General features: G+C 40.6%; 3 protein-coding genes and 1 long non-coding RNA gene across 17 annotated transcripts; 2 read left to right on the top strand and 2 right to left on the bottom strand.

Moving 5' to 3' along the window:
- Window positions 1–99,221: 99,221 nt before the first annotated feature.
- Window positions 99,222–533,864, top strand: AGRN (agrin). Of its 13 annotated transcripts, XR_012680036.1 has the most exons (41): window positions 99,222–99,579; window positions 109,561–109,822; window positions 199,351–199,371; window positions 238,066–238,113; window positions 310,484–310,699; window positions 320,160–320,384; window positions 323,198–323,422; window positions 325,778–325,984; window positions 338,277–338,498; window positions 342,831–343,025; window positions 345,640–345,840; window positions 360,344–360,492; window positions 361,623–361,728; window positions 364,573–364,683; window positions 366,949–367,113; window positions 369,410–369,553; window positions 371,327–371,451; window positions 374,105–374,210; window positions 376,592–376,927; window positions 377,412–377,576; window positions 378,605–378,732; window positions 385,856–385,970; window positions 386,599–386,730; window positions 388,349–388,744; window positions 390,928–391,120; window positions 391,949–392,164; window positions 393,076–393,305; window positions 394,365–394,499; window positions 394,715–394,811; window positions 395,354–395,518; window positions 398,378–398,489; window positions 402,086–402,097; window positions 403,020–403,136; window positions 403,775–403,964; window positions 408,474–408,561; window positions 411,896–411,919; window positions 414,148–414,180; window positions 416,136–416,360; window positions 420,373–420,476; window positions 422,060–424,947; window positions 533,855–533,864. XR_012680036.1 is itself a non-coding variant. In XM_075191538.1 (40 exons), the coding sequence occupies exons 1-40, from the start codon at window positions 99,382–99,384 to the stop codon at window positions 422,215–422,217; spliced, it is 6,297 nt and encodes a 2,098-aa protein (XP_075047639.1). In that variant the 5' UTR covers window positions 99,222–99,381; the 3' UTR covers window positions 422,218–426,183. The 13 variants fall into 13 exon arrangements, 12 of the variants coding, with proteins under 12 accessions (XP_075047639.1, XP_075047641.1, XP_075047642.1 ...); XM_075191538.1 differs by lacking the exon at window positions 533,855–533,864 and having other exon boundaries at window positions 422,060–426,183; XM_075191540.1 differs by lacking the exon at window positions 533,855–533,864 and having other exon boundaries at window positions 99,223–99,579; window positions 386,599–386,718; window positions 422,060–426,183.
- Window positions 406,336–458,843, bottom strand: LOC142107898 (uncharacterized). 2 transcript variants are annotated; one of them, XR_012680038.1, is made up of 5 exons: window positions 458,718–458,843; window positions 457,408–457,622; window positions 408,797–408,905; window positions 407,324–407,408; window positions 406,336–406,861 (listed from the first exon to the last, which is right to left on the bottom strand). It is a non-coding gene; the product is annotated as an uncharacterized LOC142107898 (long non-coding RNA). The 2 variants fall into 2 exon arrangements; XR_012680037.1 differs by having other exon boundaries at window positions 406,336–407,408.
- LOC142107896 (tyrosine-protein phosphatase non-receptor type 11-like) lies at window positions 459,036–554,501 on the top strand. The gene is made up of 16 exons (XM_075191550.1): window positions 459,036–459,239; window positions 504,478–504,600; window positions 533,351–533,545; window positions 539,797–539,989; window positions 540,076–540,195; window positions 540,312–540,425; window positions 540,905–541,001; window positions 542,665–542,744; window positions 544,472–544,627; window positions 545,830–545,961; window positions 550,474–550,628; window positions 550,716–550,783; window positions 550,945–551,096; window positions 552,523–552,623; window positions 552,905–553,027; window positions 554,155–554,501. Exons 1-15 carry the CDS (start codon window positions 459,226–459,228, stop codon window positions 552,987–552,989), a joined length of 1,785 nt encoding a protein of 594 aa, XP_075047651.1. The 5' UTR covers window positions 459,036–459,225; the 3' UTR covers window positions 552,990–553,027; window positions 554,155–554,501.
- A 238-nt stretch (window positions 554,502–554,739) lies between these two features.
- On the bottom strand, window positions 554,740–565,154 carry RNF223 (ring finger protein 223). Its single transcript, XM_075191552.1, has 2 exons — window positions 564,956–565,154; window positions 554,740–557,902 (listed from the first exon to the last, which is right to left on the bottom strand). Exon 2 carries the CDS (start codon window positions 557,891–557,893, stop codon window positions 557,249–557,251), a length of 645 nt encoding a protein of 214 aa, XP_075047653.1. The 5' UTR covers window positions 557,894–557,902; window positions 564,956–565,154; the 3' UTR covers window positions 554,740–557,248.
- Window positions 565,155–576,716: the final 11,562 nt, after the last annotated feature.

Raw genomic sequence — 576,716 nt, 5'->3', positions numbered from 1 at the left:
TCCCACCTGGCCTACCGCAATGGCAAGAGCTGTTGAGTAGCGGGCAGTGCTGTGGTACCGGAAAGCTGGGTCCGAACCTCAGAACAGACATAAACGGATTAGAGTTGGGTCTAATCCGTAGATCAAAGGAAATTACAGCATGGAAGAAGTTGTTAAGCAGGTCTTGAAGCAAGTGATGTTTATTTAGCTCAAGTGTCCTGACAAGTACAGTTCACACTGGTTTAAGGTACCAGTGATCTAAAGGTTAATACTCCATGGCACACCAACACAAAAAATTATATTAACCTCCTTACTACGAGTCTTGCCTTTTTACGCCTACCCTCACGGTACACATTCCCGTATAGATCTATTTCTACTTTCCCAACAATTATTCCCAGAAATTGAAGATGCTCTCATCAAAGATGTCATTATTTCGGATCATGCCCCGATAATACTAGCCCTAAAACTTGCAACGCCTAGATATTTCACCTGTAATTGGAGATTCCCAGGCTATTTTAGCCAGTCTGGAAAGTTTTCCCAAAACCTTAAACATTCCTGCTACAACTTTGTGAATGATAATCTAGACCACATAGACAATGCCTCCAAGTTTTGGGACACATCCAAAGCTGTACTGCAAGGCCACATTATCTCTTATATACACCGACATAACACAGAATTTATGGGTCATTTATGATATATTTCTTAGAGAAGGCCCAAAAAAATACCATTTTCAAAAAAACTAATTTCATAGGTGGGAGAACAAATTGGACAAGCTACTAGCTAATCTAGTCAATGGCCCCAAATCTAAAACTTGGATCTCACTCTAAGATGCAATGAACAACACATGGCTCTCTGATTCCATAGCCATTTGTGATGCATTTAGACAATACTACAAAACATTATACACTGCAGACTGAGATGACAAAGAAGAAGGCATATGCTTCTTGCAAAAAGTAGGGCTTCTCAAACTCTCAACATTTTTTCCCCCAGCACACTGCTATAGCCAGCAACAGATCTGCCATTTCTACTGTAGATAAAAATGCAAAAGTCTTTGTTGCACACATTTGCAAATGTATGTTTAAGCCATCCTGCCACGCCAAGGCGCTTTTGCTAATAGGATGGTCCTACTCTAAACAATGAGAGTCCCATATATTTGGGCCATACATATGTGTTTTTAAATTGAGAGCTAACTTACCAAAGAGGTACCCCAGAAGCCTCCAAACAGCAATTCAGTGCCAGTACCCCCTCTCAGCTACTGACACCAACATGCCTCTCAGACAAATACAAAAGTGGAAGCTGCTCAAATCAATTTATAGGCCATAACAGGTGCTTGAAAGGGTGGGGTTATCCTGCAAGGAACATACACACAACATTTTTTCCCCCAGCACACTGCTATAGCCAGCAACAGATCTGCCATTTCTACTGTAGATAAAAGTGCAAAAGTCTTTGTTGCACACATTTGCAAATGTATGTTTAAGCCATCCTGCCACGCCAAGGCGCTTTTGCTAATAGGATGGTCCTACTCTAAACAATGAGAGTCCCATATATTTGGGCCATACATATGTGTTTTTAAATTGAGAGCTAACTTACCAAAGAGGTACCCCAGAAGCCTCCAAACAGCAATTCAGTGCCAGTACCCCCTCTCAGCTACTGACACCAACATGCCTCTCAGACAAATACAAAAGTGGAAGCTGCTCAAATCAATTTATAGGCCATAACAGGTGCTTGAAAGGGTGGGGTTATCCTGCAAGGAACATACACACAACATTTTTTCCCCCAGCACACTGCTATAGCCAGCAACAGATCTGCCATTTCTACTGTAGATAAAAATGCAAAAGTCTTTGTTGCATACATTTGCAAATGTATGTTTAAGCCATCCTGCCACGCCAAGGCGCTTTTGCTAATAGGATGGTCCTACTCTAAACAATGAGAGTCCCATATATTTGGGCCATACATATGTGTTTTTAAATTGAGAGCTAACTTACCAAAGAGGTACCCCAGAAGCCTCCAAACAGCAATTCAGTGCCAGTACCCCCTCTCAGCTACTGACACCAACATGCCTCTCAGACAAATACAAAAGTGGAAGCTGCTCAAATCAATTTATAGGCCATAACAGGTGCTTGAAAGGGTGGGGTTATCCTGCAAGGAACATACACACAACATTTTTTCCCCCAGCACACTGCTATAGCCAGCAACAGATCTTCTCAAACTCTCACCAGAGGAGCGACTTGCTTTAGATGAACTGACCACAGAACAAGAAGTCAGAGTTGCCATCAAATTGTTGCTTAATAGCAAATTTCCTGGCCCCGACAGGTTCGGAGCAGAATATTATAAGGCTCTGAGAGAGGAACTTGTTCCCATAGCTGATTGCATGTCCTTTTTGATCATCTCTTTTATTCAAGTGGTTGTAGATTCAGTTTGTTGTGACTCTTGTCTATTCCACATATATCGTTGTTGGTGGTGTGAGTAGGGTGGCCAATCTGGAAGAGGGGGTAGAATTCACTTAGCCAACCAATCAGGACTAGATTTATCTGGGCCAATGGACATGCTCATCCACATTTAATTTCTTCATTTAGTCATAAGGACAGACCCTTTTAAAAATAGGACAGCTTTTAACATGGCATTATTACATATTAATGGTTGACATTGAATGTATTTCTGGGATTTAAATACAAATGACAGTATTCTGTGAGTTTCAAATAACTGCATTGTTCTTCGTTAGGACAGTTTCCACCACTAGTCTTTTCTTAGACAGGTAGACTCCCCATTGTGCACTCAATCAAAAGAATGCAGTGGTCAAGGTAACTTTATCCTACCTGGGCTAAGAGATGTTCAATTAACATGCCAACCCATGTGTCATAGAATCAGCCACAGAAGACACATATCAATACATGTGAATGGGCTCCATACATCAGAAAAGTCAGTACCTTTATACATTTTTTGTTTTTACCATGACATACACAAGGCACACTGCAACATCAATAGAAAGAAATGTAAACATTAAGCTATTTCTACACATTTTTGTTTTGGGTGAGATGGATCCAGCACAAGTGACTTGTGATTCCATTAATAACAACCCCAGATCCATTTGTGCGGTATATGCTGCTACTTTCACTTCTTCTGGGTATAGCATAGCATTGCTCCAGTAAAATATGCTATCTATTGGTGGATTGTTATAAAAATGTCAGTGAAAATGTAAAAGAAGGTATACAATCATGATCCATTAAGACAAAAGACAATTTATTTAATTCCATTGCTCTAACCTATCATATTTCAGAATTATTTGTAAGCTGCTTATGAGTTACATTCATTGCAGCTGTCAGATGACAGAGTGCTGTATAAAAAGCTGATGTTTTACTAATACTGAACAAAAATTATAATAATTGCCTGTGGCTCAATACTTCCTCCATCCTACCAGCTTAAATGCCAATAGCTTACGGCAGTCGGCTGCAGATAATTTCGAACTTCAACCATCTGGCAATTACAAAAACATGGTTCACACAATCAGACACTGCCTCACCTGCAGCCCTTTCATAGGGTGGCCTACATTTTACCCACACCTCTAGACCTGGACGCAGACAAGGAGGTGGGGTTGGATTTCTTCTTTCAGCATATTGCACATTCACAGTTAACCCATTCTCTATGCATGTTGCTGTGATCAATCGCCCCACCCCCCCTGGACTGTTCCAACAATTTCTTGAAGATTTCTCTGCATGGCTCCCTCTCTTCTTATCTTCCAACATCCCCACCATTATTATGGTTGATCATCATCTACATTGAACAGTTCACTTGTCCTTCCAAACTCCTCTCGTTAACTTCTTCCTCTGGCCCAGTGGACTGAGTCTTCTACTCAGGGCCATCTTAACAACATTATGGGCCCCCGGGCAAAGCAGTGCACCGGTGCCCCTACATACATACATATATATATAATATATATATATATATATATATATATATATATGTGTGTATATATATGTGTATATCTTTATATATATATATATATATATATATATATATATATATATATATATAATGTGTGTGTGTATATGTATATATATCTATATATATGTCTGTGTGTATATATATATATAGAGAGAGAGAGAGATATTATAAAAACACTTTTTTTAAAATGTACTCGCTCAGTGACCCTTGAAGTTTTTTTTGCAGGATTATTTATTCTAATTAAGATCCCTGCCTATGGGGCCCCCGGGCACCTGCCCATCGTGCGCAGTGGAAAAGATGGCCCTGCTTCTACTCATCAGAATGGACACGGCTTTGATCTTGTTTTCTCTAGACTATGCTCAGTTTCTGATTTCCTAAACACGCCTTTAACCTCTCTTTTGTGTAACTGTACCAGGCCTTGTCATACCCACAGAAATCTTAATTTAATTGCAACAATTTTCCACCTCTCTCCAACACCATCTCTCCCCAATTTCTCCATTCTACTCCCCTGATATGGCAGAACCTCATTTTCACCAAGCACTAGCAACTGCCCTTGATCAAGTGGCTCCAGAGACTCTTTATACTCCATGTCGACTTTGATGTCAGCTGTGGGATAATCGAGCAACATGAAATCTTCAAAAACTTTCTTCCAAGCAGAATGTCACTGGTATAAATCTCGTACCTCTATTGATTTCCTCACGTGTGCAGCTATATACTACTCATATTAAAATGCTCTGGACACTGCAAAACAAACATACTTCCAATCTCTCATCTCTGCTCAGGCTTCTAACCCCAAATGCCTTTTTAACACATTTAAATCTCTTAATCCTCCCACCCCAAACCCTCCAACTACTATCAGTACCCAGGATCTTGCTTCCTACTTCAAGGATAAGTTTTATAAGATCTAACTTGAAATGGAATCATCATCCTAACAAACAACCAGCTCAATTTCTTCCCAGCACCCTCTGACACCCTCTTTTCATTTGATCCCACAAATGAAAATGAAGCATTTATTTTATTCTTATCTTCCTACTCTACCTCCTGTCCTCTTGATCCTATACCCTCACATATTGGTAGATCTCTGTTTCCTGTGCTCATCCCACCTGTAACTAAATGCTGTAATCTATCTCTCTCTACTGGTATCTTTCCATCATTATTCAAGTACACAGTGATTACTCCTATTCTAAAAAACTAAATTCTGACACAGTCTCTCAAATTACCTTTCCATATCTCAGGTCCCATGCCCCTCCAAGCTTCTCGAGAGAATTGTCTACACTCGTTTCACACACTTCCTTTCCTTACACAACATATTGGGTTCTTTTTCAGGCTATCTATCTACACCACTTCTCTTGGAAAACCAATAAACTCCCTTGGATTTCAGTATCGTTTCTATGTGGATGATACCAAAATTTATCTATCCTCTCCTGATCTCACACCATCTGTGCTGTCCCGTGTTACTGACTATATTTCTGCCATTTCATCTTGGCTGTCCTCTCGCCAACTCAAACTCAATATTTCAAAAACAGTCAATAATATTCCCAGAAGTTACCTATCTGACATTCCTATTCCTGTTGAAAAAATGACAATGAATCAAGCTCGTTGCCTAGGCGTTATGCTTGTCCTATCCTTTATTCCACACATTGAGTCTATATTTAAATCATGTTACATACCTCTATGATCTGTTTTGCACTCAGATGCTAGATTGATTTTCCTTGCAAATCATTCTCCCTTTGCTGATCCATGCCTGTTTAACACTGAATCCATTACAAAATACAAGGCCATCAACAAAGCTGCACCAAAATACATCTCCTCACTTGTTTCAAAATATCTCCCAACTCTACCCCTCCGTTCTCCCAACTTGACACCGCAAGATCTGCGTCTCTCATCTGCACTCATTACCTGCTCCCATTCCCGGTCCAGGATTTTTCTTGAGGTTGCACCCAGTTCGTGGAATTCTCTCCCTCGCACAATAAGACTTTTCTCCAGTCTTCAAACCTTCAAGCACTCTCTGAAAACCCACCTCTTCAGGCAAGCTTATAATATTCCTTAGCCACCCTCTTAACCTCTCTAGATTATCTTATTACCTCTCTTTGCACAGTTTACACAAGACAACAAGCCGTTGACCAATACTGCTGTGTGACTGGATCATATAGAACACTAAGCATTTTTGTACCTTTGCAATCTGGCTGGTCCAATATGCAATATATAGCCCTTAACCTCATGTATCAAATCCAAATCCCTTTGTCCCTTCAATTGTAAGCTTGCGGTCAGGGCCTTAGCTCTTTCTCTGTATGTATTAGCCAGTATGGTTTTATTACTGTGTTTGTTCCCAATTGTGAAACGCTAGATGGAATTTGCTGGCACTATATAAATAAATGATGATAATGATAAAGGGTAGGTACAAACTATCCAACATCACCTCTTCCATCCGTTACAAAACACTTTCCCGTTCTGGACTTTCCGCTTAATTTAGTATTGCAGTTAGCAGTGCTGAGCTAATAAACTGACGAGAAGGATATTTGTAGAACATCGGTTGATTAATTGAGTCCAGGTAACTGCAGTAATAAATTAATGAGGAAGTTTTTTGTGAACAGAGCATTTTGCACCAGGTAGAGGTGATGTTGTTGGGTCTGTAGGCATGTGATTAGTTAGATGCATCTTCTAATCATGTATATAACTTTTCCCTACCACGTATGTGGGAAGCAGGGTCTGTACTTTACCTTTACTGGATATCAATCTTCACCTTAATATCTTCCTTGCATTGCTCCGCCTTAGTCAGGAATCCCAGCTCTGACATACAGGAATACAACAGGGATGAACATGCCAATAGCACAGTTTTGCTGAGTCACTTAGCTTGATAAAGCACACAGGATTTCTGGTAATAGCAAATATCCATTGGGCTGCTGCATGGGGTGGTTTTAATTCTCCCATGCTTCATCCTGTTTTAATTTCAGTAGACATACAGCAGACCCTGGCACACCAGGAATCATCGATCCCTATAATAAAATGTTAAGCCTACAGGGCACACAGTGTTCTTCACATAATGTACATCCATCACAATGCATGATAAATGTGGATGTCAAAAAAATGACTTTTCTTGTGCAGTGAGAAGAAACTTTTCTGCACAAGTTGTTTTCTCTTTGGGCTCAATGATTCCTAGGGCTAGATTTACTAAGCTGCGGGTTTAAAAAAGTGGGGATGTTGCCTATAGCAACCAATCAGATTCTAGCTTTCATTTATTTAGTACCTTCTACAAAATGATAGCTAGAATCTGATTGGTTGCTATAGGCAACATCCCCACTTTTTCAAACCCGCAGCTTAGTAAATCTAGCCCCTAGTGTGCTGCCTCTCCTATGCCTCCTGGAAGGATGCATGAGCTTGTGTCTACGTAGCCCAATACACCCCTAGCTGCTTGTCAGTGTCACTCCTGAACGCAGCCACAGCTGTCTGATACATTATTGAGTAAATATTATATAGACCCTACCACCTTGTACAAAATGCTCTGTGTCCGAACTTTTCCTCTAACTTACAGTTACGTTGGTTGAATTTGTCAATTGTTGAAGAGGGTGTTATTTTAATTAATTCAACCCAGATAACCTCATTGGTAAATATAGGTCAACTTCGGAAGCAGAGCATTTTATACCAACTGGAGTCATCAGCAGCAGCAGCTATTTATATAGCACCACTAACTCTGCAGTGCTGTACAGAGAACTCACTCACATCAGTCCCTGCCCCATTGGGGCTTACAGTCTAAATTCCATAACACACACAAACAGAGAGAGAGAGAGAGACTAAGGTCAATTTTATAGCAGCCAATTAACCTACTAGTATGTTTTTGGAGTGTGGGAGGAAACCAGAGCACCCGGAGGAAACCCATGCAAACACATGGAAAACATACAAACTCCACACAGATAAGGACATGGTTGGGAATCAAACTCATGACCCCAGTGCTGTGAGGCAGAGGTGCTAACCACTAAACCAGTCACATTGGATGGTTTGTTATATATAGGTCCCAAGATCATCTTCTAGTGAGAAATGGTCTAATCCAGGACTACAAATGAATCAAATAATTTAATACTGTATCAATGATGTCCATAAAGTCCAGGTTTTTGCATTGCTTCCCTTGCAGTGCATATAATACTAGAAAAGAAATATCTATCAAGGCCAAGACATTTCTGCACAAATTCACCAACTGCATTAGTTAATTTATCCTAATCAATCATCAATTTTGCAAATTAAGCTCTTTTACCAGACAGCGAGAGAAGGAGGGGGCTTTGAGCGAGAGTACAGTAAATGTGATGGGTCTAATGGACATAAGAGTATTCACTGAAGCACTTCATTTAATTGAATGCTGCTCTAGAGCAGGCCAAGAAAACGTATGCACATACTCTTACAGGGTGAAACCCGCTGCAGTAGACAGGGCCTTGGCAAGGTTCCACAGTAACAACCATATTTATAGTTAGGAGTAAATGTCGCAAAGCAAAGGGTGCAAATGCATTTATTTTTTTTGCATGATTGGAAAATACTGGCTGCTTTTGCATGTAACACACAGATACTGTCAGCTAGCTCAGTAGTTTGCTCAGAGGAGCAAACAAGTTTGTATACCATCATCATCATCATCACCATTTATTTATATAGCGCCACTAATTCTGCAGCGCTGTACAGAGAACTCATTCACATCAGTCCCTGCCCCATTGGAGCTTAGTCTAAATTCCCTAATATAGACACACACTCACACAAAGACAGACAGAGAGGGAGAGACTAGGGTCAATTTTGATAGCAGCCAATTAACCTACAAGTATGTTTTTGTAGTGTGGGAGGAAACCGGAGCACCCGGAGGAAACCCATGCAAACACAGGGAGAACATACAAACTCCTCACAGATAAGGCCATGGTCAGGAATTGAACTCATGAACCCAGTGCTGGAAGGCAGAAGTGCTAACCACTACGCCACCGTGCTGCCCCATACTTGCCAACTTGGTCAAGCTGCCACATGGGAGATCGGAGAGGAGGTGGGCAGAGGCAATGAAGCAATTACCCTGAGCCCTGCCCCCTAAATTACATCACACAGGTTTAGCCAATTTTACAGCAGGAGGTGGGACTATGATGACAGGCAAATTGCACCATAAGCCCCGTCTCTGCCACTAAACTAATGGTCGGCCAGGAACCGGGAGGTTTCTCTGCTCTCCCGGGTGTCCGGGAGGACTCCCAGAAATTAGTGAGTCTTCCGGACATTCCGGGAGAGTAGGCAGCTATGTTGTATACCCTAGAATGTATTTTCAGTGATTTTTTTTTTTTTTTTAATCAGTACCAGTTTAGCTTAAAATGAAAGAAAAGTCTAAAAACATCCTAAATGTCACATAAAGGTAAAAGAAAACACACAAGACTATTTACAGTTGGCCGAGGTGTTTTTTTTTGTTAAATAGTTTATACCAGTATGCAATACAGTAAATTAAAAACAATTAAAAAAAATCAGCAGAACTCCACTGTAAAGTTCTGCAGAAGAGGAGGAGGAAGGGAAGGAAGAGGGGAGGGAGAAGGTGACGGGCATGAGGAAAAGTGGGTTTTCAAGGGCACGGGGGAAAATTGGGTGGTGGGAGCAAATGGTAGAAGACGGTAGGAGGATAGATATGAGAAGAGCGCTAAAGAGAGACAGACACTCAAGGGGGAGAAAGAAAGGAAGAGACAGACACAAAGAGGAGACATAGATGCGCACACACACACAAGTGAATAAATTAAATATTTAAATGAGAAGAGAATAAAAACCTATTTTAAGGAGAAATTACAGAATGAATACTGCTGGCTCAACAGTGACTCCTACTGGTGGGCCAAGTACAAAGAGCTGCTCCTCCTCCTGGCAAGTCCCTACTCCCACATCCCAGAACATTTCATGTGTGCAGCGTTTTAATAATAAACATAGTATATATGATGCTTTGCAATGCATCATGGATAAATCAGTCACCCCTCCAGTACCAGTGCCACTAGTTTTATTATTAAATATCTTAATTTTGTTAGTCTGTATTTTGGCTTAATAAAAACAAGGCACAGTGATTCAGCGCCTCCTGCATGTTGTGCCCCTAAGCAATTGTCTGGTCAGACTATGCTTCAAACCATACCTGGGTCTGCAGAATCTGAAGCCCAATCAGGGGCTGACCTAGACTTTATTTTTAGGGGGGGGAATTTAGCATAATCATGCCCCTCTTTCATTCTGATTGGCTGGCCCCAGTTGGGAACCCTCCTGTGATTGGCTCCGCCCCTCCCCTTGTTTTGATCGGCATCTTGAATTTAAGGATAGGCTTATACTGCTACTCAATCGCTGCCCCTCCCCCCTCCCCCCGATCTGCCACTGTGCGTAATGTTCTCTCTGCCATTAATTCTACACAGTAAACATTCACCATCATTGTACCCAACAAGTCTTGACCTCTGCACACATTGTTTAGTCGAAAGGATAACGGCAAACTGAAAGCTTTAGAAACATACGATAAATGACAGGTTTATTTATTGTTTTGTTTTTACTCCAGAATTTCTCAGTAGTTGAAGTAGAAACAAGATTAAAATAATACTACTACCAGGGCCAGTGCAACGTTTCTTGGCACCCTAGGCAAATGATCAACCTAAGCTCCCTCCAATACCAACAACCTAACACACTTTTGTACACTAAATCTAACAAATTACCTTTCCCTGGCTGGCAGGTAAGGCTGCAGTCCAGGTACACTGATGTCTGATGCAGAACACTGTCCCGGGGCTGGAGGGTGTTTCCAAATGTAAAATTTCCAAACAAAGCAAAAAATAAACTTATGGCAATAAACCGGTAACAGCCCAACCCCTTTCCCCACACATTACACTAAAATTACCCCCACCCCTCTTCCCACACTTTACCCCAATACCACCCCCACTTAGTATATGATTACCAGCCTCAGTGGCCTATGCGGAGCCCAACATGTGGGATACAGATTTGCCAGATCCCAGTGATCAGAGCTCATCAAATGGTGAACCCGGTCACCTCTATTTTTCTAGAGTTCTGTCAGCTGTTGCCAACTTCCACTGTACCGTCTCCCAAAGGCCAAATCCCCTGCAAGCAGGATTTGGCCATTGTTCAGGTGAGCACCATGAGTGTGTAAATAAGGTCTAAGGAACAAATTTATCAGAGGATAACGACCATCTCTTTACTTAAATCTCCTGTCACGCCTGGAATTTATTATTTGTTCTTAGCTCTGTTGCTGTTACAGAGAGAGGTTATAAACACTAACAGGAGGGTCCAGCAAACTCAATAACAGCCTGATACCCAACTGATTTGTCCATGGCAGTTTCACATATGAAAAACTGGTGGCAAATTATAAAACATGGTACTTGAAATAAACAGCTAAATGCCACAAATCTGTTTGCAATGTGGGATTGTCAACCAGTGGGGTTTTTTTACGGGGAGTAGAGGCAGGAACGAGCAGGGAAAACAGGGTAGCAGCCCTGGGGGGCTGGGACTGAAGAAAGGAAGGTCATGGAAAGGTAAGTAAAGAACAGAGGCGTTAGCAGTGTAATGAAGGGGGCACAATGTGATGAAGGTGGCAGCAGTGTAATGATGAAGGGGCAAACTTGTGAAGAAGGAGGGGGCACAGTGTGATGAAGGAAGGGGCAAAATATGTGAAGGAGGAGGCGCAGTGAGGAAGGGGCACAAGTGTGATGAAGAAGGGGGCACCATGTGATGAAGGAGGGGGCAAAAGTGTGATGAAGGAGGCGGCACAGTGTGATGAAAGAGGTTGCAGTGTGTTGAAGAGTGGGGCACAGTGTGATGAAAGAGGCTGCAGTGTGATGAAGAGTGGGGCACAGTGTGATGAAAGAGGCTGCAGTGTGATGATGGAGGGGAAAACGTGTGAATGCATTAGTGAGAGGGAATAATAGGAGCAGGAACAGGGATAGATAGAGAGGATCAAGGTAAGAGTGGAGCGAGAGAAGCAGGATGTGAAGAACAGGGAAGAGCAGGTAGTGAGGAAGAGAGGGAGATACCTTGCTGGCTCCTCTCTGCGCCGCTCCTCACTGAATGTCGAACCTTATGAGTTCACACCCGACATTCAGTGTGAATGGAGCAGAGAGGAGGGAGGACTGGCGCCAGCGCTGCGATCATGTTGGTTTTATTTTGTTGTTGCTCTACCCCACCAACGAAGAGGGCGGAGCCATCAGGTGGCGGGCCCCACCAGGAAATACCATGGCTCTCCGGCGGTCCAGTCCAACCCTGTGTTTATAAAACAACACTTGTTTCCTATATAGAAAGATGCACAGTTATTAAAGGTTACAAAAAGCATCATTATCATTGTGTTGTATTTATTTGAAAACCACATGGTTTAATAACATGCACAAACCTGAATTTAGCCTCAATATATATTACATCTGTTTGAAAAGTTCATGTTGTAATTATTGCTAAGGGATAAATTGCTTTACATAAATAGATTAGGAGTAAAAAAAAAACTTAAAATATGCATTATGTAACTGACATAAACATAATTTATCAGTAGCACAAAATATTCAACTCCCAACTTGTTAACCTATGCAATGGTTACTGTTCAGATTGATAGCTTGTTTACAAATGAGTTATGCTCATTATAGAACTTGAGTAAAATATGTGTACAAACACTTCTAGCTTTTCTGTGGCGACCATCTATGTCAATGCATTCTCCAGATTCTCAGTGGATAAATATTTATATCTAGATTAGCTCTAAATTTTGTGGAACAAGAGAAAACCAGCAATTAAGTTGATTTGCTCATTTCTGCTACTTCTCAATTTTTTTGCATTCTCACTTGGGAATTTGGAGAATTTTTAGGAATCTGGTCTAAGATAACCAAAGAGTAACAGACACAAGGTAGCGTCTGACTCAAATGTGGGGATCCAGAAATAGTTTGCACTGGGGCATGACAGGGATGTCAGGTTAGTGGGTTTTGCTAGTGAAAGGTCAATTATTTATTTAACCACAGCTACTTTGGTTGTGGTTTCTACACTTGGATGGGAAACAGATTCCTTCACATTGAGTAACTCTGACAGGAAACCATAGAAAATATCACAGACAGGAGGGAAGTCTAAGGGGATATGTTTATTCAATTGCTACCAATTCATTACTGCTGGCAGCCTTCTTTACTTATGATATCCAGCTATAACAGCTGCAGAAACAAATTACTGTAGCCTGGCTTTCCTGTCCATGGATAGAGCAAATGCACCGAACCAGCAGGGGGCAGCTATGTCTGTAAAATAAAAAGACATACATGACTGATCTATGTTGACTCTGTTGCAAAAGTCTTGGTGACATGCAATACCTGAGCTGTAAGTGAGACATTGCGATCATCTTAGCGTGTTCCCACGTTCCCCGTGTCAAAATAAGGGCTACCGAAAGCTAGCATGCTAGGTTCACTCTACAAGGATTGCTGATAAATATCATTAATGTCACTGTATTCATCCTTTATATGATTTGAGAGATCAGCACTCAGTACTCAGTAGCATATAGCAGTTTCATAGTGGCCAATATTTCACACAATACACAGGGACACTTGGTTGCTTGACTGATACATCAGGCAGATTAGCAGAACCACACACTCAGTGACCTCGCCTCTAGACAGTTGAGTGGCAATCACACTTTCCAGGGAGAGATCACAAGTGTGAATGTCACTCGCAGTTAGTGAAGGATTACAGACCAGAGTTTTACATTTGCAAGTACTCTTCAACAGGTTCATTTTGTCATCTATAGACACGACCACTGTGTCGGGGTTTGGGGGACCATGGGATGTCAGAGATTAACCTGTCCTCTTCCCAACACTAGTCCCAACCCTTTGAATGATGTCAGTCTAGAACATTGCTAATATACTAATGTTTATAAATGTGTTATTAATTTACACCGAACAGCCAGAACATTAAAACCACTAAGTGACTAATATTATCTTGTTACAATGACATCTGTCAAGGGGTGCGATATATTAGGCAGCAAGTGTACAGTCAGTTCTTGAAGTTGATGTGTTGGAAGCAGCAAAAATGGGCAAGTGTAAGGATCTGAGCGACCTTGACAAGGGTCAAATTGTGATAGCTAGATGACTGGGTCAGAGCATCTCCAAAACTGCAGGTCTTGTGGTATGCAGTGGTTAGTATCTACCAAAAGTAGTCCAAGGAAGGACAACCGGAGAAAAAGCAAAAGGATCAAGGGTGCCCAAAGCCCAGTGATGCACCTGGGGACTGAAGAGCTACTGTAGCACAAATTGCTGAACAAGCTGGCTATGATAGAAAGGTGTCAGAACACACAGTGCATCGCAGTTTATTGATTATGGGGCTGGGTAGCTGCAGACCGGTCAGAGTGCCCATGCTGACCCGCCCACCGACAAAAGCACCTACAGTGGGCACGTGAGTCCCAGAACTGCACCATGGAGCAATGGAAGAAGATGGCCTGGTCTGATAAATCACATTGTTTTTTACATCATGTGGATGGATGGGTGTATGTGCGTCTTTTACCTGAGGAGGAATTGGCACTAGGACTCACTATAGGAAGAAGGCACACCGGTGGAGGCAGTGTGATGTTCTGGGCAATCTTCTGGTGGGAAACCTTGGGTCCTGGTATTTATGTGGATGTTATTTTGACATGTACCACCTAACTAAACATTGTTGCAGACCAAGTACACCCCTTCATGGCAATGGTATTCCTTGATGGCAGTGGCCTTTTTCAGCAGGATAATGTGCCCTACCACAATGCAAAAATTGCACAGGAATGGTTTGAGGAACATGAGAAAGAGCTCAAGGTGTTGACTTGTCCTCCAAATTTCTCAGATATGAATCCTATCAAGCATCTGTGAGATGTGCTGGAAAAACAAGTCCGAGCCATGGAGGCTCCACCTCACAACTTACAGGACCTGCTGACGTTAGCAGCAGGACCTGCTGCTAACCTCTTGGTACCAGATACCACAGAACACCTTCGGAGGTCTTGTGGAATCCATGCGTCGACGGAACAGAGCTATTTTGGTGGCATGAAGAGGACCTACACAATATTAGTCAGGTGGGTACTATGTTGTGGCTGATCGGTGTATATACACATGGGTTAAAGTAATCTAAAAGCAATGCCCCACTTAGATTACCAGGATACTAACATTTTGATATTTTCTGACTATAGCTTACATAGCAGTGTAATAATGATAACCCATTGTATAAAAGTTATAATTGTTATCCACACATCTTTCACTAGAGGGTGCCAGAGAGCAGTTTCCTTTTTTAAACTACTGTGGTCCTTTATACAACACTAGCTTACCACTAGGTGTATACTGTGCACAAAAGTGCAAAAAAAAAAATAATCATTTCTTTATATGGCACCCTCTTTATAGCAACACTCAAACTATAATACCAGATCTGCCATATGTTTTAACCTGGCGTTATAAAGAAAGAGAAATGTAATTTGCATAATTAGTTATACGTTTACTTAATATGTATTAGTTTGAGAGCAAATAATGTGCTAATGTAATTGACAAAACCTGTGTTTTATAACTGTAAACGTTCAATTTTTAATAGAGAAGGATTCAGATTTGTCATACGGTTACTTGTCTTCAATTGAGTTCCACCCAGGGGTCCAAATAGATCGGTAAGAAGCTGTAATCGATACTGTCACTTCTCCAGCTGCTTTTATTGCAAAGGTATCAAATTCTGTTCACTTACATTTTGTATACCGCCACTTCTAAATTTGTAGTTTGACCACTGATTCCATCAATATGGAGTTATTAATTTGCAAGCTTGCTTTCCTTATAGCTCTACTGCCTAAGAGCTGCAATGTGCTATATTTGATGGTACATTACTGTGTCAACAAGCACTATTATGTGCTATCAAACATTACACATTACAGTATATTATGGCTGCAGAAGAACTCAATAGAAAGTAGAAACTTGGGTCTGCAGACCTATCAAATCTGTTAACATGCAGTCTGGGAGCAGTGAGACAGGGGGCAGAGAGGACCTTTCTTATGAAAGTTTACAATCTATTGGCAGAGTGAAATGCTGACACAATAGATAGTGAGACTCAGAGAAGAGATGGGACTATAGCTGGTAAGACGTGGGTATAGCCCTTAAAAGATTAAAATAAGCGGGAGAACCTCCGGGCGGTAGGCATGAGAGGGAGTGGGAGAGGGATCTGGGCCCCCCCCCCCCCAGAGGAGGATTATTGGGAAATCATAAGGGATCAAGTTGCCACCAGCTCTATTTCCACTTTGGTGAAGGAGAACGCATATAAAGTTTACTATAGGTGGTACTATACACCTGACAAACTCACTAAAATGTTCCCCTCTAGTTCTCCATTATGTTGGCGGGGTTGTGGCCAGATGGGCTCCTTTTTGCATATTTGGTGGTCCTGCCCTAAAATATCCTCCTTTTGGGATCGAGTTAGGACCCTCCTCTCCTCCCTCCTTCCATGCCCTGTCCGGAAAGACCCATGGTCTTTTCTTCTCTGTTACCCACTGATTGATGATGATAGACAGTCTGCAAAATTGGCCTCCCATGTCCTGGCTGCTGCGCAATGTCTAGTAGCTAAGTCCTGGAAACAAGTTGAACCCCCCACTATGGCGGCCCTGCGATCCTATATCTGGTTTATTGCCCGGATGGAACAGATTACATACCACCTGCATGATAAGGATGATAAATTTCACCAGGTTTGGGCTCCTTGGCTTTACTTATAACCCCATACCTCCTGTACCATCTCCTTCCCCCTAAAAAGACTCCCTATGCTCATAGGTGGCCTGACTCTTGACTCTCGATGCTGTTTCCCTTTCCAGAGAATATAAAGTAATAATCTCCTTTGAAACTTTTATTGCCCCTCTTCTATTTATTTGTTTCTCTTCTTAAAAAGGGAAAGATAAGGGTAAGGAATTGTGTGGATAAAGGGAAGTGTGTTCTTTTTTTTTTTTTCTTTCATTCTCAGTGGTGACCAGTGCCCCCCCTCCCCTCCCCCCCCCCATCCCACATTATATAGTTATAAAATGTTGTATTGAGTATTCTGGATAACAATTGTATACTTACCCGTCTTTTTATTGACAACCTCTGGCTATCTTGGATATTTGCTATTCAAATATTTTCAGCTTCACTGACATATGCCTACGATATGTACTGTTCTCTGTTTTTGTTTCTAATCCTGCAAATGTACAAATTGTTGACTCTTATCTGTACATGATTGCTATTTTTCAAAATAAATAGTTAAAAAAAATAAAAAAAAATAAGCGGGAGAGTCTGGTCAGACCAAATAGTGAGTTCCTTAAGTGCGGAGGTGGAAGTGACATGTGGTTATCAGAGAGGAGGTAAGGCACATACATAAGAGGGAAAGAGATATAGAATTTTGTGACAAAGTCAGAGATGTATGAAGGAAAGATGTTGTTGATGACTTTGAAGGTGAGTAGATTTGCAGAGCGGTACAGTGGCATTTAGGATGGATTGTAGAGCGGAAGGCCAGAAAGGATGAGGTTGCAGTAGTCTATGCAGGAGATAATTAGAGAATGGATAAGGGTTTTTTATGTAACATCCAGAGTGATGAAGGGAGTTTTGAAAGAAAAATCAACAAGACAGCTGTCAGGCACCGTCCCTGCTCACCTTCCTTGACACGGGGATGGATGACTTTGTTCTAGCAACGGGATGGGTATTTCGGGTGTTCTGTTGGCGAAACGCCCCTTGATAGGCAATGAGACACAGTTTTAGGTTTTCATATTGGCAGTCAGCTGTCGCATGATGTCAGTTGTAGCTGGACTGCCTATTTAATGCAGACCCTGCGGTCTAGTTCTGGTCCTGCTTCTTGAGTGCCTTCAGTTTCAGAGTACTCCTGTGGTTCTGATTCAGTCTTTTGGTTATCCTGTTTCTGACAACCCTTTTGCCTCACAAATAAGTTCAGTGTAAATCTCCTGGTTCTGACCTCGGCTACCCCGACTACTCTTCTGTCTACTCCTTGGCACTACAATTGCTCATTCTGGTACTGACCCAGCTTGTTCACTACTCTTATTTAGTGATTCCAGCTACCTTGCTAGCGTCTGGCTCTGAGGGCCCGGACCTGCATGTCTCACGCACCTAAGATCACCGAGTTTGCAGGGGCCCTGGTGTACACCGGAGGCAAGTTAGACTCCACACATATTTGTCCAGTAGCGTTAGCTGCTAGCAGGTAATATGTACATTTTCCCAGTGAATCGTGACAACAGCACAAGGGACTGAACTTGCAGAATAAAGCTAAGGGCAGAGGCAAGGATGATCCCATATTAGCAGCATTGTAGAACTGGAGGGAGTGTCATATTGTCAACAGTAAGGGAGACTAGAGGGGAGTTAGTAACATTAGGAGGAAAGAAGATATTGAGCTTCATTTTGGACATGATGATCTTTAGGTAGAATTGCGACATCCAAGAGGAGATTAGACACACAAAAGAGAAAATAAAAGAGGTCAGGGTATGAGAGGTAGGTTCGGGTGTTGTCATAATAAAGGTAGTAGTTTATTTCAAAAGAGCATGTTAGTTCACTAAGAGAAGAGTTATAAATAGGGAAAAGCGGAGGGCAGAGAAAATACCCTTGAGGGACCCCAAGAGATAGAGGGAGTGGAGGATGTGCCACAAGTAGAGTCACTGTTGGAGCATTTAGGGAGGTAAGAAGTGAACCACAAAAGAACAGTGCACAAAGGCACTGAATAGAGTGAATAGAGTCCAGGGGGTATATTTACTAAACTGCGGGTTTCAAAAAGTGGAGATGTTGCCTATAGCAACCAATAAGATTCTAGTCATTTATTTAGTACATTCTGCAAAATGACAACTAGAATCTGATTGGCTGCTATAGGCAACATCTCCACTTTTTCAAACCCACAGTTTAGTAAATATAATCCCAGCAGAATATGGTGGTCAACTGTATCAAAAGTGGCAGAGAGGTCAAGGAGGATGAGTAGGGCGAAGTGAACTTTCGGATGAGTAGATCCTTGCTCAATTTAGTGAGGATATCGTAGGTGGAGTGTTGAGGGCAGAAGCCCAATTGTAGATTATCAAGAAAGGAGTGAAAGGAGATTGATCACAAGTCGCTCAAGTAGTTTGGAAGCAAAGGGAATAAGGAAAATAGGGAGATAGTGTCGAAAGATAGTTTCTTGAGAATCAGAGAGAGGACTGCATGTTTCAGGATGGAAGGTAACATGCCAGTGGAGAGGGACAGGTTGAAAAGGTAGACTAGGTACAGGCACGGAGTGGGAGTAAGAAGTAGAGGAGCTGGGAGGAAACAGAGTCAAGTGAACAGGTTGAGAGAGAGGAAAAGAGGAGTACTAGGGCCTTCTACTCAGTAACAGAGGAGAAAGAGCTCAAGGTGTGTATGTACCTGAAGGTGAAGGTAGGTGTGAGGTGATGAATCTGGCGAAAGGAGATTTTTTAATTTTGCCTCTGAAGTAGGTAGTGAAGTTATGAGGAGAGAGGGAAGAAGGGAGACTGGTACGGAAGGGCAGAGAAGTGACTTGAAGAAGTCACAGAGGTTACAGATTTGGTCAAGTGGGTGGATTTTAGGTACTTAAAGTAGATTTGCTTGGCAAGCGAGAAGGCAGTATAAGAAAAACACAGAACAAATTTGGAGTAAGTCAGTGTTGGAAAAATACTTTTTTAATTTGATGTGCCAGGTTTCGGGTTTGGATCTCCAGAGACAAAGTGTAGTGGCCCTGGCTGCTTCATCTAGTGCTGCAGGGAGTGCAGTATTGTAAAAAGAGACTGCAGCATCAGGGCAGGGTAGAAAAAGAAGAGTATTGTGGTTCAAGTGAGGGTATCGGATCAGGGGCATTTAGGTGTCAGATTGTTGTAGACGGATCTAGCATTCCAGGGTGTGTAGGAAAGTGTAGAAGTTTTATGGTGTTAGGAGGAACGTGAGCAATTAGTGGTGATTCTCTCGGGTCTGGGGCAGATCATCATCATCATCATTTATTTATATAGCGCCACTAATTCCAAAGATGTCACCAGGAAAAGAAAGGTGAGTAAGAGGCAGTGAGACATGTGGATGAGAGCTTAGTTCCAGCTTGTTTAGTATGAGCTATATATACTATATATTACAATTAACAAGCTGCTATTCATTACAGTTTTTGTAAACTGCTCTTTATGTACAAGCTAAATGGCAGTACCCATTTTTGGAATTATATTTCCCTTTTATAAACCAATTGCTTGATTAAAAAAAAATGTATATATTTGGATTTGCCTGTTGTCAAAACCAATATTGAGTTCGGTCTAACATATTTATATTGCTGTGACATCAATGGAAACCTATTCCGGCATCCATTTCAATATCTCCTGCTGGCAGTGTGATGTTTGTAAAATCAGAGAGATTGGATAATTGATTGAGTTATGCAATTTGATTTATATTTGCCGTGCTCTCTCTTCCAGTTCATAGCAGCACTACTGTGATCCAAATTGAATTGAGCCATCTATCTTCTGGTTGTAGTTTTTCTTAATCCCTTAAAGTATGATTTATATCAATATAGGAGCCACAATTTACAAACAATGTACCAGCAAGAGAATGTCTGTCAAATTTCCAATCGACAATAAATGTTTAACACTTGGAATACTTGTGGAATACGCAGAAATAATTTTGTATTATTATTATTATTATTATTATATATATTTTTTCTTTTGATTTAATTTCTTATAGTCGTATTAAGTGCCAAACTATGACGGAAGAACTTTACTTATTTGTATAATTGTGCAAAGTGTTAAATGCTGCTTAATTAGGTTTATAATCAATGGGATTTTCCTTTCAGAATTTTGTACTTTGTATTCTTTAGTAAGACAGTATCATATTAATCACACAGACAATATAATGTTATAAGTAATTGAGTATGTTGACTAAAATGTAGTTTAAATTACCAACGTTGGATAGTACCATTTTTTGGTACATTTATTATTATTATTATTATTACCATTTATTTATATAGCGCCACTAATTCCGCAGCGCTGTACAGAGAACTCACTCACACTAGTCCCTGCCCCATTGGAGCTTACAGTCTAAATTCACATACACAGACGCACACAGACTAGGGTCAATTTGTTAGCAGCCAATTAACCTACCAGTATGTTTTTGGAGTGTGGGAGGAAACCAGAGCACCCGGAGGAAACCCACGCAAACACGGGGAGAACATACAAACTCCTCACAGATAAGGCCATGGTCAGGAATTGAACTCATGACCCCAGTGCTGTAAGGCAGAAGTGCTAACCACTTAGCCACCGTGCTACCCTACATTTGACTTAGATCAATTTTTTGCTATCAATCTTTATTTCCTACTTGTTTGTATGTCCCCAGTTATATACTGATTGTGGTAGGGGGCGGAGCTACTGTGGTAACAGTGGGTGCCGCTGCTATGGGGCCCGCAGCTGGGGAGTGACCCGCCTCATCTGTCAAAGCCCCATGTAGCAGCAGTGGGGGTTCAGACAATTTCTCACCTACTCCAGCTTTATTAAGAACAGGCTATACCTGCTGCGATACTAATTAAAAGATGGTCTGCAATTGGTTAATATAGCATAGAAGGCCCCTAAAAATGTGCCATCTCCCCCCTTTTATCTCATTTTAATGATCACCTGTGAAAAGCAGGTGTACCTACTCCATACTTTGCACGTAATGCCCTCACTTTATCCAACTTCTCCCTTTAGCTGGAATCTTCTACAAATCCAATATATGCCACAATCTCACTGTGCAAAACTATGCGCTTGGTTGAAATCTAGGCACACTTGCGCAAATCAAGGCACAAAGTGGGACCAAAGCTGAGTTTGCGCTGCAGGGTTTTTTATGCTTCAAAAATGACTGCCGTGTAAAATAAAATAATAATCATACTCTATTACAGTATTGTGCTTGCATGCAAATCAATCTTCTCTTATTTACGGGATAAACACAAAAAAATGGATATCAACATTGCACGTGTGGTAAGGGGCAGTGTGGTTCATTCAAGATCTATCTTGTGTCCTTTCTCATTGCACAGGTGTAAAAATGTCAGGATGTTTCCCAGTGAGCATGAATGAGGTGTGTCTGAATGAGCAGGAGGGGTCATGTGACTTAAGGGCCTTTTATGAATGTAGTGTGCCTGTGTGCAAAACTAATGGTAGATACAGCGTGAGTCTAGTGCAGCGATGAGCATCAAGCGCCCTCCTGTGTGTGTGCATGTGTGTGTGGTTTAACAAAGTGTCAAGACAATGGTGGAAAAAGACAAGAGAGGGCCCTTATGCAAGAGTAGTGCTTGGGCCTCTCCCCTCTTCCCTCCACTGAGCCCCCACACCAAAAGCATGCATACCCCTTCACAAATGGAATGTGGCAGTAGAACAGTCCGTTTTTCGGTGACATGAATTTCCAGCGATACAATCTTCAAGTTCAGCTTTTGCCTCACCATTCTGTGGAATGTTCATTCTGTAAAGTATTTGTGAATTCCGCATTCTGTGAAATTTATAGTTTCTAAATAAAGCTAGGACGATGACAGCGTCAATCCATTCTGCACACTTATGGCCAATATCTGCAGCCTGCAAATGCATCATCATCATCATCATTTATTTATATAGTGCTACCAAACTCAGTAGCACTTTACAATTGGGAACAAACACAGTAATAAAACAATATTGTGTAATACAGACAGAGCAGTAAGAGAGCCCTGCTCGCAAGCAAAACTTGTAGAGATGGTTCCCAAGTCAGTTGGTATGAGAATGGGGAAATAGTAATAAAGAAGGGGGCTCCTGGAAGATAAAATCATGGCCCTAACTGTGCCGCTGCAAATCCAATGTGTTCCATAGTTGTTGAAAATCAGTAAGTGGTGGATCAATTCAGAATAGCTCTCTCCATACCATCTCACAGATGCTTTATTGGATTGAAGCTGTGTGATTTAGGATTAATAAGAGTTCACTGCCATGTTCCTGGAACAATATGAGGACTTTGAAAACCTCGTAGCACTATCTTGCTGAAGAAGCCCATGTGCAGTTGGGTATACTCCAGCCATGAAGGGTTGCACCTAATCATCAAAGGTCTACAGATATCTTATGGCATTCAGACATTATTCAACTTGTATCAAGAGATCCAATGTGTGCCACCAAATCAAACCCTCACTAGTTTACGAAAACCATCAGCTGGAATTGGTGATACCCAACAGGACTTTGCTGTTGTCTCCATTCCCTGGTCCTCCAACCAAAGTGAAACCAGGACCTATCGGGGTCTAGTGTTTGTGTTCCTCATCCACAGCAACCCCACCTCCTGGTTGTTTTCACTGACAGTAGTGGAACTCTTCAGTTGCCCTGTGACCAGGTACGATGAGTTGTGCTTTCTGAAATGCCTCTTTTTGCACCATTGTTGTACTCATCTGTTCATTAAGTAACTGTAGCATGTCTCTAACTTTACACAAGTCATTGCAGCCTCCTTTATCCACGTTCTTCAACAGTCCTTTACTATTTACACCTCTGTTGGCTGGGTATAAGAGTAATGTCCCATTCTCAGTACACCTAGAACACGGTCATGCATTAAAACGTCAGCAGCTCATGGTATACTCATGTTGGCACATCTGTTCCTACTACTATGCTGTGTTTTTAGTCACTTAAATCCATTGTCTTATCCAGTGTCTGTTTGAATTGTAGACACAGCCAATCCGTTCCTACCTGCGTATGTGCTCTAAATAGCATTGTCTGCACATAGGCTGTACGTGTATATATATTGTACATGAATAAAAGAGCATAAAACAGTAGACATAAAAAAAAAAGCAGCCTGAGAATGAAAGCTGGGTCTCATAGCAAACTTTAGGTAGGGCTTGGCTCTTCTAAGCATGTGTGGACAGGCGAATTCACCAACTACGATGGCAGCGTGGGGACCTTGGTGGAGGGACCCTTGGAGAAAGAGGGGGATGAATCAGTACTGCCATGCCCAACTCATCTCCCAGACATCACCCTCATTTATTCATGTAGACCACCAATTCCACAGCGCAGTACAGAGAATATTTGTCATTCACATCAGTCTCTGCCCCATTGGAGCTTACAGTCTAACTTCCCTAAAACACACACACACACACTAGAGTCAATTTTGTCAGCAGCCAATTAACCTACCAGAGTGTTTTTGGAGTGTGGGAGGAAACCAGAGCACCTGGAGGAAACCCACGCAAACACGGGGAGAACATACAAACTCCTCACAGATAAGGAATCAAACTCATGACTCCAGTGCTGGGAGACAGAGGTGCTAACCACTAAGCCACCGTTCAGTCCCTTAGTAACAACAGCTCCCCCTGTAGTTTTGCCACTGCAGTGCACCTTTTCAAATAGGACAGGCTATATTTTGCTAATATTCCCCATTAAAGAGCATCTCACACTTGACGTTCACTCTTCATTTTATACTGTAAATAGATTATTATTATAACACAAATTAATCATACTTCCTTTTTGTATTTTGTGTTAAATATTTTACTGTCCATTATCCTTTGCCTAATTTATCTTTCCTAAGCCACCCGAGTTCTTACCCTTCTTCAACTATCCAAAATATTTGGCAAACATCTCATCTTCCTCTCCAACATGGTCAGGCCCCGTTCACAGCCAGGTTTTATTCAAATCAGTCATTGCTGTTGATAAGGAGCTTTTAATGGTTACTTGTTTTCTATAGTAACCAGTGCATAACCTTGAAGAGAGAACCCTTTGATGATGGGATAGAAGCCAACAGTGAGCAGACATGACAGGTAATGTAGTCAGGTGTGAAGGAATTAGCAGTACCTTCCATGTGTTACATCAAAGCATAGATCAGTCTATGGCATATAATCGCTGCTTTCAATCACAGCCATCCCTTACACTTCACAAGGCACCAAAGTAATAAGATACCCTGCAGGTCTCTTATCAGATTTGGATGCACTCTTTCGCCTCTCTTTGGGAGGCCTGCATGGTCTTGATTTTGGAAAAGTCAAGAAACAATGGCAAGGACATCCAAGGCAAGGTTCCCAAGCACAACAACTCAACCACCAACCTGTCTGTTATCAGTTCTCCTGTGAGTGACAATGTAGTCAACACATCTCCTGTAACAGGGAGTGCAGCATTTACTATAGATGTGTTTTTTCTTTTTTTTATTTCTACTCTTAAAAGTAAACTAAAAATTAAAGCATTATCTTATTTACCATGTTGAGGAGCGGGGGTGCCCATGGGTGGTGGCAGAATGCCCCCCATAGAGTCATAGAGTACAAACCATTATACCGTTGGGTAAAGTTTTGGAGGTAAATAAACTCATCTCTCAATTATTTATGTCAGAAATGCTATTAATTTAATATCGGGATGGTTGCTGGGAGAGGGCCTAAGTAATGAATGTGGGTGCTTTTTATTTAATGTCAGGACTGGTTAGGTGGATGGAGGTCTACAGTGTTCACTCGTTGCTATGCTTTATGTATTTCATGAACCTATCCTTCTCCATTCCAGGATCCATACAAGCAGCTACTGAGCTTAAGACATTAGCAGCAGCAACAGATGTGGAAAGCTGTAAAAACAGGTAGGAGAGAGCAAGACGTTCTGCCAACTTCCTGATTCTGTTGGGGCAGTTCTGACTTTGGGTGACTGTTCTGCTCAGTCAGGTCTTTATACTGACTACAGGGACAGTCATGAGTATGTCCAGCTTCCAACTGCTCCGCTTGTGAAAGGTAAGCTGCATAACCTAATAGTAGTGCACACAGGATTGCCTATTAATTGAAGGCAATGAGAAAAGGGTTGTACAGCAGCCTAGCACTGTCTAAAATGATGGCTTGCATCATGGTCACTCCCACTGCATTTGCCCAAAGCACTTTTAAAGAAAATTAGGTACAAGACCACAAACCAAGACGCGTGCTGTCACCAAGACGATTTTGCGTTGCGTCTCTACAGTTTTGCGAACTGTAAATTACCTCCTAAATGTTCAAGTCAAAATGTCTCAAGAGCATCTGCCGGAAAATTGAACAATTATAGCAAAATATTTCTTTGCAGTTTCACATCTTATGGAATCTAGTTTGTACTTGTTGCAGATACTTTCTTAGGCTTAAATCGATGTGTGATTTTACAGTACATTACATTACATTACATAGCACACTTTTCATTCTTGTGAATCATAAAATGGGGAGAGGGGTAGATTTAGGGGTTATCCATCGTTGGTTAATCTCCACATTTTTGACTGTCTGCGTTTTTTCTTACAATTTCACTAGCAGCACTGATCACACATAATACATTATATACAATAATACATTAGAACATGGAAGAGAAAGCATTTCAATTGTAAATTTTGATAATTCTGGTCAAGCTCTTTCTGCCAATATTCCAACGGGTCATAGGTGGAAGTACTACAGGGCAGAATCAGGTTGCTTTTTATCCTCTTTTTCAAAAAATAGCTACATCATTCAAATCAAAATAGATTTCAGGGGAAATGGTTCATACAGAAAACGTGTTTTGCAGTATGCTTTTAAAAAATATAACAGTTGAGATCAGACTGTATATTTGTATTTTTACACCTTTATACCTAATGGTACTATTATTATTATTGTTATTATTATCCTTTATATATACCCTATAAATATATCCTATATTTATAAGGTGCCACAAGATTTCCGCAGCACCGTGCAGATTGCAAACAGTAAAGTAGACCTTACAAGGTATAACAGCACAGAACAATAAACAGTTACTACTAAGGGCTAGATTTACTAAACTGCGGGTTTGAAAAAGTGGAGATGTTGCCTATAGCAACCAATCAGATGCTATCTTTCATTTTGTAGTATGTGCTAAATAGTTGATAACTAGAATATCATTGGTTGCTATAGGCAACATCTCCACTGTTTCAAACCCGCAGTTTAGTAAATATACCCCTAAGACTCCAAAAGTTCCAAACATGGGCAGTACCAGTGTAACTGAAGCAAATGTAATAAGCATTGGGGCGGGGAAGAGGGCCCTGCTTGTAAGAGCTTACAACCTAAAGGGAGGGTAAACAGAAAACAGGAACAAGGGGGAGTCAGTGGAAGGGGTCAAGGGCAAGAGGAACGCATAAGAGGGATGGGGGATGAGGTAAGTAAGCACAGAGAGATGGTTAGATGGATGGTTGGTAGGCTTTAAGAACAGGTGAGTTTCCAGTGCCTGTTTGAAGGTGCACAGACTACGGGAGAGACGGATAGAATGAGGGAGGTCATTCCAGTGGAGGGGGCCAGCCAGAGAGAAATCTTGGATTTAGTATTTAGGATTCAGAGTGGAGGAGAGGTCATTGGCTGATCACAGGGGACAGGAGCGAATGTTGGAGATGTAGGGAGCAGTATAGTGTGAGAGGGGCTTGTAGTTGAGGGTGAGGAGTTTGAAGAGAATTCTGTAGGGGAAAGGGAGCCAGTGTAAGGCAAAAGTACAAACAGTAGAGAATTGGTAGCATGTCAATTGCTGGGTATACACATACAGCTGAACCCAGAGTTGAGGGGCGATAATGGACCAGAATCTTCGCAGTGGATACAGTTGTCTTCTTTGTTCATACCATTTCAAGCACAATATCTCTTGTGTAGTAGGAACTGTTACATATATTTATGGATAGTACAAGTTTGTTTGCATTATTTTATAAGGTGAAACATATTGGCTCCTTTATGGGGAATATTTATTTTTAATAGGCTAATGAAGAGATGTGAAAATCATTTGTTAGATCTAGCTTACTTTCTCACTGGCAGCTCTGATGTGTGTAAAGCTCATTGGCCAGTAGGTGGTGTCACGCTATCATAATTTAATCATAAAATAGCATTTTTATGGCAAACATATTTGCAGCATGGGGGCTGGCTATATAAAGGGGAACCATTGGAAATTGTAAATGATCATTCGATTTTTTTATTAATACATTTAAAATTTTATAATGTATATAAATGCTATCATCTACCTGTCTGTATGCCTATTTTTTTGTATATTCTCTTGTTATTAACGTTGGTCAAACAACAAAACATGTTGGTACAATGAAAAACAATATCAACTATATAACCAATATAAAATATCTAACCAAAGTGGAAAAGGGAAGGGGAAGGAGTTCAGAAGGGAAACACTCCAGTATTCTGTTTATTATTATGTAGGGAGAAAGGAGGTAATAACCTTTGAGATCTTAGAAGAGATTGAGGCATACTTGCCTACTCTTTTGGCACCCAAATCATGGCATTTGGCATGCAATGGCCCCCTTATTGCACTGGTCACATGGTCACATGAGGGGAGATGATAAAAGTTATCAAGTACTGTCTGTGATCTAGTCTCCCCTCAACCACTGCAAGGAGGTAGGTTCCTGTTTTTTCAGGTTGATCTCTCATAAATTGTACATCAGTTTATATATTTAGCTATCTAAAATATTTGCCTCATGCTTGCGTGGAATTTGTAGAATATGCATATAGAGATAATATGAAAATTTGATGAAAGACTCTCACCCATGCTCCTGCCTCTGACTTCCATTACATAACTGTGGCATTGTCAATATTCCATTTTATTCTGTCTCTCAGTAAGCAGTATGATCAATGAAAGACTCTTTAAGGAATGTGATTTCTAGTTAGCATTGAACTGCATGTGATGACAGGAACATACATGCAACTCATCTTCCCATGCATCCGACCTTTCAGAGGGTGGAGGGGTTACACTGGCCCTACAGCTGCTGAGAGCATTAAATCATTGCCATTGCCATCCCCAAGAACCTTACTCACAATATCATGTCAATAACTTTGACTCCCCAACCTTGAATTAAACAAACAAAAAAGTTTAACACTCCTTCCTGAACCAGAATTGTATAACTCTGGGTAGCGCCAACACATTGTCTGTCTTATTGTTCGTACAAGACCATCACCCATAGTGAGGATGACCCCTTTCTCATGCTTTGAAGGTAACTACCATTAAAAACTAATGTTCTTCTTCCCCCTTACAATTTATAATTGCTGCTGTTTTAAAAATGAATTGTGTTACTATTGTCCTATCCAGAAGTGGTCACAATGTGTACGAGCATGGGAGAGCACAGGAATTCCTCTTCTGCATTACAAAGATATGTTATGTGAATCATCCACTACAAACACACTATAAAGCAAATTAAAGGATTTTTAATAGGTACAGTCCATAACGACAGAAAGTGTTACCTGATCATCCATGTACAAGTGGACACATACACACTAACAACTGAATTCAGAATGTACTAGAGGTAATAACCGTGCAGCCAGGCAATATGTGTGTTTGGTGTTGTGTTAAATGGTTGACCTATCTTGTGAATTTACACAACCTGTGTTTGCATGGTTATAAGCAAGGGAGTTTTAATAAATGGGAAAGAGGGGCACTTTCTCAGGGCTCAGTTTGGCTAGAGGGCCCACCATTGCACTTTCTAAAACTGGAAACTAAAGGAGTAGACCAGGGGTCGGCATCCTCCCACACGCATGCCAGCCGTGGCACACGTACCACTTCTGGCCGGTACGCCGGCGCTGCAGCTGATTCAGTAAAGCGGCTGAGATGGCCGAAATGGCTGCTTTCCTGAAGCAGCTCCCTGGTTTCTGGAGAGGAAGATATGTGTTTCCAAAAGGTAAGTAAGTGTGGCACTAAAAATTGAGGGGCACATCCATGTGGCATACTATGACTAGTGGGGAACAACTGTTGCATTCTATGATTATTGGGGGACAACTGTGGCATACTATGACTGGGAGGACAACTGTGGCATACTATGACTAGGGGGGACAACTGTTGCATACTATGAATATTGGGGGACAACTGTGGCATACTATGACTGGGAGGACAACTGTGGCATACTATGAATATTGGGGGACAACTGTGGCATACTATGACTGGGAGGACAACTGTGGCATACTATGACTGGGAGGACAACTGTGGCATACTATGACTGGGAGGACAACTGTGGCATACTATGACTAGGGGGACAACTGTGGCATACTATGACTAGGGGGGACAACTGTGGCATACTATGACTGGGGGGACAACTGTGGCATACTATGACTAGGTGGGACAACTGTGGAATACTATGACTGGGGGGACAACTGTGGCATACTATGAAGATGGGGGGACAACTGTAGCATACTATGACTAGTGGGGACAACTATGTGGCATACTATGAATATGGCGGCACAACTGTGGCATACTATGACTAGGGGGGACAACTATGTGTCATGATATGAATTGGGGACACAACTATGAGTCATGATATGAACTGGGGGCACACGTATGTGGCATGATATGAATTGGGGGCACAACTATATGGCATAATATGAATTTGGGGCACATTTATGAGGCATAGTGTGATCTGGGGCACTACTGTATGGCATAACCTGTTAATATGACATTGGCATCATAAAATGAGACGTAATTATATATATGCATGTCTGCTATTTCCACTTGGATGGCTGGATGCTACCTCAAGCTCAACATATACAAAACTGAGCTTATTGTCATTCCACCACCCAGTGAGACATCCCCTCCTCCTGTCTCCATAAGGATGATGGTGTCACCTTCTCCTCTGTTCCCCATGCAAGCTTCCTAGGGTTCATAATTAACTCCGAGTTCAATTTCACTCCTCACATCCAGTCCTTCATCCAATTCTGTCACCTTTACCTTTGCAACATTGCCGATTTGCTCTTTCCTCTTCCCAGATGCCACCAAGACCATCATCTATACTCTTGTCAACTTTCACCTTAATTATTGCAATCTCCTCCTCTTTTACCTGTCATGCATCTGTCCCACCTGCAAACTGTCCTGAATGCGGTGTCATGACTAATCTTCCTCTCCCACCATTCATTTTCCACTATACCTCTCTGCAAAGCCCTCTCTTTCTTCTACATTCCCTCCAGAATACAATTTAAGCTGCTTACCCTCACTTATTAAGCCCTCTTTAGCTCCTCACCCTCCCACATCTTCGAACCTGTCAAGAAGTTTTAACGTACCTAACCACTACATTATGTCAATGACCTTTGTCTCTCTACGTCATGCTCCCACCTTCTGGATGTTGCCAGCACTGCTTTGGACCTTCGTGCCCCGTCTGACCAAACTCAACTCCAACATCCAATCTTACAAGTGCTCCCTAAAACCCCACCTTTTCATGCTTGCCTACCCCACCCAATCCTAAGATAATTCCCTCCACCTGCCCTTCCACTACTTTCCCTCCGCCCCATTTGCTACTCGACCCCAACGTTTATCCTGGCTCTGGTTCCCATGTTTGAGGATTCTGGGTGCAGGGAAGGAGCTAGCTCTATTGACTACCTTGATGCCAACCCTTATCTGCCGGGAACGTGCAGGGACTAATTGCTGCCTATCTCACTCCTGGACCCTCTGCTAGTTATGTCTCCACGGTTTGACGATAACAAACCTATACATAGGTTCTTAACAGAGACACTATAATCATTAATAAATAACTTAGCTCCATGAATTAACCCCTCTCATTATTTCAGCGAGAGCCACAGCTTCCCACCTAATAGCACTTGTTGTGTATGTTAGCCGGCGCTCTGTGTGCATAGTCCTGCTAACAGCTAGAGCCATCACTTAGCGCACCTATGAAGCAGACAGCACTCGGAACACTATTTGTAGGATCACTCTTTCCCCAGGATAGCTACAATTCTATTACCAACATAGTAACAGTACTCACATGGAGACACAGTGTAAGGAATTACTTTGACATTTGCACCTCCGACCACTAGAGGTCTCTGTATTTGCAAACTTGCCCTTAGATTTGCCCGTATCCAAGATGGCCAGTTTGGCATCGAAGAGAAACCATCTTGGATCCTGTTTCCTGTTTTGGCCTATAAATGGCACTTCCTGGTTCAGACATGTGCTTGAGTATTCTGCTTGCTCAGCTCCTGCTACCTGCTACTCTACCTTGCATCTGTGACTACCTGCTTGTGTACCGACCCGGCAAACGTCTTTAAACCACCGGTATCCATGCTCCACAGAATTCTTTGTTAAACACTCACATTATGCAGGCCCCCTCTGGTCCTTTATTGCCCACTCCCACTAAGGACCACACAGGGTACCCGTAGGGTTCACAATGCAACCCCAGCACCACATTTGTGGTAGGAGGAGAGACAGTGCAGTCTGCAGCATGTACCCTCCCTTGTTTCCCAATGCAAAAGATTTGTGTAATTCTTGTTAACTTCATTAAAGCAAGGTAAGGAATTATTAGACAGACCTTGATATACACCATTCCTCTTACATCTGTATTTTGTACTGCGCTATTACTCCTGAGTCACCTTTCTGAATGGTTATTACAACTTGCATATGCAGGGGCTCAAGAGCCCGAGAGAGGAGAAAGACAGATTGAACTAGCCTAATAGACCAGAGGACAAGGTAGACCTCTTCTCCTCTTGTCCCAGGTCTCTGATTAAGATGGCACACTCCTCTAATTCGCCTCCTGACGCAGTGGACTCCCTACCGCTAAGCTCCTCCTGCTCGGTGACATGGTGGCCTGCATCACCACCTCTCTCCTAAGCTACTTTCCCGGTGACATCGCCAGGGGAGTGTATGTGTGTTAATTTAAACAACAGCAGATGTTACAGTGTGACCTACCTGTGCTATGAGGAGGAGGTCATGTGATGCAGAAATGGCTGCTCCGAGCAAAGAATGAAATCAAGTTCAATCTTATTCTCTGCTTTATGTTTCACCCACTGTCCCAGCTCATATTGAATGAAAACTAATGCTGCAATTCATGCTCAGTGGGGCAGTGTAAAAACTGGAGCCAGTGGGGCATATAGCAGAGAGGGAACTAGGGCCAGCAGGTGAAGTTTTGGAGGACCGTAGGCAGCCCTAGGTCTCTTTTGTACACCTGTCCTCTAGTATGTGGATAGAATTACAAGTTCAGAACATACAGTATTCTCACTGTCAGTATCCTTCTCACAGTAAAGCTAATGACTATTTCCTATCCTGAAGCCTTGGGAGATTAAGTAAACAGCCCTATTGGTATTATTATAGTGTCCTTAGACAGCTCTCTGTAAAAGCAATAATATCCCAGGGTGTAGTTGCCCATTTGACTTCCTTGCCCGCATTCCTCTGATTTGTCTAGTAGCCATGGTAAGTCAATGCAGATAGCACCATTTTGGGAAATATAAGCAAAGAGGAATGTTTCTCTTATTTTGGTAGCTTTTTTTAAAATACTGTATGAAGCATTTAAAAAAACATTTACAGTTGTTGAATGTGTGTGTTCTGTGATAGTGGGAAAAATCTTACAAATTAGTGTAACATGTAGAGCTCCCAATAGCTTCTACACCACCTGGGGAGCATGCTGTAATTTTATTAGAGTTGTCTGCTTAATAAGTCCAAAGCAGACACCATGGTTACACTATCGAGATAGATATATATATATATATATATATATATATATATATATATATATAACACAGTAGAACGCAGTTTCCTACTTTTTGCATTACTGGGACTACAGTACATGAATCACAAAAAATGGGAAAAACACGCACATGGGATTAAAAATATTGTATAAATTGAAGAAAACATGCTACTGTGATTTTGACACTGCTTTCAATTTGCGCTGGTTTAGAAAATGTCACTCTGTGCCCTTCAAATGTGATTCGCCAGTGCATCAGAATTTCAGAACTTGCCCATGAATGCACCTTCTACCTGAACAAGAGGAAAATGTTCTTTTTTTTTAAAGGTGGACGTTTGTGAGGAAGTGACACGCAGTTCAGTTAAAGGCAGGTCAGGTTGGTGGAATGAACATAAAGGCTCATACCTTTAGCTCTGCATATTTCTGCTATGCGGTCACCTTCCTGTTTAACAGGATTAATATGTGTCAAAACCTAACCCAAAACCCTCAACATGGGATTCAGGAAAGCCAACGCTGCAAGGAAAACTTTAAGAGGACCCATGAATAGGTTCCTTGTTTCCATGGGCGATGAACTTTGCAGAGAAGTTGGTCCTTCTGTTGTTTAAGTGAAATAGTTCTGACTTGTCTATTTGCTTTGTAATAAAAAAAAAGAGCAATCAAGGCAGTTAGAAATTCCCAATTCATCTTTTGAACCCAAATATGTTTGAGAGGCACCACTTGAGATGCCATACAGCAGTTGGAGAGCCTGTTACAGCCTGCTCTCAGTGTATGTGCTGAGGACTGAAATACCTTGTCATGTATTAGGAAAGATACAGAATTACCTGGAGTTAACTCATTCACAGCAGTGCCATGAATACAATTCACCTTACATTCCATTTTATGCACCCTTTTATACTTTTAAGAACTTGCTAGGAGGGCTTAAGATTGGTACCGTGTTTGAAACATGTACAAGAATAGTTTTAAAAATTAAACCATGATACTTGCTTTATAATTTAAAAGGAGAAGACAGGGCAACATACCAGGGCACCCACCACAACATATGGTTTATAAATAGCCCCCACACTAGCTAGCTTTATTTTAGAGAGACCCACAGTGTGAATCCTCCCTAATCATGTTAACCAGCTCCTGGGATATAACAGTAGAAATCTTATTAATACTCATATTTGCTCTTTCACGTCCCACTGGTGGTGGCTAAAGCAATTATTTGCAATCTGGAACCCAAATCGGTGGAAGTCAAAGAGCTGACAAATTTTAGCCCGGGGGGAGGGGGGGCAAGATTTGACTCAGCAGCCTATTAGGAACATTTTAAACGAAAAAAAAATTAAGCAGTCCAGTGTCCTAGCCCAAGATAGCCCACTATGGAACCGGCCTGGGGAGCAGATGCCCCCCTGACCCCCAGCACAACCTGCCCCTGGTGGCAACTGTGATGTCACACAAGTGGGACCCATGTTTAATTACCCCAATGTAGACTGCGTAGATTGGACACATATAACTTATATAACCATCCATTGTATTTCTCAGCATGGGCTTACTAACCTGATTTTGGGGAGAAACATATGGTAGAGCCAACCAGAATCATTGTAACAAGACTCAGTATAGCTCATTGTGGGCCTGTTTGGGATTTAGTTGAGGGATTAAAAAAATTGCCTTCAACCAATCAGAAGTTGTGGGAAATATTTTAAACCACTTGTTATGCATCTGATTTGACCAAACAGTGGTCTACATGTTACTCCAGTCATTGCACTGGTTAGCTAATATGATGGGGAGGGGGTGTTTTGTTTTCCCATCTTGCTAGACAACAATGGAGAACACTTATTTCTGATATGTTTTTAGTTTTTTTTATGTTTTAAGTTTTACTATTTAGGGGTGAACTGTATATAAGTGTATCAGTGACCTTTATGACCTCTTAACCAGTGTACATTGGAGGAGGAGGACCTGTATACTGATTAGGGATCTAAAGCTGGGTACACACTACAGGATTTTTGTCCAATAATCGGCTCAACCAGCCGACATACGACCGCTCGTTCAAAAGTCGGGTCAGTGTGTATAGCGACACGATGGTCGAAAGTCTGCCCAAATGGACGATTGTCGCCTCATTTGGTTGGTCGTACCGTTCAATTTTTTCCGATCAATCACCTTATGATCATGTAGGGTGTATGCACTCATGCTGACCATCTCCATAGAGTTTACAGAGTCGGGCTCTTTTCAGCCGATGTTAGAACTAAATGTCAGAGTGAATAAATGTAGAGAGTGCTGTAGAAGGAATAATTCATTTGTTCGTTCTGAGACAGAATATTTCGTTTCAGAGTCACAGAAGCTAATGAAATTCGTTAGGACATGTGGATAGCTATAACAAGGAGGTTTTAATCAGTGTGACAATGTCACAGTAGTGAATTAATGAATATTGTGCTGTCATTCTCCGGACTAGAGGATCAGACAAAGGACCAGATAAAGAGCACAGATCTGAAGGTAAATCGTGTCAGTATGTATGAATCACCAGACTGATCGGACCTTCAGTCGTAGGTATAATCGCTTGAGATAACACGTCGGTCTGAACAATTCTTCAGTGTGTGCCCAGCTTTAGTGACCTATTCATGCATATTATTTGTATTATTTCTAGACAAGAGTTGTATACTGGTCAGTTGTCTCATTGACCACTTGGCCAGTAAGCCCTACAGCAAAGGGGCAAGGCTGGGTACACACTACAGGGTTTTCAGACGATTATTGGGCCAGTCACACGATAAACAACCGTTTGGATCGCATTAGTGTGTATACTCCCACAATCAACAATTATCGTTCCAAAGCACATTGTATCGTATGATTCGATTTTATAAATGGACTAAACATCTCGGTAAACTATCTAACAATGTCGTTCCAATTCTGCACTCATGACCAGAAGTGTAGGCAGATCTCCATAGAGTTTACAGAGTCACGATCATTGGACCCATGATTATTACAGATGAAGAGCATAGATCTGAGGGTAAATCTTGTAAAACATGTACAGTGTGTACACATGAATCGCCATGCTGATCGGGACTTTCAGACAAGTCAATAAAGTCATTAACGATATCGCATTGGGATAAATTTTCTGTAGTCTGTACCCAACTTAAGGCTGTACCTGAATGTGGCATTAATTTCAAGTTTTTTTTTAATGAGTGAATAATTTATCAGAACCAGAGCCGGATTTAGATCTCACAGGGCCCTAGGCAAGAAACTGGTTTGGGGGACCCCCTCCCTAAAACAATCCATAGCCCAATATATTTTTTAGCATAGCATATACCCCTATAGTTGAGTAGAAGGTTAAGCTGTGTGCAGCCGCCCGTTGTAGGACCCAACTCTTAAGTGTATAATTTATCCTGCATTCCACATGTCTGGTATTGTTGTATATTGCAGAGTATGTAAGCTTGCGAGCAGGGTTCTCTTACCTCTCTGTCTGTATGTATTGCCCAGTATTGTTTTATTAATTTTAGTTCCCATTGTAAAGCTCTACGGAATTTGCTGGCGCTATATAAATAAATGTTGATGATGAGTGTGTCACCTGAAATCTTCAGTCACTGTGGTCAGGATGGTTTTGTGATACAGCTTCCATGTCATATAAAGTAAGTCAGACTGTTTCATGAGCATTTCTAGAGGACCGTCCACTGGAGAGATTGTGATAATACAATGTGTGCAAACTACTCTTCCTCTTCATTTGCTTAAGATTTGTGCAAACAAATCAATTGCTTTAAGAAAAGTTTATGTTTAGTTCATTAAGCCTTCATTTTCAGTGGGTCCTTTAAATACTTTTTGATTTTTAAACTGAAGGGGAAGGCAATATTGAAAAAAAAATGGTGAAACTTAAATAAATGACTGAAAATTTCCATAAATTCTAGAAGTCATCCTTATACAGTGATTGAATCTCAGTATTGCACTCATTATGCTTCTGGCTCCATTCATTTAATTACCTTGCCTTCTTTTCTAACTCTCTTCTATTTTCTTCTGTTCTGTCTTCTTCTCCGTCACCCAGCTCCTCTCTGCTCCTCAATCCTCACTGAATATGAAATCATCACGCCTGATATTCAGTGAAACAGAGGAGGGAAGGAGGCTGCCGGGAGCTGCCGCAGTCAGGTGTTTTGTTTTGGTTTTTTTAAATTTTGTCAAATTTTTTTTCTTCCTATGCCGGCAGACAAGTGGCAGCAAGGGATGGCAAGTGGACGAGTGTGCCCCCTGTCCTGCCTACCCTGCCCACCGCTGTCCATGGGGGGAGCCCTGGGCCCTAGGCTGTAGCTTAGGTTGCCTAGCGGTAAATCCAGCCCTGGTCAGAACCACAGTTTTCATGTGCTGAGGCCTCCATATAAACATACACCAACATCAGGACTTGAAAAACAATACCAAGCAATAACCTATAAACAAAGCATCATTTAAACTAGCAAGTACTCATTATTTTCCAAATCAAGGAGCTATAAAAAATGGAATGGGTAAGTAATAAATCACATTTGTTAAAATAGTGTCACTTGCGGGAAACATGGCAGCTGCTCCATTTTTGTCTTCAAAAGAAGTAATTTTTGATACAATGTCATTTTACTGTGAGTTCCATTAAAATGAAAAAGCACTTGCAGAAAATGTTCTTTGCTTATCAATGTATCAATGTAAGACAAGTTACTGACTTATGTATAAATGTCAAAATAACTCCTTTCAGAAAATAATTCAGAAGTCGGTTTAAGTGAAATTCCATCCCACTTGCTTATAAAGTACTTGTAAACATAGGCAATGACAGCGGAACATTTAAATTCTCAAACAATTTTCTTTTATCTGCACACAGTGCCGCCCTCAATATCCTCATGATAACTTCTAGTACCAAGTTGTTACATTGTAGAAACTCTATGAATAAATTACTCTTACTTGAAGTATCATACTACTGTGTCTTAAGTATTATGCTGGAGGGGTTGGGGAAAGGGAGCATCCTTTCTTCACATCTGGTTGTCCTGCCCAATTCTGGGATGATGTGACTAACCTTATTACAGACATCACTACAGTCTCAATTTCTAAATGCCCATGGTTCATCCTTCTTGGCTCCCAGCAGGAGGTGCTGGATAAATACTCTTGACAAACTCTCCATGTAAATTCTCAATGCAGCCAGATGCTTGGTCGCAGAACAGTGCAAGTGTTCAGACCCCCCTCCAGACAACAACTGAATAATAAAATTTGGTATTTTGCGTCTATGGAGAAAATCTCCTTAAATTTGGTGTGACTGGTTTATTTATAGCAGTCCATCTACCTCAAGTGACCCATCTCAAGACCTTTCGGATGTTTTCCTTTAGTCTTAACCATTATTCCTGTTTTGTTGTTGCATAGATATATTTTTCTTTCCCTATGTTAGCCCTTTCGACACAGAGGGTCCCGTATTTGGTCTCAATTACCCTTTGCCCCACTTCCCAACTCCCCCCTTCACCCACTTAACATACATTGTTGCATCTTCTATTCAGTTATTCATTTTTAGCATTGCCGAATATTTCAAGCAATTGATGCTTATTTGCATTGTTTACACTATGCCTTGGTGTCTTCTGTTTATTTTTGTACAATGCCTATTATAATGGTCTTTGGAAATTACGTTGTGCTTTTTACACTGTATTTTAAAATGTAAATACAATTCATAAAAAAAATACTGTAAATATTTATAATTTTGTGCTTAGATGAAGTCTAACTCACAAGGTATAGATTGCAAAAAAGTCACTGAATCTCCTCCTTTCAGAAGCAGAAGGTTAGCACTTCATTCAGTTTTATGTCCACTGATGATAAGTACTGTTATCTGGGCAAACATGCTAAGATCCTATTGGTCAGTTTAATGGTGGTCCAAACCTGATTGGCTGAGGACTCCCTCACTGTGTATATGAGACCTGAAACACAATGTCCCTTCCAATGTAATTGTTTAGCTCATCCACTTAATGATCAGATCTTGCAATCTTACTTTGGTAGAAGTCATTTACCAACCACAAATGACCTGCTGTACAGTGTACAGTGCTAAACCAGGTTTGAATGCAGTGTGCCTTGATTTGCTCAAGTGTACCTAGATCTTTACCATACAATTTGGCGCCATTGCAGAGGATTTGGGCTGAGGGCATTCTTTCCAGTACTGAGTAATTCGAACAAGGTTATCTAAATGAGATAAAAGGGTGAAGAAGGTGCATGTTTAGGGGGATCTCTTGTTGTCCGGAGATTTGCACAGTAACTTCCACATGTTTTCAGGTGCACTCTGAGCACTGGAATAAAAAGCTTTATACGCACAAAATTGGCACCTGTAGTAAAAGACATTCCACGTATACCCTCACTCTCCTGATTCATTTTAGCTATAAATAACACTAAACTACGCAATTGTTTAAGAGAGAAAAAAACAAACTATTTATTTTATTGAAAGGGCTACATTTAGTGGAAGGAGGGCAGACTTGGATGTGACATTCACACATGTGGATATTGCACCTCTTCAGATATACTGCCTTTCGCCACCACTAGACATGCTTCTAGATTCTAAAGGTGTCTCCCAGGAGCACAGACTAAATGTGTACCTGGGCAAACCATCAAGAGGACCCATTGCAAAACCAATGCGTTACATGGGGCATATTAAATGGACTTTGTAAACTGCTTCCTCTGTGTGTGTCTCCTCAGCAGTGCTAGCACCATAGATCACACTTGCTTACTCTCCAAGAACATCCGGGAGGCTTCCAAATTTTAGGGTGGGGTGTGTGGGGGGGGTTCCTTGACACCTAGAAAGTAGGCCAGGTCCCCTGATCCCGCCTCTCCTTCTAAAAAGGTGGAACCATCTTGACACACTTTGCACTATTAGGCCTCGAGTCATAGGCCCGCCCCCACTGCGCAATGACATCATCACACATCCTTTGGGCTTCTTCTCCAGGTTCTCCTGTTGGGAAGGTTCCAAACGTAGGCAAGTCTGCAATAGATCTATTATTTGAAGATCCTTTACAGTATTGAAAATATTGAGGCTTCAGAATAGTGAGGAGTGAAAGGAATATTTCTGGCCAATGCTTTACAGCTGAATAACTGAGAATTCTTTGTCCTGGACAGCTGTGTCTTGTTGTGGAGATGTTGCTGTCTTATAGCCAAAAGTAAAATAAGGAAATATGTTATACAATGGGTGGTGTGTAAAGTACTTAAACAGTTTTTTTTAACAGCTGTGATTTTTGTGTGTGCTTTTCAATTTCCTGTCTAAGAGTATGTCTGACTGACTGAGCTTTATTTAGATTATGTCCCTGCAGAGAATACAGTATGTTAGGATGTATTAGTAGATACTGTGGTGTACTATATATTTCATACATGCTGTTTGCTTTATTTGGCTTCTCCACAAACTGATATGCAGGAAAGACAGTAAGGGTCATTATTAATGATCACTAAAAAACTGCCAAACGCGTGGGTCCGCGTTGCTTTTTTATGTGTGCCTAGAAATGCACAATAGAAGCTGAAAAAATGCGTCCCACTGAAAGTACAGAGACGAGGGTGGGTTTCTGCCCCCTCTGACCGGAGAATTCAAGTCGTTTTGTGGGGAGGAAATTGCTTTTTTATTTTTTCCTAAATGAATCTTCTCCATCCAACATTAACTCATTTAAATAATCCCTTCCTGCAAAATAAAGTCTGTTTTTTCCACTTGCAAAAGTGCGAAACAAGGCACACGAGTGCATAACCACCACTTAGCATGAAATGCCCCGGATCCACCCAAATCCTCCCAACAGATTATGCATTTTTTTGTACCCCGCATAAACTGCCATTTTTGTCTATTTATCATTTTTAGCATATCTGCTCCGGTACCTACTGAATCTATTCGCTGCCGATAGCTCCTTTATGTTGGTGCTATTTATGAATTATTCTGTCCAGGACAGCGCTACCGAAAAGGGGAATTCCCGGCAAAGAGGTGTCCTCCAGTGTGAAAGGTTTGTCTGCCTGTACCTCCCCTGCAACTACATACTGCACAGGAGCGGCTAAAAGTATGTGCATGTGCTGTTATGTTACTTCATATTAATCTCTTCCTGCTTGGAATTGTGAATCGGCAAGCAGGCTCATTGGTCCTGCTTTTCGCAAATTGATAAATTAGATTGTTTGGCTCTCCCCATCGGGAACTATGTGGAAGGCCATAGCAATTTTATTAGCAAAATTATCTTGAACAACGGAGATATCTAGCATTAATACATTTGTCTGATACTCTAAATTGCCATAATTCTTTGAAAATGGTTATATTTACAGGATTTATGGACTATAACTCTTTCATAAATATGCTCTTATGTCTTTTGTAAATGAGCTTTAGTGAGGGAGATTCCTTAATGTCACTTATACCCCTGTGCTCACCCTATTATAAGTCCTACTTGCTAACTTTATTGACTTGTCCTCCGGGAGATCCCAGAGGACAGGTCATGTGACAGTGGGTAGGGGAGCGTGGTGACATCATGTCACCATTTCCCTGCCCCCTACTAGAAAATGCCAAAATTCACGGCATTAAATAGTGGGGGCGGGACTTAATTGAGCAATCGCATCATCCCCTGCTATTCATTGCCTTGAATTTTCTAGTAGGGGGTGGGGCTATGGTGATGTGACAACATGACCACGCCCCCCTCCAGAAGGATCCGGGAAATTGCCTAACCTCCCGGGAGTCCGAAATTCTGGGAGAGTTGGCAACTATGTTATAGGTATACAATGTGCTGCACCCAGAGATAATTGGAATACTTTTATATCTTGACCAACTAATTAACTAATCAAACTAAATTGTATTTGTTTATTTTGCTTTTTTGACACAGGCATTTTGGAAGCAGTATTTTATGTGTCTGTAAAAACAGCATATATATCTTTTGTCAATTCATATCACTAAAATCTTTGTGTTCGCCTCTTTGCTTGGATACTAGTTTCCACTCAGTATCTCAGGAAAACGCTCATAAAATGTTCTGAGCTCTGTAAGCTGCAGCAATATACCGCTTCTGAAATGCAGGTGTGACACCAGCCCTGATATTTTCTGTTTGGAAGGTTTTCAAATTCTTATCCAATTGAAACAGTCATTTTTGGACACTTTATTTACTGCAAAGATATACAGCTGCAGCTGGGAAAGAAAGGAAGGAGTAGGGAGAGATCGTTTTGTAAGACTCAGCCACATATGATTTCTCCATAAACTCTATACAGTTTTTCAGAATAGATCTAGTGACAGATGACTTATTTCGTGCTCTTAAATTGATATAAACAATCGGCCCTCTTTATAATGAAATGCAGTTAACTGTTTATTTACTGTATTTAAAGTACAGTAAGAAGGCTAAAAATGTTTATTAAATAATAAACAATTAAGTTTTTACATAGCCAAATATAGATAGGTTTTATTCTGTTTAATGGCTGTCTATAAAGTCAGGGCCATGCTACCATTAGTAGTATCTAGGCGGTCACGTAGGGCATCAATGGTTAGGGGGAGCCTAAAATGTTGAATGACTTACATAATGTTACTCATCCAGTGTTTTAATGTCCCCACCGCACCCCCACATGACATGAAGCTGAGGTCCTCACTCAAGGTAGCAGGCGATAGGGCACCGTCTTCGTGGTAGGGGCACATAGTGCACGTCTTACGTCAGCCTTGTGTATGTTATGTACATGTGTATAACAGCATCTTGAACGATATGACTTATAGGTTATGTTTGACTTTATAGAAACCAAGTGTTTTTTTTCCCGTTGGTTCCGATTTTCGAGGGACATCCCCATTAGCATATCATAAAAGAGGCGTGTCTTAACACAATTGTGGGTGAAGTTTTGCACAAATCCTCTCCCTGTTCGTGTGCTGAGTTTGGCTATAGAGGGGCGTGGATTATTTTGTCCCACTTTCGGGATTCTAAATGTTGGACGGTATGGATAGAGCACTGTCTCAAACACACGCTAGGAAAATTAATTGTATAAGTTTGTTCTCGTTATAGTATCCGTAACCCTGTATTTGAAGAACCCTAGAGGTTTTGTTTACGTTCATAACAAGTCACTTTTTCCAGTACTTTCTTTGTGCTAGGTATATGAGAGGGGAGACCCGGAAGTGGGTCCACATGCGGATTCCTTGGTAAATTTGCTACATACACCAAACAGTTTTATTTTATCAGGAGGGTCACAGGTATAATAAAGTTAGATTGGGTGCATGTTTGGGTTGATCAGGGGAGTTTACTAATTTGACGCAATTTCTAAATTGAGGATGTTAGGAGATATTTTGTCGGCCTTTCTAAGGCTATTGAAGTGGACCTGTCACCTACACACAGTGGAGGTGTACAATTTGTGGGCTGGACCAGTGTGAAGCCTATCAACTTGCTAAGAACCAGTGACCTCATTGAGGCTCTGTGTAATATATTAATGAGGTCTGATTTGTGTAAGTAACTGCATCCCAGTGAATTGATAGGCTACATTCTCATGACTATTAGATTAGTCTGCTAAACGATTGCCCCCACTGTGTGTAGGTGGCATGTCCACTTAAAGCAGTATGTAGATAGGGAGCTCCTGTTATGTCAATTCTGTAACTGATCATCCTGCTAATTATTACTATTATTATTATTATTTATGCATACAGTGCCATAATATTCCAAAGCACTATACAGTGGGAGAATAAGAATTATACATAAAACTTAGTGTAACAGCAAGTAAAATACTGTATTAACAGAATAAAAATATTGGACAAACATAATGTATTATATATAACATATTTAGATTAGATTACAATTTAATCATACTTGCCGACTTTTAGGCACTGAAGTCCGGGAGATCCTGGATAGGGGGCGTGACTAGAGGGAGGGGGCGGGGCACGGTGAATCGCGTCAGTTTGCGCACACCCACCCCCCGCTTGCATCGAAAATGATGTTTTGATGCGGGGGGTGGGGTCAAAATTACATGATTCAACGCAAATTGCCCGGGAGAATTGCCTGCTATCCCGGGAGTCTGGGAGACCGACCCGGATTTCGGGAGTCTCCCAGACATTCTGGGAGAGTTGGCAAGTATGAATTTAATGGGCATTGACAATGTGTAAATAAACGCTAAGCATTAGCCAGCCTCTTGCTATTTGCGTGCAGGGAACAGTTGGGCTTCTATGATAGAACAATACTAGCTATGAAAGTAAAGAAGCATACCGCTTTCATTATCCATCACGCTGTAAGCACATCACCAATCTCAAAGAATATGAATGAGAAGTGACAGGACTACAAGTACTGCAGTACTTAAGGAATTACAAACAATATGGTAAGTGTACTTTTATGTATGAGGCTTTACTTTGACCTTGTGCCCCCCATAACTAGGGCCATAAATCTCTTTAAGGATAAACTGCAATTCTACCTCAACAGGGGGGAAATGTTCTGCCATAAATTTGATGCAGATCTAAAAATGAGTAAGTCTACAGCGTCGTTCATCATTGCTGGAGTTGTATACATTCCTAGCTCACAGCCTGACCATGCACCATAAATATTTTACTAAATTACCGTATCCGGTAACTGAGCAAACATTTCTAAAGTTATTAGAGAGTTGAAAAAAATTATAAAAACATGAAAAAAATCTATTGTACGTCATTTCTTTTATCTGCTTTTTGTGATGTTTGTAAATTAAGAACCAGCATATTTTACAGTGTCTTATTATTGTCAATAACTGCTGAAAATCATTCCTTGAATCAGCGACAGTGACATCCTCAGTCCTTTACAGACTCATGCGTTCAACAGGGTGGGTGGGATAGCTTTAATGACAAGTCTGCCTCTCACTATCAAATATTCATGTCTTGGGATTAGCTCTAGGACAGCCCTTACAGTGTGACTTTAGTGGGAAACTAGAAATATTACATGAAAGAACTGTAACATTTACCAGTAGGCATGCAAAAATATCCTTTGTCCATTATCATGATATTGAATAAATGAATGCTATCTATGAGAGATAAATCCTTTCTTTACAACAGCAGAATGCAAAAAAATATTCTGCGCTCTGTAATGGTAAAGGTTTTACACTTCTTGTATACTCAAAGAGGAAATCTGTGTGTATACGCCCTGTATTTTGTATTGATCTGCTGAAAACAAGCAGTTACTTGTCTTACATGTGGAGGCAGGGGAGGAGGATGCCAGTCAATGGCATTCAATAAGCAGATGTCACAGGTAAAGCCAGACTCTGGATAGTGTTTATATTACGCAGGTAGCATCAACTTTATCCATGAGATAACTAGTGGATTATATTTACTGCAGCTCTCAATATTGTACAGGACTGTGGACTATGTTGGCATTTTATAAATATGCAACAGTAGTAATTAATTATGACAATATTATGCAATGTGTTGAGGATTATTATTAGGGTATTCTGTTTTTTTTTATTGACCTATTATTTCTGATCATTTTCATTTTATTCCCAATAGGGGGCACTAAGGGGTCTATTCATCAAGACCCTGTAGCTGTTTTGCATGGGGAAGTTTCACCCAATATTTGCGTAATATTCCTAACCGGCCCAGGGACATTGATAAATAGATCTGTTAATGCTCCATTGCCATTTTGCCCTATTTAGGGCTTATCTCCCTTTTATAATTAGACCCCTTAATGCTACATTCCTCACTGAACACTGTTGGGCTTATTACATTTAAAAAAAACAAAACATACATTGAACAGTGAAAGATATGGCATAGAAACCAGATATTAACTTTCATTAGTCTGCTTACACTGCAAGAAGTGTGTATCTGGTTGTGATGGGTAATAACACATCATTGCTCCTTGCAGAATTTTGTTAAAAACACAAACCCCAATGGGCCTCATTTATGACACACAGCTGAGAAGCAAATTACTCTCCCCCTACAAAAAGTCTGGGTCCACCCAGGGCCGTCGCTGGCATTTCCAGTATCCCCCTGCTTGGGGTGGGGGTCCCCCCTGTCCATGCTCTGCCATCCCACACTCCTCCATGGCTCCACTAAGTCTGGGCTGGGTGAGTTAATCTTTAAATCTCCTGCCCAAACTACTTCTGGGTCTTGTGCCCCCTCCATGCCAAATGTGGATCCAGGAGGGTAGTACACATACCTCGGACCAGCTGCCCCACTCTGAACTTGGCTATGATGCTTTACCCCCTGGACTTGCAGCGGGCAGCACACTGGTAGGATCATTAGAATCCCTCTAGTACTACAGCATATGGGTCTGCTGCCTTCCCTGTACCCTGTACTTGGGACCAGAGTACCCAACAGCCACCAGATCAACAGAGGACCATCAGAGGTGAGTTTAATCTATAATAATCAATTCAGTGGGCACAACTGTAAACCATATGCCGCATCACGGTTGAAGGGGGACCCGGCCACAGGGAGTATTTCCTTTATCTTCACAGAGCTTAATATTTCTTACATTGTATTTATAATTAGTGTGCAGCTATTCTACTATCAGCTGTTGTAGACTGAGAGGGGCCTAATGTCTGCGCTCTTTAGTAGACAAAGGGAGGAAGTCTGCAGTGCACCGGGAAAATATGTCCCATAGTCATAACTTTATCTTAAATTTCTTCAGTTCTGAAAAGTTTCTAAAACTTTTATCACGTATATCAGCAAATGTTATTAGTAGCCCTTTTTATGTCAGCAAACATGTATTTTTACAACGTATTTCCTAGGTAACAGCTAAAGTGAAAAGTAGCTTTACAGTAATGGGAGCTTTTTCTTTAGATTTCAATAAAAGTAGACATAAATCCCTTCACAAATTAGGACATAAGCAGCTACATTTCCACACTGCACAGCTGAAATTCTCACACCCATGTCTGGGCTGAAACTCGAGCACACTGTGAAAAAACCTTCAAAGTCAAATATACTTTACATTACTCATTTCAGGCAAATCACATAGGGACTGATTCAGAGTGAATACTACACCAGTTTGCATAGCGTATTTTGTGTGAAATCGCTCTCAGTGCAAATGTGAATGGATGCAGGGCTGGAAAGTACATATATACATCCGAGAAAGCTGTATTATCTGCGGGTGATCAGGGGCAGGTGTAAATCGCGGATAATGGTGATGACGGTCTTTGACAATAGTGAACCGCTTGTAATTGTCTGCGTCTGAAGCTGATTGGTGCTTTCTTTGTTACTCCATCATATATTATGCGTTTGTGTGCAGGTTTAAGCAAAAAAATGTTTTTTTTTTCTGTTTTACACAAGACAGGGAGTGATTAGAGTATATACAAAACACACACAAAATATGGGTGCTAATATGACCTAAGAAGCACAAACCAGCAGCTCTAATAATAGGTTCCAGACCTAGACAACCAAAGAATTATTATATGTATGCCTATACACACCCCGGGTGTTTATTGCCATATACATTCAGTCTATATGTATTTATTTTCATTTATATATTAAATGCTATTGAAGTGCTCTACCTAGCGCTCTTTTCTCAGTTATTAGAGTGGATTTTCAAGTTTATTTGATGCCTAATAGCCTAATAGTGTCTGTGAGGTGTGCCTGGAGTAAATTGGGAGCATATGTTACTGGTGCAGATGATTTCTATTTAAATTACGCCCATCTCTTGACCTGCATCAGGCACATACTGCCCAGATAACCTGAAGGAAAAAAAAAATCGAGATAGCTCCGCCCGATTCCAGGCAATGGGCGTGGTCACAAAAAAACCCCGCCAAATGTAAGTTGCTATCTTACTCTCACTTCCTTGCTTGTCCTCTCTGCTGGTTGGTTGGGGGCTTCCTCCTTTAGGACAGAGATCTGACTGCCTGAGCGGTCTACAGCAATGCCTGCAAGATACAGTCTTAAATCTCAGTGAGTTATGATAGGCTCTTGCAGGCATTGCTGCAGACAGCTCAGGCAGTCAGTTCTCACTATGCGGAGCTCCCTGCATCAGAGAGCTGTCAGTGCAGGAGCTGAGCTCAGGAGCAGGGGAGGATGCCCTCCTGCCCCATATAACGACCAGCAGAAGGAAGGTACGAACAGTGTAATTTACATATACATTTAATTCTGAGTCTGTGGTTACAAAGAAACTGACGGGCATAACATTAATTGGGTATAATGTGAAGTATAAAGTGACTTTAGGGCACTTATGTGAGGTGCAAAGTGACATTGGGGCACTTATGTGAGGTACAAAGTGACTTTGGGGCACTTGGGTGTGTCTTATTTTGAATGTTTATTTGGTGGTCCTATTACTATTAATATTCATCATCATCACCATTTATTTATATAGCGCCACTGATTCCATAGCGCTGTACAGAGACCTCACTCACATCAGTCCCTGTCCCATTGGAGCTTACAGTCTAAATTCCCTAACACACAGACAGGCAGAGAGAGACTAAGGTCAATTTTGATAGCAGCCAATTAACCTACCAGTATGTTTTTGGAGTGTGGGAGGAAACCCATGCAAAAACGGGGAGAAGATACAAACTCCACACAGATTAGGCCATGGTCGGGAATTGAACTCATGACCCCAGTGTTGTGAGGAAGAAGTGCTAACCACTTAGCATCTTATAATAAGACATAATTGTGTGTGTGTATGTATATATATATATATATATATATATATATATATATATATATATATATATATATATAGTAATTATTTCTAAGCAATACTTAAGACACATAGCAGCCATATAGCCAGACAGCCTCTATCTCTAAATACAGCAGATCCACCAACTGAGTGACCGTGATCCTGCTGTATATGTAGCTTAGCTAAAGCATATCATGTCAAAGTTAAAATCGCGGACTTACAAAAATGGCACTAATTGTTGTGGGACCTATTCATAAATGGTTTACTGATGGAAGCAACGCGACAAGCAGGAGAGCAAAGAAGAAGAGAAGCTCATAAGAGCTTTACTGTTAGTACTGTAGGGAAACAGAGAGGGGGTGGGGTTGGCGAGAAACATGGGGGGGGGGTCCATTCCAATGAGGAATGGACAATAGTAATGCTAATTGAAACTAGAAATTGCTAATAAGGTCTACTCCATCTGTAAGTGAGTTGAGAAGGAGACCCATGATATTAGGTATTTGTGAAATCAAGTTACTATTGTTTAGCTGACCAGATCAGTGCAGTTACTGTTCCAATTCACCTTAATGATATGGAATGATAGTTTTGAACTATTCAGAAAAAATATGTTGTGCAGGGTTACAATGAACAGCAGACTTTCTTGATTTTTCATTTTGGTTCATGATGAGAGAGTGGGTGAATCAGTGGATCTCCATTTAAGCACAATTGACTTCTGGGCATAACACATTACAGACATATACAAAGATCTTTCAGCTTGTGTAGGCTGTAATTATCAGCCAGTTCAAAATAGACTTGCATTCATCATCAATGGAAGGTGTAAAGGGCCTATTTATCATTGGGTAATGACCACATTCTCCCAATAACGTCAATAATAGACCATACTGCAAAGAGTTTTGTTGGATTTCTGATGGCGAAAAAGCACGGGGAAACCTATTTACTATGGACAGCAGTGGTACAAGTACTGCCACGTTTCTCTCATTGATATTGCCATCTCAGCACGGGATAATAGGGGAAAAGGTGCTTTATTTATTTAAATACCCCCTACACTGGGGTCCCAGGGATTTATTTAGTTGATTACTTTTTTTTAAAATTCATTCCTCCGTGCATGTGTGAACCGCCCATGCAGAGGCATTCTGGGCTGGCTGGCGAATTTGTAACATTCTCTTACTGTTTTCAGATAAGTATCACTCATCTGCCCAAGCAAACTTTTATTGGCAAGCTGCAGCAATAATAGATTGAGATTTAGATATAGAAAATTATGTCCTAGGGCAGTGTTGGCTAACCTGTGACACTCCAGATGTTGTGAAACTACAAGTCCCAGCATGCTTTGCCAATATATAGCAGCTTATTGCTGGAAGGGTATGCTGGGGCTTGTAGTTTCACAACACCTGGAGTGTCACAGGTTAGCCAACACTGTCCTAGGGGAACATATACTCATACTTGCCTACTTTTAGGCACTGATGTCCGGGAGATCCCGGACAGGGGGTGTGACTGGAAGGAGTGGGTGGGGTGGGGTCAATCGCATCATTTTGGGGAGGGCGGGGCCAAAATGACGTGATTCATCGCAAATCGCATTATTTTGGACAGATATTTGCTGGATGCGGGAGACTTGCCTGCTCTCCCAGGAGTTTGGGAGACCGACCTGGATTTCAGAAGTGTCCCGAACATTCCGGGAGAGTTGGCAAGTATGCATATACTTCACTTCATCCGATTTTTATACTGAACCATACGATCCAGGTCTGTGGTTGCTTGGGCACTCAGTGATTGTGATGCTGCTGCTATTAACCATGTCTATGTACGGCATCTTTCAGTCACGTGGAAGGGTTTTAATGTGAGAACCCCAATCATTTAAAAAACGTAGCTCCTATATACAGAACTCTATGGGGCATATTCAATTGGCTTTCCGGTTCGCGGTAACGCGCGTTACCGTGAATCCTGCGCACTATTGCCGTTGATACGGTACCGCATTAACGCGGATTTTCGTACGCGACCCTATGGGCTGCGAACGAAAATCCACGTTATTGCGGTACCGTGTATTGACTACGCGGCGCGATCCCGCGGACCGGAAAGCTAATTGAATATGCCCCCCATGACTGACTTCAACTACCCTTATAATCTACAACACGGGCTATATTATTCTCAATGAAAAACAAGTGATGACCTCAATTAGAGCGTATATCACAGCACCATTTGCAGGGATAATATTTACAGGAGGTTATGCATATATTGGAATCCCTTGGCTATTTAGCCACCAACCTCCTCTGTATCTGTAATAGCTGTATATTTTTTTTTTTATTTTTTTTTTTATTATTGAATTTCAAGTTGGGTCTGCTTCAAGTTGGGGAAGTGGAGAGGTCAATCTGTACAAAATACAAAGAAGGCCACTGGTACTATAGGGATATTTAATCATCTAGTGCGGACCTAACTCTGAGATAAAAATAGATGCCACTCTATTGATCTACAATTTTTATGTACCTACAACAAACTAATTAAATACAATAATGGCACCATAGTTGTGCGTGTAAATAGATGAGATGCAGTTTTTGTGTCATTTTTAAAATAGACGTACTCCAATTACCCCTCTGTTCAAGAATATGTTCAAGAATATCCATACAGGCAAATGCATATTTAATATCAGTCATGTACAATTTACTCCTGTTTGTACTTTTTCAAAGAAACCTTCGGTCCTCCCTGGCAGCTGCCCACTCCCTTTAAACAGTACTATTTCAGGGGGCACCTACCATTTCATTCCCCCGGTGGTCTTTTCATGCCCCAGTCCGACACTGTATATATACATCTCTATCTATCTATCTATTACACCCCTATGCTGTAGGTAGGGAGTGTGAAGACAGACGTTTAATGGCGCACATAGCTTCTCAATTTCCTTTAGTTCGTCTAAAAGAAAATAACGCTTCAGTTTAATACCGTTCAGCCTGTAGTATCTCCTGCTCTCACTTCTGTCTTTAACTAGTTTGTGCTATGGACTTTCTTACTCCCTCATACTTTACTGAAACCTCGGGTGATTAAAGCTACTCCAAATATCAAAAGTATTAAATGTATGGATAAAAACTATGGAGAAAGCTTTGTAAGCCTAATGGATAAATAAGCTAAATACTAAAAGGTCTATGCACTAACATGCAATAGGTTTATATGTACCAACATAAATAAAGCCCCATCAACTCCGCTTTGTCGCAGAGTGGCGCCACATGCACTCTTTAGGTATTACATATAGAGCAGCTCTGTACAGGTGATAGAGGACAGGTAGGAGTGGTACAACAGGCTGCTTGGTAACTATATCATTATGCCTCACTCCGCCTGACTCCTACCCCAGTGATGCCCCTCAACCTCTGGCCCACCCAACTCTGTAGGCCAATATGGATGTATGAATGGGTTTGTGCTGCTCTTTTTTCTATATTTGCCTTGATACATACAAACTAAGAATATATATACGCTGTAGGGCTTGTGTTGATAAAATTAAACTAATGTGATCTTTCTACAGTCTCTCAACATATGTAACGCAGGATGCAATTTTTCATGGTCCGTGATTAGCTAAATAGAGCTGTTGCCACTAATGTTGATGGAGAATTATAATGCTTCAATAAGGTAAACACAATGGATGCACCTATTAGCAATGTAAATATATAGAAAACGAATGATCTTTGAACATAGTAGCAAAGACAATGTGTCTTATTGACACTTTTAACATCAAAATGTGAAAGGGCTTCACTACAAATACATGTGTGTTAGTTTTGTAGACTGAATTGTTACAAATTCCATCCTTTGCAGTCATTTTCTTTCTCTTTTCCCTTTCAACTTGTTTCATTTCCATTCTGCAACTTTTGTAACATTTTGTTTAACACTTTTTACATTCTCCGTGAATTTGGAATGATGTATCTGTTCCTAAACTTCAAGGAAAACAAACCCTATATTTTTTAATATCCACTATAGTGGTTGAAGTGAAAATTTATAAGCAGTATGACAAATGTAAATGAATGGAATTTGATAGTTTTACAATGAAGACAATAGAAGTAGTAGTATTATGGCATACCTCCTATATACACCCCACTTCGACCACTGATCCACTTACATTTGTTGAATGTAAATAAATATCTATATATATATAATCATTTTTTTTTATTGGAATAGGGGTCCTTGCTACGCGGTCTTTTAGTTTGATTGTTAGCTAATGTTTACAGAGCATCCCCTCTAATCATGTAGTAGTATGTATGTATGTAGTAACATTTGTAAAGTATATGAATCCTTTATATGATTTGAGGATGATCCCTTTTCTCTCTAGTTTGGATAAACCCATTTTCTAAATAAAATAATGCTAAATACTAGTCGGATGGGGCTGGTAGATGTTGGTATATGATTATAAATAATTTTCATATATTTTTTATTGTCTATTTATGCCTGTACTAGAGGGTTGTTACATTTGGCCATAATTGAGTGTTGTGTTTGAACAGCTTAATCATTCAGAGTTTGATAACATTTTGCATTATAATCAAATTTTTGCACATTTTCAATACAGGACTCCAAGTTTCCAGAAGCCAGCCAAACTGACAGTAAAACTCCAAGAGCAAGAAAGAGAGAACATCAGGTAGTCTATGCTGAAGATCAGGTAAGAGAGTGGCACAATTTGTCATAATTTTAATGCGGTACTTTGCTGTAATGACTTCCGTTAACATGTAACTCCCTATGTGCAGTATGATATTTTAATATGATTGCAGAATGAAGTGTGTTTTATGTATTAAGAAATATTTTATCATTTTGTAAAACTAAAGACAATTTATTTTATTCAAAAACAAGATTCTGTCAGTGCCCATTATCTAAATTATTCTCACAGCGTTGTTCTTTTAGTTTATTTTGTACTAGCAGAATACCCGGCGTTGCCCGGGATTTTAAGAATGTTTATTTACAAAAATCAATCTAAATATTTAACATACATGTAAATATCATGTTAAAATTGGACCAGTAGAAGGTGAAAGGTGAAAATGTAAAACTGTATTTGAACTGTATATGATGGAACGAACCGATAAACAATTACTTCAAAACAGCTTGATAAACTATATTTCTCGTTTCTCGTTTCTTCATTTTCTTTTCTTTCGTGGCATTTTATTATTTCAAGTTCATGCGTACCAGGAAAGAACAATAAAATATTAAGGAAGATAATATGTGCACAACTGCTAACACATTTGTAAAAGAAAAGAAAAATAGATAGGAAGACAGAAGGACAGCAGTCTCCAGGCCTCAGCTAGAGCCACTGTTGCCATGGTGACGTGGCATCAACTTCCTGTATGCCATGAGGTTAGATAGTTATATGTGTAATGTGCAGTGATGAGCAGTAGGGGCCTCAGCTTTTGTTGGGGCTGCTGTTCTCATGGTGACGCTGTCACAGACGCTTCCTCTTATTTTTCCGCCGTGGCCCGAATTACCCGAGATCCTCCGCAGTGTTGAAAACTGTGGATTTGTATAGAAAGATAGAAGGACAGCAGTATATAGGCCTTACCTTGTTTTTGGGGCCACCGTTGCCTGGGATTTTAAGAATGAACCTGTAGAGATTTAAGTAATATGCCCCCACAATATTTGTTGTCAGATTAAAAGTCATATGTGTACCAGGTTTGGTGTAAATTGTTCCAGACATTCCAGAGTTATGGTCGTTTTCGATGATTTTTAGGTGTTACCCACCTCTCCACCCCCACCCCGTAATGAATTTCAATTTCAAATTTTTTTAGTTGCCTCCGTCATGTTTTAATACACTCGTATGCAAAATTTCATGATCTTCGCTTGAAAAATGTGGATTTGTATAGAAAGACAGACAGAAGGACAGAAGGACAAATTTTCTCTTTTATATATTAGATAGATTATTGAGAGATATGCAGGGCTTCTCTGAATAGCAGCAGTGAAGAATTTGTCTATTTATTTAAATAATAATATATATACAGTGCTGGAAGTGGCTGGTACACGGTGGTATGCCATAACCGCCACTTCTACAGTCTTCAAAATACATTTTGTATTGGCAATCAATAACTGAACCTGTAGTAAATTTAGACACATAATTACAGATTTGTTGCTGAATAGGAGCGTAAAAATTGGTGTTGGGTTGCGGCTATCAGTGTATTAGCCTAGGGCGGCTTGAACCCTTAATCAGTCTGGCTTGCATGAAGCTAAAAACTAAGCGTGGTATAAACCGTGCCCTATGGGCACAATTAAGCAAAGACACAAACAAAAAACATTGAGAATATAGGGGCATGTTCAATTGTCGGCGGAAACGCAGAAAATCTCACAGCGCGCGCACTATTACCGTTATTATGGTAATAGTGCGCCTAAAAACCGTTATTACGGTATTTTTCTCGCTGGATTTCAGCTCGCAGCTCCCTGAGCCGCGAGCTGAAATCCAGCTAACTACTACTGTAATAACGGTAGTAGTTTTAACGCCACGGAAACCCGCGACAATTGAATATGCCCCATAGACTCTTGAAAATATTGAAATATCTACAACTCAGTTAAAACATTTTGTTTTTAATCACATTGGTTGCACTGTAATATTTGTCTAGTGGCATGAATTATATTTATTAAATAACATTTTAACAAGGCCATTGATGTCTGATCTGTATATTTTTTTCTATGATAACTTGATACTAGTCTATGCAGTCAAGTGATATGCATAGCGTGGCAGAATCTGTTTTTTTGTTTTTTTTTAAAGGGATTTTAGTTAATCCTAAATGTTTTTGTTTTGTTTTTGCATCCTACATATACAAAAAACAATGCATTACTATTCAACTTTGTTTTCCTTTATTTGTGATGAGCTCTATATATTTTTTGTGTTAATTTATTGAAATGAAAATCTTTGTGGGGATGGATCCTAAATGTGAGATTTTCAAGCAGCTATTTACTGCCCTTTGTCAATTCGGCAATCCCATCAGTCCTATTATAGGTGAATGGAAAAACGTAACACTTGTGAAAACTTTTCCACCTGTAATCACAGTTACACACAATTCTCTATATTAACAATAAGTGGTTTGCATCTTATTTAATAATGTCATTTTCTGCTCTGTTTCCTCTTGTGACAATATACACCCAAAGAGATTCAACAGTAGCGTTGATCCTATCAATTAAGTCAGTTTATATTAGTTTTTAATCCATTTTTTAACTTGTAAGCACACATCAACACCTATCCTACTTACTTTGTACAACCTGAACAGGCTGTAACCATTATTTGCCAACTCACATGTATCCTCCAGTTACATTTCAGTAAAATCAGTGACATCCTATTGCTCACTAAATACAAAGGGAAGATTCAGTTAGCCGCAAGGTGATGACCGGTTGCGCACCGTGGCGGCTAATATGGTACAGAAATCTCTGCTCATTTTCCTTTACATGTCTAAGGAACGCAAGTGAAAATCAGCTGAGATTTTAGTAAAAACTCGGACACGATTTGTCTCTGCAGAGTGGTCTGGTGACACCTGGGGGTAAATGCATCAAGCTGAGAGTTTTCCGGCGGGTTTGAAAAGTAGAGATGTTGCCTATAGCAACCAATCAGATTCTAGCTGTCATTTAATAGAATGTATTAAATAAATGATAGCTAGAATCTGATTGGTTTTTCAAACCCGCCGGAAAACTCTCAGCTTGATGCATTTACCCCCTTGTGTCACCTTTGCCCCCAAATATCAGTGATGGGCAACCTGCTTCACTCCGGGCCACATGGTCAGTCCTTTGACCTTCAAAAGCGCCACACATTACCTTTTAATTTCAGTAATTTAAGAACAAAGGACTAAAATGACCCTGGCACCCCCCACATCACTCATACCAAAATGCCCCCACTAAAATTGCCTCACATGCCCTCCGACCCTCACATGCTCTCATATCCCATATCTACTTCAAAACTCTCGCACATGCCCGCAGCCACTTGGCGTATCATCATCAATTTATATAGTGCCACCAATTCTGCAGCGCTATACAGAGAATATTTGTCATTCGCATCAGTCCCTGTCCCATTGGAGCTTACAATCTAAAATTTTTAAAACAAACACACAAGTACTACAGTTAATTTTGTCAGCAGCCAATTAATCTACTAGTAGGTTTTTGGAGTGTGGGAGGAAACCAGAGCCCCTGGAGGAAGCCCATGCAAATACGGGGAGTGCATACAAAGTCTGGTTTGTATGTCAAGTATTAAAATCATGACCCCAGCTCAGTGAGACAGAAATGCTAACAAATGAGCCACCTTGTTGCCCAGTAACCATCTACTATTAATCTAATTTAATAACTTAATTAGTTAGGGTAAGGTAATTTTATTAATGAAAGCCTTAAAATTGACCACAAAGGAAGGTGGATGAGCATGAGGTGCAGAATACACTGCATTCCTCCTCTTCCTCCAATGTGCTGCGCTGTGCAGAGGAGGTCATGTGATATGGCGGTCGGCTGCTCCCGTAGAAACTTAAACTTTGCATTACGACATGAAGCACAATCAGACTAGAGGCTGCAGGTAAAGCCGTGTAGGTCTGCTAGCGGCCTGACTGTGTTTATTATCTATAACTTATATTATCCATCCGTGATCTCTTGTGTACTACTTCACCTTTGTATGTCTTTTGTGGGAATTTCATCTGGATTGAATTGTTTTAACAGCGGAATTGTCAATTGCTTTGTGCGCCTTTTTAAAAGTATTTTTTTTATTATTTGGTAAAAATGTTACTCTATGATTGTGGTTGTTATTACTACCCTTTTTTTTTATTGCATTGCTGAGTAGAAGCTATTCTAGCATCATCTGTTGTAGACCAAGAGGTGAGCAATGTCTGTGCCCTTTAATAGATAAAGGCAGGAAGTCTGGTGTGCACAGGAAACATCTCCCACAGTCATAGCTGTATGTAAAATTTCTTCAGTTCTTAAAAGTTTCTAAGAAGTCTATTTATCAAGGGCAGGGCCGGACTGGGACTAAAAATCAGCCCTGGCATTTAAAGCACACAGACCCACCTCTGTTGATGAGCAGGAGAAAAAAATGCGTGCCGCTGCCGCCAATGGCGTGGCTACATTATTTTTGGGGCGTGGCTAAAATGGTGCATTGATACATACATTATAATAAAACATTACATTTATCAGTCCCTCCCCATCCACACTACACCACCCCCCCAGATACCTTATGACACCCCCAGCCCACTGTACTTATCTATGCTTCTGATGCTGCTGACATTCCTGTAGAGTGAGCAGGGAAGCTCTTAGTCTCATGAGATTAATAAATCTCATGAGACTTACCGCTCCACGGCTTGCTCTACAGGCTGTGCCCTGTCAGGGACTGGGAGCACAGATTCCTCCTGCTGACCAGAACTGGAATAAGGTTCGGGGGGCCCGGGCACTTAAGTCAGGGGGGCTCCTATGATGTAATGTGGATATTAGACAAATTTTTGACAAATACAAAGGCAATACAGTGTGCACTACTGTTAGGTGCACGCAGTTCTGCCTTAACAAGCAGTACAGTGTGAAGCAGGACATATCTCCCAACTGTTCTTGTAGTCAGACCAAATCCTGACTAAGCGGGACAGTCACCCATCAAATTCAAAACAGTTGGCAGACTGTCCTGGTCTCTCCTACCTGTCTTGTCATGGTCACCACTTGTGGCTGCTGGTGTCTTTAGATCAGTTGCTGCTTGTCTGGATCCTGGAATGTTGGATGAACTATTTGGAGAAAAAAATGAGTGCATGAAATTTAGCCCTGGTGTTAAATCAATATAGCATCCATGTTTTATAATTAGGCCTCACTCCTGCCCCAACATTAAAGTACTAGTATTCACATTTGATAAATACATCTATTTCCCTCCAACTAGCCCTGATATTAAATAGTATTCCCATTTAATAAATAAAACTATTTCCCTCTCTCCAAACAACCCCAGCAACAAATTAAATAGCATTTACGTTTGATAAATATATCCATTTCCCACAACCCCCCCAGGCATTAAATAACTCAATCACATTTAATAAATAAACCTCATTTTCCCCAAACAGCCCTGCATTCAGTTAATAGCTCCCAAACCACCCCAGGATTAAATTAAAAATCCAATCACCCCATCTTAAATTGATAGGCCCACTATTAAATTGCCCCACCATCACCCCACAAATAAAATACCACCCAATAATTAGCACCCACCTGCAATTCACCATTAGATTAATAGCCTTATTACGGTCATACGCCGGCTCCCAGACATACACATTATGGTCATATGCCGCTGCCCCCCCCACACACACACATTATGGTCATACGCTGGCCCCCACACACATACAATAGTCATACCCTGTTGCACACAAAACATACTATAGATACACTGTCACACACACATACTATATTCATACACTGTCACACACACATACTATATTCATATACTGTCCCACACACACATACTATATTCATACACTGTCCCACACACACATACTATAGTCATACCCTGTCACACACAAAACATACTATAGTCATACCCTGTCACACACAAAACATACTATAGATACCCTGTCACACACAAAACATACTATAGATACACTGTCACACACATACTATAGTTACTGTCACACACACATACTATATTCATACCCTGTCACACACACAACATACTACCCTCCCCCTCTTACATTGTTCGCTCCGCGTCGCGCTATGTAGTCTCTTCTAACACATGGGACGGCACCTATCACATGGTGCGCGTCCCATGTGACACTCATCGCTGGAGAGACATTCATAGAAGAGGAGGGGACGCGCGGCCACCAGGAAGTAAGTGTAGGGCTGGTCCCATTACTCAGCGCACAGGCTGTCATGCCGGATTCCGGAATGACAGTCTTTGCGTTGAGCAATGTGGCCGGCCAGCTAGCAACCGGCCCATCTGGCCATCGGCCCTTCTGGCATTTGCCAGAAGTGCCAGATGGCCAGTCCGGCCCTGAGGGGTCAAACAACTCGCCTAAGTCAAATATTGTTCAATATAGAGTTCTTCACACACAGGTTGCACCCAATTTGGCCAGGTACGTGACTTAATTTAAGTTTGTATTCAATCTGGTATCTCTGTCCTTAGAGACGAGCGTATAGGTAATTTTCAATATAACTATGGGAAGTGCAAGTTTTGGTTGTTTTAAAGTCCTAAGAAAAGTAATGTTTAAAAAGATAGTTAGATATTTGAGTTGATTATCACATAAATCGCCCTGCACTATAAGCTGCACAGTAATACATTCTACCACAATGAATATGACCAGGGCTACTTTCTGATTAACTCTGCTCTGGAGTATAATACCAGGTTATACTAAACTCCAATAATGGAGCTATATTTAGGAAAACAATATCATTCTTCTGCTATTCACAGATTGGGAAAACATTAACATTATTCACTGCCTTAAGCTAGGGAGTTTTGTCCACCTTGCAAAGCATCTCTCTGAGACAGATCCACCCAGTTTAATTGTCTGTCTGCATTAGTATGCAAAGACGGTTAGCCCTACTTGTGCCCTCACCGTCTGTCAACTAGTTCTGCATTTAGGATTAAGAGGAGCAAACACAAAGCAACAGGGGGCCCGAGGATATGGACACTTTAAATGTACTATGACATTAGGAGGTCTAGATGTAGGAGTTAAACACATTATTAGTATATTTTCAAATCAAAGATTTCATACTATTTGTGTGGACTGTATAGCCAAGACAAGTACTCAAAATAAAATAAGAAAATAATTATTAAAAGAATAAAGCTTATAGTTTAATAATGCCACAACTATTCTGTATCATTATTGTGGTGGCTGGGGCACTGCGTTGCGCAGCTCTTTTACTCTCTATGGCTGATATTTCAGTATTCTTCAGTCAAGTAAAATATTGTATGACAGTCGCCATATATATTAAAGAAGAACTGAATGCAATTTTATCACTAACATTTACATTACACAGCTCTTTGCATTATCCCTTAAATATTCTCTCCCATAGAAGCCATGCTAAATGGCATCCTCTCCTGGAGCTCTTTATTACCTTCCAATCACCATATGAACCTGCCAATCACCATATGAACCTGAGACACCTCCATTTTCTGAGACACTAGAGACAACAGGTATGATTCAAACACTTGTCCGTGTGGAGAGGTGGGTACAATAAAAGAGGCACATGATTGGACTGTCCTGGCACCTGTCCAATCAGCTGCTGCTTGCAGTGCGTGGTCCCCATTAATCAGTGTGACTCTCCCCCGTTAGGATTGCACAGGCATCTGTTCAAACTTCTACCTGAGCAATGGGGTTCTTGCTTAATAAAGGAAAATATAAAGGACAAATAAATATATTCCACTGAACATTTACGAAATAAACAAAAAACAAGCCAAATTTATAAATTGTATATGATTTCTTTTAAATGTATTGCCTTTAAAACAGTGGAGGTGGCCATTTTGTGGGATCCTAGGTTTAAGAGAATACAGTTTCCTAGGAACCAGCAACATTACTGAGGTCTGAAGCATGAATTCACACAATGCCTCATGTTTCAATGGTCTCTACTTCCTAGTAAATTTAAAGTCTGCATGCCTGGAATATTGGTTCAGGTCACAAAATGGCTGCATCAGGTCACAAAATGGCTGCCTTTACTGTGTATTGGCAATGAAAACACCTTAACGCATATGTACTGCATTCACACTGACACAGACCAGAGTGGTCCAAACATTTTTATTTATTGTTTAAATTTTTATGTTTTTTTCCCCCATGTACACTTTTTTATATTCTTCCAATTATTTCATCCTCCAGCTTCCATATAAGATATAGTTTCTTGGTAGAAGAGAAGGACACAGGCGCGTACACAACTTAAATCATCACATTCCTAATGCTGCAATGTACATAAACTAGTGTTTTATCTTTCCAGCTATATATAGGTGCTGCTGCAGTGTTGAATGCTATGAATATCCCATAGCAATTACTGTACTCGAAGGGTACCTTTGATGTGGCTCTTGATGTAACACATTAGGACAATACAGGGGATACATTAAGGAAAAAATATTACTTAAAAGGACACAATAGCTAAAAACAGAGTTTTAAGTAGTGGCAGTGATGTTAATCTTGTGTAATGTCATACAATTAGCTGAACTTGAAGGACAAGTGCAATTCTTAATCTTAGTCAAAACAATCATCTAGAATTCTTTGACACGATCTCTCTAAACTAAATCGATACTGGTAACAAAGATAAATAGATAAGGGTGGGACAGTAGATGTAGATTATCCAGACCTGAAAGGCCCTTGGCGTTGCCTCCCAGAAAGCTATTTAGCAAATTGCAGAGCTTGCTGTAAGGTAGTTATACTTGCAATGCTGTTTATTGCAGCAGACTACAGAAGTAGAGAGAGCTGCAGTACATGCACTGTTCCAGCATATATAAATAAAGTTATTTCAAAAATGGTCAGAGAGAAAGGTCTCAGCCTGGCTTATGGCTCTCATAAGGTTTTGTTGTCACCCCTCCCTCCATAAGAATAAAGCTCCTGCATCTGTTGTAATAAATACAGGTAATTTACTTGCTACTTATCTCATCTTTAAAAAATGTTTTATTAAATTTAATTAACTATTGTTTTGCTTTATAATGGGCTTGTCCAGAATATGGCCTGGGGGCCAGAACCCAGCCTGCTAGTGAACCACCATCTCCACCATCATGCAGAACTTAAACACTACAATTGTTTTAAAGCCCACTCCTCAGTGGGACTGCAGTAGTATTTGTGGATCTTTCCGTTTGGGTTAATAGTTTATTTGTGAGTTACGAAGCTGACAGCAACACACTTTTATTTGTGTGGAACTATTAGTTAAATATATTATGTACGTGCTTTTCTTAGGATGCATGGTCTTCATGCATTGGCTTCCTCTTTCTTTTTTAATCTCTTGACATATAAAACTGTGCATAGTAGCAGTGGTAATTTAGAAGTGGCGGTATGGAAAATGTAAGTCAGTGGAATTAGAGTTTCAGAATGAAGGCAGTAGGAGAAGTGTCAGTATGGCATACCATCAGGGGAGGGCTGGCAAACTTTAGCCCAGGGGGGCAAGATTCGACTCAGTAGCCTATTAGAAACATTTGAAGGGGAAAAAAAATGCATGTGACCCATCCCAAGGTAGCCCACTATGGGACCCGTCTGGGGCAGATGCCCCCCTGCCCAGCCTACCTCTGCATAACACAATATAGTGGCCAAAATTGCACCACTGCATAGTTGTATGTTTTGTTTGATGTCTATTGTTTTTTCAAATTCCATTACAGGAGTATAATCCATGATTAAATAGAGAGAAAAAATAAATAAATATATAGATATAGATATATATATAGATATAGATATATATATATAGATATAGATATATATATATCTATATATATATATATAGATAGATAGATAGATAGATATAGAGATATATAGATATATATATATATTCATATCATGGATTACACTCATGGAGTGGAATTGGAAAATATATACATTTATTATAAAAGCTGTACATTCAAACTCTGATTTGAAGAGATATTTGCTCCTACACATGAAAGTGATACAATCACAGATACTGACACAGCATTTCTATAGGGCTTGAAATAAAGAAGCCTGTGTCTTGAATTTTGTCATTTTAGAGGTGATCTGGAACCTTACATCACAAACGGAATAGTTTTAACAATACATTTGTAAAACTAATGACCACATTTATTATTTATATTCATGCTGTATCTGTGTGGAGTTTGTATATTCTCCCCGTGTTTGCGTGGGTTTCCTCCGGGTGCTCCAGTTTCCTCCCACACTCCAAAAACATACTGGTAGGTCAATTGGCTGCTATCAAATTGACTCTAGTCTCTCTCTCGCTGGCTGTCTGTGTGTATAGACTATAAGCTCCAATGGGGCAGGGACTGATGTGAGTTCGCTGTACAGCGCTGTGGAATAAGTGGCGCTATATAAATAAAATGATGATGCTGTAACCACATTAAAGTGCTAAACAGACTACATTGATAAAACTCCTTAAAACATACCCTCAACTTTCCCCGTTTTTTGTGGGACATTTCTAATTTCCAGTGGACAACTGAGATATATCCTGCCAGATTTGGGAGCACATAGTAAATTGGTGGTATGATTGGGGAGGAAACAATTTTCTACGAGAAAGTCCTTGGTGGTAGAAAAGTAAAAACAGGAATCAATTTTACTGTACACTTCGGCTGTCGTGGTCACTTAAGGATCAATAGTTTTTCAACTTTGTTAAACGTCACAGAGTTCCACTTATCAAGTGAGTGCCGTGCAGGGAAGAGTTGCTTTAATAAGAGATCCTCCCTATAACTGGTGGACAATCCTCGGCTGTTTTGCCCGAACAGAAGTTAATTGGTGGGGAGACCTTGGACTTGTTACTTTTTCTGTCCAACTTGCATTTGATTTCACTGCCTGCTGCCCAGATAGCTATTTTATTTGTGAGTTTAATCAGTATAGATGTCACTGAATGTTTTAAAATGTTATACATTTTTGTAGCTATATTATTGGACAACTGAATGAACAGATTGATGTTACTTTCCATATATTATATGTGTTTTTCAATTTTATTATTTGGGATGTGTATATATTGGTGTTTAGGTACATTTTCATTTTCAGGTTGAGGAATTGACGTGGACAGAATAATTTATTACCAATTTGTCCCAGTTATTTTTAGGTATGTTGGCCTGGCGGTAACCCCTTCATCACTAATTAGTGCCCGTGATTAGGTATCAGGGCTCAGGCACATCAGTGGCGGATCCAGGGGGGGCGATAGGCGGCCATCGCCCCCCTCTAGCAGGGGCTTGCCGCCGGCGGCTGCACACTATTTGCAGGTCCGTTCGGCAGAGAGTGTTAGGGAGAGAGTCCTGCCCAACTGCTCTGATTGACACAATCAGAGCAGCCAGGCAGGACTCTCTCCCTAACTCTCTCTGCCAAACGGACCTGCACATAGTGTGCAGCTGTCGGCCGCCTTAGGTGTCAAAAAGGGGGCGGGGCTAAATCCCCCCCCCCCCCCCTAAATCCCCCCCGGTACTTTTAAGTTCTGGATCCGCCCCTGAGGCACATCAGCACAGTGCTGACGGTATGACGTATACCACATGTTTGCCAACTTTGTGACTCTGTCCTCCGGAAGATCCTAGAGGACAGGTCATGTGACAGGGGTAGGAGGGGGCATGGTGATGTCTTTGCGTGATGATGCAATTAAGCCCCGCACCTGATATTTAATGCCATGAATTTTGGCATTTTTTGTGACCTGGGAGGTTTGCCTACTCTTCTGGGAGTCCAGCCCACTTCTATCACTGAAATGGCTACAATGGTTGTATCTGTCTCTTAATACACGTGTAGCTCGTTATAAGATCACTAATTATTCCAATATCCTCTTTCTTAGTAAACTGCCATAAAACTTCCCTTCCTGCTCACACATCAATATATGTGAAACCATTGCTAGCTTGTTAAAAGCCTGATAAAACCTAATGCAGATAATTGTTACAAGATTAGAAATCTCCTGTGCTCACAAACGTATCTCCTAGTTTCTAATCCACCTAAATTAACCCCAAGTATTGCACTTATCAATCCTTATACACAAAACAGTTCAAAAGGTCACATGTCACTGTAAGTACATACAGCTGTGGGAAGTGTATGTGCTTGGAATACCACAGACCACCACAAGATTTCTCTTAATTGTTGCTTGTTTAGAACATATTTAGGAGTTTTCACTTTAGCTTTCACATACTCCGTCGTTATTTCTCATTCCCATTTTCTCATCTTCCTCTTTTACCCTGCAGACATTCACTCAACCTCGGGTCCAGATCTAATATATTTATTTAATTATTTTTGCTCCTTTAGGCAAAATTGATATTTATGTCTGGTATGTATCAATAATTGTGTGTTTTTGTTGTGTTTATTTTCGAAAAAATAATTGGAGGATTTTATAAATTCTCAGTTTATTTATAGGGTCCACAATATTCTGCAAAACTGTACAGTTGGCAATTATGCAAATGCGATAAAGGTACAATTATTCCAATAAGATCGCCCCCCCCCCCAAATTTCCGCGGCGTTAAAACTATTACCGTTATTACGGTAGTTTTAACCCGGCTCTGCGAGCAAAAAGCCGTCGTCGAAACTACCGTAATAGCGTTAATAATGCGCAGGTCGCTTTACTTTTACCCGTAACGCGGCCAATTGAATTCCCCCCATAATATCAAAACAAAGCCATACTTGTCTAAAGAAACAGTGTAAAATTAAAAAAGTGGATCAATTAAAAATTATTTACAGAATAATGGAAATAGCTTTGGATTCATGTCTAATGGACGCATTGGATTCAAGGCTTAGACTTGCACAGGCCATGTGTTAATCCAGTGATTTCCAACCAGTGTGTGGTGCACGTTTGTGTTGCTAAATGTGTTACAAAAATATTAGTGTTGTAGGTGAAATGTCAGAAAAGAAATTTAGACTGTGCAATGGGGCTGTTCACTGAACTTTATTTTGATGGTATTTGTTTATATATTTTTTTAACATTAGGGTGTAAAATCATGCTTGCCTCATTTTTATTCCCCCCCCCCTGGGAAATACTAGAGAGTAGGTGAATTGCAGATGCGGAAGGGGTGTGGGACGCCGTAATCGCGTTGTTATTTTTGCCCCCAACTGCGAAATTATGCAATTGTATCATTTCATCACTGGGGCTGGGTGAAAACGATGCGATTCTCAGATGTCGCTTCATCTTGCCCCCCCTGCAGTATGTGAGAGAATGGCTGGCTCTCCCACAAGTCTGGAGACCTACCTGGACTTTAGGATTCTGATGGATATTCTGGGAGAGTAGGCAAGTATGTGTAAAATGTAATCATAGAGATGTAACAGCAGGTTGTCACATCAAAAAGGTTGGATAACAAAGTGTTAATCCTCACTTCCTCACTGCCAGACAACCTTACAAAACACTACAGTCTTAGTTTAGCTCCCTTTACAATTATCATCCTGCTTTTCAGAGAAAGTGTCAAAGCTCTATGGCAGCCATGTTTAAAAGACAAAATGGAAGTGGTTTTGTATTTTTTTTTCGTTTTGACTAAGCTGGATGTTTTTTTTTCAGCTTCATGTGACCTGGTTTGAGGTATTTGTAGTGGTGTAAATCGAATCACCTAGCGGAAATGTCACCCTATTTATACTTTACTAAAAACATGTTTGCAATACTGTAATGTACCCAAAAAGCACAGCTATCGACTATCATTATTAGATCTATCTATATCCCTAAAAATGCTCCCTGTAGTCTACCATTTTCATTCTTTCTTTAACAATGCATAGACATGACACTTTTTTGCCATAAATGAGATTTAATAATAGCCATGATATTGCACCTATATCAAATGTTCCTTCTACGTAAACTCTCACACTCTGCGTCTGCCTTTTATTCAAGAGTTTATACAATTATTGAGGTATTACAGTGGCAAGTATTTAAGTAGATAACACAAATATCTGCAAAATAGTTCACATTTCACAACCTACAGATAGCTTTAATAATGATTAATGTAAGTTATAGGAAAGGAATGTAGGTGGACCTTTATACTTGAACTAAATATTATACTCAGCATTGTCATTATGACAAAAGCAAAGCAATCTAAGGTTTTAAGGCAGATAATGTAAAAAAACAGCAAACCGACAGGTCCATGGGGCTACTGTCACCTGGTGGACCCGGAGTCCGGATGCCACTTACCGGTCCTGGTGTCCAGCATTCTATCTCTGTCCATTTCCTTGCTCTCTGTGCCATGTAGCAGCTGTATTGCAGAGGGTGCATGGCTCTGGGGAATGTTTAAATATGTGATCATGTGACCTTGTGTCAGAGTGTTTAAACACGCTCTATGCATATTGCTGTGCAAGAGTATTTGGCTCCTACTCGTACTCCAGCGTTTCCGTCCATATTTGTGGCTGTTCTTTTTGAATCTGACCCAGACTGTTCCTGGTCTTTTTTCTGCTTGTCGTTTTGGCATCGCTTCTGATCCTGTTGACGCAGCTTGTTCGGACATTCCTTTAAGATCTTCATTTAGCACTTTGCAGTCCATCCGTGTAGCAGTCATGGCTATGTTGAACTGTACTTTACTTCCACTCGGCACTAGCTTGTCAAATCTGGGAGCAAGACAGTTTACAGTGACCTCCGATCCTTCCAACAGCAATGCGAAAATCGCCTTGTGGGGATCCCTGGTGATAACCGGTGTTTCCTTAGACTGCTCCACTATTCCTTCAAACACTAACCCAGGTTGATAGAGAATCCACTAAATTCCACAGAGCCATGACACCGTTTTCCTTGTTCACCCAGACCCCAGTATATACATCTATGATTTCGACTGTATCTGACTACTGTTGCTAGTGTATGTTAATGTTCCTACTCCTAGTAGCCTAAAGCTGGGTACACACTACAGAATTTTCAACCAACTTTTTATGCCGATCGATTTTACATGCGATCGATGGTCCGATCGCTAGGTCCATGGACTGCATACACACTAGCCTTGTTTTAGACGATAAAGGGAAGAGTGGACGTCCCTTTAGCGACTTTTTACAGCCATGTTGTCGTGAGCAATGATTGCAATTTGGTACACACTGAAGCAACATCGGTCGGAAGTTTATACACACTACACAATGGAAACGAGATTGGAACGAAAATATTTAACGGTATGACCAACCAAATGAGGAGACAATCGTCTATTTAGGCAGACTTTCGACCATTGCGTCACTACACACACTGACCCGACTTTTGAACGAGCGGTCGTATGTCGGCTGGTTGAGCCGATTATTGGACGAAAACCCTGTAGGGTGTACCCAGCTTAAGTCATTTACATTAATTTACATTATTAGGGGTTGGTCTCTTACATTCTTTGTTTACATCCATCCATATATAAACCTATACTATCATACACAAGACCTGGATGCAACTAAGTAACAGTGAGCACATAGTTTTCTATGAGAAATATGGTCTGCTGTGGGTGAAGCCCTTACATGGTTCTATATATTTATTCGGATGCTGGTGCCTAACATTACAGTTCCACGGAATCCCCAGCTTTGGTCATGTTGGTCCGTCGTAATATTTGAGTGGCTTACTTTTCCTGTGTTTGGACTATGACAGATCGAAATAGTAGACATGTTTTTATTTTATTTAATAAAGAGGCAAAAAGGCAAATTAGGGGTTTGTTGAGTGTTTTATTTAATTAAAATGTATTTGAAAACAATGTTTGTGTGTGTTTTAGAACTCTTTTGGACTTTGGAGAAAACTGGGGAGCAGGCAATTTCTACTTATTTTTATTTTAAGAGGACATTGCCCATGGGGATGGTTTTATTACGGTGGTGCCTACAAATGCACTTTTCCACCAAATGTGTCCCAATAGAAAGTATTAATATGCACCATGCAAAAAGGAATATGCACTGATATGAATGCTGGGAAGACCATTGAGGTACACTAGTGCACTCTAATGGGACTCTGACAGGCTAATTAAGCTATTTTAGACATAAATGGCTACAAATTGCAGCATGTATAGGGCCAGATTCTACAAGATGTCACTCAGGATGAACAGTAAATGACCACATCTGACTGTCTATGCCCTTCGATTACTGCTCCAAATGGCCAGATCTCACTCATGTGTATGGTAAAATCATACAGAGCCTTGCTGCCACAAATCAGTTTATCGCAGTCTCTTGTGCGCACCACTAACCTTAACTAACATATGTAACCCCTTTCTGACGATATTTTGTAATCATTATTCAAGCATGACGAGATTACTCCTATTTTGGAAATAAAATCTTTCATCAGCAGCTATTTATATAGCGTCACTAATTCCGCAGCGCTGTACAGAGAACTCATTCACATCAGTCCCTGCCCCTTTGGAGCTTTTACAGTCTAAATTCCCTAACGCACACACAGACATAGAGAGAGCCTAAGGTCAATTTAATAGCAGCCAATTAACCTACTAGTATGTTTTCGTAGTGTGGGAGGAAACCCACGCAAACACAGGGAGAACATACAAACTCCACACAGATAAGGCCATGGTCGGGAATTGAACTCCTGACCCCAGTGCTGTGAAGCAGAAGTACTAACCACTAAGCCACCATGCTGTCCATTAGATTATCTTCCCATTTCTCAGCTGCCATACTTATCCAAGTTTACGGAGCGTCTTGTCTCACATATTTTCTCTCCTCACACAACCTATTGGAACCTCTTCAGTCACACTTTTTTTTACCCAACATACAAAGATTGCACTGACTAAGGTGGTCAATAATTTGAGCACTGCTAAACCTAAAGGCCATTACTTCTAATTCTCTTGGACCTTTCTGCTGCATTTGACATTGTTAACCACTCACTTCTCAAAAAAACTCTACAATCCCTATGTCTCGGGGGACACTGTCCTATACTGGTTCTCATCCTACTTATCAAATCGTTCTTTCAGCGTTCATTTCCCTGGATTCACCTCCTCTCCGCTTCCTCTAGCAGTTGGAGCGCCACAAGGCTCAGTCCTAAGTCCTCCGCTATTCTCTATCTATACCACTTATTTTAGGAAAATAATAAGCTCCTTTGGATTTCAGCAAAATATTTTTTTTCTCTCTCCATCTGTGTTGGCCCATGTTACTGAATGTAATTCTGCCATTTCATCTTGGATATCCTCTCAACACTTCAAAACCAAGCTAATAATAATTCCACCACCCAACAGAAGCTACCTACTCGACATTTGTATTTCTGTGGCGTACACAACAATAAAACCTATTCATCAAGCTCACATTGGTTACCGTTATTTTCCCAAATCCAATATAAAATACTTCTGCTAACATACAAGGCCATAAACAAGACTCCATGAACATACATGTCTTCTCTTATTTCCCACCCTAACCCGTTTCTTATCCACACTCATTACCTGCTCCTAGTCACGGTTACAGGCCATGTTTTGGTCTACATCTCTGTGGAATTCCCTCCTTCGCACAACAAGACTTTCTTCTAGCCTCCAAAAACTCACCTCTTCAGGTATGCTTATCATATTGTCAAACTACCCTCTTAACCTCCCTAGGATGCTCTACCACACCTCTAGACAGTTCACACAAAACCTACTTGCGTTCTCTTTCTATGCGTCAACAACCCACTGACCCCCAGACCAACATTGCTGTCTGAAGTGATCACATAGCCACACAAAGCATTTTTTTACCCTTGCAATCTGGCTAGACCAATATGTAATATGTGGCACTTAACCTCCTATTGTCCTATAGTTTCTGAGCTTGCAAGCAGGGCTCTCTTACCTCTTTGGTTGTCTGTTAATACCCACTCACATTTTATTACTTTGTTTATTCCCAATTGTAAAACACAATATGCTGGTGCTATATAAATAAAGGTACATAATAATAATTGACATGTGTATGGCTAGGTTTAATGTGGAAGCTTCTGCTCTATGTATACAGGAAAGGAGGGGGTGATGCAGGGTTGACAATCCAGCATCAGTTTGCAAAGATGCTTAAAAGACCATTCAAAGTCAGGATTCATAACTATTTATAAAGCAAGTGTAGTGAAGTGGAATCTGATTGGATGACCATGTCTTATGTCCAATCAAATGCCATCTCCACTATCCACCTCCAACTCTAGCATTTAGACATTTCCCCTGTAGCTGGAATACTCTGTCATTCTCTATATAGTGGTTAACGGCTGTGATATTAAGACTCCCTTTTACCAGGATGAATGTCTAAAATATACACACTAGCTCTTTAGTCTGTATCGTATTTAGCAGCCCATTTAATTCTCTGCAATACCGTTTTTAATAAAGATGAGTTAGCATACATTTCAGTGTATGCATCTCTGTAATGCATCTGACTAATCCATTTCCACACACTTGCGGATACTAAGCCTTGTTTTTATGGCTTTATGTTGTATTAGTCAGTGACAAGAAGGCCTGAATTGAATTGATCTTCTGAGTAAGCATTTTTCCTACTCTAATTAATCCTGTCTTCCTTGTGATAAATTCAGACAGGGCAGTAATTGGATATGATTCCTGCATAGCTCTCTTGTTGATAGAGCTGGTACTGCACCAAGACACTGCTGAAATGAAGGATCGGAGAGCAAGAAATCGCCAATCATAGTCTGCTTTCTTCCTTTATTTTATTAAGTGGTTTAATAAAGAAATAGGTGTTAGAAGTTCAAAGATTGCCACTGGTATCATGTACATCTTACAAATATCAAAGCTCTCCTTTTAACACTTTAGATACATGGTATGCCTTTCATCTTTCTATGCTTTTTGTACAAAAATAATGCATTGTCCAGTGTGGATTAAAGACCACAAGTCTAACACTTAGAAATATATATACATAAAAGTGACATTACCTTTATATTTTTACTAGCTAAAGTACCCGGCATCCGGCTAAATCTTCAAGTTAAGTTATCAATGAGTTGGATATAACTGTTAACCAATAGTTAGCAGCTCTTCCAACACACCCATGAAGTGGCTGCCCGGGGTCATGTTTGTTTTTATATTAAACGTCATCCAAATTCATCCAGTGGAAGGCCAAGAACAGGCTCCCCGGGTCAAAGTTCTGCACAGTGTACACCAACGGGAGATCTGACCAGAACCCTAACCCCCCCCCCCAAAAAAAAAAAACCTGGCCAGGATCCAACTGGACCACCTCGTGTTGGTGGGTGGTCCAGGGATGTCTGAATGCAAACTCTGAACAGTCTCCCCGGCGTTATATGGGTCCGATTTGTAATGTGTAGCAGTATTTTTATCTTGGCAAATTATTTATTTGTTAAATGGACCAAAAATGCTATTTAGAAAATAAGATTTGATGCGTTGTCGCGTTATGTCATGTTGTGCTGAAGTTACCTACCAGCACTCAATCTGAACTATTCAGGTATTGTTGTCTCGGAAATCTTAGGCACAAGTCAGGTCACTCTTTGACATTACTATATATATCAATGGCTGTGTACTACTGAGCTGAATAATATAGATGCAGTAGCTGAAGTATTTATACTTAACTACATTTACCCATAGTGCTCTGTTTGAAAACTTTGCAACAGTTTGCCTAGTTCGGAGGGTGGTGTTTCTCTGCTCATCGTTTTGAGTCAGCAGAGTGTGAGTGAGAGGTTATCTGACGTGCTCTGCAGACATGCACTGGAGGTTATTTATGAAGACGATAAATTTTAAATGAAACAAAACAAGAGAACTATGTAGAGATTAGAAGACATAAATACCAGAAATGTGCTTTAAAGAAATCAGGCTATAAATGTGCCCTATTGATCATTTTGAGAAGACTGGATAGTTACACTGTGTTATGGGTAATAATTTAAGGCTTCGTACCCACTAGTGTTTTACTTGAGTGGTTAACATTAGTAGAAACACAAACGAAACTCGTTCTTCAAGCTTCCTGTAAGTTTCTTGATGCACTTACATACAGTAAATGCTAAAAAGTAACGGTCTAAAAAATTATTACATGTATATATGTATTTCACATATATCCATATGGCTGTATCTGTATCATTTGGAACATTCACTATGTCTGTGTTTTGGTTAATTCTGTTTTGTTTACAAAGTAGATGCACAGTGCATCAGACCCCAAATGCAGACATTCTACATAATTGTTACCTGGCGTGTATACTGCAACATGCAAGCGTAATAATGATAAACTCCGTGGGCAGTTATATGCTGGGTGCAGAATGTGCCCATCTGACACCACCTGTACATCTGGCAGTTGGACATGCAATAAGGATTAGTGAAGGTGTCATGGTTAAATTTAGCTGTTTTTTTGCAAAATCTGCTACTATGTTGCTGAGCATCACAGGTACCAGATATTCAGTCTGTACCCACCAAGTAGTGTATGGTGGGTAAAAATGCATCTACCAGGACTGCCCAGTTTCCATCAGAGTTTTATGTTGTACTGCTACATGTGCTTTAAAGTGGTACTTAAAATCAGCTCACATAAGAACCCATGAGTATATACTATTCTTCATTTTGCCTAATGCCCAAACAGATTATACAGAAATTCATAGCTAGACCAGTATTCAGTCTTATACTGGAAAGACGACTATGGAGTCACAATAATTCTGCTGATCAAGTATCTAGCCTTACCCATCTCCAAGAGAAACACTATACAATGCATCTGAGCAATGGTGACCAAATTCTTTCAGTTTAAGATTCAAATAAACCCTGTGCTCTAAGTATTGTTGCTGAAGTGATCCCCTCCCCTACAAAGATGGGAGACACCATTATGTAGGCTAAACCTGTATTCATAATAAAGAAAGTGTAGGTCCCCTTAGCGCACAAAAGAATGTCTTGGGAAATCTTCAAATAGAGACCCTTGTATTTTTATTTCTGTTTGGGTCAGACATAAAATCATATGTAAACAAAGTATCAAAGACATAGTTTGCAACCTTGTAAATAAACCATATAACACATTCTATGCATATAGACAAGTTCACAAACCATTAGGAGGAAATGAAGGCAGATAACAAGAATAACATAAATAATTCTCTTGTCTCAAAATAATTGGTGCTATACTCCTATTAAAGATAAAATGTCCGTGCATGAGTATAGAGAGATTCTCCAGTGGGCAGAGTTATTGGTAACTAGAAACGTAACACATAAAGTTCGATAATAAAGTTCCAATATGGAATATAGTTCCAAAATCGTATTGGCTTGTAAAATAAGCGATTAATGCTGGAATAGTGGGGAACGGAGACAGATGTCCCCACAAAAGTCTCAAAATATGTGCAAGCTGTGTGCACCGATGAGTGCCCGTTCCGGTGTTTAAGCGAGGCTGAGTTACAGTCCGTAACTGTGGTGCCGGGGCGTGAACAATGCCCCACGACGCTGGGGACATTGAAAGAAGAGAGACTACACAGCAACCCTTATAGGTTAAGTCCTCCTTTTGGTCACGTCCCGGCACCACAATAAATGGTGATTTTAAGACTGTAACCTGCCATATTAGTATTTGTTATGTAATGAAAAGCATTGTTTCTTGTTATTTCTATGTTATTTTTGTTTTTATGGGTCTCAGATGAGAATCTAATCTAAATAGAATGTTCGTTTCATTTTAAACACAGAAGACTAGAATGGAAGTCACTGCAGGGCCCAGCAGTGCTGAATCATCCGCCCTGCTCTTCTGATATTACTGGGGGCTGGTTTTTGGCTTTCGCTACACACATGTCCGAGCCCACTCATGCTCAGTAGCGCAAAGTGTGGGTCTTGGGGAGGGATTGAAAATTTTCCTCTAAATTTTACTATGGGCTGTGGGGATACCAAGTTTGACCTCAGTTGTTAGCAGTGGTGGTCACACATACATTAGGCACAAGAGACATGTAAAAGTGAATTACAATGTAAATTGGAATGAAAACGGAGAGTGAACTTTATGGAATGAATAGCCGGCACGATGTAATAAATGATGCTATTATGGCCATTTGTAATGTATGCTGTGCTAAGAGGAATTCTGCGTCATTACCAAGATAAGCTAAATATGTATGGAGATAAAGAAAGCATCTTGTTTCATTAACATTCTGTTATTTCACAGCACATTATGCAAATATTCAACCTACATTATGCAAATATTTTACACCACATTATGTTTTTTTTTTTTTTCTGTAAGCCAATTTTTCATTACATTTCTTTGAGATAGGTATTTTCATGTAATTTCATGGAATATTATTTTACTACTGTATATAAATGGAAGTGTAGTTAAAATCAAACCGGCCGACATAAGTGATGTTGGTCTGGGGTTTTAATAGCTCACTATTGTCTATTTTTTAAAAGAGCTTATTGTTTGAAATTAATATATGTAACACATCCATTATTAAACAAAATACAGATATTTGAGGAATTTTTCAGAGAATAATGGCAATATGCAGTCATTTTCCCATTGAATACATTGAATCCAGTGGCAGGTTTAATTGCCACTCCAAGCCTGGATATTAGTAGTACAGAAAACTAAATGTCATCTGTTCTGAGCAGTGATGGCTTGATGTACACAGAAGTCATTTGTATGTTAGCTGTTTCAGAGCAATTAGTATGTAAAAATTTTTTGTTTTGTTATGCAACTATTGCTGCAAAACTGTCAATACCAGATGGTGGATTTTCTCTTTTCATATGTAAGTGGCTTGGTAAATGTGTATGGCAGGGGTTGGCAACCTTTTTCTGTCAGTGTGCCGGCTAAAACCTCGTCAAGCCCAGGTGTGCATGTGTGTATATATGTATATGTGTGTATATATGTATATGTATATGTGTGTATGTATGTATGTATGTGTATATATAGATAGATAGATTTTATATATATATATATATATATATATATATATATATATATATATATATATATATATATATATATATATATATATATATTTATTACATACACAAAGGACAAATATTTTGTGTTACATAGGCTTCACTGTGCAAAAGCCTCCTGTAGGGGTTTCCTCCAACAATAGCAGTATTATACCCTGAGGTACCCTCTGAAAAAAAAGCCCATACGATTTATTAAAGGAAAGTTTTGCTTACCCGCCAGCCTCTGGTTACAATTTTCAGGTTATGTGGTGCTGGATGCGGTTTTGCCTTTGTTCCTTTACGTTGCTTCAGATCGGCAGCTATCAACGCTGCCTACCACATTCAGGAGAGCAGAAGAAAAGGTGAGAAAAGAGGAGATGTGGAAGACAAGGGGGTAGAAGGTGTGTTGTGCAATAGGACTGTGGATTGTGGGGGCACATAGGAAAAAAGGGGAAACAAATGGGATGGGGGGACAAGGGAGGCATGCACACAAAGAGGGAGAGAGAAAGGAACAGGCAGCCACAATGTAAGACAGGTACACACAAACAGTTTGGGCACACATGGGTCAGGGGGGGGACAGAGGCACACATGGGTCAGGGGGGGGACAGAGGCACACATGGGTCAGGGGGGGGACAGAGGCACACATGGGTCAGGGGGGGGACAGAGGCACACATGGGTCAGGGGGGGACAGAGGCACACATGGGTCAGGGGGGGGACAGAGGCACACATGGGTCAGGGGGGGGACAGAGGCACACATGGGTCAGGGGGGGGACAGAGGCACACATGGGTCAGGGGGGGGACAGAGGCACACATGGGTCAGGGGGGGGACAGAGGCACACATGGGTCGGGGGGGGGGGACAGAGGCACACATGGGTCGGGGGGGGGGACAGAGGCACACATGGGTCGGGGGGGGGACAGAGGCACACATGGGTCGGGGGGGGACAGAGGCACACATGGGTCAGGGGGGGGGACAGAGGCACACATGGGTCAGGGGGGGGGACAGAGGCACACATGGGTCAGGGGGGGGGACAGAGGCACACATGGGTCAGGGGGGGGGACAGAGGCACACATGGGTCAGGGGGGCGGACAGAGGCACACATGGGTCAGGGGGGCGGACAGAGGCACACATGGGTCAGGGGGGAGACAGAGGCACACATGAGTCAGGGGGGGACAGAGGCACACATGGGTCAGGAGGGACAGAGGCACTCATGGGGCAGAGACATGCAAGTGGGGGGCAGAGGCACACATTGGGAGGAAAAAATGGAGGCAGGAAAAGGCAGGGTTGTAATGCAGATGGGAGATCTAACTTACTTCAGGCTCCGCTTTTACACTGCACCGCGAGAGAGGCACTCAATGATAATGAGTCAGAAGGGAGGCGAAGAGGGGAAAAAGAGGTAGAAGCAGGCGGCTGTAGGTAGAGAATGTAGCGCTGCGGTACTTGTATAAAGGACCACCACGCGCGCTACAGTTCAAATGGAAACTACCTGTTCCCCAGAGACACCAGCGGCGGAAGCTTGGAGCTCCCGAAAACAGCGTTCCCCCCTTGATGTCAGGACATGACCCGGGGGCCGGCGTGCCAGTGAAAACTAGGGATGTGCACCGGCCACTTTTGGTGTCTCATGTTTTGTGTTTTGGATTCGGATTTGCTTGAGGTTTTGGGTTCGGATTTGTTTCGCAAAACACCTGACAAAAGGTTTTGGTTCGGATTTAAGGTTTTGGATTTGGATTTATTTTGAAAAAAAACATAAGTGCTAAAAACCAGTTTTGTGGTTTTTTTTTTTTCCACTCCTAAGCTATTATTAACCTCAATAACATTCAATAACAATCATTTCCACTAATTTCCAGTCTATTCTGAACACCTCACAATATTGTTTTTAGGCCAAAAGGTTGCACCGAGGTAGCTTGAGCACATAATGCCAAAAAAAGACGTACAAGATGGAATTGTTCTGGGCCCTCCCTCCCACCCCTCGCGAGATTCGACGTGAGACCTGGACGACAGAGCCTCGTTTTCATTTTTTTTGCCTGCCGGAAATAACCGAACAGTGGTCGGATCCCGTTCGGATCCGCACTGTTCGGGTGGGCTTGGATTAGCGGAATCCGAGTCCGCTCATCTCTAGTGAAAACGGCTCCTCGTGCCACGTCTGGCACGCGTGCTGGGGGTTGCCGACCCCTGGTGTATGGTTTGTAAATATTTTTTGCTGTGGTAATGAATAGACTATGAACACAGAGATGATCTGGTCTGGAGGTGGTTATAAAAATGGTTCTCTATGTGAATCCAACTTCTGTGTCTTCAGCTGTACAGCTTTGCGACTATAGTACCACTGGAGGAGTCCTGCATTTCAGCAGTCCCACTGCTTTGTCTATAGACAGGACTGTACAGCATACTGACCTCCCTTCCAAGACAAGTGCAGAGGTCACGATGAACGAAATTGGTGTCATTGTGGCCCCACCCCCGCTGAGCAGCAAATCAATTTGCATCGTCATGTAGCGACCACTGGGCCATGATGACACGTTTCTGAATTCAGGAGGCTCCTGGATATTTCGGGAAATTAGGCAAGTATCAAGTATGTTGTACAGCCGGGTGGGGTAGATTTTAGTGATTGCCATAATTGCAACAAAGGTGATCGCGACAAAAGCTTGTCAATTAGAATAATTCTGATATACAGGAAATCTAGTTTTATTATAAAAGAAACAACATCCCCGACAAGCCTGCTACACTTTCCAAATGGAGAAAATCCCGGCACTTGCAAATGACGTCAATTAAAATGGCGATCATGACATTTCCAGATTTAAAGTGGCAATGTCAGGACCCGCCTATGGTACAACCATAGATGGGGTAGTCTGTATGTATGTAAACTGGTTTTTTTTCAAGCAAGTCTTCTGACTGAAGCCCTGCCCAGCTAGGGGAGCAGAGACAAAAGGATATATATTTTAATAAAAATGATTTTATATGCTTAAAATGAATCATATGAATATTTCTGCCTTTAAAGTTTACCATAATCTTTACCTAGAGGAGGTGAGTATCTTGTGGGCTGCGCCTAAGAATGCAGTCTACCAATTAAATAGAGACTAAAGACATGGCTGGGGTACAGTGCCATCATGATGTCATTAGTACCTACTGAATGATAGGCTGCATTTTCATTAATATTTATTCAACCCACATTAAGGCGGGACTGGAGGTCATTTACATATCACACAGCAGAAAGCATCTGATAGGTCTGCCCTGCGCCTCTGCAAAGTAGAAGTGAGGCTCAATGTGTAGAGGCACAGGGGTCTCTGAGGCGCACAGTGCAAAAGTGTAAAGATCACATCCAAGGTCACTCTCAGCCCCTACTCCCTTACAATCAAATAGACTTTTCACTTTGTCTAAAATCCTGCTTGGCTTGGCCTCCTGTATGGATTATATAAATCATAAGTAAGGTGATATCAGCCACTGTCTTTATTACAGCTGGCGCTTTTGTGCGTGTGAAGCATTTTATTACATTGATCTGAGTGCTTATGGAAATGCCTTCTCCACGGAAGTGCATCATGGAGTCACTTAACAGATCCCATTAAATGTATAGGACCCGAAGGCTGTCAGCAGTGAGCTGGTGCAAAATGCAAGTCCCTGGGCAGAATAGAAATAACCATGAGCCCCTCCTCATAGCAAGATTGTCCACTAAACATGCAACCTCCTAACCCCCTTTATCTTGCTCCTCAGCTACTCTGTACTTTGTTAGGATCGCCTTTATCACAGGTAAAAAAAATTAGTTTTAGTACATTACACACCACCTTTTATACAACATTTTTCATCATTCTATTCTTGGCTATAAGATTGCAACATCTCCACAACAAGGCACAGCTGTCCAGGACAAACAATATTCTTAGTGTGTTGATAATAACTGACCCAAGATGTTCCTTTTCCTTCTTACTACTCCTCAATGAAGCCAAGTCAGAGAATGAAATGTCCAATGCTATGATGGCTCTGCAAATAACAGATTTCTCTTCTTATAAGAATATTGGCTGTAGTACCTGGGGGGGGGGGGGGGGGGGGACGCAAGAGGTAATCTACGACGTGCACTCAATGCAAAACCCCTTGTTTTTTCTGTAGTGTGTGTGGTTGGTCCACTTCCCAAATACTCGCCCACTCTACTCTCTCAGATGACACAACATAGAAGTGCACAGAGAGGTATAAGAGGTGCACTGTGCACACATGTATCATCCATGGCCAATCGCCTAGCCCTTTCAAACATATAATCTTTTCTTTTTCTCTTGTAAGATAATGTTCAGTTTCCTCATCTATGACTTATGTGAATCATGAGAGTGAGGACAGGACGACTCTCTCTATTGGAGGGGGCACCTGTGTGTGAAGTATTTTATTGCATTGCTCGGAGCGCACCTGCATACCCCACAACATTTGAAAATGCAAAATAAGCCACTCCCACTATCTTCCCACACCACACCCACTTTGTCACAAGGCCATGCCCCTAATTGAAACAGTTCTGCCAAAATATGGACTATTAAGAGATATGCACCAGGAAATGTGCTTCTCCACTGAAGTCCATCATAGAGGCGCAAAATGGATTCCATTAAAAGGTCAGGACCATTTTATATATCAGTGTGATTCTCCTACAGGGTATACGGTTTAGAATCAAGAGTATATTTTCCAGCCGAACAAACTGTGGCATAGCAGAGTTTTAACACTACATTTAAAAAAAGTTGGGCTAGGCCCCATCCTTATCACAACTCTAAATCAGATTGCACATTTTACTTGTTCTTTCCAGGAGCACACAATTGTTTTTTCAGGAGAAAACTTTGCACCAAGTAGCTGGTAGTGTGAGAAAAGAGACAGAGGAGTTAGAATTCTTCTTCCATCCCTTTATATCTCTTGGTCCCCCTGTCAGTTACTGCACTCCTCATACATAAAGTGCTTTTGGAAGCCCCAGTAATTACCGGGTGAGGGGGTTGACAGTCGTGGAGTCTCTCAGGGAGCACATTATCCATAGACAGCAGTCACAGACTTTCATCCAAGTTTTAACTATAAATATTTTTCAATATTAAGTCCCTTTGTTTCCCTGAGGAGCCTATGACATTTTGTGCTCTTCGCTGCCTTTTAATGCCACAGTGCACTGTATTGTATCAATGTAGTCTGTATTCATCTGACTGCTACATGACGCTCTGCCTGGTGTTTGTGCACTTTCCTGTCCCCTCCTCTCTCCCTCCACTATGACTTGCGTGTTTCTTGATTGTGTTAGTCACTATTGTTTTAAAATAATAAAATTACTTAAAAAAAAAAAAAAGCAAAACATAAAAACAGGAACTAGTGACCTTTTATCCAATGTTTTCATGCATCAGTCGCCTTCCCCTTACGTTGTTTAACATCAAAGTTTTTCTAACCTTTAGCTATTTGTAGTGTGTCTGTACAGTACAGGGCAGATGTCTACATCCATGTTATTTGTGTAGTAGTATTAGAATTATTTATAGGAAACATAATAGGCAGCACTTTTAGCAGCCAGGATTGTATGTTGCAGGGGTGGCAGCAATTCTGGTTTCTCTATAAAGGTCTGATATGAGTTCTTGACCATACAATAGATTTTATAGGTGTTATATTTGCTATAGAAACCCATGCTGGGGACCAATAGCTTTAAAAAAAAAAAAAATCTGATCAACAAGATAAACCTGATAATCATCCCCCCAAGCTTCTACATTTATTATTCTGCTACCATTGTTCACCACATCACTTAGATTGCAAGCTCATTTGGCAAGGCCATATTTACATTCTGTTTCAATGTTCAGAATTTGTTTGGATTAAGATCCCATAAATGTATAGCGCTATGTAATATGTTGGCTTATTATTATTATTATTATTATTATTATTATTATTGTACTTGAAATAAGTCTAAAACTGTTAATGGCATATAGATGAAGAGCCCACAGCAAGTCCACAGAATATCTTACTGTACACGCACATAGTATAAAGTTCCATGTGACAATTGTGATTATTATATATAATAGTATTCCACAACCGCTTAAATGTGAAAAATAAGTTCCTATAAAACAATTAAAAAAACAAAAATAAAACCGAGCGATGTGCTTGAGATTCATGTGGTAGGACCAGCTTGGAGTTTGCTTGATAAAGAAATAGCCTCTAATACTTACATTGAAGTGCACAGTAGAACACAAACATTTCCTGTAATGGCAGTAGAATCTGGGTAATGAATGTGATAGACATGCTGGTACGGTGTGCTAAAGTGGATCCAGCAATTCTGCTGTCAGACACGCACTTAGTGGAGGGTTTCCATTGCTATGGGGGAGCTCTGTGTGCACTTTAATTAGGTGATCTGCCGATACACTGGTGGCTATCAGCATGGCAGGGAGTGCGTTGACTGTGTTGCTAGGAGGTCTGAGGGGCCATAGCCATTACACCCCTTACAACTGCAATTGTTTCTCCACTGCCTGCACCCACTATCAGCACAGAGCATGCATAGTGATGGTCAAAGCCTGCTCAGAAAAGCAGAGCAAGAGCAGCTGGAGTATAGAATGCATTGTGGTGACCCCCAAATTGTGCAATTGGGACCTGCAATGTAGCGCTCTGCCCTTGAAGAACACCATTCCACCTCTTAACAATATGTACCTGTAGACCTAACCTGGTGATGCCTATCTATATGGAGAAGCATTGGCAGGTGTAATTTACAGTCACTACTGCTTCTTCTAAACTGGCTGTCATCTCTAGGTGCAGGGAAGGCGGGGAGGAGGAAACTGTGGCCTACAGCTCGCTAGTTTCCCCTACAGCGGGCCCCCTTTACCCCATGGGCCTCGGCGCACAGCATCTGCTGCACCAATGGTAGTTCCACCACTGCCTTCTTCACTACCCCCATCTGCCTCAACTGACCCCCACAGTTGGATCATAGCAAAGTAAAATGCTCCCCAGAAAGCATGGCAAAGAGACGAGGCACTTTAATTATTTTTTATTATAGTTTAACTTTTTCAATATAGTTTTATTGGTAATCATGTTTATCATAAGAAATTCTACAGCAGTGTTATTATGTTGTCCTCTAAACTTCTTGATTAACCAGTCTCCTTTTCTCTCAGTGCAATGTTGTAAGTATGTCTTTTGTATGCATTCCTAGGGTTCATGGGAATACATACTGGTAAGTTAGTTGGAATCTAATAAACTAAACCTGATGGGCCTGAGTCATTAAGGAGAGCACAGCAAAAAAAAAAGGAAAAAACCATGTTACAATACAAGGGGTGCAAATTAGTTTATTGGTTTGCACATTCGTTAAAAACTGGCTGTTTTATCATGTAGCACACACATACTTGATAGCTTTATTTTTACACTGAATTTTAAAGTTGATCTACGACATGTCCTATCCCAACTATAAATCTGTCCCCACATTTTAAATTTACCTGCCTTTCTAATGCAACATGGTTTTGCCAGGGTACACAGTTACTCCTTTTTTTTTCTTCTGTTTTTAATTTCCTTAATCAGTGCCGATATGTGTGTGTTTCTGTACCCGTTGTAGGGTACTTGTCTACAGTAAAGCAATTTGACTACAAAAAAAAGTGTCGCCAGTTTAGGCTTCAAATCCACTATGATTAATTCCCTGCAGTTAACTAAAATTTATAATGCTAATAGACAACATGTAAATCAGGGTTACCCACTACTGTTGTTACTAATCTTTGCTAGTGCTGCACTTCAGTTTTCAGAATGCATCTTGGCCCATCCAATGTATTTAACACGGGAAACACACTGTGAAAGCCTAAAGTGAGCTTCAAATGCTAGTACCAAACACATGTCAATCAGGTAGCATACATTTTCCCTAATGTTACAAAATGCTAATGCAATGCCAGTGGGTAATTCGCTTTATCGCGGGAAGTCTTTCTTGCTTTATTCCAAAATCATCACTTGGAAACCCCTCTGTAGAAAGACTGTTTGCCCCTGGAGCCCTACTCATCCTTACACAACTTACCATAAGAATTTGCATTAAAGCACAATACTCTGTAACAGATAGATACTGACATTTTAATCATCATTACATTAATTACATTGCCTACTTTTAATTTTTTTCCTCCAGGAGATCCCTGGACAAGGGAGCGGGAGGAAGCGGACGGGCCGATCACGATTTGGGTATCAAAGTGGGCAGGATGCGGGACAATTACCTGCTCGTCCGGGAGACCTACCTGAAATTCATGAGTCTCCCGCATATTCCAGGTGAGTAGGCAAGTATGCATTAATGACTGCATTCATTTTCACTATATTGTCCCAATAAAAAGTTAAATATACCCTATTGCATTGCTTTATTCATATATGAATAGTTACTTAGGACTGCTGCAGTAAATGTCATAAGAAGTGAGATGCACATATTACTGACACAGTCTGTTACCTTTACTGCTGCATGAAAATTGGACAGTTAGACTTTGGTAAAATGTTCCCTATTTGTTGGTAGCACTTCAGCCCTTCCTCAGTTATTCACAGGTTCATTTCCAAATGAGGGTCAGTGCGCTCTATAGAGATCTGCATTACAGCCTGGCTTTGTGCCCGCACGGACTGCATTAATAGATTAGCTATTTGGAAATCACAAAGCGGTCAGATAAAAAGCTGCACTCAGTGTTTGCATTAGCTAGTATCTGTACTGCACAGTGATTGCAAAACTGACAAACAAATTCAACAAAAATGTCAGGTGTGTACAATTTTATGTACGTATATAAATTAAATCTGGGTAGCGAGTAACATTTCTGTTTGTTGCAGACCTAGTTTTAACATTAATGCTCAGTAACATTTCAAATATATATATATATATATATATATATATATATATATATATATATATATATATATATATATATATATATATATAATGTGTGTGCGTGTGCCTTTCAATATACACTAATTAATTGATGTCATTATCGCCTAGTTCCTTTAATTAATGCCATTATAAGCAGAAGTGCAAGGTCATAGCATCAGCGTCATGACCTGTTACAATACATTGAATCCATATTTAGGAAAATCTTCTGAATCCTGTTGCAAAGCATTGTGCTGAACACCGAAACAAACCTTACTTTGCTATTTAAAGGAGTCCTGAATCAAATCCTGGATTTGGTGCATTCCTAATTTAAAGCGAAAGGTAACAAGCCCAGTAATGGTCATGTATCTTAGCATAAATACTGTCTTAGTCAAATAAATGCTCTGATATATATGTGACGGCCAAGAAAACTCCATGCAAATGGAAAAAATTAGCTTTAATGGTCTTGGGATTGGTTTGTTGTATTCCCCCTTTTTTTTTTTTTTTTTTTTTTTTATAACTCAGTTTATTGAATCTACTTGGGTGACAGCAAACATTCCAGAAGATAGCAGGAAGGGAAAACAAGCATTGTCACAAAGCATGTCAGTAATTGCTATGCACAACAAAACATAATACATGAATGAAAAATTGTATTTTGCACATGCAATATCCATATTATTAGAAGGGCAGGGGGAGGGGCTGGAGGGGGTGGGGTCGTCCGCCTTGGTAAGACAAGGCTGGGAGGAATCTCGGATATCAGGGAACATAACTTAGCCTACAGGAATATTATAAGCAGGGGTATCCAGTATGGGCTAGGCCATTTATGGGAGGGCGAGTGTTGGGGGTATTATTGGTGTAGCCAAGGGGCCCAGATTTGGTAGAACTTATCGTCTTTATCTTGCAGATGGAGGGTGATTTTTTTTCCCATACTAGCAATAAACCAGACATATGTTTTTAGAGAGGAGAAGCGGGGAGGTGCTGCACTTTTCCAGGATTTGGCTATCGGGCATGTATTCCCTTTTAATGTATTTGTGCATGGTAAAAACATATTATGTAGCATATTGTGAAGATCCTAGCAGCACAAGTTATATTTTCAATTCATTTACTGTATGTTTCTTGAGTCAGAGACATCAAAACATTATTTCCTACATAAAATAAATTGTGATAAACTAATGTTAGACAATCAAATTAAACCAGTAATAGAAAATAAAACATGTTTATTAAGATCTATATTATCTTCTACTACGACATATGACTGCTCTATATTAATTAAGTAACAAATAGTTCAATATACAATACACATTTTTTAAAATATAGACCCGAAGCACTGGGGTCATGAGTTTGATACCCGACCATGGCCTTATATGTGTGAAGTTTGTATGTTCTCCTTGTATTTGCGTGGGTTTCCTCCTGGTGCTCCAGTTTCCTCCCACACTCCAAAAATATACTGGTAGGTTAATTGGCTGCTGACAAAGTGTGTATATGTGTGTTTGTTAGAGAATTTAGACTGTAAGCTCCAATGGGGCAGGGACTGATGTGAGTGACAAGTATTCTCTGTACAGGGCTGCGGAATTGGCGCTACTATATAAATAAATGGTGTTGAGCTTTTCTAAGAGAAGAAATTCTATGTTGCCTAGTTTTAACATCTTGATGTTCTGGATTCACTATGTAATGCTGAAGAAGTCTATGCCACCTGGATCCCTCAGTTATCTGAAAACCCTTCCGCTATTTGTTCATGTCAAAAACTCCTCACCTGCACATCTCCCACCACACACTCCCCTGTTCCATAAGTCCAGTGCCTCAGTGTCACCCTTGACTCTGACCTCTACTTCAATCACCACATCCAGTCTCTGACCTAAAACCTACACTTCTCTTACCTTCTAAAACTTTTGTCCACTCTGTCATCATCTCCTGCTTTGAGTACTGAAACTGCCTCCTGTCTAACATTCCTCTCACCCGTCTATATAGACTTCAATCCATTCTACGCAAGACTGAATGTCGGCTCACTGCTCAGATTCTACCTCACCACTGTGCCAATTTGAACATTGACTCAATATTCCCTACAGAATCCAATTCAAACTGGTCTCCCTCAACTACTAAGCACTCAGCCACATCTCCATCTCTAATATCCATCACCTAAACTCTTTTATACGCTCTCTCCTGTTCCGAATCTGATCTGAGCCTCTCCTCTTCACTGAGGACCACCTCCCACCCTCCGCACCACTTATGAAGCTTCCTTCCATGCAAAATCAGAGGCTCCACAAGACTTGGGAAAGGTCCATCTGGTATAAAAATGCTGTCTGTTCACTGCACAGTTAAATCACAAATCATGAAGCTTAGAAGCTTACCTCGACAGTGTATTGAGCTTCTCACACCTATGAGGTAGATACATTGTGCATTTTTTGAAACCATTATAGAACGTAGTTTCATCTTTTTTAGAGCCTTATATTGAATGTGCCCTTTTTTTTTGGGATACTCCTAACCTGTATTGTATACGTCTCTCTTTCCACAATAGTATATAACACCACAAAGTACACGTAAAAAATGTAGGTTCCTCAAAATCCCTTTGAAATTGGTGAAACATTATGCCTAAGTCAGTTATTATAGCTATCCCCACACAGCCATTGAGGACATTGAGCCTGATTGCACAACAATCGGATCTGTAACCTTGCTGATGCACATGCAGGGACAGAGGACATAGATGCAATAGTTTAGCAATTGGGCTAGTAACATTTTAATATTGGGGTGTGGATGTGTTGGGAGGTTTTCCACACTAAATTGGTTTTCCACACTAAATTGGTTTTCTTGCAGGGAACAACATCAGCTGCCTGCCAATTACTCACATCACTGATGAAGCCTGCTACTGCACTTCCTACTTCATGTTTCTGGACACTGTAACTTGGTAATTATATCTTTGTTTTCTCTCTTTATTTCCCTGCGCCAGTCTCGCCATCCAGCTGCTGCTCTCTCTGACCCCTACCCTTTCATTTGTTACTTCTTACCACAAACTTACTCACCTTTATAGTCTCACCACTTCACCTCTGCTCCTGTATTTTCACTGCTCTCCTTTTATTATTCCCCCTCCCTCTAATTTCCCATTATCTCTGTATTTACTGCTCTTAACTCTACCATTACAGTACTGCATTTAATTTGCTAATTTGCCTTTGTACTGCTCTACCAAAACATTGCTTCCCATAGTCTGGCCTTGCTGTTTTATATTACCACCGTCATTCCTCCCTTGTCACCCTCCGGACTTCTACACTACCTAAGCTCAGACACTATCATGGCCCCTGCACCATCCTGGACGTTGCCCAAATTGCACTATCTGGACCCGCTAGTACTCTGTACTACCTAGGCCCCTGCCCCATCTAGGCCTCTCTACATCATGGCCTCCTTGTCACCATAGTGAACCCCAGTATGCATATTGTTCCCATTTGCTCCTTTTGTGTCTCATCATCCCCTCCCTTTAGAATGTAAGCTCTCATGGGCTGGGTCCTCTACCCCATGTCTCATATCTATACTCTCTCATGTCTGCACACTCAGTCATCTTCTCTGTCCCTATTTTGACTTTATGCTAAATTGTTTTGCATCCATGCGTTTATTATTTAGCTTATCTGTACTTATTGTTATCTGTATGTACCTATGTAATGTTGTTTTATGTTCTTACTCCCTTTGTAACATATTTACTTTGATATGGTGATAACGCCTCACCTACATGCTAGTATGGTACATCTGATAAGATTTGTGCTAAATGAACAAATTGGTTGAGAAGTTCTACAACAGATAATTTGATTAACCATTGGAGAAATGTATTGGTATTATATTTGAAATTATCATAATATATTTTTAAAGGTCACATGCATATATAGCATAGGCAGCAGGACGGAACAGGCTATTAGCTAAAAGTTTGAGGTAGAGGATAAAAAAGTCAATCAAGGAAGGATGAAGTGGGTACATATAAAATAAATAAAACAGGAAACAATAAAGGGTATGGTGTGGCTCAGCCTGTTGATAGCATAATATTAGTAGGATACATGCATACATACACGTGGGAAAATGCATAGTAAATAGAATTATCAATGGGGTTGACCCAGTTAATGACCATAATAAAAGGGTTGCTCTCTCAAAGAAGATCATTTGATGAAGGAACAAATCTGACTAAGGTAAAAGGGAGGAGCAGCTGGAGTGCCGTTGTATGTAGGAGTCTTGTAGTGTTCTGGGAGTGTCTGGACAAAGGTTTCCCAATCCCCCACCAGGCAGTGAGACAAAGGGGAGTTTGACTAGAGTTAGAGTTTCCATGGATTTTCAAAAGTTAACTCCATTAACAATTTTCACTAAGGGATGAGTTTTGAGGGATATCCAGGACAGGAGTGATGTGGTTCCCATCAAATATGTGACCTACTATATAGTTCGAGCCCTTGAGCCAGTAGCAGAGAAAATTTTGGAGCAGCCCAATTGTAGGAGACCATGGGGTAAATTTATCAAGCTGCGGGTTTGAAAATGTAGAGATGTTGCCTATAGCAGCCAATCAGATTCTAGCGGTCATATTGTAGAATGTGCTAAATGATACCTAGAATCTGATTGGTTGCTACAGGCAACATCTCCACTTTTTCAAACCCGCAGCTTGATAAATTTACCCCCATAAGTTTAGTAAGAGTACACTGTACCAGAACATTTGGACAGAGCCAAACATCATCTTAAACATCAGTTATTTCCCCATATAATGTCCAGCATAGGCGTGAAAACCACAGGAAGATTTTGTGTAGTCTAAAAAGGTCTAGATATAGGAGCATTATCAGTAAGGCATCAATGTGGTTTCAGCAATGAAAGGCTGACAAAGTCATGGAAATATTTTAGGCCACGTGTAAAGGGTAGAGAGCAATGTAGGGATGCCTCCCGCTTAAGGATGGGAGCCAGTAATCAGGTGGGTTTAGGAGGGACTTGTACCAAAATAAAATGAGCCCTTTTTGAAAGATAAAAGTACTTTTATAGTTCCGCAAATGAGTGATTTCAGAATAAACCCATGTATTGAAGTCTAAATTTGGAGTAAAAGTGGCAAGTACCTTGATTGGCAGAGTCAGTTGAGATTGTGGATGTTGCTGCTGACCTGTAGATTTTTATCTTGCTCACCATCATGGAACATATGGTAGCTGCAAGTTTCACTGGAGTGTGAGTGTCAGCTGGCTTTTTGATGCTATTACTGCAGAGGTCTCACCGTGCACCTATCGCGCTTGGATACTAGCTCGCCCAGCCCCACCAACTTTAATTTACCAAGAAACTTTACTGCTATGTGTAATGAAAAGTACTGCAATATTTTATTATAGATAGCCATTGTATGCACTGTATTATTATTATTATTATTATTATTATTATTATTATTATTATTATTATCCTTTATTTGTTAGGCGCCACAAGATTTCCGCAGCGCCGTACACAGTACAAACAGTACACTATACAGGGTGAAACAGTACAAAACAATAAACAGAAATACCAGTACTTCAGGAGCTCCAGGCAGGTTAAAGCAATAAACACGGAGCAGAAGAACAGGTGAGGAGACAGGAGGGAAGAGGGCCCTGCTCAAGTGAGCTTACATCCTAAGGGAGGGAGGGAAAACAGAACAGGCACAAGGGGAGCCAGATGAGGCAAGGGATAGAGCGAGTGGAGGAGATGAAGGGGTTATGCGGATGGTTGGTAGGCTTTAAGGAAGAGGTGGGTTTTCAGTGCACGTTTGAAGGAGCACAGAGTAGGAGAGAGGCGGATGGAATGAGGGAGGCCATTCCAGTGAAGGGAGGCAGCACGTGATTAGGGGTAGGCTGGGGAGCAGGGGGGGGGGGCATCTGCCACCCCCCCTCGGGCTGGTCCCATAGTGAGCTACCTTGGGCTGGGTCACTGGGCCACCTGCATTTTTTTCCCTTTAAAATAGGCTGCTGAGTTGAGTCTTGCCCCCCCAGGCTGAAATTTGCCAGCCCTCCCCTGATTAGTGGAACATGAATTAAGGAAGAATCTTGGCTAATTTTTTTTTTTTTAAAAAAAAAAGAATATTGTGAATTTGCAAATAATGATCAAAGATTGATTGGATGTAGAGAGCCAGCAAACCAAAAGGTAATTTATTGGCCTCTTTACATATAGCGAGTGTAATAATGTTGTATTGGTGTGCACATTTTTTTCATAGAGATAAGTAGATGCACTATTGGGAAGACTGACAATTGAACCTCATTGTCCCTAGTCCACACATGTTGCAGAGCACTGGCAGATCCAGAGGGGGGCGATCAGGGCAATCACCCCCCTACCCCCAGCAGAAATCTTCATCCCATTAAATTGCAGTGAAGAGGTCCGATCATCGGGCAAAGGTGGCGGGACCAACCAGATTGAAGGAGGGGTGTGGCTATACAAAATTGCCCCCCCCCCCTTAAAAAAGTCTAGGTCTGCCCCTGTTGCAGAGCCACAGTAATGTGCCATAGTTGCCAGAGAACACTACATCTGAGGGAAGACATATAAACACTTATGTGGATGAATGGATCTGGAAGAGTTTTGTTAAACTTTCTGCTTTGTATGACAAGGATTGTTGATCTCTACGGCTCATATACAAGATATATTTATGGTTGCAGGGAAAGTAGAAAAATAGAAATAAAAGTTAATTCATCAGTACGACTTCAAGATCGATAATAACTGTTCAGAAAGTGCAATACACTCTTCACTGCCAAGTCCCTATAATCTGTTATGTTACAGTCAGGTGCCGGCCTGTCCTGCCCGACTGCTGATTAAACTTATGGGCAGACCGTGCTGCTGGAGCCGTTACAAACAGCACAATGTGCAATAATGGTTCGTGATTTACAGTAGATATGTCATGTAATGGGGACACTGCCAGTCAGGTATGTAAATGAAATAATACATTCTCTCATCTAAATTTATATATATATATATGTATGTATGTATGTATGTATATGGGGCACAAAAATCTGAGGTGACAACTAATATCCAGTAGAGGGGACATTATTCTTCATAAAGAGTTTTACTAATGGACACAGAGAGTGGAGCAGGGTGGCTTAATGGTTAGTACCATTTAGTTAGTTAGTACCCAGTGCCTTAGAGCACTGGGGTCATAAGTTCGATTCCCGACCATGCCCTTATCTGTGTGGAGTTTGTATGTTCTCCCCGTGTTTGTGTGGGTTTCCTCCAGGTGCTTTGGTTTCCTCCCACACTCCAAAAACATACTAGTAGGTTAATTGGCTGCTAATAAATTGATCCAAGTCTCTCTCGGTCTGTGTGTGTGTGTGTTAGGGAATTTAGACTGTAAGCTCCAATGGGACAGGGAGTGATGTGAATGAGTTCTCTGTATAGCGCTGCAAAATCAGTGGCGCTATATAAATGGATGATGATGATGACACTGAAATGATGACTCAACTCACTGGTTATACAGATATTATTTACAGGAGTTTATACATATTGTGGAAAAACTCCATACTCTGGATAATGTTTTGTCTTACTCAGGGTAATATTTTGTCTTAGTCTGGGTAATGTTTTGTCTTGGGGTATACAATCAAACAGTCCTTCAAGATAAAAGATGACTTGCAGGCACAAGTGGATTCATCTCATTGAAACACAGCAGACTTAGCGGCACAAAATAAAATAATATAAACAAAATCCTAGAACTGTCAAAGCACTGATACATTATGCACACACCTAACTGTCGATCGGACAACTAGGCTACTTGCTAACATAAATATGTCAAACACATAGGTTCTTTTATGTTTCTGTGGACTCTGCCTCAAAGACCTTCCTGGATATTCCACCCTGTGAAATGTTCCCTCTGGCAGTGGAAGACCCTGAAAGAACCTGCCTCTTGGGTATACATAGGAGTTTTTCTTTGCTAACTGATGAGGTGAGGCCAAGTACCTGAGAAGCCCTGCCAAGTTAGGCTCATGGAAATCCTGGTCTGGATTTTTACTAGTTTGCTGCATCTTAGTGGGAATCAGTATTGGCCCACCCTTTATTCTGAATACTCTACTCCGGGGTCCTATAAACTTTACAGCCCCCAAGAACATCAGATTTGTCATTAGTATGGATAAAATCCATACAATTTTCCTAGTCCAATATATCTTCTTTACACAACAGTACTCCATACTCTGTCTCAACATATTGACATTATTTATGTATTATAGTACAAAATTACACATCAGTGTTTAGTAAATTGACTGTCTATCCTGTAAATGTATGTTTAAACAGCTATAAATAATACTTTTTTGAGAGGTACTGTAGCTATTGTTATGTAATGATCATGCGGACAGAAATCAGTGGACAGATTTTTTGGGGAAGGGCTAGATATCCAATGCCCAAACCAGATAGTGTAGTCCTTCAGTGCATAGTCCTCAGTGGCTAGGTGCCAGACCACCTGATGATAGAGAAGGCTTTATTATCCAATCATTTTACTCATACACATTACAATGGGGTAATACTTGTAAAAACATAGATGTAGCATAGATATAATGAAACCTATAAACAACTCAATGTGATTGTAAAACTAATCTTCTATATCTAGCAGTGTGAAAGTGACAAGAACCTGGTATATTTGTATAACTGAACTGATCATGAAGTTAGTTCCTGTTCCAGCTCCTTGCTCCTCTGATTATTCCATCTGATATCTCTGACAGTGCTTTTAGAATTTACCATTTTGACTAGAAGAAAAACCTTTATAATGATAGCTTGATTGAGTTCTGTGGTAAACAAAAATCCTCCCTCAGCTTTATATGATTTCCGTGAATTTACAAAGTACCATATAATTGCTACTGTGCGCATGAAAAATAAATGGCAGGAAAAACTGCACAGTACTTGAAGGTAATCAATGCGAAATAGTTTGTGGGTTTAGCACCCAAGAAAAAACACACAATTAGAATGTTGTATGTCCATCCACCTTTATTTCAGTCTGAATATCTGTTTAAAGCAAAAGCTTAAGCATACGCAGATATTTGCAAGAGATATTCGGTGTCATTTAGGAAGAAATATATAGTATCACAAAGCATATCTCACTAAGCACAACTGCACATAGTTTAGCATGTTTGCAGGATCGGTGGAAGGGTACTAGGTGCCGCCCCCTCAGGCGTTCCACCCCACCCCCCACTCACCACAGAGGTGCAGCAGACAGAGGAGGGTGGTGGTAGTGCTGCAGATGGCTGCTTCTCCTCCATGGCATTGACAAGCTGGGAGTATGGCGCTGGGCTATGACCGCACAGCGTCGCACTCCAAGTCTGTCACTGGCATGGAGGAGCAGCAGCCAGCCGCATCACTGCAGAATGTAAAAAGCAAGCAAGCAGAGTACAATTAAGTTAACTTAAACTATTACACTCACCTGCTCTTTCCCATTGTCAGCCAATGAGGAAGGGGAATGTGTTTAATTTAAATTTCAGTGATGACGGCGCTCACTCAGTTTTTTTAGACACCCCTGAAGTGTCGGTGCCGTCGCGACCGCCATAGTTAATCTTTGCCATTCTTTAGTCAGGCCATAGCAAAATTTAAATGCATAGCTGTTCGTTTTCTACATCAACCAAGTTTTGTGATATGCACCTTGCAGTGTTGAAATTAAAACAAAATGCTCATGACAGTACTGCAAAATTACACTTTTGGACCTATCTCTTCAGTAATTTGAACTATTGCAGATTTTGCCTGTAGTGTTGTAATGGGAGAGTAAGTATAATTAAAAAAGGATATATACCTCAGGCCGAATGTCAAAATGTATTCAGATTGGCTGGAAGTTTTGGTAGTAGTAGCGTTATTTGGCATATGAGGGAGTCCTGGGGTGAAACGTTACCCAAAAATATTGACACCCACATTCAATCCTGAGATGCCCTCTTTGGCGTGGCCTATTACTGTAGATCATTATAGCCATTTGCAATAAATACTATGTCAACTGGTAGTTTCCATGCCCTTTAATTGATTCCATGATATATGTAATGGATTGTATATCTCCATGACTCAATTTATTATGCATAACTGTTGTCTTGCTTTATCTTATGTAGAAAGATGAGCAAACACCACCTAATTAAAATAATTTAATTCAAGGATTTTTGCCTGGTACACAACTGCGATGCCATAGAAGTCATGGTATTTTTTTCAGTTTACCCTTTCTCCATCATTGCAGCCTATTGAAATTCCTTGCATTAAAAATTTAGAACAGTCTTTCAGAAAGCCCAATCCAAATTCATAGCAAAATACTACTATCTCGCAAAAGACACCATCTTGCCACAACATCCAATGTACAATTGCATAAGGTATCCAGTGTTGGTTATGAACCCTTTATACCCCATGCGCCCTAGGAATCTGCCCCAAATAGGAACCTGCCCCAAATAGGAACCACATGTATACAGTTAAACTGCTCACACCTGCTGAAAACTTTGGCTAACTGTAACAATGCTTGATGATACATTTATCTGTCTGTCTTTTCACTAGCAAAAGGCAATAGACCTTGCAACCGTGACTTTCAGTTTGTAGGTTCCTGGTCATTTGACCAAATTGTCCCAGGTTTCAGTAACATTAGCCTACATGTAAGGATTCCATTTATTTACTGTTATTGCTCACAACACAATTTATATATGTTTTTTGCTTTGCTACCCTCCCATTGATAGGGGGATAACAGCATTTTTAAGTAAGGTATTTATTTATAACTAGAGGCCCTCAGTAGATATCTGCTGCATACCCACTATTATCGTACCCAAAAGTGGGGACTGCTATTTTGTGTGATTTGACAAGTTTTAACTTGTCCGCAATGGCTAACGTCATCTGAAGAAGGCGGTGGTCCCATTGATGCCTATGGGGAGAGCATTACGGTAGAGGGATCTTCGGATCTATCACCGCATCTTACCTGCTCTGCCCTCAGGTCACTGTCGCAAGTATGTTTCTGTGCAAGCGCAAAGCAACTTTGCAATAGTGACCGGAGAGAAGAGCCAGACATGGGGACTTTTAAGGTAAGTGAATCCATCGCCAGGACCACCTCCCATCGGACACGCTGTCCCAGGATCCTTTTTTAAATAAATGGGGTCAAAAGATTATCTGTCAGCGTTGATAGATGATAATTAACGTGGCACAACTGGGATTAGGTAAGTCGGAACGCTGGAATGAGTAAGCTTACTATAGCGTCCACTGCTGCTTGGTGTCTTGAGTGAAGGTTGCTGTGTTTTCTCTCCCTGTTTAGTGCATTTGGTTATGCTACACAAATATGTTCTCTGCACTGTTTGTAGTGTTTTTAAGTATGTGCATATATGTGTGTGTCTCTGTAGATAGGATATTTTATATATCTTAATCTATCTATCTTTGGCACGACTATTCCAGTTTTTATATTGCTTATGTATATCTATACATATATTATATATATATCATAGCTTTATAACTTAGTCATCCATTCCGGCTGCTGGAATGAATGTATGAGTACCTTAGCCATCCATTCTGGCTCTGAAATGGATGTCTCAATATTTTAGCCGTTTACTCCAGTTGCCGAAATGGATGCCTGAGTACCTTAGTCATCCATATCGGCTGCCAGAATTTGAATAGTTGCCTAACATACTTTAAGCCCAAGTGCCGGATTGAATAGTTAAGGTCCTCTGAGCTCCATTGCTCAGTTCAGAATGGATAGCTTTGGTACGGGCAGACCCATTCCTGCGTCCGGCATGGATGGCAAGGTTCCTTGGTGCTCTGTTCCGGCACCTGGAATAGATGTTAAGGTCCTCAGAGCTCCATTCTGGCAGCCGGAATAAATAGCAATGGATCTCAGACTCATATCGGCACCCGGAATTCATAGCTAAGATACTGGCAGACCCATTCCGGCATCCAGAATGGATGGCTAAGATAATCAGATCCCCATTCCAGCAGCTGGAATGGATGAATTGTGTACACAGAGCCCCATTCCGGCACTTGGAATGGTTATCTAAGATACTTAGAGCCCAATTCTGGCACCCGAAATGGATGGCTAAGATATTGAGACATCCATTCCGGCTGTACTGGCTGCCGGAGCGGATGGGTAATGTACTGGTAGACTCATTCTGGTAGCCAGAATGGATGGATAATGTACTGGCAGACGTATTCTGGTAGCCGGAATGGGTGGATAATGTACTGGCAGACTCATTCTGGTAGCCGGAATGGGTGGATAATGTACTGGCAGACTCATTCTGGCAGCCGGAATGGGTGGATAATGTACTGGCAGACTCATTCTGGCAGCCGGAATGGGTGGATAATGTACTGGCAGACTCATTCTGGCAGCCGGAATGGGTGGATAATGTACTGGCAGACTCATTCTGGCAGCCGGAATGGGTGGATAATGTACTGGCAGACTCATTCTGGCAGCCGGAATGGGTGGATAATGTACTGGCAGACTCATTCTGGCAGCCGGAATGGGTGGATAATGTACTGGCAGACTCATTCTGGCAGCCGGAATGGGTGGATAATGTACTGGCAGACTCATTCTGGCAGCCGGAATGGGTGGGTAATGTACTGGCAGACTCATTCTGGCAGCCGGAATGGGTGGGTAATGTACTGGCAGACTCATTCTGGCAGCCGGAATGGGTGGGTAATGTACTGGCAGACTCATTCTGGCAGCCGGAATGGGTGGATAATGTACTGGCAGACTCATTCTGGCAGCCGGAATGGGTGGATAATGTACTGGCAGACTCATTCTGGTAGCCGGAATGGGTGGATAATGTACTGGCAGACTCATTCTGGCAGCCGGAATGGGTGGATAATGCACTGGCAGACTCATTCTGGCAGCCGGAATGGGTGGATAATGCACTGGCAGACTCATTCTGGCAGCCGGAATGGGTGGATAATGCACTGGCAGACTCATTCTGGCAGCCGGAATGGGTGGATAATGCACTGGCAGACTCATTCTGGCAGCCGGAATGGGTGGATAATGCACTGGCAGACTCATTCTGGCAGCCGGAATGGGTGGATAATGCACTGGCAGACTCATTCTGGCAGCCGGAATGGGTGGATAATGCACTGGCAGACTCATTCTGGCAGCCGGAATGGGTGGATAATGCACTGGCAGACTCATTCTGGCAGCCGGAATGGGTGGATAATGCACTGGCAGACTCATTCTGGCAGCCGGAATGGGTGGATAATGCACTGGCAGACTCATTCTGGCAGCCGGAATGGGTGGATAATGCACTGGCAGACTCATTCTGGCAGCCGGAATGGGTGGATAATGTACTGGCAGACTCATTCTGGCAGCCGGAATGGGTGGATAATGCACTGGCAGACTCATTCTGGCAGCCGGAATGGGTGGATAATGCACTGGCAGACTCATTCTGGCAGCCGGGATGGGTGGATAATGCACTGGCAGACTCATTCTGGCAGCCGGAATGGGTGGATAATGCACTGGCAGACTCATTCTGGCAGCCGGAATGGGTGGATAATGCACTGGCAGACTCATTCTGGCAGCCGGAATGGGTGGATAATGCACTGGCAGACTCATTCTGGCAGCCGGAATGGGTGGATAATGCACTGGCAGACTCATTCTGGCAGCCGGAATGGGTGGATAATGCACTGGCAGACTCATTCTGGCAGCCGGAATGGGTGGATAATGCACTGGCAGCCGGAATGGGTGGATAATGCACTGGCAGACTCATTCTGGCAGCCGGAATGGGTGGATAATGCACTCAGAACCCCAGAATGGTTGGCTAAGGTGTTCAGAGCCCCATTCTGGCAGCAGGAACGAATTGGTAATGCACTCGGTGCTCCATTCCGACATATATTCAGGCAGATAGAACGGATAACTAGAATATATAGCTATGATATACAGAAATATATAAATATATTCTATGTATACACACAATACAATATATATGCAATATATTATGTGGAATAGTTGTTCCACATATTACAGAGAACATATCTGTGTAGCAGAACAGAATGCACTATATAGGGAGAGAAAACTCAACAGGATTCACTCAAGACACCAAATATGTCCCTTAAACTTACAAAAGTTCTGAAATAATAAACTATTTTAGTCATAATAAATTTCAGCATCATCTGATTACGTTTTAATAACTATACTTTGCAATCTGGTTTTCAGTCTACATCCTCTATGATTTAGATTGTTAAACAAAAAACAAATTTAGTTCCCGGTAATGTATGGAGACAATGATACATTAGAAAGTCTCTTCTGTGGAGTGGGAATTTGATCCTTTTCGTGCTTCCAGCATCTTCCTTGCTGAATGTGTGCCCTGCAGTGCAGATATAAGATGCCCTTCTTTACAATTATTCTTCCCAATGCAGTCCCTTGAGCGGTGGGATCTAAGCCAAGACATTCAGAAAAGGCTTCACTTGCAACAACAGCACTGTTGCATGTGCACCTTTAACAGGCAGATCACGTTGCACTCCCGATTATCCATTAACCTGATTTGAGCCGCATTTCCTGGAGGTGGCGTTTTGCTGTACTTTTTCCCCTAAGAGCCGTACGTTAAGGAAAGAGAAGTGGAAAGAAATCAGATAGGAGGGAGGACAGAGCCACCATTGCTACCCCCCCCCCCCCCTCTGCTGCTTATCAGCAATTCAGATTGCATGCAAATCCCCCCAACCCTGGTGAAGAAGACCTCACATTGCTCTCTTTGCAGAGTAGCACTAATATCTCCTCCCCCTTCTCCTGGGTGGGTTTGTCTTCTCTCCTAAGTGGAAAGGTTTTCCTTGCTGTAACAGCAGCAGAGCCAGGGGGAAGCCCTTGTATCAGTGCACATTCTGGTGAGCTGCCCTCACCTTCTCCTTCTCTGGTCTTCTTTGCCTTGGATGCTCCTTTCTTCCCTCTGGACATGGGGAGAAGGTGGAGGGTTTCAGCCATGCCTATATGGACTTTAGCAGCACTGGTGGCCGTGTGTTTGGGGATCAGCCGTGGAAACTGTCCTGAGAGAGAGCTACAGAAGAGAGAGGATGAGGCGAATATCGTGCTCACCGGGACAGTGGAGGAGATCCTGAACGTGGACCCGGTGCACCACACCTACTCGTGCAAGGTAATGGGGGCACTGCCAGGGCTTATACGAGTCTGTGGGCCAGGCGGCTCAAACTTCCGAAAACTAGTCAAATCGGTTTATTGGGTGATTCTATCGCTGGCAATTAGTACTGTTATCTAGTGATCAGAGCTTCTACTGTCTATGGACAGCCGCCACATAAATGGGGTCACTGAGGGCATAGGGTTTACCAGCTCATCCAGTTCATTGTCTACAAGCTTTGGCACAGAAGAGGTTAAAGCTCACTGTTTTATGGCTTATTCAGTGTGTTTTTCAATATTCTTTTCAAGGGTTCAAGAGTTTGGTTGAGAAAACAATGATTCTATTTGTATCAGAAAAGTGTGAAGTATACATATACTTGTTGCGTTTCTTGTAGCATGATCCAACATTAAATTTCTGTAACCCCATCCGGGTCTACCTCCCTACTATATTAAACTTAGTTTATTTGTGTAACAGTGATGCAGATGTTAAATACACACAGAATTATTTCTAATTTAATATATACAAATTATGCCCAATCACTTGGTATTCAAAGCATCTTTTCAGCAATGTGTGTCTGTTGCCTGTCAATGCATGGGTTAACATTCTTATCTCTCGCTGCACCCAGGGGCTGACAAGAAATAGTTTGGGACAGTGCTGTGACAATAGCATCATGCCCCCCATACCTTGGACAAGCCTTGTGTTTTCTTTGACTTGAAACCCCCCTCTCGTCTCTTGTTACTTGAGAAACTTCAGTTGATCAGGTGGGGGGATGCAGGGTCAGAAGTCTTGTGGGCAGTTTCTTTATGGCGAGAAATTGTGATGAATTATTCAATAACTAAAACTGTCCTGTGCTGTTACCTAACCAGGGAGACAGATACCTGTACTAAGTAGTGTTAACCCCTTATTCCTATGATGCTTTAATAGTACACACTGATATTCAGAGCATGCAAATATACGTACAGGTAGTATATATCACACACATCAGTAGTTTGTACCTCTGTTTATGATATTTTAAATCCAGATACATAATCAGATGGGGTCATATCGCTTACAAATACAGGCGTTTAAAGGTGGCATTACCTCCTAGCCACTCCTTCCTGACATATTTATATTTAACTCTCTCCTGACCATTTGTATTGGTTCCTATAGTGACAGGCTAAAAATCCAACCATACAATAATTTTTCTCCAAACCTCTTTTAATAGCATTTATATTCTCTCCAAGCACTTAGGAGCAGCGTGAACATGTGTTTTCTGTTGTGATTCTGCAGGGAAGCATATAATTTTGATATTTTTAGATGGCTGAAAATGTAAAGTAAAGGATTTCTGTCAGTAAGATCTTCCCCACACGCAGTCTGCAGTCTGTTATTAAGCTTACAGCACTATACAGAGAAGTGCCCATTTTGTAAATACACCTATTTCAAACCCTCTGCTTTTTCAACACTTGCAGTTATTGAATTCCCAGGCTGGCCCTGAGGCGACTTTTTTTTTCTTTTCTTTTTTTTTCTCCCCTCTTAGTTTTTAAGATTGCAGTTCAGACTCTTGATCATAGCAGAACTCCAGTCTCCAAGATTACAGCGGACTTAACCCATTGTGGCAAGGAAGGAATGTGTCAGTACATGTTTGCCATTTTGGGGATTTTAGCAACTGGAGAGATTTATTGCTTTGCAAACAAGTTTTTTCTTGTCACTAATGCAGGACAACTCAATAGGAAATCTAAGGGGATTTAATGGCTGTTGAGTTATCCTAATGAGTCCCAGGCTAGGGAACAAATTAGACCAGAATTGAGGGTTTTAGTTGTCATCAGGTTTTTCAAAGAAGAGAAGTAAAGGCATTAACTTGAGAAATCTTTGAAGTGGGATATCTAGTATATTGTAGCTCATGCCTTGTAAGCAATGCAAATGCCCTTCCCCTACCGTGGGGCCATGTAGTATTTTAAAATGTTGTGAAGTAAAAAAAAAAGAAACATTTGAAGTAAAACCATCTATATTTGGTAGTGTTCAACACCCATATTAATATTACATATAAGGAACAATTATCTGAATGTGTGTATGTATATGTATATATATATATATATATATATATATATATATATATATATATATATATATATATATATATATATATATATATATATATATATATAATCTCTATCTATCTCTTTAAGAACAATATAATAAGAATGCAGGCCACATGATTTTATTTAAGGCACAAATGGTGGTGACTGCTAACGTCTTTATCATCTACAATAAGTAATGTTGTTGCTATAAATAAATGAATGTTACATTTAGAACTTATGTCTATGCAAATATTTACAAAAAGTATATTTTATCACTTTATTACATGCTCATTAGCTACATGTAATAGTGTAATAGTTGTTATAAAATGCTGACATCACTACCCACTAATTATAGCAATATAATGTACAGTTAATGGTAAATTATATATTCTACAGTGATGCATGATCAGTGTTCTGCAATATTGTTTGCAATAGGGAGGTAACTATAATACATTTACTAAGCAGATACTTGAGATTCCAGAGTTAAGAGAGTGGAAGTGAAAGAAAATTGAGAGTAAAGACAGTGATAAGTGTATTGTTGGGTAAAGGTTAATAGACTGAATAAAGTAGATAACTTTCATTATAATTGTGTCTATAGGTAAGCAATTCTAGTGTGTCATATATCATGGCCCTGTCCTCTCTCTGCTATTTTGTATATGAGTGTGTCGGTAGATATCTTAAATTGGAAGGTGTTATGACATATGCCTGCACGTTAAGTAAATAATAGTAAAACATTGTTTGATGTATGACACAGGTTCTTAAAGGATTTTAATTTCTTCCTATTATGTTACTTTTAATGTACCTATAAAAGTAACAATGGTGTACTGGTAATCACTAATGACAAGCAGTGTGCCTTAGATATCAATGGCACTCCACATTTTATTGGATAACCTATCTCTTAGTGATTTAAAGCAGGACATCAGTGTATACCTTCCCACTCAGGCTTGCATTCACCCACCCTGGAAAATAAAGGTGGGATCCTTTCCTGCAAACCTCAATTTAGCACAATACGGCTGCATGAATTTCTCACACCGTGTAATCTTTAAAATCATGAATTTATACTGTGTTAATGTAGAACCATATTACTGCATATATGATTTTCAGGAATTTATACATGTGTTAATGTTCTCATTTGTAAAGTTTATACAGTGATACCCTGTTCGATTGCAAAATATCACAATCTCAGTTACATCATCATTCCTAGATTACGATGAATAATATAGTTTGTGTTACTAGATATAATGCAGTTCACAAGAAGGATATGTGCACTGTATACAAGTATTTGGCTTGTGTGGCCTTGTGCTATAGAGGTGTGAGGGTGCCCCTAATTCACGGCAAGTGATCTGCACCTGCACTACCCAAACGTTACTCAATACACATATCTAAACTTGATCCAAATCTTCCAGCGATGTCACATTAAATCCCTGTAATACTCGTGCCAAGGGGAACTATTTTAAGGAAAGATAGAGTTGTGTTCATCAGTAACAATTTGTTATAAGCACTTTAATGCTGCCCTCTCCAGCAAGGTATTTTGGCATTTAAAGCAGAGCGGTGTACAACCTGTTTAATATGTTCACATATGTCTTTAGTCTGAGTACACCTAGTAATATCTACTTCATGCCAGAACAGCTTCCAGTGAGCAAGATGGAAAATCTGGTGTCTTGGTGAATCTGTTCTCTTGATGACATTGACATGTGTGTGCTGTCATTGATTACACACTACTGGTATCACCCTGCAAGCTGATCATTCAGTTTGAGCCTGTACCATCTATATCTGTGCTTTTTATGTGGTGACAGATCTGGATAGAAAAGATCAATGATTACCATTTATGGCTAAAATAAGGACCTTGTAATATACTTGTAGTTTGTAATGGTAAATGATGACATATACAGCATATTTCAGGAGCAAGCGGAAGGCTGCTTTGATCTTTTCTCTATATGTCACAATAGAAATGACCCATATAGTGTGCATTTATTCACATGCATGGGCAGTACAAACATTTGTTTTACAAGTTCTTTTTACATTCTATAAAATATAATTTCCGTACACCGTCTCAGATGTCTTAAAGTGTAGGCAGCCATTTTGTGAATTTGCAGGCTCAACCAATATTGTTGAAAATCCCGCCTATCAATATACTATGAGGCCTATTTAGCAAGCTCCTAATGCCCCGAAAACTGACATGTTCAAGGGGCCACCACAAATTTAAGGATCCCCTCTATTTATAACTAGGGTTCTATGGGGACGGCTATTTTTCGTGATTTAACAAGTTCTGAAAATCAAAGACTTTCAGAGCCTGTGGCTGATATCTAAAACCATCTGAATATGGCATCAGCCATTGAAGCCTATGTGGAGAGTATTGCGGTAGAGGGATCTTTGGATCCCTCACCGCATCTTACCTGCTCCCCCCCTCTGATGACAATCGCAAAGGTGGCCAATTTTCGATAGTGACCATAGAAAAGATAGCCGATAGGTGCTGGCCGCGACCGCCGTCTATCGCGACTGGTGTTCCGCCAGAACACTTAATAAATGTTCACAATCTTTCATTCTTTTTCATTGCGTAAAGAATGGAAATGATTGTGCCAAATGAAAACAGTTATTGTTAAATATACTGCTGGGAAACCATATCACTGATATAGGAAGCTCTTAATGAACTTATAGGTTGCACTTTCATGAATACTGACTGATTCTTCCCACAAAATGGTAATGCACAATATTGTACACATTAGCAATACAGAAATTCTCCAGATGAAAAGGGGATGTGGTAACTTTTTTGATTTAAGGTGTGATATTTTAATAGCAGGTTTATGAGTGAGCTTTGGCTCCTTTATTTGTGCTCTTAAATAAACCTTTGCCACGCTCGGCGTAAAACTTATGCCTGTTAGAGCACACACAGGAAACTCCTGATGTAGAGCTGTCCAGTCAAATACGTATCACACTTAGTCACACAAAAAGCTTTTCAGCAATGTTCCTCAGCTGACTTTGTGTAGTCTTCATTCTACTGCATCGCTTTATATTACCCTCACACGCAGCCAGGAGAGCCGGACCAACACAGAACATTACCATGTGTAATATTCAGGAGGAATAGTTTCAGACATTAGTGATAATTAACACATTAACTTGCAAGTCAGCAAGTGAGCATAGTTTAATTTCTGAAATTTACACATCCATATGTATGCAAGAAATAATTAGTATGCCCGTGGCACTGAATTCATTCACAATAGGAAAAAGTTTAAAACGTCACCTGGATAAGTACATCTGTTGCCTACACTCAGTGGAGACTGCCGTTTTGTGGGCTGATAATTAAACGCCTATTGTGATATCATTAGATAATGGATAAACAGCATGAATATTGCTTCAGCCCACAAAATTGCTGCATTCTATTGTATATGTGTAGACAACAGATACACTTAAGAACTGCAGATAAAATATCTCCAATTTTAGCACATAAGATTTTAGTTATTAAGATATTGGATTTGTATGGAAAGGAATTTTTTTTGCAACAAACACGAAGCAGCAATTTTGATCAATATGTCAGCTTTCTGTCAGTCTTGACAAGCTTCTCTTGTTTGGGTGCTATCGCTTATTACAAAACTGGATCCTTGATGGTATATGAAGGTGAAACATACATATGAGGACAGTAATTTATAACCAACTTTTTTTTAATGCGAACTGTTGACCGTTCAAGGGCTGTTATTTGCCAATAAAAGCAAAAATAAATATCAATATAAGCTGTAACATGTTTGAGCCTGTTCATACATGTGTGATCCGGCTTGGTCATGTGTATACCAGCTTCATCATGGTTCAACCTTCTAAACATCCTCAAGGTTCTGAATAGATCAAAAACTTCAGAAGTTCTGGCAAATTTTTTGTACTAATTAAGCAAATGGGTCAGAGAATCGATCAGTTGCTGGTTCAAACAACTCTATTTTCAGTCACAATCTTTATATTGTTGTGCATAAAGGATATATATTGGCTCAGGCCTTTTGGGTGTGTAATTATGGGGTTGTAAACCTCAGTTATACCTCACAACATTTATTAAATATTAAATAAATGTTGTGGCAAATTAAGCCCTGCCCAAGGCACAGTCCCACCAGCAATCCACCCAACACACACATTCCTCAGCCCAACCCACATTTTCAGGAGCCACATTCACTTTCTAGTAGGCCCCGCCTCTTTCAGAGTCTGAAAATCTAGCCTATTGGGAGGTCAACAGGTGCTCATGCACTTTTAATATCAAAGATGTAAAATTGTGATCCATTGGCCCACCCACTTAACTAAAGCAATTTTACCAAAGTATTCTTGTATAAAAGCTTGTACAACCCTCATTTTGCTAAAGCGCACCAGAGACCTTTGGCAGCCAATTTTTGAGATGGACCAATTGATGATAATGTAACTTATCATCTGATTAGGAACCATTGATATCATGACCCATGGTCATGAAGCATTTGTTACTGGTGAATTGTTAAACTGTTTCTCATAACTTCTAACTAATTTCCCTTTTGAACCTACATTTGGTTCTTGTGATTTTGCATTTTGGTGAATTCAAAAATCTTATGTGTATGGACCTCCCTGGACTTGCCAAGATGTGGCTAAACTCCTTGCACATCTACGGAACCGTTAACTTGGAGTGCATAGATGCCAACCTAGAGAAAGAAGCAGGTGTATTGACATTGCAATCCAGCAGACTCTGATTTTGCGCTACACTAAACCATTATTAAAATATGAGGGCCTTTCTTTCATTCAGCATGGGGCAGGGCAGTAAAAGGGTACTTTGTTTGTTCTTTATTACATCCATTTTCTGACACCACTGCTATCTTGTTCAGTACCATCACTGAGCGAAACAAATTCCAAGTATAGCATTATAAATAAGAAATGCATGGTGGAGCCCTAGAGGACAGAGCTTCACTATTCAGTGTCCTTGGCCTAGAAACCGTGCGAGGGATGATGCACCACATTCACTGGATCATATATTGTATCCCTGTCTCATTACTATCCATTGTTTATAAATAGGATCTAAGTGCAGCCTAAAGGCAATTCAGGACTGTGCTCTGATCCAGCTGGCTGTATCTGCTAAGTGTTGTCTTAGTACCACCAGTGTGCTGGGACTGTGGGATAATATGACGGAGCTAATCCGGTGTGAGTCACATATCTGTAACCAGTGTCCTCTTTCACCATACCAGCCCCCTCCTTACTACACACCTGAGTGCTCCTAGAAGCCAGAGTCATTGTCAGTGGTGGCTTCTCTCTCTAGCCTCATAATGTACTGCTACTTTTATATCCTTTCAGTTCTCTTAGGGAACCTGTGCTGGAAAGTTGTCAGGACTAATTAACTCAATGTTCATTATAAACCTTTATGGGAATGTGGAGTGTTTTCATACATGATATGAGCTAGGATTGCTGAGATGCGAGTAACTAGCAGACATAGGATAACTTATGTGACCTTGGGTTATACTGACATGTCATTATATCTAGCTATACCTTAGAAAGCAACATTTGCTTTATTTGTTGCCAGCGGTAGACTTCCTATGAGTGGAACTACACATTCCAGCATGCCCTGACAACTCTTTAACTAGCTAAACGGGAACTAAACGTGGAAAATAGTGGTGTACATTGAATGTCAGAACAGCGCAGTTTATTCTAATGTTGAACACTGAATGTCGCTATATTTCTGTAAATAGCAATCCCACATTCCAAATTAATAGTAAGATAAATGATTACATTTTAGGGAATAATTTCTACCTTAGCAGATGTGTGTTCCATGCAGTTAAGCCATTCAGATCTTGACTCTTTGACAGATATTCGTCCTGTTAGTGAAACCATCACAGAAAGTTCCGTATCGCTGGGGCCTGATAGCGTTGGAAGATGACTGCATATCTACGGACAGATTTCGGTCATCTTCCAACCTTCTTCACAAAAAGCCTTCATTTTGGTAATAGCCATGCATGCGCCTATATCAAGCCAACTACCCAGTATTGCAGCCAGAATAACTCAAGTGGCCTTCAAGAGGAAGCTTATTGTGTGTAGGAAAATAAGCAAACTCCATGATTGCAATTTTTTCTTGGATACCTGCTAGTATGTGTGTATGTTAGTCCTATTTTGTTTTGATGATGACATTTATAAAAATATCTTTAATTGAAAGTAAAATGTGGTATTTCTCCCACTTCATAACTAACTGCTGAAGACCTGTCAGTGGAGTAAAGGCTTTCTATAAAGAACCTGAATAAAACTGGAGAGTTTGTGCGCTATTAACTCGCAGCAACATCACTATTCCTGCGCCTGGGATTGTCTCCACAAATCTGTACAGAGTGTTTTCCACAAGCAAGAAAGATATGTGGAGCACTGCCACTTCTCCTCTTCTACATTCCAGAGTGATGTAAGACAGAGTAGTTTGGTTGCCACTTACAGCATTACGCGTGACAGCTTTCCTAGGCATAGGGCAGACAGCATGCTGGACATATTTACTTGATTATAAGTATTTCAGTTATTTCTAATACATTAATAAGCTCTGTAATCCCCTGGCCTTGATATATTTTAAGGTCCAGCAGTGGGTTAAGTTTATTTTTAATAGGGGCTCTCCTACATGCACTTTTGCTTAATAACTATATATAGAACATAACCAAACTACAACCAGTTTACAAGGTAAATATGTGAACTCTGTAGGGTCAAGTGTCCCCCAAGTATAGCAATCCACTCCTGAGGAAGCTGAGCGTTGGCTTTCAGCACTGAAGAACTCAGTCCACCTGCTTCTATAGAGCTTTGTTGAACACTACAGTTGGCTTTTAGTATACTCCTCGCACTATACACGATTCCAAGTGAGCTGGTTCTAGATGTCAGGTAGTTGGGGGCTTGGATTCAGGGAGGGTGCTTGCCTTATTTGCTATACATGGTAGTTTTTTGGATTGAGGAAGTGTTGCCCGAAAGTGAAAATTAAGAAAAAATACCTGACCTATATAACCCTGTAATACAGTGGTATAACAGATTTCAAGAGTCAATTAACATCATCATTACCGTCTGCTCTCTCATCTAGAAAGGTTCCAGTGGTAAGGGTTTGTTCAGAGGGGGCATGACAGAAAATATTGTAGGATTAGTTTATCTTTAGATTTGTTTGACTGGGATCAGCGCACTTTATTATGTATAGTTCAAAAACTGGGGACACACAGACTGGTAGGAATGTAAGGGGACGGGACTAGAACAACCTGTGTCCAATCTAAACATCTAAAAAGGAAAGCCGGCCACACATGGGGCCTATCACCAGGTTCAATGCCAAAACCCAATATGGTCCAAGGGCTGGGTCACTTCCTCTTCATTGCCCACTGCCTAGAAATGACAGCTCCTGATTGACTCGATCAATTTAGCAGCTGACTGTCATTTTTTTTAGTTCTTTTGAATCTCTTCTCTAATGCTATTGCACATTGTGGCAGAAATTCAATTACCTGCGAGGTGCCACCATGTGTCTCTGGAGCAGTCCACGGAGACAAAGGTCCTCGATGTTTTTTTTTTTTTTTTTTTAATCAATTTTCCGCTCATTTCCCTCTACGTCCCATAGAGATGCGAGGAGAGAATGAGCTAAGATTCTGTACCGTATTGGCCAGCAATGTGCACAGCCGGACATAGAGGCGATGTCCGGCATCTTCTTGTGGCTAATTGAATTCCGCCATGAGTGTAAGTATCGGTCCTCCTGAACTAATGTGGGGGAAAAAAGAAACTTGGAAAACCCCTTTTAAATAATTACATAGTATATTCAGATTTACAGGTTTAGCGCATCATTATCACAAAATTGCAAATTAGTTTTGACTCTATGATGATTCCTGAACAGTATTCAGGGTCAATATGAAATCTTATTACTTGGTTTGAAGTATAATTGGTCTGCATTGTAAATTAATGTAATATCTGCATTGGCACATTTCTACACTGGTACTAAACATTTCCTATCTCCCACCTCTAGATCAGAGTTTGGCGATATTTGAAAGGGCGTGAAATTGTGACGAATGAGATCCTGTTGGATGGAGGGAACAAGGTGATGGTTGGAGGTTTTGGAGATCCCACCATCTGTGACAACCAAGTGTCGACAGGTGACACACGGATATTCTTTGTTAACCCCGCGCCTCGCTTCCTGTGGCCCTCCCACCGCAATGAACTAATGTTAAACTCCAGTCTTATGAGGATAACGCTGAGAAACCTGGAAGAGGTGGAGTCGTGTGTGGAAGGTAAGGACTCGCACTCATTAGTTTCTGCTAGCATTAGAATGCTGCGTTAGATAAACATGCAAAATGCCAACAGTACATCAAACACTACAGGGGAGCAAGTGGAACACATTTCCTGTAGCCCATGGGAACCAATCAGATGGAAGCTTGCATTAGGCTGACTAAATTGTACAGTTTAGAGCTGGTGTCTGATTGGTTATTATAAATTACAGTATATTACTTTATGTATTGTGTTAATAATAATCCCATATGCGGTATGTTACGTTGGGCTAAATGATATTGTGAAGCTTTTAGAAACTGCTGTGCTGTTTGTCTACGTATAGCTATTTAGAGACCTCCACTCTGGCATTGATAAATAGTTGAGGGTGGGGGTTTTGTGATTTTATGAGTGTTATGATATATCGCTCCTCAGTATACAGAATAGCATGGGATATACAAAGAGCTTCATACTTCAGCAATGTAACTAGACCCTGAATTGATTGGCTGCATTATCATCATTGGTCCAATTCACGCAACTACTGCCTCCACTGTGTTTGGGGGATGGTTACAAATGAATTTCAGTTTCTCTGTACCGCAGCTCAGTTGTGCTGCTTAGACCAAGGACCCAGCCCTAAAGCCCCAGATTAATTCAAAATAGACTTAAAAGTTATTTATAGTAACTTATTTCATATATTTCAACTTGTTGTCAGCAGAATATTTTTAATAAACAGACAAGTTCTCTTTTACTATTGATAAAGAGTAATGATATGCTATGTTTCTTTAAATGGCAGAGGCAACTACAGTTTGGTTGTGGAGCTGATCTTGGGGTCTTTTGATAACCTAATAATGTTAAGTTTACACTTATACTCATTTATTTTAAAAATGTGTAAGAAATTTGGTTTTGTGATTCAAATACATAGAGCACATTAGACCTTTTACATGTTAGATTTGTGCATTATTATGTAAGGATAGAACAGGCTGGTTGGAACTCTGTTGACCTTTTGGTAAATAAGTTCATGTGAAGTCTGTTATTGATGGAATCAAGAGATCTGTGAAGGTTCCAGGGGGTCACTCTTTACTGTATAAACTGTTCTGCTATTCTATTCACAGTTGAAATGCATTTGTAATTTAGCTGTTTATGTGGAGTGGACAAGAGCTGTCTTGCTTTGAGTCATTAAGAGGTCATTACTGGAAGCATTTTCTCTACCAGACAGTGCATTGCTAAATTCCCGTTTTACAATTGAGAGCACCTAGTAAAAACCTGGCTTCAGTAGCTGGAAATTAACAATAGTCAGACAACCTGACTTACAGAATCAGGTGGTTTCAGATGCAAGCTGCCTCTGTCCTCAGAAAAATAATTGCGGAAGGAGATGTCTAGCTTCTCCCCGATTGCTCTCCTGGGACAAACCTTAATTCCAACAGTGTCAAAGAGGCTGAATGGCAAAGTTCTTCATTAGCTTCCAATGGCCGTCAACATGTGGTAGTTCATTGCAAATCACTTAGCAGTGGTATGCACAGCAAGGAATATATAATATATGATTTCAAGAGAAGTGTCAGCCCTGGGTTATTACAATAAAATTAGATAGGAGAAACAGTGGTAGCACATATGAAAATCCTCCTTACTGTCAAGAAATTACTTGTTTCCATTATTTTACAGCTACACACAAACAATGGTCACATTGTATCCTCTCTTTAATCTCCCAGCACATTTTTAGTAGCATTTTAATTTGCATAACTTTGTGTTAAAGTGCATTATTTGTTCCAATAAGTGGTTTCTATTGTAGCCCTACTTTTCTGTTGTGTCTTTTCAGTAGGTATTTCCTCTAGTGCTAGTGGCTGCAGTATGCAAATAAGGGGGGGGTGAGATGCATTCAGCAGCATCCTGGGAGAGTAACTGAGTGGCCAATATTATGGTAGAGGAAATTAATTACAGCAGTTATATTTTTTTAACACAGACAACTATATGCCTCCTTATTTCAGGTTTCACCGAAGCATAGTTATGTCTAAAGACAACTGTAGAGTGTTAAAATGAAAGTTTAAGGCTGTTTGTACTAACATAGTAATGACATTGACTGTAGCCATAAAGGCATACTGGTGTCAACGTATATAACAGACTTGTTTAAACCAGTTAAAATTTAAAATTCTAGATACATCTTAATTCAGGTAATGCACTGAGATCTGTTTGGGTGATGTTATCTCAGTTGTCATTAATGAAAACATTAATGGTGTTTAGTGGAGTCAAATTGCCATGTGTTTTTAATATTGGTTCTGCGCACAATATGGCTGCCTCCACTGTGATGTAACGCCTGTATACAACATGCATGCATGCTGTAATTCAGCAGTAATTGCAGATAATCTGTCATTGTCATTGTGTTCGCATACTTTCTCCTACACCTCCTGACCAGTAAATTAAGAGTAAAATAAGCATTTGAGCAGCCACCGCTGGTGTGCACAGCTCGATTTCTAATGATAAATCCATGGGAAATGTGGGGGTAGACCATGTAAAATCTCTTGGAACGCCACATTTTTGTGACTGATCCGAGCTATACATCCCCTAAATATCTTTGTCATAACTCTTTTATCATAATCCATGCATCTGACACAGCTGCAGAATATGTAAGCCATTTATGAACAACTGATATCGACAGTGCTGATTTAAAGGGGCACTACATCCAGATTGCAAGTTGGAGAAGAACGTACACAAGTGTGTGTGTATGTATATGTGTATATATGTATGTGTGTATGTGTAAATATATATATATATATATATATATATATATATATATATATATATATATATATATATATGTGTAATATATATACATTATGTGTGTGTGTGTGTATATGTATGTATATATATATATATATATTATAATACTGCACATATATAAAATGTGCAGCCGCAATGTTCCTCCCTCTATGAGGACTTGTCCCTATCTACCCAGGCAACCAAAGTCCAGATTTATTGAACCAAAAGATACCGACAGGAAGTCATCAACCATAGTACTGTAAAGAAAGATTGTTCCTGTGCCGATTAGCAACAGTTCCACCACTCAGTTCGGCGCAAGATGCTGCATTGTGAGTCCGCAGACACAGCACCTCAATGTTCTGACTCAAATCTCCACTCATTTTCCCTCTCGTCCCGTAGAGGTCACAGAAAAATGATTGGAGATTCCTTACCGTAATGGGTGGAAAGATGCGTATCCAAACATGGAGGTGATGTTCAGCGGCACCTCACACTGAACTGAATCATTTACTATGACTCTTCTGTACATACAATAATAACCTCCCACCTGACGATTCATGACATGAGCAGAGTGTCAGTCGTAGCAGAATGTGCCCTATACATCTGTCTCAGGGGTTGCTACAACTAGGAATATCACTGCGGTGTGATACTGTTTATGGCTGCAAGCATTGGGTGCGCGTAGACGTCAAACACATTACCATACCAACCAAATCAACTCAATGCTCTGACTTTTCAAATGACTACAATTCTGTGAGTAATTCAGTTTTCTTCTTCTCAAACAATTTTTTTTGTCATATTTGCCAAAAGGGTTATTGAAGAATGTACTTATATATCCAGAGAAAGATCTCACAGACTGACATTATTCTTTCTAAACGTCCCATTGTCATTGCAAATAGTCATTTCACATAGCCAGTTTCCAGATTGTGCTCTTAATAGTGTAATCTCTGAATGCTCGCCAAATGATAACTAGTTATGGAAAACACATCAGCTGGGTACTTATTCTTACTAGCAGGCATGACTACATTCATATATTAGATTCCCTTTTTAATATAATAATGGTTTTTATTTTAAATTTTTAAAAGCATTCTTATTTACTGTACAAAGCAACCATTTTCAATAGTGTGAGGTGAACTAAATGAAATAAAGTAAAAAAAGGTCCATGTTTAGAAAATGAAAGCAAAAGACTTTATTTTTTTATTTTTTTTACAACAGATGGTATTCACATGCTTAGTGACCTAAGCATAGCCTTACCGCACAACATAAACAATATGGCTTTTATCCTCAACTGAGAAATTTTTGGGGAAAGGAATTGAAAGCATTCATTATATGTTCCTTTTGGCTAAGTGTGCCTCCATAACCGCTGGTTATGTAGAGTCCGATAGCGAACGTTCACACAGCTGTTTCAGTCTTATTAGATATCATGATTGTAATATATAGAACAATGGTTTCTACAGTGTAGGACAAAGGAGAAACCAGTTAGGGGAAAATGAGAGAGAAAAATACCTTTCATATTTAGTGTGACCTCAGAACGAAGGTCATAGACCAGGGGATATATAACACTATTATGCCTCCGCATTGTATTTACATAATAGCTTTAACATATTATCCAAAACACATAGGTGTCAGATCTGGATGAATTGTAATTAATCACAAACTATAATATAAATATGGGACTGCTCTTAGTACAGTTCCTTTCTGGAAGGAATTCTAATGTAATGTCAAATCACTTTACTTAGAGACTAGTAATCTAATATAAATTATTTAGGAATGAATTTATAAAAAATTAAATAAGTAATATTTGGCTATTCTTCCCTATAATGTATTTTATCTTCTGCCACAACTTTCCTGTCAGTCTTGCTGAGGTTGGATAATATTCCCACAATACGATAGCCGGGCGGCGTGGCCTTCTGGCAAGGTGGTATGATGTCACAGGGGCGGATCTAGAAGTTTATTTTACGGGGGGGGGGGGAGGGGGGCAATTTGCCCCCTGCAATAGATAAGTGGCGGGGGTGGCTTACTGATGCAAATATCGCGTCATCTTAGTTCCGCCCCCTGCTGTAATTGGCCAAAAGGAGCAGGGCCAAAATGATGCGATTCATCAAGCCCCACCCCCGCACGCCCACCTCCCCCGGGATCTCCCTAAAGCCAACGAGGAAAAGTTGGCAAGTATGGTGTACGTATTCAAATCTTTTTTGTGATGTTACAGTCCCTTTATGGGATGCCCTGGAAAGTTGGGGCATGGCTTGGCTCTTATTGTGGGATTTAGTTTACAGATTTACCTTTTTAAGCCTTTTCAAGGACATAAGAAAAAGATAAGAAAAAACTTGTTTGGGTGTGGGTACAGCGCATTCCTGTCTGTCATATACCTACTACACCCATTGTTTATACTTACTGGTTAAGAGTGGTGATAGTTAATTAAATGAATTAACCCCAGCTGTATTGCAGATCTTCTGTTAGTATTTGAGCAATTTGTAGACACTGTTCTAGAGATCTCCAGTATATGTATATATATATATATATATATATATATATATATTAGTGTTACATGTATGAATCTGTCTGTAATGACATTCAGTTTATTGGCGGCCTACAATCCCCCAGAATCCCATAGAAACACTTTCTCATTTGATTTTTCCTGCCTTCAGGGGAGTGTCATTATTAGACGTCTTATTTTTCCATTTACCAATGAGGGTGATAAGCAGAGTAAGAGGCTAACCATGGACATTTTCCTCGGTGGTGACTTATATATGTCTGCGTCGCTCAAACAGCCAGTAAAGTCACTTAAGAACATTAATATATATTAAACTGTGTATGTTACTGAAATAAATTATATACTAGGAAGGTCTGATGGTTTTAAACTTAATCACATATTTGATCTCTGAAAAACCCAAACATTAATCCTTCCACTTCTCAATGAGGCTTAAAGAACATTAGTTACATATACAAAATAGAGGAATGCCGGTAATTGTACAAACACAATTTATATGGGCAATCATTTCTTATATCCTACAAGTATCTGCATAATATGATTGGCATAATAGCTATGTGACCCATCGAGGCTTGAGCCTAGAGAGATTACAGAGATCAAGAAACTGACCAATACGGTATTTATTGAATATTCTGTACTAGAAAGTGTATCTAAACAGTGGCACAGGATAATTGTTATATTTGCAAAAAAATCGACACATTTGGGGCCTTTAACCTCCAAAAATATCCTTTTAAATGTGAATAAAAATCATTGAAAGCAGAATAAATGTGCTATAATATAGTAACATATTATCATTTATTAGTTTACACTGGACTGCTACAAGCCTGATTTTGTTCAATAATATGAAAAGCCCCATCCTATAAGGTCTGGGCATAAAGGTTCCTTTAGATATTACCTTTATTGCAGTGGGAGGGTGTAGTAAAATTTTACAGCTGAAATGCATTTTTTCATAGCATATGTGGTTTTTATATTATTCTCTTATATCTTTTTGTTTGCTGAGATTATGTTCTACAACTAGCCTCAAACATTGCAATAAGCACATAAGGAATATTTAACGTAAGCAAAGAAGACAGAAGCGTAAATAGGAAGTCTTTACCCTATAGGACTCTGTATTTTATGTGAGACGTGGGAAGTGACAGAAACGGCACACTACGGCTTAAGTGCATTACCTGTGGTGTGCTTAAGGCTCTGCTGTAGTCTGTGACAAACACTGCATAAATGGAATTAAGGCTCCTACAGTGCGCTGCCGGCGAGATCCAAATATGGGTTAGCGGTGCACTATTCTTAGAGCGTTATCTGATGGCAGTACTAGCTACTTTTACTTTTAAGTATGATTTAAAAATTGCTAATGCAATCTAACTATAACTGCTCCACAGGGAGCATCATCTGATGTGATTGTGCCACAGTCGAATGGGAAATTGGTATCCAACTCGCATTATATTTCCAGATCTCAACCAGGGAATGAGATAACCCCATTAAAACATTGCGAAGAGTTAGGGAGAGTTGAAGCTGCAGTGCTTCTTCTTTATATCTCTCCTCGTTGTAATGTCACACTCACTTACCATATATTATATATTTAAGTATATAATATAAGTATATTGTCCTCAAATAAATATATTCACCCAGTTTTGGCCTGTGTTTTATACTGGTGTTATAAACAGTGCAGCGTACTCTCTAGGGACAATATGAAAATAACACGATAGAGAACAGAAATCTGCTATTTACAGGGCAGTCCTTTCAGTCAATGCTATAGTCATACCTCTCAACCACAAATCGTTATCGCCCAACCCTACGTCAGAGGAATGTGGAGGGTTGAGTATGATTTATGTCCCGTTTTATTTAAAACAGATTATACATGCGTGACACACCATAAACACCAATGTTCATGCTGGTTCTTGAGAATGGATAGGCAGCATTTTCATCAATTTTGGTTCAGTAATAAAATGGCTGCCTCCACTGTGCAGAGGCGACAATACATTTTAACAGTCAGTATAAAGTAAACACCTCTTGATGAGGTCATTAAGATCACCTCTTACAAGTTTTGTATTCTGCCTGACAGTGAAATAATCTTTCCACATACAGAGAGATAAGGTAAACTGTTGATTGCTTGTTGATGTCCTTTCCATTTTCTCTATTGCACATGGTTATAAACTGAACAGATACAGTGCATATGAATGACTATGATTATGAATGATTGTATCACTATGAATATGAATGCACCATCTTAATCTCCCTAGATCACCTATTACCACTATCTACACAGCTAACACAAGACAACAACCCTCTGACCAACATTGCTACACACACAGCCCACCCAATACTTTTACCTTTGCATTCTAGCTGGTCCACTGTGCAATATGATGTAGCACATGCCCTTGTGTTTCAAACTCCCATTGTCCTATAGACTGTAAGTTTGCAAGCAGGGTTCTCTTACCTCTCTGTCTGTATGTATTACCTAGTATTGTCTTATTAATGTTTGTTCCCAATTGTAAAGCACTACGGAATTTGCAGGCACTATATAAATAAATGTTGATGATGGTACAATAATTGGGCTGGCTGCACAGTACAGTGCCACCATCATATCTAGTTGATGCAATACCTAACTTGATTTTAAGTCACTGCAGACCTAGGACTCACTGCAGACTAAATACAAGCAAAGATGTATATTATAGCACTATTTATATAAGTTGGAACACACCGACCCACATGTGTTCATAGATAAACACCGACATTGCAGAACTGTGATTCACCTGACATAAAAAATGACAGACTTTTTACTGGGCTGTACTTGTATTATTAGTTAATGATTTAACAGTTATGGCCTCTGTAAGAGAATGGTAAACAGATGTAATTGATAACGTCCTCTCTCTCTCTCTCTCTCTCTTCCCACACACTTCAGCATTGCAGAATGTGATATATCCATTTGTTACACTAACCTCTCAGATCTTTATCATGTGTGTGAGTATGTCAGCTTTCACTTTGATCGCGGTACTACCCAAAAACAAACATAGGATCAGTGTATTTGGAAGGGGGGAAGGGACCAGTAGGATATGCATGCTGAACTCATTACCAGGGTTAAGCCTGAAATGACCCAGGACTCCTACAAAAAACAACAGCTACCAGTAAGTAAAACTTAATACCAAATAGCATCTGTGCAGTGACAATAAACACTGCACTCTAAGAAATCCAGTACCAGCCAATACAGATGTGAATCGCCATGGGCCATTGGATTAGGAAATGGAAAACATTGGACTTAAAGTCTTACATAAACACAATCCATATAGGGAAATTACACATAACTTAAAAAAAAAATTGCACTAGTGTTTTAACATGTTAATGTTGTTTTATTTATGTCATAATGATTATAAATTTAGTAAATATAATGAATGTAACAATTATATTGACACAGTCCAGTGGTAGGTTATTAGCTGGTATATGTGTGTTTGTGTGCTTGTGGATGGGATAAACTCCACTGGGCCAGGGACTGGTTGGCTGACTGTGTAGCACTGCAGGATATTTTTATGTTAAAGAAATAAAATAATGATTATAATGCCAATATTAGAGGTCATAGGTTTGGAAATGTATGTCTGCATTGAGCTGAACAAGTTAGGCTAGGTATACACTGAAGAATTGTTATCTTAAACGATTGTACCTATCATCATCATTTATTTATATAGCACCAACATATTCCGTAGTGCTTTACAATTGAAGACAAACATAGTAAACTAAAACAAACTGGGTAAAACAGACAAAGAGGTGAGAAGGCCCTGCTCACAAGCGTACAATCTATTGACTGAAAGTCTGATCAGTCTGACTTCATCCATGCACACTGACACATTTACCTTAACATTTTACCTTCAGATCTGTGCTCTTCATCTGGTCCTCTAGTATTCAGGGAATGATGGCACAATATTCATTTATTCATTAGTGTCACATTGTCACACTAATTAAAACCTCCTTGCAATAGCTATGTACATGTCCTTACAAATTTCGTTCGCTTTTTTGACTCTGAAACGAAACATTCTGTCTCAGAAGGAACAAATGAATCATTTCTTCTACAGCATCTCTACATTTATTCACCTGGACATTCATTGCTAGCATCAGCCGAAAAGAGCCCGACTCTTTAAACTCTATGGAGGTCGTGAGAATGAGTGCATATACACTACGTGATTGGTCGGAAAATATTAAACAGTACGACCAACCAAATGAGCAGACAATTTACACTTTGGAACGACTTTCAACTATCGTGTCACTATACACACTGACCCGAGTTCCGACTGAACGGTTGTATGTCGGCTGATTTGTCCGATTTATTGGACGGAATCACTTCAGTGTGTACCTAACCTTACTCTCTGTTAAGTTGCCAAATACAATCAAGATTACCATTGCCACTGTGCAGAACAGCCATGTTGCAGAGCATTGCAATTCCAACTTAAATGACGACCACAAACATACAGTTACAGGGGTTAAAGGACCAGTTTTCCACCATACCAATATCATTGAATTTTGATCAGGAATGACAGACGCACACTGTACAACAGTTAATCAGTTTGGTATGGGGAAGCTGTGTGTTCTTGCATGAGATTTCCCAGTTCGTAGATAAGGACAGACAATGTGACACAGCGATACCTCCCAACCTACCCTCTTCTGGAGAGCTTTCTTTGCTCCTCTTTCCCTCCATATTCTTCCTTTTGGGTCTTATAGAATAGACTTGTAGGGATAAACTGATTCAGTGATTCCTAAAAAATGTGTGCATGATTCTACATGAGTTATTAATATATTCATCACATCCTGTGGGGTGTTTTAGCTGAGCATTATGATAATTTTGACCTTTTGCTGTTATGTATATGATTCAACCTCCTCTATAACCCAAATCACCGAGCCCCTAGTCAGCACATGCTCCGTTGAGACGTAGTTCTATTTGCCAAAGGATGAATGACATGAGTTGATGATCAGTAACACGACTTCTGCCTCACCATAGTGAGAAAAGTGCACAGCACATGTGAATTGTTAGCACACTGCTAGAACAGTGCTCCTTGTGAAATCCTATTGACACCTTCCTGTTACCCTCTGTTGTCTGCTGCCAAGTCAAACCTGGTTAAGGAATCCACTTTCCCATGGTGTTTACCAGCCCTGCGCTCCATCACTTGCTGCCTTCACTTCCAAATCAAGACACGGGACATGTGTTTCCTATCCTGTCCTGTCTAAGTCCACGTACTGTTTGTGCTTCTGTTCTCCATCAAAATGACAAAACACTTTGTGCTTGTTAGGATTTGGGCTGACTAGTAACACTAGCGTTTTATTGCAGATGAATAATTAATGATTGACTGTATGTAGTGTAACACAGCTTTGCAGCTTAAAGGACTACAATTTCCTATGTCATTTTAAGCAATTATTTTGCTATCAATCATAAAACCATATAACAAATGTTGTATTTCTTGTCACTGCCTCCCCTCACCTCTCCCCCATATGCGGGGAACATGATTGAATATGGAAACTTAACCAGTGCAGTATGTAACTTTAGAATACTAAAATTAGGAGATGCAATATTTGTTTGTCTTGTTTAACATATCCTAATTCCTACAGTCGCTTTTTCCTTGAATACACGTGCATTGATATTAAACATTCAACGGACCTGCCGATGAGATAATGGCCCAGTGTCCTCTATTTGTAACTGGTCCGATATAAACAAACTTTCTGATAAGTGTATGTTTTGCGACAATTCTGGCGTTGCCTGCAGCATTCATCGATGACGTTAATTAAAATTTAAATACATCCTCATTTTGTATCATCCTGAATATTTGTGCTTTGTCAGGTTTACAATCATGTTATGGTAAGCTCAGTTTTATGTTCGTTTAAAACGGAACTGGCAAGGTGTGGGATGTGCTACCAAAGTTTGTGCCTCTCAGGCCACAGTTCATAGGGTAGGTGGAGTTAATCCAAGGAAAAGAAAGATGTGTACAAACGTTCCAGCGATTGTCTATCTACTGTTCCTATAATTCTTTCTAATTGGTACTGAGCCACAAGAAGACATGGGGATCGCTTCCTCTCTTCTTTTAGAATTACGAAGACTGTTTTTCAATTCTCTAGAAACAGGATGGAAGTGTTAAAAGACCACAAACCCTAATTCTAATCACCACCAATTTATTTTTAATTCTGTCCACAGTCGGAAACATTTCTGCAGGTATTTGAACATAGTCATAAATGTCATAGCATCTTGAATTATGAAGACATGTTTTTGTATCATAGTGCTCAGATGGGGCAGGCCGAGTGCAAAATATCTGATAAGCTTTCAGGACTGGTAAATCAGAGCTGCCTTTAGCTTCTTACTTCCCACTGGATAGGACATACACTGCCCATAGTGCTGCCGGCTAGATCACCTTTGAAAACTAAGAGTGGAAAACTTCTAGCTGCATACTGGTGTTGAATGAGCAATCTTTCATGTATAAAGTCCTATATACTGAGGACATTCTCTTGTCCTGTCACTTGGTGCTCCCCCCATGGATTATTCTTCTGCAGGTCAGTGGAGTGTTAACCAGATGCTGCTTTGTGAGCCTAGATGTGAGCAGTCTGGGAACTTCTGCAACAAACAGTAATATACTACAGCAACTTTCTCCCCATGCGATATCGTTAACCATTTTACTAACGACTGAAAGTCCCAATCAGCATACCGATTCATGTGTACACTATACAAGATATACCTTCAGATCTGTGCTCTTCATCTGTATTAACCATCGGCTTAAAAGATGGTGACTCTGTAAACTCTATAGAAACCTGCCTACACAGCTGGTCATGAGTGCATACACACTGCAGGATTGGAACAACATCATTCCATTGTTTTATAGAGATTTTTAGTCCGTTTATAAAATTAAATGAAACAATACAATGTGCTTTAGAACGTTAAAACATGATCGCTGGAGCGTACACACTAATGCGGACCTAATGGTCCTTTATCATGTGATTGGCTAGATAATCGGATGAAAAACCTGTAGGGTGTACCCAGCCTTAGATATGGCAATGTAATCTCATCTGTGTACTAGTTTCACAGAGTTCTGGTGAACAGTAGAAAAAAGTATGCTTAAAATAGCGCTGCATGCCCACTTTTTTCAGGAGAGAAAAGTTGTAGGTGTCAAAGTATCAATGTATTTAAAACATTAAAATATACAAATTCATGAAGTGAAGGCAGTGCTGATGTTCCCTTACTTCCATGACATAATTAAAACATAAAGGAGAATAAATAACAATTATAAATATTGATAGTAGGTAAAAGTTTTCTGCTGTGCACATCCCCATTTCAGACCACTGTCCTGCAAATAGTTGCATGAAAGCACTTCCTAAAAGCAGAAAGGGATCAGGAACCTGTGTATGTTTAAGGCATTTAAATAGGAACACTTACATATAATGAAACGCACTGTACATTTCTCGCGGTTTGTAAGTAGACTTTAAAGGCATTGCCACTTATCTTTAGTTTTGACAGAATTTTGAAATGTTAATTGTGTATTTCTAAATGGTCGTCGTCACTCTTTATTATAAAGAAAATATTTTATGTTCACTGGCCCTGAAGACAGCATCCATATTCAGAAGAGGATAGTCAAACCACAAGCCACTAAATTGGATAGACACCTCAATATAGCATGCAGCGCCTTCTCTTGTAGACACATGTCAAGTCGCCCTCATTTACGCTGCAACCAATTAGACGAAATGACTGGCTGCTATTGTCTGGGTGTGTTTAGCAAGGAAAATTGCTGTTTAATTTATACAAAGCTTTGTTTTTATTTTAGTTTTCTTCGTGCTAAGAATAATGGACTAAGTATCACTGTGTCCTGACCGTAGCCATTACAACACACAGCCGCTCTGTCAAATTGCTCTTTCTAAACATCTTGTGTCACAGAATAATGATATCATTGGTAACAAAAACACACTGTATGAAAACATTTCCCCAACCAACAGTTTGTTTGTGTAATGTGTAATTAGGACTGTGTGGTAATTTACATCTCTTGATTATGAAAAATGGACTTTTGTATGTAAGGACTGTCTGCTGCAAGCTGGCACACGGAACTCATTAATATTTATTAGGTCAATCTTTGGATATTTGTAGTTACACTGTTCACATAAGTGGATACATTTGAGTGGATTTTACTTTTCAGTCAATAGAATTGCCCTTAATAATATATATTTCTAGGCCCTGGTTACCTGCAGCTTTGCAGCTCTTGTGGAAGTCCAAGTCGTAACAGAGCTGGCTGGAACGTGTAGTTTTGCACCAGCTGGAGAGCCACATTTTACCTATTTGTGCTTTATAGGATCATATAAGTTGCAGTTTTAATGTACTGTATTCCTGCTGGAGGTTTTACTTACCAGCAAGCGCACGTTCCTTTGGCTGTCAGGGCATGCTGGGACTTGTAGGTGTTCGATGGTTGGGAACCGTCAGTTGCCTGAGCTTTGTAATGTCAAATAGGATGCTTCTTTTTCTGCTTCTAGGGATTGTCCTAAGTGGACAGCATCTGCATTTAAATGGGGACATTATAAAAAAATGGTTAGGAACATCGCTGACAAGGTCATCTACAGTTCAAAACCAATAGCATTTCATCATCATCATAATCACCATCACCATTTATTTATATAGCGCCACTGATTCCGCAGCGCTGTACAGAGAACTAGCTCACATCAGTCCCTGCCCCTTTGTGTTAGGGAATTTAGACTGTAAGCTCCAGACACACACACACGGAGAGACTAGAGACTAGGGTCAATTTTGATAGCCGCCAATTAACCTACCAGTATGTTTTTGGAGTGTGGGAGGAAACCGGAGCACCCGGAGGAAACCCACGCAAACCGGAGGAACCCTATACAAACTCCACACAGTTGGGAATTGAACTCATGACCCCAGTGCTGTGAGGCAGAAGTGCTGACCACTTAGCCACCGTGCTGCCCCAACATCCTTTTACCATGAATACTCAGTGAGACACACCGACATAAGTCATTTTGCGCAGGAAGTGATATTTTTTGGAATATTCAATTTAAACTTATAAAAAGTTTGATTTTACTCTTTGTCCTGATGCACCTGATATAGGTATGCTGGGGATATATTTTAATAATAGACTAAATTGGCTTATGGACAGCAGAGCCACGCCTGTCTCTGTCCCCCATTTATCCCTCTCAGGCTACCACCAGGCATCACTGCAGCTCTTGGCCGCTGGTGAGTGTTGGGCCATGTGCTTGGCATTACTGGGCACTAGGGGGTACACAGTAATTTGGTACTGGAAACTAACTTGTGTATGGCTCTCAGGGCTTCAATGTGTTTGGTAAATGGGGGCTGCAATCTCTTGGGCACTAAGGGGGTATAAATGTATTGACGTTGCAAGAATATAATATACACATTTTGGCACTACTGGGTATAATATACTTGCCATTGGTAGGTATGTATTGACAGTACAGTGTGTTAGCACTGCCAGACACTGGGGCTATTTAATTGGCTCTTCTAATATGCTTGTCATTGCTAGCTATGCTATGCAGTGAAAGAATACTTAAGAAAATAAGATAAACACAAAGGCTGTTTGGATAAACACACCTAGTATGTCATTTTATGTTGCTCAACTTTTGAACACAAAAATAATAAATACTGGTGGTAATATTGATAGTAAATACCCATGTTTTGCTCAAAAGAAAGAGATCTGTCGATATTGTTTTCAAAATAAGTAATTACTGGTATTAGTTGAATGTCCTTTTAAAGGATTACTAAAATCCCCAGCCACAAATGCTCCTAATGTTGAATATAAGAGTAACTCTGGAAAGGACCAATTTGTTACTCACATAAGTAAAGTAAAATATTTTTATTACCACTGTGATATAGGAACCTGTTTGGAAAGCAACAGGAGATTAAAGCCGAAACAAGCTTCTGTACCTTGTAAATAAAATATGAGGCAGAGCTTCATCTGAGCCCTGTGTATTTGTTATTTGAACAAATATATAACCTTATATTTTATTTATCACTAGTATAGCCCTGCAGTTTCCACTTGTTATGTAAACATGTATTGTTACCATTTAGAACACTTGTTGAGTTTCTCTGTCTTCCTGGAGGGGTGTTGCGCTCATGTATCTAACTCTCAGGTTAAATTACTCTGCGACTTGTGTTACATTTTAATAGACAAATACAATATATATTATACAACACATAAAAAGCAACACGTTGATGACTGCTGCGTCTTTGTTAGTAGTAACAACATGTAAAATACTATTCTTCTTTTTTTCTACACAAGACCTTATTTGTGAGCACAGAATCCTTTGCAGCATGGTTAGATGAGTCTTTATTAAAAATATATTTGTCTCTGCAGAAAAGCCAATGAATGGCTTTAATCGTCTCTAGCGCAAACTACAGAAGTCTAAAGGATGAGTGGTGGCACAAGCACCCAACATCCTATATATGTCATAGAAAATGAAGACGGGCTGGAGGTAATGACTGGCAATGGATGACTGGAGAAGGAAATAATGTCAGTGTCCCAAATATATTTTATTCCATTCCCGATGGGTCCTTTCTCAGCTCCATGTTTGCTCAGCCAAATCCATTATATCCTTCTTCCTACCAATTTGTTCTAGTTGTTCACCGAACAGCCAGATTGCAGTGAAGAGCATGGTATCTGCTTCCATCTGAACTGGACCAGGTTTGATCTGGTGTTCCGGAACACCGATCGATGACCTTACTCATGCCCCTTTGGGGGTAATTGTTCCACTTGATTCTCTAACATCCGGGATCCAGTACAATTGGACCAGTATTTGCTCAGATTCGGTGAGCCCAGATATCGTACAGTTGTCGGTCAGTTGGGTAGACTTGCCCAACCAGAATCTTGCTGAATGATGGTAGCTTGATTCCTCCCTCTCTACATTCTTGACATTACCATTGCTTTCTACCGAAAGAGCTTGATAAATACCCACTATCACTTATCTTTAGTGATTTGTAAAAATAACCTTTAAAATACATTCTTCTTTTGACACCTATTTCTCACCTCTATATAACTGCAGTTGACACAGAAATGTCAATCGCCAGTGGCTGCTTTATTATTAGCGGCAGTTAATGCTTCTGCCTTACAGTAGCCAACTTTTCCCCACCATCAGCTACAATTGTTACGCAGCTACCTTATGTATCAAGTATTCCTCACACCTCTGTTGTAAGATCATTGGACATCTTTACCTTCTTCTTCGTGTCATTATATCTCATTTATTTGTGTCGTGATTCCCTCCATGTACAGCACTGCGTAATATGTCAGCACTTTATAAATCTAGTATGATAATATAAATAACTCTTTATATGTGGTTCATCTTTAGCTCTTTCCTTCTCTGCACTCATGTCGTCTAGCCAATTCCTCTCATCTATCTGGAAAATAAAATCTCCAGTGAAATACTTTTGTACAGAAGTATTTTGTTTTCTCTTTACTGCATACTTTTGTTGTTTGACTTTATACGAATATGGCATGTGAATGTGAGCGGATTCTTTTTCTCCTCAAGTGCTGCTGTGTTTCTATTGGCACATGTTTTATCTTCATTTTTGTTTTTTCTTTTGCCCTGTGTTCATTTGTGCATGTCCTCTCCTGACGCCAGCTCGAAAAGGTCCAGACAGGACACAAGCTCTTGTTAGAATTACACAATGTCTTTGTTTGAGTGGAGCTGAGACCAGTACATGTTGTGCCAATGACACTAGAATATACCGATCAATATATTTTATATGTATTGTACATGTATTGATCTACTACTGATCAAACTATAGATTTACTCAGTGACATCATATTGCATTTATAATCTTTGTTGAATAAAACATACAGTACATCCCCCACTATAAATAGTGGGGCACCAGAGGATTCATCCATTTCTTGGGTATATTCAAGATAATGAAGCCTAAGGGGTCACTAGGAACTAATGACATCCCTCATGGCTCAAAGATGTCACTAGTTCTTGTTAATTAATAAGCTGCATTCTCCTGAATATTGATTCAGCCCAAAAAATGGCTCCCTCCACTCTCTAGGGGGGAGGGGGGGGGGGGTTCTGTCCAATCCCTTCAGCAGGATCAGGTTAAAGTCAAAGTTAAGATATTAAATTATTTCTACCAATGAAAGCGGAGAGTATACACTGAAAGAGCCTTAAAACATCTTCCTGTACATATGTGGATCTGTAAATGTTCAACCTGTGGCGGAATTACCATTGGTTCAACAGGTGCGGTGCACTGGGGCCCATGAAGATAATGGGGGCCTGTTGCATGGGGAACTAGCGAGTTGTGGGCCCCACGTACCCTCCTCCCCGCTTCCCTGCATCGGGGCCCACAGCTCGCTAGTTCTGACTCTGTGTTCAACGTATGAAAGTTTATGAAATGTTTAACACAGCTGACAAAATATGAAGAATTGTATTCACTCTTTGGTTTTCATGACCTATTTTGTGATCCAAACATGGAAAATCAAATTCATGACCAACATATGCATTTCAAAAACATTAACTTCCTAGTCCTGCTTTAAATTGCTCAGTTTAATTCAAGCAGGATTATAAATTATTTTTTTTTCATATACAGTAAGAATTGTTTAAACAAAGTTTTATGCAAAATTCAAAAGTGATCCGAAAAGGAGCTTAAAGTTAATGAGTCATCGGTGTTAAGATGACTATCTAATAATAGTTTGAATCCAGTAGTTTCAAGCAAAGTTTATTACTCTATCCCAGTAGGTGAGAGTTATTGGGTCTCATGGGTTACCAGATGTTACAAAAATGACATCCTCTGTGTATTGTATTCCTGTTCCTTGCAGTGCTGGGAAACATGAACTCTTTTCAGGGCACAGCGGGTTTAATAGCTCTGTAAATGTAAAAGATTCCCCACTGTGAGGAGGAAAAGGCATGATGTGCATTGTAGAAGACTGGTACCACATGCTGACCTAATCCTAACCAGCTGCTGTGGCGGATCATACTATAATGCCAGGCACCTTTAGTGCCACTGGTGAATGGGATCACTCCTTTATACCGAGTATTGTAAGCATGTGGCAGGACGAGAAAAATACAAAACAAGATGTCTAAACTTTGTTTTATATAAAGATTTATGTCACTCAAATACAGTATTTTGTTGTGGTTTTTATTGCAGTTGTCTATTAGTGACCCCTGATCACCCACCGTCTTACGTGTGTTTATATACGCATGCTGTCAGTATACCGTGATGGCTCTGCATGTCAATGACATGTAACAAATACACTTAGCAGTGTTCTCCCCAGAAAATGTTGCCAGCTGGGTGGTATTAAGAAGCAGCCGGGTGGAGGCAGTTGTAATACTTTCTCATTACCTACCCTAGCTAATACACTTCCATTCACATCTCTCCATCATGCACCTATTCAATTTACAGTCTCTCCTATTTACTGTCACCATACTTATACCAAAACTCTTATCGATTCTCTCATCATCTACTGTCTTGACTATTGCAACCTCCTGCAATCTGGCATTCCTGACCTCCATATATCCACACTTCAATCCATCCTAAATGCTGCTCCACATCTGCTGCACCTCTTTGCAAATCACTACACTGGCTCCCTGTGTCCTCCAGAATCAAATTGAAATTACTCATCCTAACCTACAAAGCCCTCAACAACAACACCCCTGCATACATTTCAAATCTCATATCAAAATACTCTCCCTCCCGCCCTCTTAGATCTACCTCTGACTTTCATCTTCTCTCATCTCTAGTAACCACCTCTCATGCTCACCTACAAGACTTCTCCCGTGCTGCTCCCCACTTATGGAATTCCCTACTACGCCCAATCGGGTTTTCAAAGAGCGTCTAAAGGTTTGAAGGCTGTGGGAAAGCCTATCTTTTTTTTTTTTTAAAGGTGACCTTATCCCTGATAACACTATTCACACTAATGCACCTTCACAACTATCCCAATCTCCACTCTAAGTCGCTCCTCTTGTTTCAGTTGTGCCCTCTCCCACTTAGAATGTAAGCTCTATAATGTGCAGGGTCCTCAAAACCCTTTGTTTTGATGTCTGCATTTATTTTGTCTACCTTGTATGTCCCTGTTTTATGTATGTCCTGTTTTCCCTACTGTATGGCGCTGTGGAGCACTTTGGCGCCTTACAAATCTACGATAATAATAATAAATAATACTTTGCAATAATAATGAAAAATGTTGGAGGTTATTGCCCACACCTGCCTGGACTGGTTAGACTGGTGGTCAGTGGTCTAACACACACTGCTGGCTGTAGTGCTCACATAGTGCCTGTTTATAATAGGAGAAGCAATGGTTTATTCTATTATAATAGGACTCTGTTAGGTTCCAAGAGCCGGGTGGCAACTAAAAATAGCCGTGTGGCGCACCCGGGAAATAGGTCCTGAGGAGAACACTGTCTTAGTATTCTGGTTGATCATCTCTGGCTGTTATAACTGTTATATAGCATATGCTGATGTTATATAAATATTTTCTGTTCTGAAGAATGAATTTCTATAGGTTTTACCTAAAGTTATGTTATCTTTATACATAGTGGAAGCAGTCATTTTGATTGCCCAGTATTCATGAGAATGCTGCTTATATAATCACTAGGAATTATTGACATTACTTTGGCATCAGATCTAACTTTGTGTTGAAGGAATGTCATTTTTTCTAAGAATTTGGCCTTAGTTTTTATGTTCGCAGTAATTCCGTCTTTAGAACACAAGCTGTCTGACACAGGCTACATGCCGTTTGCAGAATCCTCAGTTGTAGGATACATAGACTGTTCAGTCTCTGTTGCCTTAGGGTCATCTTCCGTTAATGACACACCCCAATCCCTTATATATCATCTCAAGCTGGGAGGGAGCTAATTTTTCTGAGAGACTAGTATCAACTTGTCTTCTGTTCATCTCACTCAGAGAAAGGATTTAATAAGAAATAGCTGAAGAGCCGCAACTCACATCTGTGAAGCGAGACCTAAAATTACAGTGTTCAGTATAGAAATTCCTCTGTACGTGGGAATGTGAGAAAGGAACTGCCCCCATTGAAGATGGACAAGGCTCAAAGGCAGTGCAGAGTTTCTAAACAAATAGATCCCAACCTCAGGATAAACCACATAATGCGCAGACAGTGCTGCCAATTAGAATTTTGAACCCCAGTACAAAACCAACCCCTTCCATGTGGCTAAGTAGGCTGCTTTCTAGTGGCTAATATCTAAGAGAGCCCACTTTGCTGGTGGTTGATCTATAATAGAATCAAGATTCCTGGGGACTAGTGTACGTTACAGAGCCCATTACCTGGTGACCAGTATTAAGGCAATTATATAGTGGTCATTGCACAATATGGACAATATACACTATAGAGTCCATTGCCTGGTAGCCAATTTAGAATCCAGAGCTTGTTCTCTGGTGAGTAGTTTTTACAATTTAGAAAACTCTGCCTGGTGGCTAGTGTACAATGTAGAGCTCATTATCTAGTGGCTAATGTACACTACACAGCAGCCTTCCTAGTGCCTATTGTACAATCTATACTGGTGGCTAGTGTAGAGTGTGGTAGTGCAGCTTTAAATTCAGGAATAATATTTTAATGTTGTAAATGTAGTAAATCGTAATTCTCTACATAATATATTTTGGTTAGGAAAATGTGTGTGTAGAGGTGGAGAACCGCACTCAAGGTTATAAACTCAGACTTGCGCTGAAAGGATGTACGCATGAAAGATTCCTGTCTGTTACATAACCTGGATTGGCTGGTTTCACAAAACCATGAAAAGTATTTATAAGATCATTATCATTTATATAGCGCCACGAATTCCACAGCGCTGTACAAAGAATAGAGTTTACTCACATCAGTCCCTGCCCCATTGGAGCTTACAGTCTAAATTCCCTAGCGCACACACACACAAAAGCCAAGAGTGACTAAGGGCAATTTGATAGCGCCTGTTAACCTACCAGTATGTATTTTTGGAGTGTAGGAGGAAACCGGAGCACCCAGAGGAAACCCACGCAAACACAGGGAGAACATACAAACTCCACAAAGATAATGCCATGGTCGGGAATCAAACTCATGACCCCAGTGCTGAGAGGCAGAAGTACTAACAACTAAGCCACCGCGGTAGAACTGAATTAAAGTGTCGTGTTCTTTGTGATTAGATTAGTTTCTTCCAAATCTAAATATGCTTTCCAAGATCTCAATACTTCTCATCACGAAACAATGCTCTGTCCCGTAGACAATATCATCGTGAATACATCTCTGGGCCATATTTCCAAAAGTGCAAAATGGTCGAGGTGTACTTCTAAATCCTGCTTGCTGGTACATGCACTTAGTTTGTGCAGATGCAGCTGGGTTTTCACCAAAGTACATGGGTTTGTGGAGTAATCTAGCATCATTGGTGGAGCAGCAGAAGTTGATTGATTGGAGGAGTTTAGGGTAATGCAGAATTCCTATCAGGATGGCCATTAGTTGCAGTATTGCCCACCCGGATGCAGTTAGTAGTAACCGTGCCCCTGGTTCTTCCTCCTCTTACTGGACAGCCGGGTGATGCTTAGTGTCACACTTGACATCCTGTAAGAGCATGGACCACCGCCATCTAAAAAATTAAAAAAAAGTCAGTCAAAGACTTAGAATATATCCTGTGACTCAACAAAAGCAGAGTCTGATTTTAATATACCAGTATGGTCATGTTAATTTTGGGGCAGGTGGGTTGTATGTGTTTCATGTGATAACCTGTTACGAGTTACATTGGTCAATGTACAGACAGTATTTTATAGCACTGCACAGGCCATCGGGGATCATTTTATTAGTGCCCAGAGGTTCATGCTGAGCAGGACGGGAAGTATTTCTGTTGTGATTTTACATTGCACTAGCTTTGTAGTTTGTGGCTTATTCATTTACGTCATGTGTTTTACCCCATTAAGTAAACCACAACTGTTTTAAGATATGTTACATCATTTGATTCCAGGAAAATGCGGTTGTGTAATGACTAAGTATCCCAGCAGGCATTATCCCTTACCTGTATACCTTCTGCTGATATCTCTACAACTAATGGAACTCAAAATTCTGCAGAAGGAATAGGGACTGCAAGAATTAATGTTCGTAAATATTAGAAGTGTTTTGTTGTTTTTTTTTTGTATTTACTCTGTTTATTATCTTCATAATCATTATTTGTAGCATTATTGTTCTCATACTACACAATGAATGGTATATCTGCACTACCACTGACTAGATACGTTTTACCAACGACCTTCTTCCCTTAGCCAGAGTCCCAGAGAACCAGTAAATGAATTTTGTTTGTTACTTTGGCAGAGGTTCAGTGTGAGTGAGAGGTCCAATCACAAGCGGCTAACACAGCTGACTGGAGAAAGATGCTCTAACCCATAGGGGGGAATTCAATTCGCCCCAAAGTAGCGCAGAGATAACTCTATTACCGTTATTACGGTAAATTTAACCCGGCATTGAAACTACCGTAATGGTAATAGAGTTTACTTCGGTGCTACTTCGAGGGGAATTGAATCCCCACATCTGGGTTAAACGTTATTTAAGCGCACTATTTAAGCCACGTTACTTTTTATAGTAACGCGCCCAATTGAATTCCCCCCATAGCGTCAAATTAGACTATCACTTTAATCTTCTAAATTCTAATAGAAAAATTACTTAAATTATTTTTGTTTGTCATGCGTTACTACACAATGTTACCCATTTATCTGTGTGCAAATTGTCAGGGAGTATAGAGAGATTGTCCAGTTTATAGAGATGAAGGTGGAGATTGTACTACAATGAACCTCTTCCCTTGTGTCTGCATTCCAAACACTTCTATATATGCTACTAACTCATTGTTCTTCTAGTGTAAAACAGTTGTGTGTAACTGAACCCCAGGTCTTCTGTCTGTATACATTAGTGTACCACCTATATACACTGTACACATTTATTCTCTTTCTGATATCAAACAGCCTAGGGACCTCCAAACCAACATTGCCATGTGTGACTGGATCGCCACTTAGCACTTTAACCATGGCAATATGGCTGGACCAATATGCAATCTGTGGGTCTTTATGTATCAAACACCTCTTCTCCAGAGATTGTAAGCTTGATAGCAGAGTCCTCTTACCTCTTTTTCTGATTGTTAACAGCCAGTCATATTGTATCGCTGTGTTTATTCCCAATTGTAAAGTACTGCGGGAATGCTGGCAATATATAAATAAATGGGTCTCTAAAGTCTGTCTTTCTCCCACATTGCAAGCTCGATGTTACACCACATTGGGTTCTTAATTTTCTTCCTACATGTAATTGAATAAAGGTCATTATGAAATAAACTAGTTACAGTCATAAACTGGGAGGCATAAAATCTACACGACACCGAGATGTACAGATAAGGGGGCTAAGTGGGTAATAATCAGGGCTTTCAGTAAGCTGCAGCGGTAGGCTATTTGGGACCATAAACCTCCCTCGGTGCCTGGTCAGATCTGTTAAATCTGACAAATGCTTTTAATTGATCTCCTTGATTTATTCAATTAACCACACAAAGAATATGCAGACTGTGCTAGTAAGGCGGAAATTGTAGGTGTAAATCAGAAACGTCAGTAGATATGTACAGCACCGTGAGCCTGGTAAGAGTTCATTCACATAAAGTTCATGACACGACTTTACACATCATCTTGAGTCATGCTATGAGGTGTATTCCAACAATTTTATTGTGTCATTTATATATATCTATATATTGCAATGTATATTACAATTTATTAACCGCATGGCAATAAGTGGACCATGTAATTTGATTTTTTTCCCCCCCATAATCCCAAATATTTGTCTAATATTCCCCAATCCACCCCTCCATCCATCACTATAACCATCCTCTTGTATCAACGGGCAGGACCTGGGCCTGCAGCCAGCTCTGCATTCCATTCATAGTTTAGGCAGGTATGCTCTAACAGTATTAGTAAGTAGTGTTAGTCTGCTTCAGGTGTAGTGTTTCTATACCTGGGGGGCATAAGAGGTGGAGTATTTTCTCGCTCGCTCTCTCTTAAGCAGAGAACAAATAATGAGATACTTGTTGGCCGTGGCACAGAATTCCTCCTAGCCCGTGGGGCTCAGCTTTCTTCTGTGACTGTATGACAGGGTTTAATTCAGGAAGTAAGCGCTCCAGGCTGGTTCTTTGTGATTGAGTTATTTTAACTTCCTATGGCTATGGCGTCTGCATCTTTCACTATGATTGTTGTTATCCTTTATATATACAGCACAAGATATACTCTGTACAATGGGGACAGTTTTATACAGCAGGTGACTGATTTGTATGCACAAGTCTGGCATAAAATATGACATAAATTTGAAAGTGGGGCAACCAATTGATTGGTGAGAAGTAAGAAGTATAAAATAGGCAGAGCAATGAGACTGAGAATGATACAAAGAAAGTGGGAAGAAAGAAACAGAAATAAACCTTTTGTGTGCTTCTGTCACCTACACATAATACATAGCCATCTTGTAGGCTGAGCCAGTCTTCATGGAAGTGTAATGTCACCATCATCATCTATCTGTATAGCGCCACTAATTCCACAGGAAACCCACGCAAACACGGGGAGAACATACAGTCTCCACACAGATAAGGCCATGGTTGGGAATCGAACTCATGACCCCAGTGCAGTGGGGGATCCAGGGGGGGGGGGGGGCGATCGGGGCAATCGCCCCCCCTAGCAGGGGCTTGCTGCCGACGGCTGCACATTATGCGCAGGTCCGTTCTGCAGTGTCAGTGTGCTGCTCTGATTGTGTTTTAAAACACAATCAGAGCATTCGGGCAGCACACTGTCACTGCAGAACGGACCTGCGCATAATGTGCAGCCGCCAGCAGCCTCAGAAGGCAGAAAGGGGGCGGGGCCTAGATTGCCCCCCCCCCCCCCCCCCCCCCCCCCCCCCTAAATCGCCTTCGGTACACCAATTATCTAGATCCGCCCCAGTGCTGTAAAGCAGAAGTGCTAACCACAATTCACAGTGATGATGCTGCTTCCTAGAGAGGAGCTAAATTTTCAAAACTGTTCCGTAAAATATTTGCCGTGTTCCACATTCCACAGGTAAATGATGCTGGCAATGTGATGAAACATTAAGGATGTTTGGTTGGCAGGAGCATATTTCAGGACTATTGTTTGACCCTTGAGGCAGTTGGACTCCCACTGTCAGGATGAATCACTTCCTTAGAAGACATAGGTTCTCCCTATACCATGTTAGTCAGGAGGTCTGGTATCACCCGACCACTTCTTCACAGATTCTGTCAGGAGGGATTAGCTGAGCTGTGCCTGTGAGGAATGCCAGCTATGTGTTTCCTTAGAAACTTTTAATATAAATCCCAGTCCTTCTCACAAGGATTCTTAAGTCTTTCACAGTATTAAATAGGGGCATTAGTTACTGTGCAAGAAAATGCCATTATCTTCCTGTAAAACAGCACCAAAATGCAAGAGACCTCGTTCTCTGCTAAACCATACTGAATATATTTGTCAGATTTTTTTTTTGATTTTTTTTCTTTCCAAAGCAAAAATTATTTTTGGGGGTTATTTTAATAGGGGCAGTGTTTACCGAAAATGGCTGATGAACGTTATAACTTGTTACAAGACCCTGTTTAGTGGGGAGGTTTTTATATTGACCGATTGCTCCATAATATTTCTCTTATTGTGACTGGGTAAAGTTCTCAATGCCTTTTTTTTAATCTTGTACGTTGTGTTAATTTAAATGCAGCAGAAGTGTATTATGATCATATAGAGTGCTTGTTTCCCAAGTCTATATCGAGTGTAAATTGTACAGTATTCTGGTCATGTCACATTGGACAAGTGTCATTTCCTATGTCTGTATAGCATTTAATTATGTCTATTCATGTTGTATTATGATCATGTCTGGTGGTTAGGTCATGTTGGGTTAGTTGTGTTCTCCTATGTTTGTGTAATAGAATGGTATTATGATCATGTCCCGTGTCCATGTATGCATTAGAAAGAGAAGTGGTATAATGAGGGAGTACCGTGTCCGATAGCCAGGTCATGTATGATATATACACAGCGTGCCCAGGTACACCTGTCTGATATCAAAGGGGAAATTGTTTCCAATGTTTGGCATGTATGTTTTATGAAAATACGTTGCAGGTCTTTCAGTGCTGACTAAAACAACTGTAAATGATAGACTTTGACTTGTCTTGTACTACGTATTGCAAGGGTAGACTATGAAATATCTTCTTTCTGACAGTAAATTCTGTATATTATGAAAATTCTGTATTTTGGAGATTTTTTTTGGCTTTTCAGACGTGCATCACGGCCTTTGATACCATTTAATTTTACCCTTCTCATGTGATTTGACTTGTAATCGGCTTACTGCAAAAACGATCTGCATGTGCTATGTAAAAAAATGTGTCTTTTAGAAGTACTGTGGGAATAAATTACACAAACATAACTTTGGCACAGTGCATATGCTAATTATTCACCACAACTAACAACTTCTAATTACAAAGCATAGGGTTTTCCAGCAAGTACCCTCATTTAGGCAAACAAGGCATTACAAGATAAATTAAATAAACAAATTATATATATATATATATATATATATATATATATATATATATATATATATATATATATATATAATTTGTTTATTTAATTTATCTTGTAATGCCTTGTTTGCCTAAATGAGGGTACTTGCTGGAAAACCCTAGTTTGCTTGTTTGTGTTTTAAGATGATCATTCAGTGACTAGGGACCGTTGGATCTCATTCCGCAGATTAGTCCACTAACTCCCACCATGAATTCTTATACTCTGCTTATCTTCTCACATGTAAGAACAAAACAGAAAATTCCTCTCTAACAACTCAACTGAATACAACCTTGATACATTACAGCATGTATTTTAGTTTTCATTAGTTAATATTCACTATCCATAAATATAGCACGTTTCCCATTTCTTAAACTGCCCCAAGAAGACGCCTTTGTGAATCCGAAACTCATGCAAAATTTATGGAATTAGTTAGACATTGTAAGGTGTCATTTGTATACACTATTGCTGTTGTCTACTATAATATTCATCCTGGATCAGCCCACAGAAAAAACTCCAGGGGGTAAATTTATCAATCTGCTGGGTTGAAAAAGTGGAGATGTTGCCTATAGCAACCAATCAGATACAAGCTATCATTTTGTAAAATGTACTAAATAAATGGCAGCTAGAATCTGATTGGTTGCTATAGGCAACATCTCTACTTTTTCAAACCCGCTGCTTCATAAACTTACCCCAGGAACTGACTAAGTTAGTCAAGTAAATCTGTCCAGTATATTGTATGTTCCATCCTTGTGTTGCCATGTTACCACAGACTATTATTTGCAGGGCATGACAGTGAAGCAGAACAAATGCCAGGATCTGACTGTGTTGTAGCCTTCTAAGTAACAGAAATGATCTGTACAGATTAATTGAGTTTTCATTGGGGAATTGTAATAATCATAACTACAAGCATAACTGGCATGCTGTGGTTTGCAACTTTTCACTTTTTATTCTACATCAGAACCCTTTAACCCACTGTGAAAAGGCTATAGGGTGTGGCGTTTTGTCTTCAGACAAGAAACAACGCTACTGCTCTTGTTTCTTAACATTTTAATGTAACAGCAAAAGTATAATAATTTGTGTGTAACAACAAACAGCTGTTGTAGCTAATTGTTATAGACCAGGTTTACTGTTCCAGCTCCTAATAAACTCTTTGCCCATTTGATTGGAAAACTAAATGTTTCACACGTTTTAATTATTTTTTCCCCCTCAAAGAATAAACTGACAGTTTAATTTAGTCATGCATAGGAAAAAGCTTGGTGATTCCCAGTATTTTGCTTTCAGCTTTATTTAAAAGCACAATAAACATAAAACAAAAGCATAAAAAAACTCATATGCGGAGTCAAAACCAATATCAGTAAAAAAAATAAGAGCATAAACTATCAAATCTTCTCAGTAATGTTATATTTTTGTGGATGAGAACTGAAGCGTGACTATTGAAACCTGTTTTACTGTGCAGTCATGTAACGTATATGTTGCAGGCAGTAATTGGTGCAAATAGCGATACAAATGTGAAAATCAAAAATAAAATAATTTTGGGATCTCTGAAATGCTTTGTTTTTTTATTGGTTTGTTAAACAAGTCGGATATATGAACTTTGTGGTTTAATACGTAGCTTTCTTTGAAATAGTCTTTGTGCATTAGTGTGATAGGAGCCTCACATCTCTGCTCACCGCTATCTGTGACTTCCCGTTTGCCTCCATTCCCGTCCTCGCATCGTGACATTACCCCCTGTCACATGCAGCCCTGCCCTCACTTACAAGATAACTTGGACAGGCCATTGCTTGTCACTTGATCAGCTGGGTCACCTCCTGCTACTGTAAACACACTGATCATCATCATCCGGTATTTATATAGTGCCACTAATTCCGCAGCGCTGTACAGAGAACTCATTCACATCAGTCCCTGCCCCATTGGGGCTTACAGTCTAAATTCCCTAACACACACACACACACACACACACACACACACACACACACACACACATACACACATACACACTACTACTACTATTATTACTGATTTGACTAGCATCTGACCAACTTGTATTCAATCTTCATCTCCTGCTTGTCAATACTTAGCCTGTTTATTAGCCAATCACAACTTATTATTGTTTATTTATATAGCGCCACCATGTATGCAGTGCTGTACAGAGAATATTTGTCATTCACATCACACTCACTATTCCTGAAAACATATTTCTATAGCCCAGTTTAGTGGGCAGCCAATTAGACTACCAGTATGTCTTTCGATCTTGGGAGCAAACCAGATCACCTGGTGGACATCCATGAAATGCGCGGGGACGTAAAAGCTTGCATACATACCTCCCAACAATACCGTATACCAGGTATCGGGACGGGGGCGTGGTCATGTTACATTGGGGGTGTGGTCACTCCTTCAGAGGGCTGCATAGTGCTGTGAAGCACTAGGCTGCCTTGTAGAAATCTACCTTCCCCGCTAAACACTGCAGAATGGACCAGAGCGGCTGTGAATGGAAGATACCTGCCAAAATTCCCACCCTTGGGACAAAATTGTCCCCAGGTGGGACAGTGGATCAGAGCCTTAAAATTGGGACTATCTTGCCGAATAAAAATTAATCCATAATAAAAGACAAACCCACAGTTCAGTGCATTACTAAACACTGTGCCTCCTTCAAATATAAGTAAATGTTGTTATAAAATATGTCTTTGTAAATCATTGTACAGCTATAAGAAAACAAAATAGAAGTACAAAGATTTAAAATTCTAAATGCTAATTTGATTTTCAACCTCTAAATGCTAATTTGAATTTCAACCTCACTTTTGTGAATGTGACTGAAGTTTTTAATAAATTGTTTTAAAAGTGCTTGTAAATAGTGTTAGGATGCCATTTTTTTTATTTTTATTTATTTTTTTAGTTTTCACAGCATTGTAGACAGTAATTCTTATAACAATAAAAAAACAGTTCCATAAATTGATGCTTAGGAAGTACAACGGAACATGCATTTACTCTGAACATCAATAATACGGTGGCAGTCAGTAAAGAGCCGCAGAGAGAAATAATAGATAGGGGCCATGTGTTTAGGGTTAAAAAAAACGTCCCCCAGTGAAGAATGGCAGCTTTGTTATTGTGCATATTTAAGGCAGAATAGATGACCTGAGCTTGGAGTAGAACGCTGTCTCTTCCTGTCTCTCGCCCCTCACTCGCTGTTCATGAACCTGCCTGGCGTGGTGAGCCTTTCAGCACCAGAGTCTCCATCTCGGTCCCTTTTCAGTCTCACATTGGCACCAAAACATTTCCTCGTAGGGAACATCTTAATGTGCTTTTTAAAGCCCTTGGGAAAGGGGGCAGGGAGGAAGGTCCTTTACTGTAGCTAATGTGCTTGAAAGTCTCTCTTTTTTTTATTTCCTTTGTTGTTTTTTATACTCCAAACAACCCCCCACCCCTCCCAGAGAGCCCAGTCTGACAACATCTATTCACTATTTTCTGTGCACATAAGCTCTGACCGTCACAATGTGACCTGCCTATACAGACTTGGTGAATCATGGGCCATTTTCAGTTTCACAGAGAACTTTGGAGAGAGAAAGGCAACACATTGAGCATTTCTCATGCAAACTGAAATTGTAATTGTGGCAAAAATCTTTTTTCTTTTCTTTTGTATTCTCTGTGGGATGTTGTGTAACGATGCTCAACAACATAATAGGTTGAAGGTTTTTCATATAGCCGCTTCTTTATGGGTAAACTATAAATAAAAATAGGAAGATACATAAGACAACATGGAGAGGACACAGATTTTCTATGTTACTTTGTGTAGAAAGTGCCAATTCCTGCTGCTTCCTCACCACAGTATTGGGCCTCCTCTGTAATTGCAGTTTGAAGATTTACAAAGTTCCGCCAAGCAGCAGCATAATTGCAATATTTTCTCTTCTCTGCATTTTAGCTGTACATCGATGATTCTGTCTATGTTCAGGTCCAATTTGTTGGGGAATTGCACTGATTTGCAGATTCACAGTTCTTTTTAAGCATAGATTAAGGTATATTAAATTGTGTATATTATTTTTATATGCTGTTGATGACCGGTGCCAATATTTTGTCGCAGAAGGACGTGGTGCACTAACATCTTGTCTGAATAGTTAACAGTATTAATGTGAAAGTAATACCCCTTTCACACTGCCTAAAAGACTCAGATTTTTGCCAGGGCAAGCCCTGACGATCTGGGTCTAGGCTTAGTGTGAAAGGGGGTCCCTGTATCTGCCCGGGTTGAATGACTCGGGAATTAGACCTGGGTCCTTTGGAGGGTTATTCCCGGGTCCCACCCAGGTAGCTTCCAGTGGAAACGGTGAGACTCAGGTTTTTCAACCCGGGTCTCACTGACACCTATTGAAAAGTTAAAAAAACATCACAAGTGGAGCCTATCACAGCTCCTTTTGTGATGTTGGCTTGGAGATCTGGGCAGACCCGTGTTCAGTGTGAACACCATTGGCAAACCGAGAGGGGGGGGGGGGTTCCTATTGCCTGGAAACCTCCCTCCCAGCCTTGGGACTGTATGATTGAGGTAGATGGACCCTGCCCCCCGGAACCAACTACTTTGCAGCTTGTGTGCAGATTGTTTCTTTCTCTCCCACTGCCTGCATGTTTCGTGTGCATCAGGAGGACACAAGACACAGCACTAGATGAAGATAGTTTTGTGCTCCTCTGCAAAAAAAAAACCACACCCCCAAAAATGTGCCCTCTCAATCCCTTTGTCTCATTTCAATTATCTCACAAATTAAGTCAAAATGAAGTCTTGTTTTTTCGCACTGCTACACAAAACTAGTCGCAATGGTGCTCCATACATGGTGAGAAATTCTGCTATTCTGCAAACGCTGCCATTTTGGCCCGCAAATCCATACACTTTGGCAGAAATTTAGGTGCAAATGCGGCAACTGGGAAGCACAGCGCCACCATAGAGGATTTTGCGCTGTTCCTCACCTATTTTGCTTGTCGTATTGACTGGTTGTTTTGTTCCCACCCACTTTAAGACTGGGGACACACAGATGAGCAGGCGATGAAGCTTGATAATAAAAAGACACACTAAAAACATATGGGGCCTTAATCAGTAAGTAAAAAAAAGAGTTTTCTCCTGGACAAAGCCATGTTACAATGTAAGGGGTGCAAATTAGTTTATTTTTTTTGCACATAAGATAAATACTGGCTGGTTTGTCATGAAGCGCACAAATACTTGATAGCTTATTTGTACACTGTTTAAGATGATCTAGGACATGCCCTGCCCCAACTATAAATCTGTCCTCGCATTTCAAATTTACCTCCGCCTTCAATGCAACATGGTTTTGCCAAGGTGCAAAGTTACTATTTTTTTTTTTTTTGCTTTACTTTTCTTAATGAATCAGACCCATAAAGCTCATCTAATTCAATTGCTTTTGCTGAAAGGAAAATAATGACAAAATGATTTCCATTTGCTATTTTATAAATGTCACTATAACTAACCCAGTAGCCTGGCAGTGAAGGAACTGTTAAGGGCCTATAAAGGAAACTGCCTTTCTTCTAATAACAATGTGTGTCTCAGCAGTAAATTAATGTGATGAATTTTCTCTCTCTTTTAGAAGAGTTTTGACACACTTTAAATGATTTGTCCACTCACAAATTGAACTTTGTCATCAGCACCATCTCCACCAACCAGCAGAACCGACTGAATTTATGTTTCTCATTTATAATATTATTCTATTACATACAATACATACCTGTTTCAAATGTGATTTACACAAGTTCACATTTCTCTTCTGGCTCTTATGAACAAATCATAAGCCATCTAAACAGCCATCTGTGTCACAGAGATGAGGTTATAAGGACAATCTGTCATATTGTAATTACATACTTTAGTTAAAATCCCACCTGTCTCAGACAGAGTTAAAGTCTTTTCTTATCTTACAAACATTCCTCAGTATGTGGACTTTTACAGAAACCATAACTGAAGGTCTTTTGACATTTTTCTATTGGCACTGAGAAAGGTGCCAGGCATGTAATAAAATAAAATGGGTACAACCTTATTCAGTGTGTTACTAGTATTTGTTTAATTGCTACTAATCTCTTAAGCTGGCTGTGCACTGGCTGGTTCACCCCGACAGCCAGTGGCCTGGATTTAAGTCAGTTTACAATATAGTTGGGGAAAACAGCATTGGAATAGAGCTTAGGAGTACTGAAAGCGGAGTAGCAGCACACAGTTTTTGAATTAGATGAGCTTTATGGGTCTGATTCATTAAAAGTAAAGCAAAAATAATGAGTAACTTTGCACCTTGGCAAAACCATGTTGCATTGGAGGAGGAGGGACATTTAAAATGTGAGGACAGATTTATAGTTGGGGTAGGGCATGTCCTAGATCAACTTAAAATTTCAGTGTACAAAAAAAGCTATCGCACAGCGAATCAAATCCTAGGAGGCATTAAAAGATGTAAAAATGCTTAAAATTCAAACATGGTATTTACCACTGCATAAGTCACATCTTGTAGGACATACGGGATCTTGAGAGGGCACAGAGGCAAGCTACCTAATAAGGGGCATGAAAGGGTGGCGAAGGGGGTTAAAGAAAATAGGATTGTTTGCCTCGGGGGGAAGGAGCATTGACGTGACCTATTTAAGATGTATATATCCAAAGTCAACACAAAGATTTTTCTTGTGAACTTTTTGTACCAAGAGCCATATAGATGGCAATGGGTCATTAGATGTAGATGGAACAAAGCAGGATTCTCCATGAGCATAGGAAGGGTTCTTTACTGTAAGGGTGTTTAAACTAAGCAATTCCTAATCCCATGAGGCGATGATGTCAAATTTACAGACATTTAAAAGGAATGGATGCCTTTCTTATAAAAAACTATTTGCAGCTGTACATACAGATAACAGAAGCAAGCTGTGTTATTTTTGCATACTATGAATGAGATCATATTGTATAGAATAAGCTAAGAAACCGCTATTTGGTTTGGGAAACTTTAAAGTGATTCACTGTTCAGTAATGTTACCCAAATATACATGGTCTGGAAAGCACAGGGATGTTGATATTGTATAACAATAACATTTTGTAGATATGATAGTACAGTGTGCTGTAGACTAGATATTGACCATATTATTTCATTATAGTTGGTGTCAGTGTTGGATTTCGATAGACAACTTCCAGTAAGATTGTCTGACAATGCTGGGATGACAGTTCTCACAGATGACCTGTCCCCTGCTCTGTGTCTAGTTGTAGAATGTGTTGGAGCAGATACAGATGTCCGAGGATGAATACTGATACCCATGTACTCAGTCCAACCCCTTACTGCTAGGGATGGCTTTATACAAGGTGGATGTGTCGGCAGGATGGTGTCAGTGCTGTCCAGCTGTGGAGCCCTTCTGGAACCAACAGCGCTATTGGCATAAACATCACACATGATAGGGTGTTGATCCAGGTAATTGTCCCAATTACATGAGTTCCGGATTGATTTTTTTCCTCCTAATACTTTGTATGTTTTCTTGCATTTTGAATATATGGGTTTTTTGAGAACTAATGGCTGAACTTTATGGTTTTTGTGCTTCTATTTTATGGCACCCAAAAACTTTAATTAAAAAAAACACAAACTTTTTATTAAAAAGTTTTTATTTAGGTGGCTTAAAGTAAAATACACCCTGCACCTGTTTGACTTGTATTATAAACAAATGGAAACCTTAGTAATTGCTCTTTCCCCTCCATAAAAATACTGGGGAGACAGCGGCCAAGGACTGAATTGGTTGACGTAAATGATCACAGTTTTATCCACTCATTACCGATATCATCTACACTTGCAACTACAAAAGTGGAAGCTGCTCAAATCAATTTATAGGCCATAACAGGTGCTTGAAAGGGTGGGGTTATCCTGCAAGGAACATACACACAACATTTTTTCCCCCAGCACACTGCTATAGCCAGCAACAGATCTGCCATTTCTACTGTAGATAAAAATGCAAAAGTCTTTGTTGCACACATTTGCAAATGTATGTTTAAGCCATCCGCCACGCCAATCATCTACACTTGCTCAGGAAAATACAAACACTCAGGGCCTTAGTCATTAAGGAGAGCAAAGGATAAAAAAGGAGTAACTTAGCACCTGGGCAAAACCATGTTGCACTGGAGGGGGAGGTAAATTTAAAATGTGGGGACAGTGTAAAAAGAAAGCCATCAAGTATTTGTGTGCTATATGAAAAAACAGCCAGTTTTTAACTTATGTGCAAAATAATAACACCCTTAGTATTGTAACATGGTTTGACCCTAGAACATTTACTCCTTGTTTTGCCTTAATGACTCAGGCCCAGTAAAAAAATGTGCATATATAACGCAGGTGTCCTAAGGCGAGCTCAGGGAGGACAGAAACCTCCCGTGGAGCAGAAGGGCAAATTTATAATTATATATATATATATATATATATATATATATATATATATATATATATATACATACATACATACATACATACATACATACATACATACATACATAAAACTTAGCATATTCATGCAACCATTTTATTTGAAACATGTTAAAGGAAAAAGACCTAGAAATATAATAGTGTTATGTATGTGCATATACATTTATGCAGAAACAGCCACATATTGATTGGTATAACTTGACAGTAGAAGAAGAAAAAGCAACTGCACTTTTCCAGCTTGCTGTGGCAAGAAGACTGCAGGTATAAGAAGAATAGTTTATAAAGGTAAAAGTTTATAAAGGGTAAATATGAATAGATTCCCAACATAGATGCAAAGGGTAATAACACACGTGCTTTATACAAGTGTAATGGTCTGCAGCCAGACAGGTGCAATACACATCTATACAAAACACAAGTCTGTGATATGCGGATACTGCACCACGTGGGACTGGTACAGGCATCACAAATTTACATACACACGCCCCCCAGGTCGAGGAAGTATCGGAGGATTGTCGTGGATTGGTCGGAAACTTATACACACTACACAACAGAAAGGAGATTGGAATGAAAATATTGAACGGTACGACTAACCAAATGTGGCGACAAGCGTCCATTTGGGCAGACTTTCGACCATCGTGTCACTACACACATTAACCAGACTTTCGAACAAATTGTCGTATGTCGGCTGATTGAGCCGATTATTGGACAAAAACCCTGTAGTGTGTACCCAGCTTAAGAAGGAAGAAGTAAAATATGGTACATGTAAAGAGCTGCTAGCTAAGGGTAGGCACTGAGCAGAGATAAAGGAAATTGTCAAATAGTGTGCCTCAAAATATTTTTACATGTTTCGCATTTCCCCGCAAAACTTTGCATGTTTTGCCAGTGGAATGGTGAAGGAAAAGTGTAACGAGCAGATTGAATTGTAGGAACCTCACACTTCTCTGTAGCAGCCTGTCAGGTTAGGAACTCGATTCAAGCTACATTTTAGCATCTTCACTTATAATTTAGTAATGAGTAGACAGATAGCAATTTTACTAGGCAGCTATGGAAAATTTAAATAGAATGATGTATAGTTCGTTTTTGGTTTAACTGATGTGAAATCATGATGACAGACCCTCTTTAAGAGATAAAATATATAGATTGTGTTTGTCAGACACAATATTTATGGTGTAAAACCTGCCTGCAGCATGAATTTATGGTTAGGAGCTGAATTCTATTATCTAACTTAGAATAAAATGTGATGCAAAATATACATCTTGTGGCATATTAGCTTCCAGAAATACATTTTTTTTATTTATCCTTATAACATATCATTCTGCTGATATGTATATTGTTTCTAGTTTAGTATATATTTTTGTGTTCATACAATTATATTTACCCCATACATGCCAACTTTTAAGGTCTGTGTCACCATAACCCCGCCCCCACTATAAAAAGCTGAAATTCCTGGCATTGAATGCAGGGGGCGGAGCTTAATTACACAATTAAGCCGGTCCCCTCCATTCACTGCCATGGATTTCAGCAAATGCAGGAGCTTTGCCTACTCTTCCGGGAGCTCGTGAGCACTCCCCAAAATTCGGGAGCCTCCCGGAGTTCCAGGAGAGTAGGCAATTAACGTGCAATTGTTGTCTACACATAGTGAAAGCAGCCATTTTGTGGACCATTATTCCTGAAAATGTAGAATTCACAGCTTAAAACATTTATTGCTACTTAGCCTATATCGCTTGCCTCAATTTAATTAATAGGCTGCGTTCTCAGAAATATTACTTCAAACCACAAAATAGCCTTAACCCTGTGTAGAGGGAAGTACTTTACAGGTAAAATATACATTGAAGCTTACGAAGAACTCCACTATATATATACATTCCCACAAGAACCCCATTTGCCCCCAATTGTCAATCTAACAGGATCACAGAGTTTCCATGTCCAGAACCTATGTAAACCCAAACAGTGTGTGTCGATTGCAGCTGATTGGATGGCTGCACTTCCTGTGGACATTTTACCTCAGATGGAGATCACTCTTAACCTGACAAAACTGTGTATCTTACAGCTATAGCACAAAAGTAATATTTTTGTTATATATGTTATAGTTTGCAGCATGGCAGTAAATTTTCTTCTAAGCATTCCATAGGCATGTGTCATTTTCAAATAGATTATTACTATTATTTATTTTAATAGTGTGTGTAACTGTCACTCCAGGTGTAGTGAGAACAAGTCTGCCTCTAGGTGCCAAGGCAGAGAATAAAACTGGCGGTATTTATACTTCACCACAGTTCCACGGCGCCTTGAACGCTTATAATTTATTTTAAGTGCTTGAAAATACTTCACTTGTTGACACGCCTGTAAAATACAAAGCGTATTTTATTTCTAAATGCTGAAGTCGGGTATGAACTGTACTTTCTTACCTTTTCTCTGATGTCGCTTGGAAACATATGGGGGGGGGGGGGGTATATTTACTAAACTGCAGGTCTGAAAAAGTTGAGATGTTGCCTATAGCAGCCAATCAGATTCTAGTTATCATTTATTTAATACATTTTACAAAATGATAACTAGAATCTGATTTGTTGCTATAGGCAACATCTCCACTTTTTCCAAAGCTGCAGTTTAGTAAATATACCCATTGGAGTGGTCAGAAGAACAAACTGTAGAGATAAAAAGAACAGATAAAAATAAAATTGACAACCAATATAAAATGGTAAAATATAAATTTATTTTAAAATATAATTAATTTATACCAGTGATGGGCAAGTTCCCTTAGCTTGAGGGGCACATGTGCAGCCCTCCTGCCACAAATCCACATCAGCCTACTAAACTGAATCATGAATACCAGTGGATTTTTACTGTGCACTCCTACCTCCTCTGCGTGACCTCCCTGCACTGTGCAGAGGATAGCATGCAATGTGGCAGTTGGTTGCCCCTATTCTGCTAGCTGGGGACGGCATGTGAAGGCTCAGCTGGCCGTCTGTTGCCCACCACTGATTTACATTATAATGATTAGAAGAAATACTATACAGAGAAAGTCAATCCAAAGATGCCAGATGTGTCACAGAATGTGGAGATAACAATAATCAGACTAGAGAGTTGCACTTGATAATCGGTGCGACAAATACAACTAATGTCTAAGGTGTACCAGTTGTTATACAGATGGAATAAATGTACCCAAGTGAAATGAAACAGAGTAGTTATATTAACAAATAAATAGTACTCGTGCATAAGGTGGATATATACCAGATTTTATTAGTATACATACTATACATTTAGAAACATAATGCCTGTATATACTTGGTAGATGATATATTTGCTGTACAAAAAAAATGGATAAAGTACTTCCTCTCTTGTGTATAACTTAGTTGATAGTAAAGCAAGGGTATGGAAATGATAGTCAAGTACACTGTACATCTGTGTTATTACTCCAATCATTTATAACAGTCAAAAACAGGAAAAGGCTCATTGGTCTAATATAGTGCCTCCCTGCTAAAATGCACATTACATGGGCAGGTTAGAAGAACGAAAAATGTAGCACTTAATTGTACTTCGAATTCACTATATACGTACAGATATTCTGTGCATTGGAGATTCTGATCCACCAATGTGGATGTTATAGCAAACGTGAAATAAGCAGTACTTCTACAACGAAGCGTGGTCACAATCTGTGGTGACCTGATACAGACACGGCCTCAAGATCCATATGGTCCTGCGACGTGTTTTGGGACAGCTTGTCTTTTTAAAACCCAGGTTGTTAATGCCAGTCATCATGGAGTTTAAATAGAGAGGTAATTGCTTAATTGATTCCCTTGATTGGATAATTGTGGGAAAAAAAATGGTTTCCTTGTAGATTAATTGGTTCCATAATTTGACACAAAAGTAAATAAATGGTTTCCTTAGAGATTGTTGATCTCATTATAACATCAATGGCTTAATTATATTATAGTAAATACAAATGTTTTGAACATATATATTACAGTTTAGAAACATATTTTATGCAAAAATGTCAGAATGTACAACACTAATATAGAATATTGTAGATAGGAGAAAAGAAATACTATACTATCATAACAAAATAATAAAGATCGGGCACCATATTAGGATGGTCCAGTGTTAATATACCAGTCTACTAAATGTTTTGGATTCTGCCTTGAAAATTGTCATAATCATGAAATTCAGATCCAGTTGTTGGTGATTGGAGAGTACAGTAATGTATGTACAGCTTCGCATCAAGGTTCTGTCGTGATAAATGAGTATAAAAACCTTACATGCATAATGTTCAGGATGTAAACGTATTGCTATTTAGTCTATTCAGTACAGCAATTGGAGCTTCAAAAATGATAGGTAGCAACTGGTTGTAGATAATTGCCTATATATTATAGGGACAGGTCTCGCTTAGAAGAACATATGTATGGTATGATAGGCCTCGTGTGGTTTCTCTTGACGCTTATGGACTTTAGATAATGGATAACTAATAGCCCGGTGTTTTGGTTGAGCAGAAAATTATATTCTTTATGTAAGATGTCATTTTGTTAGTAAAAATCCACTGGTGTTAATGATTCAGTCTAGTATACTGATGTGGAGTTGTGGATAAGGGTTGTATGTAGCGTTGTCATTAAGTCTCTTATTCCTGGTACTTTGTCACTGGACAAATGATCATTTCTCAATGTTTTATAGCATTATTTTCTTGCTTTGTTAAATTGGTTCTGCGTTTTGCTCTCAATGTGCATTTTATGATGTTCCTTTCAACTACATTCTGGAAAGTGGTCATGCTATCACTTAGTTTACTCTGTGGGTTAGATGTGTTTCCTAGTTCTGTTGATATTGATTGCTGGCTATAGGCATTAGCGTGCCACTAACATACGTAGAGAAACTTCCCTATCAACAGCAATCTTTACTGCGTTAGATCTTTTTCTACATCCTTTGTTTTTACATATAATGTTTAAACTAATCTCTCACCTACACCATACTGGCCAACTCTCCTGGAATGTCCGGGAGACCCTGAAATCCAGGTAGGTCTCCCGGACTCCCGGGAGAGCAGGCAATTCTCCCGCATCCTGCCCAATTCCTAGTGAAGTGGACTGGATGGGAACGTCAAAGACGGGATTCCACCTCCTCCCGCCACGCCAATGCCTGGGATCTCCCAGACTTTAATACTTAAAAGTCGGCAAGTATGACCTACACATAACTGCACATTAAACAGATACCTGAAAAGACCACACTTAACATAAGCATATATTATATTTTTGTTTGTTTTGTGTATGTTTCTTATACAGTCATCTCTAACATGTCAGCATGAAGATAACCATCTTCTGGGCAGCAATGAATATTCATGATCATTAGTGAGAAAGTGAACAGCCCATGTACTGGCAGGGGCATGCTCAGTGTGCAAAGAGAAACATTTTGTGACATCATCAGGTGCCAGCTTTCAGTACATTGGTTCTGAATGATCACATGACCTCATTAGCAGAGAAACTTGTGCCTACACCAGCATCTACCTCAAACAATGCTTAAGGCATTGATGACAGAGGAAAGGATATGGTTTTATAGCGGAGTTTTCTCAGTAATGGTATGTGTGTTAATAACTGTAAATTGCAATTAGATTTTTGTTCAGGCTATAATATTAATGATTGATTTCTCAAAACTGCAGGACAGTAAACATCAGCATGGAACATTGCCATTATCATGGAATTTTCCTTTCCTCACAGCACATACAATATTGTACCACCTACTGAGATCATTATGTTGGCTGCAAGTCCATTTATTACCTATTTGTTATTTTCTACCGAATAGACAGATGGCTCTCGCACAAAGTTTTAATAAGTTGTTTTACTTTTGGCCATTCCTTATAAGACATTATTTTGTTTAATTTGAGATATGTGAAAAATAATTGACTCAATTATTTGCTTAAAATGAATCAACGGCATCACATATATAATTCTTGGCCTGATTCATGCTTCAGATGTAAGTCTGTTTGTGTCCCGTATCTTGTGTGAAATATCTCTGACCTTAAGCCAGTGAACGCAATTGCGTGGAATTTATGTCTGAACGCAAATGACACTTTAGCCTACGACTTGAAAGGAGGTAGGGGGGAGATATAGGGCGGACTAACACAGGCAATGTACAGTAAGGGTGTGCTGATGCAGATGCGGCCAGTTCAAGGACTGTTTCTTGAAAGTACGTGTTTTTTTAACTGTATCATTTGCACCAGCTAAAGAGCAGGTGTAAGTGCTGACTGATAGTGATGACTGGCACAGCATAGTGTTTGTAATAAAAACTACACATATGCATGTCACAAGATAGCAAAGAAAATGTGTATGCAAGGAAGATAGACTATAATAAGCGCATTGTATGTACAGTATACAATAGAACATCCTGTTTTGTGTATTTAATGTAAAGAAAATGGAAAACATTTTTAAAAAACACATTTTTATTAATGATTATAGTATGATGAATTGGTCGTTTCTTTTATCATTTTTGTTTTGCATGCGTTATGCATATCCTGCAGTCTGTTCTGCCTGTTAACAAGTACTGATTAGGTAGAGCGTACTTATGCCCAGATTCAAATGGAAACGTATCTTGAGATCCGCTTGGATTCGTATGCTCAAGTTCCGTGCTCGTTTTAAAAATGCAACTGCAGGTTGCGTTCAAAGATTAATCAGGCCCTTTATTTTTAGCCATGACCCCATGCCGCCTTAAGGCACCATACAGGACACATATAAAGGTGTGCTATGCCTTCACTGATTATAATACATTAAAAATGTATAATCTGACAACTGGATAGGACCTGTTTGTTGGACACATACAGCCACGAGAGGTGTATTCATAGATGAGATGAATTACGTTTTTAGCTGCATTGATGCGCACCAAGGGCCTGACTCATCGTTTGATGTATGTGCCATTGCGTGCTATTGTTCTGTGCATGCACAGAAACGGACATTACGCTAGTGAATGCAATTGGCAAATTACACTTCTGATTGCCGATTTCGCACGTAGGACATTTATAGTATGGGTGTGCCGAGGTCCAATTCAGGCTCTGGGTATCTCTGAGCTGCATGTTATTTAGCCGTGTCACTTGCACCAGCTACAGGTCAGGTGTAAGTGCTGACTCACAGGGATGACTGACACATATGCATGCCAAACATGTGTTTGCAAGAAAGAAAATCTATGATAATGTATTTTATGTACAGTTCCAATTAAGAATATCCTGATTTATGTAGGAGTGTTATGAAAAATTGCATTGCAGGTTAGACAAACATGAAGATGCAAATACATCCTGTCACCTTTGGTGCAATTACTTATTTTCACAGCCATTATATGCACTTTACCGGCATTAGAAACGCATATTAAGAGCAGAGTTTTTACCGCCGGTGTGTACATAGCCTTGTCTTGATTTATCTCTCTTACTGTTTTTGAAGAAAAAGTATAAGTTTAATTCTCTTGTGCATTTTTCCGGTGTAGCTATGGCAGCTGTTTGCAAAAATTTTTTTCTGGCTGTGAGAAAATGTCCTGGCTGCTATATGGTGAGCTAGAAAGCATCTGTGTAAGGTCTACTGCAGGGAATGATAGGGACTCAGCACTATCAGACTTCCTTACTCCTGTATCTTGCGATTGAAACCATCTGGAAGGTCAGGGGGTGAACATCTGGATCACTGCTTCAGACATGAGAACTAATCCGGAGGCTGGAGGGGGGCGGTCACAACCTGACACTACAGCCAAATACTGTGTGTACGTACAGACGTGTGGTTTGTGTGATGTGACTTTCTCTGTTCAGCAGCCTTGTCCTTGGCAGCCGAGCTGCCTGCATTGTAATGGCTTTGAACTCCTCTGCCATTGACGGTTTGTCCTCCAGCCCATGTCTGGAAGACAGCTCAAAACGTGCAATGCCATTTGCTGAACCTCAAGTCAAACAGATGATATTTTACAAGCTTTGGATAGATCGCGCTTCCTCCAACGACACTGGGCCTTATTTATTGTGTGATAATAATGAGTTATGAGGATATTTTTATTGTTGATTTGTACAAGCCGCTTACAGAATTGCTTAGGGGATCTGACACAACAGCTCTGGCGCTTCCCATTAGAGCCGCTGTGTTGAGTCTTTCCTGCGAAGGAGAGAGCTGAGCTATCCTGAAGGTGAACAGTAGAGGTCCTGGCTAAATGTTTAACCTGTTTAATCAGCAAGCCACTCATTCTTCTTACATTACATTAAAAGCAGCATTTGCAATGGCGATTTACATGTTGCAAGATATAAATATTTTTATGTTACTTGTCTGCGGGTATTAGTCATCATGAGGTATGGTGATATGGTGGTTAGTATTGCTGCACTGGCGCCATGGGCTTGATTCTGAGAAGCCCTATCTGTGTGAGGTTAGTATGTTCTCCCCAGGTTTGTGTTTACTTTCTCATGGTGCTTTGGTTTCCTCCCACAGTCCAAAAAATATATTGCCTTTGGACGAAATTGGCCCTATTGTGTGTTGTGTGGTAGAGAATTTAGACCGGGGAAGCGTGGTGGCTTAATGGTTTGAACTTCTGCCACACAGTGTTATTTGTCTTAGTATATTAGTATTTCTCTGCGTGGGCAGCAGGGTGGCTCAGTGGTTAGCACTTCTACCTCACAGTGCTGGGGTTATGAGTTCAATTTCCGAACAGGGCCTTATGTGTGTGGAGTTTGTATGTTCTCCTCGTGTTTGCGTGGTTTTCCACTGGGTGCTTTGGTTTCCTCCCACAATCTAAAAACATACTGGTAGGATAATTGGCAGGGGTGCACAGAGGTTTCCCCTCCACTGAAAAAAAAAGCGAGAGAGCTGCCGCGTATGTGCCCGCACATGCGCAGCAGCTCCGTTTAGGCAGCGCTGTACTATACAGCAGCCGCGCGCTGTCAAAGCAGCGCCGCGGCTGCTATATAGTACAGTGCCAATATGTAGGGCACTTCTTTAACGGAGGGGAGGGGTTTCTGGAGACCCAGAAACCCCCCCCCCCTGCGTGTGCCACTGAATTGGCTGCTATTAAATTAACCTTTGTCTCTCTTGGTCTGTGTGTGTGTGTATGTTAGTAAATTTAGACTGTAAGCTCCACTGGGACAGGGACAGATGTGGACGATTAAACATTCTGTATAATTTGTTGGTGTTATATAAAATAAAGGTTAATAAGTAATGGAGTACCTTGTAATTGGTCGGTAGTCATGTCACCGCTGGATCCATAATGCCTCAGAATTCATCATTTCTGACCCTACATGATAATGCAGTGTCACTGGAGCAACCATGTACAGAACATATCCATATAATTGTCTTTAAAACATACTGAAGTGCATGAGAGAAATGAGCTAGCTTGGTGCAGTTTTGCAAACTCCAGTGCAAACATTCATTTATAAAAATATTGCACCACTATAAATGTGTTTCACAGAAGTAATCCCCCCTCTTTATGTCCAAGAGGCATATTCAACTAGGTCCGAGCGATTACGCTCGGCTGTGCGTGTAAGGTGGCAATACGGTACCGCAACATCGCGGATTCCCTTCACAACCCTATGAGGTGCGCACGGAAATCCGCAATGCTGCGGTAACGTGTTGTCAGTGGGAGCGTGTGTCCGTGATCTTTAGACCTAAGTGAATACCCCCCTATATGTCAGAATCATGGAGCTGCAGCTTGCAAACATAAGACTCGTCCGCTTTTATCACCAAAATCTGTAAACAGTTGCAGAGAGGGAATAAACTCACATTTTGGGTACTACATATATCACATGTAACTTGCTTTCAGTTTTGCACTCTGTGAATTAGTCAATCTGGGTGTCCACATAACAAAGCCCCAAATCCACTGACAAATATACACCACTCCCTTGACATTCCTAATTGCAGCACAGATTCCTTTCCTTCGCTAGCTATACTTAAAAGTAATGAAAATCATTTTAAACTGTTGCCAGAGATTGTGGATAGGCATTCAAAGTATGGACAGCTGAGATCAAAGTCATGGGGGCCTCTTATGTGTGTAAAAGCTAAAGAGGGCGTTGGTAGGAACAGAAGACCCTGCCCAGAAATTATCACAATCTTTCTATACTACAGGTGGATATAAACAGACTGAACAGGTGCTCTCCAACTTCAAAGTAAAGCCATCTGCTTACATTGTGTGCTTCTCCCCAAAACACAGCTCTTTTAAAGAGATCAAACCCATGACCATACCCGGGCTTCTTCTCTGGCCTGACGTCCACTCCATCACATGGTTTATGCTCTTTACTTATAGTGGAAGGATAATATTGATTTAAGCCTTTTACATAAAGTTCAGTTCTTTTGATTTAAGGAGTTTCTATCCCTTATGATCTCCAAGCAAATGTAAAGTGTAATAACAAAGCTTAGGAAAGAAGTGTGTTCCTTTAAATGCCTCCTTTTTACATTAAATATCAAGTAGTGCATGTTATTGTGGCATTTGATTAGTGGCCATTCCAAATAAAATTTACATAGCGGAATGTATGTTGTTGAGTGTGGTCATATTAGCTGTTCAATATTCTATTACAGTTGCCAGGGAAGTTGTTAAGAAATATAAGGTGTTTGAAGCAGGGTTTTTATTTTTTTCTGTTGGATTTTTAAAGTGGACCCTTTCTCTACACATAGTGTAGGCAGCCATTTTGTAGACTGTAAGTTGTATATTGGTTCAGCCCACAAAATGGCTGCCACTGTTTATATGATGGGTCCACTTTATCTGATATATTTAATCTCACTGTGTTTGGATATTACATGTACTTATTATTATTATTATTATTATTATTATTATTATTAATATTGATACTCTGAAGTAAATCTATTTTGATAATCCGCTCACTGATGACTAAGATGTAGTTTGCCACACACGGCACATCATTTTGAGAGAATATTTTCTTGGTAGCTAAAATCTCAAAGGCACGTTAAGGTACCACCCATGTAATTATAGTAATTGATAACATTCTGTTAATTCCTATAATTTGCTATGGTAAAAATAAAACAAACCTTACTGCAGTTATTGATTTAGAGTTTAACTACGCCGCTGACATTGAGTCTCCAGCAGTTGCTCCTGTACTGTGATAACGTTACCCCCCTGCCAGTGAATGAGTTAACCTGTGAGCTCCACAGACTAATAATGCATGACATAATAACAAATTGTATATACCCATATATCTGTGGTATATACAGGAGACGTGCTGGCTAAGAAGCGGCGGCTTGATCTCTTCTTAAATATATGCCGTCATTGTGGAACATACACCTCCATCCTTGGGCTCTGAAATCCCGCCGTTTTTCCTGTTGAGTAATACATTTAGAGTACAGCAGCCATTGTGCAAATTTAATTTCAGCCCCAGGTTGCATGAGACTTGTAAAGCAATCCACTTTAATTGTTATTGATTTTTCTTTACATTTTCCCCTTTGAGTTGCAATTTCAGTAATCTCCTGTGCTGTCATGAGTACATTGACATACTCTGAGCAGACCAAAGCATATATATGTGTGTGCTAGTGCAAGTGTATAGAAGTGGAACCTGCCAATCACAGGGAAGAGGGAAGCCTTGGCTTAAGTTAGTCATTAATGGGTATATAGCCTGTAAGGAATATGGGTAGATTAGATGCGGAAATTATAGGTCTATCTATGTTGCCATCAGGGTCTGTGAACACAAAGGGTGGGATTTACAGATATGACAGACAAGACAAGCTAATACAAATCTGATGACCTTTTACCTTTACAACCTTCAAAACAATGTCAAGTTCAGCATTACTTTTTGTGAATATACATTAGTTTAGTCTATTTCTGAAAATTATCCAAGTCAAATGTAAGCTTATGTGTTAAATAAATAGTTAATTCTTTTTGTTTAATAAGCCCGTCTAACTTCATAGATTGCATTATCGATCACATTTTCACAAGAAAACTTTAAAAAAAGGAAACCATTTTTGGCACTTTTTTAAAAATGTTTTGGAAAGTAAAGCAAAAAAATTAGTAACTTTTCACCTTGGCAAAACCATGTTGCATTGGAGGAGGGGAGGGGGGTAAATTTAAAATGTGGGGACATATTTATAATTGGGTCATGTCCTAGATCAACTTCAAATGTCAATGTAAAAATAAAGCTATCAAGTATTTGTGTGCTACATGAAAAAACAGCCAGTATTTATCTTATATGCAAAATAATAAACTAATTTGCACCCCTGGCATTGTAACATGGTTTGTCCCAGAGAACATTTACTCCTTTTTTTTGCCTTACTTTCCTTAATGAATCAGGCCCAAGATATGGAAGAGGATGATCCACTGAGCGCTCAAGTACAACAGGGGGAGGATGTTAAGGTGTATTGTTGCTGCTGTATATGAGCCAGTAAGTGCTCAGAGGGACAGGTGTCAGATGAGTAACCTTACGGTGTGTGGAGGGGGAGTGATGGCGAGCAGTGCTATAGTTCTGCTTGGTTTGTAATTCAACAATAGTCTTATTGTTGCACAGGTTGATAGTTGCGATATCGGTACTGAGTGCCAGGGAAGTGCTATGAATGAAGGCCGTTTATTTAATGGTTCTCTTGTGTGTGCAATCACCTTATCTGGGTAGTACATGCGCCTGTGTTACTACCGCTGGCAGTTGTGATGATCCTGTGACGGGCTCTCAGGTGGTGTCCCGATGCTGTAACACCGTGCGAGCGCTGTGCGCTTTGTGTCTGCTCCTAATGGTGTAGTCGCCGGGTGTCCGTTCTGCACTGGCTACCACGCGTGCACGGTTGGCGGGTCTCGGAAAGAGAACAGGTCTACATAGTGAAGTACTTCAATGCACTTTATTAGCGATGTACAAAAAAACGCACTTACAAATTGTTTGTGGATTCAAAGGCAGATAAACACAAATGGATAAACCGATGTGAAGGTATGCTGTGCAGCGACGCGTTTCGTCCTGGTCTTGACTTTTTCAAGGAGTTACTGAGTGTCTGTGGGAGCGGGTGCTATAAAAGTTGGGGGATCCGGTGATTGGTTGGGATTGTGGAGAGGTGATTGGCTATCACGGGGGATATACCTTATAGTTTGTCAAGATGACTGGCTACGTAGAGTATTGTCAGTGTTCCACCGGATTAGAACCCTGCACTCATTTTATAACATGTCATTTACTGTACATTTACATCGTGCATTAACATTGTCTGAGATCTACACACAAACATCACTTCAAGTCAGAAACATCAATAAAGACTCTTTTCTTTCCAACTGCCATCCAGAGCCATGTGGGTTTGCTACTTCATCAGGGCCTTATTAATTGAAGTTAAAGTAATTTCAGGCATGTAATGTTATTTGTTTGGCATAAGGTACCAAAGCTTTGCTCATCCTTTGATCTTAACACCTAGCTGCCTCCCACGCATTCTCTAGTTCTGCAGCGCACAGGGATGCTATTGTTGTTTCTCTACAGCAGTCAATATATTTGGATTTGGTAGTAGTCCAACACATATCTTCAGCGTTACCATCCCATGCTCTTGTCAGCTAGCCCTGAACTGCTTCATTCTTAATGGATAATTCGGTATAAAAGAGTAATTACAGCCAAAATTGAATTGAAAAATTTAAATGCATAAAAATAGTCCCCCCCTTTCCACCCATATTATTGTTTTATGTTGCAGCAAATGTCTCATTGTTAGGGGAAACTGTCCTCACTCCTTCCAGCAGTGGGGCTGCCTCTGCCATCCCCTGCTCCGGGGATTCTCTCCTCTCTTTATTATTGCATATTACATATGCAGGCCACTTGTCGACCATCAGTAACATCCTGCCTGGAACAGTGAGGACAACCTCCCCTACAGGCGTTGGGGGATCCGCTGAATTGAGTTGAACACCACAACACAGATAGGTAATATTTAATATTGGGGTTTCTGTTTAACTTACTGGATTTCACTTGTCCACTTTTGGGTTGATCTACCTGTAGCTTCCCCGATGCTCATATACTAGTACTCATAATCATCATCATCATCACCAATTATTTATATAGCGCCACTAATACTGCAGCACTGTACAGAAAACTCATTTACATCAGTCCCTGCCCCATTGGAGCTTACAGTCTAAATTCCCTAACATACACACAGACAGAGATAGAGAGAGAGAGACTAGGGTCAATTTTGATAGCAGCCAATCAACCTACCAGTATGTTTTTGGAGTGTGGGAGGAAACCGCAGCACCCAGAGGAAACCCATGCAAACACAGGGAGAACATACAAACTCCACACAGATAAGGCCATGGTCGGGAATTGAACTCATGACCTCAGTGTTGTAATGCAGAAGTGCTAACCACTTAGCCACCGTGCTACTTCAACTGTGATCTGTTATTCTCAGCCTCTGTAAGGACGGTTTATTGATTACACAGCTGTAACTAATGCTTTTTTGATCAACCAAAACTGAAATTCATTGGTCATTTTTTGCCAGTCTTTGATTTAAAAAAAATGTATGCGTGGTAAGGTGTTTCCTCTGTTTTTCACCACAAACAATAAGAGCCATATCAACACTAAATGCTGATATAGGAAGAAAAGCACAAATGGTAACGCAAGGCAGAACTCATGTCATTGTGTGTTGAAATCTGTACAGATTATTTCTGGTGGTCTTCTGGTACATCGGTTTATTAATGTAGGGATCATGCCTGCCCTGGCAATTTGGACAGCAAATAACTCTTTTTAATTTTCCCAAGAAATACGTCTTTGGTTCAGGACAAAGGTCAAATCCATTGGTTTTTACTATTGTTTCTCTTCCTCTCTATGATACATGCCCATCTTTCCTCTTAAACTAGTCAGTTTTGTATGGAATAGATGTGGCTAAATATATTAAGACATGGGTGTATATTTACTAAACTGCGGGTTTGAAAAGTGGAGATGCTGCCTATAGCAACCAATCAGGTTCTAGTTATCATTTATTTAGTACATTCTACAAAATGACAGCTAGAATCTGATTGGTTGCTATAGGCAACATCTCCACTTTTTTTAAACCCGCTGTTTAGTAAATATACCCCATGTAGAGTGTAGAACATTGCAGGATTTACAATATGACAGCACGGAGATGGGGAGAGAGATATTCCCCACTCTTGGCTGTCATTATTCGATGCAAAAAGAAAAAACATATATTGGCTTGCGTTGATCACATTTTAATAAAAATAGGTCAAATGTGTTTACTATTTAATATATATTTTGTTATGTTTTCCCTGTAACCAGCTATACTTTACTACTTATTTGTATCGCATTTAAACCTTTCAGAAGTAGACTAAATACACAGAACAAGCCGCTACCCTGTTTTAATGTGAGTTTTGGGAGTAATGGAAATGTGATGATAAATCACCACTGTAATTTACAAAGTCTTTATGTAAGGAAATTACATAATAAAGTACTATCTAATCAATTATCTTGTGGTTTGGAAGCATTATTGTAATGCAGACTTATTGTTATTATTCACAAGGGATGTGGTAATCCCTCTACAAAGATAAAAACATCCACATTTGTAGTTTATACATATAGGCATCAGAAAAATGTGCTGTTTGGAAAGCCGCTAGAACAAATACTTAATTATGTTCCGGCTGCCCTGCTCCTCTATCCCCGCTCTGTGTTTGGTGCCTGGAATCTAGCTGTGCTTCTGCAGCCTTTTAATATTTGACTGGTCTCCAAGGTTGCAAATCTGGATTCCTGCCATGTTACTTGTAGTTTGGAAATCCCAAAGCAGGAGAAGTACAGAGCAGGTCTCAGAGGGTCTTGCTCTGTTTGGATAGAAGAAGAAGAAGAATGGTAGAAGTGCTTTGAAAAAAAAGTTGAGAAACTTTGGAAAATCAAACAATAGTCAATAAAAACAAGAGCGACTTATTTAGATACTGTATTTGAAACGGAATATTTTACAGGACATGGTGTTTTAAAATAGGCTTTTCAGATCTCAAATATTTTTATTTCCGGGAAGCATTTTCATGTAGATTTTTTTATTTTATTTTATTTTACCTTTTTTATTGTGTAACAGTTTGGTTTACAGGGCAGTGCTATGCAATGTGTTTTTGGCTGCCATGTCAGGGAAAGGATTAAGGAAGTACAGACTGCTTTGAAACCCGTAGCTTATCGCTGCTTTTCTAAATCTCCTACTTTTATATAAATATTTTACCTCTGTCTGCCTCCCCACCTCTCCCACTGCTGTTTTATTCATGTGCCAGGATCTTATTCCCTCGGCATGGGATGATTCTTTTGTTGTTGAAGGATCAGAACTGTAATCCATAAAACTCTTCTTACCTCTATAGCCCAGTTTTGTGCATGCCAGGCATAACACAGAAGCCGTTAAATGTCAAGTCAAAGGTAAACTTGAAATAAGCTTCTCCACTCGTTCCTAGGAGTGGGAATCTGGGTGGCTGCTGTACTTTTTTTTGCAGTCGAAGTGAAACGTGAAATGACCAAGATCTGTCTAGTCGTCAGTCCACAAGCTAGATGTGGCCTCTAATGGCAGAGTCACTCTATGTAATTGAGCAAAAGTGGTAGATGTCAAAGGCCCACCAGAATATGGACCGACCATCAGTCATGGGTTTGGGGAAAGACCAGATAGCATTCTGTAAATTGTTTTTTTATTTTGTACATTGAGTTCAGAGGGGGTTGTGATCTTAGGGAGCTAGGATGGTGGGAGGGTGGGGGGAACGTTCCTTCTTGGACAGAATTTAAAATCCAGAGTCAACAACCATTAGACTCCATTTATTGAGCCTGGACGGTGAGAGCCAGTAAAAGAGCCTCTGTATCAACTATACATCTAAGAGGACAAAAGCCCCTTGTATGTCAGGCAGTGGTGGAACTACCATTGGTACGGCAGGTCTGGTGCACCAGGGCCCATGGAGATAATGGGGCCCGCTGCATGGGGAACTAGTGAGCTGTGGGCCCCGGGTTCCCTCCTCCCTGCTTCCCTGCATTGGGGCCCACAGCTCGATAGTCCGCCTCTGATGTCAGGTGCTTGATCCAGTTACATGTCTTGGCTAAATTTAAAACAAAACAAATAAAATACTCTTAAACTATATTTATTGATAGTTTTAACCCATGGTTAAATACTAATACAAACTGTTTCCATGTCACGGTATTGTCCCACCATCAAAGGAAAAAAGTCACATTAATTGCAGAAAATGGCACAAATGAAAACAAAAACATTTACAATAAGATATAGAACGTTGTGTTTCTGTTTTATATGACAGATTGATTTGACATTTTTCGTTGACCGTTTATAGACGATTGAAGTAAAATAAACTCTACAATAGGAATTGTTGTTCCTTTAACAAACACCACAGCTCCTAATAAAGTGGACATCATAACATTATTTAATATAAAGTGGACCATACTTGATCAAATGCTGGTTTTCAAAAAAAAACTACAAATATACTGAACAGAAAGTAAATATGATTAAGTGAAAAAGGTAAGCTGACAGCCAGGGCCGGATTAACCCGAGGTCTAACTGGGCTACAGCCCAGGGCCCTCGGGCATCCAGGGGGCCCTTGACAGAGCTCAGCAGAATTATTGATCGGGACAGGGGCGGGGGCGCCCCCGGCCCGATCAATGCTGAGCTCTGTCACTGCAGTCCTCCTTCTCCGGTGCTCAGTAATCTCCTTACTGAGGAGATCTCGCGAGAGTGTCACGAGATCTCCTCAGTAAGCAGCTTACAGCGCGCCGCGGAAGGAGGACTGCAGTGACAGGAGAAGGTAAGCGCTCGGGGGGGGGGGGGGGGGGGGGCGGTTGGCAAACAGGGGGGCCAGTCTGCTAACGGGGGGGGGGGGGGGGACCTCACGGGGAAATGGGGGCCAACTTAGCCCAGGGGCCTCCATTCCGTTAATCCGGCCCTGCTGGCAGCAGAAACATTTGTGATATCTGCTTACAGATATAACGAAAAGCATGATAACACTGAAAATGGAACTGAGCCTCTTAGATTTTAAAAAAAAGCCAAAAACAACTTCTTTTTACAAACCTGGTATACAAAGACATTCATGCTGAAACTTTGTTGCTATCAGCACCAACACTGTGTTTAACATGTTGGTTACTATCGCAGACCAGGTTGGCCCCTTAATGTATATGTTACACATTGCTCCAAGTATTGCACTGGGATGCCCAGTGGGAAGTCCATTCTTTCCATAGGCAGTATGCTTTATCTCTCAGTGTTTTCGTTGTAAAAAAAAAATATTATTTATGGTATAAATTTAAAATGAGCTAGTGTTTGATATCCCAGGAGTTATGTAATTTTATCAGCTGAGATATATGTGGTTATGTGTGCTGACTGTATAATAATTATACAGAGACGAGCTGGATACCAGCGTTCACATGCCATTGTAAGCCCTGGGAGACTTGGGTAAATCACTTTGTCTCTTTGTGTCACAAACAACTAGATTGTGAGTTCAACTGAGCAGCACAACTACAGGAGAACTACAGTGTGCCCGAAAGCATCTGTGTATAGCACTGTGTGAGAAAATGTACGTGATACATAAAAAATAAACAATGCTCTTTGTCAGTCACAAGTTTCTCTCTTGGTATGGAACACTTGTAGTGTAATAGTCATAAAACTGCATCTCCGTGGGTCACTTGTGAATACAACTATTCTGCCTCCTGATCTTGTCCATTGAGGTGAAATAGCGGAAAGCCAACAACAAAGTGGATGGTTATAGACACATCCGCTTTTAATGGTCTAACTAATTTGGATGGGTGGCCTGGACATAAAGAATCTATCCACGTAAAAATGTTTTGTATGTGCGCAATTTAATGCTGTTTAGGGGTCTTTTGTACGGATGGCTTTCATGACCTCTGTACCCTACCCCCGATTGTCACAAAGACAGGCTTTATTTTATTTGTACTTGAAAAGCATCTCCATTTACAAGCACATTTATTGAGATACTGTGAAGTTGAGGGTTTTGTCTAGAATTACACCTTCCTTTACATTATTAATAATGGTTTTATCACTTCACATGTCTTTTCATAGATTTTTATATTGAGTCCGCAAGGCACGTGTGAGTGGCTAATACCAAAGAAAATGTATTTTATATATCTTCACTGCTTAAAGCAGACATATCATGTACATAAATCACGTATTTGAAATATTTTTGGTCTATGAAATGTAGTTTAAAACATATTATTACGCAATACTTTTTTGTTGAGAATGTGATCGTTTCCCTCCTTTGTAGATGTATTTGCTCTTATGTTAGCACAACAGCACAAGCATATGTCATACTTGCCAACTCTCCCGGAATGTCCGGGAGACTCCCACATTTTGCGAGAGTCTCACAGACTCCCGGGAGAGTGTGGAAATCTCCCGGATCTGCCTACTTCACTAGGAAGTGGGTAGAATTAGGTCCCAAACGCCGCGATTCCCGGTGAATCGTGGCATTTGGCCCCGACCCCCGCTGTCAAATGACGCGTCTACGGCATTACGTCACGGGGGCGGGTCCAAAATGACGCACATTTTGGAGCCCCGTCCACCATCACGCCCACCTCCCCCGGCAGGCTCCTGGAAGCCAACTTTCTAAAGTTGGTAAGTATGGCATATGTGCGGGCCAGATAGCTCATTAGCAATCATGAGTAAAATTGTTGTAAAATTGTGGGCTTAGAGGTTCAGCTAAATAAAATCCAATTTTTACATTTTTGCATAAATCCATGGGTTTAATTACTGACCTTCATCCACTGTGGAATGCTCAATCCATAGCTGGACTTCAAATGCAGGGATTTGCTAATTGCGTAATTCGGTTTGACAAAATAGTTTGGAATTCAGGAGCCAGGCAGTCAAATCTAAGGGCCAGATGGATCTTTTAAGGAGCCAGGAGAGAGGTGTACATTCATTAACATCAATAAAACGCCTCTCAAAACTGAAGCGTGAGCAGTAATATTTTGGGCACATTGGCTAATTTTCTCCAGGGATTTGGCCAGCTCTGGCATAATTGATATGATTTTATTAAACCAATTGGTATGCTACTCAATAAAATCAGACCCAGCTTGCTGAAAACTAGTGCTGCATGTGGTTTGCAAGTTCCAAAATGTGAATGTGAACTGCTAATCAGATTTGTCTTAGTATATAAACATTTTTTGGCGTGGGCAGCATGGTGGCTCAGTGGTTAGCGCTTCTGCCTTACAGCGCTGGGGTCATGAGTTCGATTTCGGAACAAGGCCTTATTTGTGTGGAGTTTGTATGTTCTCCCCGTGTTTGCGTGGGTTTTCTCCCACACTCCAAAAACCTACTAGTAGGCTGCTGACAATATTAACCCTAGTCTGTATGTGTGTGTGTTAGGGAATTTAGACTGTAAGCTCCAGTGGGGCAGGGACTGATGTGAAAGGCAGATATTCTCTTTACAGCGCTGCGGAATTCATGGCGCTATATAAATAAATTATGGTGCTGCTTTCATAATATCATGATAGAGCTATGTGCCTGAATCCTGCAAGAGAGCAGAGTCTCAAGCCCTCTGCATACTTTGCTGGGTTGCAATGGACTTAAGCAAATAACTACTGTGAAAAGGGACTTTACTTTCTATTCATTTGACTGGTCTTTGTGTGAGTTACTAGCATCAATAATGGTTGCTTACTGGGGCAGCTTAAGTGTAAAGGTGGAGGTTGCTTGTGTGCAAGTGTAATATGAAGAAACGCTGGAAGAATGCTGATAGGACACCTTCCTTCTATCTATGATTGGGGGCCTCCCACTCTATTCCCTAGGAATGCATTTTGAAGGATTCCAGCCTTTCTTATGCTGTCCATCAGACAATGCCCAGCCCGGGGTGCATTGTAGAGAGAGCACAACTTGCATAGAGCTTCTTTTTGAACTTGAGATAGCGCCTAGTCTTTGAGCAATAATGCACACGCCATTCTGCTTCTGAAACGATTGTGGGGACAAAACATGCTCTGTTGGGACAATATTAGTTATGCAGTCAGTGGGACTTCAATCATGAGTGGGGTGAAAGGGGTAGGCGTGCGGATCCGCTCTTCAGTCCTACGCTTGTTGAGCCATGAGTGATATATCGTCTTCATGTCTTGTTTTACGTTGGGAACTTGACCATTTGTAACATCTGACTGCATTCTTTGCATTGGTTCCAAAATCAAAGATCGGTGTAATTCATGTACTTCAATGCAGAATGGAAATAGGCCTGTATAATAAATACATTATCAGTAGCTCATAATAGGGATAGCATATTTTTTGTTTTAACTGAAAAATCATGAAAAAAAAAAGGAAACCAAAATGTGAATCCCGCAGCATTTGGGGACATTCCACACACTTTGGCATGACCACCTCCCACCACCGCGGTCCTGCTCTTACACAAAAACCAGATACTCCTTTTATAGGAGTACCACACCTGCTTCCTGTTTCATCAGTGATCGCTGTGGTATCGGAGTACTAGACGATATCCCAAGGGCTTCCCCAAATAGGCTGGGGTCACATCTAGGTTCAGATAGTACTGCAATTAGTGGTGATAATGAAACACTAAACAGGCACACTGCTTCAGTTATAGAGAAGCACAGCAACCAACTGTGGGGTACTGGCAATGCCTCTTTTGTAGCCAAATCCCCCTATCCCCCTCTCCCTCTTTTGGGTAACCCTATATGCATAAGCTTCGTTTGTGACTTCAGTTTTATATCTGCAGTTAAATTCTTCATAATAGCACCTATTATCTATTTTCTGTTTCTTATTGTATCATAGGGTCTGAGTCATTAAGGAGAGCAAAGCATAAAAAAGGAGTATCTGTGCACCTCGGCAACACCATGTTGCATTGGAGGGGAAGGTAAATTTAAAATGTGGGGACAGATTTATAGTTTGGGTAGGGCATGTCCTAGATCAACTTTAAATTTCAGGGTAAACATAAAGCTATGAAGTATTTGTGTGCTACATGAAAAAACAGCCAGTATTTAACTTATGTGCAAAATAATAAACTAATTTCCATCCCTTGCACTGTAACATGGTTTGTCCCAAAGAACATTTATTCTTTTTTTGCCTTATTTTCCTTAATGAATCAGGCCCATAGTGTTTTGTGATGTTTCTCGCTGTGATCATATCAATTTATATTCAAATGTCTGCCAAAAAGCTTGAATGCAAGCACAATTCTTTCTAGTTATATTAAATTGTCAGTTTTTGGGCATTTAAAATGTTGCAAAGAAAGTGAATGTGTTTAAAAATATGTGGGATTCATTACTGACTTACTGTTACTAGGGAACGTCACATTTCACAAAAGTAAGACAAGTGGTTGCCAGTGTGTCCAGCTGGGACAGATGCAGATGAGTAGTAGGATGACTGACATGGTGAATTACGGGAGAGCCGGACGACACTCATTTGTATCCATACAATATACTGTACGTATAGTAATCAATGGAAGTGATATGCTTATTAGCCTCTATCGACAGGCTGAGATATATAGACATCACTATTGAAAAAGTTTATGTGAGCTAAACAACAGATTGATACATTGTTTTTTGTAAGTACAACCCCTATGTGTCTATAACCCTGTGGCTTTGGGATATTAATCTGGTTAACCCTTCAAGAGAGCATTCCAGCATAGGTTTGTTTATTACAATCCTTTTATATTTTACATTTCATGCAAAGCCTACTTTGATCATTAGTCGATAATGTATTTGCGTTACATTTTATTGTGGAATAAAACATAACCCACATCCTGTGAATATTACAACAGCCAAATTCCTTCTTATTAATAATAATGATTATGTATATATATATATATATATATATATATATATATATATATATATATATATATATGTTATCTTTAACATAAGTCCCTGCCTCATTGGACCTTACAGTCTAAAATCCCTACTACTCACATACTAGGGTCCATTTTTTCAGTACCTACCAGTATGTTTTTGGACTGTTGGAAGAAATCTGAGCACCTGGAGGAAACCCACGCAAACACAAGAAGAACATACAAGCTTCACAGACGGTCCCAGAATTACCCCAGCACTGCAGACAGCAATGCTCACCACTGTGCAACCATGCTGCCCAATAAAAGTTTAAATATCATGTTTTCTCCTGGTCTGGTTATGGCTTATATGGTGATGGTATTTATTCTCCTATAACACCAACGGCTAGATCGGCGGTTCCCAAAGTGTGGCCCAGGGAGCCGCGGCGCTGTCACAGGGGTGCCGCGATTCCTAGCAAGAAAAAGAAGAAGAAGAAAAACAAAAAAAAACTTACCCATCATCCAGCGCCGGGTCCTCCTCCTCACTGACTGCCGGGCGTGACGTCATCACGTCCGTCAGCCTCAGTGAGAAGGAGCAGCAGCAGAGAAGACATCCAGTCATTTTGACCCAACTACTTAAACAACGGGACTACCCGGTAATTATTTTTTCTTAGGGGTGCCTTGGAAAAATTATGGTGACCCTAGGGGTGCCTCGAGCTGAGAAAGTTTGGGAACCACTGGGCTAGATTTACTAAACTGCGGGTTTGAACAGGTGGAGATGTTGCCTAAAACAACCAATCAGATTCTAGCTGTCATTTTGTAGAATGCACTAAATAAATGACAGCTAGAATCTGATTGGTTGTTATACGCAACATCTCCACTTTTCCAAACCCGCAGTTTAGTAAATATACCCCTAAATGTCTCTGAGCCTATTTTCAGAACTTATAAATCTGTCTCCTGCCTAAGTCATATATTTGGGAATGAAGTGTAGCACAACATGGCAGAGCAGAAACTGGTGGTACAGAGCATCATATGTTATTTCAGAACAGTTAAGTATATAGCAGTACAGGACAACAAAATGCAGCAGCTATCCTAGTATACAATATATAATGGTGCAAAATATGTAGAAGCTATATAGCAAATTATGTTGGCTCCCAAGTCAGCTAATTCTTATAAGCCCTTCTTGTAAGGCCTTTATCTCTATACTCTTGGGAATCAGAGGTATATTTTTCAGCATGGACTGTTCCTACTTTCCATCCCAGGCATTCATACAGCATACTGGTAATGTCCACTGACTGGTACAAGGTGTGGCTGCCAAACACATATTTTCTCTCTCTGCAATGCACGTCAGACCATCCCTCCATGACTCAGTGAGACTACTGCAGAACGACCTTGGCAAACTGCGGCAGCAGAGAGCTTCACACAGCTTCATTAGTTTAAGTGCGATCAATATTGTCATTTCTCTTACAGCAGCTTATTTTATTACGGCTGCAATTTGCAGGTGTCCACTTTTTTTTGTTTTTTTAAAGAAAAGTTATGTGTTTAATTTGTAAACTCTTATTGTAATATAGAAAGTATACATTATTTATAGGTTGATTGTGTTTTTACAGTAATTTTCTGTGATTGTCCAGCAAAGCTTATGGGCAGATGTTTCTATGAGTAGGAAATGACAAATGACCTAGTTTATATAGGTGTTACAGTTCTTTTAGTGCTTGGTAAAGCCAGATTACTGTGCACATTCTCAGAGCTATTCCCTCTGCCAGTTAGACCTGCTCACCCCCTTTCACTAATGGGCCTTAACTCGCTCTTTGAAAGGGATCGCTCAAGACCTTTCTGTACCCTACAACTTCCTTTTGGATAGATAGGGCCTGAGTCATTAAGGAGAGCAAAGCATAAAAAAGGAGTAACTTTGCACCTGGGCAAAACCATGTTGCATTGGAGGGGGAGGTAAATTTAAAATGTGGGGACAGATTTATAGTTGGGGTAGGATATGTCCTAGATCAAATTTACATTTCAGTGTAAAAATAAAGCTATGAAGTATTTGTATGGTACCTGAAAAAACAGCCAGTGTTTAACTTATGTGCAAAATAATCAACTAATTTCCACCCCTTGCATTGTTATATGGTTTGTCCCGGAGAACATTTAATCTTTTTTTTTTTGCCTTACTTTGGTTTAAATGTAGAAATGTACCTTTAAAAATAAATTTTAAATTATGTAACTTTTTTTCATTTTTAACTGTGTCTCTTTTTCTTAATAACAACCCTTATAAATAACTAAACATGGCATTAATGAGCTAAAAGTGCCTCTCCTCTCTAAAATGGCAATAATCCCCCAAACTCTGCTGACTTTACCTTTCAGGCCACTGGTCCTAGAAGAAAGAGTTTCGGTTCTACTAGCTTCTAGCATTTATGGCCATCCATATCTTTCTGTGCTATGGATGGATAGTGTGTAAAATAATATGGAGGCTGATTAGATTGGATGCAGGCTTATAGTACCTGTCCAGACTGGTAGTACAAGGATAGAGAGATCCTTGCTTCTGTGCCCTGGATTGTCTTTTGTAATCACTTTACAATATTCAACTCATCTATCCCCTGGAAACTAGTAACATCATTGAAAGATGAACCGTAAATTTAAACTTTGGTGGCACAGTGGTTAACATTGCTGCCTGATAAGACAGGTTCAATCCCAGCCAAGGACCTGTCTGTGTGGAGATTGTATGTTCTCCCCGTGTTTGTGTGGATTTCCTCCTGGTGCTCTGGTTTTCTCTCACAGTCCTAAAACATTTAGGCTAATTGGCTTCTGACAAAATGGAATTTAGAATGTAAACTCCAACGGGACAAAGATTGATGTGGATGATTCTATAGTCTGTGAACAATGCTGCGTAATATGATTGGTGCTCAGTAAATAAACAACAATAATAATGATGAACGATAATTGTAATTACCTCTATCTTGAAATGCATGTGTGCTCAGTCCACTCCAGTCTATTACAAATGAGTGCAGCTTCGCCTTGTCAGGCAAGATATATGGGCAGTACACGCCTGAATATTTTTCTTATTGTTGCACAAAAGTTAATTACCTTGGAGAAACCCCAGCCTTTCAGCAAACACAGAACCTGTACTACCTAAGTGCTCTTGGAATGTACTTTAAGCTAAACCCCAAATAGCTTTTATCATTGTAAATGTCATCTATCCTAGTTTTGCTACATAGTCCTATATACACACTTCACGGTCTTCCATATCTCCATTGACACACACCAACTCCAAATGTAATTAATTTGTGGTGAGTTTACATTGCGGGAGAAGGGAGACACTGGTCATGTAAACAGGAAAGACTCCGCATGCACTGACTATACATTAAGCATCTGCTCTTACACTTTACAGACTCATACGAGATGCTTGGAATAACAGACATGCTTGTATTCAGCCATGTTTTATATCTCTTATGTGAGTATACCGCGTGTGCTCAAAACAGATGTAATCTTTGAACTCACATAATATTTGTGTTGTACGCATGTTTCATTTACATTTTTTAGACATCAGATTTCACAAATCGTCCACTTATACAGGCTTACACAAATCAGTCATAGTAAGTGCCAAAGAAAGCAGAAGGGGAAAATTATACTAATATATTCCACCACTACTGCTGATCCTGCCGTCTCCGTAATTGAAGGGTTATTTATGTATGTATCTGTTTATTTATTTATTTTAAGTTCATTACATTTACATCAAGGCTAGTCTAGGGTATGGTTTACCCTAAAATATATTTTACTTGCAATATTTTGTCTCTTATGGTAATTGGGCTAGTGGTGGCAGTGTTATTATATATTATTAGACAGTATGACCAACACATACGCAGGGACCTGTAAATACACAGAGAGATGTTTTACTGAATATTTATAGTCCAGTTTTTAGAAAACTAGGATATATGTTCTCTTTAGCTGCTTACAGAACAGGTATAAGGAAGTTCCCATGTCTTGGACCAGTGCAGTTCCCAATATAGTCACCTAAACTTCCCAAAATGCTAAAACAAATTCCAGGCCCCTTAGCTGCGGGTACATGTAATATTTTACCTTGGTGAGATTGCGGCTTGTGATTGGTTCTCCTACTCCAGACTTTTGTCCGGGCTGCATGTGGAATGGAGGGACCCCAGATAAACTTATTCATGTGGCAGCTGTGGGGCCCTGGCTAGGGCCAGGGGCACATTAGTAACATCTTTTATGTAATTGGTAGTGCAGCTTTAGGGACATCACGCTACTTTTGCACCTCAGGAAGCAGAACCCACCTGCTAACCCCAAACCAGAGCTGTGCAAATCCCAGGAGCAATGGGGCCAGTGCTCCTAAGCAAATGACTTACGGTTCCTAACTTGTGGGAGGCCTTTATATTAAATGGCGACATAGGGCCTGATTCCTTAAGGAAAGTAAAGCAAAACAAAAGGAGTAACTTTGCACTTTGGCAAAACCATGTTGCATTGGAGGGGGATGTAAATTTAAAACGTGATAGTAGATTTATAGTTTGGGGAGGGCATGTCCTAGATCAACTTTATGTTTCAGTGTAAAGATAAATCTATTAAGTATGTGTGTACTACATGAAAAAACAGACAGTAATACACTTATGTGCAAACTAATAAGCTAATTTGCACCCCTTGCATTATAACATGGTTTGTCCAGGAGAAAAGTTCTCCTTACTTTCCTTAATGACTCAGGCCTGCCTGGACTGTATATCCCCTGCCTCCTTAAAAATGCTTCTGGCTCATACAGTTTTCTGACTGGCTCCTGGGTTGTAATTTATTTGGTCTACCCCTGCTCAAACCAGATCAAATCTACTTACAGTACCGGGCCACACGTTCAGGTCTCAACAAACAATACAAGAAATAAAAGCAATTTTTACGAGTACCACAAATGACACTTTTAAGTGAAGACTGGTGTTTTATTCCTCATCTTCACAAATACATTATTTTGTGTAGCAAACCTTCTTTCGTTGAATTCCCGTTGGGGCAGTCAAGCACTCAGTCGGTCCCTTGGTATTCATGACATGAACAGCTAACCCAGTTTCTCTTAGAGTGGCTGCTAGAATCCTTCATGTTATCACGGGCGACTGGCACTGAGGTACACTGTCTGAAACACTACCTGCTTCTGGAGTGTTTATGCTCTGGTCTTGTCATCTCTGTTGTTTAATTTATGTTGCACCTTCAAAGATACAGTATGTCCTCAGGAAGAGTCATAAATCCTAGGCTTATTAACTGCACGCACCACTGACATTGGTGTGGTATAACATACATGAATGCCACCACCCACCCCTTACAGCTACTGTATATATTGTATGCTTTCTGCTTTCTTCTCACAGGGCCTTCTTTCCTCTCTGTATTACCCAATATTGTTTTATTACAGTGTTTATTCCCAATTGTAAAGTGCTGCGGAATATGCTGGCGCTACTATCATCATTAACTCTTATTTACTGTATACAGCGCCAGCAAATTCCGTAGCGCTTTACAATTGAGGTCAAACACCGTAATACAACAAAACTGGGTAATACTGTCAGACAGAGAGGTATCATCATCATCGCAAACTTACAATCTATGGCGCTATATAAATAAATGATGGTAGACCCTTTTATTGCTGCCATTTTAACAAAGAGAGTCTTAATAAGAAAACTCTACACTGAAGCTACCAGCTTGGCAAGTTTATTAATGGAAAAACATCAGTGTATAAAAGTGCATTCACATAGGCGGTCAACCACAAGCCCTGCATTCCATTCAACTAGCATTGAACAGGGGTACAATGCAGCTCAAACAACCATAGGGATACATTGATCCCTATGATCCCTTCCATTTCTGTATTGTTGCTATGAAGAGTGCAAGGGCCATTCACACAGCCTCTCCTCCTGTGATCCATAGAGCATTCTCCCTGTGTTGCCAAAGAGGAATGTCCCTTGCGATCCCCATATGGATTGAGCATTCCCCGCCTGTCTGTGTTCTGTCCTGCTCATGCAGAGGCTCGCCCACATGTGTGGCTGCACCATTAAATGAGGAGACTTTTTCAGAGATATGGCAAAATTCAACTTGGGGCTCACAAAATACAACTGAAATGTAAAATGTCTTATATTAATTGTTCTTGCTTGGAGGGTGTCTGATCCCCTCGACTTACTTTAAGTGCAATATGAGATCTAAGGATATAATAATAATAATAATATTATTATTATTATTATTATTATTATTATTATTATTATTAAGTAGTGGATACTGGCTAGTGAGTCAAAATTTACTCTCTGGACTGTCTTGGTTTGCTGATGACTACCATCTATCTTTTAAACGTAAACCTCGTTAGCCAACTTATATATGTCACTTTTTCTCTTACTGGATTGGGGTTTGGCAATGTTATACGTTTATTTAATGATATTATTCTTGGTAATCATACTAGTGTAAGCCAAAATGTTCTGTTTTTTTGGCTGAAGAAAAGTAACCACAGTATGCTTCTGATAAACCATAGCAAGCTGTTGTTGCTGCACCCGTGTCCGTTACTAAATGCTGCTGCTGCTGCTTTGTGATACATTGTCTGGATAGCAGAGGATTGTAGTAAAGCCTTGTGTACTGGTGCTGTCACTTCCCGCATTGTTATACTGTAAGAGATGCTGTTTTTGGCTCTTTACAGGGTATTAGCATAATAGCAAATTGTTTTTGATTGTACTTGAGCAGCCCTGTCTGCTTTATATAGATAACGATGGCATATACATTACTTACTGGTCCACGTAAATGAAGAAGCTCAGTACAGTTCTCTGTGTTTGATAGGGTGTAACATATCGGCTTCTTAAAAACGAAGAAATAGCTGTAATGTTCCCATCTTAAGTTATGCTGCACTTGAAGTGTGGGCTTCCCATTCTCCTTTATGGTATAATTCAGAAGATACTATGCATTCTAATGCCTGCTTTACAAAGTGCTGCATATGCCACTGACATTCATTGGCCTTTTAGTCTGCTGCCATAAAATGCCTGAATGTGTTTTTATGACTTAGGAATTCTCAACGAGCAGAAATAAAATTAGGGAACATTAAAAAGTAGTAAGCATTATTTAAGCAATTAGGTGCCGTCATGGTTAAAAGATTAATATGCCGTTTAATAAAATATATTCAGTATACTGGTGGAGAGGAACCATTTCGGAGCTTAATCATTCTGTTTCTCGCCCAGCTTTTTCGCTTGTCACACATAAATCCTTGTGAGTGTGCTTGTTGTGTGTAGTATTTATGCAGTACGGTGCCCAGCTTGCAAGTAAGGTAAAAATAAAAAACGGAGGGGCAGATGGAAGGTGGAAGAACGGCTGCAGCAGAGAGGCCAAATGGCAGGAGATGATTTAAGCGCCCCCTAGTGGATGCTTCTCTTTGCAATAACACACCTTGGGGGCTATTTTTCAGGCATAATTTTACCCCAAATCATGTGGAAACGGCTGTTATCAAAGTAATAACGCCAGAGAAATCATAGATTCACTAGATTGATGCTTGGTACCGCTATCTCCATAGATCTCTATGAGGACCGCTATTAAGCAATCTGCAAAAAGTATAACATATCTTACCTTATGCTATGGCCAACGGAGAGTGTAATCTCTCCTTAGTTTGAATCTGAGCATGTTCAACCAACAAGGAAGTATTACTGGGGAGGAAAGTACGTCTCCGGGACAGTGCTGTTCTGACAAGAGAATATTAATAAATAGCTCTGACAGATCAGATCAAACAGTGGTTGAAAAGTATCAGGGAAAAATCCCGATAATTGGTAAATAGGCCCCATTGTCTTAATTCCTTAAATAAAATTGCTGCCAGCTTGAGCAGCATTATCAAATGAAGAGGTATAAAAAGCAAAAATCTTGTATCAAAAATCCATAGACATCTAGGTTCATACACACGACTCTAAACATGGGATCTTACAGCGGGAGCTGCACCTGTAAGGAAGACCTCACAATGAATATAATTTATAGCTTCTAGTGTATGAATATAGTTTATTGCCTTTAGCTAAGTTTCCTATCCGGACACATAAAGATCTGATTGGAGCCTGGAACTTGTTCGGTTTACAAAAGTCACTGTATTATCCATTTTGCAGGAATGCATTCATCTAGATGGATCAGAAGTCTGATTTTTATAAATCTAATTCTAATTTAAGGATTTGCAGATTTAAAGCCCAAGGCTGTCAATGGGACACCCTGACTTTAGTCCCGTGTTTTTATTTCTTTCCCACTAACTGTACAGGATGTTTTTTTGGAGTGCATGTAAGTCTATGTCCCTTGCTGTGTCAGCCCCCACAATTACATCACTAGTCTGTCACTTTACTACTTTCTGGGAAAAAGCACTTCCTCACATATTCTTTGAATGCACCACCCAAAGCTTCACAGCATGACCTCTTGCCCCATTACTTCTTTTCTTTTGAACCATAATCCCCTTTTGTTCTTTGTTTAATGTCTTAATACACTTGAACTGAAGAGTCAAAGAGATGCATTTATCAAGATAAATCTCTGTCAGATGAGCACGGCCTGTTTACAATGGCCGTCCCCACTCTTCCGGTATTAGTATATCTGCACTGGTGAGTTCACTGGCTTTGAGCTGGTTAAGGTAGCAGCACTTTTCTACTAAAGGTAATATTCAGCAAATCCATCCCTAATGGAGATGTGACAATAAGTGTCCTTATTACATATACACTATTTTTAAGTAGTACAGTCACCTAAAGTGGTCGTCCACTTTTGGATAACTCCCTTGCTTTACGTTATGTACCCCCGCCCCCCCCCCCCTCCACTTTGTAGTATTTTAGTGACCACAAATTGCTAGGTCAGTCTTCCACGTTCAAAGCTACCCACTGCTCCTGTGATCAGTTAATGGTACGTTGGGGGAGTGCTTGACTCACCAAAGCACTATGTAGCAGAGAAACAATATAAAGAGAGAGTTGGATATTTCCTTTAACCCTTTACGGCAGTGAGGGGCAACAAGGCCCTCCAGCCTTCAAAGGGATCACACAGAGGAAGGGAGGAGCGCACAGTGCCCTCCTATGGGTATGCCGCGTGACCTCCCTGCATGGTACAGAGGAGGTCATGTGACGCGGAAGTTGGATGCCCCTGTTCTGAAAAGAGAAGCTGGCTGGGGGCCACAGGCGACGGCTCAACAGGGCCAACTGTTGCCCTCTGCTGAGCTACAGTTTACTATAATAAAACTATTCACAGATAAAAGTTTAAACAAGTCGTGGGGTAGATTTTATAAAATGTCTGAAAAGGAAAAGTGGAGGTGTTGCCCATAGCAACAGTCAGATTCTATCTTTCATTTATCTAGTAGAGTTTAGAAAGTAATTACTAGATTCTGATTGGTTGCTATGGGCAACACTTCCACTTTTCCTTTTTAGAAGCTTTAGTGAATTCTCTTTGTTTAATGCAAGTAATTAATTCATGTATTTTAATATGTCATAATAGCCAGTTTGTCTCTGGCTTTCTGACTAGTCCTGTAGCACTTCTTTTTTTATTGTGTACCAATGATTTTATTATCTTTCAGGCTCTTTAATAATGCTGTCACTTTCCCTTACAGATGAATAGTGGAAACCCGTTTGCCATTCACAGCAGCCATTAATTTATTCCAATTTAGGACAATTGGGGCCAGAGGAAGCTTTTTTAACTTCTTTGTCAGATTTTGTTGAAATAAAACCTCCATTTTCCCAAACTCCCTATTTGTCAGCGAGTGCAGCATCTATCTGTATCCCACATTAATTAATGTCAGTAAAGAGATGTTAGGAAATCTATGATTCAATTAGCAAGTTAAATACCCATTAGAATAAAATCCATAGGAAACCAGGCTTCATTAGCCAGAGTGCTTGTTTCTTGGAACAAATTACACTTGAAGTGAACATGATGTGTCTTCCTAACTGGAGCCTCAAAGGCAGAGCTAAGCATCGGGGTTCTTGTCTTTTTGTTTAGTTTTTTCACTTTAGGGAACGCGGTTCTTGAAGGACAGGAGTGAGAGTCTTTTGATTGAATTTTCTGTCTGTGCTTAAATTTCACTATCTGCTTTAGAAGTAAATAGTGGCACAGCAGTTAGCATTGCTGCCTCCGAGCGCTGGGGTCATAGTTCAAATCCAACCTGGACCCTCTCTGGAGTTTGTCTGTTCTACCGGGGAATTGTGAGGGTTTCCTCAGGGCTCTCCGGTTTCTTATCACATTCCAAAGATATACTGGTAGGTTAATTGGCTTCTGACAAAATTAACCATACTGTGTGTGTCCATGTAGTAGGGATTATAGATTGCAAGCTCACTGGGGCAGGGACTGATGTGAATGATTATATTGTTTCTGTAAAGCACTGCGTAATATGTAAGTGCTGTATACAAAAAAATGATACACTGTTAATTATACTTTGGTGCCTATTATCACAGTTTTAGTGTTAGTCATCTTACCTTATACAAAAAACATCCTGAAAGCCAGAATACAAGTTGCTTTATACAAACGAAATACTAACCACACTCACAATATATAAAAGTTTCAAGAGTTGGTCAGAAATTAAGATATTTAAATATGGCTGTGAAAAGGGGGGAAGATTTTTTCAAGTGCACATCAGAATTCCTGTCAGTAACCTTAGTGAATGAAACGGCAGTAAAGTAATTGTTAAAAAAAAATAAAAAATCACTGTAGTCTAAAAAGACTGCCAACACTAAACAACCTTTTCCAGTGAAAGTTACAAGGTTACATTCAATGTAATATCTTATTCCCTGTCCTGTACCTTGATATTTGGGAATTTTACAAGATTCTCTGTCATCCTGAAGTATTCATGACCCTTTGAAAATACTCTTCTGTTTGTTCAGCCAAGGTGAAGCAAATAATAATTCATAGATTCCAAATGAACAGTGCTCAGCTTGATCTAATAATTTTGCAATAATGCTACTTTCCCAGACATGAAAGCCAATGTTCCCTCTAAGATGAGTGATCTGGAAGTGGCGGATTTAAAAGCTTAATGCAGTGTGAACTCCACATTGGACGCCTGCATTTAGAACCAGCTGTTTGGTGCAACCCTCACTACAAAATTTAATTTTTTTAACATTCTAATTTCCAGATTTTTTAACTTAGAGAGTGCCTTGATCTATATACACTGATCTGTATGCTGTATGTGTGTGTATATAGTCATTGCTCACTGACTCACTCATTCTGCTACAGAGGCATCTTTCTATCTGTTTCTTTTCTTTCCCACTCATCACTGTATTTTGCAGTTCAGAATTCTCTGAATAAAAAGTGCAGCCAATACTTTCACTGAAATCATAATTCCAATGAGATGCCAGTAAAGAATGTGGAAATCCGCCAGTTCTGCAACTGCTGTATATGTACTGCTATATCAAGGAAATGTTGCTTGCAAGTGTCTACAATTTGTAGAAAATGTTATACTTAATTGGAGCCAAAAAGAGTAGGTTGAGGAATCGATATCAAACATTCTGGAGTGTGTATATATATATCAAACTTTCTAACAAGGAAAAGAGATGGCACCTGGAAGAACTATGGGAAGAAGGCAAGCTGGCGGAGGCAGTGTGATGATCTGTGCAATGTTCTGCTGGGAAACCTTGGGTAATGGCATTCATGTGGAGGTTACTTTGACATGCATCACCTACCTAAACATTTTTGTAGACCAAGTACACCCCTTCATGGCAGCGGTATTCCCTGATGGCAGTGGCCTCTATCAGCAGGATAAAACAACCACACTGCAAAATTGCTCAGGAATGGTTTGAGGAACATGACAAAGAGTTCAAGGTGTTGACTTGTCCTCCAAATTCCCCAGATCTCAATTAATTGAGCATGTGTGGTATGTGCTGGAAAAACAAGTCAGAGCCATGGAGGCCCCAACTTGCAACTTACAGGACTTAAAGGATCTGCTGCAAACGTCTTGGTGCCAGATACCACAGGACACCTTCAGAGGTGTTGTGGGGTCCATGCCTCAATGGGTCAGAGCTGTTTTGCTGACACAAGGGGTCCTACACAATATTAGTGGTTTTAATGTTGTGGCTGATTGGTGTATATTAGTTATTAGTCTCAATTTAGCCCCGGACAGCTTTTTATTGTGTGTAAGCATAAAATGTGTGAAAGACTAGAGATCTTATTATAACTGAAGATTATGCTTATTAGTAAATGTATCAACTATACAAAATAACTACCATTTAGCTGAGCTTCTTCAATAGATCCATGTATCTACAATAATTTCCACCCGGATTTCAGAAAAGCCTCCTGCCTCCATACAGATGTGTACATTCAACGCTGATTCAAGACTTATAGGCTAAAAATATGTATACAACACAAGCTGTCTTACTTTGTCATTGTTCTTTCTGTATAACATAGAATTGTATTTTGTTTTAAATACTTTTATTAGATTGCATTGCTTGGCTATTTTGTGTCCCTGTTTCCATCTATAACAGACTTGGGCAGTCTATGGTTCTCCAGCTCTTGTGGAACTACAAATCAAAGCATGCCGGGCAGTACTTTTACAATTCTTTCTACATTATACTACCCTAGAAGTGTTTCTCATTATTCTCCATCTTGGTCTGGTTACACATCTGCAATCTACGTATCTGTCTGACAATTTGAGTGTCTAGATTATTATGACACTGCCAGACCTATTGTCCGTTCTAACGCTGCCTCATAAATTAAGTCTTGTCATTATCATTAATATTATGCATTATTTTTTATTACAAATTGGCTGAATGGCTTGCTCTAAGTTTGCTTTGCGGAAGGCGGAGGTTTGTCTGATGCGTTCTAAGGGATATTATAGAGGAGCCGCTTCTCCTTGTCCTGTGGAGTGTGCAATTTGTCCTACATGTGACTCTGGCAGAGTGATTTCTCTGAAGGGGAAAATTAATTTTAATGAAATCTTGAAAGACCTAAAATTTTCATGCTAATTTTAATTATTCAGGACTGTCAAGAAATGACTTTAAAGCTTTGTTAAAAATATCTCTTCTTTTTTTTTTTCTGTGGTTCACAGTGAGTGATTAGTATTGTCTTTCATTACCTTCCATTGATGCAGAACAGAAAACTTTAAAAGACTCTTTGAAATATGAATTCTATTTAGACATTAGGAGCTTTAACCCCTTATACTTACCTATAGGGCATAATTAGGTTTATAGGCTGTTTATCGGTTTATGCACTGCGCTCTCACGGGGCAGCACGGTGGCACAGGGGTTAGCACATAGCTGCCTACTCTCCTGGAATGTCCGGAAGACTCTTGAATTTCTGGGAGTCCGGGAGGACTCCCGGTGGAGCAGGGTAACCTCAGTGTTCCTGGGTATTCATCAGTTAAGTGGTGGGGCTTACTACGCGATTCTCGTGCCATCGTGGCCCACCCACCACTGTAATAGGCCACAAAATGTGATGTAAATTTAGGTAGCAGGGTCAAATGCTGCTATTCACCGCGCCCCCTCAGCAAATGACCACCTCCCTCCCAGTCTCACAGAGAACAGTATTCCAAAGCTGGCAAGTATGGGTTAGCATCTCTGTCTCCTTCGCTAGGGTCAAGAGTTTGATTCCCAATTATGGCCTTATCTGTGTGGACTTTACATGTACCCCCTGTGTTTTTGCATGTGTTTCCTCCTATACTTCAAAAATATACTAGTAGGTTAATTGGCTGCTGACAAAATTAACCCTTGTGTGCGTTAGGGTGATTAGTTTACGGTGTAATCTCTACAAAAAAAAAACAACTATTGCTGAGCAAGTGAAACGTCAAATCTGCTTTATGCTGCAATACAATGGAGACAGCCTCCAGTTTCACTTCTACCTGTCTGATCGATGCATTAGGATCTGTCAGGTCTTTGATCATAATACCTCTTATCTCTGTGTCACATTCATATACCTCTCTGTACAGCTGCCACCTAACCCCGGAGGGCATAAACTGAACCACCTTTCCAAATTAGATTGGTATTATAAAATACAGCCTAGCACACGCTTGCTGTGAAGCTGTTAGCAAAGGAGAATGCAGGAATAAAATATATGTCTACATTTCACCTGTCTCACTGAACAGGTGCCAAGCAGCAATTTGAGCAGGGAACAATCCGGGTGTCATGAAGTTTATTTGATCTTCGCTTACTGCTCCGTGCTGGGTTTGTGATGAATTCTTTCTTGGACATGAGCCCCAGACTTCACTTCCCTCCTGCTGTGCTCCCTCCAGTCTCACATTTCATTTATGAGAAATGGAAAGATGTGCAATGTTCGGCCTTGTTCTTATCTCTCCCTCCTTCCTCTGAGCTCTAGGCTGCAGCATAGCCGGACTGGGAATACAAATGGATCCTTTATTCCCTGCTGCTACGAGAATGCGGGTGCTGATGGTTTTCCCAGAGGGCAACAATCCCCCTGCGAAAATAAGAAACCATTGTGTGAACCTTACAGACTGTGAGATTTGAAGCAGAAGAAGTGGGCTTAGCAGATGGCAAGGCGTGCCGCCTGATGACTACCGCTGCACCTTATTTTGTACAGGCAACCATGCCGAATAGCAAACTGCACAAAATTTACCCCATGAATAAGTTGTACTGTGAATGTCCATATGAATTCACTGTTGTCACCATGTGCCATGTTATGTCCGTGTCTATCGTCACCAATAAAAAGAGATTTAGTAGCAATAAGCAGCAAAATACAATAAGAATGTTACAAAGTACAACCGATACTTACTGCGCACCCCGGATCCAGGAACAGTCATCAAAGCTGGTTTCTGCTGGCAAAGAGACTTTTACTGTGTCAGAGGCCAGTTTTATATACAATTTGTAGACTGCTGGTCATAGGCCAGTTCAATTGAACCTCCTTCCAAAAGTGGGGAGTGGGAGCAACTCACTCCAAGTGTTCTCTACGTCGTTTCCCCACCACCACCACCACCACCGAAACGGTGGTAGTCAGCATATCGATGCTGACTACCCCGACAAGACTTACCCTGACATCTTCACACAAAGGGCTCCTTCCCGACAAAGCTGCAGGACGACTGATGTGCCCACCGACTGCAAGAAATCGTGATGAATGAAGAAGCCGGCGTGGCTTGATGACGTCACTGGCAACCGTTATCGGTGCTGTTAAGACGGGTAATGTAAGTATGCAGCCATGGACAATATACAGTGCTTTGTAAAGTACAATGTCCATGACCCCATACTTGTATTACCCCCCCCCCCCCCCCGAAAAACCAGTTTAAACTGACCCTTAGACATAGTGTTTTGAGTATTTAATCTCATATTATTCATAGCTAATAAATGGTGATGATGATGATAGCTAGCGATCGCTATGTGTGATCGCTCCTCTGTTGATACCGGATTCTTGCTGGTAAAATATGAATTAATTTGAGACCAAACTCCATACATTTCTGAGGACCTGAACCATAAATACCTTCACTGTAGTTTTATCTATGTATAAATAATCTCTAATTCATCTATTAATAAATGAATGTGGGTTGGAACTTTAACAAATGTGTCCTATTTACAAATTTAGGTTTGAATGTAAGTATATGTGCTGCTTACCTGTGCAATTGCATTATTAATCCCGGTATGGCGTAGCATACTAATCACAATCGCACGGTAAACCAATATTAATCAATTTAGCTGACAGCCATATGACCGCCTCACTTCAACATATGTTAGGCACTTTTGTAGCATTTTATGTATTCAGAAATATTTATTTCTGTTAGGGCTATTTGATCCTGACATAATGCTAAAAAAATAATAATACAAACTACTTACTTGGGAAGGTGGTGGTGGCTGCAGGGTCTGGTGGCATAATGATCAGGACATCCTAGGGAAGAACTACTCTATCTGCAATGTACTCATTTTCTTAGAGGTGTACCTGTTGCCTACACACAGTTGATGCAGCGGGCTGGTCTAGTATTCACCGTGAGAGTGCAGCCACTCCTTCCAGTAGGAACTAGTCTAGTGACATAGAAAACTGATAGGCTACATTTTTATGAATTTTGATTAAGTTCATATAATAGCTGTCTTCACTGTAGGTAATTGATGATTACACATTAAAGGCTACGTCCAACTTTCTATTGATAATTTTGTGAAGTAGCTCTCGACCTGACTTGCTTCACCTTTATTCCTCCTCTGTACTATAGGAGTACATGGTTATATCGGGTCCCAGCTATAGTGGGCTCACAATACATACGGGTATCTCCCAAAATATTCGGCCAGAAGTAGTGTGACGACAAGGACAGAAGGCAGGTCTGATGTAGATTGCAATTTAATTACGTAGCAGATCCTTCTTTATGGGGGCTCAATACAAACATGGACTCAGTAGTGCAATGGATGGGGGCTCAGGGGAGAAACGAACATAATTCATGAAGGGGGAAGGTCTACTTAATCAAACTTCCAATAGAAAGTGGAATTGGTCTTAAAAATCGTTACATCATAAAACCGTTTAACACATGCCAGTTGTCTGATGTTATCACACGCAGTGCAGGGAGCCTGTGAGTGTCGCTGGGCTGTTATTCATAGCTGACTGCAAGCATGCTGCTCATCTCTGCTGATGATCAGTTAAAACTTACTTTCGTTCCTGTTTATGAAATTGATCAGGGCTTAGGGAGCTTAGACCAAAACAACAAGACTGCAGATTTCCACCATCGTGGCTCCACTGCCAAATGATTGATGAAACTGTGTAGAGCTAGCACTGTGGAGGGGAATCCCAAAAGTCTGACATCATTAACACTTTATGAACGGGATCACGGATAGTATTCACTCTATTAATTTTTTCGCTATAGCTGTCTAACTAAATATATATATATATATATATATAAAATCATCATCACCATCTATTTATATAGCGCCACTGATTCCGCAGCGCTGTACAGAGAACTCATCCACATCAGTCCCTGCCCCATTGGAGCTTAGTCTAAATTCCCTAATATACACACACAGACGGAGAGAGACTAGGGTCAATTTGATAGCAGCCAATTAATCTACTAGTATGTTTTTGGAGTGTGGGAGGAAACCGGAGCACCCGGAGGAAACCCACGCAAACACACACACACGCACACATTATTTATATATATATATATATATATATATATATATATATATATATATATATATTCAACATATAATATATTATTGATATTTGCAACAATATAAACTAATTGCAATGCGGCCATGAAACAAACTTGTCTGAATTTACATTACCAATCTGGTAAACTTAATTTATAATAATGTATTGTTCCCCCCAACCTCCTCCTGACAACAGTCTCGTTAATGTTCTAGCTGTTTGCTTTCTGTAAATTGCTTTAGAGAAGTTATTTTCATCACTATAACATAAATGATTATGAGAACTAAGTGACTTGGTCTCAAGCCTGGGTCGGAGGTTTGATCTGCTCCATAATCACAAATGAAACAGTATACTTCTTCGGAAATGTCTCATTAGGAAAAAGAAGCTCTGGGGAAGAGTTCCTTGGCTTTCAGCTGTGACCATTGCCTGACTTGCTGCCAGGAGCAGGGGCGTTCGTAAGAAACAGTGGATGTAGAGATAACTTTATGCTCTCACAAGATGTGTGCAGTACTTGAGAAAACAGAAACTGATCCAGAGTTATATAATATTCAGTAAAAGAGTCCAGAGGTCCCGATGCTGGGAGATAATACATGCACTGAAATTGTATCATCCCACTGGGTGAAGGGTGACATTGTGTCATGTAAACAGTCTGTGAACACTTGAAGGAAAAAAAAATCATCTTTTGAAATTACACTTTTAGGATTATATATAATACGTCTCTTTCTCCTGGAGCCTCCTTTTATAGGATTTGTATCACCCTGTGACGCTGATTCCATATCTGCCAGCCCCACTTCTTTTAACAGTGTGATTATAATCTCTCTGCTTCTTGTTTTCCATTCACAATAACCTGGGATGAATTAGTTATTTTGTAACCAGGCAAATAAATGTAATCTGCAAAACACATTGTTGTTTATTAGGCTATCTATTCATTGATTAAATTGACTAAGGATGTAAGACGGACTTGCACAGAAATATGCCAGCAATCCACAGCTGCAGGAGCCAAATTCTGTAATTCTAGGAAAGTTTTTTTTTTCTCCAGGTTTATTTCCACTTTAAAACTTCAAACTGTCTTACCTGTGGACACACAGGCCACATTTTGAACCCTAATCACCCCTTCATTTTTGATTCTTTGATGCTGTCTCTTGCTTGGTGGGTGTGTTGTGGCAATATATAAACTTATTTGTGCGCTTGTTTAAGCATATTACCTCCGAAGATGAATTTTTTTTTTTCTGTACAGCGCTACGGAATTAGTGGCGCTATATAAATAGCTGATGTCGATCAGAGACCCTAAAGTACCACATTGTATATAAATTGTCACTGGGTGTACCGAAGTGTTAAAGATGCCTTTTATGTTTAACCTTTCTTCTTATATTTGGCAGCATGTTTATATTGCATATAAACTAGTCCCTATTGGTTATATTGAGTTAAGTAATGTTTAAGCAAAGCTGCCATAATAATCTCCAATTATTGTATATCAAACTGTGTATTATGACTCTCACGTCTCGCATCTATCACTTACCTCAGGAAATCATCATATAATAGAATAACACAGCCCTGGGAGAGAACAACAGACTGCAAACGGCTGTAAATCTTGTGCATATTTTATCCTGAACTGCAAGACTGCAAAACAAAGCTGCTAGTTATGTCTACATCTCAACATAAATACATTTTTGTGCTCCTTAGAACGCAGTCTAAAAATTTCACAGAGCTGTTTGCATACCCGGTGTCACAACAGGCCTTTGAGGAATTTTCTTAGAGGGCCAAAATATTGTTTGTGAGCCTGCCCTGGAATGTGAGCCTCTCTTCCCTATCTGGTGGAGATATATCTCTGAACATGTCTGTGTGGGAGGGAGCGTACGTTGCCTCTGCATACGGTGATTTTAATTAGCCTGTCTAGTTAGCCACACAATGGATGACTTTTGATAATGAAAGCTGTCACAAGCTGGAGGGGGGATTGATGACTTGAAAAGGGGTTTATTTATTTATATAGCAAAGTAAATCAAAGTAATTTGGTTTTCTGTTCCATTTAAATGAGAAAGTGTAGCGTTCCCTCGGGGTGCTTTCTTGCTGCATTTACTGTCAAAGTACAGACATGGTAATTTCATCTTTCATAAATATTCTGTGTTAATCTGAATTAAGTGCAAGTCTTCTCTTTCCCCTCGGGTTTTTATTACCTGATGATAAAGCTCTAGTGTGTTTTATTGCCATCGTTATAATGCAGAGATGGGATTGGTGTCTTTTTGCTCTCCACCTGCTAGTTGGGCATCATGGGATATGTAGTTTTTTAGTCTTTTTACATTTGAAATAATTAATTAGTGTAATGCATAGCTAAATGCTTGTTTGGTTTTCTGATGCAATACTTCTTATGGGGCAGAACATTACTGCCTCAAAGCACTGCGGTTATGGGTTTAATTCCAACCAGGCCTCTATCTGTGTGGAGTGTGTATGTTCTCCCCGTGTTTGTGTGGTTTTCCGCCCACTCTCCAAAGATGTACTGGTAGGTTAATTAGCTCTGGTGTGTGTCTGTGTGGTAGGGAATATAGATTGTAAGCTCCACTGGGTCAGGGACTGATGTGAATGATTTGTACAGAAAAAAAGAGAGAATAACTATAGCACTAGGACTAGAACCATCCTCATTTCGAACCAATCCAAGATATCGAAAAAATGTCCAGAGGGGGTGCTCTTCCAATATAAGGTTAAACACATACTGAGACCATACTTTGGTCTGTTTCTGTAAATCATCATCATTTATTTATATAGCGCCACTAATTCCGCAGCGCTGTACAGAGAACTCACTCACATCAGTCCCTGCCCCATTGGAGCTTACAGTCTAAATTCCGTAATATAGACACACATGAGTGTGTATTAATATATCTCAAAATATGTATGTCTCATCAGATTCATACTACTATTAAACCCTCATTGTATGATAGAGCCAGGTATTCTCTCCAATGGGCATATATCAATATTATTGGAGATATGGGCAGATAGATGATAAATAATATATCCAATACATCATCTTAAACTGAAAGGCAGTCAAGTTGTAACATTAATATTGAACCATATATAGATTTTTTTTATGTCATGGTAATATTGAATTTACTATGAATGATTCTTATACCAAATTTTTTCGTGAGAGAAGTTCATATATAGGGTTATTGTACTCTAACATAGCAATCATAGGAAATTTTTCCAAAAATGTTGAAGACCTCATCTTATAATTTATAGTATCTAATCATACCATAACATCATAATCATACAATAACATAAATATGTCTTAAAGTCTTATGAATGGTAATACTCATTAGTACATATAATGTCACTAATCAGTAACACTCCTATATCTCATTAGTCAATTGGTAATATATCATACTTACCAACTTTGAATAGTTGGTTTCCGGGAGCCTGCCATGGGAGGTGGGCGTGATGGGGGCGGGGCTCCAAAATGCGCATCATTTTGGACCCAAACACAAACGGAAATTGCGGCGTTTGGGACCTAATTCTGCCACTTCCTAGTGAAGTGGGCAGATCCGGGAGATTGCCACACTCTCCCAGGAGTCCGTGAGACTCTCGCAAGATGCGGGAGTCTCCCCGACATTCCGGTAGTGTTGGCAAGTATGTAATATATGTTAATTTATTAGTACTGCCACTGATGTGAATGACTAAATATTCTCTGTAAATTGCTGCAGAATATGAAGGCGCTATATCAATAACTGATAAGTCGATCAGAGCCTGTGACCATAATCATGTCAGATGCTGTTGAGAGATTTTAAACCTTGTTAGTATTTTAGATGCTGTTTGTGCTGGATTTGCAGCTCGGTGTTGAATATAGTCAGAAAATGTAAAATTTGGAATATTGCTGATAACTTTGGCACAGTGGCCTAGTGGTTAGCACTTCTGCCTCACAGCACTGGGGTCATGAGTTCGATTCCTAGACCATGGCCTTATCTGTGAGGAGTTTGTATGCTCTCCCTGTGTTTGCGTGGGTTTCCTCCGGGCGCTCCGGTTTCCTCCCACACTCCAAAAACATACTGGTAGGTTAATTGGCAGCTATCAAAATTGACCCTAGTCTGTGTGTGTGTGTGTGTCTCTGTCTGTCTGTATGTATGTATGTATGTGTCTGTGTGTGTGTTTATATTAGGGAATTTAGACTGTAAGCTCCAATGGGGCAGGGACTGATGTGAATGAGTTCTCTGTACAGCGCTGCGGAATTAGTGGTGCTATATAAATAAATGATGATGATAATATATAACTCGCTCATTGCTGAAGAATTGCTGTCCTATTACAGTACCCATTACTGAGGAATACAGACGCTGAGAAGATATTTACCATAGCAGGGTGATTAATTCAGTTGCCAGAGATGTAATATTGACTATTTTAAAAATGTTCCTGGACGACCCGAAATTGTATTCAGACACTGATAGTTTGCTTCCAGTCTGACATCTGATGCTGCTACGCCTTGCTCTAACATGGGTAGGTAGTGGTAGGTAAAATATACTATTCATACGTAGCCTTCATTTTTTTTCCGTCTACATGTCCAGTAAAACACATAAATAATTGATGGTAACACAGAGGTATATAACGCTAAACTAGAAATGATCGGATAATAGGAGATTGTCAGAAGTAGTTTGTTTTCAGCTTGATGTTTTTCTGTTTCCTAACATTAATTCTGACTGTGTTTAGACTATTGTTAGTATTCCTATCTCTATTTCCCAGTCCAGGTTCTGATCATGGGAAGTGATCTAACAAATGAGTTTGTACCTGTGTGTGATTGCCAGTTGGTCAGTGGATAATCCAGTTAGTTATACATGTTGGACATCATGATATTCACCTAGGATCTGTTCATTATATTGGTGTGGCACAGTGGTTAGCATTGCTATCTAACAGCACTGCGGTCATTGGCTTGATTCCCACAAAGGCTCTATCTGTTTGGAGTTTGTATGTTATGCCCATGTTTGCGTGGATTTCCACCAGGTTCTGTAGTTTACTCGGACACTACAGAAAATATACTGATATGTTAATTAGCTTCTGAAAAAATGGACCCTAGTATGTGTGTAATGTGATTGGGGTTATATAAGTAAATGTAATTATACTCAGATGTCAGTGATGGCTAAGTTTAGCCACCAAGTAAATCCATTATTTTATAGGAATAATTTAAAGATGAGTATTGTACTTAAAGGGGTTGCCTACTTTTGGATAACCCATTATTATTATTATTATTATTATTATTATTATTATTATTATTATTATTAATAATGCAAATAAGATCAGCCCCTACCCTTTGGATCCCCTCATTCTGTTAGAAACACTGCAGCTAACAGCCATATACATCTCTTCCCATAGAGGTCTATTGGAGAGGTTTGGCTGGATTCAGTCACTAATGCTGTAAAAGCAGCGTGATCCAGTGTCTTAGTTTCTGGTAACTAGGGGATCCTCGGGGATCTGCAACAAAAAGTTAAAGTACGGAGGGCTTGTCCAAAAGCAGGCAACCCCTTTAAAATAAATATCATGCGCTCTATGTATCCTCGTCATACAATAAAATATACCATATATCACACATTATTGCAGTAATAGAGATTTTACAGATGATCCCTGTATAAATTAGTGACACAAAGCCATTATTAACATGATCACTGTAGATTTCACTTAACACTATTCAGCTGGATCTGTGTGAAACCCAGAAGGCCTGAAATGGTTAATAGCTGTAAAGCGTCATTGAAATGGGATAGCTTATTGCTGATCTGCTGAGGCTTGCTCATGCCTGTTACACAGCACACTAAAGCAATGCTGAGGCTTGCTCATGCCTGTTACACAGCACACTAAAGCAATGCTGAGGCTTGCTCATGCCTGTTACACAGCACACTAAAGCAATGCTGAGGCTTGCTCATGCCTGTTACACAGCACACTAAAGCAATGCTGAGGCTTGCTCATGCCTGTTACACAGCACACTAAAGCAATGTCACCTGCACATCCCAATAGGACTCCCTGCAGCCTATCAGATTGCATTTTTATTACATATAAATATTGTGACTTTCACTTAACTTCCAATCATCTTATGATGCAGTCGCCACATTGACTTGATAACAATGACAGGTATATGTGGGAACACTGTAATCAATCTGACCCTTAAATAGTCTGGGATATGAAGCTCGAAATAGAAATACCAAATAAATTTTAAAATCAGAATTTATAGTATGACCTAATTAGCAGTTTAGTAAATGTCACACTGACCTATTAAATGGGCATTTCCTTTTTGGCTTTTATAAGTATGAAAACAAACGACTGTCTGCAATGGTAAATCATAGAATGCGTAAATAATAATATTTAATACATATGTTTCCATTAATGTCTTGTGAAGGGACTCAACATTTTTGGTGATCTTGTTATTGGCCACAAATCCCTAAAACCTCTATTTCCTAAAGTCTATGAACTATAAATGAAAAAGATAGAAGCTTAGATCACCGAGGACTTCACCCAGAGTCATTGAGAGTCCGCTGTTCGAGGCAACCCTGCCTATTGCTATTTTCCTATCAAGTTTAGTCTTTTGCGCTCATTTCCAGAGCACAGCGCAGTATCTAGAGTTGAGGCGCTGTACCTACAAACCCTAATCCTCGGAGACAGATCTTGAACGTTCCCAGGTATGGCAGTGAGTTGGAAGACACAATTCACCCAGAGCATCAATGCATACTTCAGCCTTGCTATGCAAATTGGACCATTTGACTTCATCCAAGTGAAAAATCAAATCAAATCAACTGGGGAAAAAAACCTGGACAGTTTAGGGGAAAATGTTAATCTCTGCGTGAGATAGATAAAGCCAGTGGGGGAATTCCCAGACTCCTGCTGTGAACATTACACTTGATATTTCTGCTTTTAGCTCCTTTCTCCAGTTCTTGCTACTTTTTTAAGGTAAATGGAATTATTCTGTGCAATGCATCCTTTAGGGGGCTGCCATTGTCTGTTGCTTTATACGGATATATCCAATGATAAGCCTCTCATGAGAGTGCCAATTCACCACATGAAAAGCCCAGTTGCTACGATACCTGTTAAAATGTGGACATTACTTACCAATGGGTGAGCACTGCCACCAGACATCGAGAACTCTCTTCAAAGTTGGGAACACTGAATATTTATCTTCTTATATTTATTAATACTATTAGTCCTAGCCTAGTTATTGCTTAGCCTACTTCAGCACTTTTGGGCTCATCACATTCCGACTTCGATATCAGAAATTTTTCTGCACAAATCATATCTTGTTTTTTTCCCAGTAGACTTTGCAGTTCCAGACAATACCATTGGTTTCTTTATAATCCAAGACTAGAATGCACTGTGGTTTCCACTAAGTGGCACAATAGCGGAGAATACATTTTTAATTTTTCTAACAAACGTTTGGCAAACAGTTAAAAGGAAGGGGTTACCCGATCTCTCTAAATAACTGTTGGTCTTTTGATAGGAATATTGCCCCATTTGTGTGGGGTGACTTTGCACATTTGTACTCCTGGTACCTGCTACGTTACTACCATATTGTTTGTTGTCATTTTTGGTAACTCAGGAAATTAGACAGCCTACCATTCGATATGGAATCATTGACATTTTTAACCCAAGCCTGGAATGCAGAATACTTTCCAGGAGGGAAATATTTCACATTGTTTATATATTTACTAACTTAAAGTTGAGCAAACAGTTTAAATAGAGGCATTGTCACACCTTTCTGAATGAGTTGACTTAGTGTAAAGAGATTCCGGTAGTACAAATATGTACCTTATAGCTTCTTTTAGATAGATATGTGTTTCCTTGTCTGGTGATCAATAGACAACAAATTAAAATGGGCTTCCCTGGATGAAAGGGGAGACCTCCTCTTACAAATGTAGATACCTCTGTTTATTTCATATATGTAGGAGGGGGGCAAACATTTGGTATGTAAAAGAGCCTTCCACCTTGTATTTACATATTGTATCTTGTTTTGTTTTTTGTTTGGTTATCACAATTGATTAACAAACAAGAAATAAAGGAGTCCAAGTTTAAAATATAAGATTCCCCTCTTTTAAAAAAAAGGTATCCCATTTATTTGTAAAGCAACAGATGGGAGTGGGATTGTGGCTCTAAAAGTGGAGCATCCTAATTTGAAAGAAAGGGCTCCCCTCTGTTTATTTTGGAGTGGGGGGATGGGGTGAAATTTGAGCCCCCACCCTTCTCCTATCAGTTTGAATGTTATTAATTTTTCCCTACCAAACAAAGATGCCAGTTAGGTTTTCTGAACCTGGAAGAGGGAGATTGAGGATCTGAAATGGACTGCACTGCCCCTATCCCTGAGTTTTATTGCTTGTGGCCGAGTGGACATGTACGCGCACTTGTGATGCCACGACCTGCTGCAGCACTACAAAAAAATATAGTGGTCAGTGGGTATTCTTGTAACCGCTTGGCTGCAAGGCAAGTGGTCTTCACCCTTTGCAGTCTTGGGTTGCAGGTATAGGACATGCCCAATGCGCCCTTAGCAGCTAAGGGGTTAACATCCATAAATTGTTTTCTCGCAAGATTTTTTTTTTTCCCTTCTAAAGACCTCTTCACTGGAGCTTTATTTAGAATGTTTTGCCTAAAAAGGAAATCGGTAATCCCTGCTGACAGAGGTTATGCAAACCACATTTATTGAATTATCGTATGACAATATATGGCAGTGTCAGATATGTTACTAGGTTATTCTAGTAAGACATCTTATACTGCAGACTAGAAAGCCATGTATTGTGCTAAAACTGTTCACTTAAAAAAGTCCAAGGCCTTCTGTTTCATGTCTAATACCATGGTTTGGGGACTAGGCGGTATATGTATCAAGCTGCGGGTTTGAAAAGTGGAGATGTTGCCTATAGCAACCAATCAGATTCTAGTTGTCATTTATTTAGTACATTCTACAAAATGATAGCTAGATTCTGATTGGTTAGCTATAGGCAACATCTCCACTTTTCAAACCTGCCAGAAACACGTAGCTTGATAGTTACACCTATGAGAAGGAAAAATTAGTGTTCCAGAAGCAATGTTGTACCATCTCCTTACTGACACTATGCAGTAAGGTACAAAACAAACTGGGATACTATAGACTTTCCAAGAACTCACATTTCAATGGCCATGAATAGGTGGCATTGGTCTAATAAGTTCTGTAACAATATAAAAGTTCATCTTTTAGAATACGCAGAAATCAGTTCTCAGTCCCATAACAGAAAGAGAGAAAGCAGTTTCTATTCCTTAGAATACCAATGTTGGGACTTTTCTGATTGGGGTCAATGTTACAAGAAGCCAGTAATTACTATTTCTTCTTTATTTTTGGTCATGGAAGAAAATTCTTAATTTGCTTACATTCATTAATTGCAAACTCCAAATAAAAATGTAAGATATGTCGGGATCTGGGCAATCAAGTTCTTTGGCAAGTGCTTATTTCTTTTCCTATGGGAACTTAGTTGGAAGTTTTAATATACTCTATAGTGTTCTTATTTGAAACCAGCAGAATTGGCTGAGCCATGCAAAATATGAATGACTGTAGTCTTGTTTGTTTTATGTATTATAATATTTGTACGAGCCCTAAGGGTTTACTTAGCATCATTTTACATGTAAAGTTGCCATGAACTTAGATTCGGTTTCTCGGAATGCTTATGAGATTAAAGATTTGAACCTTTTAACTGACCTATCTGTGAAGGACAATGGCTTTTGCAGAGAGATGAGCAACATTTCAGGTGAATCGAGTAGTGAGGCTGTTTCACAGAGGCGTAAAGTTCCAGTGGTACAATCTTCGCATTTCGCTTTTCTTGCCCCATCCTGTGCCATGCCATTCCACAGAGTGTTTGTAAATTCTTATGTAGCAGGATTTATAGCCAGTGAATAGAGCTGGTGCGATGACACTCAGTTCTGCTGCACGGTGTGGTTGCGGTAGGACTGGGAACACTTAATTCCACCAGCGAAACTGTATGTTTTTATACCAAATGCTGAACATTTTGCTTCTCGCTACTTCTGACTGTTTGATGTCTGGACAAAAAAAAGATTATTAATTTATAGAAATATGTATAAATGTAGACATTAAAAATCCATAATTTTTCTAAATTATTCAGTGTTTCTCAAACATGCCGTTAAGATAGCCCTTATTCTGACAAGTGATGTTAAAATGTAAATTGGTAAAATATTTTTATAGTGCAAGTTTAACCTCAATTAACACACTATACCTCTATCGTTCATTTTTTTTTTTTCTTTACTGTAATTTTTAGAGCGTGTTTTACAATGGTGTGTACTCACAGAGGCTTTCTCTGCAGCTATGGTATGTTCAGTATAAGCTGCACTCACAGCATTCAGAGTACAGGGCGGTAATGGACACACAACAATGCTGCACCCGGCATTCGCTCTGTCAGCACTTTCTTCATAGGGCTCAGTGAAGCATGCCGTGAATGGGGCTCATAAAGATTGTATCACAGGTGTAGGAAAAGCCCTAAAACTGTTCTTAACTTCAATCATGCCCACTTTGCAAATTTTCATTGGCTGGAACTTTCACACAGCCTGGTGGCTCAGTGGTTAGCATCGATGCCTCAAAGCACTGGGGTAATGGGTTTGATTCCAAGCACAGCCCTAACTGGGTGCAGTTTATATGTTCTCCTTGTGTTTGTGTGGGTTTCCTGCCATTGACACAAATGGACCCTAGTGTAAAAGTGTCTGGTAGATCTTTTAGACTGTAAGCTCCAATGGGGCAATGGCAGATGTGACTAAGCCTGGGGTATTTTGCCACTTTTTACTTTTTATTTATTTAATTTATTGACACCAGCACTTGTTTTGCACTATGCACTTTCTCTATCATATATATATATATTATATAATGTGTGTGTGTGTGTGTGTGTGTGTGTGTGTGTGTCAAGTCTTTTGAGGGGCTTGGGTATAGGCCCTTAGGGGTGACCCTCTCCCCAAGTTTCCATTTGGGGGGGAGCTGAAGAGTCAGTTCTCCTACGGAAAACCGGGCCCACTCGAGCAATGTGGCGCAGGTGGGTCTGAAGACCCTTGCCCTCTGGCAGGCCTTATGGCTCCAGGGGTTGGGATGTCAAGGGACCCTCCCTAGCTTCAGCAAAGAGGGGCCCTAAAGACCCTTACCCTCTAATGGGTGTTTTTGCTTTGGGCGATGTGAAAGAATGGGCTCTTTCCCTTTATGGAAGGGTCCAGGGTCCCAAGCCCCCTGCACTGGGCGATTTGGAGTATGCACCTCGGGCTTCAATAAAAATATAAAATAAAGACAGGTGTGACTGTAAGCTGCACTGGGGCAAGGACAACAAGTACGTGCGCCTGAGTTGGCTGCCTCGCCTTCTGCAAAATATGTAAACTGCTTTGTGCTTTCAGTCCTATTTTGAAAAAGTACTTTAAAGATTATACAATTATTATAATTTAAACCATATTATCCAGCGTCATTTGTCTGTGGAAATTGTATTCAAATGTTGCCGACTTTGAAATAAGTTATCTGCGTTATGTTTATTTCCACTTTTGAGCACTTGATAAAATCTGGTCCGAACTTTGATCTCAATATTGGATTTTAGTTTTCAGCTGATTGTACGTTATAGAATCCTATAGCACATACTAAAGTAGTTCTGTAATATACATGTATTGCTATACAGATATATTTCATAGAGTACGGCACTGTGATAGTAATTGTGATTGTCCTTAGATGACCTGATAGAGGAATATGGGGGAGGCAGTGCGACCCAGGAGAACAGAATTGAATAGCAGCATAGTTTGAAAGCCTGGGCGCTTGTGTTTGTTGGAACCATCAATGTTGCTGTTTTTCCCACATATAATGTACGTAAGACAATAAACTTCCGTTTGGCACAACAGATACAGGAAGTAAAGATTCTGTTACAGAGTAATATAAAATAAAGAAAATACATAATAAGGATCGTTATTCTCTGTGTGTCTCTATTGGGTTGTTTAATAGAACTGAAATGTGACCAAATAATTGTGTATTATATATAATTGCAGTAGTCTCTAGTGTTTGTATTCACATATGTATTCCTCATTGTTCTGTAAGGCCAATATGATGTAATGAGGGTTCTGGTTTTATTCAGATACCTTCCCCATATTGTACCCACTCTCAGAACAGAGTCACGGTGTGCTGGGACTTGTAGTTCACAGCAGATAGCACACTGAAAATGTCCTATCTTTGTTTTAAAGTAATGGGTGCTATAAATAATTGTATTGTATCCAAAAACAATTGATGCAATTGCATTACATATTTCATAGGACAGGAGTATATGTTAGCAATCAATGCAATGTATGTCCATTATCAATTTCCTTTTTGCTCTCCATGTATACAGGAAAGAACCAGAATTCACTTTAAGAGACAAAATGACTGTTGCATGTTTTAGGAATAACAGTGCTTTAGTTGTATTCTTAGGACGTTCCCGTTCTACATTTTCATACTGTCAGATACAGTACATATGCAAAGCTCCCAACATTTAAAAAAAAAACAAAAATGGAGAGACAGTAAACTCCTCCCATGACCAGCAAAAGCCATGCCTAGTTCTGGACAAACTACGCCCACATACTCACAAGGCCACGCCCCTCTCCAAGTCAAAGAATCGTGAGAGCCCCGATGAAATAGGGACCTTTGTGCGGTATGCATATATCATGTCATTTTAATGTCAGGCTGCAAACTATACACAGAATTTTCTGGGCTGAACCAGCTATCATGAGATCGCAGGTTTATAATTTACTAGAAGTTGTCAACATCACTGAGGCACGAGGCATTTAGTGCCCCATGACTTGGTGATGCCACTAATTTCTAGTGAATTAGTAATGTAGTAACATAGTTAATGAGGTTGAAAAAAGACACCAGTCCATCAAGTTCAACCTATTTGGATCTCCTGCGATCCCTCACTTATATTTGAAATTGATCCAGATAAAGCAACCGCCAATCTGTTTTAATCCAGAAAATTCCCTGCTAAACCAATATAGCAGACCTATTTCTCCCTGGATCTACTACTATCTTTCATTTTAATTAACGGTTGTAACCCCAGATAGCCTTTTCTGATAAAAATTTGACTTAAACATATCAATTGAATCTGCAGTCACAACCTTCCATGGCAGTGAATTCCATATATTGACTGCCCTTACTGTAAAGAACCCCTTCCTTTCCTGGTTGTGAAACTTCCTCTCCTCTAACATTAGGGGGTAACCGCGTGTCCTGTGTACAGTTCTTGGGCTAAAAAGTTCCCATGAAAGTTCTCTGTAGTTACCTTTAATCATACTTGACAACTTTTCCTTGTTGGCTTCAGGGAGATCCCAGGGAAGGTTGGTGTGCGAGGGTGGGGCTTTATGAATTGCATCATTTTGGCCCCGTCCCCTAAACGATTGGCACAATGTTGGCCTATTACAGCAGGGGTGGGGCTAGGGTGACACAATATTTGTGCCCCTTAAGCCCCGCCCCCACCACTTATTTATTGTGGGGGCGAGAACCGGAAGGTTGCCCTGCTCTTCAGGGAGCCCAGGAGGTCTCCCAGAAATGCGGGAGTCTCCCAGACATTCCGGAAGAGTAGACAACTATGCGTTAAAGAAAAGCAGCTAATGATTCTGTAGAGACTGCAGTTTCTTTTACATTTCTCTCTCCATTACTGAAGTCATGTTGTCTTACCCATCAGTCTTTGATTGAATCTTGGTCTCCATGAAAATGGCCACCTCCATAGGCATCAATACATGGACATAGGACACAATTTCTGAACTGTGTCATCATGCCACAAATGGCAAAGCCAACCACGTCTTGTACTGGCTCAGCATCAGGGAGAATGCCAGACTCTTTAGGGAGTGAGGGAGATCACCCCTATTTCAGGGATTCTCCCTGACATTCAGGGAGAGTTGGCAAGTATGCCTTTAATGTATTTGTACATAGTAATCATATTTCCTCTTATTCACCTCTTTTCTAACGTAAACATGCCTAAACTGGCTAACCTTTCCTCATAACTTAATGACTCCATACCCTTTATCAATTTTGTTGCCATTCTCTGAACCCTTTCTAGTTCCAAAATGTCTTTTTTATAGAGTGGTGCCCAGAACTGTACTTAGCTGACATTCTTGAGCTGAATGTTTTATCTCACAGAATCTCAGCCTTCACTCACTATGTGTAGGTGTTGGGTACACTTTAAGGATACATTTTACAAGTAATGTAACCCCTGATGCCTACATTTCAGTCATAAATAAAAATAAAAGTGTCCCAGAGACATCATCTTCTCATACTTGCCAACTCTCCCGGATTGTCCGGGAGACTCCCGCATTTTGCGAGAGTCTCCCGGACGAGTGTGGCAATCTCCCTGATAGGAAGGGGGAAAAATTTAGTTTAAACGCCGCGATTCACCCGGAATCGCGGCGTTTAGCCCCGCCCCCACTGTAAAATGACGCGATTTGCGTCATTCCGTCACGGGGGCGGGGCCAAAAATGACGCGATTTCGCAGCCCCGCCCCCTACACGCCCACGTCCCAGCCGGCATCTCCCGGAAAAAGAAAAAAAAATGTTGGCAAGTATGCATCTTCTTACACACTGAAACATAGAGACTAATGCATAGTGCATGTTATTGTATGTATTACCAGTAAAATACATTACATAGATGAAAGTAAGATCTGTTGCTTGGTAGTTGAATGTATATCGGCCTCTAATACAGATCCACCCGTCTCTCCGCCTTCTGTTGTTTGCATGAGAAACTTTGGACTGGGTGTAGTGAGGAAGAGACATGATATATGCAACGTCATACTGCTAGATGGGTCAGACAACTGATTTATGTGCACGGTGACTGTTCTTGTTCTGCCATGTAACTAACTCTCTTTCTTCTCTTCTTAATGCACCTGCTTTCTGCAGAGCATAGGAGGCTTAGCGCTGGTAAGTAATGGTCTGTCATCCTGCCTCTCACACGCTCATTCTTCACCACTTCATCAGTTTCGTGATGTTGCATTAAATGTGCCGACTCATCTGTGTTTACCTCTGTTCTGCCAATGATGGATCACCATTCTCTGCTGTTTTGCTGTACGTGCCACTGAATTGCCATAGAATTACATTAAAACCAAAAACTGTTTCACAATAAGATACGTAAAAATAATCCATCCGCTTGCATGGCTGATAAAACTATTTACCAATACGGATATATTTCTATACTTATTTTGAACTCTGCGCATCATTGAAATTCAGCAAATGAGTCTGCATTTTACTGAAAATTACTTTATCTTGTGTTATTCTTGTTTGTTTTACCTCTGGGTCTATGGTTGAGATCTGACAGTTTTATTTTACACAAATGTGTTCCATACTTCCAGGGGCAAATGCAGGATTTCTAGAGGGGGGTTTCCACGACACGCCGCCAATGTGGGCATGACAGAGCATGCAAGGATCACTTTAGTCAAATACGCTACCGTTAGGTGCACACAGCTTGTTCCCTCATGAGCAGAGCATTGTGAAATGGACATACCTCCTGACTGTCTCTGCAGTAGGGACAAAGTGCTATCTGAGCGCGATAATCGCTCAAAATCACAACTTCCCGACTAGAATCTGGTTGGAAGAGTTGGAAGACCGTCCTGCTCTCTCCTACCTGGTCTTACAGTTTCCACTACCTGCTGCTGGTGTCTTAAGCTGCTTGTCTGGATCCTGGAATATTGGGGCCCTGTTTGCAAAAAGTACATGAGACGTAAAGAGCCTAGCAATGAGTGAAGATGCTAATCCTGCCTCCATCCAAACCTGCCCTTTTGTTAAATTAATAGCACCCACATTTAATAATCAGGCCTCTCTCCCTGCAACCAGCTCCGACATTACATCAATAGCATTTAATAAATAGAGCTATTTAGCCCTAACCAGCCCAGACAGTAAATTAATAGTATTCACATTTAATAAATTCCTGGGCAGTGGAAAAATACCCTGAGTGCACGCCTGTACATTCTGCACTTATATACAGAATGTTTTCATTGCCAAAACCCCCCACTTATTTTGTTTTTGTGTTTACTTTTCAAACTTTCATATAATATCTGTTAGGTCACAGTCCTAGGGAAAATTTATCAAGCTGTGGGTTTAAAGTGGAGGTGTTCCCTATAGCAACCAATCCGATTCTAGCTGTCATCTTGTAGAATGTACAAAATAAATGATAATTAGAGTTTGATTGGTTGCTATAGGCAACATCTTCACTTTTACTAACCTGAAGCTTCATTAATTTACCCCCTAGTGTTAGGGAATTTGTTTCCAGGATCAACATTTATTCGTCAAAATCTTATGTAAAAGTAAATCTAAATGAATCTTACAAAGTATTTCAAATAGCAAAAAAATATACATTTTTTTTTTCTTGTTTGGTAATACCATGACCAGAACTGCTTTTAAGATAATACCCTACAGGTGTCACTGTTGGTATTGCTGTCTATGAAGTGTTTTAGCCTGTAATCTGAATTTACTGACTGTAAAATGATAAATAGTAGGAACAACAGAACATTTAAAAATATATAATTAACTATGCAGGATCATCATCTATTTATATAGAGCCACTAATTCTGCAGTGCTGTAAAGAGAACTCACTCACATCAGTCCCTGCCCCATTGGAGCTTACAATCTAAATCCCCTAACATACACACACACGCAAGCCAAGAGAGACTAAGGGCTATTTAATAGCAGCCAATTAACCTACCAGTATGTTTTTGGAGTGTTGGAGGAAACGGCAGCCCCCGGGGGAAAACCACGCAAACACGGGGAGAACATACAAACTCCACATAGATAAGGCCATGGTTGGGAATCGAACTCATGACCCCAGTGCTGTGAGGCAGAAGTGCTAACCAATAAGTCACCGCTGCCCCATGAATTAATATAGCAAATAACCCAGTTCTTCACTTTTATTTGAAGCCAGGAGCTGTATCTTGCTGCAGATCACAACTCAAGAGAACAGTATGTCTAGTGTTCTAGACAACTCAATTGAATCCTCCTGTGCTCTGGGCTGTACAGTAATGCTCCTGGTTTTAGGTGACTGATCAAGTATTTTCCACATGGGAGAAATCAGAGAGCGCAGAGATTAACCAAAACTGGACCTCCCTTTAATGGTGTACGGTACAGGATTTAAGACCTCGCTTCACATACTGGCTGATCCTGCCACATGGCCCAAGATTCAGGATCCTTTTCCTATTTGGCCCAGATCATATCTGGGCCTGTTTTCTTGGCCGGCACATGATAGCATAAACAGGCTGACAGTCGTCCTCGGAGGATCAGAAGCCTATAGGCATGCTTTATAGGTCCACTTTGCTGATGTTGCAACACGTATCGCCAGCATAATAATAGTGCAGCTGTGATAGTATTACATATTCTTATGTTTACTACATTTATAGAGAAGGTAGGAGTTTGTACAATGGACCTTAACTATTTATTAACATTCTCACCTCAAATCTATATTACATAAAGCCAGTCTTACTATTAACAATAGCCATTTGTTTCATAAATGCATTTTTTTTATTTACCATATTAGTATTTGGTTCCTCTAAATTATATTGATGTATATGGATATGGGCTATATTGAATGTGTATAGTTTAACCTTTATGCTAAACAGATATACCATATTATTATATGTTTTACAAAAGTTAAATTGAAATGTGCAAGCTACAAAACTGGTTAAAATACAATATTGAAGCTCTGTATTTAGGTGCATGTGATTCAGTATACCCAAGAGATCAGGATACCCAAGAGATCCAATTGGTCGTTTCAAGGATGGACTTATATTATTAACTCCAGCCCATATCTTTTGATTGGATGAGGCATGCTTCTCTTTTTTAGAGATATTCTCCTCTGTAGAGTTGATTGGTTAAGAGGTATTTGATTTAGCTAATAGACTTGACCAGCACTCTGATAAGAGTCGGTGAATCACTATTGATTCCTTATTGGTTAATTTTGTAATTCATAGTTAAGCCTATTGGTTAAGTGTTACACACATATTTTCTCTCCTTGTGTCGCAGTCTGGAGGTCTAGGAGGGCCCAAAGTGTTTGCCAGGATTTTGCACCACCCTCCTTGAGGTGCGGAATCTAACGGAGGGGGAGGTTTTCCCCAGGGATTTCCGCAAGGGAGTATGGACTTGGCAGCTCCCTAACCGCAGGTTGCTGTCCTCTCAGAGGGTAATGGGCGAAACCTGAAGGAGAGCCTAGTATACGGAGGAACTGAAGAGCAGGAGGAGATGTTCTGCAACAGCGGCTGCTATAGAAGTCCTGTGGAGCTTGGATGCGCCTATGAGTCAGGAACACAGCAGAGACTGCTAAAGAAGTCCTGTGGAGATGGGATGCGCCTATAAGTCAGGAACACAGCAGAGAAGATGTTCTGCAGCAGCGGCTGCTAAGAAAGTCCTGTGGAGCTGGAAGCTGAACAAGCAATAAGGCACTGGAGACTGTACAACAGAGTAACAAGAGAAACAGGAGCCAACACTTCAATACGTCTAACCAGAAGGAGAGACCTGAAAATCTGGCACTCATCTAATGCAGGAGGTGCATTTTATAATGCATCTGCAGCTGACTGGCGTTCGGAAGCTGAATAAATGAAAACGCTGGGTCCGTGCATGCGCAGAACCCGGCAGGTGGCGGCCGCGTTGGGGACTGCGGCGTTCATGGAGAGCAGTTGGTCAGAGAGGGGTAAGTTAACGCCCGTCTGATCTCTGGGTCTGAGCAGTGACACCTTGGTTTTTCCTGGAACTAAGAACTATACAAATATTGAACAGTTAGTGCAAACCCCCCTGAAGAAGTTCTATGTAACAAAACACATTGTATCGTGGTCTGTTCACACATCACTTCAGCTACTCTACAGAAGAAAATGGATGAAGTAGGAATACTTGGTTCGCTCCTTATCCATGGTGGTTTCCTGAAGTGTTGTTTTTTTTCCTTTTTTTTTTTTTTTTTTTAACATTCATTTATTGAAATTAAATGTGATAACCAGTAGACAGGACAGAAAACAGTACATTGACTTGTAAGAAATAGAAGAAACTATAGTCAACAAATAATGTAAGTCATCATATAAAGCACAGTACACAAAATCAGGAAAAAAAAAGTAGACATTAGAAATGAAAAGATGTGAGTGTCAGGGGCCACTCAAGCCTTCCACCAATCAACCAACCAATTAAAGCTCACATTAAAACACATCCAATTGAGAATGGGGTGATCATAATCTAAATTACTTATTTCATACCATGAAGTATGTTGTAAGCACGCCCGTATTTGATCCTGGTGATAACTGAGGACAATGTGTTAATATTGTTTTCTCAAATTGCTTCTATTTATCCAACAAAGTTTCCACCCAATCCATGCGAAATATATAGGCAAGTTCTTCCTTGAATAGCGATATAGGGGGAGCAGTAAAGAACTGATTTATGGGCAGCAGCGCTGATTGCGAGCAGTAAACGTTTCCCTCCTCTAGTTATTCTCTGAGTCGTTGGAAAACTTCCCAATATCACCCACTCCGGAGTGAAGGGAAATGAGATTTACTAATTCCTCCTCTACATATCTTTTCACCAATAACCAAAAGGATCTGACCTTGGGGCAGCCCCATAGACAATGATAGAGATCCGCATTAGCATCAAGACAATTATACGATGGTAAAAGTCCCATTTGAAATCGCCTCTGAGGAGTCAAGTAAGTCTCGTGGAAAATGTTTTAAGGAACTCCGCAGTGTACATATTTGATGATTTAAATTTATAGGAATCATCATCATCATCATTTATTTATATAGCGTCAACATATTCCGTAGCGCTTTACAATTGGGGACAAACATAATAAACTAATAAACAAACTGGGTAAAACAGACAAAGAGGTGAGAAGGCCCTGCTCGCAAGCTTACAATCTATACACCAATGTATGTATCAGTATTGTGGCAGAAAGTAAGAAAATAAGTCAACCATTGGGAAATACCAGTTCGAAGGATAGAATAGTCTGTAATCTCCCGCAAAATACCATAGTGATTTGTAATAGCCTTACGTTTAGGCGGGAGGGACGAGTAATAGGTCCAACGAGTTTTGCCAATCAGAGTCAGAAAATGTCCTAAGGACTCCACGTATATAATGTTGTGCCTGCAGGAACACCATTGGATAGGCCCCAATAGTTTGAAACCTCTCTTAGGTTTATTGTACGAGTGTATATATACACGGGTATATGTGTGTGTGTGTATGTATGTATGTATGTATATATATATATATATATATATATATATATATATATATATATATATATATATATATACACACATATATATATACATGTGTGTGTATTGATATGTGTATGTGTATATATATATATATATATATATATATATATATATATATATATACATGTGTGTGTGTGTATTGATATGTGTGTATATATATATATATATATAATATAATGCAGCAAGGTTTGACACTCTAATAACGAAGTACAAGATGCCCTACAGTGCACATTATATTTCTGTGATGAATGAATTAGAATTACCTGGCAGGAAGAGTATGATGTTACAATTTACCCTTGTGACACCAGTCTTAGTCAATGAACCAGCATTTATGTTGAATTGAGAAAGGCCATGAACATGCCTCATTCAGGAGAGTGCCTATAGCAACGTATTTGTGCTGTATCACTGGCCTTTATATATTGAGGACTTCAGCTGACATCAAGCTTAGATCTTTAATTTGAGCACTTGCCTTGATATAGTATATTAAACTTCCCTCATTTGTGCAGTGGTGAGCGAGATGATAGGGAAGGATTGTCATGAAGACAATTATAGCCCATTTCTCTGGTACACTTGAGTGGGAGGCTGCTGAAGGGTTTGTATCTAGTGAAGTGATTCGTTAATGACTGCAATCATGGTTGCAGTCTATGCTTCCTACAGTGAGGTCCTCTTTATCATTTTTCCTCACAGTTCCTTGCAATTAGATGAAATGACAAATCTTCCTTCAGTGCTTACCAAAAGGAAATAATTACAAGGAGACCAACGTGTTAGAATTCAGTCTTCATACAGATATTTGCCCAGGTTCAGACGCCCATGTGACTGCTGCCTGAGCTGTGGCTTTACTACAACTACCGTCATCCTTGGTCACCCTGTTCCTGTAGATGTTACATAAGGTATAGCAGTATGTATCAGGGCACTCAGCAGCAGGGTTCACCCAGCAATAGAGACCATGGCTGGGTAGGGCCGGAGCCAGTTGTGGCGCTCACATATCCTGGGACAATGTACCTTGGGCCTGGTCTCAGTCTCCAGGCTGCATAGTGATGAATATCGCCCTTTAGACACAGTCATTAAAATGTGTTCAGTGCTTCAAAGTATAGATAGTGTCCTGTATTCAATGTTATAATAGCAAAAGCAGGTTAATGTTTCTCATTCAGTTTTGATTTGTAATCAGTGAGTGCATTTCCATTGTGTCTACAAGAGCCTCACACAGCCAGTAGTTACAACACTAAGGGGCCTATTTATGAAACTTTTCCCCCGTGTTAAATCCCTGAAAACAATAGTTCTCTGGGATTTACCGTGAAATTGCTATGTATTATTGTAGCATCACAGCAGATATCTCAGATATCTGCTGCTTTGCAGTTCCTATAGTTTTTCTGAGCACTCCCCATAACAGTTTATGGGGAGTGCTCATTACCGCTATGTATTAAAGACTGCCTAGTGAAATTGTTCTCTTTTCCTACATGTTAATGTACGCCATCTGAAGCTGGCTTACATTAACATAACTGAAGTCTTTTGCAGTTGTCAGCTCTGCTCTGAAGAGCAGAGATGGACAGCACATGTGTGGAGGGATCATGTGATCCCTACCTGTCACATGACTCCCCTTCTTGCCGTCCAGGATGTCAGTGCGCATGCCCGAGGTTTTCGGTCGGCGTATGCGCACTATCAAAAGAAGTAGTTCAGCACACCGTTCTTAGGAGGAGAAGAGGATGAGAAGAGACTGCGATGAAGATGTGAGTAACTTCTCAGGGACAGCAGGTTATCGGCACTGCTGTCCCTGAGAAATTTCTTGATACATTGCCAGAAACTTTAAATCCTTATCAAGGAGTTAAGGATTGAAAAGTTTCAAGTCAAAAAAACAATGCATGATAAATAGGCCCCTATTCAGAATACAAGCTGCTGATTGTTTTGTAAATCAGTTAAAATTCACAACACATTTAGACAAAAATAAATAAGCTACTGATACAAGTATAGTTTTACTATGTCAGTCTTATTGCACATGGCCTCAGATCCAGGGCACACAGAGCTGTCTGCGGAACACAGCTGATTTGTCTTGTTGGAAACACAGTTTTTGTTTGAACTGTGTAACGTGGACCTTACAAGCTATGATTGAGCTTTACACATGCATATTAAAGCTCTGTGCTGCCCTCTTTTGGCAGGTCTGTAGTGTAAATACATTTTAAGTACTGAAGGCTTTACTTCTAGGAAGCAAATGCCAATTACTACAGACTGGTAGAAAACATAATACTAATCTAGCCTTCATAAGCCTTAAACAGTGTATAATAATGGTGACCACTGCAAGTGATTTCGTCGGTCACTTTAGTCGTTCTTGAGTGTATTAGTCCAAAATCTATTTTCCTGTGTAGGATGTAAATGATACATTTTGTTTCTTTATATTTTTTTGATAACATGTTGATAAATCTGAGAGTCAGATGACTGTATAAGCCTATGTGCAGTGATAGCCCAATACACTGCACAGGACAAGCAAGTTATTTACCACAGTCATTGGTCAGCTTTATAGTTTCCTAAAGGCCTTTGTACCGCACATGACGCTCAGGTATTGCCTGAGGCCTAGGCTACAAATTGGATAGGATGCTGTAGAAATATTAAACTCCTCTCACTGTCACATTAATCAGGAAGCTAGAACATCCCTTGGCTAGTTTCAAGTAAGTTTGGAAACACTTAGTTATATATCTTCTAAACTGCAGGTTTAAAAAAGTGTAGATGTTGCCTGTAGCAACCAATCAGATTCCAGTGATCATTTTGTAGAATGTACTAAATAAATAACTAGAATCTGATGGTTGCTATAGTCAACATCTCCATTTTTTCAAACCCGTAGTTTAGTAAATATACCCCTTAGAAACAGGCCTGAGGGAAAATGGTGATCAACTGCTTATAAGTACTGTTTTCAAAATTTACAAAATTCAAAGATGTTCCCCTATAGTAGGGCAGTTTTTAATAGTTAAGACAGGGTAGACTTTAATGGGAATATATACACTGTGGACAACATGCAGTTACTTTTTCTTAAAGGAGTACAAACCATGCAGACATAGTTAATGGCCATACACCAACAGCATTAGTAGTATCAATTTTCCAAACTGCAACTAAATGATCTTAACCATAGAAAAATGTATCCATCCTATCCTTATATAGAAGGGTGTTGGTAACTTGAAGAATGTATTTCCTAACTAAACTCAAGTGCTGATGATTCCACTGTGATATCATGTCTATCATATTAGGAGTTTTCTGTCATCTCCAGGGAATGACAAGAACAATGTCAGCCACTGCATACACAGACCTCAGTGGAGACAGTCCTGGCAGTATTTTATCAGAAAACAGCTGTAGTGTCAGATATTTAAACACACTTTGGATTGCAGTGGAAAACCGCATTCCTATTCCTGCCTAGAGCATAGGAAACCTCTTACGTTCAGTTACTTGTGTTATGTCAGCATGACCTTGCGCTTGTATACACTCTTTACATACTTGCATGTATAGGCAGGTTTTCCATACGTGCAAGTCCAATCTCATTATAGTATGTCCTGAACAGCTCTACTTTTCATTTCGTCTCTAGAGAAGGAGATTACAGTTGTCTGATACAGTCTGACACCTTGTGAATGCTTTATAGTTTAGTCGTATTAATGGTAAATTAGTGCCCCCCCCACTTGCTAATTTGACCAGATGTGACAGAGCACACAGCTGTGTTCCTCAATCCTAAGGCTGGGTACACCTTATACAAACTTTCTCCCGATGCGATATCCTTAACTATTTTACTAACGATTGAGAAAAAAAAGTCCCGATCAGCATGGCGATTCATGTGTACACCCTAAACGCGTTTCACATGATTTACCTTCAGATCTGTGCTCTTCATTTGTCATGCCCATCATCTGAAAAGATGGTAACTCTGCACACCCATAGAGCTCTATGGACACTGCCGCTGGTGAGTGCATACACACTGCAGAGTATCGCTCCATCGTTGAACAAGATTTTAAGTCCAGTTTAAAAATCAAATTAAATGATACAATGCACTTTGGAACGGTAATCGTTGAAGCGTTCACACTAATGCGATATCAGGCCAAATGGTCGTTTATCGTTTAATTGGCCTGATAATCAGCTGAAAACCCTGTAGTGTGTACCCAGATCCAACAGTCTCACCACCCAATATAATCTCTGCAGCTAGTGCATCATGCATTAATGGAGTATATAAAGTGATTGACAGGCAAACTGACTTTTTAGGTTAGCAGTTCAGCTGCAGGAGGACATGCTTTAAACTGCTTCCTCTATTGCTTGGGACCTGCTATGGAGTTATCACCAAAATCTCCCCTGTACTGTGCTGTTTGGTCCTCCACACACTCTGTACTATTTGTTAGCTTGTTATACAATAGGCTTATGCTTTATTCATGGACCTAAACTTGTAGGGAACAGATACCAGGCATAATTACCCTCTCCTGCACTATCTTTCCAAGGGACACCCAGAGAAAGAAAGATCCCTGCTTTCTGTGATGTCGGCTCCCTTTGTGAGCCTCGTTAAATATGAATGTGCTCTATTGTGGAAAATATGGATAATGCCCATAGATATTTGAATAATGCATTGTGGCTGGCTTGGGTGACATAAGACTGTTTGAAAAGCAAAACTTGCAATCAGGAAAAGCTTGGGGATCTATTCACAGCAATTGGCAGTGGACAGGGAAACCGATTCATCAAAGAGAAATGTTTAGCACAGTGACAGTAAGTGAATGAAAAAATGTACTTCCTGCAATTATTTAAACTTGCAGTTCACTTCGTTTTTTCATTAAAAATACATGAATAAATCGACAACCCCCCCCCCCCTCCCCTTTGCGGGAGGGAAACTGCTTTTTTCTGTCAGGTGTTTGGATGTCTCTGTTTCTATTTTTCCTTTTAAAAGAAAACAATGTATATTATTTAGCTTGAGCATTACAGTTGGAGAGTGTAATGATAATAATAAGGTGTTCTGGTATTATATGGAAATGGCAGCATTCCTAGGCACACCTAAGGCAATGGGGACATGGAACAGAAAAATGGATTGTTTTTGAGGAAGGTCCAAATTGAAGAGAAGCAGGATTGGATTATTAACGTTCCTAACCATGGAGCTTGTACTCCCTAGTTTGCAGATAAGTAACCAAGATGTTTGAGGAATTGGGAGTCCAAGCTTCCTTACAGGTAAAGGTAACCATTTACCACAGTCCGAAGAAGGAAAAAAGAATAATGACCTAAATAAGCACTCCAGGTACATATAAGTAGTGCAATAATGAATTAATACATATTATTTTTATTGGTATACATTAAAAAAAGGTATATGCAGATATACCACACTAATAAAAAAGCGAAATATAAAAAAAGAGATTGTAGTGTTGAGAAATATAGAGTTTAAAAATTGAAAGTTGACCCAGTGGTGGAGCCGATCGAAATTTATAGTATTTCCTAAAGGAAAGTCACTGATATAAGATCTTTTTGTGGGAATATGCGGCACAAATTAGTCCATAAGTGTCAAAATAGAGTAGCAGAGATTGACCATGTTCTGCCTAATGACAGCGTATCGTTTGTGTAGTTCTCAATATTTAGTATTGTATATAATATAACTGATACATGGCAGAGTTGGCCCAATACATTCTCCACATATAGAGATTATGTTAGATTATCATGTATCTTGGCTAATATTGGAGATTCATAAAGCACAGGCCCTAATTATTGTGTCACAAAGTAGCCAAAAATCTAATGGCTAATTATCATTTGTGTACACCTATTTAGGCTGATAGATAGTGTTTCTAGGAATAGTTAGGTAACTCTTATTGAGTAGATAGTCTCTATGCCAATGGTTTCCTCATTGAGGCACTAGGTTGCTAATAATATGGTATTTTATTAGTCTGCTGTATTAGATTGGCAAGTATAATAACGCTGATAGAGTATTTATCAAAGAATCTAGCTTAGATATATTCTGCCTAGCAACAGCGTGTCGCCTGTATAGCTCTCAAGAATTGGTATTATATATAGTTTGGGCTATAGATGGCAGTATTTGCCTGGAGTATTTCCCACGTACAGAGATTGTAATAGTCTCTATACCATAAGTCTTCTAATAAGAACGCTAAGTCGCTAATAATATGTTCCCTTACGCTAATGCATAAATCTATTGTACTGGGTAGCGAGTCTAGATAGCGCTAATAAGAGATTTGTAAAGGAATCTGTATATCAGTTATGGATCTGTGTTAGCGGCAGGACGCCGCGGTCGGCTCCGCCTACTTCCGGGTCTGACGTCACTCGGCGTGACGTCACCCCGACGTACGTTTCGCTATTGCTTAATCATGGAATTGGTAGGTAAAGGTAACCCCCAATCATTCTGCCTGAAATGATGTAATTCTCAATCCTTAAGGAATTATGGGCTGCAAATCACAGTATGTATGGCTCAAAAAGACCGCTGACCCCGGTCATCTGATGGGGAGCCAACAGATGTCGGTCAAGATGGATGGATTGTACACATGTCTGTATGGTTATGATGAACATTGGATTGGCCACAATTTACACATACCTTCACAAACATTTGTAAACAAGTAGGCAACACAATAAAATACAAATATTGACACTTTATCTTTGTTAATAGAGCTAATAATGAATAAACACTAACTCACAGTAAGAAACATAGCTATTTATCATTAATTATAGACACACAGCCTACCCAAATATGTAACACCCTAAATTATCTATACTTGGTGATGAAAAATGCTATATGTTAATGCTGTCTGAAACATTAATGAAAATTACCCCAGTTGAAAGCAACGTCTCCTAGATAGTATATGGGTGTCTAATGTATATCATCCACAAACTCCGGTGGAATCTAAATGAACAGTGACAAAATAATATTGTTCTATTATGTGGTCGTGATGTATCTAGTTTTACTTATTGTGCATACTCATAGAGGTAAATGTATCAAGCTGTGAGTTTCTCCACTTTTCAAACTTGCCGGAAACTCGCAGCTTGATACATTTACCCAATAATGTAATTTGCTGCTCTCTGGAAAGTGTTGCTGTGCTAGGTGTCTACCACAAGGTGGCAGTAACAGTTTTTGATCCTCAAACTTTAAGATATAGTGTATTAATGTCTTTAAACATCATACGTGAACAAGATGGTACAGCCAATAGCGACCAATCAGATGTTTGATTTATTTTTCTAAACTGCACTATAATTCTATAAGTTAGAAATTTAGCACAATTGGATAAGTTACTATGGGCAACACATTACAAGGCTTTAAAGTATCCTGATCACCATTAAGTCAGAATTTATAATTCAGTTATATAAGCAATTTCTTCCTGGTCAGTAGGCTTATACTACAGCAACACATTATATGGGTTGAACTAGTGATGTTTGAATTTGTAGTCCCTGATGTATTTTGTTTATTATTTAAAATTGGTGATGTCTCTTTCTTGATTAATAATAAGGATAATAGCCTCATTATCAGATTACATATCTGCACTCATTTTACACTTACTTATTTAACAATAACCGTTTTCCTTGACACAATCATTTCCATTCCGTATTGCAATCATAAAGAGTGAAAGATCTGACCGTTTATTAACCGTGTTCTGCCAGAACAGCAGTCACAATAAACAGATGTTTGCAGGAACACCTATCTTCTATGTCCTCTATGGTCACTAAGTGGCCACCTCTGCTATGGTCACCGATCTGGGAAAGCAGGTAAGATGCAGAGAGGGATCTGAAGATTCCGCTGCCGCAGTGCTCTCCCCATAGGCTTCATTGGCTAACGCCATCGGGCACAAATCAAAGATTTGATTTTTGGAACTCAGGCAAATTAGCATTTCCCATAGAAACCTATGGGGACAGCTTTTGCAAAATCAGTGTGAAAGCAGCAGATATCTCCGATCCTTTAGTTCGAAATAGAGGGTGTAGTTAAATTTGCGGTGGTCCCGCGATAACGGTAGTTGTTGGGGGGATTAGAAACTTGTTAAATAGGCCCCTAAGATTTTATACCAGTATTTTTTGAAGGAGTGCGTGGTTAATGGCAGTCACAGTCTACGCCAGCGGTTCCCAAAGTGTGTGCCGCGTCTCCCAGGGGTGCCGCGGTGCTGTCACAGGGGTGCCGCGGGCAAGCCAGAAAAAATAAAATAAAAAAAAAATTACCAGCTGACAGCTGCGGGGGAGAGGAGAATGCTTGGTCCCGGGCGCCACGCGGATTGGTAAGTTTTATTTGTTTTTTTTCTTTGGCTGGCCACGGCAGAGGGGGCAGTGTGAGAGAGGGCAGAGGGGGCAGCGTGAGAGAGGGCAAAGGGCAGCGTGACTGGATGCAGAGGGGGCAGCGTGACTGGATGCGGAGGGGGCAGAGTGAGTGGATGCAGAGGAGGCAGAGTGAGTGGATGCAGAGGGGGCAGAGTGAGAGAGGGCAAAGGGCAGCGTGACTGGATGCAGAGGGGGCAGTGTGACTGGATGCAGAGGGGGCAGAGTGAGTGGATGCAGAGGGGGCAGAGTGAGTGGATGCAGAGGGGGCAGAGTGAATGGATGCAGAGTGAGTGGATGCAGAGAGGGCAGAGTGACTGGATGCAGAAGGGGTAGAGTGTGTGGAGATGAAGGAGGGCACAGTGTGAGTTAACTGTCAATTATTCTTTGACAGAAATATAATTGAAAAACATATATAAAATTATTATTTTCCCTTGGATTTATGTGTACTATTTTTGCATACAACTAAATAAGTATTTCTGTCCTGACCTAAATACTTATTACGTTTTTTGGATCCTACTACTTCTAAAACAGGACTGCTCGGTAATTATTTTGGAGGGGTGCCTTGAAAAAATTATGGAGACTCTAAGGGTGCCGCGAACTGCAAAAGTTTGGGAACCGCTGGTCTAAGCGATACTTCCCGGAATCGTTCTGGTAATAACCAGAAATGGTGTTGTGGTGACTTTATTATGACATATAGTGTGGGGACATGTCAGTGTGCACTGCACAGCTAATGTCATTCCCTGTGCTAGAGCAATCTTTAGCACGCACTGGGTAATGGGTTCTAAGTGTTAAGCTACAAAATTCAGCTTCCAAAAATGGATTATTTTTGCAGTCATGTCTTCGGGTTACGTCTGGCTAATCCTGTATGAAATACACAATGACCGGTGATCACTGACCATCAATGTTTAACCCTGTAGGTAGACAATCGTGGGCTGGTAAAATATGATACCTTGGTTTCCAAATGTATTGTTTGCTATTTTAGAAAAAGTATGCCTATTTTTAGAGGAATAATAATAAGACTAATCTCTCCATTATTATTAGATTACATTTTAGCCTTTGAAACATTTACATAATCCAATTTTTCTAAGACATTTTTAATTATTTCACCTGTCAGTAAGAAAAAATAAACAACAGTAAAAATATGACCACTACCAGTGTTACATTTTGGATATTGTTTTCCACACCAATGGTTTTGGATGTGAATAGCATACTTCCCAACAGTATAAAATAAAAAATCAAGATATAATAAACCCCTCCCATAAACAGACAAGCACCGCCCATGTTCTCACAAGGCCACACCCCCTCCCGAGTGCCAGAATTTTCACTTTTTGACAGATTTTTTTCGTAATCGACTTGTAAGTAACAAAAGTTAAAGTATGTCTTGTCAACCATGTCTGATATCTGTCTGACGATCTATTTACATCATACTTGCCATCCTTTGAGAAGGCAATTCCGGGAAATCCCGGTCGGGGCATGGTTGGAGGGAAGGGGCGGGGTGCGGTGAATTGCGTAATTTTGCCCCCGCAACAAAACAATAATTTTGTTACGGGGGCAGGGCCAAAATTACGCGATTCATTGTGGATACTTGCCCGCTCTCCCGGGAGTCCGGGAGTCTCCCGGACATTCCGGGAGAGTTGGCAAGTGTGAATTACATTGCCAGAGAAACAATAGCAGTTATTTTATGACTGCAGGGCAAGAATCCCTCCACCCTTCCTTTGCAGCTGATTGTGCTCATTTCATTGTGACTAAGGGCCTCATTTAGAGTCGGACTCAAAGTCCATTTCAGGCGCATCCTGCACATTTCCACTGATGGAGCATGCACAGTAAGTAACAGTTCCCTGCAGTTCCGTCTGCTTTTCAGACGCAGTGCACACTGTGACAGCTTGCGTCTCAGTACGCGGGAAAGGATGGAACACGGAGTTATGTAGGCGTGACCGTGAATAATTCGGATACTATGGGTGTCTACCCGCAAAACTACCCCAGTGGGATGAAGACACAGGCGGAACACACGTCAAAACAGGACTGAAAAAGTGCGGCAGGAATTAGGTGGCGCAAGTAGTTAGCTGCAGGAACTGGTCGCAGTTTGGTAGGGTATTACAAGTGGGACACAACTGGGGTTACATGCCACTCTAAATACCCTACCAAGCTGCGGCACACTCCCACTCCTGCTCTTTCATGTACGTCTTAGACGCACATTGCGTTCGACTCTAAATGAAGCCCTAAATGTTTATATAACACATAGCACAGTAAAAATACGGAGTCATTCGTTCATTTTTATAATGTGTCAGTACAAATATATAAAGTGATTGGCAAAGGGGTACTCCAGCAGGATTGTGCTTATAACAAAGTACCCAGAGATGGCAGCAAAAGAAAAGGGCATTAATTAAAAAAAAATAAAAAAAAAATTTCTTGATGCAAATGTCTCTTAATTAGTGGTATTTGACCTTGTTGATCTATTCATTATTAAATATTACAATATTGGTCTTTATAGTGTATGCAACTCGTAGTTCTTATAATGGATGAGATTTCCATTGCTATATCAAGTCGCAGCATGGTCAGACAAGGCCGCAACAAGGGCTGTGCGAGAGAGGCAGCCGCCCAGGGCGCAGAGCAGAAGGGGGCGCAGGACAAGGAATATTTTAGGTTGGTTTCATCATAATTTAGGGATGGGGGGGGGGGGGGGGGGGGCATTATTCTTTCTTTCTTGCCCCAGGCGCTAAAATTTCTAGTTACGCCTCTGTGGTCAGACACACCCCTGGACGGACGACTGTCTATCTGCATGTGTTCCAGCTACAGATATATAATCACATTATCAGAATTCCAGGAATACCTTTATATAAAACACAGACAGCCATAAGCCAAGCACTGACCTGTCAATAGAAACAAGTTGTACATCTGTTATGTAACATTGAAAATTTAACACCAATAGCAGGTATCAAAAATAATGTCTTCCCCAGGATATCAAGAAGAGAGAAGGAAACATGGGGATGGATAGCAACAGAATAATGAAGAGGGGTAGTGAGTGTTGCATTTTAGGGTATTGATCTCTTTCACATATATCTTGCTACCCAGCAGCTAGGATATGGCCAAAGGCTGTTTGTCTTCCTGACAGCTCATAAGTCACTGCTGGCGGTGTATGTGCCCAGTTAGAGCTTATTTACAGCCTCACTTGACTGTAAAGCCTGTAGCATAGTTGCACGGTAAGTCTATCTTACTGCGGAAATAATTCATGCCCTTAGTGAGCATCTGATAGGCATATTACAAATCGGCCAGCAGATGTCACTATTGCACCAAAAACAGCCAAGAGCAGGTGTTTTTGCAAAGTACAAGTCAAAGGTGAATTTCTGCTTTTTCTGGCGAGTACAAAAATAATTCATAGGCATACTGTGCAGGAGGAATAGCTATCCCACCGCATACAGCGAAAATACTCAATTATTGCCAACAGTGAGTGGCTCATCAGAGGCACCCTTGGATACCAAGTAAAATCTACTTTTACAATCATTGCTTAAATGACTACTCTGAGTCATGTAAGGATTTATACATGTTAATGCTCTGATTAATCAGAGAACAGGTAATTGTATTCTGTGTATCTCTGCAGTGGTATAAACATTTTCATATTTTATCCCTTAGGTCTATTGTTGAGCATCCTTGACTTTTGTCAACAGATCAGGAGTTGGTAATTTGTGAATGGGCAGCTGTCATTGAACTAGAAGTCCCAGCATGTCTGCGGCATGCCAGGAATGCTTAAACTTGTAGTTCCACAACGGCTGGAAAAAAAGCAAACCTTGTCTATCTCAGATCTAGTAAAGGCTGTTCGTAGTTTGGGATAATCCGAACTGGATATACTGCTGTGATATCCGACAGTCCTGAGTTCTTCCTGCACATCTTCATTTGTATACTTTCCAGCTCATTTAAAGCAAACTGTGTTTTGTGGGTGCTGAAGTGAAAATAATATAGGTTTTTTTCCCCCAATCTTGATCAGTTTTTCAAACTGCCCACAGCTGTCATGGAATGACTGACCAGTCACGCCATTCATGTTTTCCATACATTTAAATATGTTTTGTTCTAAAATGCATCATACCAGTACGTACCACATTGGTAGCTTAAAATAATTATTTTATTATTATGTGTTAGCTGATAACATTCACTTGCCTGTGATAACATTAAAAACCCTCAGTGGTGTAACAAACATGTTCATGCTTATTAATGTGGATAAACGCCTCATTTTAGAGGAGTGTGACAGGCAAGGAGGGGGGTTTAGAAGAGCTGCTGGCACAAGCTTGGGACAATGTGAGGTGAAGTAGACTGGAATAATTAGCTATTGACAATATCAGTTAGCATCTCTGCTCTATTGTTATGTAAATACTAAAATAGCATTTTTATAAACACTGCATCCACTTGTGTAAAGTTGTAAGGGATGAATGCAGTCCTTAGTCCTGCAATTCTTGTTGTCATGTTTAGTGTTCATTAGTCATTCAGTACAGAAGTACACTTCTAATTAATCAACTGCACTCTACAGAGGGTAAATTAGGATTCCTCAGGGCATACGTGACTGTACACCATAATCTAACCTATGTCACACACATGTCTACATTGATCACACCTGAACCCTGCACAAATGTGCCCTTTTTTTTGGAGAGGGGGGGTTGGTTGATTACATTTTATTCCTCAACTTCTAACTTCAGTGGGTGTATAAGGGTTAGTATTAGGCTCAACTTTCTTAAAGTGACCTATGTAGAAGAGTCAGGTGGGTGGAACCATCCAGAATGCAGCCAATAAATTTACTAGGGAAATGTGACCTCACAGAATTCCGTTTCCTAGTGAACTTTTAGGCTGCATCGGACACTATAGAGCTGAGACATTTCTCTGCGATGTACTGCGTAGTGCTTCTGGAATAGTCGGGGAGACGGTCCGCTGTGATGCGGCATAGCAGATTTTTCTTCGCACCCTGTAGAGTCAAATCTGCGATGCCCGGGTAAATTAGCGCAGCCAAACATCAGAGTAATCTTTGCCGGCTCACTGCTGAGAGTTGAATCGGCCTATTGGAATATATATATATATATATATATATATATATATATATATATATATATATATATATATATATATATATATATATATATATATATATATATATATATATGTTAACCCGTGCATGATACTCATGCATACTAGTCAAATCAAGCTACTTAAGGTGTTAAAAAGGTTCTTGTCATGCATTTGGGCCATAGCCCAGGCCTCAACCACCAACCACTCCCAACTGTCACTTCTCCTTCAAGAAATATATATATTTTTTTTAAAATCTTTATAAACACTTTTAACAATTAACAAATTAAATTAACAAATTAAAAACATCTTAGTATACCAAATTTCAGCCCTTTCTGAATTTTTTTTTCCACACACACTAAGAATTTAGTAGGTCAGTGTATAACTCCGCCCAGCAGGTGGCGCTGCAGCTTGGTTTTATTTTTTCCACACACAGACAGACTAACACACGCCACTAGACATTTATATATTAGATATATATATATATATATATATATATATATATATATATATATATATATATATAATTTTATAGGTGTGAGTTTTCATTTTTTTTCTTTTAATCTTACATTCAGGGCATGCTTGGACCTGTAGTTCTACAGTAGATGGAGGGCCACAGGCTGTCTATCTGTGTGTAGTTCACTGCAAAATTAACTGATCTTTCACCACTATAACTCTATGAAAAAATCAATGTTATCGTCAGCCATAAAATGTGTAAAAAAATACACATAAACGAGAAACATCCTAATAATTAAACCACTTTGGAGATTAGGTGAAGGATAATTCAATATTTTTCTTGAATCAATCAGCCTCATTTTTGAATGAGCCGATCTTAAATATAAATGCATTATATGTATGCGCGTAAAGATACCTTGGTGAAGAATGCCGTTTTGAAATAAGTAAATGGGGACAGATTAATGCTGATGACATTTGTGGTTTGCCACACAACATGTGACTTTAGCCATCCTCCCAGATTACAACACATTGCAGCCTGGTCTAATTATATGGAATTACGGCCGTTTTTCTCTATTCTTTTTATTTCCTTGTTTTGCTGTTGCTTCTTCTCCCTGGCCTGTTCTCAGCAGGGGTTAAGTGCAGTGCTCTGCCAAGTGTTAAATGAAAATAATTAGAATCCAAAGTAGGATCTCCCCCCTCTCCCTCCCATTCAGATACCATTATTGTCAAGTAAATCGGTGCGCCATAAACCTTTAAGGGAGGGAGGAGGGACAATGGCACAAAGCTCTCACACTGTGTGCGCTCAGATATATATATCAATTAGCCAGCAGTATTTGTGAGTTGTTCGCAGACGAGAGACGAGGAAATACATCCAAGTATCTATTAAAAAATATATATTTTTTTGTTTCCAAGTCTCTCTGCGCAGCTGCGTCTGGCATGTGTTTGTATTTAGGTTTTGTTTGCAGTTTGAAAACATTTGCTAGCAAACACCAATTACTCCTCATCTCGTTAATTGGTATCTTCTCTCCTCCTTCCAGCCTGCCATTGCTGCCTTCGCTGTGGCAGCGCTCCCAAGCTGGATATTTATAGATAGGAATGCCCCCTCCTTTCTCCTTTGTAGTGTCTCATGTTGCTCCTGATACTTTCAGATTTGACACTTACTTTTTCCCTTCAGATTAAGATCAGGGTACAGAGAAACGGTACAGGCCAGCAGTTCTCTATAATCTACAAATGTGGAGGAATTAAAGCCACACTACCAAGTAGCAAAACGTTTTTATATCGTCCCCTTTTTGATTTTTGTCTGGAGCCGAAAACCATGGCGGGGGAAGTGAGAAGGGGAGACGTCGAGTCACAATCAAGTGGTTGATTCTTGTGATTGGTCCTCAAGCTTATACCTCCTCCTAACGCACATTTAAAGATGGTGAGCTTTATTGATTCGCTTGTTCTGTATAACGGAACCAGCAGAGCCCCAGGAAAAACCCAGATTGACTTTGTAGTGTATAACTTAAAAAATGGGTGTTTGGAAAAAGTTTTTTTTTTTGTTTTTTTGCGCCATACCCTTTATTTGTGTTCACTAATTTTAATTTGCAATAGTCTCTCAACGAGTGTAAATTTAAATTTGATTATCTGTAAGTGTGAATTAGGACATTTAAAGATTCCTGTTTTGAAGATAGAGGCGCTGGCATCATCCGGCACATACACAGTTAACGTGTCACATCAAACAAGCCCTCACGTCGGTATAAGGGCCCTCATACTTTTTTAGTCCAATTGGGGATTGGGCAGAGATGCGCCGTACACTTCTAAAGGCTTAATGTGTTCATCCTCAGTGGTTCCCCCCCCCCCTCAATTTTCCTCCTATAAACATCTCTAATGTGTTTATTTCCAAGCACTCTAGCAGCAGAGGCAGCTGCCTGCAGCACGCAACTCTCGCCGCCTGCTCTATCCTTTTCTTGGGTAATTATTATTAATTTAGGTTTTTACAACCCTGGGAGATTTAAAGCCTTGGAAAGAATGGCCCACCTCTGGAGCTAGCTAGAAATGCAAAGAGATATGGATTTGAAAGTTAAGTGCCATCTGGAACTGAGGGAGGCGGGAGGAGGGGGGGATATTAGAGATTGATCAATCCCGTCATTGTATTAGCCAAGGAGCGCACACTTAGCTAGATTGTGAGTCTGGTACCGGTTATGACGGTTAAAGGGACATTGCATTGAAAAATGTAAAAATTCTAAAACATAGTATATGTTTACAGATCTCTCCTTTCTGACTACTTCAAGGGTGCGTCTGCCATCTGCACACGGTGGAGGCAGCCATATTGTTTTCTGAACCAATATTCATGAGTATGAAGCCAATCATTAATTGGGACATCACTTGGGTACATTCTGCACTTAGGGATACATCCTTATAATATGGGTTCAGCACACAGATGTCTGAGTGATGTGACTGGTACACAGTGACTTCACAGGCTGCGTCCTTATGATATTGACCACGCACACAAAACAGTTCATAGTGACCTGTTCACTTGTATATTATTATATTGCTTGGTAACGCCATACAGTTATCATTTGGCCACTTTGCTACTGTTCAGTTGGTTTCTCTGACATCATACATGGGCGTATCTACATTACCAGCAGAGTTAGTCATGAGACAGCTCATGTTCATGCATAATGAGGCAGTGGCTCTCTGTACTGTCTCTGTGGACCATGAACCGCCACAATCTCCATCATGTAATCATTACTGGATTTCATTATAACACACTATGAACATTTCAGATACTCACCTTCAATACATTTTTAAATGTATGGTCTATTTTTAAATGACTATAGTAGGGACATTTCTAATAAATCTTAAAAACCTGTATCCCTTGAAATTAGGGACAGCTATGCTAATGTGTACAGAAATAATAACTTTTTGGTAAGAGCATTTAGAATAAAATAAAGCAAAGCCTGTCTGTATTTGTGTCTGAACCGGGAACATTTAAGAAGATATTGTGTGACGGCATAAATCCCATCTCCACGCCTCAGCCAATGCACCACATTTCTCACCGAGTGAAGGAGGAAGTGCACGTTGTGAGGAGAGTGGTGGGGGGGGGGGGAAGGGGGGGAGAGGGAGGGGAGACACGCCGGTTCACAACCTAGATCACACTTAGATCGCATCACTGTGGCCACACGCCCTGCTATGTAATGCTAAGATTCGCTGCACCATACAGCGGGGGCGGGGTCATTAAGCCATGCCTCTGCTGGAACCTGGGAGGGTGCCTGCTCGGGAGCCTCCGGGACATTAAAGGGGCGAAGGCTAGTATGACCTAGGTGAGTAATATGTTTGTTGTTTTTGTTTTTTGGGGGTTTGTAATGTTAGATGTAGTACAGGATTGTAAAGCATACTAGTTGAGTGGAGGGTGGATAAACATCCAGCTATTATGCAGGACAAGAGGAGCAGGAAGGTATAGAGGCGGGAGCAGGAAGAGGGTTACTTGGCCAAAGTGTCATGCTGGTCTGCGCTGTAACCGCGTAACTGGGGGTGAGGGGTATTTGTTTCAGGGAGGAGTATAACCACTGTATCCAGAACATGGTATGTATGTGGACTGCTGCAGTTTGCTGTAGTATCACCATCAGCTTTTTATATAGCGCCACTAATTCCACAGCGCTGTACAGAGAACTCATTCACATCAGTCCCTGCCAGATTGGAGCTTACAGTCTAAATTCCCTAATATACACACACATACAGACAGAGAGAGATTAGGGTCATTTTTAATAGCAGCCAATTAACCTACTAGTAAGTTTTTGGACTGTGGGAGGAAACCCACGCAACCACTGGGAGAACATACAAACTCCACACAGATAAGACCATGGTCGGGAATTGAACTCATGAACACAGTGCTGTGAGGCAGAAGCGCTAACCACTAAACCACCATAGTATTATGATTGGGGCTCTGTTCATGTTACACAGCGTATCTGTACAGGGCAGACATTTCTTACAGTGTGTTCAGATTGTTAATACTCTCCTGATTATCCTTTAGACTTCTTATTGAACATAAACAAAATGGCTTATTACCAATTGTCCCAACTGTGGCAAGTAATGGGGTACAGCATGTGTAGAGATACTAGCACTCGCCAACGGGATTTTATCTTCAGCTCTTTATTTTTGAATGAATAAATATTTCCCAAATTGTTTTTGTGCACCTTACATTGTTATTGAATTCTGCATAAAACCCCCACCTCCATGATTTTGTACAGCAGTGCTAGCTTAACACAGATATACTGGCTATGGGGGTAGGGATGACCGTAAAATGTAATAGACAATTCCATTCTACGCTTACTGCTGTCTTAAGTCTATAGGGCTTATATAATTGTGTTTTGTGGTTGAAATTGCCTTTAAAACATACAATCCTCAGGGTTGGTGCGGAACCACTGCTCAGATCACTCTCCTGGCTGTAAGATGTTTTTGTTCGTTTTTATCACTGCAGTTCCCAAGCAGTTTGTGCTGTGGTGCAAAGAGCTTCCCAACATATGAATGATGAGATTGGTACTTGGAATATAAACCGACTTCTTGGGTTTTGTGACTTGTCAATTACAAGACAATGTTGTCATTTCCCTATTTTCAAGAGGTGGCCTGGGGCATCTCCATAGCTACAGAACTGTGCTTATTATTCCCACAACCCCCCACTCCTCTGACATCGATGTGCTCTATACTGGCTGATGCACACCCGGGCCTTTAATTATCTTTCATACACAAAGTGTTTTCACGCTGCTCCTCCAGGTCATGTGATGGTAGCAGGTGGTCATACAGTCCTGCCAAGAACATACCTGGGCATTTGGCAATGGTGGCATCTGTTCTAGACACACAATCACTTTCCCAGCAATCTATTTCCTGTGTATCATTGGCTGCGTAGAAAGAACTAGGTGTGAATTACCTCAGACTCCCGAACACGGAGCACTAACGCAAGAGCCATACGACAGTTCAAGACCTCCTTATCGCAATCACCGTCTTACTTATACCATGCCGTCTATTACACCGATCATAGTCTTCTGGGTGTGATTACACCTTATGAGAAGAGATGGGTGTAACAACACCTAGCAACACTTCACACAGCTGAAAATGAATTGTGAAAAAAATATTCCACCCCCTCCGGTCTTCACACAAGCACCCGTCTATTTTTAAATCCTGTTCTTTTCACCTCAGTCTATGGCTACTTTATGTCAGAAGCCCCCTCCTGCTGTGTCTGATGTCCTAATATGTATTTTTTCCGCTTACAAGCTACAAAATGCAAAGCGCATAAGCTCACCCACTACATAGCACAAAAAGCCTGTTTCCTAATTGAGTACTTCTTAGTCTTCTCCCCAGGGATCCGGCAAACTGTGTTTTGAAACTAATCAATAGTTTGTGTAGGAGATTGGATGTTTTCACCAAAACCTGGCCTGGAATTTGTTCTGGAGGAAGCTTCCTAGAGGGTTTATTGCGATATTTAGTAATACAGTTGATGTTGGTATGAATCCCGTTTCCAGCTAACCTCATTGTATCTTACAATCCTATTTTATTGTTATTTAAAAACAAGAAACACATTTTTATAGCTGTGAAATGTATAGCGCACAGCCAGATAATGAGAGTTCACATTATTCATTCAGAGTAGAGTCATTATTTTTTTTTTTTCCATTTCATTTTTAGCTTTTGCACTATATAGCTCTGCAATACGTTATTGGTTCCTCGAGCACTGAAAACATTAAGAGAAGGTCTCACTTTACAATTTAAATGTCCCCTTCTTCCCTCTTGGGAAGCAATCTGTGAACGTAAATTAAATTACTTCCCCTTGTTTTAAAACTAATTAAATTGCTCTGACTAGGATTCTCTTAAGATTCTTATCGCTGACAAAACAGAAGATTTGTGCAGGGCATTTGATACAAACGTACAATGAGCAGGATCCTTGTCATTGGCGTATCTTTGCTTGTCCAATATATTAAACAGGGTTCCGCTGTGTATGGGGGGAGAGAACTAAACATTGTGGGTAATAGGCTCTGACAGATTGGCTACCCTTTATCTTCTGCATGTATTATAAAGATTGGACGGTGGTTGTTTCATTTGAACTTTTATGGGGGCTCAGCTGGTGCAGATAAAATCCTCTGATGCATACATGAAAGATCACAGCCATATCCTAGACCCCAGGAAGTAATGGTCTTTATGGATTCATTGCATATGACACTAAACCGATTAGCTATATTTAATTAATTTTACTTACAAAAGGCACACGTCAAGCCTTCTTCTGCCAGAACGGTTCTAGACTGGGCATATCATACAGCCCTGGACTAAGGACAAGGGGCTTTGTGCTGTAAACTAAGATTGTTCCATCGCTTCCAGCCAGGTATCGAATAGTAGATGTGGTTTAGATCATCTGAAGAGCCAGAGGTTGCATAGAAGTAATTTAACATGTCCAAATCTAATATCTAATTTGACTTTAATCTTTGTAGCTACAATGTTTGCAAAACACAAGTGAGCCACTAAGGGGCACTCACATTATTATAATGTTCATTCAGAAAATCATTTTCTTGCACTTGTTTCTAGCAGTTGAAGCAGCGTTTCAGGATTCTTTTAGTCTTGTAACACTTATTTTGTCCTTTATTTTCTTTTTCTTGCAAACAGCTCTGGTTTATAAATTAATGAGTGGGTATCTCCATAGTAACACAACAATACAACCATCCACTTATGTACTGTTACACTGATGGGATTTGTGCATATTTTGGTATTCTTGATTTATTTATTTTTTTGTTCAATCGTGGTCCTTTTTCAGCAATGTTTGGGGGAAAAAATAGTAATAATATCCTTAAAAAGGTATGTCCTATACACTACCTGATTATTTCCAAAACACCACATTCTGAATATTCTCTACAAGAGGATTGTTGTTATTGTATTCTATTTATCGGTGGTTACACCCTGGAGGCAATTTAGCTCAGTTGAAATTGTGAAATATTACTGTTCTTTCATAAAAGGATTTATCCAATTCCATCCGCTAGATTGCTATGCTTTGTACAGTATCAGTGCTGGCACCTGATGTCCCACTTGTGCTTCTAGTTTGTTTTTGTTTTTTTAATGCTTACAATAGCTGTTTGTTATGTTATGTTATTGTCCCAGTGTTTGCCTGCTATGTGTATTGTAGTGGGATGTACTTGCTGTGTACATATTGCCCAGAGTAGAGGTCATTGCACATGGAGCCTAAGTGCAGATGTTGAAGTAGGGATGTTGCTGCCTATAGCATGTACAGTTTGATGCAAGGGGATGTTACTACCCACAACATGTACATAAAGATGTGAGTAGGGATGTCGTTACTTACAGTATGTAAATCCAGATGTGAGTAGGGATGACATTAGCTACAGTGTGTACATACAGCTGTCAGTAGGGATGTCGTTACTTACAGTAGGTAAATCCAGATGAGAGTAGGGATGACATTAGCTACAGTGTGTACATACAGATGTGAGTAGGGATGACATTAGCTACAGTGTGTACATACAGATGTGAGTAGGGATGACATTAGCTACAGTGTGTACATACAGCTGTCAGTAGGGATGACATCAGCTACAGTGTGTACATACAGATGTGAGTAGGAATGACATTACTTAGTGTGTACATACAGGTGTGAGTAGGAATGACATTAGCTACTGTATGTAAATACAGATGAGTAGGGATGACATTAGCTACAGTAGGTACATACAGATGTGAGCAGGGATGACATTAGCTACAGTATGTAAATACAGATGTAAGTATGGATGACATTACAGTGTGTACATACAGCTGTGAGTAGGGAGGACATTAGTTACATTATGTATATATAGATGCAAATTGGATGTTGGGATGACATTAGCTACAGTGTGTACATACAGATGCGAGTAGGGATGAGATTGCCCACAGTTTGTACATAGATCTGTAAATACCATATGTACATATACCCAGGAGTAGGGATGACATTGCCCACGTGCTACGTGCCCTGTATTTTGATAAAGAACTTTTAGTTATCGACATTCACTTCTCACAGGCACCAAAATTTCACTCACACCTCTTTTCTCTTATCTATCAATTCTGGCACAAGTTATTACATTCTGACAGCTGATCAGCAGCTCCTATGTGACTTGAGTCTGTGAGATTTGTTCCTCACTTGAAAGCTGCTGTTAAAATCGGAATAGTCTTAACCCTTTGTGAGGCTCAGCGCAGCAGTACGTAGTTCTCTTTTCATGTCATGTATTGCAATTGATACAGCTATTGACCTCAATCCAGCTGGCTGCTGGGGTGGAATATGCAGAGAATGGAGTATTGTCTGTGTGTCTCATGTTCTAAACAAAGCAGCGCTACCTTCAGCTACAGTAATAAGATAAATGGGAGGGAGTGCTTGTCATGATATGTGTGTGCGTTTAATGACTGACATCTCAATGTATGCACACAGCACATCTAACAAACGCGTAGGTGTGCACATATATTTGCAGGGGAGATATATGTAAACATCCTGTTTCAAGCACTTTGCATAAACATAAACAAGTTAATACATATGGAAATGCACACTGTGCAGGTCTAGTGATGGCTGAGGTTGAATTTATCACACTTCACAGTATAGTTTTGTTATACGTAAAATTACCCTTTTTTTTTTTTCTTTTTCTTTTTTTTGCTGGTGTCTCTATGTACATATACATATTTATAATAACATAAGACAATTTGCCCCTTGCTCATGGAAGATGCCAATCTATAGGAAATAGAGAGTGGAGAACCTATATGAACCTAGGTACAGTTCCCTATTAGCTGAGTGATCAGGAAATAAGCGTTAAAGGGATTTTTCGCACTTAAATATCTTTATTTGTTTGAACATGCACTTATACAACTTATACTATAAGTTGCTTATTTTAACTATCTTCTGTGTTGTTCATTTATGTATTCACTTCATCAGGTACAATTGTTAATTGTTGTTGCTCTGGCTCACAAAGCAGCTCCACTACACTCTCTCTGTCTCGGATATACCTTATTTTCACAAACCAAGACAAACAGAACAAACAAGCAACTTGTACTAGATTATATAAATACATAGCTAAAAGGCACATATGGAAGCCAATATGAAAGCACAATGTTACTTATTTCGTAAAGGGGACATGAATAAGTAAAAATTTTTAAAGTAATCTGACAGTTCGATTTAGAGAGTTAAACTAATGAGAACATTCTGCTGTTCAGTGCAACCCTGCACAGAGGATTTTTCATAACAAGTTCCGTTTCTGGAACACTTACAGAAAACAGTGATCATTTGGAGATCTATATGGGTTGATATATCTTAAATATAAATTAGAATATTGCACCTTTTTAGAAATCGCCAAATAATTCTCAGACTATAATGACTAAAGCAATGACAGTTGGTGCAGACTCTGCAGGCCAGGAGGGCAAGGTGCCCGGCTATGTCAGGGTCCTCGGTATCCTTTGAGGTCTTCATTCTGAAGCCTCTTCAGAGCATGTGCCATCTCTGGAGCACCATCACCAGGACCACCCCCAAATTTTGTTATGGGGCAGGACAATGTTCTATTCCTGGAAATAAGCTTGCAGGTCCAGCACTTTTATACAGGACATGCATCTCCAAAGAGACTGCTAATAGCCTTATAATATAGTATAATATAATATACATTCCCCCTTCTTTACTGTATAATATATAGAGTAGGGGGAATGTATTCTTAATAGCACATGAATGTTTCTAATGAATACTACACCCCATTTATACATATCTTATTTACAGGAAGCTATACATATATAAGCATCACCTGTACGTCATACACATATGTGCTGATTTTCTGGACCTACTAAAAACATAATGTACCCATAACAAAAAAAATATGTTTTGGCTTTGTGCCTCCCCCAAAATATCTGGAGAATTTAACAACATACAGGGCCTATAACTTTTTTTTTTTTTTTTTTTTTTTTTTTAGTTTGGTTGTTTTACTACAACTACTATTATCTGAGTAATTGAAGATTGAATATCTCTGAATGGTTGAATGACAAGGACTATGTGTGTATGAATGTGTGTGTATGTATGTGTGTATATGTGTGTGTGTGTATATATATATATATATATATATATATATGTATATATATTTTATATACTGCATGCATGCACGCACGTCTCGCAATAAAATGGACGTTGACAGTTTTGAGTGATTTTGAGATTGAAATGAGATTTCCATTAGGTTCATCATTGCACACTGTACCCTGTGCCTCCTTCCCTTAGCAGTAATAAATGGCAGTGCAAATCCCAAGTAAGTAGCAGGAGTTTGTGTGAAGTCCTATCACAGTATAACAACCTCCCACACTTCTACAATTGCCTCCATTGGTGACAGTGAAGCAGGTCTCACAGCCTGGCTGTTCGTATAAGCACGGCTAGTGGTTAGTGTTGCAGTAGTGATGCACACAGATAGAGAGTGGGGTAATGAGCTTTATTCTGTACCTAGTTTCTCCCCTTTCCTGTTGGAGCTTCCAGTATCAGAGAATTGTCTTCTCTGCACGGAGTGTCTAGTATGAATGTACACGGAGCACAGATTATTTTCAGTAAAGGCGATCCACTTATCTGTGCTATTTAACTGTTGAGATAGACCAGCATTCATGTCCCAGGTTTCAGCTGGGGCAGGAGGACCTCTTTTCGGCAGATAATGAGTCTGTAGGATTATTTTGCTGTCAGTTATGTGTGTGAGAAGAATTGAGTTTGTGAAAGATTTGTGACTGTAGGAAAAAATAAACACAAATGGCTCTTTAGTCAAGATCAGCAGATCTATTAGAAACAAGGTTTCAGCTAATTAGTAAGATCAATTCTTGTGCATTCAGCTAATTTTACTAGCTTGTCAAAATAGTTTACCCAAATTCATCAAGCAAATTGGGCCATATTGATATTGAAATCAATACTGAATTTTAACAAGTGATTTTTACCGTTTGAATAGTACATCTCAATCTTTTAAGTGTATCATTCTATACACTCACATTTATGTGTGTATGTTATGAGTATTGTAAATAAACGAATACCTCTCACTCATTTCTTACAAACTGTTGCTTTACAATTGATCTTTATTTCATCTTAAAAATCGACCCCAAACTTCAGTACAGTAGTTGAGGTTTTGTTTGCATGTTGACAAGGACTTATCCAGGGTGTGGATCCCTCTGACCTCTGAGCTGTGTCTGGAGATCAATTAAGCTAATGAAAACTCCAGCCAGAAATGTTACATTGTGAATCTGCTGTTCATTGCAACCCTGCGCAATGCCCCCTAACATATTCATTTTCTAACACTATGATATACAGAGTGTACAGCTTAGGGGGGAAGGTGGCAGCGGTCCAGAGGCAGAAACAAAATGCACCTGTATACACTAATCTTATAGGTTATGTCCAGTCAAAAACCTTTTGTAGCCAATATCTCAACTTGTGGAACAGTGGAAGTTCCATGTCAGGGAATTTAATTGTCAATGTAGGGAGACAAACCATTGTAGTGCTGAAAGAATGCGTTCTCCCTAATTGTGCGGGGAAGGGGGGGGGGTCACAGTTTGTTATAGGGGGAGTTTTAAAAATTAACAATCGTTTCCTAAAAATTTGTTGAAGAAATATTGTACTTGTCAGGCTACTGAAGTGTTAAGAAATGTAGTTTGCAATTATATGGAGTATAGATAAGGTCAGGAGAGGGCTGACAAATTGTAGCCTTGGGGCAAGACTCTCAGCAGCCTATTAGGAATATTTTAAAGCAAAAAAAAAAAAATGCAGATGGCCCAGTGAACCCAGCCTTATGTAGCCCACTATGGGACTGGACCGAGGGGGAGATGCCCCCCAGCCCCTGGATATAGACATATAATATATCCATATTCTTATTGATATTTGGACTTGCTGACATCATGACGCTTGGTTATAAAAGAGAGAAGTTGATTATGTTCCTGCATTTCTACAGAAATGGTTAAATGGTGACTGGGCTGGAAATGAAGACCAGTAATTAGAGAGAATAGTATAGTATATAGAGAAAAGTTGAGCTTGGGGGAGCTGCCAGTCAGAAATAAAACTATGGGCTGAAGAACTGTATAATTGATACAATATGGATAATGATGAATATATTGCCTATGGGGATAGATGACAGGTAGTTATGCCACAGAGCAGGGAGTATGGATACAGGTGGGATGATGTTGAGGTGAGCAGTAGTTTAGTTGCAGGGCTTGGAGTTGAAGTAGTTTGCACATGTCAGTCTCCGGAGCTTCCTACATTTGCATAGTACACGCTCTGTGATAGATGTGTGGCTGAAGCACGGGAGAGCACTGGTGAGGCGATGCCCCCCGCCCCCTGTCACATAGCAGCCCAGCCCCCTCCCCTCCTTTGCTTTTGTATGCACATGCAGGGACCCTGAAGAGGCTGCGAGGAGAATCCCCTAAAGCATTTACTCTTTGTCTAGTGCTGTGTGTCAGGCTCTCTCTTTGCCTCTTACCTTCAACAATTTTCCTGCCTAGTAGAGCTAGAGAGCTCTGACAAACAGGGGGCAGTTCACACACACACCAGTCCCCCAACGTGCTGTGTGCTGAGGACCGTAGTGGAGCAGCCTTCAGTCCGTCCACCTGCCTGGGCTTTGTGCACTTTGCTAGTGGCCTGAGAATGTCAGCAGCTGCGCAGCTTCCTTGGATGTAGAGGAGAGAAATCAGTTTGTAAAGTCCTCGGAAGCTTTGCATCTTGGACAGGGACTGTGCAGAGGAGTCTCAGTGTTGTGGATAAGCACTGCAGGTTACCTGCACAGCAGAGTGCTGGTCCTGAGCTTGTGTTTAGCTGCAAGCGCTGCTCTCCTATCTCACATGCCTCTGATGCCTCTAGTTATCTGCTAGCCCTCCCCCACAAGACCTAGCCCCTCGCCCCGTTCTCTCTTACTTTCCAGTGCCTGCCTGGCTGATGAATGGGTGAGCGCTTTATTGTTGTGGCAAGGACCGGCATTTGATGAACCCCCGGGAGCCTGAACTCTTCTTTCTACCCCCCCTTCCGAAGGCAGAATTGAGAAGCGGTTGTTAAGCTGCCTGAGAAAACCACCAAAGAACGCAGTGACGAAACTATGTGCTGGTGTTAAATAGAAGTGGGGGTGACACTGAGACAGGGGGGTGGGCTGCTCTGCCTGTATGGAGCGAGAAGACTAATGGAGGGGGGGAGTGAAAATAAAGTAGCAGTGGATTGCAGAAGAAGAAGGATGACATGTATATTGCTGAGAAAACGGTGTGCCTAGGAGTATGAAAGAAGAAGCAGAAGTATTAGCAAGGAACTTTTGTGCTATAAAAAGAAGGGGGATTCTAAGCTCTTAATAAGACCAGGCTTTTTTTTTTAAAGAAAGTTTTAGCCTTAATATCTTTATTCTGCGATGTTCCAGCATCTCCTCTCTGAGTGATGTACTAAGGCAATCTCTTTCCATCTCTCACATTGTGGAGTGGATATTGGTTCTCCATGCAGCTGGAGTCTGTGTTCATACCTGCCATGCAAGATCTTTTCAGGGGAATTACAAGAAGCATTTTCTGCTCTTTAAATGTTCAAGGGGGATCTGTACAGTGCTGTTATTGTGTATTTTTATCCACTTTACGGATTTTCATGTGAGAAGTAGCTACCATTGGATATACAGCTTTTCTTTTTACCTGTCTCTCTGGGATGGGATTCTTGAACTTCACAAAGTCCAGCGTGTTTGAGATCCACATATGTTTGGAATTTGGGAGTTGCCAGGGGAAGAAAAGCATTGTTGTTGTCCACACGTGGCCTTAAGCTGCCCTCAGCCTGGGTCTACCATGGTGTCCTAACTGGAAACATATTTTGTTGCTTTTTTTTATTTTTCAGTATAAACATGAACGCTATATGCTAGAATGAGGATATAACACTGGATTGGAAGGTTGCTTTGTGGAGACTATAAATAGACCCCCAAAGAGACTTTGCCATGACTGGCTGCCACTACCCTGCGCCAGCTACTGAGCGGGACCGGATATACCAACATAAAGTCTCTCTGGTTGTTCGCTATTTCATGATCCCATGTAACATTTGCCTGATCCTACTTGCCACTTCAACTCTTGGATTTGCAGTGCTTCTTTTCCTCAATAACTGTAGGTGTGGCCAGTGCCCCCATTACCCTTCTCCTGAGCTGTCAAACCATGTGCGGTAGAGGTTTATGTGGGAGTGAATGTGGACAAAGCTCCAGTCAGATAAATCATTGCTCGCTCATTGCTTTCTTGTCCTGGAAACAATTCTGTGTGTGTGTGTATAGGGAGACGTAGGAATCTTACTCATTAAACCCATCGTTTCTCCCCCCCAAATAACAGGATTTCAGCTATACATGGGAGGTGCCTATCCCCTTGGTTTACTGACCTAGTTTCTGTCTCCCGATGTACCACGAGAGCATACAGGCATTCAATTAATTGAATACTCGTTAGCCTGCTCTCTCTGTATGTAGCCTTTTTTCGGAATGGACATTTGTGTGAATGGATCTTCACAATGATTGTGGTAAAATCCCCATTTCAAACTACATGTATTAGTCTCTATTGTATTAGTTACTTGTTGGTTTTATAGACCTCAATATTACATTTCACCATCTCTTTTGTTGTTGAATACATTGATACAAATGTCATTAATACGTAATCAGGTAGAGTTGTAAGTTATCTTATTTGGAACCTCTGAGTAACTCTGATTAATAACCTCTCTAGAGATTCCATTTACACACTAACACGATTTCCTTCAGAACTACAAGGTGAAAAAGGACTTAAAATGATTATGCACTTATGTAGTATAAGTATACCACTCTGCAAAATATATAAACACACAGATGCATGAACCAGGAACTGTCACATCCTGGATTTACTGAACATTGTCCCTTTTTCACACATTGCGATGGTTAAATACAACTTTTCCATACCCCAACTAGTGCATTAGTAGGGTCCCTCCCCTGAGACAACTACCTATTCTTCAATGCATGGAATTACTTACCGTGACTCAGGACCTCTACTGGACAGCTCCTGTAATGCTGTAGGAGCGCTGATAGATCATAGGTAGCGATACCATCCAGTAATCAGGACAAACAGGATCTCACTTTTATTTTGGTAAATGTGTATGATCGCCCCCTTTTTCAGATCTTAAGCTGAGTACACACCTATGCAGTCTTGCTTCAGATGCAATTTAAATAACAATTTCCTACGATTGAAAGTCTCCATGAACATGCCAATTTATGTGTGCACACCTTAACAATATACCTTCAGATCTGTTATCTTCATCTCTCATAACTATCTGCTGAGAACATTGTGACTCTGTACACGCTACACATATCTGCCTGCGCTGCTGGTCGTGAGTGCGTACACACTTCCACAATTACCCAACTTTGTTCCGTCGTTGATCGTGATTTTTAGGAAGTTTAGAAAACCACATCAACAGATGCAGTGTGCTTTGGTACGATAAAACATGATCGTAGGAGCTTACACTCTTGCAATATCTGAACAAATGGCTGTGAATTGTGTGAGCTGCACGGTATTTGCATAGATGTGTACCCAGCTTTACACATTGTGATAGACACTATCCAGGAAAGGTCCCCAGAATCAATAATTACTTGGACACTGCTGTACTCTGCAAATAGTGGATCTCCTAGTGACAGTCCCCCAGATAATTTTGGGAGGTGTGTGTGTCTGTGTAAATCTCCTTCTCCAATGGTGGAAAACCCCTTTAATTGAACTCCACTGATGCAGTTTCTTATAGGAACCCTGCTTGTCCTTTCTCTTTGCTTGTGCCAATAACCGTAAAGTCATGTTCCAGACTCACACTGAGCAAAATAAAGTTTTACTATGGTGGGAAAATGCATTTCTACAGTATTAGCTTAGTGATACTGTGATGTAAATATGACCTACATCGTGTTCAGTGAGAGTCAGAAGTGCTTTGGCAACGGCTGCTCTTAGATTTATCTAAGGAGTGAAAACATTTCAGTAATTGGGCAAAGGCAGGTCTTCAATACCCAAGTAGGTCATATGCTGAAGATTTCTCTCTGTCAGAACAGTCAGGAGAACTACTCGCCTTGCAGAATAGATTAATGTACCTGTACATTAGGCTACATTGGGCCAGTTATGAAACGGATTCCAACCAGGGTCTTCAACAAGGCTGTGTCAGTCCATATCTTAAAACCTTTTCATATTACCTGTCAGGGTGACTTACTTGCCAGGGTTAAGAAACCCAGACTAAAGTGTGGTGTGCTGCGAATGTCGTTAATTTAAACTGGCTCTAGTGTTCATTTTTGATGGGTTAGTTTGGTCACTTTGGTTAAATTGTACAGTGTGTGGGCTTGTAACTGATCAAAAGCCGATCTAAATGGATTTGACTTGATTGGGTATAATTGACAAGTGGATCAACTATGACCCATATAGCCATGTGTGTTAACCATATTGCAATGTGAATGTGCAGGGTTATGGCTGAACCCAGAAGTGTAGCAGCTTCTGCATATAGGGGAGGTCATTTACTGAGTGCAATCAATGCACAGTACATACTGGATGCCCAGCTCACATCTACATTCCACTCTCGCTAGACGCCTCTGCAAGCTACAAGTACACCTAGGTGTAGAGAGAGGTAGAACCATCTGTAAAGGTTGCATTGTGTAAATGTCACATGAATGTTCCAACCGTCTACCACTTCAGAACCACTTTTATTGCATAAAATCTTTCTGGCTTTCTGCTAAAATGCTGCTCTTTTTAACATAATTTTGGCTTAAATTAATCTTCTCTGCTGAAGCACAAAATGCATCCCATTAAAAGTATTGTACGAGAACCGATCACTGCCAGAACTGGTGCAAAAATCAAGGTGTGGAAATCTGTGCAGAAACAAACACTCCTAAAAGTTTGACCTCTTCATCCCTTTATTTTTATAACTGCTCCTCAGGTCTAGGCTCAGAGGTGCCCCTAGCCCACACTTTCCATGGAACACCCTCACTCCGCCCATCAGCCCGTGGAAACTGCTGCTCCTACACAAATGCTGCTATCTAGTGTTTTGCCACACGCTGAGGCACACAGCACTACAACAGCACATTATACGCTGCACTTTTATGTGTTAACAAAATCTGCTTTGCCCAAAGACAAATGGATAATGTCACTTCCGGAACATTCATGTGCATTGGTTATACACAGTGGCCAATGGCTATGTACTAGTACGTGTTACAGTAGGTGGTAAAGATATTGAAAGCCACACATGATTTATATGACCAGGGCTGCCAAAAAGAATTGTGGGGCCCTGTAAAGAAACTTCTTGGGGCCCTTTCCCTAGCCACCGAAGGGTGCCTGGCCACACCAGGTTGGTGGCTCCTCCCACTACATAGGGAGGCCAGGGCCCCTAGACTGGCCCAGGCCCCAGTACTTTGTAGCTGCTTCCCTCCCTCTTGGTGCCCCTGTTAATGACCCCTTTTGCTGAGCAAATTAAGAGTACTTTCCAGGGGCTGAACAGTGCATTTTTGGGCGCCATTGTGCCTGCACTGCTCAGAAGTGGACTCCCCTCTGCTCTTTTCAGAGCAGAAAAGGGGTATCGGGGGTATCGTGCCCACAATCCCTGCACCCAAGGCAGTTTTACCACTGTGCTTTCATCCATGTCATAGTCTTAGTGTAGAATTCACAGAGGAACGGGGCAGCGGCAGCTGACTGGATGGTCCACATGGACCACGTACATCCAGTCAAATAATGCCGTTCTGCAAGTGATCCCCACCTCCTTTCAGAGATGCCTGAGGAATGCAAACTTCTGGGGGTCTGCCTGCGGTAATGGTTATGGTGCCAGGGCAAGGATCCCCCCCATCCTTACAGCTTACCCTGTGTAATCTCCCTATATGTTTTACCAAACATTTATTACAGGAAGAATGTTCAGCAAGACACAAGTTCCTTCAGGTTATACATTTAACTATAAGACTTCTGATAATGGCAAGTTCTGAATGGTTTACAGTATGAATATTGCTGTGTTGTCACACTCAGCGGTGCTATGACCAGGATTAACTTGGGACAACTGCAATATCCATCAGTGTTTTATACCTGAACATTCCTCTTGCTTGCTGTATAATCTACGGTTACAAGTGTATTTCTACAACAAGGGACTACCAAAAACTGCATTAGGCTGACATGACACAAGACAAAATATTAACTACTGTAGAACACTCTCCCATCACGCTGCTGGGAAATGGGTGCATTAATAATGCATGTGTCATTACAGTGTATGAAATCCCATAGAAAATAGAAGCATCATAATAGAAATTGGCGCTCCATTTTCTGTATACACACACCAGAGACACTTACATATACGATGTCCCTATGGGAGATTGATGTGAAATTAAAATATTATTTGGAAACTAAACTAAATAAAATGTCTTCATCTTTGCACTATATAATGTAGCAATTTAAGCAATTTGGAAAATATATATAATTCGAAAAATGATATTGATGCTATCTGGACTCCTGCATGGCAAACAACTTATTAAAAAGCTGATTAATATCTGATAGAAATATTTATTTAGCTCCTGCATTCAATAAACACTTGTTAATACTGGGAGGCTGACTGTGCATTGGCTCACTGCCTAGTTTACCCCCCCCTCCCCCCTCCCTCCACCTCTGGCCTCTTACAGATAGAAGATTTTCTGTATCTATTTACAACCAATAACATTGGCAGACTCGCATGCATAACATACTCTGAATATGCAAATGTTTTCTTTATCTGCTGTTTTACATGGGATAAGTCCGAGTAAGACTGATTAAACCAGCAGTCTGCCTTAACGTTTCCATTTTTTTGCACAGTAGGTAGTGCACACCTCACTTAGTATTTTCAAAGGTTCAGATGAAATATGGAACAGGAAGGCTGGCTAATATCTTCTTGCTTTGTTGGACACAGACGGCTCTTTTTTTTTTTATATTTTCATTTTTGTACTTACTGCATCGCTTGTGCGGGTTCAGCGATCAGTGGTGCCTTGTGGTAACTGGATTCTGGCAGGGTTAGTTTACTTTCAAGTGATGATATTTCTGTAACACAACAAGTTTGTTTTTTTTACTCTAATCAACACCATTGTTTTTCCTGGTGTGGCTGAACAATAATTTGTATTCCACACACAAGAATATTATTACTTTCAGCTGTGTCACCCCCAGTGATTGTCCACTCGGACCTCCGACACCTACTACCATAACTTACAATACCTCCTACTGGGGTATTTCTAAAACAGCTGAAGAACAGAGAATAAAACAGGACTGTGGAACCGAAATGGTTCAGTCTACCTGCTGTCTATATGTATTTCCCACTGACATTCATACCAGTACCAGCGAGCCACTAACTGATTAATTCAACCTGGCGTTATGCTTTAGCGTTTTTCGATGTGTTTTTGCCAAAGGCGAACTGTGCTTACCCGATCTACCTCTGTATGTACACAACAAGCAGGCTTTGGCCATCGTGGCATCACTGATTTTGAGTGTGTTCCATGATAGCAATGCATAAATGATGAAGGAAAAGTACATTTACATATGAGGTTCCCATTACATCGCTACCTGCTGTAATTGGTAGATAGGACCATGCTGACTAGAATTGTAGAGTTTAGTTCACTCTCGCTTCTGCTTTATTAATATGTCATTTATTAACATGTTATATTAATGATATATTGTCTGTTTTTCTCCTCAGATAAACCAGGCAGCCATTTTCCGAGCCCTCAGCCCACGTTACAGGATGGTGAGTACCACACCCGTTTATGTGGGGTAGAGAATAGAGAAATGACAGGCATAATATGTAGGGCTGAAATTCCAGCAAGACCTTGTGTGGGAGAGATGGCACTTCATTTGCATATAATTGTTTCCTTTGTGTTGTTTATTAATAATTTCTTATTTACATATTGAAAACCTTTATGGGCTCAGTACAGGCTGCATTATTTCCCTTTATTTCATACACAAGAGAGGCAGTGGGGTTGGAGCGTGGAGAGCTATGGCATCATGAAGGAGGATGGGTCATGGGTGGCACACCCAAAATGGCCTAGTGGGGGCAATATATTTAAATGTGGGCCTGAAGATATGCGGCATGCATGGAAACTGGTGCAGTGAAAAGGTGCTGCCCATAGAAACCAATCTTCCTGTAACTTTCTAGTATGAAAGCAAACGTGTGATTGGTTGCTTTGGGTTACAGCACCTTGTTACCCATGCACCAGTTTCTTTAAATGTCCTTCAATGCAGCTTCCTGTGACACAAACTAATGACATTGGTATGCATGCAATTTGCTAATTAAGTCCTATATGCTAATGTAACACCATTAAAGGGTTTGTGGAATGCTCTAGCATATGGTTGAATGATTGAGTTGGGTGTGTAATTATATTTAAGACTGAAAAAATAGATTTGGGCAATGAATTGAATTAATTAAATTGGATGTCTCTATTGATTTAAATAACTATTCTCCGTTCACTCCTCTTTCTAAAATGAAGTAAAATCAATTATTTTCTTTAGTGATAACTTTGCTTACTAAGGACACTGTAAACAAGACAAAACTATATTTATATCTTAAATCTTTTTTTTTTTTTTCTCCAAAGACATTCTGTACCCCAAAGCCATTTAATTCTAATCTTGAAACGTGACAATCATACCACCGCTTCTGAGGTCTACAAAAACTCCAAATGTCTGCTCCCTGTTGTAAAACTGTGATTACATAGAATTGTGAAAATGTTTTTATCTTTCTGCCTTGCTTGTTGTTTTTTGTCCCTCTTTGTTTATCCTAGAAGTAGGCAATATGTTATTCCTAAGAGTGATATAACAGCATAGGAGTTCTAAAGCAGATTACGTTTAATTCATTGTATTTTTAACATATATTTGAATAGGATTAGAGCACTCTTCACTTCCTCCATGTGTGAGGTGGGCGAGGCTAGCATAACTAGCTCCCAAATGTCCTTATTTCAGATGGACAATCCTGATTGGAAGGGTTGTCCTGCCATCCCATGGTCGCCATGTTTGTCCTGACAAGCAGGAAGTTGTATGTTCCCGGTCTCCAGAAGCCATAGCCTCATGTGCATGTGACAATGCAAGAATGTTTTTAGGGAAAAGGAGGGTGTTGAAGTCAGCAGAGTGCTTCAGAAGCACATGCTCCCGGAGATGTCATGAAGGGATTGGGAAAGACAGGGGAGGAAATCAAAAACCTGTGCCAATATAGCACTGGCATATAACCACCAAAGTGGCTGACAATGGATTATATAAGAAGCTTGAAATGTACAATGAAACAAGCAGACAATAAATAGTGATACTAAGTACCAGCAATGAAAGTCAGTATATGCATTCAATGTAACATAATAATGTATAATAGTCCTTATCCTCATCCATGCCGTGATAACATGTTCCTATGGGTTTCCTGGTCTCTCCAAATTACATCATGCAAAGAAAGGGGTGAGAGAAGACACAGGAGCGCCGATGGTGTTATAACGTATAAACATTTAATTCAAGGACAATAAAAATGAACTTACATTCAGTAAGTCCAACTGTGCACATAAAGGTATCTTTGAACGTATTCCTGACTCAGACGCTCATACTGACGGTATCGAGTTGAGTTCCACATTTGGCGGTGATCACTTCCGGATAGTTGTTGCTAAGCAACGAATCTCAGCTCTCATGACCCTAATCTGATGGATTTATGCCCCCCCTTCAGAGGAGGCGTGGCCCTGTCCTAATTTAGAAATGATAAATGTTTGAAGTGACGGCTGAATAAATCAGCTTACTGGTCACAGCAGCACAAAGTAATTCAGGAGATGAGTGTGCTGATCTTGTGTGACTTCACTTGTGCAGTAATTGAGGACAGGACTGGGTGTTATTGGTCCAATGTCATAGTATGAGAATAGGAATGGGGGCAATTGGGAAACCACAAGCTGAGAATTTGATGAAGGATGAAGTAGAGCCCTCGCCCCCAACAGCACACATTAGTGATACCCACATTAGTGGATACAGGAAAATTACAGTGTCACATGCTCCTATATGAAACAACCTGCATACATCCAACTTGTTTTTTTTAACACCATTGTATGTGAAATCCGTTCAAATCTTCATCCATCGGGGTGGTTGATTGTCTTGTCTGATGGCCTCAATTGAATGGGGCAAATGGCCACATTGCACCATGTATGTCCAGCCAGGATTATAAGTGCACTACACAATATCATCAGATTCCCACATGAAGATTCTGTATAATAGACTAAGACAAATCTCATGTTTTCTCCAGAATGCATGTATTACTTAATGATGACTTCTGTTCTATCAGCAAGGGGGGCACGGTTCACCTGGGATTGATGAATCCTGCCAATTATCCTTGAGATGAACCTATTCCAAATGATTCATCCCAACAGAATAGAGCTCTCTCCCCCATACTGCTATTTTCAGATGGATGATAGACTGTGTACAGTGTTCCTGTTTGTAGACGCTCCCTAGTGACTGTCTCCAATTCGGCTTCGCCTGTGTGCTAGGATACTCCCCAGAGAGATATTTTGATTCTGTTTTTTTTTGGGTAATTTGAAGTCTGGATTGTTATTGTTTCAGCTACTGCTGACAAACCTCATTCAGCGTTTTAGCAGTCTATGGAGAACTATATTGTGTGGTTTATTTTAAAGTAAGATGTAATGCTCCAAAATACTAGAAATAACCTCATTGCGTTACCAATGAAATATGAGTATGGCTCCTTCATAGAGAGCACCATGAAATGATTCCACTATATCGGTAAGGGACGGACGATTGTAAAAGAGAAATTTGCTGATGAAGATACTATGGGGCCTATTAAAACCAATCACACAATGTAACCTTAACGGAATATTGGTGTAAAAAAATGAAAATTCTTACGCTATTGCAGGATTTATTTTCTGTAATAAATCATAGTAGTGTCATTTTAAATACTCACGGTGAAACCTTCTTACTTACAAATAATGCATGATGCTTAGTTATGTAATGCCAGTATATCTCAAGGCCATTGTCCCGCATCCTGCTCACTTCTTATGCGGCTTCGATGACTCCATTTGTTATGAATCACGTCATTTAGGCACGGCATTGTGACGCGCGGGTGTGGCAGAATCATGCAATTCGCTATGCCCCGCCCTCCCCCGTACTTCTGCTTCACCTCCGGAGGCGAGAAAAAAAGTCGACAAGGTTGTGGTCAACACTTATTTATTTATTTATTTTAATTGAAAACTGTAACTTTATTTTGCATGAAAATACAAAAACACAGGCATTACATTCAAGTGTACTGCATACTACTTTTTAGTACATTACAAGACTTAGGACTAGATTTACTAAGCTGCGGTTTTGAAAAAGTGGGGATGTTGCCTATAGCAACCAATCAGATTCTAGCTATCATTTTGTAGAAGGTACTAAATAAATGAAAGCTAGAATCTGATTGGTTGCTATAGGCAACATCCCCACTTTTTCAAACCCGCAGCTTAGTAAATCTAGCACTTACAGTACAAGATATTACAGCCTACACTATGGGGGGAATTCAGTTGGCCGTGTTACGGGTAAAAGTAACGCGGCCTGCGCATTCTTACCGTTATTACGGTAATAATGTGATTTATTACCGTTATTACGGTAGTTTCAGCGCCGGCTTTTTGCAGCGAGCAGAAAGCCGGGTTAAAACTACTGTAATAACCGCAATAGTTGGCTCCGCGCAAATTCGGGGGAATTGAATTCCCCCTATACATCAACAACTGCACTAACCATGCATTACTTTAGCAGTACAACAATTTCAACAAGCAATGGATGTGAGGAGGAGGCAAGTTAAGGGAATAAGGGGTGGATGATCACAGGCCCCAAGCTTTATTGAACCTTTATTGAACCTTTATTTATTTCTTTATATAAGGAAGAGATCATTAATTAAAAGCAAGACATTTCAACAAAACTTCAAACCATGTGATGGGGGACTGGAATGGAGGGGTAAGGTAGGGGGAGTCACAGGCCCAAAGCTTTATTGCAAAAACAGACACATGTGGGAGAAAGGGAAGGAGAAGAAATCGGTCATCTCCTATTAGACTATTGGACCCCCCAGTCCATTGGGCAATAAATGTCTCTCGAACGAAGAACGAGTGTGGTCCATGGATCTCCCCGTGGTGTGAAAATGAAACAAGCCACAGACATTTGCGCTATTACTAAATAAGTGCAACTCCTTGCCCCGGATCCCCATATCTCCTAAATTCAGATGATCAGAATGAAAGAAGGGTCATAAAAATACTGTGTTCATCGCTCAAGTTTCAGGCTATCACAGTATGCCATCACCATTGTTTACTATTAATTGTTTAGACACGTGTGTTCTCCCATGTGGCCGGTGTTCTGCTCTGATAGAAGAGGATGGCTAGTGAATGAACGGGTTTAAGTGCATGCAGCATTCCGGTCCATTCATACTCCACATGAGAGCTGAGAGGAGCAATATTACACCCAACGCTGGATGTAGACAAGAAATCACAGACATGGAAGGATATACCATCTGTGTTCAAGGAGATTACTCTGTTTTATTGATCAAAGTCCTAGGCATAATACTTCAATGGCAATAAGCAAAGTACAGCTGGTGCTATCATTATAATAACTTGTTTTCTCTTATACGGTAACTTAAATGGTTACTAAATATTCGTTAAATTATTGAAAACATGTCGGTGATAATGCCCATTTATTAGTTATGTTACTACTTCATTACTTTGACATGATCAATAATGGAAAATACTTTTATCTCAGAAACAAACTTTTCAATTTGCTGGGGTTGTTAAGTGGTTTATATGGCAAAACATATGGGGTACAGGTGTTGGTCATAGCAACCAATCAGAATCTATGGGGTAGATTCATTTAGCTGCGAGATGCCGCGGGTCAGATTTGTTTGTTTTTACTTGTAACACTTGTTTAAAATGCCTGCTGATATGTTATTACAGATAGATGTCTCTTTCTTTGATTAAAATATATCATTTCACCTTATTATTGATGTAATGTGTGGCCCTTTTGAAGATTCAAGGGCCACCATTGTGGCCCCTGAAGTGTATCAGGTTGCCTGTCACTGCCATAGTGATAAGATAAAAATGGACTTTTCCAATCTGTCTGTCCATTTGCACTCAGTAAACAGACTCACCCACTTGTATAGTTTGAAAGTGTTCCTTGACATGATACATAACACATAGTGAAGTCAACACACATCTAGGTATTTGGATCATATCGTCCAAGCAACTTGTCTTTTAGTTTATTTTTTACATTTCTGCCACATCCCAGAAGTGTTAATGTGCTGGATTAACATAATATCAAATACATGGCTTGAAAATACTCTGTACTTTGAGTTTGGATAAACTTACAGACATGCATTTGGCATTATTTGCACTTCTGCCATAACTTTTGTTGCCTGGAGTGTAAGTGACATATATTTGTATCAGACTTATCTCTCCACAAGCCCGTCACTGAGAAAAATGGAAACGTTCTCTGAGCCGAAGACATTGCTGTGTCTGGGATAATTAGAAAATTTCATCATTTAGTGTGAGTTTCTCTCAGCTGCTAAATGAGTTTGAAAATTCACTGCAATCTCTGTTATTAGTGTTGCTAGTAGACTGCCATTCCCAATTCTATTCTGATTGCAGTTGACTTTGTGTGCATGCTGCAGTGGGGATTATTAACCCATTATTGGCTTCATTCAGCATTGCTGCTATCCTCATGCAAAATTAGATAAGAAAATGGCATCTTCAAATTGCTGTGTTTTGCAACATAAAAAGTGGCATTTTCATGTATGAAGCACTAAAGTTTCCTTTGTTTTTTGTAGTCTTATAACCAGCGCACAGTGCTGAGAAGTCAAATTGCAGGCGATGTTCAGTGACGTGTGACCGTTTCTAAATCTCATGCGATTTAAACTGTATTTAAATCGCATGCCAAACTGCATGTGGCTTAGGAAAATTTTCAGGGTTTTTTTCCACTTGTTTGAAAAAGTGCACATTGATAAATATATTGCTTTGTATTAATTTAATCAAAAAAATGAGTGGTGATTTTAATGTGCTTTAAAAAAAACACCAAACCAAAACATGCAGAAAATGCACTTTAGTAAATATCAGCACGGTGGCTTAGTGGTTAGCACTGGAGTCATGAGTGCAATTCCCGCCCATGGCCATATCTGTGTGGAGTTTGTATGTTCTCCCCGTGTTTGCGTGGGTTTCCTGCAGGTGCTTTGGTTTCCTCCCACACTCCAAAAACATACTGGTAGGTTAATTGGCTGCTTTTAAATTGACCTTAGTCTCTCGGTGTGTGTGTAAGTTAGGGGACTTAGACTGTAAACTCCAATGGGGCAGGGACTGATGTGAATTAGTTTTCTGTACAGCGCTGCGGAATTAGTGGCGCTATATAAATAAATAGATGATGATGATATCACCCCTGGAGTTAAGTCTTACTCTGACTTTCCCCTGTAGCTCTCATACGGATGAGTGTGATTGCAGAATTTGCTCAGGCCACTTTCCGTGTGTCATAGCTTTCTGATCACATGAGCAGCGTATAATGAGTCAGAAATCCCCCCCCCCCATCACAAAAGGCACATCCCATAATGTGTAACCAATTACTAAAGCCCTTTTTGGAGGGGGTGAACGGCATATAAAGTCATCAGACATGCTCTCTTGGCTTTTCAGCTACTTTAATTTAATTTCACAAATAGCTGATGACACAGAAGTAAAACAAGCAGCATTCATATCCCACCATCTGTTTATAGAAGTGACAGGGAGTGTGTTTGATCTGTATACCTAGAGATAACTGATCCCTATTTTTACTTTTATTAAGATGCGTTAAAAGTTCTGGATGATAGGAACGTGCAGAAGCCCAGAATAACCCCTCCAGACCAGACTTTCTCTGTCAAATGTAGAGACAAGCAGTGACATTTCTGGTATTGACATTAATTCCTCTTTGCTGACAAGTGTGATTTGTAGACTTTTTCACACCAGGACTCGCATGCAATGTTTGCTGCATCTATACAGATTATGAATATTTTGAGAAAATCCTTTTCTTGTGTGTACACGGTTAAGCTGCAGTAGGTATGAGCCCCATAACACAAAGTATGTTAAGACAAACCCATTAAGACAAACGCCACACTAACAGTCAACTGAGTAAGCACAGTACAAAAGAAAAAAGCGATTTTATTTTTTCCCACTGAAAAGTCATTGAAGTGGACTTGTTACCTACGCACAGTTGAGGTAGCCGTTTTGTGGGTTAAACAATACTTTCCGACTTGAGATCTCCCTTCAGGGAGGGGAGATCTCACTGGCGATTTCTGGGGGCGTGGACAAGTGGAACTCTTCATTTGGCCCCGCCCCCTAACCTGGCACAACCATTATAGTCTGTCACAGCAAGGGGACGGGGCCGCAATTATGCGTAAATCGCGCCACTAAGCCCCACCCCTCCACTTAACTGGCTGGAATCAGTGAGGTTGCCCTGCTTCTGTTCTCCCAGAAATTTGGTAGTCTCCCGAAGATACCGGTAGAGTAGGAAACTATGGGTTAAACCAATATTCATAAGAATAGGAACCCATACCTCATGAATATAAGTCTGGTCTCATGAATATTAGTCAGACAGTGGCTCAGTGATGTCACTGGTCCCTAGCCAATTGATAGGTTACATATTGGTCAATCCCACAAAATCTTCTCTATATATGTGACAGGTTCATTGTACGGGTCATTTACGATGGTGTACAAATGTGCCTGCAGTTCATACATTTATTGTCTCATATCTGCATATAAAAATGGTGCCACCTTTTCTGATGGGAGGTCTTGGGTGAATCATGTTGTTCCTAGCTAAATACATGCTTTTCACACTCATGCTAAATTGTGTCCACATGCGAAAAACAATTTATCATTTTGCGGGACAAGATAATTGTTTTAGATTCAAGTAGGGCATTTTATAGTTAGCGCTGAGACACTGAGACCCCCCCACCCTTCAAAAGAACTTTTAATTTCTTTACACATGTCCTGGGGGTGCCTCAGCGCTAATTATCTACTCTACTTACAGAGACCTAAAAATAACAAAAACACGTTTCTCTGTAACGTAATTTGCAGATCAATTATAGGTGTCTCTATTAAGTGATTTATTTAAATTGGTTCTGCTTCGTGTATGTGCTTTAAAAAGCACCTGTTTTGAATTAGCATTACATTTTCAGCCATTTGTTTTTAATTTAGAAAGGCTGCTTCAAAATTCTCCTACCCAGACCAGGTGCAAATGAAATGGCCCTGTAAAGACACAACGCTTGTCACTATGGTGGGTAATAAAGCATGTCTGAGCCACACCTGCTCGCAGTGACAGAGGCGATGTAAGATGGGGAATAGTGTGAACGCTTGGCTTCTCTGACTTACGTCTGTCTAATGTGGTAATAATCAAAGGAAGCCAGAACTAAAACACAATGTTTTATTTTATGAAAAGGGCAAGTTCGCCTGTTAGGACTTTTTGTCAGCCACTGGAGGAAGCAATGTTTTGAAGATGTCTTAGACTGATAAAACAGAGGAGATCAGCTCTCTGTTCTTTTATTGGGGTCATTTGTACCCACAGAGGTAGGTTATAGAAGATGCATCTGAATATTGGTAGAGACTGCTAGATGTTACTGGCATCTCTGGTCAATTTCGTTCTGTGCAAAAATAGATTTACACCGTGAACCAAGGACTTCTTACGCTGGTTTGGAGAAAACTGGGTCAAATTAAATAGGTAACCGCCTGTGTGACGACATTTCTTTATGGGCACAGTAAGTGCGTAGTGCCACAAATGTGCACGGTCTGAGCTATCTCACCTCTCACAACCACCTCTCTTCTGGGGGGTATGTTTACTAAGCTGCTGGTTTGAAAAAGTGGAGATGTTGCCTATAGCAACCAATCAGATTCTAGTTATTTATTTAGTACATTCTACAAAATGACAGCTAGAATCTGATTGGTTGCTATAGGCAACATCTCCACTTCTTCAAACACGCAGTTTAGTAAATATACGCCCTGGTGGTTTTTTTTCGGCGGTTTCTGAAACCATGTAAAAAATAAATTGCGACCGCAATGTCTAAGGAAGCGTTTTTTGAGCTGTTTCACCCATTGTAATTCGAGCTGTTTGAAAACCACCAAATAAACATCAGTTTCACTACACTGCACTTCAGTGAATTTCCCATTAGATTCTGGTTGCTGTGGGTTCCATCACATTTTTCCTCTCAATCAGTTTTCATAAAAGTCCCCCTCTATGGCCATAACGATTATGTCCTAGTAATTTGACTGACACATTAACAGCCATTATCTCCAACTCCAGTCACGGTCCGGTGTCACCTGCTATCATATCAGGGCACAAGTTCATGTCATTTTCATTGCTGATTTCAGCATGTCCACCATGGCTAAATCTTGTCTTAATTACAAACTGGGCATCGTAGGAGCTTCTGATAAAAAAAAAAAAAAATAACCCATCCTTTTCCTTTTACGTAATGATTTTTTCCTAGTTAAAATGAACGAATAGAGAAAATTCCTCTAGTTGTTGGATGCATTTTTGTTATATCACACAGGAAAATGTAAGAGATTCCAGCCAGTCTCCTGCGCTGACAGCCTTTCAGCCAGAAACAGAAGGCTTGACAATCCAGCGTGACGGCCTCATTAATTAGGAATAATGCTGCTTTTATAAACAAACAAGGTGGAAGCCTAGAAAACTTCTCTGTTCTTCTGCAAAACATTGATTTATGAAATGGCAGCTTGCGGGCCCCTCCCAGCTTGGGCAGAGCATTAATAGCGCTTGTCATCACACCACTGGCCCGGTAATTAATCCCTCCTGAAGTACTGCTGAGAAATGTCAGAACAGCCAGACAGAATTTAATTATCTTAATATTCCACTTATTTATATTTTTTTTGTATGGCCCAGCATTGCTCTGAATTACACTTTGCAACTCATTATTCCCCTTCTATAAACAATCTCTTAAAGAGCACCTGTTACCTACACTCAGAGAATTTGTGGCTGTCTTTTTGTGGACTGAACCAATATTCATGAGATCTGTGTGTATGATTTCACCAGTAACCTCATAGATAATGATTACTGTAACCTTCTCCTCACCGTCCTACTCCTCAGGTCTATACTCAACGCGGGTGTGAGACTCGTCTTCCTCTCCCACCACTCCTCTTCTGCCTCCCCTCTCTGCCTCGCCTTACATTGGCTTTCCTTCCCATTCAGAATTCTTTTCAAAACTCCTTACCCTTACCTACAAGACCCTCTCCCACTCCACTGCCCCATACAGCTCCAACCTCCTCTCCATTCACACTCCCTCACGCTCCTTGGGATCGGCCAATGACCGTCACCTCTCCTCCTCTCTGATCACCTCATCCCACTCCGGAATCCAAAATTTCTCCCGGGCTGCCCCCCTCCACTCCACTCCCACGCTCCATCCAACTGTCACCTAATATTCAAACGGGCACTTAAAACTCATCTGTTTCTCAAGCCCTACCAGCCATCCACCGAACCTCTTCATGCTCGGTCTCCTCTCTCTCTCCTTTTGTCCCGCTACATGCTCCTCTTGCGGTTGATCCCCTCTGACTCCCCACTGTGCCTCCTGTCTGTTTACCTCCCTTTAGGATGTAAGCTCTTACATGAAGGGCCCTCTTCGATCCTGTCTCTATACCTGTTCTTCTGCTCCAACTTCTCTGTGCAAGCTTTATTTGGAGCTTTTGAATTCCTGGTACTTTTTGTTTATTGTTCTGTACTGTTTTACACTGTATGGTCCACAGTCTGTTTTCTGTACAGCACTGCAGAAACCTTGTAGCGCCCTATAAATAAATAATAATGATTATGCCTCAGGAGCGCTTACACCTGCTTCTCCATTGATCCCCTTGGTGCAGTAAACACACGTGAACAGAGCAGGCAGTGTCAAAAAACAAACAAACAAGCTGCTGCTCTCAAGCACGGTCGCTAGTGGAGTTGGGTATGGGGTCATTAGAACCATTCTTTGCTGTCTACCGTCACTGTCAACCACAGGTGCTAGCGTAAGTGGGTATGAGATCATTAGAACCAATAGCTTCTATCTGCTGACACTATCAACCACAGGTGCTAGCGGAAATGGATATGGGGTCATTAGAACCACTATCAACCGCAATTGCTAGCGGAGATGGGTCTACTATCAATCTTGACCACAGAAGCTAGTGGAAGTGGATATGGGGTCATTAGGACAAATAGGTTCTGTCCACCACTGCTGTCAACCACAGGCTTTAGCGGAATTGGATATGGTGTCTTTAGAACCAATAGGTTCTGTACCCATACTGGTGTACTTGTTTTTATAATGCTGGTGGGTAACTGGGAAAGGGAGGCGACAGGGGGAAAGTTGAATTACTAAAAAGTGTACACAGGTAAATTATACCATACGTTAGCATGTATTTTTTAGTCTATATCCTCAAAACCTTATCTCTACTTTTGCCTTATGCCCCAATGCCAGTGGCATTCAGTCATTTAGCAAGTTTCAAAATAAAAATAACCTGTGTCACTACAGTGTTTTATAGAAATAAAATGTCTATGATAAAATTAATCGTTCTAATACAACCAGTAGCTGTAAATCTGTGTTAGGGATTGTAATGTGAGACCAGAGGAGGACCGTAGCTGCAAACCCTTATTAGGCAGATATGTACCAGTGAGCAGAGATGAAGAAAATGACAATAGCACCTGGTCCACTCCCAGCTTTCATTTACATTGTCCCCCTACACTTACATCTGAATTAGAGGCTTACAGAGCCAGATATGACTGATAAATCTGGTTCTACCTGCCAATCTGTGACTTTACATAACCTTTGTTACATTACAGCAGTCAAATACATGCTGTGCCAGATTTTGGTTAGCTGATATCTGTACTTGAACAACAGACACATGTTTGTTACCCCTGATCTGCAGGCTTTATAGCTGGGTACAGTGAGAATGTCACATTTCATTGAAAATTTTGTAAGAAATTCATGTTCTGGATCTGTACAGATTGTGCTTTATATAACTCTTGAACAAGAAACTTTGTTCTGTGCTGTCAGACTTTTTTTTCCCCCCACCAGCCCTTTTCAATCTTAAAACATTGTGCCTGAGCCCTAGCTGGAAACTGACACAGAAAAATCCGTACCAATTACACAGCCTTGATACCACCGGATGAAGCGCCGGCTGCGGAAATAAAATAATGAAATAAAAAAAGCACGAAAAAAATCTATTCTTTTATAAATCCTTTGTAGTGTGGACTTCTAAAAGCCTTATTAGTCCCGGGGAACACTATTTCTTTACGGGTGGTGATACCTTTCATGGAAACAGCATGAAAGTTTTCCTATACATGCTATCATACATATACTTTCTGTGCCTCAAAAGGTTCCAGCTTTGAAAAAGATGATTTGAATCCTTCAGTAGCTTTCTTATCTCTTTGCTGCCCTTGCAAAATGAAAGCGCTGAATGACTTTCCTTTCTGCCGGCTTCTAGATTACTTGCAGGGAATTCACATTTTTAAATCACTAGTCCCTTAAATAGACGCATGTTAAAATGGAGCATTTCTTCTACTCTTTCTAGAGATAAATGTTTGTGGATGCCCACTCTTTAATGTAAGTACATGAATAATTTATTACATAAACAGTCATATGGTCCATTTATTGCATACCTCCCAACTTTTTTAGGGGCAAAAGAGGATTTAAATGTAAATTACATATTGATAATTGAGTTAATTTTACATGATTTTCTCTAGAGGTTCATCGACCCCTTTAGTGCTAAGGACAACTAGGACTTGTCCTCCACATAGGCCCGTAAAGTGTTAAGGACAAGTCCCACTCGTCCTTAATACTCATGGGGTTAAAAGATGTAAAAATAATTTTTACCTGTCCCCCATCATTATTTCTTCTCAGTGGGGGCTGGGACAATAGTAGACTAATAATGACATCACCAGTAGCATCAACCACTACAATACAGATTTTTTTTTTTAAGAGTTAGGGGATGAGAGAGGGCACTAAAAGTACCCAGATCTCCCTGACCCTGGCACCTAGATATTCAGGGGAACCTTCATTTGAAAGAGTGGAGTCCATCTTTCAAACATTGTGTCCCCTTAGTAGTTATTGTCTGGTGAAAACCAAGCAACAAAACACCATACACTACAGAAAGCATTAAAAGAAGTCCAGAGATGGGGAGGATTATAATGCCCAGATCTTCGTCATTCTGGCTTCAATAAAATCAGTTGGGCCCACATTTGATGCTATAGGTTGTTTAGCTATCAAAGTGGTACGCCTTGTTGGGGTACCCATACTATTCCTATACATTTTATGCATTTCATTCAAGACAATGCAAACTAGCAAAAAAAATATTGCATATATGCAATAAAATGATGATATAATTTTTAAGTGCAGATTTTATTATGAAACCTATGTGTAGAATCCTTTTGGAAAGGTGGTTGATGCAAAAGGTGCTTTTCGTTTCGTTTCAACAAGAAGCCTCCTGTTTGCCCATTTTGTGTAGATGTTCTTTGCCGTGTCAGGAGGTATAAGCAAAGTAATGGTATTTTCTGAAAATTAATTTGCATAAAACAAGGTATAATTCTGTGCGCACTGCAATTATTCGGACTTGTCAACTTATTGTCTCTCTCCTCTGGGAGATCCTGGAGGGGAGGTTGGGTGGCAAGTGTGAAGGAGGTCTAGTTACTGCCTCCTGTCTTGAGTCACAGCTTTGTGACCCACCTATGGAGGTGGGTCTTAATGACTCAATTGATATCATTGAGCCCCACCACCCCATGACCCAGGAGAGTGCCTACTCGTCTGGGAGGACACCCCAAAATTTGTGAATCTCCTGGACATTTTGAAGAGTAGGCAAGTATGAAACTACTGATCTTCGTGTTCAACTGTGACCAGCCTAAAAAGTGCCAAAATAGCCTCAGCACATGGGTGAGAAAAGGCTCAGCAGCGAAGGGGTTAAAGCATTGCACATATTCTAGACAAAGAAACTTGTTTTGTTGCAAATTTGTGTTAGTATGACAGGAAAGATGATATATTTTTTGTAAGTGAAATATGATTATATGATTCATTGATCTAGTCATTATGATACAATACTCCCATCCGGTGACCATATGTTCATGAATAGCATGCCTGCAGAGCTCGCTTTATCCGTCTGTCTTTGGCGGGGGTAGGTTTTGCCAGCTATGAGTTAACATGATTATCTTGCCTTAGGTGGCAATTTGAGATGTACCAGCAAATCACTGCCTCTCACCCTGCTTCTACCAGGATCCTATATAGGTGAGCTGCTCAGGTGATTCAAACCTCTCAGTAGTCCTGATTTATGTAGTCCCGATTTTGACTGCCTAAAAGTTGCTAGGTGATCAGGAAAGCATTGCCTGAGAAGTTATGTTGGGATGGAGCAGATCAGTTGCTCTGTTGGATGGGCACCAAAAATATGCCTAAGGTAATATTATGCTTAGTGCCACTTCTGTGTGCAGGGTTAGATTACTTAGCACTGTTTAAGTTTGGTTTTCTGTTAAAACGCAAAACAACCCACATCAATAAGAATTTTAGTAGTTAATATCCAGAACTCGGAGGGCTCTCACTCCCACCCTAATGCTCCTGTGTATAATAAGATTTGAACCTTTTTTTTTAATGAAAGTTTCAATTGTGTCTCAGTTGCATTAGTGACCTACATGGACACATGTGTAAAGGCCACATTTAGTGCAATTTAGTCTAGATATATTATGTGTGACTCCCCTACACATAAATATTCCAAGAACGCTCAGTAGTAATGATCTGTTCTGAAAGAAGCCATTGTAATATACAGGAACTGATATGATTGTTACACGGGCAATGTATGCACACTGAATCCACACAACTGTGTCCACATTATACTGCCAGTACAGTGCAAAAAGAAGGGGCAGGACTTTAGAGGAATTATAAATTATTATTATATGAGAATTATAAAGATTTATAGTGACACTCCCCCCACCACCTTATTTAATCAGCTTTGTATTTCAATTGACTATTATAGTATTGCAATAGATGTTCATCAAGTAGCAGAAGGGCAGGGGTCCGATGTCTGGGACCCCTGTGGTTTTGAAATACTTAGCCCACCTCACTACTGCCTGTGTAACAGATGATTCATCCAGCAGTCAGTGTTCTTCACACACAATGTGTCAGCACTGTCCAGTTACCGGAAGTGATTATCTCTACTAGACATTGGATCCTGCTGTTCTGCCAGATAGGGGTTCACGTTTAAGTATATTATACAGGTGGGCACTCTAAGTGCTGTCATTTATGGAAGTTAAATGTGTTGTATGTTTCCCGCCCCCCCCCCCCATACATAATAATGAGCTGATTTATTTGGCAGACTGGATCAGAAATGGTTAAATTGACATAAATAGCAGACTTGGCTACAGAAACCATCTCTAGGTTTAATTAAGCATAAGAGAGGAAGAGAGAAATCACTTCCAACAATTGTGGTTAATGTGCTGCTTGGAGAGAGAGAGGCCTCTCAGTCCTCGGAAGACGTATGAGATTAAACTGATCTTTTAGAGGGAAGCCACTGACAGATACCTTCAATATGGAATGTGGAAATCAACCAGCCATCAAAACAAAGAATTAAAGAAATCTGTTTGCCCAAACCGTAGAAACGTTGACATGCTCGAAATGTTCCTTTGATCACATAGTTGCCAAATGTCTCTAATTTCCAGGGTCTTAATCATCATCAGTACAATGTTTTATCATCATCATCTAAAAGATTTGTCCCGGTATTAGCCCCTTTTTTTTTATCCATCTGATCTATTAAATAGCGCAATTCCTTTTATACTGTATATTAAACACAATTTAAAAATAAAATATATTTTCTTATTGTATGGCCCTTATACATTAGCATTCAATAAGCAATATTAATTACAAAAAAAAAAAAAGACATTATAATGAAGTTCAGTAAACATAACATGATTGGGTTGGAGTGCACAGAGTTCCACATAGCCTGATCCACGCGTGACGTGCTTACATCATCAGCTGTTTATATAGCGCCACTAATTCCACAGCGCTGTACAGAGAACTCATTCACATCAGTCCCTGCCCCATTGGAGCTTAGTCTAAATTCCCTAATATACACAGACAGAGACACTAGGGTCAAGTTGATAGCAGCCAATTAACCTACTAGTATGTTTTTGGATTGTTGGAGGAAACCAGAGGACCCGGAGGAAGCCCACGCAAAATCAAATGACCAAAGGGGACACCTATGTTTAGTGTAAATAGCTGGCTGTTGCTCATGTAACAGTAATAAAACTAATCTAGACAACATAAAACTTGAAGCTTATTTTCTCCCAAATACTCCTGGACACAGGAAAACATTAACTGCTGCCTGGAAGAAAAACCAAAGCTCCCTAACTCCCAAATATTCAAAAAATGTGAACAATGTATCCATTCTTGCCTACTTCTGGCACCCCCTCTCCAATAGATTCTTGAGAGGGGGACCAAGTGGCACAGTGGTCGATCTGTGTCATCATGACCCCACCCCTGGACATAACCCCGGCTCCACAATGCCAGATTTCACATTATCAAGCCTCTCTTCACTAGGGAATCCACTAGGGATCCGGGAGGGTGCCTTGCTCTTCCTGGAGAACTCCCTGAAATTTGGGAGAGTCTTCTGGACATAGGCAAGTTTGGATGTATCACATGTAAGAGCTCACACAGCATATTAAAAACTCATAGGGGGAGATTCAATTGCCTGCAATGTGGGGTGCGGACATCACCGCAATGTAGGCATCTCAGCTAAATTTTCTGTGCACCTCTGTGGGGTGCGAGAAAAAATGAGAAGAGATTCCTGCCATAACATCATCGTGAGATGTATCTGTGGACGTTCTGTATTGAAACTCCTCATAATATAATTTTGCAGCCATTTGGTGTCCCTGAGCAAAATCTCCATGCTCTCATCGCCCCACTAGAGCCACGCCACCATTCAACTCCTCAGATTAGTACATGTACATGATTTCCCTCCTTTTCCTGGGCCCACTCTCCACACTTCCTCTAACACAGTCTCATTTCTTTTTCCCATTTTGTTCTGTGTGTTTGTGTCTGTGTCTGTGGTGTGTATGGGTGAGATTGCTGTTTTCTTATTGACGACTTAAAAAGGATGTGAATGTTTTTGCATTTCAATCATTGCATATTCCTGATGTGTCTCTGGAACCTGCATTCAGATATGTTGCATTTGCAAGAAAAGCAATAACATTTTAAATAATAGAAAAAAAAACACACAAAGTACTAAAATCCACAGTAGTACACTAGGTAAACATGATTGTTGACTTTGGAAAACAGACATAGGGGTAAATTTATCAAACTGCAGGTTTGAAAAAGTGGAGATGTCGCCTATAGCAACCAATCAGATTCTGCCTGTTATTTTGTAGAATGTACTAAATAAATGATAACTAGAATCTAAAGGCAACATCTCCACTTTTTCAAACCCGCAGCTTGATACATTTACCCCACAGTCTTTTGAAAGTCAGTGTGATGGATTGTCTATTAAGATCTATGGACTAAATTGAAAAGTAGGACAGTAATGGAGGATATATGTACAGGTTTTCTTGTATCAGAAATATGAGCCATCACTTCAAGAGCATGACAATGTTAATTCATAATGGCAGGTCATGTTAAAAATGCAGCATTGCTCTGCAACTGGCTTTGCTAGTGAGATGGAGTAAGGCATTTGCGCTGGACTAACAAGGCTGCATGAATTATATATAGTGTGTCATGTAAAGGGCCATGAATTGTGCTGAATTGGGCAGGTTTCAGTTGTGTGATGTAGCCTTTGTGTGATCTCTGACTTGACTGAGTATGTGATGGGGCCTCTGCTGTTGGTGTGGTGGGGGGGTATTTATTAATACTTCACATATCTTTATTGTAATTAATTGTTGTTTGGTATTATTTTTATGATGTTTTATTTAATCTTTATGCTACAGACATTAACAGTTTTACTTCCACAATTCCGTTCCCGCTAAATCTTCCACTCTGTCAACCTCTCATATTTCCACTTCAGCGGAATCATCTCTGTTTACCTTCTCCTACAGCAGAGCCTTAGCCCTTGCCCTCCATTCCCTTCTGGTTCACTGCTGGCAATGCACTCATTGATTCTACCCTCTAATGCATTAGTAATGCATTTTACATTGATCTTCACATGAGTTGACAGTAAGAGTAGACACAGGTGGAAAACAAGTTACCCACAGATTCCTGTTCCTCCTTATACACCGCTGTAATTCATAGGTCGGCTAAACTCCCAGGTCTAGCAGACTGAGCTGTAGGTAAAGCAATCAATGCTTCATTCCCTTGAACAAAGCGTTTCTGGACACCTCCGTTGATATTGATGATGCATTTTTTGTTAATATTGATAATGATTATTAAGCGTCTGACACTTGGCTGTTTTGCATGATTCATGTTTTATTGTGGAACTTTCACAGGAACATTTATGAAAACTAACGCACGGGAAAAGGATACGGTAACATATATATAAACCAATCAGATGGTTCCTTTCATTTTCTAAACTGTACTGTAATGTGATTGGTTGCAATGGACTACAGCTCTGCATACAGAGGAGGTAGTCATTGTGTGCGCTGAAGCAGTATTCCACCTGAAAATGCACTAGGTACTACTGACATGACACTGATAAGCCAAATGTTCATGAATATTGATTTAGCCAACAAAATGGCTGCCTAATGTAAATAGCAGAGGGGTCTAATTTTCTGGATGACAAAGAAAACTAGCACATAATGCCTCTTTAGGCCGATTCATACTGATTGTCATATGAGTAATTTTAGTGATGCCCAGGGGCGGATTGGAAACTTAAAGTGGCCCTGGAAAAAAATCTGAAAGTGGCCTCATGTAGTCGGGGCCAAATAAATGGTAGGCGGGCCCCAGTATGTTTATGCACCCAGTGTATCTGCATGTGTGCCCAGTGTTTGTACCTGTATATGTGTGTCCTGTTCTTGTCATTTTCACCTCCTGTGGCTGCTGGTGTCTTTAGCTCAGTTGCTGCTTGTTTGGATCCTGGAATGTTGGATGCCCTATCTGGAAAAACAAATGGGTACATGAAATTTAGAAAACTCCAACCATCCTTGGCATTATTTACTAAATAGCCATCCTCTCCCTAAACTCAGCACCACATTCAATTAATAGACCCCAAGCTACCCCATCTTAAATTAATAGGCCCCACCAATAAATTAAATTGCCCCACCATCACCCCACAAATAAAATATTACCCATTAAATAATTAGCCCCCACTTAACCACTATCATTAATTTAATAGTCCATCTCCAAAAAACATTATATTAAGAACCCCCCCTTCCATCCCTTGCGCTTAATATTAAGAACCCCCCTTCCTTCCATCCCTCGCGCTTAATATTAAGAACCCCCCCCTTCCTTCCATCCCTCGCACTTAATATTAAGAACCCCCCCCTCCCTTCCTCGCACTTAATATTAAGAACCCCCCTCACTCAATATATATATATTTTAAAAGCTCCCCACTCGCACACTACATTAACATACCCCGCCTTCCCTCACACACTATCTATATATTAAAAGCCCCCCCAATCACACACTGTATTAACATACCTCCCGCCTCACACTTAAACTTACCTTGTAACATCCACAGGCTGAGAGATACAGACAGCCTCTCCTGCCGCTCTGCATGTCTGGCTGCTTCCTCCTATCTGTGCTATAGATAGGAGTCACATGGGACGCGCATCACGTGACAGGAGCCATTCCATGTGACTCCTGTCTATAGCTTGATAGGAGCAAGCAGCCAGCCACAGGGATCCGCGCCACAGCCACATTAAGGAAGGTCCCGAAGGAGGGGCCAGCCACCCATTACCACACTGACACCCTCCGCTAGCGCCCATTCCGGGTAGGGGGGGACTCACAATTTTAAAAATAAATAAATATATATATATATATATATATATACATTCGGCGGCCTACCAGGAAAAGTTCCGGTAGGTTGTATGGCCAATCCGCCCCTGATGATGCCTGTTGAGGACACCAACAAAGTCTGTCACAGCTACAGATGGTCTCTATAGATGTGTTATTGGTGGTATTATTTCCTGTGTGCTATAATGTTTGAGTTGTATTTGGCCACTTTTCCATGTTCTTAATATTAGACTGTTGCTTCTTTATCCTAAAATATTGTCACGTTCCCCTAATCCCCCAACCTCTGAGCTAGCTGTACTTTACTTCCTTTCAGTTTCCCTGTTGGATGGGGTTGTGAAATTTGTTTCTCCCTTTTCCCTGTTGCTTAGGACTAATGCAAAGCAGCTTTGTAAAATGACAGGGAAAGGGGGCACAGGTACCATTGTGATCATGTCGTTGCTAACTTAAACAGGGGCCTTAAATAGATTTCCGCATCATGTGTCTGTCTCCATCACATATGGGGTGGCAGTGTTTACACGTGATACAGAGTTCTGTGTGGATGCACAGGATGTACTATTATAATATTACAGACTACTGAATAGCAGATAATCCAGATGGCAGGCTCTGTGCTTTTCCTAACACCTAGAAATGTAGAGGCATATCGCCAACAGTGTATGGAGGGACCACCAGAAAATGTTACTGTGGGACCACTGCTTGTTTAAAAGCGCATCATTTGTGAATAAACAATATAATTATATATATTTTATATTTTATATAATATATATAAATATATATATATATACACATACACACACGCACACACACACACACGACATGATAATATAACTTAGCAGCAGCTATTTATATAGCGTTACTAATTCACTCACTCACTCACATCAGTCCCTGCCCCATTGGAGCTTACAGTCTAAATTCCCTAATATAGACACACACACACACACACACACACACACACACACACACACACACACACACACACACACACACACACACACACACACACACACACACACACACACACACACACACTAGGGTCAATTTTTGATAGCAGCCAATTAACCTACCAGTATGTTTTTGGAGTGTGGGAGGAAACCGGAGCACCTGGAGGAAACCCTCGCAAACACAGGGAGAACATACAAACTCCACACAGATAAGGCCATGGTCGGGAATTGAACTCATGACCCCAGTGCTGTGAGGCAGAAGTGCTACCCACTAAGCCACATATACATGCAGATGACTGTAGAATGCTTTGAGGAGTTTTAGGTAATGTAAAGTCACGTAGTATTAGGCATGTTTGGGGGATGTCTTGTGTTTGGTCCTTGTGTCTGTCACCAGCCCACGCTTGGCCCCCACAACCTCAGGACCCATGCAGGGGCAGGCTGGGCTGGCCTGGGGGGGGGGGCATCTGCCCCCTGGACCAGTCCAATAGTGGCTAACCTTGGGCTGGGCCATCTGCATTTTTTTCCTTTAAAATGTTCCCAATTGGCTGCTCAGTTGAATTTTGCCCCCACCGGGCTAAAATTTTCCAGCCCTCCACTGGACCCATCCTCTGAATACCTTACACATCTGATACTAGTGTGTATTCTTCATCTTCACAAAAGAATAAGGGGGTACATAGATTTGCAATGTTTGTATTCTTTTCTTTTCCTACATAAACATCCTGTCCGCCAGTGGCTGATTTTGTCAACCCAGTGTCATTATCTTATATTTGGTCATAAAACACCAAAGTAACTAGTAATACATTGGATAAGGTATAAACTGTAAAGATATTTAATGTCCTATATGAATTTCAAGACAAAATAAAATGATATGACATTATACTTTTAATGCAGATGTTGTTGATAGGAGTTTATAAATATCTTGGAGTTACATACGCACTTCTTATAATGTATAAGTGATATTTGTATATGAGTAAATAATTATACATTACTTTTTTTTTATACAAAGCTGCAGTGGAAAGTCCAGGTAAGGCTGAACAACATATTATGATTCATTTATGTCAATTGTCATTTAAAATCTGAACACACTTGTTCTAGAGGAATGGGGGGGGAATAACAGTAAGAAGGGCCTAGGACTATGTTGGCTAACCTGTGACACTCCAGGTGTTGTGAAACTACAAGTCCCAGCATGCTTTGCCAATATATAGCAGCTTATTGCTGGAAGGTTATGCTGGGACTTGTAGTTTCACAACACCTGGAGTGTCACAAGTTAGCTAACATTATCCTAGGACACCCTGTGGAGCACTGTAGGGGACACACCCCTCTATCATTACGTTTTGGGAAAAGTCTGACTTTTATGATATATAATCTGGTATAGGAGCCATGCTATCTCTCTGTCTGTGTGTGTATGTTAGGGAAATTACATTGTAAGCTCCATTGGGGCAGGGACTAATGTGAGTGAGTTCTCTGTACTGTGCTGCGGAATTTGTGGCGCTATATAAATAAATGATGATGATCTTGCAGGTTACAGACCTCACTCCCTATTTGATAGCACAGTTTTATCAGCCTGATTACATTTCTATTATTTTGAACGTGTCCCATTGTGTAAGGTTCTGTAGCTGCTGTAGCTATCCCAGCTAGTGACACTCTAATAGGTCACAGCTGTAATATATGATTGTGTCTGTAGTTTGGATACAATCTTATTCCTATTGAAAGTAGAGATTGTCAGATAAATCCCGTACTCTGAGCCGTCATCATGTGTTCCTACCACGACATGTGAGCAGCATAATGTGCAGGGCTGGTGGTGCTGAAACAGCAACGTGCCTTAAAATGCCAAAGGGGAGAATTGGTTGGTTTATTTAGTTAATTAAAGCTATGTGAAGCACAAAATTAATGGGAGCTTTAAGCACAGTGTAACACGTTTAATTAGCATCAGTCTGTTGCTGGGATAAAAAAAGCAATAATTCATAAAGGGTTAAATAATCCTATTTATGGTCTGCCCTGGTGGCATGGTGTTTGCCATTAATTACATGGACTGTAAGGCAGAATGACACTGCGGAGTCTATACATCTCTGTCATGATGCCCTTCCTCTGGCTCGCCATGACAGATGAGATACATGTTTTGTAGTATAGGAGTTAGGTATGTAATGTGTAGTAACATTTATTATTTAGGGCATCGTGAAGTAAGTCTTATCTACGTGGGTGCATTCATGCCATCGTCAAACACAGTATATCACCATTAAAATATGTTGTTATATCTATTCTGGAAGTTTGCGTTCATATAATCAAATGTGCACTCAAAGATAATATGCACATAATATACACATATATAACATACTAAGGGCCCCATTCAATTGGCCACATTATTCTCCCAAATAGCGTGGAATGCGCACTATTACCTGTGAGCCGCAAGCAAAAATCAGTGTTGAAATTACCGTACTAACGATAAAACTGTGCGGGCTTCGTTATTACTAGAATTGAATTCAATTATCCGCGTTCTTTAAAACAAGGTGGGGTGCGCACAATTAACGTTAGTACAGTAATTGCTGTGCATTACTGCGCTTGGAATGGAACAATTGTATGTTTTTGTTAAATACTCTAAGATGTTAAACTGAATCCAAACCATAATTTGCTGACTAGAATTAAGCTGGCGCCAGTGCTCTAGCCACCAGTTTGCCCATTTTAGACAGATACTATTACGCTAGTACATGTGAATGCAGACACAGTGCACAACAGAGGCAGATTACGCATTGTCTGTTGATGTTTTCACCACTACCCATTCGCTGTGCTAATTATGCTGCCAGTTCTGCCTCAGTGACAGTCACACTGCCTGAAAAACACTTGTCTGTGCCCACTTTGATATCTTCATCTTGGGCATCGGAGACTTTTGACGTAGTAAGATATGAAGATATCAAAGAGGGCACACAGCCAGCATTGTTGTTACTCAGAGCTCCTGTCAATTGAGGCAGCAAATAATGAACAAAGCTCTAAGAGGGAGGCAGTACCGGTGCTAGGCGTCTGGAACAGATTGGATCGAGATCAAGATAGTTTCATAACCAAGAAATGTATGGTACCAAAGAGAAAAGCCATGATGACAGCTGTCTCTCACATATGAATTCAGATCTAAAACACTGGGGAGAGTTTGTGTGGGGAATCTGGTTGTAAATAGACTTTCACTGTTGTAATTCTTGTATGTCTCAAAGTTATGACATGTATTGTATATCATGCTTACCTAGTTTTTGGTGGAGGGGAGGTCCAAGGGACAAGGTTGGGGTGCATGACATCACAAATTGCATCATCATGGCCCCGCCTCCCGTTGAAGAACAACGTGATTAGCTTAATCGCGCAGCGGGAGGTGGGGCCATGTTGACGCGTTTCACATTGAACCAAATCATTACGACACCACCTCAGAGGAAAGTGAATTTCAGGACTGCCTGAAATTTGAGATTCTCCCAGACATTCTGGGAGAGTAGGCAAGTATGGGTGTATGTGGGAGGGCAGCGGTGGGGGAGTGTGTGTAAGCAGAAGTAGCAGTCACAAACCGAAATCAAACGTTTGTTGCTTCTCCCACTTACCTCTCCCTATGTTTCAGCCAGGGATGTAAGCGGAGCGTGTGGTCCAATCAGCATTCTCAATACATTTACACTGCTCGATGTATTCATTAAAAGTGCTCCAGTGTGTCGATCCCTGGAGCATTGGTCATTACAACAGGATCTGTGACATTGGAGGGCTGTGCTGGGAGGAGTATTAAAAAAACAAAAGAATAATTAAGTTGTCTTCTTTAACTCAAGACATAAATGAGAGCCCTTTCCCCCTGTTTTTTCTTCTGTCACTACAGCCTAATACCTGTACACACTAAAGGGGGAACATAGGGGGATAGTCACTAATCTCACAGGTCACTGTAAAAAAAAAAAAAAGTGCTCTAGCGCCATAGTAACTTGTTTTTTTCTTTGTTCTTTTTAAAACATGAAAGCACTGGTTGCCATGGGTTACATGGTCTAATTATAAACGGATGAAACGTCATAGTTCTAGTTTAAATAAAAATGTTAATTTCATTAAATGTTTTGGTAAAAAGTATCTGATAGATCATCGGGAATCTTATGTGACAAATATCTTTTCTTCTGGGTAGATTCGGTGCATGAGGCTATAAGGAAGGACCTGTTCCTCCCGAAAGAGTCTCTTTTCTAAGAAGTTATATGTTCTTTCTCGGTTGACTTGCAGCGGTCTGGTGCGGCTAGAGAATGAACGCAAGGGATCAGAAACGCTGTTATCTCAGTGCTTGTAATGGGCCCTGTCACTCGCGCCCTCCCCCAACCCCCTCTCAGTCTCCTTATCCTGGGCAGCAGAATCAAGCAGTTAGAGATTGATTTTATTTTAGCAGCTGGAGCAGAGCATTGATCCATTCACAGCTCTAATCCATCCTGTTCATGGCCCCGGGCCATTGAGTCTTTTCCTGCTAGCCCTAAAAAGAAAGAAATCAGAGACACAGAGGGTCACGGGTATAGAGCTTCATGTGGTTCTGTGACTGCTCCGGCTCTAGAGTGGGGGGGAACATGTGGGAGTGTGAAGACAAGTTCTGAGAGGAGAGTTTCTCTCTTCAAGAAATTCATTCCGAACCTAAAACTCTCAAAGGCCCTGCTGTCAGAAAATGGCATTTACATTATTAAGCAGCGCGTCTGGTTGTTTGTTTGTTTGTATTGGCTTTTTGTTCTCATAAACGTTTATATCGCCATGTTGTTTAAGAAATATGGGGGTGTAATTTATAATTTGTATGTAGTTTGACGACCTGCCACTGAGTTTGCCGGTTCACACATGCTTAGTGGGACCGAAAGCACAGATTTTGTCTTTCAGTTCCACTTGGGGAAAGAAAAAAGTTAAAATAGAATTAATTTATAGAAAAAATTGTTTTAAAGTATTCCCAAATGGAGTAATGCTTCATTTAAATAATAAAGCATATTTTCATTCATTTACTCTGTTACCGCCATCCTGACTTAACAGAAGGATTGCTGCAATACTTGTACCGCAGTGATCCTTATTAATGATTAATTATTCTTTGTAAAGCGCTGCATAATTTGTAGGCACTATATAAAAAACTGTTACTAAAACAAAAATATGAATATTGTCTACACAAGGTTAAAGCACTTATTGTTTGGGCTGAACAATGCCTCGTGCCTCATGCCTCGCTAATATCACTGGTTGCTATTCAATTGACAGGTTACATTTTTAGAAATATTGGTTCAGCGACAATATGGCTACCTTTACTGGGCGTAGGCTGTGGATACACTGAGCTGGATTATTTTACTCACTGACTTATTGTTACGTCATTGCTATGTAATGACACTTTACCTGTTTGTCTTAGTTCTTTGCTTTATTAGTTCATATTGTTGTCTCCTAATAGGTTGACATTGTAACAGCAGGACATGACAGATGTTTCATTTGTTAAATTACATTTATGCAAATATTTTCTCTCACCATTTATTTTAATTTCACAGTTGTTTTTTTTTTTTTTTTTGGGGATTAACAGAGTGTTGTGCACATGAAGGAAAGTGGTATAGCTGTAACCCAGATCCATAATAATGTATGTTTCTGGGAGATACAGTGGGAGAATAGCCCAAGGAATTACAGATCCCCATCACATGCAGTAAGAGATTGGCACACTCCCGCTCATTATCACTCATAACTGGGGACATGTTTTTATAGGCCTCCAGATTTAAGCCTCTATGCATAGCTGAATGTGTTGAAATGGAAATGAATAAATCACTGGAGGAGAGAGGTTTAAATAACCTATTTTAGTCTTTGTGCTTGCCATGAGCATCCACCCCTATGCTATCTAGAGTTGATAATCCTCAGCAAATTGATTATCTATAAATGTAGTGTGTTCCCAAGGTCTTAGATGGGGGGGGGTCTTTGAAACTTTCAAGAATCCTTAATTTTTATAAGAATCCAATATTTTAAGAGGGGTTTTCCACTTTAAATTTGGAATGTACTAAATCTACTCCCATTCCAATAATATCACTTTAGTGGCGTGCATCCCCTGGCACCCTTCATTTGCTGTATTTAGCAGGGTCTCAGCACACCAAGGGTAGGCTGGGCATGGGGGCATCTGCCTCCCCCCGGGCCAGTCCCATAGTGGATAACTTTGGACTGGGTCACTGAGTCATCTGTATTTTCTTTCTTTAAAATGTTCCTAATAGGCTGCTGAGCCGAGTCTTGCCCTTCCGTGGTAAAATTTGATTGCCCTGTCCTGTAGCACACACATAAAGCTTGGACCTCTGACGATCACCTTCAGGGGAGGTCTGGTGCAACGTCTTTATGGCTTTTTATTAGAGCTGCTGCTTCGCATGTAGGGAGCGGTTTCCCTGACAAGAGAACGTATGTGTGTAAAAGAGAAGTTGTTTGGATGAGGTGATCATACTTTAATGTTGTCTTCTGTTACAAATATATACTGTGTTATCGGTCAACACAAATAAATTTGTTTCTTGAGCACTGACTGACTGCTAAAGTGGACCTGTCATCTACACCCAGCAAAGGCAGCCATTTTGTGAGCTGAATTATTATTCATGGGAATAATCCCATCGCTGGGAGCCAGTGACATCAGTGTGCCACAGTGAAATCACAAATTCCCAATGTGGGGATTGACAATGTCCTGTAAAATAGAAATTCAACTGACAAAACTACTGCCTCCAGTGTTTGAGTAACTCCCCCTCAGAAAGGGTCCTCGATACCTGTGGGGCGGCCATTTTAACGGTCATAGGGACAGGTGGACTATGGTTATGGCAGCTGAGGAAAAGGGAAGGAGTACATTTCACACTGTGACATGTTAAAAAAAAAACAAAAAACATTTCATGGTGATTCACCTCATTTAATGTCATGTGTGCTCTCTGGCATTTCCAGGGAAATAAAATTATCAATTGTAATTTTAATTCTGTGACAGCTGACAGAAACCCACGGCCTTCAGTGGTTTTAAATGGATGTCCACGCTCACTGTTTACCAGTAATTAACTGCAGGAGGCTAATTTGGTACCTCTGTACGTGTGTGACTAGAAATACAACACATAAGTTATGTTGATCTGATGCTGGGTTAAAAATAGATTGCGAGAGATAAATGGATGTGGAATCAATTAGGCTGGCGAGTTCCAGCCTGCTGGATGTTCTGGGTTTTCATGGAGAAAGGCATATGGATTAAACACAGAATGATGAAGGAAAACTTTAGGAAACATTCCAGTTTTCTGTCATTAATTTCTGTCTGACAGTTTGCCTAATAGAAAATGAACGTGTAACCGCGCTGCAGATCAGACACGTACCAGATCAGCAATGACAATTACCAGTGAAAGAATTCCGGGGAGCTGTAGTGTTCTGTGTCCTTAGTGAATGCTACTTCCAGGTGTCTGCACAATTTGTAAAGATATCCCATTCATGAATTACATTTTATGACAATGTTATTTACACCATCGCGGCCCTGGTCCGCGTTGCACGATGGCGCGATCGTATCACACAGTGGGGGCGAGGATGGAGAGGAGGGATCCAGGAAGGTCCTCATCGCATGAGTCCAGGAGAACTCCCCAAAATTCGGGAGTCTCCTGGATGTTCTGACAAGTATGAACTAGGGACATCACTGGTGGTAAACTCATCATCTTAATGGAAAAGTACATTATTCTTTTTTTTTTTTTTTTTAATTAGCATCACTGGACCATTGCCCTGAATATTTTTTTTCTAATTTCTAGTTAATATGATGCACCAAATGCAAAAATGTAATTATCTGTGACGGATTCCAAGATTCATATTGGGCATGATTCTTTATTAATAACTCATTCAATTCTATATTATGATTATTATTATAAATATTGTTTATTTATATTGCACTACCAAATTGTGCAGCTGCTGTAGAGAGAATAGTAGTCATTCACCTCAGTCCCTGCCCCGTTGAAGCTCACAGGGGCTTGTGATAAGTTGAACGTAAATTGCGGTCTTTGCGTACAATGCGCTTTTTTTACATCTACGCATGTGCACAAACCGTTAATTTAGGAACTAGTACTTGGTGCTCTTGCCCAGAAGTAATAAAGCGTATTATACGCCAAGAACGCAATTTGCATTCAACTTACCGTAATCCCCGCGGTTTAAATTCTGTTCTAACACATGGATTCATTTTGTCAGCAGCCAGTTAACCTACTTTAATGTTTTTTGGGAGTGTCGGAGGAAGCTGGGGCAAACCCACGCTAACACAGGTAGAACATTCAAACTCCACACAGATACTGTCCTGGTTGGGAATCAAGCTCATGACCGAAGGACTATTAGACAGCGATGCTAACTACTGTGCCACAGTGCTTATTAGTTTTACTATAAAGATCAAAGTATTGTCTGACATGTAGTAAATTACAGAACATCACAATGTTATCTTAGATGTTTATTCTTTAATATCATTATTAAAATTAGTATCTGAATTTGGTCTAGTAGCCCTGACGATATTAGGGTTTATTTAAAGGATTCTCACTCCTGTCCGGGGAAATAGATTTCACAATTTGAGCGGTGCAGTTTGACTTGAAAATAATCCTTAACCCAAGATGTGCAGGCATCGATCATTGGCTCAGTCTTACTCCTGCTTCCTGTAATGTTTCTTGTAGTATGTTCCCTGCATAAAAGAAAAATAAACGTTTAAATATTGCATGCAAGAGAAATGTCATGTCTCCATGTTGGGGAAATAGAGTAGACGGTGAATTTAACTGGGCTTATCTCATTCTATGTAGGATAGATAGATGCAGGGAGAAGAAGCTTGTTAATATTTATAAGGGAGATGCTCTCCTTGTACAGAGCACGTTTCGGTGGGTTAAATATTACAACTCAAGGTCCTTCCGCCTGTGACATCATAGACACATCAGTGCCTTGTTGCACAAGGAATAATGTTTTCTGTAATGAGGGAGTGGGAGGGCTACAAGAATATATTCTACAGAACAGTAGGATGTTACAATGACCCATGTGTGCTTTATATTCCCGATGCAAATATGCGAAATATAGGGACATTAAATAGGAAAATAAATATTTAATCCTCTAATTAAAAGATGTCAGTACCCACTCATATTAATTAACATTAATATATAATAATATGATATATAGTTGCATGCAGAGCTGTAGTTACCATACAGGACAACCAAGCACATGTCTTTTGCAGCACATGTTTGGGGTCTTTACGAACTATCTAATAGCATACTTACCAACTTGCCAAAGTTGGTTTCCGGGAGAAGTGGACGTAATTGGGGCGGGGCTCCAAAATGCGCGTCATTTTTGGCCCGCCCCCAGTGACGCAATGACGCAAACGTGTCATTTGACAGCGGGGGGGCGGGCCAAACCGTGGCGTTTGGGAGCTAATTCTGCCCACTTCACTAGTAAGTGGGCAGATCCGGGATATTGCCCACACTCACCCGGGAGTCTGTGAGACTCTCGCAAAATGCGGGAGTCTCCCGGACATTCCAGGAGAGTTGGCATGTATGTCTAATAGGGCAGGGGGTCTTGGATAAAGGGGTATAAGTATGTAGGGTAAGGGTACTCATTTTGTTTTTAACATGTTACACTGCCTCATATTAAATGTTTACCAATTACCACCTAAAGTGTGTTCATGTATACTCGGCATTCCTAATATTTGTAAATGCATTCAAAGCACCCCTAATTTGAGTCAATGTATACCAAGTTTATTCATTTCAATCTTGTAAAAATGTATCTTCTGATTAGTTTTGTATATGTGTTTCTGGGAGAATGGACAAGTAAGGAGTAATCTCACCCCACTAAACAAAATCTAGGAGAAACTTCTTTTGTTTTTGTTTCTTGTTTTCTTTTAAAAATAACTTTCTATATGTTTTGTTTTGTTTTGTTTTTTTAAACAAATAGCAATTTATACAAACAGCATACAGATGCATAGATAAGGGGCTAGGGTAGAAGAGGAAGCATAAGGAGGTAGGGGATAGTAATAGGTAAACAATCAGCATTTATTTATATAGCGCCACTAATTCCGCAGCGCTGTACAGAGAACTCACTCACATCAGTCCCTGCCCCATTGGGGCTTACAGTCTAAATTCCCTAACATACACACACACACAGACAGAGAGAGAGACTAGAGTCAATTTGTTAGCAGCCAATTAATCTACTAGTATGTTTTTGGAGTGTGGGAGGAAACCAGAGCACCCAGAGGAAACCCACGCAAACACAGGGAGAACATACAAACTCCACACAGATAAGGGCATGGTCGGGAATTGAACTCATGACCCCAGTTCTGTGAGGCAGAAGTGCTAACCACTTAGCCACCGTGCTGCCCTCTAATGAATGAAATGACAGTTACACATAACATAAGTAAAATAAGTAAAGTATAAAAATACACAAGGGTGAGTGGGGGATTTGTTGCCTGCCTATATGATTAGTACGTTTGGGGAATAATGGATCAGATAGTATTTGCACAATCTCGTAGTTTCATATGGGTACCTGTGCCCAGCCTGCAAACTGCAAGGAAACCCATCTCACATGAAAACGGGTACAGTTTTGCACCCCTGCACTATACCGCCATTGTGGCCATCAAATACACGCTCTTAGAGAGAACCGGGGGTAAATTTATCAAGCTGCGGGTTTGAAAAAGTGGAGATGTCGCCTAAAGCAACCAATCAAATTCTAGCTGTCATATTTTGTAGAATGTACTAAATAAATGATAACTAGAATCTGATTGGTTGCTATAGGCAGCATCTCCACTTTTTCAAACCCGCAGCTTGATAAATTTATCCCCTAGAGTTCACGTCAAGGAACAGCAGCAAAGCGTCCCTGGGAATGTTGTGTACAACTATATAGATATAGGTGTATATGAAATCAGAACGTAGTAGCTGTCAGTGCAAGCTGTGAGTTGTACTTGAACAATAGCTGGAGAGACACAGGTTGCCTACTCCTGTAAAGGTTAAAGAAATCCAATTTCTTGCTGGCAAAATGCCCTGTTTTACGTAGAAAGCATTAATCACTGTCATTAGTCAGTTTGGCTATTCAGTACTGTTCTCTCTCTTGCCCTTCTGAAATGGAGAAAGGGAAGGACACACATCTATTCCAGAGCGTGCTGCCAGACAGTGCTGCCCCAGAGGAGTTTGCTTGTCAATATGTTTTTATCTCTACTAACTCTAGGATCCCCCCTCCTCCCGCCTGATTTGAAATCTATCCTGAGATTAGAGTTTGTGATAAGAGAGAAGGAGGCGGGTTCAGGTTGGGTGATTGCACAACAGGGTGCTAATGGAATGGTGGTGGCGCGTCTCTACAAATTAAACTGACTGCTTCTACAATGATTTTTTTTTTTGTACACCCAGTTTTCTAATTAAATTATTGATCTCGGTGTGGAAACTTTGACGGAAGTAACTACTAGAGAGCCTAATTAAATGTATGCGCGTGTTTATGTGCGAGTCTTTGAATAGGACCTGTCAAAAGGCTGCGCCTTTAACTTGCACAGCAAAGGGAGCAGAGTGGGACTCGTCATGAAATATTAATACATCTGCAATATTTTCAAACCATTTGACACAGAATAATGTCAGCATTGCCCTCTTTTTCTCAAACCTTGATATCTTCGTTCCGCTGATGTTCAGAAAGAAAAACAACTTATACGGGAACTGTACAACTTCCTTTATTTATTCATATTTTGATTTATTTATTTTTTACACCAAGGTATGCATTTTTTAATGCTACAAGCACAATTCAAAGAGGGCTGCTTTTTAATCTCTTGAAAAAGTAGTGAAGTAATGCAGTTAGAAATCTGCCATGCCTTCTCCTTGTGTTCAGTTTAATATCTGGTGCTGTTTTCAACTCAAAACATTTATTAGAATTTCTAACCCCACATTAGAACGTTGAGAGAGGTACAGTGCGCTTCACGCTATTCTCCAGCTTCAAGAGCTCTGATTCACTGAATAATTATGGAAACAAAACCTAGTAAAATTAAGATGTATTTTGCATTTAAATTGTATTCATGGTCATCAAAACGTTGGCACCTGTCAGATGACAAATGAAAACGAATGACAGATTTTTATTATATGCTTCTTAATCATATTTTTATAACTAAATGCATATATTTTCATATAATTTAAATAGTTTTTTACTTTGGTGCATGCAGATAGCAGTCACAGAGAGTACTAAAACTTCCCAAGAGGTTCACGTGTAAACAAATACTAACAGTATTGTGGATTTACATCAGAAGTCCCAGTACAGCTATTTAGCTGCCTGCTGAGATGTGCCATACTGTTGTCCTGTCTGAAAGTGGAAGCCAGGGGCATAACAATAGGGGTTGATGGGATACAGTGGCTATCGGGCTTGAAGTTGACGGGGGTTTGCTAATGCCAGGCTACCACCTCCCCACTCTGCCCTCCTTCCAGACCTTGGCTCTACCCTGAGGTCCCTGCTCTGCTCTCCTAAGAGAGAAAGCTACCTCTGAGCGCCACATGCGCCGGTCCATGCTCAGAATAAGCCCCACCCTCTGCTCTATTGCGAGTAGAGTGGGGAAGGGGTGTCGGGAGGAGAGAACGACTTTGCCGGGCCTATTCACAATTATTGCTATGAGGTACAACTTTGCCTTTTTCCACCCCCTCATTCACTGACTTTTCCAGAGTTCTTTCACATAATTATTTAGTTGCAGGATTTTAACATTACAACCATTTATTTGTATATGTTAATTATATAGCGCCAGCATAGATATACAGGACAATACAAAATATTGCCTTGTTTCAAAAACTTTCCAATCTACAAATGTGGTCCTTTATTAGTCTAGATGTTAATGTATGCAATAAGTCCTTCTAAAAATGAACATTAATTTGAATACACAGCCAATTAAAATAGTACTGTCAGTGTAATTACAAGAGGTCAGTGAGTTTAGGACTGTTCTGTAATCTGATGTAGTTATTCCAATCAAGGAAAGTGAGAGTAACTTGCAGATCACATACTTACAAGCTAGATGTGTTGTGGGAATTTCCATGGCACGGATAGATCCATGTCACAATAACACCGCTCACACATTTCCTACTGGGAGTGCATATTGATTTAGGTTTCAGTCTGTGATTGCATGTGCCTTGGTAACAATCGTAGCAAATAGGATGAACTGTGCCCAGTGGGGCTGTTCACATAGCAGCTGTCACAACATTTTTCCACGTAAAATTTGTCGGAATTTGTTAGTGCTTCGATGACATTTAAATGCATAGAATTAATGAGTGACTTAATGAATAACTAGAGTGAAACATTGGTGTAGTTGTTGGCTATGGCATCATATGCTTTTTTAAGCAGAGATACCGCACAAACAACATGAGGTTTTTTTTCCAAGTAAACTGGAGCAATGTAATGTAAAATCTTTGCACCATATGTATAAAATAAAACGTGAATTCTTATCTAATGGGGCATGGATCGCCATGGCGATTAGGTCGCTAACCAATAGGCACTTTGAGTGGATTTTAGCAACACATAACACTTCCCTTTGTGGTGTCCAGGTGCAAGCTGGGATGGGGCGCAGGGAGTATCTGACCTCGGTCCGGTCCCATAGTGGGCTACCTTAGGCTGGGTCACTGGGCAATCTGCATTTTCTTTCCTTTAAAATGCTCACTCCCCAATAGGCTGCTGAGTCAAGTCTTGCCCCTTCGGGGATAAAACTTGCCAGCCCTCCCCTGCTGGTTTCTGTTGTATATCTTACTACAGAGGAACATTTTTTCTTGATGTAAATAAATATATATATATATATATATATATGTGTGTGTATATATATATATATATATATATATATATATATATATATATATATATATATATATATATTTATTATGCACACTCACACACTCTGTGATTTTATTGTCAGGAGAAATAAATATTTTCTTTTATGTGAGGAACAAGATCATTTATGAAAGCTCATTTAACAATTTACTTATTGTAATATTATATAAATGTAACAAAAATTTAGCAATAAGTAGTGGTTGATGTGAGAAGCGCTATTTTACAGGAGACATACATTTAATTTACAGGCTGTCTGATTGTCTGTGCAGGATCCCGGGCCTGCTTTAGTTTCCATGGGAACGTACACCTCTGCTCATGCACAATTCATGCTGACCTTTTTCTTTTTCACACACACAATCCTCCTCTTCCTCACTGTCCTTCCAATTGCTGCTATAACTATCCCCCTGCTTCGCCGCCTTTCAAGTTCTCCTCAGGAGAGGGGCACAGGCCTTGATGCACAGGGCGAGGAGGCTCTGGCCTATACCCTCCCACCTTCCTGCCCTTTGAAGCCTGTGCCTATCATATGAAAGCAATGGTTGAGACGGCTGTAATTATGCCGCTGGGATTTTAGAGTCCCTCTTTAGAAAAGGATCTGCCGAGAGTGGCAGAGCCATTGGATGAGGAGTGTAGACTGTTTCCCAACTATGATTGAATAGCATCTGCTCTGTTTAACATTTTCCTCATTTTTGTTAGCTTCTGGTATTGAAATATTTAACAATAATGTAAATATAGCCAAATATCAGTAACATTTCTACACATGATTAATTCCCCTTTGAAAGGTGTCTTTAGCCATCACAACTCTGAGCTTTTAGTAGTTTGAGATATTGTTTTCCATCAAACACAACAAAGCGATATCTGAGTTTAATGCTGTAGTTTTTTTTATGTAGTTTAGATTTGCTAAAGTTTTGGGTACTTCCTAACTATACAGGCGCCACTTGACTCCGCCCACTTTGCGCTGCCATATTGAGCTCCTCCTGCGTGCCCTCCTCTGCCCACCACCAGGAACGTGTGCCAAGGGACACAGGTGGGTATTTTGAACCGACTTTTGGGCAGAGGAGGCGGAGACATGGGTGGGTGGGCTGATGTCTGCAGATCAGCCTGGGTGGTGGAGGGTCTGACCGCAGTGGTAGAAGACAGAATCAAAACCAGGTGCCATTCAGATGGTGGGAACACAGTGACAACCGAAAAAACTTATAGAAAAACAATGGAACTGATTTATGTGATTTATTACTGTAATTTTATATCTGTGAGTAATTTGTTTATGTGAAATTATTGAAGTAGAATGCGGAGAGATTCAGCACTAAGGGCTCGTACCCACAGGCGGTTTTAAATGGGTTTTACATTAGTTTTTAATGTTTGTGAAATGCATGTAACCGTGGTGACACTAGAAACCATTATTTCATGTTCCAAAAACATATTGGTAAGTTAATTGGTGTGTGTGTGTGTGTGTGTGTGTGTGTTGGGGAATGTAGACTGTAAGCTGCAATGTTGCAGGGACCAATGTGATTTGTTACATTTCCTCTGTACAGTGCTGCATAATATGATTGTCGCTATATAAATAAACAATAATAATAATAATAGTCTCTAGTGCTACAATACCCATTGGCAATTTTACAGTTTTTTGAGCATTACTTGTTTACATTTTGGTGGCATTTAAACACAATAGAATACATTGATCACTAAAATACTAGTAAACACAGACGGCATAATGGTATAACTGGATAATGTGTGTGTGAATAATATGGTGTGTTCAAACTATTGATCAATACAAAGTTCTTTGTAATGTTAAATTAAAAACAATCTAAAGATTTTTCTTATTTACAAATAAATAACTGATACGAATTGATTACATAAATATTAACACGTTTGCGAACACCTATATAAACCCTGGGGCGATTCTTTATTTGCAGAGGTTGCAAAACTGATGGGAGTACGCCTCTTTGTAATTATAGGACCTGAGTCATTAGGGAAAGTAAGGCAAGAAAATGAGTTTCCTCCGGAACAAACCATGCCAGTATTTTCCTTACACGCAAAATAAGAAATGCCAGAGGTGCAAATTAGTTTATTTTGCGTGTACGTAAAATACTGGCTGATTTGTCATGTGCCACACAAATACTTGATAGCTTTATTTTTACACTGAAATATAAAGTTGATCTAGTACATTACCTATCTCAACTATAAATCTGTCCCCACATTTACCTCCCCTCCAATGCAACATGGTTTTGCCCAGGTGAAAAGTTACTCCTTTTTTTTGCTTTTCTTTCCTTAATTAATCAGGCCCATAGTGTTTAAACCTGTGTCAAATGAAATACATCAGTCTATGAGAGGTCCCTCAGTTAGCTAGTGCTAGAGATCAGTGAAATCTTCAGAACTATATTTGCCTCGTCCTGTGTTTGGCCACAGAATTTTATATGTTTCGCTGGCGGAATTTGGTCTTAAGTGTTCCCAGTCCTACGCAAAGCACACAACACAGCGGAATCAGAGATTGTACTCGGAGGAGCCTGTTTCAGTACCAATATCTGATTTATATTCCAGCAGGACAGTGACACACAGATCCAAAGCATACAGCTTACACTACACTACATAACTTATGTAACCAGCTATTGTGTGTGTTTTTTTTGGGGGGGGGGGGGAGGGGGGGGGTAGTTGTAGGAAAATATTTTGTTTTGTTTTGGGGTTTTTTAAAAAAAAAAAATTGACATAGCATCGTTTTGTGTTGGTCGGTGGTTAGAATTCCTGAAAAAATTGATTGCATGAGAAAATAAGGTGCGGAAAATGGCACATGAGTTAATTCCATATACAACTACTGTATTTTATCTTTAAAATGTATCAATCATAAGCTTATTCTTGAATAATATTTTGTCATTGTTCCAAATTTTATTTTAGTCTATCTAACAGTTGTAACTGGAATAACAACACAGATGTATTAATGGCATCATCCTGTACAAACTGTTTACTGACAGAAAAAAATCTGCTTTTTTGCAGGAGAAATAGCAAATGTATATGTTAATGAAGCATTTAGATGATTGATAATAACGAAGGTCAAATAAGATAATGATGTCAGACTGTTTCTCTTTTTGCCCTCTCCATTACAAGGCGTTAAATAACTTATAGGAAGAACCAGCAATACACATTCCAACCATGACTGGAGATTTATTCAGTTGCACCCATCATCTCACTAGCTGTTCCTGTGGTGATAGAGAATTGGGTGAACTGATTGTCTTCCTTTTCATACATTTTGACATAGCCGACAATATGGCTGCCTCCGCTAGGTAATAGCTATACGTTCTGTACTCCAAAAACGCTTCAAATCCTGCATGAGTTCAGTCTCTATTTTTTTCAGAGTAACAACGAAGTGTAACATTAATTTTAATTAAAAAGTTTCATTAAATAAGGGTGCTACCCATGCTTATCCACAATAAATGTGAAACAGCTCAGCTTATAACAGAAAAGTTGTCTTGCGGATGCAGAGGAAGAAAACCAACCATATGTAGAAAATATGATTGTCTGGTGTTGCTTGAATAATGGGTATTTATTTTTATTTTTTTCCCTAATGCTTGTGCTTTTTTTCTTAGACTATTTCTACTGGTTGCTAAACAGTCTTGGATAGAATTCAGCTTGAATAGTCGTTATCAGCTGCATTGTGGCATTTGGTTTGTGGTCTTCAATAAAGACTATTTACAAAGCGAAAAAAAGTGTCTGTCCTGCAATGGAAAGCCCTTTGTTCCTGTCTTTGAGCAAATGTCCTCAGAGGTGTCAGAGATCAGGCCTTGATTTATTTTGGAGAGTCCTCCCAGGCTCTCAGGAAATTTGGCTACCCTCTGAGATTCTGCCTTTTCTTTTTTGATGACGCGGTTCACATTATTACACAGGGCTGGGCCAGCTTGCGATGCAAAACGCGTCATCACTCCCCGCACTTTCAAATAGGCAAGTATGATTTAAAGAGATAACCTTTGCACCCTCCATGCCCACTTTATATGGGAACATGCATTGTTTTAGGTGCTTTTTTTTACCAAGTTATAAGTTATAAAAAATCTTCAAATGTACAGTGACATAAATGAGACTTGACTGAGCAATTTTGTGGAGAGAATTTTTAAAGCTAATGAAGGTTATGGTCTTAAGTGATAGCAGGTTTGACTTTGAAGCAATATTTTTGCTTTTTATATAATGGACGGGTTCAGATGAACCCGGAAACCTGCAAAATAGGAGCATCCCCCTTTACACAGGATCAGTTCCAATGACTGGGATGTGGCCATGCATCTTGAAATGTGCAAAGTGGACAAATAGGTCCATTTGTAGATTGCAAATAAACCTTAATGATGCTTTATAGCAAAATGATGAACAATGTGCATTATATAAGTATCCATTGTGATTACAGATGAGCGAAGTTGTTGTAAACATGTTTTGCAGCGTAACAGGCTATTCTGCAGAGGTACGAAGTTCCAGAGATGCAATCTTCAAGCCCATCTTTGCTTCTCCACAGAATGCCGTTCCTTGCTGTTTTATTAATCCTCATTTTACAGAATTTATAGTATATGAATAAGCTGGGACGACAGCGTTCAGTTCATTTTCCTGTATAGCATGGTCAAGGTAGGACAGGGAACATTTTAAGGGCAAATTCTGCCAGTGTGAAATTCCACAGCTAAACAGGAACAGTTTTGAAAATTAAAACATAGACGGTCAACACATCTGCCTGGGCCTGGTTGTCAGCATTATCTTTTTGAGGCTCACTGGAGCATTTAAAGGGGGAAATTCAATTCCTGCGATGTCTGGCTGTGCTCGTTATTGAGTGTTACGGTAACCAGAACATCACAGATTTGTACATCTATGAGATGTGAGGAAGGAAAATACATGTTACAGTGCTGCCGAGTGCCTGTGCTACTGTTCTGAAGGCCCACAGTGGCATCTCATGGGTGATTGAATCCCCCCAAAAGGTCTGAAATGCAAGACCTATGAGACTGCCATACGTCATCATCAGCAGTTATTTATATCACGCCACTAATTCCGCAGCGCTGTACAGAGAGCTCACTCACATCAGTCCCTGCCCCATTGGAGCTTACAGTCTAAATTCCCTAATATACACACACACCCACAGACAGGGAGAGAGACTAAGGTCAATTTGATAGCAGACAATTAACCTACCAGTATGTTGTTTTTGGAGTGTGGGAGGAAACCAGAGCACCCGGAGGAAACCCCACGCAAACATGGGGAGAACATACAAACTCCTCACAGATAAGGCCACGGTCGTGAATTGAACTCATGACCTCAGTGCTGTGAGGAAGATGTGCTAACCACTGAGCCACCATGGACAGATCCAACCTGTAATGATACATTGAGGGCTAAATTACATACTATTCGGGTTGAACAAGTGAGTTGCAAGTTTCCCTTGCAGTCAATCACTTAATAGGCACATGTACCACCACAGAGAGTTAAGCATATTTAGGATTTAAGAAGCAGATCAGATTATCTTTTAACTTGTTACAATACTTTTCAAAAGTCAAGTATGAAGAAGAAAGAGACGCTGTTGAGTAGTACAAATGAGACACATGAAGGACATCACCTTTTGTAACCACTAGACTCTTCCTGATTTCATGGGTCCCCTAGGAGACTTTGTCTTTTTCTTTGCACTGTCTGTTCTGAATGGGGCATCCTTAATCTTTCCTGCACGCCCTGGATCAGACTTCTGCTGCCTTACATTTTCCAATTAAACATCTCACCAGGGGTTTAATTGCTCCCCTACTTTGCGTGGTAAGGCACGGTACAGGCAATAGAGAGAACACCCCCACCATTTATATGGTTTTATGATGATAGGCAGCCAACATTGTGATTATAGAGGGACCACCATGGTAACTATCCAGTGATTCCAATCCAGAGTGAAGTTGACAGCTTTTATCTAAATTGCTAAAGATGTTATTTTTATGTAACTATTATAGATGCCCCTTTATATGCTTACTTTGCAATATCTACCAGTTCACAGATTAATGCTGAAATGTTTCAAAATTCTGTTTTTGGTTGGCCTGCTGTGTTAAAATTAACTTTTTTTTTAGTCTTCTTTACTTCTACTATCCTAACTAGTCTGAATTTGCTTCATTTGGGAGTTGTTTGATGTCCTTTAGTAATAAACACAGTTACCTGCACAATAAATGTGCACAGAAAAAGTAGAGAGTGAATTTATTTTCCTATGTACTACAGATGTCTTATCAGTTATACCAATAGAGACATGGCAACTAAGTTTTAGTGTGTAGTATTGAGCATACCTCCCAACATTTTAGCAAAATTGTGCCACAATAAGCCCCTTGTATAATCCGCCCAAAAACACCCAACTTCTCATGGGGTCATGTCCTTGTCTAGGTCAGAGAATCAGGGCAAAATAGGCAATGTTCAGAGGTATGATAGAGAAATACTTTGCCCTCGGCTGTATGACATATGTAAATACAGTGAGAAACATGTCCAGTACGACCAAGGTATAAGGGGCTTATGGCTTGTACACACAGTCACAGGTATTCAATACACTTTCTTAAAGCCCGCTAAATGCGCTTCAAAATCTAAAAGCTGCTAGACTAAAAATAATGTAAGCAAATTTACGTCTACACCCACTTTCTGACAGATGTCCACTTTGCGGTATCAATGTTGGCTGGAACGCTCAAGAGCACGAACATTTGGCCCTTAGCGTCAGGAAAGCTTTGAGTAGGCGCTTCCAGCATTCTATTAAAGCTGATTATAAAGTACAAGGTTTTGCTTTCACATTGAACAGGCATTGCTTTTCATCAACCGTGTGTGCAGGGCATAATATATGTATTTGTCAATTGTAGTGTGTTTATTTAAGGCATGTGGATCAATTGTTATTGACAGAATTATAGTTCTGCACAGCGATTAATACTGTCTGCAAATCTAACCTCCTGGAGCACTGTTTTATCAATATGTATGTATGAGCAGAACACACTTGCTCACTCTCATGGAATGTCCGAATTCTCTATAGGTCTCCCAGACAGACACCCGGGAGAGCAGACCAGGCTCCCGCATCCTATTAACTTCCCAGTGAAGTGGGTGAGATGTCGGCCTTTATGATGTGATTCAGTGCAATCGTGTCATTTTGGCCCCAACCTCCGTGGCAAAATGACGCAATAGCAACATTGCGGGTGCAGGGGCAGAGTGACTCGATTGGTCACGTCTACCTCCGCACTTGCACTTCGCCTCCTCCCCAGCATCTCCGAAGGGGCAAGTAGGAGGTACCGTCCACTTTGGGTAATTAGAATAGTCCCCATATATTGTCTCTGGATGACAAAATAACTGGAAGATTTGGCCCACACATTGTGAGCAATGCTGCCACAAATCTAATTCTATGGCTGAACAACCGGAGTTGGCATGTCTGAACAGAACAGCCCTGTTACTCTGAGCTCATGATGGCAATCATGCTGTGATGGTATCAATGCTTGGACCTGATTGTGTTCAGACCTAATGATTGCCCCATTGGCTATACATACAATAAGGTGGTCCAACATTGACCAAATTGGCCAATATCATCTCTGTACATAGGGTCAGCTATTCAATATAAATGTAAAGTTACAATGGAAATGTCTTTCTCATTAGCAATTATTCTGGTTTGCAGCTTCCATGGTTTATATTACAAAACAGGTTACTTATTTCATCCCACATCTTTCCTATTCACATCTTCAGTCTGATTTTGTTCTAAAGTAAAAATAGTCCTAATTTGCATCATGCAGTTTTTTTTCTGATCCCTTCCCTGTACCTAGTTACGTTTCCCACCCCCTCTCTTCCTGTCCCTCATTTCTTGTGTATGACAGTATCTCTATAGACGGAGCTGTTGCCTGTGGCAGGCGGCCGCGATGCGCGGCTACCAGAAGACAGGCTGAATGGGAGCATGTCAGAATCATGGCAATACCTTCGCTATCTGCCTTCACTGTACATGTTCTAGCTGGACGCCACAAAGAATACAAGGCAGGTTTCTGGCATCTGCCGTACCAATTTATTTTCTAAGACGGCTTCCTGAAATCTCTTGGCTAGACTATGTGGCCGAGGCAACTGCATCCATTGTAATACAACATTCCCTGTGAAACCAATTTGATTTATTTTTTTTTACAACGGGAATGAATTGCATTTCTTGTTCAGCACCAGTTGTGTATTGTTTAGAGAGGACGGAGATATTATATTAAGATACTTCAATGCAGTGTGGTTCTTCTTGTTAAAAGGAAACAGAAAGAAAGGCCAAGTGTATTAAGATAACCCGAAAACATGATTATGTCCTCTGTGTAATCTGTTCCTGTAGTCTTTGTACAGTGCAAAACGTTTTATTTTAAGACGGGATGATTCCTGACTGCTGCTTTCAGTTGCATGTGTTCCGCAAAGCCGGCACGGAGTTCCCCTCCCTTTACATTCCTAAGAGAACCTTCTACAGCTGTCTTCTGCGCTGTACCAGACATCTGCACCCACCCAAGTTAGACACTGCACATTATTTAGCATATTGAGAATTATTCTCATTTTCACCTGCCGGTAAAAAATTATATCATAATGTAAATATTTCCTCTGTCCGGTGTGTAAGATTAAAGGATTCGGCTAATTGCCCTTCCAAAATACCTAGGGTAGAGATTGCCAGACTGGTGCTGGCGGTAACAGGATCCCCAATGTACTTTCCTGCCTCTCCCTCCCATCTGTTCATGCCCGGAGGGATAGATAGGAGGGTTATTTTCATCCAGCTGGTGAGAGACTTGTGTGGATCTTCTAGTGCTCTCAGGTTACTGTTTTGTATGTTCAGTATTTGTGAGTCCATTCCTACCATAAAGTGCTTCCTACACTGTGAAACGTCTTCTGCGTGTGGAGCATCGTATCACTGAGGCCCACGCATGGGCCCTGTGAAGCAGATTCTCGTCATCAGCTAACAAATAATCTCACAGCTCATTGGATTGTTTTGTAACAAGACAGTAGATTTACAAGGTCTGACGTGGGCCAACTGCTTTTAGGATTAAAGTGGGTCTGTCGCCAATACACGTTGCAGGCCACTATTTTGTCATCTTAATATTAATCCTTGATTGTAATTTGCTTGTACTGACATCACTAAGGTAGTTGTCAGTTTCTTTAAAGACTATTACTAACAGGAAGTCTGCTGGGACTAAACCCACATATAACTACTAGGAAATGGTTTCTGTCATTGCAATTATTAACAGGAGTAAAATAAAATCACATGGTCCGGTTTTTTAAATGTATGCAAAATTGCCAGTTTTTGTAACGCAATTTTGTAACTCTGATTTGTGTTGAATTTGGTTAAAACGACATCTTAAAAACATTACGCAATCTTCCTCCGGTCATCTGAGACAGTGGCGCACTGGTTGGACATCTGTTTTGAGAGTTTGAATCTCCCAAGTGCAGAAATCCAGGCTTAACAGTTAAAACAAAACTGACAACATCTGTGAATCTCCTGACTGTGGCAGATAGATAAGAAAGCAATGACTATTCCTCTGCCACAGTAATTTCTGGCTTTAGATGTAACGTGAACTTTTGTAGAGAATGACCTCAAACCCTGTCTAGTGGTTCTCAATGCAGGTCCAAGATCAGAAGCCATGAGCTGGTTAGAACTTTAATCATTTTGATAATAAATAGGAGAATTTACTGTACAAACAAACCCTTGTGCACATGCAAGGGGGGATAGCCTGGATTGGTTAAAGGGGCTTGAGTGATTTTCCTTGCTTGTGGAATAATGTAGATTCATAACCCTTTACAAGACCTTGTAGTCTCCGTTTTTTTGTGGTATGCCCAGCACAGTTTTGCCCATCTAAGCAGGCTGGATTTAAAGTGTTTCTTTGATTCTATGTTCATTTCTCTTAACTGCCAGCCTTGCAGAATTTACCATTACAGGCTTTGGCTGGGGTGGGTAAAAGCTGGTGCAGTGCGGGCATGATACACTTATGGCTCTACTAGGGTGGAAGAGGGATATTGGTGAAATATGGCTGTAGGGTGAAGTTAAGCTGCATGCAGAAAGATAGAAATGATGATTCGCTAACGACACTGGCATGGGGTCCACTAAATGTACTAAATCATGAGTGGGTGGGAGAGAACACTCAGCAACTAGGAGTCACTTGGAAATTGTGGCCCATGCTGTATTCAATGTGTTTTCAGGGCATACATGCCAACTTCATATTTGCCTACAGTCCTGGAATGTTCAGGACACTCCCGAATTTTGTGTTGTAGTCCCAAACCTCACACGCAATAACGCAATTTGTGGAGATAATCTGTAATGGAAAAAGGTTTGGGAATGCCTGTAGACAGTAGACTTGGCAATAGTGCTCAATGTCAAGCAGCAGCAGCAAGGGTCAATAAAGTATTGGCCCTTGCATAAAAAGGGGCATAGATACAAGGGAAGAAGGTGTAATTGTGCCACTATATAAATCGTTGGTAGGACTTCATCTTGAGTACGGAGTACAGTTTTGGGCACCACTCTATAAAAAAGACATTTTGGAACTAAAAAGGGTTCAGAGAAGGCGACAAAATTGATAAAAGGTATAAAGTCATTAAGTTGTGAGAAAAGGTTGGCCAGTTTAGGTATACTTTAGAAAAGAGGCGTCTAAGTGGGGATATGATTACTTTGTACAAATACATTAAGGGTCAATACAGGGAACCTTCATGGGAAACTTTTACCCCAATAACTGTACACAGTACACGCAGAGCCGGATTAACCTAATGGTCTTTGTGGGCTATAGCCCAGGGGCCTCGGGCAACTGGGGGGCCCTAACAAATATTTTTGTGTAATACTTCCAGCAATCGGGTCGTGGATGGCCTCCCATTCATTCTAAGCAGGCGCAGCTAACAGCAAATCTGATGCTGTTAGCTGTCCTGCTGCCAGTGCGAACGTCGTGCACATCGCGCTGCTAGAGAGAACGTCTCGTGAGACTATGACTCATAGTCACGCGAGATCTCCTCACTAAGCAGCGCGGCTGCTCACCACGCCTGCACGGACAGCCGGACAAGAAGAGAGAAGAGGTGCCTGCTAGCTGCAGCGAGAGAAGAGGACCAGGTACGTGCTGTATATATATCGGGGGGGCTCACAGGACCCTTAGCTTGAGGGCCTCTCTTGCCTCAATCTGGCCCTGAGTACACGCGGTCACCCCCTAAGGCAGTGTTGGCTAACCTGTGACACTCCAGGCGTTGTGAAACTACAAGTCCCAGCATACCCTTCCAACAATAAGCTGCTATATATTGGCAAAGCATGCTGGGACTTGTAGTTTCACAACACCTGGAGTGTCACAGGCTAGCCAACACTGTCCTAAGGTTAAAGGAAAGGAAATTTCACAACCAGCAAAGGTAGGGGTTCTTTACAGTAAGAGCAGTCGGGATATGGAATTCACTGCCAGGGAAGGTTGCGATGGCATATTCAATTGATATGTTTAAGAAAGGGTTAGACAATTTTTTAGCGGAAAAGGGTATCCAGAGTTACAACGGTTATATAAAATGAAGGATAGTAGTGGATCCAGGGAGAAATAGGCCTGCAATATTGTGACTCGGGGTAAATTTATTGATGGAAAAAGACTGACGGTTGCTTCATCTAGATCAATTTCAAATATTCAAGAGAATGGATTGCAGGAGATCCAGAATTGGTTGAACTTGATGGACTGGTGTCTTTTTCAACCTCATCATCTATGTTAGTATGTTACTATGTAAGCTGCAAGTGCAGGATGGGGGTAGTCTCATGGACATTCGGTTAGAGTAGGCAGGTATGTTTGATGGTGACATTGTACCTAAAAGTAGCCAAGTATAGGGTGTAAAAAAAAAATGACTGCTTATGTAAAAACCATCACAGCAGCATAGCTGAAGTCTGGGCATTTCTGAAATAGTCACAATGTCTTTTTACAATAGATTGGAAGTGGAGAATGTCTTATCTGCAGTGATATAAGAGGAAAACGTTACGGTACTATGTGGCAGTGAGTGATGGACGCTTCCAGTCATCCGTATCAAACTGATTGAAGCAGTGTTTGAAAAAAGTAATTATGCAAAAACTGCTAATAATGGATTTCTTTTCAGCTTTCTGAGACACTTGTGTCACTCAATAGAGATCAGAAATGCTGCACAACCCCAATTGCATGACCCAATTAAATATATTAAAGTGTGATAAGAAGGTAATAAAGAGTAATAGAAGTTCTGAGACAGACGACTGATCCTATTGGACTACAATTCCCAAAGTGCACTGCCCAAATGCTGATGGGACTTGCTGTGAATGGTAATCCAGCAGCTGCAGATGAGCAAATGATTGAGTAAAGCTGGATAAGATGAGTTTAGAAATGCAGTAATGAATAAGTCATTACAGAGAACTGGATGGGCAATGCCAAGACCTTATATCATGCCATATTGTATGCGGCTTCACCCACTGTCCTTATATTTATAAAATTGCACCAAATCTACTGCCGATCCTATTTTAGGTTTCAGCCGAATACAGAATCTTGTTACTAAAGTTTCTGCCAAAGACCGAACCAAATCCAAACTCTAATCTGCATATTAATACAATTTTATTTTTAACTTCTGGAAATAACTTGCAGCGAATTCAGGATGTAGATTGAGTTGGCACAATCCTAAGCATTTGGCTGACACCACATTTTACTAAAAAGAAAAATCCATAAAAATAACAGTCATCAGAATCCCAAGCTCAGATTGTGGATTCATTGCATTTCATACCTCTGGAACTCTTCTTTAGCTGTTGTGTTTAATATGGCACATGTATTACCTACTGTGCGTGAGATTATTGCTGCAAATAAAATCATCTGTTCACACTCTCGTCACCTCTCCTTGTACACTTCTCAGTTTCTGCCAAAGCTGTGATAACCCAACAGGTTGTTGCTGGAAAAGTCACAAACTATTTACATGATCTCTGTCTCGAAAAGATCCATCTCTCAGAAGGGAGAAGATTCCCGAAGCGCTGGATGTCTAGAATGGCTTCAAGTGCTTGGGGGGTGAATATTACATACTTGGTCAATACTCGGTTAGAAAGGAATTAACCTTTTAGTGACCAGAGACATCTGACTGTAAAATCAGTATACAAGCGAGGTTGCAGACAGTTGAAGGGATACAAGGCGTATAAAAAATATCCAATTTATGAGTAGAATATTTTGATTTTTAAAAAAACATTTACATTTTTTATCAAAAGTCCCCCTCCTCCCTCACAATTAAATGAACCTTCTTCTGTTTTGTTTCCATAATGTCCTTATCTGGCCCTAAGTAAGTGTGCAGCGACAGGCACCATGTGGTCGCCAGTGACGTGGTCCTTAACACAAGGAAAGGAGGTGAGAAGGAGCGGGGACAGAGGGGAGGAATTGTTGCACCCCCGGCCCATGCACACTTAGCTACACCAGTGGCTGTGAGCCTATTCCACTCTAATGTAACCCATGGGCTATATCAGTGGTTCCCAAACTTTTGCAGTTTGCGGCACCCTTAGAGTATCCAAATTTTTTCAAGGCACCCCTCCAAAATAATTATTGAGCAGTCCTGTTTTTGAAGTAGTTGGGTCAAAAAATTGTAATAAGTATTTAGGTCAGGACAGAAATACTTATTTAGTTGTATGCAAAAATGCCCCCTCTGCATCCAGACACACTGCCCTCTCTCACACTGCCCCCTCTGTCACACTGTCCCCCCTCCTCTGCCCTCTCTCACAATGTCCCCTCCTCTGCCCTCTCACACGCTGTGCCCTCCTCTGCCCTCTCACGCTGTGTCCCCCTCCACTGCCCCTCTCACGCTGTGTCCCCCTCCTCTGCCCCGCTGTGCCTCTCCTCTGCCCCACTGTGCCCCTCCTCTGCCCCACTGTGCCCCTCCTCTGCTCTCTGTCCCCCTTCTCTGGTCTGCTGTCCCCATCCTCTGCTCTCTGTCCCCATCCTCTGCCCTCTGTCCCCATCCTCTGCCCCTCTGTCCCCCTCCTCTGCTCTCTGTCCCCCTCCTCTGCCCCGCTGTCACCATCCTCTGCTCTCCTCCTCTGTCCCGCTGTCCCCCTCCTCTGTCCCGCTGTCACCACCCTCTGTCCCCCTCCTTTGTCCCGCTGTCACCATCCTCTGCTCTCCTCCTCTGTCCCGCTGTCACCAACCTCTATCCCGCTGTCACCATCCTCTGCTCTCCTCCTCTGTCCCGCTGTCACCATCCTCTGCTCTCCTCCTCTGTCCCGCTGTCACCATCCTCTGCTCTCCTCCTCTGTCCCGCTGTCACCATCCTCTGCTCTCCTCTTCTGTCCCGCTGTCACCATCCTGTCACCAACCACTATCCCGCTGTCACCATCCTGTCACCAACCACTGTCCCGCTGTCACCATCCTGTCACCAACCTCTGTCCCGCTGTCACCATCCTCTGCTCTCCTCCTCTGTCCCGCTGTCACCATCCTCTGCTCTCCTCCTCTGTCCCGCTGTCACCAACCTCTGTCCCACTGTCACCATCCTCTGCTCTCCTCCTCTGTCCCGCTGTCACCATCCTCTGCTCTCCTCCTCTGTCCCGCTGTCACCATCCTCTGCTCTCCTCCTCTGTCCCGCTGTCACCATCCTCTGCTCTCCTCCTCTGTCCCGCTGTCACCAACCTTTGTCCCACTGTCACCATCCTCTGCTCTCCTCCTCTGTCCCGCTGTCACCATCCTCTGCTCTCCTCCTCTGTCCCGCTGTCACCATCCTCTGCTCTTCTCCTCTGTCCCACTGTCACCATCCTGTCACCAACCTCTGTCCCGCTGTCACCATCCTCTGCTCTCCTCCTCTGTCCCGCTGTCACCATCCTCTGCTCTCCTCCTCTGTCCCGCTGTCACCATCCTCTGTCATCAACCTCTGTCCCACTGTCACCATCCTCTGCTCTCCTCCTCTGTCCCGCTGTCACCATCCTCTGCTCTCCTCCTCTGTCCCGCTGTCACCATCCTCTGTCCCCCTCCTCTGCCACGATCCCTCTCACTCTGCCCCGCGCCAGGCGCCAGCCATAAAAACAAAACAAAACACAGAAACTTACCAATCCGACGGGCGCTGGGACCCAGCAACCTCCTCTGTCCTGCAGCTTGTTACTGACGTCGATATTCAGTGACAGCTGCAGGAGAGAGGAGGCTGCTGGGTCCCGGCGCCCGGCGGATTGGTAAGTTTCTGTGTTTTGGTTTTTTTTTATGTCTGGCCCGCGACACCCCAGTGACAGCGCCGCGGCACCCCTGGGAGCCGTGGCGCACAGTTTGGGAACCGCCGGGCTATATCAAAAGCAGGTAGGAAATGGACTAAACCATATTGGTGCAGTGGTGGGGATCAGTGGTTGTAGTGTAGCTGTCTGGAAAATGTAAGTGAGTGGAATGTGACAGTGTTACAATGAAGGCAGTGGGAGAAGTGGGGTCATGGCATACCACCGTACACCACCCCACTTCCACCACTCTGTGGAATTGAAAACATGAGTTGTTTAAGGAAAGCTGCATTTAAATACGGTGTTTCATTGTAAAACATAGAGCTCTGTGCTGCCTTCACAGTTATGTAGAATAAAATGTGGTTTGTCTGCAGAGATTGTAAGCACATTGCAGCTGACTATAGTTCAATCCATGAAATGTCCTAACACGCCACATTATATTCCACGGCAGAACACATTATTCGAGAAAAATGTGTATATCCAATTTATTTCCTCTCCGCTCGTCCTTCCTAACTTGTAGCATTGCCTCATCCTTTTCTCTCCTTGCTCCTCTGTTCCCCTCCCTCTCTGTTCTACCTTCTCCTAGGAAGGTGACAAAACTGGGTCGCTGGAGCTTACTGAATAATTCATAGAATCCTGTCCAGACATCTGGGGGTCTCGGCTGGTGGAAGGAGGCTGCGATGGGCAGATGGTCTTCCTCTGTAGTATTACTATAAGCGGGTTGTGTATCTGGGTGATAAAGCAGAGTAACCAAGCACTGAGTTTATCTCTTACAACCAGTTTTTTGTATCTTATCTTGTATAATTGCAGCAGTCCTGTATCACATACAGTATGTAGCCATCTCTCTGGCACAGCCAAGCAATATTGGCTATAAAAGAAATGCATTTCAGCTCTTTTAAATCCTTGCTTGTAATCAAAACACATATGCCCCGGCTTGTCAAGTCTCCCTCATTTGGAACAAGCTTCACTCAAGGGAAGGCTGACTTAATCATCAAAGTCAGCTTCAATTTATGAAAATGCTATTCTGGGCAAGAACCTTGAAAATTGTCTGATTTCTTTCTCTAGATGCTGATAACTGTGATAGTCATTGTCTCCAGGGGACAGGGTTGTGGGGAACCTCTACTAAAAGATTCTGTGTTTTTTTCCTTTTTTCTGTTTAATGTATAATCACATTTATCTTTCTGTGCTGACGGCCTTACTAAAAATCAAGCCAGACAGCTCTGCTTCTGATTAATTTCTTCTTAGAAACTTAGATATGTTCTGTTATAGAGATTGGTGAACACCAATATGGACATGGTTTCCAAAAAAGAGGAGTCGTGTGTGTGTGTGTGTGTGTGTGTGTGTCTTTGTGTGTAAATATATATATATATATATATATATATATATATATATATATATATATATATATATATATATACACAAGTTAACCCGTGCATGATACTCATGCATTCTAGTCAAATCAAGCTACTTAAGGTGTTAAAAAGGTTCTTGTCATGCATTTGGGCCTAGCCCAGGCCTCTTCAGAGGAAGAGCGTTACTTCCCAACGCAAGCGCCCTTTTTTAACGTGGTTTTGTCCACATGTCACCACCTCATCATTTTTCTCCACCTCATCCTTCATCTTCATCGCCACATCCTTCATCAAGCTACTTAAGGTGTTAAAAACTCCCCACTGTCACCCCCGGCAACCACCAACCACTCCCAACTGTCACTTCTCCTTCAAGAAATATATAGGTCAGTGTATAACTCTGCCCAGCAGGTGGCGCTGCAGCTTGGTTTGTTTTTTTCCACACACGCCACTAGGCATTTATATAGTAGATATATATATATATTGACACACACACATATATTACAGTGGTCGAAGAGGGGCGACTTCTCCTGCTGCCTTTATTGTAAAACTATCAAATTCTGTTCACTTAAATTTCCATTCCATTTTTCATACCGTCACTTCTAAATTTTCATAATTATATACAGTGGTCGAAGTAGAAATGTAGAAGTGGCGGTATGAAAAATGTATTAAATTTGTTGGGAATATAAGTGAATGGAATGTGATTGTTTTGTAATAAAGACAGTAGCAGAAGTGGCGGTAACACCCCAACTACCTGGGATAGAGGTCGTGGTCATGTCACGTTAGGTGAACAGTCAACACAGAGGGACTGCAACCATTTCTCCAGAGGGCACACCAGTAGCAGCTGTGCGGCACCCGTTTAACGATGCTGTCCCAACATTCCCACCCGTGGGACAAACATGTTCATAGCTGGGACAGCTGGACAGAGCCCACCGAAATCGGTGCAGTTGGGAGTTATGATTGACAGATATATATTCATATTATATATAATAAATATATATATATATATATTCTCAGAAAACCTATAAATAGTCACTTATGCCTCAGTTAAGGATGTTATTTCCAACTATTCATACAAACATGCAAGTACGTTAGCAAGGGCCCTTAGATGTGTGCAGACGAATGCAATGTGTTTTTGATCCAAATGCAATCTCTTATTTGAACGTTCTAGGTTTCTTGATAATAGATGTCTTTTTATAGAAATTTTTTGGACATTTCGTGTTGCTTCTACTTGTAAGTTTTCAGTTCTTTTTGAAAGCAAAAAAACTTAATACACAATGAAAGCTGTGATATCCCAGTTTCCTCCCATGCTGCTGACAGCTGAACGTGTTCCTCCTCTGGATATAGTCATAATGATCCTGATTGGCATCTTAATGATGCAGCGCACCATGGCAGTTATACAAATATGCCCAGCCTACACAGCCAGTGTTCCTCTCGCTCACCATTCTTTCTGTCTGGATCATATTTTCTCTTTACTCTCATTTGTCAAACCAGTTTTCAGCTTTTCAAGTTCTGTGGTATTTGAAATAACCAGGAAAGTGTGATGCAAAGGAAAAGAAGAGGCTATGCCATGTTCTGTAATGTTTCTTTAACTAGATGATAATGGTGAAATTAAAGTGTATAGTATATTAAATCTCTATCTATGATGTGTCCATGTAAAAGTCATACATTGGTAAAAATAATATTGTTTTAAATCAGTTCAGCAAGCGCAGGCCATGAAGGGCTCATGTGAATGTGAATTCTGTAGTTCTTATGTTGAGAAGAAAGAGAATTATATGATTGAAATGCTCAGTTTAATAAAGTGATGGACAGGTTCCCCACTCATCCCTAGTTACGGCTATTGAAGGACATGTAGCTTCTTCGATACCGAAGCTACTCCGGACCTCAAGTAGGTAAGGGGTCATTGGAACTAATAATTTCCATTCCCATAACCGTTTACCTGCTTTTACTAGCATTAAACAAAAAACATTATAAAAACAACTTTTGATGGCAGGTGGCAAAGGGCCGTATATCTTTCTTTAATTAGTTTTTTAGTGAAGCGGGCTACGTCAAAATGTAGTCAATGATATCATCAAAAAGGATTACAGCAGCACAGAGTATTTCAAGAGATGGATGTGCTGATTCGTGGTTTTGTGGCAAGCTGCCCATTCATATGAATGGGTGTGTGAGATCAAGGCTGCATGTAACAGAGGCATTGTCATGATGTGTGGAGGGGAATGGAGGCAAATGGGAATCCACAGAGCTAGTCAGTAAAAGGAGCAGGGTTCCTCAACAGCACAGAGCAGTGATGTGAAGTTCCTGTCACACTGATGCAGGGAAACTGCTGTCAGATACACCTCAGGTGAACAAAGCTCATTCATCCAACTTCTTTTTTAACCCTTAACTTTATGGCTCAATGTTACCTCATACTGCTACACTTAAACCATTGTCACTTCAAGGGAGTAGATATGCAAATGTAACTGCTAAGATTTGAAATGGATTGACTACAGCTGTCAGGACACACCATGGGGTACATTTACTAAACTGCAGGTTTGAAAGAGTGAAGATGTTGCCTATAGCAACCAGTAACATAGTAATCAGTCTAGTTATCATTTATTTAGTGCATTCTACAAAACGACAGCTAGAATCTGGTTGCTATAGGCAACATCTTCACTTTTTCAAACCTGCAGTTTAGTAAGTATACCCCCATGAGTGAATTATTTTACCACTCATTATTACACTGGACTAAAGCAACATTGCTTGAATCTAATTAGTATCCCCTGACTGGTAAGTCCGTTAGAGTGGGGAATGGAGGCTTCTGGGTAATCACAGCAGAGAGTTTAATAAAGATTTTAATGTTTGCACATGTTCATACTTATGTCTTAACTAAGTGATGCAACTTCTGTTGAAGTGTAATGTAACAGATATGTAACACGTATTTTCTACACAATATGTCACGTTTTCAGGTGATTATGTGTAATCAGATTGTTATCTTCTGCTGAAGTCTAAGGCTCCTTCACACATGGATAAAAAAAAAAACACAGATTTAGCCTAAATCTGTGTTTTATATGTACACATGAAGTATGTGTGAATAAGCTGACACACATATTTACAACTATAGCCACTTTTTAAAAAAAGGATCCGGAATGCATTTACAGAGACGCATAAAACCGAACATGGTAATGTTTACTCGTCATAAAATATGTAATTAGTAGCATAAGGTGCTAGAAAGGGCGGGATTAACTGTGAAACAGAAAAAAAAACATAACAAACTTGTGTTGTATGTGTTTTTATTTTTAATGTTTTACAGTGCATATATTTACCAAATATGTATTTTTATGCATGTGTGAAAGGGCTCTAAGGGGTATATTTACTAAACTGCGGGTTTGATAAACTGGAGATGGTTCCTATAGCAACCAATCAGATTCAATAAATAACTAGAATCTGATTGGTTGCTATAGGCAACAACTCCACTTTTTCAAACCCGCAGTTTAGTAAATATATCCTTATGTCTGTATTATACTTTGCTTCAAGGGAAGTATGAGTAGAATTATTTTTCCATACATTTTCAGTAGAGCGTATGAATATGAATCATGCTTCCCAAAGAGCCTCATTTATCTACATATATTGCGCTGAAAGTGTATCCTTTTGAGACCAGTGAGACAGTGCCTCCAGAGGCCAAATTATCATGAAAATGGTAAGCTACATGCTTACTTTTACAAAGCCATAACCTTTGTAACAAAGCATGCATTATACAAACTATGTAAAATAAAATATTGTTAGAGTAATGCTTCATTATCTTGGCACACTAGAACATAACTTGATCAGCACGCAAATATCATATTTGAACACATTTCTTTATTTTTGTTATATAAAAAGGGTTCACATGGTTGATGTAAGTGTGTTATTCCTCCCAGGTATTGTACAGTGCTAATTGTTGCCATTTTCTAAATGTAACATGCTGTTGTGTTGAAACATAGCAAAAAAATGTGCACAAATAAACAATACAAAGATCAAAAAATACCCTAAATTATATGTTCATTTTTTCTAACAATTAAAATCAAAAAATTCTGGGAGGGTAAATAAACAAATACAACTTTCTACAGCTTTATCAATTTTGTTCATTAGAACAATTTCCCGTGTGGAAAGCCCTTTGGGGGGCAGGGCAGCAGCCGTTATAAAGCCGTGAAGAGGATTTTTCTATAAATCCTGAGCTGTCTCTTGGGACCTGAAGCGAGTGACAGTTTTAGTGTGGTGCTGGATGCTAGTAATTTAATGGCGGAAGAAAATGAACCCTTTCTGGGATATGCCTCAGATATGTCTCCTACTGGATAGTCAGCTATTATTACATTACATTATTCTCATGCTGCCTTTAACCTCCCCTGAACAATAACAGGGCTTTTTGGATGCTCTAACTGCAAGCAATATTTTATCATTGGTGTCTGAGTTCTTCCCAACAGTAAATGCATTCATGGATTTCCCACAATGCCAAACTCTTGCTCAGTTATAGGCAGAGAATATTTGGCTATATCCTTTCACTCCCAGAAACAAGAGAGAGACACAAGAACATTGTCTGATAAATTAATCAATAATCATCCCACCAATAATGTTTCTACACAATAAAGTTTTAAACTGTTTCAATGCAGTGTGGTCATTTGTCATTAAAGGGACATGACTTCTTGTCATTCCTCAGTCAGGTCATCTTTTAACAAATCTCATATTAATTTGGCCACCAGATGTCACTGTTTTATTGGTTGATCTGTGATTTGACCATGGCTGAGCAAGCAATGCAACATACCATTCATGTTAGTAAATGTAATATCTCCTATGTACCTATTGCTCTCTATGCATTGTATAAGATTGTTTGAATTCTGTAACTTAGAGAAATACTTGTAATAAAGTTAGATGGAAATATCATGTTTTAAAGTGTATTTGTCATCAAGTTTTAAAAAATGAGTAAAAGCTTATTTATAATCTACAATTATTAACACAAATATCAGTTTAATCGCATCAGCTATAAAAAAATGTATCTCTGCTTTGCACTTTCTGCTATAATGCCTTAGGCTGTTTCAGTTAGCCTTGGGCTGCCGGTGACACTAATCCCATGTGACTATTTAGAACCAATGTGCTGAAACCTGGCAGTCTTCTTACAGACTGACAGCGATGTTCACACTCAGTAACACTCGTGGATGTTTCATGCTGCCCAAAAGATGTCTAACTTCATGCAGATGTTTATAGAGGTAACTATAGATTAATCTAGACACATAGTAAATGTAATGTATGGTTATATGTTGTATGTTCATATCTGTTTAATGCTTGTTTATTGCATAGTTGTGTTTAGGGGACAGGCATTGGCACCAAGACGGAAGGGGTAAAAATTACCTGGGCCAATCTCTGATACTCGGCAGTGTCAAATTGTAATGGGGCCTGCTGGGACTACTGCCTAGGGTAGTCCATGGTCCTGGCCCCATTTACCTTAGAGAGGTGCAGAGTGGAATTATAGTCAGGGGAGCAGGTGACTGCTTAGACCAATAGCTTCATATTGGTCTGTGCGCTCACATACTCTCTAGGCTGTGTGCACAGGTTTGGGAAAGGGGTCAATAAACCACTGTACGGGGGGCACTTTAAATATTATTGACCCTAAGAATCAATATATATCTGGGCTTCTGTGTAGTATTTGCTGTGAGTGGCAGTGTCACTGAGTAAGGTTTTTATGCTGCAGATTTAAATCGGCTATAATGTAAAACTCCAAGTGACTCGTGTCCCAATTCATTTTCTTTTGTAACACAACTTTTCAAAGTTCAGTGACATTAATGCTTGGAAGGGCCTCATGGCTGCCCATAAGTAATTCTAGATGGCTATCAACTTCTCAGTAAAGCAAGCGGGGACATTTTTGCTCAACAAGCAATAATATGTGGTGGGAGAGGTCATTGATGTGGCAGGAATCTGACACAATAGATTTCTTACATAGCCAACCTGTAACCTCATTACACAATAGCGGCTAGGTCAGCTTATTTCTCAAACACTAGTGTATGCAGGTAGAAAACAAAGCAAAACAAAAAGTCATTCAGGAAGGAGCGTATCTGAAAATCGTTTTAATTCTGCAAAATTTCAATTACATTCTGTCAAGGTACAACATTGTGACACACCACAGATAGCTAGTTCATAAATACAGAAATAATATAAATGTCTTAATACTAGGTGTTAAATAGAACAACTTAATGGACTTAGAAAGGGCCACTAGATAGAGAACTGAGCCCAAACCAGAAACATAACACTAGCAATTTTATTGCAGTTGCAAATAGTTTCAAATGATGTAATGGGATGAGCTTAGCGTGACCACACTGCTGTTGGCAAGACCAGTCTCACACACTCATGGTGACATTTATGAAAACCGGTGGACAGGAAAAATGGTCTCAGACATTTGTTTTAGTTTTCTAAGCTCTGCTATGCTAATTGGTTTCTATGGGTTAAATACCTTTTTGTTATAAATGTCCCCATAAGGACCTAGGTCAATAATCAACTTTCATCCCTCTGTGTTTAGCTTTCTTAAGATGTAAATTACACATTAAACCTTATAAAGCTTTAGTAATATGGGTCTTATTCTGGAACACAGACAGATACTGATTCCCTCTGCCCTAAAACCTTCCTTCTGTTCTCCCTTTTGTTATAAGCTGTTCCAGATGGAGTGTAACAATAAAAATGTTTAAAGATTCCAGGTTGCAAAAAAACAGGGCACACGGAAACTCTACATGCATGTCAAGCCTTATCTGCTCTGCTCGCTTTACGCCTCCTCACTTGATGGACTGTGGTCTCCAGTACCATCTCTATACCAATGATACTTTAATCTACATCATCGACCCTGAGCTCACCCCCTTCTTTACTTTGTCATTTGTCCAGATGTCTCTCTACTATCTCCTCATGGATGTCCCAACATTACCTAAAGCTCAATATGCCTAAACCTGAGCTCATCATTTTGCTACCCTATAGTATCTTCAAACCTCCCCAGAAGTCGATCTCCATGGACAACACTATACTCTTGTCTGCTCCTCACGTCCGCTGCCTCTTGAATCCTACATCACCTTCACATCAAGTCTCTCTCCCAGTCTGTTCACTTCCACCTTTGAAACAAAACCAGTATAAGACCCCTCGTCACCCGTGATGCTGCTAAAACTCAAATTTCTTCCACCTTTTCTGCGACCTCTCACCCTTCTCTCTCTTTAGTCCATACTCAATGCTATAGACAGACTGATTTTCCATGGCCTCTGCTGTATACTTGCTCCCCTCCCTACAGAATCCGATTCAATCTCCTCACCCTCACTTACAAAGCCCTCAGCCACTTCTTCCCCTCTACATCTCAGATCTCATCTCACTGTACTCTCCCACTCTCTCTGCTCTGTCAGTGACTCCCCAATGATAACCACATCCAACTCCTTCCTCAAGATTTTTGTTGGGCACTTCCGTTTCCAGACTAATAATGTCCACCAGCCTTCAAAGTTTTAAATGCTCCTTAAACCCCCACCTGCTCATTAAAGCCTATCTCCACTCTCCCTGGCCCAGCCTCTCTGCCATATTCTTCCTAGGTCACCTTCGCCTCTAATCTCAGCCTCGAGCCTCTTATCCAAGGTCTCTCCTCCAATCCTCTTGTCTGCTCTCACCTCATTCAGCTGTGTGTTCTCTACCATGTTATTTTTGTTACCTATTATGCCTTATATACAGTTTTATGCTTAAAGTCTTGCGATTCTTGAATGTCCTGTATTTGGCTTGTTGCTCCCCTACATCTTTGGAATATGCTTTACTTACCCACTGTATAGCACTGCACAATATAAATATACAATAAACACATATAACCATCACCTACAATGTACGTATTTCTCATCCTACTGGCAAGTGGCATTAGGGCCAAAGCAAGTTATTCTGACAAGCAACAGGGACTCTGTCCATGTCACAGTTCTCCCAGCATCAACAGCCACCCATTGCCTACACATAATGGAGAAAGTCATCTTGTTGGCTGACCCAAAGTTTCATATGAATGCAGTCTGAGAATTAAATAGAGAACAGGGATTTCACTGAAGCGCAAAGTTCCTAGGCTTCTTTCTCTTGAATGCTAGCTCATAAAATGGTTGCCTTTAACAGTGCATCAGTGACATCACTGGTTTCTAGTGAGCCGATAGGTTGCATTCTCGTGAATATTGATTTAGCTCACAAAATGGCTGCCTTTAACAGTGCCTCAGTGACATCACTGGTTTCTAGTGAGCTGATAGGTTGCATTCGCGTGAATATTGATTCAGCTCACAAAATGGCTGCCTAGCTTTGTGTAGGCAAAGTGCATGCCACATCTGTCTAAGGAGGAAATAAACAATTCTATTAAATATGTTTCATTAAAACTCCACCTTCAGACTTGTAAGACTTTGCTGTTTGTACATAGGACCTCTTCTGGTAGCAGTGGTCTCTGGTATTACACAACTGCATTGCAGCAGTAGAGAAGCTTTTATTCCCAACATTTAATCACCCTTCGAAGGGCAATACTATGATTCTCATTCCTCATCTCATCCTGCAGGAGGTAGGTTGCCATCAATGATTCACGGCTTTATCTCTTTTTGTGCTATTTGAGCCTCTATTTCTCTTATTATCTCACCGCCGTCTCCCATCACGTCTCTTTCCACCCACTCTCACCCACTTCATGCTTTCCATTTATATTTGCATGCCTCTCATTACTATCTGACAAAAGCAAAAAGAAGAGTGGGGGAAAAGCAAATTGTAAATAAAATACGACTTCATTAATATGATAATTATCTCCCTCTCGGTAGGGAAACACTGTAACCCAGCAGATAAGAAAAAGCCGATAAGCGTTTCAAAAAGGATGATACTTTTATGAGCTAACAGATGAGTTTATGTGTAATCTTTTAAGACCATTCAGGTTTGCCGTCCTATGCAATTCTATGCGAAAACAGTTTAAACTAACTACAATGTTATGTTATAATTGCTGCATTTAAAAACAGGAACCATCAGCATTTAAAACTGGTTTTACTTACTGGTGGTACTTTCTCCTCGTAGATTTCTTTTTGCCTTGTAAGGCACGGACTGGTTATTAAAGTTGTCTATGAAAACATCTCCATTGGTCTTAACGCAATGTTTGACACAAGGAAAACGTGAAAAATTAGTTTACTCACCTCTGCTTTCTCAAAACAGTGTACCAAGTACAGAAGGAATAATGCCCACTGCTAATTGTACCCACTATCTGACACATCCTCTTCACTTCAGGACATGCCAGATCATGCCATAGGTCTATTTGTAGAATATTTTATATATACAATACATAAAGTTCAGTGTTGTCCCCAGAGAATTTTGCCAGCCGGGTGGCATTAAGAAGCAGCCAGGTGGGAGCAGTTGTAATACTTTGCAATAATAGTAAAAAAATGTTGGAGGTTATTGCCCACACCTGCCAGGACCGGTCAGACTGGTGGTCAGTGGTCTAACACACTGCTGGCTGTAATGCTCACATAATGCCTGTTATAATAGGAGAAACAATGGTTTATTCTTCTATAATAGGACTCTGTTGGGCTGCAAGATCCGGGTGGCAAGTAAAACAGCTGTGTGGAGCACCCGGGAAATAGGTGCTGGGGAGAACACTGAAGTTCTTATGTCCAGGGACGGGAATTTATGTTCCCAAATCATTATCAGTGATGTACAGTGGTTAAGGGGGGACTTTCAGAGGAGTGAGTCAGCATTCATGTAGTGGTTTAATACTGGTCTAGACAGTGGCTACTGTAATGAATTGCAATTCTACACTAAACTCGACAGCCACAACATCTGTTGGGGCTCAGTGTAAGCTGGTCAGATCTTCAGAACTTCACCAAGTAGAAGGACGTTTCAGGAGCTTTCCTGAAACTTGAGTTTCCATGAATTTGGGTACCAGAGTTGTTGAAGAAGTGATAGGCATTCTTGTATGTATATCCCCTGGTGTGAATTATTATGGACATTGAATTATTGTGGCCTCAATACACTGCAAACGATCATCCAGTGTTTTTTACGCCTCACTAAAAGGACAGTGACAGCAAATAGGAAAAGCAAATTCCCTCATGTGAAAAGCCATAACTATGTCTATCACTGATTAATATGCTTAAGATTTTAACTACTTTCTTGTTAGAGAAACTCTAAAATTTCATGCAACCACCAATATATGTGACAGTATAATACAGTTTTATGCTGTCCTCAAAGACAGCTCTGAGTCACCGGTGAAATGTTAAGTAGCGCAATGTTAAACTTTTAGAATCAGTCGGTTATGAATGCATTGGTTCTGACAGGAGATCTGAAACAAAATGCACTGATGAAAGGGTCCATGAGGATACCCAAATCTTCACCTGTGAAACCTCAGCCAGCTGCATAATGCAAGGGGGTCACCCTGCATAACGGAGGAGGAGAGAGTGCAGTGTGCTCTCCCTCCTTCCTTTGTGCGGGCCTTTGGAATGTTGGAGGGCGACATCCTCCAAGAACACAATGTTGCCCATCACTGTTCCAGAATGTACTAGGTAAATGATAGCTAAAATCTGATTGTTTGTTATGGCCAACATGTCTACCTACCTTTTTAGAAGCTTTAGTAAATCTACCCCCTTAGTCTGTATCCCACAGATTTCATAGGCTTTATAATACAACATACCTCTCAACATTTGGGTAGGCCATGCATAGCACCAGTAGCCAGAAGTTGTCCCGGTCGGAATGGTGGCACAGAACCCTCAAGTTGGGACTGTTCCGCCTAAATTGGGACAGTTGGGAGGTATGATGCAATGTTTTTACATTTTCTTTAGATAGTCACCAGGACTCCTACCACTTATTAGATACCTTCACCTGGAGTTTCACCACTCGATGTATTCCCTTGGCCTCTGGGTAGGTGTTAGAACAAACTGTGTCTTACATCTGCTTTTCCAGATGGAGCTTCCCAACACTCTGCTTTCAGCCATGCTTGATTTCAAAATTTTTGCAGGCACTGTGGCCTGGAGATCACACCAAGAAGAGAATTCTGCTGAGCACCTGGAAAGATTTAGAGTAGATTTGCAATAAAATAAAATATTCATGCGAAATAAAACTAGTATTCCATATTTACTGGACGACCGAAAGAAATCATTTGGTTTTTGTACAACTTCTTCAGTCCAATTACTGTAAGCTGTGTATGCTATTGGTACAATATTTCCCTAATTGCTACACCTTTCATAGAAAATATGTCTAAACAGCAGTGATATTCACAGAATAGCCTATAGAGAGGTTGCACACTTGTATACAGTTGCCAGAGCACTGGAGATAAGAAGCTGCTGATTCAGAACTACCGGCCTGTCTAAGAAGATTCACAGCATTGAAGTGCTAATGAGTACGCACCTTTTATTCCATTCTTGGCTCGCATTCTAATTTATGGTTGAACCTGCAATCTGCAGTTCTTCTCATGTCAGCCCATCCAGGTGTGTGTTGCTTGGGATGAACACTAGGCAAGTGATCTTCACAGCTTTGCCAAGTGCTGAAATGCATTAACTCCTTCTTTGTACAGTGCCTGACTGATAGTTTCACCGCCAAGATATCTCTTTCTAAAGCTGTGCTATAAATAAATAATTTTACACCTTGTATCGAGGGGGTGTTCTGTTGAAAGTAGTTTACCTTGAATAACCTGTCCTAAACACAGCTCACCTGGTTTTCTGGGCTAAATTCTCCTTTTAGGAACAAATATTAATGTGTTCTTGTTTAATCAGTGACCCCTACATGTGTTAGTGCCCAGTTGGAAAGCTGCTGTAGTGCATAAATTATTTTGTGACAACATGCACCTATTGTTGTTGTGTTTATGTTTACAGGGTAGATTGATACATGAATGACTCAAGACTGTAGCAAACATTTTGTTACTTGTGATGGGTGGAGGGCTTGTATTGCACCCACATGCAAACATTAATTTGCACAGTGCTGTCCAAGATATTGCATTGAGATTTAGAGTTTGGGTTCTGGGTGTAGCAGAGCAGACTATTTATATTCGTAAGAAACAACCTTATTTTCTGACGTCCTCACAATTGGCAGAGATTGCCTGTTTAAACTTAAAATCAAGACAGTTCTGATGGCCTTTTAGGTTGGAAACACACTACAGAAAATTTCCCCCGATGCGATATCATTGCCAACGACTGAAAGTCCCGATCAGCATGCCAATTCACCATACTTGTCAACTTTTGCAGCCAGCTCTCTAGGAGGGGGCTCCATCACAGGAGTGTGGCCATGTGAACCGCACAGATAGGCCACGCCCCATGCCAGTCTTTGCATATTTCAGCCTATCAGTGGGTGGGGGCGGGCCAGGATGATGCCTTTAGACCCACCCCCACCCACTTCACAAATGAGGTGAGCTGGACCCGGGAGTTCGGAAGAACTCCCAAACATTCGGGAGTCTTCCGGACATTCTGGGAGAGTAGGCAACTATGCAATTCACGTGTACATACTATACATCATTTACCTTCAGATCTGTGCTCTTTATCTGTCATAACCATTGGCTGGAAAGATCCTGACTCTACATTCCATAGAGATCTATGGACACTGAAGGATTGCAACGACATTGTTACATCAGTGAATGAGATTTTTAGGCAATTTGTAAAATCGAATCAAATGATACAACGTGCTTTGGAACGGTAATCATTCATCGTTGGAGTATACACACTAATGCAATATCGGGCTGAAGGATCATTTATCGTGTGATTGTCCCGATAGTTGGGTGAAAACCCTGTAGTGTGTACCCAGCCTAACTCTCTGTTATAAGTAATTAAGATGTGTAAAGCATGTTCACAGAGGCACTTCCCAGAAGTGGAAAATGGGCGTACACCCATATATACACACCGACAGGTAGTAAATGACCCTTACTGGGTGTGGGGCAGTAATTCTTTTATAAACTTTTTTTTTTTTATAGTCCCTATTATCTTCATTATTTACTTGTGTCCTAGATTTTTACCTTACTTACTCGATATTATAGTTTCTGAAACCTGATTTGTAATTTCTTTGGGGCACTGTTAAGTCACTCTTCCTTTAAGTTATATATGCAGCCATCTCATCAGTCCTGTATAATAATGAAGATATATTATGTCATAAAGAACCGATAGATTCCCTTTAAGCTTCATCTGACTTTGCTTGTTGTGTTTATTAGATCATAATTTCCTGAGCCGTTCCTGAAAGCCAAGGATTCACTGATGACATTCTATCAATAAAAATATATATTCATGTATCTGAATGCACTCCCGTGTTTGGCTGCTAAATGAAGCAGCTAGTCTTATTCTGCTCAGGTTCTGTGACCCCGCAATCAGTGCTAGGTGTCACAGAGGCCGGCCTGGTAATACCACTAGATGCAGGTTAATCAGGTTTTGTCTCAGTGACAGCTGCCTGTGACCTTGAGTAAATTACTTTGTGTTCCCTGCACCTCCAGCAAACAGAAATGATTTTGTAAACTGTAGGCTGCTCCTTTGTTGTTTGTGTGCAAAATGATGTTCTTTGTTTTGCTCATGTATTACATGCAGCATACAAGCATATTTTTTTGTAAGTACTTGTGTTTGAGATTGAATAAAACAGGGTATGTTCAGGTCTATCACCGCTTACATAATTAGCTACCAGTTTAATTCCATGGGGCCCATTCTCCTCTCTTCTAGCCTTTTCTCATTTATGTAATTGAAAATGTTCCTGTCACATACATGCCGGTAAGTCGGCCATTTTGTAAGCTGAGGTAATGTATAAATACAGCTTAATGAACTCACTAGGAACCAATGACATCAATATTAGTAAACTAATAGCGGAACTTTCATGAATATCAGTCCTTTCCACAAAATGGCTGCCACCAATGTGCGTATCTGACAAGTGCACTTGAAGGTATCACTTGTCCCATCAGTCTATTCTTTTTGCTATTGGTCTGGGACCTAAAATAAAGCAGTTTCCAATGGTGTGTAGTGCAATCTGACCCCAACCACATAGGTTGTGTAGTCTGTTGTTGGATATGGAGACTGGGCCTGCTTATTTCTTGTTCTGAGAGGGAAGGGATAGTATGGTCTTAGCTGATGTACAATGGTGCACTGTTCACCAATATTCTATGACTAGTGTTAGCTAGTTCTGATGATTGGTCTTCTTTAAATACATCCTTAGTCTTCATATTGCCTCGGTTCCTGTCATATAACAAATGTCTACATTGAGTGTGGCGGCAGCACGGTGGTTCAGTGGTTAGCACTTCTGCCTTACAGCACTGGGGTCATGAGTTCAATTCCATGGCCTTATCTGTGTGGAGTTTGCAAGTTATCCCCGTGTTTGCGTGGATGTCCTCCGGGTGCTCCGGTTTCCAAAAACATACTAGTAGGTTAATTGGCTGCTATCAAAATTGATCTTAGTCTCTCTCTCTCTCTCTCTCTCTCTCTCTCTCTCTGTCTGTGTGTTAGGGAATTTAGACTGTAAGCCCAATGGGGCAGAGACTGATATGAGTGAGTTCTCTGTACAGCTCTGCGGAATTAGTGGTGCTATATAAATAAATGGTGATGATGATGATTGAGTGTGCCCACTCCATTGTGCTTTGTGAAGAGGGAAAGGGTAACAGGTCTGGCCTTCCAGGCAGCTGGCTATATGTGGAGACTTCTGAGTGCAGATGATTCTAGTCAAGGTTCAGGGATCGGCTGCCTACCAGGCATTATTTGGTGATACTCTTCTCCCACATTGATTTTCTGCTCCCACACATTTTCCTCCTTCGCTTGACTTTCTATCTATTTTTCACTTTCTCTCTCACTGTCTCTAAACAGGACCTTATAATCTCCCAATTTCTGGCAGCTTTTATTTCCCCATATACTTGTCCTTTGGTCAGGGCTCTGAGCAGGCAGTATGGATTAGCTGGGTCACATTAGCATAGTCCGCCTGAGATAGAGGTGTTTCTGTATCTAGGAGGGGGGAGGATAGCCCAAGCCTGAGGATATGTGATCAGTGGATTTGCATACTGCTCAGCTCACAGCGCTTGTATTAATTCCACTCCAGCTCTCCTGCCTCTGCCGCACTAAAGATTTAGCATTGTGTCATTAACTCTTCCATACAAAAGAGATGCCATATCGATCTCAAACCATCCAGTTGCTTCTTTATTTGTCACTTTTGCTCATTAGGAGGTTGCACCGTCTAATACTGGTGTACATGGGGGACTTTTGTGTCCAGAAGTTGGGATAGACACATAGAACATGAGTAGAAGAAGGTGAGGTCCCATAATGCCATCTCATGGTATCTGGGGTGTGCAAGAAGATAACTTTACAGTAAGGTATTTTTAATATTGAATTAACAGCTGTTTTGAAAGCACTGGAAAAAGAACAGACCTAAGGGGCCTATGAGCAGGTCCAGCTGGTACACAAGGCTGTGAATGTGGGCAGCATGGTGGCTCAGTGGTTAGCACCTCTGCCTCACAGCACTGGGGTCATGAGTTCAATTCCCGACCATGGCCTTATCTGTGTGAAGTTTGTATGCTCTCCCCGTGTTTGCGTGGGTTTCCTCCGGGTGCTCCGGTTTCCTCCCACACTCCAAAAACATACTGATAGGTTAATTGGCTGCTATAAAAAAAAAAAAAAAAAATTGACCCTAGTCTCTCTCTCTGTCTGTGTGAGTCTGTGTATGTTAGGGAATTTAGACTGTAAGCTCTAATGGGACAGGGACTGATGTGAATGAGTTCTCTGTACAGCGCTGCGGAAACAGTGGCGCTATATAAATAAATGGTGATGATGATGATGTATAGTAATCAGCTGTCTCAGGGTGTTCTGGAGCAGGAAGCAGCAAAGTATATAAAAAATATTTTAATGCTAATTTTGTTGTTTCAAATATCAGAATGAGTGATATTGATTTGGGGCTTGGGCTAATAACGATTAAAGTCACAATATGTTTGTTTTGTATGAAGTACTTATACTGTCTGTTTCTGGTCATTTGCATAAGGGGTGATGACACCAAAGACGGGATTGGTTAAACTCAACATGTATTTCTGTGTAAGTTTGAGTATTCCGGACAATTTTCATGATGCTTGGCACAGCAGTCTTTGTATCCTTGTTCGCTTACCATATAGAAACTCTGTGTGCATCACTTTTCCCAGTGCTGTTAACGTTTTTTTGAAACTTTCATTTGGCATCAGGCTTTAGATCTGGATTGCTGATTAGCTGCTTTGGATACTTGAAGCTGTTTTATAACAAAAAATAACCATTTGGAACTCTTTTTGGAAAAAACTAAACAAAACCTTGGTTTTGGCTATCTACAATTACAGTTACAGAGGGTGTTACATCTACATCATAAGTGCAAGTTCCTAGGTCCTTGTGCAATATCTGAGCTAGAGCCCCCCTCACTGTCTCCACCTTTATTTGTACACAAACATAAACAAACACCCAGGGCCGGATTAACCATAGGGCTAACTGGGCTACAGCCCAGGGGCCTCGGCCATCCAGGGGGCCCTTGAAAGTGCTCAGCAGCAGTATTGATCGGTCGGGGGCGAGGCGCCCCCAGCCCGATCAGTGCTGCTGAGGACTTTCACTGCAGTACTTCCCCAGCGCTCTGTAGTCTCCTTACTGAGATCTCGTGAGTCTCACTCTCACGAGATCTCCTCAGTAAAGAGTGTACAGCACGCCGGGGAAGGAGGAGAAGGTGGTAAGTGCCGGGGGGGGGGGGGAGGGGGGGCCCTCATGGGGGAATGGAGGCCTCCTTAGCCCAGGGGCCTCCATTCCCTTAATCCGGCCCTGCAAACACCACATACATCTTATCTCCATTGTCTTATTAACATGCCCCATTGACAGTAGCCGGGGCCCCAGGGGCAGCTTCAAGCAGCCTTAGTTCCCCTGGCTCTGCCAGTCCTATAATGCAGAACTGGCAAATCCATGAAGCTAACCATCTGTGAGCTGGAGGGCCAATCACAAACCGCAATCTCTTGATTGCAGCTTGTGATTGGTCCACCCGCTCGCAACCCGGTTGAACCCCGGAAAAAATGGCTGTATGGAGCTCTGGTTAAGGGAATGGGGCTTGTTAGGAAATTATTTTCTAAAGCTGGGTACACACTACACTGTTTTCGTCCAATAATCGGTTTAAACAGCCGACATACGACCGCTCGTTCAAAAGTCGAGTCAGTGTGTGCAGTGACACGATGGTCGAAAGTCTGCCCAAATGGACGATTATTGCCTCATTTGGTTGGTCGTACCGTTTAATATTTTCGTTCCAATCTCGTTTCCGCTGTGTAGTGTGTATAAACTTCCAACTGATTCACAACAGTGAGTACGAAATTACAGTCATTGCTCACGACAGCATGGCTGTAAAAAGTCGCTAAAGGGACGTCCGCTCTTCCCTTTATCGTCCTAAACAAGGCTAGTGTGTATGCAGTCCATGGACCGAGCGATCGGACCATCGGTCGCATGTAAAATCGATCGGCATAAAAAGTTGGTCGACATTTCTGTAGTGTGTACCCAGCTTTAGATGGTAATGTGACTTTAGTGTCTAATAGAATCGGTGAACCTTAATAAAGGCAAGATGATCTAAGATAAGAAGCCAAATTGACTGAACTCTTGCTTTTGTTTAGTGCATTCTGGCAGTTTCTAGCAGACGGCTTCTCTTATTCAAATAATTTAGCTTTAAGATCCTGTTCAGTAAGCTGCTTGTCTTTGAGAGAATAGGAGATGCTCATTTACACACTGACATGTTAATGTGGCTGTGCTTCACATTAGATCACTCAGTTTTGTAACAAGCCCAGGACGCCTCAATATGGGCCACTTGCCTACTAAATGAGTTCCTGATAATTAGCATTGTGATGCAGCACCAGATGCGAGATGTTGGGGTAATGGGTTCATTCTAGGAGCTGTTTGTCTCTGATGTTACTTGTGTTGGGAGATTCTACTTTACAGGCATAATGTATCACCGTTGTTAAGCGCTAGCAGCTTAATTTGTTGCCAGTTTCTAAAATGGAATAAATTAACTTTCTTTAGATTCAACAGAGCGATAGTGTTAGACCCAGAGGCTGCATCTTGCAGACTTGTGATTTCAGGTTTTCATTTACTGATGCGCTAGTGACGAGAACTAATATATAACTTATATCTAAATTGGTCCAAGCAAAATAAAATAAATCTAAAAGGACAGTATGGCCTAAGCATGAGTCTACATTGTTCTACACATATTCCATACACAGATATGCTTTTTTATGCGCATAGAGATGAATGTTTTTGTGTATCTTAATTCATGATTTAAATAGTAGCTGTGTATAGCTTAGCCTGTCCAGGTTAACAGCCTACAAGTGAACAGTGCCACCCAGTAGTTTAAATATGCTGAAAAACACACTTGCTAGGCATTACCAAGCAATGCATTTTAAGTAGCAGATCTTTAAGACATGGTACTACTCTTGTATGTATTGCTTTTAATGTATGGTCCTCATCATCATCATCATCTATTTATTTATTAATTTATTTATATAGCTCCACTAATTCTGCAGCACTGTACAGAGAACCCACTCAAATCAGTTCCTGCCCCATGGGAGCTTACAGTCTAAATTCCCTAACATACACACAGACAGACTAAGGTCAATTTGATAACAGCCAATTAACCTACTAGTATGTTTTTGGATTGTGGAAAGAAACCCACACACAAAAAAGCCATGGTTGGGATTCAAACTCGGGACCCCAGTGCTGTGAGGCAGCAGTGCTAACCACTAAGCCACCCTACTTACTTATGTATACTCTATATAGAACACATGTTCTGTTTAGCTTCTGCAAATTATGCACCTATCATCTGAGTACACCATCACTTGTGTATTATGTTGAAGTCATCTCATGTAGACAGGAAAACCAATAGACCAGAGGTCAAATATACTGACCAAATAATAAGGCATTGAGATAATTGCTGAAAAGCACAAGCTGTTATTGTGTGTTACTGAGTGTCAGCTCCTCGAACATGCCACTGTTTCCCTGTGTTCCAATTATTATGTTATGGCTGCAAGATTATTTATGCCTTAAAGCTTCTGTGTACAATATTATGTGTGCTTGTTATATAATACTGAGAAAACATAAATAGTAACGTAGTTAAGTTTAGAGTGAAATGCAGAAATATTTATTTTGTAATGTGTATGTGTGTGTGTGTATATATATATATATATATATATATATATACTCCTTCTTTTATCCTAATAGAATTTACAGTTTGCACTAACTAGCAACTCTTAAGGCTTGTTCACACACAAGCGTTGGAAAAAGGGGTAATATCGCATGAAAACTAACACGCACTTTAGATGTTTTTTAGTGTTGTTAATGTATTTTCTATGTGGTTTTGATGGGTTGCTCTTTTTGTTAAGGCATCGTAGATTGTGGTGCATTCTAAAGTCAAGTCAGTGACTGAATGCTGCAAAATTTAAATTTGAGCTTGTTAATTGGCATTTGCAGTGTGAGTGTAAGTGCTTGTGCACAGTTCACAGTGTCAGGACCCCAACCTACCTATGTCTACTGTCGTCATCATCAGCTCTTGTAAACTACACACTGTGAAGAGAAATGAAGGCTCATCAAAGATCACCAGGGTATAAGATGCACTTGTGTTTCCAACTCATCTATTTGTGAAGATCGCATTCATAGACAACACTGCGTCCGATTGATATCCATTCTAACAAGTGCCTCTCTTAATAAGCCTTCCTCTGCGTGTGATGAAAGCAAGCCACGTCTTGTTAACATAAGAACTGGTAGCTGCGACTCACGGAACCTCAGGGATGGTTGAACTGTGATGAGGGTTTGGGTGCTAATGATTCTGTCATATTTTTTTTTGAAGAAATAGTTTATTGAAATCATTTTAATTTGAAGAAGCAAAAAATGCTTTGTGAGAAATGAAACAGCTGGCACTACTTGACATGATTAGGACCAGATACTACATTGTGTTTGCTATTGAGATACTAGACAGAAGGGTAGACTTGGAGCTTACACAGCTGGCCTACTAACCTCTGACCTGTTGATAAACCAAATGGATAGCTCAATATCCCTGAAGACTGTATTGACATCTTGATAGGGGCAATGCCTCCTGGTGATGATGTTTTTATTGTGGTAAATATTAATTTCCCTCTGGCACTGTTTTGTAATTTATCTTAACCTTGGGCTATATCTTCATCTTGGGAAAAACACAAACAGACATATATATATATATATATATTTATTTTTTTTATTATTTTTTTTTTCACACACATACACACGCAGAAACAGTATTTGCACACAGCCAGGGACCCTTGCTGTGGCAGTATAGTACACTACATCTTCTATCAAAGAACGCTACGCTAACTAGAAGCACCAATCCCCTATAGCACAGTGTATTAGTGGCACATGGCCCTGAAATCCTGAATGCAGAACATCAAACAATGCAGATTGACTTTGACATTTAGACGCAGAGATGCAGATGACATAATTTTATCATTGCTTCGTGTAAGGGGGTGATATTTTTTGCTTTATTTTAAGCTCTGATGCTGAACAGTGTTATAGCATTGCATGATTTATTGGGACATTAACCAGTTACAGTAATTCTGAATTTATTAAACACTTGTGCAGGATTCAGAAATGAGCACAGTAGACCAGTGCTTAGAGGCAGTGCAGGCTGTCAGCCAGCTTTTTCTAATCAGTCAACATCAACATCATACATGCCAACTTTTAAAATTTCTCACCTGTCCCGGGAGATCCGGGGGAGAAGTCATGTGACAAGTGGTAGCATTCAATGCCGTGAATTCTGGCAAATGCCGGAGCTTTGCCTACTCTTCCGGGAGTCCGGGAGGACTCCCCAAAATTCGTGAGCATTCCGGGAGAGTAGGGAAGTATGGTCAACATTATCAACGGGAAATTAGGAGAGAAGGAATTGGGAAAACAACTGATGTGAGTGTATCGGAGGAGAGGATGGTGCCTCAGTGAGGGGACTGTCAAGCTAGAGAATGTAAGAGGAGTGTGACTACAAGATGGACCAGGGCCTAGGCCACTAATGACTCTGTGTCTGCAGGCTCTAGTGATGTCACTTCTGATTGTACAAGCTGCTTTTGCCACTAGTCTCTTATACCAGTCTTAGGTTTATGCCCAGCAGATTTGTGTTAATTCTGGCCCCCTCTTTCTGTGTTACAGTGTGTCGGGGTATGCTCTGCGGCTTTGGTGCAGTGTGCGAGAAGAGCAGCAATGACCCATCTCAGGCGACCTGTGTCTGCAAGAAATCTGCCTGCCCCTCCGTGGTGGCCCCTGTCTGTGGCTCTGACTACTCCACCTACAGCAACGAGTGTGAACTTGAAAGAGCCCAGTGCAACCAGCAGCGGAGAATCAAAGTGATCAGCAAAGGACCTTGTGGTAAGAGCACGGACTGTCCCTACGGATTCTATATAGCAGAGATACAACAGCGCTGCAAGACCTTTGTGTTTCTTTATCCTCATCCATCTATGATTTGTACACTTTGCAACACAGGATTTGTGCCAACAAAACTCTTGGTAGATGTGTAATGACACTCTGTATAGTCGTTGGATCAGATGCATGATCCATTCTTTCTGCACAGCTCTGTGATTAGATGTATTATACATGGCCTCACCCCTCCCTCTTTTTACGTCTCTCTAATGGGAGATATAATAAATGGCCTCTTTCCTTTCTGAGTTAAACTGCTCCCTGGCCATACATATACTATAATGTGCAGTCATACTCTTTACTGCCCTTGCAGTACCTTCACCAGAGCTCCACTGCCCGTCCCTCTCGTCCCTGGCTCATACTGATGCCTGATAAAATGCACAGTACAGGGGCACTTTGCATCTCCCTGAGCAAATGTATAACACATGGCTTCACCTTTCTACCGTGCAGTCTCCAGTTTTGATGTATAAAACATGGATTTTTTTATTTATTTTTTTTGCAAACCTTCCCCAATACAGTCACTTGATTACATATTCAGTGAATGGGTTACTTCTTATGCACTTATACATTTCATTTGCAGTACAGAAACCCTAGCAAGATCCATAAAATAAAGCTTTCGCTTCTCCTTCATAGCTCCAGTGGAGATACATTATGTACTGCCTCTTTTCAATACAAATCCCTCATCAGATAAATAGGGCTAATACATTTAAAGACGTACCTCCTCGGGTTAGCTGGAAAGTTAACTCTTGTGACACCGTGGGAGCTTGCCGCCAGGCTCGGACTGGCCACGATTCCAAACCACAAGTTAGACATCTTTGAGATTGTGTATTTATAGTAAGTGTAGTGCAAATAATACTAACGTAGACTATACACTGAGCCCATATGACCACAGTACCTTTTCGGTCCACATGTCCCATTTTGCTACTGTGTACAGCCAGATGTGTCTCTTCCCAGCAGCAACAAGGTAATACAAGCTTTTCTAAATGACAAGGCCAATGCTTGGGTCTTCATTCCCTGCATTTTTCCTAGCAGGCCACCTGCTCAGAGTGAGACTAATGGAGCTGCGTTGGCAGGCTGCATGCTGCTACTGAGATTTAGGTGCTGTAAACGAGACTCCATTCCCCTACTCTCAAAGTAAATTAACTTGACCTTTTTCTTTCACTCTGCTGAGGCTTGTCATGTGTCTAAATTCAGTAGACCCAATCCCACAAGGCATTGTGGTAGACTTTAGACTGGATTTCTTGAGGTTAATTTAAATACATGGAAATCCACAAATCTATACCTTTACCTTTACCTGTTTCCAGGTGTGGGAATACTTGTTTTATTTATATTGGTTTCCTATTTATTAGAAGTGCCCACTTCATTTTTCCCATTACTCCATGTATGTTATTTTGCAACACTACTTGTAAAAGCAGACTCATTTACGGACCACACGAAACAAAAAATTGCCCAGATGTCCCTCTAGCACATATAAGATAGGACCAATAACACTATGCCAGTTATTAATTTAAATATTTATGTTTTTCTCTTAAGTTATAGCATTTTCATCCTCTGCCTTAAATTAGCGAGGGGATACTGGCACTGTCTTACTTTTTGTATGAAGGTGCAATATGCGTCCCTTTACTTGACCACCAGGGGCACTGTTTTATTTGAGTCTATGGTTGCTACTTCATTTACCTTGTCAATCAGCAAAGATTCCCCCAAATTAGCAAGCACTCTGTCTTCTTCTCTTCTTCCCAGGGTGTTCCAACCTGAGCACTGTATGTTACAGGGCCAGGAAATAATTGGTGCAGTTCTTGGCCCTAGAGCTGGTCTTCTAGGTTAATACTATAAGATGGCAGTGCATGCTTTCTCCGTATATGTGACTTCCAGGACCTGTGGCTGACACAACGCTTATAAGCAGGATATGAAGCGAGCAGATGTGTGGGGTGTAGGTGGTGAAGCAATAGTGTCTGTGTGTTTAAATCATGGGTGTAACAATAGTCATACCGGCATATATGGGTTCTAGGGGACTTATAGGCACAAGGTGCTAGCGCAACCTTATATAACCTCGAGCACTGCTTTTCCCCGGGAGTGCTGCCAGCAGTATTGGTGTATCAGGCCCTTAGACCTTTTGCAGCATGCAGGAAAACAGCATATGAGCGCAGAGTGTCTAGGCTAAGAAAGACATCTGCCCCTGTATGCCGTTAGTCTACTCACAGAACAGCGCTGGTGAAATGTTTCTATATAGCCCCTTTATTTCCAATCATGCCCCTGGTTTAAATAGCACTGCTTTTTCCTTTGCTGTCTCCCTGCATATGGTATTTGCATCCCTGCCAACATTTCAATGAGGACACACCTGGCCTCTGCTTTCAGCATTGCTGGATTTGAGCTATACAAATCCGCAATAGTTGTTTTAGTAACACCGTGAAATAATTCAACAGACTAGCTGGTCTTAATCGTAATGTATGTATGTTTTGCAACCTTTGTAGGAATACAGTGTCTTTTGCTCATACAGCATTTCCATGTGTTCACATACATATTTGTCTTTAATATGCCACACAGATACACACCTACTTTCAACATTGCCTTGGGTCAATTACGTGTTTAAAATTAGGGATGAGCGCGCTCGGATTTCTGAAATCCGAGCCCACCCGAACGTTGCGGATCCGAGTCGGATCCGAGACAGATCCGGGTATTGGCGCCAAATTCAAAAGTGAAACTGAGGCTCTGACTCATAATCCCGTTGTCGGATCTCGCGATACTCGGATCCTATAAATTCCCCGCTAGTCGCCGCCATCTTCACTCGGGCATTGATCAGGGTAGAGGGAGGGTGTGTTAGGTGGTCCTCTGTGCTGTTTAGTTCTGTGCTGTTTAGTTCTGTGCTGTTTAGTTCTGTGCTGTTTAGTTCTGTGCTGTGCTGTGCTGTGCTGTGCTGTGCTGTGCTGTGCTGTGTTCTGCAGTATCAGTCCAGTGGTGCTGTGTGCTGTGCTCTGTCCTTCTGAGGTCAGTGGTGCTGCTGGGTCCTGTGCTGTGTCCTGTTCAGTCCAGTGGTGCTGTGTCCTGTGCTCTGTGCTTCTAAGGGCATAGTTATTTCCCCAATATTCCCCTGTGTTTAAAAAAATAAAAAAAAGTTTTTTTAAAAAATACCAAAAACTACTTTAATATTTTTTAATTACCACAAAATTTTCACAACCAATCCTGCAGTATAAGCCCATTGGTACTGCAATATTACCAAGTTCACACATTCAGCAGTAAAAGTCCAGTGGTACTGCAATATTACAAAGTTTACACATTCTGCAGTATCAGTCCAGTGGTGCTGTGTCCTGTGCTCTGTCCTGCTGAGTTCCGTAGTGCTGCTGGGTCCTGTGCCGTGTCCTGTTCAGTCCAGTGGTGCTGTGTCCTGTGCTCTGTGCTTCTAAGGGCATAGTTATTTCCCCATTATTCCCAAGTTTTTAAAAAATAAAAAAAAAGTAAAAAATAATAAAAAATTTAAAAAAAAAAAATATATAATAATTATAACCAAATTTGCAAAACCAATCCAGCATTATAAGTCCATTGGTACTGCAATATTACCAAGTTCACACATTCTGCAGTATCAGTCCAGTGGTGCTGTGTCCTGTGCTCTGTCCTGCTGAGTTCCGTAGTGCTGCTGGGTCCTGTGCCGTGTCCTGTTCAGTCCAGTGGTGCTGTGTCCTGTGCTCTGTGCTTCTAAGGGCATAGTTATTTCCCCACTATTCCCAAGTTTTTTAAAAATAAAAAAAAAGTAAAAAAAAATAAAAAATTAAAAAAAAAAAAATATATAATAATTATAACCAAATTTGCAAAACCAATCCAGCAGTATAAGTCCATTGGTACTGCAATATTACCAAGTTCACACATTCTGCAGTATCAGTCCAGTGGTGCTGTGTCCTGTGCTCTGTCCTGCTGAGTTCCGTAGTGCTGCTGGGTCCTGTGCCGTGTCCTGTTCAGTCCAGTGGTGCTGTGTCCTGTGCTCTGTGCTTCTAAGGGCATAGTTATTTCCCCACTATTCCCAAGTTTTTTAAAAATAAAAAAAAAGTAAAAAAAAAAAAAAAATATATAATAATTATAACCAAATTTGCAAAACCAATCCAGCAGTATAAGTCCATTGGTACTGCAATATTACCAAGTTCACACATTCTGCAGTATCTTGTGCTACATATAATGGAGACCAAAAATTTGGAGGATAAAGTAGGGAAAGATCAAGACCCACTTCCTCCTAATGCTGAAGCTGCTGCCACTAGTCATGACATAGACGATGAAATGCCATCAACGTCGTCTGGCAAGCACGATGCCCAATCTCCTAGTACAGGGCATGTAAAATCCAAAAAGCCCAAGTTCTCAAAAAACAGCAAAAAAAGAAACTTAAAATCATCTGAGGAGAAACGTAAAGTTGGCAATATGCCAATTACGACAAGTAGTGGCAAGGAACGGCTTAGGCCCTGTCCCGTGTTCATGACTAGTGGTCCAACTTCACCCAAGGATCAAAGCCCTCCTCCCCCCCCCCTACAAAAAATTTAAGAGAGTTATGCTGTCAGCAACAACAACAAAACAGCAAAGAACTCTGCCTTCTAAACAGATGACATCACAAATCCCCAAGGCGAGTCCAAGGGTGTTGTTGGTTGTGAACCCTGACCTTCCCATCACTGTACGGGAAGAGGTGACTCCATCCAGCATTTGCAGCACGCCCTCTGCATATGCTGGAAGGATCACCCACAGTCCAGTTACAGATTTGGCTAATGAAGGTGTGAATGTTGTGCACTGGGAGGAGGATATTGATGTAGCTGGCGCTGAGGAGGATGTTGATGATTATGATGCAGACAGATACCAAATTGCATTTCTCAATTTCTATTTATATTCTAGATTATATAACGGCTGAAAAGTTTTCTGTTTTACTCCTAGTGGAGAGGGGATCTGATGCAGACAGATACCAAACTGCCTTTGTCCATTTCTTTGTATATTTGAATTGCTAGTTCTACAGTCTATGCAGGCTGCTTTATTTATATTCAACTACAAGTGTAGGGCGGGGGGGGGGGCATAGATAGCCACCAAAGTAACGTGGTCCATTTAATTTCACTTTCTAGCTCCACAGTCTGTGCAGCCTGCTTTTTTTTATCTTCAAAGTATTTATATTTACAAGCCTTGCAATCTAAATTAACTAGAGGTAGTGACGTGGTAGAACTCCAAAAGGCAGTTTGGAAGCCCCTGTACAAACTGGCTCTATTTTTTAACTGAGTTGTCCCCCCTCCAGTGTGTACTCGGAAAGAGTTTTTAGTGCAGCGGGGAACCTGGTCAGTGAGCGGCGAAGGAGGTTGCTTCCTCACAACGTTGAAAAAATGATGTTTATAAAAATGAATAATCAATTCCTCAATGAAGTACAGCACTGCCCTCCAGACAGTACAGAGGGACTGTGGTTGTGGAGTCCAGCGGGGACGAATTGATAATGTGTGAGGAGGAGGAAGTACACACTGTAGGGGGAGAGGAATCAGAGGTTGAGGATAAGGACGACATCTTTCCTCAGTAGAGCCTGTTTAGTTTGTACAGGGAGAGATGAATTGTTTTATTGGTGTGGGGGCCCAAACAAACCAATCATTTCAGCCACAGTTGTTTGGTAGGCCCTGTCGCTGAAATGATTGGTTTGTTAAAGTGTGCATGTCCTATTTCAACAACATAAGGGTGGGTGGGAGGGCCCAAGGACAATTCCATCTTGCAACTTTTTTTTTGGCATTATGTGACCATTCAACAGTCGTTTGCCATGTTCAAAAAGTAAAAGAAAATGCCAACAAATTCAATAAATTAAATCAAAAGTTAAATGCCCTGTCATTATTTAAAACAAGAGGTTTTGACGTGCTAGAATTAGTGTAGTGTTAAGATGTTATAAACACTACACTTGGAAATTGGAGGAGGTAATGTGGCCCCGGTATCAAATTGGGTACCGGGGCCACCCCACTATGCAGTCCAGATACTTGTTTGGTGGAATTCCGACACGTGGAGGGTTTTTAAATTATATTGTGGCCTCGGTACCAAATTGTGTACCGGGGCCACCACACTACGCAGTCAAGATACTTGTTTGGTGGAATTCAGACCAGTTGAGGGTTTTATTATTATATTGTGTGGACCACTCTATCTATACCACACTACAACTCTATACCACTCTATTTCCTACTTTAATTCTATTTAATTCTATTTCCTACTTTAATTCTATTACTAATTAATTACCATAAAGAGGAACAAAAAAAACCAATTTTACCAAAAGTATAATATGACTTAGACTTACAAACACTACACTTTAAAGATCGTGCCTTTAAATGAAAAAGTCAGTCTTCATTGCACGACTATGTGCAACAGGGACATTTTTTTGGGTTTACAAAGTCAAACAATAACACTACGACCCTGTCTGTCTGGGGTCTGTCAATGACGAATTGTCTGGAGCATGTTTGGAGGAGGTATTGTGGCCCCGGTATCAAATTGGGTACCGGGGCCACCCCACTATGCAGTCCAGATACTTGTTTGGTGGAATTCCGACACGTGGAGGGTTTTTAAATTATATTGTGGCCTCGGTACCAAATTGTGTACCGGGGCCACCACACTACGCTGTCAAGATAGATAGATGCGTATTGCGTATCATAGATAAAGTACATTCAGTGGTGTGGGGCAAATTGAAAAATATTCCAAATGCACTGACATTATCAAAAACAAGAGGTTGTCACACGCTAAAACTCCAACATGTATATGATGGAGAGGATGGAGGAGCAGCCGCATGTGTAGTGTAATGCAGATCTGTTGAAGGTTTTTTATATATTTTATTGTGGTGCCCAGTGCCCACTCCTCTACGCAGTCCAGATACATTTATTGGTGCGAATCATAAAAGTTCAGGGTTTTTAATATATATTGTGGTGACCCACTCCTCTACGCAGTCCAGGTACATTTATTGGTGCGAATCATAAAAGTTCAGGGTTTTTAATATATATTGTGGTGACCCACTCCTCTACGCAGTCCAGGTACATTTATTGGTGCGAATCATAAAAGTTCAGGGTTTTTAATAGATATTGTGGTGACCCACTCCTCTACGCAGTCCAGGTACATTTATTGGTGCGAATCATAAAAGTTCAGGGTTTTTAATAGATATTGTGGTGACCCACTCCTCTACGCAGTCCAGATACATTTATTGGTGCGAATCATAAAAGTTCAGGGTTTTTAAGATATATTGTGGTGACCCACTCCTCTACGCAGTCCAGGTACATTTATTGGTGCGAATCATAAAAGTTCAGGGTTTTTAATAGATATTGTGGTGACCCACTCCTCTACGCAGTCCAGATACATTTATTGGTGCGAATCATAAAAGTTCAGGGTTTTTAAGATATATTGTGGTGACCCACTCCTCTACGCAGTCCAGGTACATTGATTGGTGCGAATCATAAAAGTTCAGGGTTTTTAATAGATATTGTGGTGACCCACTCCTCTACGCAGTCCAGGTACATTTATTGGTGCGATTCATAAAAGTTCAGGGTTTTTAATATATATTGTGGTGACCCACTCCTCTACGCAGTCCAGGTACATTTATTGGTGCGATTCATAAAAGTTCAGGGTTTTTAATATATATTGTGGTGACCCACTCCTCTACGCAGTCCAGGTACATTTATTGGTGCGAATCATAAAAGTTCAGGGTTTTTAATAGATATTGTGGTGACCCACTCCTCTACGCAGTCCAGGTACAATTATTGGTGCGAATCATAAAAGTTCAGGGTTTTTAAGATATTGTGGTGACCCACTCCTCTACGCAGTCCAGGTACAATTATTGGTGCGAATCATAAAAGTTCAGGGTTTTTAAGATATTGTGGTGACCCACTCCTCTACGCAGTCCAGGTACAATTATTGGTGCGAATCATAAAAGTTCAGGGTTTTTAAGATATTGTGGTGACCCACTCCTCTACGCAGTCCAGGTACAATTATTGGTGCGAATCATAAAAGTTCAGGGTTTTTAAGATATTGTGGTGACCCACTCCTCTACGCAGTCCAGGTACAATTATTGGTGCGAATCATAAAAGTTCAGGGTTTTTAAGATATTGTGGTGACCCACTCCTCTACGCAGTCCAGGTACAATTATTGGTGCGAATCATAAAAGTTCAGCATTTTTAATATATATTGTGGTGACCCACTCCTCTACGCAGTCCAGAAAGATACCTTGTTGCAACGTTTTGGACTAATAACTATATTGTGAGGTGTTCAGAATACACTGTAAATTAGTGGAAATGCTTGTTATTGAATGTTATTGAGGTTAATAATAGCCTAGGAGTGAAAATAAGCCCAAAAACTTGATTTTTAAACTTTTTATGTTTTTTTCAAAAAAAATCCGAATCCAATACCTTAAATCCGAACCGAGACCTTTCGTCAAGTGTTTTGCGAGACAAATCCGAACCTCAAAAATAACGAAAATCCGGATCCAAAACACAAAACACGAGACCTCAAAAGTCGCCGGTGCACATCCCTATTTAAAATGCTGCAGTTGCAGCACCATTTGACACAACATTGGGTTAGTTATTTTATGTGAAGTTGTGTGTAGTACAAGAGTCATTTTGTTGCAAACGGACGCATAACGCCTCTGAATCTATGCTGGATAAATAGTGTGTCATACAAGGCATGTACTGGTACATTAAAGTCAAAGGTGCTCCCATGTAATTTTTACACTGTATCTATAGAGCTCCATTGCTAGCATAGAGCCCTAGTGCTCAGTATTTAGATCCTACGTAATATTGAGCAGAGCTGACCCCTGCTACCTCAGAGGAGATGGAGGTTTTTTTTACAGGGAGGATAGTTGGAGTGACGCAACAGACCGCATGGTAATAATTAATATTATAATAATATCCAAAGACCAATATGGACAATTGAGCAGGAATCTGTCACTCATTCCTCCATATTTTCCGTAATACATATACCAAGGAGAATTTAGATGGAAACTTCGCTCTAAACTTTAGCAACTAATCGAATGCTTGCTTTCATTATCTAGCTTGCACAAGACAGATAAAAAGCTAATTGCTGATTGGCTGTGCTTCAGTTTTGCATTATATACACTGTTAGTAAGTGAACCCTTCTGCCTTTAAATATGACTGATTCTCCAGCAATCACCAGAGCACCTTTAAATAAGTTTATATTCCTTTATTATTATTATTTTGGTTTGAAAACTGCATCTCTCCCATACCTAAATGGACCATTTTCTATTCTGTACTACACACAGCGGAGATAAACATTTTGTGGATGAATCCACAATTCAGCTCACTAGAACCAGTAATATCACTAATGATTTGATAAGCAGTATTCTAATCAATATGGATCCAGGTTCACGTCAATCTCTTTCCACAACTAGGGTTGCAGTATCATGATCTGGCTTTCTTTACTTTTGTCCCATTTCCAGGCTCCCGGGACCCTTGTTCATCTGTGTCCTGCAGCTATGGAAGTACCTGTGTGCGCTCAGCAGATGGGCAAACGGCAAAATGTGTTTGCCCCACCACCTGTGCCGGTATGCCGGAGAATGTGGTCTGTGGCAGCGATGGTAAAGATTACCGCAATGAGTGCGCACTGAACAAGCAGGCCTGTGACAACCAGGAGAACCTCTACAAGAAATTTGAGGGCTCATGCGGTAAGTGCTAGAGAGGAGCTGGTTATTGGCGGATGCCGGTAAGACGTCAGACATAGCTACCCGCTAGTATTTAAGTGGGCATAGCAAATATCTGTTCATTTCCAATACACACATAGCAGCTATTTTAGTTTATTGTGACTGATACTGTGAATGTGCAGTATATTATTATCCATGTCCATAGAATTTAATTGCTAGGAATAAATACTGGGGATGAAAGACAACCAGCAAAGTTGTTTATTGAGCACATACAGATGGATCTGGGAAGTGTAATGTCTGGATTGTACCCTCCACAAACACATTTGAAATTCATGAGTGGACAAACTCATGTTTCATTTTATGACCGGTGTGGCCAAGCACGGTTTCCTCATTTGTTGCAGTGATAGTTTGTCAAATAGAGGCTCTGTTCCTTTTCTTCCTATGGCTGATGTTTTTTTCTTTGCCCAAATAAACTTTATTAATAGCGTATGTTTTATTTATAAAACAAAGTTCACATTGCTGTAGGAATTTTGCTCAGTTTAGCTAGACAGAAACACGATACTGCTGTTACTTGCTAATGCCACCTGTAAATGAGAAAATATATTTCCTGCTATGCTTAGAGGGTTGACATGAGTTTGTACTGGCATAAATGGCTGTGCTAATACATACAAATAGGTGTAATCCAACCACTGACAGAGTTACAAAAATGACAGATTACATAAATGAAATAGTCTAAGACAGCGTCATGTGGCTGAAAGATTGAAATTGTAGAGAAATGTATTAGAAGGATTAAACGGGAGACCAATCGTTTTATGTCTCCAGTTGACAATAATAATACAATTTACACATCATTGTTCCTTTTCTGTTGCCTTCCTGTGCAAATAATCCACATATTAAGGTTGTTTTAACACATACTCATCTCTCCTTCAGAGTCTAGTTGACCTGTATCGTTGCGTGACACCATAAAAGTTTGCACATTTACTAAGTGTCTTCACTGTTCACTACAGCAGACTTTGAGAGACACCAGCAGAACTCTCCCCCCTTTCATGTTAATATGTGGGTGGGGATAGTCTTAAATATGTTTGTTTCCTGCCTCACCAATTACCAGTACACGGCATTCAACACAAATTCCATGTGGTAATGACAAACGTGTAAGGCACCTTTATATTCAGTGTCAGGGGAATCAATGTGGAGTACAAGGGACAGAACATCGCATTGCTGGGCCTCATAGCAAAATTTAGGGGAGGGTCTAACGAGCCTACTCCAGCCTCCAAAGAGAAGAGCGGTGGGCTTTTTAGAGCATGCTACCAGGCTCTCCTCTAATTGGCTACAAAAAAAGTCTTTTGAGATAATAAAAATGAATAAAGTTAGCGTGTAAAAATGAACCCATCCCCCAAGGGGGCGCTGGGCAGAATCATAATCATTTTTCAGTATGAAGAACATAAAACAAAAAGAGCCCTGTGTGCCCTGAAGCATCATGTCTGGCCAAGGTGTCTGGTATGCACAATCTTATATTTAAAAAAAAAATACATAATGCAGATATAGAAAAATTATGTTTTAATCCTGTTATCAAATCCTTTTGAAATGCACATCTATCGAGAGTTATAACAGATTAAAATGGTAAGTGGTACCTAACTTAGTTGAGAGCTGCATTCCTAGTTAAAAAAATAAAGTGTAACCTCGTGCTTGCGGCTTCTTATTGGCTGGCGCAGTCACACCCACATAGGCTGTACAATAACCGGTGCTGCACTACAGAGATGGAGGCGCTCTGGCTTTCAATGCGCCATTCTCAGGTCTCCGCTAAGGGGAAGAGCAGTTTTTATTGATTTTTAAAGTTTAACCAGGAATGCAGTTTTAAGAAACTACATTGTAATTTAAACATTAATTATGCCTGTGTAATAGAACAGTTTAAAACATGAATTTGTTTGTTTGTACTAACATAACGCGTGGATATTGTAATTGCATCTCTTTTAGGCTGGGAGAGTTTAGCGTCACGCAGAGAAATGTTATGTTATTAATTGCTCCTCGGTGTAGCCAATCACACGTATCCTATGTACATTCATTTTGGAGCACATATTCAAATTATATCTGCCCATTTGGTTTATTGTCTGTCTAAGAAAATGTATTTATAATTAGAGGATCATATTTTCCTTAAGAACAACAATTTATAACCGTTACTGTGCGTGTATATATGTATGTGTGTGTGTGTGTGTGTGTGTGTGTGTGTGTGTGTGTGTGTGTGTATAGATAGATAGATAGATAATATATATATATGATTAAATGGGAGGGGACCCAATACACTAAAAGTAAATGGTTCCCTAGATCCTCGGCTTCATTAAAAGCCAAGTACTAATACTGATCTAAATAATAAATATCGAGCAATTATGCAACAGAACAATGATATGCAATATATATATCTATAATAAACAACAATACTTTGTTCGGCATTATAAGTCGTAATGCAGGAAACTAATAAGAGAAATAATTGGAGATTTGCTGAAAGGCGGTGGATTTCTGCTGGGAATAGCCACCTGTCTAATCTGAGTGTATCTCATTTAATGCCTATTTTTTGCTTATTTTCCCTTAAGACATTTATACCAATATATTTTACAGTGAATTTCAGCTGGTGCTTTGTGTAACCAGGGTTATATTCAAAAAACTGGATCACTGTAAACTAATGTGTTTGTATGTGTTCAATGTTCATATGCCTGGTTATTTCTGCAAATATTGCTTTTATGTGATGATCGTTTGTATTGTTATAGATATGCATAAGGGGCACATTACATGATAATTACTTGGTAATATATATATGCTGTGTTTGTCTGGTATTTCTGCAGACCCGTGTAAGAGTGCCCTAAATGATATGAATAGAGTCTGCAGAGTGAACCCGCGGTCACGTAAATTTGACATGCTTTCCCGGCCAGAGAACTGCCCAACCCGTAGGGAACCCCTGTGCGCTGATGACGGCGTGACCTACGACAATGAGTGTGTAATGACAAGGACTGGCGCCATCCGAGGAATAGAACTGATGAAAGTGCGTTCAGGGCCGTGCCAGGCTCAGGGTAAGTGACGCCAGTCAGTGCGAGCGGTAAGGAAAGGTACATTATAATTAGTGGGATAGGTGATATTGCTTAGCCTATAGGCCATTATTAATGGAATTTTATTGTTTTCAAATAAGCATTGTCTAAGCGATTGTGTTGTGTTTCCAAAGCACAAAGTAATTTATTTTAGCAAATGCAAAATTTAGCAGCTCAATACATAATTATAATACAGTACAGCCAATACCAAAAGATACATACATACCGCGCTCGCTAAGCACTGGTAGCAGCTTACAGTACATCACTCCAGAATACTGTGGTCAGAGAAGACTGAAGCCAGTGCCAGCACAGCTATGTTATATACACTCAGTGTTAGAGAGAACAATGCAGATGACGTGGCTTGCTTCTATAGGTGCAGGCTTAAGGTGGGTCCAGTGTAAACAGGTCATAGACTAGTTCATACAACCCCCTCCAAGGGTGAGGGTCAACTTTCCAGATGATTCTCCCGCCCAGAAAACCAGTTTAAGCTAGTCTATTTGCATATTACAGTCAGTATCGCTTTAAACATTTATTCCCTAACATCGCTAACTAGAGTATGCAATGTGCGATCTCTTCGGCGAATGAACCGGACAACTGCTGATGAACAGGGGATTAAAATGATACTAAACATGACATGTTTCCTGTAACCTGAACCTTAAATAACACTAAAGTGTACATATAATCATAATATATAAACTAATGATAAACTAAATACTATCTGCTCATAAATCACTGGGGAATGGAACCAATATAAATATAAAATATATAAATAACTAAATGTTAGAGTGTGCGCGTGCGTATTTTATCGCGCTATGCCACGTAACACGTGGCATACTGATCGCAATCGCACGGCAAAACAATATTAACCAATATACTTTCGTTCATCTAATTATACGACTTTGACACCATCTAGAAATATCAGGGAAACAGCAGTTCACTTGTTGGACTCCAAAGCTCCTTAACAATGTGGCAGTCCCTGTATTGAGAGTAACAGCTAAACACAATCAAAATCGATTATGTGATCCTAAACTTTGGTCTTCAAAGATATTAATGTACAATAATTTGAATAAAATTATATAAGCCATGATTCTTTTGCATACAATATAGATAATAAACCGAATTTTGCATGTAGGTTTTATATTCTGTATTCAAATTTACTATAAGTTAATTTCTTACTGCAAGGAGAAGCATTTAAGCTTTTGACAGACAAACCCATGGCACAGAGAGAGATACTTTGAGAGCAACTATATATGTAAATGTGCCTTTGTTTGTTATACAATACAGCACATAGGTTTATACAACACTGCAGTCTGTACCAGTAAATCAATATCTCCCTGACTCTGTCACGGCCTCAATAGAAGCATTTCTAACACAAAGAATGTGTTCGTAAAGTGAAGTGACACTTATGCAGTTGGGAAACATTTAAATGTAAGTCTGTGTTGGCACTTTCCCATTGATTTGTGTGACAGTAAGTGTGCTTTTAGAGGTGTAGAATGTGTCATCCCACAATGCAGGCCATTCTTCTGCACAGAATCTTAGGTGGACATTTCAAGCCTTTTGAAATTCTTAAAAATATCCTTTCAGACACATAAATATGCTGCGATAACTAGTTATTAATACCAATATGACACAGGCACACTTAGCTACATTTATAAGAGCAGGACAGGAATAAGCCAAAACAAATGTTTTATTCCTAGTAATAGATTGACTCTTATGATTTTACATATCATTTCACTTCTCCGATCACAGTCTTTTTTTACAAGTGCTTGGGGTGTGTATGTATCAGGCCATGGTCGGGAATTGAACTCATGAACCCAGCGCTGTGAGGCAGAATTGCGAACTACTAAGCCACTGTGCTGCTGCCCACAAAGATATAGTATGTGTGTGTCTGAGGCGGCTTCAGAGTGCAGATCATCAAGTTTAAAACGGGAAACCCAAAATTCATCAAAAATTGTAAAGACTCTTAAATCCCTCTTTACTTCCTCCAACTGGAAACAGTAAGAATGTTGCTATCTGTACAGAGCAGCTTTGCCTCGGGTAGTCATTCTTTAGGAATACACTGTAGCTAGTGGCTGAGGGTGATGAGAGTTCTAGATCATATGCATGTAAGGTCCTGAATATTGCCTATTTCTAGTCTAGATGGTATATGTAGTAGTGGCAATCTCTAGAATTGCTGAAACTCCAGTTCATGTTGCCATTCTAACACTGTAGTTATAAGTTATTTATAATGATATCCCATAAACAGGTACAATATCTGCATGCATCAAGCTTTGCCCATAAACAGAGACTGGATCCTTGACGGGTGTAACTTATTTTCCCTTCTTATCTTACCCTTTCTAGACAAGTGCAAGGAAGAATGTAAGCACAATGCTGTGTGCCTTAACCGGCGAGGAGTCACCCGCTGCTCTTGTGACCGCATCACTTGTGACGGCACTTACAAGCCCGTCTGCGGCCGGGACAGCCGCACTTATGCCAACGACTGCGAGCGGCAGAAATCCGAGTGTCTCCAGAGAACAGCCATTCCAATGAAGCACAAGGGTCCATGCGGTGAGTACATAAACCACCTCTAAATGCTGTTATCTTCTTATGTGTGTTTCTGGTCTCAAGGTAAGCATCCCTGATTCTGTTAACCATGTTCTTTCTTGTCCTGTCTAATGTGGACACATGAGAAGATAATGAATGATCTGGTGGGAGGGGAAGCTTTAGGAAGAAGTGTGGGAGGGTGGTCTTCATTTGCATTGCTTGCCCATGTGTTCCCCTCTGGCATATCTCCATCCGCATTGAGATTCTGCATACTACCACTCGTGTCAGTGTTCTTTTACCTTTTCCCTGTGCAACTCCAAAATAAAACATATTGATATTTGTATCTTCTCCCTCTCTTCCTAATGTCTTGCTTTCTTCTCTCTGTCTGTCTCTCCCTCCTAGAGAAGGTGTACAGTGGGTAAATTTCTGCTGGTGACCAGATAAGGTTTGGACAAACCAGAGGATTGACAATCTATAGTAAAACAAAACGGTGTTAATATTGCTAACGGAGCCTCGTCCCATTCCCTCCTTTGCTGCAATGGATATAAGCACCCTTCCATCAGAGTTTTGGCTGCCATTACTCTTACATACTATCCAAGGAGAAACTGCAGCGTTTACACTCTTTGAAAATGTGGGGGAGCTCAGTAGGAGCTGATAGACAATGGGTTATTGCTTTGAATGCTCCCCTGTTAATTGGCTGATCTGCTGCTCAAAGTTAGACATTATTTTCTTCCTGTTTGCTCTCCTTTCCCTTTGTTTTATGTCTTTCTTTTCAGCAGTGGTTCTGTGGAGTAAGGATGGATCACCATTGGTTGCTCTCTTCTATCTGTCTGTGAGGTCTTCAGTCTGAGGTCTGCTCTCTAAGCCACTCATCTCCGTCCAGACACTCATTTCTCTTCCCACCTCCTCTCCATTCACGGCTTGCTCTCATTAACTAGTGTGTGGATGAAAACTCCTTGTGCTTTTCTGAGCTTGCTTCCAGGCTTTGGGACTGGTGCAGTTTGAGCTTCCACCAACCTCTTGGCTTCTCCCTTGATCCACTTGTTTGTGCTGACACTCCTACTGTGCTTGTTGCCTGTTTACGTATTGGTGCATTGCAAAAGCCTTTTAAAATCTTCTCCTACAAATCTGATTGCATAGCGAGCAAACACACTCTGCTGTATTGCGAGGAAGGGGCTAAGCTGTAAGAGAATACTCAATATTCTATTGCACTCGGCTTAGAATGTTCAGCGTGTATGTCTGCAGTTTGATGCCTGGGTGGCCAGTCTGCACTCATCGGCTGCTGTTGTATGATAGGAGTAGTGGTATTACAACATTGGTAGGGAACTTATCAATCATTCTTGCAGCCTCAGCAAAGTGTTCAAATACTTGAGGACCTCCGACATGATTTCTCCAATGTCTAAGGAAGGGGTAACTGACCTATAAGTAAAATGAGAACTGAGCAACAGTGCATAATAAAAAATAAATATGCAGAACTTATACTGTGCTACCCTTGTGTCATACCTATAAAACGTTTAGATGTGCTTTGCTCAGAAATACAGACCTGTTGGGATACAGTTAGAAACCTGTGGCCTACCATCTACTGTGCCAAGCTCTTTTCTCTAATGCCCAGACCTAAACAGGTTGAACAATTTCTTTGGTTAATTTCTCATGCATCAGTAGCTAATGCAATTCATCATAGCTCTAACAAAACTCATACACAATGGATCCATCACTTCTGAGTCAAAACAATACATTCAAATAGCATCTGTGTGATTCCGCCACCTGTCTTTTTTTTATTTTGTTTATGTTTTTGCGGGGGGTGGGAAGGGTGGGGGTCTCTGCATTTTATTTCCAATCACACCTATAAAAAAAATGTTAATGCGCTTTCCTGTTGATGACAATTTGTTTCTCCTGCATTGAAATACAACAACACTACAGTAAGTCCTAGCAGCACATATGCCGCCAAAGTGGCTCTAAAAACAATAGCATACAATACTTTGTTCATTTCTTCCCACCTAAAATTATTTTTAGAATGTGTTTTGTAAAAGGCTCTTCTATTGCTGTTTCTCTCTTATGGTCTCAGCATTTCACATGACTTGCACTTCACAGACTTTTACATTGAAATTAGAAATAAATACAGACTACAGTACACATCTGTAAACACCACAATGCAGTTAAACCTGTAATAATACCATGTATGCTGTTATAAACGTAGGAGACAAACAGAGACTTAGCAATTGAGTCATTTTATCTATACAGATCTAGACATCCTTTCAAACGGTCTCATCAGAAAAAGAGACAGTTTGGAGGCAGAGTGGAATTTCTGTACAAGAGAGGGACTGTGCTCCGTAAGCAGTTTGTGTTCTGTGACACAATGGTAGATTCATATAAAACAATGCAAGGAGTGCCCTCCTTCATATTTTGGATTCCAGGTCCCGCTGCACTGCTCAGCAGTCATCCACAGCAATGATGCAGGCAGCAGCTGTTTTGCAGATGACGTTACAAGATGTACAAGTCCAGTTCATCTAGAGAAACTGACTTGTATATTTTAGTATATCACCATATGTCACTGGGATGACATGGCTTTGAATTAAACACAATGTTCATAATATATAGCTTTGCTGCTAGCTTGTAGCTGCAAGGGGATGTTTAACAGAGGAAAAAAGACAAACACCATCTCATGATGACTATACCATCATCTCCTAATAACATTTTACCTATTTGTTCTCTTTAAAGAACTACTCCTATCATATGTAAATGTAGGTTTCGGTCAAGACCCTGACTAGTGTAATGGATGTATTTGGATGTTGGATTAATTATCTCTGTTAGGAGGCTCTGCAGGATTTCTAGTGGTCACCAAAATCTTCCTGCATTTCAAATTTTTCCTTAGTAGGTGGCGCTGTTTAGCTCAGTATTTCATTGCTAAATCAATTCGGCAAACCCACTGTAGACACCAGCTATAATAGGCCCATGGGCAATTTTTATTTCCTCTAATTACCAACTGAACATCTAGCTTGGAATCTCTCTTTTTGACTGCTCAAAGGCACTCTGATGTCCACTTTAATTGACAGATGGCTGACACTAATGTGGGCGTTATTGGAAGCCTGCTGTTAATAAAAGTGTAGCTATATCCGTCTATAACCGCACAGAAGGTAACTGACTTATTAAACCTGCAGTGTAAAATAATCTTTGGGGTGGTTTGTGATGAAAGGAAAAACTTTTCATGGTGGACATCTCCTTGTCCAGCCATACATGTAGCCTTTTTTTAGTTTCAGCTTGTTGATTTTAGACCCCAAAACGCTGTTTGAGTGGGTCCATAATGGTCCGCAGTCCTGACCAACATCTGAATGGGATTGATCAGATGTCAGTGGTGACTTCTGGGAAAATGGTCAGCTGACAACCCGTGCCAGAAAGGAATTAAACATGCATTCTGTAGAGTAGAGTTTGTCAGTTATTCTAGAAGAGCTAATTTCTTTACCAGAAGAGCCTTTTATATAAGACTTGGGGAACAAAGAACCTCTAATGTACTTCCACTCATTACAGGTGGTTTCTCGGTACTGGCAATGACACTCTGCAGTTAAAGTCATGCTTTAGTACAGTTAATTAGTATTTTTTCCTGTAGGGAACAGACGAATGTTACTCTATTATGTTCTTGGAGAGCAGCTGGAGAGAATATGTAAAAAGGAAATATTGACGTTCAGTTCCGTCTACAACGAAACCTGTCTGAAAATTGTTCTCGGGCCAGTTAGACTGTGAGAGTGCAACGTGTCTATATGGAATTTGCTGTCATTTTTATACCATACGTTAGTTGCATTCATCGGGCTAATCCTTTAAAACAGATAAGAAATGGCCTTTAACTGCCTGAGTTCAGGAAAATTAATCCTTGTTTTATTAAGTCACTAGGTTTATTTTTACAAAAGGTTTTATTCACAAAGATCAAACATGAGCACTGCTAAATGTTCCAGATACAGATTCACCATTTAAATTTAAAACACCCCTTTTTGGTATAAGATTCAATTTTATTTACTAGGACCTAGACTGTGGTCCAATTCTAAAATGTTTCTGCAGGGTCATTGCTCAATAACAATGTAGAAAAGATGTAAAGATGCAAAATATATGCAAAAAAAATAAAGAAAATCAGGCTGTTTGCACTGCTGCTTGAAGACCTCAGGAGGGGGTGTCCAGCACTTCCCAAAAACATTGCTATACTATAGGAGGTGGGATCCGGCGCTGCTCTAACCATACAATAGTCTGTATTAAAGCAGATGTCACAAGTATTCTATTCGGCTATGCATAAGATTAAGGGCTCCATAAATGGACCCCTTAACTATAAAGTTTTTTCCCTGTAAATCCCCCGAAAACTGCAGTTTTTGGTAGATTACCACACTTTAAAGTATTATGGCTATTTCATATTAGAGGATCTACGATGCAGTCCCCATAAGTGTCTATGGGGACTGTGAAAATGTCCTATATATCAAGCTCTGAAATGTGGAGCTTGATCCTGACAGCGAACGCTATCTGAAGATCGGATCTATCCTATGGGAAGAGCTGCCCAGGAAAGGGATCTTCTGATTCCTCCCTTGACAGGCTTCCTGCTCCTCCTCGATCGCAAATTTGCCATTCTAACCATAGTTGCAAACATTGTAAACTTGTTTCCCAGGAGGTTCAGGAGGCAGGTGGGTGTGTGGGGGCAGGGCTTTAAGAATTGTGCCGTTACTCAGCGCCACTAAGCCCCGCCCCCTCAGTTTAATTTACAGTGTCGGCCATGAATCGGGAGAATTGCCTGCTCTTCCGGGAGACCGACCTGGATTTCGGAAGTCACCCAGACATTCCGGGAGAGTTGGCAAGTATGATTATAACCTGTACTTAAAGTGATCGCGATTTGATTCCAACAAGTTTCAGGAACATGTTGAAATTAAATAAAATTGAAATTAGATAAGTGTCACACTGTGGGATGTAGTAACCACCAGTAAATACCATTACAAGTGCTCAGATTAAATACTGTAATATATTTTATATAGCACTGCTTGTAAAGTCAATGCAATAAAGTCACTTTTCCCATGCCTCCTTTGTATCAAGCATGGTATGGGGGCCCAACGGCTGGTACTCTGCCCACTGTGATAACCAGTCAGGGCCTGTATAAGGTATATTTCCAGTGTTTATTAAGTTTATATTCTATATATGCCAGTTGAGAGGACAATTACAAAGGACAACAGCTCTCTCTCAGCTAGATCAGAAGGCCACGCACAGCATCAACCAAGTTCATTATCTGTGATGGTAACTTGTACATATGTCATTGAGAATTTTAGGTGCAGTTTAAAATCGGATCAGCATGTAATTTAGCTGCATTGGTCCTTTCATAAGTCATTTTAATGAGTACTCCGTTCAGATGGAATCATTTTAAATACCATGTGATCAATTGTGCGAATGACCTCTTAGTAATAACATGTCGCTTACTAAGCAACTTACGTAGAAAGCAAAGTGTTTATTATAGAGAGATGTCACTAAGGTGTCTCTTAACAATGCTCAAGCCTAAGGGTAATAAAGGCCAAGGAATACAAGCATACTGTATTGATTGAGACATTACTGTGAATGAAGAGGCAATAACTATAGGTCTGCCACAGCTATTGTGTTCATTCTTGGCCACTGTGGTGTATAACACCACAATATTATAAAGTGACTTCCCCTGAACAGCAGCCACTGCAGTGAAATGTTATTATTGTTTATTTACGTAGCACCAATCATATTACGCAACATTAACATCCTGTTTTAAGGCATGCATATATAAATGTAGACCAATAATACAACCTATAAAACAACATGGCAAACACAAAAGATCTTCGTACAAGCCTGTAGTTATACATTCCATTGTCCGTACACACTAGTGACTGACAGTACTCATAAGAAGGAAGATTTAATCAGTAGATCCCAGTGACATCACTGAGACATGAGCGGGCCCAGATTGAACTACTTCTCATTTCTGCTGCCCGCTTACTGCTCCACATCACCGCAGAGCTCCAGAACGACATTTTCCATAATATCTCTCTTGTAATGCGTAAATAAATATGTTCTAGCGGTAATTACATTGGACACAATTGAGGTAACAAGTGTCGGCCTGATGCCTGTACAGTTTTGCCGCTGTAAGCCGGATCTTCATGGCCTTTCCAGAAATCCAGTCCTGGGCATGAGGCACTTCATGTAGACAAGGCCCATGGTAACTCCCTATTGTTATAATGTCCCGTCACAACATAGTGGGTCACGTGACTAAATTACACATAAACACCGTAGAGCAATAGGCAGGTGGGTTGTATTTACAGTGACTATAAAAAGTGTTCATCCCCTTTGGTATTGTTCTTATAGTGTGTAATCAAAATGGAATTATTCAGGAATTGTTACCAATGATTAATACTGTCAAATAATAAAACAAATAAACATTATTTTTGGAGTTAATCACAAATTAAAAAAGAATAATAATAATTGACTGTATAATTATTTACCCTCTTTGCTAATATATGCATAAATAAACCTTGGCGCAGTCGGTTGTCTTCAGAAGTCTCATATTTCAGTCCTACAGTTGATTTTAATGAATTTCCAAACAAAAAACTAATAATAAAGATCAAAGAACATGCAAAGCAAATCCGAGAAAATATTGCTGGAAAGCACTAATTAGGGGAAGGATATAAAAAGATTTAAATATTTTTTTATATCCCGTGGAGCACTGTCTGGTCCATTGTAAATAAATACAGATAATATGACTCAGCTGTGAGTTTGTGGAGAAGAGGTCGTTGTTCCATGTAGGAGGGCAGCGATACAGAATTCATGGCTTGGAAGAAACTTTCCATTATTAACTCGGGCACTTCACAAATCTGCACTGTGAGATGATGGCAAACATAAAACCCATGTGAAATGTCACATATTTGCAGAAGATATGTAGGAGACCCGCATAATAAGTGAAGGAAGCGTCTATGGTGTGATGAGACCAGGATTGAGCCTTTTGGTTGCAACGCTATATGCTGGGTTGGGCACAAGCCCAGCACTGTGCATCCTCCAAGAGCGGAATGCTGTGGTCAAGCTTCTCTGCTCCTGGCAAATGGCAAAATTGAAGACAAGGATGTAGCAAAATATAGACATACCTTTTAAGAAATGTGCTGCACTCTTTAAAAGACCCAGGACTTGGGAGTTTTTATAGCTTTATTGTGTATATTCCAGCAGGGCAATGACCCAAAGCATATAGCAAAAGCCACAGCCATTAATGTCGTGGAGTAGCCTAGCCAAAGCCCAGACTTCCATCCCATCGAGCATCTGTTGAAAATTGGTGTTCACCATTGGCCCTCATCCAGTCTAATGGAGCTTGAACAATTTTGTAAACACAAATGTAGACAACTGTAGTGTTCAGGAGTACAAAGCTGTACAGCAGGCGGTAAGAACTTATCTGCTCCAGGCTCCCGCTCGCGGCACCTGCTTTGTTTACACCCGGCACGGCCCGCTGTGCTCATGTGACTCTGGGCGGGGAGTTTGAAACTCCCTGCACTATATAAGACCCGCTCTGACGCACTGTCTGTGTCAGAGCAACAGGTTGCTAACCCCTGCTTCTGGCTCCCGCTGTGCCTTACGTGGCTCCTAGTGAATTTTCTCCTGGCTTGTCTGGCTGCAATTCCTGCTTAACCCTCAGTGTATCCGACCCGGCTTGTTCATTGACCACGACTCCTGGCTTACCCCAAGCACTGCACTCTGTGTACCAGACCTGGCTTGTTCACTGACCTCGCTTCCTGGATTATCTTTTGTACCGCGTACCTCAGTGTGTATCCATCCCGGCTTGTTATATTGATCTCGAATCCTGTATCTCCCTGTGTTTATACTACCTGTGTATAGGAACTGGCTCTTCTCCTGACCTCTTACTGGGAGATTCCCATTATACCTTTAGTAAAGTCACTATTAACATGCATATCCTGCCGGCCATTGGGTGGCATAGCATACTGTGGCTTGTAGTTTCACAATACCTGGAGAGCCACAGACTGTCCAGGACTGCTGTATAGGCTTCACCAAATAGACTCACTGCTGTAACTGCAGCTAACAGTGCTTTTACCAAGTATTAGCATAACTCCCATTTATCCAAATTTCAGCTGGAAAGTCCTGATTGTAGGGCTCTGTCCCACCCACGGACATGTTCTTCCCTCAGATGGGACTGTTCACTGCTGCTCTGCATAGACACCTGCTACTGGTGCGTGCTGCAGTGTTTGGCAGTGGTAGTCAGTTTCACGATACTGACTACCCTGACACAGAACAGAGCGACATGAGGATTCCGAATGAAGGATTACACCGACCTGTGAAAAAACATACTTACCAGAATGCAGGTGACTTCACATCACGACTCCCTGTATTGCCGGCTGCCGAAAATGACGTCATGAGCATAAACGACTTGGTTTAAAGCGGCGATGAACGGACCCGCCTGTCATTTATGTAATGTAAGTACTATTTTACGGATTAGGGTTAACCCTAACTCCTAACCCTAATATCCTATGTAGTCTTCATTCGGAAACCTCATGTCGTTCTGTTCTGTGTCGGGGTAGTCAGTACAGTTAATAGGTGCTACACCCATGTTTGGAGGGGAAGGAAGATTTCTAAGGGGCAACCAAGTGCTTTACAGTGCTAGGCAGCCCTTTGGGGAGTGTCCACGCCCCATTGGGATATGACCACGCCCCTCACAACATGGTCATGCCCCCTCTCCCAATGTCTGATACTAAAATGTTAGAAGTTATGTATTAGAACATTTGTGACTACTTATGTAATCAATTTTTGTCTGTTTTTACTTTTATCTGTAATTAAATTAAAATCTTTATGGTAGATGTTGTATTCTTTTTACATTAAATAATATTTTGTGTTGATCAGTTTTTCCAAATAAATCTGTTTCAATTCCATGATGTAAGAAAATAAATTGAAAAAGATGCTGAAGGGTTGAATACTTTTTATCGCCACTGTATTCTCTTCCTCTGAAATTGTGCGTTTCATTTGCTGTAATACCTTTCAAATAAAACATCCCAGAGCACTGGAAAACATCTTTATTGCAATCAGTAAGAAATTATCTACAACTCTTCTGTCCTTTTATAAATAAGCTATTTTACCTTCTTAGTACATATTGTCCCCAGGATTACTTGGGTCAACGTGCCTTAAAGAGGTTAATAAACCTACAATAGAAGTTGATAATCTTAAAACCATCTTGGACACTCTTACAAATGGTCTATAAAAGTCCCCAATGTTTGGTAGAACATTCATCTTGTTATCTGGCTGAGTGCAGACCATTCCCCGCTGTAATGTTCCACTTTAGACATAGGCTCACTGATAGAATTTTGCTTTGTGTAAAAATCAGATTCATTTTGGTGTTCCGATCCATAAAAAGCATGCCCCGGGAATCTCAACTGTATCTTAAATGTCTTTTAGTTCTGATAAGCTCCTGAAACCTGTGTTTATGTGTATCTATTTGTGAATGCCACCAGTAGGTACTATAAAATAGGTACGGTGGTATATTAATGTGCTTAGTGATGTTTCTTTACATAATGATATCTTACTGCACATGCAGATAGTACAGTACAGATAGTGTTTGAAAAGGGGAAGTTTATTCAGGGTGCCTAGAAAACCTTTTAGTGAATGAAACTACCGCATTGGTGCAAAAAGCTTTTCTTAAATCAGACTTTTGCTTTAATCCAAACCCACGGCACACTATCATCCGACTATGTGACAGGGTAACCGAATCCCATTATCAACAGTGGTCCTGGAGTGAGGCTTTACAATAGGAGTGCTGGAGAGATTTTTCTGCTGAGCTTATTGGTTCATGAAAAAGGTGGCACAGACTGCAATAGCCTTTGCAGCAAGGGGAAGCATTTGTCATTTAAAATATACGGTTGTAATAACATCAGAAGTAGCGCCCAATAAATCTACCTTGCCTATGTCTCATATATATTTTATGTAAAATGGTTTTGCATACCCAGTAGAGCTGCAATAAATGCTTAAAGAGCAAAAGCCATGTTCATTGGATAGAGTATATATGTGATTATATATATATATATATATATATATATATATATATATATATATATATATATATATATACATACATACTGCTCTTGCAGGTGTCAGATCAAAATATACATTGCCATATCATATATATAGCTGTATGCAATATATATTTATATTTTGTGTTATAATAGGAGCATGTGTTGGTTTAAAAAGTGTTATATTCAAAAGGAAATTTGTTCCCTTACAGGATGCAAATTAGGCTCAGCACTAAGCTTTTGAAAGTAGGAGGTATAAAAAAAAGGAATATCTTTAAGAAGTACGTTACAAAACATTTGTTAAGAGGTAGAAACCACAACATGTTTTGTTTTTTTTGTTGTTTTTTTTTGTTGGAATAATAGATATTCAGAATGGTTGAAAAATAGCACTTTATAGAGCAGGAATAAGAATTCTCATGATGTTGCTTTGTGCTGCTTTTTGATCTGCTATATTTCAATTTCTAAGCATTTCAAATTTACATTTAGAAGTAAAGGCCTACAACCACTAATATCGCCATGGAAACCAGGATCTCCGCGGATAGAAAATTCACAATAGCTTTAATTTCAGGCTACACTTTCTCAAATATAGGGATTTTTTTTTATTTTTTTTTGCAAAGTGAAGAAATGAAACAATAACAGATGTTATTTTTCCTAAACTTGTCAGAATTTGCTTGCTGCTTAACTCCCTCTTATCCGGAGCAGCCTAGTTTTATATACCCTGCGATGGAAGGCCCCAGAGAATTAGGATGCCTAAATAGGTCAGGTTATGAGGGGAAAGGCAGCAATTAGTCTTTTGATGACAAGATCTATAGTTCCATAATGACAGTGTGCAGCGTGAATGTAACATATCTAATCATATATTAACATGCTTCACTTGTATCACTCCATATCGGAACAGAGAGGTGGGTTCCACTTTGGCACAGCTGGCATATGGATGAAGGTAGCCATTTTGTGTTTGGCGCCATAATGTGAATATCAAGATTATGAACATTTTATTTACCCTTTAGCTTGCTTACTCTGGTGAAGATCCAGGACTGCTTTGGTTGTGCCCTGTGTGTTCATATTTTTTCGGTGCTACCGTCTAAAAATGCTGCACGAAAATTCCACTTTCCCAGAAAAATTCCTCACAGGGATTTGATAATAAAGTAATTAATATTGCCCCATAGTATTCTTGCAGTGTGGTAAAGTGTTTAGGCACATAGGTGACGGTGCCGTACTGTGTCCTGGCATAACATGCTATCCTATGGCCTTGTTGTTATCAGCCTGTCTTTTCTGACAGGAAAAAGTTATTAGCAAGGGTTTTATTGCAGCGTATAGATATTGGGGTTTATTTAGTAACATGCTGCATTGTTCACACACGTGTTGTTTCACATTGCACCAATCAGATTGTATCTTTCATTTTAGTAGCCCAGAAAAATGAAAGCTAACATCTGATTGGTTGCTATGGGTTACATCACACTTGTGAATGTTGATTGTGTTTAGTATTCGACTTGATCCCCAATACCGCAGATTTAACACAATTACTGCTTTTGCCTAACCCTAGACCAGGCGAGGGCCTCTTGCTTCCTCCCCTCCAAAGCCTTCCTGCTGTGCAATCACATGGGAAAGTTGTTATGTTAAGCAGCATTTTAGAAACTAGTCGCCAAAAAAGAAAAATCTAATGTTTTTCCACCTATAATAATGTAAATTAGGCTCTGCACACTAAAACAGGGGCATGCCACAAGGTGTGTACTAAGTAATAAATAACTGCAAAACAAGCGTTGTAGCATTCACAGTATTTGGAAATAAAAATATCAATTACTTTATTTGAGCAGGGTTGGAATTATCAGTCCTATCAAGATCAGACTAAAAAGTAAATAAATGAAACTTTGCATAGTGCCTTAGTAAAACATATTTCATTTGGATATTGTGAATGAACCATAAAGCATTTTTACCACTGGTTCAAATATATTCTTAAATTATAATAGTTTTTATTTGCAAGTTCTGTGAATGTTAACAAATTCTGTATGCTGTATTTCTTTTTTTGTTTTTGTTTTGTTTATTTAAGAATGGCCTGTTCAATCATAGTAGCTGTGCAGCTGTCCTCTAAAAGCAGCACTGTGGGGTACACTTGCACAAAAGCTTGACGTTCCCCTTCCCTCCACTAGGGGGCAGAGTATGACTAGCATGCAATACTTTCCCCGCTTGCCCTGCTTGCTGCTCAGAGAGCGCTTGTAAATGTGCTCTCAACACAACCTTTTTATAGTACATCTCTAAGCCGATCTCTCTCTCTCCCTCTCTTGCAGATCTTCATGCTCCCAGCCCTTGCCTGAACGTGGAATGCAGTTTTGGAGCGGCATGTGTTGTGAAAAACAAGAAGCCAGTTTGCGAGTGCCAGCAAGTGTGCCAGAGTGTGTATGACCCCATTTGTGGCAGTGACTCGCGCACTTATGGCAATCCATGCGAGCTAGAGGCTACAGCTTGTGCACTGAAGAAGGCGATCACAGTTAAACACAAAGGACCCTGTGGTAAGGGATAGTAAGAATGTCAGCTGGGCTGCATAAGCCCACGATATATGTTAATCGATAGCAACACAGTGGTTTATTGGCCTATACTAAACCTTGGGGGCACAATCCTCTCCAAAGACTTAAAATAGTCTACTGTTAAATTACTTATAGTTAATAACGGCATATTCTCAGAAAGTAAAGGGTCAAGGTTAAATGCAGCTTAAAGGAAATGTGTTTGTCAGCATATATCTGTGAAGGGATAGAGGTATCGTTATGCATAACTCTAGAGAGTTTACTAAGCTATCAACAAATGATTAGCACAATAAGCAAAAGGCACAGTGCTAGATTTACTAAGCTGCGGGTTTGAAAAAGTGGGGATGTTGCCTATAGCAACCAATCAGATTCTAGCTTTCATTTACTTAGTACCTTCTACAAAATGATAGCTAGAATCTGATTGGTTGCTATAGGCAACATCCCCACTTCTTCAAACCCGCAGCTTAGTAAATCTAGCCCACAATCTCTAATAAGGGGGAATTCAATTAGCCGCAAAGTGTCTCCGAAACATCCGTGAGACCCTTCACGGCGGAGATTTGAAAGAAATTTCCGCTCATTTCTGGGGTGCGAGGAAAAATGAGCGGAGATTTGTATCGTAATTGCCAACAATGTGCGAGGCGCTATGTCTACGCACCACATCGCCGACCGTTGAATTCCCACCTTAACGTTCTAGATAGTCTGAATGTATAGGTTCTTCCTATATATGCCCACAGACTGCAAATATACCTTACTATACAAAGTCATAAACACACAATGTGAATAAGTTTGCATTGAATTAAGGAACCCAACACTTGTGAAAATAAGTAAATAGATTTATCCATAGATACTTATATAGCCTTAGGGAGAGATTAGTAGGAAGGAATATTGGGACAGGATGGTTTGGGTCCAAAGGAAGTATAAGTTGGCCAGTGTGAGCCGTAGTAATATATTATAGGTGGTGTATGTATAAGACAGTGGTAGGCAACGTATGGCTCTCTAGTCGTGGCATTAAAAGCCCCGGCACATCATGCCTGCTAGATGCTGATAGTTCTATAATCATAAAGTGATAGTAAGAAAGGAAAAAGTGACCGGAGGATTGGACTCCAAAACAAAGTAATTGTTGGATAGTAATCAGGTCACGGATGGGGCTTAGGGATAAGAGCTTGTGCCTCTGGTGGACAGGCAAGCCTGGAACTAGTAGTTCTGCAACAGCTACAAGAACACATGCTACCCAAGCTTATTATATTTATATATTATCTCCACTCTTCATAATCTCACAGCTGGATTTTGAACTCAGTCTTTGTCTGGTATGGTTACACAGAGTGAAAGGGTTAATACATTTACTCCCCACATGATATTGTTTTATTGCGAGATGGGATTCTGGGTCCTGGTAAAATGATGAGGTCTCGGAATATGCTCCTTGTTGCAAATAATGAAAGTGCTGAGCGCCGATGAACAACAGGTCAGAGACTGTGCACTGTTATTAGCTGAAGATGCTCCCGGCTTTGTCCCTCTCACATGCACAAGTGTCAGATTGTCTCTGTGTGATACAGTGTGTGTCTGAGTATCCGGCACACACACTCATTCAGCATATGCAAGTTTATCGGCACTTCTCTCTTCCCTGATAAGCAATTTGTGTCGTTTGTATTGCCTGTTTGTGCACATTACCTAGCCATCATTTTCAATTTATATGATCCAGTAGCTGTCCTGCTTATACACTCTCACCAGTGTATGCTGTAGAAGTCATTTATAAGAGGAGTCTTGTTGCTGTGTATGCAGGAAGCTGAAGTCCTGTATATTTGTGTGTCTGTGTACAATTGTAAGTAGAATTTGTGTGTGTATCATTTTACTTTTTGGCTAAACTACCCTGCTCCAGCTAACACAGCTAAAGAAAATACAAATACATTTTACAAAGGATTTATAGACTCTAAATCCAGGAACGTCATTAAGTTCTATAGATTTACTGCCGCTTGCTTCCTGATTGTAGTTCTTTAGGCTGATGTTACCTGGACATTTGTTAAACATCATTATATTTCAGCCAGAAAAACTTGGCAACCAATGGCTGGCCTAGTGATACAGCATTCTGTATTAAATGCCGATTCCTTGCCATACTGTATGAGAGCACTTCAGCTGTAAAAAAGCTGAAGGTCTTGTTTTCACGCCAGTGATGGGGAAGCAGCATTTCCCTTGTGTCACTAAACCATCAATATTTATAGAATAGTAGGATGTGCTTATGTCACTACATTCCTATATTAACAAGCTATTGCTCTCTGGGTATGGTGAGTTTAAAGAGTCCCTGTAGTGTTTGACCCCTAACCAGTTTTCTGGCTACCAATAGAAAGTTGGTACTTTTCTTATATATAAACTTACGTGACCACTAGTGAGTTAATGACCATCCAGTGTACATTAGCATCTTAAGTTAGTCATACGATACAATCAACAGCCACAGGACTACCGGATCTATGCCGTGACACCAATTTTGGCCAGACAAGAGAAGGCCTATTTAATAAGCTGGCTGAACAAGCGAGTCATACACATAGATTTGTGCGGTCATGCGCTGATAATATTTACTGTCCTGCACAATGAAACATGTCATTCCTTCAAGACTGCTCTGACAGGTTGATGTTTGACCTACGCATGTAGTGATATTTGGTCAGTTTGGTCTACAGTGATCCCCCCCCCCCCCACCACCACATCCCTACTGAACAGAGCCCTGAAAAGATTAGATCTCATAGCAGGAAAAAAAGTACTGGTACCCTAGCTCCAATTATCACAAACAAACAGTTGCTGTACAAATGGAAAAATATCTGTAATGTAATAAAAGTAAAAAAAAATCTAAATGAAAAAACATACACAACACAGCCTTACTACTAACCTCATTAACTGTCCCTAATGTACATAAAATGACACATATTAAGCATCAAAATATACCAGAGAAATAGGGGAGCACATCTAATGACTAGGAGAGTGGATCCTAAGCGTTCCAGGCACCCTCAGGGTCTGAATAATTTTTTCAAGGCACCCGTAAGCCAAAATAATTACCAAGTAGTCACCCGCCTTGCTTACCCCCGGCCCTGGCCGCGGCACACCTGTAAGATCGCAGCAGCACCTCAGGGCGTACAATTTGGGAACCGCTGGACTAGGGGCTTACGAATTTATTATAAAGTATATGTAGTATCCTGAAAAAGAGCCTTTTTTTTTTGTTGTTGCTATTTTTGTGTAACATAGCTTTCATACTGCTAAAAAAAAATAAGAGACTACTTATTTTAAAAGGCTAAAAAAGTTATCCGTATGAAAAATCACTCCAATACCCTATGCTACTGAACTTAACTATTTTGAAAATATGTGTAAAATAATCCCCCTTAAGTGGAAAATCTACATAAAATAGGGGTACGTCCATCTCCTTTTACAGATACTTTGCTAAAACCATTATGGATTTGCTAAAATCATTGTGGATGTTATATTGACAAGGACAACTATGCAGAGAAATACTTCAGTGTAGAAAATATTATGGCCATCTATTTTACTAATATCAACCTAATTACAAATAGGGGTGTATATTCTTTTTAAATTCTATTGTATGCTTTGGATGCTTGGAAAATTCCTTATTAAAAACTTTACTACCAACCCGCTGTCTCTGGTACATGTCAGGAATGGTTCAATTTTATATTTATTTATTTCATTCTATCCATTTCAGACTCTATAAACGTTTTTTGCTTTACGAAGCGAGGAAAATAAATGAATAGTTTCATAAATGAATTGTATTTTCAATTACAAAAAACGATGTTGAAAGCTGGAACAAATTTGCTTGGGGCAAAAGTTTGAATTTAGTTGAGAATCTGCCAGAAGGCAACTTGCTTTCAAGCGAGAATTAAACTTTTACAAACAACAAGCCCACTGGCTGCTAATTTCCTGAGTGTAAGTGTGGTTAAAAAAAATACAAATGTAGTAGAGGAATGATCTAGTAAATCTTTACCCATTCCCTTTAGAATCTGCATGAATAGTGACATTTTCCCCAAGAGGTACATTGCTGAAATGATTTGATGAAGTAAATTAGTCACCCTGTTACAATGAATGCTAGTTTTTATGCCGTTGTCCTTTGTACACCCTTTGACCTTGTCAGCATGCCCAAGGACACTCTGTTGAGGTAATGGCATCTGATGTATTACTGCCGGGTGGCAGGTCAATTAATTAAAGTGGGTGCAGGTGCATCCAAGCTATCTTGGGAGGACAGGCGAATGACATACAAGACGCAGCTGGAAAGCAGAGTGGGGGATATTTCAAGCGTTTTCTTACCCTTTTTCATTTACTCTATTGCAGATCTCTGCAGGAAATGTCAGTTTGGAGCCATCTGCGAGGCAGAGACTGGCCGCTGCGTGTGCCCAACGGAATGTGTCCCCTCTGCCCAACCTGTGTGTGGCACTGATGGCAATACATATGGCAGTGAGTGTGAGCTCCATGTGCGAGCCTGCACTCAACAAATTAACCTTCAAGTGGCAGCACAGGGAGATTGCAGTAAGTGGAGGATGCAAAGCATTAACCAATCTGTTTGTCTTTTCTGTGTTTCTAATACTGGACTGGTCCAATCCTGTTGATTTAGGGGCTCAAGGCTTTTAGACACCTGTATGTCCACCTATAATGTCTGGTTCTGCATTTTGCAACATGCACGGACTGAATGTTTATGTAATGTTGTGTATGAACACACTGGGGAGTAAAGTTTCCTCTTTGACCTCATAACAATATAAGCTAATCCATGTTTCCATTTGGGTTCCAAAATAATACATGGCATACCTCTGTCCTTCCATGCCATGTCTGATCCATCCAAACTATGTCCCCCTATGTGTGTAATGGAGATAGTCATTCGGAGAGGAGGTCAGCTGGAAGCTGCGGTGGGGGCAAATTGCCGCGTATTGCATCACTGAGATCCTTGTCCCGCCCACCTCACTAGTACGTAAGCAGGATGTGGGGGTTTAGGAGAACTACATGACATTCCAGGAGGAATAGGCGGGAATGCTTTATCCAACACCAGAGATACAGGAGCTCAAGATGCTCTTAATCAGTAGCATATGTGCCAGGTTTACATCAGGCTACATCAGGTACGCTTACACCCATCCACGTCATAAGCACAAGAACATTTTTCAAACATTTGTTTTTATAGCAAAAACAGAATTCACTATTAAGTATGATAATGTTCCTTCCCATATACGAATGAAACAATTCATTCTCATATACGCCCACAAAATCCTATACTATAGCACAAGCAAAAGACGAAAGTACCTAACAGAGGTGAATCATCATCAGTGTGGATTTGCACAAGCTCGCCATGCGTGTCTTCCTCAGTTCGCAATTGCACGAACACACCATTACTGTACCCGGTCTCTTCCCTCCATCTTTCTGTCTCTCTGTAAGTGTAAGGAGGTGCAAACGCCAAATCTGCATACGGACCTAGGCAGACACTTTATTTGTGGGCAGTACGAACTTGCGCATATTACGTTAAGCAATTGGGCGTACGCCCAACTCAGCATGATCCCCACAATCTTCTAGTACCAGAACCTTTATTCCTGCTAGACCAGTGTATTGTATTTTTCCACTCGTTCAGCATAAAATTCTCATACATTCTGACAATTCGCTTTGGCCCTGATAGGTAAAAATAATTCAGAGCTGAGAACATTTTTTTTTTTACACATTTATTTTTAAACCTCTCAGCTACGGAATGGAACACATGGATGTGGCATAAATCTCCACAGTATCCATTTCAATAATAATACAAGTGAACATTCTGTATACCTTTATAAATAGCTGAAAAAGAACACTACCGATCAGAGGACCGGCTTGATTGTCTCATAGCGAAATTACCCCACTTCTTGATTTTCCGGTTGTCATGTGAGTAGCAGTGACATACCAGGAACATTAAAGTACAATGGTATCAAAACCTATAATTTTACCTTTTGCAGGGCATAAAACTATTTTACTTACATATTTTTCACTCCGTTCTGAATTAAAATGTTCTTTTGGGAATTGTTTAAAAATATAATATTCTTGTTTATCAAAACTCAGCGTTCAGTAGATAAATTGGTAGGAAATTCCCCAAGCAATTTATTTTTTCATTTATACTGGAAACATTGATGGGGGCTGTGTTTATTACAGTACCTGTGATTTATAATGGTTATGTGCTTCGTTATTTTAAATGATTAGTGAATGGACCTTGTGCAATCCAAATATAGTAGTAGGCAAGTTTGTTCCTACATGAAATATTATGTTAAGATAACGTTCCATACCTTGACTGTATTGTATTAAGTACTCCCATCGCCTACACATAGTGCAGCCAACCATTTGCCAGCTGAGTAAGTATCTGCTGGGTTTAGTGCCAAGCGTACATTCTAAATTCCAATTGCTTTTAAAATTTAAAGTTCTACCAGAAGCGTTCAGTGAATGCTGCACCCGATAGAACGCACCACCCGTCCTTTCTGCTTGAATCCCTAGATAAGCTTGGGTGACGTGGGTCCTCCAGTGCTAAATATCCCCTTGCTCATCCTCAGTCTGGTTGCTCATACCATCATCATCATCATCGTTGTCAACATTTTATTTATATAGCGCCAGCAGTTTCCGTAGCAGGTCACCTATTACACTATGAGGTTCTGATTCCATAGGAGGAGTCACATTGTTTATGATGAAATATAACCTATTATCAAACATGTCTTACAAGGCTCTCTAAATGGGTGTGAACACTGCGACAGAAGAATGCCACCACTAGGGGGTGCCAAGGTGCTCTGAAGTGCAGACATTTAATCATCTGCATCTTCCATTCTTTAATCCCACGTGTCCTAATGCTAAATAATTTATTTTTCATTAAAATGCACAATTTAGCACTAACAAATCATACACGGCCCCCTACCTGATGTGTAAACAATGGGAAGTAGGTTGGAATATAATATCTAAATGTTTTTGTTCCTGAAGTGTTGTAAAACAAGGCGGCATAACAGTTTTTATACTTCACAATGGGGTGTCCTTGTGTCTAGAAGACGACATATGTTGACCTGTAGGCTGGATAATAACAGCTTACATACTGCCACTATATGGAATCATACTAATGTTCAGTGATTCTGGTATCTGCCTTCCTGTCTTTCAGAGACCTGTGGAAACACCATCTGTAGCTTTGGTGCCAAATGTGTAAACAGCTTGTGTGTGTGCCAGCCTTGTGAGCGCCAGCCTTACCTACCAGTGTGTGGCAGCGATGGAGTCACTTATGACAACCAGTGCGAGCTGCAAGCCGCATCCTGCAAACAGAAGAAGAAAATAGATGTTTCTCGGGCTGGGTCCTGTGAAGACGGTAATGCAATTTCCCCGACTGTTTTTCCTGTTGTTATTTTGTATTAAAATACAATTCAGGAGGCTCATGAATCAGGTCAGATTTTGGTCACACTTCTGAAGATTATCTACATAGTAGAATCAAGTACAATAGATGAGAAATGTGGAAATGATCACACTAGTAATTGCCTCATTTACATCACGCCAATTATGGGCTTTAGGAGTTCTCTTTATATCATGCATTTCCTCTTTCATGATTACTAATTTATTACCTCAACCAAATTCCCCAGTACAATAAAATGAATAATGATAGACATACATGTGCCTGTTAGCCTGGGAAGTCCTGTCGGGCCCCAGACCAGATACATTTTTGGTGCCTCATCACTTTTCAGTTATAGTTTTATGTTTGGGATAAAAATTCCACGTCGCATTTACCTGATTTGTATGCATAATATTATTCTTTTATTTTGTTTGTGTATATGTTTTATTGAAGTGTTTCATACATTGATATTTAATTGTAGCATTTTACATTTATATTATATATTCCTTATGTATTTTCATTTGAATTATTATACGGGCCTACAGAGCTGTGTTTTTTTTCTGTTTTGCATTCACAGAAACAGTCAGATAAAATGCAATCCTTTAGGGTGACGAGTGTGCAGGTCGCATGTATATCTGGGGTGTTATGTTGGTGGCATACAGATTCTTCAAGGCAGAAAATGATGGCATCATTTTATTTTGCATTTCAATAGTAGTACAGCATAACTTTGTAATTCTAAATAAATACACACAGTCCACACATCCATATTATCATTAAAACCCATTACTTATGTAGCACCAACATGATCTACATCACAGAGAATGTTTAATCAGTCGCTGCTGTGGAGCTTACCATCTAAATTCTCTACCATAGAAACACACACATTGGCGCTAATCTGCTCAGATGCCAGTTGACCTACCAGTATGTTTAAGGACCGCTTGGGAGCTCATCGGCTATGAAAATGCTGCACACAATGCTTTTACAGCTCTATAGTGTGATTGTGACATTATTTAACCACCAAATGTTATGTGTCGCCAGTTTTTGGACATTGTGGATTTATGTCGGTAGTTGTATAACAACTTTGTGACGCCAGCCTAGTTGTGCAGCAGAAGAGAGAGTGCTGGGTACAAGATAAACATGGCATCAGGCATACAAGGGAAGATTGGTAAAAACCAACATGCTGTACACTGAGAAAGAAGGAAAGGAGAATATTACATTTTGCAACGTAACGTTATGAGGTTCACCTCATACCACAGTATTTCGATATGTCTAAAGCGTCACTGAAGATAGTCTATGGCTGTGGTTTTGCAGAAGGAAGTAGAAGCTATTGTGTTTGTCTGTCTGGTTGCAGAGGTGCAGTCATGAGAATCTAGCATATGATTCTGTGTTAGTACTACCAGAGCACAGAACTGATTTCATTTATCATAATGGAATGTATCAAGTCCTGTGCCTTTTACTCTCCATTGGCTGCGCTTCGTATTTGCATTATTAAACGGCTAAGTCTGAAATGTCAGAGAATCGTAGTGACTGATGACCTTCATCATATTAATTAAAAACATTAAAAACTGATTGACAACAATGCTGGGTACAAATTGCTTGTACTCCTGAGGTTTGTCTTGGTGTTGATGTGAAATGCAATTTATTGATAGTATGACTAGAAGAAAAAGCAGCTCTTATTAAAGGGTAAAACACAGGCGTACCAGGAATATTGAAGTCCTGTCTGCCAGCTGTCCTTGTTTTCTATCTCTTCCCAGCTTATCCAACAAGTGAGCATGATATGGGCAGGTCAGGCACATTGAAGCTTTCCCTAATGTGTCACAATTTTCTAAGCCGTTTTTCGAACAGGAACAAAGTGTAGACCACTAGGACAAGACAAGGAATTGGATAAGTTATTAATGGAGGAAATTGCTTATACATAAGATGATAAAAGAAGAAGAGGACTGGATTGCTCCCATGAGGCATTGCTCATGCAGTTAGTTAGGGAACTACCATGCATGGGAGCAGTCCTGGATTTAGGGGCATATACATCGAGTGAAGAGCCCTATTGCCATCAAAACGGGGATGAGACAGATATATAGGTAAATCAATCAACCAACCGTGTAAGCTTGGAGGAAGAGCTAGTGCCAGTGCCTTCAGGACCATTCCTGGGTCCCCTTTTGTGTAATGGACTTGGGCAGCTTGGTGGCACAGTGGTTAGCATTGATGCCTCACATCGCAGGGTCATGAATTCGGTTCTGACCAGGGACCTATATGTGGGCTGTGGTAGGGAATTTAGAATATAAACTTCAATGGGGTAGAGACTGATGTGAATGACTAGATATTCCCTGAAGGAGAAAATAGAGAAATCATAAGTTTAATACAACAAAATGTGAAATATAAAATATGGGACACAAACATCCGAAGGCTAAATACAGAATGTATGGGGATGTAATGTCCACAATGACAGGCGACCGTGACCTAGACTCGGATGATATGAAGGTCAGCAAGCCAAACGGTGGGAAAGGCTAGTGGGGTGTTGGGTTGTTTAGGAAGAGGTATTAGTAGCAGGAAGGGGGAGTTATATCACTACTCTGATAGGCCAATGGTAGGCCCTCACTTTGATGTATTGTGTACCGCTCTGTATCCTAAAACACATTTATCAAATAGATGTAATATCAGAAGGGTTACTGTAATAGTGCATTGGCTGCATAGCAAACTGAACAGTAAATACTTCAAGGGGCCTATTTAGTAACGGAGGCCTTATTGTGTTGGTACATTTTTTGTTTCTCAAGTAATTTGCTCATCACTGCAATGTAACATTATTGTACTGGCAGCTGAGCTGATACTTAGTAACCCTGATTGCGCTGGATCCCCTGCTGTGCTTTACTAAACATGCGTGAGTCACTGTACATTCGTGGAACCAGCAGATCATTTTGTGTTTCCAGTTCCATTGTTATAACAAAATAAAAAATTAAATATATGTTTTTTTTTAACATGTTTTTGTGCATAAAAATATACAGTAGATCACCTATGCCGCCCTGTCTGTTGTGTTGCTGGGGACCGGTTGGGCTTGCCTTGACACCATCCCCTTTCTATATCCCAATTGCGCCCTCTAACCGCAGTAGGAGGGGCTTAAGCTGCTGCCACCATGGCTGGACTCTTTTGCGGCATCCAGAACCACGTCCTTCTGGGTAACTCTAGCTGCTAGTTCTTTTATATGTACTGTCCAATACCCCCTCCCCCCGCACCCTCCCAATAACATTTATTTTTGGAGACAAGTTAACATCTGTTTTCATTTTAAAAAGCTCTCGTCTGAAATAAAAAAAAATTATTGCATAAATAAATTATTTTTTACAGTCTTGTCTTCCTGTTGGTGTCGTCTTGAGGGTACTTGTACCGCAGTCATACTTAATAAATAGGCTTACCAGTGCACCTTACATAAAATTCCATTCACTTACATTTTCCATACCGCCACTTATAAATTTCCACTTTGACTACTTTCCTTACATGTGGTGATCACTCTGGTTTTTACCCCCTTACATGTATAGGACAAAGCAAAAAATCACTGTCATCTGTGAAAAAGTCTGTACAGCTTAGAGGAGAGAAGGGACAAAGATGGTATGATATCAAAAGTATTACTAGAGTTCAGGAAGACAGTATACATAAAAAAATAAGTAGATTTCTAGAACAAGGAGACACACTTTGAAGTGACGGAAGAAGACTGAACATAACAGGGAGAAGGACCTCTTGGGTTGTTGATCTATGGAATTATGTACCTTTAGGTGGCAACACCGAGCAGCTGACTTGTGAGTCAAGTGTCAGGATCATTGTTAAATTTGGTCACATGCACGGGCGACCAAAAATGACATAATTCGACCAATTAGTTCATTTATGGCTTCACTACAGACTGTTAATATAGTAAGAAAGGACCGCCCTGGACCTAACTGTATTTCCTGCCGTATACCTTGATTATCTGGTTGTTTTGGGACCACATGCTACAGTATAGGACCTAACATATTCCGCAATAATGCAGCATAAATACTTATACTTGCAATAAAGCGGTGCACTGGTAGAAGAGTCTGAGCCACTTACTTGGGTTTATTCCCCATGCCAAAATTTACCAGCTCTTCCCTGACTAAGATTGAGTTTAGTATCTGTTTTAGCAGGGTCTGATAGACAGTGCTGCAATGGTCCTTTGGTCAAGAGGCCAATAGCAAGAGTGCCCAAAAAACATGTGTTTTAGTACAGCATGGTTCAATTTATCTTGTTTACATTTTCTTACTACACTTCTATTACACTACCCTGCTGGTTTTGCAGGAAAACATTTACAATACCATCCAAAGACTAAGGCCGATAGTCACAGCACTGGTTATTTTCTGTTGTTCATACTGTTTTGTCACTTCAGTTTTGGTTTTTTTAAATTAACTATTTTTATTTAAGTTTCTGAACAGTACAATACGACAAAGCAAAACAAATTTAGCATTTAATTAGCAGTTCCAATTTTTTAGGAGATGCGAGCATATCCAAAGGTAGATGTAAAACGGCAAACAGAAAAGCAACGCATAGTACATAGGTATATCCAGGGTAACGTGTAGTCCTGCTAGATAGGCAGGCTCAGCACTTCTCCCCCCATCCCACCAAATATGGTAACCTCTGAACCAATCAGTCAACAGAGGGTGGAAGAAAATAAAGGGGGGGGGGGCAGGGAAGAAAGCACTCATGGTGGATCAGAATCTGCTGCTAGTGATCCTACTGCTTATCTAGACTTTGCCCAGCCGGACCAGACTTTATAGTATTTGGGCATTGTATTTCTGGATTGATAGGTAAACCGTTCGTGGCTCGCCGCTTCATTCACCAGTACCACCCAGGTAGCGAAATTGGACCCACCCTAGGCCATCCACGTCCGAGCAATAATGACCTTAGCTAGTGCAGGGAGATTAATGACATATTTAGCCGCACTCCTGCCAAGTAGAAGGTCCACAAGACCAAACACACAAGTCCTAGGAAATAATAAAGGAACCTCGATACCCGTATCTCTAACCACCACCACCTGTAGCCAGAAATCCCAGACCACAGGGCAGCCCCAGACTTCACTTTTGTTTTTGCATTTTATTATCCACCCTGGGCCAATGGCTACAGTCAGCTGAGTGCACATTTCCCAGACTTTCGATTAAAAGAAAAAAAATAAATTGATTGCAGAAATCAACTTATCACACCAATCCACCAAAGTGGCGGAATCGGGGGCTCTCCGCACCCAGTAACAGAGCACATTGCTCTGAAATCTCTATCATAGTTGGGGAAGTAGAACCATTGTTGCTGATCTAAATGTACTTTGTAATGTATACATCTATTAAGATTATTTGTCTCTAATTCAGTATCTCATTACCTTATTTTCGTTGTTGTTAGTAACTATTTGTATACTATACCTCTTCTGTTCTTACTGTACAAAAACATGAAAAATTAACACATCCCTGGTGGATATTTATCTTGGTGAGTTTACAGTGTATTACAGGCTTAAACAGTAAGCCAATATATCACCAGTCACAGCTGCAGACTGTGCCCAGCGTGTAAAATCTATAGATCTACTGTGGCTTGATCCATACTGTCAATACAGATGGGCTTAAAATGTCTGAGTTCTAAGTGTGTGTTAATTAGTCGGTTATCTTGACATCGATTTTAGATTGTCTAGTTTTCTATACTGTAAAATTTTATATTTGGGTAATTACTGGTACCATAACTATACATGACAATAGGGTTTTTGGGTTGCCTTTAAATTTATTAAGGGTTAGCTTTTCTAAAAAGAAAATTATTTTTAGTGCTTTTCCAATGATTACCTGTTACGCTTGCCCCATCCACGTGTACATGTGAAATAAGCCCCACCCAGCCCCATTTTCAGATGAGGACAGGAGAATTTACAAGTTAAAAAGTTGTTGTAGAGAGGTGTAGAGTAGAAAATGAATAGAACTATTTTCTGTATTAGAAGGTCAGGTAGAGTTAGAGGGCAGTAAAGTGGTGGAGGACAGCGGGAGATTGAGGGTGATCCGGTGATGGACTGAGAGAGGTAAAGGAGTGGTATAGACTTCAGAAATGGAATAAAGTCAGGAGAAAAGAAGATCAAGGCAGTGGCCATCACAATGGGTCGGAGAATCTGTCCACTGGGAGATTCCGAGGGAAGAGTTTAGAAACAGTAGTCTGGATGCATCCAAAGGGATGTTGAAATCACCCAAGATGATGATGTTGATGTCTGAGAATAAGAAATGAGAGAATCAAACTGAGAAAAGTTCAAGAAATTATTGGGCTGATACAGGATGATGATAAATCACAGCAAAATTAGAGAGAATGGGTTAAAAATGGGGATAGTATGTATTATAACAGGTGAAAAAGTGAGTTATGGAGCAGTTTATAGAACAACGTGGGGAAAAGAGGAGCCCATCTCCACCGTTCTGCCTGCTTCCAGCAATGGAGCTGTGGGTGAAGTGGAGACCACAGGGTGAAAGCGCTATGAGGCCGTTTCTGATGGCAGGAGACGTTTCTGTCATGTCTGATTGTGAGCGCCCTGTTTCTGTTATTGCCAGAAGCTTGAGGTGTTTAGGAAGAGGACATCATCGATGGAGGTTAATTTGATTCATACAGAACATGCAGTTCCATAGGGCACATTTAAAGGAAGAATCTTGAAAGTGTCAGGAGACAGGTGAAATGTTTCATGTGTGCAGAGTATGATGATACATCACCAGCTGCTAGAAGCAGAGGAAATGAGCATTAGATACGGTGATAGTAAGATGTTCTTAGTTGGTGCTGACAGGTTGAGGACTTTGCAGGAATGAAGACTGGAAACAAGTTTGTAAGTGCTGCCTAGAAGGAGTGGAGTAGTTGGGCAATATGGATAAAGGGTGTTGTGTGGGGTTGAGGGGGTGTTGTAATCGGAAGGATTATGAGGGATAGTAAGAAAGTCAGCTGGTTAACCATTGTGTGATTTGATAGGGGTGTCAGAATGAGTGTCAATGAACCAAGGCAAAGAAACGCAATGAAGTAGTGAAAAGATAAAATCAACAGGTTACATTGGGCAGAGAGAGATGGTGAAAGCAGTTTCTGGATGTAGGAGATGGAGATTGTTGCTTGTTGTTCAATGCTTGTTCAGCTGTTTTATTTAACTGTTAATTCCAATTACTTTGTACGTGAATCCTTTAGAAAAGGGTTTACAAATGTGTTCACCCCATGCTAGTGCATCTCCTTTGACTAAATCACTCAACTTGCCGGAAGTGATCAGATTCACTACAATCTGTTACAAGAAATGTGCATTTTTCTGCTAATTTCATAATTTGTTTGCGTTTGTAAGATGTGCAGGTGTGCTGATTATTGTAGATTCACACTAGTGGTAGCTTTTCTTTCTGGTTTGCTGACACCTCAATACTACTTGATTATGTTCAGCTGCTTGAAAGGGGAAACATGCCATAATTATCAAAATTGTTCACATGCAAGTGATTTAGAAAGTGTTTATCTATTAATTATGCACAAATGCTGGTTTTACTGTTCATCTTTTCTACTGTTCGTGCCAAGGACATCGATCTTGTCAGAGAAGTTACACAACGGGAGACAGTATCAGTATCTGCTGGGGATTTAATGTGCATCCATCGAGTGCTTTATTTAGTGGTCAAATTGCTTTTTGGAGTTACAGAAATGGATTGTTACTGCATCTGTTCTAGACGCTTTTCCAGGTAGTATTTGCAATTGACACCAAGTTGGGGTCAATTTATGGCTCTCCAATGCATATCGCAGCTTTTACAGTATTTGGAAATTGTAGTTCAGTGACAACTGGTTATATAGTGTACAAAAGAGTCTCTAAGATTCACTTACTAACTGCCAAAAATGCACCACGGTCTCTTTATTTGCGCAAGTGCACCTAACTGAGAACCTATTACATTTCCTAGTGCACTCTCCGTTCCCAGGCTTTGGAAACACCCCATTCATTAAATCTGAGCCTTAATTGGTGGATACCTCAGAAAATCTACATGGTGGGAACAATAAATATGTCATATGATAGTTTAACCTACTTCCACCTCATCATCATCATCATTTATTTATATAGCGCCACTAATTCCGCAGCGCTCTACAGAGAACTCATTCACATCAGTCTCTGCCCCATTGTAGCTTACAGTCTAAATTTCCTAACACACACACACACAGACAGAGAGAGAGACTAAGGTCAATTTTCATAGCAGCCAATTAACCTACTATTATGTTTTTTGGAGTGTGGGAGGAAACCAGAGCACCCGGAGGAAACCCACGCAAACACAGGGAGAACAACCAAACTCCACACAGATAAGACCATGGTCGGGAATCAAACTCATGACCCCAGTGCTGTGAGGCAGAGGTGCTAACCACTAGGCCACTGTGCTGCCCGTTCATTTCAACCTTCAAGTGTTTCTCCTAAAATACTACTCAGTTTAACCTCAATTACAAAAGTGGGCACTTGATTTACAAAAATAGCCATTTGGTCAAGGGAATTACAGTTTTGTTAAATTTCCCTTTTTTATGTTACAACTCTGTTTGAGCAGCAGATTTATTTGCAGAACCACCACAGTACCATAGTGATCATTCCATCTATGCCCCACTCTGTGTGAAATGAATCTAGCTGTCCTCCCAGCACCTCCTTGAGTCTGTGTGACCTCCATGCAGTGCAGTGCTTGGTTGGCATGTATGTAGTATATTGGAGATGGAGCTGGTGACAGTGTGTGGAATTGTGTTACACTTACCTAAACGCTTTGCTGTGCGACAAGCCATGTTTTCCACAAACACAGTTGTGCTCTCCCTGCATGCTGCCCTCCTCTGCACGCTAAGGGCAAATTAAACATTAAAAAAATATGAAAATATTGCCTTATTCAATGGTTTTTTTTTTCGTTCTGTAAATATGCAAGCTCCAGATTTTAATAGTGACCCTGTGCTTCTCTATCCTGTCCAAAAAGCCAGTTACAATGCGCTTGTTTGGCACTGGAAGGGGTGTGCAGGCTAGAGAAGGTTTGGGCAGCTGGTGTTTACTCTGCACCTGTTAGGTGGCACCTGTATATGAATCACTTGGAAGGGCATCGTTTGCTGTTCATATTACAGAAGAACCTGGTTTTATCATTGCCAGCTCCTAGCGTCTTCCCCAGAGGTGTGAGGAAGTCGTTGCCAAACATCCTATTATCTTTCTGCTGTTTGTGCCCTTCATGAAGTGGGGATGTCAGTCCAGAAGTTATAGGCTGCCGAGGTGTCTTCTAGTGATTGAGGGTTATTAAGGGTGATTACTAGCACATTAGGGAAGATTGATGGCTTTTAAAACCAATGCAGAGACACTCTCTCTTCAAAGATTGTTTAAACCGTGTTCCTCTTTGCTGCTCTTACATCCAGCTGTTATTTTTGTGCGTTTTTTTTTAATATATATATATATATATACATATTTCACATTACTTTTTTAGTTGGTGACTTTTTTACTTTAACAGATATTACATAATACAATATTTTCATAGTTACATAATTCATAAGGCTGAAAAAAGTCACAGGACCATTAAATTCAACCTGTGGTAAAGTTGGTGTTTATCCAGAGGAAGCCTGTAACTTGAATTTACACTTTTCTTTCACTATTAGATCCGCAATCGACTAATTTAGATAAGTCTAAATCAATTTAATATTGTACTTATAACTTTACTTACCATGACACCCGAGAGACGCCCCAGTCACGTGTGGAAACCTTATTGCTATATTTCATCGATCTTCCGGTGGGTGCCAGACCTCCGCGTGGCCCTATATCTTTTTCATACAAGCTAAACATAATAAGATGTACCTAATTGTCCTCTGATATCACAACATTAACCAGATAAGGCCAGATTTAAAGTTATTGTGTATTTGTGATATAAAATATATTATATTTGATTCTACCGTAGCCCTTTGTAACTGAATTAAAGTCAGACTTGGGGTATATTTAATAAACTCCGGGTTTGAAAAAGTGGATCTGTTGCCTATAGCAACCAATAAGATTCTAGCTATCATTCATTTAGAACATTCTACAAAATGACAGCTAGAATCTGATTGGTTGCAATAGGCAACATTTCCACTTTTTCATTCCCGCAGCTTAGTAAATTTACCCCTAGGAGTTTTATTTTCAGTATAAAGAAATTCATGGTTCTTAACACTAATTTTAACATTTATCTTTGCTATTTATTTTTCAATATAATGTTTTTAAATATGACTCCCTTTAGTACGCTTCCATGCAGCTGAACGACTAATCCAATATATTTAGATGTATCTTATTGGCTTTAACAAGCTCATTTTCAATTTAAGAAAAGTATAAAATCTATGTGGATGCCGGTTTTTAGGTACACCATTGGGTGATGGGGGATGATCATTCGGGCTTATTTCCTGTTTGTATTGTGCACAGTGTGGTAGGCACTGAGGAAAAACATTCCTGTCCTGTAGCTTTGCTCCTTCTTTCTCTGGAGAGCTGCTCAGTACCAGATAATAAGGGTATATTTGACTAGTCTCCTAGCAACGCTTTGGGGTGATTCCGGCTTTTGGGTGATCAGTTATGAGCAGAGCCTTTAATATCCCACCTCGTATCCAGCACAAGTGTAATTACCACAAGTTCATTAACGCAGCATGACTGGGGTAAGGCTGGGGATGTAAGCAGGAATGGATTGGGGGGAGAGGAAGCTGCTGGCTCAGTGTAGACTTGAAAGAGAGACTTTTATCGTCACCCCTTGCTTTTATCTCCTGATAACTGGTGAGCGTTTTACATAAATAGACCGGTGAGGATTGATATAATGACGCTTTCATTTCACACTTCAGATCCTCTCAGTATCTGATTCCTCTGTCCCAGAATATTTCCTTGCCGCGGTATCGCCCAAAAAAATCACTACTTCTGTAATTATTATTAAAAGTACGCTTTGAATAAGAATACTGATATTTTTCTTCACATTCAGCATGTATTGAACTAGCCATGTTAATTAGAAGTGCTAAGTGTTTCAGTTTGGGTCAAAACCCCCTGGCGGTACAGTGAATACAGAATGTTCACAGCAGATTAATTCCCACTGGCCCTCTGGATTGCCCATTTAGTGTATTATTATTGTTTTATTCTCAGACCTATGTTCATTTTAAGTTTACTTACAATTATAGTAGATTTTCCTTTCACATTCACAAGACCTGTGTCCCATGTAATATTTTCAGTGTTTCCCCTTGTTGTTGAATTTATCTTATATTGATAGAACTGAACAGAGGAAAATAGGACGTGCACTACATTCCCCTGTTCATCATCTGCCTGGCAAAAACAGCCATGTACCCTGCACCTGAGTCCCTCTATAGAGGTCAATGATCTCTATCTGAGTGTCTGCGCTTCCTCCTTTCATCTGACAAAAACAGAACGAAGGAGAGATGGAAATTATTAGTGTCTATGTGCACATAGACTTAGACGACATGCTCATGTGGGTACAGAGAGGATTATGTGTCAGTAACCTGTACGGAATGTTGTATAATATGACATCAGCATACAGTCTGATGAATAAGGGTTTATTCACGGCAGGAAGCTGTAGAGAGGAATAGGCCTAGGGCAGCCTATTCAGGGGTCAACATTAGAATTGTGATTGGTTTTCTTTACCTTTTGAATAGTGGTCAGAAGCATGTATGTATAATGCAAAGTTAAATAATTTATCCATTTTCAGGCAGACACTCCCACATGTTGTTCTTCAGTAGGTTTTTGTCACCTAAAAGTCTCCTTGATATCTGTATTTGATCCTTGTTCCAGTCAGTCTCTCATCTACAAGCTGTCAGGATGGGTTAACATTCCTGGCTCACTAGGTATGTACTGACAGCTAATTGGACAAGGGATAGCCAATCGATTTAGGAGCTTTGTATATACACCCTCTCCTAGCTACTTGAATAGCTCCAGTAGGATGGGTTTGTACTGCCATTGTTGTCACTCTCTTAGGGGCGGATCCAGAAGTTAATTGTACCGGGGGCGATTTAGGGGGGGGGGGATTTAGCCCCGCCCCCTTTTTGACACCTAAGGCTGCTGACGGCTGCACACTTTGTGCAGATCCGTTCAGCAGACAGAGTTAGGGAGAGAGTCCTGCCCGGCTGTGTCAATCAGAGCAGTTGGGCAGGACTCTCTCCCTAACTCTCTCTGCTGAACGGATCTGCACATAGTGTGCAGCCGCCGGCAGCAAGCCCCTGGACCCGCCACTGCTCTCTCTATTGCCCGCTGTCCGGCACAGATTATTAATGGAGGTAGGGGTGTGTGTGCTGGGGGGCTTATCTAAAAGTAGACAACTTCTTTGACAATTGATTTGACTGACGTCACAGTAGGCAAAGACCTCACAACATGTAAATATAACCCTCCCTGTATAATCATGTTAAAATTTTAAAAGTACTAACTCTTTAAGGGTCATTTATGAGCCATAAATCCTGAGGTCTTGCAGTGGATCATGCGGGCAGGTGCGCATACTTGTCTGCCAATGTCAAGGTGTGCACCTACTTTAAGGCTGTGGAAACCAGTGGCGGATCCAGGGGGGGGGGGGGGGGGGGGGGGGGGGCGATCGGGGCAATCGCCCTCCCTAGCAGGGGCTTGCTGCCGGCGCCTGCACACTATGTGCAGGTCCGCTCGGCAGTGACAATATGCTGCCCGGCTGCTCTGATTGTGTTTTAAACACAATCACAGCAGCACATTTTCACTGCCGAGCGGGACCTGCACATAGTGTGCAGCCGCTGGCAGCCTTAGATGGCAGAAAGAGGGCGGGGCCTAAATCTCCCCCCCCCCCCCCTCGCCTAAATCGCCCGGGGTAGAAATTTTTTCTAGATCCGCCCTTGGTGGAAACACACCATAGAATGCAATCTGTGTTTTAGTTTTGTAGGTAACACTTCCGGACGAGCCCCCAACATTCATGTAAACATTCCCATTTCTCTACTAAAGTACTGCTCGATTTTTCTTCATTAATTTTTTAGTTAATCATGAGCTTGGGGAGACTTGGGACTGTTAGTATTACATGTGTTACTATTGTGTGTTTGAAGTTTTTCATTATATTGGTCTAAGTGAATCTACAAATACTCTTTCCCTGAGAAGTGTAAAATGTGTCCCTCTAAACGCAAAGGGATGAGATCCGCTATCCAGGACATAAGGTCAAAGCTGTGCACCCTCCACAGAGCAGTAAATGTGCCCTCTCCACTCCTTTATCGTGTTTAGATAATCCCGTCCTGCAAAACGAAATTTCATTTCTGCACTTAAGTGCCAAAGTAGGGACACACGTGTGCCTTTTATCTGCACTAAGCTAGGAACACCTCTGCTTTGCTTACCTATTCCGATTGGCTGATGCAGACTTTTGCAACCCCATCTTGGCCCACAAGTCTGTGCTCTTTCCCGTAAAGCCTGGTGTTAGAAGACACATTATCCCTCACAATTCCACACATGGGGATTTCCCATTGACATTATCAATGGCCTTCCCTATTGTGAGTGGTGCTTTTTGTTGTTAGTGGTAGCAAATGGAAGAGGTAAAGGATTTGGTCAAGGTTGAGGCTGTCGTAGTCTTTGAATTAGAATTTTGTGTTCATGTTAGAAAAAGAAATGTCTTGCAAATAACACGTAAACTATTGTGTGCTATCCATGTAGACTGACAGCAGAGAATGCTAATTTCTATGTGCAGATCTGACGTCTGTGCGCCCCCAATCATAGCATTTCATTATACAATGAATTATTGACTCCATAGTGACTTTCACTTGTATTGTCCACAGGTTACTCTCATACTAAACATTTCTTTTTAATGTAGCACAGAATGGACTATTTTTAAAAATGAATATTGAGGATAACAATAGCAGACTGTTAGATTATAAGTGAGAGGTCTGAGTGTCTCATCTTGACAGCTGAGTGCATAGAACACCTGCTTATTTATAATTAAAGGTTGTGCAGGCTGCAGTCTCTGAAGAGAGACCTGAGCGGTCACTCCAGCAGTTTATATCCATTCAGTGATTTTACAGCCTTAATTACTCTATTCTGAACATGTTGTTTTGCATATTTCCCAGAATCACATAGAATGGTTCTATGGCTTATTTTCAGGATCTGATTGATTTATACAATTTATTCAGAAAAAAAACATAGTACAGTGTAGTCTAGTAGGATAAGTGAATTAATTCATGAGTAAACCACTAATTGTTACGTATGTTTGCAAGGATAAATGTGCCCTCTGTTTCAATACATCGTTACCTTTCCGACAAGTCACTTAATCTCACTATATTCTGGATACCAGCAGTCTGATGCTTATGAATATGTTACACATCCTGAGTTTTGTTTTTAAGAGGAAATTGGGTCATTGCTTTGTACTTTTGCTTTTGGGTTTCACATTGAGTAAATAATTGCATGAATATTTTCCAAGTCAATTCAGGTGATCTGGAGTCTTGTTATAATCCTAATATACTGCCTTGTTCTCACTGCTTGGCTGGCTGGTCTTGAGATACAGACATGTACCTTTCCCTGTATTCTCTGTTACAGAATGTGGCTCTGGTGCGGCAGGGTCAGGGTCTGGAGAGGACGAGTGTGAACAAGATCGGTGTAGGCGTTATGGTGGCTCCTGGGATGAGGATGCTGAGGATGATCGTTGTGTCTGTGACTTCACGTGCCATGCTGTCCTGCGCAACCAGGTACGCATGGCGTGGGCTTATAGCACAGTATATAGTACTGCCTGACTACAAGGGGCAAATCACAGGCTCTGGTCCCTCCATTGGCATTCATCAAAGTATGTGTAAAGCCAATATGGGAGGCATTTACAAAATGTAAAACAAAATGTTTAAAACAGATTTATTTACACCTTTGTGGGATTTTTAAAGTATTAAGGGGTCTATGTATCAATAATATGCGGTGCAACTAAATCAACTTGCCAACTTTTGGCAAGTTGTATCCGGGAGAGGGGCGTGTCTAGAGGGCAGGAGGGGGCGGGGCACTGTGAATTGCGTCATTTTAGCCCCGCGACAAATATGCCGGTTGGGGGCAGGGCCAAAATGTCGCGATTCGCGTCATTTTAGCCTCGCAATTGCGGGATGCGGGAGATTTGCCAGCTCTCCTGGGAGTCCGTGAGACTGACCCGAATTTCGGGAGTCTCCCGGACATTCCGGGAGAGTTGGCAAGTATGAACTAAATATGCATCGCTGCACATCACAGTGATGCATATATATGCACCACTTCCCGGGAGACTCCCGATATTCAGGTAGGTCTCCCGGTAGAGCAGGCAAGTATCCCGTAAACGGCAACTTGCTGTCAAAATGACGGAAATCGCTGTGAATTGCGTCATTTTGCCCCCATCCCCGCGCCAAAGTGGCATTTTGTCGTGGGGGGCAGGGCCAAAATGACGCTGTTCACCGCTCCCGCCTTCCAACCACGCCCCCCTGCTCGGGATCTCCCAGAATGGAGTTTTAAAAGGTTGGCAAGTATGCTTTTAAGTGTCAAATAAGCTTAATGCATAGACTCCTAAATGTGCATAATACTGCCAAAGAATATGTTTCATAAATATAGAACCTGTATCTAACCGTCAGTGAGCATCTTCTGGTCTGAACTATCACAAAGAGCTTTTCAGGCTAATCAGTTCAAACCACAGATGTTGGCCAGGTAACGCAGTGCTGTGTGGACGGACATAGAGACTTCATGGTAGCTCTAATGTCAGCCAGAATAGAATGGAGAGGGAAGCACTGAAATAAGTCTATATAGTTTTGGTTAGTACACACTTTCATGTCACTGATGGGTGTCTGATATATTCACTCTTCTGTTCCTGCTACAGGTTTGTGGTTCCGATGGTATAACTTATTCCAACGAGTGCGAATTAAAGAAAACTCGTTGTGAGAGGCACCAGGACCTGTACGTGGCTGGACAAGGCCCCTGCCGAGGTGAGAATCAGGATTAGTATAAATTTCAGCTCCCACTAGTCCCTTCTCCACTGGGAACTATTTTTTTTTTTTCCTCCTTCATTTCCTCTGATTTGCGATAAAATCTCTGGCCATTTACAAGCCTTGCAGATTCCTGAGCGAAGTCTCTTGGCTCAGAATTCACTGCAGGATTTGGATTATTGTCATACAGCTGACAAATGATGGTAAGCAGATGAGAGGCTTATGTGTGCGAGAAGACTGTGAATATGAAATGCAATATTTAACTCTGCACCAGCAGAGAGGCAGGGGACACACTGCTCACCAAGTTCTCTTGCACCATTTAATGTTGACAAAAATGTATTCTTCCAAGGAAAAATTAATTTTGCTATACCCTAGGAAGAAGCTGTGTAGTTTGCACGTATTCCAAATTGTTCTAATTATATTCCCAACATTTTCGCATTAATTAGAGATGAGCAGTTCCAGCGATACCATTTTTGAACTCCGATTTTACTTCGTCTTTCCGCACTGTATTTTTACATTTACGTTTTGCAGAATTTATAGTTCATGAATAATGATGATAATTCATTCTGCTGTGTGTTGTTGTTGTGGTAGGGCTGGATGTGTATTCAGTCATCTGGTAACTGTGTGCCAATAACTTGCTAGGTCAGACAGCTATGACCTCTGATGACCGTAGAACAACTTGTGTTAAAGGAAACATATTATGGCACATGGAGTATATCTTGTACAGGGCATAGAAGGACTTTTTTCTTTTTACATAAAGCTTTAATTTTTTTTCTCTCCTTTCATACAGCAACACACTGTGACTACAGCAGAATATTAACTATGCATTTAACATTTCAGAGCTATGAATAGAATTATAATTTTTCTGCATAAGAATCAAACTCTGTCTTTTACCCATTATCAAACTTAAAGTGGAACTCCAACCTGACCGTGAATTATAGACTAATATTCTCCCACAAATAGAAAGCATTGAGTGTCTGATGAGCAACCTCTGGGTGAGAGGATTATACTCTATAATATAGAGTTCTTCTTTAAAGCTATTATGGTCTAATGGTCACATATCAAAAGGCATCTTGTAAAATTCACATCGATACTTTAAAAAGATTCCCACCACATAGCGTGATTATAACTGGTTGTCATTAACTATTGTTCTCTTTAATATTCTTGATTTTTCCACCCCCTCTGAAATCAGGTCTTGTCCTATACTTCCAGTGGGAGACCTTTTGCACCTTTCAGTTCTACTTTTTTGTGGAAAATCACATTTCTAGTTGTTCTGCAATGCAATAAACCAATGTTTTAATAACATTTAAAAAATGAGGCATATAACACAGTCCTGCACGTGTGCAGATAAAGACAAAGTGCGGTCTGTGTTTTATGTGGGTCATAAATGAGCCTTACCAAGAGGAATACGTTTTCACCTAGCTGTGTTTACACTACTGCAGAGATGACTGACACTGAAAATGTATTGCAGAGCAACTTATTTTCAGCAGATCCAGCTTTTACTTACAAGGTCACCCTTTCACCTCACTTTTGTGTTTATGCAAATACAAAACTTAGCATATTCTGAATACATTGCTGCATTCCAGCCCTTTATCATAGCTTTGCTTTGTATATACATATCAATTAATAATGTATATACTCATTCTAGAACCGTTACTGTTCATCATCATCACCATTTATTTATATATAGCGCCACTGATTCCGCAGCGCTCTACAGAGAACTCATTCACATCAGTCTCTGCCCCATTGGAGCTTACAGTCTAAATTTCCTAACACACACCCAGACAGAGAGAGAGACTAAGGTCAATTTTGATAGCAGCCAATTAACCTACTAATATGTTTTTGGAGTGTGGGAGGAAACCGGAGCACCTGGAGGAAACCCACACAAACACGGGGAGAACATACAAACTCCAAACAGATAAGGCCATGGTTGGGAATTGAACTCGTGACCTCAGTGCTGTGAGTCAGAAGTACTAACCACTGAGCCACCGTGCTGACCACTGTTCAGCTTCTGTGAAACCTATTACCATGTCTGATGAATTGAATAATAGACGCTTCATATTAAAGGGTGCCTGTTACCTACAGACCTTGAAGGTCTGTCCATTTCGTTCCACAAAATGGCTACCTACACTGTGCGTGCAGCATAGACACTTTCACATAAGTATTTCTCATTCATCTATAAAATGGGGGAGTTAAAATTAATCCTATGGGCCTGAGTCATTAAGGAAAGTAAAGCCAAAAATAGAAGTAGCTTTGCACTTTGGCAAAACCAATGTAGCATTGGAGGGGGAGGTAAATTTAAAATGTGGGGACAGATTTATAGTTGGGATAAGGCATGTCCTAGATTAACTTTAAAATTCAGTGTAAAAATAAAGCTATCAAGTATTTGTGTGCTACATGAAAAAACAGACAGTATTTTCCTTACATGTAAAATAATAAACTAATTTGCACCCCGAAGCAAATTTACTCATTTTTTTGCCTTGCTCTCCTTAATGATTCAGGCCCTAAAACTTTCATACATTTTTTTTTTGTTCTTTCTATAATCTACTACTATTTCTTCTTTGTTTTTAACACACAAGCACCTTGGTCTCGTGCCGGGTAGTTTTGACTGAGTGAAATTACAGCAGCTCCATCATTTTAATGTGGAAATGCGCGTTGTGTACATTGCCATGTGTTATGCCAAGCAGCCTGAGTTCTGTCACATAGATCTGCCACGGAGAGTGAAATGAGCCTTGAGAGCGGATTATAGCGAGGAAATGTAACTCCTGTGGTGCTTTCAACCTCAATGTCCTCATCCCTTTGCTTCTTTTTTTTTTTAATGTTCTGTTTTGTTTTTGTTGACAGCTGCCTCCACCAGCACCCCTCCCATGGTCCCACACTGCAGTCACACGGTGTTCGGCTGCTGTCCTGACAATGTCACTGCTGCCCTTGGCGTTGGTCTGGCGGGCTGCCCAAGTAAGATACACTTATATTTGTTCTTTGTTTGCTATAGGAAATGTGCTCAAGCACCCCGGTGAATGGATTATTTCCTATTGAATACCACATTCTACTACAAGCAGCATATTGGCTACAATGATACTCATTTTTAACAGTTAAAGTAAAAAGTTCCAATAATATTTATGGGAACTATGAGCCCATCAATCAAAGTCCTTGTCTTGGGCCATGGTATGGACAGTCTCAGATGTGTGTTGTAAGTCACTGAGCTAGAAGACAACAGTTATTCATTATTTCCTTGAAAGGAGATAGTACAGAGCTCTTTTAGTAACGAAAGTTGATTTAGGCGGTGAGAAAGAGACGCAGTGGCCACTGGCGGGGACATGTGATTGGTTGCACGGGCTGACCACTCCCGCGTCTTTCAAATCTCTGCTACTGCCAAAACCACTATAAGCACGTACAAAAAAAACATGCAGGCCCCAGTGGTAGCTAATGAACTAAACAGACAGTGACACTCTTAACCTGTAGATCATGGCCAAAATAGGTTAACAAAAAATATTTCCATATTATTTTATCTAACTACCATATGTCTTAAGTTGTATTTGAATAACTTGTGGCAATCATCAAAATAATTAGAAGAACTGAATTATTCAATGCTCAAAGTAGACAATCTCTTCTATATCAGTCCTGACCTGTACATATAGTAAATAGAGGAGGGAGGCTCCTGTTACATGAATCAGTGCTTCTCAATTCTGAAGGACTCATATAGACCCTTATTGATGCCAAATGAGCACACGAACTAGTGAACTGGCCCTCTGATCCTTTATTTGCGGTAAGTATGGGCCACGATTCCCAACACCGACTCCCAAAATTTGGAGCACGTGTTCTGCAATATGTTAAAATATCTTTTTTGTTTTCATTCTTTTAATGTAAATTTTAGCAACAGCAATGATATCTCTTCCTTTATCATATCCCCGGCAACTGTTCAGCTTCAATATTTGTGCATTTTAAGGAATCATTGTGATAGCTCTGGTACATTTACTCATCCATCTTGAGTGGGCTGATTGATGTTCCAATGAAGTCACAGATGGACGTGCCAGCTCACTTTAGCTATATAGACGTGTTCCTGCACAAATAAAAGTCACTAGAAAATGAAGAAATCTTTCTATTCCTCACAAACCTCACCCACGGAATCAATCTGTAAATGTCAGCCAGTGTACCTATCTTTGGACAGTTGCTATCTGCTGTCCCTGCATTTGCTGCATAGCCTAATTCATCTACTTCTCTGTCTTCCCGGAGGTGGTTTTCTTTGTTGGGGCTGGAATCACGGCTATGAAGGGAGACCTATACTTTATCTATAACCTGTTTCCACCAGCCAGCTAAAGATTAATCCACTTGTCCGAAAGTCACAGCAAATCCCAGAAATTCATCTTGTCACTTTTTATATCTACTCCGCACCTCTACAGATGGAAATGGCGCATCCTGTGCCAGCTGTTTCGGGCCCATGCTGTCACCTGCTGTGTTACTGTGCATTGTTATTAATAGCACTGATCTGAATGCAATGAGAAATACACAATGACATATTGCTCACAGTGCTGTCAGCGTAGCCTTCAACCGATTAACCCTTTTATTATACGAACAGCCCTGATGCTCCTGTGAATCCTGGGCAGCATGTGACAGCTCAGTTGTTGAAGAAGTCATCACTGCTTGTAGGTGATGGCATTTGAAGGCAGAGCTGGCAATTTGTCTACTCCTAGGGAAATATTTGCTCTTTGGTTAGGGCACGTGCTGTGATAAATAACAAGATTAACTAAACAGAAACAGGAGGTGAAGGCCCAGCTTATTATTCTCATGACGTCTTTTGCTGCTAGTGACATGCTTGATATTTAGCACAACTGGGTGTAGTGTAAACATTCATGATACGGGTATGTTTTGTAATTATTCTGGAAGGGGTATGGAACGGTATCATTAAATGCCTTGCTGCGAGAGGCTGAAGGTTTGCACAGGGCTATATGACCGTATCTCTGATGTGGTAATGCGAGAATCTAAACACTACGTCGGCTTGTGACCCTTTATCACTGGCCCACAGACAATGAGAGGCTGGTGGCAGAGAACGCCAAATGGAACTACTTCAGATACTTAATGTCTCACTACGTAGAGCATAACTTTCTGTGTCCTCTTACCTCTGACTGCCAGCTGGATGTTCAGTTTGGCAATGAAATGGATAATTAAACTGACATGAATGCCTTACAGGTCAATGACACAAATTCATTCTGCTTTCTGCAGGCAGCTGCCAGTGTAACATACATGGCTCCTACGGGGGTACTTGTGATCCTACCACTGGCCAGTGCTCTTGTAAGCCCGGCGTAGGAGGACTGAAGTGTGACCGGTGTGAGCCCGGTTTCTGGAACTTCCGAGGCATTGTGACCGATAAGAAGAGCGGATGTACCCGTGAGTGTTACAGGAATAGAAATACCAGATAAACGTATAACTCACAATGTAACTGTATGTGGTGTTAGTTACTAACATTGACACATATTTACCATGTGCAGAGCTGGGACAGAGGAGGAGAAGAGCTCCACAACAAGTAACCAGAAATCTGCTCTGACTAATTTGGCGCTAAAGCACAAACCTGTTTTATTACCATGAATGGACTAAACACAATGATATCAGACCACTTTATATTTATGTGTTGTCAAGGTTTAAATGTGGTAGCAATCTAAACTACTAGGGGTAAATTTATCAAGCTGGGGGTTTGAAAAAGTGGAGATGTTGCCTATAGCAATCAAACAGATTGTAATAAATAAATGATAATGAGAATCTGATTGGTTGCTATAGGCAACAAATCGGATTTCAAACCTGCAGCTTGATAAATTTACCCCTTAGACTTTTATGCTTCAGGGTAATATTAGCTGTTTGACTAAAGCCCCGCCCAGCAAAAGACAGTCTGAGTATTAGAAGGTCAGCAGCAGCACAGATTATTTAAGATCGGTGTGCCTATGTGTAAGATTATAACTCCAACTTGTTAAGCCTATTTCTGTTATTTTTTTATATTTTTAACCGGCCAGTGGTTATTTACTTGTGTAGGTGTAAGGTACAGTTACTCATATTAATTGGCTTTGGCCTGGCTGACTTGTGGCTCTCCAGGTGTTGTCGAACTACAAGTCCAAGCATGCTCTTCCAGCTAGTAGTTTCACAACACCTGGAGAGCCACAAGTCGGCCAGGCCTGGTCAAGTACAAGTGTATCAGAAGTTGTTAGGGGATCCTGCACCCGCCCATGTGTGTTTCTCCTTCGTTTAAGAAAGCTGTTGAACCACTGCAGTCAGTTCCATCCTCCCACCAGGAGGGACTTTTATTCTTCTTGATCCGTTAATAATTACCTGTGGATTGATATAAGAGTCACTGATTTATGTGAAGGGAAGGTTCTCTTTTCACCTTTCATGTCTTCATTACATTTCCATAGAACCTCTGCAAAACTCTCCTCTTATACTCATAGTAAAGCGATACAATAGTTCACTATTGTACAGTTAATTATTCTTTTCCACAGGCAAAATACATTGTGTTTAAGTTTCACTGTAACAGCAATTATTAGACACAGACTTCACATTTTGGAGCAGTTTTCCTGAACCTGTGAGTCCCACTGGATAGTGAGAGCCCGAGGCAAGGATTGATCCAAGCGTATAAAGCTGAAGGCATGATACTAAATGACGCAATGAAGAGTCCGACAGCATAATGATAGATAACTGCACAGGGGGAGCTCGCCTACACATAGTCACCGTCCGTATTCTTAGGGGACCACTGCACATCCACATTGCTGTATCAGGTTGTAGTGTTCCTTGTCTCAACACTGGGAGTAAGAACAGCGGAGTGAAATAGACACTATGGAGCTCTGACTTAGCTTCACTGCCCTGAAGGGCACTGTGGGTCTTGACCGCCCCGCGGCATCCAGTTGTCAGTTGTATAGTAGAAGCCAGGATTCTGTCTGTTTGGCAGCATGACAGACACAGCTAAGCCAGGTAGAGGGGAATCGCTGAGCAGAGGTCACTGTACAGTGTATCTGAAGAACACACGTGGTGTTCAACCCTTTTAGATTATTTTAACGGAAGTACTCCAACAACTAGTAATGCATCATTTAAAAGATATTAAGTTAACAACAAACGTTTCGGTGCATGTGCAGTGCCTGCTTCTATTCTGCAGGCTGGTAATAGTGTCTTTGGAACTGTTTGGACGTAAAAAAAAAACTCTATATATTTTAATTCACTAATTTGACTAATTAAAAAATGCAATGTTTCTCCCTTTTAAAGTATCATATTAATTTGTATGCTCCAATTCTGCAGAGATCGTGTACTTTCATCAATGTTGTGCTATTTTTGCTGATTCTGTTTTCAGAGATTTGTAAAACAAAAACAGTGGTGCTTTGGTTTAAAGTTTGTTCCAGTTGGATGTGATAAGGAAATTGGGCAAACTAGCGATCAGTTGTTCTATGTACCATGCCACGTATGCTACGCACATGGACAGTGCTTGGAGGTGACTGAGAGAACATGCGGGGACAACATAAATGACATGGCATAGAGAGCAGTTGATCTCTGTCTGGCCCTTTTTCACACATGGTTTTATCATCAATTTTGGAAAACTACAAGAGAATCCTGTTGTCTGGATGAGCCCTAACACCCAGTACCTACTTGGGCTTCTATCAATGAATCTTAATGATAATAATAATTCCCATCTTTTGCTTCTCTGTCACAGCTTGCAACTGTGATCCGGTTGGCGCGGTGCGTGATGACTGTGAGCAGATGACTGGACTTTGCTCCTGTAAAACTGGCATCTCTGGCTTGAAGTGCAGTCAGTGCCCAGATGGAAGAAAACCTGGCTTGAATGGCTGCGAAAAGGGTAAGGGCATCCTTGATAGTTTTAGGACGCTAGACCAGTATGTCAATGCTCGGTCATCTGTGTTTATGATGAAGTGCTGGAGCCTAGCACTGCCTGTAATATAACATTTTCCTAGTAACATATTAGGACACAGCCGTATTGATGATCTGTGTGAACGTTGCAGTCAGGTACAGCTGCACTCAGAAACTTCTTCCACAGATGTTGCTTTGAGTGGTGGCACAAACCAGGATGATTTACCTTATTCACGTGTGATAACGGATTTCAGCAAATGCAGAACACAGAAATGAAATCTACTTTTTACAGTTGATCGGCCCACGGAGTCAGCTTATTGCCCTGTCCACGTTTATAGCAGATATTTTACCTTTTGCAATATAAGAGATCCTATCCACACGTGGGATAGTCTGTCAGTTGCACTGTATAGAGTTGCATATAGGTCAATATTTGAAGTTTATCAGGATAGAACTACAGATGTTATCACTGAATTGCAAAACAGTAGCTAACAAATTATTATTAGTTGACTGTTATTTATTTTATATATTTACAATATACTTTTTTTGTGCCTTCCAAAGCAAAAGTACTGGTATGTTTGAGAGATGCTCTGTTCAAATGTTTTATTTAGAGATAAACATATTGGGGCATATTCAAATAGCCTTGCGGTCCGCGATAACACGCCAGAACGGCTGACGACAGCAATTCGAAGTACCGCAATAAGGCAGATTTGCGGATTTTTCATTTCACTCCATAGGGTTGCGAAGGGAAATCCGCGGTATTGCTGTACCGTATTACTTTGATTAAAGCGCAGCGGCTGTGTAAGCCCGGACTGCCAAGCTAATTGAATATGCTCCATAATATCCTATTGCAGAGATTTTTCTAGTTTCTGTAAATGTGCTACAAAGTCTAGCACAAGCATAGCTTGCCTACAAAGTTATTGTTTTTTTATTTGCCCAATAATACTCATATCTCTTCCCAAAACTTTCACGTGTGCTTATTCCACTCCCATTACGTCAGCCTGGAAACATGGTGGTAAATGTCTATTGCTATTGGGGTCATAGTCAGTTCCAGTGATGCTAAAATAAGACAGCAGGGACAGGGGAGGAAGACGTAACCCCCTAGTTAATGTCCTAGCCTGCAGAAGTTCCAATGCCAGGATATTTCCTGTACTCTTCTCACCTTTTAAAACCGAACATACCTGTAGTGAGTGCAGATGATAATATAACTAGTAGGAGAGGATTTAGTAATGCTATGTTAGACACTGCACTAGAATTAAATTAGAAAAAATTAGGTTGCCCTATTTGGTAGTTTTATACTAAATTTCTATCATATGTTGATCAGAAATGGTAGAAAATATCACTGATTGGGCCCCACGGGATCTTGTCATCTGACCTACGCACTGAACCGTCCGATCTGTCCAACTTGACTATGGGGCAGAGTCAGACCCAGATCCAGTGGTGTGACTGCCTATGTATGGGTAACTTTCCTGCTAGTTCCGCTCCCCTGGGGTTCATACACGTTTTCTCTCCAGTCCCTGCATTCTGTAACAACCTGTGACAGCTATCAAGTTGTCTATATGCCCACTTGTTACATAGTCTTAGTTCAAAAGAATGATGCCAATTTTGGAAATGTTTCTACAATGTTAATGGTTGATATATCAGAACAGCAAACAGGTGCCCTTATAATAATAACCTGAAATGATCAGTATTTTTTTTGTTGTTGTAGAATAGCCATTCATTTTATAATGTATTATTTAATCTCTTCTATGCATCGTTCCTCTAGATCCATCAGCTCCCAGATCTTGCAGCGCTATCCAGTGCCAGTTTGGGGCAAATTGTGTGGTGGCTGATGGTATTGCCCATTGCGAGTGTCCTTCTCCCCTGTGTCCAGAATCTAACATGACTAAGGTAAGAGTGTAAGACTCTGTGATGTGTGGTATTACAGTGCTCCTGTTACCTACAGTACACACAGAGGAGGCAGCCATTTATCAGACTGAAGTGATAGTCGTGATTACAGCCATTCAAGTCACTAGAAGCTGGTGACATCATTGATGTGCACAGTGGACATTGTTATGCCTAACTGACAGGCTGCAGTGTTATGCATATTGATTTAGCCCATAAAGTGACTTCCTACTCTGTGTATAGGTAATGGACATATGTCAGTATTTTACTTTCGCAGCAAGTTTTTCATTTTCATTGTAAGTTTTTTCATTGCGTTATTTGCTTACCAAGTGCAAAAGTGTCCATGTGCCAAACCCACAATAGCCAATTAAATATTTTAAAATTTTCCAATACTACTAGTGAAATGACCATTGTTTCCCGTTGCTTCCATACACTCTGAGCCCCTAGATTTAGAAGGCTATAAGTGTTTCTGAACCCACGCAGGCACTCTAGGAAACAGAAAGATTCCATGGACATATTCTGACAAACAAGGACACACAAACCTGCATATAGAGGATGTTTCTTTGTGAATATGGCGTGATCAGCCACCTGATGCGCCGTACGTCACGCTCTGTCTTGATCGTCTCTAGGAAAATGTACACACTCTGGATGCGTCACTCAATTATTACTTGATTTCCCTTGCTGGCCTTTGCACCTTCTGCACAGTTTTGCTATTTAATTTCCCCATTGCCACCTGTATCTGTATTTCAATGTATATTTTAATTTCTCATTAGCGCATTCTTCATTTTCTTAAATCATTATTTTATTTCTAATTACCTCTTCCACTTGCGTTAAAGGCACACTAATCTCATATGTATCAGCTTATGTATGTATGGATGTATCTAATAGAATTATATATACACACACACCGATCAGCCACAACATTACAACCACTGACAAGTAAAGAGGATAACATTGATTTTCTCGTTATAATGGCACCTGCCAAGGGGTGGGATATATTGGGCAGCAAGTGAACAGTCAGTTCTTGACGTTAATGTGTTGGAAACAGGAAAAATGGGCAACTGTAAGGATCTGAGCGACTTTGACAAGGGCCAAATTGTGATGGCTAGATGACTGGGTCAGAGCATCTCCAAAACGTCAGGTCATGTGGGGTGTTACCAGTATGCAGGGGTTAGTACCTACCAAACCTGGTCCAAGGATGGACAACTGGTGAACTGGCTACAGGGTCATGGGAGCCCACTGTTCATTGGTATGTGTGGGGAGCGAATGCTAGCCCATCTGGTCCAATCCCACTGAAGAGCTAATGCAGTACAAATTGTTGAAAAAGTTAATGCTGGCTGTGATAGAAAAGTGTCAGAACACACTGTGCATAACAGCTCGCTGCGTATAGGGCTTTATAGCCGCAGACCGCTCAGCGTTCATGTTGGCCTCTGTCCACAATGGGCATGTGAGCACTAGAACTGGACCATGGAGCAATAGAAGAAGGTGGCCTCCTCTGATGAATCACATTTTCTTTTACATCATGTGGACGGCCGTGTGTGTGTCATTTACCCGCGGACGGGATGACACCAGGATGCAGTATGGGAAGAAGGCAAGCTGGCAGAGGCAGTATGATGATCTGGGCAATGTTCTGCTGGGAAACCTTGGGTCCTGGCATTTATGTGGATGTTACTTTGCTTATAGCAAATAACCCATTTGAAGCACCACCATTTGCTAAAACTGTCCACGTCGCCACTACATCTACACCATATGGGTTGCATACTACAGATAGGAGTACTTTATTTTCCTATGGGGGAGAAAGGATGGGCAGGGGAGAAGGATGGCAGTGGAGTGGGGGAGGGAGCAGGAAGGACCAATCGAGGAAGAACCACAACTTTCTGTTTGCTGTGTGTAAATAAAGTCACTAAGGCTCATCTACAGTGGTCACATTACAGATGCTCTTCTGTGAAGTCAGGTGTCTGCTATCTTAGAACGTGTGCTCTAACAGTTATCTGCATGAGCCGGCCACAATGCTGCGTCTGTGGGAGCGCAGAGATTTGCAGATAGCAGGAGGTGATCGTGACGTGCTAATTACAGATCAGGCAGACGCAAACACCTAGATTTGCATTGAAGTGAAGTTTTCAGTTTGCGGGACAGGATTATAAAAAGGAGCTGATGATTCATTTAAGACATAAATCTAAACCAAGTAGCCTCATTAACATCTCAATTTATTTAAGGGGTGGTCCTAAATTGGAAGTAGATTGAACTTCAGTGTGAGATTTTTACTGTCTCCAAGCACATTTTCTGGAGTGTTCACAAACCCGCTAAACATCCCCCTCCCCAATAATACAAGCAGACCGTATCTTCACACTTGCTTTTCTGCACACAGCACAAATACAGAGAGAAAAAATGAGTGACATATTTGTGCACGGCTATACGGCATGATGTCCTGGCAGGCAGGATCCTGGCATCTTACTGACTTCTAGGTAATCAGCCAATGAGATTGAAGCTTTTGTGGCTTGAATCTGATGAAACAACAATGTGCCAGATACAGCTGCTTTCTACCATTTAAACATCTGTGATGCTATCTGACACCTTTACTTACATCTTGTTCATTTCCTGGCAGAAAATGCTTGTATGCTTTTCATATACAGTAACAGCCTCCATTGTTTGGTCTTAGGTCTGTGGCTCTGATGGAGTGACCTACGGAGACTGGTGTCAGTTAAAAATTATTGCTTGCAGACAAGGTCGGACCATCGCAGTAAAGCACACCGGACCCTGCCAAGGTATAGTGTATCAGTGACATTTTTCCTGTTGACTAATGTTTGTTGTTCCTGGGATTCTTAAGCACCGCATCACAATGAATAAATGTCTGTATTCAAGGTTGTTTTTAGTGATTAAGTTACTCCAGGCAAATCAGGAAAAAGACACCTTGTTGCAAAACATTTAGGGCCTGATTCAGTTGGATGCAAAATGAGCGCAAGTTCCGGTTAATGTAATAAATGTACACAGCTGTGGAGTATCTTTGCCTGTATTTAGATCTGAATGAATCTTAGGATGGGTTGCCTTTGTGTATGGGTGGAGGTACTCCACAATTACAGTCAGAGACACACTAAGTCGAAGGTTTTACACATATGAAAATAAACGGGGAGTTTTAGAACTGTCCCGAATAAATAACCGGTTTTCTAATAGCTGGAAAAAACAAGAGAAAAATAATTTAGAAAGTTTGCATTGTGTTACAAAATTCTGTCTGCAAAGTGCATGGCAGCAGTGTGAGCATACACAATGTCATAAGCCCAGCACAACATAGGTATCTTGTAATTAGCAATTGCGGTTATTCATTTTGCTAGCAAACTACACGCATGCGCGATTCCACTTACACTACCCCACCAGGTAATAGTGTCTTGGTCATCATTATCATCCTGGATTCACACCTGCCCTGTAAAAGTTGATTCTTTTCTGGGAAAATTGGGACACATGAAAATCATATGAAAGAACCTGTACAAATATATACTATTCCATGGTGATGCCCATTCCTACAACACCTCGGTGTAGGATAGGAAAGGGGCACACCGATGTTTATTATACCTACACTGTAGTAAGTACTGGTGTTGGGAATACTGGGTTAGTGGATTCCAATGAGCGCACACAAACAGTCTCTGGGAAAATGGGGATCTATACTGTTAAGTGCAGAAAGTGAGTCTGGGGACTCCAGCAATAACAAGTTCAGGAATAGTCAGGTTTCCAGAAGCAGAGAGGTAGTCATCAGAGATCCAGGGGTCAAGAACCAGAGAGGGAGTCATCAGAGCCAGGGGTCAGGATCCATAGAAGTATTCATCAGAGAGCCAGGGTAAGGATCCAGAGAGGGAGTCATGAGAGAGCCAGGGGTCAGGATCCATAGAGGTAGTCATCAGAGAACCAGGGGTCAGGATCCATAGAGGTAGTCATCAGAGCCAGGGGTCAGGATCCAAAGAGGTAGTCATCAGAGAGCCAGGGTGAGAATACAGAGAGGGAGTCATCAGAGAGCCAGGGGTCAGGATCCATAGAGGTAGTCATCAGAGAGCCAGGGGTCAGGATCCATAGAGGTAGTCATCAGAGAGCCAGGGGTCAGGATCCATAGAGGTAGTCATCCAAGAGCTAGGAGTCAGGAGCTAGAGGGAAAGTCAGTGGTCAGAACACAGGAAGGAGGTAACAGAATCCGAAAAAGAGACATGCTCAATAAACTGGCAGTTTGCTGATGCTCAGCCTGCCTTTTTATAGGGGGAGTTTGTCACATATTACTAATGTCTAAGAATGGAAATCATATGCGTCATAAGTAGATGCAGAATGTGTCCATTTCCTGTACATATCATATACTATGGAAAAACTCTGCATCAGCGGAGCAGCCGTACTGTGTTAGAAAACAGACGTGATCTCAAATGATGACCCCTTGTGCAGTATGTGAGGTTTTCATGGCATATGAGACTCCCGAGCATGCAGCAGGGCAGGTCAGGGACTGTGCTAACATAAGACCTGACACTTCTTGTCTTTGATATGTGAAATACAATTTATTGATGCCTGCCACTATCAGACATGAAGGAGGAGAGGCAACCCAAATCTGCCTCCCCAGCCAATGACCACCCCTGGAACACCAGAGATAATCATGAACATAATATATTATTGGCTTCTCCTGCTCTTTTTTTCTCCCTTATTTTCTGCACTGAAGTGACCGAAAGGTGAGGAAGATCCACAGTTCTGCTAATCACAGGGCTAGATGTGACATTTCCCTCTTCCCTAGCAAACACTGCATAGAGATAAATGCACTTCAAAAACTATAGAAGGAAATGTCAAATACTATATAAAGACCTATAATGGGAACAAGTATATAATATTAAAGGGATTCTCCAGTTAAAAGAAAAATCTCTATAATGGTAAATGTGCTCTTGAACGATAAAGCCCATATTAATTCCTTATACCAGATTGTAGATAAATGCTGCTTATGGTAGTTACACATTACTCCAATTTTTAGCAAATTATGCTGTCTAAGTTTGCAGCCTTAGCACTGCTTTCATTGCTAAACCCCATTGATTTTGCAACATTATGTAAATGTAAAATTTCTGGAATATATATGTGAATATAGAATCTTGGTGCTGATAACAATCACTCTTCCCCTGTCTCTCCTCTCTAGAATCCATCACTATTGCTAATCTTCAGACTCTGGCTCCTACTGGGACCCCAGCTCCACCCATGGGTCGGTCTCTTCCTACACCAGTAACTACAAGTCCCTGGAAAAAAACTTTCCCCTTGGTTATGGAGACTGAAAGACCTCGCCAACGTTACACCAGCACCGCTAGGCCGGTTACCCAGACACACAGCGTGCGCACATCCACAGTAAGACCGGGGGTTACAGTACCCACGGTGCGGCCCACTACAGCTCATGCATACGATGAATCAGGAAGCGGAAGTGGAGACGAGGAGCTGGAATCAAGTGGAGATCAGGAACTAAGTGGAACTGAGCCAGCAAGTATGTGTTCTGCTTCCTGGTCATTGCTCTACCTTCCCAAGGGATATTATTGTACCTAGGTCTTAAATAATGTATTTTCCCTTAGCAAGGCCTTTAAATACCTTTATTTACACATACCTTCATACATTTTCTAATTAGACTTTGAGCTGGATCAGGCCATTCCCCTTTGATCCTCGCAGGTTATACCAATAATTTGTTTGGGCTTGCTCACAATATACCGTCACCAAGCCCTCCAAATCATTATGCTACTCTTTTTATTTTGCAAGATTGTGTGGTCTCATGGGCCCAGGGCTATATTATTTATCTTTATTGTGACCTAAAGTTTATTTTGCTTTGACAGTAACACCTTTTCCCAAATTTGTGCTCTCATCTCCTTTTGTGTTTTCCGAAATACCTCTGCTTTCACTAGGATCAGTTTACTGCCCAGTGTTGAGTCCTACAAGTTCTCAGCTATTACTAAATGTCTTCTGCTTTTCTACCACAGAGGACAAATTTGATGGAGGAGATGAGCAACAACAGGAAGAAGGTGAGAGAAGAGACTTAGAGGCTACACCTGTCATGGAGAGAGCCAGCTGCTACAACACGCCCCTAGGATGCTGCTCAGATGGGAAGACGCCAGCTATTGATTCTGATGGCACAAACTGCCCGAGTATGTGATTGCTTGTCATGATAGTCTTGTATCTGTTGCTGTTATTCTTCTTGTTTGGCAGGAGATACTGATAAGAACACTGTCTTTAAAAAACATTCGGAGGAAAATATTTTCCATTATCACCAATGGCTACAGCTTCTGAGATCTCTAACAGACTCTATGAATTAATAATATAGACTGCTAGCAGCACAGGTTTCCTGGGACCCCCGAGATCCTATGATTAGATTAGCGGTTCACACTTCTATTGTACCACCAGATAACCCAAAGCGGTACCCTGAGAAAAGTCAGAATTCATAACTCGAAAATTACTTAATTAGTTTGTACAATCCAGGGTTTGTTTTTCAAGTGCAAGATCACTTTCATTTTTCGATGTCTTAGATTCTTTTGTATTTATCAGTTTAGTCTTTTTTTTTTTTTTTTTTGAAACGCCTCTGTTACTGGCAGCTTCCACACACGCCAATCTCATGATTTCCGTATGTTATCCCTTTCCATGATGGAGCAGGAAACAGGTTTACACCTAGTAAACACTTCCAGGTCACGCCCCTGCATTGCTAAGGGATACTCATGTTTGTAGCGGCATGACCTGGAAATGTTTGTCTGCATTTGGTGTACATAGAATGCCATGCAGTGCCAGAGATGATTAGATTGGAATGTGAGTCACTGTTCCCTTGTATCTTTCTGCAGGTATTACTGTTTAACCTGTCTTACCTATGTCTTCCTGTTAACTGCCTAATTTGTGTTTTTTGTTGCCCAGCTAGTAAAGGCTTCGCGTTAAGCCGCTTCTCTTGGGGAGTTACCTGGTAAAGTTCTGCCACCTGATGACACCATATACACATCCCCACTCTGACTCGATTACTAACCCTCCATAGTTCAGTCCTGTGTCATGCTACTAACCCCTGACTCTGCCCATACTACCACTCACCTGCCAGGGGGGGGCTAGGGAAGAGCAATAGGCAGATTTACTCTTGCCCTTGTGCTAGCAGTGTTACCAGCTGACTTACATTTCTATCCCTCTATTCTTTCCTCAGAAACGAAAACATTCGAAGGTGTTCTCATCATAGAGGAGCTGGAGGGTCAGGAGGTGTTTTATACCCCAGAGATGTCAGACTACAAGTCCGAGTTGTTTGGCGAGACAGCCAGAAGCATTGAGAACGCAGTGAGTGATCGCTGGGAGGGAGATCCAGACCTGATTGTTGTGGCGCCTTATACATAATCAATGATGATGGTGATAGAGAGATAACAAGGGGGGCAGCAGGACGGATGCCCCTGGCCACTTTTATCTTCCCAGACTTGGCTTTCTTAACTTTTGGACGTAGTTATTCTGTTTATAGCACATTTGTGGTTGTGTTTGGCTTTGCCCTGAATGTCATTGGCCCATATATAGTCAGTCATATTGCAGGGATAAAAACACAGCTCCAGGAAAGAGTTTAGTCATACCCAGGAGTGTGCAGCAGACTTACTATTCTAGCTAGTTACCTCTGCTTTCCTGCCTGTTATGTCCTATTACTGTAAGCATGTATGTGGTGTCGTGCCAGTTACCTCTGCAAATCACCCTGGCAAAAACATGACAGGCCTCCCGTTTTTACAATTGGAATGATATTAATATGGAAAAAAATTCTGACAAGGCAGGGAGGCACATCAAAACTAAAATGTCTAATACCTGAGGACAATAGCTTGCACTCTACTGGAAAACAAAGGCACTTACATTATAAAGCATCTCCTATTAAGGTATAGGAATTACCGTACTTTCCAAGTAAGAATTCCCAAACCAAGCGCGGATTCTGCCCAGCCACATCCTGTTCTGCAGTGGCTTTGCCATCAAACTATTACATGACACCCTTTGCCTTAGGGAAATCAGGGCTGTCTCATGAAACAAGAGATAATTTGGGATAGGGAGGTTACATAAATACTGTTCATTAGGTCCATATATTTGCTATTTTATAGGTTTGTTCAGCTTCTACTTTAGTTTAATAGCTCCTTAATCTGGATGTTTCCCACTTCCTTCTAATGAGATTTTCTCCTCTCAAATCAACTCTTCTGATCTTTTCCCACTGTGGAAATGGCCCACCAGCAGATCACGTATCTCCACAATATTATTTTTTCAGACCCCAATCTACCCATCCATTTCCTTTCCAATGTGTCATTTTTCTTGGTACGATGTGTAAGTTTTTATGGGTACCGTAAGTCACTTACTCCAACAGATGTCTTCCCCGTTGTGTATGTTGTCAACTAGTGTCATTTGTAGTGTTTGTGGCTGTTTACTACTTTAGGTTGTGTTTTATGTTTATATGTCTTTGAATGACCACAAGATATGTGGGTGGGTATGAAACAAAGAAGGTTATCTGTCAACAGCTATCTGCAAGTGTCACCCTTACGACACATGAAATGTTGGCAGGTACACAATACATGTAGTTTTCTTCAGGTGACAGGAGGATTGGTATATTGACAATAAAAATGATTCCCGTTATTCAGAGCCTTCTCTTGCATATCTAAACATTCATTGACAAATATGGACCCAAAGGTAGTGGTGGTAGCAGGGCATATACTATTGGGTATAATATTGCTATTGTTGGGCATATTAATGTGCATATAACTGAGGATATAACTTGGGATGACTAATAGTGCTGTGCACGTTACTGCTTTAATTCTGATTAAATATATTTGTTTGGCTTAATATTTTCATTGGACGTTTTACAATGTATTTCTTGAATTTAAATTTGGCAAATGACAGCGCATATTTAAGATTTAATGTAATGTACACAGTTTTACATGTGTTTGGGGTGGATAGGGTATGTTACATTAATTTGGGTACTTTATTTTAATTTAGGGGGTTTCACGTTAACTTGGAGCACTTTACTTATAAAATGAATAAATAGCAGTATTCATAATAGGGCCCATACGCACAGGGCACAGGCAGGAGAAGGGGAGATATCTATAATGCCCCACTGTGTTATGCTTATGGAGACAGTGAGGACATTACACAGTGACAGGTAGATGTTCTAACATGTTCATTAGAAACTCTTTTCTCAGGTCATGTTTACAGGGAAAAGGGCAACAGCTTTGGATACATTATGAACCAAAAATAACAATCTCTCTGCTCACAACCATGGCAGATTGCAAAGGGCATAATTTAATTAACACCTTGTTAAACTGGAAAGTGGTGAATGTAGAGAAAGGGGAAATAGTTCTGCTTTTGACATTTCAAACTAAAGTTCATGTTTTTTTTTCTCTTTCTTTGTTCTGTACCTCCAATCTCAATTGACTTTATTAATAATCTCTTTTTAACACATCCCATACATTTATATAACTAGTAATTATTAGTGCCTCCTTTATATAACTAGTTAATAATTGCACCTTCTTTATATAAACAATAAATAATAATAAATGCCCTCCTGAAATCATCTTCTTGTTTTGTTCCGACGTAATCCATCCATACAGTCACGACTTTTATCTCAAGTATCTTCATTTCTGATAAGCTTCTGAAATGTTTATGTATATATTTGTATGAATGTTAGTTGTAGCTCTCTTATATAAGGCATCCTGAATTTTAGGGCTTTTGGTCATTAAAACATGCTTGTATGTTTGCAGAGTACCAATAAATAGGTTATCTTTAGATTAGTTTTACGGACATCAGACTGAGCTCAGCACGGCTGAAGAACTGCTAGATACTACTGAGGATGCGATAAGGGATTTGAGGCTGTGTGGTCACTGAAGTGTTTGAGATAATATTTTAGAATCCATTCTATGAAGCACAAACCAAAATATAGAGATCAAACCTTGTTTTCAGACATATCTCCTATTTGCTGGCTTTATTTTTATATTTATCTTTATTTGCTGTTTGTGTTTTTTGTTTTACTTTGTTTTTCAAAATCAAGTCTTTTGGTAAGCCCATGAATACTTGATGTAGCTATGTGCATTGCACCAGCTGTATACTTAAATGGTAATATTGCAGTCCATCTTTACCTGCTAACAGCGTGTATTGCAAGAGCTACATGACGGGATGGGTTGAGAGCTCCCCCTGCTGGCTGAGCGCTGGACTGAAAGCTAGCTTAGCTCGTCAATAATAATATTCTTTAATTGGAACTGACACGTTTATTATTATTATTCATTATATATTTTTTTTTTTATAAAGCACTGGCATATCCCACCGCTCTGTATAGAGAACAGTTATGTATGAATACTAGCACAGTAGGTATCAGTTTGTGAAAAGGATACCATTCTAGGTTTTTTTTGTTGTTTCTGTTACTGAATAGCTGTTGTTGTTCATATTATTGTGCATTTCGATGTCTACAAATGCATTCAATCTGGGATTTTTAAACATGAGCCTACGACAAAACAGGAAGTCGTTGTTTTTTTTCAAGCGATACGTGTAAATGCTTCTTAACTGTATCTCATTGCGTTTACAGTGCACTCCCATTGATAAATGGAAGCTGTCATCTGCTGTGCTGTGTTTTAAATTTGTGTAAGCTAGATGCACATAACAATGCAAAAGAGTATAGTCTCATTTGGTATAATGATTTTTATATTCCTATCCATATACATGTGGTTAACTTGCATTAAAAACGGCTCTTAAAAAAAGAAAAATTTTAGCGTCAGTGTGTAAGGTTACTTACAGAGTCATACTAGCCTACTCTTCCGGCATGTCCGAGAGACTCGCGAATTTAGGGGAGCCCACCCAGTAAAGTAGGCCATGCTACCGGATACCACTCTGCATCGTCATGGCACCCTCCCCCCTGCTGCTTGTGCCTTGGACCTCCCTGACTGTCTCCGAAGAGAGTGAAGGAAATATGGCACAAGCACCTGCGCCAAAGATAGCAAAGCAAAGGATAGCGCCATATTTCAGATAGGGAGTGGCCCGCAAAAATCTTTAAAATGCCCACGCCAACTGGTCATCTGGTTGTTAGCTTATCAATTGAGACAACTGACCTCAGCATATTGTTCTTTAGTTTATACTGATTTCCATCACCCTGCAAGAGACTATAATAGGTGACTACTACTGCTACAAGATAAAACTGCCCACATATGGCAGATCAGGTATCTCATTCATTCCTGACCTCCTGTCTGGGATGATTGAATTATTTAAATAAAGTTAAGTAATCTAATGGATAAATAATATTCAATGACTACCCAAGTTTCTTAATACCCAAGGAAAGAGTATTAATCTCCTTACATTAATCATATAATATCACATAGTCTCACGTAAGAAATATTATAAAACTGTCATAGGGTGCGCACAGATTTAAATGATTTCCTGATACTTCTATCGCTGCATCTAGTGAAAACTCAGAGACACACTGTTATAGCCATTCTTAATCTCTGTCCTTTCCACTTTCTCTTTCTTCATTTCCAGCCGCTGCTTTTCTCATTTTATCCTTAGTCCTGAGAGATTCCTTAATCTTTGCTTGCCACAGCCACAGTGAGTGGAAATATCGGATGTTATCAGCTCAGGGTCTATCCAGGAGGAATTAGTTTCAGACTTGTTTTCCAAGGTGGTAGTTTCTAAGCTAGAAAGGTGGAGATGAAGCTGGAGATACTGTTTACCTTTTTACAGGCTGCATTCACCACAGCGGAGAGAATGGGAAATGATCAGTCGCTGTTACCCCATCTACACTAGATATATGCCCAACATTATGGAATATGAGACTCATAAGGACATATCTGCCCTTATCACCTGCTTAGTAAATTCTAACCAATTCTATATTTCTGTCAGGGTTACATTGACCAAGCAAAGACTGGATGTGAGGTTTACCTCTGGGTAGAGTCTAAAATGTGTTATTTCTAGGAAACTGGTTACTCTGAATTAGTATTTTAGGCTATATATAGTGTGAGAAAGGAAGTGGTTTGTGGTTTGCCATTGGCTTCTAAGAGAGGAGACAGGTATATAGCTGGCAATCTGCAGAGAGAGACTGCAAACTGAATTACATATTTGTACAGTAGTGCACCCAAGTTAAAGAGATACAGGCGAAGGACATATGTGTGACAAAATAATAGTAAAAAGTCTAATTTAACTTATATATTTTTAAGTGGTTTAAAACATCTGTTTCCACAGCTAGCAGCCAGCTGAAAGGGTGTGTTTGCAATTAAACAGAGCACCTGTAAATGATTCCTTTGTAAAGGCAAGGTGGGAGTGTCATCTGTCCATCAAGTTAGGGCTGTGGGAGGAGTGTCTTTGTCTTTTATGCAATGTGACTAACGCCAGACAGTGGCCGGTGCCTAGGGAGCTGGTCTCTGTTATTTTAGCATCAAGGTCACAAGAAAAGTGTGTGTAATATTTATGTTATGAATTACTTTGCCACTCTAACAATAAAAAGCAAAGTAAAAGCAAGAAGGTGTTTGTATGTGCATCACCCGAAGTGTGCCTGTGTCACAATAGGTATGCCGAAATGTAAATTATGCTACTTGAATTTTTCTGATGGTAAGAAAATAAAAAAAAATGTTCCTTTGTAGTTTTGTAAAACTAGTCTTTATATAGTTACTATAGCCATCTTAGTGGGACAGTCCTGATTATAAATTATACAGTGATTGTGGACATAGTAAATTGAAGGCAGGTCGGGGGCCTGGCCATTTTTACTCCATTAATGGAGGGTTACTGGTTCTTGGATCCCATTAGTAACAGTGTGTTTTTGTGTTGTAACACAGAAAAGAGTTTCCTATTAGATCTGCAGGAATTGTCCTATAGTCCTTTATGCTGATTACTATTTAGTCTCCACGGAAATCACCATTATAGGAGCATTAATGAATATGAAATACCCTCATTAAGATAGTGTTTCACTAGTTTGGTCCTCTTGATAATTTAATTTGAAAGCAGATCTCCTGTTTCTACCAAGTGATTGACTTAAAGGGCATTTGGCATCTGAAAACGACGAAAGTGTCATGTTTCTATGTAACCCTGATTCTGGGCTCCTCTCAAATAATGTGATTTTATCGCCACATGTAAATGACCTTAACATTCATGAATCTGCAAGAACACAATGCCTGTGCCATTTATTTTAGTTAGGCTAGATTTTTTATTTTTTGCAGATTCCTCTTTTATGTATATCCAAATCCATTTATTGTACATAAAAGTCATTGGGATGGATGGCATGCGAGGCAGCCAAGTCTGTTGAGCAGACGGCTTCTGAGGGACACACTAGGGTCTGTTCTCATACACTGCGGCTCTCAGCAGCCAGAGATTCCAATTGTGGATGAAATGCCTGGTGCATTTCTAAAAAGAAGAACAGGAGGCGAACTAATAACTATTGTGATATTAGGACATTCCACTAATCTCAAAGGAAAGTGATTAATGTTCCGTATGTTTAGTCCAAACTAAACTTCATCATTTTATGATAGTCAGTTTAAAGTGAACTGGTCATCTCTACACAATGGAGGCAGCTATTTAGTAGGCTTAATAAATATTCATCAGAATGTAGCTTATCAGTTCAATAGGAAATCATAGCCCCAACTGTATTGTTGTATTCTGTCCAGTGGCAGCCGCTACAGTGCCCAGCGGGGGATCTGGCACTCCCCCCAGGGCCCCCCTCTGTTCCCAGGGGTCCGTTTCTGAGCATGTGGGAGACCAGACCAGCATACACTCAGTTGAGGAGGCATCTCTTGAACCCACCCCCATAGTTTTTGGCATCCATTGATACAATGTTTCGCACCTATTTCTGTCTCTGGCAGGGGGCAGGCATTTTGATCTCCAATGAGGTACCCCGCTACTTAAAGAAACTGTTCATATATTTAATTTACAAAATTAAAGAATAGGGACCTCTATTTCCCTGTCTGGTTAAGCTTATTGTGATCTTCATCTGAAGTCAAAAAATATGTGCCATCTATACCTTGCTTATGTATTTTTTCTGATAAATATCTGTACTGTTGTGAACATCAAAGAATAATGGCAAGAAAAATGGCACATTCGTTAATGCCTGACTTATTTTGTGGGTATTTTTGCAATTTTCTCTGTGCCAAAGGAGAAAGAACTAAATTGTATTCAATTTCTGTCTTGTTCTCATAGCAGGAGGCAGTGAGCCTTTTATGGAAATTATACTAGCCTGTGAAAATGTCATACTTGTAATTCTGGTCTTTGTGTACAGGTCAGGGAAAGAACCTGTCTAAAATCAGGAATATTAAGTAAGATTCAGTATACCGGCTGTTCGTGAACTACCGTTCCCAGAATCCTCAGCTGCTGCTGGATATGCTATTAGTCCTGTATTTCACTTAGAGTACATTTATACATACCCTTCAGATATTGTCTTCCTGCTGTTCTCTGATAATGACACTTTTGTCTAATTGTCCGACAGTTGGATAATCTTCTCCGAAACTCAGACGTGAAGAGGGATTTCAGAAGCATTCGTGTCCGAGACCTGGGGCCGAGCAACTCTATCAGAGCCATCGTGGAAGCACATTTCGATCCAGGTTTGCTAATTCAGATGGACACATGAAATGTGCAGGGAGAGTAATTAGATTATGCCTGGTTTATTTTATTTAGAAGCACCTCAAGGCTGTGATTTGATTAGTTATAACAACCACCACTGTTTGCATTAGTCATACCATACATTCTCTCTCTCTCTGGTTTGGTGGTCAGCATATAGAATGAGGGGCAGGACCAGTTGTGCCCCAGAGATCCCCCCTCCCAGGCAACCTCAAGTATGACTGTTAGAATAGGCACACGGATATAGAAGGGGACACTGATATAGAAGGTAATTAACAACACACAGGGACTGTTTTTAATCATCCTCCAACATGTTTTAGTTTACCAGTTCTATAGAATAACTTAGTTACTTGAAAAGTAAAGTAGGGTAGTGTAATTTGTCTGTGTAAATGAATAGGGCTGTCCCACATTAGGAGATCTGTGTACATTAGGTTATCTAGTAATGTCTACTGCACTGATTTTCCTCAGGGAGCAGTTCCATCCCAAGTGCAGTATGTTGTGGGGTTGTGTTGGACAGCTGGTGCTCATGCATTAGGAAATTGAAAGAGCTCTCTAATGTATAATGCCAGCAGGATACGTTTGGGTTGCATTGTCTCATCTTTTGTGTTTTAGCTACCAGTCTGACTTCCCTTGATGTGCAGAAAGCATTACTGGCAAGGCTTAAGAGCTCCAAGAAGAAGGCAATCACTGTAAAGCAGCCCATTCAGGACAACGTGAAGTTCTTGGACTTCGGTGAGATCCCTGGTACATCTTCCTGTTTAATTTTCAACTCTAGAACCCTGTATCCCAGCGGGAATATTGCTCAATTGGATTTTTCTGCTTCTTGATGTAGACATGATATTTTGGTCCTGGCTCTAACAAATGAGTTCTTATAGAGGCATTAATCTCACTGAGGGGATGTTGGCTGGGGCGGGCTGGAATTCTTTCCAATGTAAAGGTCAAGCTATGGTGTGCCCAGGGACAAAATGAAAGGCAAATTGAGTTCAGGATACTGGCCATGTTAGCAGATTTACAGCAAATACAGCACTGCTATTGTATTCATGTATAAGACAAAATCACCAGAGAATAGTGTAAACTACTGAATGGGTAGTAAATACCTGTTCTGCTTTCATCCTTGCTATCTCCAGCCTTCTCTTGTGGCCCTCCAGCTGCTGCTCCCGATCTTATTAGAAAGGGGCAGCTGGCTTCTGCGTCATGTGACCTCCTCTGCACAGTGCAGTGAGGTCACATGGCATACCACTGTGCCCTCCCTCCTTCCTCTCTGTGGCCCCTTTGAATGCTGGAGGGCCGCTCCAGAAACTTCATGTTGCCCCTCACTGATTTAACTAGCCGGTGTTCAACTCTTACAACAATTTAAAGTATGCTATAAATCAGTTAAAAAAAAAAACTTCCCTACTTTTGGCTGACTCCCTCTGGGAGATCACTGAAGAGGGGTGTAGAGGGAGAGGGGTGGGGCTTCACGAATCATGGCAATTTGGCCCCACCCCCAGTGAGGTAATGCCAGTGTAAACAGACCCAAAGCAGACATTACGTCACTGGGGGCGGGGGCAAAATGCTGCGATTCGCGGAGCCCCGCACCCTCCACCCATACACAACTCCACGACAGCTCTGATGTGGGAGAAATGCCAGCTCTCCCGGGATTCAGGGAGACCTACCTGGAATTCGAAAGTCTCCCGGACATTCCGGGATATTTGGCATGTATGGTTAAAAATATTTGTAAAACATCTATTTGAAAGAATGACTTGAGGGACCTGTGCTTTGAGGCTTGGGCCTGGGTACCTGGTGCCTAGAAACATACCCAGGAAGAAAAGAGTAGTTCATTTCAAGCTAATGCATAAAATCTCAAATCTCCTAAACATTGAGCTGTTTTATTATTCCTACTTTTTGTGTAATGAACCGCTAGAGCCTTCGCTGCTAGAGATGGCTGCAAAGCAACATGTTGATGCTTTGAAACCAGGGAACGGGACTCACAGCTGCTATGAGATCAGCCCAGCTTCTCAATGAGCCATGCCTAGCTAAAGTAATATCTCTGCACAGGAACAAAATCATCATTACCACGCAGCGGGGGTAACTGTGCTTACCCACTTTATGGGGAAGGCAGAAAAGACTGCAGGTACATTGTAGAGTATTTGTCGCTGTGTGAGAAAATGCCATGCTGCAGTATCTGCAATGTTGTCTGCTAGCAGGCTAAATTCTGGAAGAGTTGGCTTACCAAGAGCCATTGCCAAACCATAGCTATGTCAATCTATTTATCGATGCAAGCTGAATCCAGATGGAGGGATGACTATGGTTTATTTTCCTGCTGGGTTTGTAGAATAGTATTGGTGAATGTTTGGTTATCTAACTGTGAATTTTTACTTAGACTGGGTACCGGCTCTGGTTGCAACCACCACCACGACAGCCGCAACTACCAGCACCATGGCAACTACCAGCACGGTAACCGCCACAATACCAGTTCTGGCTACAACAACCATTGCCACTACTCTGCCTCCCAGAAGACTGGCAACGGTCAGGACCACGCCTGTGCCACTCCTTCAACTCCCAGTCACCACAGTGAGAACAACCACAAGAAGGCCGGTCACCACCACCAAGAGGCCGATGACCACTGCCCCTGCTTCAAACAGGCGGAAACCATCTACCAAGAAACTACGACCCTGTGATTCACATCCGTGCATGCACGGCGGCACTTGTGAGGACGACGGCAAAGAGTTTACCTGCAGCTGTCCAGCTGGAAAGGGAGGAGCAGTGTGTGAGAAAAGTAAGGACAACGGTCTTCTGGGATAAGGTTCTGAGGAGTTTTGAGCTGTAGGGTTATTTATAAATAGTCTTTTCCTTATAAGTGTACGGATCACCTCTAAAGCTGGAGCAGCCGTTTTGTAGACTGATCCAGTATTGATGATTCAACGGAAACTAGACACTTAGGGGTATATTTACCAAGCGGCCGTTCTCCTGAACCGCCGCTTAATAAATATACCCCTTAGTGGTAGATTAATGAAACCTTTTAAAAAGAAAAATGGAGGTGTCTATAGCAACCAATCAGATTCTAGCAATCATTTTCTAGAATGTACTAGATAAACGATAGATAGAATCTGATTGGTTGCTGTTGGGCAACACCTGCACTTTTTCTTTTTAGCAGTTTACATAAACCTACCCCATGCCTCGGTGACTTACTAGTTCCTAGCAAATGTATTGGCTGCATATTGGTCCATCACCAGGGGAGGGCCAGGGGACAAGACCCGACATTTAAAAAAAAAAAAAAATGCAGGTGGCCCAGTCACCTAGTCCAAGGTAGCCCACTATGGGACCAGCCTTGGGGGCAGATGCTCCCCAGCCCAACCTGCCTCTGTCCAACACACAAAATAGCTGCCCTCAATGGGCCTGATTCATTAAGGAAAGAAAAGCAAAAAAAATTAGTAACTTTGCACCTTGGCAAAGCTATGTTGAATTGGAGGGGGAGGTAAATTTAAAATGTGATGGCAGATTTATAGTTGGGGTAAGACATGTCCTAGATCAGCTTTAAATTTCAGTGCACAAGTAAGCTATCAAGTATTGCTACATGACAAAACAGCCAGTATTTAACTTATGTGCAGAATGAAAAACTAATTTGCACCCCTTGCATTGTAACATGTTTTTGTCCAGGAGAAAACATTTATTTTCCTTAATGAATCAGGCCCAATGTGTTTAGGCCACAGATACAATATAAGCTTCTTTATATATTTTCTATTGTAACCCACAAAATAATCACATTAACAAAGGCTAATTCATCATCATCATCATCATCATCATCAACAACATTTATTTATATAGCGCCAGCAGATTCCGTAGCGCTTTACAATTGGGCACAAACAGTAATAAAACAATACTGGGTAATACATACATACAGAGAGGTAAGAGGGCCCTGCTCGCAAGCTTACAGTCTATGGGACAATGGTTTGATACACAAGGGTAAGTGCTACATCATATTGAATTTTTGTCCAGCTAGAATGCAAAGGTTACAAAGTATTTAGTGAGCTGTATGCTCAGTTACACAATTATGTTGGTCAAAGGGTTGTCTTGTGTTAGAGGGTGGTAATAGGGTAACCTAGGGAGATTAGGAGGGTGGTAGAGGAATACTATAAGCTTAAACTACAAATTTCGTTTTGAGTGGAATTAGGTTATCTGAAATAAAATATAAAATGTATATATAAAGTGATATGGATGTTAGGCTTGTGGTTTATTTCACTCCTGGTTTCTACAGTACCACAAACCTCATTAGAATTCTAAACCACTGTTGCTCTGAACCCCAAAACTAACACTTCCTGCTTTAAATGCCCTGAGGACTAACCACCTTGAAAACACCTTTAGGGTGTATTATTATAATTAACATGATTCTAGTGTGTCTGGCCAGGACGTCATTGTGCTGCATTTAATAAATAGCATTTAACTGTTTGGAGTAAGTATTGCTAAGGTATCTGTTACCATAAATGCACATCCAAAGAATAATCTATGTAGTCAAATACAACAAATGAGTAACACAGAAAAGGTAGAGATGTTTCCAACAGAAACCTGGCCCTTTAAAACAGTAGGGGTATATTCATTGCAGAAATGGCTATTTATTTTCCATCACTTAAGCCTTCCTTGTTACCGACAAGTGAAAACACAGGCAATAAAACATACTTGTATTCAAGTGAGAGTGGGGTCCCTGTCCCATAGGGCTTTAGTACGGCCAGGTAGGCCGCACAGGTGGTATGCCAGCCACCAGATGTGGGCAGCGGAGGCAGGTGTTGTTATAACTCTGTCCCAAGGGTACAAAAATTCCTAGCGACAGCTCTGAGAACACGTCACCCCAGCACAATTGTTGTAAAGATTTCATACTCTGCTTGTGCGGATTACAGTAAATCACCACACACACACACACATACACACATAAAACACATTAATTTATTATTATTCTTTTTGTAGATATTCAGTATTTTATCCCCGGATTTGGGGGTAAGTCTTACCTGGCGTTTAAGATGATGAAGGCCTATCACACCGTGCGCATCGCCATGGAGTTCCGTTCCTCTGAGCAGAACGGTCTCCTGCTGTACAATGGCCAGGTCCGAGGAAAGGATTTCATCTCGCTGGCAGTGGTGAATGGCTTTGTGGAGCTCAGGTAGACACATTTACCCTGCTGTTCCCAAGTGCTTTTTTCATGTTATTTCCAAGGCATTTCTAATGTTAATATACAATGGTGTACCTGTACTGTACATTCTATAGTGGTCTAGCTATACTGTACATTCTATAATGGTGTACCTGTACTGTACATTTTATAATGGTGTAGCTGTACTGTACATTCTATAATGGTGTAGCTGTACTGTACATTCTATAGTGGTGTACCTGTACTGTACATTCTATAGTGGTGTACCTGTACTGTACATTCTATAGTGGTGTACCTGTACTGTACGTTCTATAGTGGTGTATCTGTACTGTACGTTCTATAGTGGTGTAGCTGTACTGTACATTCTATAATGGTGTATCTGTACTGTACGTTCTATAGTGGTGTACCTGTACTGTACATTCTATAGTGGTGTATCTGTACTGTACGTTCTATAGTGGTGTAGCTGTACTGTACATTCTATAATGCTCTGGCTATATTGTACATTCTACAATGGTCTAACTATGTTGTATTTTCTACAATGGTGTACGGATACTGCACCTGTACTGTACATTATACAATGCTGTCTCTATACTATAGTTTCTTTTTTTTAAACTATACTGTACTGTACATTCTACAATGGTGTAACTTTACTGTGCATTCTACAGTACTGTACAGTTTATCACGGTGAAACTATAATGTGCATTTATTTATTTTTACCTTCATTATTCTTTTTAACTTTTACCCCTAGGTAACCAGCCACAAGTTGTTTTCTCTGCTTTACAAATCTGGACTTTCTCTATTTTTAATGACACACATAAGCCAATATATGTTGTGTGTTTTCAGATTTAATACTGGGTCTGGAACTGGAATAATCACCAGTAAAGTGCCAGTGGAGCCTGGCAAATGGCATCAGCTTGTGGTAAACCGCAACCGGCGTAGCGGTATGTTGTCGGTGGATGGAGAAACACATGTGAACGGGGAGAGTCCATCGGGTACAGACGGCCTGAACCTAGACACTGATCTGTTCATAGGAGGAGCTCCAGACGACCAGATGGCTGTGTATGTATAGCTGGGTGATGACTGGGATCACTTTATAGGACTCCGTTTTCTAGAAACAGATGCAGTGTATGCATGGGGTTGTGTCTATAACGGGACACGCAGAGGCTGCAAAATGTATGAAATAAATACAAAAATCATAATTTTCTTGCTGCAGTCTTATAGTATAGTGATGTATAGTGTACTTTACACTAATACACATGTTTATAGAGAGTTATATATGGTATGGGAGGGGTGGTATTTCAGTTGCTGCAGCAGACTGCCATGGTATGCACTGTAAGCATGATAGGAGTTACATTAATCAGACAGATGCTACAGAGGAAGGCTGCCTCTTCACATTATACTCTATAGATGATAGTCTTAGAGCCAATGTATGACATTATAAATAGAGCTGCTGTCCAGCGGGATAGCAATGAGCTCCAGCCTCTCCCCATCTGAGCGCCCTGAGCTATCACACTGACTAGAACAAATGAATTTGCAATAAGAGTTGTTTTGGGTGTCGGGATTGATGATGTCACAGTATGACAGCAGCAATCTTACCCATCGATGTACAGAATGTGAGAGCGGATGGAGTGATTGCTGATGAAATCCTCACCTCCCTCTATATACTTGGTGGCTGCAAGTAAAATGACTGCAGGCTATGAGGTTATTATTGTCCCAGATACATGAATAATACAGACTAGAGAAAGTTGGCACATGAGGAATGAGATGATGCACCCTGCTGCATGTCTATTTGGGGAGCCTATTTGAATTTCCAATATTGCTCTGCAATTCTCTTGGCTCTTTCTCAGTCTTCCCTTTATGTTATAACCCCTTGACTGCCAATGCTGAACTATAACACCGTGCACTGCAGATTGCTCTGCTAGGAAATAACTGGGTCTAGACAAATCATTGAACCTTGCTTCTTTGTATAGGGTGGCGGAGCGGACCTCTGTGTCCAGCGGCCTCAAGGGCTGCATTCGTCTTCTAGATGTCAACAATCAAGTGTACAACTTGCAGGAGGAAGGAGCGGATGTCTTTTACGGAAGTGGCGTTGGTGAATGTGGGAACAACCCATGCCAACCCAACCCTTGTCACAACGAGGCTGTGTGTCAGGTGAAAGAAGCGGAGATGTTCCACTGCCAGTGTCTACACGGTTACACAGGTGTGTCTTCCGGGACCGCTGCAAAACACGAAAACATATCTATTATATGTAAAATAAAAATAATACTGAGCAAGCTAGATGATAATGTTTCTAAATTGTAGCTGTAATGTCATTCTTTCATCACTGGTCTTTAGAACACAACTAGTTACAACATTTCAATTGAGACAAAGCTTTGATTTGCTTTATGCAAAATTGGTGGAATTAATTGTGTTGTATGAAGTAGGACAGGTGTATACAGTCCAGTGTCTGCACCTGTGGCCAACACCACATCACTTGACCAATGCATAGAGGTTGGAACAGAGTAGCAGTCCAAAAGGTGGACTCATTTTTTAAACACTAAGCAGGGAATTCAGTTGCCGGCGACATCTCACATGGACATTGCACCGCACACATTGCCGGCAGATACGGTAGAAATCTCTGCTCATTTTTATAGAGGTGCGCGAAAAATGAGCATAGATTTCTGTAAAAATTTCCGCCGCAAAGTGTCTCGCGGACGTTCGCGGATAATTGAATACCTCCCTAAATAATAAGTGCTGGGAGATCACATTGCACCATACAATGGGGCCTTATGTTAGTGTAACATACAGTGGAAGGCATTACAGCCTTTTATTTTTATCAAAGAAAATTAAGCAAAAGTTACTATTATAGACTGTGTGCCAATTTTCAGTTAATTACTATTGGAGCTTTACATGGAAACCAAGATGGAACTAGACATTTGAGGGCCCCAATGTAAAATTTTGGAAGGGCTCTCATGCCCATGAAGCAGAAAATGTGTCACCTCCAGCTTACAGAAGCTCCTTGGGTTGATCAGTCCTGTCCTGCTATTTAGTAACCAAGAGAAAGCCATCTAGATCTCACCACTTGATACACAATGCTCAACTTATCTCATGGCAGAAATGGTCCTGCAACCCATACATGGAAATACAAAAAGGAATTAGTCTGACTGGCCATCTACACACAAAACAGACACACACCACATCCTCAGATTATATACTGAATATTATATTCCAAATCAGTCATTGACATGTTTACCTTGTGTCCTATTTCCTGTGGTTTTAGGGCCTACCTGTGCTGATGAGCGGAACCCATGTGACCCCAACCCCTGTCATGTCTCCGCAACTTGTCTGGTGCTACCTGAAGGCGGAGCCAAGTGTGAATGCCCAATGGGCAGAGAGGGAGAATTCTGTGAAAAGGGTAAGTTACAAGTCACGGACGTGCTCACAACTTTTCATTTCAAACAGGTTTCATATCAGTATCATGAGTGGAGCCATTTTTGGTGTGGAGAAATATAGCTGTATTGTCTTTACGGAATTTGCCTGGCCCCTTTTAGTGGTTTGAGTTTATTTTCACTTGTTGGGCTCACATGGATAATTTAATTTAATTTTTATTGTTTTTTTTCCCCTCCTCAGTGAGCGACCAGGATCTGAATTTGCCGTTTTTGCCTCATTTTAATGGCTACTCTTACCTGGAACTGAAAGGACTCCAGACGTATGTCACTGACATAACGTAAGTGCCCTGTGTGGAGGGGAGAGCTTCTTGATATAACTTTTGTTACATTGTTGCAGCTTTGGACACTGGGTTCTACTGAGGTCTATGGCAGATAATAATAAATTTTATCATCATGTAAACTGAAGAGAAATTACCTGTATATAATACAAATGAAAAATTAAACCATACACATGAATGAAATAATGTGTCTTTCCATGTAGAGAAAAGGGGTTATGGAAACCATTTGGAATTCCAGTATTCATGATATAGTGCTGTCATCCTATCTGGTGCTTGTGCAAAATAATAAAATATCAGCAATATCATCATCATCATCACCATTTATTTATATGTTTTTGTTTGTTCGTGTACACAATAACTTAACAGAAACACTGTGCTATAGGAGCTTAGAACCCCAGAGGATTAGAATTAGAACCCAATGATTACAGGAATTCTAGAACACTAGAAATAAGAAAAGAACACAGTGATATGAAATCTCTCTTGCTCTCTCTCTTCCCCAGTACAGTATTTATTTCTATAATATATTCTGTGTTGTTCCCCAGTGACAAACTTGCCATGGAGGTAGTGTTCCTTACCAGCAGCCCCAACGGACTCCTCTTCTATAACGGGCAGAAAACTGACGGGAAGGGGGACTTTGTGTCGTTGGCCCTACACGACGGACATCTGGAATACAGATACGATCTAGGGAAAGGAGCAGCTGTCATTAAGTACGTTATAGAAGGTTTTGCATACCTGTATATTATGTCCCTGCTACAAAGACCCCGGAGACTATCAATTTTCTCTATTTTTCAGTAATACCTCTATCATTATTATTAATATGGGGGGTTGTATTTCAAGATTAAGAAACAAAGTTCAGAGCAGTAACCCTCCTGACTAACAATTACCTCTAGTAATGAGGCAAGCGAGAAACAAAAGTACAGCCAAAACAATTGCTACACACAATCATTTAAATTATTATAATCTAGTACTCATTAGCACAAAATTTCCAAAGAATGCGTGTAATAATAATTGGAGCGCTATGTCTGAAACGTTCCCTGCGCCTAATAATCTGACATTATGTTCAACATGCAAACAGTTCTTGAATGTAACAATTCAATCACCGTGAGAAGCCTGATTGACGTGGGAGGACCATACTGACAGTTTTTTCTCTTTTATACTCAACATTTTCTAAGGAACATGGTCATAAATACAATTTAATATGCAGACAGCATGTACATATTCTCGTTTGACAAGGTAACTCCAGGTGGGAGAGATTTTATGGACAATTTGAGGGCTGAAAGCAGAGGGGATGGGTTTGGAAGTTTTAGAGAAGAACAGGAGGAAAAAGTTAGTGAATGCGGCTTGACGTCATATCTGTGTCAGTCAGCCCCAATGCGTCTATTGCAGCGGTTCCCAAAGTTTGCGCCGCGGCACTGTCACAGGGGTGCAGTGGCCAAGAAAAAAAGTAAAAAAAAAACGTACCAATCCGGCGGCGCCCCGGTACCCAGCACCCTCCTCGCTTCTCACTGAATGTTGGTTGTGACATTATCACGTCCGACATATTCGGTGAGAAGGGACCGTAGAGAATAGGATTCTGGGTCCCAGGCACCGCCAGATTGGTAAGAAGACAGAATAAATAAGGCCAAGTATGGTAAGTAAAGAAATGGAGGGAAAATAGTGATAGGAAACAGCAATGGAGGGGCTAAAGGATGAAGGAGGGCACAGAGTGTGTGGATATGAAGGAGGGCACAGAGTGTGTGGATGAAGGAGGGCACAGAGTGTGTGGATATGAAGGAGGGCACAGAGTGTGTGGATATAAAGGAGGGCACAGAGTGTGTGGATGAAGGAGGGCACAGAGTGTGTGGATGAAGGAGGGCACAAAGTGTGTGGATGAAGAAGGGCACAGAGTGTGTGGATATGAAGGAGAGCACAGAGTGTGTGGATGAAGGGGGCACAGAGTGTGTGGAGGAAGGAGGGCACAAAGTGTGTGGATGAAGAAGGGCACAGAGTGTGTGGATATGAAGGAGAGCACAGAGTGTGTGGATGAAGGGGGCACAGAGTGTGTGGATGAAGGAGGGCACAGAGTGTGTGGATGAAGGAGGGCACAGAGTGTGTGGATATGAAGGAGGGCACAGAGTGTGTGGATGAAGGAGGGCACAAAGTGTGTGGATGAAGAAGGGCACAGAGTGTGTGGATATGAAGGAGAGCACAGAGTGTGTGGATGAAGGGGGCACAGAGTGTGTGGAGGAAGGAGGGCACAAAGTGTGTGGATGAAGAAGGGCACAGAGTGTGTGGATATGAAGGAGAGCACAGAGTGTGTGGATGAAGGGGGCACAGAGTGTGTGGATGAAGGAGGGCACAGAGTGTGTGGATGAAGGAGGGCACAGAGTGTGTGGATATGAAGGGGGCACAGAGTGTGTGGATATGAAGGAGGGCACAGAGTGTGTGGATGAAGGGGGCACAGAGTGTATGGATGAAGGAGGGCACAGAGTGTGTGGATGAAGGAGGGCACAGAGTGTGCGGATGAAGAAGAGGAGGGCACAGTGTGAGGATGAAAATGTAGCTGTAGCTGTAAATTATTATTTGACAGAAATATAATTGAAAAAAATACATAAAAAATATTCTTTTTCCTTGGATTTATGTGTATTATTTTTGCAAACAACTTACTAAGTATTCCTGTCCTGACCTAAATACTTATTACGTTATTTTGACCCAACTACTTATTAAAAGGGTCTGCTCTGTAATTATTTTGGAGGGGTGCCTTGAAAAAATTCTGAGACTCTAAGGGTACCGCGAACTGAAAAAGTTTGTGAGTCACTTATCTTTTGTGAATAAGCGTTACTAAATTCTGAGCGTTTTATGTGTTTGTTTTCGCTCACTGACAGTAGTGTTAACTTTATATATAATATTGTTATTATTCAAATCCCTTTTGTTCACAGCAGTTTATTAGAAATCGAGGGCTGTGTATTGTCGTTGTATAACGAGCTGACAAAAATAGAGCACAGCACAAACGATTTCCTTTAAAATGATTTTGCTATTTTAACATTTGATTCTTAGTTTTTCCCACTTTTTACCAAATCTTTAAAAAAAGGAAATATTAAGGTGTTGCCCATAGCAACCAATCAGATTCAGTCATTTATCTAGTACATTTGAGATCAATGAGGGTAGAGTCTGGCTGGTTGCTGTGGGCAACATCTCCACTTTTTCCTGCTTTACAGGGTTTGATAAATATACCCCAATAGATTTCATATGCACAATGATAATCACAGGAGCAGCTATAAATACCTCTTTGGAAGATATTTTTTTTTTTAACATAATATGAACAAGCTAAGTGGTCGGAGATGTTAAGTGAAGCAATATGGCTGCTCCATGCAGCTTTGTGATGTTTGAGAACAAAAATGAGAAAATGCCACCTATGATATATAATATATAAAATGTGCTTTTCTATCTGTGTGATAGTCTGCGATGGGTATGTGGATTACACCTTCAGCAATAGGGTTTATAGAATCATTTACTGCAGCAGACATGGAACCAAGTAGACCTTAGCTATTCCGATCTAGTCATTGTACGTGTATTCTGTATTCCAGGAGCAAGGAGAAAGTTCCCCTGAACACCTGGGTTAGTGTCACTCTGGAGCGCAGTGGGAGGAAGGGACTGATGCGTATCAATAACAAGGAGCAGGTCACAGGAGAGTCACCGGTAAGACCCGAGATAAGACCTGATTGAGGCAGACAGTAAATATTACATGCACGGAATATATGATTTGATACCACGGCATCTATGTCATAGAGCAGGGATGAGTGCTAACATATAAATAAGGGGGAATACTAAACATCATAACAACAGCTTCTGTATATGGTGAAACACATTTACCATGACCGAGAACAGATGAACGTGTAATTCTCTTAAAAATTAGTTACTTATTTTTATATGACATCTGATTTCCTTTATAAGCCATACGTGTTATACATTGCCCTTGGCTTACGCACAATTATATTTTTATCCATTTTATTTATTCAATTCAAGTAAAATGAAGAATAAATAATAATAAATAATTCTGTACACACTGTGTAGCAGTTCTGAAAACACAACAAACAGTACAAACATCGTACTGTGTAAAAGCAAAATAACCTTATAGACACATTTTCCACCATATAAGAAACCGGCTTTCAATGTACGCTTATATAACAAATGCAATGCTGATCTAACACATGCTGTAACTGCATCTGTCCTCTACACCAGAGATTCCCAGCCAGTGTGTCAAGACACGTTTATGTGTCACATCAGCAGTCTGGATGTGTTATATGGATCTAGGGATGAAATGTGAGAGATTTTCCAAATGTGCGAACAGGTGTTATTGGGATTTAAATGAATTACATAATGATTATTGCTAGTATCCGCTTTATTTGTATTTATCCTGATTGTAGAATGGTGCATTACAGTGTTTGAGATTTATTTTGTGTAGCGGAAAAAATGAAAAGTGTTAAGTTGCAAATTGAAGCTGGGAACCACTGCAAATTGGTAGACATCATATCTCTTGTGTACAGTGAAGTTCAGCAATGAGGTGGAAATGTTATAAAGTAAAAGAGGTTATTATGGGTTTTTTAAATGTATTTTTTAATATTTAGCTCTGGGTAGAATTAATGTTAAAATTAGGCGCATGAATTACTAGCGGGGGGGGGTATTCTCCAGATCTGGCCTCAAAATAGCTCTAACGGGCGCTGCTAAGGGTGGGCCTGGGTCACGCAGGGGGAGGTGTTGTTGTCACCTGTGTGTTCAGACAGGCGCCCAGTAGCAGCACAGATATAAGTAAATTAAAATATGAATAAATAAAACTGTTCGGCTATGATACCAAAATCATGAAACTGTAGAAATAAAACTACATTATTGCTGTATATTTTATATGCCTGACATGATACTCGTTCTGTTTCGAGTTTATTATAATTTTTATTGTAATTGTCAGTATTACAAATAAGTTATTGTGCCGTTATATGGCTTTCTTTTTATGATCTAGGTGGCACTGTTTCTTTTGCAGTGTATAGAGGCTTTAAACTCTTATTTATCTAAAATATATTTTTTCAGGGACTATTTATATTTATAAGCTTAATCTGGATAGAAAGTAGGTCCTCTGCACACCATGACAATGTCCATTTAAGGACAAATAGGAGCCACCCATAAATATTATTGCTGACTCACAATTCATTGTACATGCATCAAGTTACAGTTAGACCCTGGCAGGTAGTTTGGCATTGTGAGCAGCTGCTGGTATCACTCTCCTAATTAAAGAATTTAGTAATGAGATGTGATGTATTACCTTTATAAGAAAGTGTCTGAATACAGAAGCATAATATTTATTTCTAGGGACAGTGCCAGACAGGCGCTTTAGAAGGTGGCATTGTACTGACTACTGCCCAACAAAGTGATGATACGCTTGGTCTATCTCCTAGTATACGGTGATAGTTATATTATTCATGCCCAGCAGTCCTCATATACCAAATGACCACTAACTTGTGTTTACATTTTAAAGTATATGTCACTGGATTAAATAAAAAAATCAGTATATTGTCATGAGATGGAGAAATCTTACAAGTTTCTGTGTTATATCCTCGGACGTCCACTCACCTATGGAGTAGGCACTATGAAATTATATAGGAAGAGGATAGCATGAAAATAAGACTCCAGTCACTGTGGAATAATGAGGCATTTTCTTGGAAGATAATTTGCATATGTTTAGATTCACAGGGGTGTATTTACTAAACTGCAGGTTTGAAAAAGTGGAGATGTTGCCTATAGCAACCAATCAGATTCTAGCTGTCATTTTGTAGAATGTACTAAATAAATGATAACTAGAATCGGATTAGTTGCTGTAGGCAACTTCTCCACTTTTTCAAACCCGCAGTTTAGTAGATATACCCCACAATGATTTGACGAAGAAGAAAAAAACACAATCATATAATGATTTTGATGTTCGGTCTTCCCAGATTGCTGGTTAAACATACATATTACATTTAAAGTTTTGCCCCTTGAGGATTTTGCTCTGACTGTGGTGGCTATTTATGAAACTGGAACACAGGAATGTATACACTGTAACCATAGCCACTAATTGGAGTCTGTCATTTTCCTAGTGCAGTTTAGAAAATGTATCGGTTACAGCATCGTGCACCGTGTTCTGTGCACCAGTTTGTATCACTGTCCTGCATTGTCTCTGTTTTTTAAAGATTAGCCATGTGCACAGTACAACTTCCCTTATTCTGTGTAACACGTCAGTATCAGTGCTCACTCTGGATCCTGTACTAAAAACTGAGTACATTTAAAATTCTGAACACTAGAAGTGTTTCAATAATTTCGCTGTCATCTCTTGCTATGGGCAGACACGTACCAATGGGTAAATGTATCAAGCTGAGAGTTTTCCGGTGGGTTTGAAAAGTAGAGATGTTGTCTATAGCAACCAATCAGATTCTAGCTGTCATTTTGTAGAATGTACTAAATAAATGATAGCTAGAATCTGATTGGTTTTTCAAACCTGCCGGGAAAACTCTCAGCTCGATACATTTACCCCCAATTCTTTTATTCATATATGAACTTTTCCAGTAAGTAGCAATGCCCTTGAAAATTCTATTTAAACATCAGTAACTATTCTACTATGTGATCCCACAAGATGGCTATTTAAAGTATTGTAATTACCAGATTTGACCACAAATTGACTACTATGTAGAAGAACTGTTAATAGGACATAATCAATAGCACTTTCCTTCTAGCCTAATTAAAATGAGAGAGTACATCAAAACCCAATCTTCTCCATTGTGTTGAGCCCACAAATCTGTATCACACTGACAAAGAGCTGATATTGTGTCACAACCTTCTACAGCTGTTGTCTCGTTGCGATGACAGCGATCTAGGGAGAGTAAGATGTTTCCATTGAAGGCATCCGAATGTTAAAAAAAAGAGCATTTTAATGGACTTAAAATCTTTTTAGAACTGAAAAAAAACAGAATAGCAAATAGTACTTGGCAGGAAGCCATACAATTAAGAGAGAAGCGTCTGTATTGTTTGTTTGAGTTAAGCAGTTGTCTCGGCTGCTAGCACGGACTGATGCTTTAATTGCCGCACAGTACTCTGTAGGGATTGGTGGTGCTCAGAGTATTTTTCTAAAGCTTGCTGAAAACTTTGAATTGTGGATGGATGACGTCAGCCGCCCTGCATGCCAAAGCTTTTACAATCCACTGATGACTTCTTTTCTCCCCCTTTTCCTCTTCTCTCTTCTCTCTGCTATTGTTGCACTCTCTGGATTTCAGAAATCCCGTAAGGTAAAGATAAGCACATGTATTTCATCCCATATCCCATGTGAACACTCCATTCCAGCCCTTCCGTTAATCACTCTTAGACTAGATTACGTATCCGCTTTGGTGTCTGTTTCTCTCTTTTCCTTTAATGTATTTTTATTTTTCAGTTTTTTTTCCTCGCACTGACTATAAACCTTTTTTTTTTTTCCAATAATTTCTAGCCATCCATCTCTGTAACTCTTGTGAGCATCAACTACTAATTAACATAGACATTTAATCATTGGGAGGGTTCATGGTGTGTATTATTAATCTATTGGGATCAGCTTGTTTGGCTGTTGTGGTGTTGTAGAGATTAACAAGTGAATTTCAGTGTTGCTTTTCACAATGGGTTGTGAAGGAGAAATATAAATCTATAAAAGTTATAGATGAGGCAATTATTCTGTTCTAGATCAAACTGAACATAGGTGGCTTGTATGGGAAAGGGACGTCAAACATTGGTAGATTTGCATTTAGTGCACACGTCCAGTTTCTACAAGTGCTGCAATCTACACTAGACCAGCAGAGGGTGCTATAGAAACACAGAAATCTATAGATGATTACTACCATTCTGTACTTCGGGTGAAATTGTATGTAAGTGCTTCAGAGGGTTTGCTTAAGTGTTGCAGGTGTGCATTATAAATACACTGAACTCTTGGTTTCTGTTTCATCCTGTAATATAGCAAGAACAGAGTGCCCTCTAGAATGCTGTTATTGTGTTGAATAGAAAGAGTCTAGTAGGGGAGTAGTTGAAGTGATGTGAAGGAGGATGTGTGGGTCTCAGGAATCCCAGGTCTAGTGTTATTACAGAGATATAGATGGTTAGTGGGTAGCAAATGTGGAAATATCCCCCATTGTCCTTTAGTTTCATGCACCGTCTGTAACATTTTTCTTGCCCTCTATCTACCAGGCACCACACACTGCTCTGAACCTGAAGGAGCGCCTCTATGTGGGTGGGTCACCAGACTTCAGCAAAATGGCTCGAGCAGCAGCCATATCTACCAGCTTTGAAGGGTCTATCCAGAAGGTAAGATGTCTATTGGACATACTGATGAGACTGTATTCTATGACCTTCTAGGACTGACACATGGCTCAAGCTATTAGTCATAGAGGCTATATAGGGTCACATGTCATTCACTTCACTCTGGTACCTTTTCCCTTAAGTCTAATAAAAAAACGTGTACATAAGCAGAATAGCTACATATGATATTTATTTCTTCCACAAATAAAATTATTTAATAATTAAGATACAGCATATACCATTTATATCTGTATCTACTTTCTTCCCCATCAATAAAGCATGCATGCAGACGCTGAATTGTCAGACACATAAATATCTAGCCATGTTCTATATCCGCTTTGCTGCAGTGTTTCCTTATTGGCCAGCGGAAGATACAAATCTTGTACAGTCGCTCTTAGTTTGTTTAAACCAGGTTGTTTTTCTTGTCTCGTTGCCTCTATCCCGTTACTAGAAAGGTCTTGAGGGAGAGTGATTTGTGAAGGAAGATTTCATTTTCACAATGGTTTAGCGATGAGTTAGTAGTGTTGTGAGCTCACTATGTGTCTGGTTGTATAGACGAAAGACCGACAACTATTAAATAAGAGTAAAAGAGTATGGGATCCAGAAAATAAATCCTGGTTTCACTGCTTGGTTGGTTCTTGTAGATTTCCATCAAAGGCCTGCCTGTCCTGAGGGAGGAGAACATTGTCCATGCAGTGGAAATCTTCCCATTCCGTGATCACCCCTGCACCCAGAAACCAAACCCTTGCCACAACGGAGGACTCTGTACCCCTAAAAAAGAGAGCTTTGAGTGTATCTGCCAGAGGGGCTTTACAGGGGGCCAGTGTGAGAGAGGTAAGTCCACCAATTCCACAAGTAACCTTTGGCACATATCAGTGAAGAGAGGAGTTATGGTACAGACTGTGAAATTTATTAAGGATACTGTCACGGGGCTGTTTCCTGAGACCCCTAGCTTTAGCAAATGAAACTCTGCATATTTACTGTGAGGTTTCTGTGACACAAGGGCTGATAAGAGTATATCATGTGACAGGAAGTCCGCTCTTTCACTGCCTGTGCAGGAAAATGGCATTTCCTTGGCTAATAAATGTGAGTGCATTAAGTGCCTGTGTAAAACATCAGTAATATATATTTGTTACCCTTCATGTTTAATAACACATTGGGGCATATTCAATTGTCTGTGTTACTGCAAAAGTAACACGGTGTTAAAACTATTACTGTTATTACGGTAATTCTAAGCCGGATTTCAGCTCAGAGCTCCCTGAGCTTCTAGCTGAAAGCCAGCGTTAAAGGTACCGTAATAACAGTAATTACGCGCACTATTACCGTAATAACGGTAATAATCCGCAAGCCGCATTACTTTTCCGAGTAACGCGGACAATTGAATATGCCCCATTGACTTAGCTTATTTATTTTAAAACTCGTTTTTAAAATAGTACCTGTAGGGGCCAATAATCATGAGAACTCACCAGGAACTACTGGCTTCACTTAGCCATCGGTGAAGCACAAAGTGATATCACTCAGTAACTAGGGTATTGATATAAGCTGCATTCTCAGGAAGATTGGATCACTCTTTAAAACGGATTCCTCCGCTGTGCGTAGACAACGGTCTCTGAATGTGAATGTTGCAAGAATGTGCAACAAGCATGATACATCTTTCTCATAGAAACGTAATTAATATCTGTAGGGGGAAAAAGGCTGTTGTCATCAGAGTAGAAGAAAGGGAGACTCGATAAAAATATAATTATCCACACTCAGGGTAGCAGTGACTTGTACTCTCATATGTAGTAGTAAATTACAGCTTATATTTTTAATTTCCTTAAATCGATTAAAAAAATATGTGTTATAATGCACTTCTTAGTGTAAATTATAAGGATGTTAGATGTCATTGAGTAGCTCAGTGAGTATGTAAAAACAGGAGGCTTTTATACAGGTTACAGAAATTGGAGGTGTCCATAATAGTTTGAGACAGGTGCTTTTCCATAGAAAGCATGTAGTCATCTTTAATCCTTAAACAATGACTCTAGATCTCGCAGATAATACGTGATGACATCAGTACTCGCTGTTTATACAGATACTATATACAGGTGTTTTTATATATATATATATATATATATATATATATATATATATATATATATATATATATATATATATATACACATGACTTGTGTATTATAGGAGTACTTGGGCATATTAGTTGGGGGGGGACAATTGGATCTTTATTATATTCCATTTTTACATTGTACAGTGTCATCCTATTTGTACGCAATGATCTTAGAGATTCACACTTCACAGCTGACTGCACAGGAGATGGAGAAAAATCGATAAATAAAAAGAACTGTCAGACAGATCAAATTGGAGCTTTCCACCCGGCATAATACTTTCACCTCCCGCGCTCCCACAGGAGGCAGCTTGCAGATAGCTCATACCTGCCGTTACTTTACTCACCTAATTACACCAGCTATAGGGCTGACCATTGTACCTCTTCTGTCCCCACGACATACAGCCATAGAGCTGGCATATCCGGCATATTACAGTGCTTCCTCTGCCCATACGCTCACCAGCTGTGCAGCTGACCCTGCCAGCACTCCCCAGTTTATAAATATAGGCTAATAATAATGATACCGTGCCCAGCCGTACATTAGATAACAGCTGTGAGTAGGCCTGACTAGGATATCAGAAAGGAATGTCAGCAGGGGATAAGGGCGTATGTCATTTTAAGGAAGGAGCAGAGGAATGGTTGAATTTCAGCCTGATTGGCATGGTTATACTGAAACATAACTACAATGTTTTGTAATTAATCCAAGGCTTTACAAACCATCTCGTATGAAGCTTTTACTTACACGTAATGTGTCACCGCTCAAAGACTGTACTTGACAAAATTGGTTTGTTTTTGTAGTGTGGTAGAATAATAGAAGCATTTTGTCAGTTTGCTTTTTTCATAAATAGCGTGTGCAGCGCTGATCTCAGAATGTGAAGGGTTTACGTAAGCCACGCAGCAGTACAACACCGGCGGGAGATCGAGTTCTTATTGTTCTATTGGGAGTGTGTGAATAGCAGAGGAAGATGTGTTTATTATGTTGTGCCCTTCTTGGGGTTTTACTTTTGTTATGCATAATAGATCAACATTAGCATTTAAAGTGCATAATAAATCTATTTGTGATTTTTCTATGTTTAGAATATTGTTAAAAATTGCCTTCACAAATGGGGACTCTGCATTTAGTAAATGTAAGACTGGTATTAATGTCTTTATTATCACAAGGATTTTACAGGTATTAAATAGGTGCAGTCAATGGTTAAATGCAGATACAGATAGCAGGATAAACTAGGTATAGCTTGATAGCTGGAGAGGCTGGATACCAGGATTGCCAGGTATAACAGATGGGATCCAGGCACAAGGAGACTGAATACCAAGATAGTTAGGAGGCATGAGGCACTGAATGTCAGGCACAAATGGGGAGGTGCAGATGCTGGTTACTATGGTTAGCATATACAGGTGAGGTACAGACACAAGGCGACTTTATACCCGATTAGTCAGGAGGCATGAGGCACTGGATGTCAGGCACAAATGGGGAAGTGCAGATGCAGGTATAGCCAGGTGACAAGAGGCATCAGATGATCCACAGGAGAATCAGGCAAGCCAGGGGTCAGAAGCCGGAGATCCGCAATGATACCAGGGAGTAAGCAGGAGCAAGGTCAAATGAAGCTAGAGTCTTGGGTCGCAGGCAAAGCTGAAAAATGATGGGATGGGCAGAAGTCAGATAATCAGGCATACAACAGGCACAATTACACAGGAGTACTGACAGGGACCAGAAGCAGTAATCAATTGATGAACTGCAAAGAGCAATGTTTGGGGTGGCTATATAAGGCTGTGGGACAGGTGCAGGTGATGATCAGGGAAGGAGGTTAACTCCTGCAGGTGGAAATGTCCAATGGCAAAACAGCAGCTCCTCTGGTAGCATAGAGGTACTGCAGGCCAGATACAAATTAGGATCCTAAGAGAGTCCTAACCATTAGATAGCCATTTTCCTAGTTATGATAGCATCATTTTGTGGTAGATGTGGACTATGGATTAATTTTCTAAGTAAAAAAAGACATTTCTTTCATTGCCCTTTAAATAAAATGCAATGCTTTAAATATTATTCCCTGTTCAATAATAATCAGGTAATATAAAACCTACTTCAGTGGCTTACCTTTACATGTCTGCCCACCTTATCACATCAGATGTCTCGTGGTGAAAGCAGCTCTCCCCCTACCATGCATATAGATGTCCTGTCCCTAATATCCAGAGACAGCCCCATTTTGTAAAGATAGTTGACTTTCACTATTGACCATTTTCACAGTACAATTCCTGCTGTAGTATATAGCAGATGCAGTTCTCTCAATCTATTCTTATTCTCTGGACTTTATAATTGAACAATGAAGAGAAGCATTGACAATACAAGTAAATGTCATTACAGCCAAGTTTAAAAAAAAAGCGTACTGTGATGGGTATTACAGCCCTCGAATGTCTACCTAGATCAGTGTTGTCTAACCTGTGACACTCCAGGTCTTGTGAAACTACAAGTCCCAGCATGCTTTGCCAATATATATAGCAGCTTATTGCTGGAAGTATATGCTGGGACTTGTAGTTTCACAACACCTGGCATGTCACAGGTTAGCCAACACTGACCTAGATCATTATGTATATGACATGCTGAGAATCACCTGCTGGTCATCCTGGAAAGGATTTTACAAGGTTGGTAACTATGCATGCAGTTTAAAAACATCTAACATTAATAGTACAACCTGTGTAAAAACACTAACTGCAATGTACATTAATAATACACATTGGTAAGAAAAATCAGCTATAAAACAGTACCCTATCTCCTTTGTGTCATAAATGTCTTCCAACTAGCTGTTGGTGTGGGCAGACTTTACTGTGACACTGTGTCAACATGTTTTGTGTTATATGTTCAGATATCTTGCTTAACGTGTGTAGATGGTAGGTCCACTTTAAAAGGAAAATAGAATACAGACAAGACCCATTAGGTTCCTGCTCATTATTTTTTCTGTTTAATCTCATTGATATTAATTATTCAGCAACAGGGTAATCTTTCTTTATACTAAGTGTTCTACATTAGCTGCAAATCTTTTCCAAACATCCACTATGTAAAACTAGCAGTGCTTGTGAGGTCAGTCTGTGACTGCGGAGTAGCTTTCATCTCATACTTTGTTCATTTGGTCCTTTTGTTTTTCTGTCTTTACGCAAATCTAATCCACTGCCATCTTCAAAGGAGGGTTAGAAATGAAATAAAGCATTACAGAAAACTTTAAATAAAAATATACTGATTTATTCCATAGTTACCATTGAAAAGTCAGCTGGAGACTCTGAGGCTGTGTCCTTCGATGGAAAGACTTACTTGGAATACCACAATGCAGTGACCAAAAGGTAAGTTAAAGTGGTTTACTGCACCTGATTGTAATCTCCTGTGGCCACAAAAGGGTCGGCTGTGTGTTTGTAGTGCACGAAAAGTAAAATGTTTCACCTTCAGGTTGTGGTGAGGTGACACTATGGCCTTGTACCCACTGGCATAAATTCTGTGTGTTGTAGTAGCGTTTCTAACACTAGTACGCAACACATGACAACAGAAACCATTGTGTTTAATAACCACATACCCACTCACATTGTTACTCAGGTTCAGGAGTGCAGGGTTTTCCAAACACCTGTTCAGTTCACCTGGAATTACCGCAAGTGAACACATGGGGGAAGCCTAAGCGATCTGTAATGACCTCCTGAGCATTATAAACAAACGCGTTAGCATTATTCATGCAGTTACACAGACTTCTGTACTTGTGTATTTTAACAAGCAGTGTATATAAGGACTTATATTCATGAAAAGTTCAGAAGTTGATCTCCAGCTGTTGTTGAAGTAAAAGTCCCATGATGCTTTGCCAGACGCTGGCTATGCAGGGACTTGTAGTTGAACAACAGCTGGAGATGGGCGGGGACCAACCAGCACATTAGATGTATATCTCAGACATGCCTGGGCAGTATAATGTGTGAATGTGAGGTATCATGAATGACAATGGAAGAACCTACACAACTTTCTTATATGTCAACAAGGAGAATTGTCTCATGGAAACATCGACAGTGATGGCTTCATCTGGATGTACAGTCATGAATGACACAAATATTATTTTTCACAAAGTCTGCTGCCTCAGTCTTTATGACGACAATTTGCATATACTCCAGAATGACATGAAGAGTGATCAGATGAATTGCAATTAATTTTAAAGTCCCTCTTTGCCATGACCGTAAACTTTATCCCAAAAACAACCTTTCCAGTGAATTTCAGCCCTCCCACAAAAGGACCAGCTGACATCAGGTCAGTGATTCTCTAGTTAACACAGGTGAGAGTGTTGAAGAGGACAAGGCTGGAGATCACTCTGTCATGCTGATTGAGTTAGAATAACAGACTGGAATCTTTAAAAGAAGGGCGGTGCTTGAAATCATTATTCTTCCTCTGCTAACCATGGTTATCTGCAAGGAAACACGGGCAGTCATCATTGCTTTGCACAAAAAGGGCTTCACAGGCAAGGATATTGCTGACAGTAAGATTGCACCTAAATCAACCATTTATCGGATCATAAAGAACTTCAAGGAGAGAGGTTTAATAGTTGTGAAGAAGGCTTCAGGGCACCCAGGAACGTCCAGCAAGCGCCAGGACCGTCTCCTAAAGTTGATTCAGCTACTGGATTGGGGCACCACCAGTGCAGAGCTTGCTCAGGAATGACAGCAGGCAGATGCGAGTGCATCTGCACGCACAGTGAGGCAAAGACTTTAGGAGGATGGCCTGGTATCAAGAAGGCCAGCAAATAAGCCACTTCTCTCCAGGAAAAACATCAGGGACAGACTGATATTCTTCAAAAGGTACAGGGATTGGACTGCCGAGGACTGGGGTAAAGTCAGATTGTTTGGGGAATCTGGAAAAATACTTGTCTGGAGAAAGAAAGGTGAGCACTACCATTAGTCCTGTGTCATGCCAACAGTAAACCATCCTGAGACCATTCATGTGTGGATGCTTTAAAAGGAGGGCGGTGCTTGAAATCATTGTTCTTCCTCTGTTAACCATGGTTATCTGCAAGTCAAGTGAGTTAGCTCACTCACAATTTTGCCTAAGAATACAGAATACTACCAAAACATCCTCCAAGAGCAACTTCTCCCAACCGTCCAAGAACAGTTTGGCAACGAATAATGCCTTTTCCAGCATGATGGAGCACCTTGCCATAAGGCACAAGTGATAACGAAGTGGTTCGGGGATCAAAATATCGAAACTTTGGGTCTATGGCCAGGAAACTCCCCAGACCTTAATCCTATTGAGAACTTGTGGTCAATCCTCGTGAGGTGGGTGGACAAACAAAAATCCATAAATTCTGACAAACTCCAAGCATTAATTAAGCAAGAATAGGCGGCCATCAGTCAGTATGTGGCCCAGAAGTTGACTGACAGCATGCCAGGGGGCGAATTGCAAAGGTCTTCAAAAAGAAGCGTCAACACTGCAAATATTGACTCTTTGCATAAACTTAATGTAATTGGCAATAAAAGCCTTTGACACTTATGAAAGTTTGTAATATTACTTCAGTATACCATAGCAACATCTGACAAAAAGGTCTAAAAACACTGAAGATGCAAACTTTGTGAAAACCAATACTTGTGACATTCTCAAAACTTTTGGCCATGACTGTATAGTGAATGCAAGGTATTATTTACTATAACTAGACATGGCTTGATTTATTTAAGAACTGGTGATTTTTTTAAATGTAATTAGTAAATGAGCTCTCATCACCATAGTTACATCACTGTACAGGCCCTATGTGTACTGCTCCCACGTGTCCTACATTCTCCAAGGACAGACCTGACTTGCGCTCCAGGAAACTTGTGTTCATCCAAAAATCCTTATTGTCCTAGGATCCAGACAAGGTTTCTGGGAAAGACACCTAGCACTGTTTTACTATATGCCGCTCTTATATTGCAGCAGGGGGTGGAAGAGTGGTCTGTGTGTCGCATGTTTATTCCATAAGTGTTTATCAGGGACTTGTGATCATTTACTGTCCACAGTTCATGCACAGCAGCACAGGCTGTACAGTGTGCCCCGGTCTGTGTTATTGAACTGAATCATTAAAGGGAATATATCTTTACAAATGTGTACGCCTAGGTAATATTAGCGTAGGGCCATTTTATTGCTATTTTACTTTATTTTATATTTAGAGAGATAAGCTGGATTTTTTTAAAACATCCTGGCTTTATGGACTCACAGCAGTAAAGCTGCTTTTTTCAGCCAATCATTTATTTCTGTCGCTGAAATTCTATCCACCTACGGATTTATACAAGAACTGAATACTGATCCTTGGCTCTAACGCCAGGAAGTGCTGTACAATGTCCTCTGCTTTCTGTCTCTTTCATATATCAGCAGCTACCAGTGCTGGGATTAGACAAACTATGTGCCGTTATAAAGAAGCCCAGGATGGCATGTGGTTAGCTGTGTCCTGTCTCAACGGCAGATTGTAGTGGATGCTATGGGAGTTGGTGACAGATCTCTTATGTGGTGTTGTAATAACTTAGACAAATATTGTAATAGGGCTGCATGGCACAAGCACACGTTTACAGATCTACAACTAAATGGCTTTGATGGTAGATTCCCTTTAATGTAAAAGCAGTCTCCGTCTGTCAGCTATGTCTGTCTTTCTGTCTTATGTGTCCGTATTGTTTCCTTGTTTTCAAGCCAACTGACTAATGAGATACCTGAGTAAGTAAAATGACCATACCTGTCCATATACATTCTGTATGTCTCAGCAGCTGTCACCCATTGCATTGAATGTCCTCAAACATTGTACATACATTATAGATGTGACAACATCTCTTATTCCCTCTCCCTTAGTACCATTATGTTATCATAGAAACCTATTACATATAAATGTATCATTCCAGTCATCCAATTCATTCCCTATATGCCACATCATTCAGCGCAAATTTTAATTCTTCAGATCTTTTAAGACCGCTCTCATGATCTTCATGACTGACTCTAGGTTATCAGCTTGAGAACCAAAGGACACCTACCCCTGTTATTGCTGACGGCCAATCAGCAACGTATAAATGTACATTTCCATTGTGTGTCTGTAGTCTGTGTACCACCTCTTTTCAGACATGATTGCCTGTGAATTTGAAGTGTTCTTAATGCATTACAAGGGGAATGTTACTTTTATGGAAGCCCAGTGATGGGGCAGGCATTGGAGCACTGATTAATAACGCTTTAATCCGTGCCGATTGCTAAGTGGGAACCGCCAAAGACCTAAGCACCTAGGTTCCAGGTAAACTGCTAACAATCCGCTGCAGTATTCACAGATAGGGCCCAGGGCAAAGTTCAAGGGTCAGGTCCAGCTAATGTAGAGATGTCAACGTGGAAGCGGAGAAATCAAGCAGATGTTTGTTTGTTTGAAACCTAATTTGCCCTGTTATTTCCAGGTGACTTATTACCAAAGTGAAAATGTTTAGTAACCTGTAGTCCCCATTCAGACATTTGCTCTCATTGTCTGACTTTGTACTGGGCTGATCATAGCTAATTGCTGATGTTTTGTTACCATAGTACATTTGTACTTTCCTATTTGATAACCTCCATTGAGTTGCTTTCTGCACGTTCACTAGTTCTGACCAGTTATTTGTCCCACTCATCGCTAAATGCTGTAAAGAACGTTTTTTCCTGGATATGACTTTAAGACACAGGATAATCAGAAATGTCTTTGCTGGTTACCTAACCATTGCCAGATAACGGTCTACCTGCACATGACCTTCTGCACTTAGATAACATGGTCAGTCCACAGTACATACTGTAGTTTCCACATTCGCAGGGTCTGTGTGTTCCGTCTCTAAGGAGGTTTCATTTAGAAGGTGGTAAAAAACGGTTCTCACACCAGGACACATGACTTTTGTAACTGTAACCCTTATTTTCTATCTACTGTAGTTATTCATTCAGTAGTTCCACAGACCTGAGTTTCCCTCATCTTATCGTAAACAATCACTCCAATGCCTACTATTCCCTAGGCAGCCATATTTATTATTCAAACTCTGGTCAGTCCTAGGAATATATTCCCAGTATAGGAGCAAGATAGTATTCTGTGCTTAACACTAGAGAACAAGCTAATTACCCTATAACAATATACAGAACACTCTTCAGCGGGGTCATAGATTGCTTTTGAAACATTAACTGAATAAATAGTTTACCAACAAATTGGAACATTGCATTTTTTATTCTACTTCTTGGGTTAGGAATGAGTCATAATAAAACTCAATACATGAGGTTGATTTTTCTTGGAAGCAGTAAAGATGCCACTGCCTTGTACAGAGGACACTATTACACAGAGGACACTATTACAGCAGTGATCATGTAGGAGATGATGAGCTGATGAATTCCAGCCATTAACCTCCATCCCTGAGAGCCCAGTCAGATGTAACACACAAGATTAGCAAGTTTTATACCACCTCCGGCTCCAATCAGACAGGATCCATTCTCTGCTGCTCTATTGAGTCACTTTGACACATATCCTCTGCAGCCCAATGAATCTTTTGTACCCTATCTGCAAAGTAACAAAATAATGTTTTTAAAAATGACCCTATAAGCCCTCAATGCGGTCTCATAAACATGGGTGATGAATCAGAGCCTCCTCCATAGAACTGGGAAAGAACATTTTCAGGATTATCAGAGTATGTGATATATTAGGAAAAATTAGCTTTTCATTTAATGTGACTGTGTTTGATGCATTGTAGTAATAATAATACACAATGAATAGCATCTTAGAGCTTTATTAACATTGCTTACTGTCTGGCTTTGACATAGATAACAGTGGTTGTTAATAATGCGGTATGAGATTGCGTTGTGCCTATGGCAGTAAGTCATGTCCTGTTGGGGGTTGGTGATAATTGTGCATTTTTCCTGCTGCTGCTTACTGCATGATTCCCCCTTTCTCTCTGCTTCTTAAGTCCTGACCCAGTGGACAATCCAGATGACCCCAGGTGAGATTCCGCTGCCTGATTGTCTGTGGCTTCTTTTTCTGTGCTTTTATATTTTTATTTTATTTATGTTTTCTTAACTGACTCCATTTCCTTGACCAGTTGAGCTTATTATGTAATTCTTCCTGGGATACAGCAAGATACATTAGCGTTGTACAAGTCTTTTTAAAGCGCACTTATCACGCTAAAATTAGACATTTGGATAAGTGCACCACTGATAGAAGAAATACACCATACACCTCCCTCCTGTCCTAAACAAAATCATTTTGCAACTTTTGCGCTAAAGGAGATCATAAGTCATTTTCTCTGAAGGTCAGTTTCACCAATTAGTAAAAGCATGCAATTCCCATGCTTATGACCTGAGCAGATATTCCTCAAGGCATCACCCCCTCTCTCTGGTACCTGCCCTGTGGGTACACTGACATCATGGTCTGAGAAGATTGAATCTGGCCACAATACAGCCAGCGTGTCCATTGAAGCTGATTGGACAATCTGTGGGTTATTATTTGAATGCAGACGTCAGAGTTAGTACAGTATCTTCCAAGGTCAAGGGCCCAAGAACAGGATCCGTGGTTAGGGGAGAGTGAGGATCTTGAAGGTAAATTTAAGTTCTGAGTGCAATTTTGCTAATAACATTTATTGCCAATGACCTTAACTATTGAGACACTCTTTCTGAATCACATTGGACAGGAGTGGACACTGTGAAGGAGTAGTATTATAGATCTTACACTCAGATTGTACAGCAAATAAAAATACATTGAACTTGTAGCAGGGGACTTCAAGATACAAAGTGCCATCTCTTGGACCCTAAATGAACACATATCTAATTCCACTACTGTGCTAAAAGGGGCGAGCTGCTCTACTGCAATGTCATTCCACGAAACATATGCCCAGATATCAAGGCATTAACAACTTTTGCTCTTTGAACGGGCTGGAAACCCCCTTAGACAAGATCTTCTGAAAGGGAAACTCCCTCTTTATAAGCAGAGCCTACAGACTCTGATGTTTCTCCAGCTATACAGAAGTGGCCTTCTATGGTAACACTCACACCGACCCTGCCCCTTCCATATTGGATTTCCTGTCTATGAGGAGAATATTAAACATGGTGTCCTTTTATTACAGTGCTCAGCAGACACAAGTCTGTCAGGGTAAAGACGTCAATTAAGTGACAGTTTTGGGCATCACTATAAAGAATGAGGACCGCCGCAGTCTTGATGTAGGGAATTGACAGTGAAATGTGTGAGAGTGCAGAAGAACAACGGCTAATTCTCAGGTTTGGGTGGTGACAAGACAGGGTCCCCCCAAGGCTAAAGCATAGAACAAAGTAAGCCCTATCTGAGACTCATTGCCTTTCACTTCCCACTGTCCTCCGGGATCAGACACACCAAAGCTGGTTTGTTCCCTTGCAGACCTTCTACTGCCCATCAGCTGCTGCTCTTTCTGTAGTAAGGATGACCTCACAGTCCATATAACATGGTCCTAAATGTGTAAGGTGGAGGTGCTTTGTGACGCTGTGTTGTTGTGTTGTCAATGTGCGCTCTCAGTGTTTTATATATGTCTACCTTTTTTTTATATATTGCGAAGATGAGTGGTGTAGTCAGATCATTTTATACAGAGAGAATATACAGAATGTTTCATTTGGAAACCGGTAATCATTTACTGCAAAAATGTTTAGGTGTTCTAAAAATAAAACCATTGCTTAATACTTTTTGAAATGTCAAACATGTTTGCATCGAGAGATATATCTAAGTAAGTCTTTAGGATCGTGGGGACTACGGTGCCAGGGGGAGTGGGACCTTCAGGAGTTTCCTACTTGGGGGGAGAGAATTATTTTTCCTTGGAGTTCTTTAAAGGTTTTATGCCCTTTAAAGTGTGTTATGTACAGGGCAAATTGGGATAATATTGTCCATATCCACTTGCCTGTTCAATGAATTAGTGATTGTGGTTCCTCTTCACAGTGAGAAGGCCCTGCTGACCAACCAGTTTGAGCTGAGTATCAAGACTGAAGCCACTCAGGGTCTCATTCTCTGGAGCGGGAAGGGCACAGAACGCTCCGATTTCATAGCTCTTGCTGTAGTGGGAGGTTATGTCCAGATGATCTACGACCTGGGCTCTAAACCTGTTGTCCTGCGCTCTACAGTACCCGTCAACACCAACCACTGGATCCGCATCAAAGCACTAAGGTAAGAGATACAGCAGCAACTTCAATATCATAGACATAGCACTTATGTAGTACTAAAAACCAACAGTGATTGTTAGTACTAATGAGGGAGAAAATATTGGTGCTTAACATGATACAATTAATGGATCTAATTGTGTGGTCACAGTTTGCTGGAGAAAGTATAGTAGCTGTGTAAGTAACCACAGATAGATGAACTGAGATAACAGGTGGAAGTTGGGCTGGGTCAGGTGAGTGGTGAGAGAAGTTTGAAGTAGGCAGATTGGCTTGTGTGATTGCCCAGGGAGCAGCAGCAAGCCCATAAGCTGCCACCCTCCTGCCATTACCACAACCTCCACCACATCCCGTCTATACACAATAAATACTTCACTGGCAATCCAGCAGCTCACATTTGAAGAGCCACCACTTGTTCTTGACACCCAACCACGGCTTAGACATATGAGGAAAGCCGCCTAGGAGTGATTGGGTGACGTGACAGCTGGTGTCACCTGCATGAGAGGTGATCTGGGTTTAGTAGATCCCAGATCATCGCCCACTGCTGGTAGAACTGGGAGTTACGTGCTCTGACATAGGTTGGATCACATATTAACTCTTCAACAGGATAAGTAGACAATAAGAAGAGAACAGTAACAAACTTTTTTATATATAAATTAATATTATTTATTATTATTATAAATGATTATTATGACTAAACATGCAGCAAAGTGCATATATTTAGTATCCTTGTAAATGCAGTACTTCATAGCATAAAATAAGGGGGGGGGGGTGTCATGGTTTTAGTGAATCTTGTGAAAGCAGCTAAAAGGAGAATCACAAAGTACGTTTTAAACATTTTTTTGCCCTCGCAAAATTTCCACAAATGCAAAGATAGGGACATCCCCCCCTTTTATATTGAGTCTGGTTTACTCTGTGCTCTGCCTCTGGGTCACTAGCCTATGAACTGCTTTTTAATTAAGACTTTTGAGAAAATGTTGAACACAAAAGTGAAGATAACACTGACAGCACATTTACGTGTATTTTATATAGGATTTTATGTAAAACAGGAGGGAGATCACTGAAGTATTAAATGGCATTCAAGCTCATATATATATATATATCCACAGAGGTATCTCAAGAAGCCTTGGGTGTATGCCTTAGAGGGCAGTTGAAAGTAACGGGGTACTTCGGTAAAATAACCTTCTTTAAGGGGTACTTGGTAATCATTTGCTATAGACGGTTCAGTACAGATACAATATATATTATAGTGTACATTTCATTTAATTCTTTAAATGTCATCAAACTACTGACCTTCGGTCTTTCCTGTCCTCTTGGATTGGCCCTACCCCCCACTTTAGTGGGCGCAGAGCCAATCACGTTACTGATTCTATGGCCTGGAAAGTACAGACTGGGGGGCACAGCTCTTTGTACCATTGCAAGGTCGGGTCATAGGTCATGTGGGAAGAGGTGTATAAAACATGAATCTTTATTACCCATCCAGCAAATAATCATGGAGGCTAATAAATCAGATGACTGATGGATAGAAAGGTGAAAAGCAGCTAATCATAATCTAGGTTTTAAGAAACATTTATACACTTGAACGTTTACAGAAACAAAGGAGTGCTTGGTAGACATTTATATAGGGTACCAGGGAAAACATTTATTGATATTAATATACACTTGGTAAGAACTTAGATATTAGTTGGTACCTGATAATCATATATATCATCATCAGTTATATAGTGTCAGGTGTCTAAATTCCTCTCACAGTAAAATCACTTTCTTTATCCAAAGTATCTTCGTGATTTTTTAGACTGCATAGAAGTGGATCTGTAGACTCACAAGTCCATACAGGGGGTAGGAGAGAAATTAGCAGTGTCTATAGGCTGATCAATCCAATATAAAACAGTTTAGCTTTATTACCAGGACAGTACTCTTTGCTCCATCACAATAGATCTACCGAACAATACTTCTTTTCCAGTCAGACTACTGACACTCCCAAATGACCAGAATAGGTTCACACAAAAGGCTCACAACCATTATTATTATTACCATTTATTTATATATAGCGCCACTAATTCCGCAGCACTGTACAGAGAACTCACCCACATCAGTCCCTGCCCCATTGGAGCTTACAGTCTAAATTCCCTAACACACATACAAACTCTATATATATCTCTATATCATAATTTTCATTAATAATCCCACTTTTTAAAAACTTGTCTATGGAAATGTCCCTATTCTTAACTCGACTGAAACAATGGACGCGGTGACGGCACGGAGTGAGAATGTGGGTTTGGCCCACTACCATAGATGTAGCGTAAGTCAAACCACATACATGTATTCTGAGTGAACTTTTAACCTTTTTCATAACAGAGAGCTGTCAGGTCAATCTAACAAGCACTAACATAGCTGAAAAGTAGCGTTTTCTGGCACTGATTTCATAGACATCCCAGTATACCTTTGTCATCAATCAGTATTAGTTGGCATGGAAAAGGATGCACTGGGCTGCAGAGAAGTCAGCGTCTGCCTGGGATTATCCATCAGTCCGTTCTGCCCTTCAATGCCCCCCTGGGATAAGAATAGAGTAAGGCATCTGCAGAATGGTGAGCGGGTGGGAAAGCTGACATAGACTTGCTGGGGCTCGCCTGCTCCGGATTCCCGGGCATTCCACTGGCCCATTCTATCCCTATGGCTGCTACAGAGACCTGTGCAACAAACACTCTGCGCCTTGCCAGCGATGTCGGGCTTAATGCTGCGGTGCCTTATAAGTCATCAACAGTATTAAAATGTTACATCGCTTGTTTTAGACCCCTGAGGAATAAAATATAACATGAATAATTATATCAATGCAGCAAAATCACTTACAATGGATTTTTATAAGAACCAATGGGAAGTCAGTATGTCCCCATCATGCCACACTTCCCTATTCACAGCGCGGTGGTCCAATGTCTGCTCTGTGGATTGTATGTGACGTGTGTTCATGCTCATCACACACTCGGTAATAGTCACCTGCACGAATACAGGGTGCAGTCAGGGAAATCTAGGAGCCAGCAGGCTTTATAACGAGCCGGGGAAGACTTATATCCATTGATGTGATATGACATATATATATATATATAATTCTGAATAAGGAGCAGCATTGAAGTGGTTTGTTCCGTGTTTTAGTAGAGGACACTTAAGGATTTTTCTCCCTGTAGAAGATCTGTATTTTTATTGGACTTCTCTTTATCAGACTTCAATCAATGTCAAAAAAAACTTTGCAGCACACAAAAATAAATGACAGATGTAATCAGCACAGTCCTGACATCCTCACACGCCCATCATTAATCTAAGCTATAAATGAGGCTAATGGAGACCAATGTGAATGAAGGGGTGGTCCTGAGGTTGTACTTTGACGTAAATGTATAACTTCCCACCATGCACATTTAGGTAAATGCACTAACCAGTAAAAGTGGGTGCAGATTAATTTTCAGTGGGGAATTCTGGAGACTGGGAAGCGGGCCAGTACGTTAATATATACAAATAAGCAGCAGTGTGGATTCTTGTTCTTTGTCATTATAAATGAGACTTATTGTATATTTTGTGGGCTGTAATGATAACTTGTACATAAATATATATAATAATTATTATAACAAAATGTGCTTCAGATATGTTACAGAACATGGTCCAATAATATGTTTTAGGCTCATACATGTGATGTAGACACACCAAGCCCCTCCCCCTCCCACAGGGAGACCAGTAATAAGTCCTAGGACATGATACGTGTCACTACTGTACATGCGGATAGTGGGGGAATGGGAGACGCAGTAGGTGGTCTGGGATCTCAGGTGACCGTAGCGTGGCCATAACCTTTGATGCAAGTAGTACAGGGACAGGACTGCAGTCCATTTGTTGCACATTGCTGTGTTATATCTGCCTCCACGTAGAACCTGCATTCATACTGCTACATTCTTGTACTGGTTGTGATGAACAGAATCATACAGAACAATGTTGCCGTTTTGAAAGGTTTTCACCTGCTGCTTGTGTTTGAATCCTAGAAACAACAGAGATGGCATCCTACAAGTGGGCAATGAAGCTCCAGTCTTTAGTTCCTCTCCGCTTGGAGCCAAACAGCTGGATACTGACGGAGCCCTGTGGCTGGGTAAGTCTAATTGTTCTCAGCTGTAAAATGTATATTCTCTTAATGTATCATTAGTAATATCAGAGGTGATTTTCAGGAACTTTTTTGCAAAATGCCCATGCAACTTTCACAACATTCCTGGGAGTGATTGTAAAGATGCCCATTGATTTCCTGTGTGTCGGGTAATGAGACCTTATAACACATACACTAATATGCATCAATGAAGGAATCTGCATTGTTCATTCAGTGCCAGTCTTTGTCTGTAATAACAAGGGCAGCTGGGGGTGATTGACCCCCTGTACCATAGTACTAATCAATAATTAAACCTCTATTCCAGCATAACTACCCTTTTACATTGTGTGGGCCTAAATCGCATTCCCATACATAGATCAGGAGTAGGGAGAAAACTTTTATACATTCCTTAACCTCATGAAGCAGAACACTAGGAGATCAATATGGAACCTTTAGTTTCTTTTCATTTATAGAACACTATTCCAAAGTAGTGATCACTTAGAACAGTTTTTACACTGCTTTACTTGTGTCGTCAAAGAATAAAATTGCCAGTGCTGGATTCTGTATCAGCCATATAACAAAGATGAGTTTCACAAACATAAATGCCTATTACAGGGCATAGGAGGAGACATTGCTTTTTATGCTTGCATTTTACAGTATTGAACCAACATCACTGTATTATACAGTATAGTGTACTTATGCACAGGTATGAAAGAATGTATAGTGAGGGAGAGCAGAGCATCATGGGAGTTGTAGTTTAGCAGCAGCTAACGCTCTTTCCTCATGATGAAAATACATGAAAGTTTAAAATAGGTAAACTCCCAAGAACAAACCCTATATACAATTAATCATGTTATAAAATGCAGGTAGAGTTTTCACTTAATAAATGCCCCTGTATCTCTAGTTATACTGTTCTGTTGTAGAATGTAATACTTCTGTCGAAAGAGCCAAGATGTGATTGAGATGAGGTGATATTGTTAGCCAGGGCAGTGATACGCATCTATTCATGTTCTATCAAGTCCGGGCAAGTGTGAATAATGTTTGTCATGTTCTGAGCTTGACGAAAATAGGGACTTTCCATCCTGATCAGTTACACGGATTGAAACCCCTGAACATAATCTTGCCATTGGATAGTACTTGTCGAGATGTAGCGTCTTGTTTCAGGCTTATTCCTGTAAAGGCTGTGGGCTCGCTAGATCAGAGGTAGGGAACATATACATCTCCAGCTGGTGGAACTACAAGGCTCAGCATGCACTGACAACCTCTTCAGATACTGTATTAAGAAGCTTCACTCATTGATGTCAACTTACTTAAGACAGCAGAACGATTATCACCCTCCTTATTTCCCAGTATATATCCGAGCTGCATGATGCTGGTTCAGAAACGAAAGGAAAATAAACCTTGTACCGTCTCCATTGCCTACACACAGTGGACACAATAGCAGATCGGCCATGGCTTCTTCTGCTGTATAGTTCGCTTCACACATAAGTTCTATCCATCGTTCTATGTGATTGCCGTTTGATTCTATGACATATTTTCTGACCTTGCCTATATCTGCTTCTCTTACCTGTCCTGTTCTTATCTGGGTGCAGGTGGAATAGAGAAACTGAGCGTCTCCTACAAGCTGCCCAAAGCGTACAGCACTGGCTTCATCGGATGCATGAAGGACGTTCTGGTTGACCAACAGGAGCTGCACCTGGTGGAGGATGCGTTGAATAGCCCCCCTATATTATATTGTTCAGCCAAATAATTCAAGACCAACTTATCTTCCTCCTTTCTGGCCTACCCCCTTTCCTGCTCTCCCCACCCATCCACTGCTGTAATTATTTTCTATTTTTGTAAACTTATTGCTTTTTATATTTTGTGTGTGGGGGGAGGAAGGAGAAGGCAGTGTCTGTATATGTGTGGACCTAGGTGTGTTTCAATAATGCAACCAGACCAAAATCCCAATGGGGCGGGCACAATGGTACATAACGGAAAGGTTATGTCATCCGCAGCTAATATGTGAGAACGGTATAACTCACAAGGGCCTTATAATCAAGTGAAATCAGGGATCACAGGGGGATGAAATGGATATTTTGTATTAAGTCCCAAATTACGTGAATGAGATGGTTGCATCCATCTTTACTCTCACCCACCGAGAGTTGCGGTGGTTTTGCCTGGAGTGCATGCAGTTTGATCCCTTGCGATGTGTGACGCTATACCCTCTCTATAGTGAGAGATACCTGTGTATGAAGTTGATGTCCCCGCTGCTGGCTGCTTTGCATGCCTCAGACATGATCTTTAGGAGAAAGAAGAGGAGATAAGGAGTCTCTGATGTAAAAATGTGGCCTTCTTGTTATAATGATCTTCTGTTTTGCGAGGTCTGAATGGTTCCCGAACCCCCTGCCAATCAGCTCCCTGTACCTATCCCATATCATTATGTCCTCTTAGGGGGTCTCCACTATATAACTTCCATAATACATTCCTTGCTTTGGATCTGTGAGTTGGTTTCCAAGTATTTGTTACAGCAGAATTGGGGGGACAGGGGGTTGGGGGGGGGTAGAGTATTTTTAGTCCTCCAAATCCACTTGTACAGTTACCGTGGAAGGTGGTTGTCTCTTATTTTGTCCACTGAAGTTGTGTAGAAATTTCCTTGGCATAACCAGTGTTACAGAGCTAAGGAAAAAGCGTAATCCCTTCTAGGACAGGGTGTTTATTAAAATGCTGGAGGAGAAGACTATTTTTTTCTTGTTCTGTATGAATTATACATTATCTTTTAGCTTTGGAAACATTTGTGTAACCCTCGTTTCTAACCAATTTACATCAAATAGTCTTTATTAGAGTTCTGGAGAGTTGGCACTTTGTGCCGGTATTTACAGTTTCAATATTAAGGAAGGTTGTATTTGGCAGTAGGTGTAGATTTTAACTAGGTCTACCCCAAGGGCAAAGAAATGTAGTTTATTGAACATTAAACTTTCAGTAGGGGATATAACTTGATGTGACCAAGCAGAGGCTGTAGGCTTCGCCACATAAAGCTGATGGTTATGGGCTCCGACTCTCCACCTATGTACAAACTATAAGGGAGATATATATTTCACACACATGGAATAATACACGTTGCTAGCATCTTCCTGTAGATTGTGGGCCCTATCCAACATATGTTACCTGTGATTTTAAATTGCAGAGACAAATAGAAAAAATAAGTGGGACAATGACTGGCAGACTGGATTACAGTTACAATTGCCATACCAACATATTATTTATTTACTGCTTCAGTTTATTTTGTAGCACCAATGAAAAGAGGGGCAATATTTCACCAAAGTGGTGAAGTAAATCTGCAAGTGATGGCTTACTGGGAATGCCAATAAGCAAGTTACTACACTGGCATTCTCTTCCACAAGTTATAGATAATGTCCCAGAGTTTTACCACTACTGTGGGTCTGTGTTTGATTCCATCTGGAAGGAGAGGTCAACAATCCTCTGATCCTGTGTAACAATTGGTTATCTCCATGATGGCACGTGCGATACCACCATCTGATTGGTCATCTCCATGATGGCATGTGCGATGCCAGCATGTGATTGGTCATCTCCATGATGGCATGTGCAATGCCACCATCTGATTGGTTATCTCCATGATGGCATGTGCGATGCCAGCATGTGATTGGTTATCTCCATGATGGCACGTGTGATGCCAGCATCTGATTGGTTATCTCCATGATGGCACGTGCGATGCCAGCATGTGATTGGTTATCTCCATGATGGCATGTGCGATGCCAGCATGTGATTGGTCATCTCCATGATGGCACGTGTGATGCCAGCATCTGATTGGTCATCTCCATGATGGCATGTGCGATGCCACAAATCCAACATTCTATAAATAATGAAAGTGGCTAAAGATCCTTCTTACATGATTCAGACATTAAGCCATTTCAGTCATCTTACAACCTATAGTAACACTGGATTACATGATCATTTATGGAAAGAAGGGTTAAACAAATGTAAAATTGTATTTTATTAAGTTTGCAGAAGGACTGTCCCTGGACAATCCTATGTGACTTTCTTACTGATAACATCATTCCGGACAGTCAGTGGGCACATGCTAATGTATCCAACATCTGTAGGTGGTTAGGAGTTTAAACCCAAAGCTCTTTCCACTTAATGGAGAAGCGGTGCACAGTATCTAGAGCTGCTGCCATTGTACATGATGGGAGAAGATTTATTAGGTGGGACTATGGATGTAGTGCTGTATATACACCTTTTTAACTCTGTTTTGGTTTAGTTTTGTTGTGTAACAGATGAGAGTTAGGATAACGAGATCTTTGTGTGCCTGGTATTTCTCTCTGACTTGTCTGTATTACTACCCTGTGATCCGATCCATTCTGAAAAATATTAAATTCCTCTTGTATGCACAATTTTTAGACATTATTGGAGAACAGAAGCCACATACCTCTTCATCAACATACATTATATATTTCTCCTGGGATATACATTTGTTTTTGTTTTTTACTGTGAAGCTATCCTTTTAGATATGATGGTAGTGCTGCATTGGGCTATTGCAGCCATCCAAACTCATTTCCAGGAAAGAAGGATTCTTAAGTCCACAATTTATCCAGATTTTTACTTCTGGAATGTGGCACCAGGCAAGTCACTAGGTATATTAGCTGATAGGAAGCGTGCATCTACAGATTATTATTTATATTCAAGTTCCATATAAAAAAAACACTGTGTAGACACTTTTTGTTGGTGCTATTTTTGTATATAAAACAAAGACCAAAAGTATTTAAGGATATTTCTTTGACCGGAGGTATAAAAGGCATTACAGTGCGGGCCATATGTCAACATCTGCTGACGGAAAACGTGCATACAAGTGGAATTGATTGTGGATGTAGCTAGTTTTTGGTTTTTTTTGGGGGGGTGGGGGTTAAGCATTGTATTACCAAGGGCTTGTCGTACTCTATCCAAGGTGTGCCAGAGAACAAAAATGGGACACAGTACCATGTGTCTCCGCTTAGTAACCACAGATTTTGCCCTTTGATGATCCTCTTTAGATGTAGTTTTAGCCTTTCAGGTGACCATGCAATAGACTCTCTTCAGTTTTAGAGAGCAAGGCGACAGCTGTCAATCATTAACATGCTCAAACAATCACTTGTTGCCATAGATTTTCAATTATTTTGCAGTGACCTTACCATACAGGTTACAGTGCAATGCTTTGTAATTCATTACTGTAAAGGACTAACTATGGTTTTTGTCAGTAGCTCAAAGTCAAACAAGTTCACCAACTTCTCGAAACAGGATCATACGGCCACAAATTTCCTATTGGCTGCAATAGTTAATGATTGTTAAATGCCATAGTAGAGTGGTGGCCAGTTTGATAGACAGCCACTGCTCAATGAAGGGTTATGTGGTTTATACTCCCATGGATAACTTGAGAGTTTGCTTTGGCCACCGGAGCTGTAGAATATATTGTCCAAAAATCCATCCTGATTTCTTCTGTTTTTATCCTGCCATTCATATAACTATTCACCATCTTATCTGGCACAATTCAAAGTGTGTGCACTTACATTTCAGTTTTTCTGGTTTACTAGCATTTATCTCCATAATGTACAAAATGATTGTGGGGGTTTTTTTTTGTTGGTTGTTTTTTTTTTTATTTATGTCTGTTAATACATCACAATTCTAGGGTAGTAAATCCGCTGTGATCTGCTGTAGGAGTCTTGGAGGACTGTGCACAGTATACAGTACAGCATGTTATAACCATTACTAACTTTATTACTTGTCTTTCGTCCAATCACCACAAAATAAAGTCTGAAAACTATTTAAAAAAAAAAGAAAGAAGTCTTATTTGTCTTGTAAGTGGTGGCCTGGACTCTGCCTTGTGCTTGGGACAGGAAGATTAATTGAAGCAGGATTAAATATCATCATACATGGAAAACAAAGCAATCAAGCAATGGTTTAAAAAAAATAATAATAATGATCTGATGCCTTATAATGATGTAATAAGAACAAGGGATTGTAGCTGATGGACAGGCAGACCTTCACCTGCTGGGAACAGATCAGAGATTCTGACTTCATGAGACTACAGCTGTGTAATTAAGGTGTTTCCTGATTGCAGAAAAGCAACAGCCTCCCAGCCAGTAGCCACATGCAGTACACATCTATCCTTGCCGTATTAATACCTAGGGTCAGAGAGGCTGCAAATGGGTAACCACCCTATAAAATAAAAAATCACTCTACTATATTGTGATTGTTAGACTTGTTCAAGGTGGATCACTGGTCAAACTAGATTGGGTGTTACATGTATCTTGGTATATAACAGAATACTTTTTGCACCCCAGTGCAATTAAGAACACATTTAAGATTATTTTAGGGGGCAGATACCAACACAAACTTTGAATATACCCAATGCTGGATATGTAAAATAAAATCCCTTTGTCATGCTGTATTCAAGATGTGGATTCACTACAATGCAGTCCAGGGAGGTATTTACTAAATTGTGGATTTCAAAAGTGGAGATGTTGCCTATAGCAACCAATCAGATTCTAGTTATTTATTAAGTACATTCCACAAAATGACAGCTAGATTCTGATTGGTTGCTATAGGCAACATCTCCACTTTTTCAAATCCACAGTTTAGTAGTAAATATACCCCCAGATCTCCAGTGGAATTGTCTACTACTCATACTAATCTTCCAAACAGTGATTGGTAACCTCATAAACTTAATAGAACCCACGTGAACAACCAAATAATCCTAAAGCTAGAGGCCACAGACAAAGGCTTGAAAGTCCACTTGTTGTCCATCACTCCTCTGAATTCATACTTCTAAAATCACTTTTATGCTGCTGCTCCATGACCATCGTTTCAAATTATACTTCTGCTGTAGTAGACAAAAATGGTGATTACAAAGACAATTTATCATCCTCTGTGCTTGCATCTTGTCTATGATTGCTAATAATGTTGACCATGACACAAGTCCCCTGCATAAAATTAATCTGATAACCTACAGTCATGGGCAAAAGTTTTGGGAATGACACAAATATTATTTTTCACAAAAAGTCTGCTGTTTTTATGATGCCAATTTGCATATTCTCCACAATGTCATGAAGAGTGATCAGATGAATTGTAATTAATTTCAAAGTCCCTCTTTGCCATGACAATGAACTTTATCCCAAAAATAATATTTCCACTGCATTTCAGTCCTGGCACAAGAGGACCAGCTGACATCAGGTCAGTGATTCTCTTGTTAAAACAGATGAGAGTGTTGACGAGGACAAGGCTGGAGATCACTCTGTCATGCTGATTGAGTTAGAATAACTGACTGGAATCTTTAAAAGGGTGGTGCTTGAAATCATTGTTCTTCCTCTTTTAACCATGGTTATCTGCAAGGAAACACATGCAGTCATAATTGCTTTTCAAAAAAAGGGCTTCACAGGCACGGATATTGCTGCTAGTAAGATTGCACCTAAATCAATCATTTATCGGATCATCAAGAACTTCAAGGAGACCGGTTCAATAATTGTGAAGAAGGCTTTAGGGCGCCCAGGAACATCCAACAAGCACCAGGACCGTCTCCTAAAGTTGATTCAGCTGTGGGATTGGGACACCACCAGTGCAGAGCTTGCTCAGCAATGGCAGCAGGCAGGTGTGAGTGCATCTGCATACACAGTGGAAGATGGTCTGGTGTCAAGAAAGGCAGCAAAGGAGCCACTTTTCTCCATAACATCAAGGACAGACTGATATTCTGCAAAAGGTACAGTGATTGGACTGCTGAGGACTGGGGCACTGGGGTAAAGTCATTTTCTCTGATAAATCTGACAAAAAGGTCTAAAAACACTGAAGCAGCAAACTTTGTGAAAACCAATACTTGAGTCATTTTGAAAACTTTTGGCCATGACTATGGTTCTAGGGGATGTAAGCCTAGTGTTCATCGACGTATATGTAGTAACTATACACGTCACTAATATATTCCTCATGGTTTTAAAACAAATCATTTCAAATCAAGATTTATTTATGTTTTTTTAAAAAAAGAACAATGTTTAATTGCAATAAATATGCAGCCAGTCCTGTCAACTTCATTGGGGGGGGGACATCGACAACTTCACAGCACCTTCCAACAAAACTAGCATATTTTTAATGCAAAAACACTGAACCTGTAGAACTTAGTAAACCCATAAACAGAGAACCATGTGGCCTGACACAGACTTAGCTGAGGCTCCAGAAGGCGCTCACAGACCTGGTACAATATGATTCTAAACTGAGGAACAGGGTTTCCTGTCCTAATGACAGCATGTCGGATAACTAAGTCTTGCAAAAGTTTGCTTAAATGCAGACTGACCTCTCTGATGGGCATCAAATGAGACCCCAGATCTTAAGTTTCCCTAAACTCGAGTCCCCCAGAAGATGTCTCAGACTACAGCTTTTAGCACCACTCTTAGTTCTAGTTAACACATTTATTTGGAAGATCAAAAATCTTCAACCCAAATTAAATACCGCTCTCAGCATTAAAGGTTGGAAACTGATCTAATTTTCTAACACCAGAGAGCGAAGGGACGGCTTTTGTTAAGGCAGACTACTCTGAGCTACCATGAGCTGATGATGTGTCTTTGGAGACCGTTTGGAAATAGCTGGTCAAGTGAATGTGAAACCAGTTCCATTTCAATATAAGGTCAATCTAGAATGAGACTGTGTACACTGCCACGGTCCAAAAAGGTCAAGACCATACTCCACAGGATTTTCCTGCACAAATGAACAAATCCATTTGAGTGCTGGTAGAGACTCATAAGACAAGACTCTGGGTAGATACTAAATTGATTTCTGATAGTCAATCCACCCATGGGATTCTAATGTGTGAGCAGTCTCTTGCACATGAGCATGAAGTAAGTCTCAGAACCCCGTCCTGATTAAGAGATAGTCGAGATAAGGAATGACTGACAAACCTTTGGATCCCAGAACAGCGAACAAGACTGTCATGATGTTTGTGCACATCCGCAGACTTGTCACAAGTCCAAAAGGCAAAGACCAAACTGTGAATTTGAGAAAATGGCCTTACCAGGTTGGAACATGAAAATAAGTATCCTGGATGTCCATGGATACCAAGAGTTCATCCAATTCTATGCTGGATATGGATATGATCAATCTCAAAGATTCCATCTTCAGACTGTTCCAAGCCCTTTACCACCGCCTTATTAAACCATGTGGAGTCTGAAACGGTCCAAGAGAAACCACTGCTGCAACATATATTGACCATCCATGTGGGTCACATCATTTGGATAAAGTGGTCTTGGACAAGTGTGCTCTGGGAGCATCCAACTTGGGTGGTGATTCCCATTTATCTGTGTTCAAACTAGGGAAAAGTATAAATAATCGGCAAGTTGTGTGATAGCGGAAACCTGTGTACAGGTTTTTCTCATGCTTCACTAGTAAGTCCCCTAAATGGTGGGAATAAAGGAAGGAAATAAATGGTTTATTCTTCCTTTTAAATAGCGTATAATCGGTCACTGCTCACTCCTCGCTGTCCTGAAGGGTAGGCTACATAATTCCAACAGTGTAATCGTCGGTACTTAACCTGCCGACATGAAAGTATCGGCAGGTTATATGCAGACACTTGCAGTGTGTTGCAGGTGGACAATGTCATCAGTGTGATTGGCGACATTCACAATGCTGACATTAAAAGACCAATGCTGGTGGGTCCGTTGTATAGCCGCTGGACCTGTCGGCATTGTGATTGGTGACATTGTGTGTGAGGTGGCAACAAAAGGATACCAGGATCTTCAGCGATACCAGGATCTTCAGCGCTCTCCTGCCATGTGACTTGCCGTGAGGCTATCTGGTGGTGTTGGTCTTATTTCTGAAGAGGTTAAATAAAATAAAATCGTTTGCTCCCAAATGCAGCCCTGCTGAAAAGCGCCCTATTCCTGCGGGCACACAGAAAAACTGAGTTATCTGCAGAGATATAGATGGGGGAGAAGTTTTAGCCTAAGTGAAGAAAGTTTAAAGTGCCAAACTCTCTATACCCCCGTCGTCAGTGTCCTCCAAAGGATGTCAGAGAAAGTATGATTTTTTTTTTAAAATTGTGTAGGCTTTAAAAACACAATTTATTATCCACAATCCTCATTTTGTTGGAAATGCCTTCAACTTTTAGATCTCAAACAGTATTAAAATGTGCCACTAAAAATGTGACATTTATGCAAGTGTCAAAGTGCCACACACAAGGCGAGACGTCATCTAGATGTACTAGGAAAGGAGTTATGAAAGGAGATAACTGTTTTTTATTTATTTGCAAAAAATGTTTTGTTGCATTTGCTTAAAAAAATCTATTAATTTTATTTTCTCACTTTAGGTAGAACAGTAGTAAGGTTAGGCTCTAATGGAGCTCCATACAAATACTATTGATCCAGTGTTATTTAGATCATTCACATGTAAGCTACCATTAGATGTAGGTTACTCTAGTGTCAGGAAAGATCCAATCATGACATCCTCTACACTACTCCTTGGGCCCCAGCAAGCAGGACATTTAAGGTAACGTCCTCGATCTTTTGCATCCAGCAAACGACATTCACTTTGAGGAACAGTAACTAAGCAATTTGGATTCTGCACCCAAAGGGGACGCTTCAGCTGCCACCGACAGCCCGGTCCAACAATGACGGTACTACTTACTAGATGTCTGGAGAGAGGTATAGAACCTCCATACCAACATACAGGTACAGTGGCTGATGAGCAGCAGGCTGTTGTGTACCTGTTGGCTACACAAATAGATGTGGGCTGAGCCAAGCTCAATGAGATGTTAACATTTTAATGTCAATATACTATATTGTTAACATGGCATTGTTTAAGTTACAGGAACAGTATGGGTGAAATGCTCATTAGATTTTCATTAAGGAGGTTAACAATGTCATATCTATGGAGTGCTGCAGGAGGAGGCCCGATCGTACCATGTCTGCAATCCATCTGGGGGAATGAAATAAAGTCATCTTTAGGCCAGTGGGAAAAGGGAGGCAGGGTTGTAAACTACAGAGGTTTTGTTTATAAGACCTGGGATGATTATAGCAGATGTAGAGAGGAACTGTCAGCAGTGTAGGTTAAGGATATATATATATATTTTTTTTTAAATAAAACTAGATCAGTGGCAGCAACCTGCTAAATGTGGTAGGCACACTAACAATACATTTCTTATTAATGTTACATATGCAATGGAGTCAGGTTCTCAATTTGAGTGCTGTGAAATACTATTACCCTGTTCCATGAGCCAACACTAGGGATCTACACTAGGGAACTTGTGAGCCACCACTCACTTCAAATGACGTGATGGTTGTATAACCAATTTCTAACTTGCCGCAGCTACAGTCCAATCAGCAACCTTCGGCACATTTACCATCAAGCAGATTATGAGACATACGGTGCCCACTCACACAAACAATTGTTTCTCATGATGCAATCTTTTTAGGAGATCTTACATAACACTCCAAGTGGGTTGCACACAAAAGATCTTAATCGAAAATATTGTTTAGATATAATATCGTCTATGTTTGAAAATGATGAAGGCCCAGTACTTGCATCACTGGGGAGGATTAATATTTTCAAGATGAATACTCTCAAAAGTTCTCCTACAAAATGGTACCTATTAATAATGTCCCCAACAAGATGCATTATACAGACAGAAGTCCCAGGGTTTTCTGAAACTTCCTTTGTTCTCTAAAGTATTACTAAGTGGCAAAGCTCATTAGAATGGACCTGATCAAAAGACTCTAAACAATGGGTCACTTTGTGTATTCTATCTAATATTGCTTCATGTTTCTCCAGTTCTCCTCATATCTCACCCTACGATCGGTCCTACTCTCCCCTGTAAGCTGCAAATCCAAAAATGTATCTCTTATTCATCACCTCTCACTCTATTGGTTCAAAATCCTAATTTTTCAGTTTGGTTGCAACCAAAGCATGGTCCAATGGAGGGCTGCTCCGAAAAGGTCGGCTAGTAGATGGTGGCCGTATAAGTGCCTTACCCACTTTAAAGCAGAGACTAGCTCTCCCTGCCTCCGAACTCTTTCCATATTTGCAAGTTAGGCACTACCTTCAAACAAGAAGTATTCTAGCCAAAGTGAGCAGGAAACTGACCACCTTCAATAAACTTTATAATGCTTTGCTGGGCCCCAAATACACTATTCCTTTATTTATAATAATTGATAACATCTAACATATTGCAGAATTATGCAAAAATGTTATTATGGGGCATGGGGGACAGTGGCAGAACAGCTATGAGCAAAAATGTTCCATTGTATTCTGGCCAATTCCACCAGTCTTTCTATGGTGGAAACACAATTCAAAGTACTTTCCAGGTGATATAGATGCCCTAGCCAGTTGTATAAGTCCCCCTTCCCCCCTTGTGTCTCAGGCTCCTGCTGCAAGTGTGGATCATCATTCCACATTTGATGGGAGTGCACAAGAATTGTCCCTTTCTGATGCAACCAGGGCCTGATCAACCACTAGGCTGACCAGGCTGCAGCCTGGGGCGCTGGGTCCCGGGGGGCGTGGCCCTGTGGGTATTATTTTTTATTTTATTTTATTTTTTAATTTTTTTTCTTCATTCATTTTTTTTTTCGGGGTGGGGGGGGTCGCCGATCAAAAGCATTGGTGGTCAGTGGTTAGCAACACACAGCCAATCGCCAGGCTGCCTGTTGCTGTGCAGCAGACAGGAAGCAGGACGTCTTCACTTCCTATCTGCTGATCTGAGGAGAGGAGCGACGCTGGCACAACTACAGGTACGTGAAGGGGGGAACTGCCCTGCATATCTATAGGGAGGGGGGGGAACTGCCCTGCATATCTATAGGGAGGGGGGGAACTGCCCTGCATATCTATAGGGAGGGGGGGGGAACTGCCCTGCATATCTATAGGGAGGGGGGGGGACTGCCCTGCATATCTATAGGGAGGGGGGGGAACTGCCCTGCATATCTATAGGGAGGGGGGGGAACTGCCCTGCATATCTATAGGGAGGAGGGGGGGGAACTGCCCTGCATATCTATAGGGAGGGGGGGGGAACTGCCCTGCATATCTATAGGGAGGGGGGGGGGAACTGCCCTGCATATCTATAGGGAGGGGGGGGAACTGCCCTGCATATCTATAGGGAGGGGGGGGAACTGCCCTGCATATCTATAGGGAGGGGGGGGAACTGCCCTGCATATCTATAAGGAGGGGGGGGAACTGCCCTGCATATCTATAGGGAGGGGGAGAACTGCCCTGCATATCTATAGGGAGGGGGAGAACTGCCCTGCATATCTATAGGGAGGGGGGGAACTGCCCTGCATATCTATAGGGAGGGGGGGGGAACTGCCCTGCATATCTATAGGGAGGGGGGGGGAACTGCCCTGCATATCTATAGGGAGGGGGGGGGACTGCCCTGCATATCTATAGGGAGGGGGGGAACTGCCCTGCATATCTATAGGGAGGGGGGGGGGAACTGCCCTGCATATCTATAGGGAGGGGGGGGGAACTGCCCTGCATATCTATACGGAGGAGGGCAACTGCCCTGCATATCTATAGGGAGGGGGGGGAACTGCCCTGCATATCTATAGGGAGGGGGGGAACTGCCCTGCATATCTATAGGGAGGGGGGAACTGCCCTGCATATCTATAGGGAGGGGGGGAACTGCCCTGCATATCTATAGGGAGGGCGGGGGAACTGCCCTGCATATCTATAGGGGGGGGGGAACTGCCCTGCATATCTATAGGGAGGGGGGGAACTGCCCTGCATATCTATAGGGAGGGGGGGGACTGCCCTGCATATCTATAGGGAGGGGGGGAACTGCCCTGCATATCTATAGGGAGGGGGGGGAACTGCCCTGCATATCTATAGGGAGGGGGGGGAACTGCCCTGCATATCTATAGGGAGGGGGGGGACTGCCCTGTATATCTATAGGGAGGGGGGGAACTGCCCTGCATATCTATAGGGAGGGGGGGGAACTGCCCTGCATATCTATAGGGAGGGGGGGGAACTGCCCTGCATATCTATAAGGAGGAGAGGAACTGCCCTGCATATCTATAGGGAGGGGGGGAACTGCCCTGCATATCTATAGGGAGGGGGGGGAACTGCCCTGCATATCTATAGGGAGGGGGGGAACTGCCCTGCATATCTATAGGGAGGGGGGGGGGACTGCCCTGCATATCTATAGAGAGGGGGGGGGAACTGCCCTGCATATCTATAGGGAGGGGGGGGAACTGCCCTGCATATCTATAGAGAGGGGGGGGAACTGCCCTGCATATCTATAGGGAGGGGGGGGGAACTGCCCTGCATATCTATAGGGAGGGGGGGGAACTGCCCTGCATATCTATAGGGAGGAGGGGAACTGCCCTGCATATCTATAGGGAGGGGGGGGAACTGCCCTGCATATCTATAGGGAGGGGGAGAACTGCCCTGCATATCTATAGGGAGGGGGAACTGCCCTGCATATCTACAGGAAGGGGGGGGGAACTACCCTGCATATCTATAGGGAGGGGGGGAACTACACTGCATATCTATAGGGAGGGGGGGGGAACTACCCTGCATATCTATAGGGAGGGAGAGGGGGGACTGTCATACAAATCTATAGGGTGGGAGGGGGGGGCTGCCATGAAAATCTATAGGGAGGGAGAGAGGTTGATATGTATAGAGGAGGGGGGCTGATATATGTGACTGGGGGAGTTTTGATGTGACGGGGGGATAGCTAGCTAGCAGAGTGGAGGTAAGGTAAATAGCTGCAAGGGGGATGGATGCAGGGTGGGAGGTAAAGAAAATGGCTGCAGCAGGGGTTAAGGAAAATGGCTGTGGGGGGGGGCTTGTGGTTAAGGAAAATGGCTGCAGGGGGTATTTAAAAAATAGAGCAGCTTTGGGGGGCAGAATCTCATGATTGTGTGGTGGTCACATGGGTGGTCTCAGCAATCACTAGAATATTAAATATTAGTGAGATGGGGCTGGTAGAGGTTTGATTGACAACAAATATTCAGATATTGCTTATATATGCCTGTCCAATGGGGTACTTTTAGCTGGCCATAATGGAGTGTTTTGTTTTAACTAAAGGGCCTAATCATTCAGGGTTTGCATTATAATACTTTTTGCATTTTCAAAACAGGACGCCAACTTTCCAGAAACCAGCGAGAGGATAACAAAGTTGCAAGAGAGAAGAGCAAGAACAGGTAAGAGACAATGGCACAATCTGACTAAATTTGAATACTGGAGAATACACCTGAACATTCATATTCAGGAGTGTTCCTATACACCTATATATTCGGAGGAGGGGGGGGCGCTGCGGCCGTATTAGCCTAGGGCGGCCAGAACCCTTAATCAGGCCCTGGGTGCAATGTTAAAGAATATGCTGCCTAGATATTGGGAAGCACTGTCCCGGATGGGCCAAACATCTGGTTGCTTAAACTTTCAAGTATTCTGATACAATAACATAAATCATTCTTAAACGATTAAATAATGCTGCAAAGGCAGTAATCCCTGTTCACTGGAAGTCCCCAAGTTGGAAATAGTGACAGTCAAGGTTAGAGCTATAAGAGAATGGATGATATTTCTATGTCGGGTCTAAATCTTTACACCAAATTCACTGCTACATAGTTACTCTGAAATGTAAGGAGATACCGTCTTACAAAACATTGATGAATTTATGAATCATATATCTGTGACTAACCCTTCTCAGTGACTAAAATGAAAGATATCCCTCACAAATGTAAGTGAACATAAGAGGGTTTATTTACTAAACTGCGGGTTTAAAAAGTGGAGATGTTGCCTATAGAAACCAATCAGATTCTAGTTATCAATTATTTAGTACATTCTACAAAATGACAGCTATAATCTGATTGGTTGCTATAGGCAACATCTCCACTTTTTCAAACCCGCAGTTTAGTAAATATACCCCAAGGTCTAGTAAAAACACAAGTTTATTTTTACACAATCAGTGATTGAATAAAAACGTTAATGTTAATACATCGTAATTAACATGTCCAAATAACGAATATTGACCTGATTTACTTGTGCGATTGTCCCATCCAAATTGGATCTTATCCGGTGCTTCTGATCAGAAGTCCTTTAAGGTATGCAGAAACTCGATGACTAGTGACACAGATCAATCCCCCCCTCCCTGAGGAAGTCATGATATGTGATGAAACGCGTTGGTTAAAGTCCCTTGTTTATGTACGATGACATGAAACCGGAAACACCTGTACGCGTTCCACGTCTTACGATTTAAGACACTTGACTGTCTGGAGATCTGCAGCTGACCCTACTTATTCACATATTCCCTTATTAGGCTGATCTGTGCACCTACCCTGCTTGCAGTAGCACCACACTTACGCATCAGTTAGCAACTTTTTATTCTAAAATAAGTACCGATTTAACCACAGTGCGTACTGGAAACTACTACGACTTGTTGGGGTTTCCAAAACTAAAATGTATAAATTATAATCTCATATATATATCAAAGTTTGTGAGCACATTATGTTATTGTAAATAACGCGAGAATATTACTATGGTCCAGGGATTTAAAAGGTCTTGCCAACTTTCCTAGTATACATTGTTATTATATTATACAAAAAAATGTATCAACATTCAACAGAATTTTGCTGGCAGTCTGTTGACATGGAAACAAGAGTGAGACGGTTGGATGTGGCTTGTAGTTCATGGTAGATATAAAGCAGTTTTCTGAAAATGGACAACTTACGGTCAGACTCAAACTCCATGATGTAACACCGTCACTGTGTGTAGTGTTGAGGTGCACAGGTTAGGCAGTACCGCTCCTTCTCTAGAACTGACTAGCTCCCGGGCGTGCATGTAGACGGTGCAGATTATAATAACACAGTCTCTATGAAGATGTTGGACCACAGGTGATGTAACTGGGTGATGCAGGGCAATCAGAGGTCTCAATAATTTGGGTACCAGACCATCTCTAGATTGCAGAATAAACTCTTTATTTACACTTTTTCACTCCAGCACATTCTTAAATGGCTGTAGTGATAAAGTAATTATGTACAGTTCCTATATGCATCTCCTGTCTTTTCCTGCAGACTTCTTATTGGTTACATGGAGAGAATAATAATAGGGCAGTAGCATTTAAAATGGTAGTTTTTTTACATCACTCTTATCTCTCACAGTACTGTTCACTCACCCCTCCTCTGCGGGGGGGTAATATTCCTCAGCCCTCCTCTGCGGGGGGGGTACCATCTCTCAGCCCTCCTCTGCGGGGGAGGGGGGTACCATCTCGCAGCCCTCCTCTGCAGGGGGGGTACCATCTCGCAGCCCTCCTCTGCAGGGGGGGGGGGGGGTACCATCTCGCAGCCCTCCTCTGCAGGGGGGGGGTACCATCTCGCAGGCCTCCTCTGCAAGGGGGGGGGGTACCATCTCGCAGCCCTCCTCTGCAGGGGGGGGTACCATCTCTCAGCCCTCCTCTGCAGGGGGGGGTACCATCTCGCAGCCCTCCTCTGCGGGGGGGGGGGGAGGTACCGTCTCTCAGCCCTCCTCTGCGGGGGGGGGGGTACCATCTCTCAGCCCTCCTCTGCAGGGGGGGGTACCATCTCTCAGCCCTCCTCTGCAGGGGGGGGGTACCATCTCGCAGCCCTCCTCTGCAGGGGGGAGGGTACCGTCTCTCAGCCCTCCTCCCTAACACCTAACTCTAAATAGAGAAGAGTGGGGGCCTCTACTGAGCATGTCTGGCGGTGAGAAGAGGCCACCACTAAGAGCATATAGGGGCACAAGAGGGAGAAGGGGCCTCGGAGGTGAAAGTGACCCAGCATGGTCAGACCTCGCATCAGCTAAACCCACCTTTATCCCACCCCTGCATGCTGCCTTGGATCTTGTAAACCTGTAAGCAACAATTGGTTAAATAATGAAAATACTGAGTTCTAAACAATACTCTTGGGTGTAAAAAATTATTTAGACATTCCAACAAACTATACAAATCAAAGTTATTTCAAACAGTGATTTAACTCAAGCTACATAATAAACGTACCCCCGAAATTCAGATGAGCCATATTTTGATTTACTTTTAGTATGCAACTTGAGATAAATCACTGTTGTACATCATACTACACTATGTTGGGCACTTTTGTCTTTTGTGGTTTATAACCATATCTACATACACCAATCAGCCACAACATTAAAATCACATGCTTAATATTGTGTAGGTCCCCCCTGTGCTGCCAAAGCATCTCTAACCTCTGAAGGTGTCCTGTGGTATCTGGCACCAAGACATTAGCAGCAGATCCTTTAATTTCTGTAATCTGCAAGGTGGGGCCTCCACGAGTCACATTTATTTCTCCAGCACATCTCACAGATGCTCAATCGGATTGAGATTTGGGGAATTTGGTGTCCAAGTCAACAACTCAAACTCTTTGTCATGTTCTTCAAACCATTCCTGAACAATTTTTGCAGTGTGGTAGGGCGCATTATCCTGCTGATAGAGGCCACTGCCATCAGGAAATACCGTTATTCATGGAGGGGTGTACTTGGTCTGCATCAATGTTTAGGTAGGTGGTACGTGTCAAAGTAACATCCACATGAATGTCAGAGCCCAAGGTTTCCCAGCAGAACATTGCCAGAGCATTACACTGCCTCCACCGGCTTGCAATCTTCCCATAGGTCATTCTGGTGCCATTTCTTCTCCAGATAAACTGCACACGCACCCGGCTGTCCACATGATGTAAAAGAAAATGTGATTCATCAGACCAGGCCACTACAAGACTCAGTCCTAGGTCCTCTGCTATTCTCTATCTACACCACTTCTCTTGGAAAACTAATAAGCTCCTTTGGATTTCAGTATCATCTCTATGTGGATGATACACAAATGTATCTATCTTCTCCTGATCTCTCACCACCTGTGTTGTCTCACGTCACTGACTGTCTTTCTGCCATTTCATCTTGGATGTCTTCTCGCCAACTCAAACTCAATCTTTAGAAAACTGAATAATATTCCCACCCAAGAACAGAAGCTTCCTGCCTGACATTTCTATTTCTGTTGATAACATGACCATAGATCCCACCCCGCAAGCTCGTTGCCTAGGTGTAATCCTTGACTCACAACTGTCGTTTATTCCCCACATCAACTCTATATCTAAATCATGTTACATACATCTAAAGAACCTTTCCAGAATATGCACATATCTCACACAAGACACCGCAAAAACATGAATTCATGCACTCATCATCTCCCGCATCAACTATTGCAATTCCCTCCTTACTGGTCTTCCCAAAATCAGACGAACCCCTACAATCAATTTTGAACGCAGAGGCTAGATTGATTTTCTTGCAAACCGTTCTCCAGCTGCTGAGTCACTCTGTCAGTCTCTACATTGGTTGTCTGTATTTCAACGAATTCAATATAAAATTCTTCTAACATACAAAGCCGTCAACAAAATTGCACCGACATACATCTCCTCACTTTTCTCAAAATATCTCCCAACTCGACACCTCTGCTCTGCACAAGAACTGCATCTCTCTTCCACTCATCACATCCTCCCATTCCCGGTTACAGGACTTTTTTCAGGCTGCACCCACTTTGTGGAATTCCCTCCCTCGCACAGCAAGTCTTTCCTCTAGTCTTCAAACATTCTCTGAAAACCCACCTCTTCAGACAAGCTTATGATATTCCTCAACCAGCATCTTAATCTCCCTAGATCACCCTATTACCACCCTCTACACAGCTAACACAAGACAACAACCCTCTGACCAACATTGCTGTGTGACTGATCACACAGTCTACTGGATACTTTTTACCTTTGCATTCAAGCTGGTCCAATGTGCAATATGATGTAGCACGTGCCCTTGTGTTTCTAACTCCCATTGTCCTATAGATTGTAAGCTTGCGAGCAGGGTTTTCTTACCTCTCTGTCTGTATGTATTACCCAGTATTGTCTTATTAATGTTTGTTCCCAATTGTAAAGCGCTACGGAATTTGCTGGCGCTATATAAATGATTATAATTGCTCCATAGTCGAGTTCTGGCACTCATGTGTCCAATGTAGGTCCACTTTTGGTAGGTACTAACCCCTGCATACCGGGAACACCTCACAAGACCTGCCGTTTTGGAAATGGTCTGATCCAGTCCTCTAGCCATTACAATTTGGACTTTGGCAAAGTCACTCAGATCCTTATGCTTGCCCATTTTTCCTGCTTCCAACACGAACTGCTAGACTCGACTGTTCACTAGCTGCCTAATATATCCCATCCCTTGACAGGTGCCATTGTAACCAGATGTAATGTCCGTAACTATAGTCACCAATAAAGATTGTCCGATGCGATCATCGTGGTTCCAAACCACAGAGATTTTAATAGCAAAATATAACAAAGTATAACCGATACATACACTTGTGCACTGGAACCAGTAACAGCTCATCAATCCTGAAGTCTGTGTTGTCTGTACCAGTGGTCTGTTTATAAACATTTGGTTTGAAAAAAAACAGTGATGATGTCACAATGTACACAGAGATATTACTAAGATAGTTCTTGATTGGCTCAGGGTTTAAGATAGTACAGTACAATGCAGCTCATAGGTCAGTTCAAACGATGCATCTCCAAAAGGTGGGGGCAACTCACTCCAACTGCTGTGTTAGTGTTTTGCCTCAGGGAACCCTCAAAAATCTGGTGTAAACGAACCCATTAACAGAGTATTAATTTATACTAATCATAACTAGCGCTTGCAATGTGCGATCACTTATCCAATGATACCAGATTCCTGCTGGTGAAATGTAGATTAATATTAGACCAAACACAATACCTTCAATCAATTTGCTAAAATTTTGGCATAAATTTGAAAGAACCTATAGTTAGAACAGAGAGTGGGGTCTCTTCCCAGTTTTGAAATCACTAACATATCATCTACCCCCTCTAGGAACTCATTGAACAAATCTGTAAAGCTCGGGACCGACCTAAGCAATCTTACTGCAGATGCAATTTCTGTAAGGATTGAAAGTCCTGATGAACATTATTATTATTATTATTATCATCATCATTTATTTATATAGCGCCACTAATTCCGCAGCGCTGTACAGAGAACTCACATCAGTCCCTGTCCCATTGGAGCATACAGTCTAAATTCCCTAACATACATACAGACAGACGGACAGAGACAAATGGACTAGTGCCAATTTTGTAGGCAGCCATATTAACCTACCAGTATGTTTTTGGAGTGTGGGAGGAAACCGGAGCACCCAGAGGAAACCCACGCAAACACGGGGAGAACATACAAACTCCTCACAGATAAGGCCACGGTCGGGAATTGAACTCATGACCCCAGTGCTGTAAGGCAGAAGTGCTAACCAATTAGCCATGCTGATTCATGCATACTCACCTACACAATTTACCTTCAGATCTGTGATCTTCATCTCTCAAAAGCATCTGCTGACTCTGTACACACTCTAGATATCTGCCTACACTGCTGGTCGTCAGTGCATACACACACCGTCATCGTCCCATCGCTGATCGTGATTTTTAGGACGTTTAGTAAACCAAATTAACAGATGCAGTGTTTTGGTGTGATGAAACATGATCATGGAAGTGTACACACTCTTGTAATATGTGAACGAATGGCTGTGAATTGTTTGATCTGCACGATATTTGTAATGATGTGTAATCAGCTTTAGTTTTGGTGCCAAATATATTAGATCATTTTTTAGAATATTGAGGAGTTAAAAATTCTGGACCGAGGAGGAGGACAATTTAAAAAAAGATTTAATCACCTGCTGGGTTTCCTCCAAGGCGATTTCCTTGTTTAAAAAATGCCAGGCGTTCCTGAGAGACTTTGGGTAGCGCGCTAGTGCTGAGGCGACTTTCAATATTTTCAAAGAAGTTGTCAGTCTGTGTGAGCAGCCCAGTGAGATTATACAAAGACTCAGTAGTCCTGAAACCCCTTTACGGTCGCCAAGGGATCACTGGTGGGCAAGTTTCCATTGCGGTCCCTGATTTTAATCAGTCCATGTGCTCTTTTTTGCCTAAGCTTATTGGCAAACATGGTGACCGCTTTTTCAGTCTTGTCGTAAAAGTGCTACTGCAGCTTTTTCAAGGTCATGGCTGCTCGGTTAGATAGCAGAACATTCAGTTGATATTTAACAGCCTCAATCTGAGTAAGGAGATCAGACAACGGTGCTGACTTATGCAAGGCTGTTAAAAAACCCCAGACGTGATTCAAGCATGGAAATTTCCTACGCTGTACGTTTGTGAACCTTTGTAGATATCAAAAGTGAACACAAAAAGTCTCAATATTAACTTCCTTGACGCTTTTCAGTGCTGTAATGAAAGTGCACAGAGGAAGGTAATATCTGTACTGCACACAGATTTATATCCGCTTGATACATCACTGACCTTTTGTGAGGCTACACATGTTGGTGGAAATACTATTTGTGATCGATGAAAGGGATATAGGATAGATTCTTACCACCTAATTAAGCCATTAATATCTATTAGTTCTGATTGGTGTTAATAGTCTGTGTGTCAGGGGAAAAATGGCTTAGCAAAGGGAAAGGGTGACCCAGAGGGTCATAAGCCTTACCAAATGGACCTACAAATTGTCCAGTTATAGAACCGTTTTATTTGAGGGTAAATGTATTAAACTGAAATTCTAGCAAATAGTCAATATCCAATATCTTTGCTGGGCAAATTTAAAATGACAATGTTTTTAAAGGCAAGTTTTTCATTTTATATTTGTCTGGCAAAGTCGCAGAATATCGTCGATTTGCTACAATCGCAGATACATTTACCCCTTAGAATGTTAGTAAAAAATGAGTGTGTTTGGGGGTGAGTGTGTGTACCAGGGGCACACCAGCTAGGCATGGGGGTGCGAATGTGTGTACCAGGGGCACACCAGCTAGGGGGTTGGGAGAAGCTCCAATGTTATCAGCATGGGATTGGCTCTCTCTAAGGGAAGCACTTTTTTTTATTTTCCCTAGGGGATTCAGCCCCTCGCTGAACAGGTAGGGGCGGTGTCCTACTATAACTTAGGGTCCGAACGCTATGGGCTTTTCTGTTCAACGTCACCAGTCCAGCCCATCATACTCTGGTGCTGCTTGTGGTTTTTGGGAGTTGACCCCATGCAGTTCGTCCCCCTCATTACCTGTAAACAGACCAGGCTTTGAGCAGGCTTTGGTGTATATCTTCGAGGGGCGTTATGGTGATTCTTAAAATTTCTTATGTTTATTTACATTCCTTAAACACTTCCAAAGATCTAAGTGGATGATGATGACCAGCGGCAGCATGGATATTGGCACTATGAATAGTCACAAAGATACTGCAGCTAACAGGAGATGCAGCCTATTGAAGAACTCTATATGCACGCTCTTACTGTATCTCTAACACTTGCACGCACCGGATCCACCGTTCCAGGCGTAGGGGCCACCAGTGCTAGTTACATGAAACTCTAAATTCCACATTGTCTTACTGCCCACTCACAATAAAACAAAGCAGAATTATGCCCCCAAGAGTAGGGCTTACATCCAAATCCAGCCCTTTACAAGCAGGGCAATGCAATTTATCTTTAATAATGGTGTTACTGGACAGGTGGAAACATGCAGTCAATTTAAATTAATCATTGATAAAGTTAGCAGTTAGCCTGCAAGTTAATATGGTTAGTTAATAAGCATCTGGGCCTAAAAACAATGACAACTATTTATGTAGAAAAGCTTATTACCAGCAAAACGGTCTTGAATAAAATAAATCATTACGGCCTTTAAAATCTCACCGTTAAGGCGGCGACTTGATCTTACGCTTCAGTCTAATATAGTAAACACTGCTTCTCTTCGTTTACAGGCACGCCACGTAGGGAATGTGTATGAAGCGCGACACATTAGTTCATTGGACCTTTAAAAACTAGGCAAAGAATTCCAAGGGTGGACTTTTATTTTCTTACAGGAACTGAGCACATCTACAATCAGAGCATTTTTATTTTTTGAATTCATACTTTGTAGATTACTTTACTCACCGAATGATAGAGCTGCAAATATTGCACTGTTCTAACTCCCCCTTGTTACCCTGATATTCTACCTCAAATTTGTTAAAAGGTTAAAAAAAAAAAAATGTTTTTACCATTCCTTCACAGAGCGCTTATTTTTGTCACCATTTATTTATATAGCGCTAATCATAGTATGCAGCGCTGTACAGAGGATATGTAATCCTTTACATCAGTCCATGTCTCATTGGAGCCAACATACTAAATTCCCTAACACACACCCAGGTCCATTTTTGTCAGAAGCCCATTAACCTACCAGCATTTTTATTTTTTTTTCTAAGACTGTGGCAGGAAACTCAGGTGGAACATGCAAAGTCCACACATATCGGAGCCTGGTTGGGTACTACAAAGCTGAGAGAGACAGCGATGCTAACCACTGTGCTGTCCATGTCACATCTCACTCACATACAGGAGAAAAATCTGAAATCTCAGTCACTTAAGCTGCTGTTACATCACAAGCCAAACACAAATTTTCCACTACACTTTACCACCATTATCCTCTATTTAGACACAGCTAAGACAATAAGCTTACTCAGTAGAACCTATACACTAGACATTAGCACAGTACAATTCTATTAAACTCTACACAGATATAGTACAGGACACCAACATGACATGACTATTGGTCATGAGAATACAATCCTTACCTTCTGTAAGTTTCAAGTTAAATGGAGGTCTACTTGTCGACATTTTTATTTACCATCACCCTATCTGTATTATAGTGGGGTCACAGGTAGAAACCTTCTATCTCCTGGCACCTGTTCCTGGAGACCATGCAAAACATTGAGACCTAGTATTGAAAGATTGATGGTGCCTGATTGGTTAGGTCATCTGTCCAATCAGGTATGAATGCAAATATTGTACAGAGGCTGCTCCCAGGTATCAGTTTTCATCCAACCAGGGTTACTTCTCTTCAGACAATCCCATGTACTCTCCAAATCTGGAGACGTTGGAATGAGTGACAGTGAAATTGAAGTAATAAAGGAGGGTACAGGGAGAGGAACATCCAAACTTCATACTGAACAGGTTGTGGCGTGGGAAATAATCAGAGGGTAAATATATTCCTCAGCTGACTTCAGGGACAGGTATTTGTTTAAAACCCAGTGTTCTCTCTGGAAATTAGGGACAGTTGTCAACTATAATAATGTGCTTAATGAATGCTCAATGTTCTGCAAAAATAAAATAAAAAAGGCCTATATACCGAGGTATGGATACAACATAACCTTACTCATCTCCTGCCAGAGTACATTGCTGCACACGTTACATCTCCCCATACCACACATCCTGACCTCAGGATCCAATCTTTAAACCATTCTGCTTGCAAAGCATTTTCCTGTATCCTAATGAACTCCCCAGTAACACATTCAGAAATTGCTAAAAGCACCAAGATGTTACTCTGTCTTTAAACAGTGTGTGCAAGCAGATTTGTGTCTGTCAGAAAACCATAAAGACACAACGCCTGTTTGCAAGCCCAACGATTTTCTGACATAAATTGCTGTTCTGCAGGAAATTGCCAGACTTTACACCAAATAGGTAAAATATATTACGAACACAAACATAATGTGGCATCCCTTATTTAAAACGGATCTGCCATCATTAATTAACATACTTATCCTACAGAAAAACTACCTATAGACAGAAATAGATGTTCTCCGTTATCTAGTAATCAGCCTAGTGATTGATGCAGAAAGGTACTATGGTGTGTGGTTGGATCAGGCTCTGCTCAAAAGATGAGGGGCTGAACCCCAGAAGGCTCCTTAGGAGAAAAAGTTCCTCAGATCCCCACCTTCATCGTATGACAAAATAATGTACCCCACTAAAACACAAAGGGGTCCCCAAACCTCAGTGACATTCAGGTCAATTTTCCAGTGTTACATATATGTTAGGGATCCATTACTTCCAGTGTACAAGGGTAATCCAGCCCACCTGAAGGTAGACAACAACCCCCCCTTTCAGAACCGATGCTACAGCCAAAAGAATGAGAAGCAAATCTATGTAACTGAAAGATCAAAAAGATATCTAAAAGGCATTGTATCTTCCTAATGACAGGAGGTTTTCTGCCCCCACATGACTTGACCATTTCATACATTTTGGAAACTTTTTTTTGTCTAATGCATTTAGTGCAACACCAAAAATGTGCTGCACATTTAACATCAGAAGTCCCAGGAACAAAGGTATATATTAGTTCAACACCATGTGGATGTAATGTACCTGTGTACACAAATTGGTAAACAATGGCAGGAATTTCTGAACTGGGGACAGAAGAGAGTCCCAGAAGAAGAGGATGACAACTATAAAGAATGAAAAACAGGGACATGAACACCTCTTCATAAGTGTGGTTATTATGAGCAAACTCGGACCAAGGTAGCAATTCAACCCAGTTGTCTTGACTTGCTTAAATATATGGCCTAATGAATGTCTCTATGTCTTGGTTAACTGCTTATTTGAGTACGTGTGATATGCATTGGAAAAATTTGATGTTTTTGAAGAATGATCGCCAAAATTTGGACACAAATTGCATCCCTCAATCAAATACAATCTCTTGTGGGCAACCATGTAGTCTGAATATTTCACTGACAAAGATCAGCTAGAGCAGGAGCAGCGGGTAGCCCCTTCAAGGGCACAAAGTGAGCCACCTTCGAAAACTATCAACTACCACACAGATGGTATTGTAGCCTTTGTTGTGGGGTAGATTGGTGACAAAATCCATCGAAATGTGTGTCCAAGTCCTGTCTAGAACTGGTAGGTGATGTAAAATACTGACAGTTTTTTTTATATGGAGTTTAATGTTGAGCGCAAATAGAACAGGCTGCAACAAACTCCTCAACATCTCAAGGAAGATTAGGCCACCAATAATCCCTGGGAATTAGACCCTGTGTCTTACTTCCTGCATGACCTGCGAACCGAGAGGCATGAGCCCACTGTAACAGACTAGGACAATGTCTAGGAATAACAAATTGACTCTGAAATAAGGGGTAGTGGGTATCTATACTTAACCATGATGGCATTGTGTAATAATGCCTCTGTAACCGATGCAGGGACGAAAACCCACCATTTCATTTGCGAATGAAACCTCTCTCCAGATTTTCTTGGATGTTCTCAGCCATGGCTTTAGTCTCTGGTAAGGACAGAGGGTACATAGGGCCCCGAAGAGGAGTCTGCCCAGCTAAGAGATCAATTGCACAGTCTGACTCCTGATGGAGAGGTAATTCCTCTGCTTTGTGTTTGCAGAAAAGTCATAAAAAGATGTGTACTGAGGAGGTATACAAGGATCCATGGATGTAGAAGACATTGGCACACAAGATGGAAGTTGAACCCTCTGTAATCACTGTGAATGACAGCTAGTTCCCCAGGCGTATACTTGCACAGGATGCCAGATCTAGAATGGGAGAATTCAATTGCAGCCAGGGAAATCCCAGGTCTATGGGATCGATGGCCACAGGAATGATGTAGAAAGAGATACTTTCTTTAAGCAGAGCTCCCACTTGTAGGGTTAGTGGGGCAGTGTACTAATGAATTGTGCCTTGTGCAATCTTACTGCAATCAATAGCCGTCAAGGAGAGTGGAGCATGCAGAGAGTGGGAAGAACCAGCTTAGTGACTGGGGAAGCGGAGATAAAATTGCCAAATGAGCCAGAGTCCAGACAGGCAGACAAGGTGAGTAACCCCAAGAAATAATACAAGGTCCCTGGAGTGGAAAAACTGGCGCTGGGATCAGGATAGGGAGATCTTACAGATGTGCCCTAACATGGCCTCTCCGGTACTGGCTAGGCTCTGGAGTCCTGAACGCTTGGGAAAGGATCCAAATGGGTGTCCAGGCTCTGCACAATATAGACAAAGGTTATTTGTGAACCCTCTGTCGTTTTTCTCGGGTAAGGTGAGATCGCCCCAATTGCATTAATTCTTTAGTGGATGAAACTGGATTCTGAAAGAGGGATAGCAACTTGACTACAGAATGACGAGAAGATTCCTTCTCTTCCTGCGCTCCCTAAGCAGATGTCCACTCTGTTGCGGACTGTAATGAGGTCATCCAGGGAAGACGAGAGCTCTTGAGAAACCATTTTGTCTTTAACACGGTCTGATAGTCCTTGCCAGATTCTTTTCACTAGGGCTACATTATTCCTCTGCAGTTCAGACGCTAAAGTCCAGAGCAAAACTGCATACTGGCCCACTGTGTCAGAACCTTGACACACGCAAAGAATTCCTGAGGCAGCTGAAGAGACATGAACAGGTTCATCAAAGATTCTTCTAAAAGATTCCAGAATAGAGGTGTAATTGTGCAGAAGGAGATCAGTGCGCTCCCAGAGCAGGGAGGCCCTGGCAAGTGCTTGACCAGAAAGTAGGGAAAGTAGGCTACTTTCGCTTTTTAAGAAGGGAAGTTCCCCGGAAGGAGTTCAAATAGTATAGGACGCTGGTTCAGAAAGCCTCTGCAGACCTTGGGATCCCCAGCGTATATAGGCGATGCAGGAATACGAAGTTGGGATGGTGGCACCATAACAGTAGGTGCCTGTGCCGGGGCCAGCTTCTTGCTTTTCCAATCTGCTGACAAGGTCTTGCAACAGGTGAAGAAGAATCCAATCTGCTGACAAGGTCTTGCAACAGAGGGGAAGAATTACCAGTGGAGTTCATGGGCAGAGTCACAAATCACGCGGAAAACGTGGATTCAGTTTCGCCAACCTGGATTTGCGCTGACAGTAACAGAAACGTTGAGTCTAACAAATCCCTGTTTTTCATCAGGGACCCCAGCTAAGAGGTTTGGTCTTAGGTTCTCAGGTCACAGCCCTCTACGCTGCCTCCAGGCATGATGAGCTGGTATCTTAGTGGTTAGTACTTCTGCCTCACAACACTGAGGTCATGAGTTCAATTCCAGACCATGGCCTAATCTAAGTTCTCTACCTTTTTATATTCATTTTAGTTATTGTACTAGGATGTTCTCCTGTAACTCACTACAGAGTCTCTTAGCTGGAACCCATTTGCGTTTCAGCACTCAAGCTTGTTCCCAAGGACAAGAGCACCTGCTCTGAGACAGACATCCTTCCATTTCTGCAGCATGATGGCTTAGTGGTTAGCACTTCTGCCTCACAGCTCTGGGATCATGAGTTCAATTCCCGACCATGGCTTTATCTGTGTGGAATTTCTATGTTCTCTCTGTGCTTCCATGGGTTTCCTCTGGGTGCTCCGTTTCCTCCCATATGTCAAAAACATACTAGGTTAATTGTCTGCTATTAAATTGACCTTACTCTCTATCAGTGTGTGTAAATGTTAGGGAATTTCAACTGTAGGCTCCAATGGGGCAGGGACTGATGCGAGTTCTCTGTACAGCGCTGCGGAATTAGTGGCGCTATATAAATAACTGATATTTGTGACACAGTAGCTAAACAGGAGGAGGATCAGGGTACAAGTCACCAGTCACTATATTAGACTGGTTGCAACAACAATCTGATGGCGGATATTAATAAGGTTGTCAATGATGGAGGCAGTAAGTGATAGGTTGGCAGGTTACTGAGGGAGGGTCAATAATGCAGAATGTAAGGGTTAATCAGGGGTTAGTGATGCCTGAGGATGGGGTGGAGTTAATCAATGAGTATAATAATGATGGGGAGATGTTGGGGCATAATGATAATTATGGGAGGGCAAGGTGCAATAGTGATGAATGTAAATATGTTTTGAGGAGCGAGAGGGAGCACAGAAAATGGACTTGAGATGCAGAGAATGGACAGTGGGCACCGGGAGAAAGCCTGCGCAAACATGGGCAGAACATACAACACACACAGCGCCCAGTCAGAATAGAACCCATGGGGCACAATGCCAACCTCTGCGCCCATCCAGCCATTCTTTGCAAGTGACATTTAATGGTAGTGCTCAACTCAACAGCACAGACTTGACTGTTCATCCATTACGACATACCATAATACCACTTATATTAAGTGGTATGTACATTAACCCAGAGCAGACATATCCCAACATTCACAACATTTTATTCTACTTTATCCTAAGCCAGACTGTTCATGTCACAAAAGCAGATTGTGTTATCACGGCCTATAAATGTCCTTTACTAACCGCAGAATGTTTGTACGCACAGAGCATCCCATTATGCATAGATGTACTTTGCACATATATGAGCATCCACATTCTGCTTTTGGGAACTGCCCCTGTATAAAATGCTTCACATAACCATTTGTGAGATTGCAGGTCTACAGATGTCCTACCTACCTACTAGCCATGTAGGACTACCACCTTCATTCAAAATATTTTTCTCCTAAAGCCCTACTCATGTGCACCACATGCACTCCTTAAATACATCATGGGTAAGGGATATGGGGATTGTTTTGTGAAGGAAGACAGATTTTATATTTCAGACATTTTTGTTTTACCTTTAGCCTGGCGTGGAAGGCAAGGGGGTGCTACAAGCGTATTAGCCTAGGGCGGCCTGAACCCTTAATCAGGCTCTGCCTCTCTCAAGCAATAGATGTGAATGTAACATATGCTGGTACTAGTCCTAACAAACATCAGTTACTTGATATCTAACTGTAGAAAAATAATAGACAATCAGATGCAAGTGTTTTCTGAAATTGCTCTAAGTATCACAGAAAGAAAAAAGTTTCATCATGTCAGAATGGAGCAGTAAAATGGTTTGAAAAAAGGGGCCACAGTAGTTATGGAACATGGCAGAACGAAACCACAAGTTTCTCAGGAAAGGGAGACATGCAAAACCCTAATGGGAGATATTGTTAGTCAACAAATGCATAAATTAGTACATCTGTCATATGGAAGATGCTGTGTACATGATTGGTCGGTTAACTTAGATCAAAACATGAAGTCTACAAATACTTGGTTAATTTAATGTTACAAGAAGGGGGATGATGATGAAAGTTGTAATTCCAGTCTATTATCCTTTCATTTAAACACAATGAACGTCCAAACGTTGAGTGTAAATGTTTTCTCAACTGTAAATGTAGTCGTATCTGTGATATGAAAGTTGGTGTCTACGGCCTGTATATGAATATCTGCAACAATTTCTATTAAAACTTATTAAAATACTAGTTTTATAGTAAATTGTCTTCTGTCATTCTAACCGCTGATTCCTACTAACACAACAATAAAAAACGCACTGAGCTAGGGTTGAATGTTAGACTAGGCCAGGCCATGGCTTTTGTACGGACAAGTACAGACAGCTTGGCAGGATAATTCTCTTCAGGAAGGATTAGCATTTAAAACCAGGATCAGCAATCAACGTTAATGGTTCATAGTCAAGGTACAAAGCCAGGGATGAAATTCAAGAAAATCCATCCACAAAGTTGAGGATACCTAGACAGGAAACAACTTAGCTACACTGTAAAATGAGCGTAGACACAGCAACATCTGCAAAACCCTTCTTTATATACATCCCTAATGGTTCTCACACTAACACTGATGAATGGCGATGGCCAGCCCCATATCTACAATCTGGTTATTTGGCCGGACTGACGATAACACATGTAAGTAACTTGGCCACACATTTAGTGGCTAAATCGCACAATTATGGCCAATCAGTCACTGGGCCTAGTGACCGAATCACAGCACATCCACACTCTGTCCTAACTTCCACTTCTTGGTCAACCAATGATTTCACACATGATGAAGGTCAGAGGTCAGACATACCAACCACTTTGAAAACAGATTAATTCAGACTGGATCAGCCTTTGATTTGTCCGGGTTAGGCTTCACATGGTGGTAAAATACGTAGGCACCCTTGGTAAAATAATATTTACCAATTTAGACAACTAATGCGCAGACTGTGGCCCATGACTGCCAAAATGAACAAATTAGCTGTCTACATCTGCAACGGTGTGGCCAGCATAAAGGTACAGGACTTGGAGGTTGAATGTTATGAAGATTTGGTTATTTATGCCATTATGCTTTGTTCTAGTTATTATAATAAGTAAATTCATTAACTCTTTGCATCCGCTGTTACGGACATACATCAGAGTAATATATAGGGGGCTATCTTGTGCATTGTGCTGGATCCTGTACTGAGAGGAAGCTCACAATGTCCTACTGTCCTGCCTTATTTTACTATAAAATAAAAGGACATGTCACGCAGCAAATATTTGATTGTTTCCCTGCTCTAGACAAGACCTTTAAGACTTTGTAGAAACTGTGTAGAGCCATACAGCAATTATAAAGTAGTGTAATATTTGATTCGTTACAATTAAATTATGTTAAAAATATTATAATGAGCTGTGCCAACACATTGGGGGGGATTCAATTGACCGTGTTACTCGTGAGAGTAACGTGGGCCACGCACTATTGCCGTTACTACAATAATAGTGCACATTATTACCGTTAATTCAGTAATTTCAATGCTGATATTTGCTCACAGCTCAGAGTCACGAGCAGTAATCTGTGTTAAAGTTACCGTGCTAACGATAACAGTGTGTCAATTGAATTCCCCCCATTATATCCAGCCCTGTTCTTATATTAACTTCACCAGTGCCCAGAAAAGTATCTTCAACAGTGCCAAATATACCACACTCTCTTTCTTAAATGTTATTCAGAGTCCTGTTCAAAACAGCCAACAACCATTTATGTAAAAAGTAGCGAAACAAGGCCAAATGTAAAATCCCCATAGACACAATGCTAACAAACCAAAATGAGGACATACCCTGGAAAAAAATATTTCAGACCGAACACCTTTCAAAATAAATAAAGTTAAAAGTATCTCATACTCAACCTATGTAGTTGGTGGTTCGAATCTCATGAACTTTGAGCTGCAGTTGATAAATAACAGGCAATAGTTCATATGACTCCACCTGCTGGTACTACAACCATGCACTAGAGGCCCAGGTGTTGCTCCATGCAGCCATTTTTGCATAGCCCTGTAATTTGTCTCTCAGTCCTAGCTGTATGATGCTGTGAAGGGATTGGGGCTGAGTAGACAAATTTGCTCCTGGACAAACCACGTTACAACGCAAGGGGTGCAAATGCCATGATTTACATTTTTATTGCATGCTGGGAAACACTGGCTGATTTTGCATATTGTGCAAAAATACTGCACAGCTTTATTTTTACACTTCATTTAGAGTTGAGCTAGGACACGCCCCCAAAATAACTCTAAATCCGTTCACACATTTTAAATTTGCCCCTCTCTGCAGTGCAACATTGCTTTGCCATGGTGAAAATTTGTTATTCTTTATCTTTGATCCTAAAAGCCCATAATGAAGTACTGAGGTTCCGTACTTTTTGCAGTTCATAAGTTACCCTTTTTAGTTAGTACATTTTTTTGGGTGTAAATGTTGTTTAGAAAAACTAGTGTAAAATCAAGAAAATTGACCCATTCAAACACAATAAGGAATCAGAGAACCGTGCAAAAGAAAATGGTAAATCCTGTGTAATAATAAAGTCTGTACCAACAATATCAACAGTTAGGAAACAAAGAGACAGGAAAGAGTTTGGAAACAAAGATTTCTTACAAGTGTCACTTCTCTTTCAAGCAGTAATGTTTTCCCCACACAGGTTGTATTATGTCACCAGTACTGGACAAAACATTATGATCATCACTGGTTGATATACTCTGCAAATACATGACAAAATGCATATATTTCCTACATGGGTAGACTCCCCAATCTATATACAAGCACAAAATATTTAATGTTAGCTCATGGCTAAAATGTATAGTAAACAGAGCAACTGGTAAGACACAAAGGGCTAGATTTACTAAACTGCGGATTTGAAAAAGTGGAGATGTTGCCTATAGCAACCAGATTCTAGTTATCATTTATTTAGTACATTCTACAAAATAACAGCTAGAATCTGATTGGTTGCTATACTTTTTCAAACCCACAGTTTAGTAAAAATACCAATAAGGGACAAATCTAGAGTTGGTTTTGACTAAGCGATTTACGGGTGTACCTTGAGTAATATTACTCTGTTTGCTGATGGGATTTTACTTTCTCCAACATGAAGTTTATACTGAACCCTCCACAAATGTGCATGCAATGTTCCCATACCTTGACAGTTTGATGCAGTATGTAATCTAGTCTAGTGATTCACTGAACTCGGTTGTGCGACTATTTTAGGTGTCGCAAAGCTTCCTGTAGTTTCTGTTTAAATATGGTGACGGACAGGAAGTGTAACGTTCTTAGGAAATAAATCTATCTTGTATCTCTTTAGTCCTAATGCATTTCTGAAACGTTTAACACATATGTTAATGAAACTTGAGTCTTCATATCAAATTGAATTTCAGCTATCGTAGTCTTTGGGGTATATATACTAAACTGCGGTTTGAAAAAGTGGAGATGTTGCCTATAGCAGCCAATCAGATTCTAGTTATCATTTATTTAGTACATTCTACAAAATGACAGCCAGAATCTGATTGGTTGCTATAAGCAACATCTCCAGTTTTTCAAACCCGCAGTTTAGTAAATATGCCTCTAAGGGGCAAATCTAGAGTTGGTTTTGTCTAAGTGACTCACGTGTGCACAAAAAATACATATGCATACGTCTGTATATACATTTTTGCATATAGTCGACTTGCTTCTCCTTATACCTGAAAAAAGTGGAGCAGGGACAAGCAAATGTAGTCGGAGTATAGTAAAGGTGCAACACAATTAGCCATGAACAGGTCTGCAGATACACCATTTCGGAGGTGTATCATGGCTGGAGCAACGACTATGTGATGATGACGACTATCACAGCACTATCTAGCTGCTTCTGATTGATCCCTACATTGACCGTCCATCTGATAGTACTTAAATCCTTAGCAGCTAATCTATATCAATCAGCTGTCATTTATTTGGATTACTTAATTGACATTTCCATTTGGACTACAACAAGAATCCTATTTGATTTTTATAAGGGAAAAGAACAGATGGTTATATTTAATTTGTGTTTGTCATTTTATACTGAACATGTGACTAACATTTATAAATAACTGTCCAGACACTATGCTCTCGTGTATATTAAACTTCTTTGCATTATTAAATTGTGTACAAATAACCTGATGAGACTTTTAAGCATTTGCTACTAACACTGTCAAACCCCACTTCTAAGTCATCATGGGACATAACTATACACACGTGTACCATGTGATTAACACCTGGCGCAAATACTACTATATTTGAGCTAGACGCATCTTAAGATTAGTCTAACCGAACGAAATCACGTAAATACACATTTTTATTTTAATATGTCTCTTATCGCCAAAGTATATTCTACATGCATCAACCTTTAGATGAGCCCCTCAACGTCTAGCTCACATCTGACACATTTACACAATTTCACATTAAATTGAAATTTCTTCCTAAATCAGGGATGCGAAGGTTACAATAAGACTGTACATTGAACAGGTATGCTATTAAAATGCCCATCATTAGCAATGTAAAGAAATATGCCTATTACAGCAGGCAGTAATATGCACAGCACTAGTAGCAACGTCATCATCATCATCAATTTATATAGCGCCACTGATTTTGCAGCGCTGTACAGAGAACTCACTCACATCAGTCCCTGCCCCATTGAAGCTTACAGTCTAAATCCCCTAACATACACAGACTAGAGTCAATTTAATAGCAGCCAATTCACCTACTAGAATGTTTTTGGAGTGTGGGAGGAAACCCACGCAAACACAGGGAGAACATACAAACTCCACACAGATAAAGCCATGGTCAGGAATTGAACTCATGACCCCAGTGCTGTGAGGCAGAAGTACTAACCACTGAGCCACCATGCAGCCCTAATGTCCAATAATAGATCAATAACTGGGACAATTATTTAGCGTGGGTGACCCGGGATATAGTCGCATGTAGCGCCCGATGGATGAGGGTCTTTGACTGTAGATTTTAGTGTAGTGTTCCTCCCACACTCTGTCCACTCCCCCTGCTGTGTTTCTCTTGTGTCTTTCAGAGAAGCAGTTAACCGACAGCTTGGGAGTGTACAGGACACAGCAACAGTTCTAGATAGGTGACTTTCTAATCACATATCTTATGACTGCACAATGATGTAACTGCCAGTAGCTCTTGTGATTTTGAATTTGAAAATGGATTATTTAGCAGAGGTAGCTGCGCTCCTGCCCACTGACCCAGAAGCTTTAGTAATCGAGTGGAGACTCAGTTAAACACAGGAAATAAACAGGGTTATAGGATGGTAAATGGTGTTTGGTAAGGGAGGGCACAGGCTGGTAAAGTGTAGTGATGGAGAGGTACCACCTGTTATATGGGCTATGACTGAACGTACTGGTTATTTTCCCAATCCCTGGAGGTGCTGAGGAGGGGACGCTCTAAAGACAGTAATTCTGTCCCCTACATCTGCAGTGCTATTAGGGGTTGCATAATGAGTTTGACTCTACAAATTGTATTATATACTAGAAAAATGTGTTCAATGGGGCTACAATATATTATAGTGTTGGAATGCTCCATCACCTGCTAACCTAGTGTATTATTTTGTTATTATATGTTGGTCATTACTTAAATATCTTGTCTTAAACATGGTACCAACTGATTGCAAGTCAGCCTGGTGCTAGTTTGTGGCAAGAACCTTGTTGGGGGCAACACCTTTCAAGGTTCTCATCTCACTCCCCGACTTGCGCCTCCCTGCGTGCTCCCATTCCACCCCTTGTGTCTTCAGTATGTCTGCCTTTCCATTTAGACTGTAAGCTCCTTTGAGCAGGGCCCTCTCTCCTGTTTCCACTACTTTTATCTTTGCTCTCCAGCTACTCTGCCCTCCTCCTTCTTGGGCCTTCTGCCCTCTGACTCACTCTTGCTTTTCTCTGCACCTTGGCTCTTAATCTGTTAGCTGCGCCCACACTCTTGGGCACAGGTTTGTGCTGAATATCCCTCACCCTTTCAGCCTCTCTTATTAGCTGTGCTTTGAGCTACCTGAGCTATAGTACCACTTATTTATTGTGCTGTGCTACTTTGTACTGTCCTATTGTTTGTACCTGTACGACGCTGCGCCCTATAAAGACTAATAACAATAGCAATAATACAAGTGATTCGTAAACATTCCGCCACTAGAGCTGCTCCACTTACAGACATGTTAATAAAAAAGTTGTTCATAAAGATTAGATTGGTGTTACTCTGCAGAAACCACTTGGTCAGATCTTCACTTAGCCCTCTGCCCCTCTCCAGTTCTACACGTTCCAAACTTTACCCGGAGGTTCTTCCTTCAAACGGATGCCCCCAGTGGCAGCTTAGGTTCAGTCTTGTCACAGAAGAAGGATGGATTAGAAAACCCATTAAAGTACCTTTAACAAAAAACAAGCCAACATGAAGACACCATGTGTGAACATGTAATGTAAATATATAAATGTCCCTGGTTCCATATCAATAATGAAGGTAATTTGAGCCAAGTACTGATAATCCAAGTGCACTCCGTTATTTTATCATTAGGAAGTGTTACTACCAGTATGTAAAGGCAAGGTTGGTCTGGAGCATTTAGGATTGTGTTAACACCATGCCAAATCAAAGAAATTCTGCAATGATTTCAGAAAAGATATCCTTGCAGGTCATCAGGGATATACAAGGCCATTTCCAAGCAATCCATCATTCTACAATGAGAGAGAGGATTGACAAATGGAGAAACACTGAAAACAGTTACCAATCTTCCCAGGAGAGGGTGTCCAGCAAATTTACCATCCAAATCAGACCACACAGCAAAAGGATCAAGTCCATTATCCCTTAACACAGTGGATCCCAAACTTTTTCAGTTCAAGGCATCCTTAGGGTCTCCATAATTTTTTGAAGGCACCCCTAAGCCAATATAGTTACCAATTAGTCCCCCGCCATGCTTACCACTGACCCTGGCCGAGGCACCCCTGTGAGATCTCCGGCACCCCAGGGAGCCTAGGCACACAGTTTGGGAACCAATGCCTTAACATATAACTAGGGAGTGCTCATGTAAGACAGAGTGCATAAACGAATATCTTCAAAAATCAATGAACCAAAGCAATATTGTGAGGCGGAGTAGCCCAAAATTCCTCAAATACACATGCAAGAGAATGATCTACTTACACCAAGAATGATTACTTCACATTAATGCTGCTATAAGGCCACTGAATTTTTCCTAACTAATGAAGGGAAATGATTTATGGGTTCCTTGACAGATGAAACTAAATGAATAAAATTATGACTTGGTGGGGATTAGAAGATTATCAATTATGTCCTCATATGTCAATTTTTTTTACACAACTGTATAACTATTACGTTTGGCCACCACTGTGCATTCTGACCAGCCTTGCTCCTGTGACCATAATGATTCAATACTGCAAAACTCTCTACCACTAATCATCTTCAATGAGTGCTGCTTCCCATGAAGACATGAGAATCAGACATGTTCTTACCAAGTAAACTAAATCACACAGATATTATGTAATTCTGCACCACCGTCATTACAAAGTAACACAGGTGAAGCAGCTCCAGGGCCTTCCCCGCCCTACTGAGCTTGTGTGACTCCCATGTGGGTGGAGTACTCCCGTCCCTGTGACGCACGTCAGGCCACCAACCAATCGGCAGACACAGATTTAGAGTGACAGCGCGTACAGCGATATTATTGGTGATGGCTTTGGAGTCGAATCTAAGACCGGCTTGTGGGCGTGGTCTCGTCAATATTCCATGAATGGGCGTGGTAGCGTTGCGCTATGTGGTCATGGTGGGCGTGTAGGTGGGAGGGACTATGGACACACGGAGTTACAGGCGCTCACTGGGGGTGACCGGATTTGTATGAAGCTGCCGAACCTGGTAGAGAGACACCCCCGGGGGGCTGAGAGCAGCACGGTCAGGACATCACTCCGGGACTTAGAAGGAGAAGGATCCACTTCCTGAGCAGCGCAGACAGGCCGGCCAGCTGACATGACGTCCCGCAGGTGAGAGCGATCTGTAGGGAGACTGTACGATCCGGAGTGTAGGCTGAGAGACCGTATCCAGCGCTCATCTCTACTGTTTCATTCATTACTAATAGTGTAACACTGCTTCTCCCCGGTACCTCCTATCCCATCCCTCTCCTCATCACCCTTGTAGTATTCATTATCTCCTTATTATATTACTGACCCCTTACTAATAGTGTAACACTGCTTCTTCCCGGTACCCCCTATCCCATCCCGCTCCTCATCACCCTTGTATTATTCATTATCTCCTTATTATGTTACTGACCCCTTACTAATAGTGTAACACTGCTTCTTCCCGGTACCCCCTATCCCATCCCGCTCCTCATCACCCTTGTATTATTCATTATCTCCTTATTATATTACTGACCCCTTACTAATAGTGTAACACTGCTTCTCCCCAGTACCTCCTATAGCAGCGTCCCCTCTCCTCACCACCCTTGTATTATTCATTATCTCCCTATTATATTACTGACCCCTTACTAATAGTGTAACACTGCTTCTCTCCGGTACCTCCTATAGCAGCCTCCCCTCTCCTCACCACCCTTGTATTATTCAGTATCTCCCTATTATATTACTGACCCCTTACTAACTCTTCAATCTTCCCCTGCTCCCTATTCTTGTTTTAGAACCACTTTGTCCCATTGCTTTGCTACCCTTGCGTTGTTCTGCCTGTCATTGCCCTATCTCCTCCTCGGTATCTTTTATAACATCCCTTTTCACCATCTCTTCTTCCTTTTGTATTATTCCTATTTATCATCTTTCCTCTTGTTATTTTCCACCTCAATTCCATATTTCCCCCCCACCCCAATTTTTCTACACAATTTTCCATAACTTGTTACCCATTAAATGTGTATTCTTCTCCCTCCCCCTTCCCATTTCTTCCCTCCATTCTCTTATCCCACTGGTCACTCTTTTTCCTACTATTTCCTCCTCTTCTACTACATCTCTAAATCTCTCCCATCATTGTCACCTCTACTTTTCATTACTCTCCCATCATTGTCACCTCTACTTTTCATTACTCTCCCATCATTGTCACCTTTACTTTTCATTACTCTCCCATCATTGTCACCTTTACTTTCCATTACTCTCCCATCATTGTCACATCTACTTTCCATTACTCTCCCATCATTGTCACATCTACTTTCCATTACTCTCCCATCATTGTCACCTCTACTTTCCATTACTCTCCCATCATTGTCACCTCTACTTTCCATTACTCTCCCATCATTGTCACCTCTACTTTCCATTACTCTCCCATCATTGTCACCTCTACTTTCCATTACTCTCCCATCATTGTCACCTCTACTTTCCATTACTCTCCCATCATTGTCACCTCTACTTTCCATTACTCTCCCATCATTGTCACCTCTACTTTCCATTACTCTCCCATCATTGTCACCTCTACTTTCCATTACTCTCCCATCATTGTCACCTCTACTTTCCATTACTCTCCCATCATTGTCACCTCTACTTTCCATTACTCTCCCATCATTGTCACCTCTACTTTCCATTACTCTCCCATCATTGTCACCTCTACGTTCCATTACTCTCCCATCATTGACACCTCTACGTTCCATTACTCCTTCATCTTTTTGCACACTCCTCTCTGGATCCCTTTTTTTTCCCATTTTATTACAACATCTGCTCATGTTTCTCTTCTTTCATCACTACTCCCCATCCTTCATCTGTCTTGTTGGTTTTGTCCTATTCTCCCAAGTTTTATGAACTTTGACAGTTGGATAGAAGTTTACTGTTCACCTGCAGTTCTTTCCATTATATACAATACTGAACCTTCACATGATCCCTCCCTGTCACACAGCGCATGTTTGGAGGGATCACATGATCCCTCCCTGTCACACGGCGCATGTGTGGAGGGATCACATGATCCCTCTCTGTCACACTCCGCTCTCTGCATCACTGAAGTGCAGAGAAGTTTTCAGACGGAGCATGTGCAGAAGACTTCTGTGGACCCGCAAAGCAGCTTCGGGAACGAAGAGGCAGTGAAAAGGTACATTTTTAACTTCACAGGAACAGCAGTTTTCCGTGACTGCTGTTCCTGTGGAGATCTTTTAATAAATTTGACGATAAATCCATACGATAAGGATTCATAACTATTTATTATTAATTTTTGACAAATATTGATAAATGTGCCCCATAAGCTCTTGAATGGAGCACAGTCACCTAGAGAGCACTTGGCTTTGTCACTTTTTGTTTCTTCACGCGGTCTTTCCCCTATCCGTTTTATGTCCCTCTCGTTGTGCCTCCTGGTCTGCGGCTCCCATTCTCAGGGGTGTATTTACTAAACGTAAGGTTTGAAAAATGTGGAGATGTTGCCTATAGCAGACAATCAGATTTTAGCTGTCGTTTATTAGTACATTCTACAGAATGACATCACATCCCATTTTTGATTTATTTTTTATGGGAATTAAAAAAAAAAAAAAAAAAAGCACTTTTTGTAGACTAAAGTAATTCAATCATTCACAAAATATATTGCTATCTATCTACCTGGACTGAGAATTCCTATTACTATTCAGGTAGGGAACAGGTTGGAACCTGAAGAGTATTTGTAAGACCCCTATGCAGAACTGTGATTGAAATGTATTTGGTACCCATCTAGTAAAAGGAAAGTTGGCAAAGTGTGTGTGTGTGTGTATATATATATATATATATATCTATCTATCTCCCTCTCTCATTTTCCATCATTTTGATGGATATATATATATCTCTCTGTGTCTATATCAATCTCCATCAGCATAATGGGAAAAAAATAAGAGTAAACTCATGTTGGATCAGTGGCGCTATATGAATAAATGGTGATGATGTTGGACCTTTTTTTTTTTGTTTCATCATAGTTACCGACATCAAGAATGTTCGCTGACTTTGTGAGATTACCACTGTCCTGTTCGCTCTTCGATTGGCTGCTCTGTAAATGGCAATTTGCTGTGGAGTCAGATTTGTATGATGATCACATTTGCGTTCTTTTGTGCCAGCAGTCATAGTTTGTCATCGGGCTCTATCCCGCTTCGCCCTTCACCTTTTTGCTGCTTCCTGCTGTGCAGTTACTCCCACAGCAGACATTTGCCTTTTAGGTGGCATTACAGTTACATTTTGTTGCTTAAAATAATTAGTATATCTATAATATAAATGTCTAGTGGCGTGTGTTAGTCTGTCTGTGTGTGTGTGAAAAAAAATAAAACCAAGCTGCAGCGCCACCTGCTGGGCGGATTTATACACTGACCTACTAAATTCTTAGGGGCATATTCAATTCCGATTCGCGGGATCGCGCCGGAACGGCCGCGAATGTAATCCGCGGTACCGCAATAACGTGAACTTTCGCTCGCAGCCCATAGGGCTGCGTACGAAAATCTGCGTTATTGCGATACCGTATTACCGGCAGTACTGCGCATTTTCCGCGGTAACGCGCGTTACCGCGGATCGGATCAGAATTGAATATGCCCCTTAGTGTGTGTGGAAAAAAAAATTCAGAAAGGGCTGAAATTTGGTATACTAAGATGTTTTTAATTTGTTAATTTAATTTGTTAATTGTTAAAAGTGTGTTTATAAAGATTTAAAAAAAATATATATATATATTTCTTGAAGGAGAAGTGACAGTGGGGAGTGGTTGGTGGTTGCCGGGGGTGACAGTGGGGAGTGGTTGGTGGTTGCCGGGGGTGACAGTGGGGAGTGGTTGGTGGTTGAGACCTGGGCTATGGCCCAAATGCATGACAAGAACCTTTTTAACACCTTAAGTAGCTTGATTTGACTAGAATGCATGAGTATCATGCACGGGTTAACTTGTTCCTAATAATTTAACACTAAGTGCACATAAAATGAATGGATAGAAAATCGAGTCAATTTGGAATAGCAAAGGTCATTGTAAATGGTAACTGCCACACAAAATAAAATTAATAAGCCAAACAAAAAATCAGAAAAAATATAGTCAATAGTAAAGTACACAAAAGTCATTTGCAAAACCAAATTTGGTTGCATGTGTATTAGTGAGGAGCAGCGATAGATAGATTAGATTAAACAGCTGCCAATCGCACAATGTGTGCCCCAACCATAACCGTTCAAACCAAATTAAAAAGATTGTGTTTATTAAAACTACAGTAGGTGGTATAAGAAACTGTTTTGGATCAGAGGTGCCCATGGTCCTCTGTAGCGTGTACACACAGAATGGTAATGGATACAAGCAGTTGGAAAGGGACAGAAGGTTGCAGACCAGCTGGGCTAGGATTGTGATATCTTATAGGGTGTAAGATAATTCCTCATTCATGCGGGTTACAAATGAAGCACTATCACCCTGTTACTAATCACATGCTGCAGAGCAGAGTTACATATGAGCATTTTGTGTCATTCTAGTGAGTTGTTAGCTTGTTCTTCTTTTACTAGTCCCTGGGTGCCAAGCTAGGTACTGCACCCACTCACCCCATACAGTTCTGAAATATTGAAACCTGTTCCCAGTTGCTATAGACTTTTTTAATCTATGTGGATTTCAACTAAATCATTTTCCATTTTTATACCAGGAAAAAAAAAAGACTAAAGGCTAGATTTACTAAGCTGCGGGTTTGAAAAAGTGGGGATGTTGCCTATAGCAACCAATCAGATTCTAGCTGTCATTTTGTAGAAGGTACTAAATAAATAAAAGCTAGAATCTGATTGGTTGCTATAGGCAACATCCCCACTTTTTCAAACCCGCAGCTTAGTAAATCTAGCCCTGAAAGATCTTTTAGGTCCCAGAACATTAATACACTTATAATAGTTAAAATTTTGAAAAAACAGAAGCAATGCCCCAGAAGTATCGGGGTTTAAGCAGTTAGGAATATATTTTATAACGTGAACTGGTAAAATCATAGCCAGGTTCTCTGATATCTGGCCCGGCCTATGGGGTCTTGTTTGTGGGCCATGCTTTCCTTGGGTAGCTCCTTCATTCCCCCAGTCCAATACTGGAGGGGAGAGCAAATTTTGCTACTCTGTATCTTTCTTCTTTTCCTCCATGTACGGAAATATAGTCGACAGGGAACTAATTTTCTCTCTGCCTTTATAAAGGAGCTATGTAATCTACTGGGGGTACAAACTAACCCCACGTCCATTCCCCCCCACAGGCAGATGGGTTAGTAGAATGAAGTAACCAAATGCTGGAGCACATACATCAAACATTTTTTTGGAGGATAACCCAAAAACATGGGGACAAATGGTCATTGTATCTTATGTGACGGATGCTGTCCCTGCTCTCTCCTCTCGCAACGGGACTTGACTTCTGGTCGGTTCTAAATCGGGCTTCGGTAGTGTAACCTTATAAAACCCATTGGTGGTCAGTGTGACGTCACTGACCACCAGAGATGACTTTAAACAGTCTATATAAGGCTGATTTTGGCACTGATTCAGTGCCAGATTAATAGTCCACTTTCTGGTTCTGTTCCTGTTTGCACCCTTGTACCCTCTTTTATATTCTTTGTTGCCGACTAGCTTTGTCGCTGACCATTCTTCTGTCTAGTGATTCTGGTTTTGTTTTGATTCTTGGTTCGACATCGGCTTCCCTTGCTCTTCTTCTGCTCACAATTCCTGTCTAATTTGGATCCCTGGCTTGACCTCGGCTACGCTGACCATTCTTGTGCTTCACATTTCTGACTTCATTTGGATCTCCTGGTACTGACCCAGCTAGTTCAATATACTCTGTTCGTGTCTCCAGCTACCTCTTTAGCGACTGGCTCTGAGGTTCACAATCTACTCGTCCCACACAGCTAAGACCAAACCTTCTTGTGGGGGACCCAGGTGAACACTGGGGGCATTTTAAACTCTTATACCAATAGTGACAACTGCTAGCAGGAGTACATCCACTTTCCCAGTGAAATTTGTGACATTGTTTGCCTCCATAGAGGTTCTGCAGGAGATGTTACTAATAAGAATTTGTTTGAAGGGGGCTGAAAATCTGACATTTGTATTATGAGAGAACAGTTATCTACACTGAGTAATCTGTTTCGGGAGAACTTGAGAAAAGCACATCATAAGCAACAACCGGGTATGAGTCAAGACGTTGCCGTTTTATTGCTACTTTTCCAAAAGTTTCTTTAACTAAGTGGCAAGGTCCTTTTGTAAGTGTCTCAGCACACTGGAAATGCTGATGATGAGATTGTAAGGCCAGGTAGTTGTCACAATACTGTACAGCATGTTGCTCTCTTGAAAATGGAAAGAAGATAATCAGGGAACAGAATAGCAGAATTGGCTTGTGAAAGAACAGTTGACATGAAGGAGGATGTAGCGGACATTGGCATAGATCAACCCAACCACAGGAAAAAGCACACCTCGTTCCCGATGTATCAATATGAGGAAGACATGTGTAGCACTTTAGTAATTACAAATGTATTCAACACTTCACGTATATGCCAAATAGATCTGGTCTCCGCAAAGTATTAATCTGTGTTGGATAAAAAGGCTCATAAAATGAAAGCTTAGGATGTTATTGATCATTTCATTAAACGGTGTTCCCGTGTAGTTTTGGTGCATAAACTTTTGTAAGATCAATGCGAGTCCAATTTTATTTTTCCCCAATGCATGGAAGTGATGACTTATTTGGTTTGGTTGATAGTGGCCAATTATGTATCCACATTAACTCTTATGAAGGGATACTGACAGATTCCAATGTACAGGATTTATTTTATTTTATAACAATACCCTTGGTTTCGAGGGGGCACCACCAACTTTTCAGAACGTCTTGAAACATCTCTTGGTGAATAATCTCCATATCTTTGTGGGTGTGTTGAGTTTGACATGTGAAAACCATTATAAGATCAGGGGGTAAATGTATCAAGCTGAGAGTTTTCCGGTGGGTTTGAAAAGTGGAGATGTTGCAACCAATCAGATTCTAGCTATCGTTTTGTAGAAGGTACTAAATAAATGACAGCTAGAATCTGATTGGTTTTTCAAAGCCGCCTGAAAACTCTCAGCTTGATACATTTACCTCCAGGAGTTCTTGTCATTAATCCAGCAATATGTGCCCTTGCTTTCAGTGAGACAAGGTGGACATATCCAGGTAATGGTTAAATAATAAAATTGGAAGCCCTTAAAGTTGAAGCCATTGCGGAGGCTATGCACCTACAAGGAGAGGGAAAAAGAACTACTCTTATTTGAGTCTGGTGGGTACGGGGGATTTGTCTCTGATTTGCTACATTTGTTGCACCTCTCGAACTTCGCCAAAATTTTTTAGAAAAATTAGGTTACATAGAACCCTGAACGTAAAAAAGGCTTTTGATTATTTAAAATAAATTTCTGGTACTGGTGCTGTAAAACAGTCTTGAGCCAAGAATATGGTGGAGACCAGCATCATGTACTCTAAGTTCTAAATTGTTTCCTGAAGATTCCAAGGTCACTGCTTTAGATAAGAATGCCTTGTTATTAAATAGGCCTTGGAGTCTTGGGTGCTGTTTATTGGCTTGGGAATTTTTGCTCGTAACAGGTCACTGTCCTTTGATGTGGATAAACTCCATGAGACAAAAACCTGAGTCACAGTACAGCTCATTTATGCAGATATGCAAGAATAGAAGGTTTGGCATTTCAGAAAATGCCTTGGTCATAGAAGACATACACATATATTGTTTACATTACAGAAAGTATCCATCCTCTTAAAGAAGTATATTTGTGGCAGGATGAATGGAATATAGGAAGGCCATCAAACATGAACTGTTGGCTACAGAGGGGAGAACATCTTACTATTTGCTGATCAGCAAAATCATATCCTGTCCACTCAGTTTCTATCATTTCTGTTCTCTCTTTTCAGTGAGGTATCAAATGTTGGTGCAAACAGTGTCTTGTGTGTACCTGCTAGTCCCTAAGGGGTTAGAACACGGTTTACTGGGTAAATAAAACTCAGGGCTTGCTTTTAATGTGACAGGAATGCAACCTTATCAAATTGTAACCTTGCCTTCAAGTAATATATATAGAGAGTTGGGAGCAAATTTGTGAAAGGGTGAAAAGGCCTGTTCTCGTTTTCACCAGTGATGGTGTTTTGTTTTGTTTTTTTTGTTTTTTTCTGTATTCTACATAAAGGATAACTTCTAGCAATAGCTGTGCACTTGCATGTGAAAGCCAGTTAACAAGCATCACATTAGTGTACATGTACCGTCTCCGTACCTACCTGCCTGTTCTGTTACATCTCGGGGTGATAATAAGATATTAAAAAAAATGCCTCAAAGAATTACATATTTCTAATGTATAAAGTTTTTTTTGTTGCAACATATACATTCTTTTATTTTTATTTTTTTAATACCTTTTTTTCTTTTTTTATTATTATTATATTTATTTTTTATTTAATTATTTATTTTCTAAGGTAAGTGGAACTGAAAGTTCAAATCTGGGCTTTCGTTTCCACTACACATGTGTGAATTGTCATGCTTCAATCTGCTTAGCGAAGTGTTATCCCTTACCACTCAGCTTCCCTGGTGAAGTTTTGTGTTTAAATTGTTAAATTGCAGCTAGAGAAAATCCTACGGACGGCCACAACGGGGGTGCTAATAATAAATAGATCCCTCAATTTGATAAAATGAGAAAAGGTGTCTGTTACCAGTGGCTGCTTCCCTGTCCTGCAGTCCTCGCCCCACAGGGAAAGGTAGTAAGGTAGTCATCACATGTGCACTGTCTTGTTTAGTGTACATAATTATGTATTGTGGAAGCAGTGCATGTTGAGAGTTTGGAATGATGAAAGCTGCTCCCAGACAGTAGCAGCCAGTCATCCTGGGTCTTAATACAGAAAGACATAGTTATAAGACTGAAATAACAATGTGTTTGTTTGTTTTTGGGGGTTTTTTTTTGTGGTTTTTATTTCTACAATTATATATCTTTTTTTTTCTTCTAAATAGGAAAAGTGGAGCTATTGCCCATAGCAGCCAATCAGATTCTCGGTATCATTTTATGAAGTACAGTCTAGAAAATGAAAGCTAGAATCGGATTGGTTGCTATGGGCAACACCTCCACTTTAACATTTTTCATTAGTAAAACTACTCCTAAAGTTGTTTTGCTTCAAGAAAACTTGCCAGCCTATGTGACTTGTCATCTGAAAGAATGAGCCCTGTCACAAGGAGACTGCAAGCCAATCACTCAGGTATCTTCACAGCACCAGGGTGATAACAGATAGACTACACTACACTAGAACTACACACTCCTTAGTTTTGTTTTTAAATGGAATGTCTGTTCTCAGAAAGAGGACGATGCAGAAACTGTATTGGTACAATTTAATTAAGTTTAAAAAAACAACAATCGAAAAACAGTTTTTAGGTAAAGGATTTAGCTCTGTAATGTCTGAGCCTCGTTGTTGGGCATGAGTGGACTCTGAGGTTGGTGAGGTCTGCAGACAGGAGTGCAAACCCCAAGTCTCTCCGTGGCTGAATATTCTTTAGATAGTTGGAAGTGTATTAGCTCATGCCAGTGTAAATATTTGGCAGCTGTGCTGCATGTTTGAAATCTAATTGCAGAGCTAAGCTGGTGTTGGCTGCAAAATGGATAGAAGGAAATGGCCTATGTCTGTTCTGGGATATGGGGCTCTTACACCAGCTGCTTTGAAAGAACTTTCATTTCCATGGCATTATTGCGTGTGGCACTTTTCTAAGTTATTGGTTCATCATCTTGGGTAATAGATGAACAGCTTTCAAAAGTGTCAGAAGTTATGCTGCCTCGATATACAGCTGTGTGTGCCAGGGTCTAGGTAGCCAATGTACCTAAAGGTTTTTGCTGGTGCCTACAATTTGTATTCCTTACCATTGATGGCAATGTCTTCATAACTTATAGGATCCTGTTGGTGCCTAGATTTGGTTGACTGGCTCCTAAAGTCCACATTATATTTTCCACCCCAAGTGTATAGTGTGCTGTATAGTGTTTCTATAACTCTGTGTGTTTTATTGTTCAGTGTAACACTCCCATGTGTGTACCTAAACCACTGACAAAAGCACATTAGGGCAATATTTTGCTAGATGAAGGCAATTTTATTAACTGTAACAGAGCACCCTGTGCAATATTACTCTGTTTGCTGATGGGATTTTGCTTTCTCCAACATGAAGTTTATATTGAACCCTCCACAAATGTGCATGCAATGTTCTCATACCTTGACAGTTTGATGCAGTATGTAATCTAGTCTAGTGATTCACTGAACTCGGTTGTGCGACTATTTTAGGTGTCTCAAAGCTTCCTGTAGTTTCTGTTTAAATATGGTGACGGACAGGAAGTGTAACGTTCTTAGGAAATAAATCTATCTGGTATATCTTTAGTCCTGATGCATTTCTGAAACTTTTAACACATATATGTTAATGAAACTTGAGTTTTCATATCAACTCGAATTTCAGCTATTGTAGTCTTTGGGGTATATTTACTAAACTGCGGGTTTGAAAAAGTGGAGATGTTGCCTATAGCAGCCAATCAGATTCTAGTTATTTAGCACATACTACAAAATTACAGATAGAATCTGATTGGTTGCTATAGGCAACATCTCCACTTTTTCAAACCCGCAGTTTAGTAAATCTAGCCTTTTGTGTGTGCATTAAATAAATTGTTATAATTATTTCACTTTTCAGCATTGTCATTTTCTTAATCAGATACAGAGCTGTCTCTTTTTTTTTTTTTTTTTTTTTTTTTGTATTGTGTCCATATATGTATTGTTGAAGCCAGGCTCAGTTTGTATGTGCGCGATGTAAAATACAATACCCTTTATATCTGAAATACAGATTGCATTGTACAACAGGCACAGTTGGCGGGAAGGGTGTATTTTACATGCAAATCAAACTTTCGGCTGACCTGTATAAAAAAAGGGGCAGTATTGCACCTGCCCATGGTACGTTGTCCTGCATTGTGTTCATCGGATGATGAACGCAGCTTAAAGGGTCACCATTGTAAAATTAAAAACCTAGTAACAGTTTAGAGCGAAGTGATTTTTCTTTCTGGTAAATGTTTAAAGCTGCAATCCATATAATATTCTCATGATGGTGGGGTGTTTTTTTTTTTGGTTTTTTTTTACAAGTTGTCATTGATGATTTACAATTTGGGAAGTTTTATTTTACTACTATGGCAACAACACTGACATGATATAATATATAGTGAGCAGAGAGTCTCTTTGCTGCATCTTGATCACCTTGCTCACAGCACAATCCCCAAATCCTTCCTATACCATCATCCACATCATCATCACCATTTATTTATATAGCGTCACTAATTCCGCAGCGCTGTACAGAGAACTCACTCGCATCAGTCCCTGCCCCATTGGAGCTTACAGTCTAAATTCCTTAACACACACACACACACACACACACACACACACACACAGAGACTAAGGTCAATTTTGATAGCAGCCAATTAACCTACTAGTATGTTTTTGGAGTGTGGGAGGAAACCGGAGCACCTGGAGGAAACCCACGCAAACACTGGGAGAACATACAAACTCCACAAAAACCTCTGTAACACTGCAGCTTTAATATCAAAACATGAAAGTAGAGAGCAGTTTGCTATAAACGCCTTCTGCAGTGGCCAGAAAAGTACTTTGCTGTAATAAAGCTCATTATTTTATCCATTTCACAATCATTGTCACTTTAATTGGACCTCAAGATAATGTGAAACGCGTAGTCTACACTTATTGCGCAGCTGCCAAATGCTGGGTGGACCAAAAAATAGCTGCGCTTGGTCATCCACCTGGTGCTCGGAGGCACTCTAGAGAGTATAGACAAAGCGTACAGTGATGGCTACAACACTGTCCTGAGGTCTGCTTCATCTGCGTTCACTGCCAATTTACACTTGGTGGATGAAAAACGCTTTCTGTATGTAAGTATATTATTGAAAATAGGAAGGAATTAATCAGGCGCTTTTTTGGCTAGTAACATAATACATTGTTTGTGCTCTGATAGATTCCAAGTGTACATCTACAATGCAATAAATACAATATGTCTTCTTTAGTGTTACCATGGTATGGGAACTTGTACACATTTGTCAATGCTACAAGATCATCATCATCATCATCATCTATTTATTTATATATCGCCACTAATTCCGCAGCGCTGTAGAGAGAACTCATTCACATCAGTCCCTGCGACATTGGAGCTTACAGTCTCTAAATCCCCTAACATGCACACACACAGACTGAGAGAGACTAAGGGCAATTTTTAATAGCAACTAGTATGTTTTTGGAGTGTGGGAGGAAACCGGAGCACCTGGAGGAAACCCACACAAACACAGGGAGAACATACAAACTCCACACGGATAAGGCCATGGTTGGAAATCGAACTCATGACCCCAGTGCTGTGAGGCAGAAGTGCTAACCACTAGGCCACTGTGCTGCCCACAAGATACTTTGTCATGTTCTTTATGCTTTATATTTTTGATTTGTTTGTTTTTTTGTTTTGGTTTTTTGTTTTTAAATAAATGCTACCTCCACTTTTATATATTTCTTTTTAAAAAAAAAAAAAAGAAATTCCCAGTTACTTAACACTAACGTACCTCCCCCCCCCCCCCCTACATCTATGTGATAGTGTTTTACTGTACTATGTACATGTAATCCCTTTAAAATTTACAGTCTGGAGTTTGATTTCCCCTTGGCTGCTGTTATTCTTCACCTGCAAACCGCTTGTTTATGGGGAACCCCAACCCCAGTCACAACGGATCTCCCTGAAAATCCTGTAAGAGAAAGCTTGTATGAAACCTTTGGTTTAGCTTGTGTAACAATGTATAGTATGTATTTGCAACATCCTTCCTTAAATACCCCACATGTTGCACAGTAGTGCTTTCGTCAATAATATCATTTGAATTTTGCATTTTTGTTTTATATGTACAGCAAACGATAACATCACCAGCTTGCTGCTTTCACCTTACAAGTCTGCTGTCATTGAGCAGAGGCTGCACTCTAATCAGCAGTAAGAAAGCATGACACAGCCAGGGCTAGAGGGAACCAGGAACGTGATGGAATGCACTTATTTCAGGTGCAGGAACTGAATTCCATCGCAGCCCTTCCTGCTCGCCCTGCTGTCAGTCACTGCTCGAATAGTGTACTACATATAGTAGGTGAGTTGGTGTGCACGTGCGCAGTATTGATGGTTGGCGCCTCCCATTTAGTCTATAGTTGGTCACTGAGCATGTGCACACCAGCCCACGCCTCGGGTGATTAGTTATACTTATGGACATTCACTGTCCAGCAATGAATCAGCATTTTAGTAACCTAAAAACATAGCATTTGACGGCAGATAAGAACCACTTGGCCCATCTAGTCTGCCCATTTTTTTAAACCTATGGCAACCTCAATCCCTATTTGATCCTTAGTTCTTTATAAAGATATTCTTATGTCCCATAGATTGTAAACTTGCGAGCAGGGTTTTCTTACCTCTTTGTCTGTATGTATTACCCAGTATTGTTTTATTAGTGTTTGTTCCCAATTGTAAAGCGCTACGGAATTTGCTGGCACTATATAAATAAATGAAGATGTCTATCCCAAGCCTGTTTAAATTGCTCTACTGTATCGGCCTCTACCACCTCTGACGGGAGGCTATTCTATTTATCCACTATCCTTTCTGTGAAGTAGTTGTTCCTCATACTTCCTCTGAACATTCCCCAGTGTCAGTGCATGTCCTCGAGTTCTAGTACTTTTCTTCCTTTGAAGAATGTTTCTCTCCTGTACCTTGTTAAAACCCTTCATATATTTGAAAGTTTCTATCCTGTCCCCCCTTTCCCTTCTTTACATGGCCATTCACATGCACTACTGTGTTTAAAAGTGTAAACCCAACTTGTGTTAATACAACACAGAACACTATAACAGCCTAGCAAACTAATTTCCAAAAAGCCTAATGATAACAAGATCCTAGATAAGCTTTGCACTTAATTTGTTTTGTGCCATTAAGACAGTTTCCATGTTTTTGCTCCAGTTTTGGAGCACATTAGACTTTTCATGATGATACTTTAAGCACATATTTTTAGGTCTGTAATTTAATAAATTGAATCCATCGCCTACACACATTGGAGGCAGCCATTTTGTGGGCTGAACCAGTAGTTAGAATGCACTTTGTTGTACTGGATGTCTGATTGGGTAATGGGTTGAAAACTGGTTCGGCTCACTAAACGGTTACTTAATAGCTTATTACTTAATCCAGACTTTATAGTCTTTCAGTAAAAAATAAATAAATCTCAAAGTATAAATTTTCATATAAAAATTGTTTGATGACAATTGCAAAGTGCAATTTGTTTTAAAGTCTGTGATACATTGTGTATACACTGTTCCATCATATTGTAATGTGGGTGAAGCAAACACTAATACTACATTTATTTTTAATGAGCAATTTGATTAACAATGATTATACTAAAGATGCTGTGTATCTCTGTTTTGTTTTGGGTTTTTTTTTTGGCTTTCAAATTTATTTTTATTTCCCATTTGGGAAAATGGGTTGAACTGTGCAAGTGACATGCATGGAGATGGACTGAATGTTGCATTTAGCCTGTGTCTGATGCTTAGAAGTAAGTAAAGCCACTATTTCAAATTAATATATATCCGTGGCTGTGTGTTGCTGAGCTGATTAATCTACCAGTGCGAAGTCCACCATGCTCTGCAGCACGTTGTCCTGTAAAGAGGGAGGTGCGTCTCTTACAAAGCCAACAGTGAGTGACTGACAGCTTGGCAGACTTCCTTTACAGAAATGTAATGTAAGGATTGGTTGAGTCATACACAAGGGCAGTGATGTCACAGTAACATTAACACCTGTAGAATCCAGCTATGTCCTCCATCACATCCTATTTAGAAAAAGTCTTAAAGATGAGGGAGGGGTAGTGACGTGGAGAGGTAGTATTTGCTTTTTAAGAGCCCTTACCCACTGGTGGTGTACATACCAATGATACCAGATATCAGATGCAGTCATGTCTGACATGCGGTGCAATCAAGTAAAGTAGCATAAGTGGAAATGCATGTGGGTATGGGGTCGTTGGACCAGTCTTTGGCTTATCACACGTTATAATATTAAAACTTGTCAGAAATTATCAATTGGCCCAACTGATCTGCCTGCATTACATTTGGGTCTTGGGTTCTGATTCCATATACACAAAACCTTTCCCCTACAGAGCCTAATGTTCTGTCAAATATGCATTTTAGACCAGTGTTATTTAACTCTGGAACTCCAACATCACTCTCCTAAATAACTATTTAAATATATCAGGATATTTTTATTATAGTATTTTTTAAAGGATTTTAGCATATAACTAGCTTGTTTTATTTTTAAGAGACTTCCCATGGTCACTTCAGGGCTGAAAGTGATTGCTCTTGATTGGGTGGTGGCAGTATTGTGGGTGTGTCTATAATAAAAGCCATGGTCACAATCCAGCACTCATCTGAAACAGCGTAACGTGGGTGTGTGCGTGTGTGTGTGTGTGACAAAGGGTTAATCAAAAGCAACCACCTGGTCTTTTTAAGTGATTAAAACTCCCCCTGTCTATCCCACACACAAACTTTGCCTTACCAGTTATGCCACCACCAAGGTTTTGTTGTGAAGAGATGACACTCTTACTCTGGAAGCCTTTGGTTCTCTGTTTAAAAAAAAATCTATCACAATTTACTTTAAGCAGAGTTATCATAAACCAAATGATCTCTACTGTTTCATGTATGTGGCATTCTAAAACCAAATTGAAGTCTGACACGTGAATTTGGAAGAACAGTGGACTGAGGGTAAATGTATTCACTTCCGATTTTCTGTGAAAATTTAAAGCAGCAATGGCTTTAAAGGCATTGTTTTGCCTTTAAAAGTAATTGTCGCTTTAAATTTTCAAAGCAAACTCGCTGAATAGCGCTGCGTTGAAAAAATCGGAATTAATACATTTACCCCCTGAACTTAAGTATAATTTATTATGGGAAATAAATCCACAATGCTTAAGATGAAAACCATTACCAAAATGACATACAAGATATAATATAATAAGTTTTTGTAAAATAAAAAGGAATAAACAGAATAGGGTCATTTACGAATGATCAGTTTCTGTTTGTTGGGAGAAGCAGGAATAATGGGTCACTTCTAAATATGCAATTGACTCCCAAAAGTGAACATAACTGTTGGCTATACAGGACATTTTAGACATGCTGCAGGTACCCACAGGCTCCCTTTCCTGTGATGTCAGAACTAGAAAGTCTGTGTAAATGCAAATTCCTTGTTTATGATCTCTTTTCAAACACCTTTCAAGTCGGGGGTTTATTTACACTGGCCTAACTTCTTACTATAGCATTCTACAAAGATAATATTACCTCCACACAACAGGTCATAAGTTTCCTTTCATTCGCAGGCAAAACATGACTCCTGTAAGTATGATATTTGAGAAAAAAATTACATTTCTGTTTCTTCTTATTCCCGTTCATTCAAACTCATCTCAGCTGCTGTCACCAAGTTCAGATATCACAGATCACCAAGAATGCAAGAGGTCTGTTTGCTGTGTATCACTGAATCTTATAGAGAGATTTCAAGACCCTTTTAGCTTTTCTGACCAGTGCCATAAATTGGTATTGGGCACTCGTCTGTAGTTATGTATGGAACTCTCTATCCTTAAATATCTATGGGGAAAACATAAGCATTTAGTACAATCGAAGTAATGTGTTTAATTTAGGATCCCCCTTTCAAATTTTAACCCATGACTGGATACAGACTTCATCTGAGCCACACCAAGCTGATACTATGAATTAATTCACAAACACATATTTGTAGTTTTAGATGACTAGTAATTAGCTTGCATACGACAACCACTTTATATTAACTAACCACCCATTGGAAGGATACAATATTTTAAAATGTGCTTTAATACACTTGAGGCCAGAGGATTGCCCAATCAGATATCCAGACCCTGTCATTTAGATAGTCAGAGACCAGTGTGTGTGTGTGTGTGTTGTTGTGCATTTTTTAGATGTAATCTCTGTTGTCTTCAGAATAATTCTTAAAAATAAACCTATTTTGCTTCCTTGTGGTTTAGTGTCTATGAAAAGTGTGAAATGTAAAAATTGAGACTCTTTGAGTTGATAGTGTTTTTACATTGAGCGGTTCTTTCTACTTGTTCCATCACAGGAGTGTTGGGTTTGATTTATTTTGTAGATAATAACTAAAAAAAATAAATCATGTAAATGTTGCGCAATGTATAGAAGTTATATTTATATTATACAGTTGTTTGGTTTTTTTCTTTGGGGGGGGCGGGGCTTTCTGCCATGGGAACCTAAAATACAATCACATTGTAACATTCACAAACCATGACCATATTTGAGATCCTTATTTGGTCAACCAATTAGAAATTATTAAACACAAGGAGTCTTATACCAGGAAGTTGTATACATCTTGCATAATACAGACCATTTCTTGATGCCGCCCATGTTTGGATTGAACGCCTTTCTCAAACGCTCTGAAATGTTTGCCTTGTTGCCAACTGTTCCCAACTTCCAGTGACAGCCCAGGATTGTAAATCTTGCCCCTGGATATGTGTATATTCATAATTGACTATCTGCAATTAGCAATTTGTATTATTCTGCACATTTAAATGTGTTTTTTCAGTACCTGCTCTTATAGTCTGGATGTTAAAGGTTAATATTTAGTGTAGTGAATTATTTAAAATAAACAAATCTAATCTCGTTATAACCAACTTCAGTAAACCTGTTATGTTGAAATTTTGCTCCAAAGGCGTATGTAGATTCTACTGGGCATCATGTGTTTTCTATGCAAAATGCCATAGAAATTATGTGGAAATTATCAAAATTATTAAAGCCACACTCAAATCTAAAACACAAGATAACTTCTATAAATGGGCTACTAATAATGTTCATAAATATATTTTTAAATGGGACTTTTATCAGAACTGAAGATGAAATGAAAACTTCCTCTAAACAGTCTTAGGGGTATATTTACTAAGCTGTGGGTTTGAAAAGGTGGAGCTGTTGCCTATAGCAACCAATCAGATTTTAGTTATCAACATCTCCACTTTTTCAAACTCAAAGTTTAGTACATATTGGTGTCAAATATATCAAGTTGTGTCAAGGTAGCAGGACTTTTACATCTATATCCGTGATTATTATTGGGAGCTATTTTAAAATAAACCTATTGGGTTGCATTTATTGGCCCTATAAGCTATTGCATGTTTGCGGTTGTAGGCAATCTTCCATGCATTGTTCCTATTAATTCAGATGTGTATAAGTTTAAAAAACAAAACAAAAACTTTTCTCTATGTTGACAACCTACAGAATTTCAGAATATGTGCTATAATGCTTACTTACATATTGCATTTCTTGAAGTTTTATATATATTACTAGATTTATTTTAAAACTTTTTTGGTGTGTGTGTTTTGTTTTTTGTTTTTTTTTCCCTATACTTCCTCCATGGAGGAGAAAATCAAAGGAAAACATCCCATAATGCTTCAGAATCAGGCAGCATACAGTGTTGTGCGAGTCCCTCTGCCTTGTGACTAAGATGCTGGTGAGTGATGGATGCAAATTCCCTGCCTTTCAGCAACACACTGCTTTGCTCACTCATAAGTAGAGAAAACATTTTTTTTTTTTAAAAAAATTGCTATTTGGTGCAAAACAGCATTATGTAAAAATCAATTTATCCAAAGGGCAACATATCCTTTTTAAAAGATGAAAAAAAAATAATAAATAAATAAAAAAAAAATAAAAAAAAAAAAAAATATATATATATATATATATATATATATATATTTAATAAAAAATAAAAAAATAATTTTTTTTTTTTTTTAAAAACCTCTATAAGTTAATGGATAACTGCAATCATAACTTACTCTTCAAACTCTCCCCTTGCCCCCAGTACCCTTTATCTGATGTGGATATTCACTTGTCTCAAATCTCTTCTCCATTTCTGCGAATTACTGCTTTCTGTTAAAGGACCACTAACTATACATTCTGCCTGCAGTACTTACTGTGGAAATGGAGGTGGGGCAGTAGCCTTTATTTAGTTAAAGAAGTAGCACAGGCCAATTTTAAACATGTGACTTTGTTGGTGTAGGAGAACTGTTTACCATTCCGATATCTAAGATGTTTTTTCATATATGCTGGTCACATTGAGAACAAATGGCTGCAGACCCCAGTTGAGATTGTACAGTCTGTAAGATGAAAGTTTATAAAAGTAATATACATGCATACCTGCATTTGTACCTCTGTACCTGCCCATAGTGTGGAGTTTGTGGTATAATTTTTCACTACCACAGACACAGAAATGTGTGCACATTAGAGCGAGTTTTAATCAGAAGCCAGCTACCTGCCACTAGGGGCTAGATTTACTAAACTGCGGGTTTGAAAAAGTGGAGATGTTGCCTATAGCAACCAATCAGATTCTAGTTATCATTTATTTAGTACATTCTACAAAATGACAGCTAGAATCTGATTGGTTGCTATAGGCAACATCTCCACTTTTTCAAACCCGCAGTTTAGTAAATATACCCCTAGGTGTGTTAGATTATGGGAGGAAGTGGTAAAACCATGGAGAATCATAGGCAAACATGAGGAGAACATACAAACCCCAAACAGGTAGCACCCTGCGTGAGGCAACAGTGTATCCATTGTGCCAAAAATCCTAGAACACAAAAAATAAGGTTTAATTGGCTTTTGTCTGTATATACTATTATGATTTATTGAGTAAGCTTTGCTAAACCAGAAACTGCTTAGTTTACACAAAGTATCAAAATGTAGAAGCTGTAAGACTCTCACAAACTTCACCTTGTCTGGCACGTGACTGCTCCCTACCTGTCAGTGTAACTCTAGCTGTGTAATTTGCCATATTGTTTCTTGAAAAACAGGTGCTTGTTAGAAAAGGATATCACTTGCTTCTTTGTTTAGATATCTTAAAGTTGCTTAAGGTCTATATTTGGGCATATACAAAAGAGCAATGAATAAAAATGTTTGGAATTCATTGTGTTATCAATCGAAAGATATGACTGAGCAAAACAATGAAGCGGCTATGCCCTGCTAACATTTACTGCAAGTCGGTGGCCGTAAGACGGTATGGAAGCACTAAGTGATTACTTACCCAACAAGCAACTGCTTTACATAGAATTACAATGTACAATGTAAGCACATGACAATAGTGCTGATTGTATACCTACAGGTTCTGTTCTAGTGAATAGGAAAGAGAGTGCAGAAGCTGATGTTGAATAGATATGTGAGCTGGAGTTTTCAGCGCAGAAGTAGTAACAAATTCATTTAAATAAATTTGTAAGATGCTTAAATTTTATACCAGAAGGCAACACAGTTTGCCATGTAGCATTATGAGCGTAGCTGCTGTGAAATTTAATACAAGTCCATGGGATAAATTTATAAAGCTGCGGGTTGGTAAAAGTGGAGATGTTGCCTATAGCAACCAATCAGATTCTAGCTGTCATTTTCTAGAATGTACTAAATAAACAACTGGAATCTGGTTGCTATAGGCAACATCTCCATTTTTTTTTGAAACCCAGAGTTTGATAAATTTACCCCCAGGTGTTTTAAAGTGAGACAGGCGTTTTGAGGACGGTCTAGAAGTTAGTCATTCTACATGGTATTAGTGAATTCTGCTTACGGGCGCTATTCCTTTTACACCTGCTTAATTTATACCTGTTCTAGCATACGTGTCTACTTTCAGGCAGTGCAGTCCGGGAGAGGGGCATGACTATAGTGCGGGAGGGGTGGGGCGCGAACAATTGCGTCATTTTGGCCCTGTCCCCCACAACAAAAATTACGCGATGCACCACGAATCGCGTCATTTTGGCCAGGGAATTGGGGGATGCGGGAGACTTGCCTGCTCTCCCGGGAGACTGACCCGAATTTCGGGAGTCTCCCGGAATAGTAAGGTTCTAGTCGGTGGCTGTCGTCTGCCACTCTAGTATGAAAACCTATTATTTTGTCATATTTCACATAAAATCTTACACTCCTTAGTATCTAGCAATTTTAATGCTGTTCTTCCTTAGTGTGTCACTGATATATACATTTTGTGGGTTGTCCCCTATCTGTGAGAATGAAGCCTATGAATTCTCTACAAACGTGTGCCCTCGCTGAAGCATTTTATGGTCGATATTCGTAAAGCACTAATCATCATCATCATTTATTTATATAGCGCCATCAGATTCCGTAGCGCTTTCAATTGGGAACAAACATTAAGACAATACTGGGTAATACATACAGACAGAGAGGTAAGAGAACCCTGCTCGCAAGCTTACAATCTATAGGACAATAGGAGTTAGAGACACAAGGGCATGTGCTACATCATATTGCACTAATTTGTATTGAACTGATGAGCAGCATTTTCATTTGTATTGATTGGTACTTTACACAAAATGGCTGCCACTACTGTGTGCAGGAGACAGGCTCTTTTTTTTTTTTTTTTTTTTTTTTTTTCTGTCAAAGGCGGAAGCCTTAGCGTTCTTGTAATTATTATTTTATGATGTGATTTCTTTAAAGTAAACAAATCGTGCTGAGCACATAAGGAAATAATTTTAAGCCTTTAGGCATTTTTAGTGCTTTACATATATGCAAATAATCATTCTTCTCAGAGCAATTGTGGTTTATTCCATGAACTGTGGGGTATGTAATGTTTATAATGAAGTTTGGAGTGAGTATAGTTCATCTCATTCTAGTGTCGCCCATTATATTTATATAGCACCAATCATATTACACAGCACTGCAGAGAGAATATGCAATCATTCATGTCAATCCCTGTCCTATTGGAGCTTACTAGCTAAATTACCGAACATACGCACAGGGATCTATGTTGTCAGAAACCAATTAACCTACCAGTATGTTTTTGGAATGAGGAAGGAAACCGGGGCACCCAGAGAAAACCCACACAAACCCATGCCATGGAGAGAGCAAACAAACTGCACACCGATTGTGCCCTATTTGAAATCAAAATCATGACCCCAGCGCTGTGAGGTAGTGTTAACGAAAAATGCAGTGTGCAAGTACTTTATTTAGCTCATGCACATTTTTCCCATAGCCACTTTGAGCCAACATACATTTGACCAGTCTGTAAAGCTGGGTACACACTACAGGGTTTTTGTCCAATAATCGGCTCAACCAGCCAACATACGACCACTCATTCAAAAGTCGGGTCAGTGTGTGTAGTGACACGATGGTCGAAAGTCTACCCAAATGGACGATTGTCGCCTCATATGGTTGGCCGTACAGTTAAATATTTTCGTTCCAATCTCGTTTCCGCTGTGTAGTGTGTATAAACTTCCGACCGATCCACAACAGTGAGTACGAAATTACAGTCATTGCTCGCGACAACATGGCTGTAAAAAGTTGTTAAAGGGACGTCCGCTCTCCCCTTTATCGTCCTAAACAAGGCTAGTGTGTATGCAGTCCATGGACCGAGCGATCGGAACATCGATCGCATGTAAAATCAATCGGCATAGAAAGTTGGTGGAAAATTCTGTAGTGTGTACCCAGCTTTACACAGCATCCATTAATTAGTAGTAACAAGAGACTCTTGACCAGTAAACTTGGCCTAATAATTCCCTTGTTATCATCCTCTTTTAATTGGAGCCTCCCATCACCCCATGCACTCAGTAGCAGTGCTGACTGCATCTTAACCTTGTCTACCAGCGTGTATGTAAAAGCCTTTATTTGCTGTAGGGGACCAAGAGAGTGGAGACACCCAGGTAGGTAGGATTGTTAGTTCCTCTCTTGATCACCAGAGCTGGCTGCTGCAGGTTGGTAAGAATACTCGCAGCCTCTTGATGCCAATCGGTTGTTTGTGGTCAGGGAAGCAGCCAGCAGTCCCAACAATCTAATCTCCAGGCAACCTTGACCAGGTTCTAACCACACTGGCATTGTGCTCGTTCTGTGTAATGTAGTGTTGGGTACTGTTCGGTGTTTCATACTAGTGTACAGTATATATTTGCCTTTAATTTATTTTTTATTTGTTTTTAAATCTGACCCTTTACTGCTTTTTTTGTGCTTTATCTTTCTCCTGTGGTTCAATTAAGTTTGCTGTTGAGAATTTTCCAGCAGAATCACATTTTAGACTGTAAGCTTTGCGACCAGGGCCCTCTTACCTCTCTGTATATAATACCCAGTATTGTTTTATTACGGTTTCCCAATTGTAAAGCGCTACGAAATCTGCTGGCGCTATATATATATATATATATATATATATATATATATATATATATATATATATATATATATATATATATATATATATATATATATTTGGTTATTAGTGCGCGAAATGACGCACTTCCGGTTTTCCGGTTACCGGCTTCTGGTCATTGATGCGCATGCGCGAAATGGCGCGATCCACTATATAAATAGATATATTTTCTGGGCATAGCTATTCTGATTTCTCCTGATGAAGTCTGACAACTAACAGACGAAACGCGTTGAGAACTTATCTGTACACTTGGATTTTATTATTGGACTTTCATTTTATTGCCTATCGCTATGTGTACACAGCCAAGCTGATTTCCAGCTACTTGATATGTAAGTAGATGCTGTGTTTTCAATAAATTGTATTTTTGAGCTATTACACCTGTGGTTTCATTATCTTTGAGATATCTACTGGCTCGTTGGAAATCCTGAAGGATATATGATCAGCTACATCCAGGATGTTCCCCTCATTTGATGAGCTTTAAAGATCATTTATCTGGTACGCACATTCACTACACGAGTGGTTGGTGTTTATGTACTATATATCACATTAAGACCATAGATCTATTCTATTGGTAGTAGGGGATTATTTCAGACCAATCTGGTCTAAAAGTTACTTGTATTGTAACAATATTACACTATTGTGCGCCTCCTCTTTACATTTTGTTTCTAGATCATTCCGTTTTACACCGATTGGCTCAAGGAGGACTGGCTGCTGCCTGCACACGGGAAGTGTTTTATGAGAGATTCACATTTGGACATTTTTGTTTATTTATATTGATAATTTGCTACAGCGCCATTGTTTTGGTATTGTTTCTTCTTTATATATATATATATATATATATATTGATGATGATGATTTTATATCCCTTCTCTGGGAGTACTTGCATTCTAGGTACTCCCATCTTCCAGGCCAGTCTGCTGTTCCCAGAGACGTCTGCCCTTTTATATATTCTCTTCATGAATGCAAAATTCTCCTAAAGGCCAAATGAGTAGCATTTCTGTTATTGTTTTATTTAATGTGTAAATAAAAATACAACTTTTTATAACACTTTTGACCATCTTTCTAGTAACCATTGTTCGTCACTGTTGACTTCACAACAGGAAACAAACTTGTAACACGTAGTAGAGAAAACATCAAAATAAAAAGACTTGTTTAAATTAAATAGATAAATATGAAGCCAACTATATTTAGATGTGTTCTGCAGTTCTCTTCCTTTTCCTTTTGAACTGAATAAATCGTCAGACTTGTTTATAGCAACTGAGTGATAACGTTGTTTATGCTTAAAGGCTCTTTGCTGGAGCAAGATGATTAATGATAGGATGTGCGCTCTTTTATATAGAAAGCCACTTTATACCTACAGCTATTTAATTAAAATGTCCGGGCCTGTTTACACCTATTCGTTTTTTATTTTTTTTGGTTAATAATTACATGAAAAGCACATTGAATAATTTGACCAATAAGAACTAAAGGTGGCGTTCCCACCGTTGCGTTCTACAACTAGCGCAGTGTTATTTCAAAGCGCAGCGTGCCCTATATCTCATGCGCTAACTCGTGCTACCAGTGCAATAGATTGTATTGGTAAAAGTGTAATGCCAGAAGAACACGGTGGCTTAGTGGTTACCACTTCTGCCTCTCAGCGCTGGGGTCATGAGTTCAATTCCTGACCATGGCCTTATCTGTGTGGAGTTTGTATGTTCTCCCCGTGTTTGCGTGGGTTTCCTCCGGGTGCTCCGGTTTCTTCCCACACTCCAAAAACATACTGGTAGGTTAACTGGCTGTTATCAAAATTGACCCTAGTCAGTCTCTGTCTGTCTGTGTGTGTGTGTGTATGTTAGGGAATTTAGAGTGTAAGCTCCAATGGAGCAGGGACTGATGTGAATGAGTTCTTTGTACAGCGCTGCGGAATCAGTGGCGCTTTATAAATAAATGATAACTACACTTTTTTCTTATGTATCCTGGAAAAATGGATATGTGAACGAGCACTTAGACATTATCATCAAAATTCTGATTAGGATGAGTCTTAAAAAATGCAGTCTTGTATTAAATAGGATATAAAAGTCACAGGAGCCACATCTCGCTTTGACTAGAATTGTGGTGGTCCCTCTCTTTGACCCCTGCCTTATGGTGCTACTGGACCACTCCTCACTTACTCATGGTGCCTCCAGTGACTGTGTTCTGAGTACAAGATCTTTATGACCGAGCAGGGCTGACCCAGGTGAGGCAGCTGATTGGATAACCAGCGCTAGCAGTCCGGTCAGCTGCCAATACGCCTTTATGTTGATTACAGCATTTATTATAGGAGAAGAAGAGAACCATTACACTGCTTTGTACAGTGTTCCATGTTTGTAGACTATGCCTTACCCTTATAGTTATGTCACATCCCCAAGGAGAGTGTGCAGTATAATGCATGCATTTCAAGGGGGGGGGGGGGGAGAGGGGGGTAATGACTATTTAAGCCTAATGTCAATCTATTTATGATTAAAACTCCTTAATTATTAAAAAGTCTTTTATTCATTAAAACTATAACCTAATTTTCACATTAATACTCATCACATAAAGCCCCATGTTTTCACCCAATTCATACTATTAAATTAGTCTGTGGGGCACTCTGGTCTGAAGCAGACGAATCCTTAGTGATTGTGTTCAGTAAAGTGCTTCCCTGCCTTGCTGGGCGCTTGCCATGGAATGTTTAGGCTTTTATCTTGAATGTCTAATGGTTTAAGGACAGCAAATAACGTTATCGCATCTCCTTATTGTCGTTCCAGCAGACAAAACTTTTATAGACTTTCAAGTATGCAGAAATGCTCATAGTTTTACTTGTCTTGAATATTTAACACTGTACTACCTACCACCTAGGGAAAAAATGGACTCCTCCCCTTAGCTGAGGCACTGAGGGCTGCTTCTTGCAGCCATTTTCTTGGTGGTAGAGGATTGCTCTCCCCCTTCACACACAGTATGGTAACTAGAGGGAGGGAAGGAGCACCTTAAGAAAAAAATCTAAGTGGCTGCCCATCGTTTATTGAAACGAGGAACTTGCTAAGTAGTGTGTTGGCGCAAAAAAAAAAAAGTTTAACATTCTGCATTGTCCATTCAGCAGTAACCATAGGTCACAATAGCCGCCCAGATGTTTAAGTAAACCTAAATTCTAGTAATGCATTATTAATATTGTGTTGCCATGTGTCTGGAGCTTCTGTACATTGGACTGTTTATTAGTAGACAAGCAGACCTGATCAGAACACACATGTTGTTTGTTTGTTAGGTTGTTTTTTTTGTATTTTATTGCTCTTCTGCTGGCCCAGTTCAGATGTTTGGTTTGAGTGCTGAGTGACCAGATCAGTTTTCCGGTTGGCCATAATATATTTGGACAGATTGGGAAGGAATTTTCTGGGTAGGGCTGTGACTGATACGACTGCTTGTGATCAGATTTATCTATTTTAGACATTGTGATGGTGACCATCGGGTCATTCTGTTGAGATGGCTGCGTGGGGTTTGCTCATTGATATTCTAAGACCTTTCCTCCCATTTCCCTTTTTTTTTTTTTTTTTTTTTTAAGCGTCTGGGTAAAAGCTGCATTTGATCCCACTTTACATCTTACTGACCAGTACACTGCAGCACAATTGCTCTGTAGCATTTAACTATATTGTTGATGCTAAGGACTCTGGTTAATTATTAAGTAGTGTAAAGCAATGGACCTTAAAAACTGCATTACTGTCTGCTATTACCCCGTGCAGTTATCATTGGACTACACAAATAGTAATGTCAAGATTGAGATACTTGTGATGTGATGGTTTGTTGTGAGCTCCAGCACGTTGCACCCCACTTACTTAGATACTGACCATATAACTGCTTTTCATTTACCTAACCCAATATTTTATCGCCCTTTCGGTACAAGCTCCTGTCGGTAAGCAGTGTCTCAAAATGCTGTATTGTAGCAAATTACCATCATTTTAACATACATTTTGTTTCTTAATATTTACATATTCACAGGCATTTTGCTAGATAAATATAATATTCACTAAAAGGTCAGGGATGTCTGTTATTATTACCATTTATTTATATTGCGCCACTAATTCCGCAGCGCTGTACAGAGAACTCACTCACATCAGTCCCTGCCCCGTTGGGGCTTACAATCTAAATTCCTTGACACACACACACACACACACACACACACACACACACACACACACACGGGTCAATTTGTTAGCAGCCATTTAACCTACCAGTATGTTTTTAGAGTGTGGGAGGAAACTGCTCACAGATAAGGCCATGGACGGGAATTGAACTCATGACCCCAGTGCTGTAAGGCAGAAGTGCTAACCACTGAGGCACCGTGCTGCCCTATTTCTAGTGATATATTGAATACCTCTATACAATAAGGCACAGGCTAGTAGCTGGACAGAGATTACATCTTCATTAGTTTATCCATTTTAAGTTGCATATTAGCTCTTGTTAAATGGCACAGACAAAGTACTTAATTCCAAAGTTCTTTCTGCAGATGAGTAACGGAGCGATGAGGGTTTCCCCCACGAGAACATTTTTGGAACCTAACATAAGCCAGATGGATCTTTCTTTTGAAAACAACTAGTATGGTGATTTTCCATTTGTAAGCGAAAGTCGATTTTCACTTTTTACATTAAAATGATGGTTTCCTGCAGATTCGTTTTGCTGGGCTAGGACAATACCAGGGTGGGAACTTAGCAGGGAAGACGCCTGTGAACAGGATATCCCTCCCAACCTGGGAGGAAAGAGGCCGAAACTGCTAAAAATAATTTGTAAAGGGGAAAACGCTGCGAAAATGTTGGTGATGTGTAAATAGATGTTAACGAGGGAAACTAGAGCGCAAGCTCTGGTGACCACCAAAACGACAATCACATACAAACATGTATTTTCTTCCTGAAGCCTCAGCACATCAAGGGATGTGAAATATTTCATGGGTGTGGCGTATAATGAATGCAATTATTATAACCACTTGACAGAATTAAAGGGGATCTATCGTCAGAATGTTGCATAATTGTTTTAATGCTTAAAACAGCCAAACTTCAACAGGGCACTCCTTTCATAAAGACTACAAACCAGTATATAATTGTCATTTTATTTTTTCCCTATGTTAAGTTAGTGACAACACCTGGTTTCTTGAGAAGTCCTGTTAGATTCCACATAGCTGATTGTACTTGAAGAATTATTACATCCTGTTAAGAAGACATGTGCATATATGTATAGAAATGTAACCTTTGTATTCTAGCTGGACCAATATGCAATATGATGTAGCACTTAACCTTGTATCAAACGACCATTGCCCCATAGATTGTAAGCTTTCAGTCAGGTTCCTCTTACCTCCTCTGTCTGTATTACCCAGTATTGTTTTATTACGGTTTGTTCCCAATTGTAAAGCGCTACAGAATTTGCTGGCGCTATATAGTTAAATGATGATGATTTTATTTAGAGAAGTTGTACTGTGTTTTTACCTTTTGGGTATGGTGAGATTGGCCAGTGTATTTATGCAGCATGTATTTGGATACAGAAGACAATGGTTTTATGGGATTGATGATGTCACTAGTTCATAGTGAATTGATAGACCGAATTGTCATGGATATTCGTTTAGCAAAGAACAAATGGCTGCTCTCACTGGCTAAATGAACTACTAACTACATGAATACTTCATTTTATTAGAGACTCCTCTTGTGTGTATCTTTTTTTCGTACAATTGTCTATTTGCCAGCTCTCCAGTCCTAATAGCCATTTTTATCATCGCTTTTCTTTTTCATATCCTACAAGATTGACAAATTTCCCACTATTCACAATTGTACCTATTGCATGTCTTTTTGCACCTGTCACATGTTGTCTATCCATGATAAGCTATTGTTTTACCTCTACAGTATATAAAATTAAAAACATTTTACTGCAAAAGCTTTTCGTTTTTTGGAGTTTTTTTTTTTTTTTTTTTTTGTGCAAAATGCAGTTGAAATTTGAAATTGCACTGTGAATGGTAACGTGATTCCATTTCACCATTCTGCAAAGTCACATTTGGAGGTTGCACAGAAGGGAAATAGGAAAATGACAACTTAAATTCCTGTAGACAAGTGCAGGCAGGGCAGTGTGTATCAGGGGTGTCACAGAGTAAGACGGTCTGCTATCTCTGCAGAGCCAGTGTAGCGGGGATGGAGGTCTGGCGGAAGCGGCTTTCAGGCTGCCGTGAGGGTGACGTGTGTTTTAACCCCTTAGTGTCCAAAAGAAATGACCAAGGTGTTATCGGTGTCAAATTATTTATGGCGGTTGCTTCGTGTTGTGACCTCGTCTTTAATAAATTATGATTTATTTATTTATTTATTTATTTTTTTGTTGGTCTTTGGGAAGCAAATCAAATGTAAAAAGAAGGCATTAAGGGAGCCAAGTTTTGCAGAACGATTTAATTTCCAAATGAGACCCTTCTATAAACCACTCTGGTTCTCCCCTCCAATGGTGGTTCTATTCTACTTCTTCAGCCACGAAGTCTACATGTCTAGTTTTGATTCGACTTCTCTCAGTAACATTTTTGAAACACTGGGTGAGGGGGAGGTAGATTTATCATCCTTTTAAAAAGGAAAGGTGGAAATGTTGCCCATAGCAACCAATCAGATTGTAGCTAACATTTTTCTGGTACATTCTAGAAAATAATTGGAATCTGGTTGCTATGGGCAACATCTCCACCTTTTCCTTTTTCAATGGTTTGATAAATAATTTGGTGTACCCAGAGCCTATACCATTTGTGTAAAATATGGAACATGCCTGTTCAGTTGGTTTTGAATGTAAATCATCATATTTCGGATGATTACTTAGTAGAATGGAAACTGGTGCTGTTAATATGGAAATATTTTGTTAATATGTAGCATGACGCACACAGATTTGTCAGCTAATTATTTCCTGCTCACTAAGCTCATAACTTAATTTCTGGCGTGTGAGACGTGGCAAGACAAAGTGACGGACTTGCAGAAGGTCACAAGTGTCCGATGTTTGGATTGGAACATGAATCCTTCGGCTCTGTGTTCTTAACCACTGAGCGAGCAACTCTTTTTGACTTGATTAAAATACAGCTCAACGCGTTTCTGTGGCAAAACCACTTTGGTAACTGCCTTTGTGGAGGGGTCTGTAGATACCAGGAATTATGTTGTGTTAAAAGCTACGCTTCATGTAGGCCCTTTCCGTCATACTAACCCTGTGTGAAGTTTGAGTAAATAGCTTGTATAGTTATGTGTAGTCTGTCATCTCTACAATGTCTGGGACTTTCATCATGTAGTTTTAAAGTTAATGTAATATTAGCAGTTGTGTATGAAATAAGAGCTGTCATGATATTGCATGACCTACAACTTGCATGCTGCAGTGTATTGTTTGTGGCTGAAAACGCCCTTTGATGGTGTATTTCAAAACTAGACACTGCTATAAACAGTAACGGGATTGCATAACCTTCAAAGGTAGACTTAGGGCTACACCCTAACCCAAGCAGTGTCTAATGAGTCCATGCTCCAGGTTATTAAAAATAAGTTAGTAAAGTTCTTTAAAAAAAAAAAAGAGGATTTCCTTTTAATTTCATGTTTATCAATGACTAAGGGGTATATTTACTAAACTGAGGGTTTGAAAAAGTGGAGTTGTTGCCTATAGCAACCAATCAGATTCTAGCTGTCATTTATTTAGTACATTCTACAAAATGACAGCTAGAATCTGATTGGTTGCTATAGGCAACATCTCCACTTTTTCAAACCAGCAGTTTAGTAAATCTAGCCCTTAATCGGTTTAATCGCTCTCAAGCAAGATCTGCTGACATTGGTATGATCTCAAAGGACAATGATCAGGCTTGAATGAGGAGGTTTAGGAAGGAGCCGGTATCTGACATGGAGGCGGATTCGGAAGCACCTCTCGTCCAGATTTTACTCCAAGCTGCAATAAGTGTATTTTACAAAAATTTTTTTAGTTTATAATACAGTTTAATATGGCCAGGAGCACCTTTTACCTTCTGTTTTAATAAGTGAAAGTAATTTCTGAAAATGTAAACAATTCTTTAATTGTGATAACGTGTCTAACTACCTCACATATACAGGGGTCTATATTCCCATTTTGGGAACTGCCCACTGAACATCCCTTTACTTCTGTGGGATGGTCGGTCTGACTGGAAATGCAGGGCATGGTGTGAAGTGTAAGAACATTACCTGAGAGTCCATCCTACGTTCAGTTTGGGACCACTCCCTTCATTCATTCCACTTGTGCTTTTCTTCTAAAATACTGCTTGGTTTAGTCACATTTTATGACTTTAAAAAAAACAAACAGGTATTTTTTTGCAGTTTAGTCACCTGTCTTTAAAGTCATTTACTCCCATTTTGCAGCAACTCTGCATCAGCCCCGGAATCTTTTTTTTTTTTTTTTTTTTTTAAATACTTTCCTCAATTACATTTTGTGTTTGGATATGTGCGCATTCATCTGCCCAGTTACTCCCATCAGAAGATAGAAAGCATCGGCATTCATGTTCCCTAAAATCAAGGACATTTGCAATGGGGAGGTGTGTTCTGCAGTTTTGTGAATAACCGTGTTTTTGTCTTTGTCTTTTACTTTTCCTTTCGTTCTGTCGCCCACCAGTCCAACAACCAATAAAATGGACTCAATATAACTCAGTTTCACCCAGACATCTCCCAATTTTACCGAGGACAGGGCCCCAAAACTGAAGCCCCTTACCTTTTAGGGAATATTGAGTGTTGTGTTTTTGTCTATTATCACCCCTTGGCCCCCTCCACCTCATTGTATAGAGCTGCTTAATAGGTTGCAACTTTATCGATATGAGTCGGCCATTTTTTTTTTTTTTTTTTTTTTTTGCTTTTTCTTTTACTGTCAACCAAATGCATTTTTGTTACACTGGTGTCTTAATGAATGTAGTTGTTGGAGCGCCAGCTATTCAAGGTGAGTACTTCTTTCTGCGCTCACCCCATCAGTCTGTTACATGTTGGTCTCTTGCCTCTAAAATAGAATATGATTGAGGCAAAGCACACAGACCTTGCTGGAAGATGGCTTCTAGCCCAGCCTATGGGTGGCTGCACTGTGTAAATCATTACCAGGAAATATTTAGCACAACTGCTTAATTCATATTGTAGTCAAATATGGCAAAGTGGCTTAAAACCCTCTTTTCCCCTCTTTCATGGTGAGGAGGTTTAGAAAGTATTTCTAATGTGCTTTTAAATGTAGGGTGAGTTGTCGTCTTTGTAACGCTGCAGTTGAAAAGGTAATCTCCTCTCTACAGATTTCCTGTTATGTTATTTTATGGGTTTATCCAGGAAATGTAGAAGCATATTTTCAGCTTTTTTTTTTTTTTCCACCCCCCTCTACTTTTAAGGAGTGAGTTGTGGTTTAACGTCTTAAATTTGTTACTTTATATGTTTGTTACTTGCCCTGTACCTCTCATACTTACTTGTCATGTTCAGATTACATGTTAAGGGAAGACTTTTTTTTTTTTTTTTAAAGTAACAATGTATTGTCAAAACTCACACTTTTTACAGTCACTTAGGGGCATATTCAACTGTCCATGTTACTCGCAAAAGTAACGCGGCTTGCACACTATTACCGCAATAACGGTAATAGTGAGCGTAATTACCGTTATTGCGGTACCTTTAATGCCGGCTTAGCTGCGAGCTGAAATCCGGCTTAGAATTACCGTAATAACAATAATGCTTTTAACACTGTGTTACTTTTGCGAGTAACACGGACAACTGAATATGCCCCTTAAACTCCGTATTGACATTGTAAATCAAAATTTGGGACTGGGAGACATTTGAAAAGTGTAAAATAGGCAATAAGAAATATATATAATTATAATATTCTAGTGCTACTTTGTCCCAGAACAGTCTCCGTTCTTGATGGCATGGGGTCGACCAGGTGCTGGAAACATTCCTTTAGAGATTCTGGTCCGTCTTGACATGATTACGTCACACATTCATGCTGCAAATCTTCTGTTCCGCCACAACCCAAATATGCTGTATTGGATTGAGATCTGGTGACTGCGGAGGCCACAGGAGTACACTGAACTCATTGCTATGTTCGTGGTACCAGCTTTTGGCGGACCTGTGCCCGCTGTAACCTCAGTTGACTGTCTTGGTATGACAGGAGCAGAATCTGGTGTGGTCATCTGCTGGTGTAGCCCATCCACTTTAAGGTTCCAGGTGCTGTACTCTCTGAGGTGATGTTCTGTGTACCACTGATGTAACACGTGGTTAGCTACTGACGTCTTCCTTCCCACAGGACTGCCACTCACTGGCTGTCTTTTGTTTTGTGCACCATTCTCTGTAAACTCTATAGACTGTTGTGCTTGAGAATCCTATGATATCAGCAGTGTGTATATATGAAATTTGCAATTACACTGTATTGCCCAAATGCACAATTTGTTATTGGCTATGTGTACACGATTAGCCAGTGCGATTTGGAAAATGCCATATAATGTACATTTTAAAGGTATTCTCGGGCTGAATGTTAGTGGAGCTCAGCAGTGGTGACTAGTGCGATTCTGTTGTTTATTTTTCCTTTTTATATAGTCTTACAATTCTCAATATGCTGCAGTGTACACAGATAACATTTACTCTGACCCAGAATCTTTTGCACCAGGAAAATCTGCCGATACGCTGTTTTTTATTTATTTTTTTAATGCGTATTTAGCAGCTAGAATTGTGTTTTGGTTTTTTTTTTTGGGGGGGGGGGGGTTGTTGTTACTTTTTTAAAAAATTTGGTCATATGTAATATGCAAATATTAGATACTGGTGGTCTCCAGTCTTTCTTTTTTTTGCTGGTGTGTGTCTGTTGTGCTTGTCCGTTTCTAAATGTCGTTAGTCTGAGTAATTGGCATGTTCTGTATAAGAGTATTGTATTGCAGTACTTTCCAGAGTACATCTTGTTCACCTAATAGGATATTACTGTAGTCTGCTGTTTTCCTGAAACATGTCTTGTCCGTGAAGAAACATTAACGTTCTAAAATGTCGCATCTAGAATATGAGATAAAAAGGAAACCGAATATCTCAAGGTCCAATTATCCTGTGCTACTATATTCATACTGGTTTATTTATTATGCCTAGTGCTGTAACTATACGTATAGCGGTTATTGGCAAAAACATACTAGTAGGTCAATTGGCTGCTGACAAAATTAACCTGAATATGTGTCCTAGGGAGGTAGACTGTAATCCCCAATGGGACACTGACTGATGTACAACACTGTCGCGCTATGTAAATGATGAGTATGACAAATAGCTGTAACTACACGCATAGTAGTTATTAACAAGTGGTGGACCGAACATGGCTAAAGATTGTTGCAATGTATATCCATCCGACTGTAAACTATTATTAATTAAGTTTACTGTCTCAAGTCTTTAAAACATTCAACATCTGAACAATAGTGCTACCATTAATACATGATTGATAAATAGGCATGTAATGGCATACTTGCCAACTCTCCCGGAATGTCCGGGAGACTGATGAAATCCGGGTTGGTCTCCCGGACTCCCGGGAGAGCTGGCAAGTCTCCCGCATCTGGCAAATACCTGGCCAAAATAATGTGATTCGCAGTGAATCGCGTCATTTTGCCCCCACTGTATCAACAGCAGGGAGTGGGGCCAAAATGACGCAATCGACCGCGCCCCGTCCCCTCCCGCCCTCTAGTCACGGCCCCTGTCTGGGATCTCCCGGACTTCAGTGCCTAACAGTAGGCAAGTATGTGTAATGATCATAAGGAAGGCTTTCTTCCTGTCCAATGCTTTCTGATCTGCAGTACAGAAGCATAAGGCTACACCTATGTGGCTCAGGGGCGATTGCCAAGAAAGGCGTGATTTAAGGAAGAAAGTAAGAGAGTTATTCCAGTGGTAAGTAATGTATACCACCGCTAACCATCAGCGGTTGATTATTTTTATTTTTTTAGTGCAAGTACAATTTCCAGTGTCCTCTTTCACAGTGTTGACATTGGTCAAAACCGCCTATTGCGATTACCTAATTACTCATGGTCTATGTTTTACAGACCATTTCCTTATACAGTATTACTCAAATTTACAAAATGTTTGTAAAGAAAAGAAAAAAGTAAAATATAATTTATTGGTATAATGTCAAGTAAAATTTTGCATCAGCTACTTAATTAGAAGTACAGTTATCACAATACTTTTTATCTCTGTGGTTATGTTAATCTTCCTGCTATGTGCAATGACTTTAGTAAGACAGAAGAATGCATCTGTAACAGTTCAGCGTTCATATGTAATACATTTGTACTAGGTTCCTTTTAGTTAATGATGTTCCTTCCCAGAGCTCTCCAGTTGGCTTTAAACCACATTGAGGGTTCTGGACCTAAGCCACCAGCCTCACAGCTCTTGGGATACACCGAAAACCTCCACAGCTGTGGGCCTGCTAAATACCGCACACAGAGGTTTTATTTCTGCCTGGCTTTCTCTGATGTGCAAGTGGAGAAAATAACCCTGGCAGAGGATCAAAGGGGCACGAGCCCCATCAAGGGCTAAATTCTGCCCCGACACGCTGCCTGCACCCAGAATAGCCTGGCGTTAATTAGCTGCGGTGTTATCATCCTGCAGAGCTTGGCAGGATGACAAGACGAGAGCATGACACGGGTAACTGTGACGTGACTTGGCTTTCTATTTATCTAGCTGTGTGTCTACAAGGCACACATTTGGATACATGGTGCGGCGAAGTGGTTAAAAGAGGAGTTTGGATAAGCCAGCTTGCATATTAAATTACACAGCCACAGACATAATTGTTGCAGCTTAACACAGTGTACTGGAGTGATTTTCTCCTGCTGGAAATGGACAATACATATCCTGTTTAACTCTGGTGTCTACCAGACAACTGGGATATTCCAGCTCAGACTGGGTCAAGCAGACATTTGTAAATGTCCGTTTTATGCTCTGAACTTGAGAATGGTAACAAGATAATGAGAGCGATAAATGAAAGTAGTAAGATTGATTTGTGTTTCGTGGAAGACAACTGAGCGGAACGTGTAGGCATGGCCCTGCTCTGTCATTTGCCCAGAGGCCCCTGAGATGCTAGTGAAGGTTTTATGCTAGATCTTTTAAAGTCCCCCAAGGGACAGAAGCCCATGTAGTGATTGTAGAGAGACCCTCTAAAAATGTTGGCCCCTTAACACACACACACACCCTCAGTAGTTACACCCATCCCCTCACCCCTGTAAGTAGCTCATGGTAGCAAATCATTCACCTGCACTTCACTTATCTGTCCATGAAGGCTGCAAGACTTGGGGCTAGATTTACTAAGCTGCGGGTTTGAAAAAGTGGGGATGTTGCCTATAGCAACCAATCAGATTCTAGCTTTTATTTATTTAGTACCTTCTACAAAATGACAGCTAGAATCTGATTGGTTGCTATAGGCAAGATCCCCACTTTTTCAAACCCACAGCTTAGTAAATCTAGTCCTTAGTCCCACCCAATCTCCTTAGTACACAGACGGTCTGGCAGTAAATCAGAGTGAAGCTCACATGACTAATATCTTTATTACAGGAACCGTCTGGCAGTGAATCAGACTGAAGCTTATTATGTTGTTTTGTGGCTATACTGACCTTATAGCCACAGTGAGAGCAGCACAGTGGGGTCATCTGTCTTTGGTCTCCCTGTATTCCTTCTTCCTACGGGCTGCACATTGTTCACCTGTGGTTTAGGGTATTGATCCGCTGGCTGGAAATTGATATTTTGGAAACATGGATTAATAAACTGCAGATAAGGGCAAGTGGAGAGTGATTCTTGTTACTAGGCCTCTGCTTGCCTGTACTGCTCTGACTGGGGCTCATTGATCTAACACACACTGCTGGCTGCAGTGCACACACACTGCCGGATTCATTAAGGGCCGCAAGGTGAACGCAACTGTTCATTTTCCATCCGTTTTTAAACCCGCAGACGGGTGCTCGAGAACAGGATCTGAAGAAATGTTTCTAGTTGAATACAGGTGTAAGTATGCAGACAGACACAATACCCACAATACGTATGTGTATATAAATTCCCACCACAGTGCACGGGGAAAAAAATTAATAAATACATTATCACCTGCTAATGATATAATCATTAATGAAAATACTTTATTTTTTTTAACCTGAAATACATGTATCAGGGTGTTATTAATGTCTACTGTACATAAAATACATTTTTACAGTTGCTGCTGACTGCAAACACATGTTCTCCCTTGCATATGGTCATCACTATCACTCAGCGCTTACACCCGACCTGTAGCTGGTGCTAGTGATACAGCTGAAAACCACAAACCTGAGAGATGCCAAAGGTTGAATTGGACAGATGCGCATGTGTGCAACCTTGGCACGCTGTTCCTGTACATTACGTGTATGCGCCACTTCCCTCCTTCCCCTCCCGGCTGTCGGATGCGTCCTTTGCGTTCAAAGATGAATTGCATGCACTGGTGTATAATCCGTTTCTGAGCATGCATATTACCACTTATATTTCTAAACGAATCCAGCTCACAGTGACTATTATAATAGGACGAACAATGTGGGAACAACTGAATGCTAACACAGTGCAAATCTGCAGCTTCTTACTCTATGCACAGAAGTGTTACCACCTTCCAACGTGTATCTGTATCGTAACGTCACACTGACACAGGGTGGGAGGGATCTCCGGTGCCTGTCACAATAACGCAGGCACAATGCAACTCTGATGTTCACCATCGGACTCCCAGAGCCGGGTGGAGTGCCCGGGACATGGGTCCTGGGGAGAACACTGTAGTGTAATGTAATAAGTTTACTAGGGGCTAGGGAACAGGTTCATACTGGCTGAAGGATTGGCATAACGGTTATGTAGATCAGGAGGACTGGGGGAAGTGGATAAACAAACAGGTGTGCGAATAACGGACAGAAGACTAGGGAAACTAGTATAGGAATACAAGACTTGGAAATACATACGAATATTGAACTTTTAAAGAAAGATCTAAATCACTCTAAATTTAAATTTTTACAGAGTACAAAAACTGTAACATTGCTGACAGAACCAAGGGACAATGGATTAGATGTTAGTTTAAAATGATTGTTACAATCTTGTGCAATGTAAAAGTCTTGCATTATAAATAAGCAATATACATCAATATCAGTATTTCTTGTGTGGCTCTAACAGCTGGATCTCTAGAATGCAGTGGTAGATTGGCATAATGTAATACATGAATATTGTGTGGGGAGTGGGGGAGGTGTTGAGGACGGGTTTGAAAGGGTGGAAATAAGTTTTAAAAGAAACTTCAATTTAATGTATAAAGTAGGACGAGGTAATGTATGAAATCAATGGAGGTTAAGGGAAGTAATATGGACATAATTGTGATGTCTTATACATAATGAATGGTGAGAAGATGGAATGCAGTATAGAATACACTGAGTGCATGTCTGGTTTGTTGTGTTTCCTTTAGCCCTTTATATATTTGTTTACAGAACCCCAATGATGGATTTTATTTTTGATTTTTTTGGGGGTTTTTTTGTACCACTTCTAACCATTCCCATTGTTCCTAACTCTGCAGGGTTTTGAGGCAGTTGAATGATGGGAATAAGAGGTTAATGTTAATTCTAGGGAACAGGTTAATAGGCTGCAAGTTGGAAAAAAAAAAGCCCTAAAAATCCGTGTAAGGTTACAACTGTATTTAAAATAGCCGTGGGTACGTTACTGTGAGAAACAAATGGAGTGAAAGTGAAGTGTGGAAAAGCTGTGTGTGGGCTGAACCAACAGTATCCGACAATGGTGTGATGTTGTATACATAGTGGAGGGTGAAATTACTGTGTGTAGAGGTACAAAGCAAGAGAAGGGTGAACTAGGAGTGTGTATTAATGTGCTGGACCTGTGTGGATGTGGTGATGGCGGTGACTGTTATGACAAGTCTGAGAAGGTTAAAGGGACTATGGAAGATTGGAAGATCGGGTTATTGGAGAAAGCAATACAAGTTGTTGTGAACTTGAAGGAGGCAGTTAAAGGAACTGGCAAGTTACACAGTTTCACACAAGACAACTACCCCCTGACCAACATTATTGTGTGACCGGATCATTTAGCCTTTGAGTCACTTTTACCTCTGCGGTCTGGCTGGGCCGAAATGCAAAATGTAGACTTAACCTCATGTGTCAAACTCCCATTGTCCCATAGATTGTAAGCTTGCGAGCAGGGCCCTCTCACCTCTTTGTCTGTTTTACCCAGTTTGTTTATTAGTTTACTGTGTTTGTCCCCCAATTGTAAAGCGCTACAGAATATGTTGGCGCTATATAAATAAATTATGATGATGAATGTAATACTAGCAGCCATGGAGAATAGTGCAAGTGAACAAGAATGAACTGCAGTGTAAGATAATAGCCCAAACTGATTGTGAGCAGTGTAGAGGATGGACAGTGAAGAGTTGGGACGTGATGAAGGGGGATCGGTGGAACTGAATTAAGTGAAAGGGTCAGCGGCAGGAGCTAGCTGCGTGATGCAGGGGAAGTTATGTTAACAGGTACTTTCTAATAACGGAGTTTGCCAGCTTACGTACTTGTGGTGTGGATGGACTACCTGTGGCTGTCATGGCATGATGGGATTTGTAGCTTGATCACAGCTGGAGAAGCATAAGTTGCCTAAGACCTGGTTAAAGCCCACCCTCCCAACATATGTTGCCCTAAAGGTACAAGGTACACCATAAACACAGCAACTTATTTAAAACCAAATTAAAATAAACACAGGCTGGGATATAATTAAGTTCTAGGCCCAATATGGCTGCCTTGACGTGTATGTTCCAGAGCAAGTGCAAACGCTGCTCATAGCACAATAAAATAATCCATTTGTGAATCATGTTTTCCATATCTGCTTCTGATACAGTCTTACTTATTTGTCTACTTCTATAAATCAACCTTCAGAATTTGTTCTTGTCTGGGGCAGGTACAATGAGTCACTGTGATAAGTTGACCAGTCTGCCCTAGCACAGGCTTTGGAATGAATGCAGGATGCGGAAAGTTGCACAATTCTAACCCATTTTATATCATCCCCCCCCAGAGGTCAGGGAATACATGAGAGGTCTCCTGACTCACATCAGTGGGTGTGTTTACAGTAGATAACTCATGTAAGTGGGTGGTGGCCAGATAACCAGCTGTCTGCTAGGTGCTGAGCGTAGACTATGTCTAACATGAAATGGAAATATTTAGCTGCATTTTGACTTTTTTTTTATTTTATTTTGAGCAGATCTGAATCTTATGTTGTTAGATCTCTGATATTATCTCTCTAGTATAAATATATAATTGCATGGCAACAGTTTAATGTATCTTGGTCATTAATTAAGTAAACCACAGGTGTCCTTTTGTGTACTCCTTGTCCAAGATGCTTTTGTCCAGACCTCTATTGGATTATGTAGCTGCAGTTTATATTATGCCTGAATAATGAGCAAAAAAGTATTTTTTCTTTTTTTTTTTTCTTTTAGGCATCTTATGTACTTCCTAATCGGCCCCCAAAATAATCATTGTGTTCCTGTTATACAGTTGAATTCAGGCTTGGTTTTTGCTTTTTTTCTTGGAAAAAACTGTCATTAATAAAATGTATATAGCGCCATGCCTTCCAGCCTTTCTGATTTGGGTGGGACAGACCCGATGTGAGGGCTTTGTCCTGATTGGTGGGAAGTTAGCGAGGTATTGTCTGTTTACTGCTGCTCTACATAGCGCTGAGGGTTGGGGAGGGGAGGAGTGAATGGTAATTGCACAAGACTGGGTATTATAGACAGAGAGGTAAGAGGACTCTACTTCCAGAGAGAAACAGAACATTTCTATTTACTAAACTGCAGTTTTGGAAAAAGTGGAGATGTTGCCTATAGCAACCAATCAGATTATAGTTATTTATTTTGTACATTCTACAAAAAGACAACTAGAATCTGATTGGTTGCTATAGGCAACATCTCCACTTTTTCAAACCTGCAGTTTAATAGATATACCCCTTAGATTAAATGTAAAGTTAAATGTCCACACTATTTCAATAGTAGCATATATTTATATAATATAATAACATGTCTGCTATTTAAAAATTATTGATCTTATGCCACCAATTTATATACAGTTACAAAACAGATAGTCAAAGCTAGAACTTTACAGTAAACTTTCCATGTATCGCCATAATAAAAAGGTTGAAAGTAAAAAAAATTCAAGGTATGGGGTGTACTTCTTTCTATAGTTGAGATGGGGACATATCTGAAGTCAGATTATAATCAGAAATATTTTAGCCCCAGGTACAAGTTTCAGTGGAAGTGTTGCATAAATATTTATTGTAGATACTTCATAGACAGTATTGTACTTTTGAGTCTAGAATGCCTGGTGGGTGAAAACCTTCAGTAAACCTATCTTATCCGTGGGTGTAAGATAGTTATACAGAAACTGTTTCTACATATGTGACAGCTTCCTGGATGTAGAAAGCTTTGAAGAGGTGGAAACATTTAATGTCTTAGAAGGCGAAAGTGGGCATCCCATGTTTTTTGGGGGCAGGCAGGTGCAGCTTTATTTTCCTCAAAATATGAGCAGTCCTTGGAAAGCCAGGTGTCTTGGATCCTGTAGTGGTCGCCCTGCCCTACAGGCCCCGGCCAATAACCATTATAGGCTGTGATATTATTCATTACTAATATACGAGCTGTTGTGTTATAGACCATGGCCTTATCTGTGTGGAGTTTGTATGTTCTCCCCGTGTTTGCGTGGGTTTCCTCTGGGTGCTCCGGTTTCCTCCCAGACTCCAAAACATACTAGTAGGTTAATTGGCTACTAACAAAAATTGACCCTAGTGTGTGTGTGTATATTAGGGAATTTAGATTGTAATTTCCAATGGGGCAGGGACTGATGTGAGTTCTCTGTACAGCACTGCGGAATTAGTGGCGCTATATAAATAACTGATGATGACGATAGTTGTGGCTTGCTGCAGTGTCGAAGGTGCTCTGTGGATTATTATTGTGGCTCATGAAAATAGCAAAGTATTATGGGTCAGATGAAGCTGGCAGGAGTACAAAAGATTGAAAAGTCTTTTTTTTTTTTTTTCTTTTACAAGGAATAATCCTACATTACATAGATGAGGTTTCGGGATGCACTTCATCTTCAAAGGACAAGGTAGATTAGATAGTACTGCTAAGGAGGTGCTTTTTGTGTGCGCTTTCAATTTTTCTTCAATTGTTTTATGTGCTTTTACCAATACATACTGTGAGAACAGATAGTGCCTCTTGACCTGTTAACTAAGAGCTCTGTACTCTGCAGTAGAGCCCTGCAAGTATTGTATATCTGATGTATATAGGGGTTTTCTACCATGTAAAGTACTTATTATACTGAAATATATAGATAGATTAGTACATTCTATTTCTGTGGTCTGTTACCATAAATATATGCAGATTGGCTTATTTTTTACCTTTTTATCATATATCATGTACCACTATTTATTTATTAGAATTTAACTGGAATTACCTTACCTTACATGACCTGTTATGCTCGGTTTACTGCAACCTTAAAACCACAGTCCCAGTGGGCTTAAACCACTATACATATATATATTTTTCCCCCTCTTGCTTATGATGTGTGTGTCTATTCTGTTCTGCAGAAGTAGGCAACCTATGACTCCAGTTCTTGTAGAGTAGAAGCAGGGCCGGATTAAGGGAATGGAGGCCCCTGGGCTAAGGGGGCATCCATTCCCCCGTGAGGCCCCCAATGTGAGCCGCCCCCCCCCCCAAAGCACTTACCTGTCAGTGCAGTCCTCTTTCCGCGGCGCGCTATAAGCTCCTTTATTGAGGAGATCTCGCGAGCGTTCATGAACTCTCGCGAGATCTCCTCAGTAAGCAGATTACTGAGCGGGGACGGATGACTGCACTGACTGTGCTCAGCAGCATTGATCGGGCTCCCGGACCGATCAATAATGCTGCTGAGGACTTTGAAGGGCCCCCTGGATGCCCGAGGCCCCTGGGCTATAGCCCAGTTAGCCCTAGGGTTAATCCGGCCCTGAGTAGAAGCATGATCAAGTTTTGCTGGAAGAAATAATAATTTGGTGGGGGTGATGACTGGGAGATATTAACCATAAACAATAAGCTCATTGGATCTGGTTTAGATGACATGACATCGGTCAACCATCTCTAAGCCCCTGGTGTTGCAGTTTCCTCTGAGCTGCTTCCCAGATGCCGTATTTGAAGTGATACAAATGTAAGTGGACTTTCCACTAAAGACCAATGCTCTGAAATACAGATTTCCTTCACCCATATAGTTCTCATATAACACCTGTATGTCCTGAAAGGTCAAAGTGAAGTTTACTGTAAATCTTAGTATAGGTGAAGCTTTTCTTAAACTAAGTTTCCCTAAGGCCAGTGCCAGCCTATGAAGAACAGAGGAAACTGACAGCCAGGAAGCTCTCAGTTGAGAAGAATTATGGCCACTGCCTCTGTGATTTGGAGACGGGGCTGCATGGTGGCTTAGAACTTCTGTCTCTCAGCACTGGCATGGCCTTATCTGTGTGGAGTTTGTGTGGGTTTCCTCCGGGTGCTCCACACTCCAAAAACCTACTGGTAGGTTAGTTGGCTGCTGTCAAATTGACCTTAAGTCTGTGTTTGTCTGTATTTTAGGGAATTTGGACTGTACGCTCCAATGGGGCAGGGACTGATGTGATTGAGTTCTCTGTACAGCGCTGCGGAATTAGTGGCGCTATATAAGTAAATAAATTTATGATGAAAAAGTAATTGCATGTGATTTTCTGTTTTCATAGAGCTATGTGAACTGGACAAATTCTTTATTTAAGAACACGGTTGAGGCTTATATAGGGGGTGATAGATACAGTTTACTTGGGGACCCTGAGCTGGAATCATGGTTTTGAGAACGCCGGGCAAATGGTGAAAGTCACTGGTTTCTTCATGAGATGTACTGTACTGTGTTAGTACTGATGAATGTGACTATATCCTTCCCACGTGTGTTTACAGAACGTGGTGCTTGTATCTGATTTTTTTTTTTCCTAAGTGTACACAATCTAGGATTTCAGCCATCTGTGTATCAAGATGTTTGCATGCATGGACAACACCTAAACGGCTCGTCTAGCGCGGTCCACATAAGCTCTTAACTGCTGAGCTCTTATCTCTATAGGAAGTGGTCCACAGGTGTGGATGACTTATGGATGATTGCATTAAACTAACCATGCATGTATCCATAATTGTCTTTGTTTTGTTTGGGAATGAGCAATTTAATTCCTGTGCAGTCACATCGATATACAATTGAGGCATAGGTCATACAGTACAAGCTCAATATAGGAGCATTGTAGGACAATTAGACTTTAGCTGCATTAATACAATAGAAACGCTATAGCTCGAAACTGATCCATTTTTGTTTTGTTGTTGTTTGGTTTTTTTTATTCAAATTTGCCACCTAATCCGATCATATAGTCAATTTTACTGTATTGTCTCTATTATCTTCTAGACACGTTTTATTCTTTTACTGTTCAATAAAAAAAGAAAAGATGTTTGATTGGATTGTGCGACTAGTTTTAGCTGTTACTAAGCTGAAACCAATCTCATTATCAATCAATTAGAATTGACAGCGTTTGTTTTTATGCTGCAAGTTTAAAAATCCTAAGTACCATATGTTGAATTGCTGTTAATGTCTCCAATGCCAAACATGAAAGCTGGCACTGTTGGGTGTTTTGTTGTGTGTGTATTTTTTTTTCCCTTGCGAACCAAACCTTTCACACCAGAGTGTATGCAAACACATATGTATGCATGAAAATATACAGAAAAGGCACATTAATATGATGTGAATACGGTATATAATAATAAAAAAAATACATGTATTGTACTGATAATATACAAGTAAAACCACAATTTTAAGCATTAGGATGCTGCACTGTTTATTTATCAAACAATATATTAAATGCAAGAAAAAATAACCACAAACGTTGCTTGTTGCTGTGCCCCGTTGGTAAATACAAGAGAAATTAGCTCAATTAGTGGCTCAAACAAGCTGCTCATATTTGTGGAAGTAAGATACAGATGGATACCTTGTACAATAGGTTTGGAACAGCACACGAACAATGAAATATACAAGCACTTTAAACCCTGATCTACTAAATGCATGCATTCACAGCCTTAAAGGGGAACTGTATTTTCTTTGTTCTCAGATGGTTTCACCCAAATATCAATGGACTGGAAGCGGAGACCCTCCTTTTAACACATGGAGTACACGGGAGCTTCCTGGCTCGCCCCAGCAAGAGCAATCCAGGTGACTTCACCCTGTCGGTCAGGTAAGATGGCGCGTACCAAATACAGTACATAGTGGTGGCAGAAGGTGGTGAATATTAGTACATGTTCATGTGTTTAGCCCAGTGTTTTAAAGATTGAATGTGTGTGATTTTGTGTATATTGTTTGTGAAAGAAAAATAGGACGTGACTGTTTATTAATGATGAGCAAAGGAGATATAGGTTAACTGTTTTGCAAATGTAAACCCTATTCTATGTATAATTGTTTTGCAGAGAGTCATCTTTCCAATGCCTAGAATTCCGGCGAGAATTGGAATTCTAGTCAATTCTCTTGTCGGAATTCTCACCATCTTGTCGGAATTCTCGTCATCGCTAATTAATACCCCACCACTTACCTTTGAATGCAGTCTCTCCATCTTCAGCAGGCTTGGCACATGCAGTCATCTCTCTTATCCTGACACATCATAAACTGTTTTCTGGTTTGAACGGAGTATAGTGAATAACGTTTTGTGCTACTCAGTTCAAACTGTTGTACGTTAGACTGAATGTTACACATCGTAAGATGACTTCTACTCAAAATACAACCTCAGAAACATAAATGTACAGAAGTATTTTTGAGTGTACGCAAAAGTCACAATTTTGCATCTAACTAAATCAGGCGGTTAGGGTCTATTGTGCACATTTAACCCCTTTAAACAATTCTCAAAAGTGATCTTGGCCTTCTAACTATTCAATAACATTTAAAGTAAAACGTGCCAAAGCAGTCATATGCTTATTTTGTGTTGTCTTCATTGGTTTTCATGCTCCTGCACACACTAAACATAAATTAATTAAAAAAAAATCTCTTACAAATGCCTTGAGCATTAAAAAGCAGAAAAGATGTTGTATTGCTAATCCCTTAAAGGTTACTTGCTGTAGGGTTACATGTATGTTCTGGTCTCATGCATGTAAAAGTCCTTATCTCAAATGATGGCGAGTGCACAGTTTTGGACTCGCCAAGTCTTTATAAATAGAAGCAAATCAGTCTCTCAGTTGGATTTTTGGTACATAATGAAAATGTACATTTGACAGGCCATTATCCACTATATTTTAACACCCCTCTCAGCTAACAGTATTGTTAGCCTCTGATCTTCCTTCGTCAACAACAGAGAGGAGGGAAGGTGCAAAGAACGGGTGGCATGTGACCCCCGGAGTTCGTCTAGCTGCGCTGTGTAGTGAATAAGTAATTTACTGTTGATCTGATCACCGCCTATGCTACCTACGAGCACTGTGGGCATACACAGGCTTCTGCACATTATAGGAATACTAGAAGTTGTCTCAAAGTTCTGTCTTGCCTTGTCCAAAATTACGCAACCTTGTTCCTTTCTTCCTTTTCTGTTTTACAGTCTGAATCCCAATTTTTGTTTTTTTTATTTTTACATTGTAAGCACTTGATCACTGCGTCCTAAGCCCTATTGTCTCAGTGTCATCTTTCAAGAGTGAACGTTTCTGTTTCTTTTTTTAATGTTTGTTGAAAAGCCATAAGTTGGGCACAACTTCAGATATGTGCAGAAGCGTTGGGCTACAGTCCATTTATACAATCGATATTGGCAGCATACACCGTGTGACCGTTCCCACACACATTAAAGTGTACCCATCACCTACACGGTTCAGGCTGTCATTTTACAGGCTGAATTAGTACACAAAGATACCCAGATTTCACTGAGGTACAATATGCCTCAGCAACGTCACGGCTTCCTATTGGTTGCATTGCCAAGGAACATTGGTGCTGCCCCAAAATGGCTTTCTCCACTGTGTACGTAGGCTAGATGGGCGTTTTAATTATAGGAAATATGCAAAAATAATGTCCCCGTTCCAAATATTTTTCATACATTTCACTGAATGTTTTCGGAGAATAAATTCTACTTCCAATTGGAGTTTAGTTTACATTTATGTGACAATTCCTACTAATGCGTTATGTGTTTGTAATCTACATGAAACGTGTATAGGGCGCAGTTGGTGTTATTTTCAGTAGAAAATCTTGTTGATAGTAAAGATTATTTCCTGTCTCTAATCTTTCAATAAGTTAAGCAGAAACAGAGAATATTACATTCCTGTGTTACGGTGAGCCGGTGGGTGCCCCTTTACTGCGGTCAAGGGAAGCAGTTCTCGCCCCTGTTGGCAGTGTTATCGGGCTCCACCCAAAACTGAATTTTCCAATTTTTTGGGGTGAAATTGGCCTTTCGCTTCTGTGAGATATGTATCTGGGGAGAACAGGTAGCTGACTGTAGGAAGTAACCTAAATATCTTTTTAAAGATTTTTCTTTGATAAATTTCCTACTCTGCTCCGTTATACAAACAAAATATCTTCGTGCAGTCTTGCGTGTATACATGTGGGTGGGTTTCCTGTGTCGGTTAATACTTTAAGTATGCAGTGTTTAACCCTTTCATTGTAGACTGTTATTAAGGTCAGATAATAAATATTAACCCTCACATCTGTACGTTGTTAGTCCATGGGAATTGTCTCCCGACAACTGCTTCTCATTTGTTTTCATTGTGAACATCTAAACTTGATCAAATGTTGCAACTCTATCATATTAAAGACCAACCGTAAACTAATATATCTGACCCCACCACTGTGGAAATAGTAACCTACATGTAGAGACCCCAGTGACACTTTAATGATCAATTCTACTGCTGCAGCCAACAGATCAGCTGCTGACGACACAAGTTCAACTCTGAGACGAAAAATGCTAGAATGGAAATGCAAATGGATATAAATGCATGTTACTCGGTGGATAATACACATGATATAATTAAAATGTGTTTGCTTAACTAAACCTGTCAAATTTCCTTGCTGAGATCAGACCTGCTTAATACTGTGCTTTCCTCTTCAGACTCCATAGCAGCCAACGGGTTAACTCCTTGATCAGCTGAGCAGAGACAGTGAAAGGAAATCACCGCCAGAGTGTATATTGTGTGACTTCTCCTTCCCATAGGTGTAGAGGTCATTATTATTTTTTTATTTATATATTTTTTTTTTTATGATTCAAGCTTACCTGAAAACGTAAGAGCACCGGTCTTGCACCCTGGGGAATGCTAGACGTGGACAGGGGTGGCTCCCTGGCTGCCACTAATGGTCATAGGCAGCAAGCGTGGGTTAGTCAAACACTGTTTCACACCGTGCATGATGGTCGTGGCAACGATGTCACTTCCTGTTCAGATTGTGCATGTATTTGAAGGGAAAGTGGACAGCAAACAGCAGTGGAGGCCTGTTTTGTGTATAGCAGTGCGGCACAGCCGGTAACTATGTAATTAGAACCTATCCCAAATAAACTGGAGTGCACTGATTTTAGGTAAGTCCTTAGTCAAGGGTGCTATCTCAAGATTAGTTCATTAGTAGTGTCTTTGTTTTGTTAGTACCCATCCTGAGTTTGTAAGAGAAAAGAAGAGGATTACAGCATGTGATAAGGAACTAGCTAAGACCTTTAAAGGAGCTCTGTGCAGTGACTGTATTCCTCAATCTGGGGTATTCCAGTGCAGCCTCACGAGCAGTTTAAAGGAATTTGTGAACTGGATGCCGAAATCTTTTGTGACAAAGTAAGACTTGTATGCACTCCAAGAGTTAAAGAGAGGCAGATCTTAAATGTATAGGGATCTAGAGGATATAGGAGAATCATCTACTCCAGAATCTTTAGATTCATTCGGGGTAAAAGAGGGATCTGATGGTGAAGAAGGTGAGATCAGATAAGATTGCAGATTGTTTAATATAGAAGTAGTAGAATTACTATGTAAACGCATTAATAAGGCAATGGGAACACAAGACTGATGACTAATTCCCAATGACTAGGGGATGGCACAAACTCCAGTGAGTCTGGTGGACGTTAGGATCTTGAATTATGTTATGTGGTGATTTGAAAACTCAGCACTCAGATTCGCTGAATATGGAACATTGATGACAGAGAACACAAAGTAGAATTTTGAGATATACCCAGGAGAGATATTTTTAAAAAATCCATGAGCCCAGCTTCCCCAGGGCTACTGGAAATATTTTACAGATACTGATGGAAAAGGGAGTCCTCACAGAAACAGGAGTTTTTGTGTTGAACTTTCCTCGACCTAAGAAGGCTAAACCAGTTTGTGCGGACAAATCTTTTCCATATGGAATCAATAAACTCTTCTTCATGAGATGGAGGGAGAAGATTTTCTCATATCCACAGACTTACCGGATGCTTCTCTCCACATCCCAGTGGCAGCTCGGCATCATCGTTTCCTAAATATCTTCATTCTGGGGTACCATGTCCAGTTTTTGCCCTCCATTCATTTTAACCATATCACAGAGGACATTCAACAAAGTAGGGTATTTATGGTGAGTCTCAGAAATCGAGGGATTTCAGTTTGGCCCTATCTAGGTCATTTTCTAGTGACAGGGAATCGTGGTACATCACCCCAAGTCAGGATGGTACATGTTATCTTTCCTAAAGAAACGCGGTTGGGTCATAAATTTAACAAAAAGTCACATTGTGCCTCCTTAATGAACTGCAATTCCTGTGAGTACAGATAGAGACTGCATGAGACAGTCACTGTCAGAGGAGAGAGACAGTCCAAAATCCAACAGCAGGCAAAACATCAGCTTTCCATGAGGGTTTTTTTCAGACTCTTAGGCAACATCCTTCCATGGGCAAGGTAAGAAACCTTCAACTGGACCTTCAGCTGGATCTGCTCAATTAGTTGGGCTGAAGTCTCTGGACCAGTGTATCAAGCTCACCAAAAACACCAGAATGCTACATTACTTGTAATTAAACCCCATTCTGGGGAGATTCAAGGAGTTACTGTTTCAGAACCAGAATGGATGGTGCGAACAACCTACTCCAGCCCCAGAATAGTGCTCATCAACCTACAGAGATGATGCAGAGCACATGGCTTCAGAATTATAGGCAGCTTAGAGCAGTGTGGTGATGATTCGACACTTTCAGTTTCTTTATTTTACAAACACCTCAAAATCTTTTTCGGCAACCACACAGTACTGTCTTTCATAAACTGGCACAAGGAGCAGGTGCACGATGCAATAATTATTGACTATTATGTGCTGGGTAGAGAATATCTGATATCCCTTTCAGCACTTCACGTAGCAGACAAGAACAACAGAGTTTTGGATTGTCTGAAGAGTTATCAGTTGAACCCAGGAGAATGGGCGTTGCATGAAGAAGTGTTTCAATTATTGCCCAACAAGTTTGGACAGAACATAAAGTGAGATCGATTTTACTCTCATTCAGGGACTCCAGAGCAGGACTTTGCGGGAAAACCAGGAGAGAAACAGCAGAGGTTATAACAGTCCTTCCATTTTAGCCTTGCTGCCCATGGAGTACAGTGGCATAGGAAATACTCCTTGAAAAGCCTTTGCCTCTACCACTTTGACCAGCTTCTTTGAGTCTGGGACAGATTTATCACCCAAAGCTGGACATCCTCATCGAGGGGATGGATATTGAGGGGTCATTGTTCAAGCACAAAGAAATTTCTGATATGGCGATTAAAAATAGCAAAATAATTGTTTTCTGACTTCCAACATTATGTCAAAGTATCTGTAAGATTTATTCTATGGTGTAAATCTAAAGGAAGTAATACTGCTTGGGACCACTTATTGTAAGGTCTGCCATAGAGGAAGGAAGGAAACAAAATTAACTGATTAAAATAATTTGCCTATATCTAAGCAACTTTTCTATCCACAAACACTGATGATGTTTTATTTATTTTCCCCCATGTGATTTAAGATCCTTTTGACATATATAGAATATGGATCATTGTTCACTATAGAGAACAGAAAAATTATACTCTACATAGCCAGAAGTATGTGGACACCCGCACGTCAATCCATATGTGACTATCAAAGTAATGGGCATCAATAATGGCGTTTATTCCCCTTTCTTGTTGTAGCAGTTTCCCCTCTTCTAGGAAGGCTTTATTAGATTTTGGTATATGGCTACAGAGATTTACATATATTCAACCACAGTAGTATTAGTTAGGTTGGGCATTGATTTTGGGCGATGAGACCTGGCTCACAGTCGCCGTTCTGATTCATCCCAAAGGTGTTCGATGGGGTTGAGGTCAGGACTCTATGCAGGCCTGTCAAGTTCTTCCACTCCAAGCTCTGGAAACCACTTTTTGATGGACCTTGCTTTGCTTATGGGACCATTTTCATGCTGAAACAGGATAGTGCCTTCCCCAAACTGTTGGATTCAAATTTCCCTTCACTGGAACTAATGGGCCCAAGCCAAACCATGAACAACCACCCTACCATTATTCCTCCTCCACTAGACTTTACAGTTAGTAGTGTGCATGCTGGGTGGATGCAAGATCAAGCCCAGATTTGTCCATCATACTGGCAGATGGTGAACAGTGGAAACGCGTTCTCTGGAGTGACGAATCTGAGTCCTGGGGTGCAGTGCGCTTTACACCACTGCAGTCAATGTTTGGCATTGCTCATGGTGATCGATGGCTTGTGTGTGGTCGCTCGCCCATGGAAACGGAATCCTTGACGCTCCCGATCAACAGTTCTTGTGCTGGCATTGCTTCCAGAGGCAGTTTGGAACTCTGTGGTGCGTGTTGCAACCAAGGACTGACTATTCTGCACTTCATGCTTCAGCCCTCTGTCTCTGTGGGCAGTCCACATACCATGTAGTATATTTGGTAATGGTATAAATGTTCTGTCACTGCTGGCTGCTCCCAGGAACCATTTGGCTGGGGTACCTATCAGAGACACCACTTCCAGCCAACCGGAGTTGTCTTTAGAGAACTGGTTGTGAGGTACAAACTGAAGTCAAAGGATTATGGAAGTTAGAATAGTGATGGTCAAAGCCGAGGTTGAAAGTTTGGAGAAGTAGAATCGTGATGTACAGTCCAACAAAACAAGTCTTCTACAAAGCACAATTGGAGAAATCCAAAACAAAACTCTGCTCCTGTAAAAGGTGTGGTAGGACCAAGTACTTTATAAAGGCTACAAACAGGTGAGAAATGTTCTGATTTGATTTGACCTTTTTACTGAAGGGCTGATTGCTAAGAACTGCAACCTGGTTAGTCACCTTTTGCTCTGCAGAGTGCTGATTACAGAAACTAAGAAGGGATATGTAACGGTCACTGTGAATTGTTTTCTGACCGCTGTCATCTGAAGCTAGTGTTGTGAATCCTCACCTGTTCATAGTGAATGTTGAATGGTACATGGACACAGCGGGCCTGATTCATAAAGGAACGTAAATGCCGATACATGACGTATTATGAGAAAAATCAGAACCAGACATACAAGAATATCCAACTTATTTTCAAGAGTAAAGGACCCTCGCGAGAGCATATGTTTTAAGGGGTGGAACGGGGGGGAATGGGCTTTATGCATGTAATCCTTGTACAATAAGGGTTGTGCCAAGTTCGAGCACACGCAGCATTGTCGTAGTCAAGCTTTGGGCATCTCATAAGTACATGTTTTTTATTCCGATCACTTGCACCAGCTACAGCACAGGTGTAAGTGCCGAGTGGTAGTGATAACGGCCGTGTATACATGCTAGAACATGTGTTTGCAATCAGCAGCTACTGTAAAAATGTATTATGTACAGTAGACATTAATAACATCCTAATAAATGTGTTTAATTGGGAAAGAATAAAAGTACTTTTTGCTTTATCATTCATGACCAAATTATTAACAGGTGACAATAATTGAATATTTTTCTGTGCATTCTACTGGGACTTTATATTCCACATATGTATTGGACGTATTCTGCATTGTCTGTCAGAGCAAAGCGTATCTAGATCCGTATTCAACAAGAGACGTTTCTTCAGATCCACTCCTTGTTGAATACGGACGTGTTTGTGGCTGAATTAAGTGCATTTTCAAAAGAATGCAATTTACATTTTGTTTTGCATGCCTTAATGACTCATACCCAGCATGTGTCATTTCCATGCTTGATGTCTGTCGTGTAGTCACCATTGAAGACCTAAGTTCTCTGGTCCTATCAATGAATCCTTTGCTTGGATACGTCCCTGCTGTGCTTGCTGTACGGTGGTTCACTTAAGAAGCCTTGCATCATTCTGATACAGGGAATAAGGTGTGGGGGTGTTGTACAGAAATTTGAGTCATCACAAATCTGATGGGCTTTCAGTATTCTGTACTTCATACAGAATGGAAATAGAGCTTTTGGGCAGCTCTAGGTATGACTAACGGTAGCTGTAGGACCATATGACCATTCTCAACTCTGTTCTTTATCTTTTGTGCTCACATCTTTTTGAGCCTAGCAGCTTTTCCGTCGTTAACTATAAATTGTGGGTTATCAGCAGTTTAATCATTGAATAATAACTGTGGGTTATGTGTTTTTTACTGTCTGTGGGAGGGAACACCCAATCACACAAAGGTGATCCTGAAAGTCAGGGTTAAATTTTACATTTTTAAAACTAAGACATACATTTTTCATGTATGAATCATGTTGTTGTTAGTGTTATAATCTGCCTCCGACTGCACTGCATCACCCTCTGTGGCAGTGTTTCTCAACTCCAGTCCTCGCACCTCCAACAGGTCATGTTTTCAGGATTTTTTTTAATCATACACAGGTGAGTTAATCTATTTGGCTGGATCAGTAATTATCCCACCTGTATTTACAGACAGAAATCCTCAAAATGTGAGCTGTTGGGAAGGTGTGAGGACTGGAGTTGAGAAACACGGCTCTATGCGGATGCTGCTTTGCTATTCAGTAGCTCTAGCCTGCAATGGACTATGTTAGGACTTTATAGGAATCTGGCCTGCAGTATTTCTGTACCACCAAAGGGGCTGCTGTTGTACAGGACTATGCTCCTACCTGCAGGACTTAAGCTCCTTACTCCAAGGTGCTATTCACCTGTGGCTGGCCTTTAAGAGACTGCCTTTCCATGCAATCTTAGCTGCTGCTGGTTCTTCTGTATACTCCTGTGTATTGCTTACGACAAACTTCCTGCTATAGACTCCTGCTTCTCCTTCTGTTTGCATCTCATCTTATGATCCAGACCCTGGATTTATTTTGACTTCTCTCCTGCTTTCTCCCTTGCATCATTGTGGAATTTCTGACCCCTGGCTTGATTGACCCACCTCTTGTCTGTTCCTTCCACCGTTACCTCTGCTGTTCCGGTCTCCTTGCTTCCTAGCATACCCGGACCTCTATGTATACCTGCCCGCTGACCATTACACCTCCTCTGATCTAGTCTTCTGGCTGTCAGCTTACCAGCCCCCGTGTACTCCTGCCTGCAGACCGCTACACTTTCTCTGTTCCAGCTGTCAGGCGGACCTCTGTGTACGCCTGGCTGCAGACCGTTACACCACCTGTGTCCCAGCTCCAAAGTTCTCTGCTTAACCTGGACACTCAGTCTTTCTCTGCCTGCTGATCATCTCACCAGACCAGTTACCGAAGTCCTTAGCTCTCTCTGGCTATCCTGTCATCTAACATCCAGTACTTGTGTTTATCTACTTTTTCATTTGCTTCAACCTGTATGTTCCCAACCTAATAAACATGGTAACGCTCAGTATATATCTCCCTATAGTCACCACCTCACACAACTTTTTAATGTTTATTGGTTGGATCTGATTGTTCCACGGCTGATGCAATTCTGTATTGTCTCCTTTGTTCAAAAGAGTATTTTCGCATGAGACAGATCCAGCCATCACCCTCTTTAAATTTTCTACATACACGTACATTTAACCGTCATCTAGTACTCACCAGGCATAATGACCTGGAGATTTTCTAATGATGGCACTAACCTATCGGACTGATTGTAGTTTGTTGTGTGAAAGAGCATCCACCCATTAACCAAGTCACAGCTGCTGCCCACTAGTGAATATAAAGTAATTAGACCATGAGAATAATTTATGAAAATGCAGAAATGAGCAATGTTGCAGTTCATATGCAATTTGTGCCTGTTTTTACACAACAGACACAATTAATGCAAAATATGTTCCGGTGGAAGAGTTGGGTAAATTTGAGAGTTCTGTACCAAGTATGGGTAGAAATTTTGCTAGTTATACACTTGCATGCAACAATGTTATTCCACTTTGCGATGCATAAATATTTAAACGAAATTCAACTGATGGCAAGCACTTTCCTCTTTCAGAAGACTGGGCCGTAGAAACCAGTACTCAGTCTTTTCTTTAAATGAGATTTGTTCTGCAGTATCTAGGTACCCTTTATACAGGAAAATGCATTTGTCACACACCAACCAGACTCTCGGGTTCTGTCACTTACCTCGTCGATATCTTTCCAAGTTGCCCCTGCAGTCCTCAGGCTCTGCTGGTTTCAGACCTCTCTGTAATATGCCGCCGCCCAGTCTATCTGTACTCCAGAGATCCCTCCAGAGTCAGAATATGGGCGTGGCCATCTTTGATTCAGCCACTCGATTCCTCTTAGCCAATCAGGTGATAACAGCCTCCATTTCAGATTCCCTCCAAAACCAGTCCATGGGAGCTACCATCTTGAATATAGTCACCTGATCTATCTCAGCAACTCAGAGTGCTGCTTCTGCCCAGCTGATTGCAGTCTCCAATCAGGAATCAACAACAACTATAAAAGGACTTCCTGGAGCCCTTACCTGTTGCCAGTGCAATGTTGTATTTCAGACACCAACCTGGTTCCCAGCAGTTTGCAGTCTTGCTATTAATCCAGCTCTGACAGTGCAGTCTGCATTCTGGTTCCATTTCGGTTACAATCCGGTCCATCAATCCAGTTCCGGTTTGCTCTCCCCTGCTAGTGTAATCACCGTCTGCACCAGTCCATTCTCTACATGCAGAGGAACATTATCAGGCCACCCAGCTTTGTCCACGTAGTCACCAGTCCAGCTCCAGAGACACAACCCAGTCTGGGTACAGACAGATCCTCAGGCGTGACAGTATTTCTAGAACACTTCGACCAACATGACAAACACATGCAAACATACAAAGTGCCTAGTACTAAAGACACTCTCCATATTCCCACATTCTTGTGATGTATGTAAACATAAAAGGAGGCTAAACCAAAGCATATTTTAGGATAAAAATTAAAAAGTTATTAATGTAGGGAGGTGGCCCTAAAGTGACAGTAAGGTTGGACTTAAGGAGACTTTTTTTTTTTTTTTTTTTTTTTCTTTCATACTGTTTCCACCATAAATATTAAGCCAGACCTGCAAAATGTAGTGCAGAGCAGTTACTGGGCAGATCCAAGAATTGTAATAGAGCTCTGTAGGTTCCTGAATGAGCAATGAGACTGGAGACTGCTGTAACTGAGGACATCACAATGACTGTCACAACCAAGATAAGCACCAAGTTCCACAATCCAAGTTGAGGGGGGAAATAAAAACAGTACACTGAAATGATTCTTTTGTACACTATACAAATTTCGACATCATTCCATTACACTAAAGTTTCAGGCAAAAAACCACATACCTTACAACATAAGTTATTTGGAAAAACAAAATAAACTTGTCGCATACCTGACTCGCCCAAAAAAACAGTTTCTAGTAAGACCACACCCCTTTCCTGTCACAGCTTACTTGTCACCTGAGTATCTGGACAGGCGAGAGATCTGCAAAAATGTAATAGAACCTTCTCACCACCGAATAGTTTTTATATTTTCAGTGGGAAAGTTGGTGGGATATGTAATTTTGTACAGGAAACTCAAAACCCATTTTCTGTTACATCATTGTTTTGTTTGAGGCTTATGCCTCCTACGACAATTTAGATGACCACTGGCCATTGCAAAATAAGTTTGTAACGGTGATATTACAGTTTGCTATAGTGACCTTCATCTGTGGTTTGGTTTTTTGGTTTTTTTTTTGGTTTTTTTTTTGGTTTTTTTTTAATCTGGTTTCTGAATCGTTCCATGTGTCTCACCAGCAGTCACTGAAAAAAAGCTGTTAAAAGTCCCATTGTGAGGAATTAATAGACAGAACTGGCTTAGTATATAATTAGCAATACAGATGTGAAAGTTGCTCAATCAATTTAGGTATTAATTTAGGTTTATAGCAGGTGCTTGAAAGGGTGGGGTTATCCATATATAATTAACCAATCTTTGGACTTGGTCCTTAAGCTTAGGTTTGGTTCAGTGGTAGAAGTACCATTGGTGGGGCAGGTGCAGGCATCGGGGCCCACAGCTCATTTGTTCCGTCTATGGTTTGGTTGTACCATAAAGTAAGTAATGTGATCTGATTAAAGGTGACAGACTGGCTACTTCTGACAGAATGTAGGACCGGAATATAAGAGGTTTGGTACATGAATTGTGAGATGTATATTGGTGAATTGTTAAAACAGATTAGGTGCTTCCCTGTATAGTTATGGTTTAATTTAACATACAATAAATACATTTTTGACCTAGTTTTTCAGTCACGTGACAGAAGTGGTGATTCACTGGGGGCAGTAATTTCTTTTTTTTCTTTGGTTGTCGGGGGGGGGGGGGGGGGGGGGTACCTAAATTCAAGAGTTTGGAGACGGTACATTCATTCTGACAAGTGAGACTTTTAAATTCTGACTGTCGGGATGGTAAGACCTGGTGCAGATGCCTCTGCACTGTATACAATACACACCCAACCACTGACCAATCAGTGACATGGTCACCGGTTACTACTGCATTGATAGGCTGCATTCTCATGATTATTGGTGCAACCCACAAAATAGAAGCCTCCTCTGTGTATAGACAATGAGTAGACTTTGAAAAATTAATCTGTAGGTCATTGCTCCAAACTGAGAATTCCTGGCATGGGAACCCCAGAGTTCTTCTAGTTATTGAAGTGGGAGCCTGGTGACGGAAAATGTCCTTTTAGGGTGCACATGTCCTTTAAAGTCCCTTCTGTTACCCGTCACAATGGCAATTTAGTTTTCTATATGGTTTATTTAAGAAGATAGGACTCTCTCCCTTTTGAGGAATAGCAGAGGAAATGACATAGATTTAGGGATAAAATACCTAAAGCATCTTATAATTCCATCTGCGTGTACTCGATCATTAGTCACTACACCGCTTGTGTTGGTTTCATGACACGGTGCACAACGTAATTGATATATACACAGTACAACAGGACATGTAGGAGAAATTGGGGTTGGAGTCTTTTGTTAGGCATAAGAATAAAACCTTGAGTTTCCAAAAGTGACAGCCAATGAGAACGTCTTCTGTTTCTAAGACTTGTAATATGCATGTACCACTTATAATCCATCTTTGCTGCTTCTAAATCCAGACATCACACAAAGCTTCCCCTGTGTTGCCATTTTCCCCTTTGTGCCCTTAACCTCTTCATCACTAAAGCAACTGTCTGCATATGTCGGAGTCCTCTACAATCGCAGCTTTTGTCTGGGCACAAAGAGAGATTCTCTTCATGCCAAAACCCTCTGGCAATGCCATCCGGAGCAATGAACTCAGGGGTGGTGGGGGAAAGCCTGTACCGCAATGTCCTCTGACTATTGCTATGGGTTAGCTGCTGAGCAAATGGGCAGTGGAACCACCAAAATAGCTCAGCCCTTAGTAACATGCACTGAAATAAGTTGTTATTATTATTATTATTATTATTATTATTATTATTATTATTTGTAATATAAATATATTTATATGTTTTTAATAATACGGTACAAACATCTTATTGCATGCCATCTGTGGGCTTTTCCCCAAGGGTGAAAGAGTTAATGTGGACCGGTCATATCCACATAACATGACAATACAGTTTTGAAATAATTTAATAAGTACCTATATGTCTAGACGACTGGGACTTAAGACCAAAAATACCCTGTTGTAATTACCATTATTTATTTTAAACGGTGGTAGCGCCCATCTTTATAATGTATTAGAACTCCTCCTGTATCCTGTTAGCAGGAATATGAGATGTAGTCCAGAAATGCCTTTTTAAAGTTATATTTCATATAAGTATGTGTATGTTGTTGGACCGGAAAATGTTAAATGACATTGAAAAAATCGCCCAAAAAATATCTGTCATCCTGTGAGCGATAACGATGTAGTTCAACAGGAGGCCGAAATTGTAATAACGCTTCATTTACACTAGGGCTTGGTGCAATGTGCGGAAATGTGCTGTAACTGATAGCAACCAATCAGATTCTAGCTGTCATTATTAGTGCAGCTTAGGAAACTAAATCAAACATCTGATTGGGCGTTACACCATGTTCTGAAGTATGCCCCACAGCATAATTCTTCAGAGATTTATGAAACAACACAAAATACAGAATTAGTTTCTGCATTGAATAATATTAAAAGTTAAATAGTGTTTTTTTTAACATTGGTTAGAGTAAAAAAAAACACATTGGCAGGATGACCACAAGCCGCATAAACACATCTTGGTCATTACAGGAATAAGGTGAGCAGGTTTGTTACTGCCATTTGGGGCTAGATTTACTAAGCTGCGGGTTTGAAAAAGTGGGGATGTTGCCTATAGCAACCAATCAGATTCTAGTTATCATTTATTTAGTACATTCTGCAAAATGACAGCTAGAGTCTGGTTGCTATAGGCAACATCTCCACTTTTTCGGACCCACAGTTTAGTAAATATACCCCTTGGTGTGTGATGATTGGGGGTTTTTCAGTATATTTGCTTCAATTGGGAAAGAGCTAATTGTAAAAAAAATAAAAATAAATGGTGTTATGTTTGCCTAAAATCGGGATCCATGTATGAAGGACGGTGCATGTTGCAGTGCTTCGTCACAAAGGTAAGATTATTGCGATGGGAAAATAGTGAGTGGTTCTGGAAAATGATGCTCATATGTGGTTTAATTGAAGTAGAGGCGTGTACGTTTAATTTTGAGCTATACTTTTTTTCCTACACGCTCAGAAATTGTGATTATAATGTTTTTACATATCCCACCTATGGCAGGAACAGACAGGGCCTTCTCAACAAAATGTGTTTTTTCTTCTTCACTTTTAAGTTTCTGCTTTTTTACTTATTAGATACAAGCAGGGTCCGATTTGTAATGTGTAGCAGTTTTTATATATGGGCCAATTATTTGGTAAATAGACCAAAAATTATGTTTAGAAAATAAGATTTGTTGCATTGTCGTTGTGTTGTGTTAATGCGTGGTTTGCTTCCAGAAGTCAAACAATTGTTTACCAACAAAAATTATGTTTTCAATATTTGTTGCTCTGTCGCTATTTGGTCTAATAGGTTACTTTTTCAATACTAAATAACGAAGTAAGATTTGGCAGCTATTCCTTAATATTATACACACTTGAAATTTTAGAACTACTATGAAATGCGATTGATTTCACCAGTTGGATCGCTATTAACTTATATGCGATACATTCGTCTACAAACTTGAATCTTTGATGTGGATCTAAATTTGCAGCTCATGTTTGTGTTTGAGGTTCACAGTTTCTGTTAAAATTAGTGTTTTTAATTTTTTTTTAAACACTAAATATTTTAAATTATTTTTTTTTTAATTTTAAATAAACCTCAACCACAACTGTGTTCATTATTCACCTTTCAAGGTACAACTTTGCAACTAAAAAACACTGAAATGTATCAGATTTAGTTCAATCAACTTTTTTTATAATTTGGCTTAATTTTAATTTTTAATCCAAAATCTAAGCGAGCGTTCACATTTTAGAACAGATTAGTTGGACCGGTCTGAGAATCGTTATGCAGCTGTTTTGAGCTATTACTTATCCTTACTCTAACCTGGCAACCTAAAATGCTCCAGGGTTTCGTTCTGGTCCGATTGCATTACTGGCCACACCCAATTTGGGTGTGTCACATTCCCGTTGAGCATGCCTCTGTTGTCAGTGGGGCCCCCAATACAGACCTAGAGGAGGTATGTTATAGGGCACTCACTCTGTACTGGCAGAAGGCTGTATACGAATGTTATACAACATAACTCTTGTTATAAAGTACCTCCTCTGTCTGTATACAGTCTGTGCCTTATAACACACCTCCACCTCGTCTGTCCTGTCTGTAGCTGCTGTCATAGGTACCAGCAGGAAGAAGCCTGCACTCTGATTGGTTACCAGTACATGCGCCTTTCTACGGTGTAATCTAACTGCGGTAAACTTCGTTTCCTGTTCCCATATGTTCACCCCCATGATCTGCCTCTTGTACAGCCTGCAGGAGGAACATGTATCGCCAGGTGACAACAATCGGACTGTGACTGTTGCAGGGAGCCATCGCTGGTAACCAGCCACAGTGCATGCTGCTTCCTCCTGTGGACTTGGCGCATGCGTGGAACTGGCAGCGCCATGTTTATCGCTGGCAAAAAATCTCCTATTTATAGCAAAAGAGCCCAATCACCCTATGATAAATCTACCTCTAAATTCTATTATTATGTTTACCCCATTTTAATAATATAAAGAGACCGCTGGTGGCATCTTTTTGAATTTCAGTAAATAATGTACATATATTGTGTGTGGATCATTGATAAAGGCGTGTAAATGCGGTTTATAAATAGGATCTGCTTCATATTTTGACTTATTAAATGTCCTATGTTTCTGTATTCTTGGAATCAAGTTAAATATAGGTTTCTTGTATTGAAGCACTGGGTGACTACAGGAAACTAGCGTGACATGTATTTTGACTTGAGTGCCACTGAGAGACATTTTTCTTTGATTTCAGTTCTGAAATGTGATAGAAGAACACAAAAATAAATAAACCTAAAGTAGGAAATCTACTTTTAAACAAACGGAACTAGATGAATCGCACCTTGTACTGCTCAGACCTAATGGCATTCTGAGGTAAACCAAACTCCCTCTGAGAAGCCATCTTTGCCTGCCTCACATACCACAAAATAATAACATCCTGCAAAAAGTTAACTTCACTGCTTACGTTTTAGAATGCTGAGTAGCACACACTCATCAAATTCTGTGTGCCATTTCATTCAATGCTTTCATTATATACCAAGTTTTAACCCTATTTTATACAGATGTGCGTGTGACACCACAATCACCACCACATCAGTGTGAAGAAACATCACGTCACTACTTTGTTGGGGACCCTGCCTCTTTCACTAGCTTGCCTCCATTCAGGACATTTGTTGTGATATTTGTATGGAGGATTTAGATGGAACATGTTGCACTCTGCTGCCCTCTGATTCCCCTCTGAGTGTGTTTCACTCTTATATAAAAAAAAAATTAAAAAAAATTTAACTGTTTTATTTTTTGGGTTTTTGTGTGTGTGTGTTTTGTTTTATTGCATTGTTCATGCACTTTTTTTTTTTTTTATGAGATATACCATACTTGCCGACTCTCCAGGAATGCCTGGGAGACGCCCAAATTCCGGGTAGGTCTCCAGGACTCCCGGGAGTGCGGGCAATTCTCCCGCATCGTCCCCACTTCCTTATGAAGTGGACTGCATGGGACCCTCCATGACGTGATTCGCGGTGAATCTCATCATTTCGGCTCTGTCCCCGCTGATTTGGGGTTGGGGCCAAAATGATGCAATGCGTTGCACCCCGTCCCCTTACGTCCTCACACTTCACGAAGTTGGTAAGTATGATATATACCAAACCGGAGCATGTGCCTAATTTCCCCCTTTCTTTGTTATAGCCTGTGTGTGTGTGTGTTACTTTTTACGCATGACTGAGTGCCCCCCCCCCCCCCCCCCCTCCGTCGTTTGTTCTTTTCTATGATCAGTGTATTCCAAGTGATCAAAGTTTTGGTGTAACTGGCTGAGGGCATCCTAGCCCCCAAAGCTTTAGGGGTTTCGATCTTAAAAAAGCCCTAACTTTAGATGCATTTTTAACACAATTTAGCAAAATTCAAAGACCTATTAAGTGATCACACTTTTGTAGTTTACTAAATAATGTTAAAAAAGCATCCGAATTGTAAAGCACTACGGAATTTGCTGGTTGTATATACATTGATGATTATCTAAAATTAGGCATCTACCCCACCCCTCACGAGATCTCACACACACACACACACACACACACACACACACACACACGTGCGGGACACACATATGGGACATTTCAAACGTTTTAGGGGTCAGAGTTGTCCTTGGGAACTAGAGATATGCTGCCAATTGACCTATATATTGGGGAGAGTCTCATCCCAAAGCAAGATCCGAGTAAGGAAGGTCAGGCACAACCAAAGATAATTAAGTTGTAATTAGGATAAAGCAGAAAATAATTCAGAGCAAAGTGCTGTACCCACTATCTGTTGTGACCACAAATAGTTGAGTTCATAAATATATAGTAAAGAACTTTCTACACTTGCCTATTGCCAAAACACAAGTCCTCCACCTTCAAAACACCAATTAAACCATAGATATATGCTTTAGTCTTATGTTGCTTTATCATGGGTTCTTAGCCACAGATCAAAGTTAGTATTTAACTCTCTGAGACTTTTCACAACAATCTATAATATAAATGTCTAGTGGCGTGTGTTAGTCTGTCTGTCTGTGTGTGTGTGAAAAATAAAACCAAGCTGCAGCGCCACCTGCTGGGCGGAGTTATACACTGACCTACTAAATTCTTAGTGTGTGTGGAAAAAAAATTCAGAAAGGGCTGAAATTTGGTATACTAAGATGTTTTTAATTTGTTAATTTAATTTGTTAATTGTTAAAAGTGTTTATAAAGATTTAAAAAAAATAAATAAATATATATATATATATATATATATATTTCTTGAAGGAGAAGTGACAGTTGGGAGTGGTTGGTGGTTGCCGGGGGTGCCAGTGGGGAGTGGTTGGTGGTTGCCGGGGGTGACAGTGGGGAGTGGTTGGTGGTTGAGGCCTGGGCTATGGCCCAAATGCATGACAAGAACCTTTTTAACACCTTAAGTAGCTTGATTTGACTAGAATGCATGAGTATCATGCACGGGTTATCTTGTTATGATATATGTATTCAGCTATTTGTGGTCACAACACAGAGTGAATACAATACTTTTCTCTGAATTGTTTTTCTGCTTTATACTAATTACACCTTACTTATCCTTTGCTTGCGTCTGACCTTTTGGATATATACTGTATATGGGGCACGCAGATAGACACATAGACCCACCTGTTTACTGAGATAGATGCTGAGAATGGTGTTGAGTAATGAAGAAATAAATAGTAGACCTTGGTTTGTTCATTCTACTGAGGAAGTAAAGAAATAAAGTTGTTGTTTTTGCTTCTTTTTTTTTTTGTCAGAACATCAGTTGCAGATGAATTATTTTATTTTACATTGTGTCTTTTTTATTGAATAAGTTATACAAGCTGCAGACCTTTTTCTGTAGACCAAAATGCAATGACGCCTATGTAAATAGCTCATCCACTGTGATTTCTGCATTGGAGACTAATTTGATTGTGACATGACTGAGTGGTAAAATAAGTAAAAAGCATTACATTGTGTTTAACATTCCATAGTGCAGTTACTGAGACAAGATGAAGTATATTGTACACCTAGGGACACCTATAAAGTTCTGTGAAGTCTCTGCCTAACCAATTCTACCTCAACATTCAGGGATTGTTCACACTAAGTTAATTGGGGTAAAAATGCAATAACTGTGAACAAGACCTCAACCAGATCCACTGAAATCATAGTTGCCTACTCTCTCAGAATGTCCAGGAGACTCCCAAATAAGGGGGGGGGGATACCTCCTAGACTGCTGAGAGAGCAGGCCGTTCTACTGGAGAGAGCTTTCCTGCTGCACCCACCACCGTAAACACTGAGTGGTAGAGTCATGATGATGTGAATTACCCACCTCCTCTTTTCCGATCTGGCCTCCACATCTCCTGGAGATGGTAAAGTAGGACTAAAATAAGCATTTGTATGCTTACAGCCATAATCAGCCACACCACAATGACTCACAGATTTACCGTAGTTTGAGTTTAACAATAAAATGCATATATTACACACATTGCTTTGCTGTGTTCTCCTCATGAACCCATGTAATAGATCAAGAAGCCACTTATAAAGGGAATCTAGGCTAGATTTTGGAAGCCAGGCCTAATAAGTTCTGTCATCCCACTGAAATGGTTAGGTTCAAAGTAGGAGACTGTCCCATGAAAATTTCGGTAGTCACTTGCGTCTTAACATCCCTGTATCAGCAGTGATCATTTTCTTATTGTGTTCATGAACATGCCAATACTATGATCATCATCATTTATTTATATAGCGCCAACCTATTCCGTAGCGCTTTACAATTGGGAACAAACATAGTAAACTAATAAACAAACTGGGTAAAACAGACAAAGAGGTGAGAATGCCCTCCTCACAAGCTTACAATCTATGTGACAATGGGAGTTTGACACATGAGGTTAAGTCTACATTTTGCATTTCGGTCCAGCCAGACTGCAAAGGTAATGACTCCTAAGCTAAATGATCCTGTCACACAACAATGTTGGTCAAGGGGTAGTTGACTTGTGTGAAATTGTGTAACTGGTGGTAATAGGGTAATGTAGTGAGGTTAAGAGGGTGGTTGAGGAATATTATAAGCTTGTCTGAAGAGGTGGGTTTTCAGAGAAGGCTTGAAAGTTTGTAGACCAGAGGAGAGTCTTATTGTGCGAGGGAGAGAATTCCATAGAGTGGGTGCTGCCCTAAAAAAGTCCTGTAACCGGGAATGGGAGGGTGTAATAAGTGTGGATGAGAGACGCAGATCTTGTGCAGAACGGAGGTGTCGAGTTGGGAGATATTTTGAGACAAGAGAGGAGATGTATGTTGGTGCAACTTTGTTGATTGCCTTGTAGGTTAGTAAAAGTACTAGGAATTGTTAATCTGTTTTAACTATGAAAACAATGGCAATTCTCTTTCTAATCATTTTGTCATACTTCAGTTTTCACTACCAAATAGTTGGGCAGCATGGCGGTTTAGTGATTAGCATTTCTGCCTCACACATGGGATCATGAGTTCAATTCCGGGTGCTCCGGTTTCCTCCCACACTCCAAAAACATACTAGTTAATTGGCTGCTATTAAATTGACTTGGCTCTTTTAACCATTACTATATTGCTAAGGTTCTTTGCATCACCTGATCCACCCAAATATATTACAATTGTTGGGTTACTAAGTAATTCGTTCATAATTGCAGAGTCAAAAGACCTTCCTCTAGGGATTACCAAGTAGATACAAACGTTACCCTTCTCATTCATTCATGACCCAGTTCATACACTGCAGCTAGTTTCTAGAATACTCAACTCCTGCCTAATTTTATTTAAGTCTTATATCCTAAGGAGTCCTATATTGTATATTTGAACAGTATGTTGGTCTAGCGCTTATTTAGTAACCCAACAATTGTAATATATTTGGGTGGATCAGGTGAAGCCCAGAACCTTATCAGTATGTGAATGGTTAAAAGAGCTTATGGAAAACAAATCTATTAACATATCTATTGAGATTGAATTAGACATATATGATTTTTTTTTTTATATCCAGAGACTGCTCACAATCCTTAGACTCACCTTTACCAGAGGACTTTTAGGATACATCCCCAAGTGAAATACATAACTTACCCTTTAAGAGACTCAAAGCAATGTCCCCTACATTGCAGATGGAGGTCACTAATATTTGAACAAGTTGATTCTATGTGAAATAAAGACCAGGGGGTAAATGGATCAAGCTGAGAGTTTTCCGGCGGGTTTGAAAAGTGGAGATGTTGCCTATAGCAACCAATCGGATTCTAGCTGTCATTTTGTAGCATGTACTAAATAAATGATAGCTAGAATCTAATTGGTTTTTCAAACCCGCCGGAAAACGCTCAGCTTGATACATTTACCCGCAGAAATCAATACTGGATAATACTGAATTTATACAATTCCCTAAACTTAACGAAGTATAGCAATTTAATATTGCTAATTTTAGGTTATTTTTGTACTCCCCACTACTTATTTTAAAAAATATTTCCTTAGCAAATGAACTAGTAGAATATTTGTAAGCTCTAAAGTTTTAATATTAATGTCACAAAGATTATAATGTTTATTTATACAGAGTTTGATCACTAAAGTGCATCTCTTTTTTTTTTTTTTTGGATACATTTGAATTACAATGTGCGGCTGCACCTCCTGAGTGTATAATAGTGGTTGATAATCATCACTTGAATAATGATTTATATTTGGCTTAGTGACGACTTGGTACGGAGGGTAATCTCTTGCGTTGTATAGAGAATATAGATTGTAAACTCCACTAGGGCAGGGGACGATGTGAATGATTAAATAATCTCTGTCCACAATTGTAAAGCCCATATTACACAAATTACACAACGTTTTACAAACACTGTATTAAAACAAGACTTGGGTATTAATACGAACAAAGTGGTAAGCGGGCCCTGCTTGCAAAGTAACAACTATAGATGGATAAATATATATTATAGACTTGTTATCGAGGTAATGCAGTGACTGTAATCCCGGAATTCTACCCCAGAATATACTGTACAATGTTGAAGGTGTAGTTTACGCAATGTCTGAGAGTTATGGAGCACAGAGGATATCTGATCCAGGTGGTGTTAGCGCATTTATAATGGTGATCTAATAGCAGCTGACATGTGTCTGGCAAACCCATATCTAACACCAGCTGACACGTCTGGCAGCCTTCTGCCTAATATTAAGGGACATATCCAAGTGCTAAAGAAAATGGCAGCTAGCCAGACATAACTCGGTCAGTCTGCACTGGTTAAGTAACACTTTACAAGCCTTGATTTGTGGACTATAGGGATTCTTGGTGATTATATCCTATCTCCTGGTTTGTTAACCTTGTCCTTCTCCCATAATGGTTAGGAGACTCTTTTTTTTTTTTTTTTTTTTTTATGGAAAGCTGGCCGAGCCCAGGCTATAGAATCCACCCCAAACAAGTTTATTATGATTTTGGAATGATTTTAAATAAAAGATTAAGCATTAATGAGAACTCCTTACTTCCCCGAGGGGTGGGGGCAGCATGGTGGCTCAGTGGTTAGCACTTCTGCCTCACAGCCCTGGGGTCATGAGTTGGATTCCCGACCATAGCCTTAGCTGTGTGGAGTTTGTATGTTCTCACCGTGTTTGCGTGGGTTTCCTCCAGGTGCTCTGGTTTCCTCCCACACTCCAAAAACATACTGGTAAGTTTATTGGCTGCTAACAAAATTGACCCTAGTCTGTATGATAAGGATACCAGATGATATCAGACATGAGATGTTTCGTGATGGGCAGCACAGTGGGTTAGTGGTTAGCACTTCCACCATACAGCACTGGGTTCATGAGTTCAATTCCTGACCATGGCCTTATCTGTGTGGAGTTTGTATGGTCTCCATGTGTTTGCGTGGGTTTCCTCTGGGTGCTTTGGTTTCCTCCCACACTCCAAAAACATACTGGTAAGTTTATTGGCTGCTATCAAATTGCCCTCTCGGTCTGTGTGTGTGTGTGTGTGTTAGGGAATTTTAGACTGTAAGCCCTAATGGGGCAGAGATTGATGTGGGTGAGTTCTCTGTACAGCGCTGCGGAATTAGTGGCGCTATATATAAATAAATGGTAATAATAATAATGGTTGTGAGCCTTTTGTGTGAACCTATTCTGGTCATTTGGGAGGAGTGTCAGTAGTCTGACTGGAAAAAAAGTATTGTTCGTTAGATCTATTGTGATGGAGCAAAGAGTACTGTCCTGGTAATAAAACTAAACTGTTTTATATAGGATTGATCAGCCTATAGACACTGCTAATTTCTCTCCTGCCCCCCGTATGGACATGTGAGTCTACTGATCCACTTCTATGTAGTCTAGAAAATCACGAAGGTACTTTGGATAAAGAAAGTGATTTTACTGTGAGAGGAATTTAGACACCTGTACCTCAACCAACAACATTCCTGCAATGGTTGCAATTGAGACACCAATAAGATGACAAGTCTTAGAAGCGGCAGATTAACTCTGTGGCTACAGGCTTTCTTATTTGCAGCAGGAGGTGACCACCCCATCAACAACTGAATATGGGCCCATCTGTCTCAGGGCACATAGCAGATGTTACCATTCACCAGTGCCTCCCTCTCTATATCATTGGCTAATAAAATAATGGACTGAACAACAATAAAAAATGCTGCCAGCGAAAGCTATAGATTGTAGAGGAATAAAGTTTTAAAAGACCTTTTGGTTTAGGTATATAAATAAAGAAAGAGCATGTCACTGTATTTATAATGCCGGGTGCAATTGTGACCTTGAAAAATGCTAGTTATTTAACAGTGCTTTGAGTTTTGTCTGATTTGAAATGAATCAGTGAAAGATATAACCTCAGGCACAACACAAACTGGTTTGGTCAGATCTCCACAAAAAGATTAATATTTCATTCTGTATGTACTTTTTTTTTCTTTCTATTTTTTCCTGCAGATACAAAGTTTAAAGCAGTCACATTATGATTTAAAGACAAAATATGCCTGTCTTGTAAGTCGGGCCACTTTAATTTTACCTACATAGATTGTTCCCCAGAGAGGGCCACATTTCTCTGATTCTTTGTTGATAAATTAGCTTTTTGTGCTTGCATACAACAGAAACAGCCGGTTTGTGGGCTGCACCAATACTCCTAAGAATGCAGTATATAGATTTACTAGGAACCGCTGACGTTGTTATATGGAGTTTCCTTTATACCACACATTCAAGCAGAAGCCTGACCTTTCACCATATCATAAGACTTTCCTCTCTCCCGGAGGCAGCCACTAAGCTCCCGACGCTTGCCCTTACCCTATCACTCCTTCACTTTTTTAATTACTAACTGGCCTTCTGTTGCGAAACTTGTCTCTCATCCATTCAGAACTGTTATTTTTCATTCACTCTATACATCCCACCATTTCCAATCTACTGCTCCAATCTGCTTGTCATTGGCTTCCAATATCATCTCAAGCAATACTCTCAGCTAACCTACTAATTCATACTCTTGTCCTGCCTATATGTCTGACATTGCTAGAAATGCTTATCGGTCCCTCTTTGTGCTCCTCCTAATAACATTCTCCTTTCCCATAACTTCATCCTGCTACATGTCTTTTATCAGTATATTTGGCAGCTAAACATCTATGAAAGCTCTACCCAACAAAGGGTTAGTGTTAAAGCCAGGTAGGTAGATGGTGCCTTGCCCTTCTCAGTGTGAGCACCATCTACCTAACTGGCTTTAACACTAACCAATCCCACTCTTACTACACCACTTCCTTATCTCTGAAGTGGTCATCATTCCCCTTAAGCTGGGTACACACTACACCGTTTTCATCCAATAATCGGCTAAATCAGCCGACATACGACCGCTCTTTAAAAGTCAGGTCAGTGTGTGCAGTGACAAGATGGTCGAAAGTCTGCCCAAATGGACGATTATCGCCTCATTTGGTTGGTCGTACCATTTAATATTTTCGTTCCAATCGCGTTTCCGTTGTGTAGTGTGTATAAACTTCACAAAATCTGGAGGGCCGCAGGTTGGACAGGCCTGTCTACAGCCTACCCTGGAGTGCATCAGCCAGGGACTCCTGATTCTCCCAAGTACAGAGTTCTAGACACTGTGGTACTACACTGTATTCTAGCCCTGTGCCCCTGACCCCCACCCCTGGCAAACATTCGAGTGTGCTCACAAAACCCCATGGTAATCACTGGGATCCTTACTGGGCTTCAGAAGATAATTTCTAACTCATTCACATCAGTCCCTGCCCCATTGGGGCTTACAGTCTAAATTCACACACACACACACACACACACACACACACACACACGTATAAGGCCATGGTCGGGAATCAAACTCATGACCCCCAGTGCTGTGAGGCAGACGTGCTAACCACTAAGCCACCGTGCTGCCCTATAACCACATACATAGTGTTCTTCTATCAACAATGCAGAAACCACTAATCTACACTATTGCAGCTAAAGAAGAATTATGCCAGCATTTTTACTGCCGCAGCTTCCCCCTGTTTTAGACCCTATCTTCTAGTTTTATGCAAGGGATTATATTTCACATTTCTTGCTCAAAGCTGGCAATGTGATAAATACATATTTGATAACAATGGTTCTCTGTATAGAATAATTTGAACTCATGAATAAAAAATAATACTGTGTATTTATTTATTGTATTTTCTATTCAAATGTAACTTCACGTTCAGCTGAAGTATTAGGCATTTCCAGCACTGTAATATATATCTTGTTTTTAGTTTTTATTGTTTGTGTGATTATCGATTCCCATTTGCTTAGGTAGATCTGACAAACTTATCATCGTCATCACCATTTATTTATATAGCGCGACTAATTCCGCAGCGCTGTACAGAGAGCTCATTCACATCAGTCCCTGCCCCATTGGAGCTTACAGTCTAAATTCTCTAAAACACACACACACACACACACACACACACACACACACACACACACACACACACACACACACACACACACTAGGGTCAATTTGATAGCAGCCAATTAACCTACTGGTATGTTTTTGGAGTGTGGGAGGAAACTCACGCAAACACAGGGAGAACATATAAACTCCACACAGATAAGGCCATGGTCAGGAATCAAACTCATGACTCCAGTGCTGTCAGGCAGAAGTGCTAACCACTGAGCCACCGTGCTAACCACTTAGCCACTGTGCTGCCCATATATATCTTATGCCCAGTTTTTGATTATTCTCACCATACATTATTATAGAACAACATTGCAATGATAAAGTATTCTTTAAATAATGCCTTCCTGAAACATTTCCATAGCAGAGTCTCTCTTTAAAGAGATCTACACTTGTTTGCCCACCTATTTTATATTTTACCACTGTTGCTTTGTCCATTGAAGTCATTTTTGGTCCCCACTAACGTGTATCATTGTGTCTTGCCCTATTTCTTTCCCCCTTTGTGTTTGTCTAATGTGGAATAGAAGAGGTGACCACATACAATATTCATGTTGTAGGACATTATCCTGCCTCTGTGTGCTATGCAGCTTCCTGGTAGGTCATGCCATTCACTACAGAAACCTTTTCTCTCAGTCTAGCTTTGTCTTTTAGATAGATCAAAAGCTATTCAGACTGTCACGCTGTTCGTGAGCGTCTAGAATCTTCGGGAAAATAAGATGTACAAACTTTTATAATTTATTTGTAGGAAAGTTGACTCCCGAGGGTCAGCTGGCTGCTGAATATGTCGTATAGAACATTATTGTTGTGCACTACCTGTAGCTTGTGGGGAGCTGGATGAATACTGGCTTCATGTCTATTTCATTTCATCCCGGCTTGTTCTAGAAGTCCTCACAATTTTACGTAGGTCTCATTGAATTTAGGAGGCGATAAATCTTAGTTCCTCTTTATTGTATTATAATGAAGAGTGCGCCATTGTCTGTGCAGTCTTTTTATCACCAATAAACGAGCTGTCCCCCCTGAATTATAGACCCCCCCCCCTCCCCCCAGCTTCCAAACTCCTTCCAAATAGCCGGATCAAAAAGGTCCCCTTTCTAGGACCTCTGATGTTTAGGGAATAGGCTGCTGGCATTATAGCCATGTAATATTAGATGAAGTTCTCCGATAGCACTCTGGTGAAACCTTTGCACAAGTTTACATTGTGTTGGTGCTCTGCTCACTTAAGGGTGTTAATATACATTACAAACAGCATGTTTCACAATCTCCAAGTGAGAGATATGACCTATTGCTGAATTTAATGGGGTTGGGGAAAATGCAACTTTTTTTTTTTGTTTTTTTTTTTTGTACATCTCCCCTGTGGCAGAGATCACAGCTACCAAACATGTCTTGTAGTCTGATAACAAGCTCCCTGTTCTTTAGGATTTTCAGGACAATCTTGATAATTGCTCAATGTTATAGTAAATACCAAACCAAGCTATCTAGGGCTTGTTGAGGATCGTGGTTGGAAGGGAGTTGGGCGATTGGTGGCATTTTTTTTTCTTTAAAGAAGTTATGTAATTTATTACATAGCGCGCTGTGTCGGTGAATGTTTTGTTTCATTAAAAGTATAGGACCAAACTGCAACTGCAAGTGTCTCTGCGTCCTCTGTCCCTTTATCTTATTACAATAACCTTGAAACACAAAAATGAAATCCGTTCTGCTCAGCAAACCAAGGCACATCAGTATGCCCCTTCTGTAACCCCGCCCAACTTCTCCCTTCAGCCTCTGCAAACTTCCACTGCTATACAAACCTATCCCCTCCAAAGGAAAGATGGTTGTGAGATGGGGTATTGTGTAAGAGGTGAAACTGTTTCTCAGCCCTGCACACTAAGGGGTGTAGGGGAAAAGGATAACATTTTACAAAAGAGGGCATTTAAGTTGTTTGTTGGCCTTTTAATACTTCTATAACTCATACACACACACATCATGGCAGCTCTCACTCGGCAATTGTTAAGCTTGTGCGAACTGATGCGAATATAAAATACCCATTGGTCAATGTCGTATATACGTACAGATACGTCCTAAAGAAACTCCCCTCTGTGGCTAGCGGTCACTCCCCAGATCTCGGAAAGCTTGGGGAACTTTGAATGAACATGTTGCTCAGAGAAAATGTATTGATTAGGCTGATTAATTATCTGCCATGGCTTGGCATTTTTGTCTATTCAACGTTGGCAATATATCTGCATTAGCGCTGAAGGCATTCAAAGTTTTCCAGGGTGCCAAGCTGTGAAGTGTGAGCATTATTGTCAAAGGCGCCAATTTTATGGTGCCTTTGACATTCCTCTGGTGCTGCTGGGTTTCTGAAGTAGAATGTTGTGATCCTACCAAGTGGGGGCTGTACTTGGGTTGGTAATATGGGGGGGGGGGGGGGGGGAGAGAATCATTTGCCTGCAGGGTATTCCTATCTTTTTACTGCATTTATTTGCTGAAATTGATAGTTTCTGTATCCGTAATTGATAAGTAATGAATAAGGTGTAATTGTTCAGTGCAATAAACTCTGTTCCATCTGTATGTAACATGCATGCAAGTTTACCAGCACATCCAACTCTTACTTTATCTGCTAACTTGCAGTTTTTTATTTTTTCAGGAGACATGACGAAGTCACACACATCAAAATCCAAAACACGGGCGATTTCTATGACTTGTACGGTGGCGAGACGTTTGCCACATTGGCTGAGCTGGTGCAGTATTATACAGAGCAGCACGGCCTTCTGCGGGAGAAAAACGGAGATGTGATAGAGCTCAAGTACCCACTGAACTCCCAGGATCCAACATCAGAGAGGTGAGTGAGACAATGGGTTTAGTGGGATGATAATCTTTCTACCACACTGCTGCCATCTGCTGGACATAACCAGAATTCATGCTGGGTTTCTCCCTTGATTTCAACCTGTCTATATATTTCATCAAAAAAAGTGCCTGTTATGTATGTACTTTCCAGATTTATCCACCTTTCAGAAAGTATTCTGATGGTTGGAGCTGCAAGGAATTTGTCCTGGTCGTATGCCAAATTTTTGCTATTGGATAACTACATAATAGCACTTAGTTTACTATGTCTGATAGTAATTAGGAATCTACGGTGCATCACACTGAGTACTGTGAAGTATGGTCTCTCTCCTAAAAACAGCGTCACATATGAGTTTGTTCAATAAACAGTAAGGGCTCACAGCGTGCTGAAACCACCATCAAGCGATAGCCGCCATGTTGGTACCTACGTCTTCTCTTGTTAAAGGTCCTTCTGCTTCGTAACGTAGGACATAGCACAGTGGACCTGTCACAGCCAGTTAACATTCAACAGTGCATGATGTGTGATTCTGAAATTTGTTGACTGTCCCTCTCTAATTACTGCTGACATCCTTTGTAGATGAGAGAAGGTGGACAGATTGCGTTAAACATTGTAGAAGTTTAAAAAACTTCTAGCTTTGATGTTTTAAATGAAACTATCTGGTAGTAGGCTGACAAGGCTAGTTGAATACACAATTTCCCACTGCCGTCTTATACCTTGTTTAGCAATCGTTCTATATTGAAAGTGCAGTGGGAATATTTGTACACTTAGAAGACTTGCTCATATTAACATTGGATCTTATATTTCCAGGCTTAGCGACTTCGCATTACAAATTGGTAGCGCAGTATAAGTTCTATAACTGGCCTTGCTGTTTTCTGGAATACACCATTGCTGTAATGTAAATGTTAATACACCAGAGGTACTGGAGTTGCTGTCCAGATATACTGTGGCATGTCCACCTAACACAACCCTGGTGTCAAACAGTGAGCTGTATTAGACCATCATCTACTTATATAGCGTTTATTATGTATAAGCAAGTTTTATTGCAGCTTCTTCAAATAAGTTCAGTCTCCCAACGCTACCCTCAGCCAAAAAAGGTTTTGCACCCGGTTTAATGTAATCATATCCCCACCATCTATTTATATAGCGCCACTGATTCCCCAGTGCTGTACAGAGAACACACTCACATCAGTCCCTGCCCCATTGGAGCTTACAGTCTAAATTCCCGAAAACACACACACACAGACACACACACAGACACAGACTCAGACACTAAGGGCAATTTAATTGCAACCGACTAACCTACCAGTATGTTTTTGGAGTGTGGGAGGAAACCGGAGCACCCGGAGGAAACCCACGCAAACACAGGGAGAACATACAAACTCCACACAGATAAGGCCATGGTCGGGAATCGAACTCATGACCCCAGTGCTGTAATGCAGAAGTACTAACCACTAAGCCACTGTGCTGCATGTATAAAGTCGAAAGAACTGGTTCCTTTCTTGATCTCCCCCCCCCTCTTACAGAGCCCAATGACAGGTAAAATCTATATATACTGCTTGGAGTCCCTTCCCACTGGCGTCAGGCAGAGAAGGGAAAAGACCGTAAAGTGACATATCTGAAACCATATAAACCGTTCTGGAACAATTTATATGTCCTGTACCCACCTTATAATGTTGTTGTCCTAATCCACTTTTAATTGGAGATATATTACATTTTACGACATACATGATTTGTTTTAAGGGCTGTAGAAATCCTAAATATATATGTTTTAGAATCCATTAAATACTTTAAATGTTCTTTAGTAATTATATAACAAAAAAAAAAGTCACTGGTCCTATTACCCATCATTCATTGGTGGTGTCAGTCTAGCATCCAGCTGGTGTCATTACCTCCCAGAAGCCCCAGGGGAATTTATTTTACAGTCTTTACAGCAGATACATCTGCGAGGTCCCTGGAGTATGGCAGATCTGTATGGTTTTTCTCACTTCCCAATGAATAAATAAAATATCTCGGAACAGCTTCATGAAGTTCATAAAGTAAACTGCAATATTGATTTGGAAGTGACTGTTCTTGTTCAGTCTCTGTGTGAAAAGGGTTATGTAAGCCTAGAAATCAATAGGAAATTTTTAACATTTTTTTTTTGTTTTTTGTTGGTAGTAAATAAACTTTTCACAATGCATTTCTGAGTGCTTGTTGGGAATTAGAGAAGAAGCGATGCAAATGTGTGTGTGAGGAAATAAAGGGCTCCATTTAAGCTTTAATTTTACGAGGCTAAATATTGAGCGATTTCCTTCTGCATATTTTTGGCACATCATATCTCCAGTTTCCCTGCGGAGTAGTATAAAAGCCATCCACATCTCGCTTTCCTCCCGTTCTCCACCAATTTCATACATTAGACGTTATTGTACTTTCCCCATCCAGAAATATTAACCCCTTGTTGCAACGTTCCCGTTCTTTCTGACTGTTGCTGTGGTGAATGTGTAACCGAAGTCGCTGTAGGAAAAATATGGCAGTGCTTTACGGTTTAAAATAATAAAAAATGTTGGTGCTATATCTAATAATAATTTTTTAATATTATGTGGTTCTGTGTTGTTGCTAGGCAACCTGCAAACAAATTGTGTAGGGTTTTCGGAGGCTTAGCATGCCTTTCCCTCTTCTCTCCTATGCGATCGTGTTACAGAGCAGTCTGAGCAGCATAGCTGGAAGTATGCACAGGCATTCTGGGTCTATCAATTCAAACTCCTGACTACTTCCCCTGCTGAAGAATTCCCAGCTATGTATAGTGTGCCAGGATTTTTTTTTTCTGCGTCGTCATGTTACAAAGACTGAGGTTTTATGGAAATAGTTCTGCTTTGCAAAGGATCTGTGGATCTAGACTGGTGGACAAAATAATGTAGAATTCGGGAGACAAACCGTCACATCTAGGATCCAGGGAAAATGTACATCTATTGGCATCAATAGAAATGACTCCCAAAAGCTTCTTTGGCTACGTATCTCTTGTCCCGCCTTTGGGGAGTTGAGTTATGTCCTGGCTGCTTTTCTACCCCCCCCCCGTTTTTTGTTTTTTTCGGAGATGTAGGTTGGGGCAGTCTATTGCTTTTACAGGGTCACTCCCCGGATATTGGGAATATTGCTGTATTCACACACTGTGTGTACTGTATTTGTATATAACATATTGTGCTCACCCTGCTCCACACATATATACACACTCTGACTCCTTGAATGCAAATTACAAAGATAATATACAAAGTATTTTAAGTATCACTCATGTTAATGCAATTTGATGGCCTTTATATATTTATACCCCTTCCCATCTTACCCATAAAATGTATGTAATCTGTATGTTGTGGAAAGAATCATCATCATCTTCTATTTATTTATATAGCGCCACTAATTCCGCAGCGCTGTACAGAGAACTCATTCACATCAGTCCCTGCCCCATTGGAGCTTGCAATCTAATGTTTTTGAAGTGTGGGAGGAAACCCACGCAAACACGGGGAGAACATACAAACTCCACACAGATAAGGCCATGGTCGGGAATTGAACTCATGACCCCAGTGCTGTGAGGCAGAAGTGCTAACCACCAATATATATAATGAATACCCTTGAAAGCAATCCATCATTTTGCAGCAGTCATAATGTAGAAAAACAAGACTTCCTTGGAATGAAAGCGCACACATAGAGCGTCACCAATGGGTTAATTAAAATGTCGGTTCCGTCTGATCCATGGAAAACTCTTTATATAAGTGAGCATATAGTGTACCTGCCTTCTTACACCACTCAGAAGCAGTTGCCATGTCAGGAAGGTAGTGCCTCTCTAGCTGAGCATACAGAATGTGAGCGTCAGACTTGTAGAAATGCACAGTGTGTGGGCAAGTGATGTCACAGCAGCTTACTAGACTGCAGTCTCCGCTTTGAGCGGCATCAGATCCAGTTCAGATGCTGTCATAAAGGTCAGTAGGTGGCTTCAGCATTCTGAGTGTTTAAGTTTTTATTACTTTGCAATACAATTATTGTATTTGTATTGCACGGTAATACAAACTTAAACCATACATGCCCACTTTTAAGATTTCTCCCCCGTCATGTGACATGGGCTAGCAAGAGGGCGTAGTGAACATTTCGCGTCGCCATTGAATGGAGGGGGTGGAGCTGAATGACGCGATTAAGCCCTGCCCCCTCCATTCACTCCCGTGAGTTTCGCCAAATTTCAGGAGTTTTGCCTACTCGTCTGGGAGGACTCCCTGAAATTCGGGAGCCTCCCGGAATTCCCGGGAGAGTAGGCAGGTATGACTTAAACACTCAATTTAAGTTTTTAACAGAACTGTAGTGAAATATTAGATTGAACATGACTATGTACCTGAAATGTCAGTCTTAGAAGACATTTAAGGTTATTCTAGATGCCTAACTTTGATCATTCCTATAGTTACCAATGTGTTTATAGGTCAAGGTGACTATTTGGTTTGCCTCCTGAATTGGGTATATGGAGCTTGTAGTTAATATATACTTCTATACCACAACTCTAGTGCTTCCTACGTAATGACATTGCTAATCACTAATTTAGAAAGAATGGAGTTACAGAATAAATGTGATTTCTTTTAATTTTATTTATTTTTTTCCCAGGGGGGGTGACGTATAGTATGGGGTAATGTACTTTTTAACTGAGATCATCATGTAATGCCATCACCTGCTTTCAATAGATATTGGTGATAGAGCAAGATTGGTGACCACTCCCCGGTTTTGATATATACCAGTGTTGGCTAACCTGTGACACGCCAGGTGTTGTGAAACTACAAGTCCCAGCATACCCTTCCAGCAATAAGCTGCTATATATTGGCATAGCATGCTGGGACTTGTAGTTTCACAACACCTGGAGTGTCACAGGTTAGCGAACACTGATATATACTTTTACATTGGATGAATCTACGAAGGGAGATGAGCAGATACACTCCTGTAGGCACTTGGGAACGCAGTTGGGAGTTGGGAGACTGTTTTAAGTGTGCCGAGTCCAATGCATTTTCTGTGTTATCTGAATGCTTTATGTGATTAGATAATTACAAACAAACTTAATGCATGCAGTGAAGTTGCTGGTAAGACAGTAGAGGAAGATGTTTGAGCTCAGAGGTCAGGAAGCCTTTCTCACCCTAAGGGCAGCGTCCCGGTTGTGATGTCAAGACTGTTATTTGGTATACACTAAATAAAGAGACAAAAGACTCGCTTGCTCATAATAAGAACACAAAATATAAAGACGAGACCTACTCGTATTTCTTAACGTTCATATTTAGTTGGTCTTTCATCCTTTCATTTGCATTGTTAAACTTGCTTTGCTGTAGGTAACAAAGGTCTGTTAATCTCCAGATTCTCTCTATATTTAACGCTGCAAGAATTATTTGCTGCAAGTACATTTTCTTTTTTGCTTTACAACTGAACCTGACTGGCAGAAGCCCGTTAGCCACTTTGGTAAATAGAATTACTGCTGGTTAATCCTAGGAAAGAATTCTTGACTGCTACAGGCAGCCTGGATTAGAGTGTGCTGAAGCTGTGTGCGAGTCATTCCCTAGCAGAGCAATTAGCTGGGCACGTATTCTGCTTGTATGCTTCTGTGTAACAATAAAGTTAAAAAACAACGTGGGGTTTAAGCCACGACCTAGGTTTTGGCAACCTGTGGGAACACTCTATAAAACAGCCTTTATAGATTTTGTGGTTTACAGCAAGGCATTACTTAGAATTGATCTGCAACACAATACCGCCTCTCCATGTGGGCTGATCTGTATACTTGTATTAATTTGTCGTTTTCTAATAAATTGATAGAGCTGTGCTTTAACTTGTTTAACAGTTTGCACCGACTGCTGTTTCTGAATTTTTTGACACATGGGGCTAGATTTACTAAGCTGCGGGTTTGAAAAAGTGGGGATGTTGCCTATAGCAACCAATCAGATTCTAGCTTTCATTTATTTAGTACTTTCTACAAAATGACAGCTAGAATCTGATTGGTTGCTATAGGCAACATCCCCTCTTTTTCAAACCCGCAGCTTAGTAAATCTAGCCCATAGTCTGTTTTAGATCCCTTTTCTCTGTGGTCTTTGTCAGTAAGTGTAGTAGACAAGCCAGCGGATAGCTGGCAGGATATGCTGGGATTTGTAGTTTCACAACATCAGGAGAGCCACAGGTTGTCCAACCCTGAATTAGATCATTAGAGAAAAATATAGATTATTGAAGCGAAAACAATTCAGAAGTCCCTTTCTATTTAGATGGTACCATGGACATCTGTCAGGACGTGAAGCCGAGAAGCTGCTATTGGAAAAGGGAAAGCCTGGAAGCTTTCTGGTGCGGGAAAGCCAGAGCAAGCCGGGGGACTTTGTGCTGTCTGTTTTAACAAGCGAAGAGAAGCTGGAGAATGGGGAGCGTAAATCTCGTGTCACTCACGTCATGATCCGGTTCCAGGTAACAATCGGGAGATTCCACAGATGCAAAGAAATAAAACCTTTTTATAGTCTCACTGATTCAACTTGATCTGTCCCATATTTCAGCCCGACGGTAAATACGATGTAGGAGGAGGTGAGCGCTTTGATACACTGACAGACCTGTTGGAGCACTACAAGAAGAACCCAATGGTAGAGAAGTCAGGAGCTGTGGTGCATCTTAAACAGGTAACTCAAACGTAATCTCCTCATGCAGTAACGCTACAGATAGCTACCATTGTTTACCTCCTTGTAAATAATCCGCCTTTTAAACTCCTTTATAAACTAAATTTTTCACTTTTCAGCCATTCAATGCAACACGGATCAACGCAGCCAACATTGAAACTAGAGTACGAGAACTTAACAAAATGGCTGACAACACAGAGAAGGCCAAACAGGGATTCTGGGAAGAGTTTGAGGTAAATTTTGTTGTGTGGGTCTGTGATAATCTTAAAATTATGCTCTATCATTAGGAAAGTATAGGCCCTAGTTAGAGATTTATTTGGCAGAATAAAACTATGTATATAAAACAAGATTTTCTTTCTAGTCTCAGCTATGACTTCAAATGACTAATCCCAAGTGGAATAGAACTGTTCTAGCTTTGAAATGTCACAGCACTATAAATATACTGTGAAACGTACCTGCCACATGTGAGAGAAAATGCCTCAAACACGCTAAACATTGTGAAATTGAAGGTGTTATGTGTGTCAGACGGACAAAATGCTGCTATGAGAGAATTCTTTGGTGATGGGGGTTAGATTTCCCATGCCCTGTGTACAGATTTATACCCTGTCCCGTGATGTTATGTCTTGTATTCTGCCTCTGTGCATTCTTGTGTTTTTCTGGTAATTCGTGTGCATGTTCTAGTGTGAAATATAATTTTCTTCCCATTGTGCAGATGCTTCAGCAGCAAGAATGTAAACTGCTCTATCCCAGAAAGGAAGGACAGCGGCCAGAGAACAAAAGCAAAAACAGATACAAGAACATTCTACCTTGTAAGTGCGGCGGCCATCTTTCCCCTGGGAACAGCAGTGTACAAAGGAGAACGGAGCTGTATTCTTATATCTTCTTTCAGAACTCTCTGTGCTTTATTGAGGTTCAGGGCTGCTTGGGCTGTGTAGGTTTTAATTTGTGAAATAAATGTGTTCAAATTGACTTTTCAAGCAAACCTCATGTACCACACACCACGTTATGTTCTACTTCCTCTGAGGTCAGATTTTTACAAAATTCTGGATTTACAGATATACAGGATTTGTTTTTACTAGTAATGTTACCTGACAGTTCTGTAGTAGAATAGAAGCATACCTATTACAAGCTTATACATGTGCAATGTATGCAAACACCTCTTAGGAATTAGATGGAAAGTTTCAGCACTCTGGAAAAATCTCTGTGCTGCCATGTACATAAAGGGAAAACGGCGCCAGGTTTGCCAGGACATCTCCTGCTTTACCAGTTTTAATTGCAGCGGCCATCTGCACACAGCGGTGGCAGCCATTTTGGGCTGGACCAATACTGATGAGAATGCAGGCTAAGCACTTCACTAGGAGAACCTTGTGAGTATTGATCATGAAGTGCCGTAGTGATGCCACTGTTATCTAGTGAATGAATTGGTTATTTTCCTACGCAAATTCGAATCTGCCCTCGAAATGTCCATCTCCACTGTGTGTAGTGGTGGGATTTAAATTGTCAGTAAAGGAGGTGACTGTGTAAACTTGGAACATTCATGTAGGAGCGGCTCATAGGTTCATCAACACAAACAGCATGAGTGTTTGTACCTGATTGTGAGGTGCTGCTGGCTTCCACTAGACAGCCGTGATCTGTGCAGATAGGCGTACCAAATGTGGTTGGGGTGCATTTGTGTGCCCTGAAAAGAATTTAAAATAAAAGGTTAAGCGTTAATGAGAGCTCCTTATTTCCCAGAGCGGTGGGGGCAGCACGGTGGTTTAGTGGTTAGCACTTCTGCCTCACAGAACTGGGGTCATGAGTTCAATTCCCAACCATGGCCTTATCTGTGTGGAGTTTGTATGTTCTCCCCGTGTTTGCGTGGCTTTCCTCCCACACTCCAAAAACATACTCGTAGGTTAATTGGCTGCTAACAAATTAACCCTAGAGTCTCTGTGTGTGTGTGTATGTTAGGGAATTTAGACTGTAAGCTCCAGTGGGGCAAGGACTGATGTGAGTGAGTTCTCTGTACAGCGCTGCGGAATTAGTGGTGCTATATAAATGGTGATGTAATATAAGGGTGAAGTGGGCACTTAAAGGGCAGTGTTTTGGAAAGTTGCTTATATAAAGAGGTTGGTCCATCTGGTTTGCGCTCAGGGAAATCCCAGTCCCAGCTGACGGTTTTTGTTTTAGGCAAATATAAATACACTTCTCTGTGCCCTTTGTAAATATAATCCAATGGTAGATCCTTTTAACGTGCATGTTTCCTGCAAGCTTTTCTCTGAGCAGTGTAACCAGTTTCTCCCCGTGAATTAGCGATTTCTCACATCCTAACAAGAACCAGACACGGGAGCTTCAGCCGTATCACGTTACAGAGCAGAAACCAACGCAGCTGCTTGCTCTTAATTTCATTAATTGTTAATTTTCATTCCTGAAAAACTCAGAACTATAAAATAGCGATAAAAACTAAACCTGATCTCCTCCTCTTTTGTGCAGTTGACACCACAAGGGTGGCGTTGAGAGATACAGATGAGAGCGTTCCAGGGTCAGATTACATCAATGCCAATTACATCAAGGTAACTGTGTAAGACATTATTGAGCACTTTCATGTGAATGTAAGAGGGGGGAAGATGTGGGAGACTGTTTAGGGAAGAGTAGCGTCTGTGGGCTGAATGAGAGAGGACCAGAAGGGCCCAGAGGGGGCGGGAATGCAATACCCAGGGCCGTTGAGGAATAGACTACAAGCTGGGGGTTTTTGTGACAGAAAATGTGTTAATTAAGTGTAGAAATGTGTAAATGAACACAATAAATTAGTGATGATATTAAATTGTGTTTTGTGTTCACTGTTCAGCAACACCTGAGTGATGTCATAAGTGGGCGGAGCTTGCTCTGAGAACATTTGGACACAATAGATGAATCAGATGAGTGAGACAGTTCTTGTCTTAACTAATGAAAAAAAATCACATTTGTGTTTCCCCATATAAAGTGAATGAACACAAAGCATATATGCAAAATAGTATATGCTAATGGTAAGAATATAGGGCCTCCTTCATGTTAGGGCGTAATATAAACTTGTGTTTAAAAAAACAAGCACGGAACTTGAGCATAGTTCCGATCATATTCAAATTCACGTTTCAATTTGAATCTGGGTAAACGTACGGTCTGGCTAGACGTTACGTGCTGTATTTTAACAGACAGGACACAATGCAGGATTCACACATGCATATGTGCAATATAAAGTCCCATCAGAACGCAGGCAAAAAAAAATAAAACCATTCTATAAAATAAATGAACTCTTAATACTATAGCCATTGATAAAAATATTTTGTAAAAATATATATATTTTTTTACATTAAATACATAAATCAAGATGTTCTTAATGTGTACTGTACATACAATGCGTTTTTATATTCTCTTGCATAGAAATGTTATTTGCTATCTAGTAGTACTCATATGTGTCGTTTTTAATGCAAAGACGGTGCCGTGACACCTGCCCTATAGCTGGTGAAAATGTTACGGCTGAAAAACCAAAACAAAAAAAAACATAGACAAACCCAGGACTTGAATCGGCAGCATCCACGTTAGCATGGCCTTACTGTACATTGCCTATACTTGTGCACCCCTTGCTACGCCCATTCTGCCCTTCAGGTCATGGGCAGCCGTAAGTGTCCTTTGCGTTCATTGGCATAAGAAACATTTCATGCTAGATATGCCATTTAAAGGGACTTGGAACATGCATCAGTCTCACTGTGCTTTTGCCACTTTAGATTATATTTTATTTGTAGTTGATTTTGTTATTGTACTATTTATAGAAATGAGCATTTATCACGTCCTCCTATTCCCCAGTGAGAGATGTTGTGGGAAGAGAGAAGACCTCACGTATTATATTTATTTGACCGTAGATCTGAAGCACCAGAAATGGTTAGGAGTATATTTAGTAAACTGTGGGTTTTTAAAAGTGGAGATGTTGCCTGTAGGCAACCAATCAGAGTCTAGTTATTTATTTTGTACATTCTACAATGTGACAGCTAGAATCTGATTGGTTGCTATAGGCAACATCTCCACTTTTATAAACCCACAGTTTAGCAAATATACCCGTTAGACTTTATAGAACCAATATGATTTGACCCAGCAAGCTTGCAAAACATTTATAAAACTCAAGACATTATAAATGGATTGCAAGCTTTCTTTTCCTTTTAAAAAGACTCCTATCATCCAGGGAATAGAACTCTGCAATAGTACAAAAAAGGTTTCTTTATGTTGTGGCGATCCCTTATAATGTCTGTATTGTATTTATCCACAGAGTGCTCTGGATGACTTCCGTGGTACCCAGCCCTGTAAAATGTATATAGCCACTCAGGGATGCCTGCAGAACACGGTGTGCGACTTCTGGTCCATGGTGTATCAGGAGAACACGCATGTCATTGTCATGACCACCAAAGAGATGGAGCGCTCACGCGTAAGCTGCGTAGGCCTGTCTGCCACTACTGGACCTTGTAGTATGGGGAGTTTTGGGTACTTAGTTGACTTGTTTTAGTTTCCTTAACTCCTATAGTTATTCTCTGGCTACATCTGCCAGGACTCATTAGCCACCCAGGGATTCTGAGACAATCTAGACCAGTACTGTCTAAGTGGCGGCTCTCCCAACTTTTTTAAAAACAATTTTGCGGCCCCCAACTTTTCCCAAAGCATCATTTATTGAATAATAATAATCGCTAACATGTAGTTTTGACAATAATGCATCCTCATGGAAACACATGAACAGTCCAAACGAGAGCGAGTATATGGTAACTATACTTGCCAACTCTCCCGGAGTGTCCGGGAGACTCCCGAAATTCGGGTCGGTCTCCCGGTAAAGCAGGCAAGTCTCCCGCATCCCGTAATTACCTGACAAAATAACGCGATTCGCGGTGAATTGCATCATTTTGGCCCCGCCCCCCACGGCAAACCGTAATTTCCGTTTTTTTCCCGTTTACCAGATACATTCTCTATTAGCTAACATGAAGTTTTATTTGGTGTCTCCTGATGGTCACTGACACCTGGGATCTGGGAACAGTGACACACTACTGCTGAAGGATAGTTATACTTTACTTTTGCATTCCTTCCTCATCTATCAACAATATATATTTTAAATCGAATTAGGAAAATTAAATCAGAATAAATTATACCAAAGTCAATAGTGCTGAAAATATTATGGGGGGCATTTATTTAAAACAAATAAAGGGACATTGTTTACCGCTTATATTCTCCAGGAGGCTATTGTTAGAACAGTATGAGGTTAGAATTTGAGCCTTAGGGCTAGATTTACTAAGCTGCAGGTTTGAAAAAGTGGGGATGTTGCCTATAGCAGCCAATCAGATTCTAGCTTTCATTTATTTTGTGCATCCTCTTTTGTTGTCGTCCTGTAATGTTTAATCCTGACCTAGAATAATAAGTTCAGATGTAACGGGGGCGGATGGTTAGTAGTGTCAGTAAGGACTCTACAAGTTCAGTGGTATGTTAGAGACTCGCAGTCGCCCCCCCAGTAGTGTTGGAATAAAACCGTGAATACAGGGCTGAAGATCCCTACACACTGAGCAGAACACTGAACAGAGTAGATGATACACAGAGAACATATACTAATGCTATCCTCTAAAAGCACTTTTGTCTCTGACATTTCAGAAAAAATGTTTTCGCTATTGGCCAGATGAGAACTGCAGCAAGGACTACGGCTTCATCCGGGTGCTGAGCCTGGCCGTGCACCTAGAGAAGGATTATATTCTGCGGGAGTTACAGATGTCACATCTGGAAAGGGTAAGCGGCTAAAGCGCTTTCTAAGTGGAAGACCTGTAACCTGAATTACCATGTTTGGATGCAGCTGTAAGACAGCCGTCACCTTCTTCTATCGAACAGTTTTCTGGTGCTGCCTTCTCCTTCTCTGTAGCTCTTTCTTAATACCGGTGGCATTCTGTATAAAGAAGGGGGCGGTGATTGGTCCAGCAGCTGTTAAAGTGACGCTTGTCTTTCAGCAGACGCATTGACCAGAACTCATTTGCAGTTTGGGGATACAAATAACAAAGGCTTATTGGTCATGGAAGTGAGGAAATCATCCAGTATTTTGCTATTCCTCATCTGCCACTCTCGTCCCCCTTGATTCCCTACATAGGGGTGCTAGGGAAAGAGGGAAAGTATGTGTGGTCTATATGATATTAGGACATTCTTGTATCTTGCCACTGAAATCTTGAATTCCTGAAAGCGAATCTGTCTGCTAGATTCCAAAATGCCCTAATTAAACAAACCATGGTTTTATTTAATTTTATACCTTTTTTTTTTTTTTTTTTTTTTAATCTCTTTTCACACAGTAGGCACCATTTTGAATATCCATTAACTGGGCAGGTAATAGATATCTATAAGTACTGGCCCGCGCAGGGATTTGAGCTCTGCCTTCTCATGCTCAGTGTCATGTTGTTAGTATGTCACCTTGCACAGTTTGTTTTATTTGAAAGCACATAAATAGTTGTTTGTGCCTGTAATGATATTCAGTAGGCGATCACTGCCGGCCTGTAACGTAACCACTGATCACAGGACCGGTTATCTTGCCTGACTACAATAATCTCATACAGTGTGCCTTATACAGTTTGCTTACTGTGTGCCTGACGTCTGAAATGTTACCAGGCGTAAAAACAAAGCCATATAAGATTGTTTTAGTACAGGGTGAACTCCTATTAAATGAAAGGACACCACACAAACCTGTTCTCTTCTGTGCAATGAGGAAGAGGATTTCTTCCGAATGATATTACGAGAGCCAGACAATTTCTCTTTTGATGTTGCAATTATAAACATTGTCTGGGCACATGTGATGTTTGGCTGGGAGCACCATGGTATGAAAGGCAGTTGGGCTACATTTGAGAGGCGCTTATTAAGTATAGTTGTGATTAATAGCGTTCCCTCTGCCTCAGGTATGATCCATCTGTCTTCCTTCTGAAGAATGGTGGCTTTTGCCGCTGATCGTGTAACCACCCTGTAAGGAGATGCACCGCGGCTCTGCCGGTTACTCTGACATCACCAGTCGGGTCACTGTGTTAGCGCGTCTGCTATCCCAGGGCTTTTATGGTATTTATCCAATGTGGGATAGGAGAGACTCTGCCCCAAAAAGTAAGATCCGAGAAAGTCTTCTTACAGGGTAGTACATGGTCAGTAGCAACAACCAGCAGTGGAACACAACGCTGGGCCCCATAGCAAGGCTTGGGTCTGCTCAGGGCCCCATAGCAAGGCTTGGGTCTGCTCAGGGCCCCATAGCAAGGCTTGGGTCTGCTCAGGGCCCCATAGCAAGGCTTGGGTCTGCTCAGGGCCCCATAGCAAGGCTTGGGTCTGCTCAGGGCCCCATAGCAAGGCTTGGGTCTGCTCAGGGCCCCATAGCAAGGCTTGGGTCTGCTCAGGGCCCCATAGCAAGGCTTGGGTCTGCTCAGGGCCCCATAGCAAGGCTTGGGTCTGCTCAGGGCCCCATAGCAAGGCTTGGGTCTGCTCAGGGCCCCATAGCAAGGCGTGGGTCTGCTCAGGGCCCCATAGCAAGGCGTGGGTCTGCTCAGGGCCCCATAGCAAGGCGTGGGTCTGCTCAGGGCCCCATAGCAAGGCGTGGGTCTGCTCAGGGCCCCATAGCAAGGCTTGGGTCTGCTCAGGGCCCCATAGCAAGGCTTGGGTCTGCTCAGGGCCCCATAGCAAGGCTTGGGTCTGCTCAGGGCCCCATAGCAAGGCTTGGGTCTGCTCAGGGCCCCATAGCAAGGCTTGGGTCTGCTCAGGGCCCCATAACAAGGCTTGGGTCTCCTCAGGGCCCCATAACAAGGCTTGGGTCTGCTCAGGGCCCCCTAGTGGACGCACCCACGGCAATTCTGCCACTGGCGACGTTCTACAAAAGGGAGACAGATGAGGTGTAATCATCTCTGCGCTATGGGAGGGTGGATGATGCGGGCAGGGCGGTGTTAATGTAAATATTATAAATGTAGTGGGTGTCCGTCTGTGTGTTTCAGTGTGTACCTATCTCTACATATTTGTGTGTCGGTGTTCTTGCGTTTTCTGTGGTTTTTGTTTTGTTTGTATTTTATTTTTATTTTATTTTTTTACTTTTTGTCAATAAAAATATATTTATTGTAAGGGATAATGTACCTCTTACTACTGGTTGCGACCATATATGGTTAAGTGACTCCTCTGTAACTACGTTTATACCTATAATTTACAGTATTGGGGGGGTACATTATGCCATATATAGTAAACACAATAGACTGTATATAGGGCATGTGTCATACTGGAGATACCTGTACACACAGAGTGTATAGAGAATATAGTGACGATTCTTATCTGGAAACGCGATAGACTGTGTGCAATGAACCTACAAATGTGCTAGAAATCACTGTGTATTAAGCAGTACCTATAACATAATGTACAGTCATCACGTTCGGTAAGGACAGCACTGCTTAGCCTGCAGGAAACACAAATAGTCATGGAAGTCAGGCGCCACACTCTCAGAATCGAATTTTCCATTTGTGTAAATTGTTTTACATTTTCCAGAAATATTTGCAGATAATGACTGGATTTACAGTCAGTGTTGTGACACTTATGTCAACTTCCGCAGCTTATTTTCTGTCATGGAAAATGGCAGTTCCTCTGTAGTACTGCTCTCCCCTGTGTAATTGGATAAAAGACCGTCCCTCGTTCACGTCTCATCTGTGTAAGAGCGATCTGGCGGGTTCAGGGGCTGGAAACCTGCTGCCGACATCACATCTCTGAGACATTTCTGTAATTGCCAGTGCCGGAGAATAGAGAGGAAGGAATTACAGTCTGTTGTATCATTTTATATGTTAACCATTTTGTCTCTACATCCAATTCTCCTGGTTGGAGTAGAGGGAACTGCGCCTCTTATCTTGTCAGAAGAGCTCTGTATTTTGTTTTCGCTCTTTGCTGACAATGGATGCTGTCATATTCCTGAGAGAGTCTGTCACAAATCACTGAATTCAGTAGTTATTTTTACTGTAATATATACTTGCCAACTCTCCCTGAATGTCAGGGAGACTCCCTGAAATAGGGGTGATCTCCCTCACTCACTGAAGAGTCTGGCATTCCTCCTGATGCTGAGCCAGTACAAGACGTGGTTGGCTTTGCAATCTGTGGCATGATGACACAGATCAGAACTTGTGTCCTATGTCCATGTATTGATGCCCATTGAGGTGGCCATTTTCATGGAGACTTACTTTGATTAATCTTACTTTGATTAAAACTTAACTGACAGGTAAGACAACATGACTTCAGTAATGGAGACAGAAATGTAAAAGACATTTCAGTCTCTAGAGATTCATGAGCTGCTTTTCCTTTTTTTTTTTTTTTTTTTTTTTTAATCCAGTATTTTTATTGTAATTTTTCATTGTGCAAACATAACAATCAACAAAGAGAAAAAAAAGCAAAAAAACAATCGCATACATATCAGAATTAAATGACGTAATCAACGTACAGTTGCCTACTCTCCCGGAATGTCTGGGAGACCTCCCGGGAGAGCAGGGCAACCTCCCGGTTCTCGCCCCCCCCAATAAATAAGTGGTGGGGGCGGGGCTTAATGATGCAAATATTGTCATCGTAGCCCCGCACCCTGCTGTAATTGACCAAAAGTGTGACAATTATTTAAGGGACGGAACCAGAATTATGCGATTCGTCAAGCCCTGCCCCCACACGCCCACCTTCCCTGGGATCTCCCTGAAGCCAACGAGGGAAAGTTGACAAGTATGGTGTATAGAGATTCTTCTAGGTGGGTCATTACAGACCAGTGGAAATGTAGAAGTATGGAAAATGTTATGGGAATGTAAGTGAGTGGAACGTGATAGTCTTACAATGCAGGTAGTAGGAGAAGTGGCGGTATGGCATACCACCGTATACACAGCTTTACAGACCCTATTGTCAGGATATTTTCTGAGCACATCTGACATATTGGAATGAACCATATAAAGACTCTGCAATGGTAATAATTTGTATATTTTTTTTTTAAAGCCAACTTATTTATTATGTACCTTTCTAGCTCTGGCAAAGGACCTATACAGCGTAGAATATATATGCATTAAGCCGACCATCTTAGTGGATTGGTGTGGTGTGATTTGGTGTGTGCCTTCAGCGTGCTTTGTAAATAGGTCAACGTGTGTAGGTGACCGATATTAAATTATTTGAATTTATAAAAGTTTATAAAGTGGTGAAGCCGACCACACGGCTACAAGAGCCCCTGTAACACTGGTCCAGGTGTAGTCTCCATGTGAGATACTAATTATCACAATTTTTGCTCTTTTTCAGGAGGAACCCCCAAGATGCATCTGGCATTATCAGTACCTGAGCTGGCCAGACCATGGTGTCCCGAACGAGCCAGGGGGTGTGCTATGCTTCCTGGAAGAAATTAATACAGCTCAGCTTAGTACCCCGCGGTCTGGGCCTATCGTGGTGCACTGCAGGTATTAAATCCCCTATGGGCAGCCAGTAGGCAATGCTACCCCGTCATGTGACACGTTGGATACAACAGCGTTTCTGTTCTCTTACAGTGCTGGCATTGGCCGTACCGGTACAATCATAGTGATAGATATGCTGGTGGATATTATTAACAGACAAGGTAAACCACCCCCCCCCACCCCCCCGAGCTCATCTTGAAAACGGTTTCCCTTTGTATGGCTGTGACCAGCTGTCTGCAGATTGTGTTCTTCATTTATCAGTTATTCTTGTGGTTATCGAAAGGTCTATAGTTGGTCATGTGCTCTCTACTGCCACCCACAGGTTTGGATTGTGACATCGACATCCCGAAAACCATTCAGATGGTGAGACAGCAGCGCTCGGGCATGGTGCAGACCGAGGCGCAGTATAAATTTATCTACATGGCCGTGCAGAAATACATTGAGTCCAGGAAGAGAAATCTGGAGGACGAGCAGGTGAGGGGCTGTCGTGTTCAGAGATGGCAGCAGAACGTTTATTTGCGGAATAGTCGAAACTGAATTGCTGGTGAACTTACCTTGGCTCAGGCAGCGACCTATACAATAAAATCCGTAAATAAAATAAGACTTAAAGTATTTGCCCTGTAGAGGTTTATGGGAACTGCACCATTTGTTGTAAAAAATATTTTATATTCTCTAAAACAAGAAGCTAAACTTTTATGTGTTTTAAATCCTCCTTCTAGTTCTTGGACACAGTTTCATGCTCGCTGGGACAAATATAGAATTCAAAAACGCAGTTCTTTGTGGGAAACGAAGAGTTTAATGTTCTAACACACGATAAATTCTGTTACTGAATCAAGTGTTGTAATAAAAGATACTTTTTCAGTGTGTGTGATCCGTATAATGGGACGGCCTCGATTTTGACCTGTACAAATCTCATACAGTTTGTTTTAAATGTAGGATATGTGCTTCTATTGAAGACCCCTTAGAGAACTGCTTACTGAACATGAGATTGCTGACTAATGGAGACAGAGGCCAATCCCTGCTGCTGACCTTGTAGAACACTGCCACCTTGTGGAACATGCTAATAAATATGGCTGTGTGTGTGTTGGGGGAGGAAAAGTCATGTCGTTTTCTTACTGGAGTAAAATAAAGTTTCATGGGGGGAAAAAAAAAAGTTAACTAGTGGTCACATTGCAAAATGTTTGCTTGATATTGTTTAAAAGAAGATCTAGGGGTATATTTATTAAACTGCGGGTTTGAAAAAGTGGAGACGTTGTCTATAGCAACCAATCGCATTCTAGCTGTCATTTTGTAGAATGTACTAAATAAATGACAGCTAGAATCTGATTGGTTGCTATAGGCAACATCTCCACTTTTTCAAACCTGCTGTTTAGTAAATCTAGCCCCTTATGTGGAATATCTGTACAATAGGTAATTCCTCAGTGGGTCTACCTCCTAAAATGCTGGGGTTTTGTCTATAGTGTATGCATACCAGCTTATGCCTCAAACTCTAAAGCCAAAATAACAGACCACGTTGGATAAAACTACAACACATTTGTGATTAACCTTTTAATTGCCTTCAATGGTCTATATGTGCAAATAACGTACTGATCCTTTATACATACAATTAATTTCCATATATGACCAGATAACCTGGCATGTCATTATAGGTAATATACTAACCACAAAATAAGTGGGCACACAATACATTTCAGTTTGTGCAAATCAAGTCCTTTTCTGTGGTCTCATGCTAAACGGGGAATGCCTGTGAATGTTATGAGAGGTTAGCTCAGTATGTAGTGATTAGTGGTCCAAAAATGTGCGTCCGCTATGAGACAACGTACCCATTATTATATTTTAGCAGTGTGTATTTTCTGTGTCCTTTTTTTTATTATTAATATTTTTAAATGTTTCATTACAGAGGGGCAGGACAATGGAGCGTGAATACACCAACATTCAATACCCACTTGGAGAGAAGTTAAAAGCTAAAGCGCCCTCAGCCGCAGCACCTAGCCAGCCTCGGTAAGCATTCTGTCTGCGGTATTCCTGGTAGAGATAGAGAAGGTTGGTAGTTAAAGCCCTAGTTATGATTTACCTCCTGATTGGGTAACCTGTGACTTTCTAGCTGCTGTGGAACTAAGATTCCCAGCATGCATTGCAACAGCTGGAGTACCTCATACCCCTGAAGGCTGGTACGCAGTATTTATTCTCCTGCCTCTCTTATCTTTACTTACTGACAAACTTGTTCCTTATAAAATAATTCAATGTCCACGTGCATTTTTCTTCTTGTGTTTTGTTTACAGAGTGAACGATGATTCTACCTGTGTCTATGAGAATCTGAATATTAGAAGCACACACATGTCAAGTACAAGCAACGCTGGCAGATAATCCTTGGCGGTTGGTAGAGATGCACCAGTGCTGAAAGAGTAAGAGCTGCTCTCCTGGGAGTCTGAGTGATGCTTGGCAGGGGCACCTGTTCTGGCCATAGGGGCTTGTTCTGGCCATAGGGGCTTGTTCTGGCCATAGGGGCTTGTTCTGGCCATAGGGGCTTGTTCTGGCCCATACAGGGGAAGGTCTTTCAGACCGCTCGGCCCTATCAGATATGGAATCTTCATTAAGTGAATATGGATTTATTTATTTTTCTAGATAAATACATTTTGTTCCTTTAAATACTATAGTGAAAGTTTAAGGAATTGCTGTGGCAGGTAACGTCTAGTATTTTTTTATTTGTATCTCATTCACGGGATGGAGAGTTCAGGTGACGTCCTACAGCAGGTCTGGACACACTGTCTCTCCAGGTGGTGCTGTGAAACTACAAGTCCCAGCATGCCCTGCCAGCTATAGACTAACAAAGCATGCTGGGGCTGTAGTTTGACAACACCTGGAGAGCCGCAGCTTCTTCAGCCCTGGTCTACAGTTTGCCACAACATGGAGAAAATGTCATTAAAAAAAAACCACATGATAGAAATATTTTTGTTTAGGCAATGCTAAATAGAGCGTTCTTAATTGTTCTTTAATTAAATTTCTCATGAGGCTAAAATAACCATCTTTTAACTCTGTTTTTCATTACCTATCCTGTGAGCCCATCTAAAGGTTTTAAAGGGAGTTTTCAAACTTGGGAGCTGATAATTTATTATTTTGTTTCCACCATCCTGTGACTTTTATTAAAAGAGTTTTTTCTTCTTCAGTGCTTTTTGTGACTTCCTCAGGCATAGTGTATATTGTTGCTGCCCTTGTATAGGACACTAAGCTGCTAGACACATTTGTGTCACACGGAGAGTATAGCAGGTCTGTGTCTTAACCAAGGGCAACGAATGTAAATGACTATAATAAATGGCTAAGGAAGGAAAGTGGATATATAAATCAATATCCCCTCAGTATTTGTTGCAGTAAGGCATGTACAGGCTACAAATTAATGTCGCCTCAAGCTGGAAAAAAAACCCTTAAGTATTGGGCTTTGTTTACAGGTCTTTTGATGTGTGTCAGAGGTCTCTTTCAATCTTCCATAAAGGAAATATATAATTGTGTGCTTTTGTGAATCCTTTTTTTGCAGGACAGCAGTTTTTGTCTCCGTTCCCTGGCCACGGCTGTCTGGAGTTGCCCCCAGTTCTGCAGCTTACCCCTGCCTAGCCCCCGAGCCAGCTCCAGAAGGAGGTACACAAGTGTGAGAGAGAAGAGAGTGAGAACGGTGCACTTGTGAGGGGAGAGCACACCTACAGTAACTTATTATGACAGAACAATCTTTTCTTTTTTTCTTTTTTGCCTCAGTGTTTTGGCAAACTATTTATTCAAGTGCCTCAGAAAAGCCACTGAGTTTTAGATATTTTTATTTTTTTTTGTTGTTTTTATTCTTTTTTTTTTTTGTTTTGTAAAAACGTCTAATAAATTTTTTGGTCTGTAAAACAAAAGAAGGTTATCTTTATTTTTTTTGAGGGTTTTTTTTTTTTCCATACAAAGTCTATATGTTCACTATAACAGTGTTTAGCTACCAGGGGAAAAAAATGGCTTGGGACACCTGAGTCATGTGTGTTCTGATTAGTCCAATCGTGAGATGCGTGTTTTGTGTTGCTTAGCAATAACCGAGCATATGCGTTGCGTACTCATTTTATGCATATAAAATTTGGAATAACGATAATGGTTATTTGTAAAGTATAAAGAAATAAATTTATTAACAGTCGTGAAAATATACATTATATAATATACATAAACAAAATACTGAAAGACCATGTTTTATGTACAATTTGACACAGTGTTGTTGATGGTCAATAAGTGCTATTAGGCAGGCCAAAAATAAAGTAAATAAGAGATCTATGGTTCTCTTAATAATCGTACATCATCAAATATAAAACTGCATTCTGCTCTTCTTTAATTGTTTCTTTTCCCTCTCCCCATTAATAGAATGCGCAGTATATTCTGTCAGGGGCCAAATCCTATGATCAGTTCTTTGTTGTCGACACACATTGATTTTTGTGTTATAAATCTATGAAATTTAAGTGACACATCGGAGGTTATTTAAATAGCATAGGTGCAATTGTGCATAACCTATAGCAATAGGGAGATGTTTGGTTGCTTTTTATGAAGCAAATATTACGGGGTCTATTTCTGAAGTATAAACTATGGGGTTTTTTTCACATGATTTAGACATTTTTTATAAAAAATGTTAACTTAAGAATAGCCTGAATCGAGAGATATTGGAGAGATCTCCTGCGTTAGGCAAATTACAGCATTAATCGCAGTCCACAATACTCACTGGGGACTGCGGTCTGGGCAGTTTTTTTTTTTTTCAAGCTCCGAAAAGCTAATCTTGGCCCGATGCCTGACGCCATCTGAAGATGACGTTAGCCATTCAATTCTATGGGGAGAGCATTGCGGTAAAGGGATCTTGGGATCCCTCTCCACAGCCTTCCTGATCTCCCCTTGCGTTAACATACATGGATCACACCTCCTCACCTAGGGTCTTGTATGCGCAGAAAAGACTCTGGGACCCGGTGTTCACTTTATAAAGCAGCCATTCTACCGGAAGCATTGTCCCTACATGAGTACAGTATGAGTTGACCCGTTATTTCATCTGCCATCGGTGCAATGAAAGATGATAATTAATAGGGCAAAAGTCTGAATGTAAATAAATAGCCCCCTATGTTAGTAAATGGCCCCCATTTGAGTATTTGGCTACCCGTAAACAAAAACTGATAACTGCTGTGTAAGTGGTTGGTAGAATCACTGCAGAATAATAGACTGAAATAGGTTATTTCTTTACAGTGAAATAACATTACAGACAATTACTGTTAATGATTTCTTGTATTTAAGTGGCTCAGGTTTTACAAGGCTTCACATTAATCCTTTTGTAGACACAGCAGTAAATGTAGTGAAGATTATTAAGTAAGAAATAGGCAACATGGCTCTTAATCTGTTGTGGAACTACAAGTTCCAACATGCATTGCCAGTACAAAGTTTAGGAGGAGGGGGGAGTTGTCCACCGTTGAGCAAAGCCGTCTCTTAAATACTTTTTTGTTTTAACATTTACATATTACAATTTTTTTTTTATAAATCATATTATGTTTCCTAATCACTTAGCCGTTTGCCTGCCCTATACAGTGCGGCCTTCGGCATTTGTCTACCCTCTAATAATTTATGCTAAATCACAGTTCCTCTAAACCTTCAGTGATGTCTGGAATCCAGAGAGAGACGTTTACATTCTCAACTTTCTTCCATAATAGTTCAATAAACCGAACAAACCACAGAATCATTCCATTTAAACAATCGGTCATCATGGTTAAAAATGTGCAGTATAGAATTTTTTGTGTAAGTCATTTGGATACTCAGGATATATTTTTAAAGCCTCCGTATGAGGTGGGAACATTCCGTACATATATTACCACCAAAACATTTTAGTCTCTTAGAGCCGTGCCCTCTTGTTCTAATCCTGATATTCCTCACGGGTATTCCTTAATGCGTTTGATGGTGTTAAATGCATGTTTACAGCTCCATTATTGTGAGATTCAAGATTGCAGTGGAACCTGGCATTTTAGGAGCATAAAAATCCAATTCCTCTCCTTAATGATTTCCTTCCACTCAACCAGTTAAATGGTTATTTGTAGCAAATAAAATCCACATCTCGTCCCTCCTGCTGTACTGCTATATACCACTTTTATGACTTGAGATTTTTTTTCTTCGTTTTTTAAACCACTACTACGCACAGTGGCTTTCGGCCAAGACCTGACATTCGGTTTCTGAATACTGATTATAAACCATTGCTTGCATGTAGCGCAGATGAGGTGTCATGCTCCAGCCGGTATGTAACCGTTAAGTAATACTGTATTTTTTTTTTTGTCACTGTATCTCGTAACCGCATATCGACCCATATCTGTCACGTGCATTTTCTAAGTGCCCTTCTAATGCACCCTGTTGTCCTTTGCCTGGGACCATTAAGTGCAATCTGTCTAGCTCCCATTGGAAGGGAAAGCGTCCTCAATTTGTTCTGAAGTTGGTACATTAATACATGAACAGTGCATTTACCATTAAGGGATGCATGTAACAAGCTTAAAGCAGACAGGCAAGTCCCAATCGGTGTAATTCACACCCATATCACTGTCGCTCTGTCATTCTTTACATGAGCGATGTAAGCATCAGTCCTGTAGATTCCGCTCTCATAAGCCAGGTGTTAGCAGTAGAGCAGAGTGGGGCATCTTAGTAGGTGCCGATTCTGTTGTACACCGCAGGTTACCCGTCTTCAAGATGCACTGAACTGGCCAAAGGAGGATGCAAAACAAAATGACGACCATGAAAATGATGACCAGGAGTCTTTTCCAGTCACTGCACCCACAGCAATACCTCTGGAGTCTGGTGCGTGGTGGGGGCTCTGGGGGGCTTTCTTTTTTGCTCAACCCAATGTCAACACAAATGCACAAGTCTGAGTTGCTGGAGTTAGACTGTGGATCCTGTTTATAACAAAGCTTGTCCCCCTCGATCCAAACCGGCTCTCCGTGCTGTAGGTGGGAAGGTAGGTTAGACAGTAGTTCCTGGCTTGTCTGTAGAGCGGGAACCCCATTCTCTGGGATTGGCGTGGGTTGCCGGCAAAAGGGGCACAGGACTTTATCGTGCTTGTTTTCTGGTGGGAGAGAGGCCACTAGTCGCGCTACGCACTCCAAGCAGAACGTGTGCGAGCACTGCAGGACTTTTGGGGTCTTGAAGATGTTATCATAGCTGTTGAAACAGATGGAGCACTCTGGTCGGTTGTCCGCCCCTTCCTCTGGTTCCACCTGAGTGTGCCAGACTTCCGTAACGGCATCCATGGTTTGGGCCTGTTGAGGCAAAGAAGACTTTATTAGACACATTCGGTAATTTAATGACAGAAGTTAAATCACGTTTTCAGTCTAGGTGGTGTACGGCACTCGTTTTGCAAAAGGTTACTGTAGCGTTCTCTTATTTTAGCTGCTAGTCGTTGACTAAAGCTTAAATTCTTATCTACGTCTGATGTTTACAACTTTATTTAGAGGTGTTACTACTGTTTAATAATGACCAACTTTCTATGTTTGAAATAAACTTCTAAGTTGAAATATAACATGTTAAATGTCAATCCACCATCGGCAGCATCTTATCTCTCAGTAAATTTCTATGCCACCATCCACTAGAGGAGGAGCAAACGCAGGATTTGTAGAGGGGGGTTTCCACACCACACGTGACCAGCATGCATGGGGGCGTGGCTATACTTTTAGACAGTGCATGGCTGCTCTCCAACTCTTCCTATCCCCATAATATACATGGGCAATGCTGCGTGCACTACTGTTAGGTGCACGCAGCTCTCCCTTTTCAAGTAAAGCTGTGTGAAGCGAAAGCAGGGTCCAGCCACCTCAATTATACAGTGCCACAGGCTTGAATGGGGGTTTCCAGGCACTAGAACCCCCACCCCCCTCCTCCCCATTCGGTTTGCCTATGTAGAGTATGTACAATCTGGCTTTCTACTGTGAGCAGGAATGGTTTCAGAGAGATGGGTTACTGATGGTTTTAGAGATGGGTTACTGATTATGCTGCTTTCGAGCATAAAAAGGTTATTCTTTAACTGTAATAAAGGGACCTTCCATACAGAGAAGTTTAGAGCCTGATGTAGTGTTATTATTCTCTGGTCCAGACCTATTTACACACCCACAATCCAGAAATAGTTGCATTAAACTGCAATGTCACGAATGATAATGCAAATTTACCTGGCACCACATTCCGGTATTTTCCCCGCAGTCATTTCCTTGTAATATTTATGGAGTTGGAATGATTTCCCTTTATTTTGTGTAAAGCAATTTGTTTATATAATATATATGCACATAATAATTCTGTTGAAACACCACGAGAAATGTGAGCATTTCTTAATTTTTACTTCTAAGAGCTGTCTTTCATCTGTTAGAATTAAAAATGTTAATCTGTTATTTATTAATTTTGTAAACGAGACTCTGGTGGAGAGATTCAAAGCTATAATAGTCCTGTGAGTTTTAGTGTATCGTAGTGTTTTTATGTTCCTTTGTGTGTGGAAGTCGGCTAATTATTACCAGCATGAACTATGGCCAAATTGTGTTTTGTTTCCGCTCTTCTTAAAAAAGATAAAAATGCATTATGTTTATCTGTGTAATTCAATTATAAATCATGATAACATTAGGAACAGTAGCACCATTTTGACAACATTTAATGTTTTGTTCACCCTTTAGTATGTATCGCTGTCTGTATATATAATTTAGTCACAGGCTAAGGTGTCGCTATAAAAGCAACTTTAACTATTCTCTACTTACACCATGGGGTAGATGTGGTAAAACTTCTAGAAAGGAAAAGTGGAGGTGTTGCCCATAGCAACCAATCAGATTCCAGCTATCATTTATATAGTACATGCTAGAAAATGATAGCTAGAATCTGATTGGTTGTTATGGGTAACACCTCCACTTTTCCTTTTTTTAGACATTTTAGTAAATCTACCCCCAAGGTATAATGACTGGATGATAATCGTTTTTACCAGGCCAGTTGAGCAAGGCAACATCTGTTATCCCTAATCCTGCCTTTGAAAAATCAAAGCTGAATCAAGATTGTCTTCTTACCAAAAATAAAAAACCTGCATAGCCAGTTAACAAAATGGTTAAAAACTCATTCTAGACGCACTGTAATGGTATTTATTACTAGCATAACTTCAACATTTTATGTGTAACGGATGGTTTACATTTTTTAGCTGTTTATGTGGTGAGTTTCTCACATAAGCAGTAATTAGATTCCTGGAGAGGGAACGTGGATGAGTGTGGCTGTGTCATGTGACTGGATGAGTGTGGCTGTGTCATGTGACTGGATGAGTGTGGCTGTGTCATGTGACTGCTATTAGCTGTACATTGTCTGCACTACGTGTCTCTCGGCACCACTACATCACAAGCGACTGGGGAGCAGTGTCAAGGTCCAGACGATGACCTCACACATTCATGTCCCTGGTGAGAAATAATAGAGGTACTTGTTTCAGTGCCTTGATGATGACCCGTTCCTTATGGCTCACATAATGTGACACACACCACACACACCTTCCTGCCTCACTTGTGGCTTTATCACATGGCAAGGAAACCTCTAGGACAGGGAAATATACACGATGTTGAAATGCCTACATACTGCAGTCAGCTGTAATCCCCAGATTACAATGTTTGGCAAGATGTTACAATTCAGCCTTAAGGATTTCTTCATCCAAACATCAAACCGCCAATCACAAATGCTGTTTTGCTTTGAGTATGACCGACACAATTTGAGGCTTCCAGCATTTATATTTGTGGTCTGTGGTGCATTCTAACCTCATCATGGGAGGATATGGGGAGCAAACTATAGTTTGGGGTAATCTTGAAGATCCGCGTGTGCTACTAAATTGGTACAAAGGAACAGGTTATTTATAGTGTTAGGACTGCAATAAATGGAGACGGGACTGATTGGAATGTATGACCTAAGGGGATCCACATTCATACCTCCCAACGTGTTTACATGACATCATATTGGTAGAACACTAAGCACCTAGCTGTCAGGTTCTCACTATTAGATGGACAGTTTAGCCCAATATCCCTGCTAAACACCTGGCACCTAGTGACTGAGTATGGAGATTGACAACTTCATGTATAGTTAGGCAGGATTACTTCAATGTTACTTGCATCAGTGGACGTTTTACGTCCCGTGTTGTACGGTAATTCTCATGTGGAATGACCTAGCTATTGCTTGGATTACCCGCAAGTCAAACTAAGCAGGTGCCTATGACCTGAAACCATAGGCCTGGAAATCACTTTGTAGATCCCATATATGTTGACAGTCTCTGCATTGATTTATAATGTGGTTTTGTTAATATAGTTTTTAAGCCACAGGTCTTAATATCATTTTGAACATGAGGTCATTAGAAATAGGCCCCACACTTTTAGCCAGAACGAGTTCTACTCGTTAACTGTATAATTCTATTTTAATGTAATTTTTATTTTAATATATTTTGTTGTACATTGTTATTGAAAGAACAATTCTATGGGAATTTTGTTTCAACAAATTTTACACGTTACAATATCAAGTTTAATAAGACTTTTAGCTATTTGTATGATTTATTTAGAAGAAATAATATATGAAAATTTGGAAACTATTTAACCAACATTCAGAAGATTTAATACATTTATTAGCTAAGCTTTGTTTTCTTAAAGTAAATTAGTTTTGTCATGATATATTAGTCTAACGTGCTGAATGAACTGGATTTAATACCAGTCACCAGCAGGGGGCGTTTATGTGGTGCTCAAGCCTCAGACATTTCCCAGAACATTAGTGGTGTTGCTGCTGGCTAACGCATGCTTACTGGTTTCTCTTGACATAAAAAAGGATTATACCCCCCACAGATAAAAAAACAAAAGCATGCATTAGGACTGTGTGTACATTGTGTCTAGGCCATATGTTTATCTGCAAACAGTTCTACATGGCTAACGTGATGGTCATTCAGTATATATCAGCGTGGTAACCGTGATTAAATACGTTGTAAGATTTGGCCTTGCAGTAACGCACCCCATGGAGTGCTGCCTATAATGTTTTCACATCAGTTTCCTCAATGTACCTTAGGGTGCAACGTATCACACTAAAGCTAGGTACACACTACAGAATTTGCCACCAACTTTTTATGCCGATGGATGGTCCGATCGCTCGGTCCATGGACTGCATACACACTAGCCTTGTTTAGGACGATAAAGGGAAGAGCGGACGTCCCTTTAGCGACTTTTTACAGCCATGTTGTCGTGAGCAATGACTGTAATTTCGTACTCACTGTTGTGGATCGGTCGGAAGTTTATACACACTACACAGCGGAAACGAGATTGGAACGAAAATATTAAACGGTACGACCAACCAAATGAGGCGATAATCGTCCATTTGGGCAGACTTTCGACCATCGTGTCACTGCACACACTGACCCGACTTTTGAACGAGCGGTCGTATGTCGGCTGATTTAGCCGATTATTGGATGAAAACTGTAGTGTGTACCCAGCTCAAGATTTCTCTAGTGATGGATAATTATAATTAAAGTGCATATTTCATGTGCAGGTGTATTTGTTATTAATGCACAGATTATAATGGGTGGAAACATACATTGACTAGCTATCATAGAAGTGTGAAGTTACTTTAAATAATAGGATCAAACCTGAAAAGAACTGGTTCCTAGAGCACCTAGTGTACTGTATATGCTCCAGTGACCATTAATTGTGGTTGTGCATGCTAATCAGGCTGGATTAGCTATAAGTATTTGTATGAATCTGCAGAGAGACTGTGTGTATATATAGTAAGGTTATTTCATGTTTACAACACATATGAGTGGCTACTAGCATTCTTTGTTGTGGTTTATAAATTACTTGGCTTTAGAATGGTTGATTTTTTTATTTGCATGAAAATATGTTGAACTGATTTCACAAACTAGTCCAATGCTGCTCGTTCCTCCTGTGAGAGCTCCGGATAGGACTGGTTATAAAATGCTCATTTCGCAGTCAGAGCAGCCGATCTTATCTGCTGATAGGGATGTATGTGTTTTTGTCAGCTCTGGTTCACATTGGAGCCATAGTAAGGATAAGGCATTATGTTCCCAGTTCTGACACACCTAAACCTTATATCTCTGTGGGGTCAATAAGACGGATTTTCCTCAGACAACAAGGGCTCATTCAGATGCTAGTTAATTGCATTCTGTAGAGAATGCACTGAAAAAATGCAATAAAAGATTAGTTTGTCAAAAATGTCAGTTACTGTATGTAAATGCTGTGTGCACATGGTACCAATAATCTAATTTTAAAAGGCAGTAATTAGACACTGGTTGTGCAGCATATCTATTGGACTACGTGAACAACTGCACTCCCGGTTATATGGTCTTACAAAATTGAAAACTGATTGGCCACTCCCCACCTGTGTCAGCCAATCAACACAATCCCGATACATACGGCTGTACTCGTTGAGTCGGACTCTTAAGGGCTTATAGAATAGTATTATGTGCTGTCATCCATCAGCTGTTTGAGTATGTGTTGTGTGATATGGTCTACAGCACATTTGTAAACACAATTTAATTTATTAATTATCTTGATGTTTGCATAAAGCTACACATTTTGGTTGTATTGGGAAAAGATTTAAAGATTTTGTGTGGAAAAAAAATGGGACTGTTCCTGTAAAGCCAGGACATATAGGAGCCCTAAATTTTTCCAAGACTGGCCCAATTTTTTGACTCTTAAATCTTAAAATTCGAACTTTCCTAAAATATAAACACCTCATGCAAAATATAAAACCGATATTTATTTTACATCAGGCCTGGCCAACCTGTGGTTCTCTAGGTGAAACTACAAACCCCAGCATGCTTTTCCAGCAGATAGTCAGCCGATTGCTGGCAAGGTATCCTGGGACTTGTAGTTTCACATCATCTGGAGAGCCACAGGTTGGCCAGGCCTGGTTTACACAATATAATCCCTATTATGTTTGTTTTATATATTTATTATTTATACAATTTGAGGTCCCTTTTAATAAAGCTATTTGACATGGGTTTAGAACTATGGACAATTGGGCTGACCCAGTTAAACACCCAGCTTGATGCTCCGTTTGATGTTGAGATAACTGCAGCTATGTTAAATGTTTCATCTTTCAGGATGAAGAGCTGTCTGTCTAACTGTTCCAAACACGTTCCTAGAGAACCATAACACACTTTTATTAGGATCCTGTCTTTATTTAGAAACACTGCCACACCTCAGATAAAACTGCACACACACCCCAAAAATAAAACACGCTTCACAAGCACTGTTCAAAACAGAACCAGCGGGCGTTCCCGCAAGGCAGGGGACTGAATGCAATACCTTAATGAAAATAGTAGCTAAAAAGTTAGATTGTAACTCAGCTCAGTCATTGTTACATTTTTACATAATCTGTGTATTGCATAGATTATTTTATTGATATACTAGAAAATGATGTAGTTGTCACTAGGTATTCGAATATGTTAAATAGTTTATCGATTTGTAGTACACAATATTTTTGCAAATAGGAGGGTAGCATATAAATAGCAATGGTTAAGAAGCCTTTCTTTAAAAAAATATCTTCTGTTGAGGAGGACTTATGACCACTATAAAATAATTTTGGTAACTTAAATAATTTTAGAAAATAATTGTGGATGCCAGTAATAACGCTAGACATACGTGGTTGACTAAATCAGTGAAGAGCTAGGCGTTTACGCCAATAGTCCTTATTGGCCGAGAGGCTAATCTGTTTCCCATCATGCCCTATGATGATACTCTCTGTTTTGATTTCAACGCCTTAGCACTGCGATATTGGGCCAATTAGCTGATCTAGATATGTATGGGCACCTTTAGTTACAAATGAGATCCATTTAATCATGATGTTACAACTGATGGGTACAAACATGACCAGTTGAAATATTATAAATAGCAAAAAAAGCAAAACCCCACAACAATAAATATATAATAAAGAGTACACCGCAAGAGCATGTACATATAAAAGCCACACAACTGCATTGACTGTCACCATGCAGGGAAAACTATACTTACTATATATACTAAGTAGCATAAAGCGATTTCATGTACTTATGTGATCCCTAGCTTAGACTAAAGCATTTTCTTTCTAACTATTCATTTTATCTGCTTAAAATGTCCAAATCTTACAGTTACCATGTATCACTTGCAGACGCTGTGCTTTATATAATGATAAACTAAGCCCTTTAGATTTCACACCAATTGTAACTTTCAATTGTTCGCCCAGCAGAGTAGAACAATGTGCAAACACAATCTATAAGGCACAAGGCAACTGCAAAAGAAATTTATAGTTTAAAAAGAAAAAAAAATCCAACTTTTTACACTTACCAAAAGTTTGCTCTGGAGTAATATTATCTGTGAGATTCCTTTTGGGATGATGTGAATGAGCAGGATCACTTCACAGCAGAGCAGAATCTATTCTGTTGTTGTTCAGTGAACTCTTCCTGAGTCATTTAATCAGTCCGCACTGTGCTGGTTGTAGAATACCAAAGTGGTTACACCTCCACTGTTAGGTGCTTATGTAGCTTCACTGTAAAAAAAAAGGTGAGTCAGCCAGGGTGTTCCTCTCGTACCTGAAAGAGGACGGACAATCAGGTTGTATTTCCAAGAATCAATACCTACATGCTGAACGGGAGCTGCTGTTTGTAGTGTTCTGTATTGTAATCAGCTTCCATGTACTTATTCGGGAAAAGACCGAATACTCAGAATAGAGGTGCTGTTGTATAACCAGTAGTACTGGGCACCCACAGTTGCATCAAACAGTATCTTTGGTGTCTCCTTCTGGTATTGTGACAACATGCAACAGCAGACTATCTGCACACATCAGCGTTTTATTTAATGCATTACGGGGGCAGTGTAACCCAAGGTATAGTCTGACAGATTTTAGGCAAAAGTGTGTTCAAGATAATCATTTTTTTTACTCAAAATATGAGCCTTTAGGGATTCATGTAGAGACAGGAGTAAGGCAAAAAAAAAAAAGAGCAAGTTTGCACCTTGCAAATCTATGTTGCACTTCACTGGGGCAAATATAAAGTATAGGGAGAGATTTAGAGTTGTGATAAGGTGTGTTCTAGCTCATCTCTAATTTGCAGTCTAAAAATAAAGCTGGCCAGTATTTGTGTGCTACGTGTAAAAGCAGCCAGTATTTTTTTTTTTTTTTATTCAGGTCACAGAACTCCAAGGTGATTACTGCTATCCGTTATAATTTACTGTAAGGCATGGGTTATTCCTTTATAATACACAAGGTTTCCCGATAAACACTGAAATGATGACATCATAAATCACGTTATACAGATAATTACAGGAGTTTATAGACCCATTCACATCAATAACATTTATTGCCCTCTGTATGATAAGGATACCAGATGATATCAGACATGAGATGTTTCGTGATGGGCAGCACAGTGGCTTAGTGGCTAGCACTTCTGCCTTACAGCACTGGGTTCATGAGTTCAATTCCTGACCATGGCCTTATCTGGGTGGAGTTTGTATGTTCTCCATGTGTTTGCGTGGTTTTCCTCTGGGTGCTCTGGTTTCCTCCCACACTCCAAAAACATACTGGTAAGTTTATTGGCTGCTATCAAATTGCCCTCTCGGTCTGTGTGTGTGTATGTTAGGGAATTTAGACTGTAAGCTCCAATGGGGGCAGGGACTGATGTGAGCGAGTTCTCTGTACAGCACTGCGGAATTAGTGGCGCTATATAAATTGATGATTATTATATTAAACGGTACAAAACCTTTTGTTGGCTGAGGGTCACATTTTGAGATTGAACTTGTTTGAAGAAGCTGCAATAAAACTTGCTTATACATAATAAACGCATAGGATTTACTCAAGGAACCTCTATACAGTTATGCCATGACTCTCAACATTTTTAAAACCATGGATACAGAAATGTGTGCACTACTAGCAGGAGACAGACCATTCTGTGCAGTGGGTGGGGTCTTACACATTTCTTCCCTCATGTTTGTAATAATACATCCCCCCCCCTCATCTCTATAATAACATCCACCCCTCACCTCTGTAATAACAGCTGTCCCTCCTGCCTCCCTGTGACACATTACCCTCCAATGCTTATGAAGGAGCAGTAACACTGCTGGTACTACTTTTCCTAACTCCCCTCCTCCTCCTCCTCCTCATCCACTGCTATTACTACTTTCCCTGACCCTCCTCCTCCTCCACCGCTATCACTACTTTCCCTGACCCTCCTCCTCCTCCACCGCTATCACTACTTTCCCTGACCCTCCTCCTCCTCCACTGCTATCACTACTTTCCCTGACCCTCCTCCTCCTCCACTGCTATCACTACTTTCCCTGACCCTCCTCCTCCTCCACTGCTATCACTACTTTCCCTGACCCTCCTCCTCCTCCTCCTCCACTGCTATCACTACTTTCCCTGACCCTCCTCCTCCTCCCCCTCCTCCACTGCTATCACTACTTTCCCTGACCCTCCTCCTCCTCCCCCTCCTCCACTGCTATCACTACTTTCCCTGACCCTCCTCCTCCTCCTCCTCCACTGCTATCACTACTTTCCCTGACCCTCCTCCTCCTCCTCCTCCACTGCTATCACTACTTTCCCTGACCCTCCTCCTCCTCCTCCTCCACCGCTATCACTACTTTCCCTGACCCTCCTCCTCCTCCACCGCTATCACTACTTTCCCTGACCCTCCTCCTCCTCCACCGCTATCACTACTTTCCCTGACCCTCCTCCTCCTCCACCGCTATCACTACTTTCCCTGACCCTCCTCCTCCTCCACCGCTATCACTACTTTCCCTGACCCTCCTCCTCCTCCACCGCTATCACTACTTTCCCTGACCCTCCTCCTCCTCCACCGCTATCACTACTTTCCCTGACCCTCCTCCTCCTCCACCGCTATCACTACCTTCCCTGACCCTCCTCCTCCTCCACCGCTATCACTACTTTCCCTGACCCTCCTCCTCCACCGCTATCACTACTTTCCCTGACCCTCCTCCTCCTCCACCGCTATCACTACTTTCCCTGACCCTCCTCCTCCTCCACCGCTATCACTACTTTCCCTGACCCTCCTCCTCCTCCACCGCTATCACTACTTTCCCTGACCCTCCTCCTCCTCCACCGCTATCACTACTTTCCCTGACCCTCCTCCTCCTCCACCACCGCTATCACTACTTTCCCTGACCCTTCTCCACCGCTATTACTACTTTCCCTGACCCTCCTCCTCCACCGCTATCACTACTTTCCCTGACCCTCCTCCTCCACCGCTATTACTACTTTCCCTGACCCTCCTCCTCCACCTCCACTGCTGTTACTATGGAGACTCTTTCACAGCTCTGTAGTCTACATGAATTTAATTCAGATAGAGGGATAGTATAAAGGCTGTGCCCCAACATGTTTGTCCTTTTTATTATACAGGGCTTCCTCAGGTTCTCCCCTGAGGAAGTAAAACAGATGAAATGCGTTGGTCAATACACTTCATACTATCCTTCTATCTGAAATAAGGTCATGTAGTCTACAGATATGTGAAAGTCTTCATGCTGTTCCAGAATCATCATCTTTAACATCTGGGTTCAGCTAAGTCTATGTTCGAATTTTATTTGATATCTGCAATATTTTTAGATTTTCTTAGAATAAACTTCATAGTTCACATAATGCAGTCAGGCACGCAACATTCTCCTGGCATCCGCCAAACCCAGACTTGTCCATCTGACTGCCAAACAGAGAAGCGTGATTGGTCACTCCACAGAACACATTTCCACTGCTCCACAATCCAGTGTCGGTGCGCTTTACACCACTCCATCCGACGCTTGCAATTGCTCTTGGTGATGTGAGGCTTACATGCAGCTGCTCGGCCATTGAAACCCATTCCATTAAGCTCTCACCGCACCAGTTTTGTACTTACATTAATGCCAGTGGAAGTTCGGAACTCTTCAGCTATGGAATCAGCAGAGCATTGGAGACTTTTATACACCATGCGCCTTAGCAGTCGTTGATCCCACTCTGACTTTACATGGTCTTCCGATTCGTGGCTGAGTTGCTCCTAAATGCTTTCATTTTCTAATAATATCACTTACAGAGGGTATGTAAACAGCCAGCCAGGCAGAGCAGAGAGTTGAGAAGTCATGTCCTTTGAAATTCCAGGACTATATCTCAGGAAATGGATAACTGTTTGAAAGCCCTGTGTCATTCTGGGAACTAGTCTACCCTGACATTGAGAGATTTAATTTCCAAAGGTGGGGATAGGAGCAGTATTTGGAAGGTTAAAATCAGCTACCTCAACCCGTAATGGTGTTCATTCTATGGAGAGACTTGCCTAGTTTGGAGTGTGCCATTTTTCCCAAGGTGTACTCCTTTCACGCCAAGTCTTAAAATAGTAAGTTAGCGACTGCTTTTATTCCTATTTTATTTATGAAACTTATTGGTGCAACCTTTTTATGTCTTGTTATCAACTGTTTTGTACTTAAACCTTGGAAACATTTTATGGATTAAATGCATTTAATCTAGCATATTCTCCGTGATTCTTTGTGAATTTACGAGATCAAGTGATGTTCATGTGCATGTGATTTAAGTGTGAAATATTAAAAACTGGTTTTGGTGAACTCAAGAACGCCGAAGTAAATTCTTTCTGGTGGCAGAAAAGATATATTCATCGGTAAGTGACAAAGGTGACTCCAGTCACGACCATGTGTTTCAGATTGCTGTACCTTAGGCAGGCTGGACGTTCGTGACAACACATCAACATCATCACCATTTATTTATATAGCGCCACTGATTCCGCAGCGCTGTACAGAGAACTCATTCACATCAGTCCCTGCCCCATTAGAGCTTACAGTCTAAATTCCCTAATATACACACAGACGGACAGACTAGGGTCAATTTTGATAGCAGCCAATTAACCTACTAGTATGTTTTTGGAGTGTAGGAGGAAACCGGAGCACCCAGAGGAAACCCACGCAAACACGGGGAGAACATACAAACTCCATACAGATAAGGCCATGGTCAGGAATTGAACTCATGACCCCAGTGCTGTGAGGTAGAAGTGCTAACCACTGAGCCACCGTGCTGCCCAACACATCCTATGCAACTTCTAGTTTCTACAAAAATAATACAAAGATGTATAGAAATTGAATTATGATCAATCGTAAAGACAAAGGCTGCGATAATGTAAATTAAGGGTTAGGAATTCCACTGAACTATTGACATTGTGAACATTGGAGCCGATGCAGAATTGGCTGTAAAATGAGCATAAATGACTCTTTAAATCAGTGCATGCAGCAACGTACACATCTTGAGATGCTTCTGGCTCCACATGGGCAGCGTATATATGCTTGGTTTACGCCAACTCATCATTGGTGAGCATTTGTACCTGCCCTCTAGCAGGTGCAAAAGATATGCCTCTTATCAGGCTTACATGAGTGTTTATGCAGATCTGCATGAAATGCATTTACATGAAGACGCCATTACTGTACGCAGCGTTTGTATGTCCCCCCTCCCCCGTTCTGCCTCTCCAGTCATAAGTAGTGTAAGTGTCCCATGCACCCAACGCTGCCTGCACGCTTATATGTATGTTCGCTGTCTGAACAGGAGCAGAGCTAAATAAAGTTATGTTATGCAAAGTGGCATAAGTCCAACTCTATAACAGGCCCAGTATGTCTAGCTTAGTAATGCCAGCAGGTTGCATTTTTTTATTTTTTTTATTTTTTTTTACTGACAGCGTAAATTATACATTTTTACTGACTGTCGGTAAGTTCACTGTTGGATGACAAACATGGTGTGGAGCTACCTTTACAATGGCAGAGACTTTCACTTGAATGGAAATACAGACCAGGGGGTAAATGTATCAACTGCCAATTTTTTTCTCCAACAGACATTGTTTTGCCTTAAAAGCCATTGCCGCTTTAAATTTTCACTGCAAACTCACCGAATAGCGGCAAGTTGAAAAAAAATCAGCAGTTGATACATTTAGCCCCAGCTGTCAAGATTTTGCTATTTCACTAAACGGATTTATTAACCTGGTGAAAAGAGCATATACGTGCTGTAAACCATAAGAAGCAGATATTGGCTTTACAGTGCAAGCTATTATCCAATATCTCTTGCCGTTTGTTACAGGGAACCATGTTCCTGCATTGGTAAGATAGCAAAAGTGATTCATAGCACTATGTATGCAGAATCCAAGTGTAACCTCCTGCCTGCTTCCACCTAATCCTTTTACATTGTTAAGCGAAATATGTTATTGTAACTTGCTTTTGGGCTTCACGGAAAATGTCCCCAAATCAGTGACATTTTTTCCTTTTGTAGGATTAAAAAAAAGTTTATCTTTACAATTCAAGAATTCTTCCGCATTATGTCAGAGAAATTAATTGTTGACAGCTTTCTACCTTTGTCTGTTAAGAGCGAGAACTTTTCTAAATGATGTATACATGCAAAAGAACATTTGTGTTGTTGAAGCAGCTTTCTTGCTTTCAGCAGGACAGGGATCCTGCATAATAATTCAAAATCACATGGTCTTTGAGCACGCACAGTTCACAGATTGGGCAGAAATCACTTTACATTAGAATGGATACAGGAGGCACCGATACACTAGAACATATGAAGGATTGGTTCATATTTTGATCAAAACATTTAAGCCTGATCCCTAATCCACCCCCTGATATCACTGCAGGCTTCAGCTTAATCGACACCCAACTGCAGGATGGCGCTTACGGTATCTGAGGTCTGATTCACAAGGAAATGATGGTAAGGAGGTAAATGGGGAAAGAGAATCAGAACTCACCGGATTAAGTTAATCAACCAATGTGAGCATCATTTTCCCCAAAGCTGGGGTCAGCTCTACAGAGACAGGAGATGAGCAAGGGATACTAAGGTTCAAGACTTTAAAACTTTAAGCCCCCCCCCCCCCCCCACACCACCCTCCAGATAAGAAGGACCAGTAGGAGTTAACGTGGGACAAGACTCCTTGGTGGTGATTCAGGCAAGGACGTGGGAAACGGGAAGACTATAAGAAGCGAAGCCACAACACAATGGAGTAGTTTGGGAAGTACTCCTGGATGTTAAAGATCCAGCTAGACTGAGGGCACCAGTTTAGAAGGGACCACTAATTACTGCTGATCTTAGGTAGTCATCTGGTGATTGCTGAAAGTAGGGTGACCGTGGCAATTACCAGTACATGACTGATAAAAGGCAGCAGTTCCAAGATGCCTGTAAGAGGGCCCGATATCAGCTCCTAGGTAACTGGGGTAGGTCTCTTGTACCCCATTTTATGTTTATCCCAATATCACTAAATACGGTAAAGTTGGTAATATAGAGATTGTACAAGGGAAGGGGGCATAGGCTACATATATACTCCAAGCAGGTGCCTCATCAGCACTGGAGACTGTATCTGCAAGCCTCAAGGTTACTCCATACGAGTGGGCACAGGGCAAAGAGCCATACATTGATCTAGTTTTGTAGCACCCTCAGTATATGCACACTTCTGCCAAGGGCCAAACATGCTCTTTGTAACTGTATATAATCCCCTGTTTGCCTGGTAGGTAGTAGTGGTGGGCATAGACATTAGTTTCACTTGGCATAAGAGCTGACACACTCACATAGTGGGACTATCTCGCTTCTCTGTGGTCACATCAGAAAACTCACACCTCCAAGTGCCACCAATATTCACTCCATTCGTGGTCAAACTTGGGACTAGTTTTAAACCTCTTGGGTGTCCCTTAAAGCCAGCTCACACTCTTCAACCCACATGCTGCATCCTTCCATGATTATGTTCTCAATCTTAACACTCCCGAACCTGCGAGGCATCACTGGCCTCTCTCTGTATTGTGAAGCCTGCCTTGTAGAACTCGGAGCATTGGCAGCATCACAGTAGATTGGACTCATACAGCATCGCTCAAACAGGTGAGTGTTTAAGAGAAGCAAGATTAGACTTATAACTGGCATCACTCTCCATACATGCTGTTAACTTCCCTGAACAACTTACAATTAGATCTCAGGACATCTGAGACACTTTTTTTTAAAACACTAAGATCCCCTCTTTCCACACACCCCTTAAGGTCGTACACACCTCACATGTCACAAATGGCATGACATTCACTCTATTTTAATGCTTATGGGGCCCCACATGTACAAAACCTGAAAAGCATCTAACAAGGTGTCAATTTTCCTGTATTTTGTGGGCGTTGACGACAGTAACACCAAGTGCTCTTATGATTACAGGACCAGCACTATATAGCCTGTGTCTCATCTCGCCCACCTCATGTACTTGTGCAGGCCCGAAAAATAAATATTAGGGGTATATTTACTAAACTGCGAGTTTGAAAAAGTGGAGTTGTTGCCTGTAGCAACCAATCAAATTCTAGTTAGCATTTATTTAGTACATTCTACAAAATGACCGCTAGAATCTGATTGGTTGCTATAGGCAACGTCTCCACTTTTTTTCAAACCCGAAGTTGAGAATATATAGACCATAGTCTCTTTTTAGTTTCCCATCTTCCAGGCTTTGGGGGGGCGAGATAGAGATAGAAATGGTTATTGATGCCATGAAAGCTGTGACAACTTTGTGTCACCTCCAAAGTATTTGTAATATTCCATTCTGTAAAGGAATGAGCTATTATTCAATAAGACTTCTGTTCAGCAAAAAAGAAAAGGGATTGAGTCTAATTTAGGGAAAAGTGCATAACATTTACTTTCACTTTTTCCCAGTTCTCCACCCATTTATTCATAGGTGGGGTTTTTTGTTTTGTTTTCTTTAAAAGTAACTTTCCGCTAGAGTCCTACCAGCATTATAGGAATATTAGAATATAATGTAGGAATATTAAACAGATGTATGTACCTTGTTGTAGAATTTAATAGTTAACGTAGGTACTCATCTGAATTTGGTTACCTTAATGCTGTAAAGAAAACGGACCAGTATACTAAAAGAAGACGGGTAAAAATGCAGACGGCAAAAAAACATTTATATATAAAAGCCCTCTTACCTAACATTATTTTATGCACCATCAAACTAGACTCTTGGTTTTCATGTTTTAGTTTTAATGGAGTCATTCTTAAAATAAAATGCAAAAACATACAAAAAAAAGAGTGTAACTTCTCAAACACATATATTACTGATTTTTATATATGATTTGAGGAGCAGTCATTAAAGTTATAAGCTTTACTAAGCTTAGATGCCATGTCAAATTTTCATCTAATGAGAATGTTTTAATATTTGCAGTTACCATACAGTAACCACGCACACTTTCCCCACCACTAGCTACAATTTTTGTTCAGTAACCTCTTAAGATTGTAAGCTCCTGTGGGCAGGGCCATCTTTACCCTGCATGTTATTTATTGGTATCTCGACTCCCTCTACATACAGCGCTATGTAATACGTTGGTACGTTAAAAATAATTGTAGCAAGTGGTGGCATTTTTCAACCTATCGCCAGGTTTCTGATTGGTTGAAAGTGTTATTATATTGAAACAACTTTGAATTTCCTTAACTTAGCACTTGATGGTTTTTAGATTAGTACACAATAAGCCTTGAATATTTGGGACATAGTTGAGCTAGACAGTTGGTTATGTTCAATACTGGTTTGCTGAAACCGTCACTATAAAAAAGAAAAAAAATGATATCACCAGCATGATAGGGATGTAATCTGCATCTGTATTTAATGTACATAACTTTCACAGTTTGCTTATTAAGCATTTTACTTTTCAAAGCAGCTTCCAACCTGATAGGGTGCAATCAATATGCAACGCCATATATGGGTAACCGGTCCTGTGGGTCACTCCTGGGCAGGTTAATGATTTGTGTCTATGCGACTGAGATATGGATTGAATTAGATATTTCTAAAACCTTCAGCATTGTCACCATGACATCATCCTAATGATTCATAAACTTACTCTGCACCCTGAGACTCGGTGCTAATAGTGAAAATAGTTTGATAGCTTAGCTCAGTGTCCATGATTAGCTCATGTGTTTGTTAACTGCTGTTATGGTCACTATCTATGTTATAAAAAATACCAGCAGTAGTTGGTTGGTGGTTTTCCTGGAATACAGAATTGACTTGTAGGGAGCCTGAGGAATCGGCAGGTTGGGAGGTGTCACTACTGGGCTCTACACCTCTGACCAAGTCCTGCCTCTGGGTGATGTCATTAACAGCTAATAAACACCCTGATTGCTTAATAGGAATAGGAATCTGCCTATATCACTTCCTGTCTGGCGCTAGTAATGATTTAGAGGGTCAGGTAATGCCTGTTAGTTGATCATTACAGCTAACAGCTGCATTTCTCCTAGCAACTAGTGACAACAGCCACGAGGACCAGTCTTTGGACTACATATCATACTAGCCACCAGATTAAGCTATCCGATGAGTTTTTGTCAAAATAACCAAAATCACACTATGTATGGCCAAATGAAGATCTATAACACTGAAGGTTCTGTACAAACCACAAAAGTGCAATTTCAAGGGCAAATGCTCTTTTGTGACACACCTGACACCTACTTTTGCACAATTGCATGTGATTTTATGGGGATAACAGTAAATCTGCTGGCCAGAGATGGCTGATGGGAGGAGAGAGCTCTCCTTTTAAGCACAGATTTTAATTTTACTGGATGTGGTTATTTAAATGAGATTAGGTCCCCACACTTGGGTTTTGAAACTTTTAAAGACATCCAGGCAGGCAATTAGGTGCCGGTCAACAGGAAACATTCATCAGCGGCTGTCATCAAGCTCAGCGGTCTGTGAGGTCTACACTTATGTAAGTGAGTGTGTGATCACGTCAGTGGAGCAGAGAGACAAATGTCTGGCAAGTAGCTGTGGAACCGACCATAGTGTGAAGCGGTTTTCTACAAATACACTGTAAGCAACCAGTAATCTACGGCGTTGGTAAACATTATGGGCTCCTTAACAAACAAGGAGCGGGTCTGAAGATACATCTGTTAGGGTCCCTCTGCTCTAACAGACAATAAACTGCACTATACGTCCAATATATATGTGGAATATAAAGTCACAAAAGGAAAGCACAGAAACAAAACAACTATTCAATGATTGTTGCCTGTTAATAATATAGTCATTAATGACAACAAATTAAAAAAAAATACATTAGGGGGCATATTCAATTGTTGGCGTTACTCGGAAAAGTAACGCAGCGTGTGCACTATTACCGTCATTACGGTAATAGTGCACGTAATTACCGTTATTACGGTACCTTTAAAGCTGGATTTCAGGGAGCTGCGAGCTGAAATCCGACTTAGAATTACCATAATAACTGTAATATTTTTAACGCTGTGGGAAACGCCAACAAGTGAATATGCCCCTAGGAATGTCTACTGTACATAAAATACATTTTTGCAGTTGCTCCTGATTACAAACACATGTTCTACATACATAGACTGCTGTCCTCATAATCAGCACTTACACCCAGCTTGTAGCTGGAGCAAGAGTTATGATAGAGAAACACGTACCTTTGAGATGCCCAAAGCTTGAATCAGAAGCTGCTACGTGTGCTCGAGCTTGGCGCACCCTTAATGTACATTGACTACATGCAATGGCCAATCCCCTCGCCTTTCAGCCCATGAAATAGTAGGCTGTAGTACGGGCCCTTTGCGCTCCTAGATGAATTGGACATTGCTGCGTGCACTGACATATGCATCAGTTCTGTGCATGTGCAGAGCAATTTTATGCAAAATACCACATATATCGGCATTTACGCTTCTTAATGAATCGGGGCCTATAAGAGGGAAAGTGTATGTGGAGTATTCAAGCGCCATAGTATTGTGTATCAGAGTCTGTTCTGATACAGGTTATGTTTACGTGCGGTTACCAGCACTGGTAGATGTCATAAATATGAGGAAAAGTGTACTGAACTTTGAGTGTTTCATCACCACTGCATTATGGATTGACTATAAAAAAAAAAATATATAGATCTGAAATGTGTACTATCTTTTATATGATAATAAGCAAAGTGACCGCTTAGATAATTGCATATAAAGACTGCTTTGAAGACTCAGCTGTTTCTATTTGTTCAGTGTAAAGTAAGAAAAGTGCAGGTCTGATGTGACGCACGTTACTCTGAGATGTCCAACTTTCTTGGACGGTATTATTTATGAGGTCTAATGATACCAGATAGGTTTTAAGGT

Source organism: Mixophyes fleayi, chromosome 11 (assembly GCF_038048845.1).
Source record: "Mixophyes fleayi isolate aMixFle1 chromosome 11, aMixFle1.hap1, whole genome shotgun sequence".
NCBI classification, from domain to species: domain Eukaryota; kingdom Metazoa; phylum Chordata; class Amphibia; order Anura; family Limnodynastidae; genus Mixophyes; species Mixophyes fleayi.
This window is presented reverse-complemented; position numbering and strand designations above follow the sequence as displayed.

What these genes read in the sequence shown, in the direction of transcription:
- AGRN (XM_075191538.1), top strand. Translation starts at nt 99,382, where the DNA reads ATGGGGAGAAGGTGGAGGGTTTCAGCCATGCCTATATGGACTTTAGCA. An exon ending in AATGGCTTTGTGGAGCTCAG is followed by an intron (nt 391,121 to 391,948) that starts GTAGACACATTT and finishes GTGTGTTTTCAG; the next exon opens with ATTTAATACTGGGTCTGGAA. An exon ending in TGACGGAGCCCTGTGGCTGG is followed by an intron (nt 420,477 to 422,059) that starts GTAAGTCTAATT and finishes ATCTGGGTGCAG; the next exon opens with GTGGAATAGAGAAACTGAGC.
- LOC142107896 (XM_075191550.1), top strand. An exon ending in GACTTCACCCTGTCGGTCAG is followed by an intron (nt 504,601 to 533,350) that starts GTAAGATGGCGC and finishes TTATTTTTTCAG; the next exon opens with GAGACATGACGAAGTCACAC. An exon ending in GAAATCTGGAGGACGAGCAG is followed by an intron (nt 551,097 to 552,522) that starts GTGAGGGGCTGT and finishes GTTTCATTACAG; the next exon opens with AGGGGCAGGACAATGGAGCG.
- RNF223 (XM_075191552.1), bottom strand. Translation starts at nt 557,893, where the DNA reads ATGGATGCCGTTACGGAAGTCTGGCACACTCAGGTGGAACCAGAGGAA.